Source organism: Sturnira hondurensis, unplaced genomic scaffold (genome assembly GCF_014824575.4).
Source record: "Sturnira hondurensis isolate 20B ecotype Veracruz unplaced genomic scaffold, ASM1482457v3 Scaffold0022988, whole genome shotgun sequence".
Taxonomy (NCBI): domain Eukaryota; kingdom Metazoa; phylum Chordata; class Mammalia; order Chiroptera; family Phyllostomidae; genus Sturnira; species Sturnira hondurensis.
The window spans coordinates 542,266-1,118,981 of record NW_028095619.1 but is presented as its reverse complement, the minus strand read 5'-3'; the positions used below and the strand labels follow the sequence as shown (position 1 = coordinate 1,118,981).

Genomic DNA, 576,716 nt, shown 5'->3' with positions numbered 1-576,716 from the left:
TTTAGAAAATAGTTTGATCTCAAAATTTTTCTTTTGTGTAACTGGTCTTGAGATCATTGCTGGACAAAAATCAATCTAAAATTCCTTCCTTGCCTTGAAGACTATTAGATATCCCTCAGAAGAGAAGTACCACTCTTATAGGCATTTTAACAAGAAAAAAAATGTCATTTATACAAAGCTATTGACATTTGTTTGTGAAAAAGAGCTTAAGTAAGCTCTTCTGCCAGTTTAAAGTCTTATCAACTGTGTAGTTGTGGGATTAGTATTCATCGGGGTATTCTTTTCAAAATACACCCATATATCTAGAATGAACATGTTGTAATTATACATTTAGATAATAGAAAATAAGATAATACCATGAATATGCTTTGAAAAGACACAATTAAGTTATGCAAACACTTCCTCTAGGCTTACAATCCCCAAAATATAATTCAGTGCATATATTTTCTTTGCTATTTTCCAAACCCATCTCACAAAATGCGTTATTGTACGGATTTGAATAATTAGGTCACTGGAAGCCCGAGGGGAGACTGAATATTAGAGACAAGTTTATGTAGTAGCGAAGATTGTCTTGTACTCTGGTACATTTAGAGATAAACAAAGCCCCTCATTTTTCTTTTAATTCAGTAAAACAGTTCAGCGGGTGTCACGTGACCACACTAAAGTGGATTCCAGCACTGCAAGTGCCCTTCCCTGGGGAGCCATCCATCAGATGCATTTTTTCCTGTTTCTTTCTGAGTTCTGTGATGTGAGCAAGGGAAATGCATTTGTAAACTCAAAAACATGAGATTGCAAAGAATATTGGCTCTGCACAAACGCATGTGAGGGAAACAAACACATTTCTTTTCTGCTATGCCTGGTCCTATCTGGTGGTCCTATCTGGTGGTCCTCAGGTGCCTGGTCTTATCTGAGGATTCCACTGACACTCCAGAGCTTTCCTGAAGTCTCCATGTTCTGGACTTTCCCCTACTTTCTCTTCTATATTTCATTATCTTAATTTTTTAAATTTATCTTTAGAGGAGAAGGGAAGGAGAGAGGGAGAGAAATATCTGTGTATGGTCGCCTCTCATGCGTCCCCTGCTGGGAACTGGCCTGCAACCCAGGCATGTGCCCTGACTGGGAATTGAACCACAATCCTCTGGTTCGCAGGCCTGTGCTCAACCCACTGAGCTACACCAGCCAGGCTATATTTCATTGTATTTTTTAAAAAGCTGCTTTCCCTATGGTGGAGTCTCTTACATTCTACTCTGTGACATTTCTCTGCTGAAGTGATGAGTAATTAGTGTATCAGGGTGTATTCAATAACAAGAAAATATAACCCAAATTACACAATAGGGTCACCAGCAGTCTCCCCCTCGCCAGAGTTTCAGTTCTCTCTTGTCTATATCATGTGTTGTATTGTCTCCAGTTAGCTAAGCTGGAAGTGTGGGTCCCACAGTGTCTTTCCCTGCATAGATCTGAGTAGCAAGGGTCACAACTCATTTTGGTGTTATATTTGAAAGGCAGCAATGTGATAGCAGCCAAATCACTTTTATACTTGGAAGATTGACACCCGCTGCCAGGTGGTGTTGGAAATAACATGCTGTCTCTTATCTGCTGAGTAACCATTTTGGCAAGGGCAGTGATGGGCCTTCACTGGTGTTTCCTCTTGCTGGACCCTCAAGATTCTCTCCAAGTTGGGCCAGACAAATGTTTAGCTCCTTCTGCATCACACCCACATCATCAAAACTGGAAGCAGTAAGAGACCAGCGTTGCTGGGTTCAAACAGCCCCTAACATTTATTTCTACTTTTGGTCCACAGAATTAATAGTTAAAAAATGCTACCACATTTTTGCTGCAATAATTGTGTTGTGCCTGCTTTGCCAATACTAAGTTTTCTTGCCTCGATGATGCTTGCTGTTTGGTAGATGGGTTGGCAGTACGAATCAAGTCTGTCCATGGATGTTTCGGACGGGACCAAGTGTCATGCAAAGGGTCAAACATACACAGAGGCATGTCTGTAGATATAAAATATATCTGTATAGTCAACACCGGCTGGTGGTTTACTTCCCCTGATCAAACCTTGAGAAATACAACAGCTTCCATCTTAAGATCATTCTGTTTACAAGTACAAGTGAAACAGTATATATTGAACAGGATTTCTTAAACTGCAAAATATGGGAGTCTAAGACAGTGATAAATATAAGAATGGAAAAAAGACACAATAAATCTGTACTTATTAGTACAAGAGCCTAAAAGATACTAAGCTGAACTGAAAATGTTTAAACCAAAACCAGTCCAAGGAATCAACGGTCAAAGAGCAGGCACAACAAAAGGCTCTTGCTCAGGTTTCTTGGGCTCAAGTTCCAGCTCCAGCCCTTACTTGCTGTTATCTTGGAAACAGTATTTAACCTCCAGCCTTAGTTATCTTATTTTTAACTTGGGGATGATAATAGAAGCTCTTTATTGGATTATTGCAAAGATTATATCAGATAATATGTACGGTACAGAATAAGCAGTCAATAAAAATGCTAGTTATAACAATAATAATGATGATGATGGTGGTGGTGCGGTGGCTGGTGTGGCTCAGTGGACTGAGTGGTGGCCTGAGAACCAAAAGGTTGCTGGTTCAATCCCCAGTCAGGGCACGTGCTGGGGTTTCAGGCCAGGTCCCCAGTAGGGGCCCAAGCAAGAGGCAACCACACATTGATGTTTCTCTCCCTCTTTCTCTCCCTCCCTTCCCTTCTCTAAAAGTAAATAATAAAATCTTTAAAACATAATTCTAATAATGGTAATAACCAAAATAACATTTATCCATTATTGTGTTAGCTTGAACAATCCCTAAGGAATAAGTGTGTGGGGAAGGGAGGCTTCCAGTATGATTAAAATTTACATTGAAAAAAGAAAACATATACTATGACTAAGACATGAGAATGTTAATGTAAATTAGTGTGTTTTAAAAAAATTCATTATTTTAGGCTAAATCAAATCTTATCTTCATCCTGAACAATGATGTGTTATAAATGATATATGCCTCAGAATATGGGCATAATTGGTTTGACATGCAATTCTTCTTTGGGGATCATTAAAAACAATTAATTGAATTCATTGTCATGTCCCCTTAAAAGTTTTATAGAAAACTTTATTGCCTGTGCTGGAGGAGCTTCTGAAAAGTTAGAAAGCATTGCAAGATAATTTAAAATTCCATAACAGCTGAAAAATAAAAATTGTGTATAATCTAGGACTTAAAATAAAGAGCTTATTGTGATGCTAAGTTGTTAGAGAAGGATAAGATGGAATTTCAGTGAATGTTAAAAGAGAGATTGAATATAATTAGGTTGATAGGTTAGATAAAAGAGTTTTGGAATTGGAAAATAAGCTTCAAATAACAGGTAAAGAAATTGTTTAATGTTGAACGCAGGGCAGATAAAGTTTCATTTTTATAACCCACATTTTCCTGGAGTATAAAGGATTTCAAACTTGATACTAGATTTTTGAATTTTATTGAAACAAGCAATAAACAATGTGAAACGCAGAAGGAGAGAGCAATAAACTTAATGCTAGTTAGCAGACTATGGCTCAAATCCAGGCTCTGGCATTTGCTACCAATAACACAAAGGCCAGTCAGTCAGCATTTCCAAGCCACAGTTTGCTGAACTGTGAAGAAAAGGGATAACAATAGCTTCTTTCCAAGGTACTGGGAAGATCTTATGAGCCAAAGTAAGTGAACAGCAAGCACCATAATTATGCCAACTTCAAAGTGAAATTAGTAGTCTACCTATTTCCCATTTTCTTGTCCAAATGGCACAAGCAAATTAACCCAAGATGTAATTCTAATCAATCAGAAGCACAAACACAAGGAAGGTACTTTATCCAAGTGGGAAACAAGTCAAAAGAACTTGAATGTTTGTAAACAGATGGGTTGGTGGCAAGCCTTTCTCCTGTACTTGCCCCAGTTGCCCTTGGGAGCAGTAGAAACTACTTGGCCTGGCTTAAGAACATGGAATGTTTTCATGAAGAATATTTTCAGTTGGACCTTAACACTTCAGAATGGCAACCTTGGTGTCCTTAGCACTAGGCTGCAACCAGTTGAGGAAAAATGAGAGTTGACAAAAAGAATATAGGACAAGCATGCTGGATGTCTATGAGATGGAAAAATACAGCTCTTTGTAGGCTGAGTCTTACTCTAGGAACTTGGAAGCTGACATCTTCTCTCTGAATTATAACAAGATGAAGAACTAGCTGGGACTCTTCCAAGCTCCTGAATGTGAGGGGCTATTCCATACATGCACTGACATTCTAGACAAGAAAACTGCCCTACTGTTGCTGTGCACCTTCACATAGAATGAGCTACTTTTCAGGGTTTATTTGCTGGATGCATTTGTTGGGTTTTAGGGAGAAGGTATTGGGTGGATTGTTTCTTCTTGTTGCTGAATTAGTTTTCCATGTCCCTTTTAATACCTTCTCAGAGCTATGCACTGTTTTTTTTTTTTTATTTAATTATTTTTCAAGTACAGTTTTCTGTCTATTACTCCCATCCCATCACACTCCCCATGCTCCCCCCTTCCACCCATTTCCACCCTTCTCAGTTGTTGTCCATGTACCCTTTATATTTGTTCCTCTAAATTCCTCCCCTATTTCCCCTGAAATTCCCTCCCCTCTCCCCTCTGGTCCCTGTACCCCTGTTCTCTATTTCAATGTTTTTGGTTTTATTTTGCTTGCTTGTTTGTTTTGTTGTTTAGTTTCCTGTTAAAGGTGAGATCATATGGTATTTGTCCTTCAGCACCTGTCTTATTTCACTCAGCAAAATGCTTTCCAGTTCCATCCATGCGGTTGCAAAATATAGGAGCTCCTTCTTCCTTTCTGCAGCATAGAATTCCATTGTGTATATGTGCCATAGTTTTTTGATCCATTCATTTACTGACGGACACCTAAGTTGCTTCCAACTCTTGGCTATTGTGAATTGTGCTGCTATGAACATTGGGGGGCATATGTTCTTTGGGATTGGTGTTTTAGGGTTCTTAGGATACAATCCTAGCAGTGGAATTACTGGGTCAAAAGGCAGGTCAAATTTTATTTTTCTGAGAAAATTCCATACTGTTTTCCGTAGTAGTTGCACCACTCTGCAATCCCACCAACAGTGGACTAGAGTACCCTTTTCCCCACACCCTCTCCAACATTTCTTGTTTATCGCTTTATTTATGATAGCCACTCTGACTGGTGTAAAGTGCTATCTCATTGTGCTTTTAATTTGCATCTCACTGATAGCTAGCGATATTGAGCATCTTTTCATGTGTCTCTGGATCCTCAGCATGTCCTCCTTGGAGAAGGATCTGTTCGAGTCCTTTCCCCATTTTTTAATTGGGTTAGTTGACTTCTTAGAGTGAAGTCGTGTGAGTTCTTTCTATAATTTGGAGATTAAAACTTTGTCTGAAGTATCATTGGCAAATATGTTTTCCCATACACTTGGTTGTCTTTTTATTTTAATGCTGTTTTCTTTAGCCGTGCAGAATCTTTTTATTTTGATGAGATCCCATCTGTTTATTCTTTCCTTTATGTCCCTTGCTCTAGGGGACGTATCAGTAAAAATATTGATGCGTGGAATATCTGAGATTTTCCTACCAATGTTATCCTCTAGGGCTTTAATGGTTTCATGACTTATATTTAAGTCTTTTATCCACCTTGAATTTATTTGGGTGTATGGTATAAGTTGGTGCTCAAGTTTCATTTTTTTTGCACATAGCTGTCCAGTTCTCCAAAAACCATTTGTTGAAGAGGCTATCTTTACTCCATTTTATGTTACTGCCCCCTTTGTAGAATATTAATTGACTGTAGAGAGTTAGGTTTATATCTGGGCTCTCTGTTCTGTTCCATTGATCTATGTGCCTGTTTTTATGCCAGTACCAGGCTGTTTTGATTACCTTGGCCTTGTAATACAGTTTGATATCAGGTATTGTGATCCCTCCTACTTTGTTCTTCTTTCTCAAAATTGTGGCTGCTATTTGGGGTCTTTTATGGTTCCATGTAAATTTTTGAAGTGTTTGTTCTATGTTTGTGAAATATGCCATTGGTATCTTAATGGGTATTGCATTGAATCTGTAAATTGATTTGGGTAGTATGGACATTTTGATGATGTTAATTCTTCCAATCATGAACACGGTATACGTCTCCATTTGTTTGTGTCTTCCTCGCTTTCTTTCTTCAGTGTTGTGTAGTTTTCTGCATACAGGTCTTTTATCTCCTTGGTTAGATTTATTCCCAGATATTTTATTTTTGTTTTTGCTATATCTAATGGGATTTTTCTTCATTTCTGCTTCTGCTAATTCATTGTTACTATAAAAAAATGCCTTTGATTTCTGGATATTGACTTTGTATCGCACCGTTTTGCCAAATCCATTTATTAGTTCCAGGAGTTTTTTGGTAGAAGCTATAGGATTTTCCATGTACACTAACATATCATCTACAAACAATGACAATTTTGTTTCCTCCTTTACAAATTGAATGCCTTTTATTTCCTTTCCTTGCCTGATCGCTGAGGCTAAAACTTCCAATACTATATTAAATAGAAGTCATAAAAGTGGACAACCTTGTCTTGTTCCTGATCTTAATGGAAAAGCTTTTAGTTTTTGCCCATTGACTATGATGTTGGCTGTAGGTCTTTCATATATGGCCTTTATTATATTGAGGAATGCTCCCTCCATTCCCACTTTGCTGAGAGTCTTTATCATAAATGGGTATTGTACCTTATCAAAAGCTTTTTTGGAGTCTATTGACATGATCATGTGGTTTTTGTCTTTGCTTTTGTTTATGGGATGTATTACATTTACTGATTTGTGGATATTGAACTATCCTTGCATCCTGGGATGAATCCCACTTGGTCATGTTGTATGATCTTTTTGATGTATTGTTGGATGCGATTTGCCAATATTTTATTGAGGATTTTAGCGTCTATGTTCATCAGTGATATTGGCCTGAAGTTTTCTTTCTTTGTTGTGTCTCTATCTGGCTTGGGAATTAGGATGATGCTGGCTTCATAAAAAGAGTTGGGGAGTTTTTCCTCCATTTGGATTTTTTGGAATAGTCTGTGAAGAATAGGGGTTAGCTCATCCTTAAATGCTTTGTAGAATTCTCCTGTGAAACCATCTGGTCCAGGGCTTTTGTGTGATGGGAATTTTTTGATTACTGCTTCAATTTCATCTTCTGTTATTGGTCTGTTCAGGCTGTCTACTTCTTCTTCATTGAGTTTTGGAAGATTATGTTTTTCTAGAAATTTGTCCATTTCACCTAGGTTTTCAAATTTCTTGGCATATAGTTCCTCATAGTAATTTCTTACAATCCTTTCTATTTCTGTGGTATCAGTTGTAATCTCTCCTCTTTCATTTCTGATTGTGTTTATTTGTGTCCTCTCTCTTCCTTTCTTAATGAGCCTACTTAAAGGCTCGTCTATTTTGTTTATCTTTTAAAAAAACCAACTCCTGGATTCATTGATGCTTAGAATTGTGCTTTTACTCTCTATGACATTTAATTCTGCTCTGATCTTGATTATTTCTTTCCTTCTACTTGCTCTGGGCTGTCTTTGTTGTTGTTCTTCCAGTTCTTACAAGTGTAGGGTTAGGTTGTTTGTTTGCAATTTTCTATGTTCTTTCAGTAAGCCTGTATTGCTATGAACTTCCCTCTTAGGACTGCCTTTGCTGTGTCCCATAAGTTTTGGGTTATTGTGAGTTCATTTTCATTTGTTTCCAGAAATTTTTTGATTTCTTCCCTAATTTCATTCTTTACCCATTCGTTGTTTAATAGCATACCATTCAGTCTCCATGATTTTGGATGTTTTCAGTTTTTTCCTTTGGGGTTGGTTTCTAATTTCAGTCCCTTGTGGTCAGAGAAAATGCTTGGTATGATTTCAATTTTCTTGAATTTGTTGAGGCTTGTTTTGTGTCCTATCATGTGATGTATCTTTGAAAATATTCCAAGTGCATTTGAAAAGAATGTGTATTTAGCTTCTTTAGGATGAAGTTCTCTATGTATGTCAGTTAAGTCCATTTCATCTAGGGTGTTGTTTAATTCCTCTATATCTTTGTTGATATTTTGTTTGGAAGTTCTGTCCATATTTGACAGTGGGGTGTTGAAATCCCCCACTATAATTTTGTTTTTGTCAATATCTTTCTTGAAGTCCTCTAAGATTTTTCTTATATATTTGGGTGCTCCTATGTTGGGTGCATATATATTTATGATGTTAATGTCTTCTTGGTGGATGCTTCCCTTGAGTATCATGAAGTGACCTTCTGGGTCTCTCCTTATGGCCCTTTTTTTGAAGTCTATTTTGTCTGATATTAGAATTGCTACCCTGGATTTTTTTTCTTGTCCATTTGCTTGGAAAATTTGTCTCCAGCATTTCACTTTTAGTCTGTGATGGTCTTTTGACCTGAGGTGGGTCTCCTGTAGGCAGCATATGTATGGGTCATGCTTTCTTATCCATTCAGCTATTCTGTCTTTTGATTGGAGCATTTAATCCATTTACGTTTAAGGTTATTATTGAAAGGTACTTATTCATTGCCATTTATGTACCTATGTTCCTCTCTGTCTCTCTCTTTTCCTTCCTTTCCTTAAAGCAGTCCTTTTAGTATTTCTTGTAGAGCTTGTTTGGTGGAGGCATATTCTTTTAGACTTCTATTGTCTTTGAAGCTCTTTATTTGGCCTTCTATCTTCATTGAGAGCCTTGCTGGGTAAACTAGCCTTGGTGGTAGGCCTCTGGTTCTCATTACTTGGGATGTTTCTTGCCATTCTCTTCTTGCTTGGAATGTTTCCATTTAGAAGTCAATAGCCAACCTCATTGGGGCTCCCTTGTATGTTAGTTCCTTTTTCTCTCTTGTTGCCTTTAATATTCTCTCTTTGTCTTGGAATTTTAGTATTTTAATGATGATGTGTCTTGAAGTGGGCCTCTTTGGGTTCCTTTTGAATGGGACTCTCTGATTCCTGGATTCATGTTACTTTTTCTCTCATCAAATTAGGAAAAAATTTCCATCATTACTCTTTCAAATAGGTTTTCTGTCCCTTGTTCCTCTTCTCTTTCTGGTGTTCCTATTATTCGGATATTATTACGTCTCATATTATCTTGTATTTCTCTTAATCCCTCTTCATTCCTTCTGAGCCTCTTTTCCTTTTCTTGCTCTTTGTGGGAGTTTCATTGTACTATGTCCTCCAACTTGCTGATCTAATCTTCTGCTTCATAGATCCTGCTTTTCATTCCTTCTAATGTGTTCTTCAGTTCAGAAATTGTGTTTTTCATTTCCTCTTGGCCTTTGCTGATAGTTTCTATTTCCTATTTCATGTTGATATAATTTGCAGAGAGTTCATTGTAGCTCCCCTCTAGTTTCTGGTAGCTCATTGTGATCTCTTTGAGTTTCCTGATAACCAGTGCTTTGAATTCAATATCTGATAGTTGTCTTGCCTCTATTTCATCTAATATTCTTTCTGAGACTTCCACCTTTTCTTTCATTTGGGCATTATTTCTTTGTCTTCCCATTGTTTATGAGACTCTTCTTGTTAGCCTCAGCTTCTTAAATTGATCTGTTGTGAGTCCCTGGGTTTATGGTGTGAACTTCTGTGTTAGAATACCTATGAAATTCAGTGTTGCACTCTCCTGCATGTATCTTGATGTTCTCTGCTTCCACCTACTCCTTTCTTTGTGTGTGTGTGATCAGCTGGAGGGGGAGGCAAAATGCTTTATGACAGCAGGAGTGTACTTTATGATATTTACAGTTACAGACGGTAGAGAAGAGATAGGAGATCTTTAGGCTCTATATAGTGTTAACCGTAATCTTCAACCCAACTTGTCACTTTTAAGAAAGGATGGACCAAAGATAAGTCTCTTGTTGGGGATGGAAGCCTTGTGAGTTGGATCTAGAAAGCAGTGAGTGTGTGGGTGGTCAGATTTTGAGGTAAGGTGAGGGTAAAGAATAGTAAATAGGTGTAGCATGTCTGCAATTAGAGTTAATCACTACAGTAATGGAATTCAGGAACCTGTCAAGTGGTCTAAGACCTGAGAGATGTGTTGTGAAGTATTTACAGTTCTATAGAAAGCAACAAACAAACAAAGATTAAAAAAAGGGGCAGGAGAAAGGATGAAAAATTGACAAGTTTGGGATGAAACAAAGAAGGACTAAAAGAGGAAAAAAAAAGGAGAAGAACAGAGTACTGAAAGATACAGCAACAATAAAGTAAAAAAATAAATATGATTACTGAAAAAAGTTTTAAAAAAAGTTAAACAAAAAAGAAAAACAAAAAACAAAATTCCTTCCTTGTTGGTTTCAAACTGTCCAATCCAGTTTTTCTGGTTTCAGCAGGACCCCTCTGTGGGCTGGGTTGTAGGCCCAGGCGAACTCCTGCGTGCCAGCCAGGCTACCAGACCGGGGTGCTGGCGCCCGCCCACCCGACAGGCTGCCAGGGTCCCACAGGATCTGGTACTGGTCCTTCCCAGTCCTGTGGCTGGGTGAGAAGCAAGTCAAGCTGCCTTCGAAAGAGAACACCTCAGTCCACTTTCCAATAAAAACTTCTCCAGAAAGCCTGCCTCTCAGCCCAGCCCAATCCCCAACCCCACCGGTTAGGACAATGCTCCTCTCAAATTTCCTGGGCTGCTGGCTGGTGGGCTGGCGACCACAGAGATCACAACTGAACATGGCCCCCTGTCCTTGCCACCCTCCCTGCAAACCTAGGCAGCCAGGTCTCTGCCATCCAGCCCTGCCTAAATGGGGAGGGATGGAGCCAGCTCTTTTCCAAGGACCCCGCAGCTGGCCCAACGCTCCACCGGGTGCGGGGCTCCCGATGGGTCCTCAGTAGCAGACGCCCTGGATTCTGGCCGCAGACAGAAGCCTCTGGGCCCTGACTGCTGCAGCAGTGGTGGCTCCAGGGCCATTATGTGCCAGCCTAGCAACCTCCATCCTTACTCACGTCCCTGAGATCCCACTGACCTGTAGCTGTCTGGTCCATCACTATCTCTGGTCTCCCATCTTCACAAATGCTGGGGAATTGTTGGTGGGGAATTAATTGTCCTGTTCCTCAGTAGATTTGCCAGGATTTTCTCCCAGGGGTACAAGAACTGGAGTCGCTCCATCCTACTCCGCCGCCATTTTCTTCCCTCTCCTGAGCTTTGCACTGTTTGATATCCAAATACATGGAGATTTCCCGATACCTTTTGGTTGTGCCTTAATTGAGATAGTTTCTATTGTCTCTTAGTCATGTTTCTTCTGTTACATATAGTCTGTTATTTTGTTCACCCAGTTATTCTTTCCAGTTAGAAAATAGTGAATATTTTAGTGAATATAGTGAATATTCACTCTAGTGAATATTCACTAAAGTGAATATAGTGAAAAATAGTGAATATTTTAGTGAATATAGTGAATATTCACTATAGTAAATATAGTGGAAAATAGTGAATATTTTAGCCCTAGAAGTTTTCTTTGGTATTGTTTACAGTTTTAATTTCTCTATTGACATTCCTTATTTGTACTCTTGTTATTTTTTAGTTTTTTTAACCATTAAACAAATTCATAATAGCTATTTTAAAGTATTCATCTGTTAATTCCACCATCTCTGTCATATCTGGATTGTTCTCCTTTGATTATTTATTTCTTGTTATAGGTCACATATTTTTTTCTGCCTGTTATCAAGTGCTTTTTTTTTCTGTATCTCAAACTTTACAGTCTGTTTCAAAGTTGAGCGCCTGGGCTTTGTTGTTGTCATTTCTTTTATTCAGTCACAGAATGATAGCTTTGTTTTGGCAGGAAGGTACGTTATGTGCAGATCACTGCTATTCTTTTGAGGCTTGTTTATAAAGCTCATTATGGTGAGTCTATGGTAGCCTTTGTTCTAGAACTAGATAAGTTCTATTCATAAACTGTGGCAGTTTGAGTTGTCTACTAAACTCCCAGGGTGTTAAAAAAGGTCCCTACATTCTTTTTAAAAATATATTCTATTGATTCACTTTAGACAGAGGCAAAGGGAGGCAGAAAGAGAGGAAAGAAACATTCATGGGTGGTTTCCTCTCACATGCTGCCTACTGGGGACCTGGCTCACAACTAGGGTACGTGCCCTTACTGGGAATGGAACCGGAGACCCTTTGGTTTGTAGGCTGGCACTCAATCCACTGAACCACACCAGCTGGGTCTTAATGGCAAACAACCACACATTCCCCAGTCCTCTGGAGGCGCTGATAATCACTCAGCTCCCTGGTAGTCTTCTTTTCTCAGGTAGTCACGCTTTCCTCAGTTGGTGTTGTTGCTCAACCTAGAGAACTCCTCTCTGTGTCCCTGCAAATGCACAACTTAAAACTGGGTAATAGTAAAAATAAACTAAGTGAATAAATAGGCGACAGCCTCAAGCGGTCACCTGTGCAGCGTTTTAGAACTCTTTCTGTACATCACTGTCCTGTATCTGATAACCTGTCCTGGAAAATCTAGTTAGTTGAGTAGCCTAAAGTTCCCATTTCTGTTTCCTTTTCTCTCTCCTTGTTTATAGGGAAAAGAATGTTTCAGAACTAGATACTCTGTCACAGCCAGAAATGGAAGTCTGAATCATTCTTCAAAATAAATGTTTTAACCTCAAGATTAACGTGGCCATTTAAGTCAGTGGGGAAAATATGGATCGTTGCAATAAATGACGTGCAAATGGGTTGTCTTGTGTGAAAAAAAGCTAAATCGTATCCCTGCCTCAAATCTTACACCAATATAAATTTCAAATGGATTAACATTGAAGTGTAAATTAACAAAATTTCAAAATTTGCAAAAATGGAAGGATTTAAAATGAACTCTATATATAGTTTGCAAATATTCAGTAGGTTGTGTTTTCATTTTTGAAAAGAAGCTTTTTAGTTTGAGGTAGTCCTACTTGTTTATTTTTACTTTTGTTGCATTCGCTTTTGGTGTTACACTCAAAAACCATTGCCAAGACTGACGTCGAGGCACTTTCCACCTGTTTTCTTCTATTAATTTTGTGGTTTCTTCTAAATTTGTGTTTTCTTCTATTAACCTTGTGGTTTTACATTCAAGTTGCTAATCCATTTTTGGATAATTTTTATGGATGGTGTAAGACATGGTCAGGTTCATGCTTTTTCTTTCAGTTGTCCAATTTTCCTAACACTATTGAAGCGACTGTTCTTTCCCCATGGCATGTTCTTGACCCATTTGCCATAGATTAATAAACCCATAATGGTGTGAGTTTATTTCTGGACTCTATTCTGTTCCATTGACCTATGTATCTGTTTTTTTGTGCCAATACCATACTGGTTTGATTACTGTAGCTTTGTAGTATAGTTTGAAATCAGGGAGTGTGATACCCCCCTCCAGCTTTGTTCTTCTTTCTGTTTTGGCTATTTGGGGATGTTTTGTGGTTCCATACAAATTTTAGGATTGCATAGCAGTCAAGACATTCTTGTTCATTTTTGCAGTGCCATAATAATCTAATATGTAGATAAATTAGTTCATCCAACCATACCTTAAAAGCAAACACTTAAGTTCTTTAGTTTTTTTTTTTTTTGCTATTAAAACTAGTGCTGTGATGACAGTCTTGGAACACATCACTTTGTTTCTGCCACATCTTTGGAATGCTGGCATTGAGATTGCTATGTCAAAAAATAAGTGCACAAGTAATTATCATAGATGGTGTATTGATAATAATACATAAAATTATGAAAAGAAGGCTAGTTGCTTTGAATAAATATAAATCAAAACAAAATGTTCCATGGAAAAAATGACTGCTAACAAAAAAGCAAAATGAAACTTCAGAAAAATATTTGAAATTCAAAGTATAGTGAACAGACCAATATCTGTTGTGTTTAAAAATCTGTGTATATAAATACAAAAATATAGTAGAAAAAGTAAGCCAAGTGAAATCGTCAAGATCTTAACTTTTTGTCTCTGATTCATTTTCTCAAGGTCCATCCGTGCTGTTGCAAAGGGGGGTATTCCACCTTTTCTGATGGCTCAGTAGTGCTCCACTGACAAACATTTCAGTTGTCTCCATGTCTTGGCCACCATGAATCATGCTGCAATGAACACATACTGCATAAATCTTTGTGACTGTTTTCAAGTTTCTCAGGTGGGTACCCAGAGATTGATGGGTCATTTGGTAACTTTATTCTTAATGTTTTGGGAAATCTCACAAAAAAGAGACATATTGTATGATTCCACTTTATATAAAGAACCAAGAAGAGTCAAATTCATAGACACGGAAAACAGAGTCATGGTTACCAGGGCCTGGGGAGAGAAGGAAATGGGGAGTTATGTTTTAATGTGTATGTTGTTTCAGTTTGGAAAGATCTCAAAGTGGACAGTGGCAAATCTTTCACAACAATGTGAATGTACTTAACACCGCTAAACCATCACACCTAAAATGGTAAAACCGTAAATTACATGTTATATATATTTTACCTAAAAGATTAGGAAACACTTGTTCTACCCTTGCTTCTGGAGCCAAAGAGATCACAGTCTTTTGAGTAAAATGGAAATACATGCCTCTATTATTTTCCCATGTATCCTTTTCATGGTATCTTCTTGACAAGAAATTGATACTCTTGTCAAGGGATTAAAACAGTATATATCAATTTGTTCATTTCCTAGCTTTTTTCTTATTTGCATATTTTGCCCCAAGGAGAAGTTTTATGATCAGCCTGTCATTCATTTACTATCAGGCTCACAGTTGGAAGGTGCTGCACAGATTTTCCATGGGAGATAGTCTTGCTTTGCATTATCTGCAGATGTTTCTCTGGGGAAATAGTACGGGACAAAAAACAAAATAAATTTTGGATTAACTAACCAAAAGTCCAGATGCCTTTACTGCATACAGACCTGGATGTATATGCTGATATATAATATATTAAAATAGTTCTTTCTGCAGTATATTGTACACTAATCAAAACAATGTAACATTAATTATTCAATATAGGACACATAATCTGACATATTGACACTACTTCATTAGTTACTTTAATCAGATATTGCATTTTAAGCTCTTACATCAAATAGTTCATTAATTAAGACAAGAAATGTTGCCAATTATGATAAGGCTGGGTCTAGAGAAAAGCAACTACTTGCACAGTTAAGTCGATACAGTCAGGCAGTCATCCCAAATGTGATTTGTGGTCCATGTTGATGGGATTAATCACTATAGCCAGTGTAACAAAGTCAACAACTCCTGCTCTGAGAGGAAAGGGCTTAATCTCCAGATGCCACCAAATGTCAATAAATCCACCTGAATCCAGCAGAGGAAAACAGAATGACAGAAGAGAATATATTACCAACCTGTTATATCATCCAGGCATTCAGAGAGGCTTTCAGGGCTGATCTAAGAGACTTTTTGAAGCACAAGATTCTGTCCTCTGATTTGTAACTATAAGCACATTCAGAGTGGTCACTAAGTTTCCCTATGGTCTTATATTTCATAAATTAAACTGTTTACTTACTCTTCCATTTAGCAACTATTAATAAATAAAGGATTTGATATGTGTGAATGTACAGCAGCACATTTTTAAGTTTTCAGTTCTTAGTGCTGCACATTCATAATTTCTTCTTGTGATTCCATAAATATGTATAATTCCACAGGGACTGAGCTTGCAGATAACGCTGGGCCCCATATATTCATAAACATAAGACATCACTTCTCCATTGAATATTCCAGTTGAGTTTTTATGAGCCACTGGTTACAAAGTACTTTGTGATTTATACTCCAAGATTTAAATTATCCTTCAAGTAATGGCATAAAAATGTTATTATATATGAATGTGTTACAGAACATTTTTCCTTGGTAAAGTATTTCCCCCAACGTGGTAGTTTTAAATTTTTTCAGAAAAATTCTCTGGGCTCCAATTTCATTCCTGGGATGAAAATTCTTATTTTTAGGAGAGAATCACTTTGTCGTGTCACAGTCTACTTTTTCTTAATACATATGAGTAAAAAATGTAAGTGCAGAGGTTATAAAATCTGTCCCATAGGCTGACCCTTGATCTCTTGGTTTCTTCTGTATTTTTTGAAATATTCTATGCCCATACAAACATATTAGTATATAGCCTTTTTTATTTCACACAGATTGCTGCATACTGTACCCATTATCCAACGTTATCCCACACCTGGTGTTTAAATTGAACGCGTGTATCTTGGAAGACCTTCCTTGTTAGTAAATGGTCTCCTTCATGCCTTTCAACAGCAAACCAGAGCCCTTCTGTATTTCCTTTGTTAGAAAGTGGATAAAGTAAGCTGTACAAAGTCTCAGGAAATAGAGTAATCACCTGGAGACTGGGCAGTTTTTCCCCATTCTGTTTTCAAAAAAAATTTTAAGTTTCTAGGAGACCATTCTGCATGGTGTGGGCCCAGCCCCAGTGGCAAACATTTACTGCAAAGTAAGATCCTAAAAACAGTGCTAAAGCTTCCAAGGACCAGTGTAACCTGTCCAACCACTTTTTCCTTTTCATTTGCTAATATCTATCTTCTGTGATGTAATTAGCAGTATTGGCTCCTTTGTTTTCTGTAAAAGGTAACCACCTAAAGGAAACTGTGCATAGTAAATGAGGGCCAACTTGTAATGTGCCCAGAAACCCAAAAAAGGCCAGTCAGGGCAAGAGCTGAGGCTTTTGCTCCCCTTGAGAGAAAAGCCATGCTGTCCCTTTTTCTCCACTGGACTCGGTAGTAGTCCGTGTGAATGTCTCATTTCATCCATAATGACACGGACACTGTGGGTAGGTGTCTGCATCATATTCATTTATCCATAATTTACTCAAAACATCCTGTACCCTTATCTGTCAATGGTGAGGTGACTTTGGTAGATCATATCAGACAAAGATATAAGGCACAAGATTGAGTGTGAAATCTTGCTTTCCCACCTATCCTACGTCCCTTACTCACTATGTGACTTTCTATGTAGTTATGGAAATGGGAAAGTGTCAGACACAATCCCTGTCTTCAAGGACCTCATATAAACTATTTAGAAAAAGATATACACTAAGTAATAGATAAAATATATTAAAGAGTGAAACAATAGAGGTGCTAGAAAGGATGATCGCTGAGTTTCTTTGTCCTCAGGAGGATAAATTTGGAGATAGCACCTGAAAGGCTTTCTTAGGCTCCGCTAAGGAAGAAATGCCAATCAGCCACAAAGTTAGGCAGTACAGAGCTTTATTGGAGTTTGTGCACCGGGGCAAGGTTCCCCAGCCCGCAGAGTGGGGCCGGGGAAGTCACACCCAAGCAGGGAATGTGGCAGGGTTTTAGTCTGGTTGGCTCTCTTCGTGGGAGCTGGGGATGGCTCCCCTTTGAACAAAGTGGCAATATATCATTGCTGGTTCTCCTCGAGCTCAGGTTGCTATGTGGATAAAGCCAGCCCTTTCGGCTCCCTGGTTTGACGTCAGCCGTCTTTTTCGGGTTGTAGTTCAGCCGCCATTTTGTCCTACCCTGCCCATCCTAACATTCTGACCTCTTTGATAGGATAAGGGGCACCTTGTTCGATCTGGCTACTTCCCACTGTCAGGGAGGCATGAAGGGGAGAGGCTGGAGGTTGGCTGTTTCTAGTTTGCCAGGGAGGGGTGAGTAGGTTTGGGTTTGAAGAAACATCTGGTTAAAAGTAACCTGGGAAGCTTCGCAAATTCTTTCCTGGAGGAATCTCAGGAAACAGGGACCAAACATTAATAGTATGCAGATTATTATGACTGGTCCTGATAGAGAAAAGCCCCTTTTCCGCTAGCCTAAGAACGCCCCGTAGGAGAGTCTAACTTTCACATTCCGCTTCTGTAACCTGCTTCTGCCGCACAGCCAATGAGAGGCATAGCACCTCAGATATCCCCAAATAAGGAAATAACCTAACTTCCGCATTCTGCTTCTGTAACCTGCTTCCGCTGTGTAGACAGGAAGGTCCTACAGGTTATAAAAACCCCAGGAGCCCTTTGTTCGGGGCTCAGAATTTGAAGATCACCCTCCTCTGGGCCAGTGCATGTAAATAAAGATCGTGCTCCTCAACCCTCGGTGTCTGGTCACTTCATTTTTCTGTAACAGTCCTAGGACTGGGGCCAACATGGTGAAGAGTAGGGAACGCCACCACGGGGTTATTGTTTCGAGAGTGGTGGGGTCTCAGCATAATTTCTCCCTGAGGTTTTGTAAGGTATTAACATTCTTTTCTATTATGCTGCTTTACCATTTATGGTAGAAGCAGCACTGTTCCTGCAGGAAGAGACATGTTCCCCCTTTTTCTGCTGTCAGTAGGTCTAGGGCTCTGTGGTTCTGGAGGGCAACCTGGGCTTCCGAGGTTATCTGTCTCTGCAAAGGTGCTAGAGAGGTGGCAGAGGCATCAAAGGCCTGCTCCAACTCAGCCCGTAACTAGCGAGTGGCTTGGAGACTGTGTGTTAGCCCAGCACTGCCTACCCCAGCTGCTGCCAGGGTTGTGGTGAAGGTTAGACCTACTAGTATGGCAGGAAGACGGCTTGTTTTCTTTATGCCTGGTTAGTTTGTCTCTGAGCTCTCCTTCTCCATAATGCATAAGCTGTGGGGTCAGCATGGTTGGGAAGCAGGGGCAAGGCTGAGGAGGAGTTAATGGTCCACAGCAGTGTTCCATTGCACCAGAAAAATGTACCTGGGGGGCTGGTGGTGGTTTCCGTTATGTGCATGGTCTGGTTGCATGAGGAAGCACCTGCACATGTTGGGAACAAGAAAAATAGTCTCAGCCCCAAGGAGCCTGTGTCCCTAGCAAACATCCTGTAAGTTGATTGCAATCTGTTTAGTTTCAAAATTTTCCTCTCAGTTGAGTTGAACCCCATCCTGTTCCTGCGCGCGGGCTCTGTAAGCCAATAGCTAACCGCCACATCTGCTTCTGTGTAACGCTTGCTTGCTTGCCTCTATATAAGGACTTAGCTGTAAGTGCTGGCTGCAACTCTCGTTTGCAGCCCTTGCGGGCACTGTGTCTCTGGACACTTTGAGAGTTCGCCCCTGCGCAGGTTAAACTTGGCCAATAAAGTAACATCTTTGGAACCCTGAAAGTCTCCGACATTTGTTCTTGCGGTTGGTCGATGCAACATAATTTACTTTGGGACTGTTCATTATGTTTTGAAAGAGAGGTACATCCTTTAGAAAAGAAGGTGTTGAGGAGTTCGTGACCTTGAGAGGAGTGGGTATGGGAACTGCCGCAATAGGGGAGTGGTCAAGAAAAGCACATAGGAAACAGTCGGTGACGTTTTCTATGTCAATGATATTGAAGAGTTTAATTCCTTGGCATATGAGGCTTAGCCAAGAGAAAAGGGCACTCTCCTGTTTTCCTTGTCTGATCAGTGTTTGCAAGGATTGTTCATGTGTTAATATGGTATTAGTCAACAGGGTTATATTCCATGGTCCTGGAACAAGAGTTCGGTATAGTTCAATGGAACTCTGGGGATGTGAATATGAGAGGCTTTGGTATAGTTTTCCCTTCACTCCCTGCTCCCATTTGGAGTCCCATGGGTCATAAGTGGTAAAGTGCCATGACTGGAGAGTATTCCATGTATGGTATCTGCAACAGTGGAAGGGGTAGCCTCCATATGTGTCTGGCCAGAGTTTACACTTACTTTTTGTCTGATCATAGAGGAAGTAGAGAGTGTGCCATCCTTACTGGGCAGTCCAGCCGTCTAGCCCTCTAAAGCTACTTTTGGGAGCAGAGAGACAGATGGATGTAGAGCAACTGGAGGGAGGGCAGTCCGCAGAAGAGACAGGGTGAAAAATTACCTGTCTGTCTTAGTCACATATTTCGCATATGAAGAACCTCCAAATGTACTTACTTTGTAGTTTAGGAGGGGTTTTTGACAGCGATGGGTAAGCAAGAAGGAGAAGGAGGATTTGTAGAGGTTTCATCAGGAGAACCTGGTGTTCGAGTAAAGCGGACTCGGGTATCCCCTATGGGCTGTGCTGACCACTTTCCTGAGGCAGGGGCTGGCTTAAGGTGGGAGAGGTGGACCCACACTGGCTGACCCACCAGTTTCACTGCTGTAGGGGTAGTTAGAATAACTGTATGAGGCCCCTTCCACTTGGGCTGGAGTGGTCCAGATTGGAGCTCCTTGAGTAATACCTGGTCTCCAGGCTATGGAGAGTAACTGGGCCTGTCTCCACAACCGCCCCCCACCCCCAGCACTGGAGGAAGAACTCTGTCAGTGTGTTCATGGAGAAGATGCTGGAGGAGAGAGAGATAGGGCAGATAGCAGGCCAGAGGGGGAATATATAGTGGCAGGTTATGGCTAATAAGGAAAGGGCAGCCATACAGTAGTTTGAAAGGGCTAAGCCCTGTTGGTTCCCATGGGGCTGCCCGTATTCGAGTGAGAGCCAGAGGGAGCAGAGAGGTCCAGGAATTGCTGGTTTCTATGGTAAGTTTGGTTAAGTGGGTTTTCAGGATACCATTAGCCAGTTCTACTTTACCGGAAGAATGCGAATGATAAGGAATATGCAGCTTCCAAGTGATGCCAAGGGAGGTGGAGACCTGTTGGACGATTTGGGAGATGAAGGCTGGGCCATTGTCCGACTGGATAGAGGAGGGCAGCCCAAATCGTGGGATGATGTGGTTGAGGAAGTCGGCTACTGTATCTGCTGTTTCTCTTGTCGTGGGATAGGCCTCAATCCAAACGGAAAACAAGTCGACAAAAGTTAAAAGGTACCAGAATTTCTTTTGGGGAGGCATGTGCATAAAGTTGACCTGCCAATCTTGTCCCAGGAGATGTCCACATAGTTGGTGGCCCAGGACCTGAGGCTTCATTCCTCCCTGGGCGGATGTCTTGGAGAAAATGGCACATTTAGAGTGGACTTTCTTGATGGCTTAGAAAAGAGTGGGATGAATAAACAAGGGGTCTAGAAACCTCATCAGAGCTTTTGGACCAGTGTGTAAAGATGGGTGAATTTCAGAGAGAAGTGCGGTGGCCTGTTCTTCAGGTAGGGCTATTTTTCCATTGAGAAAGACCCATCCCTCATTTCCTGGGTGCCCGCCCTGCCAGAGGAGGGTGGAGTACTGTCGGGGGGTATAGGCGGGGCGAATATCAGTGGTGAGAAAGAGGATGGGGTGTGGTGGGGCATGTGTGGTGAGTTCTTGAGCTGCAGCATCTGCCTGGGCATTGCCACAGGAAACGGGGTCCTGTGAGGCCTGGTGACCCTTACAGTGGACCACTGCTATGGCAGTGGGCAGGTGTGTGGCCTGGAGGAGTTTGGCAATGAGGGAAGCGTTAACAATATGCAAACCTTTAGTAGTGAGGAAGCCCCTTTCCTTCCACAAAGCCGAGTGCCTATGAAAAATCAGGAAAGCATATTTAGAGTCTGTGTAGATAGTAACCTTCTTACCCTGGGCCAGGGTAAGTGCCCGTGTAAGGACTATGAGTTTAGCCTTCTGAGAGGTGGTACCTTCAGGGAGCTTATTGGCTTCAAGGGTTTTAGTCAAAGTTACTACCACATAGGCCACTTGTCTTCGGCCATTAGCTCCGTGCACTGAACTTCCCATCTACACACAGTGAGATCTGCCTCAGGGAGAGGCTTGTCAGATATACAGTCTAGAGGCTGACCCAGGAAGTCTAGTACTTCTGGGCAAGAGTGGGCAGGCTCTATGTCTGTAGTGGGGGTGGGAAGGAGGGTAGCTGGGTTGAGGCGCTGTGAGAGCCGGAGAGACAGGGCCATCCCCTCGACGAACAGGAGGTGGAATTCCTGTAGAGGTGAAGGACTCAAAAGAGAGAGAGCTTGGTGGGATAGCATGTTCATAAGGCGATGAGAGGAAAATCCAGTAACAGGTTGGCATAGAGTGAGCTTGAAGGCTTCCTTCACGAGTTCTGCTGTGCTCCCTAACGCCCAGAGGCATGCATACCATCCACGTAGGGTAGGATCAAGCTGTTTTGATAAGTAGGCAACTGGGCGGTATGTTGGGCCTACAGGCTGAGCCAAGACTCCAACCGCAATTCACTGTCTCTCGTCTGTAAACAGATGGAAAGGACGGGAGGGATTGGGAAGACTCAAGGAGGGAGCCTGTAACAACGTGTCCCACAGGACAGTAAAGGCTTTTTGCACTAGCTTGGGCAATGTGAGGGGGCCATTAGGAGTGTCTTTGGCCGCTTCCTACAGTGGCTTAGTGAGTAGGAAAAAGTTTGGGGCCCCAATGTCTGAAAAATCCAACTAGCCCCCAGAAAGATAGAATTTGATCTCCTGTCATAGGTGGTTGGAGATTGTGGAGGAGTTGAGTTCGGTCCACTGTGAGACTACGTGAGGTAGGTGAAAGGGAGAGACCTAAGTAGGTGACTTGCCAGCTTGACAACTGAGCCTTGTCAGGAGAGACTCGATATCCTTTTGGACAAGGTTAAGGAGATCTGGTTAAGGAGATCTGCAGTATGTTGTGTGGAATCTTGTAAAGTGGGGCTGCAGAGAAGGAGGTCATTTACATATTGGAGGACTTTGCTGGAGCCTAGGTCACAGGAAGCTAAGTCCTGAGCTAAAGCCTGACCAAATAAATGGGGGCTATCTCTAAACCCTTGTGGCAAGACTGTCCACGTGAGCCTTTGTGACAGAGTAGTGTCAGGGTCTGTCCATGTGAAGGCAAAAAGAAACTGGGACCCTGGGTGTAGGGGGATAGTGAAGAAGGTGTCTTTGAGGTCTAGAACTGAGAAGTGGGTTGTATTAGAAGGAATGAGAGAGAGAACAGTATATGGGTTAGGGACTACCAGGTGGATAGGGATGACCGCTTTGTTGATGAGTCTAAGGTCCTGGACCAGGTGGTAGGCTCTGGACGGTTTTTTGACTAGGAGGATCGGAGTGTTGCAGGGAGAATTAACAGTGACAAGAAGTTTCTGGTCTAGGAGACTGGTGATGATAGGCTGTAATCCCTTTAAATTTGTGTGGGAAATAGGAAACTGGGGTTGAGATGGGAAAACTTCAGGCCGTTTCAGGCAGATGACGACCGGGGGGGGGGGGGTTGATGAGAAGCCATGGTTGGAATAGAAGTGTCCCATACTTGTGGGTTGACCAGGGAGGGGGAAATGGGCGAAGCTGGAGGAGGAGTTGGGTTTTCCAACAGCAGGAGGATAAGGGAGGAGGAAGGGGTTTTGCGCAATCTGAAGAGTGGGGCCTAATAATTGGAGAACATCCCGTTCTAGGAGCGGAATAGGGCAGGAGGGTATGACAAGGAATGAATGGGAAAAGGGAAAGCTGTCCAGACTGCAGCTAAGTAGGGGGGTTCACCACGGGCGATATGGGGTCCTGTCAACCCCCATGACTGAGATCTGGGAAGGAGTAAGAGGTCCTGAAAAAGATGGTAAAACAGAGTAGGTAGCCCCTGTGTCCACTAGGAAAGAGATGGACTTATCTGCTACCTGCAGCGTTACCCTGGGCTCAGCGAGGGTGATGGGGGTCTTCAAGTCCAGGCCGCTTCAGTCGCCTAGGAGTTCAAGAAGTTCCTGCATGGCCAGGGAAGAGTCTGCACCTTGATGGGCTGGTCCCCCACATGGAGGCACTGGGGATGAGCTTCTAAGGGGGCAGGCATCCCTCCAGTGGCCAAGCTGTCGGCAATCGGGGCAAGGCTTTGTTGTTGCCTGAGGCTGAGGACACTGGCAGGCCCAGTGCCCTTCTTTGCCACACTTGAAACAGGCCCCCTGTGGGGTGTTCTTTGGCCAAGACTTAGGCTTTGCCCCCATGCCGGTGTTTGCTGTCGGCTGCAGGGCCACTACCATGGCTTGGGTTTGCAGGGCTACCTTTTGCAGTAGGCGAGCCTGGCGGGCAGCCTCAGCCTCTGCTTCCCGGTTATTGAAAACCTCAAATGCCACATTTACCAGATCTCGGATGGGGGTTTGGGAGCCATCCTTGGCCTTTTTCAGTTTCCTTCTAATATCTGGGGCCAACTGGGAGATAAAGTGAGCAGCTAAGACAGTGGCCCCAGTGTTAGAAGCCCGGTAAAGATGGGTATGGAGCACCATTGCCTCGGTTAGTCTGTTGAGAAACAGCGCCGGATTTTCTCTGGGGCCTTGGGTGACCTCTCTGAGCTCATCATAATTGACTGCTTTCTGGGAAGATTGGTGCATACCTGCTATCAGGCACTCCACCATTTGGTCTTGGTGCCTCCGACCCGCCTGACCTACCTGGTAGCCCCAGCCTGGTACCGCCTCTGGCACAGCTTCAGCCCCTACTGGCATGAAGGGATTGGTGGCGTTGGTTTGTTCTGCATGAGCCCTAGCTGCAGTCAGGACGCAGTCACGGTCATCTGGGGTCATGGTGGATGTTAAAATGATGTGCAGGTCATGCCATGTGAGGTCATAAGCCTGGACTAGGTACTGGAATTCCCTGATAAAATTGGTAGAGTTAGTGGAGAACGAGCCTAGGCATTTTTCAATTGAAGAGAGATCGGTTAGTGAAAAAGCGACATGGACCCGAACGACACCCTTTGCTCCCACCACTTCCCGGAGGGGGCAAATGCAGGAGTCTAGGGGCTCTAGATTCAGGAAGGAGTGAGTATGTGAGCTGACAGGGGAAGAAAGGTCTTCAGAGGGAGGGGGAGAATCCGGTTGAGAGGGGAGGGCCAGGGCTGGAGTAGCCGTTGGCAGGAGCTCATAGGAGGGGGAGAAGGAGGGGAAGCAAGGTCTTCAGGAGAATCAGAAAAGGAGGAGGGAGGTTCTGGGGCAGTAGGCTTAGGAGGCTAGAGGGGTTCAGGGTTCCCTCAGGTGAGGAGAACTTGGGCTGTGGAGCATTGGGCACACAGATCTGGGAGGGAGTGCAAGGCCCGAAAGCCCTGAATGTAGGGGACCTCAGACCATTTGCCAGTCCATCTGCAATAATTATTTAGGTTAGTAAGGGTAATGAAATCGAAAGTGCCTTCAGGAAGCCGGGTTTCACGATTATCAAACTGATATAATGGCTAGGCTGTAGTGGATAAAAAAAAAAAATCAGCTGTTTTCGCTTGAGGCCAGGATCAATTGTTGGCAGATTTTTCCAGAGGCACCCTAGGGGTGACTTAGGGTCTGGTTTGGATTCCTGCCCCCCTCCATTCCTGGTCCCACAAGGAACAGCAGATGGGAATCAGTGTCCTTCAACCCAATCTGCTCATCCAGTCTGGTAAAAATGGGGGTCTGGGTCCAGGGACATCTCCTCTGGTGCCTAGAACCTCTCAGTGGTGGAGGGCAGTCCCTCCTTGGAGGGGTTACCCCAAAACATCGCTGCGGTTTTGGTTTGAGAGCAGTCTCTCCCAGCAGATGGGGGCCCAGAATTGGTGTTTGGGGACCAGAAATTTAAGTGCAGTGGCACTTACTCTGGTTCTTTGTCCTGACTTGTGGATGGCCGCAAGGCCTTCTCGGGAAATGGGGAGAGGAAAGGTCTTCAGCAGACAACGACTCCTCCCAGGTTTCGGCACCAAATGAAAGATTTTCTAGGCTCTGCCAAGGAAGAAATGCCAATCAGCCACAAAGTTAGGCAAAGTATAGAGCTTTATTGAGGTAGATGCACCCGGACAAGGTTCCCTGGTCCACAGAATGGGGTTGGGGAAGTCGCTGCGTGAATAGGGAAAACGACAGGGTTTTATTTTTATTGGCTCTTTATGGAAGCTGGCGATTGGTCCCCTCTGAACAAAGTGGCAATACATCATTGGTGGTTTTTTCCTCGGACTCAGGTTGCTACATAGATATCCATATCCGTTTTGGCAAAGCCCGTCGTTCGGCTCCCTGGTTTGACGTCAGCCATCTTTTTCGGGTGTAGTTCAGCCGCCATTTTGTCCTATCCCACCCATCCAGGGAGCCCTTACAATTGGAGAGATACTCAATTATTCACCATATTTCATATTATAATATTTGAGGAAATTTGCATTATTCAATGCAAAACTTTTCTCACATTTAAAAAATGTCCACTTTAAATTTTATTTGCAGCTAGACTATGTTTCCAAACTGTGACTCAGAAGCAGGTAGATTATTACCAAAATCTCTCTCTATTAACTGCTGCAATTTTCCCTCTTTCTAGCAGCAGTTAAGAGATCATTCGAAAGTCCATCTGGAAAATGTTTACAAATAATCTTTAATGTTATACAAATCACACCATCTTAAGCACAAATGTCATTATAATGAAAATCACTGAATAACAAAAATATTTAAACAGCCGTAGTAACAGAACATATGCATATTGGATTAAATAAAACATCTGCGATAGATTGATTCTAATGTAATTATCTATTTATATTCAACTATTAGTGATACTAGAAATTGCATTTTCAGCATGTAAGCTTTTTCTCAAAATGACAACCTCTTTCTCTCTTACAAATTATAGTTGTCTATGTGGTGAATGAAAAATTAACTTAAGGATGTGCAGATTTATATACTTTGTATAGTTATTTTGGGGGATTTGGGGTTAAAGAAAGTTTGAGTATTTTGTGATTGAGCTCTTTTGTTGAGATAACTGTAAGTTCCATGCAGCTGATACCTTGCGAAACTAGTTATCAACACATCAAACCCCATTGCCTTCCTGCCTCCCCACTGCTGTCCCTGATGCTGGGCAACCACTACTCTGTTCTGCATGGATATAATTTTGTCATTTCACAGAAGTCATACAAATGGGATCATATCGCACATGACCTCATGGGATTGGCTTTTTGTCACTGAAAATAATTCCCTTCAAGTTATCATGGTGGCAATACTTTGGTCCTTGCCGTTGCTGTTTGATCCCGTGTTACCAACCATTCACCCATTGAAATTCACCTGGTACTTGTATGCTTAGTGTTTTGCTTTTGCATTTTAAAGAGACTGCCATGCTCTTCATCAGCATGACCGCACCATATACACTTCTACTCAACTCGATAACCCGGAATAAATTCTATCTGGTCACTCTTTCCTTTCTTTCTTTTTTTGGTGCTATATTTGTTTGGTTTCGCCAATAAGATGATACATTATAAAGTGAATTGGGAACTATTTCCTTCTCCTCTTTTTCCAGAAGATAGTGTATGACTGGGGGTAAGTTTTTCTTTAAATGTTTGGTGGAATTACAGAGTGAAATCACCTGGATCTAGAGATTTCTTTTCAGGAAGCCTTTAGTTGGCAATTTAATGTTCTTAATGGTCAGAGGGCTATTTAGGTTATCAATTTCATCATAGTCAAAATTTGGAACTCAACATTCTTCACAGTAGTCTCATTATTTTTTAATGGCCACAGAATCTATACTGATCATCTATCTTTTTAATGGTGATTTAAATATTTTTATTTTATTTTATTTACTTATTTTTATAGAGGGGAAGAATGGGAGGAAGAGAGGGAGAAAAATGTCAATGTGAAAAACATCAATCAGTTGCCTCTTGCATGCTGCCAACTGGGGACCTGGCCCACAATCCAGGCATGTGCCCTGACTGGGAATCGAACCTACACCCCTTTGCTTTGCAGGCCAGTGCTCAATCCGCTAGCTACACCTGCCAGGGCTTTGTCTTCTCTTTTTATCTTTGTGGCTTTTGCTAGAAGCTTATTCAATTTAATGATTTTATTAAAGAACTAGCTTTTTGTATTATTTTTTTTATCTGTTGATTTTCTCCTTTCAGTTTAATTGATTTTTGCTTTTATATTTAATAGTTCCTTCCTTCTTCTAGCTTTGACTTTATTTTGCTCTTATTGTAGTTTCTTGATGTACTAACTTATGAGATAGTAATCTTCTTACCAAGGTTGTTGCTTTGAGACCTTTATTCTTTTCTAACTGAAAATACTTAGCATTATAAATTTTACTCATACCATTGACTTAACTGCATCCAACAAACATTGATTTGTTGTGCTTTTATTTTCATTACAGTTCAATGTATTTTTAAATTTCCTTTGAAATTTCCATTTTGACTCATGAATGATTTAAAAGTGTGTCCTACAATTTCAACATATCTAGAGATTTTGATGTTGCATGTTATTGATTTCTACTTTAATTCCACTGTAATCATACAACATACTATATAATCTCAATTATTTTTAAATTCATTGAGATTTGTTTTATGGTCAAGGACATGATCTTTCTTGGTGAATTTTCTATAAATTCCTGAAAAAAATGTCCATTTGCCTTATACTGTGTGTACTGTTTTCTACATGTCAATTATTAAATAGTATTTTTTGGTAAAGGATTTCTCAGAATCATTACTATGCTCATACATGTTGTTTATTTTTACACTGCCAAATTTTTATACTCACTAGACAATAATTATTTAATTTTCTCTTATGCAGCTATTTATTATTCATTTTACTTACCAAGTACATGTTTCTCTATAGCTAAAAAATTATTAAAAGTGAGCCTGCAAATAATTGTAACCTGAATAAAAATTACATAGTGAATATTTTTCAATTATTGTCCACTTTAAACTTTGACATATTTCATTAAAAGCTTGTTATCTTACCTTTGACATATTTCATTAAAAGCTTGTTATCTTACCTTTTTTACCCTATTATTTAAAAATATCATAGTGTCTCAGGGTCATAAATTTACACACCACAAATTTTCTACTGAAGCAGATAATTACCTTTGAGATAACAACATAACTATTAACTTTTATCTCCAAATACATACCTTCTTTTATATATATATATATTTAGAAAAAGTGTTCACTTTCATTTATTTATTTCATCTATTTTTATTGTATTTTTCCATTTCCATTTCATTACCATTTATGTTCCTTATATACCACTCTCCCCTCCCCCAGCAATTCCTACACCATTGTCCATGTCCATGAGTCCCTTTTCCTTTTTGCTCAACCCCTGCTCCTCTACCCTCCCCCCTTTATTTACTATTTTCTGCCAAAGGTAACTTTATTTCATTTCTCTCATTTATTCTAAACAAGGTGACTTGGTTGCTACCAAGCGTTTGGTAATAGCATTTTTTTAACTATTGTTTTTCCAGGTCCATCCAAGTTAAACTCTTCATAACCTTTAGAATGTGTTTTATCATTAAATATACACTCTACCCATCAATTTGGCTTTTATTTGTCACTGGCTTTTCTGCAGAAGAGATTTTCTATTGCCATGCAAAACACTCATGGTGGAAAGGGAAGTGCACTGGAGTAGGAGTGAGGAGACATGGGTTTAGATCCAGCATTTTCATCATTCTACCTGTGTGAGCTCAGCTTGGTCAGCTTCAGAAACTGAAGAAATTTAGGAAATTTTTCATCATCAAGCATCACAATGGTCAGAATTTTTATAAGTCAGATAGGTATGCATATACCTGGTTACTTCTTACTGAGAAGTGAGATTTTATATATATGTGTGTATGTGCACATCTATATGTATATGCATATGTTTGTATATGTATACATATTCAATAATTCTGGTACAGGTTCAATCATTTAATATTTAGGGAAATGTGGCTAATAAAACATAAAATAAATATTCCCACTTCCTGACCAATCTTCCTGATGTGGAGCTACTCCACTGTTCGCTACACACGCCCCTGCATCTGAACTTTGGAGAAAGTGGCCTCTTTGGTCTCTTCCTCTTTAGTCTTCTGCAAAGTCAGTGCCTGTTGATGCCAAACACCTATAACATTTTAAATCACCTTCTTAAAATCCACAATAGTGTTAATAAAATTAACCAATACCTCTGACTTTCACATAAATTCTAATTTTGCTGATAAAAAGCATAATGTGTTCTTTTTAATTTCACTAGTAGTGAAAGGTATAAAAGATTCTTCTTCACAATACATTCTTATACCTTAAGCAATTGTAACCCAAATACTACACTAAGGTTTTATCATCCAGTAACGCCTAATTACACTGAACAGAAATCCCTCTTTCTGTATTATGGAAGTCCTGAATCCCTCCAAGAGCTCTGTAAATACCTAGAGGATTGAAGCTCTCACACTTACCTTAACTCCAGGCTTCTACTTCTGCTGAAATACTTCAGTGTATACATTATCTCTTAAACTGCTACTCCTTCTTATTTTGCATCGACTTATATGGATAAAGAGAGTTTCTGCTGCTTTACATCCTTGCCAACAATTGTTATCTTCAGATATTTGGTATTTAAGTCATTTAATAGGTGTATAGTGGTATCTGTTTGATGTAATTTGAATTTCCTTAATGGAAAATGATGTTGAACATCTTTTTATGTGTTTATTCACCATCTGTATGTCTTCCTTTGTGAGCTGTTGATATATTTCCCCATTTCGAAAAAGGCTATTTGTTTTCTTATTGTTGAGTTTCAAGATTTCTTCATATATTTTGGATACAAGTCCTTTATTAGGCATGCAGTTTACAGATACACCCCGTGGCTTGCCTTTTCATTCTCTCAACAGTCTCTTTAAAAATGGAGCAGAAGTTTTCGATTTTAATAAAATTCAACTTGCAGATTTTTTCTTTTATGGATTATGCTTTTGGTGTATATAAACACTCATCACTAAACCTAAGATCATGCAGATTTTCTCTAATGCTTTCATCCAAAACTTTTACAACTTTTCATTTCATATTTACATCTATGCAAAGTGCATGAGGTAATGACTTTTCAACACTGCATAGAGCTTTTGCATTAAATAGCTAAGAAGACTTTGAGGGGGAGCATACTCAATGATAGTGTGATTGCATTGCAACAAAGTTAGAAATTTATCACAAAACCAAAATGGCCCCTCTTGTTGAAAATTGTGTAAACATGTATAAAGTGTTTTGAGTGAAGTAGGTAATATAACCAAAAACTTACCTGTTAAAAAAGATGATGCAAAAATACAATAAAGATTAAATTTAAAAAAATAAAACTTCACAGAAACAAAGACATCTGTGACTAATAAAATAAAAAGCATGATGATTATAGTATAAGGATTGAGCCTTGAAAAGGCCACAGAATATTTGACAGAAAAAATGGAGAATAGAGACTGGACAAATATTAAGTGCAAGGAAGTTAATGAGCTATATTAATGTTGTATTAAATTGAATTGAGACAGAATATTGTATTAGGAAAAATGATGAAAGGAAACATTCACCAGAGGGAGTTCAATTTTAATCTTATTTGCAGCTGATAAAAAATAGACTAAGAAATATATGAAGCAAACTACAATATTACAAAGAAAATTTGGCAAATCCACAAGTGTAAAGATTTTTAACATATTTTTTTCAGAAACTGATAAATCAGAGTGATGAAAAATCATATAAATTGAACAGATTTGCACACTGTGATCATACTTGATTTAATCCTTGAACCTACTCATGCCCATTCCATCACTGTAAAGGGCCTTTTAAAATAGTCATAGCTGCTCTTTACTCCTTGCCTTACTCTTCCCAAGGTGAGGTCAATGGACAGACATCTGATTATTGAATTGGAAGAAAGAACTGGATAAACATAGTCCAAATCTTCATCATATCTTCCTTTTGGGATCCAGCCTGCTCCCAGAGCACATACACTTTCTGCTCCTCTGCTCACTGAGTGCAATAGTAGGGTGCAAACTTCTGCTATTGCTTGGCACTCAATGGGCAAGTTTCATTTGGTGCAGGTTCAGCATCAGGAAGCTGACTTTGCCCCAGTTATTAGCTATATTCTCCATATCGTCTTCACTGATAACAAAAGTTACATTTATTCGCAACCCAATTTTCTCTTTGTCTTTTAAGAGAAGAATGACTGCTATGAATTGGACATTCCCAAGACCTCAATGACAATAATTGGAGACTACACAATATTTTCAAACAAGTATGAATTGCTAAGATAACTGACCTTGAACAAGGTCCCAAAGTCTAAAGTTGCTATTACTAAAACTTTATTTTCTAACTACAATGAAATTAACTTAGAAAACAATTACAAGATGATTTTAAAAATCCCTCTTATGCATCTGTAAGTAAGAAAACATTGATTTTGTGTATCTTACAGTCATTAAAGAAATCACAATATATGTTAGAAAAATATGTGGAAATAATGTCAAAAATATATCAGTGCTGGTGAAAGTCAGCTAATGGAGCACCTAGGAGGATTTATATAGGTTTATATTTTATATTGTCAAAAGGAAGACAATTTGACAATTAATGATTTAAATGCTCAACTCGACAAGTTAGAAATGAGACATTGAGTAAAGCTAAGGAAACTGGAAGAAAGAGAATAATACAAGAAAATCAATTAACAAAATAAATGAAGATATAATCGATTGAATTAAGAAATCTATGTGCTGGTGCATATATTTTTGCACCAGGGTTGCAAATGTCTATGTTTAAAACCAAATATTGTTTCCAGGGCAATAATTTAAGCTTAAATTTTGTATTATACATTATGAGGTGTCATTTAAAATGTCAGGTTTTTAGTTTCAAATCAAATCAGAATTAATAAACAGTCCAATCTTTAAATGCATGTCTTTAAATGTAAAAATGTTAATGTGCAATAGCAAACATTTCTGTCTTATGAAGCTTGCTGATATTTTACATTAGTGAAGATAGTTTCTGGCAGCTGACTAAAAAAAATCTTAGCCAGTTAGTGCATTTTTGTTAGGCTTTTTGTTCTCTTTCCCCCTGAAGTTGGAAATCATGAAAAGCCCTTTTAGATTGAGTTAATCACATTTCTGGGCAAATGGGATTTAAATCAATTAATTGTTCACATAAAGAGATTTGACTGTCTTTTTACTCTTAGAGTGTAAAGAGAATCACATTGATCTGCTCTCCTGTTGAAATAGTGTATGAAAACAGAACTCGTATTTACCAATTCTAGAATAGCCAGTAAAAATGAACAAAAAACATACATTAAGGCGAAAGTATGTAAATATGCAAAGTGTATTTGTGTGAAGTTGGGTTTTCCAACCTTGAAATGGGAGGTTGTTTTTTAAAACAGTGTCTTTAAGGTAATGAGGGAAACAGGATGTTTGAAATGAAATCTACCCTCCATTCCATCCCACTGCAGATGTGGAACATGGACATCAACTATGTGCTGATGGTGGGAGAGGTGTGCGCCTCCCCAGCTGGAGAAAGGCATTCCCAGGCCATCAACAGTCTTCACCTGGGGATGTTTGTGGTGCCACAGTCCTTAGGGGGAGTCTCAGTTGACAATTCTCAGAGTGCAGGACTCAATAAATAAGTTTGTAACATGAGAATCCCCTAAGTCTTTCACTTCACAACATTCAAGTTAAATTAACTCCATTTTCCCAATCTTTGGTAACTACTATGGGGTAATTCAGTCACTTTAAATTTCTTGAAAAAATACCTGTTCTCTTTCTATTAATATCTCCCAAAGAAATATGGAATGGAATAAACATACTGTTAGCTTAATACCCACTGAAAGACAGGGAAACCAAACTGGAAACAAAACAAAACACCTATGTATCAGACAGGGGTTTTTGTTTCTAAGTGACAGAAAACTGAGTTCGAAGTGACTTTAGAAAGTAAATGTTATGTTTGGGGTTCGGGATAGGGTACGCTGCACGGATGGCAGATCTTGGTCCCCCTCTTTGTCCTGTTGCCTGTGTGCCCCTTTCATTTTAACTGTGTGCATGCCAGACGCTCCCAGATCTGTCTGCCTTCTTATTCTCATCAAGGAGAGGAATACTTCTCCCCCAAAGAGTCAACAAAATGTCCTCCACGGCTGTGATTACTTTCTTGGTCATGTGCTCACACTGAACAACTAACATGAGCAAACAAATGACTTAGCATATATCAGTGTTCTTGCTAGGACTAGGTGTGGGGTTAATCCCACCTAAATCAAATAGCTGTGACAGAAAATGAAAACGGAAATATGGAATACAATGTTAAGGTGGTGACTAATCCACCTAATACACAGTGATGGTATTTGATACATACTAAGTGTTCAATATATATATTACTTTATTTACTTTCCCATACATATCTAATACATTCAATGCTGAGAAAAAATTAATCCTTTTAGAGGTTTTGATGCCAGAAAAAATGAACTTCAAATGGAATAAAATACTTCATCATTATGCAATGCTGCATAAAAGCAAGCTATTGGTTCAAATCCGTGACTTGATTTATAAATCTATCGTTCTTGTGTTCTGATGCTAATGTATTTCAAGTGTAAGAAAATAACTCAGAAGGCATGTGGGGAAAGGGCGGGTTGCATGGTATTTCCCAAATGGAATGTATTTTCAGTCTCTGCCATCCACCAGCAGGGAAAGTCTTTTTCTGAGTAGGAGTTTCAATTTCCTTTTCAATCTGTGCATTTAATCAGTACTTTCTATCCTTACTACATCAAATTGAAGCTTGACATGTACCAGTTCCTGTAGTACATTTTTTATAATATTATATAGTACTCAATAGAATCAAGTGAACTATCTGGTGCACCATACAAATGCCTGACAACACTGCTGTATGTGAGAGTGTTTATAATACCATGTTATTATTCAACAGCCATTTCCCTGGAGTTTCCTGCTGATTTACTCTGAAATCATTAAGGAGAGAGTAGTCATTAGTCAGATTGTACTTTTATTTTCTTGATATAATTGCTTAAATGTGTCACTTATGATTTGCTTAAGGGTAAAATCAAATGAAGTCATTTTTTCCACTTTTCCTGATGACCGAAGTCTCCTAACTCCAAGTCTATGCAAATGTAGTATTTATAACAAATTATTTTAGCCAAGAACCTCTAAAGAAGATGCAATGAATTTCAGCCTTAGGAATTTTGAGCTATTAGGAAGTCTGGCATAGCACTAATAAAATACAAACACATAGTCAAATCTTATTTCTGATGCCACTAAATGGGAACTTACAGCTTAACATAATAGGCAATTTAGCATATAAATGCATCCCATAAAAGCAAGATGTTGGCAGTTCGAAACAATAAATGTTAACCTTCGGGCAGGCTGTTACCGAGGTGTTAAAGGGCCCTGAAATTTTAATGAACTTGTTTATACTAAGAATTTCCTACACATAGTGTTTTCCTTGAATTTACCCACTTGTGTTCTTATGCCCAATACAGAGACATTAAAAAAGTTAGATCTAAAGTAACTGACTTTTTATTGGATTCTTCTGGCAAAAGTTTTAATTCAACCTTTCCCCTTAACTTTTATGTTTGCATCTGTCATCTATCTATTCTGATAATTTTCTAAGCACATTCTGGTGGCAGTCTGTTCCCCAGTACCAAACGGAGGAACGAAATGCCTTTCTGTACTTGGAGAGCCGTTTTCAGCGCATGTACCTGACAACATTGTTTTTAATAATCCAAATAATAGAAAGATGGCTTTATTTATTTCTCATCTTTCTAAGAAGATACAGATCATGGGCACATCTACCAAAATGACCTGATCCAGCTGCTCTGACCCTCAGGAGAGAGAAAGCTATCTTGGCAGTGGAATTCATTCAAAGGAGAACCCGGTTTAAAATAGACTAAATTAGGTCTCCAGACAACATTCTTGTATTTTGGTGGAAACTCTAGGAACTCCATTATTTCAAGCCCAAAATGTCCAGATTCTCTGCAGCCATTCCTTTTGTTGATCAACTATTTTTTGTCAAACTTGCCTTTCTGAGTCATCCCTATCCTGTTAGTTCTCTTTGTACTTATTAGTTGTGTGATTATGACTCCTCACTGTCTCTTCTGTATATTCAACACTGGTTTGTGACAACATGTTCTTTCATCCAACAAATATTTATTACATCCTTATTCTTACAGGTTGTGTGGATTAAATAAGTCAATGTAAACAGTATACTTGGTAAAGACAACCATATAAGCAGGGCATGTTATGCTAATAAAAATAAGTTATAATTCATCATATGGTAAATGTTTCCCCAAACTCCTAAAGTTAATATTATTATTTTATTTATTATATTGACATGATATCACTATATTAAATGTTATTATAATAATATGTTATATTATTGTTACAGAATGGACCCCCCTTCTCGAAGTCCCCCTGTACTAGGTTCGCCTTGCCTGCTACCAGCGAACTATTCCCTTCACCAGAGAATTATAGCTCTCTATGTCAGAGATTGGTGAAAAGGAAAGGAACTATTTATTCAAAAGTTATACAGACTTAGAGTAATGACTTAATGTCTTCATTAAAATCCCATAGTCTTTTAAAACACCCATAAACACACATAGTCCTGCTTTCCCTCCTTTTCCCAGTCCGGGGTACCATATCTCACAAATAGAAATAGAAGTCCGTGGCTCAGGTAGCCCTCCACCACCCCCACCCCAGTTCTTCCCAGTAATCTGTGCTCAGCTGGCAGGCCTCCAGCAGTTCTCGACACCATCAGCTATGTCACTGTCTCAATCTCCAGTTTTCAATCCAAACCATGTGGTACCTTCTCCTGGCCCATCTGAAAGAGTCCTTTCACCCCTTTTCTTCCTGCAATGTCTCTCCTGCTTCCTAAGCCATGTGGCAGAGGGAACCCCAAAGCCCTGTGGTTCTAACCTCACCAAAGCTACGTGGGTCTGACCCTCACGGGCTGCTGTGTCTGGGTTCAAATCCTGGTGCCAATCTTCCTCTGCAGCCCCATTTCTGACTCCTCCCACAATCTGCAATACCTGCCAGCACTCCTGTATCTTTCCAGCTTTTCTGGGCTGCCATAGTAAGTCCAGGCAGGCGTGGCCCCATGGCATGGAGCCAATCATCTCCAACCTCTTACATAGGTGCTGTAACCAGGGGGAGTTGCCTCCTGGTTCCATCCTGGATCCAAAGTCACTCCAATCCCCCTGGCTCAAAGCAAGGCCACAGCTATTTAACATATCTATGAAACCAGTCACAAGTTATAGATATGCTAAATGACCATTTCTTCGGTATGTGCAAAAGTGTTCATATGCAAAGTAACTCTCAATGGCCTCGCTCCATGTGTCCCATCCCCCAGTTCAGACCTGTGGCAGGGAGGAATCCTATATATTTTTAATATTTTCTGGTCACCCCAAATTCTGGACCCCCATCACAAATCCCTCTTTGGGGGGCCAGCTGTACCCTGTTACATTATCATTCTATATAATATATAATATTTATACTATACATAATAATCATCTCTTACACAGGTGAGTTAACCCAAAGGTGAACTTTTCCCCCAAACACTTGTTTGCTGAAGCTGAGTGTAACATTTATTATAATGAAGCATGCAGCTTTTAATAAGTAAAGTTTTTAGCTTCTTAACTAAAGATATAGATGCAAGTCTAAAGTTTAATTTCAAGTTTCCTAGCATAAAACTGAAATAATTGTTAGTGGTTGCAAATTCCTATCCATTTTTCTTTGAATTTCTCATTTCAAAGGATGATCTACAGAAAAAGTAGCTGGAAAGTATTATTACCCTACCAAACATTTTTGTTGTTTTTAGCCAATATTGATTTACTACTTGCTTTTCTACAGAAATTTCCAAGTAAGAAATTTAAAGCAATGCCTAAATGCAATAGAGGCTATGTAACCTTTCAAAATAAATTATCTCTTTTTGAAATTATTATCCTTAAATATACTATTGTTAACCTTTTCTTTTTGTATGTAGGGACATTAAAGCCTTGCATAGTATGTTTAATTTTTAAAAATACAAAATGCTTTATCACAAGATATTTGGATTAAGTTGTATATAATCATTTTAATTAAAGTATGCCTTGAAGATAAAGAAATATGAATGTCAAATATTTGCACACACAAAATTAAGAAACTTCAAGCTCTCTGAGGATTTCCACCTTTTTATTAAACTGTTCCATGCTAGATATGGGGACATACTCTGTGTTATCATTCTTGGATTTGTTATGCTCTACCAGCAAAAAAATTATGACTCACTTTTTTGTGACACTCAATTGTGGTAGTCTGGAATTGAACCTGCAATATCTCTACAATTATTACCAAAGTTTCCTGATCTTATTGTGCCTCCTCAAAAATCCATTGTTGCTGATTGGCTGCAAAATTTCAGCAATCTAAATTAAATACTGACAGAAGATTATTATTCAATTACAATTATTACAAAAATGGTATCAACAATTAGCTTTCAGCATCAAAAATGAAACATTTTCACAAAATATTCACAGTTTATTTGATTATATACAGCAAAACATTAATTATGTAGTACATGAGTTTGCAAACCTTGTCTGTGAAGCACCTGACATTTTAAACAGCAACTATTTTAGGCTTTGTAGACCACACAGTCTTGTTGGCAAACTATTACTAGCCTCTGACATTGTATGGGTTTGTTTCAACAAAACCTTATTTGTTGACACTGATATTTGAATTGTATATACTTTTATGTCATAGAATATATTATTCTGTAATTTCCAACTTCTGTTTTTCAACAGGATGTAATGAGTGACAGAAATCCTATTTCCATTTTATGGAAATTAATTTTCACTACAGCCAACAATTGAAATATTCTCCTCAAGAGATTTTTCAGAACCTGCCAACATACAGGGGAATTAAGTTATTCAAATACATTTTTTCTTATGAACTCTCATGAAATTGTTAAGTTATACAGCCAAGATATGAACAGTATAGAAGAACATAAATTTAAAGTTCAGATATCTCTACTGATAGGTCACTCAATTGAAAAAAGTGGGCTTTGAATGAACATATTTGCAGAAGAAAATCACAAATGTCAGAGCCATTATGCCACAGACTCATAAGGTTCTTTTACACTGTGTACTGATTATGAAGGACTGGCTTTGTTGCAGTATCTAACAATCTCCAAATCCCATTGGCTTAAAGCAACAAATTCATATTTTGCTCTTGCTGCAAGGCTGTTACTAGCTGGCAGGGATCTATGTTCCACTTTGTCTTTCCTCCAGGCCTCAGGATCAAAGAAAACCTCCCATTATGCCTGCCGCATGCTGGTCATGGAGATTATAGTAAAGAGAACATGGAAAAAAATCACATAATGCTTCTTGCAGTTTCTACTCAGAAAGGAAACAACACACCTCTTCCCATTTCATGGGTTAAATGAGTCCAGTCACCACATCCAACTTCCGGGGCATGGGAGAGTACAATCTCAGACAACTGGAATGAGTGAAGAAAATCTGAAATAAATGGTGAAGAACAAGAAGACTACTAGGTCACAAAGATTTAGCTCATATCCTTCCTTCACACAGAATAATGTCAAGGTGGCAACATGAACAATCTCACCTAGGGACTACATCAAGCTCCAAATCCAAGATCTCTGAGTTAAGCACTGTTAATCCCTGTATCAGGTCCAGATATGACTCTTCTTTATGTGAAAACACTGAAATATAAAGAAATTAAAAACATAAAGAAAAATATCTGCTTCCTATACATGCCCTAACACAATGGCCTTGAGGGACAAGATAGCAGCAATAAATGCCTGCATTTGGAAGGGGTGAGAATAGGAAACCTACCCAAGCCAGCTGTAGAAGTTTCCACCTAGAAATAAGATGCATCAACTTTGTTCATATTTCATTGGCCAAGTCAAGTCACATGACTATATAAACTTAAGGGATTTGGGAAATGCAATTCTAATGTGACCTTAAGAAAAAAAAAATCTGAAATAGTGTACAACAATAATGATTGCTGTAAAAAATAAGGATATTGGAAACCATAATATCAAAGTAGAAAAGGAAAGTCTGTGTTCTTCTATTTCCTGACTTACTCATCAGACATTGAGTACATCCAATCTTCTAATCAGACCACAAGGAGAAATGATGAGTTTATTTCACTGATAAGGCCAGTCACAGGCCAGTTTTGCACAGCATTTCCACATCTTACAATAGAAGATACAAAACACAAGGTGCTCTGGTCATTATAACAAAGAAAGCATCAATTCATATTTTATATTTAGCCAAACTTTATATTTTTCTCTTTTTGGTTTCATATATGTTGTTAATGATATTTGAAAGTTTTCAGAGTTTATGAAACATAACATTATGTACAAAGGTCACTTTAGATCCTTGTTATGGATCAAAGATATAAAATTTATATCCACTGTAAATAACTAAATAACTTACAAAACAGTATAATTTGTGCTAAAATAGATAAATTAGTTATGAATAAAATTAATTACTAGAAAAATGGATCACAATTTGAATCTGATATATTAGCTGTTGAATTAAATATATCACCTGTATCAGTCACATCATGAATTAAGTTATATCACCTGCTGATTTAGATGTTCTATTTGAATCTGATACATAACTTCCTGAATTCGAAAATTAGATTAGATACATAATCTAAATTATGAAGCAACCTACATGCCCATCGGTCAATGACTGGATCACAAAACTATGGTACATTTACACAATGGAATTCTATGCTGCAGAAAGGAAGAAAGAACTAGTACCCTTTGCAACATCATGGATGGAACTGGAAAGCATTATGCTGAGCGAAATAAGCTAGGCGGTGAAAGACAAATATCATATGATCTCACCATTAACAGGAATCTAAACAAACCAAACAAGCAAGCAAAATACGACCAATGACACTCAAATATGGAACAGGCTGACAGAGTCCAGAGGGGAGAGGGGAGAGAATCATAGGGGAAAAGGGAATGGACTCACATGAACAAGTATAAAAGACACACGGACAATAACTAAGGGTGGGGGGTGGAAAGGGGAGGGAGGCGGGGAGCATGGGGCAGGGGGCGGACAGGGTTGGGAATATAAGACAGAAACCTGTACTTGAACAAGAATTAAATAAAAATTATATTAAAAAATAAATAAAATAAATTATGATACATAATTAGCTGAATCTAATATGTAATACAGTAAATCAAAGTTGCCACCCAGTAATTCATGAGTATTGAAATGAATCTATTCTCAGGTTGCACGTATCTTTAGAGAACTAGTATGTGACCTGAATAGTTCCAATTTCAGATTTTACATGAGTAAAAACCCTAGACACTTTCATTTTATTTTATTAAAATTTTTAAATTTAATTATTGTTCAAGTACAGTTTTCTGTCTTATATTCCCAGCCCTGCCAGTGCTCCCCACCTCCCTCCCATTTCCACCCCCCACCTTATTTATTGTCCATGTGTCCTTTATTTTTGTTCCTGTGAATACTTCCCCTTTTCCCCTATGATTCTCCCCTCTCCCCTCTGGTCCCTGTCAGCCTGTTCCGTATTTCAGTGTCATTGGTTATATTTTGCTTGCTTGTTTGTTTTGTTGTTTAGCTTCCTGTTAAAGGTAAGATCATATGGTATTTCTCTTTCACCGCCTGGCTTATTTCACTCAGCATAATGCATTCCAGTTCCATCCATGCTCTTGCAAAGGGTAGGAGCTCCTTCTTCCTTTCTGCAGCATAGAATTCCATTGTGTAAATGTACCATAGTTTTTTGATTCACTCATTGACTGGTAAGCATCTAGGTTGCTTCCAAAAGTTGGCTATTGTAAATTGTGCTGCAATAAACATTGGAGTGCATAGGTTCTTTGGATTGATGTTTCAGGATTCTTAGGATATACTCCTCATAGTGGAATTGCTGGATCAAAAGGCCTGTTCATTTTTAGTTTTCTGAGAAAATTCCATACTGTTTTCCATAATGGTTGTACCAGTCTTCAATCCCACCAGCAGTGAACTAGGGTCCCCTCTTCCCCGCAACCTCTCTAATACTTGTTGTTTGTTGCTTTGTTTATGATGGCCATTCTGACTGGTGTAAAGTGGTATCTCATTGTGGTTGTAATTTGCATCTCACTGATAGCTAGCGATATTGAGCATCTTTTCATGTGTATCTGGATTCTCTGTATGTCCTCCTTGGAGAACTGTCTGTTCAAGTCCTTTGCTCATTTTTATTTGGGTTGCTTGTCTTAGACTGGAGTCATGTAAGTTCTTTGTATATTTTGGATATTAAACCTTTGTCTGAGGTATCTTTGGCAAATATGTTTTCCCAGTTGCTTCTCTTTTTTCTTAATACTGTTTTCCTTAGCCATGCAGAAGCTTTTAATTTTGATGAGATCCCATTTGTTTATTCTTTCCTTTATGTCCCTTGCTCTAGGGGACATATTGGTAAAAAACATTACTGTATGAAATATCTGAGATTTTCCTGCCAATGCTCTCCTCTAGGGCTTTAATGGTTTCATGGCTTATATTTAAGTCTTTTATCCACCGTGAATTTATTTTGGTGTATGGTGTATGTTGGTGCTCAAGTTTCATTTTTTTGCATGTAGCTGTCCAGTTCTCCCAACACCATTTGTTGAAGAGGCTATCTTTACCCCACTTTATGTTACTGCCCCCTTTGTGAAATATTAATTGACTGTAGAGAGTTGGGTTTATTTCTGGGCTCTCTGTTCTATTCCATTGGTCTATGTGCCTGTTTTTATGCCACTACCAGGCTGTTTTGATTACAGTGGCCTTGTAATACAGTTTGATATCAGGTATTGTGATCCCTCCTACTTTGTTCTTCTTTCTCAAAATTGCAGCTGCTATTCAGGGTCTTTTATGGTTCCATATAAATTTTTAAAGTATTTGAAATATGAAATATGCCATTGGTAATTCAATAGGTATTGCATTGAATCTGTAAATTGCTTTCGGTAGTATGGAAATTTTCATGGTGTTAATTCTTCCAATGCATGAACACGGTATATGTTTCATTTGCTTGTGTCTTCCTTGATTTCTTTTTCAGCGTTGCGTAGTTTTCTGCTTACAGGTCTTTTACCTCCTTGGTTAGGTTTATCCCTAGATTATGTATTTATTATTTATTTATTTATCTATCTATCTTTAGAGGGGAAGGGAAGGAGAGAAGGAGAAAAATATCAATGTATGGTTGCCTCTCATGAGTCCCCTGCTGGGAACTAGCCTCAAACCCAGGCATGTGCCCTGACTGGGAATCGAACCACTATTGTGTGGTTCGCAGGTCCGCACTCATTCCACTGAGCCATGCCAGCTAGGACCCAGATTATTCATTTTTGTTTTTGCTATATGGAATGGGATTTTCTTCATGATTTCTGCTTCTGCTGTTTCATTCTTGGTATACAAAAATGCCTTTGATTTCTGGATATTGACTTTGTAATGTGGTGTTCTGGCAAATTCATTTATTAGTTTGAGCAGTTTTTTTGGTAGAGGCTATAGGCTTTTCCATGTACACTATCATGTCATCTGCAAACAATGCCAGTTTTGTTTCCTCCTTTCCAATTTGGATGCCTTTTATTTCCTTTTCTTGTCTGATTGCTGTAACTAGAACTTCTAGTACTATACTGAATAGAAGTGGTGAAAGTGGACAACCTTGTCTTGTTCCTGATTTTAGTGGAACGGCTTTTAGATTTTGCCCATTGAGTATGATGTTGGCTGTAGGTCTTTCACATATGGCCTTTATTATATTGAGGAATGCTCCCTCTATTCCCACTTTGCTGAGTACCTTTATCATAAATGGGTGTTGTACCTTATCAAAAGCTTTTTCCATATCTATTGATATGATCATGTGGTTTTTGTGATTGCTTTTGTTTACGTGATGTATTACATTTACTGATTTGCGGATATTGAACCATCCTTTCATCCCCGGGATGAATCCCACTTGGTCGTGGTGTATGATCTTTTTGATGTATTGTTGGATGCGATTTGCCAATATTTTATTGATGATTTTAGGGTCTATGTTCATCAGTGATATTGGCCTGAAGTTTTCTTTCTTTGTTGTGTCTCTGTCTGGTTTTGAAATTAGGATGATGCTGGCTTTATAAAAAGAGTTGGGGAGGTTTTCCTCCATTTGGATTTTTTTGGAATAGTCTGTGAAGAATAGGGGTTAGCTCTTTCTTAAAAGCTTTGTAGAATTCTGCTGTGAAACCATCTGATCCAGGGCTTTTGTGTGATGGGAGTTTTTTGATTACTGCTTCAATTTCATCTGCTGTGATTGGCCTGTTTAGGTTTTCTGCTTCTTGTTCGTTGAGTTTTGGAAGATTATATTTTTCTAGAAATTTGTCCATTTCACCTAGGTTTTCAAATTTCTTGGCATACAGTTCTGCATAGTAATTTCTTAAAATCCCTTCTACTTCTGTGATATCAGTTGTAATCTCTCCTCTTTCATTTCTGATTCTGTTTGTTTGGGTCCTCACTCTTCTTTTCTTGATGAGGCTACTTAAAGGTTTGTCTATTTTGTTTATCTTTTCAAAAAGCCAACTCCTGGATTCATTGATGCTTAGAATTGTGCTTTTAGTCTCTATGTCATTTAATTCTGCTCTGATCTTGGTTATTTCATTCCTTCTACTTGTTCTGGGCTGTCTTTTTTGTTGTTCCTCAAGTTCTTGCAGGCGTTGGGTTACGTTGTTTGTTTGAAATGTTCCTATCTTCTTTAGGTAAGCCTGTATTGCTATGAACTTCCCTCTCAGGACTGCCTTTGCTGTATCGCATAAGTTTTGGGTTGTTGTGCGATCGTTTTCATTTGTTTGCAGAAACCTTTTGATTTCTTCTCTAATTTGAATCTTGACCCATTTGTTGTTCAATAGCATTCCATTCAGTCTCCATGATTTGGGGTGTTCTGGGCTTTTTCCTGTGGAGTTGGTTTCCAATTTCAGTCCCTTGTGGCCAGAGAAAATGCTTGGTATGATTTCTATTTTCCTGAATTTTTTGAGACTCATTTTGTGTCCTATCATGTGGTGTATCTTTGAAAATATTCCATGTGCATTTTAAATGAATGTGTATTTAGCTTCTTTGGGATGAAGAGCTCTATATATATCAGTCAAGTCCATTTCATCTAGGGCATCGTTTAATGCTGCAACATCTTTGTTGATATTTAGTTTGGAAGATCTGTCCACTTTAGACAGTGGGGTGTTAAAATCCCCTACTATAATTGTTTTGTTGTCAATATCTTTCTTGAGGTCCTCTAGGAATTTTTTTATTTATTTGAGGGCTCCTATGTTGGGTGCATATATATTTACAATGTTAATGTCTTCTTGGTGGATTCTTCCCTTGAGTATTATGAAGTGACCTTCTGGGTCTCTCTTTATGGCCCTTTTTTTGAAGTCTATTTTGCCCGATATAAGAATTGCTACCCCGGCTTTTTTTTTTTTTTTTTTTTTTTTTTGTCCATTTGCTTGGAACATTTGTTTCCATCCTTTCAATTTTAGTCTGTGATGGTCTTTTGACCTGAGGTGGGTCTCTTGTAGGCAGCATATGTGTGGGTCATGCTTTCTTATCCATTCAGCTATTCTATGGCTTTTAATTGGTGCATTTAATCCATTTACGTTTAACATTATTATTGAAAGGTACTTATTCATTGCCTTTTATGTACCTGTGTTCCTCTCTGTCTATCTCTTTTCCTTCCTTTCTTTAAAGCAGCCCTTTTAGTAATTCTTGTAGAGCTGGTTTGGTGGAGGGGTATTCTTTTAGACTTCTTTTGTCTTGGAAGCTCTTTATTTGGCCTTCTATCTTGATTGAGAGCCTTGCTGGGTAAAGTAGCCTTGGTGGTAGGCCTCTGTTTCTCATTACTTGGAATATTTCTTGCCATTCTCTTCTTGCTTGGAATGTTTCCATTTAGAAGTCAGTAGCCAACCTTATTGGGACCCCCTTGTATGTTACTTCCTTTTTCTCCCTCGCTGCCTTTAGGATTCTCTCTTTGTCTTGGAGTTTTGGCATTTTAATGATGATGTGTTTGCAGTAGGCCTCTTTGGGTCCCACCTGATTGGGACTCTCTGCGATTCCTGAAGTCGTGTGACTTTATCTCTCCTCAACTTAGGAAAATTTTCCGTTGTTACTCTTTCAAGTAGGTTTTCTATCCCTTGTTCTTCTTCTTCTCCTACTGGTATTCCTATTATTCAGATATTATTACATTTCATATTGTCTTGCATTTCTCTCAAACCCTCCTCATTCTTTCTGATTCTCTTTTCCATTACTTGGTCCATCTGGGAGATTCTTTCTACCCTGTCCTCTAGTTCGCTTATGCAGTCTTCTGCCTCATCGAATCTGCTTTTCATTAGTTCTACTGTGTTCTTCAGTTCAGAAATTGTATTCTTCATTTCCTCTTGGCCTTTACTGATGGTTTCTATTTCCCTTTTCATGTTGGTGTATTTTGCGGAGAGTTCATTGTAGCTCCCCTGTATTTTCTGGTAGCTCGTTGTAAGGTCTTTGAATTTCCTGATAACCAGTGCTTTGAATTCAGTATCTGATTGTTGACTTGCCTCTATTTCATCTAACATTCTTTCTGAGACTTCCTCCTTTTCTTTCATTTGGGTATTATTTCTTTGTCTTCCCATTGTTTGTGAGACTCTTCTTGTTTGCCACAGCTTTTTAAGTTGATCTGTTCTGACTCCCTGTGTTTATGGTGTGAAGTTCGGTGGTAGAATACTTGTGAAATTCAATGGTATAGTCTCCTGCAGGTATCTTGATGTTCTCCGCTTCCACCTACTCCTTTTTTTGTGCATGTGTGATCAGTTGGAGGGGGAGGCAAAATGTTTTGTGACAGCAGAAGAGTATTTCATGTTATTTACAGTCACAGACAGTAGAGGAGAAATAGAAACTCTTTAGGCTGTATATCGTGTTAAGGGTAATCTTCAACCCAACTTGCCACTTTTAAGAAAGGATGGACAAAAGATTAGTCTCTTTTTGGGACGGGGCAGTTTGTGTGTTGGATCTAGAAAGCAGTGAGGTTGCGGGTTGTCAGATTGAGGTAATTTGAGAGTAAAGAATAGTAACTAGGTATAGTGTGTGAGCAAATAGAGTTAATCACTACAGTAATAGAATGGAAGAACCTGTAATATGGTCTAAGATCTGAGAGATGTGTTTGTAAGTATTTAGTGTTGTATAGAACAGCTATTATGTAAAATAATATTAGAGCAACAATCACACGACAGACTCTATGTGATCTGTTCAAATGGGGGGTATTGAGCTCTGGGTAGTGTACCAAAGGAAAACAAGTGGTGTGAAGAATATAAAATTAGCAATGCACTGTGGAGAAAGGAACTGGGTAAACCTGTCAAATAATACAATATAACCAGCCAAGACTCAGTAACCTATACAGAAAGAGGAGGAATACAAAGATACTATTAAAATATAAAGGAAGTGAGAATAAAGAAAAAAATTATACAACTATGCAGCAACTTGAGGCTTCTCTGCTATAGCCAAGTGAAATTTGTCTCTCTGTCTCTATTGTTGAGATGCCCCCTCTTTGGGTCCCACTCTGGTCCTTTCGAAGTTCCCAGTTTGTGTCTCTTATGGGTAAAAGAAAACAAAGCAACAAACAAACAAACACAAAAAAAAGCAGGAGGAAGGAGGAATAAGTGATAAGTTTGGGAAGAAAGGAAGAAGGACTAAAACAGGGGAAAAAGGAGAGGAACAAAGTATTGAAAGATAAAGCAATAATAAAATTTAAAAAATATAAGATCACTTTTTAAAAGTTTATTTAAAAAACACAGAAAAAACAGACACACAAAAACCCACACCTTCCCTTGTTTGTTTCAAACTGTCCAAACCGATTTTTCTGGTTGTAGCAGGACCTCTCTGTGGGCTGGGGTGCAGGCATGCACAGGCACACATGGGTGCCAGCCAGGCTACCAGACTGGGGTGCGGGCGCCTGCACACCTGGCAGGCAGCCTGCATCCTGCGGGATCTGGCACGGTCCTTCCCAGTCCTGTGGCAGGACTCAAGTGCTTCCACCCCTCCTCTGGATGGCTGCCAGCCTGGGTGGGAAGCAAGGCAAACTGCTGGTGCAGTAGAACACCTCAGTTCACTTCCTAATAAAGACTTCTCCACAAAGCCTGCCTCTCAGCCCAGCCCAATCCCCAAAAGACCGGCAAAGACAGTGTCCTTCTCAAATCCCCTGGGCTGGCTGGCTGGTGGGGTGGTGACCACTTAGTCTGCAGTTGAACACGACCCTCGGCCGTTGTTGCCCTTTAAGTAAACTTAGGTAGACAGGTCTCACCTGGTATTGCCCAGCCTTCCTTAGATGGGGAGGGAGGGAGTCAGTTCTCTCCCATGGACCCTGTAGCAGGCCCAGGGCTCCCATGGAGTTTGTTGTAGACCCGCCGGGTGCCGGGCTCCCGAAGTGCCCTCTGTAGCAGGCACCCCTGGGGCTGGTCCCAGACTGAAGCCTCTGTAGCCCAGCTGCGTGGAGGTTGTTAGGCGCTGGCCAAGGACAGTGACCCCGCCGCTGCCATCACTTTTGTCTTTACTCATGTCACGGAGTTCCCACTGACCTGTGGCTGTCTGGTCCCTCTGTCACACTCTCTGGTCTCTTATTTTCATAAATGCTGGGGAAGTGTTGGTTGATTAAGCTGTTCGTCAGTAGACCCGCCAGAACTTTCTCTCAGGGGTACGGGAACTGGATTCATTCCCTCCTACTCCATTGCCATCTTGGAGCCAAAACCTCATTTAATTTGATGCTTTAAGACTTGGATCAATTTTTCTTACTTGGTGTTTCTAAGAACACCAGTTACTAAGAGAATGAGGAGGTATATCACTGCAATAATTACATAAATATACATTTTTCAGCTAGGGGCTCTAAACAAAGAATAGTTTTTGAGTTCTATTTACTGGGTGATACATTTAGTGATATATATATATATATATATATATATATATATATATATATATCCCATGCAAGGGCAGTAAATGAGTAGAAATTGTTAGTTACCTCTTTGCTTCATATAATTTATTTAAAGTAGTGATACTTTTGACAATCTGTAAAGATCTTCCAGGTATGTTAGTGACTGGTTTAGAACAGATTGAGTGAAAAAAGTTGGTATAATTTAATCAATATTTAAATATATACAGACCTCTGGAAAAAATGGAGGCATAGTTAGATACACTGTGCCTCCTCCCACAACCAAAAGAAGGACAACCACAAATTTTAAAACAAAAAACAACCAGAACTTCTAGAAAATCAAGTTGTATGGAAGTCTGACAACCAAGGAGTTAAAGAGGAAACATTCACCCAGACCAGTAAGAGGGGTGGAGATGACTCCCACTAGCCAGCAGCTGGTGGACAGTGTGGTCCCACATTCGCATATGTGGGTAAACTGGGAGCAACAACTGGGGAACGAGACAGACCACACAACCCAGGGTTCCAGTGTGGGGAGATAAAGCCTCAAAGCCTCTGACTGAAAAAATCTGTGGGGATTGTGGCAGCAGGGGAAACTCCCAGCCTCACTGGAGAGGAGTGGCTATTATCCTATTAGCTTTGGTCTGTTCTTTCATTTTGGCCATATTTGTGTTTGTTTTACTTGATAGTTTTCCATAATCCTTTAAGCTTTGTTTACTCTTCATTTTTTATAGGTCAGACTCAATACTTTCCAATGAACTCTCTTCGAGTGTGCTAATTTTTTCTTCTGCTTGCTAAAGTCTGCTGTTGAAGCCCACTAATGAAGTTTATAATTTACTTATTTTATCTTTCTTCTGTAGAATTTATATTTTGATCTTTTGAAGTTTTAGTTCATTTGATATTCTCTTTTTGTCTATATCTCATTTTTCTAATTTGCTTTAGTTTACTAGAGAGTTCTCCTTTACCTGTCTGAGTAGATTTACTTTTTTATTTTATTTTTTAAAAGATTTCTAAATTTATTTTTAGAGACAGGGGAAGGGAGGAAGAAAGAGAGGTAGAGAAATGTCACAGTGTGGTTTCTTGTGAATATTGCCTGTAAAATGAACAAATGTTTTAAAGTCATCTTTTCTAGGGGCTTCATTCCCATTTCTTTTCTGAAGTTTCTTTGTGAGAAAGAAAAATTTTCTTTTCAAGTGAGGCACAATAAATTGCCTTTCATTGTGATTGTGACCTTTTCTGTTTGAGGGTTTGCTTGGTTAGTTAAGCTTCTTAACTGGTTTCTAGAACTTTCTCAAGGCTACTTTGGCTCACATGTTGTTTACTGTGTAGGGTTTTCCATGGAGTTAGGAACATCTAGATCTTTTTCATACACAATCTTGTTCCTATCACTTGCTTGTATTGGTGTTATATTACTGAAAAAGTGGCATAAGAATTAAATTTTTCTTCTGTGCTTTTTCTATCACAGTTAAAAATTATGTCTCTAAAATTCATCAGTGTTAGTTGGAGTTGTATTTCATTAGTTGTCACTATTGAATCATACTCTATAAGGCATATATATATATATATATATATATATATATATATCCATTTATAGCATCACTAACATTGATGTCAGTATGTGTTTTTGCTATTTCAAACATTCCTGATATTCTACTCAATGTGTCTCAGTATAATTTTTTCATGGAAGTATCTGGGTCAAAAATAATGTCACTATTGAAGTTTAGGCATTAAAGACTGATTATTTTCCAAAGGAGCTTTGCTCACTTAAACTATTCCCAACAATGTAAGATATAACATTTTATGAATTTATTTAAGCTGTACTTTAAATGTTTTAATTCTTCACATTTATCACATCATTAGAGTTTGTTTAAAGTGCTATAATTCTCACTTAAAGAGGAGTTCTCTATTTTGGGAAATTCATAATACTATACTCTTCTAATGAGAAGGACCCTTACTCTTTAATCTAAAACAAAAGAAATATGCATCTCCTTTTGATCAAAGAGGCTTGCTAAAGCCATCTTGGCTGTAGGTCTTTGGATTTCATGACTTAGAATACTTCTTTCCAGCCCCTTCTTGCCTGTAAGGTCTTTTTTGAGAAATCCGCTGACAGTCTGATGGGAACTCCTTTGTAGGTGACTGTCCCCTTATCTCTTGCTGCTTCTAGGATTCTCTCCTTCATTTTCATCTTGGCTAATGTAAGTATGATGTGCCTTGGTGTGTTCCTTCTTGGGTCCAACTTCTTTGGGACTCTCTGAGCTTACTGGATTTCCTTGAAGTCTATTTCCTTTGCCAGACTGGGGAAGTTCTCCTTTATTATTTGTTCAAATATGTCTGCCACTCGTGGCTGTTTCTTTTCCCCTTCTGGTACCCCTATAATTTGGATGTTGGGATGTTTAAACTCACAGTTATTAACAACCACACCTAAAACAAAAGCAAACCAAGAGGACAGCTAGATCAGGAGTGGAACCATAGAAATGAAGAACACATGGAGGGTTAGCAACAGGGGAGTGGGAGGAGGAGAAGGTACAAAAAATAGCATAGACAGTAGGTAGAAAATAGATAGGGGGCAGGGCAAGAATAGTAGGGGAAATATAGAATCTAAAGAACTTGAAACCTCATAAACTAAGGGGGGGAAGGGGATGTGCTGGGTGGAGGGGAATGAAGGGGGGAATAGAACAACTGTAATGGTATAATCAATAAAATAAATAAATAAATAAAAATAAAAAAAGAGGATTATTAATCATGTAGCAAACTATCCAAGCTAATAACAACTTTCCTGCAGGCAAATAGAAAAGATGTGCTTTTACATCGAAATAATTAATGCAGAACCAACCTGAAGGAGGTCTAATAATAAGTTGCCTTATCCAAAAATTCATTTGATGTTCTAATGACACATCAATCAGTCTGAAGGAACTTTAACAGGGAAATAGACGAAAGATTCCTCATGATTGAAACGGAGCTCTAAGTCATGCTCTTACCTGCTTTTATTGTTGCTGATCAGGCTAGAAGATGAGACCCATGAACAGGCCAGTGAAGGAAAGTGTTAAAAATTTCAGTAGATCTGGAGGCATAGAATCATGGAACAGACTGACAGCTGCCAGAGCCAGGGGAGGGAGGACTGGTGGAAAGGGGAAGGGAGTAGTCAAAGAATATGTGTGAATGACCTATGGACATGGACAACAGGGTGAGGATGGACTGTGGGAACCGGGGTTGGGGGAGATGGATGGAGGAGGGCAAAAGGGGAAAAATTGGGGCATAAATAATAGCATAAAAATGAAATATTAAAAAAATTATGAATGAGTGCTTGATCTAGAATCTGAGGATACTGTCATCAACTTGACAAAGTAAGAAAAGAATTGTCCCCAACAGCTTATGGAGGTTTTCATGGATCATATCTTTGCTAATAATGTTTCATGTTAGCCAAATTATTGGGTATAAAATGGTACCTTTGTTTCATAGGTTATGAAATGACATCAAGAGTATCCCCTACTATCCAAAAGTTTCCATTACACTACTTCATTTTAAATACCTCCATTGACACCTGCTTTCATTAAATGAAAGCTATCTGAAGAGGATTTTTACTTTTACAAAGAAAGCCATTACTGTTGTGGGCATTTATTTCCACATACACTCCTTCTCCATGATGGGGTTTTCAGGTTTGATTCAAACCCCTAATCAAAAGGGAGATAGACTATCCTCAGTAGAATTGACTTAATTAGTTAAAAAGCCTTTAACAGTGGTTACAGTCTGCAAGTGCTTTCTCCTCCGTCTTGAATTCCTGTTCACTGGACTGTGTTCTTGCTCAGCCATTTCCCACAATTGCATGAGATTCCCTGTGTGTACATCATATCCTACAAGTTCTGCTTTTCTGGTTGCAACGTGACTGGTATAGAGTTCAGGCAGCAGTAGATAAATAACGAGGAATTTGGATTCGGCTGCACGGTGCTGCTGTTACAAGTCCCTAAACATGTGAGAACAGCTTACGTAGTTGAAGAGATTTTCAAACAGTGTTGAAGGCAGAGTATGATTCTTCTTGTTGCTTACAGGAAAATGTAAGAGAAAAGAGACTGATGGAAAACTCTTATATCAAATGGAAATGGCACTTGATGAGTTTGGAAATTTGTAACCTATAGAAATGGCAAAAGACACTACATTAATAGATTCACTGTTAGAAAACTGTGCTCCAAAGAAATGACTAAAGGTAATTCTTTCTGAGACTTCAGAAAGATCACACGTGAGAGTATCTAGTCACACAAAAAAGCCCTTTGAAGAGATCAAAAGTGCACGTGACACTTTGCAGGAAAGCAGAGGACCACTTGGAAGTTTAAGGGCGATGGTATTGTCTTTCATCCACAATCGCAGGAGCCAGAATTAGAGAAGAAATTATCTTAAAAGATTCATGGGTTTGTCTTTTGTCTAACAGAATAAATCCCTATGAAGCACATGGAATAATCACAAAGTTCCTGAGACATTTATTTTAGCAGAATCACTGCCAGCTTTGACTGAAAGAGATAAAATTGAACATAAAAATGTCTCTTAGAACCCCAAAATCCTGCTGGCAGGAAGTAGGCTGAGCTGCAAAGAGATGCTACTTTACATTTAAAATGAATGGTCAGAAGGTAGAATCAAAGTAAAACGTGAAAGGATTGTCTCTACTGTTTGCTTTTCATTGTAGTTACTGTATTTCTCAGGTCTGCTTGGTTCTTATATTTTCTAACTCTTTGTTGAAGATCTTCCTAATTCCCCCATTTCACTCTGAAGTTTGGTGACCCTTCGAATTCTTTATCAGGCAAGTGACTTGTTTGCATTTCTGAGGGATTTTTGGAGATTTTTCCTGTTTTTTTTTTTTTTAATTTGAGAGATCATCTTTCTTTCTTCCTTATTTTTTAAAAATTTCCTAATTGTTTATATGAATTAGAAAATATAGCTGTCTTTTTTTTTATCTTGGAAGAGCAGCATTACATAGAAGTGGGTTCTGTGTGGGCTGGTAGGATCCGAGCAGGTTTCTAGGGGGCTTGGTGCCCTGGCGTACTGAGCCTGGGCAGCCACATGGGAGGGAAGGTGTGTGCAGTGAGGCCCTTCTGACCATGCTTGCTCCATTTGCTTGGACTGAAATGGGCTCTGGTGATTTGTCTGAGCCACACGCCATGGGGATCTTGCAGGCAGGCCAGAGCTGCTGGGCAGAGCCTTGCTGTTCCTGTTTGATTTGTTTGTTTGGGGGCCAGAGGCTGCAGACAAGGTAGCTGTGAGCACATTGTAAAACTGCCCAAGAGAAGCAGCAAGCAGACAATGGTTCTTGATCTTGGCTGCTAGCCTTCTCTGCTTGGCCTCTTTCTCTACTTTGTCATTCATTCCCAGCTTGCTTGTCTCACAGTAGTAATTGCTACCAATACACATAGACATATTTTTAATTTTGGTTGTGGGAGGAAGTCCACCATCCTCCTGCCTCACCACCATTGGAACACTTTATGAGCTACATTGAGCCTTAGAAAATGAGCACACATCTAAGAGATGTTTAGATAATTGATGACAGGTGAAAAGAAGACTATGATCAAAATTACAGATATAAAAAGTTAACTATTGTCACAATAATGGTGTGTGACAAAGTACCTCAAAACTCAGTGGCCTGAAACAGAAAATGTTTCTTCTCAATGCATTTGGGGGTCAACTAGAAGTTGACCAGTAGGAAAAGCCAAATATCATGGGGATAATGGAAACATAACAGGAAAAGCCCACTTTTGCAAACACGTTCCAAGTGTCTCCTGAAGGGACATCTGCTTGTGTCCCATATTTGAACATCTCTTAGAGCAGAGCAGAAATAAGGACAAGGCCAAAGTCAACTCAATGAGCTGTGGGAAACTGAAAAATTACCTGTTAGAGATTATGTATTCAAGGTGGTGAAAAATAGAGCCGATTATTCAACCTACTACATGCAAGAATGCACAAAGCACTGGAGGGTCTGTGATTTTTCAAGCCACTTTGATGCAAAACATTCTTATAGCAAAGTAGTGGAAAACCATTTTGAATAATAAGTTGGGGCCACACAGTGTAAATCCATGGATGGCAGGCTAAGAAATTTGTGTCTTGTAAGTAATGGAGAACCAATAAAGATTAATGAGCATTGTAAGGGTTTTATGAAAGGAATATTTTATGAAGATTGCTCTGAAAGTGTTATACAGATGTGATTAGAGTATGTGTTTAAAAGATAACCTTTTCAAAATACATGAAGCAAAATATAATTAAAATAAAGGGAGAAATACACAGATCTATAATTACATTTGATGGTTTCCATGTTCCCTTCTGGGAACTGATACAAGTGGACAGAAAATTAAAGGGATATAAAACACTTCAACAATACTATCAACCATTTTGAACTAATATCCATTGATTGATAGATAACACATCCAGCAAAATAAAAAACACATTCTTTTAAGAGTATATGGAACAGACCGGGGAAGTTCTCCTTTATTATTTGTTCAAATAAGTTTTCCACTTGTGGCTGTTTCTTTTCCCCTTCTGGTACCCCTATGATTCGGATGTTGGAACATTTAAAGATGTCCTGGAGGTTCCTAAGCCTCTCCTCATTTTTTGAATTCTTGTTTCTTCATTCTTTTCTGTTTGATTGTTTCTTCCTTCCTTCTGGTCCACTCCATTGATTTGAGTTCCAGTTTTCTTTCCATCACTATTGGTTCCCTGTGCATTTTCCTTCATTTCAATTAGTTTAGCCTTCATATGTTCCTCTAATTTGTGACTATAATCAACCAGTTCTGTGAACATCCTGATCACCAGTATTTTGAACTGTGCATCTGAGAGGTTCGCTATTTCTTTTTCGCTTAGAGTTACTGGCTTCTCAGATAAGATCAAATTCAAGGAGTTCATCATCACCAAGCCCTTATTATATGAAATGTTAAAGGGACTTATCTAAGAAAAAGAAGATGAAAAATATGAACAGTGAAAGGACAGCAAACTCACAGTTATTAACAACCACACCTAAAACAAAAGCAAACCAAGAGGACAGCTAGATCAGGAGCGGAACCATAGAAATGAACACATGGAGGGTTAGCAACAGGGGAGTGGGAGGAGGAGAAGGGGGGAGAAGGTACAGAAAATAGCAGAGACAGTAGGTAGAAAATAGATAGTGGGAAGGCAAGAATAGTAGGGGAAATATAGAATCTAAAGAACTTGAGACATGTGGTCATAAACTAAAGGGGGGAATGGTGGGGGAGGGGGTGTGCAGAGTGGAGGGGAATGAAGGGGGGAATAGAACAACTGTAATGGTATAATCAATAAAATATATTTTTAAAAAGAGTATATGGAACATTCACTAAGGTAAACCATATAATTTTGTAATACAAGACACATTGTCCATAGGACAATGGCACCCCTTCAAAGGAGACATCTTGGGACTTCACACAGTTCTCCCATTGCCATCAGGAGCCCCATCATATTTTCCTGACTCTCATCAACTGCTTGACATCTCTTTGCTTTCAAAGGTGATTTTACTTTGGGGAAAAGCTAGAAGTAACAGGGTGCCAAATCTGGGCTGTAGGGGGGCTGAGTAACCTGGGTGAGTTGATGTTTCACCAAAAAACTCTGCACGAGACATGGTGCATGAGTGGACACGTTGTTGTGATGAAGGTGCCAATCACCAGTTGCCCATAACTGCGGCCTTCTGAATCATCTGAATAGTTTCCACAGAGGAATGTTCAAACTTAATGCAAAATTAGATGCAGATGTGTTGCTCTACCACTCAGTCATTTTGAATGCAACAGCCACACAGTACACATGCTCACTCAATGGCGTCTACCACCCACACTGACTAGTAGAGTGAAGTTGTCCTTGTTCATGCATGGGCATTCCAGTACTGTTTCCTCAGCTGCCAGGTTACATCAATGTGACACAAAGTATCCTCATTATACTAATAATGGCTGGACTTTCTCTGGACAGGCTTGGTATAATTACTGTAGTAGATTGTGAAGGCAGTTTGGTCTGCAATTATGACAGCTGTAAATCTATGGTTAGAAAACCAGTCCCATTAATGAAACTTTGTAGAGATCCTTCTGTTTAATACTAAACTGATTCTGAAATAAGAATGCTTGTTAACAATTTAGTGGCATTAGTAAGATAGGCACTCTGCATCTTTGTTCTATCTGAATGAAGAGGCACATGTGTTACCCTGATGTCTACTTTGTAAGTACAGAGAGAACATTATTTTGACAGAACTATACTTGTTAAGATTGTATGATTTCAACTGGCTATTTGCATGTTACAAAAGAAAAAAGATAAAGAAAAACAAATGAGACAGTTTAACTACTTGGTGCTTGCAGATTTTAAAAAAATGGATTATCAGGAGAAATTGTTAAAACCAGGGCTTTGAGTCCACTACGTGTTTCCGTTACCTGTGATATCATTGGAGCACCGTGAGTTATAACAGACATTGCTGTAAGTAATAAATAAATGAACCAATTTCTGTATTCCATCACTGTGAGAGAAAAACAGAAGAATCAGCTATTGTGAAACAGAAAGAAATGTGCTTGTCACCACTGTTTTGTAATGAATATTTCCCACCCAACAAAGAAGTAATGGTTCTAGGGAGCTAACAGTGGTTTCAAATGGGCAATATCCACCAAACTAATCATAAACCCTCAATGGTCAAAGTTTCAAGGGGTGGTTGGGTGTTAGGGACACATTGTTTCTCAAGACTTAATTCTGTTCTGTGGGTCTGAATTGCCACAGCAAGAAGAAATGAATATTCACATGTCTGAAATAAAGGAAGAATAGAAACATTATTAGTAAGAGTCTGGTACACCAAACTTCATCTACTGTTTAATGTGCTCTTGACAATATTATTAAGATACAAATATATTGATTTCCTACAAGTCTAAGGATATGGAGATCATCTCCAAATATTTTTCATATAAGAAAAGGAGTTCCCTATCTACAAAAGAATTTTTCTTGGTTTTAAAAATAATCTGCTCATTATCATTTGCATTTTATGAGCACTAGGCATACATAATTAGTAAGATAGGTATTCTGTATTCACGAAGCCCTTGACATCCCCTTGTATGTGAGGATAGCATTTATTCACACACATTGACAACCTACTACAGAGGTTATTTTAGATGAAATGAGATAAAACTTGAATTAATTGCTTTCATTTCTTTCACAAATTGCTGGAAAGTTTCAGGTTCATCTCACTGTTTACTGTTTTAATGCAGTGACAAGACAAATGGTAGGTTCCTGGTGAGAAATATGTAACCAGTGATAAACAGCCCCAAACTCAGTCAACCAAGTAATGCATCGCAGGTCCAACACTACACCCTGGACAGCACTGTACTCGTGGGTGACCCACCATGGGTCATAGTTGAAGCAGGGAATGCTGTTTTTTACTACTTGCTGACCTAGAAAGATGAAGGATTTGCACAGGTAGAGAAATGCACTTACATGGGTTGCACTTACACAGGTTGAAATGCAGTGCAATCCAGAAGGAATGCAATTAGCAACCCAGACTTCTCAGGAATACTAGCCAAACAATAAATCATACTGGGATTTCATTATAAATGAGAGTACATGCTCACAATACCTAAAGAGTAGGTCCTGTGGGCAGGAAAACTCCAAATTCAATGTCTATAAAATTGCACTTGATATTGGTTGAAAGGATGTGGAGAGGAGATTCTTCATTCTTGATTGAAGCTCATTCTATTTTCTCTCCATCTACTCAACTGGAGATGAATTAGTAGTGAATATAATAATATACTCCTGCTCCCACCCCACTCAACTAATACAGCTGCAAAAGCAGTGGGGAGGATATTACCTTCAGTGTTTAATTAAGCATTTAAGCAAATAGAGCTAAGTACTTGAATAAAAACTCTACAGATAGAGGTTGTGTATAGCTGTCCTCTTTCCAAGCAAAAACTGAGGGCATTTCGCTCAATATACAGGTGAACCATATATTTACAGGTGTGGGGTACACCACATTTCTGCCTATGGCCTATTTTGGCACAATCACCTTGTCAATCACTCATCATATTCACATGTTTTTAGAAGCCATACAATTGGCATTCTTTATCATCCCAAATCTATAGAATTTATGCATTTTTCCTCCAGGAAATTCCTAGAGCCATCTGCACGCCCCAGCTCAGAGAGTGTTTTAGAAAACAAATTAGAATTACAATCCTGTCCTGCTTGCCACTTTTTAAAACCTATACTTTGACACCTCACTAGTTTATGCAGGAAAAAAATAACCCCAAAGTTATCAATAACAAAATTAAACAAAGAACAGGAGAGAATTTGATATCTCTATTATATAGACAAGATACAGAGATTCTCAGAGTTTAATTTCTAGTGATGGGATATAAAGATAATCATTAATAGTGATTAACTGATAAGTTTTGCTAAAGTAAGAATTGTGCTTCAGTGTAGTAGATTCTCCCCAGAACTGAGCACGCAGCCTTGCACCAACTAGCTACTTGATACATACCCACTGAAAAAGACAAGATTTTTAAAGTTTTAGTTGATATTAATGTAGCTATTCACATAGTCAGAAATTTTACAATGCTGACAAGTAACTCAATAAACACCACATAAAAGCTCTGAAAGAAAAATTTAATGTATATACATCATTATATGTAAATATCTCAAAATCAATATAAAATAATCATCAAGATGAAAGATTCATGTTCCTCAGCACATGAGGCAGAACTTTGCCAATTAAATAAGATCCATGGAGTTATGTTGAATGTGTCATTTTGAAAATAAACATGCTTCAAACATTTAAAAAGAGGTCCCAAATCCAAGCAAAGGCGTACAGAGTTTTGAGTCATTAGCAAACACATACATTCTTTCCGTGAGATACAGAAGGTTTTATCTAGAATCACAGGGGTAAAGAATGCTTTGGCTGAAAAGCACAATGGGTCCCATTTACAATAATGAGCCGCTATTTGAAAATGTAAGTATGTCCTTATTATGTCTGAAGCCAAAGACAGACCTGGAGGCATTCTGGAACCTCATTTATCATACTCAGGACATAATTCTATTAATGAGTTTAAGCCCAAGCTTAAAGTATGTTTTAAGGATCATTTGGTTAAACAATTTCCTAAGGACAACGGATTAGAAAATGGAAAGTACAACGAAAAGTGACATTCAGTTAGCAACAGAGCCTGTCCACAGTGGATTTGGCAATAACTTTCCTGGTGGACATTTGTTTTGGGAGCATGGGCTGCTCAGCTATCTCCCCCCAAAATAGTCTTGCTTGGTTAGCACTGGATTTCAGCCTAAAAGAGGAGAAATGGCTACAGGTATCAGCTGGAAGAGTTGTTTTGTTCACTGTCTTTGGAATGTAGCATTTGGTTTATTTCAGCCTCTAACCCAAAAGGACTTCATGTCACAGGATACATGAGAAAACTTGGATCACTGCCTATAGGCCAGTAGTTGTGGCAGAAATCTAGAAGAATCTTAAGCAAGAATGAGCCAGATGTTGCTTTCACAAAGGCCATAATAAACCCATTTATATGAAAAACATAATTACGGTTCCAAAGATCAAATACTGATTATTTACTTCACAGATGTATTATGTATACAGCATGGAAGACACAGTTGAGTCTAATTACTAAAATCTCTCCCACTTCGCACATAGGGGAAGAAAATGTACACGTCTTTGGGAATTCTCTTGGCTACTAATGTTATTAATATGGGACAGGCTACTCAACAAATGACCATGAAGAAACTCTGCACCGGCAGGGAGCCAATGAATAGGGTGGTACTTCAATAGTGGGCAAGGTTGTGGGTTAGAAACAGCTGAAACATGGAGAAATTAGAGCTGTGCTACACTGTGGATAAAGGATTCCACCAATTTGGGCTTCTTCACTGTCACACAAGAGACATGAGGAGCAAACGTAATCACATTTTATGGTTCTTATATTTTAAAAGTATATTTTAAGTTTATGCTGTTACAGTTCTCCTATGTTTTCCCCCTTCGTCCCCCTCCACTCATCACTCCCCACTCCCTCAGGCAGTCTCCCCACCACAGCTCATGTCCGTGGGTCATGCATGTAAGTTCTTTGGCTGCCCCATTTCCTACACTGTATTTTACAGCCCCATGGCTGTTTTGTAACTACCTATTTGCACTTCTCAATCCCCTCACCTTCTTTACTCATCCCCCATACCCTCTTTCATCTGGCAACCATCAAAATGCCCTCTGTATCCACGATTCTATTTCTTGTGTGCATTTTTTGTTTATTTTCTTTTTCAAATTCAATTGCTGATAGATATGTATGTATTGCCATTTTATTGTCCATATTTTATCTTCTTGTTTTAACACTCCTAAGCACTTTCTCAGCATAATATTATTCATCAGTTTATCAAATGACTCCTGTGCCCCCCAAAAATAAATGTGAGAAAACCACCCACTCAAACACACACAATAGATAATGCACAGCTCTCAGAAGCAAAATAATTCTGAATAGAATAGCTGAAAGATTTGATGCAAAAAAGGTTACAAACCAGTATGATTCCAGTGATTGACATAGACTTGAATCAAGTGTAACTATTTTTTCATTCTTTTAGCACTCTATTAAAGAGAGACTCCCATTGATTAAGCTTGCCTTTTTGTAATCTTCCCCCAAGGATATGTTTATTGATTTCTAGACAGAGAGAAAGGTAGATTGTTGCCGCCTGTATGCACCCCAAGCAGGGATCGAACCTACTACTTTTTGGAAAGATGCTTTAACCAACTGACCCAGAATTACTGACTCACTAAGAACCAACTAAATAAATAGAGCCCGAAGAAGTGTCATCTCCAGCAAACATTTGATAAATGGCCTTTATATTGGCCTCCTACATGGACATGTGTTGCTGCAGACCTCACACAACTTCAGAGCCTGCGCAAACACACATTTTGAGAGGACTGATTTCTTATGGACCATATAGATGAGGTTTCTTACCATTTAAAACATCAATTCTCCTATTAATCCCAAATGTAATTTAATTGTTCCTGTAACTAATCATGAACCTCAAGTTAAAAAAATATCAAATGGATGTCAGTTTTCTTAAATGTGTTTCCAAATCACTAATGATAATGATAGTGGCAGAAACTGTTCAAATATGCAAATGTCTAACAGTGCTTTAAGCCTTATTGAGGTTTACATATTTACCATTGGCAAATATCAAACTATTACATATAGCTAGAGCAAGGGATATAAAGGAGAGAACCCAACAAATGGGATCTCATAAAAATAAAAACCTTCTGCAAGGCTAAAGAAAACAGTATTAAAATAAAAAGAGAACCAACTGTATGGGAAAGCATATTTGCTAATGATACTTCAGACAAGGGTTTAATCTCCAAAATATACAAAGAACTTACACGACTCCACTCTAAGAAGACATGCAACCCAATTAAAAAGTGGGCAAAGGACTTGAAGAGATACTTCTTCAAGGAGGACATACAGAGAATCCAGAGACACATGAAAAGATGCTCAATATCGCTTGCTATCAGAGAGATGCAAATTAAAACCACAATGAGATATCACTTTACACCAGTCAGAATGGCTATCATAAACAAAGCAACAAACAACAAGTGTTGGAGAGGTTGTGGAGAAAAGGGGACCCTAGTTCACTGCTGGTGGGATTGAAGACTGGTACAACCATTATGGAAAACAGATTGAGAGTGGGCCTGCAAACCAAAGGGTCACTGGTTCGATTCCCAGTCAGGGCACATGCCTGGGTTGTGGGCCAGGTCCCCAGTAGGGGGTGCGGGAGAGGCAACTACACATTGTTGCTTTTTTCTCTCTCTTTCTCCCTTCCCTTCTCTCTAAAAATAAATAAATAAAATATTTAAAAATATTATATATGTAAATGACTGGATCAAAAAACTATGGTACATTTACACAATGGAATTCTATGTTGCAGAAAGGAAGAAGGAGCTCCTACCCTTTGCAACATCATGGATGGAATGGGAAAGCATTATGCTGAGCGAAATAAGCCAGGCGGTGAAAGACAAATACCATATGATATCACCGTTAACAGGAATCTAAACAACAAAACAAACAAGCAAGCAAAATATGACCAAAGACACTGAAATACGGAACAGGCTGACAGGGACCAGAGGGGAGAGGGGAGAGAATCACAGGGGAAAAGGGGATGGACTCACATGAACAAGTATAAAGGACATATGGACAATAACTAAGGGTCGGGGGTGGAAAGGGGAGGGAGGCAGGGAGCATGGGGCAGGGGGCGGGCAGGGTTGGGAATATAAGACAGAAAGCTGTACTTGAACAAGAATTAAATAAAAAATTATATTAAAAATAATAAAGTTTCTGTTAAAAACTAAAAAAATATTATATATGTATGTATATGTAATATGGGAAAGTCAAAACTGAAATTCCTTTGGGGAAATTGTTTGTTATTCTCTTTCTGTATCAAGTAAAGATTATCTTACTTGCCATTGGTTTTCAGTTTAGTTAATTTGCTTTAAATACTACCCACTTCCTTTGACAGTAGAAAACACTAGGCAACTGAACTATGAAACATCCATAACATAACCAAAGCTTCAGTAGGAACTGGTTTTGAATGTTATTTTTCCTATTGCTTTTGTTTTTCCTTTTCGGGTAAGATAATGCAAGCAAGTTTTCTTCCTTGGCCATATTCTTTAGCTGTTGAGATATTGTGAGTATTGATTTTGATTCTCTGGTTTGCTTATTGCTTGGTATTTTATTGGAGTCTTTTAAAATGTGTTTCAGGACATGTTTAAGTTTATGGCACATCTAGTGTAATACGAAGTCTTAGGAAAAAATATAGCTCCTTCCAACTCAACTGTAACTGTACCTTTTGCACCTGCTTGGAGAGAAGTGGAAGGGATCTTTATTCAGCTCCAAGGAAGGGAGAGGGGCCTCAGAAGCACAGTTTCATCTATTTCAATAGTATTTATTTTAAATTGTCATAAAGGAGGAATGATTTCACACTGTCACTTTAAACCAGACACAGATGTTTCCAATTAAAGTGGTCCATTTATAGAAGCATGCAACCAAAGACACGTCTTAAATGGTAGGATGACAGACAGCCTACTTATCAATGAGCCTGCTTCACAAGCCCTAGGTGCTCTGCCATTATAAAAGACAAAGCCCTTTAAAATTTGTACACATCGTATTGTTTCTCAGAATGTGGGTTTCAAAACTGCTGGCAGTTAACATCACTCACTTCCACAAACGAAGCCTTGGTTGTGCAATAAGCCCTCTACATGTAATGTTTAAAAACATTAAAATGGCAAAAACCATGAAGTAGCACCATTACCAATGTAATAAAATTGTCCAGGGAGAAAGACTACATTCACACTTGTATTCATAGAGGAGGTCAGGGAACCTCCAACGCTCACAGTATTAATCAAACTAGCCCTGCCAGAAATTTCTGGAAGCAATAAGCCTGCTCTGAGCACTACATTTCATCTGTATGCCTATTATCTGAGAGGGTATAGAACATTCAGCCATCAAATGAAAACTTTGAATTGGTTAAATTTAAGGAAATGAGATACAGATCATTTAGTTATTTTTTTACTGAGGTGACATTAACAGAAAATAAAATTGACCATTTTAAAGTGAAAAATTTAGCATCATTTATTACATTTACAACCACCACCTCTATCTAATTGCAAACATTTACATCACCCTAGAATAAGATCCCATACATACTGAGCAATAATTTCTCATCCCCCATCTTCTAGTCCTGGGAAACTACCAACTTGCTCATTATTTCTATGGGTTAACATATTCTGGATACCTCATATAAGTGGAATTCTACAATATGTAACCTTTTGTGTGTGACTTATTTCACTTAGCATACATAGTTTTGAGACATGTATCAGTACTTCATGCCTTTATAAAGCTGAACATTTTGTGTTGTATGTATGTATCACAATAACATTTTGCATTTAGTGATTTACTTACATTTCAATTGGCTCACACTTTTGTCTATTGTGAATAATGATACAATACTATCATCACTTGTTACAGGTATTTTTTGAAACTTGTTTTTAATTCTTTTGAGTACACACCTAGGGGTAGAATTGCCAAGTTATATGGTAATTCTGTTTAATATTTTGAGAAACCTAACTTTAGATAGTTTCTGAACAATTTACATTGCGATCAGGAATGTATGAGGGTGGCAATTTCTCCACAGTATCGACAGCATTAGTTATTTTTGCATTTCAAAATTTGTAAAAGTCATCTTAATGGAAATGAAGTGGTATCTCATTGTGATTTTGATTTACATTTACCGCATGACTAATAATGTTGGGCATATTTTCATGTGCTTATCAGCCATTAGCATACCTTTAGAGAAATATTTATTCGAGCCCTTGGAATGGTTATCTTTGAGTGGTTTTATTTTTGTGTTGTTGAATTACAACAGTTTGAATTGTTTGACTCTTTTTGAGTTATGAGTTCTTCATATATTCCAGATACTAGATCATTACCACATACAGAGCTGGGCAAAAGTAAGTTCATAGCTGTTCATATGGAAAATAGTAGATAGTATTTTAAAATCTTCCTACCTACTTTATTAGCATTTAGTTGAAATGGTTTGCATTTTAATTTATAAGGACAGAAATGAAAGGCTAGAATCTTCCATTTTACAGGTGCTTTTTTAAAAAAAAGATTTTACTTATTTATTTTTAGAGAGGGGAAGGGAGGGAGAAAGAGAGGGAGAGAAACATCAATGTGTGGTTGCCTACAAATACCATGTGCCCCCTACTGGGGACCTGTCTCACAACCCAGGCGTGTGCCCTGACTGGGAATCAAACCTGTGGCTCTTTGGTTCACAGGCCAGTGCTCAATCCTCTGAGCCACACTAGCTGGGGCTACGGGTACTTCATTTTTAAGTCATGTCTGAATAAAGATGAGCAGAAAATGATCTAAGTATAGGTCATTCTACTCCACTGTTCTATTTCTATCTCATCATAAAAGAATGTCAGTAGATGAAATAAATTGCTATTTTAGTCACTTGAGTCTCACCTACCAGATTGATAAAATTAGTTTTTATTTTTAACCCATTGTTTAATGTCCTTATTTGGCACATCGAATGACTACCTAACCCAGAAATTCAAGTCCTGCAATTTCTACTTCCAAAATAAATCCCACACATCTATTTGTTTTACAGTGTCCAGGTTTTTCCCCCTAGAAATCTCATCACAATATTTATTTGTTTGTTTGTTTCTCCTCCATTAGATAGTGTATCCTACATTTATGGATCACCACTTCATAATTGGTACATAGCATATTAAAATATTGTTCCCTGTAAAAATAATTTCTATCTTGTTAATGAAATGGAAAGTGGCATCTTTACTTTATTTCTCTCCACTTAATTCATTACTTTCTTCCCTAAAGTCTATCCTTTCACTGGAATATTCAATGGTTTTAACTCAGATATTTCTCACCTCTCTGTCATACATAAGCTCAGGTTACCTGTAACAGAACAAAATTAAGAACTTACCTCCTAGCCCTGGCTGGCATAGCTTAGTGGATTGAGCACGGGCCTGTGAACCAAAGCATCGAAGTTCGATTCCCAGTCAGGGCACATGCCTGGGTTGCAGGCCAGTTTCCTGCAGGGGACACATGAGAGGCAACCATACATTGATGTTTTATCCCTCTCTCCTTCCCTTCCCCTCTAAAGATAAATAAATAAAATCTTTAAAAAAAGAACTTACCTCCTTCAGTCCTCAGTTTCTGCCATGACTGCTGCTCTCGGCTGGGCACCTGCTCGATTGCAGGCTGGGTCCCGAGCAAACTTCCATCCATGCAGACACTCCATCTTGTTCCCAGATGACCTAGAGGTCATATCACTGACGGATAATCCTCAGACTTATGAAGTGGCCTAAATTCACACTTAGTTAGTTCACTCAGTACAGCTGGGTCTTTGTGTTGGCCCATGTTTATTCATTCTCACAGATTTCTTTCCTGTCAAATTCTTATTCAGGTACTGCAGTATGTTTGTTCATTGACTGTTTTGACTTATTAGGATGCTCTCTTTGCTAGAACTGGGGACTTATCATTAGCCCAGTCTGAGGCCTAAGATGTGAAGATTCAGTTCTTCCTTTTCCACAGAAAAAAACGTTCTGTTTGAGTTCTTTTCTCAGAAGTGATTGTTTCAAAAATTGCTATTGAGACTTCAGTGGGTGGCACACCTTCACCACCAGCCCATTAATCCTGTTCTCATAAAGCAAGCCATAAAAATCTATCTCTGTTTTTTTATTTGCCCAAAGTTTTACAAAAGAGTATGTAGCCCTGGCTGGTGTGGCTCAGTGGATTGAGTGCCAGCCTGCAAACGGAAGGGTGGCCAGTTTGATTCCCAAGTCAGGGCATGTGCCTGGGTTGTGAGCCAAGTCCCCAGTAGGGGGCGCACAAGAGGCAACCACACAGAGATGTTTCCACACGGGGATGTTTATTCTCCCTCTTCCTCCCTCCCTTCCCCTCTATAAAAAATAACTTAATAGAATCTTTTAAAAGAGAACATTTAACAAAAATTTAAATACTATGCAATCATTCCCTCTATTTTGGCCACACCAATCTATTCTTTATTTCTTTGTATTATTATTCCTTCTTCAGCCTCTATAGCAAAATTATTCTCTAGAATGATCTCCAAATAATAAAACCAATTTCTTGCTTCGCACTAAATTGATTTCCCTGCAGTAGTTGATGAAACAAGCTGTTTTTATTGAAATGTTAAATTTCACTTGTGACCATTCAGTCCTGACCTTCCTTGAGCTGACCTTTTCAGCTGAGCTTTTTGTTGTTTTTCTTTCCTGCTCCTTAAATATAAAATGCTGCTGCCTTGTTTCATTTCAGTTTCTTTCTTAGAGGACTAATTTACCTTAATAACTCAATTATCACTTGTATGTCAATTTTACATACTTAGTTCAAACCCTTCTGGAATATTCTTTTCATCTTTTTGTTTGCTAGTCTATTTATATTTTGCTGTTCCATCAAGACTTCACTTTCAACATGTCAAAAATCTGAACCCATGATCTAATTCCCAAAACCTTATTTCTCCTAATGATTACTACTTTTTTTTCATATTTCAGTCTTGAAATATCAGAATTGTTTTTACATGTTTCTACACCTCTCTATATCCAACTACCCAGTAAATATTATCAGTTTTGTCTATTAGATTGTTTCTCATGTAAGAGTATATCTAGTATATATTCTAGAAACCTAGTTCAATCTTTCATAACACATGCATGAACAGTAAACAGACAAAGAAACAGAAGTGCACTCAGGGATACAGAGAGTAGACTGACAGCTGTCAGAGGGGAGGGAGTTGCAGGGGATGAAGAAAGTGAAGGGATTATACGACAAGAAAAAGTCACGGACACTGAAAATAGTGTGGTGGTTACCCGAGGAAATGGGGGATGGAGAGGTACAGGAAGGTAAAATGAGGGATAAATGGTGACGGAAAGAGACATGACTATGTGTGGTGAACACACAACACAATACACAGATGATGTATTCTAGCATTGTACACCTCAATCCTATGTTATGTAATTTATTATAATAAGGAAAAGAAGCTTATTATATAGTTCGGTGTCAAATAGTGACTATAACTTAGTATACTGCTCAAAGAATACCTGACACGGATTTACTATCTTACTAAAATAATATCTTTTTTAATAGAGAAAGGAATGCAGTTTTTAACACTCTATGACCCCTGAGAAAGTCTTTGCTGTTCTGAATTGCTGGTCTGCAGCTCTGCCATTCTTATTTGACATTCCGTCTGCAGAAAGTTGACATCTGTTTCCCTGTAAGCACAAAGAAAATGTATCATGTAAAAATGGCTCATATAAACCATGTGAAGCAGGGAATAAATTACCGCGGAGATTGGAAGCTGTAGTTGAAGCCGTGACATCTGTAGGAATATGTTATACCAAAACTAACTCTCTGATTTTGCGATTGAATTTTTTACTATTTTATTACTGTGATTCATTTTCAAAGTATTTCATATAAATTAACTTAAAACATGTTTGAGCAACTATTGCTGATGCTGACTAGGGAACTGCAAAGAACATCAGAATCATTCTAAATTTAAGTCATGAAAACATAGTTTTCATAGTAAAATGGGGCCTAGTTAAATAGAAATGAAATGTGTTGTGTAAAGAGTTAACCAGAATTATCCTTTGGTTTAGCCCATGTATCAACCATATACTTATCTGAATATTTTTATAAATATGTGTATATCTAAGTATTTATTAGAAGGTGTCAGTATGAAAACAGACTTTTTAAAAAAAATCTTTAGAGGGGAAGGGAAGGAGAGAGGGAGAGAAACATCACTGAATGGTTGCCTTTCATGTGTCCCCTGCTGGGAACTGGCCTGCAACCCAGGCATGTGCCCTGACTGGTAATTGAACCTTGATACTCTGGTTTGCAGGCGCGCACTCAATCCACTTAGCTACACCAGCCAGGGCTTGAATATTATTTATTAATATAATCAGATAATTATATTCAGATAATAAATTGTATTAATTCCATAAAGTCTTCAATAGAAAGCCACTGTGGGATTCACCAATGGCACCAAGAGTAAAAAATTTCAAATCCAGCTAACATAAGAAATAAAAATAATGACATATATAAGACAGAAAACTATACTTGAACAAGAATTGAATAAAAAACACAGAAAAAAAATAATTTTATAAAACTTAAGACAGACCAGCTGCATTCTCTTAAATATGTGTATGCATATTGTATACGGCATGTAGCACTGGAAAGTAAAACTGTTCACCAGAAGGTTCAGGATTAACCAACCATTGAATAGAATCTCAAGCTACATGTGACCATGATGTAGAGAGCATACCATGGAAATTGTAGACGTGAAGAGGAACAATGTATGCTTCACACAGGAGGGAATGAAGCAGATATTTGGTGGTGAGAAGACAGGAATCCTGCATGGACTTCTTCAGCACCTATATTTAATTTCTTTCTGTTTATGAAGCTGGTATAGAGAGATGGGATCAGAGCAGTGGGAGGGAGGAGGGAGAAGAGGAAGGAGGAAGTTGCCCCAGGTGTAAACACTCCAGGAGGGGTGGGCTGAGAAGCTGGATGTGTCCAGAGTGCATGGAGTTTTGGGCCAGAAGATTTATGATAAAAGAGGGCAGAGACTGGCTCTCAGACTGTCTTCCTCCAGGATGCCTGGTGATCCTGCTACAGCCGCCTGCATTCCCCAAAGCGCCGTGTGCTGGATGGGAGAAGGAACTCCAGGTGCAGCCTAGGGTCAGGCCAGCCTGGCAGAGGGTGGCAGGGTTGTTCTCTTTTGGGTGTTCTAGAGCGGACGGGCTCTGAGGCCTGCCCTTCTTCCCACATTCTGTAGCTTTTGTATCTTACCTTGTTGGAGTTTGTACACTGACCCTATAGAAAAAAGATAATTAAAAACTAACAGGGGGAATGATGGGGAACTCAGGAGTTAAAGGGGTTAGCCATTATTTCATCATGGCCCCAATGTGGCAATTATCCAAATATATATCAATAGTTATGTGCACAAATAATTTATGTTTTAATCACACATTGAAATGCTATCCAGAAATGACAATGAATGAACTGCAATCACATGCAACCTTTTAAATTCTTAAAATGGCAAATATTTATTTTTCTTTACTCATGTCACATGTCTCAATATATGCAGGTAAGTAAGGGCACTCTACTGCATCATAGTCCCACAGAGGCATCCCTCAGTGGTGGGTGGTGGGTAATTATCCCAGATCACTCAGTCCTTGGCAGGTATAATTGAGAGGTTTGTTCCTCACTGTGTCACTGTTTGTTTCTCACTTTCCCACTTCTCTGCGGCTCTTCAGCAAGATCACCTTCCCAATCAAGTGTTAGTACTCCTGTCATCAAGGCCTGATTCCATGGGAAACTAACTCAAAACAGAAAAAAAAAGTTTTTTGGAAAAAAAGTTACAAACAACACACCCTACAGGAAGACAAATTAGAAAGTCATGCTTCCCTCGAGTTTATGCAGCTGGGCGCCAGCTGCTAGGCTTAGTGAGCAGAGTAAAGGTCAGATTTCAGTCCCCTGCTTGCCTTTGTTTATCTTTCAGTAAAACCGCTCAATAATTTTTCTGTCAACAAGTTATGGAGAATTTCTCATGAAGCAATTAGATGTTTAAAAAGCTGTTAGATCTTCCCTGGCTGGGTTGCTGAGTTGGTTCAGCGTCATCCTGTAACTGAAGGGGTGCATGTTTTGCTGGCGGTCAGGGCACATCCCGCCTGGGTTGCGGATCGATCTGGGCGTGTGTGGGAGGCAACCGATCGATGCTTGTCTCTCTCCCTAAAAGCAGTGAAAAGATGTCCTTTGGTGAGGATAAAAACATATTACTCAATCAATCCATTAATAAATAAATGAAAGCTGTTGGATCCGTTGAATGGATGATACGGTCTAAGTGGCAAAGCTGCTCACCTCACAACTGAAATCTGCCTTTTGTTTTGGGGCTTCATTCAAAGAAGCCAGCTTTACCAGTCACTTGCCAAACTGGAAGAAGGAAACACAAGTGTACAATATATGTTGCTTACACAAAAAATCCAACAAAAACTGCATCTGTTTCTTAGTACAAGATGTGTAACACACAGAGACATGTCATCCATGAGGTTCGAGTTCACTGCTGTGAACCCTCGGGGTGGAATTGGGAAAGCTAAAGGAGAAACCTGTCCGACTCCGAGTTAGAAAACTGCGCCTTTCCCATACTCTTGTTTATTGAGAGATTTGGTTTTCACAATGCCTGGTAAAACGCACATGGAACCATTCAGGGCACCTGTACAGGCATTGTTCAGGCCAGAGTTGTTGTGCCCTAGTCTCCCACACCCATATTTGAAGTCCTCATACTCAGTACCTCAGAATGTGATTGTGTTTGAAAATAGGGTTGGTGTCTTTATAGGAAAAGTGTCACACACAGACGCATACCGAAGGAATGCCAGTGTAGGGATACAGGGAGAAGACAGCCATCCAGAAGCAAAGAGACACCTAACAAAGGACCAATCCTGCCAAAACTCTGACCTGGAACTCTGGTTAGAAAAGAAATTCATAGGTTTTAAGTTGCCTGGCCTGTAATACTGTGTTATGGCAGTCTTAGCAAACTAAAAGATTAAAAGATACGTACTTTTTTTCTGTTTGGGTGGTTTTTTTTTTTTTTTATTTTTTTTGGCACATAATGGCCCAGGCCCCTGTTTGTGTCCTGACCTGATTGCAAGCGGATTGCTTCAAGACTGGGATTCAGAATCTCAGAATCTCTGAATCTCCGAATCGCCAGGAGATTGATGTCGCCTCATCTCCTGGGGTCTGTGCCCAGAGGGCAGCCTTGCGGAGCACCCGACTGCGTCTGGCTGGAGAGCAGTTTTGGGCAATTTATTCTCTTCAGACTTTGTCGATTCCCCCAGAATGTCTTAGTAATCCAGTAATGACTGAAAAATCACCCAGGAACACCTCAATTCCCCCGTCACTGTTCAGATAAACCCTCTCATTTAAAGTCTTATTCTGCACGATTGGCAGTGAAGGACAAAAATGTGGAATGAATTTTGGGAAGCGGGAATCTCTTTCAATCTTATACTCAGGGTTTAGCCATTTCTTCTGATTGGGGTTGTGAATTGCCTTGTCATTGTGTTTCACTGTCTCTCCTCTTTTTAAAATGAGTATCTAAAAAACAATAAAACAACATAGTTTTTAAATGACACATGTGCAATAATGGCACCAAATCATAAGTGTGTGGGTTGATGAATTGCCTATTTGAATCAATACCCTTTGAATTGCTTCTAGTATCTAAGCCTTCTTTGTGTCCCATGTGTATTACTATTCACACCTTGCTTTAGAAATTCAAATCAATTAAATTATAAAGTATGCATTCACTTGTCACCTTTTTGGTACAACATTATATCTGTGAAATTCATCCATGCTGTTTCACATGAAAATATCTCCTGTTTTTAATTCTTCATAGTATTCCATTCTATAAATCTCCTGTAAAAAAACCTTACTCATAGCTCATTCCACTCTTCATGGCAATTAAGATCATGAGCAGCCATGCTATGGACATTTTTGCCTTTCCTTCTGGGGCATGCGTGAACTGTCTCCGCTGGTCATATAAAGACTATGAATATGTTAATAAAGACTGCAAATGTTCAGTCTTATTAGAGGTTCAGTAACAGTTTTACAGTGCATTTTTTTAACCAATGTGTATACCCTCTTCCCACAATAGTGAATCCTTTCCCATTTTCCTATAAACTTGTTATTTTTGAAGTTGGATTAAAAGAAATATGGATTAACAAGGGTTTGGTTAATTGGCAAGAAGTGAGGAAAGTTTAGCATTTGGATTCCCCTATTAACAAATAAATGGAACATCTGGCCCGGGAGTGTCAATAGTAAGAAAGTAGCAATCACTCAAAAAGGCAATCTTGTGTCTTGTTACAGCTATTTCATGACTTTGGACATTGCCTTTTTGTAACTTCAACTGACTGTGTGTCTATCTTTCCATGCCGATTATTAACAGGGATACTTTTATTTTGATTCCAAATTGGTTTAATACCATTTGTTGAAAGGAAATTTCTAGCCCCATTACTCTGATGGGTTAACTTTGAAGTAAATAAAATTAAGTGATTTACATATTTTGAACTACCTTTCCTCATAGAGATAAATTTCACTGGCTCGTGTTGTATGATCCTTCTAATGAGCTGTTGAAGTTGGTTTGCTAGCATGTTATTGAGAATTTTTTAAAAGATTTTATTTATTTATCTTTAGAGGAAAAGGGAAGGAGAGAGGGAGAGAAACATCTATGTATGGTTGCCTCTCTCCTGTGTCCCCTGCTGGGAACTGGCCTGCAACCCAGGCATGCGCCCTGACTGGAAATCGAACTGCAATCCTTTGGTTGGCAGGCCCACGCTCAATCCACTGAGCTATAGCAGCTGGGGCAGTTGTTCAGAAATTTTTGCATATATGTTCATCAGGGATATTGCTCTGTCATTTTATTTTATTGTAGTGTTTTTATCTGGCTTCCATATTGGGGTAATGTTAGCCTCATTAAATATATTCCTTGTTCTTCATTTATTTTAAGTGTTTGAGAAAGATTGTTGCTAATTCTTTACATGTTGGACTTTTTTTCCTTGGTAGGTTTTGATTCAATACTTTTGCTTGTTATTGCTCTGTTCAGATTTTCCATTTTCTCATTATTCAGTTTTCTAAATAGTATGATTCCAGAAATTTATTCATTTCTTCTAGGTTATCCAATCTGTTGGCTTTCTAATTTGTTACACTGGTCTAATAACCCTTAATATTTCTGTGTTAACGGTTCCATTCCTGATTTGTTTCATTTATTTGAGTCTTTTTCTTCTTCTCAGTGATTCTAGTTAAAGATTTGTCAATTTTGCTTCTCTTGCTAAACATCAATTCTTTTTTTTCAAATTCTTGTTCAAGTACAGCTTTCTGTCTTATATTCCCAGCCCTGCCTGGCTCCCGCCCTGTGCTCCCCACCTCCCTCCTATTTCCGCCCCCTACCCTTAGTTATTGTCCATGTGTCCTTTATACTTGTTCATGTGAGTCCATCACTTTTTCCCCTATGATTCTCTCCCCTCTCCCCTCTGGACCCTGTCAGCCTGTTCCGTATTTGAGTGTCATTGGTCATATTTTGCTTGCTTGCTTTGTTTTGTTGTTTAGATTCCTGTTAATGGTGAGATCATATGGTATTTGTCTTTCATCGCCTGGCTTATTTTGCTCAGCATAATGCTTTCCAGTTCCATCCATGATGTTGCAAAGGGTAGGAGTTCCTTCTTCCTTTCTGGAGCATAGAATTTCATTGTAAACATCAATTCTTATTGTCATTGATTTAGGTCAATTTTTTCTTATGTCCTATTTCATTTATTTCTTCTTTAATCATTATTTCCATTTTCTGTGGACTTGATTTGTTCCTTTCTTTTTGCTCCAGAAGGAATAAAGTTTGTTTTTTCAGATTTTTTGAAAGAGTTTATAATGATAAACTGTTCTGAATATTGCTTTTGCAGTATTCCATAAATTTTACAATGTTTGTTTTAGTTTTAATTTGACCCATGATATTTTCTGATGTCTCCTGAATTTCTTCTTTTACCCTTTGCTTTTATAGGACTTTGTTGCTTAATTTCCTCATAGATGTTAATTTTCCAGTTTTCCTTCTGTTATTGATTTCTGGTTTCATTTTGGTTTGGTCAGATAAGATACTTGGCATTCTTTTAGTATTAATATGGTTACATGACAAATTTTTTTTTGCTTTCTTCCTTCTTCTCTCCCTTATTACATAACTTGTTATGACACTGATTTTTTGATCATAATACTTTAGGATTTTAACTTTACATTATGTCATTTTTGTTATAGGAGAATAAGCATTACTCAAAATCTGTACCTCAGATTCTGTGATTGTATGCAGGATGGGTGTATTGTGACAGTTAACATTATGACCTTGTTACCATTTGGAAATTAGCTATGGTTTAGGCTGCAAGAGTGTCCAAACTTTTGGCATTTCTGGGCCACACTGGAAGAAGAAAAGTTATCTTGAGCACACATGAAATACACAAACACTAATAAAAACTGATGAGCAAAAAAAAAGATTGTAAGTAAATTTATAGTTTTGTGTTGGGCCGTATTCATAGCCATCCTGGGCTACATTCGAGCCATGAGTTGGACACCCTTGGTTTAAGGAGAGGCATGTGTGTCCCAACCTGACAAAGGGTGGACTTGTGATAATTAATTTGATCTTTGCCCAGATTAAACATTATTTCTGGATGTTTCTGTGCCAGTGTTTGCATAGGAGATTAGCATTGGAATTGATGGACGCACAAAGTAGAATGTCCTCCATAATGTGGGCGGGCATCATTCCATCCATTGAGGATATTAGTCCAAAATGTAGAGGAAGGAGAATTCCTTCCTTGTGCCCCTGGCCTGCCTGAGCTCAGACATTGGAATTCTTCTGCCCATGACCTGGGATGTATACCATACACTCCCCTGGATCTCAAGTCGTCATCTTGCAGACATCAGACTGTGGGACTCTCCAGCCTCCAAAATCTTTCCATAATCATTTCGGCCATATTCCTCATAACTGGAGAAAATTGTCTTCTTTTTTGAAGGGCTTACTTGATTGGATTGGGTTCATTTACATAATCACTGTATATTAGTATTAACGTCAACGGACTGTGATTACATCTGTAGGATCACTTCACAGCCATACCTAGATTAATATTTAAACGAATAACCAAGGCATGGGAATCTTGGGGCACAATCTCCATAACTGCAGTTGCAAGAGATTTCTGGATACCTAGTTTTCAGTTTTCCATTTACTATAGTATGAAAAACCCCAGTTGAAGGAACTTAGAATTATGTTATTTAAACACATCCAGCCCAGGATGCTGGGAATAAATAGGAAATAATTTTTAAAGTAGCGCATTTAGGAAATTGCAAGAAGTTTAGTCTGATTAAGGTGTAGGATAGGATATGACAAAGAAAGAGGCAAGAAATGAGCCTCTGTATGTCGGTTGGAGAAAATTATGAAAAGTTATGTGTGAATGTATAAGAATTTTGACTTCTTTCTGTAGGCAGTAAAATGTTGTATAAGATGGAGTTTAAAATAATAAATTTTAAATTGATATTGATTGGGTTGCATCCTGATTTCACACCTGACTAACTTTATTTTTGTATTTAAATAGTACTCCCCCCTTATTTTTATTGTGAACATTATTGCTTATGTTCCCACTTCCCCTCCCCATCCCCCTTCCATAAGCTCTGCCCCCACTTCCTTCCAGCCTAACTGAGGTTTATGAGTTGGTGAAACTTATAAGCAACCAGAAAACTTGAGTCAATTGAGTGACATAGAAATAAAAGAAACTTACTAATATATTTAGGGGTATTGGAATATGGTGAATTATGTAGAGCAAATATGGTTAATATCCAGGAAGAGAAAAAATGTACTGAATTAAAAGTCAATGCATAGAAGGAGGAGAAATAAACAGGCACACACACACACACACACACACACACATACACACAAACATCAAAACTTGCCTGTCGCGTCAATGGTAAAATCTACAAACAAATGGGACAGAGGTTCTTGGAACAGACTCAACTGTCCAGGATGTATTGTCGGAACTGTGTCACAGGTCCCGTCTCTGGGAAAGGGGGCTACTGTAAGGCTCCACCTCTAACATTGTCACAAGCTTTCCCACATTTCTCTTTATATTATGCCTATAACTTGAACTCTTTAGTGAGATTCTGCTTCATGCAACTAGAAAAGACATATAAAACAAGGAAGTTCGTACCTGTCTCTTTTATGATCCATTTATTAGTCTCTCTATTGCTGGGATTTTTAATATCTCCCAGTGTTGGATTTCTCTCCTGTATCTATAAGCATGGCTCAGGTTATAGATGTGTCTAGTTAGATCTGAATTATTTCCACTAATTTTTCTTATAAATTTACTTTGTGGGTCCACCCCACATTTCTTCCCACTCACTTTAACCTGTCAGCTAGATCCACTTACTTTTGTATATTCCTTTAGATTCTACTCACGACCTTCTAGTAGTTTTGCCTTTAAAATCGATTCTTCAGTAAATTCATCTACATCCATAGATTCAACTACCACTTCTATATAAATGACCCTTATATCCATATCTTCAGCCCTAATATCTCTCGAGAATGGGAGACCCACAAAGCTAACTGCTCTGCTGATATTTCCACCTCACTGACACCACAAATTTAACATTTTCAAAATTGGACTCCTCATTTTCTTGCTCAAAGCAATTTATTTTCTTGACATTTAATTTATTCCAACAGTCCTATTCAGGCTTGAAATCTCTATATCATTTTTGATTCCTCCCTCTCTCCTATTCCCTATGGCCAACCAGTTGCTGAATTATATTAATTTATTTTCTGTGGGATACATTTTATTCATTCTTTTCTCTCTGTTTCCTCAGTCTTGTGCTTTTATAAGGCCTATTTATCTGGTCTTCATCTCTTTAGCCTTGTCATGTCCAAATTACCCTACTGTTCTCTCAGACATTTTTTCTTTCAGTGCAGTTATATATATTTTATTTTCCTACTTAAAAAGTACCCATTGCTCCTCCCTACCTATCACATTAACTTCAGCCACGCAACTTTGCATTTCATCATTTGATTTGAAATTACCTTTCTCAGGCTTTTATTTGTCTAATCTGCCTGACCATGTACAGATCATCACTACACAGCCATTCTGGAATGCTTATTGACACATGCCATTGATTAATCCATGATTATCTTATGCCAGCATTCTGGAATGCCGTTCATAACCACCCTGAACTCCATATTTTAAAATTCTACAATTCTATCTTACCACCTCTGTAATGAAACCCATTTTGATTCCTGTAAGTAGATGTGATTCTTTTTTTAAAGATTTTACTTATTTTTAGAGAGAGGGGGAAGGGGAGAAGAGAGGGAGAGAAACATCCATGTGTGGTTGCCTCTTGAGTGTCCCCTACAGGGGACCTGGCCCACAATCCAGGCATGTGTCCTGACTGGGAATTGACTAGCAACACGACTGCTTATGCTCTGAAACAGTGTACTACCACGTTGTACTGTGCATGCTTGAGGGGGTTGCATCATCTTTTGGGTCCTTGCTGTACTGCACATATCCTCACATTCCCCATGCCAGCCAGAATGAGGAATACTTTAGATTGTTTTTTTAAAAAGATTTCATTTATTTATATTTAGAGGGAGGAGAAGGGAGAGAGAAAGAGAGGAAAAGAAACATTAATGCATGGTTTCCTCCCTCACGACCCCTACTGAGGACCTGGCCCACAACCCAGGCATGTACCCTGGCTGGGAATCGAACCAGTGACCCTTTGGTTCACAGGCCAGCACTCATTCCACTGAGCCATGCCAGCCAGGGTGGGTGTGGTTCTTTTTCATTTCCTACCTATTTTAATGCATTTGTCACATCCTAATTTTTTATGTTAGTTTTCACTTTTCCTTCCATCCCCATCTCTCAGCTCCACTCTCAACTTCAGCCAAGCTACTGTGTATGTACACAATTTAAGAGCATAAATGTTTGTTCTTATGTTTCTATTCCCTGAAGTGAGTAACAGATTGCTTATACACAGAAAGTACTCAGTGAAACCATTCCCTTGTATTAAAATGTCAAATAAGCTGGGATTCCTAATGTATGTGATAGAGGTAGAAATCATCTTTTAGTACACACGAAGGGAGAAGGAAGCCTTCTAGATACTTCAGTATGGCAAGCATGACAATAAATACAGTTACACCGTGGGCTGCCCACTAATACATTTCAGATGACACAAAACATGCGTCATACACCTTCACTGCACATAAGCGACTGGCTGTGAAATGATCAACAATCAGGAATCTAAAACAGCCTGGAGAGCCCCTGAGGACAGCAAACATCCTTATTTTCATCACCATTGTATCCTGTCATTCCACTCGAGCGTTTATTCAGAGACATGACAACTCACTTCACAGAAAGGCTCATACAGGAATGTCCATAGCAGCGTTACTTGTAAAAGCCAATGACTTTGGTCAACCTTAATGTCCTTTACCTCCTGAGTGGTTAAAAAACTGGTGTGTACACACAATGAAATACTACATCTGCAATTGAAATAAACTATTGATACATACAAATGCTACTCAGCAATTTACACAAATAAACATATTGATTCGAGTTAGTTGAATCTCCTTGGAGTCATGTGGAGTGAAAAAAATCAATCCCAAAATGTTACCTACCATTTGATTCTACTTATATGCAATTTGTGAAATGAATATTTTTAGAAATAGAGGAAAAGTGGAAATGTCCAGAGGTTCAGTACCAGAGACTGGTGCATTTACAGAAGTCTTTTGTTGATTGAACGTTCAGTATTTTGAGTATGGTGGTAGATTCACACATTTTCCTTTCTTCCTTTCCTTTCATCAAACTAAATACGAACATGTGCACACATACTCACAAATGAATACAAGTAAACCTGGTGAAATCTGAGTAAGATCAGTGGCAATATTCTCACTGTGCTATTGTTAGATACCTTTGCAAATGTTACTGCTGTGCAAACCAGGTCAAAGATAGTGTATTTCTGTAGTTATAACTGCATGTGGATCTGTAATTATCTCAATAAAATTACTTTTCTTCTTTGAGGAAAATAAATCTTAATTTCTCATTTTAGTGTTAACAGTGGAAGATAAAAAGGAAAGAATTATACAGAAGGAAAATAAACCACCTGGGGAAATACTGAACAATTTATTCTCTTTATTAGCATGCGCTCTTGCAACACAGTGCTGGATAAACAGTAGAAACGGGCCTGCGACCCCGTCCCTGTGAGAGAGTGACTCCTGGTGGTGTGGTTTGGAACTCTGAATGTGTTTTCCCTTAGAAACCTTGTTAAATGTGATAAAATGCTTTGTGCTACAGCATGTGTAGAATAATACCTCAGGGACCTTAGGAGGAAAATTAGATGTGCTACAGCACTGAAGTGCTGTAGATACTGTTTACCACATTAAATATTCCCCTGGGGGAAAATAATTAGTTTCCAAACAAATTACATACACATGGACTTTGCAACCATCTCATAAGTTTTAAGCTGTTGTTATATTTACAGTGCCTTTTAAAATATTTTATTGTAATGCAGATAAATTTTCCAGATCCAACTGTATATATACAGTTAAACTTCAACAATCATCAATACCACATTCATTATTCACATCATTAAGAAAAATTTTATCTATCTTTAAAACATGCACTCATTATTTTTATACATGTTTTGTAATTTTTAACTGATTTTATGTCCATACATCTCTATTCTGTATTTGTGCTCATTAATTGTGCTCTTTCTCTTTTTCTGATTTCTTTAAGACTTGAATGTCTGTGAATCAAGTGTGTAGACCTGGAAAGAGAAAGGGTTTCATAGAAAAGCTATTGAGGAGATGAATGTTCAGATAGTTAAATAATGAGAATTTTATGACAAAAATTTAATTTAGAGTTAAAATAAGGAGTATATTAAAATTATGCTGGAGGTACAGGCACCCAGTAAAACCATACCCACATCCCTAAGCCATGGAAACCATGACAGAAGTTCTGCCCTGGCTGGTGTAGCTGAGTGGATTGAGCGTCAGCCTGAGAACAAAGGTGTTGCTAGTTCGATTCCCAGTCTGGGCACATGCCTGGATTGCAGGCTAGGTCTCCAGTAGGAGCACGTGAGAGGGAGCCGTATATTGATGTTTCTCTCCCTCCCTTCCCTCTCACTCTATAAATAAATAAGATCTCTTTTTAAAAAATAAGAAGTGCTTATTCTTTTAAGTAACTAAGTTTGGGTAAAACCTCATATACAACAATAGATAACCAATATAACATGTCTTTAAAATTGAGAAGCACAATGACTTACACTTTTTTATCAACACAGACACACATACATGATAAAAACATGAGTAGGAACAATAATACCAAATTTTGGATAATGCTTACACTTTGGAACAGAAGAAGAGAAAATTGATTTGGATAAGGTCATGCAACAGTGAGGCAGAAGTCATTTTCAATTGTACCTCTAACATTTAATTACTTAAAAAGTATTTCAGAAGCAAATATATTAAATGTAATTGGTAGGTAATTGGGGTATCTATCGGCTTCCTATTTCCTGTATATTTTGGAAATACCTCATAAGTAAAAATAACTAATAATAATATAAAAGTTTTAGATATTTTATCCTTATAAAAACTTACACTGATCTATATTTTCTGCAACTTTCCTTCATATTGATGAATATAAACTGTCTTTTTTTTTAAAGATTTTTTTTATTTATCTTTAGAGAGGAAGTGAAGGAGAGAAGGAGAGAAGTATCAATGTATGGTTGCTTCTCGTGAGTCCACTGCTGGGAACTGGCCTGCAACCCAGGCATGTGCCCTGACTGGGAATTGAACCGTGATCATGTGGTTCGCAGGCCTGCCCTCAATCCATTGAGCTACACCAGCCAGGGCTAAACTGTCTTATAGTTGCAGAGTGGCCACTGATGTGTCAGTACCATAATTTAGACATTGACACTGATAAGCATTTTATTTGCTCCCAATATTTCATTAAAACATTGTCTCTAAATAGTATTCACATTTCTGCAAATGCTTGTTTGGAAAAATTTGGAGACATGGATTTTGTAATTTATGGTTTGTGCAATTTACATTTTAATTAATGTTTCTATTGGTCCTCTGAATATTCTCCACAAATTTACCATTGTAACAACATTATATGAATGTGTTTTCTGTAAGACTATAAATTTTTTATATATTAAATCATTGAAAATGTGATGAGAACATGTTTAAATTTGCATCTCTTTCATGAGCAAATTTGAATGATCTTTTTGTATTTTGTGAGCACTTTGCAGTTCTTTTGTTAATTCTTCTTGTGTACAGTTACTTTTATGAGGTTTTCATTTCTTTATTGATTTACACATTCTCATGCATTACAGATACTATTCTTTTCTCTGCCCCATATTTGTAACTGTGTTTCACAGTTCACTACTTGTTTCCTAGATTTGTTTGTAGTGTCTTTTGTCATGTAGACTTTTTTAATGCCTATTTTTTTACATTTTTAATCTTCAAATTATGCTTATATATATATTCTCTTATATTTTCCTTTAATACTTAAATTTTGTTATTCTTTTGGTTTACATTTAAGTCTTTCTACCATCTGGAATCTATTTCTGGAAATGGTGATGTGAGCTAAAGATCTAGCTGTATTCTTTTCCCAAATGGCTAATTATTCAAACACAACTCATTGAATAATTCATCCTTTCTTTTCAGTGACTTGAAACACTACCTTTTTTACTCAGATTTGAACTCTAACATGTATCAAGGCACTGCATAAATTATTGGACATATAGTAGGGGACAAGCTACATGTAGACATTTCTGAATAGTTTCCTAATCAATATTACATTAGTCAATATTATATTGGTTAATGTTTTTTTTATTTTTCTGTAAAGATTTTATTTATTTATTTTTTGAGAGAGGGGAAGAAGAAATAGAGGGACAGAAACATCGATTATTTATCTCTCTCATGTGACACGATGGGGAACCAAATCATTCCTAACTAGGAATCGAACCAGCAAACTTTCTTATTGCTAGACGATTCCAAATCCACTGAGCCACACCCGTCAGGGCAGTTAATGCTTTGTGTTATATTTTGGTACCTAGCAAAGAGCCTTGTACATCATAGAGACTCATATTATATCCAATAAACCAGAAACTTCTATTCATAATTTTTTCTAAATTTGTTATGTTTGATTATCAGTGTTACTCCAGACTGATAAATGAATTCAGGTGGTTTCCTTCTGTATCTGTGCTACACAATGGTTTAAATGACATGAATTATTTACTAATTGAAAGTTATTGTAGTCCATGTAATCTGGTCCCAGAATTTTAGTTTTGGGGGTAGATCTTTGACATTCTTTCAAATTTTGAGGGGCTTGAGCAGGATTTGAAATTAGCTCTACTCTAACTTTGTGGCCTTGGACAAGTATTTTCTAAGCCTTCTTTGTAAAATGTGGAGAATAAGAGTACCAAAGTCACTGGGTCCCTTTGGAGATTAAATAAGATACTGTATGAAAAACACTTGGCAAGTGTTTAGAAAACAGCAGTTTCATTTGTGACTTAGATATTTTAGATGATTGCTATTTGAAGTGTACCATAAACATTTGAAGACAATGCACATTTTGTGGTTAAAAAACACTAAATAGACAGACAGACAGACAAAGGTGTGGGTGGATGAATGGATGGCTGGATATAACCAGATGTGCATATCTAGTAACTATTCTGCAACTGAATGCATCTCTCTGTATAATTTTTGGCATAATTAAAAGATTCTAGAATGCTGAGTAATTATTCCTTGTATGTGGAAATGTGCACTTATTTTTTACTGTATTTAGAAATATATGCCCTAGAATTTTTTCAAAGCTTTTTCCTGTTTTCTCTGTGAAACATCTTGTTAGGTTGGTTTATTTGAACTGAATTGCAAAGTTGAATTCTCTCTTTTGAAATACTAATATATCAACATATCCGTAATTTAAATTCTATATTCTATTCCAGACCAATAAAGCCATAGACTGGGCTATAGAGCGTAGCACACTAAAACTTCCAGCAAAGGGCTTCAAATAGTTATGCTTCCTGCTTGCTGTTAGATGAGACTCACTCAGGAGATGGAAGGATTCTCACTCACTCCTGGTCTAAGTGAATCAACATTATTAGTGGGTGTGAGTTCCCTTCAAATATAAATCTATTTTTTCATATTCTTCCCTGAAACATATACTCACCTGACCAGAGCAGGCTTTAAGGGTATCCAGGTCACACAGACAGTGATGGGACTGCATGGGGATTTGTTGGAAGCCTGCAGGCTTTTCCAGAAAGGCAGATACATGGCTGTAGGTGGCTAACTAAGCAAGTAAGTGGACAATTATTTTGCCACAAGTGAGTGTATGTGAACATCGGATACTTGGGTGGGTTGCTACATGTGTGTCTTTTCCAGAAAGTGTAAAGGTTAGGAGGGGATAGCCTCCCTCTTGCTACATAGCTGGGAAGAAAGTTCCCCAGATTAGAGGCTTTTGAGAAATCTCATTACACAGCTTCTGCTGCTTTCTTGTTTAGAACACCTGCTAATAGAGCCTAAGAGATGGGACCCCTCTAAGATCTCCGATTGATTTCCTCATGTAATGAATCCGATTCAGTTCTAGGAACACAGGACGGTTCACAATGCAGATTCTGAAGCCTATAAAAAAGAAGGTAAGTGAATTAGGACCTTCTGCAACACAAAAGATTTGTCCATTGAGGTATTAACAACCTTGAACAAAGAACTGCACGTATTTTTAACAAACCCAGTTCAGATTCTTAGATGTGCCTTCCTTCTCATAGCAAATGATTTTGCTTTGCTCTTCCTGTTCAGAGAATACCTCAGGCATGGGGAACATTTTGTTCCTGATTTTACACGGAAAATAAAGACATCAGTGAGAAAAAAAAATATGTGTAGATAAACAGATAAACACACGCAGAGCTAACTCTGTAAGCTTTTGTGACCCAATAAATCAAAAGTAGATTAAAATGGTTCAAAACACACATTTGCTTAGTGTTTGCTATTGTCTACTCAACAGCCTTGAAACTGATGGGAGCAGCGGGTGAGGAATATTTGCTCAGCCCTTAGGCCACAGTGAGGAATCTGCGCAATAAACAAGCAAAAATCTGTGACCCTTGCTCCAGGGTCCTCCTGATTCCTTGTCTTTACCCTCTGCTTTAGGACAAATGATGCCCTTGAGAGATGGCATTGTAACTGCCTGAGATGACTTTATAGCAATAGCATGTAAACTCTTTCTAACCTGTCCAGTTCCTCAAGAGTTGGTCAAGCTTGAAAGAAGGGAATATCTATTTTCAAAGTTTGACTGTAAAAGAAATGACCTCCAATGAAACAATAATCTATGGACAGAATCTTAGGCTTGCCAAAACCAAATGTGCAGGAGGTAAGGGAGTTGCCATGTACTGGGTATGAAGTTTCACCGGCACAAGATGAATGAGTCTTAGTGATCTGCTGTAAGTCACAATGAATATAGTGAGCAATACTGCAATGCACACCTAAAATTATTAAATGTGTTTATCAAACAACAAAAAATAAAAATAAATCTCCAAAATTCTAAGTTCTACAAAAATTCATAAGGTCTTTCCCAGATGTATGAGAAGTATATGTTAGTGCAAGAATTTATTCTAGAATATAAGGATATAATAAATAAAGTTGTATGTTTTCATTCATGATTTTTGTGCTTCTTCAAATAAATTATCATTTGTTTCATATAATAGTTTGCATTTGTCAGTGAAAATGATTCAATATGTTTCCCTTAATTAATTTTGTTTTTCACATCTCTGGGAATGATGTAGTGTCTCCTTTTAGAGAAAAAAAGCAGGTATAATTGTGAGAGATTTGACTTTCTTAAATTCAAGTTGGTCTCCTGTAATGCATTCCATTGTGTGATGTGTTTGTATTACTCGGTGGGACCCAGGGCTCAGGACACCAGTGCCAAAGGTTGTATTCTGGCTACTGGTTTCATAGTAAACTATCTATTGTCTCAGATCCATGAGTTCCAGGAGGTCATATAATACTCTATGCTAGGCATCTACCACATTTTCTTTATATATTCATCCACTGGCAGACATTTAAATTATTTCCTTGTCTTGGCTATTGTAAATAAGGTGGCAATAAACATGTCACTACAGGTATCTCTTTGAGGTCTTGATTTTAATTATGTAGGATATAGGTCAAGTAGTAGTTATATATGGGTGAAGTAATTCTTTTTTCTGACTGATCAAGTCTGTTCTTCAAATGCTCTGGTGAAGTTTGAAGTTCAATTATTATGTTCTTCATTTCCAGAATTTCTGTTTGGTTCTCTTTCCATAGTTTCTTTTGGCTGATATTCTTGATGTATTGATGTATTGCTCTGTTGATTTTGTTTAGTTGTCTATCCATGTTTTCTTCTAACTCACTGAGCTTTTTGAAGATGATTACTTTGAATTATTTGTCAGATAATTTGTAGACCTGCATTTCTTAGGTTTAATTACTGCAGAGTTTCGTTGTTGTTGTTCCTTTGATGGTGTCATGTTTCCCTGATTCTCTGTGTCCCTTGGAGCTTTTCTTTGATGTTTGCACATTTGATGAAATAGCTGCTTCTTCTGACTCTGACATGGAAAGACCTTCAGCCAGCAGCCTGATTGGTTGAAGGTCATCCCCCTGCCCGCCCACCATAATGTCTCCATGTGGAGTGTGCTACCATGGAGGAGCGGCTGGCTCAGGTAACAAGAAATTGCTCTCCTTTCTCATTTCAACGTGCTTGCTCTTGGTTTTGTCACTCATCTGGAAAACTGCAACTTGTGTTGCAGCTAATGTGTTCCATGTATCAGTGTTAACTAAAGCTAATGTGTTCCATGTATCAGTGTTAACTTGATGTTTCTGTGGGAAAATGAGGGCTGGGACTTCCTATTTCCTAAAATGTTAAAATTGACACCCAAAGTTCAGAAAGAGGAACTGAAAACTCTTTAGAAGAGAACTACTTCTGTTTAGGTTGATGGTACTAGTTTTTTGGTGATAGCTTATTTGATTGAACTCAGGTTTGGCCATTATGTTGGTGGATGCTGAAATGCTAGAACTCAGAAAATTTCATTCTATGCTAGTTCTCTTTCTTTTGATCAGGAAAAAAGTATCTTGTATCTGGAAGATACACTTTTGGAGGTAACACTTTGTTTTTAGGAGAGAGAGAAAATGGAAAATTCACTCTTCAGAATTCCATTTAGTTCTTGTTTTCAGCTGAGCATTTCTCTCTAAAACTCTCTTCTGTAGTAGAAAAGGTGAAAAAAGGCACGTAGAAAGGGCACTTGTCAACTGGACAGAGAAATGGCAGGTTCTACTATCTACAGACATTCCAATACCTCCTTCAACTATAACAGTGAGCCTGCACACTCTGAGTTATTTTCTAAATTCGAATGGCATTGTAAAAATCTGTATTAGTTAACAGGATTGATTATGAAGGGAAATGTTATTTACCAATTTGGAAGAGAGAATGAAAAGAGAGATGGAGAAGTCTCACAGAAATAGAATTCTGGTCATGGAAAGGGTGGTGTAAACATGTCTTGCAAGGTACTGATAGTGTACCTTTTAAAAGATGGCAGAACCATTCTGGGGAAATGTAGACAAGTGAATTGTAGTAGTGCTAGCTGCCATTATTGGCTTGCAAGCACTATGATTTGCTCTCATCAAGCACAGCAACCCTCTAATTCTCACTCAAAAAGCTTTTAGTCTCAACGATACTTTTGTCTTCAGGATGCTGAGATTCAACTAATTTCGCCACTAAAATGCATTATGCAATTAACCAATAACAACACAAATTCCATTAAATACATTAGCACATCCATTCCATAGGCACAAAATCTGGGACAAAATCAAAGGTAGGCATTACAGAAGCAGGTTAACCTGTTTTCCTAGAGTGGTGATGATACAGACCTCACACTTAATCCTCAGGGTGACAGACTAAATTAAGTCATTGTTGTTTAATGCATAGCATTTTCAGAAGGCTACACATTAGTCATCTCTTTGGTAGTCATTGAAAACTTCCAAGAATTAATAAACATTACTTAATATAGAAAGCTCGCACATTATCATGGCAAGTTTGATTGAAGTTTGGCTTTGGAAGCAGACCCTTTGAGGTTCACCCTAGAGCAATAACCTTTTAACGTCAAAATAACTGACTTTCCAGTCTGCATTTGATGCAAATTTTCCAATTGACAAGGCCTTCTTTTCATTTTAATTCAGAAAGAATGCCCCGTTCAGTGTTTCATGTAAGAACCTGACTGGTACCGTGTGAAGTATAAGTTAATGTGAAGAGTGATCTCTTTTGTTACATTTTGAATAGAATATTCAAAATATTCAATTTGAGTACAATTTGTATAATTTTAGGTTCTTTGAATAATTCAGATGCATTCATTTGTTCTTGATTAGTGAATCAAGACCTGAGAAAGAATATATTTTATTTTATGACATGTGCATTAATAATTTATCACTTCACTAGCAAATGTCTCTTTCAGTGAGAAACATTCAGGGTAAGTAATCCTCAGAATCATAGATGTACTAATGCCAGAGCAATCCTGATGGACTTTATAAGTTTCTATTCTCACAAAGACAGCCATATAAAAATAACTTTTTTCCTATAAACTTGGAATACATTTTCTCCCTGGTATTATCTAGGTAATTTACTATCTGTGCAAAATGCCTTCTACATTATGGTTTGTTTTTATAGTACCGTCAGATACAACTCAATGTTGTGCCTTCTTAGTATTTTTAACATAGTTGTGCTTCTGTGACTGACCAGGCACATTCAGTTAAACCCGCCAGATCATTGCTCTTAGACTCCTTAACAAACAAGTAAGGGCATTCACAAGTAAGGGCAAATTATGTTAAAGTCCATCACTGAGACAGTCTCTGAACCAGTTATGTTTGCCGTAAACCTTTCTTAATGTGTTGGCAAATATTAGTCAAATGAAAGTTTTACTTTTGTTATAAGTGAGGATGTCTACTTTATGGCAAAATCTACCAAAAGAAATGCCAAGGTGAACAGTTGTGAGATGCAGTATAAAAAGGAAGAGGTATAATGTCTTCCTCCATGGGAACCTTCTGTACCTGGCCCATTACCCTTGCTCTGTGCATTTCCAGCTGCCTGGACCCTGCCCACAGTTGGAATGTTAATACTGCAGTCCAATAGCTATGGAAGCTTGGGTGGCGAAGGAGTGAGTAGAGTCTACACTAAGCTCCTCCCAGGGCCAATGTGGAATTAGAACTAAATTGTAGGGAAAGCATCCTGAATAAGCAACTGAACACTAACGGAGAGAAGCCTTATAATCACGGACAGACAGAAAACACTTCAGCACAATGTGACTGGCAGAGAGCATGGAGGAGACGCAAGAGGGCTGGTGGGGCTCTCACGATGACAGCCAACGTGCTGGAGAGATATTTCAGCTGCTGGGGGTTCTCAGGATGGTTCCCCCTGAGAAGTGTGGGGTCTAAACCCCAAGCGGAGCTCCATACCCTACAGCACCAGAGCCAGGAAGGAACCCAGAAAACATCCAATTGTGAAAAGCACCAGAGGTTCAGGCTGGACATAGAGAGAGCCGTTTAAAGGGCCAACATGTGAAATTTCATTTGCAGCCTCTTACCTTGGGCTCCAGCAAAGGAGAGTGGCAGAGGAAACTAGAGATGCTTGAGGGGACAGAAGCTTTGGGGAGGGAATGGAGAGAGCAGATGGGGGAGTCCCTAGTGCTAAGTCATCCCCGCCAAAGGCAGCGGCCTGCGGGGGAGCAGAGGCCACACCCACAGGAATTTCCCTGCTCCAGCCTGACTGATTACAAGTGATTGGTTTAACAGCTGATTAGTTTAACGACTAAGACAGAAAATATAAAGAAGTGGCCAAAAGGGGAAGACAAACAGACCCCAAGTGAAAGGGCAAGAGAATTTTCCAGAAGAACTGGATGAAATGGAGGCAGGTAATTTATCAGATAGACAATTTAGAGTAATGCTCATAAAGATGATAAACAGCATGAAAAAAGACATCAAAACCATAAAAAAAAGAAAGAGGTACAGAAAAACACCAAGCTCTTGTCAAAAAAAAATCTTGCGTTTAGTGAAACACTGGTCAACTTTCTTTGTATATATATGAGGGTAGGATCAAGTGAGTAAAAATCTATGACCATTTAACTAAAGCAAACAGGAAAGTGAATAGAGTGATAGACATTGATATTGCAGACTCTGAGATAGTGTTGCACCGTAACAATGATTATTTTACAACTACTGGAGACTCGTTTAGTGGTTTTGATGCTTTTAATATCTACAGGTCTGTCACCCCAAATTCTAACATTATACATCAGGGGTGTCAAACTCATTTTCACCAAGGGCCACATCAGCCTCATGGTTGCCTTCAAAGGGCTGAACGTAACTTTAGGACTGGATAAATGTAACTGCTCTTTAACACTTATGTGAGAGCTCCTCACTGCCGCTGGGTAGAAACAAGGTGCCAGGCCACATAAAACAAGGTGGAGGGCTGGGTTCGGCCCGTAGGCCTGTGGCCTTGTGTTTGCCACCTGTGCCCTATATGGCTTCTTGATTGAAACTGAACTAACACACGTTTGTCTTCTTGAGTTAATGCGGCTGTGGGATTCACGAGTCTCTGAAAAGGTTCTACCCATTCTTCAGGCAAGATACTGGAAATCATAGGTCTAGATAGCTTGATAGGCCCTCAGTGGAAAAGGAACAGAATATTTCAATACATGACAGCTTCTCCTAAAAATACATCAATCTGTGCCAAATATATAACAAATATATATATATAATATTTTTAGGAAGAAGCAATTCTATTAGGAAATTTTGGGGACCCCATGAAAGTCACCTAACCTGTCTGGGTCTCAAGTTCTTTTTAAAAAATTATTTTATTGTCGTTCAAGTACAGTCATCTGCATTTACCCCCGACCACTCCCCACCCCACCCCAGCCATCCCCATCTCCCTCCCTTCCTTCCATTCTCCCCTTGGTTTTGTCCATGTGTCCTTTACAGATGTTCCTAAAAAACCCCTCCCACCTTTCCCCCCATTATCCCCTCCCCGCCCCGCTCTGGTTACTGCCAGTTTGTTCTTAATTTTAATGTCTCTGGTTATATTTTGCTTGCTTGTTTTGTTGATAAAAATATTTTCTTCAAAAACGAATAATGGTAGTAAATGAAACAATTGATTTTTACACTAACATATTTTTATAATGAGAAGCTTCAAACCCATACAAAAAATAAACAGAATTTTATTATAAAACCCGATCGTGTTGTTACCAAATCTGTATGTTCTCCTTGCAGAAGTGTCTGTTCAGGCTCTTTGCCCATTTTTTAATTGAATTGTTTGTCTTTTTTGGAGTTAGTTTTGTTTGAAGCTATTTTTATTACACCATCAAAAACGTATTTTAAAAGTCAGTGTGCCTACTTCTGGCCATGAGATTAGCAAGTTCAATTACATTTTTAATCAAGCTAAATATTAAGTTACACATTTTTGTACTTACTGAAATATTAGAGATTTTTCAACATTCTTTCCAGTGTAGCACTTTTTCATATTCATCATATTCACCTTTGCAGGTTTTTAGCATTCTTGCCAAGGTTATTATGATAATGTCTACATGTAATGTGGTGATTTCTAATCTATGTATTCTTCACTGCAGTCTGAGTTTTTTTCATCTGTGGCTGGTGTCAGGTTGGGAAATAACACGAATTAACTCACCCATATATTATACTTCTAAAATGCCTTTTTTTGCCAAAGGTTAAATTTTTGCTTGATTTAAATTTTGTTTTCTTCTTTCTTCATCAGATAACCACTGGTAATAATGAGTAAATCAGTATTACAATAATAGAGGGGTAAAAAAATAAAGAATACATGAAATAACAGATTAGGTGCTCTATAAATCTTAATTAAACTCCAGGACTATTAAAATGCCAAATGCAACTGCGTATTAACATATAGTTTGAGAAGTTTCACTGCACTGGATTACCTTCATGAGTAAAAGTGAAGCTGTCAGTGGAGTGACTTTGTTCCACCGATATTATCAACATTCTCCAGAAACCTATTTATTCACTTGGATCCTAAAGGGTTGGATAGAGAAATCTTTTTTTAAACCAAATGATTTCATTTATATTTTATGGTTTTTCATTGTTGTTCAAGTACAGTTGTCTCCATTTTCCCCCCACCATTCCCCCCACCCCAGCCATCCCCACCTCCCACCCTTGATCCTCCCCCTCTTTGGCTTTGTGCACATGTCCTTTATACTTGTTCTCCCAAACCCTTCTTCCCTTTCCTCCATTGTCCTCCCTCCCCTCTGGTTACCGTCAGTTTGTTCTTAGTTTCATTGTCTCTGGTTCTATTTTGCTTGCTTGTTTGTTTTGTTGATTAGGTTCCTGTTAATGGTGGGATCATATGGTATTTGTCCCTCACCACCTGGATTATTTCACTTATCATAACGCTCTCCAGTTCCATCCATGCTGTCGCAAAGGATGGGGGCTCCTTCTTTCTTTCTGCTGTGTAGAATTCCATTGTGTAAATTGACCATAGTTTTTTGACCCACTCATTTACTGATGGGCACTTAGATTGCCTCCAGCACTTGGCTATTGTAAAATGGTGCTGCTATGAACATTGCGGTGCATAGGTTCATTTGAATTGGAATTTCGGGGCTTTTAGGATATAATACCAGCAGTGGAATTGCCAGGTCAGAAGGCAGTTCCATCTTTAGTTTTCTGAAGAAATTCCATACTGTTTTCCACAGTGGCTGCACCAGTCCGTAATCCCACCAGCAGTGCACTAGGGTTCTCCACATCCTCTGCAACACTCATTTGTTGCTTTGTTTATGATGCCCATTCTCACCAGTGTGAAGTGGTATCTTATTGTGGTTTTAATTGACATCTCTGTATAGAGAAATCTTTAGGTGACTTAAAAGTCAATAGCATTATTGTTTTATTTTTAAATTAAAAATTATTGTATTATTTTCCATATGAATGACTGTAAGCCTCCTTTTGTCCACCATATAAATATCTCCTAAGTTTGTCTTGAAAGATGCAAAAGAAATTTCCTAAAACACTACATTATTGTTCACCAAATTTAAAAAGTGGGAGCATTAGCTCATTCAAAGAATTATTGTGAAGGTCTTAACACTGTAAACAAAAAAGGAGCTCATGGATGTGTACCACCACCAAGGTGTATTTTACTCTATATGAGTTATTTTTAAAGATTTTATTTATTTATTTTTAGAGAGGGGAAGGCAAGGAGAGAGGGAAATATCAATGAGAGAGAGAGAAATGTCAATATGTGGTTGCCTCTTGAGTGTCCCCTACTGGGGACCTGGCCTGCAACCCAGGTATATGGCGTGACTGGGAATCAAACTGGTGACCCTTTGGCTTGCAACCCGTGCTCAATCCACTGAGCTACTCCAGCCAGGGCTACTCTACATGAACTTAAAAACCAATTTAAAATGCCTTTGAGTTTTGAATTAACATACAATACAAGTGCATCTTTATTTTTATAACTTTATTAATACCTTTATTAATGAATATAAGAAAACATGCAATACAGAACCTGAAATAGAACAATCCATACACATTTGTGTACAATCCATAGCATATCACGCTGTCCTGAGCCACACAATGTTGAACCGTCTCATTTCCGAAGCCTGGTTGGAGCTCCTTCAGGCTGCTGTTCATTTCAGATGCTGTATGATGTCACAGAGGAAGAATCTTCTCAAAATACAAACATTAATCTATATTTCATAAAATCCCAAGTAGTTTAAGGAGAGATAGCATAAATTTCACACATTTGATTTCTAAAAATATCACAATCACTAAACAATTGTCTTCACTTTGTTTCATTTGCGCACACACATTTTTGTGAGTAGCCTTCGGCTGCTGTCAACAAATCACAGTCACTGAAAGCACACGGGTTGGTAGTTTTGGGGTGTGACATGATGACATTATAAGGACTGCACAGTTTGTGATCATCTTTAGTCCACGTTTATCCATCTTCATGGCAATGTGTGACAAATATGAGTCTGGGAAGGCAGAGGCTCTTAACTGTCACCAATACACAATAGCACTCATCATTTGGTAGCCATGTTGTCTGACCAAATTTACATTACCAGATAGAAAAGGTTCAGTAGCTAAATTAGACCACACAAACTGTACTCTCTAAGTTTATCACATTTTTTGTATCATATGTAACTTTGTTTTTAATACACCCACACAGTATTAGCTTAAACTTGAAGATAAAATTCAAGAAAACAATGTGTATGCACATAGCACATAAGATACAAGGTGTTTCAATAGATACTTATAAATGTGATACAGAAACACTATAGCAAGTAAAGTCTTAATCACATGTAACTGAACATAGCCACAAAATTGAATAACCAGTCTCACTGAATATATTACCACACTTGTCTTTCAATTTGAAGTTCGAATTTTAAACTAAATCAAATCTTTCTTTTTTCCAAGGGTATTATTTTGCACTGATGGAAGAACAAGACTTTTTCTAGCTCTGCAACTAAAGACTTTGCTCACCCAAAGAGCTACCTGTGAACTGTCAACCTGTAACTCTGGCTACGCAGTCCAAGAATTTGCAGTGTAATGAGAAAGGTCTCATCAGATCTAACACCTCAGAAGTCACAGGTTGCCAAGGCCAGACCTCAAGGAAGCTTTGAAAGAGAATGCACAGGGGAGAATCACTTGACTCACACCCCTCGCCTCTTTGGCTAGTTCTAGCCTGCTTCCGTTCCAGGCAACTCTGGTACAGACCCCGAAGAGGGTGCCCAGTGTTTTAACATTCTGAACACAATGTAAGTCTGACCGTGCAGTAAAGAGTATTGGTTCATTCCTGTGTCTCTAGGAGAGGTCTCCAAACTTTACTAATTTCAGTCAGGAGCACTTAACAGTACACTTATAACTCAATAAAGCACACACAAAAGAATCTGAACTATCTAACTTTGGTTCCTATTCTGATTTTTATTAATGTAGTAACCAGTCATATTCCTAACATATTACTTAATGAATTTTTTCAGATTTTCCTTTTTGTCTCTTGCCTTATTTAATTGTGTGTGTGTAGATCCTAACTAAAATGTGCAGAGGAAAAATGTGAAAATAACTAAAATAGAAGTGAAAATTCTCACACATTATCTGTGCAAGTTTTCAGAGGAAAAAAAAACAGCTGACAGTCTACTGGAAGGGTTTCATTATCATCTCCAGGTTTAAAATCTTTAACAAACACAAAGCAGAAACAATATCAATAATACTAATTCAGTTGAAATTTCAGTAATTAAATTCTTGTGGTTAAAAGTTAAGAAGTCATTCTACACACTAAAGCAAATATCCTTCCCAACCGGAACAATATATTCTCAGTCGCTACGTAACCTGCTGGGCACAAGAAGAGAAGCTTTCTCAACATTCAGTGGAAATCTTCACCAATGAAATTGTACACTCACCACACTTTATAGTACAACATTTACACACAGTTTCATCATAAATTACAGATCTCCAAGTTACACGTCACAAAGTCTACATCTAATTTTAACTAACAAGAACTATTCACTCCCCCCACCCCCAATGAATAGATCAACTGTGTCTTGGTTTAGTGTAATACTGAAACAAGACATCGTCTGCGTTTTGCTGTGGAGAAAAATGAAGTTGGTGCTGTTTCCGTAAATTGGTGAAATGTGCACACATGTGCACCGCTGGTGAAACCGGCCAGCCAGAAGGACAACAAAGGAACTAAAGGACGACAGAAGGAAACTAGTGTTCCCTACAAATGGTACTGTATTCTTCACTTAGAACATGTTTCCTTTTCATATAGATTTGGTCATTGTTGTTTTTATTTATTGCATTCTTGGGGTATTTCTTATCTACCTCAAGAAGCTGTCATGAACCTTATCTCTCCCTCTGCATATCTCCTTAAAACCCTGTCCTGTAGATTTAGGATTGTATGTCTGGATTCTCATCTTGTTATTAGTGGTTTTCTTCAGGAAGTTGAGCTAGAATGAGAAAAATCCCTTAGTCATATAGGTTTGTTATGTGGTTTTATCTAGTTATATTAATTTGTGTATTCTTTTTACTGACCGTCTTTTGGTATCAGCCTTTTCAGATCTCACATCACCATTTAAAACTTCCTGCTATTCTTTAGGAAATAGCAGTTTCCGGTCATGGCTGTTAATGAATCATTCATCAAATGCGTTCACTTTTCTTGTGATTTCCAGGTTCTTATATACAAATTGCAGAAGATAAACATCTAATTAATCATGGAACATAGGCTTAAACTGCAGATACAACATAATTTCTGATGCACTTTACACTACATTACAAAAATAATTTTTCGTAGAAAGACACCCATTTGGGCGCATGTATTGCACTTCAACGTCTCGAACTCTACTAAAGAGTAGAGAATAGGTTAGACAGAAATCTGTACAGTGTATATATATTTGTTACTGAAAAGGTCTATACAAATTCTCTGCACAATATATTCTCCAAATAAAGGTAGAAAACATAAAAAAGACAGACAAAATATAAGTTATTTACACGTGGTACTGTGCATTTTCGTACAAACAGTAATAAGAAAAAAACTAGAGAGCAACAAGTATCAAACAAAAAGACATACAAAGATGCTGCCCTACATCTACCTTCTAATGTTATTTGAACAAAAGTTGAGATAAACTAAAGGTACTCTTGGAAAATCAGATATTTGCTAGTCCACTTGCTATGTACTACAAACATCAGAATGGAAACACAATCAGTAATATTGCACATGTTGTCAACAATAAATGAACAGTCACGGTGCATCAGAAACACTGTACACTCCATATCACTGTCTTACTCGGCAAGCCTTTCTGTACAAAGGGGGACGAGTGTTTCAATTTCTTTTTAAGTGCACATTCTGAAGTAAACAAATTGTGAATTTATTTTTGTGTTTTGACTAAGGGTGTCTAGCTCTAGAGTCTGTTCTGGTATCTGTTTCTATTTATATAACTATGTACAAAACTAACAATTTGGAATATTCATGGAAACTGGATTCGAAATCTTAACGATATAGGTCCTGTTGAGAACTGTGACTTTAGAAGGGGTGTTCCTTCACAGGAGCGTCATCATCCCGAGAGGCCCTGGCCTGTTGGCCTGCCATGAAGGTTTTCAAGGCAATGCCTTCTGCTGACTCATCAGAAGGATGAGCTGTTTCAGACACAGAGTGAGACTGAGCACTACTTGGCCCTCCCTGCTGCAAAGGCCACGTTGGCTGGGCAGGGCTGTGCTGGGGGGCGGCAGCCTGGCCCAGGGGAGGGCTGGCATAGAGAGCGGAGGTGGGCAGAGGTGGACTGAGCTGGGGAGCGAAGACCTGTGCCGGTGGTGGGCTGTGAGACAGGGTGATGAACTCGGCCACTGGAGGGCTGCGGAGGTGGCGGCGGCGAACAGAGGTCAGTGTCACCGGAGGGCTGTGGTGTGGAACAGAGGCTTGCGCGTGCAGGGGGCTGGCCCGGGTCAGGGCGGCCGGCATCCAGCAGGCGTCAGAGTGGCCCAGGATCAGGCACTCCTGTGTGCAGGTGTCCGAGACCTCTTCCAAGGTCGGCTGCACGGTTATCTCTGCGGCTGTGAGGGTGGGAGACAAAAGGTAAAATGTGAATTTCAAAGGCGTATTTTCCTAGCTACTTAAAACACGTCATTGCCACAGGGCAAATTAAAAATCTATATTCACCAATATTTCCACGATGGGTCCTTCATTTGTCAAAAAATAATTCCTTACAGAAAACACAAATAACCAGGAGTGGGTAGATGGAATCTCATTTTCATCATTATGATACTTTCATTTAGTCTCCCAAATGCACTTATTTTTAATTGTGTTTGTGACCATAAATGGAAACTATGCTAATTGATCTGTACATAAAAGCCCATTGATATATATCAGGAAGTAATAGGAAGTGAGGACAGAAGCAAAATGAATGGGAGAACCAGTCATTGAGACATATAATGAACTAAGCAATTATAACGAACCATTTGATTAAGAATCTAATTAATTAATCTGAGAATATATCTAACAATAAATTAAATTAATTTGAAAATATAGTTTATTGAACCCTAAAATGCCTTCTTATTTCAAGAATGAAGTATAGCTACAATTATCTCAAAGATAATTGATTTCTGTATTTCTCATTTTCTGAAATAATGACAAATCAGTTTAACGACACAATAAACTACAGACATAAAATGCTTTGTTAAACTATAACACTTTCTAAAGCTCCTTTATATGGTTTATGTAAAGTTTTCAAATGCTAATAGGTATGAAATATCAAGCAGATATTGTAATACTATACAAACACTAGTTAAGTAAAAACAGAGTACTTAGATCATGAAATGTAACTTTAGAACAAGAAATGTTATTAGCTATAATAAAGGATGTGGCATCATAATAAAAACATCAATTCTCTTAAAAGACAATACTACAAATTAAAACTCTATATTCATGATCCTATAAATCTCCAAAATGATATGCAGTATAAGTACTCATTATCTTATCACCCTTATGGCAAAAGTATAAGATGTATAAGACCTGACTCTCATTAATACCAAATATTTCTATTAAATAACCATTTACTGTGAGGTTAAAATTTTAAATATCCTACACTTCTATAGAAATGGGGAAGGTAGACCTTTACATATTGGGGGTGATATTGAATTATAAACTATGCGCACATAACTATATTTTAAAGGAAAATTTAATTTACTGGTAATCATAGAAGCAATTCATTGAGGAGCCTTAAATTTTGCAACAATAAATATAGTTACAATATTGAAACATTTGCCCATTTATGATAAGCAAATTTATATAGTCATTTTAACTGAAAGAAGATGATTTATTATATATTATTTTTATTCCTTAAATGTATTGGGGTGACATTAGTTAACAAGATCATATATGTTACAAGCATATATTTCTATGACACATGGTCTGTATGTTGCATTGTGCACCCATTACCCAAATCATCTTGTCATCGTACATTTGACCCCATACCCCTTACTGTACCCACCCCCTGCCCTCTTGGTCACCACCAAAGTGCTGTTCATTGATGCTTCTGAGGTTCACTTTTATGCCCCACATACAAGTAAAATCATATGGTTTTTATAATTTTGCTGATTTTTGGATTAAACTGGAAAATAGTTGACACATAACCTTTTCTTTTATTTTTTATTGAATGTACTGGGGTGACACTCCAAGTCAAGGGCAGGTAATGTTTCACATAAATTGTTTTCCAAAAGTGTGGTGGAGCAATGCAATATTATTGTTTAAATAATAATTTTATATAAAATATAGTTCATTCAAGACAGCTCTAGAGCTTCTCCCAGTGTCAATTCATCTTGACACTGACCTTCTGTTTTGTTGGCAGGTTGCTTTGCTGTTTGATACAGTCCTTTGAGGTCAAATTTGTAGAAGCCTCTCTAAGGCCCAGGTCCATAAGTTTACCACCTATGTGTTCTTTGATGTAATTTATTGTCTCAGGTGTTCTATTTACATCTTTGATCCATCTTGAGTTAATTTTTGTGTATAATGACAAACAGCAGTCGAGTTTGATAATAAATAACCAGAAGCTTATTGACATTAAAAGAAATTTTCTCCCCTTTAATAGGTATGGCTATAGTTCATAACATTTATGATAAAAAAGAAAACTATTCATGACATCATATATCCAGACTTACCAAAAGAAAATCTTTTCCTCAGTTTGGTGCACAGAATATTGTTCACAATATGTGTGTATATACAACTTATAAAAACTATAGCTTTTAATCGTGGTCATTTAGGACACCTTGGATGAAAATCCTAGTTTAATTTTAAAAAGTTTTATGATAAACTTCATCATTCCATATATAAATACATAAAAATTCACCAGCTATTAGTGAATCAATATTAAATAAATGCACAAAAACAGAAGTGTAATTAATGTTGTAACTGTTTGCATTTGACTGAGTGCTGTGAAAATACTTTTAAAAATATTTATTTATTTTTAGAAAGACAGGAAGAGAGGAAGAGAGGGAGAGAAACATCAATGTGAGAGAGATACACCGATAAGTTGCTCTCACATGCCCCCAACTGGTGACCTGGCCTGCAACCCGGGCTTATGCCCTGACTGGGAATCAAACTGGTGACTCTTTGCTTTGCAGCCCATGCTCAATCCACTGACCCATACCAGCCAGGGCCAAAAATATTCCTTTAAGAATAGTTTTGTTAGTGAATGGTAATATTTCCCTTAATATTATTGATATCATTTAATTAGCTTCACAAACTATTTCCCAAAGAGAGAGCATGAGACAAGCACAGATTAACTCAGTGCAAATTCCAAATAATGTGCACTATGAATCAGTGGAGTTAAAATTAATTACACTTAAAACAACATTCTCAGAGGGCTTCTGTACCTCACTAATAACATTTAACTATAAAGAAAGGAATTTTTTCTAGGGAAGTATGTTATCCTCTTGCAGCACCAATACCCTGCGAATATCAGGGTCTTTTATAGGGAAAACACAATGTAGTCATTTAGTTGATTATTTGATGCTGAAAAGGCAACTTGAACTAAAGGTAGGGTTCTAATGATGACCAAAACTCTGCCAATATGTATATCAATAAATGATACTGGAAAATACTATAAAAAGCAGATTAACAAAAATGCCTATTCACAAGGAACATATGAGGTCTGTCCAGAAAAAGTCCACCCACTGTTAATATAATGAGAACAGTTTGTGCGATCTGGCAGCCAAGGAGAGTGGACTGGATTGTGCATGTGTGAATAATGACGACCTCACTGTACTCAGTCAGTGAGGGTGGTAGATGCCATTGAGTGAGTGTGTGTACTGTGTGGTTGTCATATTCTAAATGACTGAGCAAGTAGAGCAACAAATCTGCATCAGATTCTGTGTGAAGCTTGAACATTCTTCTGTGGAAACTATTCGGATGATTCAGAAGGCTCTAGCTATGGGAAACTGGTGATTGGCAGATTCATCACAACAATGTGCCTGCTCATGTATCATGTCTTGTGCAGAGTTTTTTTTGTGAAACATCAAAACACTCAAGTGACTCAGTCCCCCTAACAGCCCAGATTTGGTGACTAGTGACTTCTGGCTTTTCCCAAAACTAAAATCCCCTTTGAAAGGGAAGAGATTTCGGACCATCAATGAGATTCAGGAAACTATGAAGGGGCAGCTGATGGTGGTTGGGAGAATTGTGTGAAGTCCCCATGTGCCTCCTTTGAAGGGGACTGAGGTGTCATAGTCCTATGTACAATGTTTCTTGTATCTTATATCTCCTTCAATAAATGTCTCTATTTTTCATGATACATGGCAGGGTACCTTTTGGACAGACTTTGTTTTGCAGAGAACACTGCCCTGATATCTCTCTTCAGAAATCACTTACTAAAGAACTGTTTCCATCTGCAGTATATTGAAACATACTTTTAGGACTGTGAAATGAAGATTACTGTTAGAGCGTAAATTATATGTTTTATCTCAGAGAGAATGTGTTCTTATGAGGTTAAACAGATTTATTTGGACAATTTTTTCCTTCATTCTAGATGCTTACTCTTACTTGGTCTTTAAATTGCTTTGGAGAACCATCTACTCACTCATATTTATTTAATTGGCTGATATATAATACATATTTCAGGAAACAGAGGTGCAAATCCCAGTGTCTCAAAATTCAGATGTCAAGTTCACACATGTGATTAAATGTGCTCTGGTGATGCTCCCACTCATTCCTTACCCTTTATCTGTGTGAGGACAAATGCATATTTTATAGACTAAAGGCTGAAGCAAGTGTTCATTATACAGAAATTGCCAGTCAGACTGTTACATTTAATGCATCTGTTAATCTCCAATAGCAAATTTCACATGATAGAGGTCTTCTACAGGTCATTTGATTTGTGTTCAAAGCTGAACTTTTGTGAAAAAGAATGAGACAGTGCTGTCAATTTGCTTTGATCTCTCTCTTGCTCTTTCACTAGCTTCGTAATTGCATTCCCTGAGGATTTTTTGATGTTGTACTTTAGGGGAATATAAGGTTGTAACTGCTACATTCATTTCAGCAAAACTGGTTACTGTCCCGAGTAAGCATTTCAGCAAAACTGGTTACTATCCCGAGTAAGTGATTATTTGGTCTTCCCATAGGTTGACAATTCAGACTTTGGTTTCATGTGGTCCAAATATAGAGTAAAAGGCATTTGAAACATTCAGTCTAGATTTAAAATTTTTATTTGACAGTTTTTTGTCACTTAAATTTCCACTAGTATTGTTGAAGATGCTCATTGCAAGTTGAGAGTTTCTATCTATGCATGTAAGTCAACTAACCAAACCATCCAAAGGATACATTATGAACAAGCATCACACTTGAGTGGTCTCATTTTCACCTGACATCTCTCTCACATCAGCTGTGACGAACTGAGTGAAGTCATTATCACTAAGATTATTATTCGGGACCTACAGAGGTAGGCAGACATCTTAAAATTGATAAGGTGGAAAGGCTTACTATGAAAACATTGTTAAGGTTGGCTACCTCATAGTGATAAATATAGATACACTGTATGTAAGTAAATTGTGTTTATTTTAGATCAGAACTCTAATCAACCCATATGTTCATAATCATACATTAGTTTCAATTATTAGACTCCCCAGGATTTTATTCCTATATATCCTAATATCTAAATTAGATAAATTAACTAGTTTGATGAAGAGCAGGTTTTAAATCGAACAAATTATTAACATTAACAGTCTAAGATAGAATAAAACAATGAAAGAAGCAAAATTCTCACACAGCAAAACAAATTGTCTATAATTAAAGATATTTTGGGGGGGTTGCTCTGTAGGTACTAACACATTTTGTTTTTTAATTTAATAATTTTCATTGTATTCTTTCCATTAGCATTTAGTCCCCTTGAACACCACCACCAGCAATCCCCACACTGTTGTCCATGTCCACAAGTTCTTTGTCCTTATTGCTCAGTTCCTCTACCCCCTCCTCCCTAGCTGTCATCTGCTCTCCATCCATGAGTCTGCCTCTATTGTGCTTGTTAGTTCAGTGTGTTCATTAGATTCTACAGAGGAGTGACATCATGTGTTACTTCTCTTTCTATATTTTTCCTATTTCAAAACATTACACATACATAAACACATAGTTTGTGATATCAAGAACCATCAAGTGATGAGAGGTAACTTACATTGGTGCTAGCATTTCTGATCAGTGAGCAGGTGTAGCACTCTCTACATTATCAGGCTATCGGGTCCTCAGAAGAATGATAGTGACAATCACCTTACACCGGTTCGATCAGCAGTATCCTCTAAGAAAAGTTACCCTTCCCCTCTTAGAACTAGTATTTCACGAAAATAGTAATTCAGGCCTGGAATTTACTAAAAGCCTCCAAATTACCTCAGCAACCAAAATTAATCCAATGGATACACTGGGAAATGAAGTTTGTTTCCTGTCTATCTGAAATACTTTGAAATAATTTGTCAATATGAACTGAGATGCTTTAATGAAATGAATCATGCTATCTTTTCTTCCAAAATTCTGTGACATGTTATTCTATATCATGACTGTCGAATATTTTTAAACACCCCAATCTATCCAAAGGTACGACAGAATGCACAGAAATGCCAAACTTTTAATGACTTTATCCTTTTTCATTTTATGGTGTCGTTTAAATAATACATGCATCCTTGATGAAGAGACAGTGACAATTTGGTGGAAAACATCATGCTGTTTATACTTGGCTTTTGAAATTGAAAAGAAAAATAATTTTTCCCCAGGGAACAGAATGGAATTTTGTTTTTATTACTCTTTGGAACTTTGGCTTATATTCTGAAGTTAGCCTCTACTGAAGTCCAAAGCAGAACAAGCCCATTGCCTTCGGTATGACTTTCACCTTTTCTTAGTTTAACAGAGAATTTATCAGACATACATCCTTTCGGGGGGATGAGAAAGTACCTTTTGGTCTATGGCCACAGACACTATGAGAAGCATAACAGAATCATTAGTGACCAGTAAATGTCCATCCATCCGATGACCTTGGCCTTCTATAAGAACTCATTTGGCAAAATACAGTTCAGTTTTAATTTATTCTCCTTTTTTTGAATAAATCTTACAAGAAACAGAAATTGTTCTTTCCATTTAAAAATTAATAATGCTACCATGATAAACTTCTCCTTTTATAAATTCTGCAAGTTTCTGGCAAGCATGTCAGGTTCTTCAAATAGAGAGTTGTTTCATGATCCTGAATCAATAATAAATACTGTCCAGTTTATTTATTAGCAAAGACTATTCCAGCACATATTAACACATGCTATTTCAAAAATTCATAGGTAACTATGAATAAAAAATCATTCATAATATTATAGTGATTGTTTGGGGAAAATATTTGTTTATAAATTTACTATCACTTACTTATTCAAGACCTTTACTTGGCAAAAGAAAAGGTTAATATTGATAAAGAGATATATGATCAGTTAATTGACATTTTAAATTATAATTTATATTTAAAAATATATACCACTGGAATGTGCCTTTCTGTATTATTGACTTTGACGTAAAGAAGAGCAAGTATGAGAAAAAAATATATTCAAAGTTCCTGCTGGGATCACCTCTACGTTTTTCTGGGCTAGTATTTGGAGATGTCAAATTTGGACATGTGAAGACATTTATCCCTAACTTAGACCAAATTGGTCCAAATGTGAGCAAAGTCATGAAAACTACCCCTAGTAGCAAGATTCTCCCTCCTGTTTCAGTGTTAATGAACTATTTTCCATAATTTAGGTGTGTAGCAATTAACCATTTGGGATTAAGTGTTACCTATAATTTCAATGCAACATTTAATAAATTCTGATTTACCTTAACCAAGCATTACATCTGTGAACGTTATTCAAAATACATTTAAATCAGTATTTTGAATTTTAACCAGGCAAATTCATATTCCTAGTATAACTATGTTGATGGCCTTTGAACAGGAGGAAAATGCTACTTTCCCTTTTTTTAGAAGTGGCAATTGGTGTTCCAGTGATATTAGGCGTATTGTGTATTCAATAGGCTGTCAAGCTTTGTAATGAGGAGGTATTAGAATGTTTGTACAGATGTAAGATGGACAAGAAGTGAATCAAATTTTGCCTAATAAGCCGTAACTTTCATGTTTGCACATTAATAATGTAGAGGACCAATCATATGTCGCTTACAAAATGACTGGAGAGAAAAAGGAAAAAGTGTGATTTTAAAAAATGTATTCGACCCAAACATCCACACGTAATCTGAGTGACAGCCAATTTAATGGTTCCATTTATTTCACAGGTAAATAAAGTCTGGGTTGCATGAACAAACTAAAAGATCGTGGGTGAGTTTGTGTGTGTTTGTAAAGATAGGGAGAGAAATAGATATAGAGAGATTTGCAGTGAGCTAGTGCGAGTCCTTGGCAAAGCTAATCTCAGTTAATATACTAAGTTTTAGGCTGTACTGATCTCTGTACAGGTATCAAGTAGGTCAGTGTAGTTATTGTGTTGTTTCAATCATCCTGATATAGTAACACTTTTATAATTAGGAAACAGTCTTCTTCATTTTTGGTAATACTATTTTATCTAGAAAACTGTCTTTCTAATATTGATATAGCCACTCTGGCCTCTATATTTACTGTTGATTGATACATCTTTTCCCATCCATTTGTAGGATGGATCTTCATATATTCAAGACTTCCAAAAGTTAGATCTTGCTTCCTGTCTTTACTTGGAGTGGTCACTCGTTAACATTTAATATGCCTCTTGATGTGATTTAATTTGGTTGCTCATTTTATTACTAATTTTTGGTTTGTCCTCTTTTTTACAACATTTGTTCCCCTTTTCTGCCTTTATTTGATTATTTAAACTTTTTAGATTTCTAGTTTATTTATTGTTCTTTTTCAGCTACATATTTGCACATTTTAGTGATTGCTCTAGAAATTAGAATATACTCGTATATTTTTAAGTTTTCACAGTCTACTTTAAAATTAATGTTATATTGTTGAAGAAAAAATTGTAACCCATTAAAATTGTCAGTAAAACTTTACCACCAAAAGGAAGAGAGATTGAGCTGAACTCTGAGTATAGTAAGTAAGTGGAAACTTACTGAGAAGAGAACAAGAGGAAGGGGGTCCTTCCTGAACTCAGTAAGATTCTTACTGAAGACTGCGGGCCAGGGTAAGCAAACACTGGGGGCATCAGATTCTCTCTAAACAGAATGAGCAGGATTCTTGCTGAACCTGAATTCGACAGGCAAGACACTGAAGCCAAGGATGAGGCCTAGTCCAAGCGGGAGTCTGTTGGGGCCACTGCATATAAAATGTGGTAATTTCTCCCATTTCTTCTGACATATTCTTTGGAAAATATAGCAAAATATAGGACATTAAGCAAGAATTTATAAGCTTTTTCACATAACAGGATATTTCAACTACCTACTTGGTCTTTCGTCTACATATTTCTCTGGAACAAACTTAAAGCGTATTATTGGGAAAGAAGAAAAGTATCTGATGGAAACTCTTCTGATAATGGGATTAAGAAAATTTCAAATATACTCTTTATGGTTTAAATAGAAGATTTGAAATGTCTTGTGGGCAGATTGAGCGGTGACTCACTAATAACAATGGTGACATTAAACCCTGTAGGCAAGGGACAGCATTTGAAGACCATGTTCAATATGATTAAACCTAACAGTATGGGGTTCCCATTAACTTTGGAATTTCATATAAAGTACAATTAATTGCTTAGTGTAACTATGCCTCATTCAATATTTGAAAATATTTATCTAAAAACTTCACAGTTGATTTGAAATCCAAATGTCTCAGGGCATCCTATACAACTCTAACCTTGTTCTTGGTATGGATGAATTCAATACATCCCTGAGCTTTCTGCAAGTGATAATTTACTTTCAAGCAGTCATGGACTTAAATGGTTATAGTCATACTTTCTTGTTTGGCCCTGCCTGTGATGAAGCCTTCACATTTGCAAAAAAGACCAATCTATTTTTGGCTTTTATCTCATAAAGTGCAGGGAGATTTTTCAGCTATGGTACAGTGAAAATGTGTTTTATACACAAGTGACTGTGTGTACGTATATTATTTATTTTTACCAAAGCTATTAAAAGTAAAATTGCATCTAAACAAGTCAATAAATATGAAGTATGTCTTTATCTTCTTATCATGCCTAAAGTATTTCAATTTCAACCCAAACCACATTTTCCCCAAGGTTTGCATTATATTTCAATTTCACAGAGCAATCATTATATAATTGAAGCATGCAGTTTTTAGAATTAGACACTTTCTGATACTGTGTGGTTTCATAAGTTGTAAAGTACAACTATTAAAACTATTTAAAATTTTTATTAAATAAACTTGATAGTCAATATATTATTATAGTATTCTTTTAGAAAATACACCTTATACCTTAATGATTACACATTTAAAATTTATTGTAGCTCTGTACTAATGCATGCTGTTTACTTAGGTAAAAACATATACTTTCAAAACTGAAATTGCTCTGATAATAGTATACCTGTAGGAGCAATACAATGCAGGCAGTTTTCAATAGTTGACTCCTGTGTTCATTCCCACCTAGTCTTGGCAGTTATTTCCAATATTGTAGAGGTAGTAGGATATGATTGAAATCTATTTTATGTCTTTTAACTGAGTAGATTTTGTATATCATATAATTTACAAATTTTATTATATTCCATTAGTCCTATTGAAGGAATATAAACAGAACTAATATGAAACATGTATATTAGGATTATAACATCAGCTCCTCACATTCACACTATTCCAAATAATGATGGAAAATATCATACATATATAAATTGCATACATGCAAAAATATGTACACAACTTATTTTCTATAGTTAATATCTGACTGTTGCATCATTTTAAATTTGATTTATGTGGTATCAAATATAATAATTACGTTCTTTCATCTAAAACCAAATAGTTTGTTTTTTATAGAAAACTTAAATTATCCTCATTTAAAAGAGAAAATGAACCCTGCAAAGTCCACTCCCCTGATGGCTCATAAGCTCTCGCCTTTTGAGATGCTCCATGCATTTGGCTCTTGTTTCTTTCCACCCTCAGTTGATAAATCCTTATATTGAAAATCCTCATCCTTTGCTACAGTGATCTTTTCACAGTGTGCTCCAAGGAGATGAAAACCCTAACAACATGGAGACTTTATTTACTGAAAAAGACACCTCTCAAAGGTTCCTTCTTGCCCCACTGGAATGGCCCTTGTGCTGCTGAACTCCAGGGAGTGGATGCTTGGGCAAACCCGGGGGAATGGCCCAGTCTGGCCCAACAACTGAGTCAGGTGGCTCCTGAAGGAGACAGTTTTCCCAAAGTGAGTGTAAGAGACATTTCTTCCCGTTGTTTCTTCCTTTCTCTTTCTTGGAAGGAATTGCCTTTTTCCACTGGGGAAACCTCTCCAATTGGCATCAAGAGCTCCATTTTGTCCACTGAAATCATGACCTGTTATGATTTCCTGACCTTCCGGTTGGAGCTTCTGGTTCAGAGCCATGGGATAGAGTAAGTCATTATGTCGTTTTTAATTTGGCTCTGTGTTCTTCTTACTGTTCAGCTCTGCACCTGTGGCTTTTCAAACCCGGACCCAGATGGTTCTGATCCGTATACTTTTCCCCCCACAGAGGACCTGACACCCAGAAAAGGTCCTTCCAGGCATGGAGTGACAAAGGGTAGATGCCAACATTTATGGCAGAGGGACCTTATGACAGGAAGTACTCTATGGTTGCAACCACCTTTCCCCTTAACTTTCTGTTTCTGTTATTTCCTCTTTTATTTGAGAAACTATTAAATCTTTTTCAAAACAACATGCTTTATCATCAGTAAAGTCAAAATGATTACACAGATAAGGGGAAGAGTTTGTAATTAGGAATTGTGTCCTGTGCTGTTATGCGTCCCTCATACCGCTTGGTATGAATCAAACTTAACAGAACTTGAACACCGTAGCTTTGAGACAACAAAAAGCAGTCATGGGCCAGCAGTTTTAGCTATGGTCTCATCCTACATATAAGCAACAAGTCAGCTAGCGTGGTGCATGACCTTTTCTGCCTTAGCATACATTCTTATATATGAAAGAACACGTTGGTGTATATAGTGCACAGAAGGCTTCTTTTTACAAAAATACCATTATAATGTAAGGTCATTCACATAGTTGTAAAACATGGAGTGTTTTAGTAGCTCTTCCCAACAGGGCTTCCTAGTTGAGCGTGCTCTTTGGAAAACAAAGTTTGGTCTATAGACCGTAATGAGAAAACCGATGTTAAACTTAGGGTTCTGCAGAAACAAGTACAACATTTCTCCTCTGAAATGGACTGTTTTCTTATATTTGTTTCATAAATATGTCCTTTTTGGCAGACAGAATACCTGCTCAACTTCTCGTATATAGTTGACATACAAAAGGCAACCAAGACCCTATGAGCCTGGGATTTAGTTTTACAAAACTTTTACATTAACTCTGCCATTAATTTGAAAAATGTAAGGCAATTTATGTTAAGTTCTGAAAATTTGCCAATAACATTCTTTATGATTTATACCACTCAATTAATCCATGTAAATTAAAACAAAGAAACCTTGTAAGAAGTGTTAAATATCTACTTGTTTATTATCTGTCCTCTGCTTTTATTTATTTTCTAATCTGCCTTCCCCATAAAATACCATTTATAGTTTATAGTTAATTCGATATAGCTCATTGCTTCCTTGAAGCTCATGTTAGCAGAATATATTAACCCAAAAAATCAGACTCAAAATGATAGATGTAAATTCTGAGAGCGAAGAAGTTATCATGGGTGAGACCGACCCACTAGGCTTTATGAGTTTTTGAAAATGAACGTGCTGGAGGACTCCATGGCTCTGGCCATTAGAAAACAAGGTGAAAGAAAGATGAAATAGGTGTATTTCCCAGTATTGAACTGAAGTGCATTTTGAAAATTCTCTCCTCTCCTCCTGCTACCACGAGGCTGCAATGATCAGTAAGGTCACTGAATTATTTTGCATACAGGGAAAAATTGTCATTTTTCACATGGCACTGCAAAGGGGTAACTTGAGTGACAGTTAATTTGCTTTTCAGAAATACTATTGATTCACAGGGGAATACAAGCTGTGAATCAATAGACTAACATAGTCAAGTGATTCTTCATAGATGATGCATTTTTCTCTCTTGATATGCTACCTATTATAGTATTTCATAATGCATGAATTAATATAGTTCCAAAATATGGCAATATTAACTATTAACCAAAATTTTCAACAAAGGTATATACATAAGAATGTACATGTACATTTCAATAGAGAAAATAGTTTATTGCATATGCTAAAATTTAAATTGCACCATTTAAAAACAAGACTATGTGAATTTACTAAATTATATAAATTATGAAATTGTGTAAATGTTAATTGCCTAAAAATAATCCAAATACAATGGTGGTCACACCATAGCACTGGCCCACTAAAAATAAAAATTCAAAGTTAATGACACTGGATGAGCTAACGGCGTAATGTAGGTTCGTGACCCCAATGTTTTCAAACCAAACCCAAAAAAGCCTATTCTGAAATTTTGAAAATCACCTCAACATTTTAACAGTAGTTATGCCTAATTTATTCTTATTTTGAATGTTTTGATGTTTTCTACTGTACATGTTTGTTTTTTATAAATTTATGAGCATGTATGATTGCAAGAATAAAATCACTATTAAGTATGCGTGTATTTTAAAAAATATTTTATGTTATTTAGAGAGAGGGGAAGGGAGTGAGAAAGAGAGGGAAAGAAACATTAATGTGTGGTTGCCTCTCATGCACCCCCGACTGGGGATGTGACCCACAGCCCAGGCATGTGCCCTGACTGGGAATCAAACCGGTGACCCTTTGGTTCACAGGCTGACATTCAATCCACTGAGCCACACCAGCCGGTGCTAAGTGTTGTGTGACATAATATTCAATATATAGTTTGACTTGGAAATCCACCTTCATCATGGCTAAGAAATATCCATGACGACTAATAGAATAGACCATAGATAACTTTCAAGAAAAAAAAACACATCAGCCCTGGCTGATCTTAATCTTCATTTAAATAGCATTATGTTTCTAAATCAGGAATATTGCCTTAAGCAACATTAAAAAATAAAACTGCTGTTACTTTGCCATGCACTGATTTCTCACCTTTTATGTCATTTTGTAAATGGTTTCTCAAGAACTCTTGACTGTTAGGAACTAATAGAGAAATCAACCATTAATTGTGAAAGTTCTTGCCAAATCACAGAAATAGTTAACACTCCCTAAAAAGGGCTTTTATGTAGAATTTCTGGTGGTAATAGTGCTTTCTAGTTGAACTACCTACCAGCAAGAGGTAGTTTTATTATTTTTTAAAATATCAGCCCTTTTTAAAAGAAAACGAAATCCAAGAAATCATGGAAAACTGAAGGTTTCATATTGTGAAAATGACTTTGCGTTTGAGTGATAAGCACCATTAGAAGGGTGACAGGGAGTCTCGCACGTATTTGCTTTATTACAAGATGTTCAGCGGAACTCTGATTGTGTCTGTTATTTTATTTCAACACAATGGAGGTTATAAATATTGTATCACAAAATGTCTAGTATTATTGATGTATAATTTCCATAGGATTATTTATTTTTGACAGACTTACTGAGTAGATAAAATAATTTGGAAATAAAAATATGAAGATCTAAATTAGATGAGATCATACATTACCAGTTAAGGTACATATTTGGGAACAATGATCCTAAGTTAACCAAAATACCTACCCAACTCATTCCTACACAAGAACTGCTTTGCACGACTGACAAAAGACTTACATTCTTAAAGGTATTTTACTGGCTGTGGGAATTAGTCTCAGAGGTTCATTCTTCCAAGCTATTATTCAGTCATTATAAAGCAGGTTGTTTTAAAGGGTCTGCTGTACTATTTCTCTGGTGAGTTTGCTCCACAACCTGTTTTATGCTAACATATCAACCTTTCCAGAAAAGTTTAATCTCTATGGATCTTACTGGTAATGATATTAAGGCAAGTGCCTCATATTTTCAGAAATGTAAAAAAAGAGAATATGCTGGCTTAGTAGTTTAAACAGAGGGTTTCAGAAGCCTCACCTATTTCCCTTCAATAAGAGCACTTAAGATTTTTTTCTTCAGATTATCTATTCACTATGGAATGAAGATTCTTGATATGTTGTTAATACCAACAAACCACACGCCTCCTAGTCTGTCTGCTGCACATGTTGGAACCATGGCAACTATTATAACATAAATATTTATCTTCACAAAATATCAGAGTCATATTAGGGTTATTCACTAAATATTTCAATGTTTGTAATAATTTTTGTATGTCTTAATATTTTTTCCTGACAGCACTTTGATTCTGCTATAAAGCTTAGTAAGTTAAAGAAAAACTTAAAGCATTTAAAGCATTTTTTAAAAATCTGTTCTGTACTCTTGACTAAAGACACAGAGTAGCAATTCATAAATTTCTCACATAGAAATAACAAGTGGTACTAGCTAAACTTTACTCTCGTAACTTTTTCCTTGCTAAGTACATTACTCCTCAACTTGTTCTGCTTTCGTTTTAATGTACTCTTAAAGCTTTCACTGCGTGGAAATGTGAACATTGTTTATGTGTTGCATTGCACTAGAACCTCATATGTATCTTTCCCGCTTTGTACTATCTCCTGATTTATTTTTCTCAATATGACTAAACACATCTTGTCTCTACTGTCTACTCTCATATGCTTAAGTGCAGTGAAGATTTACTTGATAATAACAATGCTATGGTATTTGTTAGTGTGTTGTATTTATTAAAGACATTTTGCTTTAAAAAAAGAAAGTTAAAGCTACTCCTTGCATTTGAATAATAGAGGTGTTAAGTCTAACTTCTTAAGGAGAATACAAGTGTCATTTAAATTTAATCATCTAAACTTAATCATCTCTGCCTGCAAAGACTTTCCTATTAAATGTCCTCCCTCCCCTTGGGAGAATCAGCACTATATTTATCAACTGCCAATCTTTCTGGACACCAGCTACGTAATGGAAAGTTGAGTTACAAAAGAAAAAGGCTAAAGGTTCTACCACAATGAAAATATATTACTACTGGTCTATCTTTCTTTTTGAAATTCCATACATTAGACTTTAGTTTCCCCTGTGCCCTGTCTCTGCATAATGCAGACCAACTGCACGTGTGTATTGATGCATTACTGCAGCGTGGCAGAAACTCTCCTTTATCCCTAGAATATCAATGAAAAATAGGTAGTATATTAGCCACATTAGTGAAATTAATGAACTCAAAGATCTTTTCATTTACAGTCCCTCTGGCACACTGTCAGGCCATGAACTTTTATGATTTTCTCTCTGAAAAAGATAATTGACTTTATCTCTGTGACAATGTAAGGCTCTCACTAAACTCAGAAAAGCTCAGGATGATTACATAAAATGGGTCAATTGTTTGATATTAAATATTTTTTCAAATCCAGTTTTTCAAGTATAACAAATACTGTCAAAATTAAATTTTGTAGTCAGAACATAAATATTTACCTTCTTCTTTAATACATTCATAAAAACCTTCCTATGTCAATTTTTCATAAAATGTGGGTGAGCAAATTTTCACAGTATGGTATATAATACGCTAATGGCAAATAAGATGGCTTAAGGAAATACTATGTAGGTACACATTTATGAATCAAGCAAATTCACTAGGGGTAAACACACAGAGTTCAGATTTGCAGAAAACAGCACATTTCTGTCAAAGACGTATTACAGGAAATTATATTCACTTCTGAGAGTATAAGTGGCATTCTTGTAAAAGAGGTAGCTTTGGAATTTTTTAATATTATCCATGGATGTCTTACCCACTGTTCTTGGGACACTGGAGAGAGACTTTTATTTACAGAGGTGGTTTTCATATAAGATGTTAGATTTAGGTCTCAATCCTTAAAATACAGTTCAAAGGAGTTGAACTAAGCAAGACTCTCTGCGTGTACACACACACTTTAAACTGGGGCTTTACTCCCACTAAATTGATATATATATATTCTTGGCTCAAGGAAACCTTCCCATTTGTAGTGTTTTTCTCACACGTGGGAGTGCTGCAGACGTGTTTCTCCCAACATATGAGAAACAGTTTTAGAAATAATGTATCAACTTGAGAATTTTTTTAAAAGCACATTCTACATCTGCATTTGCTACCAATATACCTTAGTTGCCATCCATGAAAGGATCATTTCAATTGTTTGATTTGAGATTCTGTAGACTCTGTCAGATGGCTCCATGACTAATACAATTGTTTCTATGGCAATCAGTTAAGAAAGACGGAAAAAAAAATAGCTCGCACTAAAAACAGTTGAATCAGATCCTCATCCCTGAAGTGATACCATATGCTATCTCTGGAATATTTGTGGCTGAGGCCTTTCTTGTATGCCTTTTTGAAGTTCTGCAATCTTAGTTTTTAAGCTCAAAGCCTTGTGAAGTATTACTGTGACTTCCGCACTCAGAGACCACAGGACTGCTCTTTAAAGGGCACATATGACAAAGTGCTAAGGACACACTGAACGTGCTGCTGGCATTGTTTGCAGCCATCTCTTGAATTTGGCTGCATAACAGCTATAGCTTGTATCTATAACCAGGGACTGGGTCCATATATTTGATAGTTGGTACAGTGCAATGTAGGGCCTGTTTCCGTAGAAGCAGATGCTCTGCTCCATCCTTCCCAAGAAGTTTTGCAAAATAGTCAATATTCAAATGATTTCTGTTAGAACATTTTCTACTTTCCCCACTATGCAACTTGAATTTTGGCTTCAAAAAATTCATGAAAAATATGAATCTTTAAAAAAATCATTGTTTTTTCCTCTTGGAAGACTAACTGCATTGAAAGTTAAGGCTCAAAGTTCTCTTTTCTTTCTTTTATTTCTTTTGTCAAGAAAAATATGATGTCACAATATTTCAAATGACATATTTTAATACTCTTAAGTCTATTACACATTTTATTTATAAAACTCCGTTTCACACACAAGAAGGCCAGTGCTCTGTAAAGAATGGACAAGTTTTATTTAAGGTAATTTACAACTATTATTTCTACCAAATCTAGTAAAGAAGTCAATGACAGACCCAATTATTGGTTTAATTTATATGAGTTACCAGTTTCCATTTTCCCTCACAAACACAATTGACCACAGAAGATGGTTTTATTTACTTTTACTTTTTCAAAACAGTCTCTTTATCAGTTAGTGCCATAGCACATAAGATTGCTGGGCCCCACTTGTATACCTTCAAGTTAGCTACTTCTCCTTCCTGTTCTTCAACCAATGAAAACCAGAGAATGGACAAGTGATTTGTTTTCAGCCATATACATCTAATTATTCATGATTTTATATTCACTTATATCCTGATGCGACTCTGGGCCAGAGCCGGAACTCAGTGACGCTCCTGCAGTCGCTCATTTTTATTACAGTAGAAGGTCAATAATGCAGTACCAAGATTCATGAACATGAATAAATAATAGAGAAATACAGATATGGAAAGCTGCAGGTATGATAATGGCCCTAAATAATGCTTTTGGAATCAGTGCACTGTGATTACATGTCTCTTACAGGCATCACAAGTGTGTTCCGCTGTTAAATCAATGTTGGTTTCCACTGTTCGAAACCCTGAGTAACGTATCTAGTGTGAATAACCCATCCAGGAATGAGCAATGGTATTTTGTTTGTTCTATCAATGCAGATTGCACACTAATCACTGCCTATTCTGTAAACATCAATTCAAGCGTTTTCTTCCAATTTCCTTTAAAAAAACCAGTCATCCTATAAACACGTAAGAAGGGCAGCCTTCCAACAATGAGAAACTTCATGCTTTAGGGAAAAGTGGTGCATTAACAGGTTTTACTCTTTAATCCAGCCACCAATGTAAACCTAATGCTGGGTTGGTGTTTTAAGGTAGATGGTTCTGATTATTTTATAATTCCATATTTCCCTCTATGGTCTGTCTCAAGCCTGTATTGGTCTTTTCACTGGCACTATAAGAAATGCTAGCACTTGAAAAGGCATCATTTTCTGAGTCTCAGCACTGACACTATTATTCTGTCACTGGAGTTCCATATAACTCTGTAGGCAGTGGCTTCAAGGGTAAAGACCACTGAACGTCCTTTCTTTGGCCCTGAAAACTTGTGTACATATTTGACACTTCTTTTCTCAGAGATTTTGACCTGATAATTCAGATCCTTAATAAAACATAGAAAGATACGTTTTTTCCAGGTCTCATACAAATGAGTTGAACAAGAGTTTTACTAAAGATTCTTGTCCTTGCCCTGGCTGATGTAGCTCAGTGGATTGAGCATGAGCCTGCGAACCACACGATCGCGGTTTGATTCTTAGTCAGGCCACATGCCTGGGTTGCAGGCCAGTTCCCAGCAGGGGACTCATGAGAAGCAACCATACATTGATGTTTCTCTCCTTCTCTCCTTCCCTTCCCCTCTAAAGATAAATAAATAAAATCTTTTTAAAAATTGTGCTTTGAAAAAAAAAAAGATTCTTGTCCCAGTCTGGGATTCACCAAGTATATACGCTTAGCACGTGTATGTGTAGGGGCGCAATTTATTGTCTTAAGAGAAAATTTCTCATGAATTTTTAGATGCACGATGTGATTTCTTGTTCTTAGAAAAAACAATCAGCAGATTGTAATGAACTGGACATCTTATTGTAAGTCCCACAACTACCACTCTATTCCTCTTTCATTAGTCTCTAGGGCTGAAAAAGCATTTATACATATTTCTCACCATCACCCACCACTCCTGCATAGTCACGCGGAGTGCTTGGTACTCATCTTTCTCACTAAAAGAATTATGTGTCAACCTGGCAGATCCTGGTCTGTTTCATTTACTCACGTATTCTTACATTTATTAATAATAAATCAATAACTGTTTTAAAATTTAGTCTTATTGTATTTTTCCCATTATCTTTTAGTCCCCTAATACCCCCTCCCCCAGAAATCCCCACACTGTTGTCCATGTCCATGAATCCTTTTTCCTTTTTGCTTGGTCCATTCATTGCATAACCTCCTCCCCACTATCTGTCATGTGATCTCCGTCTATGAGTCTGTCTCTGTTTTGCTTGTTCAGTGTATTCATTAGATTCCACGTATGAGTGAAATTGTATTGTACTTGTCTTTCCATGACTGGCTGCTTACACTAAGCATCATATCCTCTAGATCCATCATCCATGCTGTTGCCAAGGGGAGGAGATCCCTCTTTTATGGCTGTGTAGTATTCCATTGTGTAAATGTCCCACAACTTAGCAGTTGGTATGCATTCTGAGAAATGCATCATTAGATGGCCTCATCATTGTGTGAATGTCACAGAGCGCACTTACAGACACCGTGCCCACATGGTCTAGCCTCTCACTACAGGCTACACGCCTGTGCAACATGTCCCCATACAAAACCAAACCAAATTAAATCAAGCACAAGAAAAAACAAAGATGCAATCAAGAGATTCAGTAAACATAAGATATTCAAGCTTGCTGCCAGCCTAACATGCCATACTGTTTTATAGTGCGGTTTTCTTAACAGGTGGAAAGAATACACTATAACAATAAGAAGTATAGTATAGTGATTACATAAACCACTAACATAGTGGGTTATTGGTATCATCAAGTGCTTCTGACTGTACACAATAGTAGGCGCAGTAGCTTTGTTTACCAAAACAAAACATCACCAAAAATACATTATGGCTTTACAGTGGCCATGACATCACTGGGTGATCATTTCTTAGCTCTATTATGACTTTAAGGGACCTCCCTCACATATGCAGTCCATCACACACTGAAACATAGTTATGTGGTGCATTACTCTATGCTTCACATTACTCATTGTAAGGAAGGAATTCAGTTTTATATGTGAAGCATAACTCAGATATCTGGGTTAAACAATTTACTTGTGTTTTGAAAGAAGGAGTGAACGTCCTTCTACACAAATAGTCAATTATATTACATAAGTCCTCTTAGAAAAGATTCCAGAATAAAATTTTATATAATGATATATTTGAAAGGGTTTTCTCTTTAAGTTTAGGCTGATAGATGTCTTTAGGTAAATTAACATAATGGCCAATTTCCTAGCCTGTATTAGATAATACAAGCCAGTTTGTCAAAATGCCCAGCATTTTAAAACAGGTTATAAGCTTTCTAAAGATATGGGAATAACACCATGTATAATGAAAAAGGGAAAAAATGTGTCCAGTGATGGCAAATATGCTTTATGGGAAATTATACTCTTAAAATATAGAGGTATTTATTTCATTTTTATATATTACATTAATTTTTATAATATCTTCATTGTAAATATGAATATATTTACAATGAAGATATTATTGTGATGGAAGCATCACAAGCATTTCTAAGATTTATGACAAAATTAATTTAATCTTATCTAATCAGGCACTACATAAAATTCCTTTCCAAGCTTTATATATAGTGTCAAACACACTATATCAGATATTATACTGCTTGTTTAGTTAAATATATGAACACTTTAATCATAATGTTGTAAATACTTACAACTTATGAATGTCACATTAGCCACAACTGAAAACCAAAATGTGCAGTTTTTACTAATAGAATGAAGCACATTTGGTTTTACGTCAGATCCAGACACGCACAAGGATGTACTCTCACTCTGATTAAAATCGACTCAACTGAAAGTTTTACCAGATGACTTCAGGATTTTTCTATTAAAATATGTCTTTCTCTCTCTAAGTCCATACTATAAAAAGTATAATTTTCAGAAAATGCAGGGTTTTGTTTTAAAGTGTGATGATGTACTTTCATGAGATAAACAGAGAAAAGTAGACAAGTAGACTAAAACAATTACTATGTAAACATGCAGTGTGAAGTAGAGCAGAGCTCATACAAAACCAATGCATCTAAAGTCTTGGCTTCATGGAAGAAACGCAGATTTCAGCCCTGGCTGGTGTGGCTCAGTGGATTGAGGGCTGGCCAGTGAACCAAAAGGTCACTGTTTGGATTCCCAGTCAGGTCACATGCGTGGGTTGTGAGCCAGGTCCCCAGTAGGGGGCACGTGAGAGGCAACCACACACTGATGTTTCTCTCCCTCTCTTCCTCTCTGTCTAAAAATAAATAAATAAAATCTTAAAAAAATAAAAGAAACACAGATTACTTATTTTCCTCACTGGGCTCCCACTACAGTACTCCAGAAGCTGCTAATGATCATAGATGGACTACAGAGCAAAGGTTGCAGGTGGTACAAGGAGCCAGGAAGGATATAAACCTCTTGTGGTGAATAAACAATGATTTGAATTTCAAGGACAGGTACACTCTTCAAAGTTCAGATGCTGATCTACTGTGTCCTGACACCTGAGAAATATCTGGACCAGAACTCAAGGACTGAGATTTAAACTGTATTGTGATGAATTCCTAGGTCACTTTGTAGCAGTCGGGGCCTTATATTCTCATTTAAAAAATTAGAGCAAGGAATTTTGAAATGGCCTAATGAATGAATTCTATGCTCTACCTACAACTGCATTATTATTGTAATATTTTCCTTTTAAATGGTTATCAGTGAAAACAACAGACTGGCTTCAAGAAACGGATGGGTGTTTGTAAGGTAAGGTTGATACACAACATATTAACTTTTTAATAAGCAGGTGGGTATGTGATTGACCAAAACCTGGTAAGATAAAGACTCTACATTTAAAAAATCTTAGTTTTGGTAATTTTACACAAGTACCACTTTTGTGAATAACTTGAATTATTTTTATATTTTTCTTGACATCAGGCCTGTGTCTATAGAAGAAAAAACAGTCAGCTTCTTGTCAAGTTGAAAAGAAGACAATTCAGGGAAAAAAAAGTTTACAGTTACCAAAATGAATAAAAATTCAAATGTCAAAATGAATAAAAAGGATATTAATCATAACACCACATAAAAAGTAACTTTAAGTTCATTTTTGTAGGTTAAAGATATGTAATACTTTTGAAATATTCCATCCAGTTTCCATTTAAGGACTCTCTTCTGGCACTGTTTCTAATTAACTGAGGAAGAAAAAGCTTTACAAGGTCATTTCTCATTGTCAGATTTACTTTGGGGGGCAACTTGTGAATCAATTATCAAGAATCATGAAGTTCCTTGTAGCAGAAACACAAGGCCCTGGTCACGGACTATAATAGAAGATGCTATCTTAACTCTTGCTTGTAAGTTAACTGGTCAGCTACCTGTTGTATGGACAGAACAAGAATATCAGAAGTTAATTTTTTTAAATTTATGTATTTATTTATTTTTAGAGAGAGGGGAAGGGAGGGAAAAGAGAGAGAGAAACATTGATGCAAGAAATATTGATTGGTTGCCTCTCGCACGCCCCCTACTGGGGACCTGGCCCGAAACCCGGACATGTACCCTGACTGGGAATCGAACCAATGGCCTTTCAGTTGGCAGACCAGTGGTCAATCCACTGAGCTACACCAGCCTGGGCCGAAAGTTAAATTTAATCTATATTTACCTGTAGAGAATACAAGGCTCAATTGCCCCTGGAAACTACTGCTGTAAGGTGAAGCAAACAAAAATGTTTGGTAAGGGCACCAAAATAGGGATGAGGTGTTACAAATCAGACAATAGGCCAGATAAATCTTATTGCCTTAGTTTTACTACATAATGCATTCCCATTAGCTCCTTGTAAAAAATCAATAAGCAAAGAATTTAGATTTTGGATAAGAGATCCAGAGCAAAGGCTGGACATCAGATAGGTTTACATAGATGAGGTAGGTAACTCGTGTTAGCTGACTTATGGCTGATGTGTTTGCTTCATACTATTATAAACCCTGATTCACATCTGAAGGGCAACTTAAGGAAAAGAGCCCTTTCCCAAGGCTAAGTTGCTTAAAATCAGCAGGGGTAATGATAAAAACTGGGTACTGAGGTGTCAGGGTATGTAAAATGGAACTCTACATAATCCGTAATAAATAAAAATGGAATTTTGGTTCAAATTCATGGTTGTACTTGAAACCAAGTTCCAAAATTTATAAAACACCAAAGCATTGTTGTCTTCTTTGGTAACTGTTTACTCATACGCCTTCTATCTTTCCTTTTAAAGCATTCAGCATAATATCTGGGGTCACAGAAAAAGGATAAAGAAACAAGGGCCTAATTGATTGGAAAAAATGTTCAGAATCAGGAATGGATGTATGATGAATTGTGAGATCAAGGATATTTTTGAAAATAGAAACAAAAAGAGTGCAAGCGGTAGACTGAGGGTGTAGGACAAGTGCTGTGAGTGAGCAACACAACGGACTTTAGAATGATGTAAGCCAATTCAATGCCACAAAACCTTTCCCTGGAAGTCTCAGAGAGGTCAGTGTGCCTTCTAGTGCATACCCCTTCCTTTAGGGGAGCCACGGGCCCTGTGGGTGCACGGTGGCCACAGCAGAGATGCTGGAAATTGGGACAGACCCATGTCACTGTGTCCCCAGCTGCATGTTGGTGCTCACAGAATTAAGACTATGATAGCACTGGTTAATGTCAAATTTCAATCTTTTTTCTGAGATGTGAGAAATGTTCAGCATTAGTCTTACTATTTATAGAAAGAAAATGTAGCTCACAGCTCTCTAGCACATGATGAGGGAAAAATAATGAGGAGATGAGGAGATAAAACATTTGTGCACCAGTTTAATAATGCGAAATTTTAGCGATAGACTGACTACACTTCTGTGTATTTAGGAAGTAATTCCAAAGAGCCTGTGGGCAGAGTAGTAAGCAAAAGAGGTGACTTATCCAAACTAATAAATATCATCATTTTGGTCGAAAAGCAGTGCATCAATGACAAAAGTTAATATGACAGTGGATAGCAATGACAAAATGGATTGCCTGTCACTGTGATGTTACTCTAGGGGAAAAGACTTTAAATGAGACAACTTTTAAGGGATATGCATATTTATACGATGTCTGCATGAACTCAACGACGCTCAGACCAAATCATCTCCAAGCACATTTTATGGTTTTCTAAAACAGCCTGAGAAGTTTTGTTTTGCTACCTTCAGCAGTTTTGCCCCCAAACACGATGTTCAACTTAGTGATCATAAAAACAGTACAGAAAGCTTGGTCCATCAGGTCCTTTTCAATCTGCAGCAGATTTGTCAGTCTTACTTTCTGAATGGTCAACATCTTTAATGGCCGAAAACAATGTGTGCGTACACTTTATCCAGTGGGGTTACGTTCTGGGAGAAGCGTGTGTATTACAGTCAGACACACCTGAGCTTTCGTTCTGTTGGGCACATCATCATTTTGACACTTTTCTTAAGCTCCAGAATGAGTTTGTAATTCCTATCCCTTGTAAAGGACTGTTTACAAAATTAGAGATAATGTATGTAAATTGCTTAACACAGGACCTGCTAAATACATCAAAATAACACTTACTATAAATAAAATAAATGTTAATGTTGATCCCCTTTTATTTGTTGTCCCCACCCCAAGATATTTCTACTTGTCAGCAACTTCTCTGTACATTGAGTCATTTTTACAAATGATGTCTGATTATGCCCTTTCTTCTCTCACTCATATAATTGAAAGCCAATCAACCATTCCTTCCATTCTATCCCTAGGGCAAACAAATCACTTAATATTTTGCAGTATAATTCCTCAACTGTTATGGCAAATATTCAAATGTACAAAGATGTAGCTATTGATAGTTTTATTATCTCTGGCCACAAACCCTCAAAAGCTCCCAAAATCATGTAATAAAACAATTATTTCTTATTAACATGTACTTAATGGGAGCATATCAAGGCAAACAACAGGGTAAGAGGCATAAAGATCAAGTGCACTGGAGAACTGAAATACACTATTTGAATATACCATGAGTATTAAAAATGAACTAATGATAAAGGTATAATTTTATAACTCAGAGAAAGCCAAATACTATATGATTTTACTTCTATTTGGAATCCAAAGAACAAAACAAACAAACAAAAACAGAAACAGACTCACAGGCACAGAGGACAGACTGGTGGTGGCCAGAGGGGAGAGGTGGGGGCTGGATGAGAAGGGGGGGGGCTGAGCGCACAGACGGGCAGCTACAGAGCAGTCACGGGGTGGGAAGTGCCGCACAGGGAAGACAGTCAGGAACGTTGTGAGCACTGTGTAGGGGGCCGGGTGGGCCCTAGAAATATTGCGGGGGGTGGGGGGGCTTTGTAAAGTACGTGATTGTCTAACCACTAAGCTGTACACCTGAAACCAATATATAATAAACATAAATAAATAAAAATAAAACAGGTTACTCTAAAACAGCATATAATTTTGATTTATTTTCCTGTCAGAAGTAAAAAAACAAAGAACATGATATTATTATGGTATTTGTGCTTCATGATGCGAACAATAAATCGAACTAATTACAATTGATATGGTAATAAGCCTTTTAATATATGACTCTATAGTCATTAATGATATTTTTATCTCTAGCAAAGAAAGAGTGATAATTAATTAAGTTAAGCACTTTGTAAGACAGAAAATGGTAGTAGCTTAATCATAAAGTAAAATAAAGACAAAGGACATATTGCCTGTTACTAGGGGGAAAGAGGAAGTCAAACTTTTTCATGTTTTTATAGACATGATAAATCTGTTTGCTACTATAATATTAGGATAAATGCAGGCTTGTCTCAATTACGAATGAATCAACTCCCAGCCCCACAGCTCCCTAGTCATCTGAACTTGAGTGAGTCATCCAGCTTCCCCATACCTATTTCATCTGCCAATGCACTTGACATGCATTGTTGTATGTATTCTCCCATGAAATGAACTGCTTAACATTATCATCCTCATTTCAAAGATGAGGAAATAGGGTTCACAGTGTTTAAGAACTTGTTCAAGGTCACACAGTAAGCAGTAGCAGCAGGACTTGAAAGACATTTGTTTTCCCCTATCATGCCGAACACTTCCTACAAGATTTGTTCAGTATCTGGCAAAGCCCTCTTTTGCTACTGTGCTCACAGGTCTTTGACAGGCCATGTTAAGATATAAAGCTTCAGGGTCTGACTGTTCTAAGCTTGCTGAAATTCAGGAAATAGGTGTTAAACAAGCCATTCAAAAATACGCTTAGGCCGACTGGAGAATGGAAAATACCAGTTCCTTTTCATGAGCCTGAAGGGTATACTCTGTCGTTCTTCCAAGAAGAGAAGAAATGAGATCAGACCCAAGGGGATCTGATCCAGATCCCATTCCCCAGAAATTACTGGTCTGCAGCAACAGAATGTTGATAGAAAGCTCATTTAAAGTCCTGCCTTCGTTTCACTGGACTTACATGCAGCTGGCTGGGAGTTGCATGTATCAAATTGGAATTCCTTGTTGTTCTCGAATAAATCCATTTTGCACTGGATTTCCACAAATCCTAGTTGTCTTTGCACTTGGAAGCTCTCCACTCTCTATTTGGGATTCTTTCGGTCAAGCTCCCTGTTTGCCTGCGCGCTATCATTTGGGCTGCCCAGCCCCACTGGCTCCCTCTCCTTGGGAGCAGGATGTTCTAGAATGGTGCCACTCAGCTTCAATGTGACCCCTTGGAACTGGGTCGCTTCTCCAAACTTGACTGCTTCAGCCTTTGGCAGGACTCCTTTGCTATCAGGATATTTCTCCTAAATGTGCTGCTCCAGCCTTTAGTGCCCAGTGACATGGGCCAATTCATTTGATGTTTAAAACCCATAGGTTTTCCTCCTGCTCATTTCTAACTACATGGACTGATGTCACCAAAGGTAATTTAGAGTATCAATGGCCATTATAGAAAATGTTTGAACTCCCCAAACTTTATTTTCCTTTTCATGTTTTTCAATTATACTTTGCATTTGATATTATTTTGTATTAGTTTCAGGTGTACATGATAATGGTTAGACAATCAAAGACTTTACAAAGACTTCCCCTGATATTTCCAGTACCCACCTGGCCTTGTACATAGTCACTGCAATATTATTGACTATGTCCCCTGTGCTGGACTTGACATCCCTGGGACTATTCTGTAACTTCCAGTCTGTGCTCTCAGCCTTTCACCTGTCTCACTCAGCCCCCACCCCTCCCCTCTGGCCACCATCACTCTGTTCTCTGTGTCTATGAGCCAGTTTCTGAATGGAATGCCTACTTCGATTAGTATTTTGATGCTTCCAAATGTTACTAGGAATCCAAAAGTGCCTCTTTGAAGAAAAAAATTATCTGAGCTAAATATGCACTTACAGAAATAAAAATAGCTCCCAAAGCCTTGTGCTTTCCTCCCGTGAATTCTCTGTCTTCCTTACTTCTGTCTCCTCTGGGCTATCAGTACTTCTCCCTTTAAACATAAGTCCTCTGAGGACCCCAATAAACCAGAAGTCCCTAATTTCCCCCCAACTAAGAATGACTGATGAGTCATTGTTAAAGGGTCTCATAAAGCAACTGAGGGACCTTACACATTTGATAAGAAACTTAAGGTAGTTATCCAACTTCGTCGGCCAGGTTTTCTCTGACTTGCATATGTGTTTCGGTGAAGGCCAGGCTAAGCATTGAATGAAACTTGCCCAGTGGGAACACCCTGCAAGAACTTTAGAAAAAAACAAACCTTTAACTTTGTAAAGCAATGCTATTACTTTCCCTGGAGCAATTACAATAGCCTTTCCAAAGACAGCTGATTGGCAACTTCAGGCTAATTCAGAAAAGCCTGATAAAATGTTCATGATTAGTATAATTAATTGCAGACTGTTTTCAGAAAAAATGCTGACCTTCCTTCAGAGGCTGATTGTACTCAGGTAGACTCTAACTGTATATGCTTATTAACTGGCTGAACTGACATCTTCCTCTTTTGGTTCAATGAACCAGGATGGAATGGGAGACCATGGATGTCCACTGTAGGTTTAAATCTTTGGCAACACAGTTTATTCACAGCCTATATGAGTCAAGGGGAAGTCAGACTTCCAAAATTCCAAAAATTCTTCATGTTCAACTCTGCAAATGAACCCAACTCTGCAAAAACCCAAACCTGCTAACTTCTGCCGTTATTGCAAAGAGCCAACATATTGGATAAACGATTGTCACAAATTAAGCACTTGTGCAGCCTTCAACCTTCCAACAGGTGCTTTACCCAGCCCTCTCACTGGATCGGCTCAGAGATCCTCTCTCCACCTTCACGCCCAACTCTGTGGCTACAAGCAGTGCCTTCCTGGGAGCACCAAGCCAGCTCCAGCTGTGGATGGCTAGCGAACCTCAACTCTCTGTCACCAAACTGACCCCTTGTCTCTGACTGATATTGGTAGAAGCCACAGTGTACTTCCTATGTGCTGATAGTAGATCACAGCAGCTCACGATTTGGGCATGTAAGAAAAAAAAACAAATAAACATGTAGTTTCCTTACTGTCAGAGTACATAAAATTAAAAATGGCCCGTAAGTTAAGGAACCAGTGGGTGCTATACATTTTCCTGCTATGTGAGCTGATTTTAAGACCTGCAGGCAACTCTGCAAGGAGGTCCATCCTCAAAGAAACTAAAAGCACTCAAACCCTTGTCATGGTCCAAAGGGATATTTCCCCAGCTGATAACTTAGACATTTTAAATTGCCTAATGGACCGTTCAAGGCCCAGCAAATGGATTTCACACAGCGTCCCCCAGCTCATGGATATAAATATGATTCAGTCACGGTCTGTGTGTTTGTTCACTGAACTGAAGCTTTCCCTTTAGACAGGCCACTACATCTTGTGTAGTTAAAGTCCTTTGAGAAAAGTTTATCTGTGCCTGGGGGCCCCACTCAACGGATCCAGTGCCATTTGGCTAGTTTTATAAGAGACTTTTCCACTGTGCTTACAACTCTTCATCCTCGGGTTTAGTCAAACGCAAAAACAATGTTGTTAAGCATCAATTGGCCAAATCTGGAGAGACTTGCCAAGTGCCCTGGCCAAAAGCTCTACCTTTACCCTTTTGAAATCTCAGACCCACCTGCTTTGGGATGAGCATGAACTCTTGCCTCTTTCTACCCATAGTAGGTAGAGAGAGACACAAGTTGTGTAGAAGGTCTATAGTTGTGAGCATGAAAAACACAAAGTTGATTCTTATATCATTATTTATTCATTACTGTGGTATTTTCCATACAAACAACTGTAAACTTATTTTTGCCCACCCCCCTATTTCAACATTGTACAGGCCTAATTGCTTCTATTAAAAATAACCATGTCTTAGTAAGTGCACTCTTGGGAGCGGAAGACCGTACGTGCCACGTTTGGAACCTGGAGATTTGTCGATTGAACAGACCCCATCAGGTGCCCGTAACCAATACTTCTGCCACCAAACTCCTGGGAATCAACTCCTACATTCAGGAGACTCATCTAAAGAAAGCAGCAAACTCTTATGGAGCCTGCGCACCAGTGGTCCTGCTTCTGGGAATATATACGAAGGAATTTAAAACACTAATTCGAAAGAACATAAGCACCCCTATGTTCAATGCAGCGTTATTTACAATCGCCAAGATATGGAAGCAGTACAAGTGCCCATCAGTAGATGAGTGGATAGAACAGGTGTGGGACATTTACACAATGGAATACTACTCATCATCCATGGATGATGGATCTACAGGATATGATGCTTAGTGTAAGAAGCCAGTAAGAGAAAGACAAGTACGATACAATTTCACTCATATGTGAAAATCTAATGAACAAAATAAAAGAACTAACAAAACTGAAACACACTCATGAGTTGATGATATGCTGCACACCTGACACCAATAGAACATGATACTGAATATAAATTTAACAGAAATAAGTGCGCTGTCCTTATTGCAATCCTTTGTGTTCCCAGAGAAATCCGTTTGCTGGAGAACTATCTGCTTGGAGTTTTGTTTATGGTCCCACACAAAGTTTTATGTTTTACAGAGACATTACATAATGGCAGTTGTTACAAGCATATGTGATAATTTGGCTGCTGCTAAGGAACCTGTAATACTAATATTAACCTGACTCATACACATACTCAAACTCATACACATGCATACACACACACACACACACACACTTGAAATAAAAGCAGGGAGGTGAAAAGTTATGACATAAGATACAAATAGGAAGGGTTTGAATCGTTCAGATAATAGAACCAGTTCTCCAATTTGCCTTCAATAGGAAGCAGAGTGGGAAGCAGGCCAATTCATTTCCTACACAACCTGGACATACCGAAAGTGGGGGCTAAGGAGACAGAAACTGCAGTGCTGTGCATGGAAAAATATGTTCACAATAGAAAAAAGCATAATATCAGACAAGGACTGGAGGTGAATTCTCAGAACGGTTTATTTTAAGGGCCAATCAATCACATCCTAGCACACGCAGGAAGGAAAACATAAACCTGTGAGTTTTGCTGAGAAAGGTAGGAGAGTATCTCATTTCACATCTTCTTTTCCCTCTCATTATCTCCGTAATAAGAAACTTTTTACTCAATAAACATGAGGACATATAAAAGTTTTTAAAAATACACTGTAAATACATTGGACAGAGAAACACGGATAAAACTTTAAATCGTAAACTATTTGCAATAAACCTTTATAAACCATAGTTTAATTATATGATTTGGCAAAGTTTATGTCTCCTCAGGGCTTTTTTTTTAACCAGCCTTAGCACTGCATACTAAAAAATTGGAATCGTCAGACTATGTGAACTGGAAAGAATTTTTCAAAATATTTTCCTCCCTGAGAAGATAAATCTTATTCTCCTCCTCTTCCACTTCTTTTAACAACAAAAGCAACAACAACAAAAGCTCATAAGTCAAACTCTAATCAAGCCAAAAAATTCCAATTTTCTTTCTTCACCTCTCTAGGGGGTACCAGGACATTTCACAGAATCTTTTATTTTCAACTGTTTGATATCAAGAGTTTTGCTTAGTCCTGTTCCTTTTTCATTTAGAATCATCACCTTCCCTGCACTTCTTTTCTAAACTGCACACACTTTTTCAGCTTCCTGTGAGTGGAAATGTTTTCAGCTCAGCAATGATTAACAGTCTTCCATTCAGCAGGCAGAATGATGGTCACACAGCCAAAAAGATATTAATAAGTCACTCCTTTCACTGTGCCCCAAGGTTGATGAAATTCTCAAGACTCCCCTTGGCATAAGAGAAATTTATAGGGAATACAGGCTTATGAGTCTTTCCTCTATACTTAAACAAGATATGAGCTATCCGCATTTGCTGAATGACAAGCAAGAGAACCATTTTTTCTGCATTTGTCAGACAGATTTGCAAATGAAGGGGCTTTTCTAATAGGAAATATTAGAAATAGGACATATGCATTCAAGCTCTTGTTAGTAACCCTAAGTTCATTATATTTCCTTTGATCAAGGAATTATTGTCATACTGAAAAAATGTTTTAGTACACCTTTTAGTACAGTGCACAACTTCTTCAGATAAGGAGATCTCAATTAGACTACTGTTTCTTTAAATTCACATTAGCACATTTGAAAATTGAACAGTTGATTTATTAATTTAGAGTTATTGCTAAGATCTTCTTTACGAAACAGTAAGAAATGAGGATTAAACTAGTAGATAAACGGAAAATATGTTCATCACATATTTCCCTGAAAGACTTGCCTTGATGCCTAGATTTTTCATTCATTGATTAAATTGGTTTTATAACACCATTTGAAGATTCACTTTTTCATGAGATGAAACTATGTCTTTGGCAACAGATAAAATCAATTTTGAAGTACAAGGGTAATTTATAGGCGTTAGTTTTGTTTGTCACTTGAAACTGGTAACTAGATGTTCTTAAGTAAGCAGAAGTAAACTGATTTGACTGCAAAACATAATCTGATCTTATCAGATCAGCTTCTTTACTTGCCAAATACTGATTGGGATGTAAAATGCTGTGGCTGCTTTGCAAAACAGTTTAGTGAACTAGACTGACCAAAGAGTTACCACATCAGCCAGCAACTCCACGCTTAGGCATATACTCTGGGTAAATGAAAGCACGTATCCACATAGAAACTTGTCCAGGAATGTTTATAGCATAATAGCCAAAAAGTGGAACCAAATTGACCTAATGGTGGTATGTTCATAAAATTACACATTATTCATCCATAAAAAGAGTAGAATTATGATACATGCTGCAACGTAGATGAACCCAGGAAACATTCCACTAAGTGAAATAAGGATAAAAATATACTAAAAATAAGGCAATAGAGACAGGAGGTAGATTCGTGGTTGCCTGGAGTTTGGAGTGGATGCAAAGAATCTGTTTTGGGACAATGAATAAGTGACTCTTCAGAAGTGTTACCCCTCATTTCAAGCCTGGGTGTTCGTAGTCTTGAATGACTGATAGAATGATCATATATTACAAAGTTTATTCTAAAAAAACCTTAGGAAATGTCACATTATGTGGTGGCCAGATTGAGAATATTTTTATTCTTATGTAGTAAAAAATAGTAAGGATTTCCCCACTATGCTTTATTTTATTTATCAAATCCATAAACTTCATTTCTCCTTTTATTTCAAAAGTTTTATTTTTACCACCAATGTAACATGTAAAGGCTGCAAGTGTCTTTGTAGGAGACGCTTTTTTCCTTCCTCAGTAAAAACAGTAATTTGCTCTTGTTTTTTTTCCTTTTCTTCTTCTTTTTTTTTTTTAGAAAGAAGGGGCAAAACTTCAAGTTCATCAAGTTTTAATGCATTTGTGTACACATGTATAATAAAAAATGGATTCACTGTTGAGTATCCAACATTTGTATTTTAGTAGTAGTAATCAAGGGCATATACTACCTGCATATTTTATCACTATGAAAGAACTGATTTGTACTGAATAAATCTTCCTATCTCAATTAATTCTCAGAGGTGACATGTACTATGGAATTAATATACACCAGGCACATTTCTAAAATGTTATGTACATTATCTCTCATTTAATCCTCAGAGAATTCCCATGAGGGAGGTCCTAATATTATCTCTATTTGTCAGAGGAGAAAACGGGAACGAGAATTCTTGACCACTGCTCACTGTTACCTCCTAATTGGTATTAAATTTTCAAGCTCACATTTCAAAATAATTGAGAATATTTTGATGTAATAAATGTACTAAAAATCACTCTTCCTATTGTGCTTCCCACACCCACTGTGAGATGACAGCCCAGTTTTATGGCCCTTAGTTCCAGACTAACTATGGCCTTAATTACACATTTTTCTTTCTTTCGTGTATCATCCTTTAAACATTTCTCTAGCAATTTCATCCTAGTTAAATAATTTAATTCTCAGGAGAAGCTCATCTTGATTCCATATTTCAAAAACACAGTCTCCTCAAGACATTTTAGAGTTAGTTCTGTAAAAAATGTTTTAACGTAGGTAGAACATTCTGAAGAATTCAATATAATTCTGTCTAGCTCCCCAAAGTGTTCCCAGTATGGATACACTAGTACGATTTCTTGGAAATGTTGGAAATCATCCAAGGCTGTTGGACTTTCCAGTGATGTGTCTGCCTTTTCTTCATAAGAGAAAGCACCCCACCTCCCTCCCATTTCCGCCCCCCACATTGTCCATGTGTCCTTTATACTTATTCATGTGAGTCCATCCCCTTTTTGTGGGAATATAAGACAGAAAACTGTACTTGAACAAGAATTAAATTAAAAAAAGAGAAAGCGCTCATTTAATTCAATGAACCAGATAGAAAATATTATTTTGCCTTTCAAAGCAGAGGTAACTGGGCAGGTCTGTGCGTGAATGTATTGATGTCTCAGAAAAAGAGACTATTGTGTTAGCCTGTCCTTCACCTAGCAGGTGGTATGTGAGACCAAGTTCAAGGTGATGAGGTTTGGGAAGGTTCTGATATGTAACCCATTGCTTTGACACCACCAAGAAGTGAAGAACACAGTATGGAGCCTCAGGGTTTTTGTTTGCTGCCTTGAGTGATTTCTTAGAAAATGTAGGGAAATATTATCACAAGCAAGGTCCTTTCTTTGTTTTCCATCACTAAGATGTTTCAAGGCAAAAATGGAATCAAGTAAGACCAGGTTTGAGACTCATCGAGTTCATGTGGTTTCTCTGTGTGTCTTTGTGTGACTTAATAATGCCAAGAGCAACACTAACCACAACCACAACAGCTAGGGTAAATTTGCAAAACATGCTATTACAGGTCCTATACTTCCTGTTTGAACACAGATTATTTCATTAAGACTGATACAATTACATCCATTTAGAGTTGAAACAGATTAGGTTAACAAAAAATGAGCACAATATTAAAACCCGGACTCACTCTGCTCTTCTGCTTTCCACATTAACATTGCCTATTTGCACTTTTGCTACAAAAGATTGGGATTTTCAATTTGAAGAGTCTCTGTTGTCCCTTTTGACCTAAGTAACCCCTAGCAATATGTTCTAACAGCCATTTGTGTCTGGGATGAGCACGTGTACTTAGAATCCTAAAATCACACAGCTGCCACAGAAACACCCCTCAGACCAGCATCGCAGTGGCAATTTTCACATATATTTTTTCTCTCCAGAGGAACATACATTGGCCACAGGCAAAAACACAGCATTTGGTGAGAAAATAATGTCACCACAGCTCACCCTTTTACAGCTGGGGAAAGTGGCCTACAGCCACTGAGTGGGGTCTGAATATTCAGCAAGTTTAAAAGGTATTGCTAAATGTGCACTTCTTAGAGATAAACACTTCAGGTAATTGAAAGTCTCAGAATGGATTTCGATAGTTTAAGGATACCTTTCATGCACAGTAATTGAAAAGCAGAGTGAATCGGGTGTGTTTGTGGAACCTGTACTTAAAAATCAAGTAATGGTTTAGGATAATATGAGCTGAATTTCTTAACAGTGTTATAAACTGTACTAAGAGGAGAATTCCATTAAGAGAACAGGAATGTTCCAGAACAACCAAAAATACAGTTTGTTGACCAGGGAGGCATTGTTAGGGACACTTAGATTACCCAATACCTGAATCACTCTGGGGTAATAAATTAGTTTCAAAGTCTCCTCAGGACAAGTTAGTGCCTTGAAATTGGCAGTAACGCATTAAGTGCCCTCAGGCTACACGTTCAGGATGATTTGGACAAAAACCCTTCCCCTAAACTTAAACTGAAAGCTAATTAAAAAAAAAAAAAAGAACCCATAGACTGTATTTGCAACGTTGCTGCCTTTCTAATTTAATTCTTTTAACCTTGTCTGCCCAACTCAAGTGTTTATATTACTGCCGAGTCATTATTCAGGATTACAGGAAAATAGCCTTCGCAGGTGATTACTGAAGGGAGGAAATGAAGCTGAAATAAAATGGGGCAACTCTACAGACAACATGGTGTCTTATCAATTAAAAAGCTACAAATTGCACTTAGATCAAGAGTTTGGTTTGTTTATTTTCACTCAGCCTAAAGTACTATGCTGCCTGGTTATTTTCATGCAAGCAGGACAATGAAAATATTACAACTCAAACAATCTGAAAGGGAAACATTGTTAAATTATTAAATGTCCTTTCTTTTGAAGTCAGCTTCTGACTATACTCTCTGTTTTAGTGTGAATTTAGTGTGAGTCTCAAAATACAAAAGGGAGAGATGTTCAGGATGCAACAAGGACATGACTTAGTAAGAAAATTGACAGGTTCTCTGAAAGATCAATAATTACTTTTTTCCTACTATTGTTGCCATATGTTGCACAAAGGAGCTTTTATAAACTTGATCTTTGTCTAGCCAATTGTCTTTGTCTAGACAATTGTTTGTCTAAGTAAACAATTCTTAGGGGTGAGGATGGAAACTAACAGCTATTGTCGCCTTTTTTCGAAATGCAGATTCAAACAAGAACTGAGGCAACACTGGCTGCTATTAAGCAATAACTAGGAAGCTGTCATCGTTAAGTATGTAGACTTTTCTCAAATTAGAAGAAGTAGAGAATCCTAGGCACAAACCATTTTTCAGAATTAGAATGAGAATGTTTCTCAAGAAATGAAAAGTAAATATTTCTTGTCACTATTAATAGCATTTTCTTTTTATCTCATCTCTTTGCCCTTAAGAAATCAGAATACCTAGATTCCTGAGTTATAATTCATTTGAAGAAATTCTAGGTCTAGTGCCAGACTGACAAGCACGGCAGGACTTCCGTATAGACAAACCTGCTGTCTCCGTTCTCCCACCCAGCCAGGCCAATCATCGCAACTGGCAAATTTGTAGGAAATAAAGCTCCGACAATTCATTACACCCTCCTGCACCAGATGATGGTCCATGTGATGGTCTGTGACAGAGCAGCTTAACTTCAAGGGCTCTTGCCACTTTCTCTGACCATGGTGTTACTTTTGATAGGTGTTGTTTCCCTGGGAAATTGCTATGAAAGTGAATAAATATAGGTGGCTCTGCTGTATTTTCCACATATGGACATCAATTTTTATGTTGTAGCAGAGCAGCAACTCACATCTGACATGTATTTTTTCCTACATGATATGAATAAACAGGCACTCTTATCTGAGAACAAAACTCTTGACTTCTCAAGTATTGAGGCAGAAGCCAAAAGTTTTAAAAATGTAGGCTTTTGATCTTAGTATATCAAATAAGAAAATGAGCTGTTCTTCAGGCAATTTAAAAGTATGTTGTGTTTCAACATCCTTGCGCCCTGGCTGGTGTAGCTCAGTGGGTTGAGCGCGGGCCTGCGAACCACACGATCACAGTTCGATTCCCAGTCAGGGCACATGCCTGGGTTGCAGGCCAGTTCCCGGCCCCTGGCAGGGGACACACAAGAGGCAACCATACATTGATATTTCTCTCTCTCTCTCCTTCCCTTCCACTCTAAGACAAATAAATAAAATCTTTAAAAAATTAAAAAAAACATCCTTGTATATACAAAATTATTTTCGGGCACATATTAACATTAAAGATGAATTTCTGTCCCAAATGTTACTTTTAATTTTGCTATCATTATAGTTATTTTATTCTCATATTGATTTATTAGAATGGGATTGATGTCAGTCTTAGCTCTAATATTTGTAAAATAGTATATAGAATGTTATACACTGTGAAAGGGTAGATACATGTTGGAAGTTTGGTGGTTGAGTGTGAATATTCCTGTTTCTTCTGCAACGTTGGAGATTCTATTGGGTCAGAGCTGTTGTTTCAGGTAAACGTCAGTTTGCACATTATAGTTTATCTTTAGGTGCAAATCAAATCTTTAATTTTGTACTTAAACCTCGATGTACATAAGCCAAAGTTTGTGTTGGATATTTTGAGTTTAAGTGACTAAAATGTCTGTTTCTAAACTGATCTGGTCCATACACAGTTATGTTTGGTTTTGAAGCCCTGTTTGAGGTTCTGATTTGAGGCCAAGATTGAGCACTGCCCCAAAGATCCAAGAAGATCAAATGGTTTTCCAGTGGCAAACTTCTTGTCACAACAAAGTACAAAAATATTTTTATAAGAACAGAAAAATATTCAATACCCAATAAGGTAAAAGTTGCCACACCTGGTGTCCAACTGAAACATATCTGGCATAATAAAAAGCAGACAAGTAGGACTTAAAATGAGGAAAAGTGATATTTTGAAACTGACTCAGACTGGTTTAGGTATAAGCATTAGCGCACAATAAAATATAATAAAAGTCATTACTGTATTTTCATTGTTTAAAACTTAAGTTGAAACAAGGAGTATACTAAGAACTGAGATTGATCATTTAGAGATGAAAATTATAATACTTGTGATGAAACACATCCTAGATGGATTTAAATAAAGATTAGACACTGGAGAGGAAAGGATTAGTGAACAAGGCCAAGCAATAGAAACTCTCTACAGTGAAACACACCCCCACAAAATTAAAAATGAAACCAGAATGAGAGCTGTTCACTTTCCGGTCCAGCGTCTAAGGAGCTCAGAAGTTCCCACTCTGTTGTAACAACAAGTAAAAAGCAGAACAAACTGATAAACCAATTATTCTTAGGTCAAGAAAAATGAGGTCACAGGGCAAAGCAAAGCCCTTCAAACTGGAGAGAGCTGGCAAACACAGATTAACAATTTATAGAAGCAGAAGGAGGAAAGTGGTGAACTGCCGCAAGTGCAGTGCAAACAAGTGTAAGAATGCTCACTGGGGAGGGTCCCAGTGCTTTCTGAGTTCTCACCATGAAGACAGGCAGGGTGAGGGCAAAATGAACCATTTTGCAATATGCCAAAGCACTCTCTTCCATTTTAAACTACAGCCCCATTCAAGAGAAACTACTTAACCAGAGTCAAACCTGCTGAAATTTTTTTCAGAGACTGGCCCACATGAGGGGAGGGAAATAGCCAACTCCAGCCCACTTTGGCCATCTTGTCTAACAGGACAAGGGGGACGGGGGGAGGTGACAGTCCAGAGCCACAGGTTCACTAGAAGGCAGACACCTATTCAGAAGACTACAGAACTAGTAATCATCATTACTATAATTACTATTACAATGATGATTAATATCATAAGGACTCTGATGAAAGAAGTAGACAGCATGCAAAAGCAGATGGGCAATGGGCAATGTAAGCAAAGGGATGGAAAGAACTAAAAAGCAATGCTAGAGATCAAAAACACTGAAAAAGAAATGGTTCTGTGCTTTGGTTTTACGGACTTAACAAGAGGCTGGACACAGCTGAGGAAACACTCTGAGCTTATTTTCACCGCACTGATAGAGGAGAGAGTGCCCGTTCTCCTTGAGAGAGGAGGCGGAGAGAGCATTATAACAGGAATTGACTCTTCAGCTGTGGACTGCAAAGTGTTTTAAAGTGGACATTGCAGAAGAGTATATAAGCAAACATAGAAGCTGAGTGAATCGTCATGTGAACTTGAATTTATTTGGAATGTCTACAGCATTGAGATTGGTGGCAGATCGCAGAAGGCTTGTCAGGCTAAGCCATGCGCAGTGGTCGATAAAAAGAACGGCAACCAGGAAGAAGAGGTTGCGTCAATATAGATTTCATACAAAGATTAAAGGAACCTCACTATGAAGCCACAGTGTGATGAAATGAGGAAGGACTGAGACAGAGTATGAGAACTCAGAGATTAATTATCAACCCCTCTATTTAATAACTATGACCACAGGCAAGTCACTGAAAATCTTTGAATTGCACTTTACGCGTTAACAAGTGAAGCATGTGGATGCAACACCAATGCAAAGGTACTTTTGCATCCAGAGAGAAACATGAGAACCCAGAAAGTCAAATGATCATGTTCATTTTCACTGACAATTTATGTGAAACGTTCCCACGTTTGATGTGTTTACTGATATCTCCAGTGAGAGAACCAAGCTCCTGCCTTGGTTTAGCCTTGAATGTATTATGTAAATTCAGGGCTGTCAATGAGAAGGGATGCATCACAGTGCTTCTGGCCTACAATACCCACTGGAGAAAACAAAGCTGAATTAAACAAATCAAATGTCAGCCTCTCTCCAAAAAAGTGGAAGGTAAACTGTTTATACATATGGCATGACAGGCACATTAACATCTACTTCATTTTTCACAGGAGAAACTGACAGTGGCATCTAATGCCCCTAACAGGGGAGAGCTGGTCTGATCTGTGAATTTGCTTGACAGTTCATTGGCAGAGATGAAGGAAGTGCACTGCTCGGCAAGAGAAAGGCCAAGGAAACAAGACATCTCTTGAATCCCAGACAACATGAAGAGGGTTTAGAACAACTATATTTGCATGATTTTCAGGTTATTTTATAATAACAGCCTCTGAATGATTTATACTTCTTTTCTAATTCACGTAGAATACTTGGACTCTGATTTCTCTAAGGGAATTGTGAAATTGTACATGAGTTCAGGGTGTGCCTTCTTCAGCTCCCTTACAATAAATAGCCATGAATAAAGTAGCAAAATGGAGTTTTTTTCATATGGGTAAATCTTTCAGTTGTAAAGATGGATTTTGTGATGGAAGGAACATACATACTGGCTTCTACTGAGACTACCAATGTTGTCACTAATTGATGACCACTTTGATGTTCTTACTGAAATAGACTTACAGGCTGATTTAAAAAATAACATTTCAATCAAAAGTAAAATACATCACTGGACTATATTCTGACATGAGATCTGCATTTCTGATCTTTTAACATTATAATATGCACCCATATACCCACATCACTTATATATTTTATATAGATACTTTAGAAACATATGCTTGCCTCCAAAGAGTCTGATTTTTAATGAAGAAAACATTATAAATTATTAGCTTACATCAAGAGAAACCACAACCTACACAATATCAAATATTGGGCTCTCAAACGTGTTTTATAGAGGTGTTTTCAAATTCCAGAGCTTTTCCTTAGACCTAAGCTATCACATGGTAATGTGGTACATGAGTTCAGGAATGGGCCCTGAACTAGGAGGCATGGGTCTTCCTCTCATCTGATTTGGGAGCAGTTGAGCCACATGCAATCTGTAGGGTTTTTCTCAAAGTAAATGACAGGAAAAAAGCTAGGACTGCATGCAAATCTCTACGCCCCAACCCCGGGCACACTGAAGTTCCCAAACAGTGGAGGTAGTGAGTCAGCTTGCCATTCTGTTATTAGGGCTAACAGAAGAAATCCGCTTAAAATATGTCACCTGTTTTCAATGATCAAAACATATCTGTTCATTTACATCCACACCCTAGAAAGAATTGTAACCAAAGACAAAGCTTATACTTAATTGAAAACACTGATTGCTCATCCTGTTTGCTGTGAAACTGTTAGCTTGTATAGGAGAGAGCATGTATTTGCTTCCAAACACCAGAGTGAATCGAGTGTCGAAATCAAGTGAGCTGAAATTTTTTTGCAGGTGGACAGTCTTGCTCTCACTTTGTCAAAAATACAACATCCATGAGGTACAATAAGGCAAAGCACAACGAAACGAGGCAAAAAGTGAGGTAGACCTCATTCTAATTGACGAGGTTTAGCACACATGATCTAAAGAAACTACTTTTTGTCCCTTTTTATGGCACAGCGAGATCTAAAACACACTTTCCACTCAACTGCGTGCTTATTTGGAGATAATTTGCCACCTGATTTTCTAATGAGTGACACAGCAACAGTTTGGCTCAATGTTGCACAGAACAAAGCAGCTTTCTCCAAAGCAAATATATTTCACTCTGAAAACTGCAAGAGAGAGCAAAATAAAATGATTGTCTGAAGAAATGTGCTTTGCAAGTCATGGGAATGTTTTGTACCTAGCTATTGTGTAGTGAAGATAACATCACAATAAAGGTGGCTATGCTTGCAAAAGTGAATTCAAATGAGTTGAATTATAGCAATTTATTTATACAGACTAGCATTGTAAGAGTACTGTTTTCTAATATGACATAGGTTACCTTAAAGCTTAAGTGGCTTATTATTTCTATTGTAGAAATAGAAGTTGTTCTAATCCTTCAAGTGGTTCCCAGAGGCTCAGAACCAATTAGCAAAAAATTAACAAATACATGACATTTAAAAACAATAAGAAGCTAATTAATCACAGCTCACTTTAAGGTTTAGAAACAGCTACAGCCGAGAAGGTTTGAGGACAAAATCTCAACTTAAAAAGTGCATTACTTGCCACATGAATCAAGCTGTTAATAATTAGAGACATTGTGTTAAGCTGTCCAGACTGTAAAACAAAGTCCAGGAAATGCGGTACAAGGAGGATTGTGCGGCATTTTCTGCATTTAATTTTTCATTTATTTTACACAGGAAGAATCATGGAAGTTTTGAAGTGCAATGTATTATAGAACATACATTTTTTCCATCTGTATCCTCCTCTTTCCCTTTATAAACTGTTTTAATAAAATTTGAATTAGGATTGTGGAAATCAATTACATGGTGGGGGGGGGACTAAAAAATCCTGGAATTATCCTCTGGAGAGTGGGCCCCTTACTAGATGAGCCTGTCTGGAGGACAGGCTTCTCCCACTAGATGAGTGTTCTAGGAGCCGATCTGTATCAGTGCACCAGGTGGTGTTGTGAGAGGCTGTGTTCAGCTTCAGTGAATTTTTTTGAAGACTCTTCCAATGCAATTGCTCACTTCATGATGGGGGTTTTACAAGTGCACTAGCCCACACTGCACTGAGTGTTCAACAGTCTTTAACACAAAACAGTGTGACCCCTCCCTAATCACCTGTTCCCACCCCAAGAGACTTTTATTTTTGTTTCTGCAGATGAAAAAAGTCTTCAGAGGGAAATATTTTGCTAATGTGGAAGAGGCAAAATAAAAAATGGCAGAAGCACTAAAAGGCATCAAAATCGACAAGTTCAAAAAGTGTTATTAGCAGTGGAAAAAAGGTGTGGATAAGAGTACTGCATCAAATGGAGTGTACTTTGAAGGTGACAGAGTTCTAAACATGTAAGAATAAATACATTGTTTATCAGTAAATTCCATTTTGGGGGTCTCCCTCATATATGTCATATTTTCAAATAGATTTGAATAAGAAATACACTCACTCATACTGTACTCAATTCTCTTCCTCTCTGTGCCTTGTTTTTTCAGTTGACATTTTGTTGTTAATTACAGTTATTTAGTTGTCAAAACTCACAGCTTAGAATTCCCTATGACTCTGCATCAACAGTCACAGCTGTCATTAATTTTTTCTCTAGTTGTCACATCAGTAAATGCACTGAACATGGACTGGCTCAATGAAGACTGAACTCCTATCTCTCTGTGAATTGGGCTTCAGATTCATTATAAATATAGATCTACATTGTAGAAGTGCCTAACTTCATAATGAAAGATGATCATTAGGGAGATTAAATGGATGAAGATATAGATGGTTGAAAAATGTTTTTAAAAGTAAGAACAGAAGGGAGTTGGATAGAAAGAGTTCTGTTATTCTGTCCTCAGTTTAGCTATATCAATATCTGAAGACCAAAAAAAAAAAGGGGAGTGGAGATATGTATAGAAATCACCTAACAAAATTTCAGTCTGACCAAGAAGAAAATAAACACTGTGGGAGAAGGGACAAATGTATTCTGCAGTAAATAAACATGCAATCGTAAATATGTCTGGGTTTCGGGGCAGAGGTCTCTAAGAAGCCACTGTCTTCCCCAACCCTAACGGGTGGCCATATTGACAGCAGTGGCCATTTTGGCTCCGAGATGAAGCTGGTTGAGAAAAAGTGAGTGAGAAACCTCATTCACACTGACAATCCTAGTGAACTAATACCACCCTAACTATATCCATAGTAAATGATAATGTACTGTTATGCCAAAATGTACATTAATTCATCCCTGATGTTTATAGGTTAGAAATCTCACCCTGGCTGGTGTGGCTCTGTGGACTGAGTGCCGACCTGTGAACCACAGGGTCACTAGCTCGATTCCCAGTCAGGGCACATGCCTGGGTTGTGAGCCAGGTCCCCAGTAGGGAGTGCACGAGAGGCAACAGCACATCGGTGTTTTTCTCCCTCTCTTTCTCCCTCCCTTCCCTTCTCTCTGACAATAAATAAATGAAATATTAAACAAAAAAGATACCTGAGTCAAAGTGAAATAATCAGTTTGGATATAAAGCCACACTATAAGGATGGCAGATTTACAAATGCTCCCTGGTTGTGGATGTGTGTCCACATTCAGGATCTGGGCTCATCTAGACATTTGGAACAGACACAAATTGGCTTGAGTGTGTAATCATCACCACACAGCTGCAGGTGCCCCGTTCTGGAAAGTTGAGCAGGAATTAATTATCCACATCAGCAACTGAAAAGTTGCTCAGATCCCCCATGCCTGTTCTTTCTTCCCTCCTGTGCACATGATGATAAAATCAAGTGGAATCCATACATCACGGCTTCTGAACCACTGTTCTTCCTGCAGATCAGCATTTGTTCGGTCTATGCCTGCTCTGCAGCAGTAAGGACTTTGTTATATATAGCTTTACACTGACTAGGCTTTTTGGTGCATTACCTTGAAACTATTTTGAATATAAATTTTGAAACAGAAAAAAATAGCTCCTTCAAGCCTCCCTGAGCCTAGCAATTAAGATTTCTAGTAGTTAACTAGCTGGAAACTAGCAATTCAACCTTGTGCATAGTGCATGTGTATGGTGTGTCCCTGCACTCTATTGAAGGGAGAGACAAACGCTGGCTACCACTGACTAAAGACTTACTGAGCAAGTATTTCCTGCAAAGGTTCTGAGCACCATTCACTGTCCTAGGCACATGGGAAACACCAGTGAACAGACGTTACATCCTAACCAACTGACATTCAAGTGATTCTAGAAAGACATTCCTCTAACATTCAAGGCATTCCCTGAAACTCTCCCAGAACAGAGGCGCCCTGTCCCTGTTTACAAACTGCAGAGGCTCTGACTCCTCCAAACGCAGCTTCTGCTGCTAAGACCTTAACCAAGATGATGATGGTGTGATACAGTTCTAATAATACATTCACCAAGCTCACAGAAGGGTGAAGTGGCTTGTGCACATCGTTACTAAAGCTTCTGAGAGAAACAAGTTAGTTGAGGGACTCACGATGCATTTCCTGGGAATGGAAAACCCTTTATGTAAATGTATCTTCACTTCAGGTATTATATTGAAGGAATCTATTTTGAATCTAAATCTTTCCCAGAAGCTTCTTTTCTAGGATCTACCCCAATGCCTGACATGGCTGAGGACTCGGTGGACTGAACTGGTTTTTTTTAGATGAAACTCTTTTTTGACGATGAAGATTTAAATACCACTTGTCTATAGCAACTTCTCAAAAATCTCACCTTTTTATGCTCTTCTCTCTGTATAAAAACTTAGCATCATTAAGTACTAAGATACTCATATTTTATAACTGATTATCAGAAACCTGTATTACTATCTTGTGTTAGCCCAAATACAAGATGAAAAAGGCATGTGATTAGCTCTCTCAGTGGTGGGATGTGGTAGGTAATACAGGTTCTTTGTTATCACCACTGACAAAGAACTACCCAGCCCAATGCGTTGTTACCATCTCCAATGATGACATAAAAGGGATCATAGAAACTAAAATTCTAACATAGAATATGTTCAATATCTAGGTGATGATGGTAACTGAACAGTCCAGTGAACATACCGCAAACAAAGGGCAGGATATTGGGGGGTTAAGATACTGAAAATCAGAAGGAAGAAAAAATGCCTATAGTTTTTAAAAAAATACCAGAGACAATTACTGTCAACTTTGTGCTCCAATTTAACATCAAACTTGAGTTCTACCTTTTTAACATTTGAAGGTTTATTCATTGATAATGAACATTTTTATACTGCTAACTGTGAGCAGAAATGGGTAACAAAAGATCAAAGTGAATGACTAAGAAAAAATGGGGACCAAGTTGTTACATTTGAAAATAATAACGTAAGAAAAGTTGTCAAGCCACTTCTAGAGTACAGTGGCATAAAGAATATTGAACTCGACCTACCCTCATCACAGTTAATAGACTAGGCCAAGTGGCAAGTTGCATTTTTTAAGTTCAAGCTCCTTGACAGTGAGAAAACTATGTATTTGGCACTTTATCCACAATTGGTGGAGGTGTAAGGGTTCACGAGGTAATACTCCAATTTCATACCTCACATGTGATTGTATAAAAAATAGTAAGAAATCAGAAATGTTTGCTAAGTTTATTTGCCCATATCAATATATTTGCACAAGAAAAATAGTTTCCCAAGAGAAAATGAAGTTAGGGTGAAGAAAATAAATGAATTATGAGTATGATGTAATTGGGTTTGGAATACACTGGATAAAATCAGTATGTTTCCTTTTAAAAATAAATGAAATATAGCAGTATACAGATATGTGAATTAACTTGGAGTGAAAGTCACTTTACTTTTTAATAGCTTGGCATAATATGTTCATGATGTTCAACTCTTACAATTCTGTCTCTTTATATTGCAAGAAGCACCTAATAGATGTTGACTATGACATGACAGGTGCTCTGAAAATACCAGTTTTAACACAGTACTATCCCATATTTTCTGATAAAGAATAAAAGCTATTCAAGTTTCAAACTATGAGGATTAATAGGAGCTAAATGAAAGTGACATATGCCCTACTTATTGTTTAATGTATTTATATAGGATTATCTTCATGAAAGCCATTACAAGCAGAGGCATATATAAATAAAATTTCAATAAATTTATAGTACTTGCCATGTTACATATAATGCATTTTGTGTCATTTAATCATTGTATCTTGCCCACTTCCTCATCCAAATTAACAACAGTTAAAAGAAATAATTGAGGGGATACTCCTGTGGGTATTGGGAGGATCAATGTCACTGCAATCAATAATAACAACATTTAAAAGACCTCATTGTTTCTGTTGTTTAACTGGTGAATATACACAGTTGGCACTTGACCTCTAAACTGTGTTCTGCATTCTGACAATACCTCCCCTCTGCATGCTATCCAACCACGCTGTAATAAGCTCCTGACTCACTCTTCTCAGGGAGGAATCAGCTCCTCAGTGTTGTCCTTGCTAATTCAATAGGCCTGTCAGCCCTGCGGTTAAGGGAATAATAGGGCTTTTTACATATTTTCCTTTTTTGCTCTATTGACAGACAAAAATGAGTATTGAGAACTGCGAGACTTTCTTTACTCATAATAAATGTTTCTTTTCAGTTTAACAGAAATGATCATTTCACCAATCTTTTTATTATTATGCAAGTTTACATCTTAAGGGAATAAGATATCATCTGTTATTGCCAGGAATTAAAGCTTTATTGCTTATTAAAATTAATGAATTCACCCATGCTCTTCAGGCCTTAAAAATAGTTTCATATTTTATTACCTTTATAAATAAAACTTCTATTTAAATAGAATAATTGTGTCATCTTGTTCTAATATTAACCCTTTTTATTATTAAAGACAATCTTGATTGTCCATGTGCTTCTTATGATATGTACCAGAAGAGGAGCATTTTGGACATGGTGCAGACCTCCTGAACTTCTCCTATGTCAATGTTATTAATGACTAACTTCCAGAGGGTAAATGAAGTGCTATATATTTTATATATGTGCCCTGACTGGGCATCGAACCGGCAACACTTTGGTTTGCAGGCCAGTGCTCAATCAACTGAGCCACACCAGCCAGGGTATATATTCTTAATAATTTTAGGTATATGATCAATGAAAAAATGCTCCAAATATGATAGCATAAAATATTTCTGATTTTTGTTATTGTAATAATAACTCTAAAACTTTATTTTATCTAAATAACTCAGCACTAATTTTAAAAATGAATATCTATTAACCATTTCTGAGATAAAAATTTATATCAGCCTTTAATAAAAATTGAGTAGTTTTAATATGACCAAATGTAGTCATCCAAAATAAATCTTAAATTATATACCTATTGGTATTTGATATAACGTGTCTTCTTTATTTTATATACTTATATCTTTTAAAGCGCTAATTTATGAAAACTTATGGAATTTCTCTCATGTATATTATCTTTATATGTTTCAACACAACACATTCCAAATCTTGGTCTTCGTTAATCTTAGAAGTTCAGTTGTCAAAATTTAACTTTATTACCCATTGAGAGAAGAAAGGGTATGGAAATGGTAAACTAGTATTATAACTGCATTATTCTGACCTTGACCATGAAGGCTAACACAAAAGAAAAGCCAAATGAAACGGAAATCCATCACCTTAACTCCAATTATTGCCAGTCTGAAATACTAACTTGGTATGATGGAGCCGGAGCCTGTGCAGGGGTGTGCAGCCTTTTGGCATCTTTGGGCCTCACTGGAAGAAGAGTTATCTTGGGCTACACACTAAATACATTACGACACATCATCACAAAAAAGTCTGATAATATTTTAAGTAAATGTATGATTTTGTGTTGGACCAAATTCACAGCCATCCTGGGCTGCCATGTAGCCCACGGGCCGCGGGTTGGACACCCCTGCATGAATGAAGGTAAAGTTCTTCCATACAGGTTATCATTCAAGACACAGTATTTCTCACCTTAAGAAAAACTGACTATCAGTATTTGGGGCAGAGGAGAGGAACAAAGCAAAACAGATAGTAATAGGAAGATACCTTTTGGTAACTGGACACAGTGGAAATCGGTCTAACAGATGATCAACGCTTTGATATCAGTCATTTCTAATTCTTTTTGCTTTATTGGTGCTTGTGCCTTATGCATTACTTTTCACAAGTCATCCTTCAGATGACTCGATGGTCATCACCGATTGGCTCTGTGCTCAGAGGGGAATAGTTACTGCGTCTCTGTGGTTCATGATATCAAATAAAAAATAACCTCACATTGAAACACACACTTTGATTTCCAGCAACATGTCAAATGCAAAATATTGCTTGACTGTTTAAACAAAGTCAATTAGAAAGAAGGCATTTTCCATATGGAGTGGATTATGAATGAGTAACATCAAGGAAGCTCATTTTTCTGAGGATAGGGATTGAAATGCTAACTGTTTATATATACAGCACTGAGGATATAGCTACAAGGCATTTGAATTTCTGACTAATTACAAGTTTCCTATGGTTTATCATATCTATTGGCATTTTACAAGAATAACTGGAGCTAGACAATGTAATGTCGACCGAGTTCATGAAAATATCTAAACGTCAATTGCCTTGACAGATCTCATATATAAATGAAGCAATTTTTAAATGGATCATGACTTATATGGTGCTAAAACCGAAAAGAGACATAATTTAGATATGATCATCTACATAATCAGTAAACTTTTAAGAAGGGATATTTTCCAAATAAGCAAAGAGAAGCTATTACTTGTTCCACACATGTAGGCACTCTGTGTGAAACTCAGAGACTGTATAACTTGGAAAAAAATCAAATCAATGGCAATAAAGGGACGAAGAAAACACCATCTTCTTCTAAACACTAAATAAAATGAAGTGTATGAATTGGATATCTTTTAAAAGCTAAACACTATGTTTTTCCATCTAAGTCAAATTTCAAAATTAAAACAATAAGATTTTCAGGTGTATTTGTTAAAGTTCATGTTACTGAAGAAAAAGAGAATGAATAAAAATATGCATATAAATATGTATAGAATCATTCTGAAAACATGGAAGTAGGGTGCCTAAATACTTAGTTATAAACTCTTATGCAAAATATGCTGTTATAAATAAGATGTGAGTAGCATTTAATTTATAAACAATTCCAAAGCTTAGTCTAAATCATCTATATACAAGATTCTGCAGCAATCATGAATGCATTCATTTCTAAAACCATTAACTGCAAATTTTAATGTTAGGCATAACCTTTGCTAACAAAAAGAACTACAGCATTTTGTCATGTACAATGTGAACTCACATTTTTGACCCAAACTTTCAGAAAAAAACTTTTGTTTTCATTTTTTATTTATGTATATTTAGATACTTGTTTTTTGTATCATAAGGCATTTTAGCATTCAGGAGTTAGCATAATGTTACTTTTAAACATATTATGGTATAAAGAGTTTTATGTAACCAGTAATTACAAAACACAGGAACAGGTACAAGGTATTTCAGGTACTGCCTCTGTATAATGCAGACCCGCATTTTCCCTCAAATATTTGGGCAAAAGCGTGCATTATACACAGCAAAACATGGTACTTGTGTGTCTGAGGTTTCCAGCCATGTCTCTTCACACCTCCCTTCCCCTCAACCCCCCGACAGATTTCAATTATACAAAGTTCCTGGGAGACAATTGTTTCACATGCTCTCATTCAATGTCCAAAGAACTGTGGTGTTGCTTTCAGCACAGAACATTTTACAAACTGACGTGCACTTGTGATGTGGGTTCAGGTCAAGCAGAGTGATCTAACCCTAACCCTTGCAACACTGACTCAGAATATCCAAAGATGCTGGGCATATGGCTTTAAAGGAAACTGGAAAATAGAAACAGTAAAACTAATCCAGTCTGTTGTTTCTGAAGCTATAGACAATGGTAAAATGTTAGTGTTGAATGTCTGTATAACCTCACATATGTATAATCCTATTTATTCTAACACAGTCCTCCTGAGTGATATGACATGCAATGGAGAATTTCTTAATTTTAAAATGATTAAATGGAATGGGAAAGGGGTTTCTGCTCTAAGGTTGCTTAGGTTTAAACTGCCAGACGGCTTCTTAAACTCTGGAGGGACAAAGGGATTAAGTGACTTGTTCCAACAGCGAACAGCAAGTAGCATCACCGAGCAAACATCAAATAATCCCCACAAGTCAAACCCTGGTATTTTCCCTACTAGTCCATAGTTAACACAGTGAAAATTAATAGATAATGTTTTCAGTTCTCTTTTAAATGCTCTATATCTACTCCCTTACACTTTAAGAAAATATTACACTCATGTATTCAGAACATGGAATTATGCAAATCATCGAGCAGTGTACCTGACAGATCAGAGGTGTTAAAAACGTGCAGGTACTCTTAACACTAGGCAGGAAGTTGGAGTGTGTGACAGTTAAGAAGTGAAGGCCAGAGAAGAAGGAAATGAATGCAATTCCTGAATTTCAGGTTGGTTGGGTCTTGGAGTACATTCCATTTCTCTTAATGTCGCTACATCTCACTGGGATGTGTCCCCTCCTTCAGAACACACTACATGCAAAATTAACTCAAAGAACATTACAGGATTAAATGTAAGACTTAAACCTATGTATTTCTTGAGGGAAAACAGCAAATTATGACTTGGGTTTGGCAATGAGTTTTTAGATATGGCACCAAAAGTAGAAACAGCAACAAAATTGGAGTTTATGGAATTTTAAAACTTTGTTTAAAAACTGGCCATATTAAAAGAATTACAAACCCTATTAAAAGAATGAAAACCATAGGCATATAATAGTACAAAGTATCAGTGGAAGGAGACTGCATCCAGAATATACAGAAAACTCTTATAACTCAACAATGAAGGAGCAGATGACCCAATTAACAATGAGCAAAGGATTTGAGTAGACATGTATATAAATAAAATATACAAGTGGCCAATAAGTACATGAAATACGCTCAACATTATAAGTGACTAGGAAAATTCAAATCCGGACCATGAGCTATTCCTTCATACCTACTATGATGGCCGTAATAAAAAAAAACAGCAAGTAGCATCGCCAAGCAAACATCAAATACCAAAGAGAATTGAAAACATACGTCCACACAAAATTTATTATTCATTATGGCCAAAGAGTGGGGAAAAAACAAATATCCCTCAAATGTGACTGGCTGAGCACTCTGTGGTATATTGATATAATGGGACATCATTCATTACTAACACTTAGAATGGTCAAGATGATATATTTTACGTCATATGCCTTTTACCACAATTAAAACAATCTTACAGGAATGGCTGTAAGAATCTTACAAGCATGGCTGTAGTGAGCCTTGAATATATTATGCTAATTCAAAGAAGACAGTAATAGAAGATTCCAAACAAATCAGTGCATCTTATGACCTGGCAAATGAACAGGGATGGAGGTGGAGCTCCATCACAGGTAGGGTGATGACTGCACAGAGCTGACTAAACTCCACTGGACTGAACATTTTCAACGAGAAAACATTTTTTTTCAATGAGAAAATTTTACACTATGTAAATGATAGCCCAGAGAAGCTGCTAAAATTTATCTATCTGTCTGTCTTAGAGACATACTTCTGAAGAATGGATTAATGAAAGGGAAAAAGAGCAACTTTGCCAAACCTGCCAGAAACCACCTCGAGCAAGTGTTCAAAGATGTAATGTGACAAAAATGCATTTCACTGCTTTATTCTTCCCCAGAACCCGAACTGCCATCTCACCATCAGACAGACACCGGACTACCCCAAATGGGTGGTCTGGCTGGAAAAAACAGACCTGAACATCCTCAACTTTGTTCAGTTCATGAGAAACTGTCACAGATTAGAAACGTGACAACTAAATGCAATGTGCCACCTTGGATTAGATACAGGATAGAAGAACATTATTAGGAAAACTGGTTTAACTTGGGTAGTTCGATATCTGTGTAAAGGTAATGAATCGTTTAGCTGCCAAGAATGTCAAACAAGGCCTGTGCAAGGTAGTAACAAATCTCTCTGTCCCTGTAAAATTGTCGTAATTCATGTGACAGTGTTAACATAAATTAATCTTGTCATCTTGTTTTAAAGAACAGATTTTGGATTATCATAATATCAAAGCCTGCAAGAGCCAGAGAATTTAGTGTGAGTTTCGTTGTGTGTCACATGACCTCAGGGAATTTAATAAATACGCTAATTCTCACTGAAGGGTGAAGAAGAGACAATTAATTTACATGTTCCACATCTTTCCTTGACACACTTCATGCACTAAAAATTACCGAATGATAACAAAGGAAATGCTATGTCCAATGTTCAGTGTCAGAGTCTTCGTTGAGACACAATATAGCATCCCGTGGATGTTAAGATGCAAATGTTGCTGCCTGATCCTTCCAACGATATTTTTCTGTATAACTAACAATCAAATTGAGACTATAACTATACATGTAAAAGCCTGAACACAGAAAAACAGAATAATGGCAGAAAGGTCCAATAGTTTTAATTAAAAAAACACACATGGGTACGAGAGATACTATAACCGTAGATTTATATGCAGCTATGTCATAATTTCTATCAAGACTTTGCTGAGATTTTAAAATATGCAAAACTATGCAGATTTAACCCTGCTACCTGGTGTATCATCTTTACAGGTGGATACTTATTGAGTTAACAGAGAAGCTGGCTTTGGTTAGAGGCCAAACTCTATACTGTTAGGGGACTAGAGTGTTCAAAACATACTTAACAGTGGTAAGCTTCTTTGATAAACTCATTAAAAAGTATCTCTCCTAACTTTTACCTTAAGATATATATGTCTAAAAACACTGACAATCACAACAAAAGTACATATCCAGCTTTATTTTTAAAAAATTGACAGAAAAATATTTCATGGATTAATAAAACACAAGGCACCTCTTGATTTATATTTGGAATAAAACTACAATGAAATGAATGTTGTCTAAAGTTTAAGCAGGCATCCAGTAAAGTGGTATCCAGAAAAATAAGAGTAACAGAAAAATAATAACGTTATTTCTATATTAGCGTAATAGTGAACATCTACAATGTTCAAAGGTGGCGCTAGTTTCTTTGATGCCTTAATTCATTATGTCCTCACTGCATTATGTGAGGTGTTTGCCACTGGTATTTATATTTTAAAAATGCGGAAACGGACTTTAAGAGGCTAAATGAGTCTTTGTTAAGAAGAAAGATGAGTGTTTATCTGCAATTTGAAATGCAAAGACAAGGAGGGATTTTTACAGAAAGTCAGATTCTAAATTCTGTAATGAGTTGCTTAAAATTGATCAGGATTTCATATCCTAAAAGCTTGAAAGAACCTGGAATGTCAGAAATTACCCCAGTTTCCAAGATAGTTTTTGACTTTCTTGGATTTCACAGGTGAAAGTTATTAAAATCACTTCATTAAAAGCTTATTTAGACATCTTTAAAACATAGTCACAACATTAAAAGTTGGCTTTCAAAGAGTAAAGGGTAGTGTGGTAGGTAGAATAGTGGTAGATATTTTCATCCTAATCCTTTGGATGTTTAAGCATGTCACATGTAACATGTAACATGATGACAGGGGCATTGAATCGTGTTTGAGAGGGAAGGGCAGGACTGTGGGAGGCCCTTACACTCAAAATATATCAGGATTAAAGGACCATAAGGCTACGTCTACAAATACAGAACCAATTTGATCAAATATTGTTGAAGAAATAATGCAAGTACTTATTTAAAAATAACCCTTTGTTCTATAGTGCTCACTTCATCTCTTGCTGCTTTGAGATATGAACAATGAGCAATGTCTTATATCTGCATATTAAAAGTTGTTGATCACTGTCATCATAAAAATCAATATTTAAAACAGAGAAAATGATCACTTCATGCCACACATCCTGCCTTGTACAATCAACCTTTCTTTCAACAGCTATGTCTAGACTGATGACAAGAAAACCATTCTAGAATGGAAACGTTTTGTGAAACTAACCAGAAGTAACAGTTCTCAGCGCAGGATGAAAACTGATTTCAGTAATCGACTGTCGCTGCATAGCTCTGTGAGAACTGTTTGCCACTAATTAGACAGCTATTTGAGAGTAAATATTAAAACATTAAAACAAAACATATATCTGTGTCTGGTTAATATTTACTTACATTTTCTCCTAAATCATATGTCCCCAGGTTTATAGTCATATCTTTGGTCTTCTATAATTTCCTTGTATATGTATTTCTTCTTCCAAATATTTTGCCAACTTTCTCAGTATAATTTGTTTAATAATTTATACCATTAGCTCTTGTTTTAATTATTTTAAAATCATATATTAACTTCACGTATGTATTATGGTCAGCTTCAGCACCACTTTATTTCATCACATCGATCTACCGATTTGTTTTTATTTTTAAAGCTTTATATATTCCAACACTTGCTTCTCAGAATATTTCCTGTCTTTTCATTAGTTTTTAAAATATTCTTTAGATTTTAAATACAATAGAAAAGGCTTAAGAGGGTCTGAATAAATAAATATCTTTGAAAAATGTTTAACATGAGTTCCCTAAAATTTCCCATCTCTTCCCTCCTATCTTGCAGGATATTATTATATTTGGAGAGCAGCAACAACTTTTGACAGCAAAGAAAATACAACTTTTTAAATCCGGTGCAAATTCAAACTGTGTAAAACATCAATAGTTGCTTTTTTCAAGCTGCAAATCATGAAAATATACTTTCTAAATCTCACCTGGATTCTGAATAATAGCTAAATACTGTATTCCACATCCTTATCAATAAGCAATGATATAATTAGATTTGATTATAGCTTCAGTATAAACCATTTGTCAACTTATTTGAATGTTTTTCTTTTCAATGAGCATTGAATCTCATCACTTTGTAAGGTATTCTCTGTTTGGAGTTTGGTGCTATTTTGGACCGTTGATAAGTAATTATAAAGTGACTAAAATGTTTTACATTGTCTCTGACACACATCTGTTATAGAAATATTTTACATTTGTTTAAGATATTATAGGCTTTTATTTAATATTCTGAGAAATTCAGCTTCTGACATTCACAGTAACATTGAAAATTATATCACTAATCTTTTAAAATTGAACTACCACTTTTTGCATGAAAAAAGGATTTTCTGCAAGGTGGAAAAAATTTGGGAGGTGGAAACTTTGCATCCTGTGCCCCCAGTTTCAGCAGTGATGCGTCCTGACTTGTAAAACACTGTGCAGTACACTTTCTAAAATAACCCATGCCTCTGCAGCCTCCAGAGTAACTAGTGCCAATCAGTGCTCTCTACTAAGGGCTCCTCTTTAAACCTCCTGAAGACTTTCAAGGAGCAAACCTCAATGAATTGGTGTTCTTAAGAGACTCAAACAGATTAGACAAAGTCTGCAATTAGAAGTGTTGACTTTGATCTACACAATCCTCTGCTGCTTCACATTTGCCATATTTAATTGCCTGTGGCAGTAAAACTCAACCAGACTGTTTTTCCCAAATGTTTTTTTTTTCTTTGAATTTTGACCAGCCAGGGGGAAAATATTCTCAGATGAGCACGCACAAATTCAAGGGCTTCAAGGGCTTCAAGGGTTGTGGCTCATTTGTTTTTCTTCAAGGTCTAATATCAAACAAATGAGTGCCAACACCCCTTGTCTCTCTGTCAATTAATCCCCAGGCTCTGAGAAGCTGTAGTGAGGTTAGCTGAACTTGCTATGAAAAGAAATTTAAAATATTTCATCAATAATTTTATGTTGATGATATGGGGGAATGATGGTTCAATAAAATATATTACCAAATTTAATTTTCCATTTGTTTTGGCTTTTTCAAATGTATTCCCACTAGACAACTTAAAATTACATTTGTCTCTCATATTTTCATTTGACAGTGCAGATCAAAATGTAGGATAACCAATCACTTGAAATTGAAGACTCCTAGGCTACATTCTTAGATTCACATTTTACCTAAAAAGAAAATTGTATTTTCCACAATGTATTTTTGTGTGATTATAGAAAAATGCCCATTTATAAAGTATATTTCTAACAAAAATTTCTGCCTCATAATTAGCCCAAATTTTGATGTGGCACCTGCAAACCTAAGTAAAGAAGTATGATATTTTATCTTGTTCCATGTCAGTCAAGTAGAATCAATTTCACAACAGTTGAGAGAAAAGTGATGTGCATGATGAGGTCTCTCCAGAAAATTTCCAGCCTTTGTTAATATAAAGAGAACAGTTTGCATGACATGAATGTATCCTGGCAGCCAAGGAGAGTGGAGTGTAATGTGCATATGTGAAAAATGATGACTTCACTGTACTAGTCAGTAGGGGTGGTAGACACCGTTGAGTGAGCACATGTACTGTGTGGTCATCACATTCAAAATGATTGGTGATTGGCAGCTTCATCGTGATAACACACCTGCTCATGCATCACATCTTGTGCAGAGTGTTTTGGTGAAACATCAAATCCCCCAGGTGACTCAACCCCCCATAAAGCCCAGATTCGGCACCCTGCAACTTCTGGCTTTTGCAAAAACTAAAATCTTCTTTGAAAGGGAAGAGATTTCAAACTGTTGTTGAGAGTCAGGAAAATATGACAGGGCAGCTAATGGCGATTGGGAGAAATGTGTGAGGTCCCCAGGTGTTTCCTTTGAAGGGGACTGAGATATCACTGTCCTATGCACAATGTTTCTTGTACCTTCTTCAATAAAGGTCTCTATTTTTTAATATTACATGGCTGGATACTTTCTGGACAGACTTCATATTTTTTGTATGAACAGTGCCACAGAGGTGAATGGTAGGTAGAGTACTATCTACAGTAGAAATAGTGCAGCTTGCGCAGTGGGAGAGGAGGCTAGAAAAGTGGGTGCAGGTGACAAAGCAGTTTACTTCCTATACCGCTCAAACCTCAATGACATCAGAACACGCAGGAGGTGAAACTCTCACTGTTATACTAAAACGTGTTCCAAAAAAGGAAAGTACACTTGCAGGCGAATCAATGAAAATCATTAATTTACAAATGTTTATTAATAAATAGTGTCTTTAGGAGGAGGGACAAAAGAATTGCTCTGAATGAATCAATAAGCATATAGAATGTGGGGCAAAAGTCGGTCTACAGTTATGAGTATGCCAAAAACAGAGTTGATTCTTGTGTTTTTATTTATTCATTATTGTATCATTTTCCATATGAATAACTGTAAACCTACTTTTGCCCCACCCTGTATTGCAATTTCTTCCTTAGGGACAAGTAAAGTAGCCACAAAAGTATAGGCATTTTTCTTACTGCTAACAACTTGCATGCACATATGTCATTTACTATGAAAAAAAGAGGCTACTTTCTTGTATCGAAGAAATAACGTCATTCCTGGTTGTCAGTCACCCTTCAACAGAGAAGTTGCATGCATGAAATGATCCCTGTTTCGTAAATGTATGATTAGGGTCACATATTGTTTCTTGTCTTATGTTTAATAATATGCACTATGCCTGAGAAATTGTATAACGTGAGGTAAATACAAGTCTATTCAAGTGAGCTGCTAATGGAAAGTGGATATACAAAATACGGTATGAAAATTATCATTATATATAACCATAAAAGGCACTAGGATATTTCAGTGCAGCTTCAAGTCAAAGTCCAACTGAATATGAATATATTCATAAATACTATGAATATACTAAGTAAATTACAGCAAAATTTAAAGTGTGGTTTGAACTGCAATGATTATTACATGTTAGTGTGCCAATGAAGGTTGAAAAGCTAAGTAATATTAATGTCTTACATGGGTAAGATAACTGTCGGTGTGTGCCATGCATCTGTGCCTCTGTTTCTATTTTGTTTGTCAGTTTATTTTGTTCATTGGACCCCACATATGAGTGAGATCCTATGGTATTTGTCCCTCACCACCCAGCTTATCTCACTTTGCATAATGCTCTACAGGTCCATTCATGCTGTCACCAAGGGTGAGAGCACCTTTTTTTCTACAGTCAGGTACTATTCCATTGTGTAAATGGACCACAGTGGTTTTATGCTCTCATCACTACACCTGGGAATCATTATGATCAGCTATGATATTGTCACTGCAGATACGAACAAGTCCCCAGGGCCCAGAGATAGTTGCAGTTGCTGAGTATTATCTACCCGGTGGAGACAAAATGAGAAGCATGTGCAACACTCTCGCTTTCACCTGAATTCCCCACATCAATGTTAACTATGCAAGACTTTCAAATAAAATACGATGTTTAGCTTGGAATTCCATTACTTATGTGATAGTAAAAAAATTACAATGGGCATTACAGCACATTATATAAAATCTCTAGAAAGTGACTCCAACAGAATATAAAAGAGACCAAAGCAACGTTTTATGAACATTTAAAGTACCAAAAAATGATAAAGCATGCTGTGAGTTTTGATGGTATGTCAAAAATGATTAAAAGTGAGGTTCCGTACATACTAATTTAGATTTTTATGACTGATTTCAGGAAGATTTATTCTTTGAGTATTATTTCTACTTGGTCAAAGTATCAATGGATTACAAAACCATATTTCCAAATAAGTGTATGAAGTGAAACAAATCCTTTTAAAAAATAGCAATGGGACAATATGACAGATATGTAGTAGACAATAAAGAAACGGGTACGTATTGTCAGCGAGCGCAAATCTGCAAAATATCCTGCAGCATACACTTTAAAAACTGTATACATTTTAACTGATTGCTCAAACTTCACATTTAAAGAAATTTGTTTTCTATCAACCTTAACTTGTATATATTTACAGAGAATCTATACACTATCATTTAGCAAAGAAAATGCATATTATATGTACAAGTTCACAAAGAATGTAAACTTGAGTAACTTTGTTAGGCACCTACGCAACATGTGCTATTTACAGATCAAATGTCAATGAAAATATAAGGCACAATTATATTTTTAAAGCCTCCTCAGACAAAATGCTGAATATACCTATAATGTCAGAGGAAAAATGAATAATAATTTAAGTCTGTAGGTCCTTTAAAAGTAACCACTATGAATTAAAAACTGACTATAGAGTTCCAGTAATTCTGCTTTCTTGAGATTAACTACACATCGCTTGGAAAGGGTGTGTACTATCCAACCAACTGAAAAACTTTCCTACATATTAGTTCATTTTATACAACTACAAATGTGTTTCAAGCAAACAGTTGAAATTGCAAAGGCCAAAACTTCTGAAAACACACACAAATTAGTGATACACTTGAAAATGGTACATGCACCATGACACGTATGGTTTGTGGTGACTCTACTGTACCTTTCTTTAGTCCAGGAATGAAAGCTAAAAAAAAGAGTTTAACAAAGTTAAATATTATAAACATATTCTCCCAGTCTCAACACATTAATTCATGTAAACAAATGTAAATGATAATGTATTACAATATATTTTGAACTTCACTTTGCAAGAACTCAGATTTTCTAGCATCATTTTCTATGATAGCAAGTATAGTCTTCTGGTGAAATTTTAGTGTTTTTCTTGAAGAGGAAGTATGCTATAAGGGCAAACATGATTTTGACCTAACAGGTTTCTCTGCCTGAAAATCTGATGTGATAGTTGTGGGAAAAACCAGTAACCAGCAAAGAGTAGCATGAGGATGGCCCAGTGGAAGTGTTTTTACCTTGATGGAGACACGTTTTTTATAACCCAACTATTTTCACAACTAAAATATGTTTACATTATATGTTTACTAGAATGTCATTTTGTTTTCATAATTAGAATATGGGAGCTGGAGACTGTTGCCAATTTCCACATAAATAAATGTAGGCATTGCATTAAGTGACTTCCTTCCAGACACTGCAAGGTACTGCTTCACTGAGGACCAACAACAAAGTGTATTTTGAAACAAAATGATGACATGCTTATAAAAACTTGGATATGTGTTGATCTGGACAAAAGTCTCTCAAATTCATTCTCTCTAAAATTTAAGAGCAGCAATAAAAATGATTTCCTGATATATTTACTACTACACATGGAAAGATAAAAACTTTATCCATTCATTTACTGATGGGCACTTAGGTTGTTTCTGCTGAGTGAAATAAGCCAGGCGTTGAAGGACAAATACCATATGATCTCACCTTTAACAGGAAGCTAAACAACAAAATAAGCAAGCAAGCAAAATGTAACCAAAGACACTGAAATAGAGAACAGGGGTACAGCGACCAGAGGGGAGAGGGGAGGGAATTTCAGGGGAAATAGGGGAGGGATTTAGAGGAACATATATTAAGGATACATGGACAACAACTAAGAAGGGTGGAAATGGGAGGGGGGGAAATACGGGGGGGGATGGGATGTGAGTAATAGACAGAAAACTGTACTTGAAAAATAATTAAATAAATTTTAAAAAACTTTAAAGATAAGCATTTTGAACTTGTTTAAGAATCTTTTAAATACATTTAAAATACTATGAAATTAAAGACATATTAAATGCTCACAGGCAAGGAATAGGTTGGAGACAGAAATGTGAATGTCACAGTACTATTCCTCAAGATTAACAAGAGAAGAGTGCAAATATTTTAAGTGTCATTGACACAAACAGTACATTTCTTTTGCATCACAACATAACCAATATAATTTAATGGTAACACAAATGGAAGTATAAAAACAGCACTTTCACAAGATACTTTAGGTAAGATTGATCATCTGAATAAAATTCCATGACCTCCACCCCTCAAACCTGTGAGTGGATGCACACTGCAGGCAAAATATTTCAATTTAGTTTTGGAATAAATAACTAACTCTTGTAATATTTAAATGTACCATTTTTGAATACACTGCCTTCAATTTCAGTGCAGTTTACACCAGTGCAGTTATCAAATCCTTTTTCATTTGGTGACTAGAAAGGTCAGAGAAAATCACTGTGGTGGATTCCTAAGGTTGAGGAGGAACAAACAAAGAAGCAAAACAAATGACATGACAATAATGAAAATGAAAACAAACACATTTTAAAAACCTATCCCAGGAGACATTTAGCTCCCATGCTGAAAAATGAGAATTGGTTCAGAATCCACTGAAGTCAAATGTTGATTTTTTTTTTTAAATTCAGGACAATAAACAAACTCTGCATGAAAGTTTCAAGACTAAATCTGTGAAGCACAAATTTACCACATGAAACGTGGTCCAAAAAAGGGAGCATTTTTCTCTGCTCCAAAGTAACACAGAAATTAATAAATACATTCATTATAATTCTAAAACTTTTCTTCATAAAATAAGGTCTATCTCCAAATGTACTGAGATACATTATTTAAGTCCAAATGTATCCTTAAATTTCAAGCATCCACACTGTTCAGGATTTTTGCAAGATCAAAATAAGCACAGTTCTTGTCTTTACAGAAATAAAATGTATTAATTAATATAACCAAATGTTATGTTATAAATGATGGTGTATATTATCTATGTATAACTTAAAATGTCATTTTACTAATACACAGAATGAACATAACTAACAAGTTAAATACGTTGTCACTAAGAAAATTGTTTTCAGGTTATTGAGTTTTGTGAGATTAAATTTATTAATTAACAAATTAAAACACAATGAACAACTCAGATGTTACTTTTCCTTACACACTGCAGTAATAATATACAAATTTAAGTGTGCATAAGTGCTTACTTGTAAACATAATTGAGTTTCTTATAGCATTTTCTGAATTATAACCAAAACAAATATCTTAATTAGTAAATTAAAGTACTGGAATAATTGGATTAGAAAGTTTAAATTAAAAAAATTTATAATAAAAATGTAGCTCATAGTTAAGCCACATAAAATAGCTAAAATTTATCATGAGAATAATACCAAAGCATGTTGTATTATTTATACAAACATATTTTAATATTTCCTTCATAATCCTAGCACAAATATTTAAGAACCCAATGCACACTAGAGACATCTGCCTAAGTGTGAAAGGATTACTAATAAATAATGTTTGAAAGGCTTGATGGTCAGCAGAGGTTCACCCAAAATTGATACTGCTCGCATAGCATTCAAGGTTAATTTACCCTATAATTCCCATTTACTTCAATAAAGTAATAACAATTGAAGTTATTTTATCATGTATAACTTCAGAGTCACATAATAAAGCTATTTTCATAAAATGTTAAAAGGTCATAATTTTGGTGAGTAAATAAAATTTTAAATCACATTTTAATTCTCACTCAAAGATAGGATTTTATTGATCTTAGAGAGAAAAGAAGGAAGAGAGAAGGGGGGAGAGAGAAACATCAATGTGAGAGAGTAACATTGATTGGGTGCCTCCCCTGCGCACCCCAACCAGGGATTCAAATCATTTTTAGCGAAACTGTCAGGCATCTTTATCAGTAGAGTGAATTGAAGGATAATGTTTCATATAAGTACTAATTGAATAAATATGTGAACATTTATTCAATACATCACCTATGTCTCCTTAGCTTAGTACATGACAATACTCTGATACAGAGAAAACTCTGATTAATCGAGTTTCAATTCACCGAAAACTTGACACGTGTTCTAACTTCTCACAGGCGGACTTTTGAGAACAAGGTCCTCAATTATTTGTTTATGGCAGCCCCGCAGAATCAGTATAAAAAAACCACACAACAATATACTTGATGATTGTACCAAATTAATACGTCAAAATGTATTAATTTTGAATAATGCTAATTTGAATAATGCTAATTTTTCAAGCATTCTACAAGATGTGCCAAAAGATCCAATTCTTCTTGATGTGTAATTCAAATCACCCTAGTTCCACTTCTGTTGATTGTGAAAGTAGTAAGTTGTGGCATTATTGTACTTAATGTTAGATTGCACAGAGTCTGAACCACAGAAAAAGTGTGGCTCAGATCAAATTTTCTGTTCAAATTGTGTGAAAGGTGACAAATGCAACAGCATATAATTAACATTTTATTTACAGTGAAAGCAATGTTGCAAACATAAAGTAAATTTCTCATTTCTCTGGATCTCAAGTTTCTATAAAAGTTAATGTTTTGAAGCACTCAGTTCAAAATTGATGACAGCCGGTCATAGTGGCGGCTTTCTTACAGAGGCATCAAAAATGTTACGAATTAAAAGGGAATATTTTCATTACCTATGTAATTAGCCTTTTCTGCATCAATAGAATATTGGTTCACCAAACTCACGCCATATATGAAAGGGCTCCTTCTTCGGAGTTTGGCAAAGTACAATCAGTATTTCTGAAATATGCGTCTGAGCTATCCAAAATGCTTGAAACAATCGCAGCTCTCAAATATTTCACACTTTTTAATGTTCAATCTGTTTTTAATAAGAACACATTAAATTAAGATCATTTTTTAAAAAGGCTGGGTGGCGTCTCTGGTCTTTGGATCCACAGAGAAACTGATTTTTAAAGCCTGTTCTCTTGCCCATTAGTTTCAAAAGAAATGCCTGCAAGATACATAGTGTGTGGTCACTTTAAAGGTGTATATCCAAGTGTATAGGATTTCCGTTGTTCAATCTCTCCTGTATGAAATGTAATATGATTTTCTTTTAAGCATAGTATCCAATTATAAAAGCCTTGGCTGGCTTGTCAACAAATCTATGAGTTGTGTACATAGAAAAAATAACAGAGATAAACCTCAATTATATCTAGGGACAGGCACTATAACATAATAAAACATTCTTTCAAAAACAAGTCAGTTTTTTAAAAATTTATTTAATTATTTTTCAAGTACAGTTTTCTGTCTATTACTCCCATCCCATCCCATCCCCCCGTACTCCCCCCTCCCTCCCATTTCCACCCTTCTTAGTTGTTGTCCATGTATCCTTTATATTTGTTCCTCTAAATCCCTCCCCTATTTCCCCTGAAATTTCACAAGTCAGTTTTTATACTAAAAAATGTTTGAAGCCTTTCTCTTACATTTTCACCAGTGTGTTTTATCTATAACAAAGTAACTTAAAAATCTGCTTTAGTATAAAGAAAACAGTAATTAAAATGTGTTTATAGCATAAGTGGACATGATATCAGGAAATGCCCTTTAGTAAAGCACTTGAAGTTATTTTATTAGCAGAAATCCATTTTGTGACTTGCACAGAGAATGGAGTGGTTGTGCTTTTAGTGAAAATATTAAGCTCTACACACTGCTTAGAATATAGTTTGGAGACTAAGAGATTTAATAACAGTGAGGTTTTTATTTATGTTATATGCATGCCTATATTTATATTATAAACATATAGTATTCTCCTATATACAGCATATGTAATAGAAAAACGGAAAGGAAGTATATCATATGATTACCATGTGGAAAATATCTGCTTAAACTCTATTTTGGGCAGAGGCTGATACATATTTGTACATTAAAACATGATTTTAAAAAATCCATAATAAATATGAACTAATTTCAAAATTCTATCTTTCACTGTCATAAATATTGTATAGTTCACCAAAGCAATGTTCTATTAACTTTAAATTTCTCTACAAAATGGGGAAGATAGGGAACATTACTTATTGATGGTATTTTTTCTCCCAATGCATTAATTTAGAGAAGTGCATCTGGATGAACAACTTTTTTTTTAAATTTTATTTATTTATCTTTAGAAGGGAAGGAGAGAGGGAGAGAAACATCAATGTCTGGTTGCCTTTCCTGCATCCCCTGCTGGGAGTTGGCCTGCAGGGAACCAGCCTGCAACCCAGGCATGTGCCCTGACTGGGAATCAAACTGCGATCGTGTGGTTCGCAGGCCTGTGCTCAATCCACTGAGCTACACCAGCCAGGGCTGGATGAACAACTTTTAAAAATTCCAATAGATTGATGAATTTATGATGCACATCTTATTATTTACATATCATAGTACCATGGTGGTTTTTATTGTGGATTTGATTAGGACAGAGGATGACACATGCTTTAGCGTAAATTTTCATTTTTGGAACTAACTGCTGTCTTACTTTTTGTATTTTAATATATAGGCAAAGGAGTTGACCTTGAAACAATGGGCCATTAAAAGAAAATAGTCTCCCCCTGGCTGGTGTAGCTCAGTGGATTGAGAGCAGGCTAGGAACTAACGGATCGCGGTTCGATTCCCAGTCAGGGCACATGCCTGGGTTGCAGGCCAGATCCCCAGTAAGGGGCACGTGAGAGGCAACCGCACATTGATGTTTCTCTCCTTCTTTCTTCTTCCCTTCCCTTCTCTCTAAAAATAAATAAATAAAATATTTAAAAAAACAAAAAATGAAATGAAATAAAATAGTCTCAAGCTAATTTGTTTCTTCTTCTTCTTTTTTAAAACAATTTGGGGCATTACATTGAAGAAAATAGGAAAAGTAAATATATTGGAAGATCAATTTTCCATTAGGACAATCAAAAGAATGAATTAAAGTTCAAATCTATGTTTACCTGATATCAAAGGAAGTATGACATTTTTAGTTTTACCCTAAATTATTTTGAGATCTAGTGCTTCATACCAATATGCAGGCCAATATTGCTGATGAACATAGATGCTAAAATCCTCAATAAAATATTGGCAAATCACATCCAACAATACATCAAAAAGATCATACACCATGGTCAGGTGGGATTCATCCCAGGGATGCAAGAATGGTTCAATACTTGCAAATCAGTAGATGTAGTACATCATATAAACAAAAGCAAAGACAAAAATCACATGATCATATCAATAGGTGGGGGAAAAGCTTTTGATAAGGTACAATACCCATTTATGATAAAAACACTCAGCAAAGTGGGAATAGAGAAAGCATTCCTCAATATAATAAAGGCCATATATAAGAGACCTACAGCCAACATCATACTTAATGGGCAAAAACTAAAATCTTTTCTACTAAGATCAGGAACAAGACAAGGTTGTCCACTTTCACCACTTCTATTCAATATAGTAGTGGAAGTTTTAGCCACAGCGATCAGACAAGAAAAGGAAATAAAAGGTATCTAAATCAGAAAAGAGGAAAAAAACTGTCATTGTTTGCAGATGACATGATAGTGTACATGGAAAATCATATAGACTCTATCCCAAAACTGCTCAACCTAATAAATGAATTTGGCAAAACAGCAAGATACAAAGTCAATATCCAGAAATCAAAGGCATTTTTATATACCAACAATGAAACAGCAGAAGCAGAAATCAAGAAAAAATCCCATTCAGCATAGCAAAAACAAAAATAAAATACCTAGGAATAAACCTAACCAAGGAGGTAAAAGACCTGTATGCAGAAAACTACACAACACTGAAGAAAGAATCAAGGAAGACACAAACAAATGGAAACATATACTGTGTTCATGGATTGGAAGAATTAACATCATCAAAATGTCCATACTACTCAAAGCAATTTATAGATTCAATGCAATACCTATTAAAGTACCAATGGCATATTTCACAGACATAGAACAAACACTTCAAAAATTTATATGGAACCATAAATGACCCCGAATAGCAGCTGCAATGTTGAGAAAGAAGAACAAAGTAGGAGGGATCACAATACATGATATCAAACTGTATTACAAGGCCACGGTAATCAAAACAGCCTGGTACTGGCACAAAAACAGGCACATAGACCAATGGAATAGAACAGAGAGCCCAGAAATAAACCCAACTCTCTACAGTCAATTAATATTTGACAAAGTGGGCAGTAACATAAAATGGGGTAAAGATAGCCTCTTCAACAAATGATGTTGGTAGAACTGGACAGCTACATGCAAAAAAGTGAAACTTGAGCATCAACTTACACCATACACCAAAATAAATTCAAGGTGGATAAAAGACTTAAATATAAGCCATGACACCATTAAAGTCCTAGAGGAGAACATTGGCAGAAAAATATCAGATATTTCACGCAGCCCATTTTTACTGATATGTCCCCTAGAGCAAGGAATATAAAGGAAAGAATAAACAAATGGGATCTCATCAAAATTAAAAGCTTCTGTGCAGCTAAGGAAAACAGTATTCAGATAAAAAGGCAACCAACTGTATGAGAAAGCGTATTTGCCAATGATACTTCAGACAAAGGTTTAATCTCCAAACTTTACAAAGAACTCACACGACTTCACTCTAAGAAGACAAGTAACCCAATTAAAAAATGGGGAAAGGACTTGAACAGATGCTTCTACAGGGAGGACATACAGAGGATCCAGAGACACATGAAAAGATGCTCAATATTGCTAGCTATCAGTGAGATGCAAATTACAACCACAATGAGATACCACTTTACACCAGTCAGAATGGCCATCATAAACAAAGCAACAAACAACAAATGTTGGAGAGGTTGTGGAGAAAAGGGGACCCTAGTTCACTCTTGGTGGAATTGCAGACTGGTACAACCACTATGGAAAACAGTATGGAATTTTCTCAGAGAACTAAAATTGGACCTTCTTTTTGATCCAGCAATTCCACTGCTAGGATTATATCCTAAGAACCCTAAAACACTAATCCCAAAGAACCTATGCACCCCAATGTTCATAGCAGCACAATTCACAATAGCCAAGAGCTGGAAGCAACCTAAGTGCTCGTCAGTAAATGAATGGATCAAAAAACTATGGTACATATACACAATGGAATTTTATGCTGCAGAAAGAGAGAAGGGGCTCCTACCTTTTGCAACATCATGGATGGAACTGGAAAGCATTATGCTGAGTGAAATAAGCCAGGTATTGAAAGACAAATACCATATGATCTCACCTTTAACAGGGAGCTAAACAACAAAACAAACAAGCAAGAAAAATAAAAACAAAGACACTGAAATAGAGAACAGGGGGACAGTGACCAGAGGGGAGGGAATTTCAGGGGGAAAAGGGGAAGGATTTACAGGAACTAGTATAAAGGACACATGGACAACAACTAAGGGGGGTAGAAATGGGAAGGAGGTGGGGAGCACTGTCGGGGTGGGCTGAGATGGGAGTAAAAGAGAGAAAACTATATTTGAACAATAATTAAATAAAAAAACAAAAATAAAAAATAGTCTCAAGCTAATTTTTTTTCTTAACAATTTGGGACATTTCATTGAAGGAAACAGGAAAAGTAAATATATTGGAAGATCAATTTTTCCATTAGGACAATTAAAAGAATAATTAAAGTTCAAATCAATGTTTACCTGATATCAAAGGAGGTATGACATTTTTAGTTTTGTCCTAAATTATTTTGAAATCTAGTGCTTAATACCAATATCCATGTATAATTGATATTCATAGAATTATTTAATTTTATATTTCAAATATCATGGATAAACCCGCCTATACTTTAGGAATAAATAGGAAAAGTCACTTTCCACAGGGTGAAGTGTCTACTTCACGTGGGTATCAACTGTGGAGAACCAATCGTCTTAGATGATACATCAATAAATATTTTATGTCAGCCAAAACAAAGCATAAAAAAATGTCAGCCAGAAACAGGAAAAGAGAATGTAAAGTAGAAGCAAGCTATTTCAAACTGAATTAAATAAAAGTTTATGTGCACAGGAAGAGAAGTATAAAGGACTTATTTTATTGTTCTGACAGATTAACTGACTGCACAAGACATGTTAAAAGGATTTTTGAATAAACCAAATGCTATCTGCCTTAGAAATCAGCTGCATTTTATGATTAGAAACACAGATTCAAGATAATGGCTTTTTAGATGCTCAAAGTATAAATATTATATTTTGGTGTTTGTAAAAGGAGTGCATATCATTAAGAGATAAAATATTATTTCAGAACTACTTTTCACATTATAAGGAAGGAAATATAAATCTTTCATAGAGTATAGCTTTGATTCTGTATTCGCTTGAATTCATAAGTATTAATCTCATCCTTACTTAACTAAGTTTCTTCAAACATAAAAATATAATGTTTCTGCTTGCCAGGTTGGGGAATTGATACATGAATTAGGTAAAATATGCAGGTTAGCATTGCTAAGAATCTGATGGGAATTTAGCCTAAGAGAATCTAAACCATGACCAACCAAGACATTTATTAAAATAAAGATTATGTATTAAAAATAAAAGATATATTCATTCTATGTAGTTCTGTGATGCTCACTGTGGTCAGATGAACTATTACAACACGAAGACAAATCCAATGCTCTAGGCAGGTCTTGTGATCCCCTGATGCCAAAGTAGCAGTGTTTTCTGTTTTTTTTTTTTTTTAATTTTTAGAGAGGGGAAGGGAGGGAGAAAAAGGGAGAGAAACATCTGTGTGTGATTGCCTCTCATGCACCCACTACTGGGGACCTGGCCAGCAACCCAGGCATGTACCCTGATTGGGGATCAAACCAGCAACCCTTTGGTTAACAGGACAGTGCTCAGTCCACTGAGCCACACCAGCCAGGCCTGGTAGCATTTTTAAAATGTCTTAATTTGACAACTACGTAGAAAGATAACTGAGCTCACTTGGTATGTCATCTCCACTGACTCAATGTACTTTGCAAAGTCAGTACATGACTATTCTTCAAACAATCAAGACAACAGTTCACCTTCCTAGACTTTCATAAAGTAATGCTGACAAGGATCAAATTCAGAATTGTTACTCATGACTACGAAATTATATAATATATATAAACATCATAGTGATATATATTACTATATAAGTATATTACTACATCTTACTATATTACTATATAACTGAAGTTATGTGAGATGTGGGGGCACAGATGAAACATTTATCACAAAGCAAGAAAAGTAAGTCATTTCACTACTTTACATTGACTTTGCAGTCAAGGAAGTCACTTGGTCTACAGCACCAATGTATAATCCCCAATTAATATTTCATTCCACATAAGAAGTATCATTACTGGTCACATTTATAAGATAGATTTAGGAGAGGAACTTTTGTACCTCAAATACAATTACAAATATTGGCATAACCATAAATGTGCAGCATAATTATAATTCTATGTAGTCATATTCTAAGTATGTAAGGAAACTTAGAAAAGAAGGGCTGAAAAGAATAAAGACAAAAGTATAAAAGTAAAAGGAGGCATAATATGGTATTGTGTCATAACCTATTAAACATAACATTTTATATATGCAATTTGGTTTTGTCTTTAGATTCTCTATTTTGAACTATAGCACTAAAATCCTATCATGATGGATTCATCTTTGATCTTATAGGAAGTTTTTGTTGCAGACATAAGAGAACACAGAAAATGAGTCCTTAAACTTGCCCAAGCTACCAAAGCTATTACTATTTGGACACAGATTGTCTGCTTCTCATGCCTATATTCTGTCTTATGATAAGTATTTTGTTTTCATAAATGAGTCTATACATGAATCACCCTGCTCAGAAAGCATTCATTCTGGATGTAACTTATGCTTATTTACCTATCACACTGTCCATCTAATCTAGTTATCTATCCACAGCTACACACAAATGATATTAATATACAATAGAATTCACACATTCATATGAACTAAAATATCATTTCTAATAGTTCCTCAGTTTTTTAAAAGATTTTATTTATTTATATAGAGAGGGGAAGGGACAGAGAAAGAGGGAGAGAAACATCAATGTGTGGTTGCCTCTAGCACACCCCGCACTGGGGACCTGGCCCGCAACCCAGGCATGCGCCCTGACTGGGAGTTGAACAGGAAACCCTTTGCTTCACAGGCCTGCACTCAATCCAATGACGGGATCCAATGATCCCGGCTCGTGGGATCCACAGCATTGTAGCTGAGACAAGACAAATTCACAGGGACTACCGAGTCCTGTGGAGGAAAAGGGACAACATGGCTTCTCTCTCTAGGGGAGAAAAAGCCTCAGCCCTTGCCTTGACAAGCTTTTATCGCTTTCCTGGGGAAGGTCCTCATTTACTATGCACAGGTTTGCTTTAGGTGGTTACCTTTTACAGAAAACAAAGGAGAGGATGCCACTAATCACATCACGAAAGAAGGACACTTGCAAATGCAAAGGGAAAAGTGGTTGAATGGGTTATACTCTATACTTGGAAGGTTTAGCACAGAGTTTAGGAAGTTATTTTAAAGATATGCAGTAAATGTTTTCTGCCTCAGTTCAGGGTGAGGGAGTTTTAGCAAAAGCAAGACTATAGCAGCCTAGGTACAGTGCAGGCCTGATTCCCCACAGGAGAACGTCTCTGTGGGAGTGAGTCCTGTTCATCTCCTAGTGGGAGCTGGGCCCGCACCACACTGAATGGTCTCCTATAGAGCCACATCAGCCAGGGCTAAAATTATTTAGTGTAATAAAAATCTATGTAAACCAATGAAATAGGAATGCAAAAACAATTGCTTCAAAGAAGGTTACATTTTTGAAAAAGACTTGTTAAAAGCAGGTTGCACAAAAACTGGTCATATGACTATGTCTGAACAAGATGACTGCAAAAGGTTCAGGAAAAGCATTTTATGCTCAGAAAGCTTTTCAAGAATGTTTCAATATACACTGCAATATATGGGAAGCAAACAGGAAGTCACAGATAATGTATTAGGGCTGTGGTTTGTATAATAAAGGTGATGTATGATCCGTGGTCATATATCAAAAGAAAATGCAAAGGCCTTACATCAAGTAGTGGAAGATAAATGTACACCCATTTGTTTAAATTCTCTGTGGATCACACAGAGATAAATGCATATATTTAAGGTATATATGCATTTTTATACAATTTACTTTTTCATCTAATTTCTTCAATAAGCCATCTTACTACTGGCCCTTGCTGAATCTGTTGAATGGTTTCCTATAATAATTGAATGTAGTTATATTATTATAAATAAAAATCCTTCTAACCAAAGAGTTGTCAAACTTGTGAAAAAAATTTACCTCTAATTTCTAGTCTTTGTGTTTTAATTCTCAGTGTGTGAGCATACATATATTTCCATGTGAAGAAATTTTTCCCAGTGGTCTGGAATAAATGTAATTTAACAGACTTCATCATTGCCATTTCATGAGCATTATGATAAGTTATTATTTATTCAATGTGATGTGAAATAGTAATTTTTTAAATTACACAAGTATATATTTTCAAATAAAAATACTACAATACAGTTAAGTTCGTTATACATACTGTGTACCAATAACTTTTCTTTTTGCATGTGTCTTATCCCTTCAACAACTGTCTGTGGTAAATGTTATTTCATTCCTATTTAATAGATGAGAAACAAAGAGTGAGCCTCCATAATGTTCCCTGGTAGAACAGGCTCTTCTGTATGTTTCAAATACAATTTTGAGACTCTGGGTTTTAACCCATTGTGCTACTATTCCATTTGGGGTAACTTTGTACATGTCATCTATCTATTCCTCAACCCCAAATTACACATATACATAATGGAGTGTATAGTATCTTAAATATTCACTTTAGCATTAAAATATTTTCATATTCTCACAGGAAGGACAAATTTTGAATCAGCTGGTTTTCCAGAGCCTGAGGTTCTCCTTCTTGTGCTGCTCACAGGGTATGAAGTCAAAGGAGAAAAATCATTCAACTGAGTTGTTTATTAAAATTGGTGGTAAAGAAAATTGAAGCTATTATATTAGAAGTTAACTAGAAAGTGTCCTTTTTGAATATCTGCTTTGTCCCAATTCAGTTTATGTGACTAATGTTTATTCATATGAAACGTCTAAATACAATTCCTATGCTATTTACTAAGATTTTTCTCTAAAATGAAAATTCTATACCCTACTCATAGGTTAATTATTACAATACTTAACAATTATTAATTTGCCATCACAAATTACCTAAAAATAGGAAGCATGCCCACGCTGGTCTTTCTGTCCTCAACCCATTCAGTTAGTAGACGAACGTCAATCATTTACTTCTTCAGCTTTGCAAGCTGAAGCAAAGACTTGTGTTTCATTTGAAGACAGTTTGGAAAAGCCCTGTATGCTACATCACATTTAAGGCCTAGCTGAGGAATGTCAGAACCATCTGCAAATGAAAAGATTTTATGTGAGTCATTCTTGAAGGATTTGCGGATATGTTGCTATATATTTTTAAATGTAATGCTTTTGCCAGATAATGAACAATAAAATCCAGGCTATAAAAAGTTAGTGAAAATAAATTCCCTAAGCCAATACTTATATATACTTTTTTAAAAGTTTATTTTTCAAAATTCTCGCACTGGGAATGGTTAAATCCTGCATTCTACCCTCCTAGGCAACTTGTTTGGTCTATAGACCTATTCTCTTTGGTTCTCATGTAAAAAGAGAGGAGCAATTACATATGATAAATTTAAGGCAATTTTATATAATATTCTGAGTATATTTAATCTGGAAAAAGGCACATCATTTGCACACCACATATGAAAGAGGAAAGGCTGATGGTGACCTAAAGTCAAATACTAGGTGATATTTATGCAATACAGGATCTTCCTTCTGTGCTCTTTCTCTGGTTAATTCTGCTTTGTGCTCCCTTGAAGATGGCTTTCTGTTGTTAAGTAATTCTATGAAATTGAAAATCTCACGTGGCTTTGGTGAAATGTTCATCCATGACAATAAGATAACACGAGGTTAAACAAGAAACTTCGGTGAAGTTGAAAGCATTTGATAACATGATTTTTCCGTCAGGAAATAATAGTTCTAATCTGGTCTTTTACTTCATCATAAGAGTGACAATTTTCAGTTATTCGGGACAGTACTTCAAGTCTTACTTTCTTAATGCTCTTCAAATTGCCTTTAAATTATAGTTTATTGATTATGCTATCACAGTCATCCTGATTTCTCCTGCTCTGCTCCCCCACTCCCTCAGGCAATCCCCCACCGTTGTTCATGTCCCTGGCTCATGCATTTAAGTTCCTTGGCCGCCCCATTCCCTACACTATAGTTTACATCGCCATGGCTATTCTGTAACTACCTAGTTGCACTTCCCAATCCTCTCACCTCTTTACCCATTCCCCACATTCCCTGCCCATCTGGAAACCATCAAAAGCAGTTAGTTACCTACAGGGAAGCTCCCATCAGACTGCCAACTGATTTCTCAAAAGAGATCTTGCAGGCAAGAATGGGCTGGAAAGAAGTATTCCAAGTCATGAAAAGCAAGGATCTACATCCAAGATGGCTCTATCTAGCAAAGCTCATTTAGAATGGAAGGACAGCTAAAGTGCTTCCCAGATAAGGTCAAGTTAAAGGAGTTCATCATCACCAAGCCACTATTTTATATGAAATGCTAAAGGGACTTATCTAAGAAAAGGAAGATCAAAACTATGAATAATAAAATGGCAAAAAATACATATCTATCAACAATTGAATCTAAAAACAAAAACTAGGCAAACAAAGAGAGAAGATACAGAATCCTGGATACGTCTTACTTTTCACTGTATTCAAGCACTTTATCCTACTCTAAACTGTTCCTTAGAGCCAGCATCTTTAATTATAATTCAATTCAAAGTCCTTCTCTTTATTAGTGGAAATAAAAAGCACTTGATCTTCACATATTCTATAATTACATTGAAAATAGTTTGAGAATCACTTTTGAGTCTTTCTTTCTCCCAGTTCCTTTCAACTTTTCTCATGGGGTACTCAGCCTCTCGAAGGCTGGTCCCACTAACAGTCTCCCAGCAATAGAGGGAGGGTGTCAAAGCTTTTCTGTTTTATGTAGACTTATAACTTTCTTTTTTTCCTGTTTTCTATTAATTGCAATTGACTGATATACCACATATACCACAAATATCTATAATAAATGGCAAGATACATGGCAGACACTATTGTTAGCCTACTCAAAGAAACATTCTCATTTTTAAGTCAGAATTCTAGTCATGACCAGGATTTTACCTTCCTCCTGGTGGCCATGTACTTCCAGGAAGATGGGTCTCAGCCCCAGACTCAACCTCAAGAAGAGAATCATGATAGACAGGAGCCAACCATGGTGATCCGGACACTTTCCAGTGTCTGCTTTGGGCATTGTCGTGTGATGTCCTTTCAAGCAACAAGGCCAGAGGAAAAACCTGCTGAGTGCTTCTGGGAAAGGGTTTCTCATTAACAGAGATACACGGCATTGCCATCTCAATGTCTGGAATCATGGGTATTATTTGGCCACCACAAGTCAACAAAAGCAACATGCTGAGAGTGGCAGAGAAGAAATGGGGAAGGAGCGTAACAACCTATGCTGTTTGGGCCCCATCTCAACCCATGGCTCCCTGACAGCCCCAAGCATTGCCCTCTTGGTGGGATTGTGACTGCAAGTAGCTGGAATCCTCATATACCTACACTACCACCTGGGAGAAGAAAAAGTATATTGAGGTTTCTCTCTTTTTTAAAAAAAATGTATTTCATTGATTATACCATTACAGTTGTTCTATTCCCCCCCTTCATTCCCTCCACCCGCACACTCCCTCCCCCACCATTCTCCCCCTCTTAGTTTATAACCACGTGTCTCAAGTTCTTTAGATTCTGTATTTCCCCCACTATTCTCGCCCTCCCCCCTATCTATTTTCTACCTACCATCTATGCTATTTTCTGTGCCTTCTCCCCCCTTCTCCCCCTCCCACCCCCCTGTTTCTAACCCTCTATGTGTTCTTCATTTCTATGGTTCCACTCCTGATCTAGCTGTCCTCTTGGTTTGCTTTTGTTTTAGGTGTGGTTGTTAATAACTGTGAGTTTGCTGTCCTTTCACTGTTCATATTTTTATCTTCTTTTTCTTATATAAGTCCCTTTAACATTTCATAGAATCAGGGCTTGGTGAAGATGAACTCCTTGAACTTGACCTTATCTGAGAAGCACTTTATCTGTCCTTCCATTCTAAATGAAAGTTTTGCGGGATAAAGCAATCTTGGCTGTAGGTCTTTGGATTTCATGACTCGGAATACTTCTTTCCAGTCCCTTCTTGCCTGTAAGGTCTCTTTTGAGAAATCCGCTGACAGTCTGATGGGTACTCCTTTGTAGGTGACTGTCCCCTTATCCCTTGCTGCTTCTAGGATTCTCTCCTTCATTTTGATCTTGGCTAATGTAATTATGATGTGCCTTGGTGTGCTCCTTCTTGGGTCCAACTTCTTTGGGACTGTCTGAGCTTCCTGGATTTCCTGGAAGTGTATTTCCTTTGCCAGACTGGGGAAGTTCTCCTTTATTATTTGTTCAAATAAGTTTTCCACTCGTGGCTGTTCCTTCCCCCCTTCTGGTACCCTTATAATCCAGATGTTGGAACGTTTAAAGATTTCCTGGAGGTTCCTAAGCCTCTCCTCATTTTTTTGAATTCTCATTTCTTCATTCCTTTCTGGTTGGATGTTTTGTTCTTCCTTCTGGTCCATTCCATTGATTTGAGTCCCAGTTTCCTTTCCATCACTATTGGTTTCCTGTGCATCTCCCTTCATTTCAATTAGTTTAGCCTTCATATGTTCCTCTAATTTGTGACTATGTTCCTCTAATTTGTGACTATAATCTACCAGTTCTGTGAGCATCCTGATAAATAGTGTCTTGAATTGTGCTTCTGAGAGGCTGGCAATTTCTCGGTCGCTTAGAGTTATTGGCTCTGGGACTTTGAGTTCTTCTTGCACCATCTTTTGGGCTGTTCATGCCTGTTCCATAGCAGGATCAGAGCCCTAAAGTGTTCGCTAGAACAGGGCAACTAAGTCACTGGGTTGTGACCTTGTATGTGGGGGCGGGGTCAAAGAGGGACCATAGCTTCCTGTCTGCCACCTGCCGCCGCGGCACCGGCGCCCGCTGCCACCACCGTCACCAGGCCCACGCGTTTCGTTCCACTGCACGCGAGTGTGCCACCGCCGTCAGCCCTCCACCACTGGGTTCGCCCCCTGAGGCCTGTGTGGTCCGTCTCACTGTGCGCGAATGTGCGACCGCGGTTAATCTGCCCCACACCCCGACTGGTTCCAGGCTGCCTGCGCGCCTAGGTCGGGCTATCTGTCCTGCCTGACCCAGCTCCGCTGCTGGCTCCGCCTCTCTTACCGTCCCCGTTGAACGGTTCGTAGTTGTCGGACTTCCGTATAATTCCATTTTCTGGTCTTTGGGTGTGTCCTAGTTCTCCAAACCTTTGTTGTGTTCAAACTTGGTTGTGGGAGTAGGCACAGTGTTTCCACCTATGCCTCCATCTTGGCGGAAGTCAACTTTCTAACATGGTCCAGAGTTTATGGTCCCAGTTTGTTGCAAATGAACATTCAGGCATCACTCAATCTATGCTGTAATTTGGTGGTATTTAAGTCATTGTTCCTAAAAATTGTTAATTTTATCACATAATGAAATAGAAAATAGATTTAATACATATGACTGGTGGATCAAAAACTACATTAGTCACTGTCTCATGTTGTGCTGAAAATGCACATAAATGAAATTTTTCTCAATTACATCATAGTGAAGTTTTTCCAAATTGTCTGTACTTAAGGTCACTGTCAATAATAAACAATTTGAATAATATATTTAAGATCTGAATACTACACCTCTCATTTTCTCATCCTCTAAATAGGGGCTAATGAATTTACCAATAAAATGTGATTCTCTTAGGAATTATATTATTAAATTTATAATCTAACTTTATCAAGTGGCTTCCAAGCAATTCTTTAATTGATGTGCCTTGAAATTAAATTGAAGAATCATACCTGGTGTGAAGAAATGAAATCCATGCTGGCATTAATTTGTATTTTGTATCATTTTTTCAAGCAATTTGTGGTATTTAAATATATGATATCTCAATAATTGCAAGATATCATTGGAAGAATTATTTATGAAAAAAGTTAACATTTAGCATTCTTTAATGTTAAAATCAAGACTTGTACCTGTGATTTCAAATGGATGAACACTCCATAATAAAATAGAATAAAATTGAATAAAAACTAGCTATCACAGCATTGTTTAAAGATAAAACTTTAGATTCCATACTTAGATATTATATTCTAAAATGTACAATATTTTTGGATATTGTTTTTAAAGTCTTTAGTCTTCCAAAGTTTGTGAGTATTGTGTTCTATTTGAAATCATCCTGCTTCAAATGTGTTTGATGCATAAGTAGACGCAAAGAAAAAATGGGGTGGGGGAAGAGGGGAGAAGGAGACATGAAAGGAGCAAATGAAAAGGAGAGAGTGAGCTGAAATTCCAAAGTTGGCATTGTTCTACACAACTAAACCTGTACTATCAAGAAGTTCACAAAATGTCTGTTTAAAGTACTTCAAGGCATGATTATTTACATAGCATGTGTCTTTTTTTCCTTTTTTATTGTTGTTCAATTACAGTTGTCCCTATTTTCCCCCCACTACTCTTCTCTGCCCTACCCACCCCTCTCCTCCCACAATCCTCCCCTCCCCCTGCCATTGTCCTTGTCTGTGGGTCCTTTATACATGGTCCTTGATGACCCTTCCCTTTCTTTCCCCATTATCCCTTGCCTCCCTCCCCTCTGGTCACTGCCAGTCTGTTCTTTATTTCAATGTTTTTGGTCCTATTTTGTTTGCTTGTGTGTTTTATTGATTAGGTTCCACTCACAGGTGAGATAATATGGTATCTGTCTTTCACCACCTAGCTTACTTCACCAAGTAGCATGTGTCTTTAAACCTCTAAGAAAAATCTTTTATGCTTCTCAACTGGAATAATTTCAGTACAAAGTACAAGCTGATTTGATCAACGACCATTCAAAAAGCTGCATTTTTACTGTATTTATTTACTTTTTTGTTTGATTCTCATATGGAGAAAGACCCTGTGCCTCCAACTGCAGATTTAGGTCACATTTTGTGTCCTTTTACGCTCTACTATCTCATTTCCACATAATATGAATGATCAGAATCAAAGGTGATCACCAGGGCAATAAATGAGCTGAATGAATTTTATTACCGCAGCCCACCTGGTGTGATCACCTTTAGAGATGTGACCTGACAGACAATCCTCTTTCCTTCCTCATTTTTATGACAGCTCATAACCTCAGTTTAATTATGCAAATACCATTAATCCCTAATAGCACCTGAAAAGCCCACCTGAGGTCTGGATTATATATTTCTGCATTATCTGATATTCATTGAAGTTCCAGATTTCTCCTGTGCATTCTGTTATCATAAAAATAAAAAAATATGATAAAATGCTTCAAGGAGTGACTATTTAAACAATCCATGTTTCTCCCTGCACTGTGCTCATTTACATTCTCAGGCGCATCAGAACTACCTCCATGAATATTTGACGCCTAAGTCACTTTTTGAAATTAAATGCAACCAAACCATCAATGCCTTTAACTCAGAACTGCATTGGGTAAAAGTAACAGCCCTTAACTAGCTCTGTCATTACAATGCATGTCATAGATTTTATAAAGTATGTGCTTCCTCAATTTTTTGAGACAATGAACAGAACCTTTCCAGTGGCTGTTCGGCTGGTTTTGTCATTATGGTAGAACAATAAAAAGGACAATATGTAGATTATGTTGCTTGGCTGAAGATGAAGATGGGATATGTGCCCTCCAAATTTCCTTACAAGGCTAAATTTTTAAACACTCTAAAATATTGCATTTGCTTATGCATGTCTACTACCTATGAGCTTAGGTCTGAGCACACAGTCTGGTGCCACCCAGCTTTCTATTCAACCTTATTTGCAATTACTTAGCATCGGCCCTCTTAGTGCTTCCAGTACCCCTAAATCACATTTCCATCCAACTTGTTGTCCCTACCAGTAATGTGATTGCCTTTTTCACCTTCCAGTTCTTTCAAACTAACTCTAAGTTACCATTTTTTCTCTTACAGGAGTATCATATGTCCACAACTGTCATGTATATGAACCACCACCTAATAAACATGCAGCACCTGTTGCAGGGTGGCTGTCTCCATTTAATACTGTGGACCATTCCATGGCAGAACTCTCTCTAGCCTCTTTGAAATCCCGAGACAATAACAGCACAGGGACAGAGCACTTGATACAATGAACAAAGCCAGTGAAATTAATGAGCCGATGCTAAGCTTAAAGTGGGAAGGGAGGGCTAACACAGTAACCATATTCATATTTATACCTTTATTATTATGCCCTCTCTCCATATACATATTTATACTTATATATATATGTACTTATACGTATATAAGGTAATTTATTCTTTATTATCTGTATATGACTTCCCAAACTTAATTTTATCTTTCAAATATGTGGATTTTCTTAGCAATCCACTTAAGTTTAGACTACAAAATAGTACTAACACTTGGAGAGAAGGTATGGAATTTTCCTGAAATAATTATGTGATTATCTTTAACTAGAATTTTAATCACAATCTTTGTAACAGGATGCAGCCAAGAGGGGGGCCCCAAATAGGGATTTGGAATGGGGTCCAGAACTCAGGGTGTCCAGAAAATACTAGAAAAAATATATAGGATGTCCTCAACCACCCTCCCCTCCACAAGACTGAGCTGGGAAATGGGACACATGGAGCAGAGCCATTTAGAGTTGTTTTGTACAGCAATGGCTTTGCAGCTAACCTCTGGCATGGTCATTTAATAACATATCTATAACCTTTAACTGGTTGCATAGATATGTTAAAGAGCTGTGGCCATGCTTTGAGCCAGGGGGATGGGAGTGACTTCCACCCAAGATGTACCTGGAAGGCAGCTCCCCCTAGTTACAGTGTGGGATTATGGAGAAGATTGGCTCCATGTCACAGGGTCACACCTGCACAGACTCAGGATGGCAGCCCAGTAAAGCTGGAAAAATACAGGAGTGGTGGCAGGTGTAACTGATTGTGGGAGGAGTCAGAAATGGGGCTGCAGAGGAAGACTAGTGTGAGGTGATGCAATGGCAGGGCCACGTGGCTTTGGAGGAGGCTGGGACCATGGAATGAGCAGAGAGCAAGAATCACCATGTGGCTTTGGCAGAGGAGTGCTCCCTTTTGCCACATGGCTCAGGAAGAAGAGACTTTGCTGGGAAGAAGAGGGGTGAAAGGACTCTTGCTGGTGGGCCATGAAAAGGTGCCCTATGGCTTTGGATTAACTGGAGATCCTGGCAGCGACACAGCTGACGATGCCGGGAACCTGAACCATGGATTTCTGTTTTTCCTGAGATACGGTGCCCCAGATTAGGTCAGAGGGAGAAAGAAGGACTATGTGCATCTGTGGGTATCCTAAAGGACTTCTTTAATGTTTTGATGAAGATGTTAACCTGGCTGGTGTGGCTCAGTGGATTGAGTGCGGGCCTGTGAACCAAAGGATCGAGGTTCGATTCCCAGTTAGGGCACATGCCTGGGTTGCAGGCCAGTTCCAAGCAGGGGATGTACAAGAGGCAACCATACATTGATATTTCTCTCCCTCTCTCCTTCTCTCCCTCTCTAAAGATAAATAAATAAAATCTTTAAAAAAAGATGTTAAGTCACTACTCTAAGTCTGTATAGCTTTAAATAAACATTTCCTTTCCTTTTCACCAATCTCTGTCATTGAAAGACATCTTTCCTCTGGCAGCAGGCAAAGTTAACCTAGTAGGTGGGGGGGCGAACTCCGGAGGAGAAAAGGGGGGGTCCTTTTGGTAATAGTAGATTGTTCAGTGCCCCCCTTCCCAGTCTGTTTTGTAACATCTTGACTTAGTATTTTCCTAACCACCTGTGTTGATCTTAAGTCATAATATAATGCATACATACACCGCTGCATTTGTGTCTTTAGTTTTAAAAATGTGATGTTTGTATTTTAGGTTCCTTAGTGACTCATTAATAACAACACTAACATTTTTCAAAGCCCATCTTTGAAAATTCTCAATAAAAACTCCCATATTTTTAGCCTGTATTGTTTCGGCCACTCTGTTGCCTGGGCTTATTGATCACGAGGTCAAATGTTTACTTTTACTTATTTTGGCAGGGCAGGGCAGGCTGTGAGACCAACCTACATGGCAACATGCTAGCAACCCGAACAGATTGTTATTCCCGTCTCTTTGATGAGAAGATGTCAGGTAACGAGTTCAGACACACAGTAGTTGAGGATTAAAAAGAGAAGATATTTTAATAGGAGAAGATAAATTGTCAAGTCTCAGACATTTTAACTAGCTTAAATGCCTTTTAATATTTATGTTTATAAGTGGACAGTTGACTCTTCTATAAAACAGGAAGTTCCCATCGTTCATGTTTTCTTTTATTTTTTAAATATTTTCTTTATTTATTTTTAGAGAGAGGGGAAGGGAGAGAGAAAGAGAGGAAGAGAAACATCAGTGTGTGGTTGCCTTTCACACGCCCCTTACTGAGGCATGTGCCCTGACTGGGAATCGAACCAGCAACCCTTTGATTCATAGTCTGGCACTGAATCCGCAGAGCCACACCAGCCAGGGTTCATTGTTCAGGTTTTCCTTATTTAAAATACCTACATTAAACTTTGCTCATCAGTCTCTTTTATAAAACTCATAATTTATAAAACTCATAATCAGTAGTAATAAAAATGATAATATGTTGTCAATATACTCAGTAGTTATAGTTTTGGTAAAGAATTACAGTTTAACCTTGTGTGGCTGGCATATTTCTGAATAAATAAATACTCACCTCTCATTTTAACCAAAGGCCCACAAAAATTATGGTCATGTTCTGAAGAATTTCCTTAGTGACTATTATTCATGCAAATTCTAAAGGTATTTATTCATCTACTAGATATCAAATGCTGAACTAACAACCAAAGATAAAGGCAGAATTTGGGGCTTAACCTCTGCAATGGAATTTTCCAGATTTTCAAGAGGTGGTTTTGAGGTCATGTCACCTGCTTGGGAACAACAGTTTATAATGAAAAGCTACAGGGACAACGGGGTGGGGACTGTGGGTAGGAGGGGCATAAGGAGACTAAATGGTAATGAGAAAAATACAAAAAAGATTAAATCAAAAAATAAAATAAAATGAAAAGCAAAGCTGTATGTGTAAGTCTTAATGTATGAAATCTTTTGAACCAATCTAAATGGTACTTCTCTTGACTCTTACTAACATAAATATACATCTGGTTACAGGGAAAACTGGTCAGAAAAACTTGAAAGAATGGTGCCACATTATTTGTAATCAGCTACTGTTAATCAATCAAGAATCAATAATAAAAGTTGAAAAATTAAGAAAGATTTAAAAAAATGGAAACAACAATTTTGATATAAATATTCAATGGGATCATTAACTACATGAATGAATAGTCCAAGTCATTACTATTATTTGAAAGATGCTTTGATTCATAGTTGTTAGGTGGTACATTTTTGGGCCAGTAAGATGTTTAAAATCTATTTTCAAACAACTGTCTAATTTATATTAAAATTCTAATTAGTTACTAGGCTAGTGCAAATTTAATCAAAGAGTGAGAAGTAGTTAGTTCACAGTGTTTCTTTACAGGAAGTTTTTTAAAATTAAGGGTTTGAACCTTATCTAATTTTCAGGAGAGTAAAAGACAGATGGACTCGTAAACATGATCTAATTCATTTCTACAGAGGTGATACACAGCTTGCCGTGACTCTAGATGGTAAGTTGGTGACTGCAGAGAGTTCATTCTCACACCATTGGAAAGTAATGGGATGAAGATGGCTGAGTATTCAGGCACATCAGGCATGAGAGATAATATCGGTTTGAGGACAATGACCCCTCCCTATCCCTCACCCACCAAAATCTATACCTTTAGGTTTGGTGTGTTTATCAAGGCTTTGATTACTTATAACTACTTTAGAACATGAGTTCTCTTGTAAGTCTTAAACTCGAATAACATTCTGTTAAGTCCTAAATGTTTCCTCTGTGTCATAGTGCTAGTCAAAACCAAGATTACTTTGTAGAAAAAATCCTGCCCCTTTTTTAAAAGTACAATGATCTAAAAGTAAGAAATTTTTAATGGAAAGTGTCTGTATACAAATTTTATAAATACATTGTTTCTACCACACAAAACATCAACAAAACGTTTTCTTCACAAGTATGGAGACTTAAAACATGTTAAACCATGAGGACAATTGATTGTTTTCAGTTACATACTGAGAGAGAATGTTAAGAAGCCTGCACTTTTCAATTTATTTTCAAAAGAAAGTAGTATTATGTGATATAAGGTAAAATTGGCATTTTTTCACATGCTCATCTTTAAAAAAATGTCTCCTGCAGATAAATCTGTAGTTTTTAAACTCAGTAGATTGGAAGATTAAGTACAGTGGAATTCACTTTAGCTTTTAACTCTCAAGCATTAATTTCTTACCAGCAAAGAAATTTGAAGTCAAGACTTTGAGAATATAAAGATATATTATCTTAATGAGCACTATAAAACATATGCTGTCATGCATTGCAGATGGATGCAAACAGTTTGAAACCTGCCTTATTTTGTTTTCTGCACTATATATAGGTCTGCCTCTGAGCAATGAAGCACATTATGACGAATTACAATTACAAGACGTTGTATTTTCAGAATACTTCTAACAAATATTTTAAAGCAGTCTTCCACAACAGAAATAACACATTTTTTCCTCTTTGACTTTCAGATATATTTTCTGAGATATCATTAATGACACAGATTTAAGATTGATCCTGGTGGAAGTTTCTGGTTACTTCTAGAGAAGAAATGTTGAAAATTCAATGACACAGCCAAGAGACTTATAGCCACTGAGAAAATGACTTAGAAATTAAACTGATCTCTGAGCTTGCTCAGACATAATTAGTGCAAAAACATTAAAATTAGTATCACAAAAAAGTGAAATGAATAAGCTGTTCAAATCATAATTGTAGTCAAACAATTGGATAAGCATGAAATTGCTTGCCACGGGAAATTGCGCAGTATTAACTCTTAACTGTCATTTTTTACATTTCATATTTCTGTTCTGAATGTTACTTAACCTTATCTTCATCCTTGGATAAAAATAGACACAAAAGTTCCAAAATGAAATCAGAATAGAAATACTATGTATTTTAAGATGAACTGTGACAAGCCTTGGCTGGTGTAGCTCAGTGGATTGAACACGGGCCTGCGAACCACACGATTGTGGTTCCATTCCCAGTCAGGGTACATGCCTGGGTTGCAGGCCAGTTCCCAGCAGGGGACTCATGAGAGGCAACCATACATTGATATTTCTCTCCTTTCCTCCCCCTCTAAAGATAAATAAATAAAATACTTTAAAAAAGATGAACTGTGACAAAAATTGCACAAGAAAGGACCCAATTTGGCAGAACACCATTTAGAAGGTATTTTCACAATGGGCAAAATCCTAAGGATGCTCAGGATACAATAAACTCAAGTCTATTAATTTTAACCCTGGAAATACCAGGAAGTCATTGATAACTGTTCTCCTAAGACATTAAAGTGGAAGGTGAGTCTCCTGTTCTGGTAGGAAGCACGCTTTAGGGTTTTATACTGACAGCAGCTGCTACAATTGAAAGGGCTTCTCTCTTGTTTAAGAATGTACTGGAAGCTTTAAAACTTATTGTGGAGGAAGAAAAGTTATTTGTGACTTCTCCCCCTTCCTTCCACTTTAATAGCCCCGAGAGTGGGATGGTCTGTGGGCGAAGCCCCTTGGGGACTTCGGAGTACCTGGATGGTGTAGAGGTGGCACGTGTAACAGCCCATCAGTGATTGGGAGCTGAGGCCCATGCAGGCGGAATCAGTGAGTGCTCTTCCCCTCCAAGACATAGAACACTGTGAACAAGGGCTCGTGTATAAAAGCTTCTACAACTTGATCTGCCCTAACTTTTCATTAGCCACATGTGGATTATTTTTACATTTCACTCACTCCCTGCCATTGGCTTTCAGTGGTGTATTCGATCCCTAAAGGATGGGTCCAGCAGACCCTGTGAACAGGTAGTAAAGTGTTCTGGGACCTGGAGCACCAGACTGTGACCTGCACATCCTGTGCTCCCTGGGCAGGATGATTGCCTTTTTTTGTGCACCAATTGTTACTTCCGGGTCTGATTTTGCATCTCATCCCTCCAGGACTGTCTTTTCAGATACTGCTGGATTTCTTATTAGTCAAGGTCAGCTTTGTCATTAGCATTCTGAGTGATCTTGTCGTGAACAAATGCAGAAGGGAAATGACTGCTAGCTCAAGTCACTGACCAGTAACAAGAAAATTATTTATTTTCATTAGGAGTTAACATCTTTATTTCTATTGCAAAATGTAGGACTAAAATTCCCAGTATTGAGGCAATCTAGAATGTATTGTGTTGGCCATAAAGTTTGTGTGTTTTTTTTCTTAAAGTAAAAGACACATTTTTCATTTTTACCAATAACTTTGTTGATTGGGATGTTTTGAATATGTCAGCTATCTCCTGCATGGTAAAACATTCATTGTTCTCAATTAATGTCTCAATTTGATCGCTGTCAACTTCAACCAGTCTACCTGACTGTGGAGCATCATCCAGAGAGAAATCTCCAGCAAGAAACTTCACAAACACCTTTGACACGTTTGATCTGTCACAGCCCCTTCTCCATACACTGCACAAATCTTTTTCTTGTGTTTCAGTTGCATTTTTACCTTTCTTGAAATAACAAAGCATAATAGGCAGAAATGTGTGTCTATTTAATATTAAAATGGCTGCACAAAAATTCACTGATTTTGATCAGTTTTTAAATGCACACTTGATATGACAGCTGTCACAACCCAATCTACTGGAATCATTTCAAATGAAGTTAAAGACAACCAAACACTACCAGAGCCATTGTATGGAGTAAAACCAAATGAACTTTTTGGCCAACCCAATGTTTGGCTGGACATGGCCAGCATCTCATCCTGCATCTCATCTGGTGCGGGACACGTTCAGTTCTGTCCGGGCTCTGTGCACAGTTGTCCCCTCTGGCTGTGTTGGAAGCCAGACACTACGAGTGCATTTGCCCCGGAAGGCAGGGCAGAACCATAAACCCCCAGGTGCCTTGACAGTTGTGGCACAAGCCAGATGCACTTAGTTTATCTACATTAATTAGACCATCAAAGGATTAAAAGACTAAATTTTCAGATGGCACGACAGGATCACCACAATCACTGACACAAAATAAAGAAGTGCACAGTGAGGGCTGGCAATAGTAAAATAAAAGAAGAGGCATTATGACAAATAGAGATGAATGATGGCCATGGTGAGCTGGGTGTTCAACACCTGTGCTCTCTATGGGTGGGGAGGCTGCATCACAAAAGCACTTTTGTCTCCAATGTCAGAGACACAGAAGAACATAAACAGGGACAGCGGGAAAAGGGAGACCATGGCGACTGGTACATTTGCAGGCAGTGCTCCCACCTTCCTCTATTGTCTCCAGGCAGTACTGCTGGGAAGGGACCCTTCCCTGTGACCTTGATGGGCTGTGTGAGAGAATGACACAGAGCAGGGAGAATGGAAGGGGAAGCCTGGCAATGAGAGCAGTGATTCGCAGCCGAGTCCCTCAGCCAGCTACAGATGCAGGTGCGTGACTCAGTCCCAGCCACCTAGGGCCATCCTCCCCAAAGAGTGCTCACTGCCATTTCCTTTACAATGCACTCACATGTTCTGTGGGAACTTTATTACTACTCTGAGGGTAGCACCTGCAAGAGAGGTTCCTGTACAGTGTGTATCCCTATCTGTATATAATGGGGAACTACAACGGCAACAGTGAATGCTCATTGCATGTTCATAAGTAAAATTCTCCAGATGACTTAATATCAAATCTATTTCAATAGTACAGTTAACGGTCTAATAATAAGTTTCCTTTGGTCACAATTACTAAAAGAATTAGATTTCATAAGATAGAAGATGGACACTTGCCAAAAGTCTTCAAGCCAACTTAATATGACTGTAGATTACCTATCTTTTTATATCTCCATTTATTAATGATGTCACTAGTGGAATTTTCAGTAGACAAACTTCATAACAGTCCAATGGTCCTACTTATGGCTATTGTTTGAATCATTGACTATTAAAACATTCATTAGTTTTAAGACAGATGTTTTCCATTTCAAGTGTTGTTAATGATAATACCATTGATAATAATAAAATACCATTCAAAAGTATGTATACTGATTTTTATTTTTAATTTTAACTTAGACTATAAGATAAAATGCTATTTTTAAAGAGCATATTAAAGAGAAGCAATATCCTGTTTTCACAATTTCAACATATAAACCAATAATATTGATAATTTTATAAAATAGCATTATTTTATGCATCCATGTGCAAGCATTGAGATTGTTACATGTGACACTGTTAAAATCGAGCATTTATATTGTTCCTCTACACTTCCTTTTAGTATTTCCATGAAAGTACACTTTGACACAAATTTTTCCTCCTTGTGAAATATATATACATATATATTTTAAATATTATTACAAACTTCAAGAAATGGATCAAATACATTTCTTATGCTACTCTGTTTCTCTACAGGACAATAGTGTTTTGAAATGCTCCCAGCAATGCCTGAAGTTTAGAACTATTGAAATGTTCTAGCTTTATAAATATTATGTATGCTCTGTTTATTATGAGTAAAACATTGTACTCAATTCCATTATACTTTGAGGTTAATAGGTATCTATTGATTCTTCAACAGCTTACTCATACAAATACAAAACTAAATGCAACAGCTGAAAGAAGCAACATGTTTAAAACATCATAATCTTTTACCAAAACACAAACATACTAGATTTCTGTTCTGTGAAGAATTTCTGCTGACCTCACACAATTTCTCTGCTTCCCTTTTAGCAAACTCTTCAGAATAATTGTCTATACCAGATGTATCCAATTTCTCTCATTGTGTTTCAAATTCATGTGATCCAGACTGGATCCAGACTACTCTGAGAATTTAGGCTTCCTCTTGCATCATACTGCTGTTTCTCAGTCTACTATGCAATTGTTTCTCCCTTCCACTGTTTCTAAAGGTAGGGATGCTGTAGGAATCAGTCTTTAGATCATTTTGCTTCTATGTCTGTGCTCAGTCCCCCTGTAACTGCATCCATTTTCATGGCTTTCAAGTCCACCTAGACTCTGAATTTGAAGGCAAGACAATTTGCCAACAGCCAGCCTTGTACAGCTAAGGACCAGCTTACCGTCACAAAGCCAATGTGACTCCTGACATTTCTTTTAACCCCAAATGTGCTTCTTCATAATATTATCATTGTAATTTAAAAACCACAAACTCCTATCTTCTTAGTTAAATAATATTGGAATAACTCTTGATTCCTTTATTATTCTTTAATTGCATATCCAATATACCAAGAAATTCTGTTTGTTGGCTTTATGTTCAAATATACCCACAATCTGACAACTCTCCTCCACACAAGTTGCTACTATCAGGGAGTGGACCATAATAATTCACCTGTATTGATGTAAAGATGTCTTGATATTTTCAAAACAAAATTGAGATTAGAACAACTGTCTGCTAAAGAAACAAATGAAAAGTCAACATTTGGAGAATTTGAATAGAATCTAGGATCTATACTACATAACATTTGACATAAGAATGCTAAGGAAAATAGGACCAATTCTAGAGACTTGGGGGAAAAATGAACAGATTCCAATACTGAGAAGGGTCAGGCATTGAAATTGTTGGACAAAGATTTTAAAGTAGCCATTATAGCTACATAGATAAATGGAAAGACAGAATATCTATTTCTTTCATAGAAGTTGGAACTATTTTTAAAAAACATATCTGAATGGAAATTGTAGAATAAAAACTGCCACATCTAAAAGAAACAATTGAGGTGACCAATAACAAAATGAAGATTCTAGAAGAGTCAACGGACGTGAAGACAGATCAACTGAAATTATTATTTAAACAAAAAAAAAAAGGATTGAAAAAAGAGTGCCTCACAGAACAACGGGGCAATGTTAAAAGGTTTAAAATATATCAATGTATTGTTAGAGTGTCAGAAAAGAGGAAACCAAAACCATGTATTTGAAGAAATAAGGGCCCCAAACTGTTACATTTGATGAAAGACATAAAATTCTCGATTCAAGAAGAAAACAATGCTCAGCCAAAAGAAGGAAATAACAAAGAAAAGAACAGAAATCGAGAAAGTTGAAAACAGAAACAGCAAAAACCACTGAAATCAGAAGCTGCTTATTTCATAGAAAGAAACAACACACAGGATTTAGTACACACTACGTTTCTTGTACGTGGACAATTGCAGTTCAGTTCATCCTATTTTTGTGGAAGTGATGAAAATTGCTGTAATTATACAAGCCAAGTGATAAATGAGCCATGATCGTGGCCACCGTCTTTATCAGTTTATCACAACTGGATGATCTAATGCTGTGTGGCAGGTAATTAGAAACAAAATTTGGAAACTCCAGGATCTCATTCCCCGGTGTTTTTCAAATCTCTCAAAGCACTTTCAGGAGGTAAATGAGCATCGGTGGAGCATTTCCTCTATGGGGCTGGAGTCATCAGACGTATGATTTGAGACCCCTGAATATTTACATGGTGTTCAGGATTAATCTGCACTATCTATAAGTCTACATATATTCCAAAAATGATTTCACTTGTGGTCTTAGGTTTTTTAAATAATAAGACATCCTGAATATAATAATCACAAATGAATAATAGATATGTGGCTTTTGGAAACACCTGGCAAGCTTTTGTAAATAAATATGATTTGAGATTGAATAAAGAGACAACAGCTGTGAAAACCGTGATCACACTGGCTTTGGTGACTTCAATGGAGGCTCCAGTGACTACTGCCTGTCTGTAGACATACTGGGGTCTTCTCATAAACAGTCTCAAAAGTTAATGGGGGACAGACTAATATAGATATTTCATCAGAAGAAATTTTTAAAATTAAACTATAATTGTACTTCTTTTTCTCAGTATGTTTTGTTTGGTATTTTGTTTTTCTCACCATTGCATTAGATGTCTTTTCAATGTAAAATTTTCTCTAAAAACGGAATTTACTCTGGACATGTGTGGGGATACTCACAATTAATGAGTGTGAGGATGAATTATTAAATTCATCAGGCATTGTGGAAATTTGTATGTTTTTACTTACTAGACTCCAGCCGATTGCCCCAGGACCCTGTGTCCATGAAATGGCTTTTGTCTGTCAATGTTCCCCGTAGTAAACAAATTATTACATGAATTATGGCACTAAGTGAATGTAGGGAAATGACAGTGAGAAAGCAAGTGGAAAGCTTTCAACTTCTTGCTAAATAGATCATAAAATTTTGTCCTCTGGTGCCATTTTCTCACTATTCTAAATATGCTGCATGGGACTAAGAAACAGAATCAACATAGCTATCATTTCTGTTGAAGTCCCTTATGCAAATAGCCCAGGCAATGCCACAACATTCTGGGTGAGTAGACTGAATAATTTATGCAAAATCTCAGGGGGCAGAGATCTTGTGTTTTTCAAGATTGTAAATCCCTCTCTTCATTCCTTCAATTTTATTGGCATGATTATCTAGAGAATTCTTTGATTTTAGTGACTACTATAAAAATAGCAACATCATCATTATTTAACAAATTGGTACTAAATATCAGTGAAAGTAAACTTGAATGCAAGTTGGATGCCAGAAGAATTATTTCCTTTTCCCAATGACACAGTTATTGCTATATGTTCTGAAAGGGCAAGCAGAACAAATGATTCTATAGTGCCCAAAATGTGTACAAGTGCTTGGCAAAATCCCCAAAGTTACTTTGGTTCACTATTCCTTTCCTTGTAAATGGATAATTCTAGATTATCAAAGGATAATCCTAAACTTTGATATTTTTGTGTCTATAGGCAACAAAGCTTAACAGTAGCTACTTCACACACTTAAACTAGTCAAAACTACTAGTAATATCAAGGGTATTAAAACAGAAAAACAAGCACTTATTTTTCAGTCCCACCGTGAGACTTATTTTACAGTCCCAGAATGAATTATTCCATCTCAGACAGTGACTTATTTTTCAGACACATGTGACTTATTTTTTAGTCCCAGAGTGCAACACATAAGCCAATTCTGACACGCATACAGATTCCAACACACTTGCCTTTCTGATGCACATGTCAAATAGGACATGTGTTATCAGGAAAACACCATTTCTGACATGTAACCAAATCTGGCAACCTGGCACGTCATTCAACGCACATGTTAATCCTGTCGTGTGTCAACCCTGACATGCCCCCAACAGTGACATACCAATTCTGACACACATGCCAATTCTAACACATGCCATGTTTGGCACATGTGTTAGTTCTGTCAGGGAAACTTTATCCAAATAGGTCAAGGGCTTATAATATTAAAAATGGGTAAACTAACCACATCTTCTGCAGTAAACCAATCTGTCAGGATGGTTTATTCAGGACTTAGCTTTCTAGTATATCAAATAAGAGCAGATTTTTTGCATAACAGAGAAAAGAAACAGAAGACAAAAAGAAAGCAGAATTGTGTGACCATGGATATAAGCCAAAGTGATTTGGCAGTTGTTCAATACTAATTAAAGACATTAAGCAACCAGCTAACCCCCTGCAATACTGACAGCCTATGTTATAAGACTTTAGCACTGTATTAGACAAAAGTGTACATGAGAACAATTAGTAATACTTTGGAAATACCAATTTATATAAAATGCAACAACTAACATTTGTTCTTTAAAGTTCAACTAACCCTTTTGTTAAATTCTACTAGAATTTTGATTTACTATTAGCTTTATTTATAAATAAAGGTATTTATAAGTAAAACTACACCATCATTCAGAAAAGACTTCAGTAGCTAAAACAATGATCAGCCACCTACCCCTGTCATCGCTAAAATGAGTTTATATGAAATGGAGTAATTATCCAGTACACTCCACACAGCTTGGAATTTGTAAGCAATGAATAATATATAACTTTTATTCATTTAGGAAAATATTTAGTTACTAAAATAAATAAAAACATCTGATTTCAATGTTTTCCAAAAGAAATATGCACAACCCCCCACAGGAGTCAACTTGCTAACTCCTATTGTAAATAGGGGCCAGGTCTGCTTTTTAAACACACTGCCTCCCTTTTGTACTCTTTTTAATTATATGTACAGGACATTTGTACACTAAATATTCATAAGTTGACTTAACAAAACATATACACACACACCAGCATACTGGTGACTTTTAATTGCTTAGAAAACATTAGAAATATTTTAAACTCAAGTCACTTGGGGATCTTTGTTATGCATATATTCATCACAGCACAGTGAAAAATGAAACCAAAAACAGTGTTTACTTCCCTATAAACACACATTAAAGCAATTATTCCATTCACATAAAGTGAAAAAAACCTATTTATACTATGAGGTCTGTCCATAAAAAGTCTAGCCATTGTTAATATAATGAGAATGGTTCGCATGACACTGATGTACCCTGGCAGCCAAGGAGAGTGGACTGGAATGCGCATGTGTGAACAATGACAACTTCACTGTACTAGTCAGTGGGGGTGGTAGACGCCATTGAGTGAGCATGTGCACTGTGTGGCCATCATATTCAGAATGACTGAGGGAGTAGCACAATGAGTCCACATCAAATTTTGAGTTCAGTTTGAACATTCCTCTATGGAAACTATTTGGATGATTCAGAAGGCCGCAGCTATGGGCAACTGGTGATTGGCAGTTTCATCACAACAACACACTCACTCATGCATCATGTCTCATGCAGAGTGTTTTGGTGAATCATCAAATCATCCAAGGGACTCGGCCACCTACAGCCCAGATTTGGCGCCTTGTGACTTCTGGCTTTTCCCAAAACTAACATCACCTTTGAAAGAGAAGAGATTTCAGACCCTCTATGAGGTTCAGGAAAACACAGTGGGGCAGCTGATGGTGATGGGAGAAGGTGCCTCCTTTGAAGGGACTGAGGTGTCATTGTCCTATGTACAATGTTTCTTGTATATCTTTCTTATTATATGTTTGGATCCTTTCTGAACAGACTTTCACATTTTTTCTTCCTAATAATATAAAGCTTAGGAAATAAAATATCATTTTGTTTTGTCAGTTGTAGAATGTGAATGTTTTAAATGCAAATTTGGAATGTGCACCCTTTCAGCTATCAGTGAAACTATATATTCAGCATCAATTGTGTCCTAGAATTCACACTTGCATGATTGCTTTTCAATGAAGTATTTAAATCGGCCAGGCATACCTCTCATTGTAGTAACAAATATCAATTATTATTCTTAAAATTCCATATAATTCTGCTTTACATTCACTAAGACAGTTTCTACTGGAAATGTCTGCAAGTTGTCTACACTGTATGCCCTTGATTATTTTAATCCAAATGAATGCAGACTTTATTTTAGAATATTTTTAAAGTTGTCATTTCATACTCATGTAGTAGGAAAGGGCAACTGATACACTTTTAATTTCAGGAAGAGACTAGCAGTCACACTAACAAGTAGAAATTAAGTTCTGTGACTGACATGAAAGTACATTAATATTATGAAATAAAGGTCCATGCTGTCTAGAAATTATTAAAATGACAGACTAATGGGCAGCAGTGTGTCGGAGTGGAAAATGACCTGCGAATGGGTAGTCGTTACTGAGCTACAGAATCATTCCACTCAATACCATCTGCTTCCAAGAAAACACAAGAGCTATAAAGAAGTGTAGTGAAGTTTGAAGAGTACTATGTTTTATTCTAAAGCCCCATGCTTATGAAGAAAACCTTCTTTCCTCTACAATGTAGCATATTGATCAGAAGTGAGAATTGATACCAAACTAAATGACAACAAATTATACACTGTAGCCAATGATAAATGCTGAGATGATAATTGCCTTCTGGAAATCAATTTTTCAATTCAGAGGTCATTGGATTTGGCTGCCAATGAAAATGCCACTGTGATTTTCATGTCTTTTTTTTGGTTAAGAATTGTATTCTGGGACTCAAGATTTGTGGTGGTAACCAATGCGGCCATGTGGCTCCTGTTGATTAAGAGTCTTTAAAAAATTGTGACTTTTTAGAATTAAAAAAATGGTTCTCTGAAACAGTATGTGATGTCTCATCTCTATTTCTCCTTGCTCAAATCATAATCAATGTGTATGTGCAGATGTAGTATATATGTAAAGAAACACATTTGTGCCAGGTTTACCTGTTAACAGTTTAATAACTTTTAATTTTGATATATTTAAGATTTATCCCATAAGTTTCTTTTTGATAATAAAATGCTAGTGCCTTGAACACAGTAAGCATGTGATAAAACACACCAGTATCGTTATTTATTGGAGGTGGTAGCAGTATTTAAATACTTAGTTGGCCGCAGTTTTCAAAATTCCCACACTGATGGCAGAATGAAGAGAATATGAGTTGAAACAACTAAGTTCCCCAGGCCTTGTCAGATAAAGACTAACAAAAGAAACACCCTCCTTCCATAAATATGTGCATCAAGTAATAGTGTCTGATTCATCGAAAAGAGGTAGTGACAGAACTTTTTTTTAAGATTTTATTTATTTATCTTTAGAGGTAAAGGAAGGAGAGAGGGATAGAAATATCAATGTATGTTTGCCTCTTGTGAGCCCCCTCCTGGGAACTGTCATGTGCCCTGACTGGGAATCGAACCGCGATCGTCTGGTTCACAGGCCTGCGCTCAATCCACTGAGCTATGCTAGCCAGGGCATGACAGAACTTTTTGAGTCCATGAGAAAATGATAAATACATATAGACCCAAAGGTTGTCAACTTCCTCTTAATAAATTATTGGTTGTTTATGCTGTAGAAAATAATCAAAGACTATTAACTACAACCTCTGTAAATTTCTTTGTAAAACAATAATGAATTAACTTGAGGACTGAATCAGAGAATTAGGAGGTATTTTTAAGTGGTACGATTGGCTTTTCTTACTATATTTGGAAAAAACACCTTAACATCCAGTTTATTACCCATGAAGTATTTATGGACGGCAAGATATGCATATCAATCTGAGAAACGTTATTCAAAGATTCCATATTCAAAGGACTAAAGGACCCGTATTTTCTGGCTATCAACACTACCAAATACCACGTATTAATTTGATGTTTTTCTCCTAGGTGAAGAAAATTCTTCTTCCCACCAAACCAAGTAGATGAGGAAGACACATAATATACAACAAAATTAAATAAATTAAAAGTAAGGAAGAAAAAATAAAGGCACATTTAAGTTAACCTAAGAGTGATAGCAAAGGAACACTTTGTTTCTGTGCCTTAGAGATAACAACTCAAAGAAAGAAACACCAGTAATATCTTTTGCTTACCCTCATTTAATCTAATTATCCTCATCTAATCCAATCTGAATTTCCTGTTAACTCTCAGCTGTCCTGAGGAAAAACTGTAACCACATAATTCTGCCAATGTATGCAACGTGAAGAGAAATATATGTCTAATTTATTCATCCCTGACTTACTCAAACTTTCTCTGACCATAATCTCTTACAATATATTTGGATTTTAAAACTGTTCTGCCTCACATTTTTATTAGTTTCAAAAATCAGAGATACAAAACCACCAGAAATTAAAAACAAACAAACAAAAACGCTGACGTTATTTAACCTATAGCCTGTGACTTTATCCGCTTCCACAGCTAATAACAGAACCTAAGTGGGTTTTTCTGAATTAAGTCTTTTTCTTATTGACTTATACCACCTCAATTTATGTTGCTTTTTAGAACTTCTTTTGTACTTCTATGGCACCATTTTTCCCCTTAAATAGAAGATCTGTGACCTGTAATGTCCTCAAACACCACTGTCCTTTATAATTTTTGGCATTGATGATTCAAAATGTGACTGCTAAAACTTTAAGATTTCCTAGTATATTTTATAATAATGAATGTCACCCTTGGGCTTCTGGATATACAGGCAAAGAAGTCCTTTAAGGCAATTGAGCCAAAGTTCATGAAAATCACAAATTATATTTTCCTTTATGTTTTCAAGAAATCTACTATCTCTTTAAAACTATTTTCTCTTCACCCCCAGTCTTAGTCTCCCTTTCGTGATGTTAAAATCCTCTTACTTGGTATCGCAGGGGCAGCTCTTCCTGCAGGGCACTACCCAGGTATCAATTTCACCCTGAAAATATCATAAGAACGTATCTTTGGTTGCTGTGCAACTACTTCTCCACAGTGACTTGCCGTGGGGAAAGTCAGTCTCTATTCGGACTAGGATAGTGACTGCCTCTCTCTCTGGCTAAACACCTGGAAGGAGTTTTCTTCTAAAACAGGAAGAAAAGAGATCATCAGACTCGGTAATGCCTAAGTGTGATTTTTCTCCCTAAATTATGTTCCTTCCTACCACCTGCCCTGAAAACAATGATGGGGGAAACCCCTGACCTGCACAGCAACCGACGGTTCCTTTAAACATAATTGATATTTGAGGGAAGGAAGCCTTTATTCTCACATAGCTGCGCCCTTTGAAATTCCTCACAAAGTAATTTCGGTATTTACGACAGTCATATTTCTACTGTAAATTCTGCTATCAGTCCTATTTATAAATACAGCTTTATTTTTAAATGGTAATACTTCTGGGAAAAGATACATATTTCACAATTCAAAGCATAAATCTTAAATAAGCAATTTCCTCACATTGATTTTCAGTAAATACAAATGCGAAGAGTCCACTTACTGAAACAGAATCAGCATAGCAAAATGAGGGAGAGTAAAGCAGTTAACTAAGACTTACGGGCCAAATCTGCACTTGAGTTTGGCCATTGTTACTTTTCAACCCAATTATTAACAAAGCATGATTTGAATACAAGGCATCTCTTGCAATTTTATGGGCCACACAGTTCAAAAATTGGGATGAAAAAATCACTTCAGCCAAACAACCTTATCCTCATTATCATGTACTTGCCATATCTACACTAATAGACATAATTTGGAGAGTTTATTCACCAACATGGAATTTCTTTGTACACTACAATGTTTATAGCAACAAGAAAAACAGTGCTTTCTCTTCCATCTTGAAGCCGAAGTACTTAAGAGCGGGGGGAAATTTACATTCGATGTGGTGTGCAAACAGAATGTTAAAGCTTTACATTTAGAATGTTCTAGTTTAAATATTGTGTCGTATGCTTATGTCTATATGACAGAGTTGCTATTTAAGACTGTCCTCTGCTGAACTATGACAACATCCGGCATATTATTGCATGACAGATCATTTATGTTAATTACAAAACCCATTTGGTATTGTAAATAGCATCTCTCAAGTTGGTCTTGCATGATTAAAATCAGTATAGCCACAATCAGAGAAGCCATGCTAGCAAAATAAATTCTACCAAACTACTTTAAAACTCATTGCACATTAGCAAACAATGTCTTTTCCCCTAGATCTAAATGCCTATCAACAGGTGAAATCAATTATGGTCATTAATTCATTAAGATACTCTGCATACATTAAAATGATAACAAAGATAAATCATTTTTGACATAGAATGGTCTGCAAGATATTTTAAGTGAAAAAAACAAGACACGTGCACTAGTGTACACCATTTCTCATTTGTGTGGTAGTTAAAAATCATGTACACATATGCACATGTGCTGGTACTTAGAGGGGGGAGTAGCAGATGGGACAAAAACCTTTTACCAGTGAAGAGAGAGTCTGGGAGGAAGACAGGGGGTATTTACGGGTTCATATATATGTTCTTTATTTGTAATATAGCAGGTATTAATTATAGTTGGTACTGACATTATGGGTCATTATATTTTCTTCATTATTCTAATCCCCCCAATAATATTATTTGTAATAAAGAGTAATGGCACTAAAGACAAATGCAACTAAGTCTCTCTCTATAAGAAAGTAAAATAAGGCCCTGGGTAGTGTGGCTCAGTGGATTGAGTGCCAGCCTGTGAACTAAAGTGTTGCCAGTTCAATTCCCAGTCAGGGAACATGCCTGGGTTGTGGGCCGTGTGAGAGGCAACCACACATTGATCTCTCTCTCCTTCTGTTTCTCCCTCTCTAAAAATAAACAAAACATTTTTTAAAAGAAAGTAAAATAATCCGTTAACTCATTCATTTAGTTCAACAATTATCTTCTAAAAAAGAACCATGCTAGTAGCCTACTTGTTTGCTAGCATGGACTGGTCTGAGAATACAAAATGGACAATGAAGCTTCCTCTAACTGAGTGGGCTAAATCTATGGCCTTCTCTTGTGTGATATATGGTACTAAATGTTTTGCACTGCTTATGTGATTTGTTACTCAAAATAATACAATGAAATAGGCTTTATCATTATAGACCTTTTCTATAAAAGAGGAAGTTTGATGGACCATGAGTGTCCATGAAAGTCACAACCAAACACCATCCTATTAATCCACATCTTCATATTTCATAGGAAGTATTGAGGCTGGATTGTATGTAGTTAAGTCCACTCTCCAGGTCCTGCCCACCTCAGCCATTCACCAGATGGAGCAGAAAAATTTAGTGGTTAGTTTAAAAATACAACATATTTGCCTTTCTTCGACTGGCTTATTCACTTAGTGTTGTAATACCCTCTAGGTCTATCCATGATGTTGTGAAGGGTAAGATTTCCTTCTTTTTTATAGTCAAGTAGTATTCCATCGTGTAAATGTACTACACTTTTTAATCCACTCATCTACTGATGGGCTCTTAGGCTGTTTTCCAAATCTTGGCTATTTATTATAAATGAACATAGGGATGCATATATGCTTTCAAATTTCTACTACATGTGGAATCTAATGAACAAAACAAACAAATATAATAGCAACAGACTTACAGAGAACAGACTGACAACTGTCACAGGGAGGGGGATTGGAGAACTGGGGGAAAACGTGAAGGACTGAGAAGGACAGATGGGCAGTTACAGAGCAGTCATGGGGACGTAAACTCCAGCACAGGGAATACAGTCAGGAATGTCGCAATAATGACGGAGGGGGCCAGGTGGGGACCTGACACAGTGGGGGGACCACTTTGTGAAGTACAAGGACTGTCCGAACACCACGCTGCACACCTGAAACCAATACAAAATAATACTGACTGTCGACTGCAATTGAAATTTTTTAAAATTAATTTTAAAAGTCAATCTATGTGTCTAGTAACACAGAACGAGTACGGAGAATGAGTTGCAAAGCTTTGTCTGCAATAATGTGTCACCCAGTTGCAGCTCTACTATTTGTCTTATCCCTTTAAGATAAAAACATTTTCTTTACAAAAGAGTAAGTTTCCTATCCCTATACACACAACTTTAACATAACTAGCAAACGGTAGTTATGTGGATTAAAGCATGAAGGTACAGTGAGGTTGTCTTATACAGATTTTTGTTAACTAGTGAAGACAGTATATGTAATACAAATTTTCATTCTACATTTGTATGTGATCCAGCTAAATACTTCCCTGTGTCAGTAACTGGAACATAAATGAGGGTAGATTGAAAAGCCATTCATTTATTTTGGAAGACAGTGTAATATGTAAGTCTTTTTCAACCTGATTTTTTATCTTCTTTCAGAACTTTTCCTGGGAAGGTAGAAACATTGTTTCTTTAGCTATTTTTATTCAAGTATTAGTGAAAGTAGGTCAATTAGAAAATGTACACATATCAGACAGCATCTGCACATTTCCCCTTTTTTAAAGAAATAAGCCAGGCGGTGAAAGACAAATACCATATGATCTCACCTTTAATAGAAATTTAATCAAAACAAACAAGCAAGCAAAATGTAACCAAAGACACTGAAATAGAGAACAGGCTGACAGTGTCCAGAGGGGAGAGGGGAGGAAATTTCAGGGGGAAAGGGGAAGGGTTTACAGGAACAAGTATAAAGGACACATGGACAAAAACTAGGGGGGGTGGAAATGGGAGGGAGGTGGGGAGGGCTGGGTGGGTGGGCTGGGATGGGAGTAAAGGGCAGAAAACTGTACTTGAACAACAATTAAAATAAAAAATAAATAAATCCAATGGGTTTTAACCACTGTGCAAAAAAAAAAGATGTAGAAACTTCAGGGCAGGCCTCTTAGTTTATTTCTGCCAATGTCGACATCATGCGCAATTAATTTTGACCATCACCTTAAAGATAAGCTAGTGACTCAAATCAAATTAATTAGTCCTCTTTACCATTTTTGAAAATTATTGCGCAAACTGGGAAAATTAAATCCTACAAAGGAAGGTGAAACTGGGAGTCCCTTTGAATTTTGTGGTAATATTTTTAAGGCTGCCTGCAACCTTATTTCACTTGCCCTTGATAAGACGTGTTTGCAGGGCCCTCCAGCTTGTTAAATATTCAGCAGAAAGTTTATGGACTTTCCCATAACCTTGATTAAAAGCCTTTTGGGAAAGTAAATGCTGGAACAAGAACTGTATTTGAAAAGCAACTTGAGCGCTCCATGCTGATTTCTGATTCACTAATAGTACTTGTAATCAGCAGTCACAGGCGTAGGAAGGGACCGGAGGTGACATCCGGAAAGGGGACCTTGCTCTCGTCATGAGGTACTGTAGTAGCAGACTAAATGAAGTGTTTGTAACACAGCTTGATTTAACAACCAGAAGAGATTTATTTTTAAATTCATGAGAGGAATTCATGAAATGACTTAATAAATTTACATTCTACAAAATAAAAAGCAAGCACACATGCGAGACACATCCCTGTGTAAACAGACACTCAGGTACCTGAGTGTGTCAGATACACACAACTCATGATGTTTTAAACCAAAATAAATAGGATATTTGTAAAGTTTAAAGTTGAATTATCTAGGTAGACACTAATAAGCCACACTGATTTAAGTTCATTTTTATGAGGAAGCTTCATTATCTTAGGATAGATGGTAATCCTCTCCAAAATGTCTAATAAGTCATCTTTATCTTCAGTTGGATAAAAATGGACTTGTTGTACTTTATTAGTGACTTATGATTCATTATTTCTTCACTGTATAATTTTGTCCTGGAAGCTTTCCATTAGCAGTAACTCAAGAGGCATTGTAGTAAAATTCCCTGGATTTAAATACATTATTCACCTCTAATTACAATCTATGAAAATGTAGTGCATTTAGTTTTTAATCTGGTATCTTTTGAATGTTTTGTTTTGTTAGATGCATAAAATAAGTTCCTAAAATTATTGACCATCACCAAATTGCTGCCTTCAATGCTTGGATTGCAAAAGGTAATCTAGAAGCCCAGAAATAAACTTAGTTCTTGTATAACATTTAAAAATAGAAGTCAATACAATAGTTTGATCTTCCTAATGTACATGTAAAGTATAATTTTTTTCATTTATTTATAAATGAATAAATAAGCTTCCACTTGAAAATAAGCTTCCATTTGAAAATAAGCTTTCTAGCCAAGGAACTTATTTCTTACATTATTTATAAATGATCTTTGTCAGTTCAGGTGTTTAATGTAAAACCTGCTGCAATTTTGTTATTCAGTCATAAAATAAGCAGAAAAAGAGAAAATTTGCAGATAATGGGATTTACGGAATTATTTGTACTTTTGAAAGTCCTACAAAGTGCAATGTTTTGGAAGATCATGTGTTTTTCATGAATTTATCCAATTCTTCTAGACTGTCTAATTTGTTGGCATATAGTTGTTTGTAATATTTTCTTACAATCCTTTGTATTAAAGTAGTATCAGGCGAATCAAGAAAAATGAGCCCTGGCTGGGTGGGTCATTGGTTGGAGCATCGTCCCATACACCAAAAGGTTATGGGTTCAATCAAGGCACATACTTTGGTTGTGGGTTTGATTCCTGGTTGGGGTGTGCACGGGAGGCAACTGATCAATGTTTTTCTCTGTCTTTTTCTCTCCCTTCCTCTCTCTCTAAAATCAATAAATACAGGGTCTGGCACAAAGAATGCCCCTTTTTAATGACAAGATCTTTTATTATAAAATCATAAGCATATAATTCTGTATCATAACAATATCACACTCAAGCACACCACATGACATTTTAGGTGAAATGCTCAAATTAAAACTATAAATTATTATACTCATATGTTTACCCTACCAGCCACATGCAAGCAGTCCTTACTTCTGCCGGACCCTGTGTGTCCCAAAGTGAGGATTTTTAAAGATTCAGAAAATCCACCCTGACTGTTGTGGTTCAGTTGGTTGGGCATCCTCTCGCAAAACGAAAGATTGCTGGTTTCACTCCTGGTCAGGCCATGTGCCTGAGCTGTAAGCCAGGTCTCCAGTTGGCGGTATGTGAGAGGCAACCAATCAATTCTCATACATTGATGTTCCTTTCCCTCTCTTTCTCCCTTCCTCCCCCTCTCTCTAAAAATAAATAAATAACAGCTGCTGAAATAGCTCAGTTGGGAGAGCATTAGACTGAAGATCTAAAAACAAATAAATAAAATCTTTAAAAAATCAGAAATTTGAAATACAGATTATAATTAATGAAATCAAAGAAGTAATAAAAAAACTCCCAACAAACAGTCCTGGGCTGGATGACTTCACAGGGGAATTTTCCCAAATATTCAAAGTACAAACACCTGCCCTTCTCAAAGCTATCCCAAGAAACTCCAGAGGAGAGTAGACTCCCTAGCTCAGTATCCTCATTCCAAAACCAGATAAAGACACAACAAAGAAACGAATTATAGGCTACTGTCTCTGATGAACATAGATGCAAAAATTCTCAACAAAATATTATCAAACTGGATCCAGCAATACATTAAATAGATCATATACCATGATCAAGTGGGGTTTATTCTGAGGAGCAAGGTTGGTAAAATAACTACAAATCAATACATATGATTCACCACATAAACATAAAGAAGGATAAAAACCACATCATATCAATAGATGTAGAAAAAGCTCTTGACAAAATCCAGTGCCAGGTTATGATAAAAACTCTCAGAAAAGTGGGAATAGAGGGAATACACCTAAAAATAATAAAGTCTGTATATGACAAACCCATAGTCAACATCATACTCAATGGGCAAAAACTACAAGCACCCCCTTAAGATCAGGAACAAGACAAGGGTGTCTGCTTTCACCTCTCCTATTTGACATAGTATTGGGAGTGCTACCCACAGCAATCAGACAAGAAGAAATAAAAAACATCCAAATTGTAAAGAAGGAAGTAAAACTGTTATTATTTGCAGATGACATGATACTGTATAGAGAATCCTATAGATTCCACCAAAAAAATGACTAGAACTGATAAATGAATACAGTAAAGCAGCAGGATATAAAATTCATATTCAGATATCAGCTGCATTTGTATATTACAATAAAGAATTATTAGAAAGGGAAATCAAGAAAATAATCCCATTCAAAATTGCTTCAAAAAATAATAAAATACCTAGAAGTAAATTTAACCAAGGAGGTAAAAGACCTGTACTCAGAAACTTGTAAGATACTGAAAAAAGAAATTTAGGAATATACAAATAAGTGGGAGCATACAGTATGTTCATGGATAGAAAGACTTAACGTAAATAAAATTTCCATAAAGCATAATCAACATAATCTCATAACCCATCAACATAATCTCAGAGAAAAAAGTGACTTTGTTGTTTAATATTGAATTATCAGAAAATAATGACAGTCTAGCTATCATTCTATAGTGCAAATAAAAAAATTGAGGATGTATGAAACCAATTTTTTTTTCATGTTTGAAAAATCTGCGATCACATGATGGCCACCATCTTCCCCACGGAAAACCTCACAGTGCCTTGGGCTTTCAACATGGTGAACAGCCTCACTTAGAGGAAATTTCCAAGACCTTTAAACACATAAATTACAGATAATCCATTAAACTACGATGGGACTGCCCCTCTGTACGAGTGTTTGCATGCTGGGCATTATGGATACCAAACATTGTGTTTGAAAGTCTTTATTTATTTTTTTTCCGCTTTTTTAATTGTTGTTCAAGTATAGTTGTCTCCATTTCCCCCCACCATGCCCCCCTGCCACACCCACACCCACCTCCCACCTTCAATCCTACCCACCTTTGGCTTTGTTTGCCGGTCCTTTATACATACAAGTTCCTTGCTGATCCTTCCCCTTCTTTCTCCCGTTATACCCTCCCCCTCCCCATGGTCACTGTCAGTCTGTTCTTTATTTTCATGTTTCTGGTTGTATTTTGCACACTTGTTTGTTTTGTTGATGAGGTTCTACTTACAGGTGAGACCATACAGTAAGACTTCTCCAGCCAATTGTACATTCATGGCCTTTGAACAAGATATGTGTTCTTGGAGTACATGCTATATTTTTTACAAACTACATTGTAATGGATTTAGGATACATTAAAGTGGTTTGCCTTCAGGGACATATCATATATGTAATATAAGTCTTCAACATAGTATTTCTATATGCTCTTAGGCATTTTATGGATCTTTCCAGAAGTACCACAAAAGACACAACATTATTGAAAAAAATACATGTGTGTGTATTTGTGCTGTATAAATACAGCACCTAGTTGCTCCCAAAGAGAGACTATGTTTATTCTCCCTTCTCTAACCTGTTACCTTGTCTAACAAAAACATTCTTACCAGGCCTGTGCTAAGCACTGAATGAAGCAAGTCTTTTCATATTACATTAAAAAAAGAAAGAAATAATTAACTTTGTTTTTACCTGCATACACCCTCCTTTCCTATGACCAATGAAATCTAATGAAATAATCATCTCTATTCATCAACCCATAGGTGGCAGGTAAGGCATATCATTAATGTATAATAAGCATAAGCTCTCAGCCATTGACAGGGACAAAAATAGCATTTTTCCGTGGAGTTTCTTGCAACAAATCACGTTAAAATCTTTCAATAAATGCTTGGTCTCGTAGAATGCTACTACTGTACAGAGCATTAAAAATATATTTAATCATGCAACATCCTTGTGATGTAGTCCAGAAAAAATGGGGCTACCATGTCTACACAGTAGGAACATAATATCAGCCCTGGCTGGTGTGGCTCAGGGGGGTTGAGTGCCGGCCTGAGAACCAAAGGGTTGCCAGTTCAATTCCCAGCCAGGGCACGTGCCTGGGTTGTGGGCCAGGTCCCCAGTAGTAGGGGGAGTGACAGGCAACCACACATTGATGGTTCTCTCCTTCTCTTTCCCCCTCCCTTCTCCTCTCTCTAAAAGTAAATAAATAAAGCCTTTAAAAGGAGGACATAATATTAAAGATGGTTTTGGTCTTTGAAAATTGTGGGAAGTTATAAAATGGCAAGTACAGTAATCTTTTTATTACTTCTTGTTGAGAGTAAGTTAGTTTGGCTTACCTTCAGTACACCTTGTGTAGGGAAGGATACTTATTTGTATGTGCTTATGAAGTGTGAGGGTCAGCTTGATTTACAAATTAGCAACAATGTTCTCAATCTACCCCTTCTAACAAATCAGTCTACCCCCTTACAAAGAAAAGTATATTGTCTGCAAATTGAAACATGAACATTTTGCTTCTGACTCTATGATTATTGCTGCTGCTGCTGTTAATCTCTTAAATTATTCATGTCTGGGAAAAGTTCTGATGGTTAATTTGAGAATTCTAAAATAATTTGAAATAAAAAGTTAATTAATATACTGTAAACTGCCTGAGGTTTTAATTCAAATAAGCCACAATGTTGACTAGAAGTTGGCTGCCTTTAGTTCTTAGTGTAGAACAGGAAAAGCCATGTACATTAAGATGAAAATACATTTGTCTACAATTTCCCTAAGCATCTATATTCAGAAAGCAGCATGCATACTAAAAGTATAGACTTCCCTTCATTTTATATCTATTGGACTAGAGGCACAGAGCCTTCTAAAACGTATTGGGAGGGGGAGATTAAGGGAAAAGATTGCCCCAAAATGAATGATGATAATAAAACAAGATGGAAAAGCAAATAATCAGTCGATAATTCTTCACTTTTCGAACTAAACTAGGATATATTAGTAAGCAACGAGATAAAGAAAGAAATAAAACTCACACATAATCAGCAGTTATCCAATTAAAGTGTCTATCATAGAATACATCTACAATGAATTGCTAAGCAAATATGCTTTCTCAAAACTATTACGGCTTTTAACAACAGGACATTTCTTTTTATGACTCTATAGGCACACACAAAGGCAAAGTCTTCTGGATACATGTAAAAGTAGTAAAATAAAGCAGTGCAGCACCCCGCATACACTCAGAAACATCTGGATTGCATTTCTGCACCTCAGTGATATACTTACAATATAGCACAATGTCCTTTGAGGCTTTATCACACATCATATGAGTTGTTTTCGTGCCTGAATTCATTATGACCAGTAATTGCCCTGCTCCCCACCAGCCATCTCCATTTCATTCATCAGGGCTTTGCTATGCATGGTACATTCCCAGACAGGCAGCATTGGCCCTGCCTGGGCATTCGTTTTGTTTTTGTTTGTGTAGAGATTTTATGTCTTTATTTTTTACAGAGAGGGAAAGGGAGGGAGACAGATAGGGAGAGAAACATCCATGTGTGATTACCTCTCAGACGCCCCCTAATGGAGACCTGGTTCGCAACCCAGACATGTGCCCTGATTGGGAATCGAACCAGCGACTATTAGGCTTGCAGGATGATTCCCAGACAACCAAGCCACCAGTCACAGCCTGGGCACTTGTTAGAAACACAGAATCTCAGGTGCCTGAATTTGACTACTGAGTTCCTATTTTTTTTTAAACAAGATCTCCAGGTGATGTGTGTGCATGTGAAACTTAAAAAACTAATGTGTGAGAATATGCAGTATGTCAAGAAAAATAGTATAAAATGCTACAAGGATATGTGTATACTCAGATACATGTGCACACTCTTTTGGTACAACAGTGCTATGAGGCAGCTGTTATCACTGCCCTTTGAAGGGGAGAAGAACTGAGGCACAAGGAACTAAGTGTCTTTTCAAATGTCAGTACTCAGGGTCCAACAAGCCCGTCTGGCCCCCTTTCATCCGTGTCTTCATAACTAATTATTGAAGCAGACACGCTGCATCAGTGACTAGGCTCACTTCTGCAGATGTGAGAGTAAAAATGAAAATGGAAGAGGGCAAAATCTATCTGCACCTCCTACATCTGAATGCAGTTTTTAAAAATCTTAGCAGGGTTAAAATTCTTCAGTTTCAGAGAAAATATCAGAGAGTGTGAAAACAAAGAAAATCACCATGTTTTAAAAATCAAGGACTGTACTTAGCTTGAATCTGTTACAATATGTATGTATTTCATTTTGTAAAACTAGAACTGCTGAAAGAGCTCAGAAAACTCAGTTGAAAATATATGATTAATCTCACCCTACCCAGTGGTCATTACTGTCAGCCCCGAAAGCTGTCTGCTTTTATTCTACATTGTGTGATAATGTATACACAGTTTCACTTCAGACTAGTGGGTATTATGGGATCTTTCTAGAAGACAGTTTTTATTTTTTTATTTTTATTATTATTATTTTTCATTTAGTCACAGTTCATATCCTTTGAAACCCTGAGGGGATATTTCAAAGACTTACACGGGTATTGAACTGACTTCAGCCTGTTGAAGATACTTCCCCATGATATTTGGATTCCGGATACTTTAGAAGCTAAGCTTTTTTTGTAAAAAGGTAATGGCTAGTTCTTTCAGAGTAGAAGACTTAATAGTTCAATGCAACAGCACTTTTAATTGGAATTTCAATATTTATACTTCATTCTGGTTGAATCCTGAAAACTCCAATTTTCTACTTGACTAAAAAGAGGCATTTGTGTGATGTTTTTCAATATATCCTGTTCTCCTGGTCCAATTCAACTCAGAATCAACCCTGGGAGAGGGGATTAAACTTCAAAAATCTTTAATATTGCAAAAAAATATTGCAATAGTTCTAAAGTAGTAAAACTAGCTGTTATAGAAAGTTATCTATGGAAAAGAACAGACAGCTGAATAAAAAACATGATAACCCAACAACTGGCAAGGCCCTTGGTGCATTTGTGTTTCCAAAATATCTCGGACAAGTACTTGCAGCCTTGCAATGAGAGTCTGAATTAAGCAAAGTACCCTTGAATTCCTTGTTAATTTTTAATTTAGTCTCAAATAATGGCATGAATTTGCTACACTCTTGAAGAGGACTTCACATGTACAGGCCATGCCACTGTAAGACTGGCTCCTTTTTAACTCAAACCCAAGAAGTAGTTCTGCATTATGAGGATACACATTTTTCACATATTTATGCAGCTAAATAGAGCTCTCAGTGAGGGAAGAACTGTGTGGTTCATTACATACACAGATTGAAAGGAAACACGGTCTCATCTGAAGCCTAGAAAACCATACCAGGTGAAGGGATTAAGCAAAAAAAAAAAAAACCTAAAAGAAAACAAAAGGAAACTCACAGACACAGACAACAGTGTGGTGATGATGGGAGGGAAGCGGGGGCAGGCAGGAGAGGGGAAAGGGGGATCAGTAGTGAGGGAAGGAGACTGGACTTGGGGTGGTGAGCACACAATGCAATATACAAATGATGTGTTGTAGAATTGTACCCCTGAAACCTATGTAATTTTATTAACCACTGTCACCCCAATAAATTCAATTATAAATATATATATAAACACCCCCCCAAAACTATAGTATAGCTTTGCAACATATCACTGATCAACTGAAGAATAGGAGTAGAATATCCTAAAATTCAATTAAAAATCCTCATGTTTTACATCCTTAGACAACTTTTTTGCTGTAAAAAGAATGCTACCTTCAGTTGAAATCATTGTCAGTTAAAGACTATTAGAATGTTGACTCCAAACTACATGGTACAATATTAAGTTCACAGACTGGAGACTATCAAAATTACTTCCCTGTTAATTGTAACTTCATCATTCTGCTAAAAAACTGAAGTAGGGCAAACTGACAGGAATTTCAGAATGGAGAGTTGAGTTTTCAATTTTTTTAGCAGTTTAGAGGACAGATATAATTACATATTTGCTGTATTTCACTTTCTTTATATCCTTTTTCCATTCTTTTAAAAACATTCAGAGGAAATTTACCTTGCTTAATTTATTTTAATCCCAACTGCTTTGTAAGTAGCACACACAGTAATGAAATAAATAATCATTCTCTATGTTTATTTATTGGTTTACTCTTTATTTATAATCTACAAGATTAGCTTTGCTGACACAATGCTCATTAACTTGCCTTTACAACTATAGAAGATTCTAAATGAAAACTTTTTTTATTTTTAATACTGGACCTCATCACATACACAAAAAAATTTTATCAAAATGGATATATTAAAAAACATTCTCCATTTGTTCTATCTGTGAGTTTGTTTCTTTTGCTGGTGGTGGTGGTCATTTATTTTGGTTTTTAGATTCCACATATAAATGAAATAATTTAGTGGGTGATCACTCCTAACGTACATACATGTCTATCAGTAGTCCTGAAACTAACACAATACTGTTGGTCAGCTGTTACTGAAAGCTATGACTGATATACATTAACTCTTAGTTTAGAACATTCAGCTATTCCTTAAAAGGGGTGGATCTCAGTTTTGTCATTTGCATAATGAGGGAGTTAGACAAGGTGGCATTAAGGTCCCTTAGAGCTTTCAAAGCCAAGGACCATACAAGAGGCAATGCCCAAACATTTGTTTTTGTGTATTGTAACAGCTACAGAATTATGGCCCTAGAAGGGGCATTTGAGGTCGGCAGATGTCCCTCATTGTAGCTATGGTCCATGGTAAACAGATTTTATGAATAGAGGTTACATGATGATGTTTTATGATCAAATTATTACTTAACATCCAAAGTTTTTAAAGTATGATTTAAATATACCTAAAATTAATATTTAAAATCACCTGCTTTCTCATTTTTTAGAGCAATACAAATTATAGGAGAAAAAATTTATGAGGAATCAAACTTTTAAAGGCTAATTTCCTGTATACTATTTAGAAGAACTTTTTAATGTAATGTGCAATTTTTTTAATATAACTTTGAAAAGCTAAAGTGCCAGATGAAGATCATGCCCTTTATTTTAATTTTAGTGGAACTTAAGCAACAAATAGTAATACTACTGATTAAAATGGGGAAAGAATGAGTTCAGCAAACATTGTGACTTCTATTCCCTATTGGGTATGTTCACCATTCAGTAAAAACATAAATTAACATACTGCAGAAATCCTGGAAAGATTGCCTATGATAATTCATTTTTTAAAAAAAGATTTTATTTATTTATTAGGGAGGGGAAGGGAGGGAGAAAGAGAGGGAGACAAAGGTCAATGTCTAGTTGTCTCTCGAGTGCCCCCTACTGGGGACCTGGCCCACAACCCAGGCATGTGCCCTGACTGGGAATGGAACCAAGTGCCCTTTGGTCAGCAGGTACTCAACCACTGAGCCACACCAGCCAGGGTGGTTATTCATTTTTTAATGATTTCCCTGACACTCACTAGCTGTTGACTGTTCTGTTGGTGAAAACAATTATGAGACTTGCAAGTTACTGCACAATCTGAAAGAGCCACAGAGATAAAATATTTTGCTATATTGACCCTTATTTTTTTCTAAAAGAAAAAACTGGAGTGTGGTGAATGTTACTGAATATCCCGAGTCACCCAAACCTGCATCTTGCAAGAATGATCACATTACCTTTCAAAAAACTACGCAAAAGGACCAAAGGCACAGGCTTATCTTCCAGGCAAAGGCAAGTGAGGAGTGGGAGGAAGATAAAAGAAGCTGAAGAAAGACAGAAGGAGGTCATAAAAAACTGCCTCATGGCTCATAAATAATAGAAATAGAAATGTCAAATAAACTTTACTATATGGTGTAGGTAGCCTAATAAAAATGTAGAAGCAAAGGAAGGGTTCTAGGGAAGGGAAGGCCACCTATAATCCTTATCACTGAAGGTGGTGGTCACTCAGGGTACCTGGCATTCTAGAACTCATGGCACTGGCTTTAAGTTGCCAGCTGGGGCCACATTCCTGGTACTTGTCATTTTCAAACAGAAGAGATGAGATAAAAGACTGCTTTGCTTACAGTGGCCTGCTTTTGAGTGATAAAGCTCTATCTAATCCATATGAAATTTAAGATATAAAAGATACACTCAAGTTTCCAAATGTAGAGATATACTTTTCATTTTGATCAAGGACTTCGTGACTTTTAAAAATTATCTTTAGTATAAATCCTTCATTGCCTTCACACAGCCTAGAGACTGCAAATTAAAAGTCATTGTTTCAACTCGTCTGTGTTGTGATCGCATTTCCCATATATGAAAGTTGGATGTGATAGGATGGTAGAGTACGCTTTGTCTCGCCCATTTTCTTATTCTATTTTTTAAACTTTCACAGGCTTGAGTAGAGCAAAATTGACTCTGCAAAAACATGTCAGCTTAAGTGGTAAAATTAATATATATCACTGAGCATCTGCCACTAGATCACTGTTTAATTTACAAACTACTGTCAAGTGAGCCTTATTCTTTCCAAAGCAGTGGCCAACAGCTGACCTCTTAGGTGGAAATAGTCTTTACAATCTATCTATTTATACACATTTTTCTCTATATGACACACCAAGGACAAAAATGAGCTGGTAGTCACAGACAGTGCTGAATAACTTAGCATTCAAGATATGTGACTTTGGGTTTCCTAAGCTGATTCTAATTTCTCATTTAGTTATTTTACTCTCTCCACCTCCATGATTATTATGTTTTAAGAAACTGAATGACACTTTTGTTCATTTTTTTGAGGTGATTACTTTGCACATTGATCACAATCTACCTAAAAAGATATCTGAACAGTTTTATTTTATATCTGAACCTTTTGGAAAACTGACCCCTCCATGTTCTTAGTTATGAGGGCAGGAGTTTAATGATCCATTATTAGCTGATTCTTTTAAAGCTTCATAGTTTTGTCTCTCATTTTCCCAATTGTCTACATTCATAATTAGATATTTCACTAATGAAATGTTCAACTAATACTTACCCTAATATTATTTATGCCAACAGTTTCAGCAGATCACGGCAAAATTTGTCATTTCTCTGAGTAGTACTCTAGTCAAATTGGTCTTCCACTTTTTATAAAAGGTAATTGGATTACTGGTAAAGTATCAATCAAAGTGTGTTGCCAGGCAAAGATTAATTACTTCCTTTTTGTGAATTAATTAGTACAGAATTTGAGTGCTGAGCAAACCTGATCTAGTGAAAGCAAAATGAATGTCGAAGAAATGTTAACTTAAGATATAGCCTAGCAGAGAAATGTATCATTTTTAAATTAACGATCAAATACATTTCTTCTTATTTTATTTTTTAAAGATTTTTTTAAATTTATTTATCTTTAGAGGAGAAAGGGAAGGAGAGAGGGAGAGAAATATCAATGTATGGTTGCCTCTTGTGCATTCCCTGCTGGGAACTGGCCTAGCAACCCAGGCATGTGCCCTCACTGGGATTTGAACCACGACCTTTGGTTCGCAGGCCTGTCCTCAATGAATGCACTGAGCTACACCAGCCAGGGCATTTCTTTTTATTTTAAATGTAGAACTTCATTAGTCCTAACTACTGAGAACTCTATTTTTCTTTTGCATCACAGAAATCCGTAAAAGAAAAGCATTAACATTTTTTAAAAGTTGATGAAATTTTATCCATAAGTATTGCTACTTAAAGCTCAGATTTTAGACACCACACCAATGTAACAGATAGAGTGACTTCATGTGTGAAATGACCATATCTGGTGAAGGGTTTTAAAAGCTGCAGATGATGTACTCTGGCAGTCGAAGAAAATGAAAACACTGATTAAACTAGGTTCCCCCTTCAGTTATGAGGTTCTCTCTGCAAATGATTGATTTACATCTGGTGAACTGAAGGCCAACTTGAATCTCTTTACAAACATTCTGTTTCACTATTTCTCTTCCAAAGAAATGTGGATCATATTATCTATGATCATTCCAGTTGTGATATGCCAGTAGATTTTTAGAAATGTAGATGGTACCCTTTTCTCTCCAACTGACCCATAGTGACATAGTAACAATGCATTTTTCTAAGAGAAAACCTGTACGCATATGTCTGACTACATACATATCAACTGTCATAGGGTGCTGAGCTAGACATCCCCCCAAACCCCCACAGCTATCTCCTGGGGGCTGGGGGAGTGGAGCAGGGTCACTGAGAATTACTTTGTGCCTCTGAAGAATGTGGTCAGTGTCTCAGGGATGGTAAATGGCTGTGCCTGCTGGGAGCTAGGGAGGTGGGTGTGACTGTCACCCGTGATGCAGGACATGCTGTTGGAGGAGCTTGCTGTGCTTGCACCAGGGCAGGAAGGTGGTTGGCTCTAGTCACAGAGCCACACGTGCTGTGACTGACAGGGCAGCAGAGAAAGGCAGAAGAACCAGAGCGCTGATAGGTGTCACCCGCTGTGGGAGGAGTTGGAAATGGGGGTGTGGAGGGAGAGCCAGACCGGGATTTAAACCCAGGTGGGTGCAGGGCAGCCACTGGGCTTCTTGACCTATTGGGTGGCTGGGGTGGGAGAGGCCTCTGGACCATGTAGCAGCCATGCGGGGTCTTGGCCACATGGCGTGAAAGGGGGTAAAGGCCCCCCAGCAGCCCACCATGAGGACGCGGTTTTGGGTTAAGAGCAGGAGCCTGGCCAGCCCAGCACAGACAACTGGAAGGAGCCGAAATAGGGACAGGAATCTGCCCAGCTAAGCGACAGACTTCTGCTTCTTTTCCTGAGACATGGTACCCTGGCTGGCCTGATTTGGCAATCGGGGTGGGACGGTGTGTTGGTGGGTGTTTTTTGTTTGTAAAAGGAGTGAGATTTAATGACAGAATTCCACCATTGTTCTAAACCTGTCTAACTTTTGAATAAATAGTTCTTTTCCTTTTCATAATATGCTGGCAAGGGCTGTCACGGTTCTTATCCAAGCGGGCAAAAGGACCCAGAGCTTCTGTTACTGAACTGTTCAAAAATCTCTGAGGTTTAACAAGGGATAATATTTCCACATGTCTCAGAACTTAGCCTGAATTATTATATCAGAGCAATGTTTTACAAAAGAAAGTTGGAAAGTATTTTAACTCTTCGTGAATTTCATTTAACCTAAAGCTACTTGTAAACAAGTAGATCTGAATAGGAGCCACACGTAGTTTAGCATGAGCTTTCTCAAGAGGTTCACATGGCCCCCAAATACATCAATCAACACTGACTGTTCATATGTATAATTCCTCCCAGCCACACCTTCTTCTCTAGGAGAGCCTTTGATCCTTCACCACACAGACTTGACCTGTTAGAGCATCCACAGTAATCCAGCAGCAACCACTAATGCTGTTGATGGATTGGACTTTTGCCTGGTTGTTCTCAACAAAACAGTTAGCGGGGAAGAGCAGGGTCCATTGGAAATGGGACCTGTTATCTGATGGGGTTAAGGTGGGGCAGGGACTGTTCTCCCTAAAAGACAAAAACTCACAGAATGGCCTTAAGGGGCTCTCATAGCAAAGGCTAAATTGAGAAAACTGCAACTGTGAAATGAAAAAATTCAAAAAGCTTTGCAATGGAATGAGACGGGATGTTTTATTAAACTTGTCTTGTAAAAGAGAAATAATTGGATTGCATTTACTTGTTTCTTTATCTTAAAAATGAAAGTTAATATTCTTGGCAAAAGACTCAAAGAATGAATAGAATAATTTAATTTCTTCATCTAATCAGCAAAGTTTTATCAACCTGGGAACTACATGTTAAAGTAGTATTAATAAATCCTGGTGGTAAATTTTGGGCAAAATTTTATTCACAAAAGTTGTATATCTATCTATTTCTGTGAACTTACAAGGAACTTCCAGAACTATGTACTGTTTCGCGCAAGTCACCAGCAGAAAAGCAAGCAGTCTGAAGATGTAATGCATTTCAAAGTATGAAATGGGACCTGCATAAATTAATTCCTCTAACAGCTTAGACTCTTATTTGTGGCACTCTGGACCAACAGCGCAGTTTACTGGCATCTGCTCCATGTCCGAAATCCCAATACTACATACTATTCAGGAGGAGCTACAGCGTTTCTCTTTGAAGAATCAATGGCACCTTATCATCTGTATTAGCCTACAGAGATTAGTTTGCTATGGCAAATTTGGCATCAGCTGTTTTTCTGATCAAAACAAAACACACACGTACTATGTAAAAATCTTACTAGTGTGCCACTTAAGATAATACAACTTCTTTAAAGTGAAATATTGTGCTTTTTGCACTTGTAATAATAAGGGCCTTTATTGTCCAAAATGGGACAAAAATTCCATGTACAAATTCTTTGGAATGTGGGTTTGAGGGACGTTTCAGGTCCAGTGAGAGAATAGGTAGTCGATATTACCCATAGTAGAAATAGGCTTCAAACACTGGCCCGTTAATACATAGACACAAACGGACACTTATCTCTACCTTTAAACAGCAAGAAGCAAAAATATATTATTATTGCATGCAGCCACCCTAATTTTAAAGTAAAGCCTAGTTAATAAAAAGCTTTGTTAACTTGATTTTGCCATTGCTTCATGCTATAATTATGAATAAAATATTTAATGAGCAAAATAATAGTGTCAATCAGAACACAGGAGCGAGATGTTTAGCCCCTGGTAGGAACAAACTTCAAAAATACAGCTTGTAAGTATATTAGGTCATACATAGTTGCTAACACCTGCAACTCTTAACTGTAAATAAAATAAGATTCTGTAAATAACTCTTCATTTGAATATTATGAAAGCAGCTACTTATTATTATATATATTCTATCATACATAATTGGGGTCGATGAACTTGTATTGAATTTCAAATGTTTCATCATTTCTTTTTTTTTTTTAATTCTCTTTTTTTTTTAGATTTTATTTATTTATTTATTTATCTTTAGAGGGGAAGGAGACGGAGAGAAACATCAATGTATGGTTGCCTTTCGTGGGTCCCCTGCTGGGAGTTCACCTGCAGGGAACCGACCTGCAACCCAGGCATGTGCCCTGACTGGGAATCGAACCGCGATCCTCTGGTTCGCAGGCCTGTGCTCAATCCACTGAGCTACACCAGCCAGGGCTGTTTCATCATTTCTAACACAGCGATTCTGCCCCTTTTGCTATCAATGCTGGCCCATCTTAGTCTCATGTATTTTGAAAGTTTATTTCAGGGTTAGATTCACACTATGGATGTATGCTGAGTTTATTCTTTAATTGTTGCTCTGCAATTCTCTAACAAAAGAGCAACAATTCTCTCTATAGATATGGTGCTCATCTCCTCTCTGTACTATTATTTGTTATTGAGACATGCTTTATTTTTAATTGTATTTTATTGTTTATGCTATTACAGTTTTCCTCATTTTCCCCCCTTCGCCCCCTCTACCCAGCACCCCCTACTCCCTCAGGCAGTCCCCCCACCATGGCTCATATCCATGGGTCATGTGTGTAAGTTCTTTGGCCACCCCATTTCCTACACTATACCTTACAGCCCTGTGGCTGTTCTGCAACTACCTATTTGTATTGCTTAACCCCTGCACCTTTTCCACTCGCCCCTGTCTCTACATTATTGATATTATCTGTTAAGTGGTGATAGGGCTACAATTAACATAATAATTTATGGAGTAAATAAGAGCAAGGACACCTTGCTTAATGCATATGTGTTACTTATGACCATATTCTTATTAGAGATTGACTCTGAGTTTATTGTAATGGCAGATATAGCTACAGCTTCTTATGTCATCTTGTTCATAGTAAATGAAAGGTAAATTAGTATTGCACATTATAGAATTTCTCATCCACAGAACGAACGCTGATAAAAAATTCTAAGTATAAAAGTGTATATAGGGATAGCAGATCTTTAGGCCTTTCTGAATTTGGTGACTGAATTTTATCTCTAAAATGTTTATATTCAAACACCTTTAATATCCAATGTCTACTTTTACAGAGAGAAAAAGGTTGATATTATGCTCTCATTGGTTCTGTATGTTTAGTTTTAGATTACATGTTGATGTTCAACCCATTGACTTCCCTTATATTTTGGAGTTTCAAACATAGAGGCTAAAATCACAATGATGGGAAGCCATTTTGTTCTCAAAACTAGATGCAAAACTAATTTCAACTATGAAAGAGTACAGGGAATAAAGGGTAGGAAAAAATAGGACAACTGTAATAGCATAATCAATAAAATATATTTAAAAAATTTTTAAAGAATCTTCAGCTCTGTATAACCTTAGCAAATTTTATATTTCCTAAAACTAAAAGGAAGCGAGGATGTTCAGTCCATGTTCAAGATAATAAATTTGATGAATGCTCTACTTAGTATCAGCGTCATGACCTTTTTAAAAGAATTCAACATCTTTGAATTTTGTCAAATAAGGCCTTTTACACTGTCGGCCTGGAGACCAAATCTGACTATCTTTGTAAATGGTAACATGTCTTAAGATATGGGTTTTAAGTAAATTATTGAAAACCTTAGACCAACTCCGCAGCATAAGAGTCAGGATCTCTCATTTCCTTAAAAATAAATTTTCTATGGTTCTTCTCTATTAGAAGAAAAGTAAATCTGAAAAATAACTTCCCCAAATTATAAAAAGAATTTTCATGTTCACAAATGAATGAATAAAATAAAAAGGCTGGTAATGCACAAATAAATACATGTAGATACAGATAAAATTAGGAAGTCTTAGATATGCCTATCCAAAATGACTATATGAAATTTCATAATAAACGTTACACAATGTAGAAATGATCACACATTTCAAATATGGGAAACAGGTGCATAAGGGCCTTCCAGCTAATTTTGTGTGTTTATTTTTTAGAAGTGCATAACTCCTGTTAACGTCATTAAAAGGCCATTGTTACCAGGACTACAGCTGTGTGCCTTGCAAAGTTAAGTGCATTTACACTGCAGGACAAGACAGGTGTCACTTACTGCACTCAGGATCCGAGTTGCCATCGCCCTCAGTGCGGTTGGTAGGCGCAGTGCGGTAGAGGTCCTCCCCCCTCCGGTAGTGCAGGGGCAGGGCGTGTGCCCCGCCTGCAGCCTCCAGCTCTCCCAGGCCACCCTCACTGCCGCTCTCCTGAGAGCCTTCTGGCAGGTGAAACGTGACGCGCCTCTGGGACTGAAAGGAAGCCAGAAAATTACAGCGTTTCAGCTATGATCTGAATAATTGCTTAATTCAGCCAATTTTGAAAATACATTATTTCCACTACCTAGTGAAGTCACATCAACATTATCTTGATTTGGGAACAATTTCAGGCTTCTGGGAACCTGCGTCAGCTTATATTTTGAAACAAGGCACATCCAGGTGCAGAATAAAGTCGACTTCTAAGACATTAAGCACATCGGAAATTCTGATCATCATTTCCACATGGATTTATTGAGCTATTATTTGACAAGAATTCATGTTTCGGAATAATAAGTGTGAATACATATAACAAACTTTTATTGCTATATCTCTAAGATTTGGGTGGACTGAAAGAGTAAACAATAAGAAATTTATTCAATCATGCAGGCTTAGAAAATTTAAAGTACAAATCATCTATCTTTTCAAAGAATCTTATGGGCAGTATCTTGAATTGAAAGTTATTTAAATGGATTCTACCCTTTAAAAAATAAAAATAGTTACACAGCATAGATAGCAGTTGATGATCATTATAATAGCAAACTATACAACTCATCTTAAATGCTAATTGCAGCAGAATGTACAAAATATATACTTATGAAATAGAAAGATGAAACATTTCGTGTCCAAAACAAGAGGTTCAAGACATTCAGTAAGGAAGGGAACTTTACTCCATTTTGTTCGAAGCACTGCTGTGGGTACAAATACAGCCCCTCGAATGAAGCTCCCCAGGAGCTATCCACGGCCTTCTGTAGTCCTCCACCACACTAACCATGGGTAGGCGAAGTGTAACCAAACCTCTCGGCTTCTCCCTCACAACCTTGGAAAACTCTGGGGAAAGCAGCTAGATCTGTATGTGAACAACCCGTTCTGTACATTACAGTTTGAGTCCTATTTCATTCACATTGAGGCTATCCCACTGCAGTCACGTGTCATTGCGGAGCACTACCCTAATCCCTGACCTAAAAACGTAACGCACAACTGCTTTCGCTTTGATGTTCCAAAGATTAGAGGCAGTTTGCTATGCAACAACAGATCAATGAAAATACTCCACTCCTAGAATATGTGATACAAAATCTAGAAAAAGCATTTAAAAATGTCCAAAACACTATATTGTAGACGTTTATCTGTAAGTAACTATGGTATGCAACACAGATTAAAAATCACTGCATGTAAAATAATGTGGTTTATCATGAGACTAATTTATCATTGCTTGCATGAAAATCTATATCTGTTGAGAGATCCTTTCTGAAAGACACAAGCAATGTGTTTCAAGTACGTATGTATTAATAATGTGCCACACACATGTTAACATGGTATGCGTATTAAACATCTAGTGTGTTAATGTATTTTTGCCATATACATTGCTTACAGCATTAGACCTAGATAGAAGAGTATAAGAATAAGAAAACAACTGCTGCCGAGAAAATAAACTAATCTAGAATTAACAATGTGCTGCTGAAGCCTGACAGTACAAATTGCCAGTGAAGGGAAGGTGAAGTTGTGTTAAATGGTAAGGGAAATGAAGTTTTGATTTCACTTTCTTATCTATGCACAAAAGAACAAGGGAATTGAAGTGGAAAGGAAACATATATCCCACCCTAGGACATGTATACTAAGAAGGAAGTTCACTAAAAGCCATGCAAAGGCATGCCCCGGACTTCATCAAAAGGTAGCCTGGCCACACACTCATCCCCCCAGGTTGCAGGTAAATTTACCCACCTCATGGGTAAATAAGGGAGAATAAGAGGGTTTTGTAAGAACTCCCATGAGTGAGCAAAAGTGCGTTTGTCCCTTCCTAAAAGCAAATCAACACACTACCAGCACCAGAACCATGTTCCTGAAATGCAGTTCTCATGTTTGACATAATCACGCATACACTTTCGAGGTTTCAAAAGCAGTCATATTGATAAAGTCTTGTTCGTACTAGCTTCAACCAATATCAGAATGCCTCAAGTAGGCATCAAAGTACGTGGTTTGCACATTAATCTATCAATTTAAAATTGTATGAAATTCAATGACATTAGAGATTTGCTATTGTTCTCATTCACAATTTCAAAGTCTTACCTATTTCTATAATCCACAGAACATATTCAGTATCATTATTTAAAATACAGATATTCTATTTCTTTAATCAGTGAATTCAGAAGAGGCTCTATATTTGCACACCTGTGAATAACTAAGCGGTCCATGGAAGTATGAATCTATGAAAGACTTTCTTCAGTCAAATTATTAGAATTTCAGTTTTTAGGAATTGTTTTAAAAGGCTTCTGAAAAATTAACCTTGACTAAGAAAAGAACGGCTAACTATTTTTCCCATGGTTAACTCCAGTAATTCTCATGTAAGCTTGCATTTTGAAATTCGTTGACATTTCCAGATAGATGTGAATATAAAATAATTATATGAACTTAACAATTTATGAATCCTTTACAGTAAATTTCGGAAACCTGGTTTAACTCATTTGCCGTTTACTTGTTAATGGATAAATCCTCTCTCATGGTACCTTTCTGCTCAGATTAATCATATGAAGACATTCAAAATCCACAGGTATTTTTCTTCTCCAATGTATTTACAAATAGTAATAATTTCACGGAAATTATTCTTTAAGTCTCTCAAAGAGAGGGTTAAATGATTTCCTCAAAGAGAGGGATAACTCATTTCATTTTTTCAGGTGTTGAAGATGATTACCGAGCTGTCACGCTAATCACTGTGTCATAATGTGTCTCTCTGCAGCTCTCTGAGGAAGCTCAGGCATACAAATTAAACAATCTACTGCCTGTAATAGCGACTTTATGGGATGGAAATAAATCCTGGATCACTCATGAATAAATGTCTCGCTGAATGGCTAGCTATGTTTCTGCCAGTAGGAGAAACATTCACAAGGGGTCTCTCCCTTTAATCTGTATGCCTCATTTTTAGCTCCAATCAATAGAAATTCCAGAAAGTACGAATGCATAAAAATAATGCTGCTGTCACCTAGGTGGCTCATTTACGAGCAAACTATCAGAGTCGCCACATTCTTGCGTCCATTATACCTCAAGAAGGCATAATTCCATGTTAAACATCAGGTGAATGTCGTTGCATTTGCATAACACGATGCAAGTAGCACCTGAGAAAGGTTAGGCTGGCAGCTGAGAGGCTGTATGCTGACAGGCCAGACCCGGATGCTCATTACCGGTGCTTGAGTCTGTGTTCCAGGGGGCTCATTAGAATCACCTGTCCCCGGTTTCAAACCCATCCTCCAACCTTGCACTCCAACAGCATCAGTTCGAATACACCCTGACTCTGCCTAGCTGAAGACTCTGCCAACGCCCAGAACTCACATTAGAAACGGTAACCATAGGTCAGGTTATTACTTTTTAAGGATTACCATGTGAGTGCCGGGTTGTTTTTGAGTCATATAAAACATTCTTTATATCAAATTAGTAAACACATTTTAAGCTTCTGCATTCCCATATATTATAATAATTAACAACCCATTTTCCCCACGGGTACTATCTCATATTAAAATTATAATTATTCAATATATTATAAAGTAGAATGTGAAAAAATCTTAGAAACTCAATTTGAGATGTTCACAAGCATTTTATGGCTAGTGTATATATCTTGCACGTAGCTCCGGTGCGAAGTCTCCTGGATGATACATTATGTATTAGGTCTTTACTGTTTGACCCTATGATTGCTCAACTTCCTGCTTTTCCAATTCAAATCATCTTGCAAGATAGATCAGTTCTCCTAATTTTTTCACTATTTTATAAAATTCGAATGCTGTCATCTCTCATTTTCCCTTTTGCATTTGGCTCCTGAAGTTTTTACCTTTTAAGGCTTTTTAAAAATACCATAACATATTACTAGCATGTGCAGAAAGTTTTCCAATTACCCCAGAGTCAGATGCTTCCTTAGCTCTGACTATTTTACTCTTATATCTTTTGACACTTGGGAATATTGAAATTTATTTAATTTAATTAATTTTAAGCAAATGAGTCAGGGACATTTATTTGATAATAGAAGACTATGTAGCATTATATGAGGACATCTTTCCTGGGGTCGTGATTCATTTCAGATCAATCAAAATGGAAGTAATCTATTTGTAGACAAAGCTTCTTTGTAGAATGTTGTTGCTTATAAATTGTGAAATTGGCAACTGCCAGAGTTTTGTGAACTTTTAAATGAAATAGTTGTTACAATTTTTTTAGAAAGTAGAGTTGCATAACTAACAATTCAAATAGGATAAGCCCTAGCTGGTGTGGCTCAGTTGGTTGGAGCATTGTCCCATAACCAAAGGATCGCAGGTTCCATTCCCTGTCAGGGAACATGCCTAGGCTGTGAGTTTGGTCCCTGGTCTGGACGGGAGTTAACCAATTGATTCTTCTCTCTCATGGATGTTTCTTTCTCCCTTTCTTCCTCCCTTTCTTGCTCTCTAAGAGCAATGAAAACAATATGCTCTTGGGTGAGTATGAAAAGACGGGATAAAACTGGACATCAACATGCTTTAAAACTGCGTCCAAAAATGGCATTTAGTAATATTAAAACCAGATATTAAACTAAAGGCAGAGCATTGTAATGGTCTTAAAGATGAAACCCAAGTATCAATTTAAAGAAAGAAAGAGAAGAGATCTCTACATCGTTTTTGGTGCTAACCACATCTAGGCTTGGGGACTTACATTAAAATTTATGAATTCTCGTAGGGCCTTCATTATCCAGAAGCACATATGTGGCAGCCTTAAACTATTCAAACAGCAGTCAGACCAGCAAGTGAGGGAGAAATTCAAAGTAAGCAAATTGCTAAAATATTTACCACCAAAGTCATGCTCAGAGTCATATGTACCTTACTCTGCTTTGACAAATTCAGTTACCTATTTCTTCAGCTTAAAGTGTGTTAGAAGCATTGGCAGTTGCTAGAAATGGAAAAATTGACAGAAGGAGAAATTCCCACCAACTTTCCCTAGATCTGCCTTCTGTGCTGTGCAGAATAAGTGTGATTCTTCTGTATGACATGCCTTTCAGCATCTGAGGATGATGAAGCCTGATGTACTAATGGTCTGATTGCCATCTGACTTTGGCATGGTTTTCAGACCTTTCCCATCCTACCAACCCTTTTTTCCCTTTTGCCCATGTAATTTATTTATGTAATTAACAAAGTCAGATCTTCAGTATTTAATATTTTATTGCTGCTGATAATATGAGCCTGAGAGATGATGCATTTCTACAACACATATAATACAAAACTCATTTTTTATAACATTAGTCAGTAGTTAACATTTTCCAATTGTGAAATCATTTGAATAAGTTCTGTTTTGAATGGTGCTTTCTCTCAAATGTCACTTCTTTATATTTGCAAAATATTTTTTCATTGCTATAGATATGCAACATGTCTGTTTAATGGATGCATTTTAAACAAACCAAATGTCATTCAAGCAACAGATGGTTTCTGACTTCAATTACATAGGTTGGAATCATCACACAATGTACGGGGAAGGAGAGAAAGCTTGGCACTGTTATTAATTACACAAACATTGCAACCAAACACTCCCTTGTTTAATGTTAACAGAAATCACAACCAAAAATACATGAAGAGTATGGTGATTTCCAGAGGGAAAGGGGGTGGGGAAAACAAAGGGGGTGAAGGGTGTCACTTATATGGTGACAGAGGGAGGCTGGACTGTGGGTAGCAGGCATACAATGCAGTATACAGATCACCTATCACAGAAATATATCCCTGTAACATATATAATGATGTGTCACAGAAATGTACACCTGAAACCTGTATAATTTTTGCAACCAATGTTACCTCAATGAATTTAATGAAAAAAAAATAAAAGAAATACATAGAGCAATAAAATAGAAAAAAAGTACATGATGGTGATCAAATAACAGTTTAGAAATAATAATAACTAGAATATGTTCTTAATAAAATTGAAGAGTATGCATATCAATGGGCATGCTAGAAATTTCTTCAGTGTGTTGTACTGACTGTTAGGCCCTGTAACAATGGTCCGTGATGGAGGGTAGGGAACAGTAAAGTTGAGAGTGGAAGGGAAATGAATTGCAAACAATTTGTGTCTGTAGCGCTATTGCAACCTTTTATTGGGGAGCAAGAACTTAGAAGGGTAAAAGGAAACTTATTTTCCTCCGCACACTAGCATGAAGTTTCCACCATTTAAACTAGTGTTTCTCAGTACTTGCTCTAGAGCTGGTGGCAGCAGTGGTGGCTGTGACGGACACACTCAATAAGAATCCCAGGTGTCATGGCCTGGAATTCCGCATGTCTACCTGCACCCTGAGTAATTCTTATGTTTACTGAATTTCGAGTGCCACACATAGTTAGCACTTACTACTGATAAATCATTTAAAATTATAGCATTAATTGAACATTTATTTTTAGCTAATTCAATGAAAATAAGTGTGAAACTGCCTGGCACTTTGATGGAATTATAAAAAATTTTAAAGAATTACACCATAACTGAATATTCATTAAGTACATGGATAAAAATAATTATTGAATACTTAGAAGTCATCTCTATCTCATTAAGATGCATGATATAAATCCGAAAACCTAATATGGTCAATACAAGGTAGAATAATGAAATGTTCATGTAATTATATCTATTTCCCCTTATGTTCACAGCTGTGCTATCTCCAAAAACCACTTAGGAAACAGCCTAACTGCCCATCAGTAAACGAATGGATCAAAAAGCTGTGGTCCATTTACACAATGGAATACTATGCAGCAGAAAGAAAGAAGGAGCTCCTACCCTTTGCAACAGCATGGATGGAACTGGAGAGCATTATGCTAAGTGAGATAAGCCAAGTAATGCAAGAAATATATCATAGGACCTCACACATATGTGAGATCTAGTGCTGCAGTTTCATAATGTGGTGACGAGAACTGAAAACTACATATATTCCCAATGTGTCTTTGTTATATTGACAAGAAATGGAAAGCATGATAACAGTAATGCTCTATGCCATTTTAATAGTAATTTCTTGTATGGATTAATGGCATAAATATTACCTTAATACAGCTAATAGCATGTAAAATTTATTTCTTGTAAATAGATGCAAGTGGCAACTTCTTCCACAAAAGGGAAAAATCAAAATACAGTCTCATGATTTAAAATCTAAAGTAGAAAGAAATCTAAAGAGTCAAAACACATTATTATTCTTTGAAAATGAGAACACAGTAGATAAATCAAAGTTATATTAGTAATACCAGAAGGGTTAGATATTTATCACTGAAGTTATTTCCTAAAATAATATGCATGAACATGTGTAGTATTTATTGAGACTTAACAGTAAATTCACTTTTTTGTATGCATGCACTTAGTCATGCATCCTAAGAGAGCACCCATGTACAAATAAGGCAAATACTCTAAGCAGATTATACTAGACAAAAAGTTTATGTGTCTTATAAAGATATTCTAGGCTCTACTGCAACATAAGAGAAAGTAGTGAAAATCCATTATCTGAAAATTCTTTGATCAATACCATGTAAATATGCCTTCTTTAAAAAGATGACCATATTTTGATTTAAAACTGCCTTAAATACCCATAATATCCCTAGGCTATCAGAACTCCACAATCAAAAGTAAGAAATATTTTAGGTCCACATATTTTTTAAGATTATCAATTGTTAATAACCTTCATTATTAAGTAGTTATTCAATTTTATCTGAAATATACATGTTTTTAAATGTTTCTACAAATATGATGGTGTAATAAATTATGAGATGGCCATATAATCAACCTAATTCTCATTTCTTATTTAACCACAATACACCAGCTCAAAATAGTGTCATATGCTATTTTTAATAATACCATCTGGTTGTTCTGCATCCCACCCCTCTCTCAGTACCATATAATATTGCTGAAAATGGGAAATCAATCTGGTCTGAGAGAATTTTTAAAAATTCTGATGCCTAGAGAGAGGGAATAGGGACAATAATGAATTATGTACACAGAGAAATAGGAATGGGTTGAATGTGAAAATATGTACAGGAAATTTAAATATAAATTGAAGTTATTTTTCAACTATAATATAAATGAAATAGAACTCTCCTGAGACTCACTACATTTACAAGCCATTTCCTGGGACAACAGCCATAAGAAATAGGTCCTGGACTTCTTTTGTCAAATCACTTTCTGCACTTAAATGACAATGAAACTTCTGTCAAAGTTAACGATTATGGTAAGTTCATTCCAATATACCACTAATGGATGCATATATATGATAAATATATATAAAATAGAGCTGCAATAATTACAAGAAATGGTGAATTGGAAACATACTGGGAATTAAGTCTAAAGGCAAAACAATGTATTAAGAAATATTTATGTGAGTTTCAGGACCTAGGTTTTAAAATTGGAAGAATACCCATTTTTAATATTTATAAATAATGTTTTATCAATGTTTTACTTTAATTTATTTGAGTTCTACCATAAACAGTATCCCTTAATCAAGCAATGGGAAAGTAAATGATAATTCAAATGGAGAAAGGTTAACATCTTAACCACCTGGTACAGTGTTTTAAGGGGAAGTACGTGTTTCTATTTTATAAAACAATGGAGAGAATCCATTAGTTGGAGAAATTCATGACAAGAAGCTGCACAAGAAAAAAAAATCCAAATGAATTCAAAGGTGACAACAAAAGGAAGTCATTTAAGATTTGAGTTTTAAAAAATAACAGTAAATTAGAGTTATTTTGTTTCTGTTACGAGTATGAAGTAATTAAATCTAAGTCCTTTTCCTCACACCTTTAATTGGCTAGTAATAGCTACTAAACCAAGCAATATTTAATGTAGAAGGGGGGAGCTTATTGGAGAAATCACTCTTTGTATGTATTATAGTAGTTTATTTCATTATAAAACATATTTTTCAAAACAGTTTACACATGAGGGTTGGATTATTGTCCACTGTCAAGGAAATCAACAAGAATCGTTTTTTATAAAAAGTAGCAGAGTGCCTCTTGCAAGAATCTTTTCTTTTCTCCACGGTGTGTATCAGCATAGTTTTGCAACAGCTAAAAGGGACCCTGAAAAGGGATCCTGAGACTGATAGTCATAAATTCCTCATGGTCCTACATTAGTTCTGGCCAGAACTCATTGATTGCATATAAGCTTAAGAGAGAGGGATACAGTGAGTTACCACTTTCTAGAAGCCACACTGAATCAATGTGATTTGTCAATGAAACAGATATGTAATATCATTATGAAAATAAGTCAGATCTCATCAGTGTCCCCAAATATAATTATGATCACCACATACATAGAATCTTTATTTGCACCGTGACCCAAACCCAACTGACTGTTTCCTTTGTAGGATATATACACTCAAAGGTATCTACACGAGTCAACAAGAGAAGGGGAGGGATGGTCACCCTTAACATTTGATTTGTAATCCCCAAGGAGAGTATAACGCTAAGTGAAATAAGCCAGTCAGAGAAGGACAAGCACAATACAATTTCAGTCATATGTGGAATCTAATGAACAAACTGAACTAACAAGGAAAACAGAGACAGACTCATAGACGGAGAGCACATGACAGCTAGTGAGGGAGAAGTTAAGGGGGCGGAGGACCGAGCAAAAAGGAAAAAGGACTCGTGGACACGGAGGACAGGGTGGTGATTGCTGGGGGGGAGGGATATATAAAGGGACTAAATGGTAATAGAAACAATATGATCAAGATTAAATAAGTAAATAAATAAAGTAAAAAAAATAAATGAAACCACTCATTTAAAAAAAGCAAGAGATAAAATGAAAAGATGAAAAAATACTGTACAATTACTTCAAAAATAAGAAACAATAACAATCAATGTAGTTTTAAAATGAGATATGATTTTAAGTTTTCTAAAACTTAGACTTCAGAACTTTGTAATTCAAATTTGCATGGAATACTACCTCAGGAATGAGAAAATAAGAATATTAGCAATAAAACGTGGTTGGGAGATCTTTAAAGAATGCTTACACAAGAAGGTTTGTTCCCTCTTACAGACAATTCACTTAGAATGGCTATTAAGTGTGTGCTGGGTGCAAGGCACTGAGGAGCATGAAAAGACTTCTAAAGAAATTATTAATTTATTTTTAGAGTTGGGGGAAGAGAGGGAGAGAAACATCAATGTGTGGTTGCCTCTCACACATCCCTTACTGGGGACCTGGTCCACAACCCAGGCATGTGCCCTGACTGGAAATCAAACAGGTGACCCTTTGGTTTGTAGGCCAGGACTCAATCCACTGAGCCACACGAGCCAGGGCATGACTTTTTTTTTTAATGAAGCAGTATTGTGTTTTAACAAAAATTTATAAAATTAACAGGTGCTTTGCCCTGGCCGGTGTGACTCATTTGGTTGGGCGTCACACTACAAACCGAGAGGTGGCCAGTTGGATTCCCAGTCAGGGCACCTGCCTGGATTGTGGGTTCGGGCCCTGGTTGGGGAGTGTAAGAGAGATAGCTGATTGATGTTGGTCTCGCACATCGAAGTTTCTCTCCCCCTCTTTCTCCCTCCCCTCTCTAAAAAATAAAATAAACACATTTTAAAAACTTAACAGAAGCTTAAATGATTCTTTCTCTGAGAAAATATCTATGGTATTTTATTTATAATGGATAAATCTGTTCATGTGATGTTATGAGGTAACACGTTTGCTTGCCTGTTGCAGTAAGATCTAGCTACCATGCACATAGCTCAGAATGCAATGATGGAGTTTTCATATTCATGTACCCATTGGGTTATACATATTTTAGTTAATTTGCTGGCTATGTTTATCTTAAGTAGACAGAGCTAATCAATCCATTGTGTTGTGATGTGAATCAGATGTTGTCAGCTACAAACCCTGGTTTTTCATCTGCTCAATTTCACCACAGAGACATGGACTTTGCTTTAAACTGAGACTTAACTTCCAAAAGTTTGCCTTCATTTTACTGCGTGAGAACTTGACTACAACAACCCAAGCTGTTCATTGTGTATACGTACCAAGGGATACATTTCTCCTTAGTTATTGTGAGAAATCTATTTAGATGTTTTAAGCTAATGTGGTACCCTATAGACTTTTAATTACAATCTCTTCTCACAGTGCCTTTTCTTTCCTGCTGCTCAATATGTTTAAATAATGAGACACTGATTTTGACTTTATTAGTGGCGATTACAAATAATCAGTCCCTTCTGAACAACCCAAAAGGCGGAGGTGATTCACACATACAAAAAGTGTGCTGATCTTCCTTTGTTCCCAAACAAATCAAGTGGAGGTACAGGTTTTCTAACAAATGAGAGAAGATGAAAAATAGCCATGCCTGCCCCCAGCCTGGGGCACCAGCACCGAACAATGTATGACAATCAATTTCCAGGGAAAATGTTCGCTTTAGCTAGTGCTGTGAATGACAGCTTCTCACAGGAATCGTAGGATAAGTCTGAGGGACTGCAGGTCAAGGAGAACTGATGGGACCATCGATGTTCTTTCTTTATTAGGACTCACAGCCTGAAGTGTAAGCTTATATGATTAATAGCAGGTCCCTTAGGAGCAGAATCTACAATGAGTGGGTATAAGAACCTATGGATCTCAGATTCTCCCAAAGTAAGAGGAGCTCTTGGAGCTGGGGTAAAACTTTATTTTACTTCCCCAAGATCACATTTTCATGTCTATTTGCTAGCATAATAGAAGATTTTCTCAGGTCTGGGGACCCCAGATTGTGTCTTTGGTAACTTGAGAGCTAAGAGGAATACTGTTTCACTAAGTTCCAATCAAATATCCATGTTATCGCTATGGAGAGCCAAAGAAATATCCAAACAATCAAAATTTGGTATTAGAACAAAGTTCAGTGAAGCAAACAACCAGAAGTATTATCTTTTTTTTTTTTATTTTTCAGAAAAGCCTGAAATGTAAATCTGGAATCTCAAAGGATCTGGCATTGGCCAAAATGCTGATTCTACTCTTCCTATTACCTTTGTGTCTTTGGTAATATAAAATGTTATTTTCTTCTCACCATCTCATGTGTACCACTCAAAATTGGTTGGACATGTGAATAAATATGCACAGTAAGAGGTTCTAGAATCTTTACCACCTCAATTATCACTTCTAACCAATGATTCCCAAATATTAGCCTTCAGCCTAGTTGCCTGTCTCTTTTGATATTTAGACCTGTTTTGTTTTGCTAACCACATACTGAAGATTGCCAACTGACTGCTCACAGACATTTAAAAATCACCTGGCTGCTGTAGCTCAGTGGATTGAGCACGGGCCTGCGAACCACACGATTGCAGTTCGATTCCCAGTCAGGGCACATGCCTGGGTTGCAGGCCAGTTCCCTGCAGGTCAACTCCCAGCAGGGAACACACGAAAGGCAACCATACATTGATGTTTCTCTCCCTCTCTCCCCTCTAAAGATAAATAAACAAAATCTTTAAAAAATAAAAAAATAAATAAAAATAAAAATCAACATAAAAAAAAACAGAATCCATACAGCCCTTGCCTCAGACTCCTCTTCATACTTTCTGTTTTACTTCCCTTTGGTCCTTTGACTTTGGTGCTGTGACCAATTCTAGTCCATTCTGAACCCGCCCTACCCTCTTGGTAATCCACTCCCCCTCCCTGCACACCTCTTGCTTTATTCCTACAGTCACTGTCCATGATCAGAACTATTTGCAACCTAAAACAAACAAACAAACAAACAAACAAATAACATTCTTGGAAATTCCCTTTCAATAACTGCACTTCTCTTAAGTATTAAAAACAGGCAGAGCCCTGGCTGGTATAGCTCAGTGGATTGAGTGTGGGCCTGTGAACCAGAGGATCACGGTTCAATTCCCAGTCAGGGCACGTGCCTGGGTTGCAGGCTAGTTCCCAGTGGGGTACTCCCAAGAGGCAACCATACATTGATGTTTCTCTCCTTCTCTCCTTCCCTTCCCCTCTAAAGATAAATAAATAAAATATTTTGAAAAACGGGCAAAAACTGAACATCTATGAGACAAAATAAATGCAGATGAACAAATGAGATGAATACAGCTAACACAGGGTAATGGAAACACTAGGTTATTTTCTTTTCCAAATTGAGTAACTAAGTTCAAGAATTGCACTATCAATCATAAGAGTTAATGGCAAAGACAATATTAGGACATCAATATGTTTTTTTTTTGGGGGGGTGCCTTCCTGGTGTTCAACTTTGGTAGTCACATTCCACTGCATTTTTGGAATGAAGCAAATGAAACACCAGGGATTCTAATTAAAAAACTACATTTTCTGTTTTCAGGGAAATCTAACAAATGATACCTTCAGTGATGTGTTCAGCCAAAAATCTACGTATTCTGCACAGAGCATCAAAATGACTTTTTTAACCTCTGCTCCATGCTGAGTCACCAACATTGGCACTGGGTGACTGCCCCATGGGAAGCCACAGTCTATTCTGACCCCTGAATCACCCAGGGTCGAGGACTGCTGCACAAACCACATTCACTTGCAGTAGACAACTAGGGGAATGACATAACCCAAGACCCTACTCTACATATCACAGAAATTTTCTAGTAAGATTCTAGCACATATTCTTAACAGTCCAGACTACATTTGCTGTGTCAGGGTTGAAGGACACAAACATCATTACCTTGTTTATAACAGGCACCCCTTCCCATCAAACTTGTTTCTACTTTCACTTATGCTATTATATTCTTGCTGCCTTTATGTGTTTTCTGCACTGGAGGCAACTATATGGATTTTTAATTTTATTATTATAAGGTGATTCTATCCTAAATTATGTTCTAAGTACATGGAAAATATTTTGAAGAGTGAATCACTTAATAATTGTAAGCTTAGGCTAAATAGTTAACTTAATGGAATTTATATGACACATAGTCAGGTACATTAGAGTTATATTTGGTTTTTTTTTGCTTTAAATATTTCAGTATTAGGTAATTACATACCACATTTTTAGAGACATGGAACTTCTTAACGTTAATAGCTCCTTTTTATAAAGCAACATAAATTGGTTTCTTTGCTGGTGAAGGTCAGTCTGTGAATAAAATAAATGAATTCATAGTGCCTAAAAGAAGCTGAGAAAAATGTTACAGCTCTTGCTTTGGTCTCCAGATTGCCTTCTAGGGTGCCCTCTAGGGAGTACGAGCTGAAGCGCTTACCGGGAGCAGCAGCATCCCGGTGGTATAATCAAAAGAGACAACAGTAAACTCACAGTTATTAACAACCACAACTAAAACAAAAACAAACTAAGAGGACAGCTAGATCAGGAGTGGAGCCACAGAAGTGGAGAGCACATGGAGGGTTAGCAACAGGGGAGTGGGAGGAGGAGAGAGGGGGGAAAGGTACAGAGAATGAGTAGCATAGACAGTAGGTAGAAAATAGACAGGGGGAGGGCAAGAGTAGTGTGAGAAATGTAGAAGCTAAAGAACTTATGACACACAGACATGAATGAAAGGCGGGGAAGGTGGGTGGGAGGGGGTGTGTAGGGTGGAAGGGAATAAGGGGGGAAATGAGACAACTGTAATAGCATAATCAACAAAATGTATTAAAAAACATTTTTTTAAAGAGAAAACTGTGGAGCTTTCTGTGGACCAATCTCTGGGCCAGCTGAAGTAGGGAGACACAGAAGTAGCAACACAGGGGTGTCAAGGCAATATTTCCAGTGTTTTCTGAATTCACAGTAATAACACAGAGATTTGCGAGGCTGTACAGATCAGGTAATCTGATGGCAGCGATCAGTTGCGAATGTTCAAAAAACACGGCAATTTGAATCTATTTCACCACCTACCCCCATATCCTAGATAGGGAGACAGATTTAAAGCATGGAATATCTACATTAGGTCATAGGATATTCACAAAAAGTGCAAGATTTTCAGAAATTTACAATGATCATTTCAATTACAGCTGTTAAATGAGGAAAGCACTCACAAGGTCATGTTTTAATAAAACATAATGACAATAAAACTTGACAGTATATCTTATTTGTAGCCTTCAGATGCAGTAAAGAGGGTTTTTGTTTGTTTTATTTTTGCATTATTTTTAATAGAAGAGATTCTCCATCAACAACTCTTTCTTTTTCTGAAAAGTAATCAGCCTAGATTTCACCAGATGTCAAGGGAGATAAAGATTACAAAGGTAACAGTTCCTTTTCAAAAGTGAATTCAACAAAAAATTAGTAATTAATTAGAACTCTTATTACGGATGAGCATAAATGTGAGCTATTTCTTTCCATGCCTCTGCAACTGTTCCCACTGATGACCACTTTATCAAGGCTTTCAAAACTACCAAGCTGAATTCCTTTTATCCTCCATTACTAATTTTTTATAATTTTCCTTGGTGCCTTTATCATAAATTCAGCTAACTTCAAACACTTTGCTTTCTCTTTGACTATGTATGTCAACAGTGCCAGTCATATTAAGAATGCGGAACTCCTACACCAACCCTTTTTTTCTAGTAACACCGGCACCACATAGGTCATAATAGAGGGGGCATCACAGAGCAGAAAGCACCCCCCGATTGTGGGTGAGAGACCCTCATTTCAGTTCCAGCTCCAGTTCTCGAACATCACTTTTCTCATGTGTCAAACAAAAGGCTGGGGTCACTGCAGCATGTCACCACAGGAGAAGGTTAACTGTAGGCGCCAGCCCAATTACTTTAAGGTGTAAGGTCAATAGGTGGAGTATGGCAATAACACACTGCACCTTCACAATCAGGATATTTATTGTGTAAAGTAGAAAATCTGGAGGATAATGAAATTACTCTGTCCACTGTAGAACAATGGGAAATAACTCTCCCTAGCTGAAGTGCCGGCCAGGTAGTTGGACTGAGTTACTCCCTCCCATTTTCCCACTGTTTGAAAATAACAAAAGTTTCCATATAAATGCTCCATAGAAGCATCTAGGCCTGGGATTAAAGTCAACAGTTAATGTGTCAGTAAATTAGGGTGAATGAACGTCTCTATTCAGTCAGATCTGCCCAGGTGGAGGGGGAATCACAGCCGTAATGGGAGTGTATTGCTTGGTCACTGAGTGGTGAAATGTGAAGTAGTACATTTTAATACTACCAAATCAGTACTATAATATAAATAACATCAATAGCACTTAAGAAACCATGCATGGCATAGTTATAAATCTTAGAAAATGACTCAGTTTGAATTTTAAAGATAGTTAAAGAAATGGAGGAAAACTTACTATTAAGTGCACTTCACAGATTTACGTGATACAAAATACTTTTCATTGCAATCGAATACCATTCATTAGTTTCCATGAGGTTAAATGAGGCCACCTCGTATTTGAACCCAGTCTGAGTTGTTCTTTGGCAATTTGCTCCGAAGGGAAGCAAATTTGATATTATTTGTTTGTGAACCAACACAAAAAGAGCTTTGCAGGATGGAATTCAGTTGAAAGGCTGGTTGAAATGCAGAGAGTCCTATAAAAACAGAGGTGATTTTAGTTCTTGAAACACTATACCTGATTCGGGATTATTGTCTGTTACAGCTGAAGAACAATGGCCCCATGATCACACCAAGTAAACATTGGGCTGAACAGAGGTGACTGGGAAGTTCGAAATCAACTCACAAGTTCTTTCTCACCTTTGAATTGCAAAGTAGTCTATCCAGGCTTAAAAGCTGCCAGCAGTGAAATGGAAAACTTACAGAAACATGCCAATTTTTGTTGTATATCAGCATGCAAATATTTCATGACAAAAGAAGACAATAATGGATGATATGGGTGGAATAATATGTTTTGACATACAATAGCACAAAAATAAATGCGGCAGCAGAATACACCGTCACAGGTCTACAATTTGTACACATATGTATATGCTATTCTGCTTCATTTCTAATTGTTAGAAAAGTATAAAAGTATTCCTGTATAAATCTACAGGAATTTATGTACAGTCCAATTTTCTCTGAAGGAAAGGGATAGCAAATGTTTAGAGACATTAACTAAATCATTACATAAGCACAGAAATTATATACGTCAGGCAGGATCAGGCATGGTTTTAATTATTATGCCATTTACTTTGAGTCAATTGATAAATTGCTTTATGTAGCTAACTGAATCATTAACCAAAATCTATTAAAAATCATTCATATTTGGTTGACAAATGTTTATTCAACATTTACTGTGTGTTAAACTGTTTTATGCAGTGAAGATATGCCAGTTCAGAACAAAACAAAATAAAACAAAAATTTTTGATCTGGTGGAATTAACCATTCACTGCAGGGAGACATGTAATGAATATGGATGCAAATCTTTATCTCTAATCAGCATCAATGTAGATACAGACAAACAGTATAGATAGTGGCAAATGCTGTGGAAAATATAAAGCAGAGAATCATGTAAGGAATGTCAGGCAATGAAAATGTAAAATAAGGTCCAATTCACAAAGCTCTATGCAAAAAGTTACCATATTGAGATCCCATGAGCTGTACTATAATAGGGCACAGTCAAGAGGGGGGCCCAAGAAAAGGATTTGGGATGGGGTCCGGAGCTCAGGGTGTCCAGGAAATATTAAGATGTCCTCACCCCCACCCAGGTGTTAGTTGGGGGAAGGGACAAATGGAGCAGGGCCATTGAGAGCTATTTTGCATAGCAACAGTTTCAGCAGATAACCTCTGGAATGGTCATTTAACTGGTTTCATAGATATGTTAAATAGCTGTGGCCAGGTTTTGAGCCAGGGAGAAGGGAGTGGCTTCTACCCAGGATGTAACTGGGGGCTGGTCCCCTGAGTTCGCCTGCGTGAGAGCCTGGTCGATTGGCACCACACCATGGGGCCACACTTGCCCAGACTCACAATGACAGCCCAGTTAACTTGTAATAATATGGGAGTCCTGGCAGGTGTAACCAATTGTGGGAGGAGTCAGAAATGGGGCTGCAAAGGAGGACTGGCACGGGGATTTAAACCCAGACAAATCAGCCATTGGGGGAGAGACCCATGTGGCTTTGGCAGAGTGAGATTCCCCTCTTGCCCAGGTGAAAAGGAGAGTCATGTGGTTTTGGTGGAGTTAAGACACCCTCTTGCCCAGGTTAAAGAGTACCACTTGGCTTTGCCAGAATGGGGACCCCTGCAGCTAGGTGAAGAAGAAAGCCACATGCTTTTGGTCAGAGTGCAGACTCCTGCAGCTCTGGTAGGAGAGGCTCATGTGGCTTTTGGGTGCTCCCTTTGGCTGAGTGGCCTGGGAAGCAGGAGAGACTTTGCCTGGAACTTGGTACAAAGAACTCTTACCAGTGGAAGATGCCGCATGACTTTGGATTAAGTGGAGATCCTGCCTGGATGTCAACACAGCTGATGGTGCCAGTGGCCTGAAACACAGACGTGTGCTTCTTTTCCTGAGATATGGTACCCCGAATTAGGGCAGGGGAAGAAGGAAGAGCTGTGGGCGTTTGTAGTTATCCTAAAGTACTTTGATATTTTTATGGGGACATCAGGTCACTACTTTAAGTCTGTACAGCTTTAAATAAACCTTTCCTTTCCTTTTCACAAATCTCTGGCATTGAGAGATATCTTTCCAATTGGTGGCGGACAGACAAGCCCAGTAGGTATTAGTATATCATCCTTGGGAGGGGCCCCTGTTTTCTGTAACAGTTTCACATGAACTAATCCCCACATTCATATGTCAGATGCTTAGAGATCTTTTTAAAATAAACAGTTCATTTTAGGAGAGCAAATCTGCAGAAGAGTTTGATAACTGTTAAAATGCCAATGGCGCTCATCAGCACTGTCTTATGGTTCGTTTGTCCTTATCAAATTTGGTGATTTTGATTTCTCTGTGTTAAAACATTTCAGACACGACTAGTGGAGTCAAACAGACCAGAATGAGAATCTTACTTGTCCTAATTTCTAGCTTAGCAGAGTCCTTGGTTTGAAATAGTTAATATTTATTTGGGTATGTTAATTTCGTATTTCTTTGGTTTTGTGAACAAGCCAGGGGCTGAGTCACTGCTTCCTGGTAACCCACAGCTTCGCCACCAGAGGCTGGCAGACGTGAAAGGGCAACATGATGTCAGCAACCTCTTTGTTTGAGGAATCCACAGGAGAGTGGTATGCAAATAAACAGATAAGTGCCAGAGTTTGGTGGGGGAGAATGGAAACAATAAATTACGCTCATTAAAAGGCTCACAGCATTGAGGCGGAAATGAAGCTCCCACTGACGTCTGCCATTGTTCTCTCTTCAAATCTCACTGGCTCAGGTGTATAATCTCTCTCCCTGTGGCCATAATCTAAGATGTTTGTCTTCAAGGATGGTACTGAGCCTTAAGACCATGCCACTTGAAGGAAATAAGAAAAATGCAATCTTTGATTTATAGCCCAATTATAGATTCAAGTATTTCTGTGAAATGGGCAATGTCTGTACTAGGATACTGATAATCAGCATAAATGGTAAAGTTTTTTTCTTCTATGAGTACATGCAAAGGCAGATGAGAAAAGAGAAGGGTCTCTGAGGCCATAAAGGACACAGATTGGCCCCCAGCTGCAAGCACTGGGAAATACCTTCCACAGCTCTACTTTCAGATACATTTCTACCCAGAAGCTTCTCAGAGTTTAGACTATGATTCCAAGTGCCCTGTAGTTTTTTCAAACTATTCTTTGCCTTCTGATTGGCAGAACTTTGTTACATTGAAAGACTTTAAAAGCATCTTGAAGGAGGGGAATCATCTTTATTAAACATTAATATCATGTTTAACATCCCACATTTCATTAAGTGCAACTATGTGAATGCATAAGAATATCTAATTTTATATAATGTCTTCAATTACTTAATGGGATACTTGTATATGAATAAGTTGTTTATATGGTCATTGATTAAGTTTGACTTGAACACACACACACAAATATGCAAATGCTTAAAGTACCTATTTTATAAAGACAGGTAATTCAATATGTAATTAAGAATATGAAAGACAAATTTAGCATATCTAGAAATAAAAAGATTATTTCAGCAGAGAACACACATATATAAGATACTTCAAGTGAATAAGTTGAAAGCGACTCATTAAAATCTAGTTCTTCTTACTCCTAAGTAACATAAAATTAGAACAAAACCAATTAGAAAAAGATCGTATCTTAATGGCTCTACATAAACTATTTTGTAACAGAAAAATATATAACAGAAAAAAAGACTTTAAGGCTTGAATAGCTCTAGAAAGATGCATGTTAAAAACTATGACATAGCAATGAATTCAAGCATTATCCATTCACGTAATAACTAAATGTCTATGGCTACCACAATAAGAATGGACTAAGATAGGCATCTTAACTACAATGAAATATTATGTATCAAGTAAAGAGATCAAATATAATTTTTGAGTATATAATTGTTTTGTAAGAAGACACACAGCATGTATTGTTAACTGTTGATCGTAGTCTATTACATATGCCTATAATGTCACTTAAACATATCATTTTAGGTGTCACTTGTAAAGTTTTTAATACAAAGCCTTACTTCCTCAGAAGACAGTCAGATAAGACGATTGGATCTTAGATCTGTGCCAATTTCATTGATATTTATCAGAGGAGGAGGCTTGGAAAGTAGGAATAACATTGCACAGAGGAGCCATCTAGTACATGAGTGAATATTCTATAATTGCAGAGTTTAAAGGACTGCAAGTCTTGATGTGTGAAATGAGCTAAAGATGCTTTGCTCCAACAAATAACCCATGAATCCCCATCAGGGTCGTTCACTGCCAGGAAACACTCATCTCTGCTTTACAGGGAGATGTGACTGATAAGAATCCATGACCTTTCCTGATTCCTGTCTTTCTCGCACAACAAAAATGGTCTACTTCAAAACGTCATGGAAGATGTAAGAATGTAATCTTTGATCTGTCGTATGAGTTGACAGATTCATTGCTAATACAGCACCAGTAGTCTTTAGTATGTGCAAGAATCCCATTAATATCTATCACCTTGATGAAATAAAGAAGAGACCCAAAACTTGAAAGTGAGGAGGGGGCAGATGGCGACTGAGTGAAAGAAGGGGAAGGAATTAGACAAAGAACATACATGAAAGACCCATGGACCTGGACAACGGTGACTGATTATGGAAGTGAGGGGCAGGCTCAGTGGAAGGGGGTTGATGGGGAAAAAAGTGAGACAACTGTAATAGTGTAATCAATAAAATATTTGAAATATTAAAAAAGAAATACAAAACTACATTTTATTTTATTTTAAAGATTTTATTTATGTATTTTTAGAGAGAGGGTAAGGGAGGGAGAAAGAGAGAGAGAGAAACATCAATGTGTGGTTGCTTCTCACATACCCCAAACTGGGGACCTGGCCCACAACCCAGGTGAGTGCCCTGACTGGGAGTTGAATCGGCAACCCTTTGGTTTGCAGGCCTGCACTCAATCCACTGAGATACACCAGCCAGGGGTACATTTTATTTTAAAAATGAGGTTTTATTAATTTTCTTCTTAGATTACATATTTTAAGGTTTTGTTTGAAGTATTATTCATACATTAGAAGTGGCTCATTTTATCAGAAAAACTCAAAATACAGAGACTAACCCTTTGAGCCTATTTTAACATATGCTTGGGGTGACTAATTGGCTACCACTAGCACATCAACTTTGTTCACTTGTTTTGGAAAACAATAAATAAGTTTATCTTGGTGCATTGCAGCGCTAGTCCCCAGGACAGATTCTGATGGCAGAAATAACTTGTTCAATTTCTATATAATGTGAGAAAGAAGATAAATAACTATTCAGATAATGAGTTTGTTCTATAAAGCAGTTCTGTTTTCTTTGAGATTTCTTCTGAGATTACTCCAGTTCTTGAAACTAATGTAAATTAAACATTATAAATTAACAGCATTCTGGATTTAATTAAAAAAGAAGCAAAATAAATAAACAAAACACAAACAGACTCACAGGCACAGAGGACAGACTGATGGTGGCCAGAGGGGAGGGTGGGGCCTGGGTGAGAAGGGGAGGGGCTGAGTGCACAGATGGGCAGCTACAGAGCAGTCACGGGGTGGGAAGTGCCGTACAGGGAAGATGGTCACGAAACTTGTGAGAACTATGTAGGGGTCTGGGTGGGCACTGGAAATATCGGGGTGGGGAGCACTTTGTAAGTTATGTAAATGTTTAACCACCATGCTGTACACTTGAAACTAATACAAAAAGATGAATGTAAACTGTAATTGAAAAATAAAAACTTATTTTTAGAAGAAATACATTTTTTAATTCCAATGGAAAAATTTTCAAACATTGCCAGAAATCAGACATTGATACTTACAAATTCAATAAAAAATGAATTGATTAAAGGATTTGGAAATATTTTTCTTATATGTAAAATAAGATTTTTTAATATTTAATTTCAGAATCACGGTGTAATTAAGGTTTGTTTTCATAACTGTTTACTACTAAATCTTTCAAAAACCTCAGGATTCAGTCTGATTATGGACACTTTACTTTCAAATAATTTTATGTGACAAATTAACTTAATAAATTAAATTTTATTATACATATCTATTATAGAGTTTTAATATAATTTTATTATTACATTAGCATGCTCTTGACAAATTTCATTGGAAAATGGACCTTCCCTGCATATGAGAAATAATATAAGAATACATTAAAGTATTTTTCATATAATTGTCATTATTCAATATAATTGTGACACAGATGACAGTTCTCTTGTAACTGTCATATAATAACCACAAACGAACTCACTAAGATACTTTCTATAGTCATTCTGAGATCAGATATTAGCTGTTACGAATGTTCTAGAAACACACCTGTATACTTAGTATCACTCTGGATAAATACCTTCATACACCTTTATAACGTAATGGCCAGAAATGAATGATCTCATTGGAGCAATTTTATAGGCTCACCAGTAAAGTTCATTTAAAGAAACTTTCTGCCAAGGTTCCGTGTAGATGCTTTCTGTTATTCATTTTAAGTGTGATTTTTTCACAGTTTGCAAAACTCCAGAGTGTTGGCCTGCTCCGTTATTGATCCGGTGCTTGCAGATTAAATCACTTTTAAGATTTATCACTTCATTGCTTCCAGGGGAACAATGCATTGGCAAACATGCCTATGTATGCAAAGCCATTCCATAGGAAGACTTTTGGATTTTCTACAAATGCCTTGCTTTGCACTTACTTTCAGGAATTCAAAGCCTGGAACACATTACTTTGGGGTAATTGTGATTACAGATGCAAGTATGATTTAAACATAAGTTGCTGCTTACAAGCAAACCAAATAGAAAAGCAATCTCTACTGAGATTAGACCAGGAGTCTCATGCTGGATCAAGACTCACTAGAGGTCTAAATTTATGGGCATCAGTGCTCATCTGGAATTGAAAGTAGTTATTTTTATGTCTTGGGCTCAGAAAAATGATTTTATGTAGAATAAATGTGTTTACATGCAACCAGTGTTGGGGAAATAATTTATTGTCTTCAAACTAGGAAAAAGGAGAAGGTTTATTTTTGTTTAAAAGTGAATTTTGTTTTTTCCTCAGCTGAGGCTGAATGCCTCTAGCCACTAACCCTTCGAGAGGAGAGGGAGCAGAATGAAGAAAAACGGTATTTGCTGAGCTGGAAATGAAAACGTGGCCTTTACAATGGAAATGCAAACGCGGCCTTTACAATGCCGTTGAATCTCAAAAGTGCAAAGTTAAGATTTCAAGCCCAGTTTTTAACATTGATAATAATTTGCAGGTTGTTTACAAAGGTAAAAGACTGTATGTTTTTCTAACACTAAAGATGCTAATAAACATACCTTGCTTAATTGAAGTTTACTTTCTAGAAATATCAAATACAATTTAGAAATGTCACATGGACATCAAAAAAGTGAATGACACGGAAAGTATTTAAACCGTATTGAACAAATTGGCAAGAAATTCAACCTCTATTCAGAACATGGAACCTGCTTCTTTGCTCACCTTCCTTCAGGAACAGTGTCAAAGTGATTCCTCACTCACACGGCTGCGTGTGGCCTTCTAGATAGAAACTCCCTTCAACCGATTTTATGAATAGTGAAAAAGTATTTCCAAAGCAATCTTTAGAAATTGAATGCTTAAGAAAACATTCTGCAGTGCAAAATGCTTTCCCACACAGGTAGGAGTGATTTCATCAGCCCATAACTCATACACAGACAGGGCCAGCTGTATCCCATAAGCCACCGAAAAGGCAAGCACAAAAATCTTTTCATGCAAAATCTTAGGATTTAAATCTGTTGCAATTCAAATCCTGCAATTCAAGTGTGCACAAACCCATTTAATCTCCACAAAATGCTATTCATCAGGTACTGGTATCATCGTGGTCATTTTCCATGTATGGAATTCAATCACAGAACTTTTGAATAATTTAGGATTTCACAACTATTTCTTGGTGAAGCTGGGCATTAACTTTGAGCAGTTTCAAAAAGAGCAAGGGAACTAAAGTAGAGCATGGTGGATTCTTAAAGTTGTTTGTTGTCCACGTCTTAGTATGACCATCCCTGTAACTGTTTTAAAGATGTTTTTTGAACTGCTGTTTCACACATTTTTGTTTGGTTTCTTTTTTGTTTTAGGTTGAGGATAAACCTTCTTCCTGTTACTCAATTGTGGGTAGATGCAGAAGTTTCAAGTGATTTTATTACATGCTGTGTATTTAAATGTAATTAATACGTTAAGCATCTGGGTTTTTTAAAACAATTAAAAATGGAGCATTCTTAGTAAGACATTTCATGACCAAGAATCATCTGAGTTATATATAGGAAATTTTATATTTCTCAGAAAGGAATGTTTACCAGCCCAATGTTCTTTACAGGTTAATTATCAATAACTTAGTTGCTTAAAAGAGGATTTTCTATTGAAGAAGTTTCCTTGAAAGAGGATTAAAATGTATTTTGAATAGAAGTCTCACCATGTGCATACTACATGGGGAGTTTGAGATGTCTTAAATAATTAAATGTGTAAAAGGCCGCAATCAGAAGGTGCCAGTACCAAAATAAAGAAATCAATTACTTCTTTTCAGAAGAAAAATGACTAATATTCACAAAATAAATGTTATTTTATGAAGTAGCAAAGAGCACAAGGCACCCTTGCAGGTCACCTTTTGTGAATTCATTCTAATGGACCCATTTAAAACTTCCAAACACAGCTCCACATGCAGTCCCTCAGGCTGCCCAAGTACAGGTGACAAATGAGACATTTGGAGGACAACTGAGCACTGTAAAACTACTTAATGGATCGACATAAGGATATTTATTACAGTTGCTTTTGAAACAACTTAATTGAAACACTCAAAATGTTCAAAGGGCCTCCAAAGTTCATTGTTTGACTCTCTAATGTAACATTTTTGGGCCTTTGAATGATTATGATTATGGGCTGCAGGTATATAGATATGTGAGGAGACTGATGAGAGATTTCACGTATAAGTTTTCATAATTTTCCACTGAATTACATTTGTAAGTCATAAGATAAAGTTTTGGTATCTCAAATCATTTCCACAAGTTCTTCTTATATTCAGCAAGGAAAGTCTCACTTTTTAATATACTGATATAAAAATGATATCTCCATTAAACATGGAAATATAAATGAAAGTTTATGTGTTTGGAGGTAGCTTTCCTGGGGTGGCAAAATGGAAACAGAAAGTAAAAATTTCTTAAGTGCCTATGGGTTTATTTTTCATTATATAACAATTAATGTTTATCAGAAACAATTGAATATAACATGGTCTACAGTCAATATAATGAAGGCCACAAAATACCCCAACTGCTCCCCATGGAGAAGCCCGGAATCGTTACAAAGAATGGTCCTGTCAGCTTCTGGTTGCAGCCACAGGTCTGAATTCCTGACCCACAGATACTGTGAGATTTAAACACAAAATAGTGATAATCATTACTGGCGTTATTTAAAGCCACTTACTTTGGAAAAGATTTGTCACATAGAAATAGATAATCAGAATATGTATTCCTTGGATTTATTTTGAAACAGTGAAACGGACAGCATATGTTATTATCATCACTTATTAACACTGAGGCATTGGTCTGTCTGAGGAGAAATGGGGGCAGGTTAGTTTTTGAAAATCCTGGAGCAATAAATGAAACAAAGATGAGATGGGCGGCAGGGGTCCAACATGAGGGTGGGAGCATGATTAATGGAAGTACAGGAGGCAGCAATAACCTTTGCCTGCTGAGTTGCATAGTTATCACAGTATGGGTCCTGGTGTCCTGGTGGTGCTGAGTGTGACAGGGACCAGAGCTCCCTGGGGTGCAGGGGACAGGTTGGCCTTGATGCGATAACTATTTCACAGAGAGATTATCCTCATACCATTTTGATTGCCCTTAAAATCTATATAAATTTTACAATAAAACTAAGAGTGGTTGGTCATTATCCTATTTTTGTTCAGTGTTTATTTGTTTTAAGGTCAGAGAATGCATGGCGTGAAGCGGAGTGAGGATCATTACTTTCGAAACTCTTAACCCTAGGAGTGGATTGGTTGCTCGGTTTCTATCCTTCCCAGCTGGGTAGCCTTTTGTTTTAAAGAATTGCAGTACATTTATAATGGCTCTTAGGGTGACCGTGATAAATAATATTATTATGTACTACATCATTGCCTTTGCCACATTAGGAACTTAATTCAGCAATAAACTTTTATATAAACATTGCTCAGGATAGTCTGTCTTCCTCTTACCTGAATGCACTGGAAGCAAGTTGAAAATTGCCACTGAGTTATTTCAATAAAGCTCGAAAACTATAAATGAAGGTAAATTTATCTGATCTATGAAGTAAGATCGTTCACTCTATTGACACTGCAGAAAAGAAAGGCTAAGAAGATTTATAAATGTGGTCACACCAGCAACTTCATTACTGCGTGCCAGCAACAGGCTGTCAGGTAGCCAAGTTCATGCGCGGAAGGGTCAGGAGTGCTCATGTGTGACTGAGCAGGGCAGAGCTGGGCATCAGTGACTTTAGCATGGCTTGTCAAAACATTTAACTATACTAGAAATATCGCATTCCTACTCATCAAAAAAGTATACTAGGCTTTTTAAAAAAATGGCTCTACCTTTTATAAACCAGGGGATTCCCTTCCTGTTAGCTGGACCCTAAACCACCAGCTCGAAAGAGAAACACAATTACCATTCTCAAGATAATTTTAGTATAGAAATACAGACATAAAACATCTCTCTGGAATGTTGACTTAATTTTATCTTTAACATAATTTATCTTGCATTGGCCATAGATATGTTATTATAGCCTGGGAAAATTGGAAGAGATTATAAAATGATCTCATTTCATGTCTGTTACTGAAATGAACAGAAATCCATGTAATTATAAGAAGTAAATTAAACACTTTGAAAAGCGAGGTGTATCTGGTCAGATAAGCACAGAAGCCTCTCCTAGGAGAGTGAAGAGTTCAAGGGTGGGTCTGAAGGGAAGCTTCCCTACACATTGCGTGGTGGTCTTTAACAAGACCAGCAGTTAACCCACTTTCTGGTTGCCCACCGGAAAGAATAGAACAAGGAAAAAAATCACAGCCTGACAGCTTTTCTGATTAGTGTTTATCGTCTTTATTAGTGTTTCCTATACTTTAAATGGAAACTATATAAGAAGTACTTATTTCCCCTTTAAAAAAACAAAAGCTTTAATATTTTAGGTCACACAGCATAGTGATCACACTAAATAGAAAGAAATAGGCTTCCCCCCCCCCCGAACCTTTATGAACTGTTTGCTTATTACAATGCCCTTGCTTGTTAATTGCTTAGTTTCTTGCTTAAGCAAGCAAATAACCTAAAAAGTCTAGTGTCATTATTCAGCAACTAAATGAAGTGGCTGTAAATGTATCAATTTCAAGTTAATAGTCTTTCCCAGGGGTTCCAGTGAGAGGAAATGCAAGCTATTGGGTCTAAAGGACATAGCACCACTAAAAGAGAACAGAAAGGTCTGATAAAATAAACTAGTATTTATAAGCATGTTCTTCATCATTTAAGTGTTACTATAGCTCTTTGATTTCAAGCCATGTTTATAGCTGTGTCTCTTTTGCCCTTAAAATGACAATATTCCTCTTGCAATAGGTTTTATTAGTGCTGTTTAAAAGTATTGTTATTAATAGCATTGTGGTAGCAATTGAATTAGTATTGCTACGTGGGAAACAATGCTTGTAACCAATTGTCTTTGTTAATAAGTAGTTTTACACTGGCTGGTATAGCTCAGTGGATTGAGCAGGAGCCTGTGAACCAAACAACCACGGTTCGATTCCCAGTCAGGGCACATGCCTGGGTTGCAGGCCAGTTCCCAGTGGGGACACACAAGAGGCAACCATGCATTGATATTTCTCTTCCTCTCTCCTTCCCTTCCCCTCTAAAAATAAATGGATAAATTTTTTTTAAAAAAAAGTAATTTTAGAGCTATTTGTTTATATAATGTGTCATATGTGTTTGCATTAGGATGAGTAGAAACTTGCTTAAATTAAGATATAAAATGCTTATAAATCCTGAAATTATATTCAGGTCTCCATATGGATGTTTCCTCATCCATATTTGATTCAGCCACCTGTCCATTTGAAGAATATTGCACATAATTCTGACAAATGTTGCTAATAATTACTTCAAGTTAAATTAATTGTATTTAAGGCGATCCTGAATATTTAGTACTCTTTATTTATGTTAAGTACATATATTGAGAACATGTGGTTAGTGTGATAGATCATATTAATATAGCATATAACTGACTAAATTAGCTATCGGAATATCAGTAGAAAGCTATACAAAAATTATATGCCATCTGTAATATACTGTTAAAAATAACTATTAATTATAATTAATTAACAAAAATTAATTATAATTTAAAAGGTCAAATATCAATGGTGTTTATCTGTTTCTACTACAAAAGCTCAAAAATAGAAAATATATTGTATACTATGTGTGCAATCATGTAAAAGCTGCATGGGAATCTAGTCAAAACCTGGGACATTACAAAACATGATGCATGAGCAATGGGTATAACAAGATTTAAGTAAATCATTTCTTTCATACTATTATCTTTATATAGTGTTATAGTCACTATGTACAATGAATTGTTATGACTTGAAAACCCTACAATACCATTGACCTGGGTAATGTCATCTGTTCCAGTGATTGGATGAAATAAAATTCCAATGAATTAAAATCATCCAGATTGGAAAGGAAAACCCTGTCTATTTGCAGATAACATAAACTTGTACATAGAGAATCCTGAGCAATCTACTAAACAATAATTAGAACTAATAAAAAAGTTCAGCAAGCTTGCAGGATACAACATTAATACATAAAAATCAGTTGCATTCATCAATTAATTTATTTGTTCTTTTTAAGATTTTTTAAAATGATTTTATTTATTTATCTTTAGAGAGGGGACAAAGGAGGAAGAAAGAGAGGGAGAGAAACGTTGTGTGTTTGCCACTCACACGCTCTATTTTTGTTTGATTTTAGACAAATCTAAAAACACCATGTATTCAACTATTGGACTGATTATCACTTCTTATGTTCTCTGAATTCTATGAATCCTTGCAATCCAGTGTTTATTTTACCATTTCATCATGAGTGATATATTTTGCCTTTTATCTTTTGTAAACTTGAAGTTACTATTCATGCTTATTTTCTCTAGATTCTTGGTTTCAGCAAAAGTTTTCTTATTCATTCATGAAATAACATTCAACTATTTGTTCCAATTAGTTAACAAACACAATAGCTGACTTTCAGAGAATAGTTTAAAATAGCTGAATAACAAAGAGAAACTTCAGAATTTCTGTGGCTCCCTTAGCTTTTACAATGTGAGATGTTTCACTGTGCAAAACTCCAGATAATAATAGCATCCTGCTCACGTTCCTCTAGGGCCTGGAATCTACTAATTACAGTCTATGTTTATGCATCTCCGAGCAGTTCTCTGAGAGAAGGCCCTCATTTTACAAGGGAAGATAGTAAGGTATTGTTGCTGAAAACTATCATGTAGCAATTGTAGAACAAGAGTTTATGAAAATTTCTTTTTACAGTCATGATGAGTCCACTTGTTTTTCCTCAACACTACAGCTCTTAAAATGTAGGAAAAGGCCCTGGCTGGTGTAGCTCAGTGGATTGAGCATGGTCCTGTAAACCGCACGATCGTGGTTCGATTCCCAGTCAGGGCACATGCCTGGGTTGCAGGCTGGTTCCCAGCGGGGGACCCACGAGAGGCAACCATACATTGATACTTCTCTCCTTCTCTCCTTCCCTTCCCCTCTAAAAATAAATAAATAAAATCTTTGAAAAAATGTAGGAAAAGAATTGGAATATGAATTACTGTGGCGTGTTGGAATGTTTGCCTCTTACACGAGCATTTTGCCACAGCCAATGAACGAATATACTATTATAAGCTAATTTATATTTCATTGGAATTCCCTAATGTCTTTTTCTGTCCAAGGATCTCACCTAGGATTCCACATTGCATTTGCTCACCATGTATCCTACCAATAGGTGCCTACTGGCTGGGACAGTCTGCCTAATTTTCCCTGTTTTTGATGCCCTTGATAATTTTGAAGATTACTGGTCAGGTCTTTTGTAGAATGTTTTTCAATTTGGAAAAAAACCCAATGTTTTTATTTAAATTTTAAAAAATGTTTTATTTATTTACTTTTAGAGAGGAGAAGGGAGGGAGAAAGAGAGGGGAATATCTATGTGTGGTTGCCTCTAGCACAGCCCCTACTAGAGACCTGGCCCAGAATCCAGACATGCTCCCTGACTGGGAATCGAACCAGCGACCCTTTGCTTCACAGGCTGGCACTCAATACACTGAGCCACACCAGCCTAGGGCTTCAATGGTTTTAAATTCAGATTTTACAGTAGAAGACACAAACATATGTTTTTAGATAGCATAGTCTTTGACAATGTGTTTACACCCTAATTTGTAATTCAAAGTATACTAGATAAGTGACATAAATCTTCAACTTTCAATTATAAGCCTAGACATGTCAACATTAATTGATTAGATACCTTCTTTCTAAAGCAGATAAAAACCCGATACTCTCATATTTTGATTGTGTTTAATTTTCGTTAGGCTACCATACTAAGTGTTGTCTCATGTAAAGTTGCATTTACTTCCTCTTTTCTGCTTTTCATTTGTCCTCATTTCTTTTTATAATATGATTGGAAACATTATTTTTGCTTCTTGGTATCTTAACTAGAAAGACAAAGTCTGTCTGGGAAAAGTCCAGCTATTGTTAATATAACAAGAAGGCTTTGCACTACATCGATGTAACCTGGCAGCCAAGGAGAGTGGACTGGAATGCACATGTGTGAATAATGACTTTGCTGTACTAGTCAGTGGGGGCAGTAGACACCACTGAGTGAGCATGTGTACTGTGTGGCCATCAAATTCAAAATGTGTCAGGGCATACAGCAATGAATGTGTATCATATTTTGCATTAAGCTTGAACATTCCTCCATGGAAATTGTTCGGATGATTCAGAAGGCTGCACCTGTGGGCACCCGGCGATTGGCAGCTTTATCACTACAACGAGCCTCTCATGTGTTGCATCTCATGTAGAGTTTTTGGCAAAACATCCAATCACCTAGAGGACTCCACCCCCCTACAGCCCAGATTTGGTGCCCTGAGACTTCTGGCTTTTCCCAAAACTAAAATCATTTTTGAAAGCGAAGAGATTTTATACTGTCCATGAGATTCAGGAAAAGAGGATGGGGTAGCTGAAGGCGATTGGGAGAACTGTGTGAGGTCCCAGGGTGCCTCCTTTGAAGGGGACTGAGGTGTCATTGTCCTATGGACAGTGTTTCTTGTATATTTTTCTTTTTCTTTTTTTAAAGATTTTATTTATTTATCTTTAGAGGAGAAGGGAAGGAGAGAGGGAGAGAAAAATCTATGTATGCTTGCCTCTTGTGACTCCCCTGCTGTGAACTGGCCTGCAACCCAGGCATGTGCCCTGACTGGGATTCGAACCGTGATCATGTGGTTTGCAGGCCCGTGCTCAATCCACTGAGCTACACCAGCTAGGGCCTTAGTTTTCAATAAATGTTTATATTTTTTCCTATTACATAGCTGGGTACCTTCTGTACAGACTTGACATCATCAGAACTGCATAAGATAGTGTCAAATCCTGACTCAAATTCCCAGCTGCTCAGAATTTGTTTTTTGACATTTTAACAGAGATACATAAATCACAATGAAAATAAACTTAAAGCAGGCATTTGCTCCTCAAATAACTTCAAGTTATGCTGTTAATCGTAAAGGGTTCATCTCATGAGTTTGTAGTTTGTACACTGCATTTACCTCAGGGTTGGTGATTCAGGGTCATTCTCCTCAAAGAGGCAGTGATGACATCAGGGCAAAAGTGTGTGCAAGGTTCCAAGGTGCCTGCTTGACTTTCTTTCACTCAGGCATTCATTTATAAGATGCATATTTTCTGGCAAGTGGAACCAGGTAATTTATCAACTAATTGATGACATGGGACTCTACAGATCAAGACAGGTGACTTAACCTTGTATCTTGAGTACATAATAAGCATCACATAAGAACAGGACAACTAAAGGGCTTCAAATGTCTTAGAGCAAAATACATACCTACATACATATGCACATAAGATAAAATATTTCCCTTTACTATCACTAGAATATGAATGGAATCTTGCATTCAGAAAAGTGGTCAAATCCATTCTAATTCCAAAGTGAGTCATTAAATTTTATTCAATGTTGCCTTAAGTTTTACTTTTAGTCACATTAGAATATCTTACTTAAATGGAAAACTGTGTTGTACACCACTTACCACACACAATGTTTTAAAGCTTGCATCAGAAGTGACATTTTGGTGTCAGTGAGAAGTGGCTGTACTTCATTTTTCTCCTCACTTCATTTTTCCACAGTAGACTCTTACTTCGTGCAAGCTCATGGTCAATTACAGTGTTGGTCATTGTTAACCCACTCAAGAACATTGAGAAATCCGATAGTAGGTGTTTCCCAAAATTCATAGCATATAACATCTAATATAAATTTAAATCTTTCCTGTCAACTCAACTTTTTCTGGGCAAGTAGACATATAAACTTGTCCTTCCTTTAGATATGATAAGATGCAAGAAACCATACTATTCACAACCCCTTAAAGGAAAATTTTAATTCTCTGAGTGTCTACAGTTGTTTGGTTAACGGACACAGCAGAGGATTACAGCTGTAATTATAGTATTAGAAAGTTTAACCAATAGCAAATCATATTCCTCAATGTTTACCAAGCATGTGGCGTTTTCTGTCTTTCAAGGGAGAAGTTTAAAACTCTCTTTGCCCAGATGCACTGTCTTGGCAAAGGGCTCCTTGTTTTCCTGAATGGTTACATTATGATCTTCAGTTACTGGCTGCTATTGATTCCTGAAACAAATATGATTTGCTCTTGGTTTTGTCAGGCAGGCTCGCCCTTGTTAATTACTCTGAGTACAAATCACTTTGTATGTCATTAAGGTGAACAAATGGAAGGAATTAAATAATTCATGCCGGACTCTCGCTGCAGTTTTCCTTCCCCTACTTTTCAGTTCTATGAATACTAATAAAAATAAAGTGGTTTTCCTCTTTGTCTATGGTTCTCAATAGTGACTGCATCTGTGTGTGTTTGTACCAATTACATAGAAAGAGGTAGGAAACCACCACCTTCCTTGAAGTTTTTGACTTATTTTTTCCTTTTCAGATGGTTGTTGCTCCTGTAGGTGACATCTTAATTTTATTATCTAGAGATGTATTTATTTATTCTTATCATCCTCTGTGTGCCAAACTCTGGGTACTCTCCTAAATTTGTAAAGCTAAAATAGAATAAATAATAATGTGACCTAGCAGGCAGCACAGAGAAATGACTCCCATGAAAAGACTCCACACAAAGAAATAGAATGAGAATATTTAAAGGACTCCAGCAACATGCAAATCCATTAAGGATTTTCTATTTTATAAATTGTCCATTGTTTTCAGTAGACCTGTTACCTGTTTCCAAAGTGGAAAAGTTTTTTTTTTCTGCTGCAGAATATAAGTCTTCATTCATTGATCAAGCAAGATTAGCCATTTTATTAGTTCTAAAATGTAAATGTAAATGGCTGTGCATCTATAATGCACAAAGAAAAGATTAAACTGTATGTCTGATATATCTAATATAATTGACTCTATAGTCTTTGCAATCAAAGCTGATTTTCCAAATAGTCTCTAGGGTAGATAGTTAAAAATACATTCTTGCTTTTTTTGGCATTGAGGCTTTCTAAAATAATGAGAAATGCAAGACCTATATGATTGCTGTTTGTTTGTCAGGAGAAGCAATGTCTTCCTTCCCTCAGATGTACTTTTTATTGAACTTGCAGGTCAAAAAACTTGATTACATGAACTGATTAAAATGAACTTGATTGGTAGTTCTGAAAGAAATTAGCCTTAATACCCGTAATATAATCAACAATACACTGTAACACTTTCTTTCATGAATCTAAATCAGTAACTGCATTTTCTAATGAAGACACTGTCAAAGGTTGGTATTTTACACAAAATAGAAAAAACAGATTTAAATGATGATGTTGCAATCTGTCTAATAGTATATACAACACTATGCTTCATGACTCATCCACAATTTAAATATGTATCTGACAATCAGAAATACTCAAGAGGAAAAAGAACAGAACTTTCCAGAAGGTTATATCACATTTCACCTGAAAAGCTCAAAATATACAGTTTTATTTTCTGTTATTTGACACTTTTCTCCATAGAATAACATCATCTTCACATGTCTGAAGACTTAATGAACTACACACCAGCAGTGTTCACCACATCCCTGTAGCCACAGGTAAATGGGAAGGAGGAATAATGCCTTCAGACACTCACTTGCAGCCTGGCTCTGCTCTCCCTAAATCAGACAAAGCATATTTTCGGTCAGTTGCCAATCACTAATGGACATCTCAAAAGGATGAGATGACATCCTCCCTCTTTACTTCTCTGGTTTCCTCCTTCTCTTCAAACTTGTCATAACCCTTCAGTAATTTCCCTTAGAAAAATCAGCCTAAGAATTAAACAAGAAGTTGGAAGTTTCTCTACAACAGAAGTAATGACAGCCCGGTTGTTGTTACTCCCTTTGGAGTCCCACTGTTAGCCCAGATAGAGTCTATCTGTTTTACTTTATGGCTGTTATCAGGCAGCCTTAGGTCTTAGTTCTTTGAGTGGAATGAAAATAAAAATTCTCGCCAAAATTGCCAATAACAGCCCCCTGCATTCAATACTCAGGAATAGTTTCACACACAGAAGTCAGTGAATGCACAAATGATACGCTGGCGCAGTGCAAGGGGAAACCAGCTTGGTCAGTAACAGCCTCTATCTACACTTTCATACAATGGACAAGGCTAATTGGACAGAATCTCCGGAGATACAGAGCATATGAGCGAGATAAATGGAGGAGGTGGGATGGAATGAAAGACAAAGCTGGTGTCTTTCAAACTTTGTATCATCTTCCTGAGTGGAAAGCCATGGAGCTGCCAGTCAGTAGATTTTGGTTCTAGTCCTGTATCTGATCTGAACTGGTCATTACCTCCCCTTCCTAGGCCTTAGCTTCCTCATCAGGAAAATGATCACTAGGAGATCCTCTAGCTTTAAGCCTTAAAGAGACACCTCAAAAAAAAAAAAACATCTTTATCACACAGTTGCACTAAATCTGCTTCATGGGAGCTGACAATCCATAAAACATACAGCTTTGTCAGTTTATAATCTGCTTTTGTAACCACAGCTCTGCACCTTCTGATGTCCAACTCAGCTGGGAGCTGAGCCAGAGTGGATGGTCAGTAATTGACAATACGCTTTCTTTTCTGTTCTTGTCCTTATGTTTTGTATCTCCCTCCCTATAAAAAATCAAGGACACATGGACAATAACTAAGGGTGGAGGGCGGAAATGGGAGGGAGGTGGGGAGCATGGGGCGGGGGGTGGGCGGGTAGGGTTGGGAATATAAGACAGAAAGCTATACTTGAACAAGAATTAAATAAAAAAATTATTTAAAAAATCACTGATCTTTTTCCTACTGGATCTGGTAGATAGGAGAGAAGATGAGAAGGCAATAATTTTATAATGTGAATAATTGTTTTCTCCTATAGAAAACAAAAAGGGAGGTGGGGTGTGAAGGGAAGTGTGAGACTTCTGAAGGGAAGTGAAGGAAAGGAGAAGAGAATGAAGTATGGAAAGGACTGGATTCTTACTGGCCACTATCCCACAATTAAAACAAATAAACTCTCAAGTTCTTTCAGGGCAAGCAGCTCACTGCCTCTTACCCCATCTACAATCCAAATCCAAAAAGAGTAACCCTGCCAAACAAACTATTATTAACAGAGATTTGCAATAGGTGGGATTATAAGCAAGTAGCATTTACTATAAATGTCATTTAGAAGTGCTGGCAGGTGTCTCTTCCTTCTTGCAATTTCAACCTGAGGCCCAAGGAAGAGATTGCTTTTTACATAATGGAAAAAAATAATTTCTTCCAAAAAGTCTCTTCTTAAACCTATTATTTCTCTCTATCCAGTCAACAAACCTCACTGAATCTCAAAGGGACCTCCGAGTCACTACAAAAAGGCTTCAATGATATTTGTTGTGGTCTTTCTGTCAACTACTTTATATTGTATTACAATGACTTAAAAAAATGATCATCAGCCCTGGCTGGTGTGGCTCAGTAGATTGAGTCCGGGCTGTGAACCACAGGATCACCAGGTCAATACCCAGTCAGAGCACATGCCCGGGTTGTGGGCCAGGTCCCCAGTAAGGGGCACATGAGAGGCAACCACATATTGATGGTTCTCTCTCTCCTTCCCCTTCCCTTCCCCTTTCTCTAAAAATAAATAAATAAAATCTTTCAAAAACTGACGATGTATATCAGCTATTCATTTTAACCAAGTATAACTCCTTTCTCCCTCATTTTGATGTAAAAAAACAGCAACTTTTCTGCACAAAATCCTCACAGCCTAATGTCCAGAGTCAGTCTGAAAGAGCGGGGCAAAAAGCAGACAAGACTGCTGTCTCATTCAATAGGTGAGGAAGAGCTCTGTTGAACGCGTGACTTCAGATCCTCCTATTTTTCAAACTCTGTCCTATTCAGAGACATGAATGGGGCAGTGTAACTGCACTTTCAAAGAGTTGAATGTGGATGCAGAGAGGAGGCTGAATTCATCTCCATTCCACACTGCTTTTTACTTAAATGGCTAGTTTTTGTGATCTCAAAAAAGCACCGTTAATATTCTGAAAAGTCTCATATATACTATTTGAGCAATTTACATTTTCATAAAACCACACAATAGAATTTCACAATTGAAAAGTATCTGCAAAAGTCATGTTTCTGTCTATGAGGACCTTCTCCCTGTCTGTGTGCAGGTACATAAACACTATTTAATTCATTTGCAAAGGTGAAAAATACAAGTGAAGCACATAATTTCAGTGAGAGCTTAGGAAATTGGTTCAAAAGGAACAGATGCACAACAGAACTAAAAGCTAATTATCCTAAATATATTTTAAGCCACACAGACTAGATAGTTCATGTCCCTGGCTTAAGATCCCATAACCATTTTTATCCTATATTGGCCATGTTGGCTTTAAAAGGTTGGAATTGGGTTAGAGCAGATGTGTATTCTATATTACTGAGCCGTAAAAGTTACCAATGTGGTGTATCCATCTGTGAGTTCTCTCTATATGGTAGGAGGGCAAATTTGTGATTCCAACAAATTTTTTTTCTGAAACTGCTGTTAATTATTTAAAGCTACCAAACATGCACATAGGCCACAGGATATGTGTCTCTCTACTGTAAACACATACAGAGACTTATTTATTATCCCATAAGCAAAAATCTAAGGAAAGACAGTGCTATTGCCATCTAAATCATATAATTAATAAATAATATATTATGTACATTTTTCTCACTAATACACAAATGCAGCTGCTACCTAGTCACTTTGCCGACTGAAATGATGTGACTGAGAAAATGGGTTCGATGAGTTCAATCAGATTTATTTATTTTGAGAATATTTGCACACTTGGTTATGCCACTGGTTAGTGAATGTAACATATTAACGTTTTTCAGACAAACATGGTAACCCAGGGCAACAGTTGCCCAAACACTTGATTTTCCACTTTATCAAACTCAATTTCTCCACAAGTCAAACACTGATATGCTTTCTATAGAATCACTGCCAGTATCTTCATTATGACTTTACTTCATGGTTCCAAAATGATACAAAGTGTTGTTTAGAAAGTGAAATTTGAACTGAAGTTAAAGCATGTGTTTGTGGAGCCAGAAGTTAGAAATCAATGCTTGTTTTCCACTTATTTCATTGAATAGATTTGACAATGCATTTTAACCACTGAGTGAATTTGTTGAAGAGATTAATTCTAACCTCCAATTGTGGTGGAAAAAATAACTGTGGGTATGTCATAGGTATGCTAAAAACTAGCATATGTTGTATCTGAAAATTTCCAATATGTGTATGTGCAAATAGATGGTGATAAAGAAATAATTAACTCTCAATGATTTGACTCATTAATGATTTCATCAAAATATGAAGTAAATGGGAACACTCCCATTGATCATATTCCAATTATAAAAAAATAATAAAATAAAACTGCAGCTGGATTTAATGACAATTTTAAATGTCATCTGTCACTTCAAGTAATACTCATATAAATTGAGTGTTTCAGATTCCAATGAGTCAATTTCTTTAAAAACATGTTAAAGCAGAATGTGATCTAAGAAAGCTCAAATAAATGATAAACTCCCCTAGGACATCTTTATCAGGTGAGCTTGTATGTAGTTATATGACACCATTTATAAAAAGAATCATGATATTAATTAAAAGAAAAATAAAGGAAAAGTAACCCTGTGACTTCTGTCCCTGTAATTACTGAGTCTATACAGCATAAAGCATAGTTGTATTTTTTAGCTGAATCTAAATGTCTAACCTAGTCAGATACTTTTTGGTATTTATTTATATGTAAATATCCTCACCGCTATTTTTTCTTTTATTGTAACTCAATAGTACTAAGTGCTTAATTTACTAACATTTATTAAAATAACATTTATCTTTTTCATTTTAAGCATTTGTTCATAAGTAATTATTTATAATAATTGAAAGGTGAAGTAAGTTGGGCTGTAATTTAAATCATGAAAATACAGTTATTTGGCTTTACCATGTTTTTGGAGAACTAGCTAGCTATCAGTTTATCGAGTAGAGAGCAAGCACTCGATGAAAAACAAGAACATGTGGATGCGGGATAATTTACAGGAAGAGAGAGCAGAACATTGCTGGATCATTTGATGACATTGCAGGCACCTAGGACAGTGGGTCCTGAAATGGAGCTGTGTTGTGATTGGTTGAAAAGAAGCACACTTTTCATATTCTTTTCTTTATCAACAGTCAACTCTAATGCAAGCTACTAGTTTGGTATACCTGGTTTTAGCCATGTAAGTACAGTGCAATGCCTCCTGCTGTCACTACTACTAGTAACTGTAATGGTCAGCACTTCTCTATGCCAGGCACTGTTGAAATTAACTGTAGACACATAAACTTATTTAGCATATATTTATTTAATCCTCGCAACAACACAATGAAATATGATCATAATCTCCATCTTACTCCTTTGAAAAATAACTTGTTTGATTAGTTAAAATACTTTCATGTTTGTAAATGTGAGATCTGAGATTGTTTTAAGAAAACCCGTGTCTGTGGGTTACAACCCTATTCTTGCTATATTTTTCAGATTTTCAGTCAGCTACTTTGTTCTTTATAAACTGAACAAAATAGACAAAGACCCTTAGATACAGAGAACAGACAGCTGTCCAAGCTGAGGCGTTTGGGGGGCTGAAGGAAAAAGGTGAAGGGCTGAGAGTACAGACTGTCACTTACAGACCAGTCAGGGGACGTAAAATCTGGCAAAGGGAATATGGTCAGTAATGTCACAATAACTATGTAGGGGGCCAGGTGGGGACCTACAGAGTCGGGGGACCTCTCTGTAAAATACAAGGACTGTCTGATTGCCATGCTGCACACCTGAAACCAATATAGAATAATATTGACTATCAACTGTAATTGAAAAAAATTTAAAATCTTTCAAGAGCACTAAAAAGTAAACTAAATCTTTTGATAATCTCCAGAATCAGAAACTAGTAAGGTCATTTAGATTAGACGAACATACTTTTACCTAAGCATCTATTTGAAAGTACAGAGCCCATTCAATTTAGAATGAGATAAATGTCCTCTTAAAGAGTCTATCTGCGTTAGATACGTTTGTATTCCCTTTCATTACCTTTTTTTTTTACTTTTTGAATTGCATTTAAAGTACTAAAGAACAATGCCTAACATCTTACTCTATTTTTCAAAATGTCAAGTCGACATTGGGCTAACTTTCAATTATGGGCTAATTCTGAATCTCCTGCGAGTGTTGGAATATTGTGTGCACCTATGGTACGGAATTATTTTTAGGCTCATTAATGAAAGTAAAGCAAGCAAGCAAGAAAGAAAGAAAGAAAGAAAGAAAGAAAGAAAGAAAGAAAGAAAGAAAGAAAATGAAAGAAAGAAAGGAGGGAAGAAAGAGAAAACCAGTTACATATAAAAACCTTTTTTTCTAGTGGATATTCTACATATGTGAATAAAAAACAATTTGTCAATATATTTTCTTGTTTTCAAGTCTACTTCTCTAACAAAATAGTGAGTTAAAGCATAAAGAAACATTATTAATGCATAGATTGATGTACTATTTTCTTAAAATATGCCGCAGTCTGTCAGAAAATCCATATTCAATAATAGTATGGGATCCATACCATAGATTTTGCTAGCACATCATTGCATACTACTACTACTAATAATAATAATAACAACAACAACAAGAGCCCTAACCAGGTAGCTCAGTTGGTTAGAGCATCATCCCGATATGCCAAGGATACACATTTGATCCCTGGTCAGGGCACATACAAGAATAAACCAATGAATGCATCAAGAAGTGGAACAATGAACTGATGTTTCTCTTCCTCTCTCTTTCTCCCTCCCTCTGTGAAATCAATTAAAATTAATAAGAATCATAATAATATTCTGGTACTGGAGAGCTGTTATCTTTTATCACGGCACCATACAGCTGCCACTCGGTGGTGTGAAAGAGCAGAGGAAAGCACTCTCAGCTCAGTAGCTGCCCAAATTGTTTCCGGGCAGTTTGGCAAATCTCATCAAGTCCTTCAGATTGAATTTGAAATGTGCTCCCACATGTGAAAAGATAGTGCTTTGTGTACTAGACCCCATGGCTCCAGCTCGTTTTTACACACATTTCTGCAAAAAGCCATTAAGAGTAGACACCAGATTATCCCGCAAGTAAAATATATATACTGCATTGGAAAATATCCTGTTCAGACAAAAAATAAAGTATATTTTCCAGGTAGTTCAAATAGTCTTGTACACAGACAATTTTAGCTTCCTTAAAAGCTTCTGAAAAAAGCAGCTCTGTCTCTCAACATAGAAGAGGCTCAGAAATACACACTTTCTCCAATTCTCCTAAATTGTGGGCATTCATGGTGGATTAAAATATTGTCCACTGACATCTTTTATTCTGGGGAAATATAACAGAACCAATGTTATAGCAGGTATCAGCATACTAGTTTTTGGGGGGGCTAAATAACTGCTTCAAAAGCACATGGTAATTTACCATCTCTACTAGCTTGATCTAATCTTGGACACATTCTATTCCATACACATAGCCTTAAATTTTTTTGGTCTTTCTAAAAATGCAAGTCATAGGCACAACTTTAGACCTAGCAGCAGTAACTATGAGCCATTTTTCCCAAGTAGAGTAAAAGATAATATTTTATATTGTTCATTTAAGTTATATAAATCTGTTCATGTCAATAGTATTTGACTACACTGACTATTGATATAACTCTAAATAGAATTCACTTCTATTGTAATTTGAATTTTGGTTCACTTGGTTTATGATTGCTGAGGGAGTTTGAAAATTTGAGCCCACTGAAAGAAATGTGGGCAGTTTAGTCAAGTAATTTAAAAAGGTAACTTGTTAAAATGGTAAGTTTTAAATCAGTTGATGACTGATACTGATTTAATGTCAGTTGTAATACTCATCAAGATCAAAATCATCTGACATTTGTCTCTCCCCGACTTAATGTCACTTAGGATAACTGTCTAGGAAAAGAGACTAAAATATTAAGAAAATATGTTCCTTTATCCCAAATTCCACTTTACAGAAAAGGAAACACTGAACAAGCCCAAGAGTATACCTCAAATAAAATATGTTGTGCGCAGTTGTGGATGGGTGATACAAATGTGCTTAGAGACAGTTGGCACAGTACACCGTGACATAGCATTTTATGTGTCTGTATGTGCAAAACTGTTCAGCAGATCATGAAAAGTGCTAACATCTTGATATTAGAAAATGCTGTGATTTGTGGAACTTGAAATTATGGAGGAGAAAAAGAAGGCATTAGAAATCAAAACATAGTTGGAGAGATTATGGAGAAAAGGGAACCCTAGTGCACTGTTGGTGGGATTGCAGACTGGTGCAGCCACTGTGGAAAACAGTACGTAATTTCCTCAAAAAACTGAAAATGGAACTGCCTTTTGACCCGGTGATTCCACTTCTGGAATTATACCCAAAGAACCCTGAAACACCAATCCAAAAGAACCTATGCATCTCATTGTTTATAGCAGCACAATTTACAGTAGTCAAGTGCTAGAAGCAACCTAAGTGCCCATCAGTAAATGAATGGATCAAAATCGTGGTACATCAACACAGTGGAATACTATGCAGCAGAGAGAAAGAAGGAGCTCCTACCCTTCACGACAGCATGGATGAAACTGGAGAGCATTTAGGAGGTTAAAGACAAATACCATATGATCTTACCTATAAGTAGAACCTAATCAACAAAACAGACAAATGAGCAAAATAGAACCAGAGACACTGAAATGAAGAATAAGGTGACAGTAAACAGAGGGGAGGGGGGAGGATCATAACAGGGGAAAGAAGGAAAGAGGCATCAAGGAACAGGTATAAAGGACCCATGGACAAGGACAACGGAGGAGGGGAAGATTGAATGTGGGAGGGGAGGGTTGGGTAGGGTTGGGTAGGGCAGGGGAGAGTAATGGGGAGGGGGAATGGGGATAATTGTACTTGAACAACAATAAAAAATGTAAAAAAAAGGCATTTGGTGAACTTAGTTGAGACCATTTTTCAATGGTCAATGTCTAAATGGTATTCTAGATGTGAGAAAAGTTTAAAAGACTATTCTTGGGCACTCTCTCAGCATAGTTCTGACCTCCACTTGAAAACTTGTATGTAGGACATGAAAAAGAGGTCATGTTTGGAGAATCGCCCACATTAAATGTTCACTTACACATGGTTAGTGTCCCAGTGAGGTTGAATTTCTGCTGGTGTGCAGAAAATTAGTAATTTTTAAAATTAGTAATTTTTAAATCACTAATTAAAGCAGTGTGTATTCTCTGCTAGAAAAAGCGGTAAAAATGGAGAGTTGTAGCAACCCAATGCACACTGAATACAACTCTTAAAACATTTTGTGTGTCACATAAAGAGGTTTTATATATGAAATAGTTATGTGCTAGGTAGATAATGACATTTCTTTTAAAAGGTTTATAGCTAAGAAAGTTCAGTAACCTTCTATTACATTGCAAACAAGACATTGAGGATTTGTTCATATTTCAACAGATTACTCAGTAACAGTCACTTGAATAATGAATGCAGAGTAAAAGATCAAAGATTCACAGTTCACACTCTTTAGGGAACAGCAATATAATCTTGGCTTTTTGCACATTTTGTAAGTGGGTCACAGAGAACTCACACATACCGTCCGTCTACAGGGCTTTCTCTCTGGTGTGCTTGGCATTAGCTCGCTCCCCAGTTCCCACAGCTGCTGTCACGGCCACCTTCCACTCCCTGCTCATCCCTTTGAGCTCCATCCACTCACCTGGCTACCTCGCACTCTGATAATTTTCCTGAAAATCTTTCCGGTTTGGCAACGCTTTTATTTACCTAGTAGTACTACAATATAGCCACAGGCAGAATAAAAATGTTATTCAGCTATTATGTGTTTGTAGATTTCCAATGAGTATATTTAACTCATTTAACTATTACACCTTACATAGGGAGAGTGTCATGAAGCCACACTGTTTCAGTATTTCATTCAGTAACAACAAAATATGGAAAATGAGACATTCCATGGTTGTTGTTTGGGTCTGAAATCTAGTCTGCTAAACTCATCAGAGTCCTTTAAATATTTCTACATTGTAAGGTTGTGAAGACAATCTGAAGTTCATTAACTAGGAATTGAATAAACACCCTGAAGACACATGCTGCCTTTTTGGAAGGTTATAGATCACTCAGAGTCACATGTGCATGTTTTCAGTCTCAGCGGTAAGTACATTACTGGTCCTTCCTTGTCATTTCTTGTTGGTCCTGTATTGGCAGGTGAACTATCATATCTTGCCGTGTATAATGCGCACCCATGTTTTGGGCCCAAACTCTCAGGGAAAAAAATCTTTCATTTTAGTTTTTAATTCAGTTATTTATTTATTTACATTTAGAAACAAAATCGATTATCATATTCCAGGGTATTATTTTTCATATGGATATTTTTATAGCTTTCTAAAGTGATACTTTTAATGCATAAGAATAAGTCAAAGAATTAAAAATGTTTATATAGTTACAGAAGTAGTACTACCCATGTACAATGAGGATCCTTATTTTTCCCTTAAAATTTTGGGCAAAAAAGTCTACATTATGCATGGTGAATACTATATACTGACATCATAATGAAATTATGGCACTGTTTTAGTAAAATTCATGAAAAAGACCAACAAATACAACTCTGTTTTCAATGAAACTTTGGTTTTACTATAGAGGCATTTCCACAGAAATAAAATCAACTACATCTAAATTAAAACCAGTACAAATTGCATAAAGTACGTAGTTCTCAAGTGTGGCTATCTATTTGCAACATCTAGGAAGCTTAACAAAATCCCAAGGCCCGGCCGGACCCGAGAGACAGGATGCAAACTGGTCACTGCAAGTTTTCAGGGACCCCATTTGGGACTCGCATTGCAGGGAATCATGGGAATTGATGGATATTAGGCCAAGTGGGGAGCAACTGCACTAATGAGCATATGTTATCAACTTCCTTCCCAAAGCCCAACAAAAGCCAAAATCCTTGCCCATGAAGAACTTTTGTTTACTAAATTTGGCCTCAGTGGTTTCCGTGAGTTGTGAGTTTTTCCCCACGGCTGGTGGCTTCTTTGCTCAGTCTTTTAATGGGATTTCCTGTTTTGCCACAGCCACTGCAATTTTTATTTTATAGAGATGGTAGTTTATCATCAATAAAAATGATATATAGCTGGTTCGGGAGTTGCACGACAAACAATTCCCAGCAATCACCTTTATTACGGACTATGAAACATTTGCTTTAATGGGAGCGATTTACAGTGTTGCGTTCACCACGGCTCACTCTGGAAAAGGCTGAAGGGCCGGGCGTAAGATGTGCTCCTTTGCCCTTCTTGCTTCCGGGAAAATAAGGAGGGTAGTTGGTCCTGTTAGTACAGACATGCACTGTTTGAAGCCTTGTGCACTTCAAGGAGAAAGCCCGGCTTCTAAATCATTGTTTAAAGTGTATTTGGATAACAATAGCTCTCTTTCATAAATAATAAAACAAGCTGTTAAAGGGTATCTGAAAAATACTTCAGACCAAGAGGAGGCAAATATAATGGGACAGGGGATGGCATTTGAACAAAATAAAAATGCAATGGCTTATCTGACTGCTGTAAGATCTAAAAAAGGCCAAAACGTGGGGATGGTCCAAAGCACTGAAATAAACAACAAGCCATTATATTTTGAAGAAAGTTTAGATGTATTCAAGAATATTCTATAACAGGTTATTATGGCAAACTAAGCTAGTTATATGAGTTTGAATGTTTGGGTTGCATATCTGTTTCCCTTACTATCCAGTAAGGGTTTTTTCTTTAAAAAATATTTTTAACAATTAAAATAAATAAAATAAATTAAAAATATTTTAAAACATTTTATTTGTCTGTTTTTAGAGAGGGGGAAAGACAGGGAGAAAGAGAGGGAGAGAAACACCAAGGTGTGGTTGCCTCTCACACGCCCCCTACTGGGGACCTGGCCCACAACCCAGGCATGTGCCCTGACTGGGAATAGGACTGGGGACCTTTTAGTTCGTAGGCCAGTGTTCAATCTACTGAGCCACACCAGCCTGGGCTCCAGTAATTTTTAATTAGGCTTTAAGTGTCCTTTGAGTTGCTGGTTGGTGTTTAATGTCAAATAGTCCATCTCATTCGGTTAGACTTTTCTGTCACAAAACATAGAGTCCAGTAAACTAAAACTGTTCCACGTATGTTTGTTAAATAAATGATGGCACATTTTCATTAAATATTTACTAGGTTTCAAGTAGTATGTTAGGCATAGGCTAAAGGAACTTATAAGACATCTTAAATTATTAATTGTCTGTGTCTCAGGATTGGACTCCTACTTTCATGTCTCTTAATTCAAAGCATTAAAGTTAATCCCAGCAACTTCTTCTAAGCAATAAAGAAATAATTTGAGTAAATGAAGAAAACTAATTTCACAGTCATCCTCAAGAAATAAGGCAGAAGATTAGTAATAAATTTGTAATCCTCTGGAAAAATAATACCTGAGAATACATTTCCAGACATTTCCTTGTGATTTTTTGTGAGTCAAGTAGGATACTTGCCCATTGTAACAATGTAATGCATGATGAGAGGTGACATATGAGAAGTAAATGGTCACAAGATACAGACTTTCAAATCTCAATTTCTATTCATGAATGTCTCAAAATCTGACTGAACAACACTCACTAACTTTATTGGAGAAATACATGTTCAGAAGAAAACTTCTTAGCCTTCACTATAACTATGGCTTGGTAGGGAGGGATAACTCTAAGCCACTACTACTGAAGACTCTACTTATATTGCATTCTTATGTGCAGACATTTTTCATAGAAAACACAAAATATTTTATATTTCTTTTCTTTTCTTTATTTTTAATGAATGCAAATGGAAATTTAATTTGGAGAAATTTTCGAGATGAGAAAACAATAATGACATATCCATCTTTTATATAGTAATCACTGAATTTCATCTTACATAGTATTTATTTTTATTGTACTTCTCCAATTCCATTTATCCCCCACACCCTTATCCACTTCTGCTCACCCTGTCCATGAGTTCTTTCCCACTACTATCTTGCACTGTTATACATCATCCACTTCCATGGGTCCAATCTATTTATCCCTTTTCTCTATGCATTAATTAATGCTCGTTTTAGTCTCAAACTGTAAGGCTTAACATGCATAATTCAAGAGTTTTGAATGTTCAAAATACTCAATGAAAATCTTATGGATGTTACTACCATAAAGCTTACGAAATTATCAATATTAGAGTACTATGAAAACACAGAATCATTGCAAGAAAAACCATGTTATAACAATAACACATGTGACTGTGACTTGTACATTCAGGAGAGAGTGGAATATGCTCTGTCCTCTACTAGTGGCAAAAGAATAATAGACGATGGAGTAACTAAACTTTAGCTCAACCAAGAAGAGAAACATAAGTTGATTGGAATAAACATGGTTTGTTAATCTAGGAGTTCAAAAAAGAGAGGTAAGCAGATATCTGTATATCAAAAATATTGACAAACTTTATTAGAAAACATTATACAATAAATTATTTGGGGAAGTTTCTCCTGCTAGTTACTTTCACGAATAAAATGATAGGAATTGATAAGGTGAAAGCCAAATACCTCAAAGAAGGCATTTTCTACTTCAAAGGTATTCTTAATTTACCAGTGAGAACATCTATGTATATGATAATGTAAGTTTAGAATAAAAGTATAATTGTTCCCATTGTTTGGTTGACAAGGAAATAAATTCTAATCAGAGCTCCATAGATGTGAGGTATGGCTTTCAATGAATCAATTGCTGAGTTAGTCATAGGACCAAACAAAGGCTTCTAGATTATGTACTGACTCAGACGTCATTTCTTGCACAGAAGAAGCAGTGACTGTCAATAGCTGCGGGGAAAGAGTACATGTGCAAAAGGCTGAGCTTCTCTCTGCACCTAAAACTATTGTAAAGCAAAAGATCTGGGAGTAGTGTATGTAATACGCATATGAGTGCTACTCAAAAATATACCTTTTAAGTGCTTTCTTCTCTTGTGCTGGTTTGAATAAAATATATTTCAAAACCTTTTAAAATCTTGACTTATTTTACTCTAGATGTCACTGTCTCTTCTTTTCCAGACACTCGGAATAGGGCAAAGAGTGAAAATGAATATGTATGATTTTAGTACAGAACGTCTTCAACTGTGCGCCACACACAGAGTGAAACATGTTTCTCAGAGATAGATCAAGTGAAGTTTGATGCTCCAAGGTGAGGCAATGGTAGGGACGAGGGCTTGTAACATTTTCGTGGTAGGTTTAGAGCTTTTAGTGAGGGATGAGAAAAGGGATGCACTGTGGTCACGTACTCCAGTTTTTGCTTTTTTTGCATTAAGAGGAAAGAAAATAATGTTTTAAAAGAAGAGTCCAAATTAGAAAGTTCAGCCAAATAGGAGCTTACAGAGAAGAAAAATAATCAAAACATCATTTTTCAGAGGAAAATGTCTCAACATTGATTTTCCCAGAGTTCTTCTACATACACAAGAGACCAGTATGAGAACTTCCTGAATTAAGTCTAAGGCATAGTTCACCTTTTGTGACATGTATTTCTTCTTGTTTTACATTAATTCAGAGGATTCTGCAGAGAATTTGAAATCCCTGTATAATGAGCGTGTCCTATTATGTTATTACCATACTGTACACTTCAGTTAGGAAAATTAGAAATGAGCTTTATTTGGATTAAGTCAGTTCTCTTAAAGTCTTTTCAAATTTTGGAAATAAAAATAAAAGTAATTAAGTATTTATAAACAGTGAAGTATGATATTATGCAGAAGAAACACACATGCCATTAACATGACTTGTGATGCATGTATGAACAGGTCACTAGAAGAAATTTCCCAGAAAGACGGAGGCACAAGCAGTGGTTAGAACGTCAAATGTAACAGAAAGTTCTAGATGGACTAAGCAGAAAATCTTAGGCAAATGATAAAAGCATTCTATTTTTGTTGGCAGGTAAAGATAGTAGATTTTTAACAGGGAACGTGTAATGAGAAGACACAGTTAACAGGGGGAGGTGTCTCCTTCAATTTATTACCAAATTACAGCAATATCTAAAGAGCTTACTTAAGGGGGGTACTTTTCTATTTCATATTTATTTCCCTTGACAAATGCCATTTATATAGATTTTTAAATAAAAAGGAGTGGCAGGCAGAAAGAGACTCAAGAGCTAGATATCTAAATAATACGTAATCAATGAGGGACTAGAAAGGAAAAGAATTATGTTGTGCTTAGGACTTAAAGTAGTGTGTTGATAGTTCAGTGTTGTAAATTATGAAGGGAACTGGAAGGTGGTGGAAACGTTTCAGTACATCACTCTTAAGACTTGGGGTAGGAAGTTACTGAGAAGAGTAGACAAAGCCCTCTGAACAATTTCCAAAGCTTAATACTACCAATGTGCAGTAAGCTCAATCTTCAGTACAGTTTTGTGACAACAGTGCTCAGTGGACTGCGGAGAATGTGACTTGAGAATGCAAATGGCTCTATACACATAGTGAGAAGCCAAGGACGGCAGCCATGATGAGATGGGCAGACAAATGTAGCTGGGAGGGGATGCCATGAAGTGGGTATGATAGAGGGTGCAGCCGGGGGGTTGGGCAAAAAAGAATTTGGAATGGGGTCCAGAGCTCAGGGTGTCCAGGAAATATTAAGATGTCCTAACCCCGCCCCCAGAGGGAAGGGACAAGTGGAGCAGGGCCATTGAGAGCTGTTTTGGATAACAACAGTTTCACAGCTAACCTCTGGAATGGTCATTTAACATATCTATAACCTTTAACTGGTTTCATAGATATGTTAAATAGCTGTGGCTAAGCTCTTGGGGCAGGTCCCCCAAGTCCTGCGTGAGAGACGGAGGACAACCTTGGAGTTGATTGGCTCCACACCATGGGGCATACCTGCCCAGACTAATGATGGCAGCCCAGTAACCTTGTAATAATACAGAAATACTGGCAGGTGTGACTGATTGTGGGAGGAGTCGGAAATGGGGCTGCAGAGGAAGATGGGTGCGGGGATTTAAACCCAGATGTGACAGCCCTTAAGGAGAAAAAGCCATGCAGTTTTGGGGCAGAGTGAGGACCCTTTCTTGCCCAGGTGAAGAGAGAGCCACGCGGTTTCAATGGAGTTAAGATCCCCTCTTTCCCAGGTGAAAAGGGAAGACCACGCAGCTTTGCCATAATGGAAATCCCTGCGGCCAGGTGAAGAAGAAAGACACGCACTTTTGGTAGAGTGAGGACCCCTGAAGCTTTGGTAGAAGAGGCCCACGCAGCTTTGGGGCACTCCCTTTGGCTGAGTGGCCTGGAAAGCAGGAGAGACTTTGACTGGAACTTGGTACAAAGAATTCTTGCCAGTGGAAGGTGCCGCATGACTTTGGATTAATTGGAGATCCTGCCTGGACAGGTGACACAGCCCACAGTGCCAGCGACCTGAAAAATGGACATGTGCTCTTTTCGTGATTTACTGTACCCGGAGTTGGGGCAGTGAGAGAAGGGAGCGCTGTGTGTGTTTGTGTGTGTGTGTGTAGGTGTATACCCTTAAAGACTTTGCTATTTTAATGAAGGCATTAGGACTGAATAGCATTAAATAAATATTTCATTTCCTTTTCACAAATCTCTGGCATTGAGAGATGTCTTTCCAATTGGCGGCAGACAGAAGAGCCCAGTAGGTATTAGTATACCATCCTTGGGAGGGGCCCCTGTTGTTCTGTAGCAGTTTTTGGCATCCCTCAGTGGGCCAAGTATTGCCCCCCCTTGGACCTCTGTTCAGTAACAGGTATAGTGGCGAGGGACCAAGCAATTGGGGTAGGGCGAGTGAAGGGAAATCTGAGGTTTACCAGACGGGACAATACAAAGCAGATAATGAACTTATAATCATAAAAAGGGAGGATGATGTTTCAGACCATGTAACCACATGAAAGTAAGATCCATATTTTCACATTTGCACCTTCGAGGGCCACAGAATCAACAAAAACAGTACCCCAAACCAACAAAACCAAATCAACACAAACATGCTAGACAAAGCAGATGTTGACTGCTGGGGACGCCTACATTAGCAGGTGCAAGCAGAAGTCTTGAACAAGCATATTTAAGGAGAATCCAAAGAGGTGAAAGCAGAGTGTCCTTCAAGTTCTTTGCCACTGTTTGCCACATTTTTAGTCATTACCCATTGAGTGGAATAAAGAATCTATTCCAAGGCAAAATAAGAAGCTGTTATGACAGTATGCAAGATTTCACAATGTACCTGCAGTACCACATCCCTGGAAGAGCCTACTAGGGGACCTACGTGGGAAGAAGGTTAGTGTGCCCTTCCATCTTCAAACACCCTAGTCAGGCCTAGGAAGCCTTGGAGCGAATGATCACACAAAAGACAGGAAATGGCTTTTGTTTGTTTTGCTGCTGTGCTATGGCTCCTGTGACCCACTTGCCTAGCCTGAAAGAAGCCACTTCATAAATTCACCTCAGGCAAATATAAAGAAATAAGGAACACACTCCTTTGAGGATCTGTCCATTCAGTGTCTGCCATATTCATTTTAGCACTTTGGTGAACACACTCTTTACAAGATTGGCCATTTGTGCAAACTCTGCAGGCAATTTAGATGTAGGCTTAACTGAAGGCACAGCGATCTTGAAGGAACTGGTCTACACAGAAATTATCAGGTGACAGTTAACTGAAGGAACCAATTTTTGTTTGAATGAGAAGTGGTTTTTTACACGTTAACTAGGTTCAAACATTTGTACTTTTCTCTTTTAATTGTCTGTAAACATTGCTTACATGAATGTATTCAATCACAGGTGGCTGTGTGTTGACATGCCTACCCCCCATTATCTATTAGCTGACTAGTGAAAGAATGAATGAATTATGGAGTGCATTATTTGCTTTCATTCTACTTTTTGAATGCCACTAGCTTCTCTGAAATATAAAAAGTCTTATAGGAAGAAAGTAGAAAAAAAGTGTCTATCTCTATAAATTAAACTTCTGATTTGGAATATGGAAGTAGGTCCTTTGATGTTTTAGAATCTAAAAGAAACAAAGCATTCATTTACATACTTTATTCTTAGCTTAAGATAATATGTTGACCACTCCCCCCTTCTTTTTAACGAGTACAGAATCCTTACATTTTTTCACTTATTCTGAATTAAACTGAATATAAAAACCACATTTTGTAATATATATTAACAAAACCTAAATGGGTGAAGTTCTGGAGTTCAAGAGATTAATTCAACTTTTTATGGAAACATTTGCAATAAAACCAAAGTTAATGAACATTGTGACAGAATATATTTAAGGTTTATAGCTTCTTGAAACATGTACACAGAAGCAATGAACCAAAAGTAAAGGACATCAGAGGACATACGTGGTCTGCTATAACCATATTATATCAGCTTTGGTATGAATGTGTACAAACTACTGAAAACCGCTTTATGGTGTCTCTGTGGTATCATCATAGTTCACAGGAATACAAAATTTTAAAAGCCTTATTTGTTCATAGACATAACAATATATTCAATAGCGCTACTAAAATATAATAAAACTGTTATTTTTGGATGGATTTGTTTTGCAACTTCAAATTTTTCTCTTTACATTAAAAAAATTATTTAGCCCTGGCTGGTGTGGCTCAGATGATTGAGTACCAACCTATGAACCAAAGGGTTGCCCATTCAATTCCCAGTCAGGGCACATGTCTGGGTTGTGGGTCAGGTTCCCAGTAGGGGGCGCTCGAGAGGCAATCGCACACTGATATTTCTCTCTTTCCCTCTCTTCCCCTATTTGTAAAGATAAATAAACAAAATCTTTAAAAAAACTTACTGTACTTTTTCCAGACTATTTATCCCTCTTATACCCTCTTCCTTGGGTTCAAACCATGGTTCTTCTACCATTGACATGTTTTATGTTAAATTTCATGACCCAGGGGTTTTTGGAAGCGGAAAATGAGTTCACCCCAGAGTGCTGTATACACAGTTCTTATTTTTGAAACAAAGACATTTCCCTCTTTTTAGAATAACTATGCTAGATAAAGTTGCCAATATTTCTGTTCTCCCAAATTCAAACTTTTAAATAACTGAGCAACAGACCCATTTCTAAATTTGCCACAATGGTTGAGAATGTTATAACATCTACAATCTGGAGAACTTCTCTCTCTCTCTCTCACTTTACTTAGCTACCGACATTTCACTGCCCTTGCTTCCCTCTTTCCAACTGGAGAACTCGTCTGAGATCTTTTGCTTTCTGGGAGGAGCTGACTCTCAAAAAGTCATCACCGCCAGGCCACCATGATAACGTAGTTTGGACAGGCATTTGAAAACTCACAGAAATGTATATTAACTGAAAACTCTCTCGGTTTAATTTATCTCTCAAACATTAATGGAAATTCATTTTGACATCCTAGTCATGCTCCATTTTCAGGTAATTGTCACACTCGGTAAAGACATGCGGGACTAACAGATCACTCCTGTCCCAGCGCAAACACAGTTTTCACAAAATTTGAACCCTCAAACTAGAACAGGACAATTCATCTTGTTGTCATGTGACAATTCATCACATGTCAGCAGAAATACAGTTATGGTACATTTTGCTTTCTAATATGGACTGCATTGAAGACTCAATGCATTTGATTTGCAAAGTACTTTACATCAGAATCTTAAAGGAAATGCATTTCTTCCAACCCAAAAACATGCTGAGGAGAAACTAAGGCACACATTCCAGGAAAGAAATGTCAGCGAATAGCTGAAATTGCACAGTGAATAGTGTCCGTGCAATTTAACTAACAAGGTAATTAAATTTTACCAAAATGTGTGAGACTGTACATTTTTGACAGCAGAAAACCAAAGTTTTCTCAAAAGCCACACTGTTCACATACATGTAAGCAGAACTGAAAATCTGCACATGGAAAGATGAGATTCTAAAGGCCAGTTTCTCAGAGAACATCAATTTGCTGATGAAGCCTGTTCAGCTTAGTTACAGTATTTTCCCTGTGACCCTATTAGACATCATCATGGTACATAGTCACTAACTTTTGCTATCACCGCTGAATTGTGAATTGATACTGAAATGGTTTCTTTTATTGCTAAAATTTATCATAAAATAAGTGCATTACCAGAACATTCACAAAGTGATGCTGTCAGCAGTACGATAGTTTGGCACCGTGGGAACAGAAAGTGGCGGTGAAAAAGAAAATAAAGTAAGACTTGAAAATCACTTCCAGGACTGTGTCAGTGATACAAAATGTGGAGAGAGCTCAGCTTGCAGCATTTTTAAAAAGATTTTATTTATTTATCTTTAGAGGAGAAGGGAAAGAGAGAGGAAGATAAGTGTCATGTATGGTTGCCTCTTGTGGGTCCACTGCTAGGAACTTGCCTGCAACCCAGACATGTGCCCTGACTGGGAATCGAACCACGATCCTTTTGTTCTCAGGCCCATGCTCAACCCACTGAGCCACACCAGCCAGGACGGACATCTTGCAGCATTTCTGTTGCCACAGCATATGCTGACGAAACTTACTAATGAGTTTGAATACCATGTAGTAGCTACTATAGCCTCAGACATTTAAGAAAAAAATAGCACAACACATTTTGAAATTAATTCTCTTTGAAATTTACAATCTTACCTTTCCTGCCTTTTTCCCCTCGGATTTCTGCTGCTTTACGATAAAAGGGAGGCAGAGGAAGCAAAGGAAAACAAAACAGAAACATACATCAGCTCCAATTTGTTATTGCAAGTACATTTAAAACTGTTCTCACTGGCTGAATTCTTCAGCAGTTTCAGTCAAGGCATATAACAACATTGTAAATGTCATGCAGCAATATGAAGAGCCATATAAACAACTGACCACCAACAAAAGTGAAGTTTTATGCTTAGTCAACAGAGGCATTGGCCAAGAAAAGGCCTCCTTCCAGTGACACATTGTCTTATTACGTGACATATTTTCCATCCATTTGTAAATGAATGAATGGTCTTTTCTCTCCAGCATAACACATTTCTTAATAAAAAGTAGGCTGGCTGGAAAGTCAAAAATTAAGGACAAACAAAAAAATATCTACACCACATTGGGTGCTGTCTTTACATGTTCATTTTGATGGTACCTAGGAGCTATCATTCAGTTCTGCCTCTTTGGAGTCATCCTGGTAAAGTTAACTTGTTCATTGTCATTTACAAACATGTTTCCTCCCACTCAATGTCAGGAGACAGGTTAAGTTAATTTTCAAAATTTCAGAAACATCAAGGCCACTTGTGGTTAGATTCACACTCCTCTGTAGATGGTGGTAAAGGAGTGAAATGTCTACATTTCCAGCTAATGAGACTCTCAAGTCCTCTCTCCCCAAGTTTTATCCCAGCTCCTTGTCACCTCTACAGTTATGCAAAAGTTTCTTTGAGAGCATTTTGGGTACAAAGAATCTCAGGAAAGTAGGGTGGAGGTGGGGTTGATTTTGAATAGGGTAACTACAAAGAGAGATACAATTAATATAGTAAGAGGAGGGATGCTCTTGATTTTCTATCCTATAGATTTCCCCAGATCAAGAGGGTATATTTTCCCCGCCATTTTACTATAACTTGAGTTTCCAAAATTGACATTGAAGCAAATATCCAAACATGGGCAAAATTCTATTATCTCAGGAAATCAAACTGTGCTTGTTTCCCTTCCATTTTGGGTAACTGTTTTAGATTATGATGTTCACATTGTCCTTCTGTGATCAAATTCAGCCTTCACCAGCTCAGTGTTAAAATTCTATTTAGCTGCAACCTCTTTCAAGAAAGTGTCCTTGAATTTTAACATGTTTAAACAGTCGGTGTTTATATTTCTCTGCTGAATGATAATTCTTAAGTAACAGGTTTAAAATGTGACCTCTCCAACCAAAATAATCTCATGGATGAAATAAACAAAACAAAAAAAAACAACTATTTTTTCCATATCTGAGAATATAGTATTTAAAAAACACCATTCTTTACTTTAAAGAACCATAATGAATCTTTCTGTAAATTCAGCTCCTTAACAGTTAAGGAGTAGTCACTTTTATACAGTCCTAAAATTATTTCGGCCTTTTGAAGGCAATAGCGAGGCTGGTGTGGCCCCTGATGAAAATGAGTTTGACACTCCTGATTTACAGTATCAGAATAAGAGTCAGATGAAGGGGTGGGAAAGCAATGCTTTATTAGATACTCATTCTAGGATGGATCTAACAAAGCTAAATTGGAATGAAATATTCTTAAAATGAGGTAGAGGCAGGTTATTATGGGTGATTTCAGATTCTCAGGCTACCATCAGAAAGCCTATGACAACCTTCACAGGATCTTGGTGGCTTATTCAAAACCCTAAGCTTGCTTATACCACGACAGTAACAAAAGTAATGCGACAAACGCATCTGCTTGTGTGTCAGTTGAAATAATGTTTCGTTTTTAAGTGTGTTAATTTTGCGTAAGCACACCTTTGTTTGCTGCTAAAGACTGATGCAATTGTCTCCCATGTGACCGCAGATGACAGCTCACCGGAATGTGCCTGACTGAGAAGGGTGTGTGGCATCTATGAAAGCGTGTGGTGTCTATGAAAGCGTGTGGATGCTCGCAAAGTGAAGACCAAAGCAATAAAGTGGTTATGGGAATAGATATCAGAACTCATTTTTAAGGAGTACTTTTCTTTAGTAGGAGAAAAGTACTCCTTAAAAAGGCAACAGCTACCGGAGTGTTTAATTCTGTGAATACATGGTTCTTATCTTAAATCAAAGTATCATAAACCAAATATATGGTAAGAAATAACAAATAAAGAGTGAGCTGTGCACTTGCCTTTATATCAAACTCAAAGATCAACAAATAAATATTTTAAAGTAGTATTTACTGGCTCATAAGCATGGAGATCAAAAGAAAGTTAAATGTTGATATATAGTCTTCCTACATAAATTCTACTTTAGTATATAACTTTCTAATAGTGACTTGAAGCTAGGACATAGTTGTAATATCCTTTTAATTTATCACTAAGCTTTAGTTGTAATCTAATATTATCTAGCTTGTAACAGCTTGTTATTTTAATTATATGATACACATTATCACCTTTTACTTATTTCTTAGGTGGGAGGAATACTGTCTTCTGGGATTATCATATAGTTTTTCCAAGTTCCTAGTTGGTTACTGATAGATGTGTTCAATTTCAAACTCCTCTAGCAATACCATGCTGAACTTCCACTTTCAGTGCCTTTTTTGTGGCACCCTCAACTTCACTGCATGCCACCTAAGAAACCTGTAACTTAAAGCCCTTACTTTGTTCCTAGTTGAATTATTTGTTTCTAAGCTTCTGGGGTTTCCTTAAACCTGTCTTGATATTATCAACTCAAATGAAGTATGAGTTGATAATATGTGTAGTAGGCAGTATACTATCTTCCAAAATTGTGTGTCTGCCTGGAACTCAACATTTGATCTTATTTGGGAATAGGGCTATTCCATCTTATCTGGAAAACAGATGAATGAAGTCGTCCTGGATTTGGGACGATCCAGCGACTGGTGTCCTTCTATGAAAAGAACACATGGACACAGTAAGAAGGCCCTATGATGACAAGACAGACCCTGGAGTGCCGCAGCTGTACCTAAGAATGACAGGGATTGCCCCAGACCATCAGAAGCTGGAAGAGGCAAAGATTATGTGCTAGGGATCCCCTTCCACTTCAGGAAAAGAAGGGGCCAGGGTAGAAAATGCGTTCACTGTAAGGAAGCCTGGAACAGGGAGAAGATATCCAGTGTTGAAGATGCAGATACAAGTTCTAGTTCCCAGTCATTCATTTGTAGAAATCTACAACTGCAATTTTGACAACTGTAACATTTTAAGTATTATGATAAGCATGTGAATAAAATGCTATGGTGACAAGGAGGCAAAGAGTTGTATGACAATCAATCTGAACTTTTCAATCTGTAAAATGGAAAGAACAGTAACAATTCACGTGTCTTCTACCTCTAGATATTATTTTGAAGGTCAAAGAAAATTCTGTTTTTCCCACCCATCCCTTCTCCTCTCCCAATTACTTTTGACATCTACCATGTTAAGAGTCATATGAATCAGACAGTGTCTTATTTTTCAATATATTTTATCCTAATTAATCATTGAAATAGTTCATCATAGTTTACCCTATTTTTATATGTGTGGAAACTGAGGCATGGAGATTTATACTATTTGCCAAAATTTTATAGAGTGTAAATTAGGAAATAAATATTCTTTTCACTGGGGCGTGTTATAAATCTTAGATATAAATGCATGAAAAATAAATATTACCATGCTAGGAGTTAATGTCCTATGTACCCCAATATCTGGCAATATTTATTTAAATTGTTCGCTGTATAATGTTAGATAATGTATAATGTATGCTGTAGAATGTCATCTCCCAGGGAATCAGTTTTGTTCACTTAGTTATAGATTTAGCAGAGGCATAAAGCGAACTTAATTAAAGGCACAACTTAATATTTACCAGAGCTCAACCCCAGAATCTGCAATGCTGCCAGAATTCTGTAATTTGGAAATAAAAGCGCTCTTCCTGAGTGATCCATGAAGTCTTGAATTATCAAAAACTCACATTAAAACTGCATAAGACAGGGTCTGTGCTTTATTTAAAACGGCATTTCATTCCCTGGAGGCTCATCCGCCTCAGGCGTCTTCCCAGTATTTAGGTCTAAAGTATCTGAAATATTTTAGGCTTGCACCTTTTTCAGTGCTTTGTGAATCTATCATGTAGATTTTTATTTTTTTCCCCAATTTACCACACTGACATTGCTATTTTCAGCCTGCGATTCAACATAAAACAGCAGATAGTTCCATTTGTCTCTCCGGCTGAGTTTCTTCACAGCAGAGTTCTGCGCTCAGGACATTTTTATTTTTATGATTGGTTATTTATTGTGAGTAGTTTTAGAAGAATGAGAGAGTTGTCATTCTGTGAAGCTTTAACTGCATGATTTTATCCGTCAACAAATATTTATTGAATACCTACTATTTGATAGGCATAGTCCTTAGGATCAAGGACTCTAGAAGTGTACTGCCTGACTCAGAATTCAGCTCCTCCGTTTATTAACAGTGTGACTTTGGACAAGTTGCCTAACTAGTCTATTTGGTACTTGGCTCCATGTATCTGTAAAACGCTGCTGTTAAAAACAGCAGCTACATTAAAGGGTATACTCAGTCAATACAGTAAATCACTTACCACACTGTCATGTAGTATTCATTATTATCATCATTATTATTTTAATCATGTGTGGTCATTGAAACCTTCAGAACATGACTATAAATAAGGAAGGATTTTATAATCCACTGGCCAAGACAGCTACTAAAAAATACTTAGAGATGATCAATAACTTAATTGCTGGTATATAGGAAAGTGCCTTGGCCCTGGCTGGTGTGGCTCAGTGGACTGAATGCCAGTCTGGGAACCAAGGGGTCGCTAGTTCAATTCCCAGTCAGGGCACATGCCTGGGTTGAGGGTCAGGTGCCCAGTAGGGGGCGTGTGACAGGCAATCACACACTGATGTTTCTCTCTGTCTCTTTCTCACTCTCTTCCCCTCTCTCTAAACATAAATAAATAAAATCTTTGAAAAAAAAGTGCCTTGAATGGTAGTAAAAGACTGTGACACAGAAAACTTTTGCTTTGGGGTCCCTGAATGAATCGCTACCTCATGAAAATGAATTCTAAAAAACTGTGTAATACTAATGTAGTTTGCCCAAAGCCTATAAAATGAAGTCTTAGCTTTAAAAAAATCAAACATTCATGGTCCAATAGTGAAAAACCAAGTTTGGTAAGGGCTTTAAACATTTATAAATCTCCAAAGCCACATAATTTCATGTGTGGGGCTTACTGTTAAAGCCATAGAGAAACAGTGGTTTGTATCTTGGGCTCCTGGAATCAGCTTTATCACAGTCGGTGTTATTTGTGGCTCATTTTGAACTGATTACACATTGTCAGAAAGACACCTCGTCAGCACTGAGGTTGCAGTGATTAATGGAAAATTTGGGATAATGTCTTCAGATATATGCCTAAAGTCTCAACTCACCCATGGACCCACATTATTAAATGATTAAAGTAATTGTAACTTCCACCTTTTATTCACATTCATCATCTAGCTAGCATTAATTATGGTATGCATAGAACAGCAGCATGCTAAATATTTTATAACTACTACTGTATGGATAGATAACAAAACGTAAAAATGGGCTAAGGAAAGAATGTTTGAGACAGTAACCCAGACCAAAAGTAAATCATTTGCTGTAACAAAATTGGGCTTAATTTCAGATGAACGTCAAATTTACCCATGGGGCACCAAGACAGTTTTTGCTTCATCAAGCTTCCTAAAAGGGCACAAAGCCCATTTGTGTTGGATAATCTCTGAAAATTTCATTGTAATGGCATGGTGTTCCTAGGGAAGTCACCACTCAGAATTTGTGACCATCACATAGACATGTTGCCAAGTTAAAGGATCATTGTCCCTATACATAAGGGCATGGTTAAAATAAGCAGAATTTGAGGTAGCTACACTTCTTTAGAATGAGGAAATGTGTCCAAACAAGAGTCAAGTGAAGGGGAAAGCTGTGCTAAGTTGAAACTTTCAAGAAGAATTGATTGCAATTATATTCCAAGAGAAAGAGGGGGATGCTTTCCAATCCATTACCCCAATAGCAAGATGAGACAGAAAGAACACTACTGGCCAGTATGTCCCCTGAATGTAGAAGCAAACGAGCTTAACAAAATATAAGCAAAGCAAGTTCAGAAATGTAGGAAATTTATTTCCTTAAACTGGAGACATAGTTAAATGGAATAACATGGGAAGAACCATTGTACCTGACATTGAACCCCACCATATACTTGCAGTGATCAGGATGGTGAAATACTGACAAAGGAACAGAAATGGAGATCATTGGAACAGAAATAGACTCGTGGACTTTTTGACAAATGTTTCTACAGCGCCTGAACGTCTATAGCAAAATAATGACTGATTTAAACCTCACACTTCAACAAAACTTAATTCAAAAGAAATCGTGAACTTACCTGTATAACACACTTAGGAAATTTATAGAGAAAATATAAAAGAAAGTTTTAAGGATTCAAACAGAAGGCAAAGTGTTTTTATACTTAACACCAACAGAACAATCCCTGAAAGATACAACTGATTAGATTGCACAGGGAGTCTTAAAACCACAACAGTCCATGGGCGACACAAACCTTCAGACTACAGCAATTAGTCACTTGTTTTAAAAAAATGACAAGGGATGATGAAATAAGATCGAACCAGGAAACTGGAAAGATCTCATCATGGACATGCGCGCCGTAAGGAACAAGATTAGGTATACTGAGAAAAATGTGTGGTTTTTCATAAGTCACTGCACACCATTTCTTTGATGACGCATTCATTCTATTCAAATTTTATTTGTTTTGTTTAAGAGGAAATAATATGGTAGGTATCTACAAGTGTTTTTAGAGCCATACTCATTTCCGTTGGTCTTCAATAAGCATTAGTGACAACGGGTCTCCTTTATCACCTGCTGTGGGTGGCCCTACTTATAATAACTCAGTTCAAAATATGATGGAATTCATTTGGACCCTTATTCTCATTTATATTTCAATGTATACCATTAAAATCAGTACCACTTTATCATTGATATTTCAATATCAGCTCTTGCGTATCCTCACATGAATATATACTGAGCAACTTTCTTCTTAGGCATTAACAATACATACACAAATTGTCTTCTTACTCATAATTTCAAGATTTTTACTGAGGTAAACTGGAAGTGTCTGACATAGAAATGTTTTTAGCCTGGTTCTAGGCAAATGATAAACTTTAAGTGATTGAGAAATTTAACTGTTAAAAATAGTAATTCTGCAGCAACTTCAAAAATAAAACCGACCTATCATTCTATATTAGCAGACACATGTTTGACCACTATGCCTAAATTATGAGTAGGAAAATTAACCAAATGATTATTTAAAAGGTAAAAATATAATTTAGAATCTAAGCTTTAAAATGGAAAGGGTAGTGGGTGAATTTTATTGTCTCTCTAATTATATGTCCCTGAAATTGTAACAATGTTCACAGTTTATGATTATGTTATGCTGGTTGAATCTCCCAATCCATGTAGCCATTTCAAAGCACAGGCTTTCTTGAACTGGGGAGAGAAAAGAAGACCAGGCAGATGCAGAGGCCCACATGCAGGCTGTGAACTGCCCATGTTAAAGGTCACGTCAAGTACCAAGAAGTCATGAATGGGTTCCAGAGTTGTACCCAGCCAATGCCTGCAGGTGGACAGGAACAGGGGCCTCAATTCTACACCTGCAACCAAATAAACTCTGCACACTGCCAGTGTGTTCATAAGAGGACTTCAAGCCTCAGATGGGAAGTGCAGCCCTGAGTATGAGTTTCTACCTCCCAAGACTGTCAGATAAGAGTGTGTGTGTGTTTAAGCCACTGTAATGTGTTAGCTAGTAATAAAAAAGTAAGACATGGTCATACAAGTATTCACCATAACATTATTTCAACTTACTTGTATATTTGAATCTGCTTTTAATTAAATGGTGAGACAAGAGAAAGGCTGAAACAGTAAGTAACAAAGAAATGGCTCATTCATCTGCACAACAATAAGCTTTGGTCTCAGTGGAAAAATAAGGGATGCCACTAACCAACCTTAAGCATAATTCATCTGCGCATGTGCAGAAACGGGTAGTGGAGGACAATAAATAACTATAGGGTATGGTGCCTGATGGAGTAGAAAGAAAGTGCTCTCTGTTACATTACAACATTCAATCATACGGTTGGGTTAGTTAATGGATGAGCTAAAGGTTAGCATATTAATCTCCTCAGTTGTCTAGAAAGTATCCAGCCATGAGCTATGAAAAAAAGAGACATTTATTGAAGAAGACACAAGATACAAGAAACATTGTCTATAATACAAGGACGCCTCAGTCCCTTTCAAAGGAGGCACCATGGGACCTCACATAGTTCTACCAATTGCCATCAGCTGCCCTGTTGTATTTTTCTGAATCTCATCTATGGTCTGAAATCTCTTCCCTTTCAAAGGTGATTTTACTTTCGGGAAAAGCCAGGAGTCACAGGGCATGAAATCTGGGCTGTGGGGGGCTGAGTCACCTGAGGGATTTGATATTTCACCAAAAAACTCTGCAGGAGATGTGATGCATGAGCAGACACACATTGTGTGATGGAGCTGCCAATCACCAGTTGCCCCTAGCTGTGGCCTTCTGAATCATCCGAATAGTCCTGATTTGCTGTGGAAGTTGGTCAGGTCATTTAAGCCAGTGTTATCTGTATTTCTTAAGAAAACATCAGTATAATTTTGAAATGACAAGTTGTTTAGATGCAGAAACCAATAAAAATTGGTTCAAAGCCAGGGCAAAGCTGGATTCCTCTCCACATGATCCCACTACACAGGTTCCCACATTGATTCTTTAAAGAAATTGACCCTCAATCTTTCTCCCCCCTTTGTGGAAGACGCAATATAAAACATTATTGAATGGTAAGGGGTCGTTCTGCTGACTTAGTGAAAGCTCTAGGGTTGCAAAGCATTATAGCCAGTTTCTACCCCAGTGATATTCAATAACCCAGTCTAGCTGTAGGGAACTCTGACACAAGCTACCAAAGCAAAATCAGGGAGCCAAGGAAATCCAGAGAGCTCAGTAGTAATACTGTTACAATGAGTGTTTACAATGGGAGAAGCACGTGTTCTTTTTCTAGAGAAACACATGTTCTTTTGAAACCCGTCTTTTCTTTTTCATTAACATAAACTCTACAGCATTGAATAGACTGTTGCATAGTCCTTGCGCTATTATTAAACAAATTAGAAAAGACTCTGTGCGACTTGCTACTAAGTATAACAACAGGAGGAAGACATAAAGATTATGAATGAGGCAGTAGTTTATTACCATGGTATAATATTGCTAAATATAAGGAATCAATCCACAATATGAGTCCTTACCTAAGAGAGTACAGCTGAGGGAGGCTTGAGGAAATGTTAATGTGGGGTTTAGGGTACCAGGAATGAAAAGAAGCAACAGGTAGGAATAGGCAAGGAGTTGGGGTAGAGTCAGATTTTAGTACTGAACTATGTCTAGGGCATGCCTGAATGTCAGGATTTGTGAGCTTTCTCCTAGCTGTGATTCTCTGAATTACATTGTCAGCCTTGGATTTATGTCTATGGGGTCTGCAAATGCTTCTAAGTAATTCCACCAGAGAAAGGCAATCATATTAATGGGCACTAACCTTTAAAGAGCTGCCAGCAAGAAAGATATTGCATATTTTTAAAATTTCAGAATGAATATTTAAATATTTTATATACACAAGGCTTTGGGGGTAGCTATCAAAATTTGGGAGAGCACCGAATCAGCAAAATTGCTGAGTGCGCCATCTGGTGGTTCAAAGTGGTATGAGACAATATAGACTTCAATGGAGCATTATCAGTGAAACGTTCTTGTTTTGCAATCTCCCTTCACAGTTGTATGATTCTCATAGCATTTTTGTGTCTGTTTTCAGTGACCATTGTATCCTATTCTTTTTTAAAAGAAATGAACACAATGAGCACGGCTTTCATAATATCAACTGTGATACATCTGCCCTATGTCATTGTTCATGTTAAACTACAGAAACTTTGCAGCATTGACACTTGATTCATGCAACGATGATGCCTCAAGGTGTAGATCACGGTCAAGGATGGGTACCTCCCACATCTGTCTTGGCTCACAAACCTGCCACTGCATTTGGAGGTCCACGTGGACCTTTGCCTTCCTCATAGTTCCCCAAGTCTCCAAGTGCGGTGGCCTACCTGGAAAATTGCTCTACATAGTCACATTGGAATAAAGGGATGCATTTGAGAGACTGTCCATGATTCCACCATGACCCTTTGCACAATAATCCAGCATTATGGTTGGGGACCTCCCATGGTCACGTGGCATCCTTGGGAACAAGTATACCTTACTCACATATATCCATAAGAACTTAAAACTGGCACACACCTACTTTTCTTTTATCTCACGTACGTCAGCACACACCCAAGGATCTGTTTTGTACTCGGTACAAACCTGCTTCAACGTACGCATGATTAATGACTGAAGGGCACGTGCCTCATATTCAACTGTAGCACATTTGACTGCATTATGTCTCAGTAGTCAAAGGTCAAAGGCAAACATATTAAAGACCATGCAGGCCTGGAACAAATGACCTTCCTGGCATTGAAGGCATTGTACAATGGAATTTCCCCAGTTCGCCCATTTAGCCTCCCGCTGACAGTTTTATTGCTGTTATTATAATTGTTTGAAATTATAAAAAAGCAGGAGCAGAAATCTCCAGGATGCCCTTTTCTTCCTGATAATCTGGCATTTTTTTCACTGAGACCTTCAGCTATGAAATAGCAAATAGTACATACAAGTACTACAATATTTTTATGACCGAGGTTTTTCTCTCACTTGCTCACTTTTTAAGTTAGTAAACAATGAAAAAGAGCTTATTTTGATTCCTCTTCTAGTATTTCAAAATGGGCACATTTTGGAGAACATACTGAAGGAATAAAATGCTCCTCTCTACTAAGGCCAACTTAATGAAGAGATATACAGTCATCTATTTCTACTGTGGATAGATTGTCCATTGGAAGTGAAATGTTTATTGAAAACTGCCTAGCAACTCTGACCTCTGAATTCAAAGCTTGATAATCCGTTTAAGTAAGTTGTGGGACATCATGGAGGAACGGGACCTCCTTCCTATTGACATACAAGCTGGGCCCGGGCTACTCCCGCCTCCCCTGTCCTGGGAATATATGTTCTGCTTCCCTTCCTCATGCCAGCAGCTGCCCAGGGACACAGCCCTGATATAGTCATGTTACAGAACAGACACACTAGGGCCTGGACTCTGGAGAATGGTATACTAATACCGTTCAGACCACCTACTGGGCTCGATTGTCTGCTGCCAATTGGAAAGACATCTCTCAATGCCAGAGATTTGTGAAAAGGAAAGAAAATGTTTATTTAATGCTATACAGACTTAAAGTAGTGACCTAACATCTTCTTTAAAATATCAAAGTCCTTTAGGATGCCTACCTATGCAACACAGTGCTCCCTTCTCCCCCTGCCCTAATTCAAGGTACCATAACTCAAGAAAGGAGCGCACATCTATGTTTCTAGGCTGCTGGTATCATCATCTGTGTCACCATCCAGGCAAGATCTCTAATTAATCCAAAAGCGCGTGGCTCTCCTTCACATGGCTGCTGGGGTCCCCACTCTGGCTAAGCTTCGTGGTACTCCACCTAATGGCTGCTCTGTCTGTGTTTAAATCCCTGTGCCAATCTTCCTTTGTACCTCCATTTCTGACTCCTCCTACAATCACTTACACCTGCCAGCATTCCTGTATTATTCCAAGGTTACTGGGCTGCCATCGTGAGTCCGGGCAGGTGTGGCCCCATGTCCTGGAGCCAGTCTTCTCCAAGTTCCCACACAGGCGCTGTAACTCGGGGACCTTCCCCCAGTTACATCTTGGGAGGAAGTGACTTCATCCCCCTGGCTCCAAGCCTGGCCACAGCCATTTAACATACCCAAGTGACCCTCCAAAGGCTATAGATATGTTAAATGACCGTGCCATGGATTAGCTGCAGGGCTGTGGCTGTACAAAACAGCCCTGCATGTTCCTGCTTCGTGTGTCCCTTCCCCCAACTCACACCTGAGGGGGAAGGGGTGAGGACATCTTATATGTCCCTCCAATATTTCTTAGACACCTTGAGTTTTGGACCCCATTCCAAATCCCTTTTGGGGGCCCCGCTCTTGGCTGCACCCTGTATCAGTCATGTGTCGTTGAGGCCACCTGGCCAACGACTAGATGTGGCTGAGCCCCTATCTCAAAAAAGAGCTCATATTTCCTGCTTATGAACATTATTCTTCTAAAACAATTTCCTTAGACTTACAAATGAGCTGCAAATAGTTGTAGCCTGAATATCTTTCACAATATGAGCAAGATTTTTGCCATCCAAAAACAGGATATTAGTTTACTTTAAGATTATCCAAATTTATTGGCTTCATAGTAACTGAGGCCATGCTTTATGAAATAAATACCATTACTCACAATTGTCTTATAGTTTTTCATTTCAATTTATCCAAAATAAATATTAAAATCTTATTTTAGCCTTGACTGATGTGGCTCACAGGGTTTGGCGTCATCACATAAAACAAAAGGTTGCTGGTTCAATTCTCTGTCAGGGCATGTGCCTGGGTTGTGGGTTCAGTCCCCATTTGGGGCACATATGAGAAGCAACAATCGATGTCTCTCTCTCTCTTTCTGCCTCCTGTCTCCTCTCTAAAATAATCTTATTTGAAAAAATTTATTTTAGACTTGTCAATGGCCTGAATGGCTAATGACTTAATATAAAATACAGAAAGTTGTGACATAATTATACCCAGAATAAACTCACGCCCCCTGTGCCACTCCTCTGATATGAGCTAACAATTTATTTCAGGGGCTGTCATGAAAGTTCCCCTGCCTAGCCTGTTAATGCATTCTGACATTATTAACAGCTCCCGTACGGAATCACACAACTCTCTAGGCGTTAGCATTTATATTTCAGAATCACTTAGCAGGGAGGAAAACAAATGTCAACTCCTTGGGAATCATCTGAGAAGAAAAAGAGGAAACCTTGTCAAAACGTCAGGAGCCCCGATAGCCATTCCCACCCCCACAAATGCCATTTTGGTTTCCCCGGTGACAAGTTTTTGAACCCTGTTGACAATCCCTCCACTCTGTAACCCTATGGAATATTCTCCTTCTAGCTAAATATATTTTTCCTTCTGTATAAATCTTCATAGTCTCTGCAGGCCCAGCTCAAATCTCTTTGCTAAAAACACTTCACTGGGTACTATATAGCACACATCAGTCCCAGCAGTTTTTAACTTCTATACTACCTAAAGTCTGCAATGCGTAATTTAACACTCAAAGCAGACTGCAGATGTTTAGAATGTGACTCCTCTCCCCAGGCAAGCACAAGTCTGTTTGAAGAAAGATGGGCTCTTTAAATACCTGTATACCTCTCTGAGCCTCTACAATGCACATCGAAAAACTGATTGTTTGCTTTTGGTGAGATGTCTATAAGGATGGATAAGATCTCATAGTGAAAAACATATTCACTATTTCCCAGTGAAAAAGCAATAAGAAAAGGCCATTGCTAGTGCAAGCAGCTCTTTCTTAGATGTGGAAAAATAAAAAATTCAGGGATAATGACAGTGGCTGTTTTAGAGTGGTCACTACATCCCAGCACCTCCCCTTTTGTTGGCCGCCATCTTCAGTTGAATCCTCAGGCAGCGCTGTGCAAGGCGCAGGCTCACTATTACCATCTCCATTGTGCTGGTGAGAAAATTGAGATTTAAAGAGATTAACGATTTGGTCCACTGTTGTTGAGGGCAAGCAGAGTTCCTGCCACCTCACGAGATATTTTTGGGGAAATTGATTAATTTGAGATGCTTATGTTTAAGAAACAAAAGACTCAGAAAAAGTCTTTGAACCTGCTTTTATACCCCTAAAGGAATTCAGATAGAAAAACTTGCTTAAACTAAGGAAGCTATCACCTTAACATCATGATATGAGGGGTGTGGAAAAAAACAAAGACATTCTATTGCAGGAAACCTCACAGGATGATCACATATATGTTCTTTTTATTTTTTATTTTAGAGATTTTATTTATTTATTTTTAGAGAGAGGAGAAGGGAAGCAGAAAGAGAGGGTAACATCAATATGTAGTTACCTCTCATGCACCCCCTACTGGGGACCTGGCCCACAATCCTGGCATGTACCCTGACTGGGAATCGAACTGGCGACCCTTTGGTTCACAGGTCGGCACTCAGTCCACAGAGCCACACCAGCCAGGGCCTGACCATAGGTTCTTAACTGGGCACGCTGTGATGGGCAGTCACACCCGGGCATATGATTTTTAGTGAAAGGTTTGGAACCAGCCCTGTCTATTGTGCTTGTTCATGCAGGCTGACACACCTCTGAAACACTATAAGTCATGTCTCCCAAAAAGGCTGTGAACCCTCAGAAGAGAACATAATCCTGTAAGTATCCTGGAGTCCAATTGCCACCTTGCTTTCTCCAATCTTTCTTCATCTCAGATGCACAAAAGAAGCTGCAAAACTGTTATTCTCCAGAGCAGTTGAGATCTTGCTCCCCGAAATATTCTGTCAGTTTGCTTCAAATCAACTCATACGGTATCTCTGCTGGTTTGGATGTTTCTTGGGTGAACACAAGCAGGAATCTGGCAAAATCTGTCTGCTACAGTCCCATCGGTGTCCCATCATTCTGAGTGGCCTGGCAAGCACCGCTTGAGCACATTTTTTGCTCTTCCTTACCTACCTGTGACTGGCCTGCTTTCCCGTTGAAGCCGCAGTCCCCCTGTCCCCCCCTGCCTAGTGCAAACAGTTTGCCCCCCAGTTTGCCTCTTTGAATTATTATATGAGGCCGGCTGATTTTAAGAAACAACAGACCTGGGAAACCAGGTTTAGGTTACCCTTTGTAAATGATACTTGCATTTGTAAAGGGTGTTCTCCCTCCTTGTGTGAGGTCTGCCTCCATTCTGAATGGAGAAGGCTGGGGCTTAAGTCTGCATCGCAATCCCCCCCCCACCCCGTTCCTATCCCGGTCACCTCCCGTATCTGACTCCCCTCTCCAGGGCTTCTCAAGTCCTTAGCTGAGGCTGCTGTTTAAGATAAGGGCTCCCACCTTCTCAGCCAGTTAGTTACTCACTGTCCCAAGGTCACTCCCATGAATGCATGTAATTTGATTTTCCCAACTAATGTGTCATTTGATGATTAGTCTACCTAGAGCAATCTTGAAGGGTCTGGGAAAAACTTTTTCCCTCCCTGAGAGTTTATACATAATAAATTTGATTTTTTCCCTGTTAATCTGTCTCATGTAAGTTTGATTGTTAGACCTGCCAGAAGAACTAAGAAGAGAAGAAAAATTCCTGTTTTTCCTCCCCTCCTGTTTTTCCTGTTTAATTTACTAAACTAAACATTGTATAGTTTAGTAAATACTGAAGTGAGAGTCACACCTGTGTACAAAGTCTGTGTATTTTCTGTGTTTATGTTTCTCTGCCTCCCGGAAGTGAAACCAAATTCCCTGCAAAGGAAACAAATGCAGAAGTATTGCTCCCACATTTGAATGTAGATGAAGTCCTGTGTCCCCCTGCCCCAAAGGCAGTCTCAGAATTTGCCATTTCGGTGTGATTTCACCATTAGCTTCTCACTTTGAAATCTTTAAAAAGGAAGGCAGACAAACAGGGAAGTCCCTGCTGCTAGGTCCTTGTTTCATAATTAAAATAATCATCAGAGTTACTGGATCTGACGTTTAGTATGAACATATTAAGCAGACTGTATCAAGGCTACTGAAGCCCAATGGAAAAAGGGTTCTCAGATGTCTTAGGCATTGTTTAAGATGTCAAATGATGACACAGTAGTGCCAACTCCCAGCTGTCCCAAACCTGCTCTAAATATCAAAGGTTTGCATTCATGTAAGAATTCTTAGCTTCTGAGTCTCCTTCTATTATTTTAGAAGCTCTGTGCCTGTGGCAGTAAAAAACACATTTATTCTTTTTATTTGTTAAATAGCTTGATGCCAGTGAAAATCAAGGTAGGAGAGCTCCACAAAGAAAATGTATTATTAGTTCTTCCCATTGGAACAACATAAATTCCTCCTTCAGTTGCTACGTATCTTGTGGCCTGTCTCTCAAAACAAGAGTCCAACCTCGCAATTTCTAGATGAAGTGCTGACTACTTAAATTCTCTTTGCAGAAATTGAATTACAGTATAGTTATAGTACATTTCCCTAAATCTCAAAATATTTGCTTAACAAGTTTCTTTTATTCCTTCTAGGGCTTGATCCTATAGGAATTTAATAACATGTAAAAGAAAGTGGTCATATTAATGCTAACAGGGCACCAGATGTTACACATCCTTTTGTTCTACGAAAGAATTTAGAGCAAAGACTCACATACAAGTGAAAGTCTGTTTAGAAAGTCACTGAGGTAGAAGGAGTGAGTCATGGGAGCAGAAGGAGTAGAAGGAGTATAAGGAGGAAGGCCAGAGGAGCCCCTTGGAGCTTCGAGCGGAGAGAGAGGCCAAGAGAACATGGCTGGGAAAGGACGGGAAGGCATGGCAAGCTCCAGAGAAAGTGGGCCTTGCTGCTCTTCTGGGCCTGGGGCTCTGAGGCTTAGTGCTGAAGGGAGTGGCTGTGCAAGTCCTCCTGAGTCTGTTTTCTGGCCCCTTGCCCCTCCTTGAAGGGGGCCTGAAGTACAGGACTAGCGAAGTGCCAGGGGTGGGAAGGCTACCCTGGACCCAGGCACCTGTCTTAATCCTCCCTCATTCTCTCTCTGTCCAGGTTTTGAAGTACTCTCAAAGGAAATGTGAAGAGAACGTGGGAAACATCGTTAACGTATTTAAGGTCACTAGATCATTCCATGAATCAATATACATTTATGGTTTGAGTATTACAAGGTAACAGAAAACAATATATTATATTTTTATCACAAGTTTCAGTGTCCAACTAACTAGCAGATCCAGAAAATAAAACTCTAAAGCACTGTGTTTTGGCTGCAGGTCAGTAAGACTACTCTATCATACACACAGAACACCAAAAAAGTAATATAAATGAATCAATACTCCTTCAGTAGAGGGTGTAACATAGTTTTCCTGTCTCTTCTTAGTCCATTTCTATTTCATTTTATTATGGTATGATTTTCACTGTTTTACTGTAACTGCTTCTTTACATATTTACACATGTATTTTTCATTTTCTGATAGATCCATGTTTTTCATGTTCATTGTTAAGTGATATGTGTCAGGACGGGTGGGGTAGGACAAAATCGCAGATGAACTACACAACCCAGAAAAGATGGCTGACGTCAAACCAGGGAGCCGAAAGGGCGGGCTTTATCCGCATAGCAACCTGAGCCCGAGGAGAACCACCAATGCTGTACTGCTTCTTTGTTCAAAGGGGACCAATCCCCAGCTCCCACGAAGAGAGCCAACCAAACTAAAACCCCAACACATTCCCTGCTTGGGTGTGACTTCCCTGGCCCCACTCTGTGGGCCAGGGAACCTCTCCCCGGTGCGCAAACCCCAATAAAGCTCTGTACTGCCTAACTTTGTGGCTGATTGGCATTTCTTCCTTGGTGGAGCCTAAGAAAACCTTTCAATATGCTTGTTTCATTTTCTAAATTGTAATTGTTGGAAGAATTTTTCTATAGGATACTACTTTATCTTCACAGTATATACACTAAAGTATCTATAAAAATATAAAAACAAATGTGAAGCTCTCATGTCCAAATCATGAAAATCCCCCACCACACACTCACATGCACACACACACTATTTTCTCTCCCCAAGGAATGCAGAAACTCACAAATGCAACAATTTGAATTACAGATTGCATTTTTTAGAGCACCACAGTAATACTGTTTAAATTTAGGTGTTATTTCTTCTTAAAAATATGGTATACAACCTTTGGATTATGTTCAGGAGGATATAAAACACACTAAACAATCACTAGAGAATTTTATTTCAATGAACAAAAGACATAGGTTTGTGTGTTCAAAATTTAAAAAAACTAACATGTGCCAGGGAACTCAATAGCAGTAGGATCATCACACATAGCCCCTAGGAGCAGTGTCACGTTACCTTATTTGTGAACAAAAAACAAAAATGAGTGGATACAAATGACTGTGATTTACTGAAATTTGCATCAAGCTTATAGATCCTGACAAACTAAATGATGCCAGCCAAAAAAATCCAGAGAGGAGTTAAAACTAGCATATTTCACAGGATCAATGCAGGGATCAGGTGTTACATTTGGCCACGAAGTTAAAAACACAGATGGAAGCTGGGGAAAAGCCAAAGAGGAGAATTCAAATGCAGGGAAGTTGATATTATTTGTAGGTCAGTGTGTATGACAGAAAGCTGTAATATATACAGCCACTTGCAAACTTGCTGGTGTTCAGAATGTATACTTTTATTTCTTTATTTTTAATTATATTTTTAAGTATATGTTATTGATTATGCTACTACAGTTTTTCCCAATTTTTTTCTCCCCTTAATTCCCCTTCGCTCTATACCTCTCTCCCACCAGCATCCCTCCCCCCATTAGTTCATGTCCATGGGTCACATATATAAGTTCTTTGGCTTCTTCATTTCCTATACCATTCTTAACCTCCCCTTGTTTATTTTCTACCTACTATTTATGCTACTTATTCCCTGTACCTTTTCCCCCATTCTCTCCTTTCCCTGCTGATAACCCTCCATATGATCTCCATTTCTGCGATTCTGTTCCTGTTCTAGTTGTTTCCTTAGTTTTTGTTTTTTAGAATGTATACCTTTAATCAATTCATTATTAAAACTACATGTGCTTCTAAATTATATTCACCAATGTAGATTGCCTGGGTACATTTATTCACCTGCTTCAACAATTTCTTCAAAGGATTAAAATTTTTAAAAAGTCTACCTGTACCCTTGCCTGTTTTCGCCTCTTTATCACTAAAAGTTTGTATGTGTTTTTATGATGAAAGTTCAGAATCCAAATATTGGTAATGAAACATGGTGTGTGCATGTGTGTTTAATATTCCCAAAAGGCTATTCTGATTTTCTCCCTTGAATTTTGCATTCAAGTAACCATTTAGTATTTGCCAATCAGGAATGGCTTTTGAAAAAAAATCTTAGCATTGGCAACAGCATGGATGGACCTAGAGGGTATTATGCTAAGTGAAATAAACTAGTCAGAGAAAGACAAGTACCATGTGAATATGAGTTCCCTTATCTAAAGAACAATATAAATGAACAAACAAAACAGAAACAGACTCACAGGCACAGAGGACAGACTAATGGTGGCCAGAGGGGAGGGGTGGGGGCTGGGTGAGAAGGTGAGGGGCTGAAGCCACAGACAGGCAGTTACAGAGCAGTCATGGGGTGGGAAGTGCGGCACAGGGAAGACGGTCAGCAATATTGTGAGAACTATGTAGGGGGGCCGGGTGGGCACTGGAAATGTCGGGGTGGGGAGCACTTTGCAAAGTCTATGACTGTCTGATCACTGTGCTGCACACCTGAAACGAATACAGAATAATGTTGCATTTACAGTGTAACTAAAAAAATAATAAAAATTTAAGAAAGAATAGTTTTTGATCTTTACCCTGTTGCTCTCAAACTAGAAGTTCAGCAGGTAATCCAGTTCAATGCAAAATTGATCCAGTTTCATGTACATTTATTTTCCTGCTGATATTGCAATAGCTTTGTGAATGGGGAGGAAAATATTGCAGAAAGGAAGTATTACATAAAACAGGAGATGTGTTTTCTGATTCTGCCACTGAGCAGAGTGCAATGCTAAATGCTGAAAACTGTGCTGGAGAAGGACTTGCTTTTTTATTCTGAATGGGGCCACCTAGTAGGACAGGGTGAGTGTTGAAGGGGTTAAGGGGAACAGAATTGCAAAGTGTTGGTGGGGGCCATGGAACTGGTCCATTTACAATAAGCGAGTGAAGTCAACACCAGATCTTCCTAAAGCAAGCCATGTCCAACCCTCGGCCCATGGGCCGCATGCAGCCCAGGATGGCTATAAATATGGTCCAACAGAAAATTGTAAATTATGCATGGGCCTTATTTTGCTCATCAGTTCTCGTTAGTGTTTGTGTCTTTAATGTGTGGCCCAAGACAGCTCTTCTTCTTCCATTGTGGCCCAGAGACTCCAAAAGGTTGGACACCCGTGAACCCTTGACTTCTGAAAGTTTTCCAGGGCTCAAGATCTGCTTATGTCCTGGTCCTTTGGTTCTGCCTGTGAGGCTGGGAAATAGTAACTAGCACTGTGGAGTGAGGGAGCTGAATATGAAGCACTGTTTGTTTTTTAATTTGAACAAATGTGTTCTTGACCACAACCATTCTCATCTTTGAATTTCAGCTCCTGATTTCCACTCCCAGGAAAATGCAATCAGTTCTTTTGCATGATCAGAATGTGTTCCTTATTTATTTCTATCTTATTTTATACTGGGTGGTTGGACTTTTTCCTTATTAGACTGTGAACTGAGACAGGTAGTAAGTAGCAGAATTAGAAACCAGGGCCTGCACTGTTTTTCCCTTTTCTTTTTCATGGCTTTATTTCCAGTTATTTGCCTCAGGACTTAGCAGAAACTAAATAGTCAATAAATGTTTTTTTTTGAATTATTAAATTAAGTGACAATAAAGCAAGAAAGAAATAGTAGAAACAGCTTTCTCTGGAAAATATTAGGGCAAGCAGAAAGAGTGAGGCATATGGAACAAATAATTTATTTACCTTCATTTGGAGCAAATTGCATTTTGTACAGGTGTAAATTATGTTGCCTCAGAAGAGCTAACTGTCAAAGACCCTTTTATTAGAATATTAAAAGAAAAAATTTGCATTTTGTAGCACTCTGTTACAAACTAACAAAGGAGCTTTTAAAAGTTGTTATAATAGAAAAATATCAATGGAAGCTCCTCTGTTACATATTAGCAAGAATGCCAGACACCAAAGGTGACTGGGTGGATTATGCCCGATTGGTCGACACACAACCATTTTAGAGAGAGCAAAGGGAAATGATGCCTAAGAGGTATGTCCCATTATTAAATTGGCTTTTAAGAGGCCGCTGCAGCTGTTATATATTTAATTATTGTCTTGTAGGAGTGAATGTAAGAGATATCTTCAAAGATCAAAGAAGCCTGCATGTTTTTTTACTCCTTCTCCTATCAATATTCTCTATTGCCATCTCTTTAAACTATCAGGGAGACGAACATGGCATGCTGGTTAAGTGACTCCAGTGTTCCCTTCGACTGACAAAAAACCCACAGAAGCATTATTTCCTCAGAGAAGAGTGGGCGCTGATATGTGACTAAATATTCACCTTAACTGTCAACGTACCTTGATTAGATAATATTGATATTTTATAACATATAAAATCTGATAGTTTCTTGCATCAGGACACTCGATACATTACTTTTCCATTAGCATTTTTTTTCTGAACACAAAGGATATCTTATACAATGTTGTATATCCATTATATCTCGGTAAAGCTGAGAAGAAAGGAAAACAGCTGAAGAGGCCCTCACAGGTATCTCTTGTGATACACATGTATTAAACTAAGTCTATGCATAGGGAGCAGATTTCCGTGTTTGGTAAATACACGACCCATAAAGGCACCTCATTACCAGATACTTTAGAAATAACCCATCCCCCAGGTTCTTTTCTAGAGTATTTTAAGAGATCATTCGAGAGTATGGAGCAAAATAGTTAGAGCTGATTTTGAAAATGTAGCTTTAATTAGTATGTCAATTATTGGAGCCTCCCAACAGCAGAGTTCATCAGATCACATTTCAGATGTAGCCTCACGTACCAAGAGCCCTGACGGAGTTCTGAAGCAGAGCAGCAATGATGAACAGAAAGTAAAGCATCTGCGTGGCTTCCCCGGTATGTTGTTGTAATGGGCCCTAACATCTGACCCCACTGCCAAAAGGGGTCAGAGGTTAATGAGTCGGTTATTTTAGAGGGTAAGTGATCTTCCTGTTTAGAGATTTTGAAATATGAATGAAAATCTCTAAGAAATGACATGGGTGTAGAGACAGGGAGCTCAGTGTGAAGGAATAGAGAAAGGAAGGAAACGCCATTAAAAGACGAAACACTGATTTGTGGACTGAACTCCACAGGTGAAACACCACATATACATAATGAAGTATACATTAATATATAATATAATTAACATTTATTAAATATTTACTGTGTGCCAAACATTGTCCTCAGTACCCTGCAGGGGTGTCCATCCTTTTGGTGTCTCTGGGACACACATAAATGCATTTCGACACATAATCACATACACACACACACAAATCACATAAAGTTTTAAGTGAATTTACGATTTTGTGTTGGGCTGCATTCATAACCATCCTGGGCTGCATGTGACCCCTGGGCTGTAGGTTGGGTACCCCTGGGGATAGGGTATGTAGATCCATCCACATCAGTTCTCAATGAAAGAAGTATATGACAAATGATGAAAATGAAACTCAGAGCTATTAGTTTAGTGAACATTACACACGTATTTGAAATGTAAGCCCGCATGTGAGGAAATGCCGAGACACAAGCTCTATGGGCGGTTGGAGAATGGGGACAAAACGGGAAGTGGGGGGAACTGGGGGGTATGAAAGAGTAAGGAAATTAAACGAAGAACCACAAGTCTAGTTTGATTGGAACATATGTATGAAAGAAATATGAATATTAAAATGAAATATGAAATATGAATCAACTATCCAGAAAGAAAAGTTTAGAAAGATCCAAAGGAAAGTGTGGGCCATCACAGCTGGGTATGTAACTGCGCTTCCTTCAATAAGGAACGGCAGGTACCTGAAGAGTTTTAATGGTGGGACATCACCCACAATCAGCGTTGGGATGGAAAACATGAAAACTCTGCTAGCTGTCTGAGAACACTGAGCAATCTATCAGCCCATTCTCAGGGTAGAGAAGATGACATTTTAGTCCAATTTGTCCTAGGGTCCGCTAGTCCTGTGGCACTCTGTACATATGTACATGATACATTTCCCTATTTTCTCCTATTAATCTGTTTCTTGTCAACTTCATTATTACACCAACCAGAAGAGCTTAGAAGGGTACAATAAACATTATTTTTCCTCCCCTACCACAGACATACTTCTGTTGCCCTCCTGATTTTTATAGAACTCTAGGTAACAAAAACAGAGCTCTTGATTATAGAGAAGGGTAGAAAACTGGGAGGGATCTGGATGCTCTGCCAGGTGTGCTTGGAAAAACTATTGGGAGGAAAAATCAGCAGGCGAGGACTATCTACCGTGAGGTCAAAGAAAACAGAAAACAAATCAAAAAACAAAAATCTGTAAAGTCTCAGAGGCATTCAGCATGCTGAAGTGCTCTGCGCCATTTGGGTGCTAACCTTTAGAGCTATTGTCATCATTGCTTGTGACACAACATGTGTTTGAACCAGACCAGTCCTGGCATGGCAGATTCACTATTCAGATTCTTATCCGGCAAAATCGTGAGCTGAAATACTTCCACATCAGACTGAGAAGATCCCTGCTACTGTATACTTATTTTCATAAATATATTTAAGAACGCCAGATTGGGAAGGCCTACTCTAGCATGGGTCCATCTGATCTACACCGTATGCGAGAAGAAAGAAAAAGGAACTGCTTATGGCACATTTATGTGCTTGCTTCAGAATTTATTGTTAGTTTACATAGAAATTCTGTGACAATTATATAAATCTCCCCATGGTACAGATGTAGAAACAAATTCAAATAATTTATCACTGTCCCCAGGCACAGCAATTGGCTGGAGTCTTACTACAAAGAGACCCCATAATATGGCTGCTTGACCATGAGTATTCGACTTGGGGAAGTTAATACAAGTTCACTGGCTTCCCCTGGGGCACTCTGACTTGTCCTGCTGACAACTCTCCTGAGAGGTTCGTCCCTTCATCCTGACTGGTGTCCCCAGCTCTATCCCTACCTACTGCCGACATACATTCTTCTCACGTGGCCCACATTTAATACCCAGCATGCTCTATCTGTCAGTCCCCAGGATACACCAAGCAATGAGCTTTTAGCACTTTGATTTCAGTGTCATCAAAAGGGTGTTATCTGTGACTGCAAGCACATTCTGTTGGGTAAAAAGGAATGATTTTTGAGTATTTTCATCCTTCATGTCTTCCTTATATCTAGAAACCAAGAATTTATATTATTACATTCATTTCAATTATTATTGTTCCAAATGCTGTTTAAAATATATATTTTCTGCTTTAAAGTCTCTAATAAGCCCTGACCTGTGTGGCTCAGTGGGTTAGAGCATCATTCTGTAAATTTTTCCTTCCCAGTTGGGGCACATGCCTGGGCTGCGGGTTTGGTCCCCATCAGGGCGAGTATGGGAGGCAAACTGATGGATGTTTCTCTCTCACATCAATGTTTCTCTCCCCCTCTCTAAAAATAAATAAATAAAATCTTTAAAAAAACCACTAAAACCTATAATAAATAACCAGCATGTATTAACGTAACAATTAGGAAATTTCTCTCAAAATTGGCTGCTAATATTTTGTTGTTCAAGAGCTCTGGTCCCCATCTGCTATGCATGCTCATGGGCTTATTCCCGTGATCAGGGCAAAGGCAGGTCAGGCCTAGGGCACCCAGGCACCTTCACTGAACAGCTAGTCCTTATTGCGGGGACTAAAGCAATACTTTTTCTTTCATCTTCTAAATTATTCTAGCTAAGCTAATAGTCAAAGAAACAGAGGCAGATTAACTGGACAAAACATACAAAGTTCATTAAAGAAATAAGCAATTTACAGGGAGCTGAGGAAGGGCTGAATGGACTGGGGAACAAACCTGAATTTGTTTTCATACACTGGGGACAGTTGGTGAACTTTACAAATCACAACATTTACCTTTGGATCCTTCCACGAAAACTTAGGCATGTTATGTTCAACCTTAGCCTCAGTTTCCTCAACTTGAAAAAGGGGATATTAGTAACTATGCCTCAGCAATTCACTCTAAGGAATGAAGAAAACGAAATAAATTACTGTAGACAATTGAGCAGGATGCCTTTGGTAGACACTTAAAAATAAAATGTATGAATAATTAAAAGTAAAATACACATACTTCTAAAGGCCAAGAACAATGGCTAAATCTTAGGACTCCTGTCAGATAATAATGTGGAGTATTTTCCCTAGGTCTAAAAATGAAAACTTACACTTATATTATAATGTCACCCCGGGGCATGTTGGTTTTTTAAAATTAGGCTTCCTATTGTGTAAAGAGTTATATCTAACCTCAGCTTGCCATTTTAAGACCTTCCACAACATAACCCATGAAAATGAAAGTAACCCTCAAAAGTTCTCTCATTAAGGTCTGAAAAACTTCTGATCTCCCCAGTAACAGTTAGCTTACATTCCTATAGAACACACACAGAGAAATCCTAACAATACCCAAAACACTTCCTGAATTTCCAGTGGAAAGAAAGATAAGTGCTTTGGGCTTTCATGAAAACATGAATTATGAAGTGTATCAAAAATTTCAATAAGTGTATAATTTTAAAACATTATCAAAAGTATAATCTGATATAAAAATGAGGCTGACAATGAAAGGACGTTAACAGCTTGTTCCCCTGGCCAAATGTTGTGTGGTTTCATGGCCCCAGTGAATGTTTTTCAAGACAATTTTGTTGTTAAAGAAGAAACATAGCAAGCGGCCCACTGAGTATTAAACAAAATTCTGCCTATGTGTCATCTAACATGTGATGATTCAGTCAGGCACAGTCCAAGAAGGTATTGTAGTTCCCTTAAATTATCTATTGTTTGTTTGTTTGTTTGTTTGTTTTCTTGGCAAGAGAAGCAGAGACACTGGTATTGACCCTTAACTTAAGCATCCAAACTGTCTTTGGACTTAATTTTATTTAAAACTACTTCAGAGTGAAAAGCTCAAACTTGAATGACTTCCTCTGTCAGGAGTGTAGGTCATCCAGAAGACAAAAGAATTATAGGAGCTGATTTTACTTTATGCAAACTGATTAGCCAATCCCCTGCGGATGTCTGAACCTTGCTGTTGTCAAATATAAGATTAGGGCAGTGATACCTTCATCTAGCCAGTTTCCTGCTAACATATTAAATGAGTGATCCTATTAGCCACCATTCCAAGATTACAAGATAATTCTTTAAAACTGTGGGAATTCTTGAGTTCTATCCCTGGCAATTAGCCTTCCTCATCCAGCAGAAGTATTTCCATTAGGGATTAAAGACTTAGTATAGTGGATTTAATACTTCTGAAAAGTGCACTTTCTTCCTTGTTTTAATACCTCATCTTCTTTATGGCCTCCATATCTTATTGTTCTTTCATTTTGATATGAGCATCATAAAGGGGTCATCTTAATTTATCACATGCAAATATAGGTGAGTATGTAACTCACATATATTAAATTATTAACATAATTTTCTAGTTTACTGAAAAAATCCTTTAAAGATATTTCTTGTCCCAGGGACCACCTTGCATTTGTGCTGTTAATTCTTGGTGAGAAATTATCATAGTTTTTTGAAATATGCAATCCTTTTTTTAAAAAGAGGATTTTATTTATGTACTTCTAGAGAGGGAGAAAGAGAGGGAGAGGAACATCCATGTATGGTTGCCTCTCATAGGCCCCCCCCACTGGGGACCCAGCCTGCAACCCAGGCATGTTCCCTGACTGGGAATTGAACCACCGACCCTTTGGTTCGCAGGCTAGTGCTAAATCCACCGAGCTACCCCAGCCAGGGCTATCATACAGTTTTTAAGAAAAGGAGTTTTGAAGCTAGGCCCCAGGGATAACAATAGGTATAATAGTCATAGGTTTGTACTGAGAGTTAAATGAGTTAATATTTTAATTGTTTAGGAGAGTACCTGGTACATAGTAAATTTATGTTAGTTTTGTTAAATAAAATAAATTTCATTGCCATGCAGAACTTCCATTATCTTCTCAAAGTAAAAATGTGTTCTACTTTCCTTATTTTTCTCAGGTCTCTTTCACCGTGTTCACACTATTGTGTTTTCCTTCTGTGCCAGAAGTCACTTACATTCTTTGTGGATGTGAAGATTTGGGGAATTACTGATGAGCAATAGTTGTGTTCCCCACCCTCACACATTCTACAGCAGGTTCCTGATACTATTACACCAAGCTAGTTGTTTCTCAGTGAATATAAGGCGTCATTACAACATACCTGTACTTTGTGAAGTACAGTGGTAGTACAGTTAATGTCTATATTCATCACCAGAATGGCATCTCAGTAGAATATTTTTCACAAACAAAGCACTTGCTATTGAAAGTCATAGAAAACCCTGAAAAGATCCCAAACAATATGCTGCTTTTATTTTCTTCCAGTTTTTTGACTGAATAGTATTCACGCTTACACTTTCGATCTCACTGAGCATTGTAATTGCTCAGGAAGGTGGGGGAGAATTGGTTGTGCAAGGGAAAAGACTGAGTCACGATAAATTGATGCATCAGAAAAAAAGTAAAATTCCATGCCAACTGGCATATATAGAGCACATGTAGAGCTGGTGGGGAGGGAGCAGATCTTTGTCACCCCACAACATGCCCTTTTGAGATATTTATTATGTTGGGTTGGTTGTTTTTAAGAAACAATAGATTTAAGAAGAGCTTTTACCTCCCCCTCACCTACCTGATGGAACTCAGATAGAACCTGATGCAGGAAGGGAGCGGTCTCCTCTGTGTGACCGGAACTCAGTGTAAGGTCATCCTGGCAAGGATGTGTTTATGAAATGTTTGTTCCTTCTCACTTACCTTCCTTTTCAAGAGCAAAACACTACCCCACCCCCTCCTTAGGGACTGAGTCCATATTCTTCTGTGATCCCTGCATGTATGTACGTAATTAAGAATGGTGTTCCACTATTATCTGACTCATGTTAATTTGATTATTAGACAAGTCAGAAGAACTGAAATAGAAAAGAGGGGGAAATTGCCCCTCCATCACTGCTTGTGACTTCCACTGAAATCTAACATACATTATAGAACATGAATTGCAGTCTCAGGCTGTGAGGACAATCAAGATAATTAAAAGACTTCACTAATAAAAAAGAACCTCAAGCAAAATGTACCAACTCTGGAAGGATATTGTGTACTTAATAAGATTTTAAGTTCATAAACCAATAAAAGAATCAGTAATTGGCAAGAAATTAGTGCAGATAATTCCACTGTCCGCCATCTAGTAGAATGCAACCAGAAGTAACTGGCGAGGTAACAAATATTACTGATGGGGCACCTTCCTATTCACAGAGGAAATGCTGCTACATAGAAACGGTGCAAACAGTAAGTTTGTATGACTTTTAATTACCCCATTTATAACTCATCACATGCTGGTACTTCCAAGTTTTGGACTTTAAAAGTACAAACTTAAAAATTGTGTGCTTTCTCTCAAACCTGCAACAGCTTCTTGTCCCCTTGGCTTGAGGTGCAAGACTTGAAAGTCAATTTGGAATTTAGCAAAACTTCACTAATTCAGACTTGAAGAATTTAAAACTTGTAACAATTTGGAGAATTCCTAGGTTTCAATGTATCTTTTAAAAATTAATCAGTTCTTTCCACTGTGCATATATAAATTTTGTGACTATTCACTGAAAGTATAAATTAATATTTTTATATATTTATAAAAATGCTGTAGAACATTATCATTGCTGAACACGTGAGTTTTTTTAATTTCAGGAGTGCACATAAAATGATAAATAATAAAGAGATGTGATTTTCCTATCAGTCTATTTGGGTTGTTTTTCTAATACTGTAGATATGTATTTCTGTGTCTACAATTTCTGAAATTATACCCTTTGGGACAAATAAAAGACATCTGAAAATAATAGCGTAGCACAAAATTTATGGATCTTAATTAATACCCAAACACATTTAAGACCTTTGCTTTATCACAACATAACCTTACTCAGCCACAGAATAACAAATAGCATAAGAATGTTTAGACCTTGGTTTCCACATTCTATTTTTAAAGTTCGCTTAAGGCCTTTACTAAGAAAACAAATTTGATTGTATTTGTTAGTCACATTTTGAGCCATCCGGACTGAAATTAAGTAAGTGGATTCTGCAAAATACCTTATTTTAATTTCAAACTCGTTTTCCCCTGAATTGATTTGTTTTAATGAGACTTTAATAAAAGTCATCTAATTAGCATAAAACAAATTGCCTTATATTATGCTGTTAAAAAACAAAAATTAATGAAGTAAATGTGAAAATCTAATTGACTTTATTAAGGGATTCATGAATTGAGCAGCATCCCACGTACAAGTAGAAGGTGAAAGCCAGCGTCCTGAGTTAATGTATGGTTCTGATTTTTCAGGTCCTTCCCAGCATACCACAAATGTCTTCGCCCTTTTAGTTATTAATCGTTAAGCCGCGGAGGCAGCGAGAAACAAAGCAATGTCTTGACTAAGGGTCACACGGTTTACTGCCATGGTCTCCCTCTTCACCCATTGGCATGATCCACAACCCTAACCCCCTAACTCGTGATGAGTCACCGCTGGCTGTGCTCTATCGAACCCCTTGTCTGTCAACCATTCCGGAGTCTGGGCTTTAAAACGTCAGCTTCCCGCGAGGGGTGGTGCTGCGCTTTATGAAACAGCCAATGTCCCTCCAGTGCAGTGTGCATTGGGCAGTGTCTGGCTCTGCTAGATGATCCTTTCCATTGCTAACACAGGGCTCTCTAAGGGGTTCTACAAAATGGAAGGTTTTATAGGAAGAAGGGCAAAGCAAAGGCACTATTAATAACTGAAAAGAAAGAATTATTGTTGGTCATGGGCATTTTTATTTGGGGGAAGGGCCTTTCAGAAATGCAGATTGCCTCTTCTTCCTAAGGGGATGGAGATGGGCCAGGTGACTGGTTATTTTCCCAGTATCTGACAGGAAAGTTCCGGACTGGTTGATTAAGATGGGTCCTGGGAGTGGGTGAAACGGTCATTATTTTGGTGAGATATTAAACCTAGGTTTAGTGTCACGGGCTTTTCGAATGAGTGGCATCAATTTTAACAACACTAAAACTTAAGTGATACTGTAACACAGGAGTTCTCAACTTTTCTCAGTACACGATCTGGGAAGTAAACTTAAATATTAGTGGAATAGACCATCGTTTTGAGTATACTTTTTGAGGAATGCTTATACCTAACCAAACAAATAAACTAACTGCATTATTATCATCTAAGCACAGTAGGGAGAAATGAGCATGTACTGTCATATCTTTACTTTAGAGTCCAGCACAAGGAAATGAAACTTCCAACACCTAATGAAACTTCATGGAACATGCATTGCGAAACACAAGGTAAGAGTATTTCCTTTTCATTCATAAAAATCAATGAAAGGGGATAGAGAGGAAGCATCAAGCGTTTCCTTTCATACCTGTGGCTCAGGATGCACCAAGATCTCCACGGTGGTGGTGGTCTCTTTCATGGGGGTGCAGGCTCTGACAACGTCCTTCATTGGCTTTGGGAGGGATAAAAATACAAGTGTGTTTAAGTGGTTTGTTAAGAGTGGAAAACAGACTACATTGTGAACATGCATGAAATACAGTTTAATAACATACTGTCTGGATAAATCTCTTTTTCTAGACATCATACTTATTCAGAGTTTCCAACATGACAGACACAGCTCTAGGGGAATAAAAATGAAAAAGGGAATTCATTTTCTCAGTGAGTTTACATTCCAATGTTACATTTTAGAGTTCCATGAGACATAAGAATGGAATCGGAAAGGGCAATTTAAAATATTTACATGGCTGAAATGTAAGTTGGAGAAGTTTTCAATCCAATGCTTTTATAATTCAATTGCTTGAATAGCTTGTATTTGGGAATTCACCACTGTCTGAAATGAAAATCTACTTTAGATGACAAATTTGCTATAATGCAAAGATATTGAATAGATGTTATAAATGCCAATAAATTTATGAACTAATACACAGATCCAAACCCACCAGCCCAGAATAATTATCAACATCTTGAAAAGATTAAGTTTGTATCCATTTAACATTCCTCAGGACATAAAACTTGTTCTCTGCATTTAAAATATTGAGTGTATACTACACCATTTTCTACATATGTAATTTTCACATAAGGGATCCAGCATTTGGTAAATATTATCATTTGATCTATGAAAGGAAGATATTTTTCAAGGAAGCTTAAGTAAACCCAACTCTGTGTGATTGTTGGAAGTTGTCTTGCTATAATCAACACGGTTGAGTTGTGGGCACAGGGGCCATGTCTCTGAGGACATCATACTGTTCTATGCAAGGTTTTGAAGAGGACTCAAAGTCACCATGGCAAAATTTGTCGGTTTAATATAAAGGTTATTTGAAGCTGATTATTTTGAAGAAAAATCAGACAGAAAAAGCCATGAAACCTAGTAGAAGTTACCCTTTTGTAAGGCACATTTACATGTTTAAAAGAACGTTTCCTTTTGCAAGGGTGGTTAAATCTCTAGACACTATTACCAATCGGGAAGGCACCAGACTTAAATCTGTGTAACAACCATACCTCTGTTTAATGTGCTTTTCCATATAGCCTCCCATAACTGGGTGCCCCCACCTGCCAAGTCTTCTGTTTTTAGCTAGAAATGATATTTAAGATGTTGTAACAGGGTGCAAAATGAGGGGTCCCCAAAGTCCCAACAACCCATAGTTGGGAGATGGAGGAAAGAGATGATGCCATAACAAAAGACTTTGCATAACAAAAGACAACATAATGGCTGTGCTACTTCCCCAGGAAAAGGTGTACATAAGTTTCAGAATGTGTCCTGATATAGGTGACATAGCCAGGGGAGGCAGAGGCTCCTGCATCACTGAGTCACTCTTGCCCTGACTAAAGATGGCAGCCGTATGAAGTAAAGATGGGGGCAACTGGCAAAAGTAGCCCATTGGAGGAGGGATCAGATATGAGGACACGTAGGAAGTTCTGAGTCAGCATTTCAAATAAGGGTGGGCTGAAAGAGAAGGGGTATTTGGCCATGAGGTCTGCAGTGAGATAGGAGCCCTGTGGGCTGTAGCAGGAGGTGGCCATGAGGAGAGAGGAGGAAGAGGAGAAGGAAGCAGCTGTGAGCCAGGACAGATTCTGCCATGCTGCCTGTGTTGAGGGAGGAGCTACGTCCACCCCTCTCATTCAGACAGCTAATCATTTTTTCTGGGTTTTCTCATGAATATAGGAAGTATACTTGTTATCCAACTACTGTTTTTCTCCTTTTAATCTGTCTTTTAATACAGGGATCTCAGCCAAGAGACCTAGAAGATTAGAGGGAAAATTATCTTCATTCTCTAAAGCATCAAGTGCCATCACAATTTATTTTATTTATTTTTATTACTAGTGCATGCCCTTTATGTCAAATCAAGAAAAGAAGATTGGGAAAATCACATTTTTAAGTTCCACTTGAACAAAATTTATTTTTTTAATCAAATTAAATGTCAAGTTCTATTTATTATGCAATGACACTATCTGTGACAAAAGGAATACAATACACATTTATATCAACAGATGTAACACTCATCACAATATTCCTACTGACAAGAGAGCAACAGTCTGAAGAATTAGAAAATTAAAATGGAACACCTCATCACAGCAGAATTTCTTTACAAAGAAAAGAACAGAGAAGGGAAGAAAAGAAGGCTATTACCAAAGTAAGTCTCTGAAAGGCTCATTTGTTAGTTGTTCAAAGAAAACCACTTCCTGATGGTGAGTTAATTACATTATGTTTGCTTACAACAGTTGAAGAAAATGTGTCTAGCTCTGGCTGGTGTGGCCCACTTGGTTCAGCAGAAGGTCCCCTGTTTGATTCTCGCTCAGGGTACAGGCCTGGGCTGTGGGTTTGGTCCCAGACTGGGGCACCTGCAAAAGGCAACTAACTGGTGTTTCTCTCTCACAGCGGTCTTTCTCTCCCTCTCTTCCTCCCTCCCTTCCCCTCTCCATAAAATCAATAAGCATGTCTTCAGGGGAGGATAAAATAAAACAAATGTAAACCGTGTCTAGAGAAAATAAACTTAAGACTATTAGCCTTTCAGCAAGTACAGTTACTTAGAAGAAAGGCACATGATGTTGCGTGGTTTTTCTTGTCTTCTTCATGAATTAACAGATGTTACAATAACACTTAGTTGTTATTTACCTGAGGAAACAATCCCAAATTTGAAGTGACTAAAGAATTAGCCTGAATGAATAGAATACAAGAGAATGAGATAGGATAGAACAGAATAGGAAAGGAAAGGATAAGAAAGGATAGGATAGGATAGTCTGTGTGGAACAGAAAAAAGGAAGAATATTTTCAATTTTGATCTAAAGGCAACAAATATCCTGCAGCCTTGAGAGAAGCTTTTGTTCCCACTTAACTGCCTAGAAAAATTTAAATTAGGAGTTTTGTCCATAATAAGAGATTATCAGAGATAACCTTTTTGACCTCTCTTTATGGCAGGAAAAACTACCAATTCCTGACTCTCTTCCTAAGACTCTTTGGGCCCCTATCTCACCCCCAGCTCAGAACGCAACATGCACCTCATTTTCCCGTTCTGTCTCTGAACCTCACATGTGTGGGAATTGAATTTGGTTATTTTCTCTTGTTAATATGTCCCAGGTAGATTTAATTACTATACAAGCCAAAAGAACCTAGGAGGGTAGAGGAAAATTTCTTCCTTCTCCACAATATTCAAATGTGAGAAGTGTACTGAATTTGTTTTATACAAAAATAACAACTTAGAGATAAAATAATTCTCCCATCCCTGGCAAGTTTCTTCCCATTACTCCTCCCCCTTCACCAAACCCTACAGTTATAAGACCAATAGGTAGGAAACTGTCTAATAAAATAGCTCCAATCTACAGAACTGCTGAATATGAACTATCATGCAAGTGAGAGAAATGGCAATTCTAGAAAATATTACCACTCAAAACATTTATTAACTATTTTAAGAAAATCAAATGATTCATCAGTGATGCCTGAGAGATAAAATGCAGATTTGCATTTCTATTTCCTTACATGCACCATGTACTGAACCAAATTGCATTTTCCCTTTTAAGGAATCAGATGTCAAGCTGTTGAGAAAAAAGTAAAGTGCTTTATAATAATCACAGACTTTACAGATTTAAGCCTCATTTTAATCCAGTTCATATTAAGACAGTGCTCAAAACTGAGAGGTGAGGAGTGTCTAGCCATTGCTCTTAAATTGCTTCGAGCAGTGTCACTGGACACATACATATCAGATCTTCGTACTTTTCTTGATTCAGATATTATTAGTTCATAGTTCAGAAATTGAGAGGGAATTTGATGATGTTTAAAAACTTATTAAATCCTTTAAGCACTAACACATTGTTTTACCAGTGATGCCCTATTGGCCTAATGAAATAGACATATGTGAAAGAAAAGATATGCATCTGTATAATTTTATGTTTCAGGATACAGAAGTTTCATGCTTCGATAAAATTGTTTATAGTCTGCTTGAATGATTTTACTTTTGGATGGATATAGGAAGAGGCTGATTCATAAGGAGAATCAGTTCAGAGTAAATGCCCACAGACCTACTAAAATCTCCTCCATTTTTTCCTCTGAGGCAAGAAGAAAATTTTCAACTAGATTTCCATGCCCAGAAATGTGAATCATAGTTCAAAATATATACACTGATACTGGTATTGTGATAAATGGGAAAATCTTTTCAGCATCCTAAGGATTAAGTCTTTCAGGAAAAGAATAAGAAACTGTTACAGGTGACCTAAAAGAGTAAAATTCACTTCCCCAAAATATAACCTCCTTGCAAGAAAAGACTTAGGAAGCATCATAATTTGACTGTAACTTCTACATCCGGAAGGACCTTCTACCTGTTCTTCTGCAGAGTTTTCCTGAGTGTCACACAGAATCTGAGCCTTAGAATGTTAACTGCACTTTTTAACCGAATTCCAAAGCTACTGTGTGAGGTAACCCAGACTGATTCTGTGAGAGTTTTAAAGAGAAATGTGAAATGCATCCATTATTCTCCTACTTGGAAATTCAATTGTCACTCAAACCTCATGATAAGAAATCATAGTTAGAATAAGATCACAATACTTCTGACTATAGACATTATATTATTATTTCAAAATCTAGCAAAATGAGAATCCAGAGGAATTTTAATATATTCAGCTATTACATTTCTTTTTCGAACATAGCAGATTTTCCACTAGAAATGTTAGCACGCTTCCATATTCTTGGTAATTACTGTTTTTAGATTTTATTTATTCTTTAAATATTTTTATTGATAATGCTATTAGAGCTTTTCCAATCCCCCCCCCCTTGATCCCCCTTCCACCCTGCCTACCCAACCCTCCAGCATCCCCTGACTTGTCCAGGAGTTGTACATATAAGTTTGTTGAGTCTTCTGTTTTCTATACTATTTTTTATCTCTCCCCATCTATTTTATGCCTACTAACCATGCTTCTTCTTCCCTGTACCTTTTCCCCCTATTCCTCCCTTACCCATCCCTCCTGAAATCCTTCCATGGGATGTCCATTTCTCTGATTTTGTTCCTGTTCTGGCTGTTTGCTTAGTTTTTGTTTTTGTTTCTTTTAAGATCATTTGTTGATAGTTATGAGTTTGTGGTCATTTTATTCATATTTTTTATCTTTTTTTCTTAGATAAATCCCTTTAACATTTCATATAATACGGGCTTGGTGATGACGAACTCCTTTACCCTGAACTTATCTGGGAAGCATCTATCTGCCTTTCCATTCTAAATGATAGCTTTGCTGGATAGAGTCATCTTGGGTCTAGGTTCTTGCCTTTCATGACTTGAATACTTCTCTCCAGCTCTTTCTTGCCTGCAATGTTTCTTTCGAGAAATCAGCTGATAATCTTATGGGCACTCCTTTATAGTTAACTCTCTCCTTTCCTCTTGCTGCTTTTAAGATTCTCTTCTTCATTTTAATCTTGATATGACTAAAGATTAATCTTTAATCTTTAATCACATCAAGATTAATCTGCTTTAATCTTTAACGTCTTCTTCTTTAATTATGATGTGCCTTGGTGTGTTCCTCTTTGGGTCCAAATTCTTTGGGACTCTCTGGGCTTCCTGGATTTCCTAGAAGTCTATTTCCTTTGCCAGATTGGGGAAACTCTCCTTCATTATTTGTTCAAATAAGTTTTCATTTTCTGGCTGTTGCTCTTCTCCTTTTGACACCCATATAAGTCAGATATTGGAATGTTTCAGGTTGCCCTAGAATATCCTCAGCTTCTCTTCATTTTTTTGGATACTTGTTTCTTTGTTCTGATCCAGTTGGATGTTTATTTCTTCCTTTTGTTCTAAACTGTTACTTTGAATCCTGGTTTCCTTCCTGTCACTGTTGGTCCCCTGAATATTTTGCTTTATTTCATTTTGGGTATCCTTCATTTGTTTTTTCACTTTTTGACCAAACTCAATCAGTTCTGTGAGTATTTTGATTACCAGGGCTTTAAATTCTTCATTGGTTAGGTTGGCAATGCCCTCATCATTTAGTTTTAGGTTTTGCTATGTTCTTTCATTTGGGCCACATTTCTTTATTTTGGCACACCTGGTAAGGTGTAAGGGGCAGGGCCTTAGGTATTCACCAGGGCAGGGCAACCCTCTTTACTCTGCTGCCTGTGGGGGAGGGGCCAGAGGGGGAGCAATGTAGATCACCTGCTCGGCTGTAGCGCACTTTCCAAGGGATTCTTGAGTCAGGCTGGTAGTATCTTCCACTGTGGCAACCCCAGTCATAGCCCACAGTCAGCTCTGAGTCTCAGTTTTCCCCTTAAGTCAGTCCCTTCCACACAGCTGCACTGAGCTCAACAGTCAGCCTTGCCCCTCAGCTGCCTTGCTGCGATTTTTCAGAGTCACCTGCCCCACGGGGTTTGCCTTACTGGTCTGGTCGTTCTGGTTGATTTTTTCTTTAATTCCTTGGCTGTTGGAGTTCCATGTAGTTTGATTTTCTGGTTCTTCTGGTTGTTTACTGTTTTTAGATTCATTTTTATCCTTCTTGATATTGTGTAAGGAAGCCAAATGTTTCTACCTACACCTCCATCTTGGCCCTGTTTTTTAAAGATTTTATTTATTTATTTTTAGAGAGAGGATGGGAGGAAGAGAGGGAGAAAACCATCCTTGTGTGGTTGCCTCTTGCATGTCCCCTACTGGAGACCTGGCCCACAACCCAGGCATGTGTCCTGACTAGGAATTCAACCAGTGAGCCTTTGGTTCGCAGGCTGGCAAATCAATCCACTGTGCCACACCAGCCAGGGCCTTGGTTATTATTTTAGAAGATTACAAGTGAGTTTAACTCATAGATTACAGTTAGATTACTTTATTGCCATAGAGTTGACATATTGACAGGTTAGGGAAAAATCTTCTGAAACCAGCATATAAGACATTTTTTTGAGTGCCATGTAATAGCTACCATAGTAATATATACCTAAAGACATATCAGTATGTGAGTGACGTTTCTAGAGATTACATTTATAAAACTTTCCCCTTATTGTGATTTGTTTCCTTACAAAAAATCAAGATCCTTACTATAGAAATAATATCCATCAGAAAACTCTGACAAAGTTGACAAAATTTGAAGTGTAACCTGCAGCACAGTTTTGCCCATGATATATTTCATTGAAGGATTTCTGTTAAAAGCCTTGGCAAGATATCAATTTTTAATTTTTACAATAAATTACAGGGTACAATTTTCAATTGCAGTGAATATGTGCCAGAGGTTTTCTGAAACAGGACAAGCCCTCAGTTAATTTGTGCTTTCCCTAATGTTTCTGAGGCTCTTCCTGCCCTGGGCTCCCTTCTCACCATTAGCAAAGTCAGCGTTTGTGGGTGGGGGTGGGGGGATGTTTGAAAGAGATCGGAATCAACGCAAAAAAGGCAGGGTAGGTCCAATCTACATCTGGCTTTACATCTTTCACTAGTTTTATGGACTCTGTCAAGTTGAAGATGGCTCTTAGTTTCATCGTCTGTGAAATGTGTATAATAATATGAGCCTCTTAGGATCACTGTATTACGTTGAGTTACTATAGTAAAGCGTCTGGCAGTTAATAATTACATTCTTTACTTGAACTATTATAGATATGTCTTCCCCATTAATGTGAAGTTGAAGCAATCTAGAGCCATCTACAGCAGGGTTTCCCTTCTCTCTCTCCTCTTACCTCATCAACATTTGGAAACTAGAAATTTGAATTACTTACCAAAGGCTTTCGTATATCTCGATTTTTTCAAAACTGACCAGCTGCTACATATATAGCACAGTAATATGATAGTGCAGGGTTGAGGGGACCTGGGAAGTCAGGTGAGTTACTCTTTACTTTTTGGAATGATTACATACCCTCTAGTTGGAGAAAACTCTTTTAATTATAGAGAAGTTCATTTATAAAGATAAATAAAAAGAGACTTAAATCCTAATTGACTATTGAAAGATTTAAAATAAATTGACTAATTAACATGTGAAAGAATGCATTTAAATTTTCTTAAAAATCAATGAAAACATTTTTGGACGGAGCCAAGAATGGGGGCTGGACTGAATCAATTTGAACCTGGGGTTTGATATTTGATACTGAAACTTTATTAAGTATTTTTAAGATGTTCTGTTTGTTAAAGTACTGTATAGACAACATGCTTGAAGAAGTATGACAAATTTAAGGTTCTCTAGTTAGTTATACAAATAAAGTGTTCCTGTATAAGCAAACAAACTGAATTTATTGTTTTTTTTTTTCGATGAAGCCGTACCAGGAAATACACAATTTACTAATGTTTGCCCACAGGGTAATTGGCAGGCATGAGTGAGAAAGAGAATCAAACCTGTGTTTATCAGCATTCTGGTGCAGGCAGAACATTATGAATCTGGAAAATCTATGTCTCACAGTTAATCCTCTTTTTATTGTTTGTGTGGTTTTCTTTTTTGCTTTGTTTATTTTGCTTTGTCAAATGGGTGTCAAGACAAATGGAATTCTGAAAGCCAACCACAGAGGGAGAGTGGAGGATGCAATGGCACAGAAACAGTGTAATACCAGATTAATCAAAGTAAAACAAACAAGTGAGCAAAATAGAACCAGAGACACGGAAATAAAGAACAAATCAACAGTGACCAGAGGGGATGGGGGAGGAAGTAATGAGGGGAAATGGGGAAGGGTCGTCAAGGAACATGTATAAAGGACATATGGACAAAGACAAAGGCGGGTAGGTTTGAGTGTGGGAAGTGGGGGTAGGTGGGGTGGGAGGACATAGTGGGAGGGAAATGGAGACAACTGCACTTGAACAACAATTTAAAGACCATGTACTTATTCTAGAATAACTGCCATCAGGAAACCTAAGCTGGTGAGGTGCGCACATAGACAGCGCTGGGTTATTCCACAGGTTTGTCCAGGATCACATGTGTAGTCAGACCTCAGAGAAATGTGACAAAGAGGCAGGAGTGATTTGGGAGGAGTGCACTCATCTACCCATAAAGATTCTACAGATTCTGCCAAAAGCAAACAGCCATTTTGAAGTTGTCTTCAAGGGTAACAGATCAGCAGGTGGAAGAATCAACAAGCTTGGAGCACATTGTTGGATCTTTGAGCTTACTCATAAACAAGTCAAGTGTATACGTGCGTGTTGAAGGAAGGGGGGACTTTACAGAAGGGGACTGAATGAACACTTAGAAAGCTCAGAGGTTTAACACAACCTGACATGAGATTTGCCAGATGGTTTGGTACCGGATTGTAAAACTTGAAACTAATCTTCATTTAAGAGTTTTAATGGTGGTATCTTTCTTATAAAGCCTCTTGCTTTTCTGCTGGGGTGATTCTGCAAAATTATAGATCAGGCTTTAAAGAACAGCTTTTATGAACAGTCTCCTTAAATCTCAGCTAAACTGAGCAAGAAGATTACACGTTATTATGATGGAGCGCAGTAGGATTTTGCCCCAGCAAACACAATGATGTGAAGAAGGATAAAGCTATCACTCTGTGCAAGGAGGTCATCCATAGAAGAAAAGTGCTTTCCACACAGATTAAACGTTCATCTATCTCTATAAAGTGGCCTGTTCCAGAGCACTTGGAAGAGACTGTAGCTGTTACCCAAATTAGTGGAAAAAATAAAGCACTGAGTAAATTATATGTAGTCCTAGGTTATCAAATTTAATTGAAGGTATTTTCTCATTTCACATAATTTAAATGTACTTAATTTAAAAAATACAGATTTTTTTCTAACACATAAAAGGCCAAAAAAGGGATGGGCAACACTACAATTCCATACATATTTTCATGTTTCAATATTTCTACTGAAAGCCAATTAAGATGTTACCATAGGAGTGAACAGCAGATCACTTGAACTTTCCATATTGTAAATATCAAGTCTTATCGGAAAACATCACTAAAATACATTTCACAACTTAAAATACTAATTTAGTTTTGCATATTCATCAGATTATTTCCTGCTTTTACCTCTGTGAGAATGGCTAAAAATTATTCCTCAGACTAAACACAGATATTTTAAACAAATGGCTTACAAAGAATTTTTCAAGAACTAGGCTCAAATAAAGACACACACTACTATAAATTGTCTTTGGTCGTCATTATCAAAGTAATTATTATAAATGGTATTACTATGAATTATTAGGGATACACAATGTAAGTAACATATGGGCTAATTTCTGAAATGGTTTCTAATTCAGAGTTTTTTGGTCAAATCCCCCAGGTGACTCAGCCCCCCTATAGCCCAGATTTGGTGCCCTGTGACTTCTGGCTTTTCCCAAAACTAAAATCACCTTTGAAAGGGAAGAAATTCCAGACCATCCTTGAAATTCAGGACAATGTGATGGGGCAGCTGATGGTGATTGGGAGAACTCTGTGAGGTCTGCTACTTTGAAGGGGACTGTGGCATCACTGTCCTATGTACAATGTTTCTTGTATCTTCTTCAGTAAATGCCTATTTTTCACATTTATGTGGCTGGATGCCCTCTGGACAGATCTTGTACATGTATCAACCCAATACATTAACTTAGTATAAAAGTATTCTTTTATTTTTCTGTTCATTAATTTTCAGTCTCCCTCCACTAGAATTTTGATTCCATACCAACAAAGATTATATGTTTAATTTATATTGGTGTCATAACCAACTCCTAGTCTACAATGGGAGCTTAATGAATATGTGTTGAATTAAAAAAAGAGAAGAAAATGTTGATGAGACATAGAGGTTAGTAATATAATTGGAGCTGAAAATAAAGAAATGGAAGGCAAATTTGGAAAAGAGGGTCTGACTTATACGATGACTGAAAAGCTTTTATGTAAAAAATAAGAGAAGAAAAAAAGAAAAGTGTAGTCCTTTCATCCCCTGGAGTAGTGGCTTGTTAAAACTGAGCAGCTGAGCCCTGGCCGGTATATGGTGTAGCTCAGTGGATTGAGTGCGGACCTGTGAACCACACGATTGTGGTTCGATTCCCAGTCAGGGCACATGCCTGGGTTGCAGGCCAGTTCCCAGCAGGGGACTCACGAGAGGCAACCATACATTGATGTTTCTCTCCTTCTCTCCTTCCCTTCCCCTCTAAGGACAAATAAATAAAATCTTCAAAAAAAGTGAGCAGCTGATATTAAGGGATAAAAAGAAATAGGACCTTTTCCTTTAATTAACTGCAAAGCTACTATGTACCAGGTAGTATTGTAAGATGTGGGGTAAAAGAAAACAGCTGTCTGAGATTAGGTCATGTCTAGTATATATTTAATGTGTTCCCCATTTAATATCATTGTCTCAAAGATCTAGAGATAATTGAAAAACAGATTAGCCACACCCTCCCGTGTTCATGAAGATCTTCAGTATTTGTTAGACACAGGCAAACCACTGAGCATCAAGAATAAGAGATCAAAGTAAATGAGATAACTCCTTGATCTTGATCTTGAGATAACCCTTCACAGCCCTGTTTTGTCATCTTCCTGATCATGCCATTCACAGTATCTTGTCACAGCTTTTTTGACCTGTGCCACATTCAATACAGGAATTTCTACACCCTCCAATGGGTCAATGGTGAGTGTAACTCACCCCTGGAAGGAGGCCAGAGTTGTCTCAGATGTTTGGCCTCTTGGGCTTTTCTAGAGCTTTCTGTAATCAGGTCTCACATAAGTTTCACTCTCCCTAGGCAAGCTCACCTGAGTACTCACCTTTGGCTTTCCATTTTTACTGACTATAAAAATCAATACAGACCATTTTCATGTCTGTGATAACACAGGGAAGAACAAATACCCTTATGTGTATATTTTATGTGTATAAAATTTTAATTTTATTTTAAAATTCACTTGAACTTTCATGCCAGACTAGAAATAAACCAGAGTACTATGTAATAAAGACCTGGGGATGTTTTACATAAAATTTCCTTAAGTACCTGCATTTCCTTGTATGCCAAGGTAAAAACCAGAACCTGCAGACCAGCTTTCATAATATATACTTTTAAAAGTACAGGAAGATTTCTAAACAACGCGAAGCAATTTTACTCTTTTACTTCATGTTCTCATATTAAGATTCATACATTATCTTGGGGGTGATTTCATTATTTGCTTACAATTTGATGTGTTTCCTGTCTCCACTTTAAGTTCACTGTGTTAAAAATTCAACCCCATGTGGCAGGCAGAACAATGACCCTGCCAAATTCTCTGCATGCTAAGCTCTGAACTTGTGCATAAGTTAGTTCATTTGTACATGTGATTCCATTAAGCATTTTGAAATCATGATGTGATCCCGGCTTCTCCAGGTGCGGGCAGTGTGAGGCCCAGGGGAAAAGGGAGGACAGAGGAGGAGACCTCACACTGATGTGGGAAGGGGCCGCTGAATCTGGGCAGTGAAGCAGAAACCGCAAGAGACACAGAATTAGTTCATCCCCAAGAGCCTCTAGGAGGAACGCAGCCCTGACAACGCCTTGGCTCTAAACCTCAAAAGGACTCTTTTGGACTTTTGACTTTCAGAACAGGAAACTAATACATTTTTGCTGTGTTAAGCTCCTAGTTCTGAGGCATATATTACAATAGCAATAGGAAACTAGTACATCTAGTAAAAATTTAGTGAACCTAAAACCATGGCTATTCTGAAACATGTAAATAAATAAGTTAAACGCAAAATGTTGTAAATGGCAACCATAGCCTTGAAAATACTGGCTCGTGCTGGAGAAAGTTCAAAGGCTTTTGCATTATCTGCATCTCCACCAAAGCTCGAAATGTAAGTCTGATGAGAATAGATCAGTGATGAACTGCACAGGACACATAAGGAAATGATACTTCAGAGGAACACTTATTTAATAAGTATTTAATGAGCATCTATTGTGTGCACTGCTCCACATACCAGAGATACAGCTGTGAAATAAAACCGTAAGACTCTCCACCCTCATGGAGACTGTGTTCTATAGGAGGTGTGAAAGATCATAAACAAAAGAACGCACAGTCTATTACGTAGTGATCACTGCCGCCGGGGGACAGAATTCAACATAAACAAGCATAGAAATTCCCCGAGAGTGCGGTCTCTTTACAGAGTCATCACAGAAGGTGTAGTGGAGGATCTCACACTGAACAGTGGTCCAGAGGGTTAGAAAAGCCGGCTCCTTGGCAAACAGAACAGCAAGAACAAGATGCCTGACGCAGAACTGTGTTGGGTGTGTTGGGTGTGTAATGAACACTGGGGCACTGGACAGAAGCACACAAGATGGGAGAAGCAGCATAGGTCTATCAGATAATACAGCATCATTCATTCTGCGTAAGATGGTAAAAGCATGGGAAAATTTTGAACAGAGGAGTGTTGTGGTAAAAACATATCTCCTCTGTCAAATATGCATGGACCAAAAAGGTGTGGGTTTACTCAGTCTGGGTTCTGTATTCTGTTCCACTGACCTATTATGTGTGTTCTTATGCCAGTACCAGGTTGTTTGGCTTACAGTGGCTTGTCGTCCACAACCTTTACTCCTCATGATAGTGAATTTTGTGTGGTGAGTAGTAAGTGGTAAAATTTATCATTTAAGTAATTAGAGGGAAATTTTCAAACTTGAAAATATCTATGAATACAAAGGGATGTTCTCCCTCATCTGTGAAACATGAAAATGAAGCTTACTAAAGGTGAATTATTGATAACCTTTAGGGCTAGGGGTGTCCAATCTGTGGCCTGCAGGCTGCATGAGGCCCAGGATGGTTGTGACTGTGGCCCAACACAAAATTGTGAATTAACTTAAGACATGATGAGATGTTTTTGTGATGACGTACCTCAATATATCTAATGTGTGGCCCAAGACAACTCTTCTTCTTCCAGTGTGGCCCAGAGACCCAACAGTGTTGGACACCCCTGCTTTAGGATGTAGAAACCATGGAATTTAGGGCAAGTGAAAGCATGCACAAGTATCTGGTAAATGTTAAGCTAGGTAAACACTCACATTAGAAATCATGCATTTATATATATATATATATATATATATATATATATATATATGGCCCAAACTGCATGAATTCACCATAATACTTTTCAAAATGTTGAAGGTGTGAGAACATGCCATCACAGGGATATAAATGCCCAAAACATTCACTTTTTAAAATTCTTCTGATATGTCTGCAGCTAGATGCAATTTATAGTCATAGCATATCTGAAGCAGAAAAGGATAAACACTAATAAGAAACATAAGTCGAATGTCCTCAGTGATGTTGGCCTCACTGTGGGAGCCATAGTGGAAAAGGGGGGCTCAGGTTTTAGAGGGAGACTTTAAGCGCTGTCATTCAACCTGGAGTTCTGACCGTTCACAAAATAGATTTTGAATTATTTATCTAAGAGTATCTTTCATTTGGTACTTGTGAATTTTTATCTTGGAAATCATGGGAAAGTAAATCAAACTTAATTCCTTTCACAACCCATTTGTTTATCTTATTTATTATCATCTTTCTCGGAAACCATGGAGAGACATTACAGGAAACCCAAGCAGACCACGCGCAAGTGCTACGGAATGATGAACATCTTCTGAATTGTGTGTGTGTATATAACTATTCATAATTCAACATTCTTCAAGTCATTGTGATAACATGCAATCCTCACTCACCATCTAAAGCATGTGCAAAAAATTGGTTCTACTAACTCATCCTAGGTTTTGTTTGAATGTTGCGGTGAAATTCAGGAATTCAGCTCGCTCAATGCCTGTTAGTTCATGTATCTTCCTGTAGGTTAAACACATCAAAATCTGTTTCTAAAATTTGTATGCACAAGCCCTGAAGGATAAAAATGTATTTGGCTAAATAACAACAAACTTGAAAATGTCTCCACAATTCAACTGACTTGTAAGTTTTACTGCCTATTAGGAAATGGGCCGATGCCAGGGAGAGAGGGATGCACCACTGAGCATACAGCACCTCAATTCTGGACACTAGCCCCCCAAAACCTTTGTAATAAACTCAGAATATGCAAGCCTCTATTTGCTGAATTTTTAACTCCTGCTCTCTAATATCTAGGCGAATTGCTTATAGAGAAACTTCTCCAAAGAGATGTAAGCACAGGGCACTGTGCCCCAAATACAATTTGCTCTGAGCATTACTGACTTGTGGTTTACAGGTTAAAAGAGCCACCCACCAGTTACAGGCAGGGTGTTGCAGTATCTCCCTGTACATAAGTTTCCTTCTCTTCTATGCATAAGTAGTAGAAGACTTGAATTACAGAACTGCCTGTGGTTTTATGAACACGGATATAAAGGTTAACTTTCAAAATTGATAAATGTTCTGCCTGTTGAACCTGGATCTCATTCTTGAAACAATATCCCCTGCTATACAGTAACACTGAATGAATGTTGGCATTGGCAGGTGTTGTAGGAATTGAAGAAAGTTCAACATGGAAGATTAAGGCGGCTTTACTTTTTAAGCAACTCAGCACATTGCCTGAAAATATCTACAAGCCAGTGATTTGACTAATCCATTAAATTCCTGTGGCATTTCCAGTTAGGAGTTTAAAACTTGAGTGAAATCCATTACAATGAATAATAGGAATCAAGTCAAACATATCTCCAAATCTACTCACTTTTGTCCACACACAATCTGAGAAATGAGTTCCTGGGTTTGAAATGGGAGCCCCTCCCGTGTGCTTTGCTTCACCGTGGTACGCTCGGTACAGTGGGAAAGAGTCAAGACTGTTTACAGACTTCTGGGTTTAGTTTTGCCACTAACTTCTGTGGTTTTAAGAGTCATTTTAGACTATTAAGTGGAAAACTGCTTTTACTCTTTTACTAAAAGAGGAAACCAATCTGAATAATTGGCCTTCAGGAAATTTTAGACTGGAAAATTCTTATTTGCAGGATTTTAGGCGATCACAGAGGTGTGTGGACACCGTGCGTACAGAGGAATATTTTATGTGTGTACAATATCTTCTTCAGTTAGTAGTAATTTAATGTGTTATTCATACTGGTTTCAAAAAGTTAGAAATTTTGAACTAAAGATCCTAACATTTGAATCTTATATTCCCAAAAGGGCAATTTAATTATTCATCCAAAATTATGCCTTATAGTTCATGCTTTCTTGCAAAATCAGACTTTTCTCCCCTCCATATACCGACCTTTATGGGAAGCTGCAGATGTGCAATATCCTCTTTTGTACGCCCTGAATGATTAAATGACATTTTAAAAATTTGTATATTTTAGATGCCTTTATGCTGGAACTAAGATTCTTAGGACTGTTCTGCTGTGGAACATAAACTGCCAGGAAACAATCATTTTTTATTGCTAATATACAAGAAGCTAGGAAGTTACAGTATTGGATACTCCATAGAACAAAAATGGTAAAGAGTCTAGATCTTATCACCAAGTAGTAACATTTATTGTTAAGGACTTAACTAACTGTATCCAAGAGGTGTCAGAAATATATGGAAAAGATAAAAGGCATTCGCACTTCTACATTTCATCACGTATTTGTGGGATGTGTCAAAAACTGCCATTCTTAGACAATTAGATGTTCTTTCTTTTAAAATCAAGCACTCTTTTGGTTTTAGCACACAATCATCTGAAATCTACATTTCCAACAAAGACTGAGCCTTTCATCCAGTGATTGGTTCTCTCCATTTACTGATTCTCACACGTGTGTGCCTTTGATGCTTGTGACGTCCTGAAAATTGAACCCGTGGTCTATCAGCGCTCAGGCGCTCCCTGTTTTTCCAGAACGACCATCATTAGCTTGATTACATTCTCCTGCCAGCCAACTACTAACATTTTCCCTTCTGCTCTTTTATCCCTCTTTGCCTAATTAGAGCAGGGTTTTATGAGTTGATTATCTTCTGCATTATTCTTTTTTACTATTCTTGTCTGTCCTGTCTTTTAAGAATCCTTTTTGACACTAAAATCAAAGTAACTTCTCCTTTGTTCTGATTTCCTTCCAAGATCATATTTGTTTGTTCAAAGAATAAGTAAGAATAGAGATTACTCCAAAGATAAATGACACCATGGGCATTGCAGGACAGGGAGGAACAGAAACCCTCACACATCCCTGCTGGGAATGTAAGATGGCACAGCAACTTTGGAAAATAGTTTTGTCCAAATGGTGAAGCACAGAGTTATCATGTCACCAATTCCACTTCTGGAGAACTGAAAATATAGCCCATTCAAAACCCTGAACACAAATGTTCACAGAGCATTATCCCTAAGAGTCCTAAAGCAGAAATAGTGAAAATGGCCATCAATTGATAAATGGATAAAGATGTGGTATATCCATACAGTGGGGTGTTCTTCAGCCACAGAACGAATGAAGCACTGGATAAACACAGAAATGTGGGTGAACCTTGAAAACATCTCTAGACACAGAAAGTGCATTGATGGTTGCAGGTATATAAGGGTTTAGGGGAAATGATTGCTAATTGGTACTGGGTTGCTCTTTGGCATGAAAAAATGTTCTAAAATTGAGAGTAATGGTGGTTGGGAATATATTACAACATTGAACTGTATGCTCCGCCTGTGTGAATTTTACAGTATGGATTTTGTGTCTCAATAAAGCTGTTGTTCATAGCAGCACAATTAACAATAGCCAAGAGTTGGAAGCAGCCTAAGTGCTCATCAGTCAATGAGTGGGTCAAAAAACTATGGTACATATGCACAATGGAATTCTATGCAGCAGAAAGAAGGAGCCCCTACCCTTTGCAACAGCATGGATGGAACTGGAAAGCATTATGCTGAGTGAAATAAGCCAGGAGGTGAAAGACAAATACCATATGATCTCACCTATAAGTGAAACCTAGTCAACAAAACAAACAAGCAAGCAAAATATAACCAAAGACACTGAAATAGAGAACAGGCAGAGAGTGACCAGAGGAGAGAGGGGAGGAAATTTCAGGGGGCAAAGGGGAAGGATTTACAGGAACTAGTATAAGGAACACGTGGACAAAAACTAAGGGGGTGGGAACAAGAGGGAGGTGGGGAGCACTGGGGGGTGGGCTAGGATGAGAATAAAAGACAGAAAACTGTACTTGAACAACAATTAAATTTAAAAAGTAAAAAATAAAGCTGTTATAAAGAAACACAGGTTTTTAAAAAAAATTTAAGTGGCTTTTATTTTATTTTTTAAATATTTTATTTATTTATCTTTAGAGGGGAAGGGAAGGAGAGAGGGAGAGAAATATCAATGTATGGTTGCCTCTCATGCTTCCACTGCTGGGAACTAGAACCGGGAACTGGCCTGCAACCCAGGTATGTGCCCTGACTGGGAATTGAACTGAGATCGTGTGGTTTGCAGGCCCGCGCGCAATCCACTGAGCTACACCAGCCAGGGCCTAAAAATTTTTATTTATCATCTAATTCAATGACCACTTTTATGAACTCCTATGTTTGGGTTCTCAACCTTGAGTGCACATTAGAATCACAGAGAAAAGGTTTTAGTCATAGGTGGAATCTAATGAACAAACTTAACTGACAAGAAAAACAGACAGACTCATAGTTGGAGAGCAGATGACAGCTAGGTGGGGTGAGGGGACAGAGGGATTGAGAAAAAAAGGAGAAAGGACTCATGAACACGGACAACACTGTGGGGATTGCTGGGGGCAAGGCTGTAAGGGGGCTAAATGGCAATGGGAAATATAGCAGAGATTAAATTTTAAAAAGATAAGTAAAAATTCCAAAACCCAGTCTGCCACACTAAGTCTATTCAACCTCGTGGGGGTAGCACCAAGGTAGCAGTATTTTTAAAGCTTTTGGGAAAAAAAAAAACGCTTTTGTTTTTTGTGCAAGAAGGACACTGCACTCTACTGGGCACTAAGCTGATTAGTGACTCTTAAATCTCAGACTAACACCTAAACTTGATATTAGAAGTGAGAATTTGTATGAAAGGGAGTTTTTTAACCACAGAAATTAAATTAACCCCCAAATAATTAAACGTTAAAGTGAAATGTTAGAAGAAGAATGTAGTTTTCATGTTTATACCTACTGCTGCATTCTTAAATTCCCTGTTACACTGTTTCCTGTATGTTTACAAATTTTCATTTCCCCACACCTGGAATGAGGCTTCAGAACTGATTCTATTACTGTGTTTCTATCCATCTGCTGTGAGCAGGATTGTGGATGGAAATGTTCAGGAAAATAAGGACCTTGCAAAATTCACACTATGCTCCACTCTTATTTTGTTGTTTGATCGCACTACGGAAAAGTACAGAAAAATTTGTAGCCATTTTCTAGGGTTTGGCCTTTCTTTTCATCCTAAGGCAACATAAGAAATTAATAGTTGTAGAGACATACAATCTGGAATATAACATTTTATTTTGACTTTATTCTTCCAAGAACCACACAGTTCTCCAAAATTAACTATCATTACATATTTGCCTATAAAATAAACCATTACAAAAAGTTACTGAAACAAATTATTATATTTCTATTTTCAATTGAAACATGAATAAATATTTCCTTTAATGACAGGAAATGTATTTTCTGATCCGCACTGAAACTGCTCATTGTCGATTTCCAAAGTCCTTCAGACAAGGTTCCCTATTAGCAATATTACTTGCATTTTGATAGTTTTTAGATAAGATGTTCAATACATACTTTAAGAATTAATACAGCACTTTATGTTGAGTGAGGAAAAGGAAACAAGAATTAGCTGGTGAGACTACAGAATACAATTGCAGGTCGCATGTTTCAGCAGAGAGAAACGCAGGTGCAGGGTTAAGTGACAGGAAAGTAATCATTTTAATGTTCCCAATAAGGAGAATTGCCAAGGTGATAATGAACAGGATCATCGATTTCCTGTTGTCATTCACCTAACAAGTTGCTTCTTTTGTCACATGAATTTCTGCTAAGAGCAATGTTTCAGGAAATTCTATTTGGGCCAAGAAGTTGTGATATTTAAAAACTTCTGCTTAGATGATTTATTTTGATGTAGAGGATTAATTAGTAGAGAGATGATGACAGGACTGTGAAGTCTGTGGAAAACCCACCTTTAAAATAAAGGGTTTATAATATTAGAAACCATTTTCTGATACTCAAAGGCATAGTCACACTTGTTTCTACTCAAAAAGAACATCAGAACTAACATCAAAGTATAAGCAGAATATCATTTTATAAGAATAAGATCGATACACCCCTGGAGCATTATCCCATAAACTGCAAGTTTGTGGGTTTGAACCCTAGTCAGGGCATGTGACCCCGAGGCAGGTGCAGGTCCCCGATTGGGGGGTGTATGAGAGGCAACCGATCAATCTTTCTCTCTCACATCTATTTTTCTCTCCCTTGCTCCCTCTCTCTCTAATATCAATACGCATGTTCTCAGGTGAGGAGTAAGAAAAATAAAAGAATTACAGTAATGAACCAAAGTAAAGTGTGTGTGTTTTCTGAACAAAGTCACATAAGTACTAATATATACCACTGATACCTTTTTCTTTTCAAGTATTAAAATACAATTCAATATTGTATGATGAAGCAAGCAATATAGTGTTTAGCTTAAGAACTTTAATGGAAGAAATAGATGGTGTGCAAACAAGTAATTGGAAAGTCTATATTTAAATATTACTATCACTGTGTATTATGTTTAGCTATACATTATTTAGAAAAGATTTTCATAGAATTAGACAAGGGAAGTAATTGATAGAATTCACAAATTCTTTCAATACACTAACTGAAAGAATAAGGTAAATGCCTTTCTGCCAGTGTTTAGCATTAAGTTTCTTTGTAATGCAAATTATATACTTTTGTTAGTTTCCCCTTTTTGTCCAAATTCCCCTTGCAAATCTTGTGCATCTAGCAATTGTCACACAATCCATTCAGGAATTTCATGAAAATGTATTTTCTGCTATGGCAGATGCATTTATAACAGGAAGTGCTAGAAATGCAAAAGTGCAAACATTGCTTTTTCATTAGCTGGAAAGCCATCCTTAAGCATTTAAATATAACACAGACGCATTACCACAGCAATTACAGTGCACATAGCTATTCAAATCTGAACAAGGACCAGTTCTAAATTGCTTTGAAATCAATAACATATAGCACTGGTCATAATTACAGAACATCAGAAGCGATGTAGGGCTGTATATAATTATGGTACATCCACAGTGCTTAACAACAAAGCCGATAGCCTCTCGAACTGACTGTCTTTCACTAGTGTTTAATTCTGTTTAAGTGGGGCATTATATATGTAATAGAGCAAGCAAACACCACAGATTTTTATCCTGACAAATGCCCTGCACAGAGATCAAAACACCACAGCGAGAGTGCTTTACAATAGAAATAGACATGAAGGAGTTTGAGGGGATCGCCGCTTATCAGAAGTGCTTTAAAATACAAAGATTTTACATTGAGTCTGCAATAAGGCTCTCTTTCTGTTCATATATATCAGGAACTCATCATTATACTGATTTATGATATTTTTCGATTATCACTCTGTTTTTATCAAGTCAATGACTCTTAATCCTAACCCACTACCGTGAGGGTAATTTATCTTACATCCTACTGTGAACAGAGCTCTTACCTCAAAGTTAGAAAGAATGCTACTCTTTAATGTACATCAAGAATTCTTTGTGGTAAAATGTGGTAGTATTCGTTTTAAGCAGTTGTCTGTGGTTTACATCTTCCACTTCCTTTTTATTTATGTTCACACTTCCCGCCCAAGCTTGCACTCAAGAACATTCATAAATATGTCATTTGTTCCTGGCATATCTCAGACCACTTCTAAGGAAACAATAAACAGCAAAATATAATTACTTAAAATTAGTAAGACAAATGAGAAAACGTAGTTATCTTAGAGCTTAACTAACATCAAGTTTTTAGATGATGGTGCCTTCTTCCCTAACCAATTTTCCGCTTTGTCCTCTTTATAAGAACTACATTGTACTTTCCGACATTCTGACTCAGTAATAAAGGCCTTCTGTTTAGTAAGGTAGTAATGAACCAAATCAAACAACAACAATTTAAAAAAACCCAGAACTCAGGTTCTTTATTAGTGCATCTCAGTAACCAGAATGTAGAACCACAGACTGGTACTTCTAACTTTCAGTAAGATGGAAATACCATTACTAATGGAGATACCATTGCAAGACTTCAAAACTAGATAATTACTGTTTAAAAATTTCCCCATAAAACTGCGGAGTTAAAGTTGGAAAACACTGTTTATTACTAGTCATTTGTGGTTTTTCTTTGGGTCCAGACAATTCATTCATATTTAGAAAGTAGTCTTAATATTTTAAAATGATAAATGACTAAAGCTTTGATTACTCTGACATACAGTGTTAACACCAGTCTCCTAAATGGCCATCTTTTTGCCCCTGACATTGAAATCTTCACCAAATCCCTTTGTATTTGCTTTAAGTTATTCCTATTTATACTGTAGCACAGACATTTTTACTTTGTATTTTTCTCAGCACCAAAATCCTTTCTAAGGAGTTTCATAATGTCAAAATATACCAACTGTTACCCAATAAACTATGCAGACTTTAAAAGTTGATAATGTAATGAGTTCAGTCCCCGCAAACCAAAAATCCATACACGTGATGCCTGTGCACTGTGAGGGCTGTTTCTCCATTTAACACCTGTTGAGGGTTTTGCAGTGGTTCATGTGAGCTAGCAGCCAGCAGGCTCACCCTCTTACATGCGCATCTGCAAACCCAGAAGGCTCAGAGCTTCTACCTACCAACTGATCCCATAGGAAGTGTTTCCAAACTTCATGCATGCATCGTTACATCATGTATTCTAGTATATCATTCAATTCGATCCCCTCTAAAGCTTCTGTACTTTTAAATATTTATGTTAGAAGAGCAAAACTGTGGTTACTAGCATGTTAACTTTATCGAGACTCCAACATCTTTAAGATATTAAGTTCTTTTTGTAATGTGCACTTGCTTTCGCCCTCAAAATCTCAGACACTCAGTGCAGAACAACACAAATAGAGCAAGTGTAGCATACTCAATGTAAACACATGTACTCCAGAGAACAGACTCCTCTGCATTGATATCGGAAACTCCAAGTCCTGGTTATGGGGATAAATAAGGTGCACAAACAGGGCCCATTACCTATGAAATACATTTTCTATGAAGCACAGCTATGATAGGATTTAAAAAGTGTAGACTTAAAAGACATCAATAAAGTAGCTTTCAACACATGAATCATTCTTTTCCATGTTAAAAAGAACAAGAGTTATTCTTGATATTATCCAAGAGAATATTTATATTCTAAAAATGGCCATAAGAAAACAAGATTGGCATGATGAAAATACAAACCTAGTAAGAGTAAAATATGTATAAATTCTAATTCAGCTTATGAATAGATGCTGATAATATCACTAGCAAAAAAGTGAATATTTGAGTCTATTAATAATTATTTACTCCTTTTTAATAGAAATACCATTTTAACTGAAATAAGCATATTGCCACAAACTACTTTATTTTAAATATGACCTTTATGTGCTTTAAAATAGTTTTATTACAGGGACTGGCCATACATTGTAACAACATGTTTTACACTCTGTCATTTTTGTTTGGTTGCTATACCAATAGTTCTCACTTTTACCTTTAAATGACTCTACATCTTCCACTTCTGCTCTCACTTAGTAATTAGTGGCAAATGATATTAATCCTTAGTAGGGAAAAATGTAGAATATTTGTAAGTTTCAGACTGTGCATTTAAACCAGTATCTACCACGGTCCGCAGAGAATAGAAGACAAACCGTTTTGTATGTCAGGAGAGGGAACATAGGCCCTTTATCTCAATAATAGAAAACTGTTTCAGCTCAGGTCCCATGTGAGAAAGGCACCCAAAGCTAAGGGGCATTGGGTGGATGAACCCTGATGAATTCTAGGTTTGGAAAATGAGTTCTACTCGTCTTCTAAATAATTAGATCTATGAATTGGTATAGATCATAGCTCATTTATTTGATTTTGTAATCCAGAGACAGAGTTTTGGAAGTGGTAATGCATTAGCAAAATAAAGCCTCGCACTCACTTAACTTAAAGTATATTCAAATGTCACGTATGGAATAATTTTAAACCCAAGTAATCAATATGAAAATTAGCTGTTTAGATTCAAGATTGAACAATTTGAAAAAGATAAATTGACTTTCTTAGGTTCATGTTACTGAAAGTTTCTTACCTAAGAGACTTTTTGGGATAAACATTTGGTTCTGTCAATAATCACTGCCAGAATCCCAAGCTGCCAGCTGCTACCTGCGCTAATGTGCAAAGCGCAAAAACCTGATATGCAAACTTGTCCCACAAGCCTTCACTTCATTAGAAGTTATGTGATCGTAGAAAAGTCCCTGTGTTTTCCCATTTACACTAGCACTGTCTAGTAGAAATATAATGTAAATCTCAAATATAAGCCCTACATGTCATTTGATATTTTCTAATAGCCACATCACTAAAGTAAAAAAGTCGAAATTAATTTTAATAATATATATTCTGCCAATATATACAAATTAATCTTTCAACATGTAATTAATATGAAAATTATTAAAGATACTTTACATTTGTTATACTAAATCTTTACTATCCCATGTGTATTTTATACTCGTAGACATTTCAATTCAGACTATCATAATTGCAACAATTTCAAATGCTCAATAGCCACATGGATGGCTATTCAAAGGTTTTCAGAATTCTTCCTGTCCTAAAGCCCCTGAAATATAATGGTGCACTTACTATGTACAAGTCCTAATTTTAGGTGCTACAAGAAAAACACATAGAGAGCCTACGATTTAATATGTAGGTGTTCAGCACATTAATCGGTGATTTATTGATGGAAGAAGTTAAAAAACTGCAATCAAGTTCTTTACTGGCCATTAGAAAGACCTGAGAACATTTTCCCAATCGATTAAAGAAAAATAGGATTTCTAAGTCCCTCCCTTTCTCCTCCCTGGCCATCCAGCTGCAGGTGACTCTGCTTTGGGGGCCCAGGCCCCAGACCACCAAGGGCAAAGACTTCCTGTCAAATCCACGGTAGAGTAAAATATGAAGACAAGGTCCCTGAGAAGAAAATTTGAAAAATTCCCCCCCAAATATGAAGGCATAATATAGTCACTTAGAAAAATGTTGCAATTACAGATTTTCAGCAAATTAAAGTATTAAATTTGTCACATTACTTTCCTATTTCAAAAGATAAATAATCACATTTGATCTATAGTACAATGTTCTCATTCTCAGTTTTGTTTCTGCTAATAATTTAAAAAACTAATCATTTCCATTTTTTCTTCTCAAAATAAAATAATATCAATAATAATAAAGCTTCTAATGATAGCTATACATTTCCCATTTAAGAGGAATCAAAATGTACCCCCATGTCATATACTGTTACATCTATTCCCAACATTCTGAGTATGTATTACAAATGTTATATTTTTACCTCCAAATAATGCTCATGTCCAATTCCATGCAACATTTATAGGTACAGAAATAGGTTTTTTTAGTTTTAAGAGCGTGCTTAGGCTGAACTATTGCCAGGGGATTTCTGCAATGTACAAATGCCCATGGATATCCTGTCAACCCCAAAATGCTTAATGTTGTTTTGTAGAAAAAAGAAACCTGCACTTTGAAAAAATAAAGACGTCAATTAGTGGAAAAAGACATTATTCTGTATTGTTCCTCCCTGGGAGACATTTTGACTTGTAGCTATAGCATATAAGAATGAGGGCAGTTCACTGCCTCTCATCTACAAAAATCAAGCAGTAGAGTTTTCCCATTTAATAGACTCCCAGGGTGAAAGGAAAGATTGTTGTACCCGACCAGAATGTCTTCAGGGATTCTCAGTTGTCAAAATTAAATTTCAAAACAATAGTTTGGTTTTGGTCAGGCAGAAAAGAGGAGTATACTAAAACACCCTGTACATGTGGTGTTCATGAAAAACATTACTCATGGCTGTTGTATAGAATGTATCTTAGGTCTCATGATTTTGATGATGGGAAAATATTCAGGGGTTGTCTGTAATGTGCAAAGCAATAACGACACCAAAGGCAACTCAACGATTCTGGTTCTGCATTGGCCAAATGGATACACTATACATTTATATACAACAAAAGCTTTGAAACAGCTTAACATTTTTTATTTGAAAAATACTTTTTAAGCATGTGGAACTGAACCACCTTTCAAGAGATTATAAAACTTGTAGGGGAAAAATTATTAAGTCATCATAAAGTGTACTCAGGCCCTGGCTGGTGTAGCTCAGTGGATTGAGCTCGGGCCTGCGAACCACAGTATCGCGGTTCCATTCCCAGTCAGGGCACATGCCTGGGTTGCAGGCCAGTTCCCAGCAGGGGACTCACGAGAGGCAACCATACATTGACATTTCCCTCCTTCTTTCTCCTTCCCTTCCCCTCTAAAGATAAATAAATAAAATCTTTAAAAATATTTTTTAAAAAGTGTACTCAAAGTCCAAAGGGGTGAGGAAATTCTGGAAAAATAATTAATTTATAATAATTAAATTAATTCAATTAATTTTTGTCTTAATTTTAATACAAAATTAAATCTGCCTTTCAAGTGCCTGTTTGCCAAGGGAATGAATGAATGTCTATAGTAATAGTCTATGTGAATATGTCCAGTCCATTTGTGTATTTATTTACAAACTGTGAGTACCTGCCTTGATCACTGAGGGGCACTGATGGGTTTAGAAAAGAAGTTTCAGACTGCCTCCTCTCATTAAATGTATATATATTTTTAAAAATCTAGCCACAATCATATCTTTTTAAAATAAAATAACTTATGTATTTTATACATACACAGTTTATAAAGCAAAGACATCTTATTTGATACAACAGCCTTTGGTAATATTTTCCTGTCAGATGATATCCATGAAACTGAAGTTCTGGTCTATAGTTTCCTTCTCACCATAAAAAGGAAGATAAATAATAAAAAAGAAAACAAATAACAGCTGTAGATATTTGGGTTGATAAATATTCATCAAATGACTACAGCAACATTTCCCCAGAAGTTCCAATTCTTTTTAATGTGTTCGAAGGCTTTCCTCACATTGTTCTGATTCCCTTTGTTTATATTTAATGAATATAAAATTGGAGGCATTGTATATGCATTTGAGTTAAAAACAAGCAGCTATTTACTCTGTACAATCATCTCGCTGTTGATAGGTTATATTCTCTTGAAAACCAGCCTTGTTGCCCAAACTGACTCTATGGTGATTATGCAATGGTTTTAATAGATAAAGAAATTGAAGTAGATGGATCAATAGTGCTTAGCAAAGCAAATGCTGGGTAAAATGGCAGCACTGGGTAGATTGGCCGTCCCCCAGGATGTTCATATAGATCCACATCACCATGCCATTTAGGTTTTGTGTGACATCTGTCCAGAAGGTACCCAGCCATGTACTATGAAAAGTAGAGACATCTATTGAAGAAGATACAACATACAAGAAACATTGTAAATAGGACAAGGGCACCTCAGTCCCCTTCAAAGTGGGCACCTTGGGACATCACACAGTTCTCCCATCGCCATCAGCTGCTCCTTCTTTGTATTTTCCTGAATCTCATCAATGGTCTGAAATCTCTTCCCTTTCAAAGGTGATTTCAGTTTTGGGAAAAGTCAGAAGTCACAGGGCACCAAATCTGGGCTGTAGCGGGGCTGAGTCACTTGGGTGACTTAATGTTTTGCCAAAAAAACTCTGCACGAGACATGTTATGTGAGCAGATGCATTATCATGATAAAGCTGCCCATCACCAGTTGCCCATAGCTGTAGTCTCCTAGATTATCCAAATAGTTTCCACAAAGAAATGTTCAAACTAAACGTAAAAACTGATGCAGATTCCTTTTCTTTATGTAACTCAATAGACACTTCTCCAAAGACGACATACCAATGGCCAATAGATATAGGAAAAAATGTTTAATGTCACTAATCATCAGAGAAATGCAAATTTAAACCACAATGGGATAGCATCTCACACCTGTCAGAATGGCCACCATCAATAAATAAACAAACAACAAGTGCTGTCGAGATTGTGGAGAAAAGGGAACCCTAGTGCACTACTTCTGGGAATGCAGACTGGGGCAGCCACTGTGGAAAGCACTATGGAGATACTTCAAAAAATTCATCATGGAAAAACTGCTTTATGATCCAGCAATTCCACTTCTGGGAATATATCTAAAGACACTCAAAACACCAATCAGAAACAATACAAGCAACCTTATGTTCATATCAGTATTATTTACAATCACCAACATTTGCATACAGCCAAAGTGTCCGTCAGTAGATAAGTACATAAACAACTATGGGTCATTTATACAAAGGAATACTACTCAGTTGTCAAAAAGAAGAAAATCTTACCCTTTGTGACAGTATATGGATGGATCCAGAGAGCATTCTGCTAAGTGGAACAAGCCAGTTGGAGAAAGACAAATACCGTGTGATCTTACTCATATGTGGATTCTAATGAACAACTGAACTAACAAACAAAACAGAGACAGACTTGTAGATAGAGAGCACTTCTGGTGGGGGCAGGGAGGTGGTTAGTGGGTAGCAAGATCCAGCAGAAAAAGAAAAAGAGCTAAAAAGGAATAAAAGAAGAACGTGGTCCTGTGAAAGCCCAGTAGTAATGACAGTGCGACAGGAGTACAGTTATTTGTGCAAAACTTCCAAATAACCAAGAAAGAGTAGCAGCCAAGAATAAGTAAATGTTTAATGGTATTTTAAAGCACCACATATTTATTTATATACAGCAGTTTAATAGAGCAACATCGATTCTTGAAATGAGTTTTGTAAACGAGCTCTTCTATCCGTTTTTTCTTTTCTTTCCTTCCCTTTTGTTTGATTAATTAAATGTACTTGAGCATTTTGATTTATTCTATGTGACTATCCATGACTGACTCAAGTAGCCACACTTTTTGTGGATTTCAGGGTCCTGGACTGTAAAAAGCAGAACACTGAAATAGGGCGTCTTCCAAACAATACAGAATTTAAACTGGGAAAGGAAAAAGTCCATCTTGGACGTACTATAGCGTCACTTTTTAATATTGAAGCACTTGTCTTTGTCCTGCTTAAGTTAAAATGTGATAATGTCTTAACAGTTTCTCTTGTTTTCTTTTATCGCTTGTAACAAATGAAGTCATTCATCATGTTCCACTTCATACTTGCTGATCCAGCAACCAGTCAAGCTTACTAATTTGCAATGCTAACGTTTTGGTAAATGGCATGAACAATGAAAAATGGGGTATAGGATGTAAAAATTTATGTAACTCTCAATGTTACCGATTACCAATAAAATCTTGCATGCCATTCATGTCAAATTTCTACTTAATTCATCTCTGTGAGAAGAATGTTAAGAAAAATGGAGTAAGTTAAATCAACTCATTATAGTGTCCTATTCTGCACCTGTTCCTATTTTAACTAATAAGAACTATAAGAATTCTAGAGAGTGGCATCACATACATACACAAACAAAACAGGATGATGATATCCAAATTCCCAGGGGAAAATAATGACAGAATAATAATGAATAAAGATGTATATTGCCTAGATAGTCCATCTCTATGGCTTTATTTATGCAGTTGGCAACATTTTCTCCGTAACTATAAATGCAAATGATGTATTTATTGACATATTTTCACATCATGTAAATCTCAGGAACCTCTCAGACTGAAAGCTAAGGGAAGAAATGAATCACAAGCTCCAAGACTCCACAGCACAGAGCTGATTGTTTTTTATAAGCCTTGTTCATATGGGGGGTTGAGGGGAGTACAAATTCATAGGAAACATAATTCGGAAAACTACAGGTTTTTTTTTATTTCTCAAGATTTTTTATTTCCATGAGTTGCTATTTTTCTATCCTCACCTGAGAATATGTTTTTTATTGATTTGAGGGAGACAGAGAGGGAGAGATGTGAGAGAGAAATATCAGTTGCCTCATACACACTCCCGAACCGCAGATTGAACCCATAATCTAGGTATGTGACCTGACTGGGAATCAAACCCGCAACATTTTGTTGTATGAGATGACAGTCCAATTAACTATTAACTATTCAGCCAGGGAATAAGTTGTTGTTTTTAACAAAAGAAAGAAGTATAAAATGACCTTTATTTAAGGATTAGCAAAAAGTGATCTAAAGCACGTCATAATATTCTACATATTGTTTTACTTCATTTACTGATATTGAGTAAATACAGAGGCTTACAAAAATATACTTGTCTTAGTTTGTCCCTCCTAATAGAATCTACAGCTAGTGAAGTGTCTTACAGATAACTTCACTTAAAAGTAACTATATTCTAACTACATAATAAGCATAGTTTAAAAGTGTCAAAAGAAAACATTTGGCCCTGGCTGGTGTGGCTCAGTGGATTGAGTGTCAGCCTGCAAACCAAGGGGTTGCTGGTTTCATTTCCAGTCAGGGCACATGCCTGGGTTGCAGGCCAGGTCCCCAGTAGGGGTGCTCAAGAGGCAACCACACACTGATGTTTCTTTCCTTCTCTTTCTCCCTCCTTTCCCTTCTCTAAGAAACAAATAAACAAATAATCTCTAAGTTTTTTTAAAAAAGAAAAGGTTTGTGTTTGAACAGAGATTAAATTAAAAATCTGCCTAAATACTGAACCCAAAATTAATGATAAAAATTATTTAGCAACAATAATTGAACTGATATATGCATGTATATTATAAGTGTATACATGCATATATATACATGTGCATGCATACACATGTATATCATTTTCCATATGCACACATATATATTTATACTTTGCATTTCAAAATTTTATTTTTGAAGATATATTTAGAGATCTTGAAAATAATGTTTTTACATCTGTACAAATTTATTTATTTCTGTATTAATTTATCTACTTTTAGAGAGAAGGGGAGGGAGAAAAACATCAATTTTTGAAAGAAACATTGATCTGCTGCCTCTCACATGTGCCCCAACAAGGGACCTGGCCCACAACCCAGGCATGGGCCCTGACTCGGAATCGACCTGAGAACCTTTCGCTTTGCAGGGATGCTCAACCAACAGAGCCACACCAGTCAGGGCAGTAGTTTAAAATTGTTCTGCTTTTAATATGTATTAATCCTGACTACTACTTCCTCCCATATTTTATTTCTGAGGTCAAAGAAAACATGAATGAGGTAGAAGGGCATGAACAATAGGTCATTTTAATCCTTCTCTAAAAGTGATTCTATGAATGGAGCATGTTCAAACCAATGTAAATAACCAGAATAATGTAGATATATTGTCCCCTGTTTATTGATACATCATAGACACTATAATAGCATTTTAATAATAAAGTTAGATATCACATTTCCTGCTGATCATAGCACACAAACAGTAGGTTTTATAGGCATATAATTATTAACTATGAAGAAATCATCAATAAGTTTTGAAATGGCTTTCATCGCCAACAATGCACAGATTCACCATCTTTCTGATACAGGTTCCTCATTCTTATTTCATGAATAAATACAGCCTTTATTTTAGTAAGGTACTCGTGCGTGCAGCTACTGTTATTCTGAATAAAAGTTCTTTTTAAGTCAAATTGACCTTGTTTTCAAAAAATACCAAATATTATCTGTAGATAATTTAATGTCACATATTTTTTAAAGGGAAAAGAAACTGAGATAAATTTTCATCAAAAATCACAATGTTTATTTGCTATTTCTAAATTACCAATGAAAGAGGAGACATGAAAATAATCTGTGTGTCAATTCGCTTTCAAGGTCATACACATAACACTGACAATATGAACATTTAGTGAAATGATTTGCATCCAGATTGAACCATTTTCCTCCGTGCAAACAAATGCCAAAGAAGCTCAGGAAGGTTGTTGGTGAAGAAAGTACTGATATTAAACATTACCCTAACATTTCATTTTGCACAGTTCCCTAAATGTGTTAGAACATTGGAATCTCAGCACAATTATTTTTGTATGTGAATGCTGTTCAATACATTATGCATGATTATACAAACTAATTAGATAAATTAATAGTAAGCTAAATATTTGGTTCTGAGTATAATACCACAAATGACTGCCCATTATATATTATTGTATTGAGTGTCCCTTTAATTTCAGGGTTCTGATACACTGTACACATTTTTAGGCCGAGACTCACATAAGAACTAACAATTACAATGTAATTTGACACCCTGGGCTATTTCAATATGTAGAGAGTATATTATAAACCACATTTGATACTATTTTTCCAATGCACATATTAAAGAATGTTTCTCCCCAAGAGCCCGTGCTGCAGCAGTTTATGGAAATGAAAAGAGATTCTGATGCATCAAAGTAATACTGAGGCCATGCCGTTTTCATTGCTTGATGTGCCACTAAAAAGCCATCACAAAGCATTATGCTAAGGCAAAGAAGCCAGAAACACAGCCACATATTGCATGATTTCATTTTTACAAAATATTCAGAATAGGTTACTCCATAGAAACAGACCGCAGATGAGTAGTGGCCGGCAGCTGGGTGGGGGAGGGACGGGGTAAAGCGCGCATTAGAAAATAATTTATTGTGATGATGGCCGCACAACTTTGTGAATATAATAAAAACACATTGAATTGTCCATTGTACACTACATGGGTAAAGTATATGGGTTTCCCATCTCACTCAGATTACAAATGGAAGTCTTCAGAATGGCCTGTGAGGCTCATACCAGGGGTGGGTTGGTGCACAGTATCTGCAGAGGGATATTTGCAGATATTTCAAGCTTTGCTGGGTGGTAAAGCTCATGGACTGACTCCTCAATGCTGCCCTTAGTGAAATTTGAATTCTGCAAGCTCCTTTTATGTGTGAAGTAATATATTACTCTTGGGATTGGTTTTCTAACCATTCAAAAATGTTAGCCAAAAATGTTAACCATCCATAAACAGGCACTGTCGAGAGACCTGAGATGTATATCTGGTGTCTTTGCAGTTTTGTCGCTTCTGCATGCAAACTGCTTTCCCCAGATTACATGGTTTACTCCCTCACCTGTTTCAAGTCTTTCCTCAGACATCACCTATACTATCCGTGACAAGATGTTTGACTTAGCTTTGCTAATGAATTGTGCATAAGAGCTAATGTGAGACTAATTAGCATTCCCATGTCTTAATTTCAAAATATAAGAAGATTTTTTGCCATGTACTTGTAATTTGTAAATGAAAACCAATTATCAACTAAATAATTACAAGTGAGCAACCTATCACCCACTCCCAAATATTTTTGTTTAGAGCTAATGACATTTTTTGCATGCCACATTCACATGACAATATGTGTGTTCACCTCGATTATTTATTTTTCATGACCAAAAATAGGCAACCCAGATTTTCTTCAGCAAGATTATAATTTTCCTTCTAATAAATGAACTCAAAAGGACTATTCTCCAATTGACTTAATGTATTCCACTACACACACACACACACAAAATCATAATCACAAACGTAATGCCTGAGCTTTGGGGTAAGTACAATTTGTTTTTGTTTTCTTAGATTTTACTTCTATATTTTTTGAGAGAGGGGAAAGGAAGGAGAAAGAAAAGGCAACATTGATCAGCAACCTCTTGCACGCTTCCAACTGGGGACACAGCCCACAGCATAGACTGGGAATCCAATGAGAACTTTTCCGTTTGTGAGACGATGCCCAACTGATCCACACCAGTCAGGGCAGTATAATTTTTAAATTTAATCTTTATTGTATGTTTTCCATGGTCATTTAGTCACCTTCTGCTCCCCCCAGCAATCCCCACACTGTTCTCCATGTCTCTGAGTCCTTTTTCCTTTTTGCTCAATCCCTCCACTCCTTGTCTCTTCCCCACTAGCTGTCATCTGTTCTCCATCTATGAGTCTGTTGCCATTTTCCTTGTTAGTTCAGCTTGTTCATATTGCTTTTTATAAGTGTACTAGTCTCTCCAAGAAACATGATTAATTTCCCTGAGCAGTGTTCAAAATAATATTGATATTGAAATGTAAACATTCCTCTTGCAGCCACTTGAGGGACATATTTGATCACTCTTATTGGAAACAGAAAGCATAATATTAATGAAATGTAGTGCCTTCCTTGAAAAAAATAACAAAATATGTATGCCTTTCACACAGGACTTCTTACTGGACAAATTCACCATGGCCCAAATGGAAAAGCAAACTGCTATTACACTTCAACAAATTATTCATTCTTAGGTAGAATATTCATTGACTGCAAATAATGTGCTTAATTAAGCTATCATGGAAACAAATTGGATTTGATAAAACAAACAAAAATGAATGATGCTAACTATAGGATCCCTTTAGTTAAGCTACATTATAGACAGAGATTCAAGATGGTAAATTCTGGACTCAGAGCGGACCAGTGACAAATTCACCTTATAAAATACTTTAAATATGCTGCCGTTTACACGCATGGTAAACTGGGGAGGCCCAATCCAAGAGGGTGCCATCTTTTAATAAAATGCAAACGCTCTCAGGGGCATTACTTTTATTTTCAAATATTTATCATTTTGTAATATACAGGATCACCTCTTCCTCTGAGAAAACATTTTGTTCCCTTTGTGTGGCGTGGTTTCTACAAACCACTTGCACCATCATTCAGTCCAAAGGTTTGTGGTTTCTTATAAAATTGCATTTATCCCCTGGCTGGTATAGCTCAGTGGATTGAGCGTGGGCCTGCAAACCAGACAATTGCAGTTCGATTCCCAGTCAGGACATAGTCCTGGGTTGCAGGCCAGTTCCCAGCAGGGGACACATGAGAGGCAACCATACATTGATATTTCTCTCCCTCTTCCCTTCCTTTCCCCTCTAAAAGATAAATAAAATAAAATAAAATCTTAAAAAAATAAAATAAAATTGCATTTATCAAAACCAATAGCAAAATATTTCATAGCTCCCTTTAATATGCAATATCTGTGAAAAGTTTCCAAAGATGTTTTTTAAAGTACCTGAATTTTATTAAGACTAATGTGAACAAAACTTCAGAACTTGATCTGAGCAAAATATAAATAATCTTTCACAATTTGTAAGAGTGTTAGACCTAGTCAGCATAATGGCATTGGCCAACTTTGTAAGCTAGTTATCATGAGTTTTAAAGTAAGAAATCTAGCTGGGTGAAAAAAGGTGAAGGGATTAGACAAACAAACAAACAAACCCCTCAGACACAGACTACAGTGTGGTGGTTGTCAGAGGGAAAGAGGGGGTGGGGGAGGTAGGAGAGGGTAGAGCAGGGTAAGTTGTGATGGAAGGAGACTTGACTTGGGGTGGTGAACGCGCAATATACAGAGGATGTATTATAGAATTGTATACTTGAAACATACATAATTTTATGAGCCAATGCCACCTCAATAAATTCAATGAAAAATAATAAAGTAAAATAATCTGCCCTGGCTGGTGTAGCTCAGTGCATTGAACTTGGGCCTGTGAACCAAAGGATCGAGGTTAGATTCCCAGTCAGGGCACATGCCTGGGTTGCAGGTCAGGTCCCCAGTAGGGGGCGTGTGAGAAGCAACCACACATTGATGTTTCTCTCTCTTTCTCCTTCCCTTCCCTTCTAAAGATAAATAATAATAAAATAAATCTTTAAAAAATCTATTTGATGTGATTATATTCTCTTTATACATAAATCAATGTATAATGTCATTAATCAAATAATTATTTTACACAAAGTTAAAACGAGGCAAAAAAATCTTCCTTTAAAAAAAAAAACCCTGGAAACCAAAGTCACGGTCACCGAATTCCTGTTGTTTTACTTCTAAAATTGCACTTACTTAAAGATATTTTACATGTGAAGAAGTGGCAGATTTTCAAATTATAATTGAAAATGACAAATTATTCCTAATCCAAAAGAGGTTTGTTTCCTTTTAATTCTTTAGGTTACACCAAACTGTGAATGAAGGTGGACGTTAAACAAACAAGAATTATTACATGTCACAGCAGGTTATTTCTCACCAGACTCAGAAGGAAGTTTATAACTCTTCCTGTGTCTCATGTAAGTCCTTCTTAACATTTATTTTTCCTGTCTCTTGATTTAACATTTGAATCCATAAAAAATTTAGCCTGACCTTAGGACTTTGAGACTAAAATGAGCACTGCACATATTTTTAAATTCAATAAATATTAATCAGAATTTAACATAATATAAAACTACTCATTATTTATTTATTTTTTATTTCTCTAGAGAGAGGGGAAGGGAGGGAAAAAGAGGAGAGAAACATCAATGTGACAGAGAAACACTGATCAGTTGCCTCTCACATGTCCTCAACTGGGGACCCAGATCTTAACCCAGGCGTGTGCCCTGACCAGGAATTGAACCCGCAACCATTTGGTTCGCAGGCCAGTACTCAATCCCCTGAGCCACACCATGAGCCACACCAGGGCAAAACTATTAATTTTTTAAATGACATGATATAAGACATTAGAAAATCATCTTGTTCAGATAGTGATTCAGTAAGATCCATTCAAATGTATATTGTGATTTAGGTTTGTATCATCTTCAACATTATAAAAGCATCCTATTAAATGGTAGTGTAGTGTGCATCCACAACTAAAATCTTTCCAGGGAGTTCAGAAAAGTTTAGGAAACATTGTCTGTGTCATTTGAGATCAAGGTTAAGACCATCCACACCCTTGTAGTCCTAGGCCTTATATACAGATGTAAAAGTTGGACAGGGAGGGAGACTGACTGGGAAAAAATGATGCACTTGAAGTATGGTGTTGGGGGAGAGCTGTGTGGATCCTATTAAAAAAAGGATCCTATAAAGAAGATAAAAAAAGGATCCTTTAAAGAAGATAAAAAGAGGATCCTATACTGGCTGGTGTGGTTCAATGGATTGGGTGTCGGCCTGAGAACCAAAGGGTCACCGGTTCAGTTCCCAGTCAGGGTACATGCCTGGGTTGCAGGCCAGGACCCCACTTGGGAGTGTGTGAGAGGCAACCACACATTGATGTTTCTCTCCCTCTCTTTCTTCCTCCTTTCCCCTCTCTCTTAAAATAAATCAATAAAATCTTAAAAAATATATCTAAACAAATAAACAAAAAGAGGGTCTTAGAGCAAATTAAGCTTGAAACATCACACTGAAACTGCCCTGCTTGAAACATCACACTGAAACTGCCCTACTTCCAGCCCGTCATGAGAAGGTAGGGTTCTTTGAACAAGATAATAATGCTGGGAACAGAGAAGTCAGCAGGAAAAGAGGAGGACCAACTACGAGATGGACAAACTCCGTAAAAGGAGCCATTGTTATGCATCTATAGGAGATGAGTGGCACATTCTGGACATCACTCATTCACTGGGTCACCAGGAGTCAGAGCCGATCTAATGGCACACGACACACCAGATCCCCACTTGTTGCTGAGTCTAATCCGCTCCTGATGTCGTTCTTAAATTACTCATTTAAACCTGCCCTTATTCCACCGAGCATTTAAGCATAATGCTTCAATTCTCAAGATAAATTTACAACATAAGCATAACCAAATATGGTCAAGGTAATCAAGCTAATTCCAGAACCGAGGGCCTAAAACAAAGGAATCCAGCAACAGGGAGATTAGGTAACTGACTAAGCATCAACTTCTATATTAATAGAATGAGAACACTAATAAATTACATGAGATGTTTTAAATGCTTATTAAACTGAGTAACTGTCCATTTTAATGATAAATATGCTTAGAAGCTTGACAATAAATACGTTGGATAAAACTTACAGGTTTCCTAAAAGTAGTATTGATAATTATAATTAGGCTTCTATGGCACATTTTATACCTTGTGAAAATTTTCATTCATTACATGGATTCAGTTTTCAAACAATTATGACCATTTCTGTATCAGATACCCCCATTAAGAATGGTTAAAATGAAAACAGAAAGGCATTGTGAATTCATATTTAATAAAAGTCTTCCTACTCAACAGCAAAATTCAGCTTCCCTTGTTTGAAATAGTGAATTATTAGCAGTGAAAATTTAAAAATATACATATTGCAAATAAAACCAAAAAAGCCATATTCCTCCTAAAGCATCAGTTTAAAGGTGTCAGTTTTTAAATTACATTTTCCCACACTTTAAATTTTTTGCCCCTTAAAACTGTACCTACTATACAGACACACATATTTTCATATGTAAGATTAATATGTAATTTTTACATATCTTCATATGTAAAAATTCTATTTCAAATTAAAAGAGGTACTATTTATCTTTTCCATGTTTAATGACAAATCTACGATTATCAAAATATATGTAATAAAACATAATTTTAAAAACAGCATAAAATGCAGATATGCTTAGAAAACCACTATTTCTCCATTGTTTAGGTATGAGGTGGACTTACATTTTTGAAGACTTTATTGAGGTATGATTGATATATATACTATTCCTCTTTAATTATTAAAATTAGTTTGGTGCCTTCTTGAAGTAATTCAAAAAGGTCACATTATAATCAAGGTTACTTTAAGAACCTGAGCAGACACCCTATAAATTAGCTCAGTGTAACACCCTCTGTTTGGCACAGCAGAAGGGCAGCGCAAATACACAGGAAGCAGTTAGATACACCTGTTTAGAGATGAAATGGTCGTCAGCACATTGATGGCATTTAACTTCTTAGAAATAATACCACCAAGAGACACATCATAGGAGGGAAGGAGACGGTCATAAGTCCACGACTGGGAGCTGAGGGACTGGAGCAGTTGCAAGTTGCGCAGACGCTGTGACAATAATACATTTATGGCTCCTGCCCACAAAGCGTTTGCAGTCTCATTCATGAATGAATTTGTTATTTGGATTATAACAAAGTGAGTGGCAGCAGCTGTGTTGGTGAAGGGGCGAATGTGGGGAAAATGAAAGGAGAATACTTAGTAGAGAAAGTTTATTTGACATTGAAGAAAATGTTACGCAGGTCAACATGTAGAGGAGAGGATTTCAGATGAGAGTAAATTTTGTTCACGTTGCAGGAAGCACAGGTTGCCAAACTGGTTAGCGCATAGGCTGAATGAAGGGCGATACTTTGAGATTATAATTTTCTTAAATGTAAACATTAAGGACTCAAGAGTATTGCTTGGCCTTCATTCTCCCTATACCACCATTTTAGATGACTTTCGTCGATTCCTCTTATTTCTTTTCTTTACAGACATTTCTAGCCAGGTTCACAAATACAATAGACACTTTAAGTACAGAGGAAATAAAGATGATAATGAAACAGAGACTCCTTATGAAGCCATTTTTTAAATTAAACAAAAATTATTTGATAACTACAGCTGCCATTCACTATTGTTCTGTATTATTAGGTGTACAGCACAATCATGTGCACAGCGTTTCAACAATCATGTACGTTGACACTAGTTACAAGCAAAGAAACATCAACCAGTTCACAGTTAGATAATTTCAAAAACCTCAGAAATGGTCCTGTTATGTTCATCTCAGGCATAGCAACAATATGGTTAAAATTCTAATTGAATATGGCTTTTCTTTCCTTTTCCCCCATTGCCATTTAACCCCCGTATAAAACTCCTCCTTCCCCCAGCACTCCCCATGCTGTTGTTTGTGAGTCCTTTTTCCTTTTTGCTCAGTCTAACCCTCCTCTAACCCTGTCCCCTTTCCTGCCATCCTATAGTTTTTCAAGAGGTGACTGCTTCTTTTAAAAAATTGTTTCTTACAGGTGGGAGAGGTGGCAGATTGTAAAGGAATATGCTACTGCATTTGCCCTTAGTCATGTATTTATTTTATTTAAAAAATTTTTCAAACACACAGCTGTTTTAATATTTTATTTATTTTTAGAGAGAGGGGGAGGGAAGGAGAAAGAGAGAGAGAGAAACATCAATGTATGGTTGCCTCTCACATGGCCCCCATTGGGGGCCTGCTCCAAAAGCCAGGTATGTGCCCTGACTGGGAATCAAACCAGCGACCCTCTGATTCACAGTCCAAGCTCAAATCATTGAGCCACACCAGACAGGACTGCCCTTAGCTGTTTAAAATCATAAGCATTTGGGTACAAAGTAAATTGAGAAAAAACATTATTATTTCCTCCTAATCATATAACCCCCACCCAAAAGATAATGCTCACTTTTATTTAATTTCTAAGCATTTAAAGACAATAATAAGAATTTAAACCCTCCTAAGAATGGAACAAACTTAATGGCACCCTTCTTTGTATACAGGGATTTTGTCCTTCCTCTTGCATTATCCTGGACATGAGAGAAGCATCCTGGAACAGATTACACCAGATTAGGAAAAATGTGCAGATCAAAATGTGCATTCCTAGTGCAGGCAACCTAATGACTCGACAGAGTATAATGTAAGTTACATAATGAAGGGTCAGGATTAATTTTCATTGTCTGAAAATAAATGTCATGTGATTAAAATTTAAGAATATATAACTCATAAAAGGTAATTAGCATAAAAATCATGGGTGAGCTTCATTACTGCCCAATGCCACATGCTAGTACTATCAAAACAATGAAGTATGGTCAGGAAATTTAAGAACTGACTAGGACAAAAATCCACAACTGTGTACTATGCCTCTAAAAACTTTCTAAAACATAGATACAACACGGTTAAAGGGGCCCTATTGTGCGTGCCACAGATAACCCTAGCTGTTAACTTTGTTCTGCTAAAACATTTGTGCCCCAAAAGACAAACTAATGCTGGGATAAACTGCATTTTCAGTTATCATAGTCATGTCACTGGTTGAAAGACATGCCATTCTCTGCAACAAGTTTGCAACTACATTCCTTCCTTCATTCCCTGTGTCACTGTGATGTCGCTGACAAAATATATGGTTTAAGATCCCAAAATGTAAACTGTGAATTTGGGAATTAGATTCTAACATTACTCCATCTAATTGAAATTCTACTTATTCTTAATCTCCAATTTAACTGTGACTTGTTTCTTTTATCCAAAAATCTTAGAAAACTTAGAAGATGTTGCCATCCTCAAAGTCATTATCTTTACTTCGCAGTGTATATGTGTGTGGCATAGTGATCACTTTGTGTTATTTGAAAACTGTCCCTTCCTGTCCCTTCTCATTTATATTTTGAAGCCGTTACAGTATATCACATTCATGCCCATGATGATCAAGAACCCAAAGCCATTCCTTCTCTCAAAAAGCACAAGATGGCCAAAATATTGTGTAAAAGCCTCTAGTTAGATTTTGCAAAAACGAAATGTTCTCTATCACAGATAGATAAAGAAAGATACAAAATATACAGATTATGTATAAATATATTTTAGGTATTAGACATGCATTTAAGAACACACATGATTCACCAAGAGATGCACCAGCTGTTCAACCTGGTTTATACGCATATATTCTGTAAAGGCGTTTATTTGGGAATTATAGAAATAATGAAATAATGGAAATAATAATGGAAAATAATGAGCTCTGCCTAATGAGCTAACTTTGTTTAATGAAGTTATTGCATTGCTTTGGGCCTTCCACAATTCCACCTCCATTTTTATAATTGCTCATCTATTCTGATAAAGGAATTTTGGTTAATGCAGAATACCCGCGTCCAGTTCTGTACTGCAGGAAGTTATGCCATATAGGTGCTTCGCTGTGGGCAAGTTCTGGTTCTATCATATCACTTCAATTTCATAGGTAATTTATCAGGTTTTCTCACTATTGCATTACAACCAAACCAGAAATATTCAAGCCTAGTTTGTGTCAAAAAAAGCAATAATTTTTTAAATGTGACAAATTTGAAAGAAAGTGCTGTGGAACTCTAAGTTTTAAAGATATATGTTTCATTCATAATCTAGTACACGTGGAGGAGGGTTCAGAGAGTGGGTGGATCAAGCCAGACTTGTTAAAAATGGAGGAGATGTAGACACTTGTTGGTTTCCGATCTTAAAATACTTAAAAATTCTTAGAAAAGACTGAAGAAACATGTACATCCCACTCTATTCCCTTCTTGTTGGCTTGAAGTTTTTATGTCAAGGAGACCTCATGCTGCTGGTAAAGTAGCAAACCATTATTTTAATTCCAGCACTTAGAGTCTTGTTTAGTTACACTTTAGGTGCATTTTTCTCTCTGACATCTTGGTTTGCCCCTTTGAAATGAAGGATTTTTATGAAACATTAGGATAACGCTTGTTCTTATGGCAGGAAAACCAAAACTGCATTGTTTCTGAAGGGCATATGGCCTCATAAAACTGTTGGTGGTAGATCTGAGTTGTAGGTTGCATATCTACAGCAAAAGATACAGCTCAAGGATGGCTCAAGATACAAGGTACTCGCCAAGTACCTGCATATAAATAGGTCATTTGTGGCTGTTAAGAGACTACTGTTTTAAAACAGCGGTATGCATGACCGTAAATCCACTTGACATTTATATGGCCCAGCTCTAATCTCCATGTTCCCTGCCTGTGGAACAGCAAGAGCCATAAATGTTATTACACATTGCTCATTAATATGCAAAGGTGAACCTGTATACCCCGTGCATGTTGCCTCAGTTTGTTAATGAGCATTTCATGGACCGAGTAACAGCTGAAGTGCATTTTGATGGAGACATTGAGTTGTTTCTCCGGGCTTTCTGCTTGTTCTCACTTTGATGTATACATTGAAAGGACCTGGGGGTCACCAGAGATGTGGAATCTTTCCTGTGAAATTGAATAAAGTGCACTCCTGAGGCTTTTGTTTCTTCCTCAGTTCACTGCATGGGAGAATTTCTACTGCCACAGATATCAATCTCTGGAGTTAAAATTACTTTTATTTTCCTTATTTTTAAAAAAAGTTAGTCATCTTTCCCATGCGTTACACGAAGAAGATATTAGCATACACAGATCCTTTCGTATTTGTTCTTCTGGAGAATATTTCAGTAAATATGATAACTACTTTTGGAGGATTTTCCCTACACTGTGTAAGTCTGAAGATATAAAAGGATCAAACTAGAGGAACCACCTAAGTTATCCAAAAGTTCCAAACCATCATTCTACACAGAAGTGACAATTTTAGGTGCATGTTCGGGAAGAGACTGTTTGAAAGCCACACAGCTAATTCCTACTCAGGATTCCCAACAAGATTCAGTATGGGATTGTAGGCACTCTACAACACTGCCCCTGTAAAATGGATATTGTGAATATAAAATAGATTCGTTGAGAGAAGAAAACAGGCAGAATAATTTTCTAAGAAGTTACTTTTCCTGTAGCTTTCTACATCTGACTGTAACTGCATCAGTGCTAATGTATTGATATTCCATTATTAAAACTGGAACAGGTTAATCAGATTCTTCAAAAAGATGATAGAAAAGGATATTTTTGACTCTCTTCAGTTCAATAATTTAATCTAGATATGATTATGTGTCAATTTTAAAATTAAAAACTTTTAAAATTCAGTAACATGTTATAAGCTATAAGAACAGAATACTTTCAAAATGATATATGAATCCAACATCTATATCATATGTAATGGGTTTCCAGTTTTAGGAAAAGTCTCAAAAACTATTAAAAATATATTTCAGGTATACCATCATAATTTATTAGAAGGTAATGTTTTGAAGGACTAATCAAAACACACATCAACAATTCATACAAAGTATACTGCTGTAGGGAAATGAACTTTTAATTTTAAATTATAGGCAACTATCACTCAGAGAAACTCTGAATCTGAGACTAAAGGATAAGTATATAGACACCCAGAGGTACATGATCGTGATTTGGCTCAACGCATACTTTTTTTATTTTCTCAGTGCTTGAAACTTGAAGAACTTTGTTGTAGACTGCTCTGCCTGGTTCTAGGAATTGTATCTCGACCCCTTGTGGCTAAGGGAAAGGGACGACCCGAGCCAAAGGAGACAAAGCTTGTCTCTGGTAGCAAATGCTGCCTCAGTTTCCTCTCTCTGCCCCCAAAGCTTGGTCAGAAGTCAATGATGGGTAAGACCCCTCACAGCGGGGGGCAACCTAAGCCAGACTTGATCAGTTGGGAGGCCATCATGGAAGGACTTGGCGGAGAAGGGGGGCTGTGACAGGGAGCAATAGACTCTCACTCCCCAGCTCTGAGATAGCCCGAGTCCCCATGTTCTCTGGGAGAAGTGCTTCCTGGCTCTAATCCCCTTAAGCCTGAATACCTGTTGAGGAAAGATGCAGCTCCTTGCCCTGCTAGAGTGTGTCCTGGGGAAAAATCTAGCATCACAAAGACTTCCTGATAAACCTGTGAAATCTGCTCTGCTAAGAGTGCATTCATTTATATGTTAAGGGTTCGAGCATGAAACCCTAAAACTCTGTTCCTGACAGACTCTGACTCATACTAAGCCCTCAGATTTCTTTGAAATGTTATCTACTGTTTGATCCTTGCTGCCCTGTATTCCTGTGTATTACAACCCAATAAAAGGCCCTGGAGGAGGGGGCTCAAGGCCTTTTTTCCTTGGAGAAACTGGTCGCTGCTGGCTTTTTTTCCCCTGAGAAACTGGCCATTTCTCACGGCCTTTTCCTCTGGGAAAATGGTCACTTCTCCTCTCTAAGCAGATCACATCATGTCTCAGTCATTCAGTCACAGTCATATCTCAGTCATATCTCAGTCACATGGGGGGACTTGCAAGGAAAGTTGCCCCCACAGAACTTTATTACTTTTGCAAAACCTGTGACCCATGAATAATTTACTTATTTTTCCTTCATTTCAACACACATTAACCATCAAAAAAGGAAATTTTAATCTAGTCTACATTGCTAACTATAATAAAAAGTTGTGATAAGAATGAGTGACTAATGGCACAATGAATACAGAGGTAGCTTCCGGTTGCTATGATTTGAGAGGGCTTCGGGCGAGAAGTTTAACTTCAATCAAACGTTGAAAGGACAGATGACATTTTGATAGACGTTCAGAAGAGCAGTAAATGAGAGCTTCCAAATTGGAGCTTACAACTCTACACAAAGGCAGAGAGAGCAAGAAAAGCACAAGGTATGTTTAGATAATGTCTGGGAAATAAGCGAGGCAAAGTGCTTAGAGGAGAGAGCAACCAAAGATAAAATGAGGCTGAACAACTTTGATCTGTGTTATTTCAGCAGCTGATTTTCAAAAATTTGAAAAGCATAAACTTTGCAAAAGATCTCCCCACCTTTTGATAGAAACTTAACAGAATCAAAGACACAAAACAGATAAAAGTGCAGCCAGTGTGGCTGACATTGGAGCAGGACCCACGGACCTTCTGGAAACATGTGAGAAGTAAAAAGAGTTTTAAAATGTCTGTGTAAGCTTAGTGCTGTTATAGGTTCTTTATTTAAAATTTTTTAGTAGGTTTTATGTTTTTAGAGCAGTTTTAAAATCACAGCAAAATTGAAAAAAATGCCATTTAATTTTTCTGTGTTGTTTTTCTGGTTTTCTTTGATTCTTTCAACATATACACAGTGGAGAAAAATGAGTAAGAAGTGTGTCATATAAAATAATTTATCCCTGAATTTAACTACTTGCACCAAAAATGCAAAATATAAATAACTGTCTTCTTTAAAGTTAAGTAATTTATACTCAAACAACTTAATTCCTCCAGAAATGTCCAAATGATCAACTTAAACTATTATCATTAGAACTCAGATGTCTTAATTGAAAAAGAAAGTAAGAAAGAAAGCTAAACAAATTAATAGCAAAGATTTACTAAGTTATTATTAGAAATTTAACAATAGTGAAATAATCCCTGAATGATCATGGTAGAATTAATGAAGGAGAGAGGTAAATATTTTTTAAAAATATAAGTGAACAACACGATGATATAAAACATTGTAATAAATCCCCTTAGCTAAAAAATGAACATGGTTAATCAGATTATCCATACAAATAATGGTAACTAGCAATTATACGCTCAGAATAATTAATATCTTAATTATCTGCATTTGACATTGGGAGAAAAACACGAAGTACCAAACATTTCTTAAACTGTTTGAAAATAATGTATTTGAACATTTTAAAACATATAACACTATCATAAATATACTATTTCCTATTGCCCTCTCACACTACCCTCAGATACTACCCATTTGTGTGGTCGATTCCAATCCAACTAGCCCACCATGGCATCTGTCCATATTTATCCTGGACAAAACTGGTTGATGTGGCTCAGTGTATTGAGCATTGGCTTGTGAACTGAAAGGTTGCCAGTTTGATCCCCAGTCAGGGCACATGCCTGGGTTGCAGGCCAGGTCCCCAGTAGGGGGCGTGCCAGAGGCGACCACACATGGACGTTTCTCTCCCTCTCTCCCTCCTTTCCCCTCTCTCTAAAAATAAAATAAATAAAATCTAAAAAAAAAAAAAACAACTTTACAAATGACACACCTCTCACCTGTCATGATCAGGTGCAGTTTTCAGGTTGTCCCCGGCTGCTGGGGAGAGCAGGAGAGATATTGCTTGTATCTTTGTTTTGCATTCCTCACAGTGAACGGCTGGCTGAGTAACCACCGGTGTCATTTAGAGAATTAGCATTTACAGTGGGGACTGCAAGACGGAGGGAGGTTAGCTGCAACCTGTCATTCAGCGTGTGATTTGGGAAAAGTAGTTCAGGGTTCAGTGTCCCCTCTTGTCCAATGAGGGCACTGGACTACACAGTCTAGGGCTCTTTCAACCTAGTATGACTATGCGTAAGGAACACATATCTGATGCTTGTTTTATTCTTTTTCCTTTGAATTTCCATCCTCACATGCTCCCTTAAGTTGAAAAAATATATATGAAATATTAATTATAACCCGAGGAAGTTTAATTTCATCAAGTATTACATTTTTCTTTGAGTAGATAGGGCACTGTTTGAACAGAGTTTCTAATGCAGGGGCAACTACATTTTCATAAGAAAAAATAATTTGTTATCCATAGTTAGAAGCAGTCAGGGAAGCTATGAAATCTCCAACTTGATGAATTCTTTTATCATTGTTACTCCGACTATGCAGACATTCCGAGCAGTCTTGGGAAGAGACATGGTAACTTTCAAAGAAGCTGAAGCAAGGAGAGATTCTTTTCTAAAAAAATTGTCTAAAGCAATTCAAATCCAGTTCACAAAATTTAAGGGAAAATATAGAGCTTACTTTCACAGCCTCCCGACCTACAGAGAGAGTGTTAGTAATAAAATATCACCAGTGCAGGTTGAATTAAATCACACGCATAACCATCCTTCTTTTGCCAAGAAGACCAAGGATGAAAGCGCTTTCTCCAGGTGAAACTATTTGCTGTTTGTGGAGCTACCCACGTCCCTGAATACCCCAGAGACTGATTAGATTGATTGATTAACAAGCCTTAGAAAAGATTATGTGGGTACCCTGGTCCCATTAGAAAACCGAGCAGATTCTGACAGCGATATTTAGTGTATACTGATATTCTCACTGTGGATTCTTCATCTAGGATTTCATTCTTCTTTTTCTTTAAATGATCCCAAGATTTTAAAATTCTAGCTGATATACTTAAGCTACTACTACTACTACTACTACTACTACACACACACATACACACACACACAGACAAAACGTCCATTTTCAGTAAACTGGAATTTCTAACTGGTTTTGCCCACAACCTTTCAAATGTAAACTTAACATTAAAACCTTTTAAACATATGACTGAGGGAAAGTTTTTATGATACTGAAGTATGGAAGGTAAAACTCAATGCTGCACAAAACTAACCTCAGGCTGACAGTATTTTGTATTTTTTGAAGTGTCTGCTAAATATTTCAGTTCTCTTCATAATATTCAAAATCAGTACATTTTGATTTAAAGTACAGTGTCTTCTCAAGGCACTGAGACTTAGAAATACCAAATTCCCTTTGTTTGTTTATAGTTTTAAAATTAAATTTATTGGGATGACATTGGTTAATAAGATTATATGCTTTCAAGCATACATCTCTATGACACATGATCAGTATAGAAATACTGCAGAGTATGTGCACCACCCACACTCTGCACTCATGATCATGTATTTGACCCCTGTGAGTTTTTGACTTTATTGTTTGTTCACTTGTTGCTTTTAGTTTTAGATCCCACATATCAGCAAAATCATATAGTTTTTAACTTGTTTTCAGACATATTTCACTCAGAACTATATTCTCAAAGTCTATTCACATAAAAAATGGCAGTACTTTATCTTTTTTGTGGCTGAGTAGTATTCCATTGTATGTTGAGCACAAAAAGCCACATGCAAAAGAATGAAACTAGACTACTGTTTGCCTGAGATACAAAAATTGACTCAAAATGTATTGAATACATAAATATGAGATCTGAAATATGAAATTACATAGAAGGAAATACTTGTGGACCTGGATCTTATGTAAGATTTTATCAACTGAACCCCAAAGGAAAGGGAAGTATAGACAAACATAAATGAAGGGACTGTATTGAACTAAGAAGCTTTTGCACAGCAAAACAAACCACCACCAAGAGAGAAAGGCAAGCAACTGAATGGGAGAAGTATCTGCAAATGTCAGCTCTGACAAGGGGCTCATAACCAAAACACGGGGCAGGTGAAAGTGGGTTATGTTATTTGCATGGTAAAAGACATGCAGATTATGATTATGAAAATAGCTTTATTAGGCCTGTATTGCTTACCCACAACTATAAACCTACTTTTGCCCACCCCTGTTTATAGAGAACTCATACAACTCAACACTAAAAAAATGCTGAATGGACACCTCTCCCAGGCAGACACAAAAATGGAATAAATATAACAGGACTTGTGCAATGGTCACAAGAGGAAAGCTAAAAGTACTTCAGGACACAAACATAAAGTGGAACAAAGGAAAACTGATGTAAACTTGGATAGGAAGGCTCAACGTCAAACATGGTGAATGGTTTTGTCGACTATCAAAACTAGTACAAATTTCTGAACAACTTTTTTCAATCCTCACCTGAGGACAGTTTTTCATTGCTTTTTAGAGAGAGAGGAAGGGAGAGAGAGAAACCATGATGAGACAGAGCGAAGTGCAGATTGGCTGCTTCCCGTGCGCACCTGGACTGGGGATCCCACGTGCCTGGAGGGGATCAAACCAAAGATGCAGGCATGTGCCTGCACCGGGAACCGAACCTGCAACCTTTTGACTGTGGACACTGCTCCAACCAACTGAGCCACACTGGCCAGGGCTGGACAATAAACAGATTTTCACTGAGTTGACCACAGGATACAGACACACAGCAACGGACTAAGTGCTTGAGTTTCCAGTGGCTCTGTCTGGTGCTCTCAAGGTGCTAACAGTGTAAATTAACTTAAAACTCTCATTGCCTGCCTTCTATGGGCCCAAACTGTATCTTTTTCTTTCTCTCCAGTTATTCTAGGCTGAAGATGTAATGATTTGTGAGTCACAGAATAAAGAATTTCTTACCAACCACAGTTTCACTGAGGTTAAGGTTACTCGATTTGAGCAAATTTTATTCCAAAGATTAAAATGATTAATGTAGCTTAGCATATGACCTGCAATTGAAGACACCTGGCTCACAGCTTGCTATAAGTTTGATACATGAGGTTCTTCGGCATTTACTGCCATGAAGCTTCAAAGGAGCATACTGAAGACACAGCAATAAAATGTTGGCAATAATTTCTCTCTCACAGTTTCTGCCAAGCTGGAAAGAAATGTCATTTATATTTCTTAATTGGATTCATTTCCAAACAAACACAGACTTTCAGTAAAAGTTTCTAAACAGCTGTACACATGGAATTAATAACAACATAAAGCACTTATTGAGCCAAGTTGTGAATGAACAATTCTAACAGAGAAATGACAAAGGAAGCCAAGACTGAAACACAAAAATGATTAAGGTGGAAGAGTTTTTAGAAATGTTTCTATAAAGTAGGTATGAATGAAAAGGTAGAAATTTGCTTGATGCGGCCAATATGGATCCATAGTTATTCGCAATTATTAAATGAAAGAGGCCATTTGGACCTTGGACATTCAGCCAGATCCATGGATTTCTGGCGATCTGAAGAACATTCCATTGTGCCTTCACTTTAAGCACAAATGAGATTCTAGCTAGTGGACCAAGGGAAGAAAGATGAGCCAATTCAAACATGATGTTTCAGTTTAGCCTTTCAGTTTCGATGGCTGACTATACTGTTCTTTGAGAACAAGTTTGTATTATTTAATGAGACCAATGTGAAATGCATTTGTATGGTATCTCCATCATTTGTCTTCTTAGTTCTCTGTCCTTAGAAATACATTTAAATCATTGAATCCAAATCCACCTAAATCTGTTCCTGCACACAAGTTGTGATCATATTACCTCATGCATAAAATGTAGTTTTTCCTACTTTTGAAAGTGTGGGTCAGAAAATGCTGGTGTAAGAGGGGAAAAAAAGTAAATCCTTAGGGTTCATGAGACATTATCTGCTACATAATTTTTTATCTTAAACATCTGTGATGTAGGGTTGATTGAATTGAATATGTACAACATATATTACATATAACTACATGAAATTCCATATGAGTAAATACAAACATAATAATATATATGGAGAAGTGTGTATTCATATATATAATGAGAGAGCATATGCATAAAATAAGGATTCAAGTGCTGAAATTGTGTAGTTCTACTTAACTCATTTTTAAAAATCATAATCTGGAGGTTTGTATATTAACTGAGTTTCAGTTCTGCTAAATAATGAATTTTTCACGTGAATCTGCACTGTCATTAGAGTCAGAAAGACTTAGAGAGGAAGCAAAAGGGGAAAAACACACTGTTGGAGACCTTCCCTGAGGGTTTTCAAACTTTGCTTTCTGATCTGAGAGGAGAAAAGTTTTAATGTCATGAGACATTAGAAAAATTTTACACCTTGTTATTCATTAAGGTGTTATCACATCTCTGTCTCATGGTGATTGACATGTGACTGGCAGATCTATGAAGTTCACTTTTCACGGACCCGGGAAGTCTTCATGAGGACACGGCCTACTGTCCTCAAAAATACTCTTGGCACAAACTCCTCTACACGCTGAATTCCTCGGGGCTGGCAGGGCCAGAAACTGGCAGATAGCCTAGCAATAGGGATGATGGAACAGTTGGTATAAAATAGGGAAGCAAAAGTGATATATTTCCATACCCTGTGCTTTTGTAGATTTCTTTAGGAAGAAAAAAAGTGGGCTATTACTCCAATATAGCTAGATCTCTTCAAAGTTAGATATAACCAATTAATTCTGAATAACATATGCATATCAAAGGGCATCAAAGGATTTTTTAACATGAGATGATGGTTCAAAATTAAAGTTTGATTTCAAATGTCTAATAGAAATAGATTCTATATTCTGCTGATTCAACTTATCTCTACTCATTTTATGTATATATATCAAATATGTTTGAAAGGCAACATTTGATAAAGTGTTCTTGTACATTTTTTTCAGTTATTAGAGCCAATGTGTATGGAATGTTAACCAACTATGCTGAGTACTTTTGAATAGCAAAATGTCAATAAATAGACAAAATAAAACTTTATGAATAAACAAACTCATACATAATTTACATTTAACCAAAACACATAGATTTAGGACAAAAAATGAAGTCACAAGGTTTTGTAAATGTGTATTATATTATTTACACCAAGTAATAACCTAACTAAATGAAGAATGTGGACATTTCTAACATACTGACCAGAATGACTTTCTAATTTTATGAAGGTTTTATGTCTTGCATATCATTATATGTATAGGTCTGCCCTGCAAATGCCGATACCCTGGCAAAAATGCAGTGGATTTTCTAAGACTACTGTCCATCACCCAGCACAGTGTTGGAGAGTGTCCAGCACAAAGGTTGAGTTCACACGGATGAGTCGCCACAAGGCACACTGACTGGGTGTGGTCCTGCTCACACTGACATAGGAAGAATTTTTTCTAGAATTCAAACTGTGTGTAAAATTGTAGCATCATTCATAATGATTTCCTCTTGCTTAAATGGCTACTTGGTTTAAAACACGCACTTTATGCTGAGTCAGAAAAGCAGTGGAATTATATGTATTCATCAAAGAACTTCCTCAAATAAATGCTTCTTCTCATTCTTCAACCTGTAAACATGGGACACTTTCCCTCTTGCCACAAAATAGCCACATTTCTCCCCATCCATGGACATCACTGACTTCCCCATCTGCACTCCTCAGAGAATGGCTCATCGCTCCAGTGCATTACCTTGAGTGCTGACATATTGGGCAATTATAACCCTGTCAACCTACCTCGATTTGAGAATAATTTTGCCTGGAGATGAAAAATACAAAGATAGGCATATGTGACAACAGACAAGACAGAAAGTCTGAGAACAGATCTATACTGGCAGCCTCATCAGGGAGTTTCAATGGAAATGCAAACAGTTGTGAGGAGGTACTTCACGGCCTCTTTGCAATCAGTGAGGCTGGATTCCTCAGTCTGCAGTCTACTAAATTGACTTCCTGTTGTAACAAACAGCAATGCCTGTGCCACTTGACAGACTGGAGAAAAGAAAGAAAAAGCAAGGACCTCACTGAAGCATTACTACTTATGTTAATATGAGAGCAACTCAATTTATTCAAGTGCTGATCAATGCTAACAATCAGAGAGCTTCATGAATTATGTATTTGAACAGAAGCCGGAGCTTTTTAGTGGAATGTCACAAGGTTAACCAACTGGTAGACATGGGTTCCCTTGGGCACAATTTCAGCTGCTTCAGTCGATGGAAGAACAATAGCAAAATAAGGCTTTGTTTGAAATACATAATAAACTGCTCTCATAAACCTCAGCCTTCAAAAATCATTATACATGAGACTTGGATACTGCAGACAATTACCGGACCTCCGTTTGTCTGGCAACATCATCTCTTGTTGTTTTGTCTATGTCTTCACCATGTCTCAGGAATTACGTCTCACCACCAATCGCCCTGTTCCTACAAATGCATTAGCAATCACAACAACATGTGATGTATCTCCTATTTCGGGGTCCTGCTGTCTGTCTCCATTTCTCAGTAATACTTACTCTTGAAAGATTGAAGGCCTAGCTTTTATTTTCCTATGTCTGTTTCATATATGCAACTATTTCCACAATGTTTATTTTTACTAATGTTCATATCAGTGGCCCTGTACCATACCATTTTAAAATCTAGGACAATCGCCTTTGAAGCTAACATTGGAATAGTGGTATCAATGCTGGTATTTTTCTAGGGGTTCCCTATACTGATGACAAGGGCAGAAACTTAGCTCACTGACTCAAAGACTTCTGGGAACCCATTTTGGCAAGGAGTTCTTACATAGCCCTTGCTAGAGAAAATATTGCCATTTTTCAGAACTCATTGAAAAATTGCATTATTGTTAGCTTATCTTGCTCTCAATAAAATGACAGCAATGTATTTAAGCCATATCTAAAAATCTGTGATTCTCTGTATAGCTCTCTAAACATCTGCCATCAGCAAAGCGTGCAACCCTAACTCCTATGCACAGGGTCCACTCTTTCAAACCGTGGTTCAAAATAGAGACTGCAAAAGAAAACAGATGAAGTAGCTATGTGACTTCCCCAACATGATAATGGAGATGCTGATCTTGAAGAAAAAACAGAAGCAAATTGCAGAAGACTTACTGCAATAACATAACAGTGCTGAATCAGGCTATTAATCGCAAAGTACCTGCTGCCACATATTCATGCTACCTCTTATCCTAAACAAGCAAGAAAAGGCTTTACTGAAACTTACTAAGGTAGGGATGGCCTCGTTATCCCAAAGGAATACAGAATGTGGACTTTCATTTTATGTTTGATAAAGTGAAATTAAAGAGACCATTGAACATTACAAATTAAAATGACACCAATACCATCTAATTGTACATGACCGTGTAATGCTAAAATAATTTCACATCTACTGAGATTAGTCTGTTCACAAATCAAATTAATAAATAGTATTTAAATTGTTAATTATTTAGGTAGGTTACCTGTTTTCCAGTTGAATGAATGCATACCGTAATTCTCTCTGTACTACATGTTAGTTCTATGTTAGGTGTGTAGTTATATCACTGATTATAATTGCTTTGCAAAATGTTTTATAATCAAGGTATAAAATTGGAAGACCAATGTGTTTATGTTTCTTAAGAGCATTACTTATGACATATCTGCAAATATATGCCAAAGAACAAGAAATTGCCTTCAGATGCTTCCTCAGCCCGAGGGTTATTTTCTTCTGCACTCTTTTTCCCTCGAGTAAAACAGTTTGTGTTAGGTTTTGCTTCTTTTTGTTGAGGTAATTTCTTTCCTTCTGGGATGTGAGGTTAAGAATGTGAAAACACTATTAGTGTGAGGAGGCGAATGTATGGATGCTTTGCCTTTAGTATGTTGCCTTGAACACTACAAGGGTCCCCAACTTTGATGGCATGCCAAGCAATCAATATTGCTAAAAGGATAGAGGGAAAAAAACCCTAATTCTCACAGAACTGTGGGAATAAAATAATGAAAAAAGTTATCAGAGGATTTTCCATCCAATTCCAAGAAAAAAACATACTTTACGCCGGGGAAATCTTGTCCGTGACTGTCTCTCCACTTTGACATTCTGATCTGAATCTATACATTTCCCACATGGCTGTTGGCTCTCAATTACTCATTAGCTAATAAAGCAAAAGTGTCTTTGAGCTTTAGAGCATAATTTCGGGGAAGTGTAATAAGCAAAGGTAATTTCTCTCCTTATAGAACATTTCCTACTTACTTAAAATGAGAATTGTCAGAAAATTCAGGACTAACTAAATGAGCAGACGTGCAAACAAGCTCCCAAATCATTAGGGATCAAAGTCTTGGGAAAAAAAAAGAACTCCTTAAAAGAGGTATATCTAATACTTAGTCTAAAACAGTGACATAATTGTGACGATGGCTTTTTAAATTAACCAAAATGAGAATAAGCTGCTATAACTATGATGGCAATTGAAAACAATGGTCAAGAGAGAAAAATGTATTGCTCAGAATGATATAGCCCAATGGTTATATAACCACTCGCATTTATTAAATCCACTTAGTCTGTTATTTTAAATGTAGTTTTTATAGTCACATATATTTCCTTATTTTATTCCCTTGACTATAGCTGGAATAATTTCAAATTTCAAAGGAATGAGGTGGAGCTAGAAACCTCACACTGTAAATTATTGGAGCTTTAAGAGAACCCCAGCAATCCAGACTTTATGCAGCTAACTCACTTATTAAGCCAGTAGGAAATATTTAAAGTAATTAAAATCTGCATTTTAAAAAAACTCTCATTAATCATCCGGCGTAATTATTTGTATTGCAAGTGCATACGAGTTGGGAAAAACAACAATGCACATGCTATGGATTCCAACATTAAATGATAAAGATGGCATTCATGTGCAAATTTGTCTGTTGTGCATATACTTAATATATTAAAACAAAGAAATATGTGTGGATGTTTTCCTCATAATTCAGAAAATCTAAAACAATGTTTGTAGAGTGCAGAAAATTATAAAACATAAGGGCATATGATGAGTATGTCCTGTATTGCCAGAACAGGCACATAATCTTTATAAAAGATATCTGTTCTCCATTTAGCCTTGCTTGCTTATATAACCTGTGTTGTATAGGTTATATTGTATTTTGGGGTTTAGATAGCTCTTTATCATCAATAGAGAAACTTTTCATAAGTATTGTTTTCAATTGGACAGTTAGTGCTATTTCTGGGACCTATAGAATATTCCTCTTTCAAAGATATTGTGAAGAGAGCTGGAGTTCCTAATGAACTTTTAATTTTCTGGATTCTTCAAACATGAAGTATCGTTTGGCCTGGAGAGGCGTAATTATAGTGGACAACACCTTCCCAGTCAAAAAACACAGTTAACATAGTCTGGATCGTGCTGTGACTTTGCCGCACCTTCTTCAATCGTGGAGAATGAGGCAAGTTCCACTGGGATGACGGGACCTTCGTTTCTGGTCATGACCTTCTGGTTCATTGTCAGCAGTTTGAATCAAGTCATGAGCAACTGCACCACGATGTTCCTTCTGCACTGGTAGCAGAAGTGCCACACTTTTATTTGTGCTGCACTGATCGCATTGTCCTCGAAAGCCTTCTGAATCATCCAAATAGTTTCCACAGAGGAATGTTCAAGCTTCATGAAAAATTTAATGCAGATTTGTTGCTCTACTCACTCAGTCATTTTGAATGTGATGGCCACACAGTGCACATGCTCACTCCATGGCGTCTACCACCCCCACTGACTAGTACAGCGAAGTCCTCACTGTTCACGCCTGCGCATTCCACACTCCTTGGCTGCCAGGTTACATCCATGTTGCACAAACCATTCTTGGTATCATATACTTAACCCAATCTATCTAAAATACTCTGATTGGAACATGTAATCAATGTAAAAATGTTCAATGACATTTTAGATTCTTTTATTCATACTCATTGATCCAAATATGGTATATATTTTACTCATAGCACATTGCAATTCAGACTAGCTGTATTTCGAGTACTAGCTATAGGCCTGGTGACCCTCTGCAATGAATGCTATTTTATTTTTAATGGGTTTAAGTGAATTAAGCCTGTGAAGTTTCAGCTCTGTGATATTTTTGTTTTTGTTTTTCTTTTTCTTGCCTAGGTGCAATCTGAAAGAAAAACTGTTCCGACCATAACTTAACATTCCTCCTCTAGTTTTCACAGTCTTAGTATGGCAGATGGCAGGATTTCTTTGGACTATCTTTTTCTTTGGATTCTACAATGTGAGGAGGGGGTTGTAAAAGATTTCACATAAGTAATGGCAGAAATCCAGGGTAAAAAAAAAAAACACAGGCAGCTATGGCATGTGGCTGGCTATTTTTCTTTTTCTTTTGTAACCAAGTTAAGAGGGGCCTTTGAGCGAATGAATCTACCACAAGAGGAATGAGATTTGGGGATGGGGGAGTTTCATATCGAGTTTGCATTACCCAGTAAAAGGTTCATTTTAACTCCAAACAACTAGAGTTACATGTAACAATAGTTCTCCTATATCAATACAGCAACTTAGGCCAAATGAACAACAGACTCAGATGGCCTTAAAGAAAGTGGGGCAAAATCTTTTATAATCAGACAATGACTTCAAGAAATTATCGACCAACATGCCATTGTGTAATACTACACTTTTAAAAGTCCTCCTCAGTGCGGAAGTGGTCCAACCAAATGCCTACAGTCCTCTTGAGGAGAAATTACTGCATACTAGCTACACCCCCCCCCAGAGTTTTCTTATTACTATCATCAAATCTCTTTTAATTTTCACATGTAAATGAATTATTTAAATCAAAATCTTTGATCTCTTGTTCATATTAGACTATTTCAATGAAGCGAGATAGTTGAGAAGTTTATTCAGTCACAATAGAGTGAACTCTTCCAAATTCTCCCCCCCCAAAACAGACTATTTTAATTCAAAAATAGTAACAATAGCCCTGGCTTGTGTGGCTCAGTGGATTGAGTGCTGGCCTGAGAATCGAAAGGTCACCAGTTTGATTCCCAGTCAGGATACACGCTTAGGTTGCAGGCCAGGTCCCTAATAGGAGGCATGTGAGAGGCAACTACACCTTGATGTTTCTCTTCTCTTTCCCCCTCCCTTCCCCTCTCTAAAAATGAATAAAGTATTTTTTTAAAATTGTAACTACAAAAATGTCGTCTACAAGATGCCTTTTGTAAGGTAGAGGTTATCACATTTTCAGATTTTGAAATTATTCATCAAGTACAAGAAGATTTAGTTTGGGGTTGAAAAGGAAGCTTTATGAGTTAAAAGGAATAGGAGTATACTGTTTAACACAACCCAAAATAGTGGTAAGGCAAGCTTTTATGAGTAAAAGTGTTGTGTAAGGGAATTGTGTACTTGAAATGTGTACATTTCCCAGTCTGTAGTTTACATGACCCTGTACGCAAAAATTCTTCCCATATTTAAAATAGACCAAGTGCTATGTGGATTTTTCTGAAGTCTAAAACAACATAGAGGAAGTGCTAGACTCATTTTAAAACCAAAGATTCCTTGAAGCTGCAATTTCCTAAGTTTGCTTTGATTTATTTCTCTGGTTTATCCTGTACTGGTATGAAATGGGCACAATGACGGCTGGAAGAGAGTTCTCTTAGCCAATATATCTAAGATACCATGATGGTAAGGTTTTCATGAGATGTGCTGCTAGCACTGAGCACAGTGTAAACATAAATTACATGCAGTAAGCTAAAGAATTGCATGCTTTACAGAAAGCCCCAGTACTTCTTGCCCGTTCCGACACAGTTATATCCAACCACGTATTTCCTAGACAAATTTATTATCTCTGACAAGATACCATCTTCTAATACGACAGCATTACAGTGTTAACTGTGATCATTCTCAATGGTAATGCCATTACTAGCGACCTGTCATGTAAGCACGGCTGTGTTCTGGATGTACCTTCAATCTGTATTCCTATAAAATTGCTCAGTAATAAGTGCGTTATCATGTAACTTAGCATTTCAAGACAATGTTTTGAATAACTAATGATGTGTATTATTTTCCTTCATTTCTTCTTGCAAGTATTAGTTGACAATCCCTACTGACATTAAATATCTGAGAAAAGTATATTTTTCTAACACAGAAGAAACAGATGTGGTTATTTTGCTTTTCGAATATAGCCAAATGTATTGAATCGTTTTCTTGAAAATATGTAATACCTCCATATTAGCCAATGCCATATCAAAGGACCTTAGAATTTTAGAGCCCCAAAATACACTGGATAAATATCTAATCAACCACCTAGCTCTAAAGATGAAGAAATGAGGTTAGGAGAATTGAGAAGTCCATTTTCCTCAGTCACACTAGTTCGAAGCTGTGGCAACAGCTTGTGTCCTGACACTAAAATGAAGACACAGTACTGGTTGTTTATTCTGAAATTGGAAAATCTTGATGGTTCGTGTCAATTACCTCATTTAAACATAGTACTTGCATTTGTTTAATTTTAGTAGTAATTATACCGGGACAACTTAAAACAACCAAGTATCGGGATTTTTTTTCTCAAAGGGCTTCCCTATTGCATGAAAATACATACAGAAAATTGACAACAAATTTCTTTTTTTTTCATTTACATAGAACACTGGTGTTCCCCAAGATTTAGGCAAATTCTAATATTTAATATACTTGATTCCTAAGTGCATTGAATGCCAGCCTGCGAACCAAAGGGTTGCCGGTTGGAAGTTGGATTCCCAGTCAGGGCACATCTGGGTCACAGGCCAGTTCCCCAGTGTGGGGCACTTGAGAGGCAACCACATATTGTTTTTTCTCTCCCTCTCTTTCTCCCTCCCATCCCTTCTGCCTAAAACTAAAATAAATAAAATCTTTAAATATATATATATATATATATATATATATATATATATACACACACACACTTTATTCCTTTATTTTGGATGAGCTCTAATTCATCACATATCAAGCTTTATGTATTCAGTCATGCATTTCAAATCCCATGGAATCTTCTTTAAATCTTGCAATAATTGTTTTACTAAAATTTGCATACCTGTGAAGTTAATACTCAGTTTGTTTAACATAAGTGAAGCAAAAGTTGGAAAGCCAAGCTATTTTTCTTCTAGTTATTTTCAACCTGAGGTTAATACTATGGGCCATCACCTGTTAATTAATGTCTCTGCAATTATTGAGAAGCTTAATGAAATTCTGTACACTGTTGTAAGGCATTTCATATGTAATCTTCAATAACAATTCAAATTTGTGTAGGTTCTCAGTCATGTACTAGCTTTCATACGCAGTGAAATTACCCCAATTCAAGCTGCCTGCCCACTTGCTGGAAGTAATTTAAATGTAAGTAATCACCAATTGACATTTCTTTACTTCTTAAAAAAGCAATATTCCTTAGCACGCACAACATCTGTTTAACATTAAAGGAGTAGTTAACGTAACGTAACTATCCTATCATATCCTCTTGTGACAACAAGAGCAAAGTCTATCACACCATAAACTTCATTTCCACAACAAATTATTGTAGATGTTAATGTGTGCTTCAGCAATTTACATGCTTATGTCCAAGAAACATGGAAGCCTTCTACAGATTGCTAGTTTAATCTGCTGGAAAAACAATAATTTCTGAAATGTTAGGTATCTATATAGGCAAAGATATGCGTCATAGAAAGGGACATAGTATGACCTGTGGGTGAATGAATTCTACCTTAAGTATTGGAAACATACCCAGCCTTACTTTGTCTTTGAAAGGCTCAGGCTAGTTTCCTGCTTACCAGCCTGCCCATGGCCCACACAAGCCAGTTTCCGACACGCTGGACTGCCCATGACTCAGCTGTCTGGACTCACTTGGTAGCCTGTGGCTTCATGGAAACTCTCTCCCACCACGCACAACAAACATCTGGCACCAGACACAATGGCCAGTGGGCAGGCTGACCAACAGCCTGGCTCTTTCCCTAACCCAGGGTCCCAGCTCACGTCCTGGAACCATGAGGCACCCGCCCTGAAGAGCAAGAGACTGACTCCTGCCCTATCCCCCCATAATCCCCAGGCCTTTTGTTTTAAAAACCCCTTTCCTGCCTTGCTCTGGGGCTGCAGTCTGTCCTGACTCAGCCCTCCTGCAAGCGCAGCTTCACATCCAGGCACTTGGATCGGATCATCTGGCTCCTCCCACCTCTCTCTTGCACATTTCTAACAGTTTTCATCGTGCAAACTCCTCAAGAGTGTGTGCTGCGTGGTGTCAGACAGGCCTGGGTCTCAGTTTTGGCCTCATCACACGGTCGATCCGCGAGCATGGGAAGACTGTTCTACCATCCCAAGTTTCTCCATCAAGGAAACATGGATAACGAGTGCCTACCCCAGAGCACTGTTGCAGGGAGAAAATGGAATACAGGAGGCAAGGTATTCAGCCTGTGAGATATTTTTATTTTCTCTAATCAAGCCATTTCTCATAGTATTCATAAGTCAACTTTACATTGTATCATTATTTGAACCACTGTGGCAAATTAAGTAGACACACAATTCTCCGTGTGCGTGTGTTAGTAGTTCAGTGAAAGCCGTATCTGATTATGCTATTCTCTAATTTCCAGAGCCTTACATATTAGCACTTAATTATATATTACATCATACTAATGATGATGTGTCTGTGTGTTTTATCTTCTCAATTAGACTGTAAGTTATTAGTAAAATTATAATGAGTCATAGATCTGTCTTACAGCTCACAATGATTAGCCACATAGTAAGTGCTTAATAGATCAACATCAGATGAATTATGTATTTGGTACCAGTTTTCTTATCTCTCTTGCCCTATTCATATGTCACTGTCACATGCATCCCTCACAACAGAAAATGTTTGTGGAGAGGAAAACACGCACAGGTGTACATTGGACACAGGTGTTTCACTCTGCTGGGTTTGGGTTTGTTTTTGTTTTTTTGATAATGCATTCAAGCACAGGTACACTTAGGTTTTCTGGGCCTTGAAAATTATATGAGGCACTCGCTAGTATGTTAGAATTGTCATTTTAATAATATCACTTTTGCAACTTCACAACAACACGTGATCCATGTGATATGCTGATAGGAAACCTGTCCCCTCTGGGACTTGAGAAACAAGCGGTACTTTATTGGGATTAAGGGGAATCACCTTATGTGTCCCAGAGTTGCTCCTGGTAAAGTTCCCAACCTGTGCTGTGATTTCCAGCCTCTTCTGCCCCACGATGGCTGGCCTATGGGAGGGGAATTTTTTTCAGCTTATAGGTTCTTCTTATTTGTCTTTTTAAAAAAGTCTACAAGTGTTGATTTTGGCAGTAACGGGTAAGTTTCAGTGAGTAAAGCCTATTCACAAATACAGTATCTGCACTCAAGGAAGATCAACCAAGTACTGTTCTAGGTTCTGGAAAGAGATACCGATCCACCTTCGTCTTTTACCACAGGGTGTAAGCCATGCAACCAAAGAACAGTTAGATATCTATAGACAGACAGATGGGTTGGGAGACAGATGACAGATATTCATGGCAGTTCTATACAGACACATGGGATGTGTATGTGTGTGTGCAGATGTGTCTGCAAGTTCATAAAAGAGCTCCAGTCAGACCAATCTCCAGAAATATAGACATGCAGGAATATACTGAATTCCCATACCAGGGAAACAGCTGTGTCAGCTCATTTTCTGTGACCTTGAAAAATTTCATTTTCTCTTGCTATTCCTGGCAAGTAGGCTTAGGGGGAAAATGACTAAGGCTTAATACAACTCTGAAGAATTGGCACAGTCAGCCACTCATCTGAGCAACAGTTTTAATGAAAAGCACTGCACCTTGGGAGAGTGGGACAACGCTACAAACACTGTGTCACTCTCCCTGTTTGTAACTGCCTCACTCTGCCCAAAACCCTAAGAATCACACTCATCAGCACCCTTAAAACAACTCGAAACTGGTACCCACTGCAAATATTACGAGCAGGTCTCAGGAAAATTTATCTGAATCAAAATATTCGTAAACACGTATCTAATGATGAATTTCAAAAAGTAGAGCAAAGGGTGCCTAAAATGACTATATTACCAGTACAAGTAAAAATGAAGAGGAAAAATGAAGGATTTAAGTTTTCTGTGCTATTGAGATTTAATGACACTTGATACAATATCTTATAAATATTTTGCAGTGTGAACATATCTTTGCAATGCTTAAACTGGAATATTGTAAGGATTCCAAATCTTCCAGCACTTCATTTTAAAAGAAAAAAACAACCCTCAACTTCCATTTTCAAAAAATAAGGAGACAGATTTATTTGTAACAGATTATAATTATTGCAAAAGCTAAAATAAAGGTGGACCTTCGCTGGATATATGTTTCTACTCAAGCGTTGCATGAGAATATTAATTTTTTAAGTGTGCAGGAAAGAGCCGAAATAGTTTTAATAATCTCTAGTGTCCACAGGGAAAAACTTCTCTACTTTGTTTCCAGGAAAAAAGCAAGATTTATAAGGCACTTATTTTCCCTACTGAGGCACTCAAAGTATGACAGATTAAATAGGATCATAAATAAAAATTTAACCTTTTTATTATAATAATAAAATTTTTTGAAAATATTCAATTAAGTTTTGGGAGGTCCAAAGTTCTAACAAAAATAAAGATACTCCTGAATTTGCCAAAGTGATAGTACTTATCTTGAGCCTGTAGTTTAAATTCCCCCACTTCCCAAGCACAAAAAAATGCCTCTATATGTTTCTTACTTTTTAGGAGTTAATATTCTAGATAATAAACTGGGATTTAGGAGATGCTTGTTTTTACTTGATGTTATTTTTTCTGCCCTCCTTCACCCCCTCCTCTCTTTCTTCTCTCTCTCTCTCTCTCTCTGTTTTTGAAACATTGACTATAATCAGTCAACAAGCATAAGGATTCCTATAAATAATGAAATATCTTCCTTCAAACATTTTTAAAATGACATTCTTGGTATTATATAGTTCTATATTAGAGAAAAAAGAAGGAAATAAATACATTTCATGAGGTCAACTACCCCGATTTTATAGTTAAGGAAATTAAAGACTTTGAAGTGGAAACAGTTAAAACATCCCATAGTAATGCAAAAAGAGTATTAAAGCTAGAATGAATATTTCCTTGTTTTTGTTCACGTGTTCCTTCAGTTTCATTCTGCTGACTTCTATTCATGCAATGTGCGTGCACTATGGTCCAAAACCTGCAGGTGTAAGGTATGGGTTTCCCACAATGTTTACTATGATGGTAGAGCTGGCTCACTTCTTGGTTTTCAAAGGTTCACAATTATGTCTTAAAATGACAGTCACTGTCATTTAATTTCAGGCACGTGAAAAAGCTGCTGATGAATTAAGAGATGTATTAACTTACCAAAGAAAGTTGCCTGCTAGAGTCATTTCTCTGGCCGTAGTACTAGCCATATGTAACTAGCCACATGTGTCAGAAAAAGACTCTTGTCATGACGCTTAACATCAATAAGTACACGAGAGCACTTAGTGGCTGTGGAGATTCCTGGAAAGCTGCCTGAGATACTATATATATCAACCGTATGAGGACTGCTATTCCCTTGCACCTAGCGGAAGGCTCTGCCCATTTTGTGTTGAAGAAGATGCTGAGCCTATGCCATTGAGCCTATGCCATTGAATGCCAGTGTTTCAGAACCCAGAAGGATTTTATAAAAGTACTTCTAATATTTCAACTAAAAGAGTTATTTCTTCCCATAAGTCCATTGTTCCCCAGTGATTTTTCAGGACATTTTTCAGTTCTAATACCTAGATCTAACTTGGTATGTAGGAGAAAGAATTTTGTGTATTTTTAGTGCCAGAAAATAAAACCAAGGATCTAGAAATTTTGAGCCAGCCCAGCTGGGCAGATGTCAACTTTATTGTATTTATGTATTTAGCTCAGAATATTGTGTTCACTGGCAGGCAAGAAAGAATCCAAATGCCGATAAAAATAAATGACTCAAATTGAGTTTTACTGAAATAATGTAATTTGAAAATTTTACATATTTGACGAGGGAACCCTCAGTCCCACAAAGGCGATAGGGCTTCAGTGCTTTTCCCATTTGTTGTCATTCTGCTTTGATGGCACCGATTCTTTTCCGACTCTTTTAATGTGTCTGTTCCACATCACGGGCCTCCAAGTCCGATCTCAGTAAGACCCAACAGAGGAACCACTTAATTGATTGCAGACCTTACTGGAAACAGTCCTGAACAAACGAGAGCTGAGCCCTCTGCTTCCCTTTCTGGGTGATAAACATCAGCTTCTCACTACATTGCACCACGAATGATTTCGAAGTTTGGCTCATCTTCATTTGACCATGAAAATTATGAACAATTGCTGTGGTCTCTCGTTGGTTTTGTCTCAGAGACAGGAAAACTGTTAGAAAAGGAATTCAAGTAAAATGATGCATGACCTTTTTAGAGCCCATAAACCTGCTGTTGTTGGAACGATGTTTGGGCTATAGGCTAACAAATTTCCTTACACAGAATTCCTCTCTCTACATCTCTCAACAGCGAGTCTGTCTAATGTCTTCTGTGCTCATTCACATAAATAGTTGCAGGCACAAGAATGGTGGCAGCCTGTCTTCCAATGGAATTAAGTTCACTGGAGTCTTCTACCTCCCTCATTTGCATAATAAAGAATGGCAGACCAACTGGGAGTCATTCACACCTTCCCACAGCCTCTGATTCTGAGTCTATTACTCACTGGCTTTGAACACTAATGCCTGACCCAGGGGCATCAGTCAGAGTACGACCTGGAGTGGGTGTATGTGAAGCATGGATATATTTTTACTAAATGCACACCTTGGAAAAATGGATCATTCTGAATCCCCATGTAGCCATTTATTAAACGAAAGAGTGACCGTTACTCACATTGAGTTTTTGTGATGTTTAAATCAGAGGAAAACAGAATTGAAAGTTGAAGTCCAAGAAAACTAAAATACCCTTGAAATGGTCAGGTTTGCTCTGAGAATTAATAAAACTGTTAAAGTAGTATTTAGTCACAGTCACTTTCTTAAAGTGTCTCCTGTTGCTTTGTTTGACAAAGTTAATTTACACTGAGGCACTGATATGCCAACAAGGTGATTGTGATTTGTTTACTGGATAGGAATCCCTTCCAAGGTGTTTGCTCAGGAGAGGCAAACCCTAAATCAGTGCTTCCCGGAGCCGAGTCCAAGATGCAGCCATTGTGAAAAGTGTATATTTGGTGAGTACGTCCTCCCAATCAGTAGGCTGGCTTTTCGTTTTGTGCATGGTTTCCTTTGCTGGGCACAAACTTTTTAGTTTGATGTAGTCCTATGTATTTATAATTGATTTTGTGTCCCTTGCCTGAGGAGATAGATCAGAAAAAAATATTGCTATGAGAAATGTTTGGCATTTTCCTGACTATGTTTTCTTCTAAGATTTTTTGGCTTCAAGTCTTATATTTAAATATGTAATCCATTTTGAGTTTATTCTTGTGTATGGTTTCAGAAGGTGGTCTAGTTTCATTTTTGGCATATGTATGTCTAATTTTTCCAACACCATTTATCAAAGGGATTATCTTTACCCCATTGTATGTTCTTGACTCCTCTGTCAAATATTAATTTACCATAATGCCGCAGGCTTATTTCTAGGCTCTCCGTTCTGTTCCTTTGATCTATAAGTCTGTTTTTATGCCAGTACCATGCTGTTTTGATTGCTATAGGCTTGTAGTATAGTTTGATATCAGGTAATGTGATTCCTTTAACTTTGTTCTTCTTTCTCAAGCTGCTGTGGCTATGTGGTGTCCTTTTTGGTTCCATATAACTTTTTGAAATATTTGTTCTAGTTCTGTGAAATATGTCATTGGAATCTTGATAGGAATTATGTTGAATCTATAGATTGCTTTGGGTAGTAAGAACATTTTAATGAAGTGAATTTGTTCTATCCATGAACACGGTATGCACTTCCACTTATTTGTATCTTCTTGAATTTCTCTCTTCGGGGCCTTATAAGCATTGTCCCATACATGTTTACAACCTGCTTTTGCCCCACATGGATGGGTTTACATTTCATTCACCTGCTACCATTAGAAAGTGGGTACAGCCTCCCAGTACTCTAGTCTCCAAATGCTTTTCTATACAAACCAACCATTCCACCTCTTAAAGAACATCTTAAAAAAATGTCTCATCATTAATGACCAAAATATCTGGCTGTGGAGCCTGGCACCAGTATTTTCTGAGAGCTACCCTTGTGGTTGGAGTGTGCAATGAAGACTGAGAATGGTAAAAGTTCCTCAATAAGTTGCAATTAAGAACTAAAAGCTACTTGCTCTAGGAAGGCAGACCTTAGTTGGGTTGGTTGAGTAATTGCCTTTTTACTTAAAATAATAATGTGCTTCTCCGTGCAGAAGATGATTTACGTGCTGCATAATATTTTAACTTTAACGATTGCCAATGCATTCCAATACTTTCATTAAATATACGAAAAAGTGCTTTTGAAGAGAGACTGTCTTTATAAGGACAGATATACATAGAATATCCATGATCAGTCATCTTTAATGCATTTACTGAAAGCAAAATAGAATTCATTCCCCAGACCTCAAGAATGTCTAAGGTATAGTCTTTCTTCTGCAGGTCAAACTTCATTCTTTTGAGAAATTTCATATTCAGTCCTTCTCTCCAACATCTTCCATTACAACAGCATCTGCTTTTAATAATAGCTGTGCTTATGTAAAAGTTGAAATTAATGTGCGGTACAGTTTTTGATATTTCATAATATATCGATATTTTTCTTTGAATATATAATATACTCATAATTTTTCAATTTTGGGACTTAGGTATAACAGACATAGGAGCTACAAAATAACTTTTACATTTTGCACCTGGAAGTGCTACTGAGCCATTCACAGTAGATGGCACCGAAGGGTAGCTACGTTTGGCAGTTTGGATGAATTTGTACCTGACATGAAATTCTCAGTCTTTGTAATGAAAGAGTGGTACTCCAATTCCACCCACTAATAAAAAATGAAATTTAAAATGTCCAACATCTTCAGCTATAGGATTTTCCATTATTACTAAACCTCAAGAGCAATTTCCCTTTATAAACATTACTGCAGAGTTCCATTTAGGACTAACAAGTTACTTAGTATCATGCACTCACAAATCTATAATTACTGTATGATTTCATTTATCTGAAATCCTAGCATAGACAAAAGTAACCTGCAGTGCCAAAAAGCAGGATCCGCAGTTGCCTAGGACAGGGTAAAGGAAGAGTGACTAAGAGGCCTGAGGAAAACTATTTGATGTGATGGAAAATATTCTATAAGTTGATTGTGAGATGTTTATACAAATGTGGACATCTGTCAGAACACATTGAATTCTACATAAAAACTGGTATATTATGATATGCAGATTACATTTAAATAAAGTTAGATTTTAAAAAAGGACACAAAAATAGAGTGTATGGTAATGGGCCCTTGAAAAGGTTTATAACTTTTAAATGACCATAAAATGATATGGGCAGTTGAAACTTACAGAAACTATAGTACTCCATATACAATTCCTTTTCTCTTATGACATGTAGCATAAAATAAAGCCATGATTTCTAATTAAATCATTTTTCATCTTTTTTAAATTGAGAGTTAATTAGGGTATGGATGAAACTGTCTCAAATGCCAAGTAATGAGCTAATCCACGTTTTTCTAGTCAAACTTGTTCTCAGTGAGGTAATTTTAGTGCTTGCCACAATCTGCGCATAGGAGTATAACAGAAAAGCCTAGTTGGATCAAGGAAAATTCCTGGATACTCAGTTGGTTGTATGTATTCCATTGCATATGCAAGCGGAGCAGATGCATCTCACTGCAGCTAGATTCTACATAATAATGCCTTTCAAATGATGAGTAAATCGACCTTGTGTATCTGTAAAATAGGTGAGCAGAGTGTTAAATAGTAGCTCTCCCTAGGCTTGGAGAGTTATAAAATTATCAAGTGGAAGAGGTCTAAATTATAGGATTATAATTCTATGATCAAAAGTTTAGTTTTCTTCCCCATCACAGAAATCAATATGCTATGCATTCTTCCATGCAGATATGATACAAATATATACCAAAATGTGAAATTTACATATTTTATATATTGAAAATAGACAAGAAATCGACATAGAACACTTTATTGCTGGAATTTCTATGGTTTCGAAGTAATTTGATTTCACTAATGAGCTTTTATATCTACACACATATTATAAAGATACATAGGCCTAAAATCACTCTACTTTTATAATTATTCCTTACCCTAATTTTCAATTAGGTGAAAATGAGATTCTGAATACTCAGAAGCAATGTGGTGTTCTAAAAATATCACTGGACTTACAGTAGCATGCTAGAAACATAAAATGCCTTCTTAAAGTGTGGTTTTCTCATTTCTAAATGGAGATTGATAATCTCTGTGTTAGCTAATTCACAAGGGGGTTGAAGATCAAACGATCTAATGTTTGGTGATGTTCTGTCTAAACATGAAGTCGTATCATTACTATCCTTAAGTTTTCTGCCATACACTGTTTATTGCCAAGAAGTATACATTAGATTTCTATTGTAAATACATAGCAGAAATTAATAAACAAAAACCTCATGTAAAGTACAGTCAGAAGGCTAGAAAACTCTCATACATGTCACTCAATGCACACTCCTGACCCAAACAGAAAAAAATGTACCAGTAGTGGCAACCGGAAGTGATGCTACATTACTATGGCTGCAGGAGGAAGCAACAATGCCTCATGTACAGTAACATCTCAGCCAATGGGAGACCTCTGGAACTCAGCTAATGAGAAGTCATCACACTTGCAACATTCTGGTTCCTCCAATGGGCTCTCTGTATATGATGCTCCTTCCAAGTCCACAAAGGAGGCTTTCCTGTCCTTTGTTTCTCTGCACTTGCATTTGGTTTGCCAATAGACCTCATGTCCCTAATTCAGTTGTTTGTTATTCCTTAACGGACCCACCTTTTCTGTTGTTTATGGTAAACAATATTATTTGGAACTTCATCTTCGTCGTTTTTGTTTTAAGTATAAAACTAACACACTCATTTCATATAGCCAAATGTTTACAGACACACGGAATCAGCATTTTAATAGCTTTTAATAGCTCTAGCACAGCACCGTATTTCAAGCTTCAATTTTGCTTGGATCCAAAACCTACTTCAACCCTTGGGATTAATTTTTAGAAACATTCATGGGCATCTATTTCATCTGCACTGCCAAGACCTTGCCAGTGTTAACGACAAAGCAAATAATTCAGATGACAAGAATATATACACCTTGAACTGTGATATAAAATTTAGCCCTGGCTGGTGTAGCTCAGTGGATTGAGCGCATGCCTGCGAACAAAATGGTTGTCAGTTTGATTCCTAGTCAGGGCACATGCCTGGGTTGCGTGCCAGGTCCCCAGTGCGGGGCATGGGAGAGGCAACCACACATTGATGTTTCTCTCTCTCTTTCTCCCTTCCTTCCCTTTTCTCTAAAAATAAAGAAATAAAATCTTTTAAAAAATTCAATTATCTACCATCATTCCTGGATATTATACATCATCGGAACAATGCAGCATTAAAATAAAGATTAATATTTTCTATGCTGTGCTTTTTTATGCAACCTGAATTGTGGTCATATTTCATTAGCATAACACACATGTATTAGTATACTTGAATTGTGAAATACAATACCAATATCATTGACTAAGCATGAATACATATCTTTATCCAGAATGAAGTATAAGGTCACAAAAGTACTATAACAATATAAATGCATATGAAAGCAAAAATACATTCTGTTCTCCCTCTAAACATAAAAATACCAAATACTTTTCCATGCATGAAAACTATTCAATTCCTCTGTACATGTTATTTTCTTACAGGCAAAAATCAAAGAACTTCAAGCAGTTTAATTTTTCAAATACGAATAAAAATTCAAAAAATTTGATCTAAATTCATCAATATAAATTTGAAACATTTGCTAACACAGTTTTTGTGTTAAGTTCAAAGCACAAGTGTTGGAAGTATATTCAGCAGAAATAACATCACGATGTTTGTGAACATTTCGAATAACCCAACAGAAGGTTCACAGTCTCTCCCACCCCAGTATTCTCTTACAGGCAGCTTTCCACATTGTCTGGTTTGGTTTCAGTATTGATTTTCTGTTTAAAAATAAATCCTAAATTGGGCGTTAATGGATGGTTCTGAACTCAGTCTTTTTATAACTGCAACACAGGCATGTCCTGCTGTGTGTCAACATGCCAAGTGGCAGTAACAAATCAAAGCGGTGCCAAGGAGCCTAGTGCACATTTACCAGGACATCTCATTGCAGCGCTTCCCTGTAGGACCATTTGCTGTTCACAGCCACTTTCCTCTAGGAAAAGGTAAAATGACGATTACTTGCAAAAGTCCACTTAACATTTTGTGGAACAGGAAGTTCAAGTCTTCTGGGATACCGGGTAAGTGCTCTTTATAACCACCCAATGGATATTTTATATTCATTGAAAGGCAAACTCCATTTCTCTGAAGTATACTTTGTACACTTTGATAATTTCTCTTTAGCAACTGGTTTCCTTTAAAAGACTTGGTGTTATTCTGAGTTTCAGAGGCTAAGTCAAAAAACACACTGAAGAAGAACAATGACAACATTAAACCTGGACGGATGCAGACATTTATACTGATGAAGTTGGAATGATGAAGTAAAAGTCCTTATATGAAATATCTCATTGGATTGGAAATTTTCAGAACACTTAGTTGAGGTTGGCACTATTACCCCCACTCTCTAATTGAGGAAATGAAAGCTCTGAAATACAGTGGAACCTCATTTCTCGAACTTAATTTGTTCTACAAGACTGTTTGAGAAGTGATTTGTTCAAAACCAAATATCCTTTGTTGTCTGAGACACGCGTGACTGAGACACAGGTGTCAGCACGAGAGGGCCCATCAAGGAAAGAATCGAGACTGAAGTTCTGTTAGACAATGGAGATATTTTGTTCCACGAACAACTTGGTCGAGAACTGAACTGTTCGAGAACCAAGGCATAGAACTGATGCTCGATCGTCACAAGAACCTGGGGCCATGCTCTTTTGAAGCAATAATTCCTTTAACATTAAAGGGTTAACAACAGTTTTTAATTATCTATTTTTCAGTAGTGAATAGGAGCAATAACTATCATCAACCAACATTGAGGATATAGATAAGGGAGACAGATTAGGACAGAGAGGTATATTCTAATCTGATCAAGGAAAGGGGGAGAAAATCTTACTGATTGAGTTTGGAATTTAATGGGCATTAAAGGTTTTAAACTGTATTCTATATTATTTATCTGGTTGTAGATCCTTCCATGCAACCATTTATCCCTCCCTTCATCCATCAGTTAACCTGTGCTGTGGTGTGTTCAGTATTCTACTGAATTGCGGAAGTGGTGAAAAAGGGGCGGGACTAAGGGGTTCAAATTCCCAGTTACAGAAACAGTCACTGGGATGGAGCACAGCCCACGGAGTACATTCAGTACTATTGTAGTGACACTAAATGTATGTTGTCAGATGGGTGATAGACTTGTCAGAGATATGTAAATGTCCAATCATTATATTGTGTACCTGAAACTAATATAACTATGTCAACTGCAATTGAAAAAATTGTTTAAAATTCTAAAAAGCTTTGTGGAATGCTAATTTTCATCTATAGGAATTTGTAATAAATTCTTGAACATATGTTGTACAAAAAAAAGAATATTAAGGGTCACAGGTTCGATTCCCAGTAAGGGTACATGCCTGGGTTGCGTGCAGGCCAGGTCCCAATGGGGGCCACATGAGAGGCAACCACACATTGATGTTTTCCTGTCTTTCTTTCTCTCTCCCTTCCCCTGTCTAAAATTAAATAAATAAAATATTTTTTTAAAAAGAATATTATCTAACAGGGTAGATACAAACAAACAAAATGGGATACCAGGTTATAGCATTCCTTCAACAAATAGTTCTCTCACTGAAACCATGTGAACCAGCAGACCTGGTTTAACAGTGTCACAGTTTCTAACATGTAAAGGAGTATTTACTTTCATTCAAAATATTTTTATTTGCTTAGTATAACTGGAAGGCACTCTCCTAGGTACTGGGAACATAAATATACATATCAAAGTTTGCTGTGTTTAATGTGCATTTTTCTGCCCAACCTTTTAAAATACTTTATTTATTCATTTTCACAGAGAGGGGAAGGAAAGGCGAGAGGGAGAGAAGCATCCATGTGTGGTTGCATCTCACGTGCCCCCTATTGGGGACCTGGCCCACAGCCCAGGCATGTGCCCTGACTGGGAATTGAACCAGCAACCCTTTGGTTTGCAGACAGTGCTCAATCCACTGAGCCACACCAGGAAGGGCATTGCCCAAATCTTTGAGGGGAAAAAATAAAGGTGTACATTATATGGGTATAATGTTTACATACTATGAATATAATAATGGGCATAATAATCTTCTGTATAATGCACACAGAAATATGGGTGCACATTATACATGGGGAAATATGGTATGTTATAAAATTCACACTTTAGAAGTTTACAATCTCCTTTCCAGGTACTTGGGGTAACTGCTCTTTATGGTAATTCTGTTATTTTAACTCCACTTAAAAAGATCATTAAACTGAAGCACAGAACGATTACTTGACTTGTCCCAAGTCACAAAGCTACAAAGCATCAAGGAGCAAGAAGTCCAACCCATACAGACTAGCTCTGGAGTTCATACTCTTAAAAAATGTGCTGTACTTATAAGATTTTTTAGAGTAAGTACTAAATAAATGAGCCAAGTATAAGAACATAGATACAGAGAACATTTTGATGGTTGGCAGATAGGAGGGAGGTGTGGGAGAATGGGTACAAAGGGTGAAGGGATTAAGAAGTACAAATTGATTGTAACAGAACAGTCATGGGGATGTAAAGTACAGCATAGAGAATATAGTCAACATTCTAATAACTATGTATGGTGACAGATGGGTACAAGATTTATCTGGATGATCACTTAGTATGTAATATAATGTCTAATCACTGGGGTATACACCTGAAACTAATATAATATTTTGTTAACTGTAATTGCAAAATTGTAAAAATTAATAAAGTCAACTGATTAATTTTTTAAAAAAGAACATAATTCTAGTTGACTATGAGTATTGTGCTGGGAAAACATTCTACTTTCTACATATTTATGTCATTAGAGTGATAATATGCAAAAAACAAAACAATTTATGTCAATATCTTGCATGCAATATATTTTTGAAGTCTGATTCTGGCTTTCCTAAGAAGTAAAGGTAATTTTATTTCTTATAGCTATAACAAAGTGTTATGTGCAACTCAAACATACAAAGTGAATCAAAGCACATTTGGTGACCTGGCCTTCAGCACGAGACCTGCAGCTCGAGACCTACCTTGGCCACTGAGCAGCTGTGAGGGAAGGTATACCACCTCTCTAGTTTCACACCAAATCTTTTTAATTTGGAAATTAAATGCCACCAACAATGATTGGTAAGAGGATAAACTTAACATGATGAATAAAGTGTTCTTCAATTGTTATAAAATTATTCATTCTATGTAGTAAAATATGGAAAATAATACAGTAGCTAATAATGGGAAGAAACAATCACTTCAATAAATACAAAATATTGATATATTTATTTTTAATAAAAATGTATACTTTTCTACAAATCTTGTTTTTTTTCTATCCATGAGTGCCATTTCAGAACCTCAAAGGGCCCATTCAATATTACCATGATAGAAATTCATATGCTGTGAATAGCCTTTCATCTCAGAGAAGATCTTTTCAAATGACATTCAATGTGAAATTATAATGGCCAATGCCATAAAATGAATACATTTCCCAATAGATATTTGACACATAGCACTTTTAACTAAAAAGGTGCTATTTTTAACTGAAAAATTCAGGCCCTTTGCCACATTGAGCTTCTTCAGGTACATGACTGCAGAATGAAGGTGTATTCTTTGGTAATGAATTATCTGGTTTGTGAATGTAAAGTACCTGAATTTAATTATTCAAAGTTGATTGCTTGTTTCAGATTTTTATCCTATAAAATCTGGGCCCTGCATTCTTAAAGTTTTAAAGAGTAAGTATTTGACAGAAAGGACCCTTTCAACCTGGCCAAAGTGAGAAAATAGCTGTTGGGGAAGAGAGGAAAAAAATTATTTTCTTGAAAATAAAAGTTTCATGCCACTTCACAACCAATACTTATTTGTATATTGAAATTTGAAATGATGTACTCTTCGATGGTCATGTGACTCCTCCAAACCTCAGTAAATCAAACTATCACTCATTTCTTCTGAACCATGGAAATCCTGCATTGGAAGACATTTGCTTAATTTCACTTCTATTTCTAAATAGAGAACAATGTACATCTGCGATTGACATGAATGACATTACTTTAGCCTGACCTGAAAAAGGTAGTCAGCAAATATTCTTGCGGCTCTAATACATCTGAATGCATCTCACACTTAAGCTTCATCCATAAAAGGAGTATGTAGCCTCAAGTGGCTCCTGTGAATATAGCTACTTTGATTGTGACAATTCACTGAGCTGGATAATGCTTGCTTTTTTCAGGGCTGTTAAAACCTTTCCTAGCTACTTGGAAATACATTGTGTGAATGTCCTAAATTAGACTTCCAAAAATCTGTCTGTCTTCTTCTTACCACAATGGACTTCAAATTTCTGTCTGAACATTGAGGAGAGAGGGAGAAACTATTTACTCTGACAAAGAAACCACCACCACCAAAAAGAAAATGCGGGTCACCCTTCTATCCATTCACTGGAAGTTGAAGCCATAAATACATCGTATTTAGGTTACGCTATGCAACATATCAGCTTTTAATGTTCAGCACAATAACATTTTATCCCAAACCAAGTGAAAATGTAGCTTAGCAAAGAATAAAAGTGGAGGTACATAAAGAAAAGCATCATCTGAAAGACACTGAGGATCAAAAAGAGCTGGAGACTGGATGAACCCAGAGCCCCAGAGGCAGCCCCGTCCACGTGGACAGAACAAGAGAATGGCCAGGCTGGGCCCCAGCCTTTCCAGGTTACACACCTGAACTTGAACAGAGACCCGGAATCTTTTCATTTCAAGGAATATCAGAAACCATGAGAAAACTGAAACACAAAGAAAATTATTTCCAAATATAAATTGTACTGCATAGTTATTTCTATAATTGCTTTTGTATATTTTCTATAGCCTTATAATCATATCATAATAAAGGGTATATTATACAAAGGAGATGATGTTTTAAATAACCATCAAAATATAAGATATCATTATGGATATATGTTAAATGCACCCTAAAGAGAAAATAAATCATTGTTCTCTCCCTTTTTTTCTGCCTTGGATTTTATTGATCGTATCTATCCATGTGCATGGATAGATGAATGCTTATGGTTTCTCTTTTGTTATCATTTTGATTTATTTCATTTTGTGAATTCAGTAGGTAAGTTTCAAATGTGAGAGTAATACCACTTAATCCCATGGGAAAGTATGATGGAGGCAACTATACTGGAGAGGAATGTGGAATTAAGATTTATTTGAAGAAAGCTTTTTTTGTATTTCTAATACTAATGGATGTTTTGCTAAAAATTACCGTAAAACATATCTTCTATAAATGTGCTGATATTTAAAGTAAAGTAGTTTATTAAAATATTTGCCCTGTCTTTCTAACAAGGCTCTGATCACATCCACACAGAATGTGTGGAGCAAAAATAAAAAAGAATCTACTACAATACTAGTAAGGAGATAAAACAAACAAACAGGATAGTACCTTTGGTTAACATTTTCTAAGGAACTGAAGGTGTTTCTCGAAGTTTCAATTTCTCAAGGGGTTGAATTCTTTAGAAGGTGAAACCCTATATTTCTATGTTTGGCATCACTATTTTCTCTGTGATCAATTCAAAAGTTGTAATGACAATGAAGCCTACACACCAAAAAATCACCAGTGGAAACTAGCACAGCATCCATTCAGGGATATAGAGGTAAAAATGGAACCGCTGGTTCTCAGAAGGGGTGGGGGGGAACCAAATCTCATTGTCGCTGACATGGGCAGTGCGAAATCACACTGCTGCCCAAAACTTCCTGAAGTTCAGCTATGGCTGTCCACCCCCCAGGGAAAGATGTCTGCAGAGCTCCTGAACCTGACATCCATGAGACGAAGTTCACATTCCAAACATTCCTCCAAGAACCCTATTTCATAGATTCAACCAAAACAAATACTGAACCATTCAGTGTGTCTCAGAGCATAAGAAATTTCCCGTTTGCGCCAATAATAGTCCCGTTATTACACCCTTAAACATCCTTTGCTTGATGACTCGTATGTGTAAACTTGATCTTTCAACAATATGCTCAAGTGCCACTTGCACCAAGAATCCTTCCCTTGCCTGAATAGCTCTCCTCTCTCCTTCATCTGATCTCCATTGCTTTGGCTCTCTCTCTCCTTTCTTCGATCAATCAGCCTATGCCTCGAATTATAATTATCTGTATTTCCTATATTCCTTCATTTGACTATGTGCTTCCTAAGGCAAGGCACCAGCTGTAATTTATCCTTGTATTTCCTGGAGTGATATTGTGCATTCACTGCAGTAAGTATCTGTGCCTAATTCATTCATTAGAGCACAAAAATGTAGAAAAGTCAATTTTGTCATTTCAGAAAAAGCATGATTGGTTTGATCAAAATGTAATTTAAAACTTATCTTTCTTGGTAATTTGCACATAGCATTCTCCCTAGAAATCCCATCTATAATTCAGTGATAAAATGATGGGCAGCCAAAACCCAAGAACACATGATTGTATAGGGGTGGTTACATATCACGCAAACTATTTGATGCAAAGAAAAGATACCCCCAATAACATTTTCCTACTTAATCCTGTAACTTTTAGTTCATTGTACTTACATTAATCAGAAAACATACCTCCTAACTAAGTCAAAGACATTTCTCTTAACAATGAGAATCCAGCAGTTTGGTATTGACCATAGATTGCTAAGGAACACACCTAAAGTTTAAGATTTGAAACCTCAGCCCTGGCTGGTGTGGCTCTCTTGGTTGGGCACACACCTAGGTTGGGCGTACAATTCCCAGTCAGGGCACATGCCTGGGTTGCGGGCTTGGTGCAGTGTGGGCCCTGAGAGACTGATTGATATTCCTCTCCCTTTTTCTCCCTCTGTTCCCTTCTTTCTGAAATCAATGGGCATGTCCTCCGGTGAGGATTAAAAAAAATGAAATCTTAGAGTAGTTGCAAATATGACTGTTAGTAGGTAGATAACCGACATGCATAGAACAACAAATACAACAAAAACACTGTATAATCTAAACGTGTAAGGTGGGTAAAAGACACATTCAGATGCTTAAATTTTATGTCTTTAAAACTGCTATATATTTATCCTTTAAAAGTCTACACTTACTTACCAATAGAGACATGGCAAAGTTCTGCCTCTCTTACCTATATCATTAGTCATGTATTAAGAAACCCAGGATTCTTTTTGTAAGCTTTTTGTTAATATATATGTCCATGGAATATGCAGATATATGATCTCATTACTTATCTGGAAAGGGAAGTGTCAGTAAGATTATAAACTATTTAAAATAAAATTCCTTTCCAGAAAACAAGTGAAAATGAAAACAAATGATCTGATCAACAACAAATATATTCATCTCAATTCAGCCTTCAGCTCCTGTTAGTGAAAACTTTCACAGAAAGTTTCATAGCGAAAACACAGTCATCAGAATTGCTGTTATAATTCTACAGAGATTTTGCTAATTCTTTTCAAGTCTATTTCATTAGTTGAAAAAAAATAAATATTTTAAAAAGCCAAATCCTGATTTAATAAGTGGGGGATTTGAATAAGTTACACCCTTCCCATATTCAATGAACTTTAAATGAATTTCTCTACAATCCATTGCCAGGCAAGGAGATGTTATCCTTAGGAATTTCAGCAACATACTTATACTACATTAACAAGTTGAACAAATAGTTTACTGAGTATTTCAGGCCTGCAAGACTTTAAATAAATGGAATTTTTCTCATTAACGTTATCAATCATTTATAAATGCAAGATTATACCTAATACTTTGATGCTCTTTTAAACCTCAATAAGTTTATGCCTATGATTGTATGTTTGTCAATGAAGCTGAAACCATTTAAAGACAAATTAAAATTTTATATTAGGATTTGTATATGATTGAACTTTTGTGGGGATTATACATCATGTTGACTGAGAAATTGACAACTCGCTATTCCTGTGAAGTTTTATTTGACACAGGGAACATCTGCTTATAAATTATAGCAGCTGAGGGATTATCTTTCTGTGAATGTTAATTTCCTTTTCTACCTCCAGGTTTCAGATTCATCACTATGGACCAGTGGCTCATGAAAGCTTGCAAGGGAAAGGTCATTTCATATGCTGATGAAGGACTCCAAGAATATTGGTATAACCATTTGGTAAAATGTTCATTCCTGAACACAAGCTTTGAAATATTTTGGAAATCATGGGCCTTATGGAATAACAACCCTGACAATCTGCTGGAGATTTTTGAGGCCCATGGCTGTACCTAGATTCAATGATTGGCAACACAGTCCTGATTACTAAAATTTGTTGTTGTCCTTCTTTTGGTTGTGCAAGGAGGCAAAGAGTATCTACCTACACCTCCATCTTGGCCGGAAGTCTTGACTTTTCAGGCATTTTCTTAAATGACCAACAAAGCGAGCAGTAACTACTAAACCATTGAAACTACTGAAGCATAATTTTTCCTTAAGGGTAAAATTCTGACATTAAAAGAAAAGGAAATGTTTCCATCATTCAAAAAATGCATTAGACTTTGCTAAAATCTTCACCCCACTAGAAAACATTGTGGAACTATAAAACATCTTATTTACTACTTAGAAATACTAAGTGGTCAAAATGTATTTGCTGTACCTCTTTTTGTCTTGATGACGTGATTTTTTAAATATCAATCATGACCTCAGTATAAAATGGACAAACAAATCAGGCTGGATTCCTTTTTAAGTAATAGGTGATAAAATACAGCTTTACTATGCAAAATTGTGATGAATTAAATGTTCATTTAGGAACATTTTTGAAAATCCAGTTTTCTCTTGATTTTCAGAAACACTCAGTGATACCTAATGGCAGTAGCAGTTTTGAAATGAACTCCTTTGTCCCTATTTCTTGGCATAGAGGATTCCCAAAATAGTGCAGACTAAGGTAAGTCTAAAGAGTACCTCACCTAAAATCATATTGTATTGTCAACCTTAAGCAGAGTTCAGTTGTCAAACTCATTTTCACGGGGGGCCAAATCAGCCTCACAGTTGCCTTCCAAGGGCCGAATGTAATGTTAGGACTGTATAAATATAATTACTCCTTAACAGTTAAGTGAGAGTTCAGTGCTGCCACTGGGTAGAAAGAAGGTGCTGGGCCGGATAAAACAAGGTGGAGAACTGAGGGCCTTGTGTTTGCCACCAGTGACCCAAAGGAAGCAGATGTGGGAATCTTTCAAATGGGAAGGGTTCGAACAAACCACAGCCAGAGAATGTGAATGATGTTGGTTTTCTCACATCCATTACAAACAGCTGGTGTCTTCCAGTTTCTGACACTGTCCCATATAGACTTGAACTACACGGAAGGACAAATTCCAGCCTCCCTCACTTGACTACCTGAAGTGGAGATGATTAGTGATGATTAGAACTGAGGGCCTTGTGTTTGCCACCAGTGACCCAAAGGAAGCAGATGTGGGAATCTTTCAAATGGGAAGGGTTCGAACAAACCACAGCCAGAGAATGTGAATGATGTTGGTTTTCTCACATCCATTACAAACAGCTGATGTCTTCCAGTTTCTGACACTGTCCCATTTAGACTTGAACTACACGGAAGGACAAATTCCAGCCTCCCTCACTTGACTACCTGAAGTGGAGATGATTAGTGATTTTTGAAGTGAGATGAAAAGGCCTCAAAAGGCAATGGGGGAGATTTCAGTGTATAATACAACACTGATTACATTCATTTAATTACCTGCGTGAGGGGTGAGAAAAGGCACACTGGGCTTTGAATATAATCCTTAAGCACTCTGTAATCAGTAAACTTGCACCTAAGGAGCAGAGTCGCTGAAGTCTCCCTCAATCAGCAGTTGTCCATACCCTGTCCTGCAGCAGATGTGCATTTTACCAATAAACTCAGCCAGATTCCCTTGATGAGTACGCTACTCCTGGGGAGTGTAATAAGCATTTCTGGAAGCTACATTAACTCTTTCAAGCACTGAAGCAGTAATTTTCAATTGTACCCTCTGGCCCAGCAAAAAGACAAGGAAATGTCAAAACCAACAGTGTGTGTAGGTGGCTCATGATGGCTCATTGAGTCTGCATTGCAACCTGGCCTAATTTGTACTTTAAGCACAAAAGCTTAGAAGGAGATCAAAGCCAGCTTGTTGCTGGTGCTGCACTGCTGGCCTCAGCCTCCTCGGTGCCAGTGTTTACACCTGTTGAGTCCTAGGGCAACCGTTCAGAGGACAGCAAAGTAGAAAGTAATTCATGAATATTTGAACTTCCCAGGGTTGTGAAAAAGAAATGTGAGTCCTCTCCAGTTCTGTCCATTTGGTTGGAGAAAGACACGTAGCCTTCCAATCTCACTTATATGTGGAATCTAATGATCTCGACAGATGAACTTATAAAAGAGACACAGACTCTTAGGCACAGAGATCAAGCTGACGGTTGTGTAGCAGGGGGCATTAGGGGGCTGGGTGAGAAGGGTGACGGGATTAAGTGAGCAAAGAAAACCTCACACAGACCGAGACAGCAGTATGATGATCACCAGAGGCAAAGGGGGGTGGGGAGGATGAAGAGGGTAAAGGGGGGACTTGGGGTGGAGGACACTTAATACAATGTACAGGTGATGTATTATATCCCTGAGACCTATATAATTTTATTAACCAATGCCAATAAATCTTTAAAAAACAAACACAATAATTCAGAGAGAAAAGAGGTCAGTTTGAGGAAAGTGTACAAGGAGGCTAAATGAAGTAGAAGTGAGTCACATCGGTAACCCGAGGTAAGATCTTACTGGGAAGATGTTCTTGTAAGGACCTTGGGTTTACTCCTCAATGAGAAGTGGAGCTGTTAGAGATTAAACAGAGGAGTATGCTGGCTTCCTTTTTCACAGTCTCTTTGAGGCTGCTATGTTGAGAACAGAGTGTGGGAAAGCCAGGAGATAATTATAGATATTATTGAAAGAATTCAGGTGAGAGATAATGATGGTGGCTTGGACTAGTGTAGAAATCATGAAGGGGGTGAGAAATGGTTTTTAAACAAACTCTAGGTCTGACCTAAAGTCATAAGTGAGGACTGCGCTTTTCGCTGCCACGAGCATACAGAATACGAAGGAGCTCATGGAACCCACGCGCAGGCTTGAAGAAGTTGCAGCCAATTTTCAGACTTCCTCCCCATGTGATTTTCAAATAAAGTTTACCATTTACTTTTGTTTCTCTTAATTAGTTAATAAGCTTTTGATGGCACTGACTGTGCGGGGAGCATCAGACTAAACACTGAGCAAATTAAATAATAATATTCAGAAAACTCTTCACTAAGACTAGCAAAGGAAGCCTAGTTTCTGGGAAAGCTGCTAGAAGGACAATTAAGGTATTTAATGAAAAGGAGACAGGACTCATCTCTGACAAATAACAGGAGAGAATAAAGGGAAGTGATAAAAACCTTATACTTTTAGCAAGAAATATTAAATATTAAATATGCATGATTGGATGGTAAGAAAATTATATATTAAGGTAGATTTCCTTGCAATTTAATGATATTGAATCGGTCACATTTGCATTGATAACTATAAATTAGATCTGATATCCTGGCCAAAACATTGAATGTTAAGTCAGTTCTCTTTGCAATGTCATAGTTTGGTTTACATAAGTGATTTTCAGATACTTAACTACAGTTTTGCAGCTAAATTACAGGATTGTATGGATTTTATAATGCCTCTTTCATGCATGGAATAACCACTAAGCATAATTGATAAATCTAATAACCATGGATGAATGAAGAAAGGAGTGATGTGGTATCACTCTCATGCTTCTCCTGCTTTACCATACACAAGATCTAATAGAGCTAATTTATGGCCAGCATTTCTGTCTTTCTCGGCCATAATACACACAGTCCCTAGGGCTATTTAACTTGTTCTGCATATTTCCTATTCTTCAACTAAGAAGCAATCAGTGGAAATTGCTTTGGCCCCTTCTGCTCTATATATTATTTGGCTTCTGTACAGCCAAAGGATGGAAATGTTGCTACTATGAGGGCCTTTCAGATACCAGTTACAAGATTTCTTGTACACATCAGCAAGCCACTTGGCGACTGTATTCTAATGAAATAAGAAAGTGAAATTTTATCAGCTCATACTAATAATTACCATGTTGCTATGGCAATGACACTATCATTAAGACACATGCATGCATACATGTAATATGTATATATAAGCACACACTTATGTGTATAATATGTGTATTCACACAGGCACACACATGTGGTCTGTTTATATATATATAATGTAGATAGACATGCAGACTGATTTTAGCACAAGAAAGAAATTAAGGGCCTATCACTCAATGAAAGGTTACACAGAGTCGCAAAATGGCAATTTATGACCTTGGTAGTTGTGAAGAATAAATACTCATTCACAGTCATGTTGCGCTGTAATCAAGGGCAAAGGCTGATCAAACAGGCTAAATTCACAGTGCAACCCTGTGCCCACTCTCCAGGTAACGCCCAACTCACACTGAATCCGAAACAACTTCTGCCCTTCCATGCACGTGAAGAAGCAAGGAGGCAAGAGGCTAGACTCGCCACCTGTCTTGTCTTCTCCAATCCCTGCTTTACCCTCAGTCATGTTGAATGTAAGGGTCACAGGACTTAGAAAGACGTGCTAACAGGAGTTTAAAGCCTGAAATTGGACAACCAGTCTTCCTTCGAGTCCCAAGGAAAACCTATGAAGATATCATTTTCCTTCATTTAAATGACCTGGTAAATGCACATAATTTTTATCTCAAGATTGGATAATGAACCCAGGGAAATGCAAGTCCTCTGCTAGACTCACATTTTTTTGCCCTAAGTTATCCTGTTAATTTATGGCAAAAGTCAGCAATATTTTTTTCCTGTAAAGGGTAGCTGGTAAACATTTTGGGGTTGTGCACCATAAGGTCTCTCCTGCAACTCCTCTGCTCTCCCCACTGACAATGTGGACATAAATGTGGTTCCAACACAACTTTCCTTATTGACACTGGAATTTGAATTCCATATAATTCTCACACATAATGCAACACTATTTTGTTTTGGCTTTTCCCCCACCTCTAAAAAATGTAAAAACCATCCGTAGCTGACAGGCGGGCTGGATGTGGCTCCGGAGTCCCAGAGCAGAGACCCCAGGGTGGAGACCCCCAGGCGCCCTGCAACCAGAAGACAGGTAATGAGGTTTTTCTTTTCATTTCCAACTGAGCAATTAGATACTATGTAAAACATGGGTGCACGTTAATTGAAGTGCTTTTCAACAAACATATCAAAATATGTCAAATGCCCATAAGTGATTTCAGGGAAGGGCTTTATAAAGTAGTGCTTATGCTAATTTAACTACCTAACACTGATCGCACCTAGTTCGGCTCAAACGCTACGATAAATTTATAATCTCAAGAAGATCACACTTGACAAATTTGTTTTAAAGCCTTCACTGCAATTATTTTAAAGCATTTGATACAAATTCAGGTTTCTATATTTTATCTTCCAGTGAAAAACAACCGCTTAGAGAAGCCAATTACAAGGGGAATACAGTTCCAAAGCGGTGCAGATGTGCAGGAACTTCCCTTTGCCCACGTAAGGAAGTGGCATATATTTCCAGCTGGAATTTCTGTAGTAAGAGGTCTTCTAGGGTGAAAGCAGCTGCCATTTTACTGTCTCCCAAAGACAAGCCACTCAGCAGCCCATCAAAACATGCCTACATAAAGCAAAAATAACACATGGTCTTTATGAACACACAGCTGTTCAACGACTTTGCCACCACTTCATTATTTTCATATAAAGCAAAGATCAAGTTGCATCTGAAGTCTTTAGAGTAAAAAGGATATATGACAGATTTCCCTATTAGGTTGTTGTTATGGTGGCCACATAACATATGTTGATTCCATTTTCTAGAGCTCTCCCCAAACAAACAAGAATTGTCTCTTAGATACTAGAAAATTCGCTCAGGTGACATGAGAATGCACCTGGATTACTGTGTGCAAAAAACATTGGAACTTGAGTAGACCTAGATTCTAGGGCTGGCTCTGCCAACAAGAACCTGGCCTCTACGTAGGTCACTGGAGTTCTCCGGGTTTCAGTGGCTCCATCCCCAAGACTGGAGTTTCTACCACCTGGCTGTGAGAGTCCCTGCTACTGCTAGTTCTGCACATTACCTGGCATTGATCTTCCTGTTTCACCAGTAATGTTTTCCTAGGCATACCTAACACCTATATCTTTCTATCTGCTATAGAAATAGTTAACTGCAGTATTAATACTATTATAGTTATGGAAATGAGGCATTATACCACCTAAATTTTTTCCTAGAAAATATTTTATGGTGTGTAGAGTTTATTTTAAAAAATAAAAAAATTTAAAATCTTCTATATTTTAAGAAGGATTTTAAGATCCTTTTAGGTCTTAAACTTCCTTCTCTACATGTTATTGTGTACTTCATATATTAGATTCATCTCTTAAATAGGGAAGTTGGTCAAGCAATTTAGAGGCCATTTATTTTCAGAAATATTTTCCTTCTTCAGGCTGAAACACATTTCCTATTAAATTACTTAAGTGATAACCTCGCAACCAGGGCTCTGGATAAAAATAAGTACTGCCTATATACATATGATTTGTAGAGTTATTTTATCAACTATTTTGAAAACATAAAAATAAGCTGTTCAGAACACATGAAAAACTCTGTAGATTATGAATTACTGAGACAATGAAAGAATTCTCTGGGAGGGTATCTATGTATCCATCACCAATGGATTTCAACTGTCATTGTGGGGAAGATGTCATGTCAGTGGCTGTCTCGTCCATCAGCCCAGGACCACCAGGAAGAGAAATAGGATTATGACAGATTGTGACAAATCTCTGTAACTTGGTTTTAATGTTCAAAATATAAAAGTAATTTGTAACCTATATGCTTTCTAGGAAATTGATTAATTTGCAAGAGTATTCTTTTTTCTGCAGTTCCTTATAAATATGTTTATTTTGATGATATAAAACTTTATTTTTCATCACTTTAAAAATGTTACAATCACAGCATTCTTTTGTGAAAAATTACAAGATATTAGTGTATTTAAAATACCAAAATACTTAGGAATTTCTTGTAATTGCTTCAGAATTTTTATTTTATTTTAGATATATCATAAAGGATCAAAAATTTCTAATACTGTTGTACCATAATCCCATCACAAAATGTCACTTAATCCATTTGAAATACATAATGAAGAAAAACAATTGTCTATTTAATACTATTAAATACTATTAAAATTCTTATAAAATTATAATTTTTGAAATGAGTTTTCCAGAAGAATATATCATATTTTTGTGACAAAAATAAATTATTTTAATGAAGAATTTAACCTAAAATATACAACAAATTACATGCCAAATATAATCATCTAACTTTTGTGAAAAGCTTTGAGTTCATTTTTCATGACTAAAGAAAACTGCTTTAGAACTATTGGTATGAAGATAGAAGCTAAACACATAGGACATATTGAGAAAAATCAGTGAATATTAAAACTTGCCATATTTTTCATACCTCAGTATGTCATATAGAAGAAGCCACAGACTTTTATTTCAAAAATTCCTTAATAATTTTCTTATTCTGTGTCATTTTGTTGCTGATTAGAGTATTTAAACTTTAGGATACAGTGCCTTGTTAAAAAATTAAAGTTCAAAGGCATAAAATTATGCTCTTAATACTTTTAGGACTGAACCACAAAATACCATGCATACCTTCTGCAAATAAAAACTGTATTTTAGTATTTCCCTCTTCTTGCCTGGAAGCTAGGAGAACAGAACTAGAAGATCTCTTTTGAAGAAAAATCCTACCATAACCATGTCCAATCTTAATAATGGAATACACTTAAGAGTTTTAAAATATAGTTACCAAAAAGGAATGCATAGACAATTTACTTGTTATCCATAAAGCACAGTTATATTTACTGTATTCACATTTGGCTCAATTCATTTGTGCAAACTAATTATCTGTGGGACTAAACTGCTTGCTTGGTTTTGGGTTTGTCTGCTATATTACATATAGTTGTATTTACTGTACTCACATTTCTGTGTTACCTAAAGAGAAAAAAATTGATGTGGATTTATTTCTAAGTGTACATTACTTTTGGTCAGTACAACAGTGACACTCATGTAATGTCTACTTAGTCCACTAAAGAATAAAATAAGGAACATTAACGTATTATTTAGGAAATAGGATTGTTTAAATATAATTTTAAATATAATTGAAACGGAATATATAAAATGCCATTTTTATTGCATACAATAATACCTCAGCTAATTAAACGCCCCCTTTTAAAAAGATTTTATTTATTTTTAGACAGAGGGGAAGGAAGAGAGGGAAACATCCATGTGTGGTTGCCTCTCACACGCCCCCTACTGGGGACCTGGCCCACAACCCAGGCATGTTCCCTGACTGGGAATCGAATCGGCGACCCTTTGGTTTGCAGGCCGACACCTAATCCACTGAACCACACCAGCCAGGGATGAAACCCCTTTTGACCCACAGATCTGTAAAATGCCAGTGACCAGATTAAGTTCTCGTTAACTGAGGTATGCACATGAATTAAGGAGGGGAACTTCAGAGCAGCCTATGTGTGATCTAACACTGGTCATGAATAATCATTACTCTTATCCTGGGAGGGTAGAATATGCTTGCCTGCCAATTGTCTCATGCTGTTAAACTGTATATAAATAGAGAACTATTTCTTCAGTCGTTAGCCTAAGAGGAGTTCACTAGTGAAGAGAACCAGAGCCAATGTTAGATTCTTGGTTTTGTGATTTAGATTTCTGTTTTAATGGTGTTTCTTTAATTCTGCTCTGGGAGGAATAAGTAAATAAGCAATAAAAGAGAAAGCTATATCTTTATTTGAATCAACATTTTTGAATCAACAGCACAGTGAAATCACCTCCCAATGTCTTTGTCTTTAAGCAGAACCACTAGAAGTTTGAAGCTGTCATTTTTGAATGAAGCTCTATTCTCTCTTTTGTTCTAAACCATATGAATTTTAGAGAAAATATTTTAATTGTCTTCTAAGTTTATGCTTTTATGTAAAAATTTTAGTAACAATTTGAAATATTTTTATGTGGCCTCTTCCCAAGCATATTGCTTTGATCGACGCTTCATGAGGACCATAGCCATCTCCCAAAAGCACAAGACGATGAAGACACAAGCAAATACCCACACGAAACAGTGTTTGTGCGCTTGGTCCAAATATTCTGTTCTGGGCATCTCCCACCTTAAAAAATTACACTGCGTGAAATGATGGAAACCATTAAATGAAAAACTCATTAACAAAAACCGCAGTCACCACATGACAGTTAACTGAAATGTGGCTGTGTAATTCGTTTACAGAAACACTCATTAATCAGGCAACAGACTTACTGATTCCCTATTAAATGCTTAATACTGTATTAGGTGTGCTGGTGATACAGAAAATCAAATCACATGAATCCTGTCCCTTGAAGAGCTTATAATCTGCTTGGAGAGACAACTACATAAAAGGACAATAGACATAAATATATAATTATGTGCACACATAGAAAATATTATGATGTATAAATTCATACCATAAAGAGATGATTACTCTGCATGGGCTAAAATTAGTTAAGATAGAGTAGAATTTCATGAGACTTTTTAAATATTAACTATGGCAACCTTAGCAAGACAGAAACAATAATAGATGCGACAGAAAATAATTACAAAATCATTAGAACCACATATTATTAATTAATTGAAAAAAGACTGAAATGTAACTCAGTGACATCCAATTCATTCCTCTATGGATTTGACTGCACTTAATCTTTTATACAAATAGAATCATACAGAACATGGGCTCTCGTGACTGGCTTATTTCAACTGGCATCATGTTATCCAAGTGCACACATACTGCAGTATGTATGGGTACTTCATTTCTTCTTTATGGCTGAATAGTATTCCCCTGCATACATAAATACTATGTTGCAATCTTCCAGTCAGTCAACAGGCCTATAGATTAATGTATGTACTGGTTGTTGTGATAAACATACAATAATCAGGCACACACAAACATTTTGTTGTTTCTGCTTAGATCAACTATTAGCCTTTAGTTTAGGTACTTTTGATAAAGTGGTAATGGGGAAAACCAGTTCTTTCATGTGAACTATTCTGGTATATAAGTTTTTAAATGGACAGCAGTGAAGCATATTAATGCAGTGTTTCTCGTCGCCATCTAAGAATGCTAAAGTCACACAAGTGGACAAGACCCTAGCTTCCACATCAAGATAGACATAAGGTATAAACACATATCACACAGTCTTTCGTGCAAAAGATTTCTCTTGCACATCCCCCCCCCCGTAGACATTTCTTTAACTTTACAGCATTTTAAAAATTGATAAGTTTATAATTTTACTTTACCACATATAAACTTACAATATATTCTTAGGCTTTCAAAAAGGTTTAGTTTGTGTTTTTTCTTCATTTAATAAGGGTTAATATGTTTAGTGCAAGTCTCTAGTAATAAAAGAATAAATTTATACTTGTATCTTAAATCAAAAATCCTGCCCTGGCTTGTGTGGGTCAGTGGATTAAGTGCCAGCCTGTGAACTCAAGGGTTGCTGGTTGGATTCCCAGTCAGGGCACATGCCTGGGTTGGGGGCCAGGTCCCCAGTAGGGGCCATGTGAGAGGCAACCACACATGGATGTTTCTCTCCCTCTTCCCTCTTTCCTTCCCCGCTCTCTAAAAATAAATAAATAAATTTTACAAAATCCTCAATAAGGAAAATATAAGGCAGTTATGCACATAGAATATTATATTCATCTTCTGCCAGTAGGTTCACTCATAAAAAGAAACAAAACTGGACAATAATTAGCAAAATATGGTAAAGCATCAATTTACACTGAATAAGCACAGCAAGAGAAAATTTTACTCTTGAAATGAATAATAAATATAAGTGCAAACAAAGTCAGTCTAATGACCAGAAAGTAGCATTACCCCCACGCCCAAACAGGCCCACTGTTTTCTATTGCCCTGAAAGCAGCCTTATTAAGCACTGTTGCCAGTCTAGCTGCAGATTTTCAGGTCCTGGGGAAAATTCATTTTCTAATTTCATCAGCTCTACATTTATCACTGAGTTTTAGCAGAATTCATAGCATAAAGTTTTTAAAATATGCATACTATTCAATTAACCTGAAGCTTCCTATCTGTAGAAGGATAATTCAAAACAGTGGTAGTCATAGCAACTTTTCTCCAATCTTGGAAATAAATCACAGGCCTTATAGGTGAGGAAGAAGTATAAAAGATACACTGTTCCAATTTCTGTTTGAGTGCTAAAAGCACTAGGTAATATATGTTCAAAATGACTTTTCATATAATACAAACTAGTCTACTGTTCAACACGTCATGCTGTAAAACTAATTAACGAGAACACAGGTTTGGCAAACTTGTTAATCTGAAAAGACTCTAAACTTAAACAAATTTCACCTTGGTGTACTCAGTATGTTCATTTCTGCAAACAGATCTAAGCTCATTTTCAAAATGTTTAGTTATTCCTGAAAATGAACATTGCTACAACTTTTACAAAGCCAATTCCACACCCTGATTGAATGATTTTTATTGCTTCTTGGTAACAAAGGCTCTACCACCATTATTTATTTACCTTCGCATATCCCAAAGCCAAGCCCAACACCTAGCATATGATAAGTGTTTATTAAATGGTTAATATATGCACAGATTAATTAAAGAATTACACAGATTAGGGTACCCAAGCTCTATCACAAACTAAATCTTTATTTACACCAGAGGAGAAGCAATCTCTATGAGGTGAAAAGCACAGATTTAATGTCTACCAGACCTAAGTCCTTGGACTGTGTTGCTGAAATCACTTGGCTTCAGTTATCTCATTTAATAATAATTATAATAATAGTACTACTACTAGTACTTGACCCACAGGGTTACAAGGTTAGCCCCCTCAAAAAGTGAGTCAGTGCAAGATGCCACAATTTGTGATGGGAGGGATTATGTGCACCCTATGCTCATTAAAACATTATTTATAACCATTAATATATGGAAGCAGCCCAAGTGCCCATCAGCAGATGAGTGGATAAACAACCGTGGACATTTACACCGCGAAGTACTACATAGCCGTAAAAAAAAGAAGAAAACATGTGGAATCTAAGGAACAAACTGAATTAGCAAGTGAAACAGATCTGCAAGTGATAGCTATTTGGGTGGGGGAGGTTAGGGGTGGAGGGACCACAGACAAGGACAATAGTGTGGGGAATGCTCAGGGGGAGGGGGTATAAAGGGGCTAAATGGCAATGGAAAGTGAAAAAAAACTACTACCTAGTTTTCACCTTCAGTATTTGTTCTGTCAAGGACTCTAACCATCCTATTAAAACCAGGCTTTGAGAAACAATCATCATTTCTTACTGTCAATCCTGACTAATCCATCAAGTTTACCTGCTCTTCTACTCATTCTTGGATATGTTGCTGAATATTGCGATTAAAATGAAAATCTACTCCAAATGTTAACTACTTCTTTTAATTTTGTGCTGTTTTAATGCTTCATTCTACTCCTTCAAACAAGAACATATCAATGTTTCTGTAACCCAAGATGTTCACAAATTAAATTTACTAAAGAAACCCTCTTCTACCTTCAGTAGTAATCCCCTACCTTAAAGTGGTTTGAAAGACAATGGTGGCAAATGACTGCATTTGAAAAGGAAATTAGTGAAAAAGAAAGTTACAGTGACCATTTTACTACAATGCTACCTAAGTCTATAGTAATCTTCATTACTACAGAACTCTATAGATATGAGTTCTCTGATATTTGACAAAAAATGCTAGAAAGTACATGGAAGCTCTGTATCATATGAATTCCTGCAAAAATGACAACAGAGCTGTAAAGATGAAATGCATATCATTTTTAAATTTAGAGTTGTAATAAGTACCTTCTATTTTGCAGATCAAAAGGAAATGCAGAACCTCCAAATAGTTCATTGAATTGAACAATCTAATCTAATCTAATTTAATCTAATCTCTGATCATTTACACATATAATCAGCTTCACACTTTTTGTTGCTTGAGAATTATTGATTTACCCTATTAAAACAAGTATGGTCCAGGTGATAAAATTATAATTATTTCAGATATTGTGATGACTGTGTGGAAAATGATAAGCATAATTAAGGTATGGTTATTTGTATTAGAGAAAGAGGAGTAAATGATCTGCACAGTTTTAGAGAAAAGAGAGATTCAGAAAGAATCTGAATTCAGACTTGCCCTGCCCCCAGCTACCAAATAAAGGGAAAACACACTAATGTTACATGTCTCTCTTACATTTGGTGTAAGATATATTCACTAACCATTTTTAAGTAGCCAGATTTGAATGACTATAGAATGAGAGGAAGAGAAAATACAGGAATTGAAGAGGAATGGAAAGAAGAATATGAAAAAAAAGGCAAGAAGAGGAAAAATGGGAGAGAAAAGGAAGGATACAGAGGAAAGGAGAAAAGGTTGACCATCTAATCTTTGGAACTGTAAAATAATTTGTTTGATTTTAATCCACTAAACCTGTGGTATATTTGTTACAGCAACGAAAGAAAACTTGCTGCCAATGGACATTAACATAGAATCAACGACATACACAGAAAAATGTGTTGTAAAATGATCAATTTGTACATAATTTAACATCAAATTAGCACATTTATTGATTCAATTCATTTAATTTACATGAACTTTGCTTCCATAAGGTCATTTGAATTCTTAGATTTTTGTTTCTGGTGGGCACAGTTTCATATGATACGCAGGGAGAAACTGGCAGTGAGGCTGCCCACATTTTTAGATGAGTTGGTCTTCTTCTCCCTTGTCTCCTGCCATAAAACGGACTCTCAAAAAAAGACTGAGGTTAACTGTGCTGAAATAAGCTTGTTTAAGCTAATCATGGAAATAAATAGATTCCCAAGGAATGGAGCCAGATAAGAAACCGGGAGAAGAGGCATCTCAGCTGCTGTCCTCACTGTGGTGGGGCAGATCCCTGTGGGAGACTGAGAAACATCTGCGCTTCATGAAAGCATTTCATGAAAGAATTATGCGTCTCCACCAGACATTTCAAGTTCCTAAAAAAGATGCATTTAAAAAAGATGGTTTTCCATACTAGCATTTAACTTAACATTTAGCTTATTTTTACTCTGAATTAATTGAAATCTTCCTATAAAATATATTTCAAGTGAGACGTGGTGTTTTTCTAGTTTTAACTGGTCGGTAACTATGCGACTTAGAACACAGAAAGAAGACAACAGGAATGTATTGAAAAGTTAAGTCTAGATGGAAAGAAAACAAACAAAAATCAAAGAGAAGTTCTCAAGTGTCTTTTGGAATATGGTGATACTCTTTGAAGAAAGCAAACACTACAAGGGAAAAACAGATTTTGCATATCTTTTCTCTACCTACCACACATTCAACTTCTCAGTTTGTGAACCAAGTAACCCTCCGTTTCTGTTCATACGGATGTATAAATAATATGAAAAGTTTCGCTACACAACTCTTATGATCATAGGATAAAATATAACATCCCTTTAAATGTAATACAAGAAAATGAAAGCAATTCTCAGGGAAGAGCATAGGAGGTGGAACGACGCCTGGGCTGCGCTGGTGATGACATTGGGAGAGGAGAGATGGGTCTTCAAACCCAGATGGGCTTGTGAGGCAATTACAGGAAGTGGGCACCCAGTTTAGGTTCACGCGAAGGGGGACTTGTAAATGAGGTCCCTGAATAAAGGCAAGACCTTTCAATAACTACACCTAAATTGCATTGTTTATAAAATTACCAACCAGAGCAGTGAGATTCCAAGAATCTGTGTTTATCTTAGTCTGGCTTCTGGGCAGGGTAAAAAACTTCATAAGCGCAGACCTGTCTTTTAACAGGCCATGGTCTAAATGTAGACTATTCATAGGGATATGCAAAGTAAGATGCTCAAGTACACAGCAGGTTTTGTGGGAGTAGTAAAACACACACAAATAAACAAAAACCTTGTCTAGAAAGATGCACATTCAGTTCAGGTGGAATAGGGGTCCTACAAATAAGTCATCTGTGAAGGTTACCTCCAAGTTCAAAATTGACTATAGAAAAAAGTCAGCAGACATACAAATTTTTCTATATGTTATGTGATTACACCCAGGAACTTCTGAGAATCCTTACATAGATGAAAAGAAGTGTCTTTATATCAGTGAAAGAACTAATAACAAAATAAGTTTTAAAACATAAGCAAATAAATGCCACATATACATTAAAAATTAAACTAGTTACAATGAACAAATATGTAGCTATTGAAATTAGAAGCCAGCAGACTATTTATTCTAAAAGTGAAAAAATCTCTAGAGTGATATTACTTTAATGAGTAAAAACTATTAAAATATTTTAATTAGGTGATATAGTAAAAATTAGGGCAGACATGCCACATGGACTTCACCTTATTTTAGATTTAAAAATAATACTATAACAGTCCTGAGGTTAAAAAACATCACTGATGTAAGGAGTCTAGAGAGATATTTGTGGTTCAAGGAAAAAGACCAATTGCCACACTATACAGTCATAACCTGGGATGATTTTCAATATTCAGACCAAATTAAGAACTTCAAATGTAACTTCAAATGTTAACAGACCAATAAGAACACAGTGTACATATTAATATGATACATTTTCTATTCAGTACGTTATGAACAATTTTTATGATCATTTTTGTCTACAGTTGACAACATGTATCTTCCACATGCATGTATAGTTTTCATTTTATTAAATTGGCTTTGTCAGCAGTATAAATGGTTAAGTGGTAGGTCAAGAAATAGAACCTATAACTTTGGATGTAAATATTTTCTAATTAATTCATGATTTTATGCAGTCCACAGAGGACTTGTCAATTAGCCACTCGTGCAAATTTTCATTGGATCCTGTGGCATTGTAGACTTCCAGGCCACTAAAGACACTGCAACTATAAATATTCATTGGACATTTGATTTGTACGAGTACAAGTCAGGTGTCGGTCGGCTTTAACAATATTAGCTGGGAGAGTGATCAGTTTGACTGAACTCAGTTCTTCTGCATTTTTCCTTATTTAGTTCCTCAGTCAGAGAATGAATGCGGGTGGAGGTATAACAATACAAATCAATTTGTCAGTTTACTACCAAGCATTTGCTAATTGTATGATTTTCACTACACCATAAGCTTCTTGAAACTTGAGTACACAGTGTAAGCCAATGTACCCTGAGAGTAGCACAGAATTTAAAAAACAACAGGCATTCAATGGTACTTATTGAAGTAATAAAATAACAAATTTCAACTCTTTTCCTGATTGCCTTTTTAATATAAAGTAACAATAAATTGTATCATTTTTACACATATCCCTCACCAAGGCAATATAAAATATTCTGTAAAATCCCTAAATTCCTAGGTTTTTTAAGTTGTCACTTGTTAAAATCACTTTACTAAGCTATCAGCAGGGGCAGGGGGAGTGGAAGGAGAGAGAGAAACCTTGGATACTGCTGAGAGAACATCAAAATGCAGTGCGATTGGTCAAGGAAACATTCCAATTGGTCCAACATTCCTACTCTGGGTCAGCTGGAGACTTTGCTCTGAGTCACGCTTCACTGGTGAAGGCTGCCTTGGAGAGCAATTCATAGAGAACCAGTGGCCTAACCCAGAATCCCAGAACTTGTTTAAATGATAAACACTGTTGGCTGAGGTCAGAGCTGTCAGCTTTGGAAATGTTAGCATTTTGACTCCACTTCTCACTTTCATTCAATTCAGTTTGGTCCTAAACTTAGTGGGGGGGGGGGGGAAGTACGGCTGTTAAGTTGCCTTAATATTCTTACGCAATGCAAATGATGACATATTAATGGAAACCTTCGAAAACTAACAGTGCCAGATTCTCATGCCAGAGTTCAGCGACGAGCAGGTTCGCTGTTGGGGAATGTGTCACTCTCACTTCTCACTCTCCAGAATAAACCTACTGATTTTTACTATGGTTATCGATTCACAGCTGCTGTCCTGTTCACGCATGCACTAGGACACTAACTTCCAACTAAATGTTATCTGAATCTTGTTAAAATATTTTCACAATAATGGATTCGCACATGCAGAAAATTCAGTATCTTTGAGTGAAATTGTAAACTGAGTAAACCGCCCTTAGCGGGAGTCTGATTTTGTATAATGAATGCAGACATGAAACACTAAATTACACATACAGTGAGCTTCAAATCATCTGAGATATCTCCAGAGCTACACAATGCCCTAAGCCATTGGAAGAAATTCTAGAAATGGAGAAAAATGATGTCAGCTGCTGTCACCAATGCAGGAGCCAAACCAGACTGCAATGCCTACACATAGTCCATCGCAGAGCCCCCCGCCCTGCCTTTATCACCGTCCCCCAAATCAGAGGCTATGGGTGTAAGATGAAGAAGCACAGTGTCATGTGGTGGCTGGAGTGGCAGAAGAGATTAAGGACCAGGCAGACAAGCAGTGGGACAGCAGTGGCCTCCAGAATATGAGTAGGTATAAAGAGGGAGAGCACTACTTTGTGATAGAGAAAGATCCCTTGTGTACCTGGTATGTACCAGATACTGCTGGGTACAGCAAGGTTAGTTAGACCCTAACCTTGATTATAAGAGAGTCCCCTGTACAGCAAGCAAAGCAGGCAAACGTTAAATCTCATCGTCGGAGGCGTCCCGGGACAGCTAGGTGCAGAGTGTGATTGCTAGCCTGGAAGAAGAATGGACTGCCAGGGAGACTCAGGGTAATGCTTCACGAGGGGACTGTCACATGACTGAGGGTTAGTGAAAGAATAGGAATTTTCCTGTTGGAGAAGGAAGGCGAAGAGCGTACAGGCAGAGAAAAGCCGAGGTAGAAGAAAGCACACAAAGAGATGCTTGGGCAAAAGGGACGAGGGTCAGCGTGCTCTGCTGGAGCTCTCGGCGCAGGTTGTGGAGGCAGGAGGTTAAGGAAAAGGAGAAGTGGGTGGGGGGACAGGGGGGTAAATGGTAATGGGAAAAAATAGAAGAGAAACAATCTAAAAAAAGTTAATTGGACCAGTTAATGAAACTTTTCAGCTGCCATGTTAAAGACTATGAATCTTATTTTGCAATCGACGGGGTGGGGGTGGGGGGTCAACAGGGTTTATACACACACACACACACACACACACATATTTGGGGAAAGAGTGCAGGGTAATTTAGTAGGGAGGGCTGCAAGGATAAAGGGGGACATACCAATTTGGGGACTGGGTTACAATAGCCTAGACAAGGATTACAAACCCAATTGCTTTCAAAAGCCCAGAAAATCATGTAAATGTGAAGCTGTCCTCCTACTCTACCTGTACCCTGGCATTAACTTCAAGAAAAACAGAAAAATAAAGTACCCTGGCCAAGCATCACTTAGAATAGAATTTGGTTTAGGGGTGCCGCTTCTGAAAATCATATGCAGGGGAAAGGATGATCACAATTTGAATTACAGAATGGAGAATCAGAAATGAGAAGATGAAATCCCAGATCTGTCTGAGTGGTGAATAAAAGTGTTCCAGTGATTCCTGAACCACTAGGCTAACAGAATACAAACCAAAGATGCCATATGTACTCCCTGATCCCATCTAGGAACCAGTAAGAAGACAGTAAGAGAGAAAACTCTGCCCCTTATGCACTGCCAATGAAAAAAATAATTATGCATTGATACTGGGATCAGTCACTGCCATTAAAAAAACATATTGATATTATAGTTTGGTCCTAACAATACAGAGAATGCCTATCCTTTATTTTTTATATTACCTCTTTTTGTAAGGTGGGCAGTGGCTACTGTAAGCACCTGGGCAAAAACCAAAACAAACAACAAAAACAAATTATATTTTGCCCTGACCAGTGTGGATCAGTTGGTTGGACCTCATTCCAGAAAGAGAAAAGTCACCAGTTCAATTCCTAGTCAGGGCACTTGCCTGGGTTGCAGGTTTGGTCTCAGTCACAGGGTACACAAGAGGCACTCAATCAATGTATCTCTCGCACATCGATGTCCTTCTCCCTCCCTTCCCCTCTCTCTAAGAATAAAAAAATAAAATCTTTAAAAAAGTACGTGTTGTAGTATTGACAGAGGCTGAAAGGACTATGTAATTAACAGTGATTTTTCTACTGCAATTCAGCTATCACTTTATATACTGAATCTTTTTGCTCCTGCAATCTATACCGAAGCAGATATATTTAGACATATTAGGTACAACCATGGCATGGCAAGACTGCAGACAGGGAGTCTACTTGGACTTGGAGGGAGGGAAACATAAATGAGAAAGTATGCAGAATGGGTTCTAATAGTTGAATAATTTCTCGACAAAAAAGAAATACTAATGGATAATAAGAATAATGGGCTGTATACAGGCAGTTTTATCTCAAAACAAAAGTGGATCTTTACAATAATTTTCCCTACTTAGCCTAACCAAACGATAAATGATTACTGAGGAAATATGGTTCAATATACCTTAACATCTACTGTATGTGAGAAGAAAAGTGTCATATGCAATCCTGGTTTCAGAAATGATGGTGATATACATGCATCACATGCATCAACATAGCATGTCTCATGTGTGCCAGGTGACTAATGAATGAGTTAATTGAACAAGTGGTTCGATAACATAATAGAAAGAATGGCAAACCTCATGCCAAAAGACCAATCTTTTGGTATGACCTTAAGCAAGACACTTAACCTCTGCATTCAGATTCCTCCTTTGTGAAGAGGGACGGAGGAAGAAGGAACTGCAAGCCCTCCTAACAAGAGTTCTATTGTTCGATGCCCTTGCTATAAGAGAAAAGGTCTTGAGGAAGAAAATAAACTTGGATGAAAACTTCAATGATCTCAAGCTGGATATCAAGGACACACATGTGAATAGAAATAACTGTGCCTTCACAAATATATTTAATAATTTTCTCTGCGTGAAAGCAAAGACACACTTAATATCAGGGATGTCTGACCAGCGGCCTGCATGGCCCAGGATGGCTGTGAATGGGGTCCAACACAAAACCGTGAATTTAGTTAAAATGTTATGAATTTTTTTTTGTTTTCATTAGCGTTTGTGTATTTAATGTGTAGCCCAAGACAACTCTTCTTCTTCCAGTGTGGCCCAGAGACACCAAAACATTGGACACCCCTGACCTATGGTATTATCATCTTTACATGAAATTGCTATAACCTAGATGATATAAACTTGACAATATTAAAAAGTCATAGATGTATGAAGATTCCCAAATAAAAGAAAATAAGAGATACAGAGTTGATGATCAATAAGAGAATACATATTTCCAAAGCTTTCATATTCAATTTTTTATTTCCAAATACTGCTTGGCCATACGGAACTTTGGCCATAAGATGGTGAGCCCTGAGAGATGACTTTCTGATGCTAATAGTCTCAGTGTTTCTTTTTTTCCACTTGGGTACTCCCATTGTTTCTCACAAGTCAGTACACCATCTTATCAGTGGGGAATTTCTTCATCATATGTGGTGCTATCAGCAGCATTTCACTGAGGGGTCACTCCCTGCTCTCTGATGGGTTTATTCCATGGCTCCCGGGACAGTGCATCTTTAGGTTTTCCTGTGACCTTTGGAACTGCTTCTCAGTCTCCTCGAATAGCACCTCCTCTTTGCTCAGACTCCAAAAGTCGGAGCTCTGTTCCCTTTTGTGTCTACATGCACATTCTTTTGGTGGTACCTAGTCTCACATCTTTCAGTAACAACAATGAGTTGCCAAATGCCAAATGTCTATTTCCAGCCCAGACCTCTCTCCCAAACTCCCGGTCCCTCCCTCTATCTAAGTTCCTGCTTCACATGTCACATAAGTGTCTTAGTGACATCTCGAACTTCAGTTGTTTCCACCTGACTTCTTTAAAAAATGTGCCTCACTTCCCCTCTTTTCCAGTTGCAGTTAATAGTGAGTATTATTTCACTTAGTGAAGCCAAAAATCTTGATAGCATCTTGACATCTTTATTTTTCTCAACCTTGTATCTTATTGTATCAGGGCATCATCTTAGCTTTACTTTCAAATAAATATAGAACCTGACCACTTTTTGCCACTATTGACTCGCTTGGGGATCGCTGCAATAGGTCTCTACTTGCCCCATCAGCCCTTCACTGCATTCTCAACACAATAGTCAGAGTGAGCCTTTGAAAATCAAGGTAAGATTGCTTCTCTCCACGACTCCCTGTTTTACTCTGAGTCAAGCCATTGTCCTCAGAGTGGCTTCTTCCAAGGCCCTTAGATATTCCTTGAAAAGGCCCCTCACCACATTCAGTGCTTGCTGAAATATCAGCTTTTCAGTGAGTCACGCCCTGACCCTCTGTGGAGCTGCTACACATACCTCTATTTAGTCCTCATGCAGCCAGGGGAGAACCGTGTATGGGTTCTGTTTTCCAATGGCAAGTCTAAAGTCATGTGATTTGTAAGTAACATAGCCAACCTTTGTGGTCATTGTCACTTACCACAAAATCTATGGTGGTACAACAGAACTTGGGTGTTGTACTTGCTTCAAGAAAGTAATATGTAAATATCATAATAACCATGACAAGGTCAAGTCTCACTGGGTGTGAGGCTGATGTACAATCAGTTAAGCATCATCCATTTACATTTTCACAATTTTTAAAGATGTGCCCATTATTATTAAAAAATCTATTTTTATATTTATAGGTCTTCTCCCACTATAAAATACAGAATAAAAGACTAATAAAAATGGGTAATCCCTAATACAGAAGCTCCACAAAATACATGTTACTTTTGTTTTTAAAGTATAGCTTACTAGTAGATAACAGTTTGTCTATGGCTTATATACTATATAGGAAAAAAGTATATATATATATATATATATATATATATATATATATATATATATACTTACATATAAAAGTACATAGAAGTATACTTATATATAAAGTATATAAAAGTATATATACATATACTTTATGTATAAGCATATACACACACAGACAAAACAGTAAACAAAGTTTTCTTCAGTTTCATTTAAACTATCAACTTGAAACTATGCTTCAAGTTGAACAGATTAGCTACCCGAAGAAATATGAGGGGTTTGTAGGACAGCCTTTGTTCACTGTCAGAATTCTGCCAGCGAGTTTTTAGATCAGGAAAAAAAACTAAACATCACTTAAGAGGCCAATGCATTAAGTCTACAAGACAAATTGTTCGCTGAAGGTGAGGTAATCATTTTGAAGAAGAAACATTTGTATTATCATTAGAGGTAAAGCCTTCCTGATCGAAAGGCTGCTTCTGTCAGAAATCCAGCCACCTCTTCTTCAGGGGACAATTTGTCTTCCAGAAGTTGTCTTGCTTCATTGTTGGTGCAGCTGAAACACACTGAGTAGCATATTCACCCAGACAGAAACGTTCACAAAGGCTCCATGGCAGTGGGGAAACAGAGTTCTTTCCTATCTCGCTAAAACACTGAATAAGCCTAATTGAATTGTTTTGTTTTATCAAAGTATGCAAAGCTGATCAGTTCCCTTTCTTTCGTATTAATGGTAACCTCAGGCTCTCACAAGTGAATTGGCTGCTCCCTTTGAAGCAAAAGATCAAGAAAAATTCCCCAAGTGCAAAGTCAAAAAGAAAAGAAAGCTTTCTTTGCTTACTTAAACTGCATATCTTGTTTTACTGTTGCTTTCATGTTGTCTTAGATAATGAAAGTGAGTACAGAACAGGCCATCCATATTTTTTTTTTCCTAAGGAAACAAATTTCTGAAGATCTCAATGGTTTTCTATTTAAATCATGAGAATAGCGAGTAGTAGCATTTTCATGACACTAGAGTTTTCAATACATGACTCCTCCGCCTGCATTTGGATTTAACAATCTATCCCACTGTTGAAAGCAACTGCTAGCCACTGGGACCCTCTGGGGTCAAACACTGTTAGGCACAGCTACCTTCTCGTATCTTTGTTCGCAGTGTTTGGATGCAGGATCCTAGTCACGGGAAATCAAGACAATCGCGTGGGATCGCACAGGGGATAGGAGAGAGGAGGAGGATTCATACCCTCCTAAGTTTATGCTCCATCTAAAAGATATGGTCCAAGAGACTCCAAGTTCGGCACATTTGCCCATTTAGTTTCTCTCTGATCTGGAGGTAATTGATTTCGCATCCAGTTCTATGGCACTTGATGCCTTTCAAAAGCAGAATAATCGGGACTGTCTTTATTGAGTGCCTTCTAGGTGCTGCACTATGAACTTTGCCCTATTGCTAATTTTCACTGAAACGTAAGACCCACTTTGTGGACAAGCACAGTGAGCTCCAGTGAAACAAGTGGTCACAGGTCACAGAACAAGACCTGGCTGAAGCGGGATCCTAGGCCAGGCCAGTGTCTTTCTGTCAAATGAAATGTTCGTCTGCCTGGAGGCTGAGTGAAATCAAAGCAATTTGTCTTCAATTTTCAAAAGCCCTGCTATGTTTTTTTTTTTTCAGTCCTCATGCAAGGACATGATTATTGATTTTAGAAGGAGAGAGAGGGAGAAACATCCACATGAGAGAGAGAGACATTGATCAATTGCCTCCCACACACACCCAGATCCAAAAATAAACCCTAAACCAAGGGATGTGCCCTGACGAGGAATCAAACCCACAACCTTTATGTGTACAGGATGACACTCCAACCAGCTGAGCCACCCAGCCAGGCCCATCTTGGTGTTTTACAATGATCACGACTACTTTATATCTAAGAAGACATTATTTCCTAAGACAAGCACATAAAATGAGCAAAGTCTTGTTTGGGCACTACTTTTATAGTGCAGACCGGTACAGGAAAAGCTGCTTTGACATGTGGGTATATTGGAAATGGTGCCCTTGGGCTTGTAAAGTATTCTTCCCTGCAGCCAACAAAATGCAAATATAATTAAGCTACACTTTGTGAGGTGACCACTTTTTAACCAATGTTTTTTTACTAACTCCATATCTTTGAGTAACAATAGGAAAGCTGGTATTGCACTGTGTAGTGTTTTCATTAAAGAAGTGTCACTGAACGCTAAAATCTGCATCTGTTAGAACCTACAATCATTATGTGAAATGTAAGGGAGCAGGAAGGGAAAATACAGAGTTTTTCTGTTTGTATTTCAATTGGATTGTGAAAGTTCACTGCTGAAACTTAAGATTTCATATTACCTAATGAATGTAAAAATTTCAGGTATGCCTTTTTTTAGTTCTAAGCTACAGTGAATTTCACCAACAGTTTAATTATAAAAGTTTAATAATTTCCTGTTACACATATATGCTTTATACCACAGAACTAGGTCATCCATTTTTAGATACATAACAATATGATGTAGCAAATTACAATGTTTTATTGTACTATTTCAAAGTGGCATGATGAACCAGATCCCTACAAATTGATACTTTCTTCTGGAGTTGAAAATAACACTTCTTAACACACACACACACACACACACACTTTTCGGGTTAATGGGGGCATTTGATAATGACATACAATGGTAAATGTTTAAGCATCCCTGAAATGTATTACATTAAAGTCCTATTAACCTCGGAAAAAAATTAGCTAAGACTACAAAAGAGGAAAATTACAAAAGAAGTTAAACCTTATTTATTTTCCTGTCATTTTTTCTGTCAAAAGAGCCTTGCTTGTGACTCAGTTGCTGTCACAATAATAATAAAATAATAAAAATAATAGATGTGGTTGTATTTACTGTACCCTATACCATGCACTATGTACAAATCTAAGTATTTCTACTGTTACTTTATGTTTATAATGCAGATAGATTGAATATACTTAGCTGTGTAAGCCTATTGGAAAAGTATTAACACAGCACAAGAATGTGAAGAAAATGAACTCCCCATCTGAAGTGTACTCTCTAGAAATCACCACTGTCAACAATTTTTTTCTTTTACCAGATTTTTTAAAATAAATGCTCAACTTTTCAATTAGAATGAAGAGTAAATTGTTAAAACTAGTGCATGTTAAAAGGCTTGCTTTTTCCTCTGTGTTTCTGTGTTTCCCACTCATACCACCTGTTCGCACCCTGGGAACTAGCACAGACAGGTACCTGAGAATGGAATAGACAGTAAGGAAACTAATAACATCTAACATCTCTCCCTCACATTTAATTTCCCTTCACCCAACAAACTGCCAAAAGCAATAGGGAAAGAGTAGGATAAAATCTTCAGGTGAGAAACACATCTTCTCTCCACTCAAGGAACTGATATTCTGAATAACTCAATTTAGCTCTAAAAGCATCTCATATTCATGCATTTGACTCACAGAATGCAGCCTCTTCAAACACAGAACCCAAAGCCCCATGCAATACACTTCCCTTCTCTTACAAGTCAATGCGTTCAACTTCTGCAAGTGTACTAACAGTTACTTAAAGAACTTTCTAAAGTGAACCAGGCTTTTTTTTTAAGAGGTTGATATAAGATAACGAAGTCAGATTCCATGAACTATGGAACTGACTTTCTGTTCCCTGTCAGTCTCTTTACCATTCAGTCCATTGCTTACAGAACTATAAATGAAGTTGAACTCACGAGTTTGTCTCAAGCAGGCATTTAGAGCTGCCAAAATCTGATTTAGAATCGCACATTGGATAGCCAAGGCCCTACATGCCATTTTGGCCATGGATGCAGTGGAAAAGCAAAATGTCAAAAAGTGAGTTTGCAAAGGTCCATCGGCTTTGACAAGTTAGGAGGACAGATCGGGGTTTTGTGAATGAACTCCATTTCTACTCTCCTGTGTCCTCAAATGCAACTTTCTCTTCCAAATAGATAAACATTGAGAACAATCTTTCTATCCAGTTTAATTTTAACTATCATTACAGATTTTCCTTCATGCTCACTCTCCTTTTATTTTAGCTTTCACTCTCAGAACTAATTAAACAGAAGATGGTCATAGCTCTATATTCTTGTTCATTCCCCCATTTGCAGTAACTTCAAGTTGATCTTCCATTTTTCAAAAGACCTAACTGCATTCTCAAATGCTGAACTAAAAGTGAGTAAACCATCTCCCCTTTCATGCATCTTTGAAACTTTAGGACTTTTTTAAACCCAGTATTTGTTTCCGTTATGTAAACACAACTGGAAGACAGACAGAAACTGTCATTAAAGATGTTAGCTGTGAGTTGGTGCCTTTTAAACTAAAAGTAAGAAGTTTCCTTCAGTTCTGCCCTTATCTATTTCTCTTGTTTTTAAGAGCTGCCTAAAATTGCTGATGACCCTAAGGGTAGGTATTCTGGAAATTTTGCTAAAAGAAGAATTGCCACAAAGCCTATTGTCCTATGGAGAGGAGTGGCAGAAAAGGTTGTTGGGGTGCTTAGGGGTGCCTGGTGTCCTTGACACCCAGCCTTGGTGACTAACAGTGTTTGCAAGAAGCATGGAAGGACAAAGAGTACAAGTTATAAGCCCTTTACTGCTACAACTTCCAAAGCACTGGCAATTCACTTCGCAGAATGACACTTGAGTAACCCTCTATGATTCCAATTTGGGTTCCCCAAACGTGTGCCTCTTTGTAGCGATGATAATGCAAGTAATTTCTAGCTAGAATATAAATGTTTACATGTTAACCCCATTACTTTATGAATCACAGGGTAGCACAGACAGGCTCCTCTCTGCAGAGAACGAGGTCCGCATGAATCGGTTACTATGATGAGAACGGCTGTCCTGCTGATTTGAATCGTTTCCAATTGTATTTTCACACCACGCGTTCCAGAGCAAACACCACTTGTAGTTGTGACCACTTTGAAATGGCTATCACCTTAGTGGCGGACATACACTCTCATTTAACACAATGCCTGGAGAGTCAAGGAAAAAAGCCATGGGTGGCTAGCTATCGTTTCTACCCGAAAATTGAAGATCCATGATTTATTGACACTTAGGCTATAGGAGGGGATTATTTGTAAGCTACAAGGATGACTGGGTCTACTTTTGAAAAAATAATAAGTTTGCTCACAGCAATTTGATCTTCCCTCTCTGTGGCCCCTTTAACATACAATATTCCACTTTTCAACTTGTGAAAACCAATTCTGAAGTTTAAAAGCGAACTTTAGTCTGAGTAAAATGGATTGTAGTCCAGGTACGAGTACAGAAGGAGCAAGTAGACAATAATCACATGGAGCTTATGCACTAATGTAAAATATTTTAGTTCATGGATGTGTATTTGAACAGATTTTAGGTTTTATAATCTATGAAAGGTTGACATGGATTTGGGTCATGACACACACTCTGTGAGAAACTCACATACTAGCAGACATTGCCCTATCACACAATTCCATCTGAGGTGTCATGTACAACTGTCTACATGTGCCAGGAACTTGCTTATGCGACACGGTGACAAACTCGGGAGGCTCATGTGTTCTGCTCACCAATCATCCCACCGCCCACCACCCCCTACAACACAGCATGGAATCAGTCTTCAACAAAGCTGTTTCCCCACTGTTTGGCTTGCTGATTTTATCACGTCTATTTTTCATTAGCGTTTCTTTAAAAAAAGAGGTTATGTTGGTTCAACCGTCCCTGGATGGAAAAATTAATCTTCCATTTAAAAGTAATTTTATTCTAATAACAATGAAAAGCTCGTAGTGCACATACAGTACTGGAACAGTAACTAGTGACCGATTCTCACACATCAACCCACTGGAAATTATCAGATTCGCTAACTGGGGTGCATTTGAAAATCACTCTGTGTGACCCCGTGTAAGAGACAAGAATTACTAACACAAAGGCCCACCTTGTGGTCCTCTTGAGACAAACCTTTATATGCATTTCCTTCTCCCTAAGATTGCTTTTCTTTTAAACTTCTACCTGCCAAATTATATTTCAACCTCTAACAAAATCATCTTGTACATCTTTACCTGCAAAATTATATCAGTCTCTGGTTGCAAAAATTATTGGTCGCATGTAAAATAACCACATCCTAGAATGTAGGAGTTCATATATCAATATCACTACAACTACAAAGTGTACAGAAAAATAATGGAACTTTCTGTAGAGGATATTTATGCAAGCCTCATCACTCGAGTGCACCTCTGCTCCCAAAGTGTGACTACAGAGAAATGGGAGACTTCGCTCATCCTATTCTTAGATTGCCTCTTACCTGCTGTTTATTGTGTCTCATTTACATCGAGTTCACAGAGGTGAAGTTGAAATATCTATTTCGAGTACTCAAGTAGCAAGATTTTTTCCACTGCTCTATTCCTCCCACACACAGTCACACCCTAGTTTGTAAGCATACAGAAAATTTACAGGGTCAAGTTTCCTGCCTTGTAGTGTGAGTGAGAGGTCTTCCTGGAGAACTCTTTAATAATACATTTTAAAAGATTTTATTTATTTGTTATTACAGAGAAGGGAAGGGAGGGAGAGAAAAATCGGTTGATTGCCTGTCAAACACTCCCTGACTGGGGACTGAACTCGCAACCCAGGTGTGTGCCCTGATGGGATGTCTAACCAACTGAGCCACACTGGTCAGGGCTGGTGATACAGTTTCTATGGAAATTACACCCCCTGGTTCGCCACTCTGAAATCAGTTTTTTAACTTACAGAGATCTGGGATTTCACAGTTAAATTACACTCCTTCCACCCCAATAACCAAAACACCAATTCAGGTGGAAAACATACCCATTAATTAAAATGAAGATTCTACTGAGATCCATCGACATGGATCCTAACTTGACCCATTTTCTTAAATAGCAACAAGTACACCTTATCAGGCACTCCCTATACATATGGAAGGAATGTAAATAGGCAGGTGGGTACATGCAAAAGAAGAGAAGAGTGCTAATTGGTCAGGGAGAGACAGAGGGTAAGAGAATGAAAATCAGAAATAAGGGTATGCAAATTACTGCTATATTTGCAAAATGCACATTGGTTCAACCTGGGCTTTTCCTAAAGACAAAAAACGACAAGCCTTTCCTAATGGAATATTTTAAATATTGAAAAATAGAACAAGGAAACAGTTTTGAATCCAAATCCAAACTTCACGCATCGAGCACAGGTGACAGTGACACCGCTCCCTTATTATTTGTATAGGAATTCACAAACCTGCAGTCAGATATAGTGCGGTTTTTCCTTAACCTGGGTGGGAATTCCTTAACCTTCACACAGTTTTCAACTCAAAACAATGTATTGGGAACAAGATCAAGTTAATGAGGAAGTTTCTTCAGCATCAATACCTTCATTGTATAGTATTTAGAGTCTAAATTATAATATCCCCAATAATAGGATTGTAAAAAAGCAAAGTATAATATCTAGTTGAAACAAAATAATGCAGATGTGCATTTCCAAAGTGCTCATTACATCCTAGGCCAGCACCATATTTTGCCATGTATAGGCACATTTTATTGCCCAGAGTTTTAAGGGGAAAATAGGGATGTGCATCGTACATGGGCAGTACTAAGATGTGGGTGTGCATTATGCACAGTAATTTAATCTACTTGTGCCTTCATTTATGTTCAATGTGGGTAATAATAGTAATAGTCACCATAAACCCCCCCAAACACCCCTAATGAAATAAGGGATGTTTACTAAATAAAATAGCTAAATACTAAATAAAATAGCTCAGGGTATTTAATTTCAACACAGAAATGATAGCGTGTGTATGTCATCTTCCTCATCTATTATATTTGCTGTGTGCTCCATTTAAAAACTTGTTAGATAACAAGTTAGATAACTCATGTTATCTAACTCACGTTAGATAACTCACTGATATGCCAATCCGAAATCTGATGCCACATAGGGGTGGCAGAGAAAATCCAAGGTGCAGTTGGAAAGATGCAGCAGTTTTGAAATCGTTAAAGATTCGATTTCACCCTAACTGCCTAACCTGAGAAGACAAATTTTAGTTTTTGTGAAAGGGTACCATAATTATTTATACGTAAGAAAAGTGTAAATTTGCCATTATTTGGAACTTATTCATCATCTACTGTTGTAATCAAGCTGAGTTTTCTGAATATCAGAAAGGGCATTTTATTGCCCTTAAAAATATCAGAGATCTATTATAAGGTCTTCTGATTTAAAAACATGTTTAAAATAATGAAGTTAATTACATTCTTTCAAGGTTAACACAAGGACATTGGTGTGTTTAGTTCTCCATGAGTAACAACACTGCTATTTTTTATTCTAAATTGAAGAGGCCTTGGGACAGTAGGGATTTCATTTAGTAAATTTTACTGTAATTGTAAAGGTCAGCATTGTTTATATTTCCTTCTCACCGCCATAAAATCTTAACCTTTCAGTTTTGTCTGCTAGCAAGTGATAGCAAAATGAATTGACATGGAACTCTAATATTGTCACCATATTTACTTGAATATTTTAGGGATGGAATTTGAAGACTTATCACTGAAAGATAAGAGAAATAAAATTGTCACCGCATATAGATTTTTTCATTTTATTACCTGAATAGTGTTTTTCCTTAATCTAAACTTCTAGAGATGGATTTTTAAAGGAACATTGTATTTGTAAAAATCTTACTGTTTTCTATTATATATAAAAACAGTGAAATCATTCTGACAATTTGAAAGATATACATAAGTTCTGTGAAGACTTAGCAAAAATAAGTGAGACAGCTGTAATTGTAAGCAGTTAGTACAAGGCCTTTCAGAAGACAGGGATTTTACAAATGATCTTACAGTAGAAGGTTTACCCTGATCATTGATGTGATCATACTTCGTGGATTCATATATTTGATTTTCATTTTGAAAACTATTCATTTTCATAGTATTAAGCACCTTGTAAAAAATCTACAAAAGTTATGTTCTCTAGAGTAATGGTAACATTATATTAAATAATAAATACCCCAATTCCATATTACATGGACTCATTAAATGCATTAAGTCCATTTCAAAGGTGAAGCCGTACTTAATTCTTTGTCTATTACTGAAGGATTTTGAGGGATGAACTAAAACAAACTATTTCAAGTTGCATCCTGTAACAATATTTCCCTTCCAACCTATTTTCCACAGATACAGGTAGTGTGTAAATATCTAAGAAAAATGAGGAAATATCAAAGATTATTTGATGTTACATAATACATTACATGATCCATCTTAAAATTACTTCCTTCATATATTTTATTCCTTAATATTTAAAGATGATTTATGTATAGATTTTCTGTGAATATCCCTATTGTCTAAAGTTAAAGACAAGTACTCAGTAAAATTGGACAGTATTGCACATTCTCTCGATTAGAATTTCAAACTAAAGTGTGCTTGTGAGTACATTCCATCAATTAAATTCAGTCACTCCTCCTCATTTCACACATTAGTATCAGTTTCCTTTTTTGTGTGTCTCCCCTGGAGTGATTGAGAAGGTTCTAATTGGGCGTTAAAAGCGCAAAGCTCCTGCAGGTCTGTTCCCAAGCCCTGAACCAGAACAGCAGCAACACAGCCACCAGAAATATCCAGAAAGAGACACTGGGACCACACAGTTCTAACGGGAGAAAAGCAGCTAAACAAGCAAAGGTGAAGTCACAGATATTTCTCACAACTATGTCAAATACTTTAGTGGTTGTATCAAAAAATGGAAATGAGCCTTAGCCTTGTTGTGGTGGTTTACAGTATAAAAGAAAAGTGAATTATCAGGGTTAGCACAATTCAAGTGTTCTCTTAAATATGTCAGGTTCCATTTTGTTATGAAATGTCAGCTCTCAAGTACTGACAGATTAAATGTCACTATTAGCTTCCTAATACAATCATTGCAAAAATACATTTAAGCGAATATTAATTATGCATTAAATATAATTTAACCAACAAAGGTACAAGTGTAAACATCTATTTACATAGTCTTAAATCTTGCGAAAAATTCCAACAAGAAAGCCATAATACAGAAAAACACAATGAAAGCATCTAAGTTGTCTTTTTCTTCCTATTTTTTCTAAGTTGTTGTCTAATTTAAATATGATTTAAGAGTGAGGTTTTAATGAGATTAATTCAGTTCACTAACTTTTTAATTATTTCTAACACCCTCATTGAGGTCTAATTGTCCTATAACAAATTGCACATATTTTAAGTGCACAACTTGATATGATTTGAAATACATATACAGCTGTGACACGAAAAACACGGTTAGAGCAATGAATGTGTACTCATCGCCCCAAACAGCACCCCTAATGGAGTATTCACAGTCTCCACTTATTAGGTAGCCACTGCTTTCTGTGTTTTGGCACTAGAAGGTTAGTTGCATTTCTTATCATTTTATGTAAGTGGGGCGAACTGCATGTACTCTTTTTTAACCTAGATTCTTTCACTCAGCATAACTGAAATTCATCCAATATATACATTTTTGTCATTAATTCACTCTTTTTTATTGCCAAGTAGCATTCTATTATATGGATATACCAATGTGCTCATCTATTCACTTGTTGATGGGTATTTGACTTGCTTACCATGTTGGAGTACAATTCTCCCATGAGCATCCCTGTACAACTCCCCACACAGAGATAAGCTTTCATTTATTTGGGGTGAATACTCACTAATGGCTAGCTCACATGGCAGGTGTAAAGCTACCATTTTAAGAAACCTCCAAACTTTTTACCAAAGTGGTTGTACCATTTGGTTGTACATTTCAACTGGCAGTGTTCCAGTTCCTTCCCACCCTTTCCAACCCTTTGGCTAACCATTGGTCAGGATGGTCAGTTTTTTAAAAAACTCAGCCATTCTAATTGGTAGGCGAGTACACTGCTATTGGACTTAGCATTTCTCTAAACAGTAAGGGTACCAAGCATCTCGTCGCGTGCTCCTTTGTCCTCCGCATCTTTGGTGAACCTCTGTTCAGGTACTGTGCCCATTTTCGAGTTGGGTTGATGCCATTCTTATTTTTGAGTTTTCGGTGTTCTTTTGTAAATATGAATCTATGTCCTCGATCAATGGCTCGTATTTTCTTTCTCTTAAAACCTACCCTTTAAAGAGATTTTTAATTTTATTGAAATTTAGGTGATGAATGTGATCTTTTACAGATAGACATGCTATAAATATTTTATAACACTGCCTAATTGTCAGGCACAGTGGTTTCTAGTGCTTGACTTAATGGACGTCATCTTAAGAAAAAAGGTACTCTTATAGCTCTCAGTTTATACCAGGAGGGGTGAGCTCGCATGTCCCAAAAAGAGGTCCTTACACAGATAAATGGACCCATCGAGTTGTTTACTGCTTTGGAACATACACAGCTTTTACAAAGCACGTGCCACCTGCGGTCATGGAGGCCCACCCCCTCTCCTTGCAGCGATCCACCCTCTAGCTGTCACCCAAGACTCTGCTTGTGTCCATAAGTTCCCTTAATAAACTCTTTCTTCAGTCTTGGAATTCTGAGCCTCTTTCTTTGTTCTCTTGGCCCATCCTCCTTTCCATGAAAAATTCTCCCAACATTAGGGCAAGGTCACAAATATTTTCTCATATTTCCACCTCACCTGACCACATCCCCAGAATCCTTAGAGTATTAGGATTAGTTAATTTATATACTCTTAGAGTATTGAGTTAATTTTTGTAGATGGAACAAATTATGAATCAATATTCATTTTTTTTTCGTGCCTTGATACCTAATTTTGAGCACAATTTAATGAAAATACTATCTTCTTTGAATGGCCTTGGTCTGCCTAAGGATTTATCAATTTCAATTTTATTCATTTGTTTTAATTGATTTTCACTGTTTTGTATTCTGTTTTCAATTTCATTGATTTTGGCTTTGATATTTATTATGTCTTTATCCATCTTTATTATTTCTTTTTTGTGATTACTTTGAGTTTAATTTGTCCTTTTTTTAGTTTCTTAAAGTGGCAGCTGAGGTCACTGACTTTATACCTTGCTTCTTTTCTAATAAATGTCTATAAATGTTCTAACTCCCGATTTAGTAGCAACCCACAAATTTTTTAAAATCATGTTTTCATTTTTATTCAGTTCAAAACATTTTCTTCTTGGAGTCATCATTTCTTTAGAGCTGTGTTATTAATTTTTCATTTATCTGGGTGTTTTTGTAGATATTGTACCCTGATTGATGTATAATTTAATTCCACTGTGGTCACAGACCCCACTTCATATGACTAGAATTTTTTTACATTTATAGTCCAGCCCTGGTCGGTGTGGCTCAGTTGATTGGAGTCTCATCCCATACTTGAGAGCAAAGCAAAGAATTTCATGTATTAGGTAAGAATTTTTAAAATATCACTATGCTTTTGAAAATATAACAGCACAGTATTTGGAATATATTATTATTACAAAGGAAAAATAACCATGCTTATCATGAATCATGTATACTGAATTATAAACATACTAAAATGCTCATTTTATTGTTTTTCTTCTTATTGTATATATGTGGACAGTTGAATGAAAAAGTCAGTGAGTTTAATTAAACTCATCTGTATATAGTCTTCAAAAGACATGCATATTAGTTTATAATTATATAATCAGCTATGCAGCATTTGAATTTAAAGTTTTAAAAGCTATTGTAGTTAAACAAAAGTGGTTCTTTTGCCAGTTGTGACCTTGAAGTAAACTAGTAAATTATTATCTAAATAATTACAATGACATATTTAAGCTGATTGAAATAATAGCTAAATCTAACAAAATAAGAAGGTAGTAAGCATTCTCATTGTATTTTAAAAAGATAAAATATTAAGACCATACAGTTATGAATTTTAAAATTATATATTAGTCTAAAAATCTAACTTAAACTTTCTTTTATGTAGTTCTGAAGCTCTGGACAAGACCATTCTGCCTACTTTAGAATGAGAGAGACCCTTAGAATGCATCCTGTAACCAATGCCCATACATCCCACCACAGTCTGAAAAAATATTCTAGCCAACAGTGGAGCACTATGCCAAGAAGTTTCAATTTTAGTAAAGAATAAATGGCGATCTATAAGTTCCAGTGAGGGGAAAAAAACTGTATTCTCGAAAAGAGCAGGTTATCTTTTTAACAAGTTTAGGCAGCTGGCAGACACTTGAATTTTGGGTACCATTCTGACCAAACCCGAAAGAACAATATTTTGCCCTGCAGCTGGTGATGGGCAATTAAGAGAGGAAACAGAAAATAGGAAAAAAAAAAAGAAGCTCATTTAAAAGGGAATAAAGATTTGAATAGCTAGAGGTGAACTATTTCCCTATCTTTTAAGAAAAGAATGATGTCTCTGGGTATGTGAGATGTTAGTTCTAACATCCTAATTAACAGACCATGAGTATTTTGGGGGGATGGAGACATATCTTTAACAGGTTTGCTACCTCCCTTTCTCTAAAACACACTTTACAAAACAGCGATGAGGAACGTTTTTATCACATTTTTGTGTGATTTTTGTATATAGTTCACATGCTATGGTTGCTATTTCTCACTGGAAACTTTTTGAAGGGCAGAATTTAACACTGATTTCAAGCAAAAAGAGATTTGCTTATGTGTGTCTCACACCTACAATATTCACTTATTCACACTAACTATCCCATTCAGCAATTCTTATTCATTGACAAATTGAGAAATAATTGCTTACTACCTAAGCAGTTCATAAATATGCATTTATTTTGTCAATGAATGAAGAAACTAGAGTATATTTTAATTAAAAATGCATCTAAATGCATCTAAAGGTTACTAGCTCACATTAATGTTGTCTTTCCTATATAAGCTAGATTCTTTTTTGTCCTTTAGAAAACTTGCTTTCTAACACATCAAGTGTGGAAATATCTTCAAATATTTGCATAGCGAACCCTGCTAAATTGTGTTTGAAGTTTGAAATAATGTATGGTAGGTATCTGAATTGCCTATATTGTAATAAAAATCCACTAACATGAAGTAATACTGTGCATAAAAACATTTATGCACAGTAAATGTTTTTACTCTCACATTTTACTAAGGGGAGTTCACTATTTCTTTAAGAAAACCTGGTCAATGAGTACCCCATTCTTTCTTCCATAGTTAAGAGTAGCTGATGGCAAGATAATTTTTTTCTGATTGTGCCTGAACTTTCTGAATACATCTTGATCTATCAATTACTTTTTGTTTCTTTTTTTAAAATATATTTTATTGGTTATACCATTACAGTTGTTCTATTCCCCCCCTTCATTCCCCTCCACCCGCATACTCCCTTTCCCACCATTCCCCCCCCTTTAGTTTACAACCATGTGTCTCAAGTTGTTTAGATTCTGTATTTCCCCCACTATTCTTGCCCTCCCCCCTATCTATTTTCTACCTACTGTCTATGCCATTTTCTATACTTTCTCCCCTGTTCTCCTCCTCCCACTCCCCTGTTGCTAACCCTCCATGTGTTCTTCATTTCTATGGTTCCACTCCTGATCTAGCTTTCCTCTTAGTTTGCTTTTGTTTTAGGTGTGGTTGTTAATAACTATGAGTTTGCTGTCCTTTCACTGTTCATATTTTTCATCTTTTTTTTCTTATATAAGTCCCTTTAGCATTTCATATAATAAGGGTTTGGTGATGATGCACTCCTTGAACTTGACCTTATCTGAGAAGCACTTTATCTGTCCTTCCATTCTAAGTGAAAGTTTTGCTGGGTAGAGCAATATTGAATGTAGGTCTTTGGATTTCATGACTTGGAATACTTCTTTCCAGCCCCTTCTTGCCTGTAAGGTCTCTTTTGAGAAATCCACTGACAGTCTGATGGGTACTCCTTTGTAGGTGACTGTCCCCTGATCTCTTGCTGCTTCTAGGATTATCTCCTTCATTTTAATCTTGGCTAATGTAATGATGATGTGCCTTGGTGTGTTCCTTCTTGGGTCCAACTTCTTTGGCACTCTCTGAGCTTCCTGGATTTCCTAGAAGTCTATTTCCTTTGCCAGACTGGGGAAGTTCTCCTTTATTATTTGTTCAAATAAGTTTTCCACTCGTGGCTGTTTCTTTCCCCCTTCTGGTACTCCTATAATCTGGATGTTGGAACGTTTAAAGATGTCCTGGAGGTTCCTAAGCCTCTCCTCATTTTTTTGAATTCTCATTTCTTCATTCCTTTCTGGTTGGACGTTTTGTTCTTCCTTCTGATCCATTCCATTGATCTGAGTCCCAGTTTCCTTTCCATCACTGTTGGTTTCCTGGACATCTCCCTTCATTTCAATTAGTTTAGCCTTCATATGTTCCTCTAATTTGTGACTATAATCAACCAGTTCTGTTAGCATCCTGGTAAACAGTGTTTTGAATTGTGCTTCTGAGAGGCTGGCAATCTCTCGGTCGCTTAGAGTTATTGGCTCTGGGACTTTGAGTTCTTCTTGCGCCATCTTTTGGGCTGTTCGTGCCTGTTACGTATCAGGATCGGAGCCTTAGGTGTTCACCAGAGCAGGGCAACTCAGTCTCTGGGTTGTGATGCTGTATGTGGGAGCGGGGTCGACAAGGAGCAATGGCGTCCCGTCTGCCGCCTCCCACCGCGGCCCCCACAGGTGCCGCAGCTGCCACCGTGGCACTGGGGCCCACACATTTCATCCCACTGCATGTGAGTGTGCCACCGCCATCAGCCCTCGCTCCCTGGGGCCTGCACGGTCCATCTCACTGTGCGTGAATGTGCAACCGCGGTCAGTTTGCCCCAAACCCTGACTGGGTCCAGGCCACTTGTGCGCCTAGGTCGGGGGATCTGTCCTGCCCGACCCTGCTCCGCTGCTGGTTCCGTCACTCTTACCATCCCGGTTGAATGGTTAGTTGTTGTTGGACTTCCATATAATTCAATTTTCTGTTTGTTGGCTGTGTCTTTGTTCTCCAAACCTTAGTTGTATTCAAACTTGGTTGTGGGAGAAGGCACAGTGTTTCCACCTATGCCTCCATCTTGGCGGAAGTCCCCACTTTTTGTTTCTTTTAAAAAAGATTTTATTTACTCTTAGAGAGAGGGGGAGGGAGGGAGAAGGAGATGGAGAGAAACACCAGTGTGTGGTTGCCTCACATGTCCGCACCCAGGCATGTCCTTGACTGGGAATTGAACCAGCGACCTTTCAGTTTGTTGGAGGATGCCCAACACACTGAGCCACACCAATCAGGGCACTTTTGTCTTTCAATTGGTGCTTAAGAATTAGCAACTGCTTTTCAAGATATGGATCCAATTTTTCCAGTTAGAGGGGATTTTCAAATAGTTTAATCAAGGCCTCAGCTAATTATACTATAATAATCTTATATTCAAATCAAGGACATTTAGGAAGTCAAGAAGTGAAATAACGTTTTCCCTCATAAAACTTTTCATGATATCTGCAGAAAATGCATCATTTCAATATTTGGTCATTTAAAAAAAGAGTTTCCAGTCAAAGGTTAACCATGGGTGTGTAAATCCAGAAGCTCTACACTCTTGTTTGAAATGCTACTTGTAATTAAAAGTTATTTATTTGATCTACAATGACTGTAAGATGTTAATAAACATTTTTTTACATTATCTAACAATGGGCCTGTTTCAGTCTTGTCCCAATGGACCGTCATTTTGGAATTCTCTCTTCTTCTGTGTCTATCAACATGTTTTTAAAAGACTTTATTTATTTATTTTTAGAGAGGGAAAAGGAGGGAGAAGAGAGGGAGAGAAACATCACTGTGTGGTTGCCTCTCACATACTGGGGACCTGGCCTGCAACTCAGGTATGTGCTCTGACTGGGAATCGAACCAGCCATCCCTTGGTTCGCAGGCCAGCACTCAATCCACTGAGCTACACCAGCCAGGGCTATTCTTTGCTCTTTTATATTGCAGTGCTGGGAATCTCACTACCTCATTAGCCAGCTCATTCCATCATATTAGAAAATTCTGCCTTTTAATGAAATAGAATCTGTCTATGTAAACTCCTCTTATAAGTTAGTACTAATTGCTCCTAGTTCATTAGCAGATTGTTTCAACAGAATGAATTCTGCCTCTTATAATTTTTTTCTGGCACCTTGACATGTACAGTTTTACTGCATCTTATTATATAAAAGTTAATTGGAAGCAGCTGAAAAAAATTTCAAAAACGTTTTGTTTCAGGCCATTTTATGTTGACAGTTAATTCAAGATTAACTTCAGTCACACACCCTCTCACTCATAATTTTGTGGGAGAAAATCCAAAAATGTTACCTATAATGAACCCCAAAGGCTAAACCCATCTAAGCTTCTTTTCCTCAACACCGTTTCCAAATATTCCTTCTAGGATTATTTGGGCTTGTCAATGTTGTAGATTAGAGATAGAAGTCTATTTTAGATTAACCATAGAAGTAAACACATGAAAATTCTCCATATACATGAACAGAGAGAAAGAGAGAGAGAAGTCAGAGAGAGAGAGAGAGAGAGAGATTTATATATCTTCGAATCCTGGATTTCATGTCTGTACACCATCATCACAATGAAATTCACACTACAATGACCATCTGTGGGAAGATACTACTAGGCCACCTTCAAAGCTACACACCATGCCTTCTGGTGCTAGCACCCAGGGCCAAATGAGGTCATCTAAAACCTTCACCCAAGTCAAGATACGCAGTTGTCATTATATTGCAAATGTCACGCACAACTAATCCCCAGTGGGCTGGAGCTCACAGCGGGAACATCAGTTCTGGAGCATCTAGTAGGTAAGAGTTACCCACTTTTCACGAGTTGGGCCTCAAAATTTCCTCTTCTTTAGATGAAGGAACCAAAAGTGTCTTTTGGAAGGGGATTATTATTTTATTTTGCCCTTACTCTTTCCCTCCTGCATTGTCTAGTTTGTTATTTTACAAAATTATATGAGTGTGAATGTCCCCCCAGTGCATTAGGGGCAATTATTTTCCTTTATTAATTTACTACTACTATCAGATATGCCTCTGAATTTGGTGTTTTTTACTTTTAAAATAGATTTTTACTTTTCTATACCAACTATTCTCTATCTCTTTCATCCATTAAGCATCCTGTATTTCAGAACTAGCTGTAAACACTTGGGATCTAACAGCTTTAAGAGTGTTTTGGCTTGAAAAACATCTCTGATTTGGGCCTATTTTGTATTATTGTCTAATTCCTGGAATTATTCTGAGATCACGTATATGTATTAATATGTTGTTACTCAATTTTCCTACTTTCTTTTGGATTTCAACTTGCTTTCTGTCATTTCTAACATCCTCTTTTTAAATAAATCACTCTACTGTTCTCCAGGGACAGTTTGTGAGCTTGTCATAACCACCAACTTGTCATGAATTGACATAAGAGTGACAGCAGTAAATAGTACTAAAACTAATCTTTGTTTTTCTGGGAATCAGACTCTCTGGAGTTGACTAAATCTTTACCAACTATCTTTCCACAGACACTCTTGGAATCTGTTTGAATAACTGAAGTCATTAAACATGATAATTCTTATTTGAATTCTTTTTTACTTTCTGTACTATGAACTTATATCCATTAATTTTCCCAGATGTCTATTTTTAATAGAAAGTCTGAATCTATTATAAGTGTATTGGTAGAAACGCTCTCTGCTTTGCTGTCCAATCTGACCATGGTTATCAATAAAGACGGTTAAAACTGGATTTTTCCAGCCAGACTGCCTGGGCTGAAATCTTAACTGCACCACTTTGTAGGAAATTTATTAGTGTCTCTGGCTTTAGTTTCCTTATGTAGAAAACAGGGTAAAAAAAAAGAATGTATTTCATAGGGCTCTTGCGTTATAGATGTTCAAGAACTTAGATTAGTACCTGCAAAGTAGCAAGAATTCAATAAACCTCAGCGATCCTCTTTTTAGAACATCTATGTACTTGGCCATGAGATGGACAATAAATGTAATATGTTAGCTCTAATGGAACATAAACTGAATAATTCACACTAACCATCAAAATGATTGAAATGAATATATGGAATAAATGCATAAGTGGTCATTTTACTTTTCAAAAAAAAGTAGCTAAATAGAATTGATTTTGTCAGAATTCGAATTTATTACTTCATTTTACAATTCAAATTTACTTACTAAACTGTATAGAAACTAGACTTTTTATTACTATCTATCCTAGGCACCATTTCATTGGATTCAGTTAATATTTTTAAAGGTGTAATTCATTAAAATATTTTATATGTCTTAAGTCATCAACATATGGGGGATTACCTAAACAAAAGTCGCTTATATTTATATCTATATTATATCTAAATATTTTATGTATTTGCTTCTGCTTAATTTTTTGGTATGTGTATGCAAATTATTTGTCTCCTTAATTTATACATGACATTCAATTCATTCTATGGTAGCTCAAAACAGTGAATTCAATAAGTTGAAATATGCTGTTTAATGTCAACTTGAAGGATATTCTATCACATCACAGTATTTAAAAAGAAATCATTTTCCGAGCATATATCAATCAGCATCAGCTCTCGCCCATGACATTTATGTCCTCAGCTAGGCTATACCATCCATTCATTTCCCACTATGAAGATGTTGGTTCACATACCAAACCACTAATTGTTCAAGTGCAATTTGAGGATGTCTGAAAGTGTACCATCTGGGCAAACTCCCATTAAACCTAAAGTTCACTAAACGTAATAAATTCTGCATTCCCTTCCTCTTGGAGTTATGATTTCCATTCTGTTTAGGTTCCAAATGTGTTTCTTGATTTGCAGTGATTACTTGTCTATTTCATTATGTCTGATAAGGGCTATTGTGGCCCTTTGAGTATCATCTCTATTCAGAGCGACCACTCCTTATACATGAGTATATACATATGAATGGATGATGCTCCTCAGCGCGACATAAGACTATATTTTTACTATGGGTGCCTGGGATGAATACACACCACAAGAGCCAAGTTAGACTGGGCCGTTCATTTGTCAAAGCCCTGAGATAACTAGTTCAGTCTTTTTTATGTGCACAGTGAGGGAAGTCAAAGACCCTCTTCCAACCTGCTGTCCGCAGTGAGTCCAGATAAGGAGAATCACTGAAATGAGCTGGAAGCACATGTTTCTCTCAACTTTCTAAATTTCCAGGGAAAAGTTGGTGCGGGAAAATATATGTACTTTATCTGCACATGTATTTGGACTGTTAATTAGACAAGTCTCGTTTTAATGCTGAACAGTTTATGGATGTCAAACTCATGTTGCATGAGCTTAGACAAATCATTTTACTTCTCTGGCTTCCTGAGATTCCTCCCTAATAAAGTGAAGGAATTGGATGAAAAAAAAAGACCTTACATGAGTATAACATCTATACTATTTACATTGTTTATAACTTTAGTCACATAGTAATACTACAGTTATAGTTGGTGAGAGAAACCATGAAGAAGAAAGTAAGCTCAATTCAAGGACATGTTTCTACACACATGTATTTTTTCTCATCACTCTATGTTCACACAAAAAGGTAAATAATAGATGCAGCATAAAATGTCTCAATTGGCCCTGGCTGGTGTGGCTCAGTGGGCTGAGCACCGGCCTGTGAACCAAAGGGTTGCTGGTTCAATTCCCAGTCAGGGCACATGCCTGAGTTATGGGCCATGTCCCCAGTAAGGAGCACGTGAGAGGCAACCACACACTGATGTTTCCCTCTCTTTCTCCTTCCCTTCCCCTCTCTCTAAAAATAAATAAATAACATCTTTAAAAAATAAAATGTTTCAATTGTCAAGAAGGAATTGCAAAGCAAGTAACCACAACAGCAACGATAAAAATCAAAACCCTTCATTTTTTTTGTAGAGTGTCAGATTTCTCTGCCTTTATTATTACTCCTAGTAACTAGGTAGGCGATTTGGGATCAATTTTCATATTTACTTTCCTTTCCCATTGAAAGAACTACAGTGACTGATCAAAATTTGTCTTAAAACTTCATTGCTTTTTGTTTTCCATTGTTTATTGAATGCCAAATACACATTTGAATGAGTTAGGGTAGAAGGGACTTACTGAAGCCTTGGAGAAAAAGTCCCTTGTTTACCCACCACTGCACAGAACAGCTATAAATGGGCCTGGCACTCACACAGGACAAGAGGGCTAATCCACATTATCCCTGAGCTGCAGTTACTTCAAATGCTCTGCTAATCGTTCTGTGCTCCAACATGCTCTGGAGGAAAATCTATGGTCCCACAAAGTCAAAGAGGAGTCCTACTAATGAAAGGAAAGTGAGGGAATCAAATGTGTTTTTGTCGATGTAAGCCCCTGAAGCTAGACTCTGGAAGGTGATGAACATGGATTATTCAGTAGAAAAGCTTTTAATTAGTGTTACTTTGCACTTACTCCCGTAAAGGGCAAAAATAATCAAAACAGACCATTGGGCTTGTTGAATGTATAACTCAGCAAGTTTCCAACATGCTGAGTTCCCACTATTATCTACTTAAAAAGTATCTGGAAGGTAAAGGAAGACAAATTATAAGGAGTGACTAATGAAGTTCTTTCAGAGAAAACATACTTTGTTCCTGTTCTTTTAATACTTTTAATAATAAGCTATTTTTATCATACCCAAGCTTCATTTTTTTTCTTTTTAATGCTTATTTTTTTCCTCTGTCTAATTGGCTTCTCACTTTCCTCAGTCCCTCATTCTTTAAGTCCAGGGTGTGGAGTGTAAAGTGCATTGAAAACAACAATTTCCAAAAGCTTTTGTGAGGACATAATGACAGGAATCAAATACACATATTCAGCCTCTGCCTCATTATTGATTTCTAACCAGCCCAATGTGTTAATATAGTTGCTTAAAAGGATGATAGTGTACAAATTGTGCACTTGAATATTATGGATTCAAACACTGTCTCTAAGAAAGATCATCCTCTTTGGGGACTTCAGATTTCATTTGAAGCGACACTGGGTCAGGGCGACCATCAGCTGAGACAGGCAGCTGGCAGAGCTGGGCTCACTGTGAGCATCTCATTATTCATATATGAGAGCAGCACCTCTGACCCGAGTAGCTTTCACGTGCACCTGAGTAGTATCAGACGACAGCTCCCTACCGAATTGAAAAGTCATCTCTTCCTTTGTGTTCCCTATTTTTATGTCTCTCATTTTTGCAGGCTCCCTGAAGGCCACGCCCCTCTCGTCGGGGATTTGATATTCATGCTGTCCCTGGGGTAAGTCCTACTGGGACGTGCACGTCTCTTAAGTGCCTGCTATCTGGAATTCTATTCTTCCAATTACAATTCTTTTCAATATTTGAGAAGAGAGAAGTGCATGTACTTCTGGTGCTTTTCTTTCAAAAGAAAGTCTCATATGTGACTAAAAATCGTGTTCATTTGCCGTGAGGTTTAATAAGGCAAAAATTCACAGAAGGACATGGAGACCTTTCCTTGATTAAAAGTGGAAACTCCACCATTAGTACAAAATGTGAAAGAAAAATGCAGTAAATATCCCCAGAGTGATATTCCCCAAACACAGTGGAGACCCAGGAGAATGCGTCTTTCTCACCTACACTGCGACGTGCACCAAGCTCACAATGATTTCAAATCGTTATTTGATTTCTTCCGCCGGTTATGCTCGAATGCCTAGGTGCCAAGAAAACTTACATTCTTCTTAGAATATTAGCATATATGCTATGTGTTGGAAAACTTAGGCTTAAAAATAAGCATTCTAAATGGGTTTTACATAAAAAAATATGGTGCTTGCTGCTTCTGCTATCATCCAGTAAATGCAAAACAATACAGTGAGAAGTTCAGGCAAATACTAAGCAACACATTTCGTCCGAAGAAAGGAAACTCAGTCTAGAAGATTGAAAGACTTAACAAAATCTGCAATGCTAGTAGTAGCACAGTCGGAACGGAACTCTATATTAATAGGCACTAAATTCAATGCCCTGTTTTGTATATAACCCTCCAGCTCAACAGCAAGTATGACTCATACACAGAGATTTTAAGCAATAGTAATCATCAGGAACAATAATAACTATGATACTTCCCATAAGCCATTTCACACATGCTTGCACAACTATCAAACCTCAGATGGACAACTGCCCAGTAACTTCTTTAGGAAGGACAAAAAGCTAAATCTATAACTTCTGTAAGATATTGCTCTGGTACATAATTTTAATTGTCTCTAGAAGAATACACTCCACAGACTGCATCTGTTACAGTATGGTTCTATGCCACAGAATGTGCTCCTGAGAAACAAGTTGCAGATTTCAGCTGACAGCCAGATCACAAAAGACCCTAAGTGCCACATAAGGAAGTGTGGATCCTCTTCATTAGTGATAAGTTTGGAGTAGAGGTGACATGGTCACAACATGACTATGGGAGGGTGACTCACATGCAACTGATCACACAGGCCCAGAGGGGTCCATCCTGTGGCCCATGGGCCGCATGCGGCTCAGGATGGCTATGTATGAGGCTCAACACAAAAGCATAAACTAACTTAAAACATGATGAGATGGGGAGAGCGAGGGAAGATGGCGGCGGAGTAGGACAAAGGATTTCACTTCTCTCCACGCACCGGCGGAGAAGGACCTGGCTGATCTACGGAAGAGCACAGCAGATGCCAAACTGGGACCCAGCATATAAGAAGGCAGGACTCCAGAGAGTGTAGCGGACACTGAATGACCAGAGGTTGAGGAAAGGAGACGACCATAGATCAACAAGGTACGAGGGAGCAGCACAGAGGCGGTGGCAGGCCCCCCTGCCAGGCCAAGTCAGGGCCCGGCCGGGCCGCCCAGGTCTCTGAGAGCCTAGGGTGGGCAACACCATCTCTGGGAGAGAACTGGTCACCGGCACCACCCCCGTCTGGCAGGGCGCAGATTGGAAAACACCATAAGAGATCAGTCTGCCAGTAATGGCAGAGAGAGGAGTGAGCATTCGGAAGCAAACCAGAAAGCTCCGATAACCGGTGGAGTCAGGTTGCTGGCTTGAGAGAACTGAGAGTTGCCAGAGCACTCCCTGCTTCGAGGGGCCCATAGAAAGAAACAAATGAAAGAAAAGGAGGACGTCTCAGAAAGAATGTTAGATGAAATAGAGGCAAGCCAACTATCAGATATTGAATTCAAAGCACTGGTTATCAGGAAATTCAAAGAGCTTACAACGAGCTACCAGAAACTACAGGGGAGCTATAATGAACTCTCCGCAAACTATACCAGCATGAAAAAGGAAATAGAAACCATCAGCAAAGGCCAAGAGGAAATGAAAAATACAAGTTCTGAACTGAAGAACACAGTAGAAGGTATGAAGAGTAGGATTGATGAGGCGGAGGACCGCATAAGCGAGCTCGAAGACAGGGTGGAGAGAATCTCCCAGACGGACGAGGTAACGGAAAAGAGAATCAGAAAAAGTGAGGAGAGTCTAAGAGAAATGCAAAACAATATGAAACGTGATAATATCCGAATAATAGGAATACCAGAAGGGGAAGAAGAAGGCCAAGGGATAGAAAACCTACTTGAAAGAGTAATAATGGAAAATTTTCCTAAGATGAGGGGAGAGAAAGTCACACGAATCCAGGAATCCCAGAGAGTCCCAGGCAGGTGGGACCCAAAGAGGCCTACAGCAAGACACATCATCATTAAAATGGCAAAACTCCAGGACAAAGAGAGAATCCTAAAGGCAGCAAGGGAGAAAAAGGAAGTAACATACAAGGGGGTCCCAATAAGGTTGGCTAATGACTTCTCAACGGAAACATTCCAAGCAAGAAAAGAATGGCAGGAAATATTCCAAGTAATGAGAAACAGAGGCCTACAACCGAGACTGCTTTATCCAGCAAGGCTCTCAATCAAGATAGAAGGCCAAATAAAGAGCTTCCAAGACAAAAGAAGTCTAAAAGAATACGCCTCCACAAAACCTGCTCTACAAGAATTACTAAAAGGGCTGCTTTAAGGAAAGGAAGGAAAAGAGAGAGACAGAGAGGAACACAGGTACATAAATGGCAATGAATAAGTACCTTTCGATAATAACTTTAAACGTAAATGGATTAAATGCACCAATTAAGAGACATAGAATAGCTGAATGGATAAGAAAGCATGACCCACACATATGCTGCCTACAAGAGACTCACCTGAGGACAAAAGACCACCACAGACTGAAAGTGAAAGGATGGAAACAAATTTTCCAAGCAAATGGACATGAAAAAAAAGCCGGGGTAGCAATCCTCATATCAGACAAAATAGACTTCAAAAAAAAGGCTATAAAGAGAGACCCAGAAGGTCACTTCATAATACTCAAGGGAAGAATCCACCAAGAAGACATTAACATCATAAATATATATGCACCCAACACAGGAGCACCCAAATATATAAAGAAAATCCTAGAGGACCTCAAGAAAGATATTGACAGCAACACAATTATAGTAGGGGATTTTAACACCCCACTGTCAAAAATGGACAGATCTTCCAAACAAAATATCAACAAAGATATAGCAGCATTAAACGACACTCTAGAAGAAATGGACCTAATTGATATATATAGAGCCATCCATCCCAAAGAAACTAAATACACTTTCTTTTCAAACGCACATGGAACATTTTCAAAGATAGATCACATGATAGGACACAAAACCAGTCTCAACAACTTCAGGAAAATAGAAATCATACCAAGCATCTTCTCTGATCACAAGGGACTGAAATTGGAAACCAACCCCACAGGAAAAAACCCAAAACACCCAAAATCATGGAGACTGAATGGTAGGCTATTGAACAATGAATGGGTCAAGATTGAAATTAGGGAGGAAATCAAAAAACTCCTTGAAACAAATGAAAATGAACTCACCACAACCCAAAATTTATGGGACACAGTGAAGGCAGTCCTGAGAGGGAAGTTCATAGCGATACAGGCTCACCTAAAGAGGATAGAAACATTTCAAACAAACAACCTAACCCAACGCCTGCAAGAACTCGAGGAACAACAACAAAGACAGCCCAGAGCAAGTAGAAGGAAGGAAATAACCAAGATCAAAGCAGAATTAAATGACATAGAGACTAAAAGCACAATTCTAAAGATCAATGAATCCAGGAGTTGGTTTTTTGAAAAGATAAACAAAATAGACAAACCTTTAAGTAGGCTCATTAAGAAAAGAAGAGAGAGGACACAAATAAACACAATCAGAAATGAAAGAGGAGAGATTACAACTGATACCACAGAAATAGAAAGGATTGTAAGAAATTACTATGCGGAACTGTATGCCAAGAAATTTGAAAACCTGGGTGAAATGGACAAATTTCTAGAAAAATATAATCTTCCAAAACTCAATGAAAAAGAAGCAGAAAACCTGAACAGGCCAATAACAGCAAATGAAATTGAAGAAGTAATCAAAAAACTCCCATCACACAAAAGCCCTGGGCCAGATGGTTTCACAGGAGAATTCTACAAAGCTTTTAAGGAAGAGCTAACCCCTATTCTTCACAGACTATTCCAAAAAATCCAAAAGGAGGGAAAACTCCCCAACTCTTTCTATGAAGCCAGCATCACCCTAATCCCAAAGCCAGATAGAGACACAACAAAGAAAGAAAATTACAGACCAATATCACTGATGAACATAGATGCTAAAATCCTCAACAAAATATTGGCAAATCGCATCCAACAATATATCAAAAAGATCATACACCACGACCAAGTGGGATTCATCCCGGGGATGCAAGGATGGTTCAATATACGCAAATCAATAAATGTAATACACGAAATAAACAAAAGCAAAGACAAAAACCACATGGTCATATCAATAGATGCGGAAAAAGCTTTTGATAAGGTACAACACCCATTTATGATAAAGGTACTCAGCAAGGTGGGAATAGAGGGAACATTCCTCAATATAATAAAGGCCATATATGAAAGACCTACAGCCAACATCATACTCAATGGGCAAAAACTAAAAGCTTTTCCACTAAGATCAGGTACAAGACAAGGTTGCCCACTTTCACCACTTCTATTCAATATAGTATTAGAAGTTCTAGCTGCAGCGATCAGACAAGAAAAGGAAATAAAAGGCATCCAAATCGGAAAGGAGGAAACAAAACTGGCATTGTTTGCAGATGACATGATAGTGTACATGGAAAACCCTATAGCCTCTACCAAAAAACTGCTGGAACTAATAAATGAATTTGGCATAACAGCGGGATACAAGGTTAATATCCAGAAATCAAAGGCATTTTTGTATACCAACAATGAAGCAGCAGAAGCAGAAATCAGGAAAAAAATCCCATTCGATATAGCAAAAAGAAAAATAAAATATCTGGGAATAAACCTAACCAAGGAGGTAAAAGACCTGTATGCAGAAAACTACACAACACTGAAGAAAGAAATCAAGGAAGACACAAATAAATGGAAACATATACCGTGTTCATGGATTGGAAGAATTAACATCATCAAAATGTCCATACTACCCAAAGCAATTTACAGATTCAATGCAATACCTATTAAAGTACCAATGGCGTATTTCACAGACATAGAACAAACACTTCAAAAATTTATATGGAACCAGAAAAGACCCCGAATAGCTGCTGCAATTTTGAGAAAGAAGAACAAAGTAGGAGGGATCACAATACCTGATATCAAACTGTATTACAAGGCCACTGTAATCAAAACAGCCTGGTACTGGCACAAAAACAGGCACATAGACCAATGGAATAGAACAGAGAGCCCAGAAATAAACCCAAATCTCTACAGTCAATTAATATTCGACAAAGGGGGCAATAACATAAAATGGAGTAAAGACAGCCTTTTCAACAAATGGTGTTGGGAGAACTGGACAGCTACATGCAAAAAAATGAAACTTGAGCACCAACTTACACCATACACCAAAATAAATTCAAGGTGGATAAAAGACTTAAATATAAGCCGTGAAACCATTAAAGCCCTAGAGGAGAGCATTGGCAAGAAAATCTCAGATATTCCACGCAGCAATATTTTTACTGACACGTCCCCTAGAGCAAGGGATATAAAGGAAAGAATAAACAAATGGGATCTCATCAAAATTAAAAGCTTCTGCAAGGCTAAGGAAAACAGTATCTAGATACAAAGAGAAGCAACTGTATGGGAAAACATATTTGCCAATGATACCTCAGATAAGGGTTTAATCTCCAAAATATACAAAGAACTCACTCGACTCCACTCAAAGAAGACAAGCAACCTGATCAAAAAATGGGCAGAGGACTTGAACAGACATTTCTCCAAGGAGGACATACAGAGGATCCAGAGACACATGAAAAGATGCTCGATATCACTAGCTATCAGAGAGATGCAAATCAAAACCACAATGAGATACCACTTAACACCAGTCAGATTGGCTATCATAAACAAAGTAACAAACAACAAGTGCTGGAGAGGTTGTGGGGAAAAGGGGACCCTAGTTCACTGTTGGTGGGATTGCAGACTGGTACAACCGCTACCGAAAAATGTACGGAATTTTCTAAGAAAACTAAAAATGAAAGTGCCTTTTGATTCAGCAATTCCACTCTTAGGAGTATATCCTAAGAACCCTGAAACACCAATCCAAAAGAACCTATGCACCCCGATGTTCATAGCAGCACAATTCATGATAGCCAAGAGTTGGAAGCAACCTAGATGCCCATAGGTAAATGATTGGATCAAAAAACTATGGTACATTTACACAATGGAATTCTATGCTGCAGAAAGGAAGAAGGAACTACTACCCTTTGCAACATCATGGATGGAAGTGGAAAGCATTATGCTGAACGAAATAAGCCAGGCGGTGAAAGACAAATATCATATGATCTCACCGTTAACAGGAATCTAAACAAACAAAACAAGCAAGCAAAATACGACCAATGACACTCAAATATGGAACAGGCTGACAGGGTCCAGAGGGGAGAGGGGAGATAATCAAAGGGTAAAAGGGAATGGACTCATATGAACAAGTATAAAGAACACATGGACAATAACTAAGGGTGGGGGGTGGAAAGAGGAGGGAGGTGGGGAGCATGGGGCAGGCGGCGGGCAGGGTTGGGAATATAAGACAGGAACCTGTACTTGAACAAGAATTAAATAAAAATTATATTAAAAAAAAACATGATGAGATGTTTTTGTGATGACACGGCACAATGCATTTAATGTGTGCCCAAGAAAGCTCTTCTCCCAGTGTGGCGTGGAGACGCTACAAGGTTGGACACCCATAGGTTATCTCATTTAATCCTTACAGCAATTGTATGTGTTTGATATTACTTTTTGCCATTTTTATGGACGAAGATCCCAAGGCCCAGAAACATTCAGAAGTGTTATGCAAGACCCCAGAGCTAAAGTTGGAACCCCCACAACCTGAGACAGCAGGGGAGGCATGAAGTATTAACAATGAATTTGTCATCAAGACGCCCTCATTTTCAGTATCTTGTGAGGGAAGAAACCCAATTGCAGAGCAGTTTAAAGGCTTGTTTAATTACATACTTTATGTGGAGCTCCAGTTTCCAAGTGCTTTTTGAACAATCATTTCAAGTACTAAAAAAGCCATTCTTTCCATTTTGCACATGAAAAAATGGAGTCTCACAGAGCATGAAGTGACCCAATGTGAAACTTGATTGATTAGACAGGCACAGGTCCCATTTTGTTAGTTTCAATTTCCCCCAATTTTAATACTGCTCACCATCACTTCATAACACTGTTATTGTAAAGTGATCATTAGTAAATAGGTCATGTGTGTTGACACAAAAGGCAGTAGGTTAAAACTCATCACCTGATTCTTCTAAAATCATTCTCATGTTCTGAGAGTGATTTGAAAACTTCACTTCATGTGATGTTTTGACTCTAAGTCAACCTTGCTGATTGTTTTTGCAACTGGTAGAACCAGACTTTGATTTCTACTGGCTGTATTTAAAAGGGGCTCAAAGTTAAAGTTACCACGCTGAGCCCAACTCAATACCTCCATTCAGGCTCCTAGAGCAGGTCCAAAGGTGAGCCTACTTTGTGGATTAGCTTTAATAAAACAGTTGATAAAAACAGGGTTGCCTGGATCCTTGATCTGAAATACCTTTGGTGGGGGAAAGAGCATTTAAGATGTTTAAATAGAACTTGGGCAAATTTTGGAAGCTCTGTGAGATCCCCCTTTTTTAAAAAATGTACACAATGTGTATGATAGCAATAATACCTAACTCATTGTATTATTTAAAAAATGAGGTGAGTTTGCCAATGTAGAGCAGGACATACATTTATTTGGCGTACACTGTGCCAGTTGCTGTGCTATGAACATTTTTATACGTTATCTCAGGGAATCCCCAGTCCTGTTAATGGACATGTTGATGGGGCTGAAAGAATGAAGATCCTGATGCTCCAATAGGTTAAAAACCACAGCGGTGATAGAAGTCTAATGCTCAACTACATCCCCCTATGTCTTGCCTTCCAGGGTGCCTAGCACTGTAATTGGTACCTGGCCAGTGCTTTCAAACTTTTCCTTCAACTCTCCTTCCCTTCCTTTTGCCATCCATATTTTCAGGACTAATGAGTTAATGCAGCTTCCTAAATAAGGGCTGAACCTTTTCCATCTGGAACCAAATGCATGGGATAATATTGGACACTGTTAAACTCTGTCAATATTTGGCCACTTTAGAGAAATGTAACATTTTTGTATAGTAATGTATGCACCTTTATATTTATACATTTCTAGTATACTTTTTACCAAAGAAGGGAGTTATTTACATCATAATATCTGATAACAAAGGTAACCAGGGTTAATAAACTTATAAATACAACTTGAGTTTCTTAGTCAACCCATTCATTTCCTAAAGAGTTCCCTCTATGCAAACATGCAGGTATGTGGACATTTTGCTTATCATAGAGTCTTACTGATATTTATAATAATACTGTTTCTTAGTGAAGGTAGTGAAGTAAAAGAGGTTTAAACCCTTTTTTAAAAAAAGACTGTTTAGGACTTCTGGCCAAGATGGACGTATAGGTGGAAACACTGTGCTTCCTTGCACACCCAAATTTAAAGACAACAAAGATTTTAGTAACAAAAGCACAACCAAAACAGAAAATTGAACTGTACGAAAGTCTGAGAACAATGAACCATTCATCCAGACTGGTAAGAGGGGCGGAGCCAGCGGCTGGTGGAGTGGGGTTGTGCCCTGGCACGCAGGGGGCTGTTGGCAGATCCCAGGCGTGGGGTTGCAACGAGCAGAACCAGTGAGGGCATAAGGCAGCTGGCTGACCATGGTCACACTTTCCCATACAGATAAACCAGAAGGAGCGAGCAATGAGATGGACCATGCAGGCCCCAACTACAGGAAGCAACAGAGGGGACCGCCATTGCCTGTCTTTGACCCCGCCCCCACATATAGTGTCACAACCCAGCGACTGAGTTACCCTACCCTGGTGAACACCTAGGGATCCGCCCCTCATACATAACAGGTGCAAACAAACCAAAATATTATGGCTCAAGAAGAACTCAAAGCCCCAGAGCCAATAACTCTAAGCGACCAAGAAATAGCCAACCTATCAGATGCACAGTTCAAAATACTGGTGATCAGGATGCTCACAGAACTGGTTGATTTTAGTCACAAATTAGAGGAAGAACTGAAGGCTAAACTAATTGCAATGAAGGGAAATGCACAGGAAACCAATAGTGATGGAAAGGAAACTGGGACTCAAATCAAGGGAGTGGACCAGAAGAAAGAAAAAATGACTAAATAGAAAAGAATGAAGAAACAAGAATTCAAAAAAAAATGAGGAAAGGCTTAGGAACCTTCAGGACATCTTGAAACGTTTCAACATCCGAATTATAGGGGTACCAGAAGGGGAAGAGGAAGAGCCACAAGTGGAAAACGTACTTGAACAAATAATAAAGGAGAACTTCCCCAATCTGGCAAAGGTAATAGACTTCCAGGAAGTCCAGGAAGTTGAGAGAGTCCCAAAGAAGTTGGACCCAAGAAGGAACACACCAAGGCACATCATCATTACATTAGCCAAGATGAAAATGAAGGAGAGAATTCTAGAAGCAGCAAGAGATAAGGGGACAGTCACCTACAAAGGAGTTCCCATCAGACTGTCAGCGGATTTCTCAAAAGAGACCTTACAGGCAAGAAGGGGCTGGAAAGAAGTATTCCAAGTCATGAAATCCAAAGACCTACATTCAAGATTGCTCTACCCATCAAAGCTTTCATTTACAATGGGAGGGCAGATAAAGTGCTTCTCAGATAAGATCAAGTTCAAGGAGTTCATCATCACCAAGCCCTTATTCTATGAAATGTTAAAGGGACTTATCTAGGAAAAAGAAGATCAACAATATGAACAGTGAAAGGACAGCAAACTCATAGTTATTAACAACCACACCTAAAACAAAAGCAAACTAAGAGGACAGCTAGATCAGGAGCAGAACCATAGAAATAGAGATCACATGGAGGGTTAGCAACAGGGGAGTGGGAGGAGGAGAAGAGGGGAGACGGTACAGAGAATGAGTAGCATAGACAGTAGGTAGAACGTAGGCAGGGAGGAGGGCAAGAATAGTATGGGAAATATAGAATCTAAAGAACTTGTGACACGTGGACATGAACAAAATGGGGCAAATGGAGAGGTGTGCAGAGTGGAGGGGAATGAAGGAGGGGGAAGAGACAGCTGTAATGGCATAGTCAATAAAAATATTTTTTAAAAAAGACTGTTTAGCAAAGATGTAAAAGAGAAACCAAAACAAACCCCCAATCTCCAAGGATGTTACTTATACTTTTTCTCTCATAATTAGGACAAAGGAAAACGAGCTAATTTAAGAACTATGTGGCTTATTTTTATCTCATCTATTTCTAGGATGCAGGTGGTATATTTGCTTTCATTCCATGTGCCAAGAAGTACAATCCTAAAAGATATGCACATCCCTAACACACACACAGCATTCAGTAAGGCTGTGGGTTCTAAATTTTGGACATGTGGTTGATAATTTGGACATTGTCTGTATTTGCTATACCATGGTTCTCTCCATCTGTTCTGTTTGCACAAAATCCATAACTTTGAAAAAATAAAATGGTTTATAAAATTTAGCATTGCCTCATCATCTCAGTACTTACGTGAAAGGATTTATGTATATACAAGCACATTTTAACCTGAGTGATACATATTTGTTTGTTATAATTCACTATGGAAATTGTTCCTGTTATGAAGACCACAGCATGTTTTTCTTCTCACATTTTTTCTTTAAAGAAATCTCACCCTGACATGCTTCTTTTCTTAAATGCCTGTGAAAAGTATATGGACTATATTATGATCAACAAATGGATTGTTTTTCTTTTGATGCCTTTTATTTCAAGTGCAACTCATGGACAGGAAATGCAACAAGAATCAAAATATCTAAGGTAATGTTTAAAAATCTTTCTGGAATGAAGTAAGAAAAATGGAGTAGTGTCCATTTCCTGGAAATAGTTTCCAGAAATTAACGTATAAAAGGTTATATGACCTAGTCATTTAGTTGTTGAGTATAAATTCCAAGAAACTAGTACTTATGAGGTAAAATATAAGCGAAATTCACACACCCTTAATTATGATAAAAAAGAGGTTTTTGTATATTCTTATTCTGATATGGTCTTATTTTTCCTTTTAATATTTTTGAAACCTGGTATATTCAGGGAACTTCTGCACTGGAGAAAATGAAGCATTTTTGAAAAGATTTTGTGAAACCTTTCAGTTAAACCCCTCAGACAACAAGCAGGGGAGAACCTCATTTTCAGACTCGCTCCCCACCAACCACCCCCCCCTCAGTATAATCACAGTTCCCAGCCACACTGCTTTGCTCCTGAGAGAAGTTTGAGAAATACTTATCTCGTTTGAACTTATGGTGAATTCATCATCTAGCATGCTCTGTGAAATACAGTGGTTAATAAATGATAGCATATTGCCAATATTCAAATACTCTGAGTACAATAAAATACACAAAACTAAAACTTAATTGGAGTTACTTCTATCTACTACATTGCTTTGGATTAATTGGAAAAGACCAGTTAACACAATACAAATAATGAGTTATACCTTGAAACTGTAGGATGTTAATGGGGTAGAAAATTATTTTAGGCTTCTTTATGATGTTAATGAATTTGGTAGTCCCTGCTGACAAAAAGCACTTCAAAAACTGCCAGAGGATGTGTTATTGAAATGTGGAAACACTTTATTAATAGATATTCACTTAGTATATATTACACACACTTTGTACACTGAAATTACATAAAATATAATCAGTTTTAGTATCTACATGCATTCTGGTTGCAATATGGTCTATAGTATTAATTCTAATTTATTTACACACAACTTGGTTATTCTTTTTAAAAATCATAGCTACAAATAACAAAGCGAAAGCAAAAATTTAAAAGTGACCGTTGTGAATGACTTTGTATTATAAATTTCATATTTCTAATGTTACACAGCTTTTCTTCAATTGTTCTTAGTATTAGAGTATTATTTAAAAGCAGATTCATTGCAAGTAGTATTATTTAAAATTTTCTCAACCAAGTATTAAGATAAAAGGGATGAAAATGACTTTTTTAAAAAAGATTTTATTTATTTATCTTAGAGGGGAAGGGAAGGAGAGAGAGAGTGAGAGAAACATCAATGTATGGTTGCCTCTCATGCGTCCCCTGCAGGGAACCAGGAACTGGCTTGCAACCCAGGCATGTGCCCTGACTGGGAATCGAACCGCGATCGTGTGGTTCGCAGGCCCGTGCTCAACCCACTGAGCTACACCAGCCAGGGCTTGAAGCTGACTTTTAACTACACTTCAAAGAGAGTAACAATTTAATAATAAATAAAATAATTAAATAATCAAATTATAATTATAATATTTATTAATTAAATAATTGATAAATATAAGGCTGAAGGACAAGAGAGGAAAGTGCAAATATTTCTAGAGTATCTATTAAAATAGTTCATTTTCACTATTAAGCCAATTTGACTCTCTGAAACCTGATAAAATATGATGTTTTCCACTTGATAAAAATGTTTGACACCTAAATGAATAGTACTTGTGTATTTTGGATAATTAAATAAAATTAATTACTTAAAAGTGTCAGTTAAAGTGACTTTTTCAATGTTTTATTTTATTTTGAAAAATAATTTATTTATTTATTATTAGAGAGATGGGAAGGGAAGGAAAAAGAGTGGGAGAGAAACAGTGTGGTTGCCTCTCATGTGGCCCCTACTGGGGACCTGCCCCACAACCCAGGCATGTACCCTGACTGGGAATCAAACCGGTGACCCTTTGCTTCACAAGCCCATGCTCAATCCACTGAGCTACACCAGTCAGGGCCAATTAAAGTGATTTTAAATGAGAACATCTAGAATATGAAACAGGTAAGAGTTGGTTACAAGAATCCTCTGATGTAATGAAAAAACTTGACTGTCTGTTTTAAGGGAAGATTTGACAGAAATTTAGATGGCATTTTTTTTTAACGAAAAAAATTTTTTTCATCAACACTTGCTATTTTCACTGAGAGGTTTGGTCAGTTTCGCTATCAGCTAATGAAACTATACTATTTCATGAATTTGTTCAATCATAAAGCCATAAAAATAAACATTATGCATAATAAGTTGATTATCACTATGTAAAATGTTTTGCATGTATAATTTATCATATATAAAGAACAAAATATATCTGTAATTTTAAAGTGCACCATTTCCAAAGGTTACAGGCCCTTTAACTGGAAATATGAAGTAACTTATAAAGAAAAATTTACTGATATTACTTGAAATAAAATCAAATAATTTAAAAATTCTTCATCTAAAATCTTTAATTTCCTAAATTTTCTGCAACAACTGTGTATTGCACATGCAATAAAAATAAAAGCCTATGACTAATCTAGAATGTAAAAAGTCTACTTTGCTCTCTAGATACTACATAAAACCACCGATAAACACCCATAGTGCATGACAAACAAAATGCAAAATAGATCTTTTTAAAAATAGTAATTACACACAACAATACAACTTTATAGTACCACAGCACCTTTGAATATGCTAGAAACCTACATTTAAATATTTAAAATAGAAAATACTAAGGGAAGAGAGCTGAGACAGTAGTGGCAGGGAACCCGGTGCTGAGTCATCCCCCAAACAGCAGCCGCCATCATTGCTCAGGCAGACCACACCACTGTGAGTAGCAGCAGCCTGAGGGGAAACAACAGCCGGACCCCAGGAGGAATTCTTCCCCGACCTATGGGGCTTAAGCCTGACTGCTGAGTGCAGTGACTAGATTAACAACAGAAGGAGAAAACCATAGAGAGCAGATCTCTGGAAGTCTCAGAGCAGGCTGCTTAAGGTCAGATTAGGTCGACATTTGACACCACTAGAGGCAGATCCAGAAAGAAAAAACAGAGGTAAATACTAGAGGCTACCACGACAAAACCCACTGTGGTCTTCTCCATGATTAGTGATATTTTCTTTCCTGTATAACTTGTTAACATTCATTTCTTATCCAGCAAGTTTCTGCATGTTAAGTCACTAGAAGTTATACTATAGTTTATTTCTCTCCTTTCCTATATAGTCTTAATCTCTTTCCATCCTTATTAATACTGGTTCATTTGCTGTTGATACTGAGATTGCAGGGGAGAGAAACTTTTGTGGATGTGGGTTTGTTTCCTGGGCTTTGTGATTTTGTTCTGGTGGCACCTAAACAACAGCACATAAGACATGGTGGGTGGAGTGACCAGCTGGAGGGAAGGACCCACCGAAGAATGAATCAACAACAATCAAAACACAAAGACACTCAGAGAGCAAACGTAAATGGCATCACAAGAGCAACAAGTTCAGGAGATCAAAGAGACTGCACCACTGAAGCTCACAGATCTCCTACCATAGAAGTTCATACCATAAACTCAGGGAATCAAAACAGATCAATTTAAGAAGCAGAGGCTAACTAGAAGAGTCTCACAAACAATGGGAAGACAAAGAAACAAACCCCAAAAGAAAGGAAAGGAAGAATCCTCAGAAACAACGTTAAATGAAATAGAGGCAAGTCAACTATCAGATATTGAGATCCAAGCAATGGTTATAAGGAAGCTCAACGAGATCTCAGAGAATTACCAGAAACTACAGGGAAATTATGACAGCTCACTCCAAAGTCTATCAACATGAAAAAGAATTAGAAACTGTAAAGAAGATCCAAGAGGAAATGAAGAATACAGTTTCTGAACTGAAGAACACAGTAGGAGGAATCAAAAGCTGGCTAGATGAAGCATAGAATCAAATCAGTGAGCTGGAGAACAAAGTAGAAACGACCTCCAAAAAACAGCAAGAAAAAAGATTGAAAACGAATGAATAGTGGTTAAGGGAAATGCAGTAAAACATGAGGTGTAATAACATCTGTATAATAAGGATATCAGAAGGAGAAAAAGAAGAGCAAGGGATAGAAAACCTATTTAAAAAAGTAATGATGGACAACTTCTCTAATTTGATGAGAAAAAAAAGTCACATGAATGAAGTAAGCACTGAGAGTCCCAATCAAGAGGAACCCAAAGAGCCCCACTTCAAGACACGTCATAATTAAAATGGCAAAATTCCAAGACAAAGAGAGAATCTTGAGGGCAGCAAGGAAAAAATAAGAAGGAACATACAAGGGAGCCCCAATAAGGCTAGCAGCTGACTTCTCAATGGAAATGCTCCAAGCCAGAAGGGAATGGAAAGGAATATTCTAAGTAATGACAACCAAAGGCCTATAACCAAGACCACTCTAGTCAGCAAGGCTCTAAATTAAAATGGAAGGTCAAATAATGAGTTTCCCAGACAAAAGAAGCCTCAAAGAATACACCTTCTACAAACCAGCTCTGCAAGAGATGCTAAAGGGTATATTTTAAGAAATGAAAGAAACAGAGTGGGAGAGAGAGGAATGTAGGTATGAAGGCAGTAAAATGGCAAATAATAAGTACCTATCAGTGATAACCTTAAACATAAATGAATTAAATGCTCCAATAAAAAGACATAGAGTAACTGAATGGATAAAACATGGCCCACACATATGCTGCCTACAAGAGACCCACCTCAGAACAAAAGACCTACACAGACTGAAAGGGAAGGGTTGGAAAAAGTATTCCAAACAAATGGACAGGAAAAAAAGGCGGGGTAGTAATACTCATATCAAATAAAATAGACTTCAAAACAAGGACCATATAGAGAGACTCAGAGGTCACTTCATAATACTCAAGGGAAGAATCCATCAAGAAGACATAAACATTATAAACATATATGCACACAACATAGGAGCACCTAAATATATAAGGAAAATCTTGGAGGACTTAAAGAGATATTGACAGCAACACAATTATAGTAGGGGACTTTAACACCCCACTGTCAAAAATGGATAGATCTTCCAAACAAAATATCAACAAGGATATTTCAGCATTGAACAATGTCCTAGATCAAATGGCTTAACTGATATATATATATAAACATTCCACCCAAAGAAGGGAAATACATATTCTTTTCAAATGCACATGGAACATTTTCAAATATAGACCATACAATAGGACACAAAACAAGTCTCAACAAATTCAAAAAAATTGAAATCATACCAAACATTTTCTCCAACCACAAGGGACAGAAACTAGAAACAAACTTCAAGGAAAATATTCAAAACCCTCAAATTCATGGAGATTGAACAGCATGCTATCAAATGATGAAGGGTTAAGAATGAGATCAAGGAAGAAATCAGAAAGTTCCTGGAAACTAATGAAAATGAACGCATGACAACCCAAAACTTATGGGACACAGCGAAGGCAGTCCTCAGAGGGAAGTTCATAGCAATACAGGCCTACCTAAAAAACATAGAAACATTTCAAACAAACAGATAACCATAGGCCTACAAGAACTCGAGGAACAACAACAAAGACAGCCTAGAGCAAGTAGAAATAAAGAAAGAACCAAGATCAGAGCAGAGTTAAATGACATAGAGACTAAAAGCACAATTCTAAGGATCAAGAAATCCAAGAACTGGTTCTTTGAAAAGACAAACAAAATCAATGAGCCTTTAAGCAGGCTCATCAAGAAAAAAAGAGAGAAAACCCAAGTAAATACAATCAGAAATGAAAGAAGAGATTACAACTGATACCATAGAAATAGAAGGGATTGTAAGAAATTACTATGAAGAAATATATGCCAAGAAATTTGAAAATCTAGATGAAATGGACAAATTTCTAGAAAAATATAGTCTTCCAAAACTCAATGAAGAAGAAGTAGAAAGCCTGAACAGACCACTAACAGCAGATGAAATTGAAGCAGTAATTAAAAAACTCCAAGCACAAAAAAGCCCTGGACCTGATGGTTTCGCAGCAGAACTTTACAAAACATTTAAGGAAGAGCTAACTCCTATCCTATCCTTTACAGATTCTTCCAAGAAATCCAATAAGATGGAAGACTCTCAAACTCTTATTATGAGGCTAGCATCATCCTAATCCCCAAACCAGATAAAGATACAACAAAGAAAGAAAACTACAGGCCAATATCTCAGATGAACATAGACACTAAAATCTTCAACAAAATTTTGGCAAATCATATTCAGCAATACATTAAAGAGATCATGCACCATGACCAAGTGGGATTCATTCCAGGGATGGCACAGTATTTGCAAATCAATACATGTAATATATCACATAAACAAAAGGAAAGACAAAAATCAGGTGATCATATCAATAGATGTGGATAAAGCATTTGATAAGGTACAGCACCCATTCATGATAAAAACACTCAGCAAAGTGGGAATAGAGAGAGCATTCCTCAACACAATAAAGGCCATATCTCAGAAACAAACCTACATGCAGCATATGCTCATTGGGGAATACTAAAAGCTTTCCTACTAAGATTTGGAACAAGACAAGGATGTCCAATTTCACCACTTCTATTCAACATAGTATTGGAAGTCCTAGCTGCAGCGATCAAACAAGAAAAAGAAATAAAAGGCATTCAAATTGGAAAAGAGGAATCAAAACTGTCATTGTTTGTAGATGGCATGATAATGTATGTAGAAAATCCTATAGACTCCACAAAATCACTACTTGACCTAGTAAGTGAATTTGGCAAAACAGCAGGATACAAAGTCAATGTTCAGTAATCAAAGGCATTTTTTATACCAACAATAAAATATCAGAAAGAGAAATCAGGAAAAAATCTCATTTGATATAACAACAAGGAAAATAAAATACCTAGGAATAAACCTAATCAAGGAGATACCTGTACTCAGAAAACTACACAGCACTGAAGAAAGAAATTAAGGAAGACACAAATAAATGGAAACGTATACCATGTTCATGGATTGGAAGAATTAACATCATCAAGAAGTCCATACTACCCAAAGCAATTTATAGATTCAATGCAATCCCTATTAAAGTAACAATTAACTATTTCACAAATATAGAACAAACACTTCAAAAAATTATATGGAACCATAAATGACCCCAAATGCCCTCAGCAATTTTGAGAAAGAAGAGCAAAGTAGGAGGGATCACAATACCTGATATCAAACTGTATTTCAAGGCCTCTGTAATCAAAACATGCTGGTACTGGCATAAGAACAGACACATGGACCAATGGAAGAGAATAGAGAGCCCAGAAATAAACCCAAGTCTCTATGGTCAATTAGTATTTGACAAAGGGGGCAGCAACAAAAAATGGAGCAAAGATAGCCTCTTGAAAAAATGGTGTTGGGAGAGGTGGACAGCTACATGCAAAAAAATTGAAACTCGAGCATCAACTTACATCATATACAAAAATAAATTCAAGGTGGATAAAAGATTTAAATATTAATCTTGACACCATTAAAGTCCTAGAGGAGGACATAGGCAAGAAAATCTCAGATATTCCATGCAGCAGTATTTTCACTAATATGTCCCCTAGAGCAAGGGACATAAAGAAAAGAATAAACAAATGGGACCTCATAAAAATAAAAAACTTCTGCACAGCTAAAGAAAACAGCATTGAAATGAAAAGAGAACCAATTGTATGGGAAAAGATATTGTCCCATGATACCTCGGACAAGCATTTGATCTCCAAAATATATAAGAACTCACATGACTCAACACTGGGAAAACAAACAATCCAATAAAAAATGGGCAAAGGACCTGAACAGACACTTCTTTAAGGGAGATATACAGAGGGCCCAGAGACATATGAAAAGATGCTCTTAGAGCATCTAAGAGAGATGCAAATTAAAACCATAATGAGATACCACTTCAGATGGGTCAGAATGACCATCATAAACAAATCAACAAATAGGAAGTGCTGGCAAGGATGTGAAGAAAGGGAACCCTAGTGCACTGTTGGTGGGAATGCAGACTGGTGAAGCCAGTCATGAAAAACATTATGGAATTTTCTCAGAAAACTAAAATGCCTTTTAAATTTAAATGCCTTTTGACCCAGCAATTCAACTGCTGAGATTATATCCTAAGAGCCCTGAAACACCCATCCAAAAGAACCTATGCACCCCAATGTTCATAGCAGCACAATTTACAATAGCCAAGAGCTGGAAGCAACCTAAGTACCCATCAGTAAATTAGTAGATAAAAAAACTATGGTACATTTACACAATGGAATAGTACACAGCAGAAAGAAAGAAGGAGCTCTTATCCTTTGTGACAGAATGGATGGAACTGGAGAGCATTACGTGAAGTGAAATAAGACAGGCCGTGAAAGACAAATACCACATGATATCACCTGATCAACAAAACCAACAAGCAAGCAAAACATAACCAGAGACATTGAAATCAAGTATAAACTGATAGTAACCAGAAGGGAGGTGGGAAGGGATAAAGAGGGAATGGTTTTGAGGAACAACTATAAAGAACACATGGACAAAACCAAAGGAGGGTGGGATCAAGGGGTGGGAGGTGGGAATGGCTAGGATTGGGGAGTGGTGGAGAAGAAATGGGACAATTTCACTTGAACAAAAATTAAAAATGTTAAAAAGAAGAAATGCCATAAAAAACAAAAAATGCCAATTATTAGAGTATCAAAAATAGTTAAATATTTGGAATAAGTGTTAGTTAAGTGAAATTCATAAATGGATAGACTGTTATCCAGCATTTAAAATTGTAAGTGCACTATAACTAAAATTTTTACAATACAATTTTAAACAAAACTGTGCACAGTGAAAAATTTATGTTTTTTCTGATTAAAAGTTCTCAACTGATGTTTTCAAAAATAAAAAGCAATGTTGGGGGGAAAATATGGTGAAAATTGAACACGTCATTTTTCTTCAATAAAATACAATTTACATGTAATTTAAAGCATTTATCCCTCTGCGTAGGAAATGATTTAATTGACATATGGTAAAAAAATAGTTAATTTTAAGGGGCAAATTACTCAAAGCAATGAAATATTTTGAGTAATTTAATGCCAAAGAAATTAAATAGCTCTATGTAGATACATTTCTAGTACCTTATATTTTTCTACATAGTTTCAAAATTGATAAAATGTTTAAAAATGTAGTATCTAAACTCTTCTTTCTATTGTTACATGACTGGAGTTATGTTTCATTACACAAGAAATATCAGTACTTTTTTTTTCAAAATACACTGGAGTATAAAGAACTTTATGTTCCCTCATGACAGATAAACTTAAAAAAAATTTCCAGTGTTTATAGAAAAAGAAAACATGATTAGAAAACTGATTTTTAATGATTAAAGGGTGGATCATGATTATAATCTGCATTAAAAACCCAGTAGATTATATATAATCATCTAACTTTTAAGCACAGTGATGGGTAATCATAATTTTCTCAGCAATACTATATTAATAAATATTTCAAAAAATTAACTGTAGTGGTTTTGTTTGTTGTTGTCACTGTTGTTTATTTTTGTCCTAAGGAAATCTCTGTTCTGGCCTCTCAGAAGATAACTTGAATAGTTCAACTTCACTTCAAAACTCCCTGAGACAATGCTTAAACTCTTCAGCAATGAGACAGGACATGTAATTTCATGTTCCATGATTGATGCATTAACTGCCAGTTTGCACACCACCCAACACAGCAATACATCACATCACAGCTGTGGACATTCAGAGGAAGCCAAGGGAGCAAAAGCATGATAAAACTCGTTACACTGCACTGTTTCTTCCCCAAATTGTAAAATTTTGATTGCTGAATTACAGCTATTGTAAGGGTAAGGTTCAATGGGGCATCATCTTAAAGGTGGTTTTTATTTTGCTGACCTTTCTGATTGAGGATCCAAATGACAAAATTAATTATCTTAACCAAATTTTGACATTGAAAATCATTGGAAGTTTTTGGAAGGGGAATGGAATTCTGTTGTTCCCAGGAGTTCCCAGGAACTCCCTACAGATTTTAATAGCTGATGTCCTGGAATCAGTCTAGGACAAGGGAAATAACATGTTACCAAGATCACTTGCTTGGTAAACACAGATTCGCAAAATCCAACTCTCTGGATGAACAGTAGTGGACACTAATTATCTTCCAAGCTAACTCAGCCTCTCGTTACAATCTGAAACCCGCAAGTAATACCCACAGGCAGGGTTACATCCACGAATTGTTCCATAGCTGCCCAAACCATCCACCATTCTTTTTTACCACATTTCTGAATCTGCAAGACTACTCTGACTTCAACCACAGACATTTGTTAGTATTCTTTTTTTTCTTTTTTTTTGAAATGAAGTCCCTCAAGTACATGTCTAAGATAGTGACTGGTATGGTACATAGAAGGCCTTCAAAAATTATACTTTCATTTTTATTTACTTGTATTTTACAAGAGTATAGTATTCATAGTATTTTAATGGGGAGCTCTGCAGTAAGCAAGATTTGGTCTGGGAAGCGTACCTCTTTTATAAAATAATTATCAAAACTGATTCTAAGAATCATACCAACTAGCCCTGGCTGGTGTGGCTCAGTGAATTGACTGCTGGCCTGAGAACCAAAGGGTCACTGGTTCAATTCCCAGTCAAGGCACTTCCCTGGGTTGCAGAGAGGTCTCCAGTAGGGGGTGTGTGAGAGGCAATCACACATGGATATTTCTCTCCCTCTCTTTCTCCCTCCCTTCCCCTCTTTCTAACAGTAAAATAAATAAATAGATAAATAAATAAATAATAAATAAATAAGTAAGTAAGTAAAATGCATAAATTAAAAAAAAGACTCATACCAAACAAAAGGTATCTGCTTACTCTGAAGCTTGCTAGTTGAAGGCAAACTGTAGAATCATCTTTAAATTTCATGTTTCTCATTTCCACTGCATGACAGATAAAGGGCCTTCTGGAATACTTCTAAACATTTGTACCAAAGGGGAGCATCATATTCTCCAGGTATAAATGGTTTTATGCAATAGAGGCATTTCTATTTCATAAATGTTCCACATTTTCTCTGAATACCAGTGTCATAAAAATTACAGAAAATATTTGATTTCCTTTTTAAAACATGACATTTCTGACAAATCCCCTTATATCTTAAAGACTAATACAACCCATTCATTTCTTCAATTTCACCTTCATGTAAGTCCTGAACTAAATGTAAATATAATCTTAAATGGTGTTTTTGAAAAGGCATTTTTTACTTAGTTTAAACTCAACTGCTAACAGTAATATTTTATTCCACTGTCAAAATGTCCTTAAGGAACAATGAATTTTTATTTTATTGGCTGACATTTTCTCCTGTTTTGTACGATGTTTCTTTAAAAAGAAGATACCTACTGTATTTGAATTTTTAAACACACTAGTTCTTTTTCAGTGCTCACTTATCTTGTGAGCATTCTGTAACATCAGTGAATATAAGAAGCCTCTTCCAGCATTAATGACAAATTAAAGACTATATTGATAAGATAAAGAACTTTTTAAATGTAGCACCAAATATAAGGTATCATATTATTTTTAGTATCATATTAATCTGCCTAAGTTCTCCAATTCATGTGCAGAAAATAGTCATTAAAGTGAAACAACTTTGAACCAAAGACATAAAAATATAAAATTTACCTATAGTCTTAAGACGTGAAAAATAGAATAAGTCATCTGAGAACTCACTGATTCTAAGATAGCCCTTTTAGCGAATAAAAACTTAATAATAAAAAATACATTCTCATTAACATTTACTTTACATATTTGCCTATCTCATGAAGTTATCTGTCCTGCGTTTAGGAAAAGATCTCTTAGCTCAATGAAATAAAATGTCATTGTAGACAAAGTTATTAATTTTATTGCCTTTCTAAACATTACAGCATACCAAAAATAAAAATAAAAAGAGGATATCTGGAGCCTTGGCTGGTGTAGCTCAGTGGATTGAACAATGGCCTGAGAACCGAAGGATCACTGGTTCGATTCCTAGTCAGGGCACGTGCCTGGGTTACAGGCCAGGTCCCCAGTAGGGGGCGCTCGAGACAACCACACATTGATGTTTCTCTCCCTCTCGTTCTCTCTCCCTTGCCCTCTCTACATATAAATAAATAAAATCTTTAAAATAACTTTGAAAATAAATTTGAAAAATTTAAAAAGGATATTTGGGAAAGACTTCATTTTTTTCATTTTTCCATACCTTGCATACTGCGTATACTCAAGTAAAATTAATAATGTACCTCATAGAATGTTTCCATGCCTCCCAGAACAAGTGAAACCACAATCTACTCTTTTAATATATCTCAAGAGCCAATCTATGAAAAATGGTGACATGCAAATATAATTCACAAACATCCCCTTTTGTATCCATTTTTAAGTGAGTCATGCATTTAGTCAGGGGGAAAGTGCTATTAGGGTACAGAACACATATAAAGTGTTATTCATAGAGGATATTTTCCTGTCAAGAAATGTCCAGTCAACAGAATGACAGCAACAAAAATCAGACAATAGGAGCGCTGTTTTGAGAGGTTAAATATGAATGGAAACACACCCTGAGGAGATGTCAGGTATGTCTTGTATTTGTCACCCACTGAACATCCATCCCAGTAGGAAAATCAGCAGGAAAATGTGGCGCTCTACATTTCTACAGAAACTCTTCAAAGAGACTAAGGGCTCTATTTCATCATCTTTAACAGTGAAACTATGGACCTAGAGTTACAGACAAGCAGCCACATCGTAATCAGTATCTTACCTTCACTGTGTGCCTAACACATGTCTGTGAGGAAAACAAGTAGATATATTCCATCCCTTGCCTTTATTAAGGAAATAACTGCATTTAAATCATTTAATGCACTTACGAATTTCTAGACTTATTTTATTCATTTCTCTTGTCCCTGGGATACATATAAAGAATACCATATAAACTCTTCTCATACATTTATTTTGGACTCTCAATTATTTTACACAGATTTCTTGGGTGTCCTTTTGCCCCTATTTTCCCTGAGGCCCATTAGAGAAAGCAAGTATATTTCATTTTCCACAAGTCATTACATGTCAAGAATGTATCCTGGAGGCTTCTCAACATTTTTCCTAAATATGCAAATACTTAACTGAATATCTAAAATAGAGATTTTAAATGTATTTCCTTCTCTGGCTTGAAGATGCCAGGGAGCAGGGAGACTTCATTTTTCCAATCCCGTTGTTGTTACACTGTGTGAATGTACCAGACTAAGGGTGAGTACCTAATCTGAAAATGATATGCCGCATGCATTGTGTGGGCCTGGATATTTCCAGTGTATTCTATAGCACGATATGTCATGCCGCCATCTTCAGAGAATCTTGGCTCCATTATAATCATCATTCTGACTAAATTTTCCTACACTCAAGTTATTTGTTCTCATAATCTCCCCAACTTACAATGAATCACTCACTGTATCTATTCAGATACTTCTGCAAGTCTGATCATTTGACCCCTTCTTGAGCTAATAGATTGTATGAGGTTCTACTTTCACTTCAAATAATGTAAAGAAATAAAGCTTCACCCTGGCTGGTGTGGCTCAGTGGACCGAGTGAGGGTCTGCGAACCAAAGGGTTGCCAGTTCAAGTCTCAGTGAGGGTACGTGCTTGGGTTGCGAGCCAGGTCCCCAGTAGGGGGCATTCTAGAGGCAAACACCCATTGATGGGTGTTTCTCTCCCTCTCTTTCTCCTTCCCTTCCCCTTCTCTGAAAATAAATAACTAAATAAATAAATTTAAAAAAAGAAAAGAAATAAAGTTGAGAAGCCCAGTTAGAAACCGGGAATACTTACTGGTCTGGCATGCGCAGACACGACGTCCTTGAAGGTCCTCAGCGGAAAGCTGCACTCGGACACGCTGTAGGGGTCAGAGCTGCTGGAGGAGCACTTGGAGGTGGAATCGTAAGCCACGAAGGTGTTGTCAAGAGGCAGCTCCTGGATGAAGTGGTGCTTGGAGCTCAGGGGCGTTTCTGGCTGGATCTGGAAGGCCGGCTGCGGTGAGGTGGATTTGTAATGCCGGCCTAGGTCAGGGCTGTCGGGCTTAAATGTAGTGGGCACGGTACTCCAGTCGTACTTGCGCATGGTTTCCTCTTCCAGCTCAGTGGGAAGGCCTAGGGTGGTGCTGTGTCCATTGTCATCAGCATCATCTGACTTACTTTCCTCAATGTTGACAAAGTGAAGCAGCAAGTTCTTAGGGGGATGCTGCTGCTGCTTCTTCTTCTGCGTCTTCTTCTTCATCATTATCATCTGCCTATTTTCTGGGTTTGGCGTAACCCATTCAGAACTCTGCTTGTTTTTCTGAGTAGCCTTGAGGTGTGCTGGCTGGTAGCATCGCACTATGACAATGATTATGATAATGAGGACGACGGCTGTGCTGGCAACCGCAGTGGCGATCACAATCTTGAGATAGTCATCATATGGGGAGGAGGCATCGGCTATCTCAATATTGGGGATTATTGGTGTTTCAGCCTTCTTGCGTACCAGTTCGTCAATCAGTGTGGCATTGGTCACTGACTCATTCACAAACAGATTGACCATGACAACGTTGGAGAGAGCATCAGGTTGCCCTAAGTCATTCACTTTGACTACCAGTCTGTGTAAACCACGGTCTGTGCGCACAAATTTGTTCTTCATCATGATGTCACCAGTCGTTTCGTTAATTAAGAACAGGCCTCTTGTGTTTCCTTCAATGATGGTGTAAAGAAGCTGCGCGTTAACGCCCGTGTCATTGTCAACAGCACGGACCGTGAAGACCACTGTGCCTGGATCCGTGGATGGTAAGACCAGCTGAAAGGAGTAGTTGGAAGAAGGGGCCACAAACACTGGTACATTGTCATTGACATCGACCACATTTATGGTCACTTTGGCAGTTGCAGACTGTGGTGCCCTGCCGCCATCCTGAGCCTTTACATAGAAAGTATAAGATTCTTGTTTTTCTCTATCAAAGGGAACATTTGGTCGAATGACACCGGTGTGTGGGTCAATGGTGAACTCGTCATTCACGCCTACAATGGACAGAGTGACCACAGAATTTTCACCATCATCGAGATCAGATACATTGATTAGTCCAACTGTGCCATGTCTAGAAAGGTTTTCTGGGACATAGAAATTGTACTCATCGTGAGAGAAAACTGGCATGTTGTCATTTTGATCGAGAACTCTCACTATTACTGTGGCATTGGTTATTAAGGGTGGAATCCCGTTATCTTTTGCCAGAACCGTGAGGTAGTATTTTTCCTGCTTTTCTCTATCCAGTTTCGTCACTGCGGTCAGCATGCCCGTACGATAGTCCAGGTCGAATTCAGGTGGAGCATCAGCGCCTAGCACGTAACTGATTTCACCATTACGCCCGGTGTCTGCATCTGTCGCAGTTACTTTTGTCACCTGGGAGCCAGGAGAGTTATTCTCGGGAATGGAAGTAGTTATGACACGCTCGGTAAACACTGGAGCATTGTCATTTTCGTCTTTGACTTTGATAAGAAGCATGGATGACTGATTCAGAGGAGGTTGGCCGGCATCTGTGGCCATTAGTTTAATGGCGTACTCTTTTGTGGACTCAAAATCAAGAAATCCATTTGTCTCCAGGAGGAACTGGTTAGTGAATACTGGCCGTAATCGGAAAGGGAGATTCTGATCCATGTAGCATATCACTCTGCCATTATTGCCAGCATCCTTATCTGCCACAGTTATGAGAGCAATTTTGGTGTAGACTGGAGCGTTCTCCGAAAGAACCACGGTGCCATTGACCGGGTTGATGATATATCGTATATCGATCGACGGGGCATTGTCGTTGACATCTATCACATTGACTCGCACCAGTGCTTTTGCGGGCGACAACCCACCATCATCTGCCCAAACCAGTAACTTGTGGTTTGGTGACTCCTCCCTATCCAGTGGCTGTTTGATTGTGATAAGTCCAGTCTTGCTGTTGAGGTCAAACAGCCTCCTGGTCTGACTGGGAAGGAGGTTGCTGAAATGGAAGTGAATTATAGCATTTTCCCCGACGTCAGCATCTGTGGCATGGAGCTGCACCACTGAAGTACCCACGGGAGCATTTTCTGGTACACTGACTTCAATCTCATCCTGTGTGAACACTGGATGGTTATCATTTACATCAAGAATTTTAACTTGCAAAATGGCGGTACTGGATCTTTGAGGAATGCCACCATCTTCGACTTTCAGTTTCATTATATACACATCCTTCTCTTCCCTATCTAACTCCTTTAGAACAACCAGTTGTGGAACCTTCTGTCCATCGGGTGCTACGCCGACACCGAGTCCAAAAGCACTCCGACCCTGGAAAATACAGCATGGAATACTGAAGTTACATTACTATGTAATGAGACCAGTTTTCAATTTCTCTAATCCACACGAAAGAGGATTAGCTCAGAAAGAGAGGTCAGAAGACTTCACTTCTAAGTCCCATCTCTGCACATATGCGATATCATGACCACAAGCAAGTTGTTTCATATCTCTAGGCATTGCTAAATCTAAGATTTTTGCTAGAAAATGTTCTGAGAGCTTTTCAGGTTGTAAGATTTTATGATAATGAATGTGAGTCACTTATGTAAACTATTAAAGATTTCAAAAGGAAGTTTGTAGACAGGAAGAATAGGGGAAACTAGGAGAAAGGCTGTCAGGGAACATGTATAAAGGACACATGGACAAAGCCAAAGGGGGTGGGATTGAAGGTGGAAAGGAGGAGTGAGGCAGGGGGTATGGTGAGGGTAAAATTGAGACAACGGTACTTGAACAACAATAAATTTTTTTAAAAATGTCAATAAGTTTCACATGGTGCACAAAGTTATAAGGGAATTAACCATGGTTACTTTCACATGAATTAAATATTTTACTATAGATTTCAGTTGCACAGGATGCCTTTCACCCCCCAAAGTAACACTCAGGTGTAAAATATTGGTCCAAGATAGTAGTACATATATTGCATCTAATCAATATAATAAAATCTAATAAAACTTTTGCCAAAGTGAGAAAACAAAACTCTAATAAGACTATAACCTTGTGTAAAATACACAGAATTTCCTCTTTTTTTTTCTATAAGAACAGTTGTGTAAAATGAAATTTTCTGAAAGATTAAACATGTCATTTCAGTTTTTTTAAATGAGTAAGCAGAATGGATTGAAGCCACATGCCAAAATGTCCACAATACCTATGTGCTGTAATGACGGGAATCTCTACAGAACTGTCTCTGGTAGTTGAACCATCCAAGAAGGTTCAATCATTATAAAATCGTAAAACACTTCAGCACGGACTCTCTTAAGTGCTACCGCTCATCAGTACACAGAGGGTCTCATATTCTTCACGAGCCTTTTAAATAGTCAAATACCTTAATGTTGAGAATGTCCAATCTGTCAAAGTAAAATAAAAAATTTAAAAAGTGCCCTCTCTGAACTGCAGTAAGATAAGGCATGTGCAGATAAACAATGATCTCACTAGCTGACTAAAGTGAGGTCATATGAAATAACCTGTGTGTATTTGTTATTTTGTTTTTATCTTACACAGCTAAAATGAACATCTTTTAATATTTAATTTCCATAAGCCAATAAAAACTGTCTTTCTTTGACTAAAGTATATGGAAATGTGTGCTATGTCATATCTACTGACAAGTGTGAAAATTAGCAAACTGCAACCTATCCTTCAGCTGTGTAGTTTTAAAGAATTTTGTAACAAATATATTAAATATAAAGATAGTATTTACTATTATAATTTGACATAAATAAATTTGTGATTAACGATAATGTTACTCTTATAATGATATTTCAAAATGCTTTTAGAAAGATATAAATCTAGAATGTCTCATTTATGGGTACAAAAAATAGTTGATAAATTACACTTAAGAAAAATCCAGATTCCTTCTTGGCATGCCAATATTGAGTGGCTAATGGTCACAGCATATTTCTAGGCACTGGGGTATGGTGCGGTACAGACACATGTTAGTGATGGGATGGAAATGAAATCCCAGCTAAGATGAGAGGAAATCAATACCAATCTAAGTAGTTAATGATGACATTGATATTAACACATTTATAGTAAGAGAATAATTATATTTTTAATAAGAGCTATAAAGGGAGATTATGAAGTATTTTCAGAGCTTACATAAGGGGAAACTAGCATATATAATATAGTATAAAGACAATAAGAAAATTCTGTTAAGTTCCGGACTTTTAAACCCAGTTGTGTAAATTATGACTATACCACATGCTGTTTTATGTTTTAGTTTTATGTACTTATGTTTGTGTGTTTTGTGTTGGTATATTTAGATTTCAGTCTTGTTTTTAATTTTTATTTATTCTACCACAGTTGTCTGAATTTTTTCATCTTGAACATTTGCCTGAATTTTGAATTTGCCTTTAGTTTCCCCAGCAAATGAAGGCAAGTTTATGTCAGTTGAAAAATCCAAGAACAGCATATTTACTGCCTTTTAATTATTTTCTGTGAAATGGCAGTAATGTTAAAAAATAGATTTTTTTTTACATTTTCATGGTGGTATTAAGATATACTAGTCAGCCCTGGCTGGTGTAGCTCAGTGGATTAAGCACGGGCCTGTGAAGCAAAGGGTTGCTGGTTCGATTCCCCGTCAGGGCACATGCCTGGGTTGCGGGCCAGGTCCCCAGTAGGGGACAACCACACATTGATGTGGCGACCACAAATTGATGTTTCTCTCCCACTCTTTCTCCTTCCCTTCCCCTCTCTCTAAAAATAAATTAAAAAATATTTTTTTAAAAAAGATATACTAGTCAGATCATGGATAACGTGCCTGTAGCTCTTGTGTTTTCTATGAGTCCTCTGTGCAATGCAATAGCAATTAGCTACAAGTATTTAAATTTAAATTTTAACTGACTAAAATTAGCTAAAATCTAAAAACACTTCCTGGGTCTCACTAGCCACATTTAAATTTCTCGCAGCTACATGTTGGTACTGGCTCCATGATTACACAATGCTCTACCAAACCGTATTTTTCTAAGATGTCATATTCTTGTTTAACAAAAAGCTAAGTTTATCATTTGCCGTGGTCACAACCTCCCCATGCCAATAGGCCTCTGGCTAAGGCTCTTGCCATCTCTCTCCAGAAGAGAAGAGGAAATACAAGAGGCGCCCAGTGCAGAGCCCCAGGTCCTGCTTCCCTCAGGACAAATCCCCAGGATGCTCTAAAACCCTCACCATCTGTGGCCCTGTGTGATGGACAGTTGTGTGTCTTCTATCAGTCCACAGGAGGGCCCACAAGGCCGACAGAAGGGTACTCCTTCACAAGCAATGGGTGGGGAAACAACCACCCCAATAAACACATTTTCAACTGAATAAACAATTCTGTTCAGTCAGGTGATTGCTGGTTGACATACTGAAAAATTCACATTGTCCAACAAATTTGTGGAGGAGTTGCCCACATGTAAGAGAGAAATGATTTTCTATAAAGTTTCCTTAGATATCGAACTTTGATGCCAAAGTGTAGTTAGTGGCCACAGGAGCTGACTACCTTTATTATTGAATGAGTAGTCCGTGGCAATTAGCCCATCTGACACTCATGCCCACACATGCAATAAAACAAACTGAAGCCCTTTTCCATAGCTTACACCATGACGTGAGGACACAGGGGAAGCTGGAAAGGGGAAATTAAGGTGTACTGACGTATCTCCTTAATTCATCACCTTGCTCACTTAGCATAGACATGTCCTAGGTACTGCTCATTGACTGGCAGTACCCTCAATTCCAAACCAACTTAACATGACTGCCCCTTGTTTAGAAAGACAAGCTCGACCTAAGGAAATCATCAGATAGCTCTCCAGCACAGTTATCCCCTGGTGAGAGGCCTGGGCATCACTCCTGTGTGTGTGCAACTTGGTAAATTAATTCGTGAAGCCTTCATACACTAATGCATGGGAACTACACTGTAACACACCATCAAGCTTTGTTCACATTTATAGTCTCTACATATACAGCAAATGCATTCAAAGAGCATTTCTTAGATGAAAAGTGTAGGAATTAAAAAGGATAGTTCCTATTCCAAAACACAAAAGGAGAAAGGGTTTTAATTCTCAGTCTGTGTAGGAATAGAAACATGCTGCAATTGTTGACTTTCATGTTTTGTTTTATCTTTTATTGTTTTATCCTTACCTAAGACATCTTAAAAGACATTGCTGTTAAGTACACAAAATTGCCAATTGTTCAGATTAACAGAAATTTATGCACTTTTTAATAACCTCATGTAATGCAAAGGGCTTAATTTCATTGACAAATTATATTTCTTCCACACTTCTGAAATAAGCTTTGAGTTTGCAAACCCAGGACAAAAATTGCTGAAATAAGCAAGACGTTAAGCTCATCTGAGTCTTTAATTTTGGGGGGTAGTGATTTCTAAAACCAAAGAGAAAGTTGCTGTTGTATATGAATAAAACATATGCATGGCCAAATTAAAAGCGGTATCTTTGCTTATTGTTCTGGGAAAGAATGAACCGACCCATCGTGCCACACTGTAGTATTGTTGACATGTGCATGTGCAAGGCATCAGTTTGTTGCTTACTGGAAGGTAATAAATAACAGAGCCATAAATCTGGTACCAATGCCCAGAAAATGCATAGAGTGCCAGGAAGGACTAAAAATAGTTCCAAAGAGATTGGATTTTAAAACTGATGAAATAAAAGCTGTTTCTTCTGTAGAAGGAGGAAAAGACAAAAAAATGATTTCTGAGCTTTACCACTGCCAGATTGATCAAGAACCACCCTGATTTCTTTTTAATTTTGTTCTTACCATTACTGATACATTTTTGGGGCCGGAGAAATGCAGGAGCATAGTTTCAAGTGGATAAGACCCAGAGATATGAGTTAGAAAATGGTAAGAAAAAGAATTTAGCCCTGACTGCTGTGGCTCAGTGGACTGAGTGCCTGCCTGGGAACCAAAGGGTTGTTTGTTCGATTCCCAGTTAGGGCACATGCCTGGGTTGTGGGCCAGGTCCCTGGTAGGGGCTTGTGAGAGACAATAAATTACTTTCATTCCATTAAAAAGTTCTTTTGCTGGAGAAAATAGCCACTGTTTCTTAAATATTCAATATCGTGGTATCATTTAGATTCTATAAACTATTTCTAAAACATTTATTTCAGCATTCATTTGTAACATTGTCAAAGCAGATACCACAAAAAATGACCTGAGTTGTCAGTCACATATTTGACAATAACCTTGAAGTTACTAAGTCTCTCCTTAATTTGAAATTATACAAGGTAAAGAAGAGTCATGTGTCTGTAAGACACTAACTTTTTTGAAACAAATGAACTTACATTTAAATATTGATATAAGTGATGTGAATTTTGGCAGAGCCATGCACAGGGTTTAAGATATCACATGTTGTTTATTTTATGTATTATGATTTAGCACGGCGTATTTAGTAGAAGGGTGATATTTGTGTCACAGAGTCTTTCTTCTTTTATTAGCATGGATCCCCAGAAAAACAATTTTTAATTGTTCCTTTTCCTCTATTTTATCAGACTGTAACACTAGAATAGTTTGTTTTTCCTCTTGGACAAGAGAGTAGGCAATCAAGAAGTTTCTTCAAAATGCTAACAGTTTTTGACTAAATTCTGTCTTCAAGTATAGTCCTGACTTACTTCAGGATTTTTTGGATGCTATATGATAAACACTATCTATTACATTTTTATCATATAAAGTAGAGCAAAAATGAAAAATTATGGAATTATCTCAATAGATGCAGAAAAAGCATTTGACAAAAGCCAACACTCATTTTTGATTAAGAGAAAACCTCTCAACAAATTGGGCATAGAAGGACCTTACTTCTAGTTGATAAAGGCTGTATATGACAAGCCCACAACTAACACCATACTCAATGGTGCAAAGCTGGAAGCTTTTCATCTCAGATCAGAAATAAGGCAAGATTGTCCCATTTCACCATCTTTCACCACTATTATTCAACATAATTAGTACTGGAAGTCCTAGCCACAGCAATCAGACAAGAAAAAAAAGGGGAAAGAAGTAAATAGCATCCAAATAGGAAAGATACTATTAAAACTGTCACTATTTTCAGATGACATAATGCTATATACAGAAAACCCTAAACAATACACCAAAAGTTAACAGAATAAAAAACTCCATAAAGTAACAGGACACAAACTAAATATAAAATGAACAATAAGATGGGCAAATGAAGCAAACAACCCCATTCATAATTACATTTGAAAGAATAAAATAACTATGAATAAATTTAACCAAGAAAGTAAAAATATTTACTCTGAAAACTATAAGACATTGAAGAAAGAAATTGAAGAAGACATAAATAAATGGAAGGGTATACCATGCTCATGGATAGAAAGGATTAATATTGTTTAAATGATCATAAACCAATTTAAAGATTCAAAGCAATTTCTACCAAATGTTACTTCTCTCAGAACTAGAACAAATAATCCTAATATTTATATGGAATGACAAAAGACCCCAACTAGCCAAAGCAATTTTGAAAAAAAACAAAGGAGGAGGTATCAAGCTCCCTGACTGGAAAGTATACTACAAGGTTGTAGTAATCCAAACAGTATGGTACTGGCACAAAACAGACACATAGATCAATAGACTAGAGAGCCCAGAAGTGAACACTCACTTAATATGGTCAACTAATCTATGACAAAAGAAGTAAAAATATACACTGGAATAATGGCAGTGCCTTCAACAAGTGGTGTTAGGAAAACTGGACTAATCCATGCCCCCTCCAAAAAATGAAAGAAAAAAAGAAAGAAAGAAAGAAAGAAAGAAAGAAAGAAAGAAAGAAAGAAAGAAAGAAAAGAAACTGGACCACTCTCTTATACCATGCACAAAAATAAACTGAGGATGGGTTGAAAACTTAAACATAAAGCCTGAAAACCATAGAACTCCTAGAAGAAAACATGTAAGTATATTATCTTTCATCAGTCTGAGTAATATCTTTAGAAAACACCCTCTCAAGCAAGAGAAAGAAAAACAACAACAAACAAATAGGACTAACACATCAGACTAAAAAGCTTCTGCACACGAAAGGAAATCTTCACAAACAAAGGCAACCTATCTATATGGCCTTCTTGATGGCCATGAGTCCTGGGCATTATTTTGTGCCCTCACTCTGGGGGAATAATGAAAGCACTTGGTTGCATTATTTGGAATGAGTGCTCAGATTGAAATGTCTTAAAAGTGTTAACTTAACCTCATAATGTTATAAATTGGAACAAAAAAGATTCAATTGATAATATCAGAGTGGTTATATCCATGAGAACAGATGGATATTAAGACAAATCCATACACTAGGTTTTTATTTTTTCAGTGTATGCTTCACTTCATTTTGCAAGTCAGGTTTTTAAATTCAGAAAAAAAGGAAAAATCTTAAACAAAGACTGAGTATGCAATATATAAATTAAACAAGACTAATTTGATTAATTCTAACTTCCTAAGAGTAAACCATTCATTTTTACTATGTATAATAATTTGGCATTCTCTTCATCACTGTTCCATCTGCTGCTTGCTTGCTCTCTTCTCTCTCTCTCTGTGCATTTTCTAAGACTTGCAAAGACTAAGTTTGCTTTATAATATAGACATACTATTTAATACTAGACAAATGTTTAAATTACAAATTGGACTTGATCCCAGAGATTTTAATGTTTTCTACTCTAACTGAAAATATTTTCATTTGAGGACTACATTTTCAAGCATGTACTTTTCATCACTAACGGTTTTTAATGGAAAAGACATGCACAACAAATGAAATGCCACTCCTAACAGATGAGCTGGATTCCTAAGAAAACAAGAATACAGTACATTGTAGTTGAGGGGTGAGAGGGTGGTGAAAACAATGATATGATACTTCAGGAATCAATTTCCTCATAGTGACCCTAAGTATATGCTTTTCCCTATACCTATCTGTTCTGACAAAGTTTAATTTATAAATTAAACATGGTAAGAGATTAACCACAAGCACTGTGATATTGCCATAGTTCAGTCAGATAACCAAAGTGGGTATCAAGCTTGAACAGACCGGACAAAGGGATAATTCATGTCATGCTACTCAGAATGGTGTGCAATTTAAAACTTAGGAATTGTTTATTTCTAGAATCTCTCATGTAATATTTATGGGCTGAAGTTGATCACGGGTAAGTGAAATCACAGAAAGTGAAACTGCAGGTGCGAGGAGGGGCTAGTGTGCTTAAGTTCTCAACCAATGTCATTGGCTTTCAATTTATATTTATTTATCAAAGGCTGTTGAAAACCAGGGAATTAAATGAATATTTTAGTTTGTAACTAAATATAATTATAATTTCCAGCTTTTTGATAGCTATATGGATTCTTATTCATCTATATAATCAGTGACTTAAATAAAATAGTATGTTCAACTAAAATTAATCTATAAATTCTACACTTAATTTATTTATAATCCATTAATTTTTTTCATTGTATATAACCCTGGATTGTTTGGAGCATCACTCTTTCTGTTAACCATTTAGTTAATTATAATTTTACTACTAAAAGCAAAGTTTTCCTTGTCCTTGGCCAAGCTATTTTTAATGGATGCTTCTCAATAAACTCTTGTCCTCAAAGGATAGTTCGGTTTCCTCATAAACCAGGAAAATATATCACAAACGGAAATATATCACGAACCAAGAAAACATCATGAATGGTTTGTCCTACAAAATCTCCTACTTAAGAACTTACATTGAAAATCTACTAAATTTAGAACGATTAAAAGTTTAAATTTTTATGGCTTATCTATCTACAGAGCCCACTACAAAAAAGACAGTAATAATTCACATACAAGAGATAGGGAGATAGAAAAAGATTTCAGCTTGAAAAAGAAGAGAGGAAACTGTATTTTAAACAAATGGCATGTGAATGAGATATAAATAAAGCAATCCCAGATGGTAGAAGTTGTATATGAGAAAGTATTCACATTAGCGGTATCTCAGTCATATGCAGGGCCAGGAGGAGGCAAAGACAAATGAAGAGGAAGAGACCTTTGATCCAAGACATAGCTAAAGGAAGCAAATGGAAGTTTGTTTGCTTTTAAATTGAACTTGGTCCAAAATGAATGTGAAGCCAGTGACATTGATTGAGAAAGTGTATAATGCTGTCAGATTTTTCTCTGTATACACATGTAAAATATGTGTGAAAAGGGGGTCAGGTTGTAAAATAAGCTATTAAAAGGGTACACAGCTTAATTTTAGAGAAATTGGGGAGCACTATAATTAATCTTAAACTATAAAGCTGGATTAGTAAATATTGTTTATAGAATACTTTTGTATGAGGCACTTGGGAAATTGCTTTTTTTTCTTATTTTATTGTCTTATATCTCTACTGGCAGAAAAGAATACTTTTGATTTTGTCCATTATACTGCAGAAGAATTGGAAGCATAGATAGCAAGTTTGAAATTAAGATATCACTACCTCTAGTGCGGGAATTACCACTTTTGTCAAAAGGTTTTAGTTCTGGTCTCCAAACAGTTTTGCAGATAAATCTTGGCAAAAGAGTATTAATGGCATAATTGCAGACCTAGCAAAAACTATATATAAGTTAATAAAAAATTAATGAAGTTGCTTGATAAAAACCTATGAAAGTAGATTTGGAAATTTTAATTCTTCTGAAAAAAAGGTACCAAAAACTCCCCACGTTTTTAATGGCAGAATGACCAATGCAAGAGAAATTTAAACAATAAATGTTTTCCGCCTTCCTATCATTAGTGTAAAAAATATGCTCTCTATAATGACTGTTATTAAGCTCCTTGGAGACAGTAACTATTTTTCAAATATATTTTCATCCCTCAAGACTTTGTATATTGGGCACTCATTAAGTATATGTTTAATTTAGATGACTAATTAGACTAACGCATTAGTAATTAGTTATTATTATAACTAAGACAATATTTAGTAAAACAGTTTTCCATTCTTTAGAATTTTACTTTATTCTATTGGAGAAGCTTAAAATAGTGAATGTGTATATTCAAAATAGGCTAGAGGGTGAGAATAAAATTTCTGCTTAAATCAGATCCCAAGGACAAATGTAATTTAGTTAACATAATCCAAAGCTTCATTTTATAATATTCAACTTCTAAAACTCCTTGTTGTTTACCAAGACATGTAAAATTCCTTTTTCAAAATGTCTTCTATTTGTACTTCTTACTATATAGCTTTATACTACTTTTCTTTGTTTACCTGCAAGTACAGAGGCATCCATATGTAGCAATTAAAATATAATACCATCAAACATTCTTTCAGTGTATCAAAAAAGAGCAAATGAAAAACATATGGATGGTTGTGGTGTTATTGTTTTAGTTTCTAAAAAGCACCTGATACTCTATTTTGATGCACTGAGCTTTCTAGTAATGAATATTTAACATTTTATGGGGAAAAACACATTATCATATTTTTGTAGGATGAGACTCATGGTGATGTAATAATTTCTGCAAACAAAAAAAACAATGCATAAAGAACATTTCAGAAATAGAAAAAATTATCTTTGTTTTATAATTAAATTCAACTTAATATTCTCCTTTATCTGGTAACCTCTGCCTACATTCGGAAGCTGAAATTTAATTTGTGGTCACAGCAATTTATTTGATCTACTATGCTATTATAATATTTAAGTATTTGCAGTTTTTAATTTATTTAGGAACAAGGCTGTAAACTGATAAATGCAACAGGAGAATATACTTTCTTTAGTATTTGATTTTGAACTGAAAACTTCTTTTCATGGGCATTTCATGTTTTTTACCAAATAATTTCTTCAAAAATGATCCAAATTCACATAAAAGTGTAAAGCATATAGCTTCATGAATTATTTCATAGATCAATGAAAACAAAATGAGAAAGTTTTCCCCAAAATGACCTTATTGGTTTTATCATCACTTCTGAACAAGAAGTTTTCATGTCTGATAGAAACCATTCCCAATCCACCAGTTTGGTTTTGGTCCTAGATCAATGAAATATCATGCTTTAGTTCATTAACAGGGCGCCGCCATAGTCAATATAAAGTGGTGTAGACACAAAGAATAATCTACATCAAGTAAACTACCCACACTGGAACATGTATTATCTGAGATTATTTGCAGCAATCAGAATTATGGAAGCCAAGTAGATTTGTATAACGAATCCTCACATTTTCATTAAAGAGAGCTATATCCAATCATTTTGTCCTGCATAAATATGCAATTTCTATGGGTTTTAAGTCATAGCATTTGGCAGGCACAAAATTAAGCTCCATATTGGCTTTTACTTGGACACAGTGAGCAATGAAACAACAGGTAAGTCTGTACCTAATAATAAATGACATAAAATTTAGTAGCATTTCTTAGGTAGTCAGTATTACCAGGTCCAAAGGCAGGATGTGAGTAAATGAATCAGCCTTGGAATCACATTGTATAAATTCTGAAATGGAGCTATCTAAAATGTACTACGTATATGTATCCCATGTGGGACTATTAATAATATTTAATGAAAAGCATTAGTGGACTAGGAATATTAACCAGGACTTTGATAATAGCTATGAAGCCAAAAGTTACTTAATATTATTACTGTCACACTCTAATTTTAGTAAGACTTGACAGCACCAATTTGTGAAGAGAATGACCTTTACATTGTCATCTCCCCTCCCTGTGACTTGGGATGCACTTGAATAGTAATCCCCAGCTTCCAGGGCCCTAACGATCATTAGCATTTGATCACTGTATCTTTTGCTACTTAGCACACAGAAATGTGGAAATCAGAATGTCATAGAATTCAGAGAAATAATAAGGAAATCACTATATTTAATCTCTTGTGAGCCTCTAAGCGCCAGGCAACTATGAAACACAATGTGCGTTACAGAAGGATCTGCCTGCAGGCAGTTCATGAGTCTTTACTCAGCAAAGAAACATTAACTCCTTCAGAATGATAAAGTATCTTTGTCCTTTTTCTCTACAATATATTATTCAATGCCTCATTCTTGGCAATTTCATTCAACATTAACAAATCTAATGGTAGATGATAGTTTCAGAATTTGGATTTTCTCCTCCAAGCTTTCAAAACAAACGAACTATGACCTTATTTCATAAGTCCAAACTCTTGATCAACAAAGAAGATATTTTCTTCTCACTTCATTTTAAAAATAAAGACTGAATGTATGTTCTTTTTAATTTAAAAAAAAAGAAAGAAACAAAGGCCCCAAACCTTGATCCTGTGAAAAGACTCTACCCAAGATGCACTGTTTGTCTGAGGTCGATGGAAATAATGAGGCTGCTTTATGAGATGGGCAAAAATGAGGGATGACTTTGAATGAAATCTCCAATCTGAGAAACACTCGATCTCCACGCTGTCTGCATAAACTGTCAGCCTTTGCAGCGGCGTCATGTCTGCCACAGGGGAACTGATCAACATCCTGTCACTGAACTTGTATAGAAATAATGCCGATGATATATATGAAGGAAGATGAAAAGCTGAAGCAGAAAATGAAGACATATGTGACAAACTAATTTCCCCTGAGTTCCAACCGTGGGAAGAAGTTGGTCCTTGTGGTTTCTATCTATATCCTGAGTTCCAGGTGCTTGAGTTATATTTTTATTTGTGAAACTAATGGCTTCCCTAACTACAGATGAAATACAAAAAAAGCTTTATAAATAACAGGCTAAAAAAACAATAAAGTGACAGACAGTTAAAGAGATATTGTAATTCCCTACTCCTGGCTGATAGCTCTGTCAAATATTGCCATATATGATAAATGATAATTATATACATATAGTAACTCTATGTATAATGTTCATTATATGTCACATATAATATATAAAATATCTTTTAAATATATTATTTAATAACACTTATTAAAATGATATATTTGTAATATATAATATTGTATATGTATACACACATATATATACAGACATATATGAGTATATATATGTAAATATGTAAAGTTATACATTTTTAGCAAACACACTCTAAATTAATGGGAGTTATATCAGAATATCATGGAGAATTCTCATTTATAGTATTACTTACTTAAAACATAGGAAACACATTAGATTTGACTTCTGGTTATTTTTTAAGTGACAACCAACATCAAGAAATTTTATAGACGAGCCCTGGCTGGTGTAGCTCAGTGGACTGAGCATGGGCCTGTGAACCAAAGAGTCACTGTTTCGATTTCCAGTCAGGGAACATGCCTGGGTTGCAGGCCAGATCCCTAGTAGGGGACACATGACAGGCAACCACACATTGATGTTTCTCTCCCACTCTTTCTCCTTCTCTTTCCCTCTCTCTAAAAATAAATAAAAAAATATTTTTAAAAATTATATTTAAAAAAAATAAATGTTATAGACGAGCCCTGGATGGTATAGCTCAGTGGTAAGCATGGGCCGTGAACCAAAGCGTTGCCAGTTCGATTCCCAGTCAGGGCACGTGCCTGGGTTGCTGGACAGATCCCCAGTGGGGAGAGTGTGAGCGGCAACCGCACATTGATGTCTCTCTCCTCTTTCTCCCTCCCTTCCCTTTTCTCTAAAGATAGATAAATAAAATGAAAAAACAGAAAACTTTAAAACAAAGATTTTAAAGATGAATCATTTTTTCTTAGAGAGTAACCTCATCTCTTAAAAAGTTGAAAATTAAGCTTTTTAGTTTGATACAATACCTTTCATTCATTTTTGCTTTTCTTTCCCTTGTCTTTGGGGCTAAGTTCATAAAATGTTCTCTATGACCAAGGTCCAAGTTTATGTTCTCTTCTATGTAATTTATTGTTATAGGTCTTCGATTTAGGTCTTTGATTTATTTTGAATTAATGTTTGTACATGGGGGCAACCCGTAATCTACAATAGTTTCATTCTTTTGCATGTGGCTTTCCAATTTCCCCAGCACCATTGATTCAAGAGGCTGTCTTTTCTCCAAAAGAAAAGATTGTGTGTTTATGGCTCCTTTGTCAACAATGATTTTCCCATTCACATGTGGTTTTCTATTTGGGCTCTCAATCCCCTTCCGCTGGTCTGTCTGTTTTTCTGCCATACGGTTTTGATTACCATAGGTCTATGGTGTAATTTGAAGTCAGATAGTACGATACCTCTGGCTTTGCTCCTTTTTTTCTGAGGATTGTTTTGTCTACTTGGGGTCTTTTGTGTTTCCATACAAATCTGGTGAGTTTTTGTTCTATTTCATTAAAAAAGGACATTGGAGGGAAAATTGAGACAACTGTAATTAACAATAAAAACGTAAAAGAAAAATAAGTAAAAATAAATTACATTGGAATTTTGATGAGGATTGCATTAAATCTGCATATTACTTTGGGTAACATGGCCATTTTAACAATGTCGATTCTTCCAATGCAAGAGTACAGAATATCTTTCCATTTCATTGTCTTTTTCAATTTTTTAAAGTAATGGTTTGTAATTTTTGGTATATAGGTCCTTCACATCCTTTGCTAAGTTTATTCCAAGGTATTTTATTCTTTTTGTTGCAAATAAAAAAGTAACTGTTTTTCTGAAGTTTCATTGTTAGTATATAGGAAAGCAGTGGATTTTTGCACAATGATTTGGTATCCTGAAACTGTACTGTATTCGTTTATTGTTTCTAATAGTGATGTGGTGGGGTTCTCAGGGTTTTCTACATACAGAATCATGTCATCTGCAAAAAGTGACACTTTTAATTCTTCCTTCCCAATTTGGATGCCTTTTATTTCTTACTCTTGTCTGACTTGTGACTAGGACTTCCAGTATCATGTTGAATGAGTGGTGGCAGTGGACATCCTTGTCTTCTTTCTGAATTTACAGGAAAAGCTTTCAGTTTTTCACTACTAAGTATGATATTGGCTGAGGGTTTGTCATCTATAGCCTTTATTATTTTGAGGTACTTTCATTCTATAACCATTTTATAGAGGGTTTTAATGATAAATAGATGTTACATAATTATGTTATCAAATGTTTTTTCTGTATCTGTTGATAGGATCACATGATTTTTATCATGTCGTGTTAATGTGCTATACTGGGTTGGCCAAAAGGTTCATTTGTTTTTCCCATATGATGGCTCTAATAGTGCTTAGTGGTCTGTAACTTCACTTGAAACAATTTTGTTAGATTGTATTGTGACAGCTGCTGTATCATCACGCATTAAAAGAAACTTATCAAAATTGGTGATTTTTTTGTGTAGCCACTTTTAAATATTGAAGTTGGAAGAAAATATGCAACATTTTCAGCCTATTATGCTTTATCATGTGAAGAAAGGTAAAAACACAACTGAAACACAAAAATGATTTGTGCAGTGTATGGACAAGGTGGTCAAAAGTGGACTACTGTCAAAAGTGTTTGTGAAGATTCATGCTGGAGATGAATCCACCTCTCACTGGACAATGGATGTTCCATGATCAGGTAGAACAGACGCAGTTGATAGCAACCAAATTGAGACATTCGTTGAGAAGAATAGTTATACCAAGTGGGAAATAGCCAACATACTCACAATATCCCAATTAATAGTTATAATGTGTCTTTTAATTTAAGGAAAAAACTAAACCGACTTTTTAGTCAACCCAATACAATGTGCCTTGGAGAAGGCCTCTTTTGATTGAGGTAACAAGGTGTTTTGTTTCATACTTTGATGCGAGGATGTAGCTCTTTTCACAGGTTGGGGAAGTTATAATGAACCATGTGTGTGAATAGACTCTCCATTTCCTTCTCCTTCCCTTCTTCTCATTGTTCTCAAATTGCTCTTCCTGATGGAGGCAGATTTTTCTTGCAGAGCTCCTTCATTTGTTATGCCCAAGTCTCTCTCTTCTTCCCTCTGCATCATTTCTAGATCACTATATTTGGTATCACTAATTCTTTCCTCCATCTGGTCCACTCTATTTCCTATGCTTGCTAGTTCACTGTTTTTGTTTTGTTTTGTTTTTGAGTTCTTCATCTTGAGAATTTCTTATTTTTTTTTCAGTTGGAATCTCTTTGATAAAGTACTCATTTTGTTTGTTGATTTGTTTTCTGAGCTCAGTAAGTTTCCTATCTGTATTTATATATATCTTATTGAGTTTTTTCAGAACTGCAAACAGGAATTCTCTGTCACTTATGTTACACATTTCCATGTCTTTAAGTTTGTTGTCTGGTGATTTTCTTTCATTTTCTTTCTGAGCTATCTTGCTACCTTGGTTATTCCTAGTATTTGGTGGATTCCTTCTCTGCCTAGGCATCTATGTATGAGTGGCCCTTTTTGAGCAGATGACTAGGAAGAGGTCTTTCTGTTATTTTCCAGTAAGTGATACTGAATCACAAGTATTTTACAGCACTGCCGATAGTGTAGCCATGATGTGTGGGGTAGCACGGGCTGTGGGGCTGGGGAACCAGGCAGCCTTCTGAGTAACTTTGTCCTCCTGGTAACGGTGACCTCAGACCTCTGCAGCATCCCCTCCGTGCCTCAATCTGGGACCAGTAAGCACCCTCTGTTCATGGGAAAAAGTGATTCTGTAGTACCAGTCCTTGGGTTTACAGATACTGTAATGTGTTCCACAAACTGAAACCAAGGGTGAACAGAGGTGAGCTCTGGGAGGCCACAAGGTGGCCAGGCTCTGTTGCTTTGTCTTCCTGTCCAGAATGCCACCCGCCAGACAATTGTATTCACACCCTGTGCTGTATCCTTTCTGGGCTCGGCCACAGCTCCTCCTGCCCAGTCCTGCAGGAATGCCTGCCCAATCTCTTTGCTCCTCCTGGTTGCGGGGAGGGCCAGGCGCAACCTGATTCTTCCCCTTTGCTGGCTGAAATCCACCGTGAGATTCTGGCTGCAGGGTTGTGTCTGTGGCTCATTTCAGCTTTTCTTCCCTCTTGCTTGCCCCATCCGGGCCTAGTTGCCCACCTTTACATGTTTTAATGCACAGATCTCTCAGGTGTGTTTGTGTATTGAGCAGGGAATCCGTCACTGAGTTATAGCTGTTCCAATTGTTGAAACTTCAAGGGGAGAAACCCAGGGGATCCTTCATTCCACCATTCCTCTACCGCTCGCTTTATGTTTGGTTATTGTATATAATCTCTTTATAAAATTTATAAGACTTAGAAGATAGCAGGACCTCTTCGTGTATAAATTGACCTCTTTTTAGCTAGAGATTTTCTATATATCTCCCCCTTTTCTCCCTTTGTTGTCAGAACTTTTCATACAAATGTCATACTTCTCTAGTTAGGATAAAGTATGATTTTGCTAGTCTCATCTATTCAACAAAAACAGAACAAATTAGCATTAACTAAGTTTTTATGTTACTCTGCAGGACAGAGGGTCTTTTAAAATTACTCTGGTCGGCCTACTTTTTTTCAAATTGTAACAGTAGATTTTATGGATGAATCAAAACATGTTGCTTTTTGGTAAATCACCTCTCTATCACCCTAGCATGCATACTACTTTCACAACAGGGGCCTTTTGTAAGTCAAAGTTCTTTCCAGTAATATCACCCATGCCACAGCCCTCTGCATGCCCAGGGCTATACGCTTTGTATTCCATGCTTGTTATTTTTAACAAGTAGGCAGAACCGAATTTGTACACAGTGTCCTACAAATGCCCCAGTACTTTAGATGCATCGCATAGTTTGCTTTTGGTTCATCATATGTTCTAAAGCAGAGTGAAGGTTTAGAGCATGTCTGTTCTAAAAACTACTAGGAAACCTGTCTTTTTGTCATTTCCTGGCAATCTCTCAAAGGAACTCAAACAAAAACATATTGTGACAAAGTTAAAAGAATGCTAGTAGGTTTATTTGTTTCATTTGAAGTTAGTAAGCAGCTTCCAAGACAAATAAAAAAAAAATTGGGAAGTTCATAAGCTGCCTAGAGGAAGATATCCCAAAAATTATTTGACTAAAACACTGCCTTTCAAAACAATACCTGTTTCAGGATGGCTGGTTACAGAGATCCTATTTCTAATATCTGATTTTTATTTGGTAAAAGTCTTTGATTTTTACCTGTTAATTTTTACTTTTCAATTCAAGTGTTTTTCTTTAGGCTGTGGTAACCAATGTGGTTGCTACCACCACACGTGATTAAAATTAAGACTAAATACAATTTAAAATTCACTTCCATGGTATAAAAATGGAGTCACTGCAGAAAGTTCTGTTAGAGGGATCATGAGGGAGAGAAGGGGAAGGGTCCAGTCAAGGAACATGTAATAAAGGACACGTGGACAATGGGGGTGGGGACTTACTGTGGATATGGGGGTGGGCAGGGGAGATCAGCAAGGGAGAGACTGGGACAACTATAATTAAACATCAATAAAAAATAAAAATTAGAAAAAAGATAGCATACACTAAGCCTCACATTTTAATAAGGAGCCCAATGTTTTAAAACATCCCCCCAAATGTAGGTCTATGCACTGTGTAGTTATTGCTTACTCTTTCCGATTCAGTCTCTGTGAGAGGTCTGTCTGCTCACATGATGATAGAAGAAACTAAAGGGCACAAAGGTTAAACAGGAGGGGCACCTCTCATTTTGCTAAACAGAAAATTGTGATCAGTATCTGGATGCGTCCTACATATTGGATCCATTTCATGGGATAAAGAGGTATCACTTCATGGGCTTTACTTAAAACCGTTCATTTATAAATAACCTACCACTTCTTTTTCTGGTTTTACTTCTTATACTTGGACACAAGTCTACATTTCAATCCAATTCACTCAAGAGATCTGTAGCTTTCAATTCCTAAAAGTATTTATAAACAAATATTTCTTCACAACAAGTTCGTATTAGCTGAGCAGGTTTCCCTTATTTTATGCCCCCTCCACAAAGCCAAAACCTTTAGGTAGTATCTTATCTATGTGTTCTTTGAATATATTTAACACTGATTGCATGTTAATTGTAATCTGTTAATGAATTGTCAGAAAATATTTATAAAACTTTGAAAATCCCTTGATCATATCTATATTAAATCTACACATTTATCCTTTTATACATTTTGCAGTATCATTCATATGCATTGTACGCTTTTACATAGCCAAATCTGAGTTTTCTATTCTATGTACCTTATGGGTAATTAAATTATTTCAAAGACTATCAAATACTCCATTGAATTTTTCCTCTGTCTTCTGCATTCCAAGAGCCAACTAAAGGCAATATAGGTTCTTCACATCAATTTGAGCTTTTTCACTAAATGCCTTGGCTACCTTATACAGAAATCTATGCTCTGTATTTTCAAAGAATTGGAACAAAATGAAAATATTTAACATTAACAACACATTGGCTGAAATGTACTCTCATTTTGATGACTTGAAATGCTGAAATCTCTTGAGTTGAAAATCATTATGAAAAATATTTATCATTATTGTCTATGTACATGTAAAAATGCTAGTAATGGAAATTTTGTAGTCACTGCTCTCAGAAATGTATCTGGCATATTTTCAATAGGCAAGATAGAGTTTTGTGTCTAAAGTAATCACAGGGAAACACTGATAGGTTTTCGTATTCATTATTGTTTACATTTACTTGTTTAGGTCAAGTTTGTGACAGTCTCTTCCAGACAGGTTAAAAGTAAGATCCTGGATCGGTTACTGATTTGTCAGTAGCAGAGCCGAACAGATTGTCTGACCGCTGTAGGGGACCATTGGAAACACAAAACAGTACGTGATAATGAATATACAGAAAATTAAGATCCAGATTAATAAACCCCAGGCAACTGCATACATTCTATTGATAAAATTTCTGCACTTCTACTTTGCTTAAAGTTTGAAAAATTGAAGTGATGACCCACTCAAAATTTTAAGTACACTAAGACCCTCATTTGTCTTTAAACACAAAATGAGCTATATATAGGGAAGGGTTTTTAAAACGCACCGCAAATAAAGAGTAGTTTTGGACTCCATTTATTCCTATGTCAGCATCGGAGGCCGCCGGGACAGAATAGCGAGAACCTATAATCGAGTTCTCTGGAACTGTTACGTTGATGATCGTCGTTGGGAATGACGGTGCATTGTCATTTATATCTTCTATCACAAAACGTATCTTAAATAGTTTAAATATTTCATCCGGCAAAACGGCCACCTCCACTTCGTAAAAGCAATCAGCGTTATTCACAATCTCAGGGCATAATTCCTCCCGATCAATGTTGACGTTAGTGGTAAAGATGTCTCCAGTATCCTCTTGGATTCGGACCAGCGGTGGTTCCCCAAGCTTGTACACAAGCTTGAAGTTCAAGGGAATCTTTAAGGACACGTTTAGCATTAGCGTCAGGTTGAGGTCTCTCATGAGGTTGCCTATCAGGATATTGTCTGGAAGTTCTTCCTGAATGTAATACTGTTTCATCTGGGCACCAGACTGGAATGTGATGCATATCAGGAGGGCCGCAAATGTATACGTCTGTGACAGGAAGCTCCAATTAGAGTGAACAGCAGCAGTGCTCGTGGTCCTCTCCGTAAGGAACTGACAGAAAGAGAAGTGAGGAAGAGGAAGAGGAAATTAGTAAAGCCCACAATTAAATGTCTGTTAATAATTAAAATCGTTAAACAAAAATATTAGCACAATCAACACTGAAACTGACAGGTTTGTTTTGAATCCAAATATTATCATATGGAAGGTAAACAAAACAAGAACTTATGTGTTCACCATCGATAAAATGTATGAAAATAATGCTGTAATATATCAGTATTGTTAAAGGTAATAAAAACAATTAAAGTATTTAATTCAATGGTTAAGGAAAAGTAAGGGGATATATTACCAATCACAAAAATAAAGTCATTACTTTCTTATGCTATGGACTTCAAATGCAATTTTTCATTTATAATGAAGGTTTTATACAATGTTGGGGGTGTTCTGTTCCGGGCTTCAAAATGTAAAATAGATGTAAATAAAAGAACACAAAGACATGGGACATATGAGGGACTTGTAGATTACAGAAAAGTTCTTTAGCAGAAAACGGTGGTTGATATGACAAGTACCTGAACATAGGAAGAATTATCATGTGAAAAGGGTATTAACTAGCCCAGGCTGGTGTGGCTCAGTGGATTGAGCGCGGACCTGTGAACCACACGATGGCGGTTTGATTCCCAGTCAGGGCGCATGCCTGGGTTGCAGGCCAGTTCCCAGCAGGGGACTCATGAGAGGCAACCATACATTGATATTTCTCTCCTTCTCTCCTTCCCTTCCTCTCTAAAGATAAATCAATAAAATATTTTTTTAAAAAGGGTATTAACTAGATTTTCTTTGAATGAAAGGAAAAGAATAACAATGAATTACAGGGAGCCAACTTTCAAATCAACACAAACAAATGCCTGCTAAAACATTTTGGAATGTTTAACTGCACAGATTTATGATATAGCCGATGACATCCAAACACTCAGTGGGAGCATGGCACCAAATGTTTGGAAGACCTCAGCTCTTAGCATTTCTGTTTATACATGGGAGAAAGTATCCCATGTGCAATGGGTTTTCATATGTACACAATGAAGTAAAAATTACCCTGCTTGACTACAGTTTAAAATTAGAAAGGCATTTGAAGACACTTCACTCACTTAAAACAGAGAGTCAAAAAACAATCTCCCTAGCTGTTTTATTCCCTCTTGCTTATTTTTTAAAGTCACTAATAACTGCTAAATTATTTCTGTTCTCTGTTCTGCTGACAAAATTCAGTAAGAAATATTGATTGTTTGAAATCTGTTTTTTTATTTTCCTTTATTAATTATCAATTCTTATTCTCAACTAGATGTTTTTGATATAGCCTCAATTTTGTATATTAAGTAACCTTTAGAGCTAGTATCATGAAGCATTTAATGTGCTTCTAGATATTATTCATAAACACAACCAAATTTGTGCCACACTGCACTAAATTCTATCAGATGTTACTTTTTATAATTATATGATAGATTAGTGCAGCTTTCAATGTGTTCAGAAGTTTTGAAAGAGCAGCTAAGGAAGTTCTCAATATTTATTTGTAATCAGTAACATTCACAAAATTTTGCTAATGGTTCTAAAAACAGGAATCATGAAATACTATGTCTTGCTATAGATGTTATGTTCCAATTATGTCATACCACTGTATTACCCAAAATAATTTTCTGGCTGTGTAACTATATTATCAGCATTAAAAATATATATGTAGCCCTGAGTGGTGTGGCTCAGTGGATTCAGTGGTGGACTGCAAACCAGAGGGTCACCGGTTCAATTCTCACTCAGGGCACATGCCTGGGTTGCAGGCCAGGTCCCCAGTAGGGAGTGTGTAAGAGGCAACCACACATGGATGTTTCTCTCCCTCTCTATCTCTCTCCCTTCCTGTCTAGAACTAAATAAATATTTTTTAAAATATGCATATAGATAGGTCAGAAAATGTAAAAGTGGAGAAAAAGAAACCTTCCTATTTGCAATCAGTAATACAACAACTAAGATGGTTTAGGTTATGAGGGGAAACAAATGAAATTGAAACACATGACTTTTTACTTATCACTGAATTATGGGCTAAACCACTTTCTTGTGTTGAGTGATCAATGGCATTTATAAAATGTTTCAAGTACAATAGTAAGTAGTGCTAATGCTGAAGGCATTTTCTCTCTTAGTAAACAACACAAAAAGACTACTGCCTGTGATATTTTTAGCATCCTTTGCTCAATGATGAGCACCAGGATTACTTAATATAGAAACCTGAAGATGCAGTCACTAGTGAATTATTGGCCTTATACTCTTTTATGAATGTAAGAATAAAATGTCCCATTTATACTTACTAGGAGTTAAGATTCATACATACACATGTGGACTGCACACTGTGAATCTAGGACATCTGAAAAAACTGAGAGTCTATGAGTGTGAATTTATAAATACCATGCGAACATAAGCAAAATTCAAATGAGGACACTGACAATTGGAATTAAAACTGCCACTATATACTTATATACTTACCCTTAGGTATTACACATTATTACAACTGGCAGAAGAGTACTATGGCGCATTTTTTAAAACACTGCATGCACATTGCAATGTCTCGACACGAGAGGAAGAGTGAAGACAGTGGCCTAATTGCCAGCAGTCCTCATCTCCCTGCTCATTCTGAATCTGTTTCATTCTAACCTTCAGTAATGTCATCACATGAAACATTTTCACGGTGTTATCATTGCCAATTTGTTTGGAGGTTTTAAAAACCAAGACAAATGGAAAACGACCAGACACCACCATTTCTACAACTGAAGTGGATACATATATTGCAAACCCAGAAGCGACAGTGTTGTCACTTATCCAACAAATATTTACTGCAGCAATTTTCATATGCCAGGCACTGCTCTAGGCACTAGACAGTAAACCAGGGAACAAAACAGACAAACAGTGCCTGTCCTCACAGAAGTCAGTTAATATAAACACTCCAAACCGTCTTGTCTTTGGTAAAGATATATAAATACACCAAAATAAAACAAGTTCAACTCGGCCTGTTGGTCTCCATTACTGGATTCCAACCCTTGCATTTGCCAATTGAAAATGTATTGTTATCTTTAAAATGAAAATGGTTTTTCCCTCAAGATGCTGAGTTTAAGCCTTTGAATGACCAATATAGAAATTTAGCTACTAAATAGGACTATAAAGGGTCACTGTTTAGTTTTATAAAAGCATGATAAATTTACCTCTGATATTCAGGGAAAATAATCCCTGAACATTTTCTCTCTCTCATGAACAAATGACAACCTTACTTTTTTTTACACCTTCCCTCCACATCCCACTCCTGAGGTAGCCTCGGGTTAGTTTGTAAATTGATAGGGAAATGCAAGTGGTGTTTTTTACAGTCAATGTCACTGGTTGGGTAGGTGACACTCACCCTCAGAGGATAATTATGATGATAATTATAAAAACAGAAGTAAAAGAACTTTGAAATTGTAAGACATGAAAAGCAAAAGTGCAGGTTCATTTTATAGGCTTTGAAAACTTTAGTTCTAAAAAGGTAACTAGGTAGGGGAATAAAGTCTCTACTATGCAATTCTAGAAAATTCAGACAACAAAAGTGATATGGAAATGGTTTGTCAGAAGAATTCCAACGCATAATTTCCCTGACATACTTGTCACATTTTCCTTCATTAGAGTATTGTTTTCAATTTGTGATATGCTCACGCCACAAATTTAGGTGGTACATGACAAAATCTCTGTTGGCTCCCATCGTGCTAATTCTATCTCTTTAAATGAAAAATGTACCATTAAACCACTACAAGAGAGTCACTTCTTTGTTCAAAGCTGCTTTCACAGGCCAGGAGAATGGGCAGGTAGTTCTTAGGTTGACAGGAAGGGCTGTAGCACTGAAAGAAAAGTAACCACTCTGGAGGAAAACAAAGTGGAGGGACTGACACCTTCAATGCTTTCCCAGGGACTGAACATTATTGCTTCAGGCCTGTTGCCATCCTGTCTGACTGCACTACACACTCTTACCGTTGAAATGTCAAAATGAGAGATTTAATAAGGTACTTTGATTCCATAAAACTGGTATTTTTATTGAATTCAATTCCACAATGGACACATGGATTGCATTTTATTTTGTGTGGGTCTAATTTATTTTTTATGGGCCTAATTTTTCACCTTTGGATCTAACTTCCCCAAGAAGTAGACTCCATCAGTGTTGCCTCCTACTCTAAAATGTTTATATTTTGATTTGAAACACTAGCAAGATAGTTTGTAATATGGTTTAAAGGTTATTTAAGCAAGAATCACATTCTACATTGCAAAATGCTCATCCATCATTATATATTTTTATCATGTTGGGGTGAATTTAATGTTGATTATTTCAATATCTATTAATTATTCTAATAAATTTGGTTTTTAAATATCATATTATCATAATGAATAAACCCTAGATTCACAAAAGGTAAAAGAATAATTTCCATTTTATGTAGCATTTTAATTGCTGTAAGTGATTTTAATCAGTCATTTCATTTAAACTGCATAACAACTACCATATTGTGCCATGTATAATGTGTGCCCATGTTTTTGGCCCAAGTTTTCAGGAAAAAATCTTTTAAATATTTAATTCAATTGCTTATTTATTTATATTTAGAAACAGAACCAATTATCATATACCAAGGTATCATTTTGCATAGATATTGAAATTACTTGGTAGATTTACACTTTTAACACATAAGCATAAATAATTTAAAAACGTTCATATAGATGCAGAATTAGTACTACCCATGTATAATGCACATCTTTATTTTTCCCATAAAAATTTCAGCAAAAATGTGCACATTATACAAGGCAAAATATGTGTGCTACATATGAGTATCTCTGAGCAATTATACTACATTTTTATATTAAATAGGCATTAATTTCATACCCTATAAATCCTCCAGATGATGTTTTCAGAAAGTGAACAAATGGTGTGAATTTGTGACTTCACTGGGAATTTGTTAAATAACTTATTTTCATTCTGAGAAATATAAGGATAATTTATTATTTTTATTCTTGTTTTCATGAGTTAATCAACATTGAAAATAGGTGATGACCGAGTATAATTTTCACTTTTGTCAGCTGCTAATTTATCAAAATCATGATGGAATAAGCAAATAAAATATTTATGTTATGGTGGTTGGAAACAAATCATATTGATTGACTGTTGGGAACTATCCTGCCTGGTTTCAGGAGCTGTAACCCCACTGACAGGCAAAAAGGCCCCATGTCTAGGGGACCTTGGGACCATAAGCCACCAAGGAGACAAAGCTTATCCTCCTGGCAGGGGTGCCACCTCTGCCTCCTTTACTTCATTTCAGGTTGGCCCCTGCGGGATGGCTGGATAGTCAATGAAGGGTAAGACTCCTTAAGGGAGGAACAACTTAAAACAGACACAGTCACAAAGGGTCGCTCAGGGAAGGACTTAGGGGAAGGAAAAGGGGTAATGGAACTTCACCCCTCGGCTCTGTCATAGCCCGAGTCCTCATTCTATTTGTAAAAAGTCTTCTAATCTCTTGGCTGCTTGCATCCCCCACCTGACTCAGCCTGTTACAATGTTGGAGGTAGGTACAGCCCTGTGCTGGAATGGGTGGTTCCCTGGGGGAGATCAGGCATGAGAAAGAATGCATAAAATCCTGTAAAACATGCTTTGCTAATACCCTCAATTTAAATATTAAGGGTTTAAGCATGAAATCAGTTTGCTTCCCCAGGTTTTATAGCCCTTTGACGTTGCTCTATCTATCTGACCCTGCCTCAGAATAAGCCCTTATAGTTCTTTGAATGTTATCTATTGTTTGGTCATCATTGCCTGACAATGATTGATGAGCTTTATGTATATGCCCTGCATTCCTATGCAAATTAAACCCAATATAAGCCCATTGATAATGAGGCTTGAGGCCCATCTCCTCTGAGAGATCGGTCACTTTTCCTCCCCAAGCAGATCACGTCTTGGTAGACTTATCCTCATCCATAGGGGCCTGGGGAAGCTCTGCAGGATGGAGACCCCCCCCACAACTGACTGTATGAAGACTGAATTGAGGTAAGATATTAGTTATTGGAAAAGAAATAGTATCTACCAACTTAGAGTTCCAAGGGACAGGTGATTTTCACCCTTCATAACATGGCTTTGGGGTGATGGAAACCCACAATCAGTAGCTACACATCATAGATGACTAAGCAAAAATGATGTAGCAAGTTTTTAAAAGCCAATTTGCTACTTGGTTTATCAACTGCTTACTAACAGGTGCTTCAGACAAAAGATTCATCAGAAAATCACTCCTTTGAATTCTTATTCTTTTACACATATTTTAATATTATTCCTGTGATTTTCACTTTGTGTCACTTCAAAAACAAACTGGATGGCAAATTAAAAATGACTCCAGTGAATGTATGGATAGAAAAACATCTGATCCATAAATGAGACGTATGCAAGCCACCTTTTGATAAATTTAATTTAGGATAGAAACATAATTATGCAAAATTCTGGCTTTAAAAATTGAATTAGCACTCATAGCGAAATACCACTCCTCATCTGTTCTTAATCTGTACAATAAATTCATCTGCTGAGTTCAGCTCTCAAGGAGTTGCATCTATAGCAGATGCAATTCAAATGTATTTACAAACAGGTCATACAAAGACAAACGATGCATCTTGTATTTGTACTATTTTTACTTTCTAGTTCTTCTAAGTTAATACATAAAAAATATTTTGTGGATTGAGCAATATCCCTCAAACCTGTGAGTTATTTCAACTTTGTCCTAAATCAGTTTAATTCTGATCAGTTCATTCTAATTAACACTAAGCGTTCAAACTGCAATTTGGGCATTCAGAAACACCTTGCTGCATTGGAGAAATCCTCAATGGAGAGAACTTCTGTTGGGTACTGTTTCAACATTACTGGTACATTTAGTGTACAACATGAACAGCAAAAAAGATTTTTAAGTGTAAAAACCTATATAATACCTGAAGATTTACCTCTTTAAAAGTTAAGTGTAAACTTCATCTTCCATAAAATGTTTTAAATTAAAATAATAGTACAGATCTATACTATTTTATCTTGTAGTTCTCTATTCTGAATGTAAACTAATTATTTCAAATATTTACCGAAAGTTTGCATGGATACTGTGCCAAATACATAGTAAGTGTTTAAGAAATGTTTATTAGATCTTTGGGTTTATAATTATTTTGTTTCCAATTCCTTTTTTGAAGATCACAGTAATACAAGAGCCAGCAGAGACTCCAACAATCAACAGATGCATTATAGAACATAATAATAATAATATAATAATAGAGGTTATAATAATAACCTTTTTCTTATGAGTCGACTTTAAGCACAGTCTCCTCTTGTAGGTACTTTCATTACAAATTACAATTTTTCAAACTAAAACTTCAGTCATCTTTCAATTAATTCTAACTTTGTATCTTTTCAAAATGTACAGATTCCTCTTACTTGAAATTATTTTTATTTTTATCCTTTCAAAAGTTTAGAACTTGATAACATTTTCAAGAAGAATATATTCAAAGAACCTTTATCTGTAGAAATTAGGACTACTTTTGAAATGCTTAAATTGACCAATTTATCCCTCTGACTAAATAGAAAACATTGACTCACTGGATGATTTTAATTAACCTTTGAATTTTTTTAAAAACAAGTATACATTAGGGAGAGTGGGGAGTTAGTTTAGTTGGTTGAGACCAACACATCTCACAAAACCAAGCGATTTTTTAAATATAATTTCCAACTAATATGTGTCATCATGATTTTGCATTGAAAATGATAAAAATTCCACTTTTCTAACGTTGATCACTTTAAGGAAAAAAAAGACAATTAAAACCATTATTGCTGACAATGACAACATTTCACCTACAAATATTTCCTCTCATTCAGCTGCTAATTTTCAAGAGGAACTCTTAAAGTGAGTCATAAGCATGGCTCATCCATCGCTTTTTTATCAGGAGAAATGGTTTGTGGAAACGCTTTTTAAAAAGATATTATTTATTTTTACACAGAAGGGAAGGGAGGGAGAAAGATAGACAATAAAACATCAAAGTGTGGTTGCCTCAACCACGCCCCCTACTGGAGACCTGGCCCACAACCCATGTGCCCTGACTGGGAATCAAACTGGGGACCCTTTGATTTGCAGGCCACTGCTCAATCCACTGAGCCACACCAGCTAGGGCTGGAAATGCTTTTTTAAAAAACAAGATATTCCAAAATATATTATTTATCCAACCATTATTTTTTTTCAGTTTTAATGGAATATATCTATTCTTTCTGATTTAAAAAAATAAACATTTTGTGAAACATTGTATGCAACCAAACCAAACAAATGAAAACAAACAAAAAAAACTGAAATGTATTACCTATTAAAATCTATAGAATTTCAACAATGAAGCCTAGCATCTGAAGTCCTTCATCGCTTGCACTCAACATATGTCTTTCCCATTAAATTATCACCCATGACCTCCCTTCCTCAGCCAGGCCATTCCTATCCTCTGTGTATCCAAGGTCATCATCTACTTCTGGGCATTTCACTGCTAGGTTCTTCAAAAAAAACTCTCACAGGTTAACATCTGAGGGAGAATATCTACATAAGCATAAGAATAAGGGTGAATCTAAGTGCTTAAGGGGCTTGTAGTAAAAATATGGTAACTATGAAGAAGGCAGCCAGCACAGTTTGGGAGGAATGTTTTTTTAAACTTGGGATTTTACCCCCTTTACTCTTTACTACCCCTGCCCCCTTCCCAGTGGTAACTGCTGAACTGCTGTACAATTGTCTGTGTCTATTAGTTTTTCTTGTTGGTTCATTTGTTGCATTCAGTTTCATATCCCACATATGAGTGAAGTAATATAGTTCTTGACGTTTGTGTCTCACTTATTTCACTTAGGATGATATTCTTAGGATCTATCGATGTTGTCACAAATGTCAGTATTTCATCCTTTTTATGGCTGAGTAGTGTTCCATTATGTATAGGGACCACATCTTCTTTAGCTCATCATTTACTCAAGGACATTTTGTTGAAAGCAAGCTTGGTACAAACAACAGGACATTAAAGTGTTGAAGGTCAATAAAAAGAAGATTAAACCAACAGGTCAATGATTAAACTACAAACTGTCTTCTTCACAGTAGTTTGTGAACTCAAGCTGTTTGTAAATGAGGAGCAGAGGATATGAAAGTGGCTGGAAAAAACTTAAAAGAATATGGGTAAGAGACAAAATAAAATGGGACCACATCAAACAAAAAATGTTGTTACGCAGCAAAGGAAATCATCAACAAATGGAAAAGACAACCCACTGAATGGGTTGAACATATTCACACCAATGATACATCTGATAAGGGAAAATATCCAAAACTTATAAGTAACTCAGAAATGAACACTAAAATAACCAAATACCCCAAACAATACAATTAAAAAATGAGGGGCTAAATAGACACTTCTGAAAAGGACATACAGATGGCCAATAGACATGAAAAGATGCCCAAGTCACTAAGCATCAGAGAAATGCAAATTAAAAACACAATGAGATACCATCTCACACCTGTTAGAATGGCCATCAACAAATCAACAAACAACAAGTGCTGGGGAGGTTGTGGAGAAAAGGGAACCCTCGTGGACTTTTAGTGGGAATGCAGACTGGTGTAGCCACTGTGGAAAACAGCATGGAATTTCCTCAGAAAACCAGAGATGGAACTGCCTTTTGACCCAAGGATCCTACTTCAGAACATATAGGCAAAGGGAAAAAAAACACTTATTCTAAAGAATACATGTGCCCCTATGTTCATTGCAGTGTATTTACAGTAGCCAAGATCTGGAAGCAGTGCAAGTTCCTACCTATAGACGAGTGGATATAAAAGTAGTGGTACACACACAATGGAATACTATGTGGCCATAAAAAAGAACACAATGTTACTCCTCGCAACAGCATAGGACTTAGTACCGAGGACTATCAAGAGAGGATTTGAGTGCTTGTAGAGAATGCTCAGAAAACACAAAGTAGTAACGGTGATGGTCGAAGGGAATGATTGAAATAATGACCCAGAAAGTACAAGGAGGGATCAGAAGCCCATAGTAACGAAGAAGCCCCTTGAGCTAAAGTTGACCATGTGGAGGGGATGGCAGAAGAAAGTGAAGTGGAGGAAGACACAAACTTCCAATCATAAAATAAGTAAGGCACAGGGACATAGTGTACAACAGGGGGAATATGGTCAGTAATATCATAGTAACTTGCACGCTGAGAGATGGTTACTAGACTTACTGTAGTTATCATGATATAATATATATAAATGTTGAATCACTACATTGGACACCTGAAATTAATACTTTATCTTATGCCAATTATACTTTAATTTTTTAAAAAAAGAAGATTGTTTGAATCTTTTCTTCCCTAAGTAAACACTGAAGTGCCTGAGAAATTTTTAAGGTATTTCTTTTTTTAGCAATGCCACATGGAAGAGGAAAACTGAAAATGAGAATTTGTGATAAAGAACTTAAATGTATTATTTTAAAATATACAATATATTGCTTTAGTATATCACAAATACCCTGACAAGCTAAAAGAGTGCATTGGAGGGCATGTTTATCAATAAAAGCTTGTTTCATTAAATAGAATCTTAAACAACTTTTATTCATTTAATTGGAGATACAGGAAGTACTACTAGCTTATTTAATCAAATCATCATCTCACTGTTTCAAGAAATTCCATATATTTACTCATTAGAACAACCTATTGTTTGATAGTTTGGTATACGTAGCAAGCATTGGAAATGCAAAAGTTAAATTAAAAAACAACAACAACCTCTCTCTCTACTCAGGGTATTTGTTCATAAAATAGGTACTTATATAATTTATAAGTACATGACTAAATAACTAACCTAATTATCTTCAAGGCCTGCAGGGTTGCATTTTTTCTCATAATTGATTGTGTAGAAATTGACAATACATGGATGACATATTTGGCCCCCCAAACTGGTAGAAACACTTAGTTTATAATCTGTGGGATTTTTGTTGCTGTTTTCTCTCTCCCCCCATATAATGCCAATCAGTATATTGAAATGCAGCCTTGCCTTTCTTCATTTATTCTCCCTGGTAACATTTGAAGTTTAACACAATCATTTCAGAAAAGGAACATTTCAAACACTCAAAATGGTAATTTTGGTAAGCTTTGTACTCCTGAAAATAACCAGAAGAGGTGTAATTGAGGTGGTATTTAACTTATATGAAACTCACCTTGAAATATCTGAATAAAAACCCACTCTTGTGCTAATACATCTCTACAACTCTTTTTCTTAACTCTTAGTAAGGAGGAAAGCAGAGAAGGGAAAAAAAAGATCTTTGCCTCCAGTACAATGTGATCAGTCGCAACTTAAGTAAAATAGATGTGCTGGAAGAAGAGGGCTTCAGTGACCCAATGCTACCATAGCTGTGAGTTTTCACAGCAGGACCTTGCTTTGGTCTCTGGGATGTGAGGATTCTGATTCACTATGGGTAAAGTGATGTTAGTGGCACATCATTTGTGACTCTGAAATGTAGACGAAGTCTCTGTGACCCTTCTTTGTCCCCTGGGGGAAGGTGAAATAAAAATGTCACATATGCTAATAGGGCTTTCTTCCTTGGACTGTTGTAACAGCCAATCTATAAAGCCTATACACACAGAATATGGGACCTGCAGTACAGTTATGAAAACAGTAGAATGGATCGATTCAAGGCTCGCTCTATTTATCTATCTATCTGAGTAGAGCCCCACTGCTTAGTAGTATTTACTGGCTGAAGCTGAGGAAAATGGTCCTTGATCAGCAATCATATACTAAGAATTCATAATTACCTACATTATCAATATGAATTAATATCAATATTCTTCATTTATAGAACTGACCGTAACTATAATGCCTCTGCTACCAATTCACACTGAGAGGGGAATTTCTAATTCTGTGAGGAAGACAGCAAAACGTCGCTCACCCAAGGTGTGAGATGTGACCTGTGGAGCACTTCACGCTAACAGGAGACTTTTTCCTGGGGTAGGTCAAACACTTTTGAATTCAATTTCACAAGTCCAAATTCAGCAAGTCAGTAACAATGACAGAGGTCCGTCATTGTGTGAAAGGATCCTCCAATTCGCTGTAATCGCTACAAGCTGAGAGAAAGTTAATGGTTTTTTGGCACAGTTTTAGATTTTGGGAAAAGGGAAGCAAGGGATATAAAGTTCATGTTTTCAGTATGACTTGACAGACCTCTCTTGGCTTAAAAAACAAGTACACCTACTATTGGAGATAGGTTCTGTTGGAAAGGTACTTCAAGGCTTTAGAATAAAAGAAGCTTTTAACATCTTGAGACACCAGCTTATATTACTGCATTCTTAATTCTAATGAAGTCATATGAGCTAAATTATTTGATGCACTTTTATGTGGAAAATATGTGAAGTTTCCCTTAATCCTTATACAGAATCCTTATTAGGCAGTGACATATAACGTTAAGATAAATCACAACATTTTTGTGTCCTAAGAAACTGCCTCAAATTCTTCAGCTACTATTCCATTTTGTATTCATCTAAAAGCAAAGATCAAAACATTTAGGGGAAGTAAATATCCTTCTAATGTGATGCAGGTAGGCAATATAATGTTCTAATATAGAACCTTAATGATGGGTATAATGATGCTCAGATCCACCACATGTTTCTTTTGAATATAAAAGTTTAATAAAAAATAACATTGATCCACAGAGATCCTTGTTATTTTCGTTTGCCTCTTTGAATTAATGCTCATTATTTTGAGCGGAGAATAAATCGGATTCCTTTGCAAATAAAGGAAAATTACAGATTTTCATAGTTTGAATAAATATGATTTTAAATACAGAATTGAGTATAATATAAATACCTAGTTTGAATGCATAGTGTCACCATGATGAACTACCTGCCAAGTGTTGAGTGTAGTGACCATAACTGCAATGTGCACTACTGCAAATCCCAAAGTTATGCGAATTTTCAGGTGTAGGAAAAAGCAGAGACTTCAGTAATATTATGGGATGTTGGAAAGGTTAATACATTCATTACTTTCTTCTGTTTGGCCAACGTATTTTCACTAGTTCAGATCATGTCATTCCATGAATTTTGTCCATGAGACTCTAAGAACTTACTAAAGAATATTTTAAATAAAACAAATGATGTCTCTTTAAAAGAAGTATCATTCATCAGTAATTCTAGGGGTAAGAAAAAGTAATTTTAATAGTTTTAAAATTCAGACTGAGTCAATCATTTTCCCTGGTTGGTTCACACTTATGAATTAATTTCTGAAGTCCAGCGGCTTCTGCCTTAGCTACTGATTCCCTGTTCACCTTTATAACAATAAATGCTCCAGAGCCCTGGCTGGTGTAGCTGAGTGGACTGAACTTGGGCTGCAAACCAAAGGGTCGCAGGGTCAATTCCCAGTCAGAGCACATGCCTGGATTGTGGGCCAGGACCCCAGTAGGGGGCATGCGAGAAACAACCACACATTGACATTTCTCTTCCTCTCTTTCTCCCTCCTTTCCCCTCTCTCTAAAAATAAATAAAATATATTTTTAATAGCCTTCAGAAATGTTTCTGTTAAAAGTTCAAGTCTTTGGCCCTGGCTGGTATAGCTCAGTGGATTGAGCATGGGCCTGCAAACCACAGGATCGCGGTTCGATTCCCAGTCAGGGCACATGCCTGGGTTGCAGGCCAATTCCCAGCAGGAGACTCATGAGAGGCAACCATACGTTGAAATTTCTCTCCTTCTCTCCTTCCCTTCCCTTCTAAAGATAAATAAATAAAATCTTTAAAAATTTTTTTTAGAAGTTCAACTATTTGAACTGTGTTTTTAATAGTGGAAAACCTTCATCTCGATTCAGATTTGTCCGAAGCTTGGAATACAGTGTTTCCTCTGTGCTCTGCTGCACATGTACATGAATTGTTTGTTGTTGTGCTTTCCTCGCACTCAATGAATGTGTTTAAGTACCAAATGCCTATTACCCTTCAGCCAGTTTAAACCTAAACCGAAACTCAACCGTAACTTGCTTATGCAAATTAATTCACACGGGGAAATTTGGTTCTTCAGGGAGATTAAAATTCCCACCACTTTATTTGTTAGGTGAACAGTAATAAGAAAAGAAGTTCCCACAGCTCGGACAACTGAGCTGTACACTCCTTGTCACTTATCTTGAGAAGTTTCTTTTGCCGTTTCAGATTTCTGTGGGCTACGATGTTTTAAACAGGTATACTGTAGAGATTATGACAAATCTCCTTTTAAAGAATTTAAGATATCTAAAAGAATTGTCACAACCATGAAAGGTGAGAAACATCAAAAGTCTGTTCTCTCCTTTTAAAACAAAACGACTCTTTCCAGGGGAAACCAAACCCTTTAAGTGGCTGTGCTGTAGCGAATACACCGTTCCCTCACTTTCATTCTCATTCTTCTGGCAAGTTTCCTGGCACTTTATTTTTCTGAAGTAGAAGTATAGACTGAGTTATTTAGATAGTAAGACTCATGTCAAAGTTCTTGGATTATTTGGGTGCTAGATTTGATCAGATATTGGCTGTTTTAGGTTGGGCTGTCATTTCCAAAGAGTTATGTTTACAGCAATAAAATGATTAATACTGAAAAAAGACCAGGCCCTGACTAGGTAGCTCAGTTGGTTAGAGCATTGTCCCAATACGCCAAGGTTTCGGGTTTGATTCCCGGTCAGGGAATGTACAAGAAGCAACCAATGAATGCATTAAAAAGTGAAACAACAGATCCGTATCTATCTCTGTCCTCTAGCCCAATTCCTCTCTTTCTCTCAAAAAAAATAAATCAATAAAAATTTTTTAAAAGGACATGTTCACATAAAAATAAAACTAGCAGTTAATCTGCTCTGGGTGGTGTGGGTCAGTGGATTGAGTGCTGGCCTGTGAACCAAAGGGTTGTCCATTCAATTCCCAGTCGGGGCACATGCCTGGGTTGTTGGCCAGATCCCCAGTAGGGGGTGCACGAGAGGCAACCACACATGGAGATTTCTCTCCCACTCTTTCTCCTTCCCTTCCCTGGTGTTTAAAAATAAATAAATACAGTCTTGAAAAAACTCCTAGCAGTTAATGTGAAAAAAAAGTCAGTTATAATAACTGATTCAGTGAGGTGTGATACTATACAGATGGGGATTGTAAATAAATTCAAGTCTCTCCCTTTCTGGTTGAAGAGAATGTTAGTGATTAAGATGTGGGACATTTTATCCTTCTATTATTTATCCCAGGGTTAGGTATCCCAGAATATCAATATTCTGAACAGAAACTGGAAACGAAAGCCATTATTTTAACTTGGGATTCTCCAAGCAAATCCATTAAAAATCAAAATTGCTACAAGCTCAGTTACTTAAAGCATCATTCAGGTACACCAAGGTTGCAGATTCGATCCCTGATCAAAATCAAAAACCTGTCAAATTTGTATACAAATGAAATGAAAATGTAACAGTTTTTGATGAGATAATAAGCCATCTATAAGTCTCGCTTACTTATACTGTCCGTATAATCTATAACAAAAATGCAATTGTCAAAGGAGAAAGCTTAAGTTTTAAATTAGACCTGTAAACTGTATGTGCCCACATTTCCCAGGCTGTCACTGAATTGTTAATGACAGTGATTTTATAGAGTGAATGTTTCTCCTACCATTAAGATGTCCAGAAAAAAAAAACCTTCATAGTTAGTTTATGGGCCCTAATATAGTTAATAAAGCTAAGCCATAGATACCGAATATTTGTCCAAATAAAAATAAAATATCTATGTGCCTAGTCATTATTAATATAAATTATATTTCAAAGATGTAGACAGAAATAAACTTCTATTTATCACTGTGATGAAACATCAGGACTATAAATTTTTAAAAATCTGAATATGGAGAGTATCAGAATACCTCCTACCTCGGAGGGGCACATGTGTAAAGATAACTAAAGAACAAAGAAGGCTTTGGATTCATTTACACCAACTAAAAGTAACATATATATATATATATGTGTTACTTTTAACATATAAAAGTAACACACATATATATGTGTGTGTGTGTGTGTGTACTGATTATCAAGTGTGCAAAAAGTAATCATCATGGGTAATGGTTCTTTTGTATTTTAACCATCGCCTTCAGTTAAATAATTGACTCTGGATTTTTCATTTACTGTGAACGTGTTAAGTTTTGAGAATCAGCTTATCAAGTAGCCTTTTCTAGAAGAACTAAGAAAAGGTTATTAGCAATTTGTTACCTTTTGGTCTTTTTACTGGTTGTGACTTTACCTGTTTGGCTTCGGTATCTTCTGAAAGGAGAAGGTTCTTCTGGGCTTACTTTTTTTACCACAGAATTTACCATTTCAAAATTTATCTGCATAGTAGTTTCAAAATAGCCATGCCATTAAAAAATCTATACCCAGACATTTTCTCAGGAAAGGAAATTAAGTTAAAGACATTCAAATTATTTCTTAAAAGAATTTCATAATTTAAGCTATGTGGAAGAAATATACGGCTGTGGTGGAAACAGAAAGGAAAAATGTAGACAAATAACCATGGCAAAGGCTGTCTGTTCATAATGAAAACTGTTCAGGTGATGAAATAAAAGAGACAACCTTACTTATGTAGAATAAATTTTCATTCAAACAAATCCAGCCAGAGCAAAACACAACTGAGGTTGCTGGCTTTCAGATGCTTTCCTTGCAAACTTGTTAATTTATATTTTGAAGAACAGCATGACCTTTGATGGTGTTGCAACTCCATTTCATTAATCTATTAAAAGTCCAATGTGTTAGACATTTTTAGCAGGAGAGAAAACACCTTTAAAATAAACAGGGAAATATTTTTCTGTAAACAAAAAAGCATGTTTCAACAAACTGGATAATTCATAGTGTTTATGGAACATTAAAACTTTACATTCCTATATTTTTGGGTCCTAAGTAACAGAGACAATGCAATTAAAATAGAGATGACTATAACACTGTTTTACTATTTCTTCAAATCAAAATTCTTGGATTTGAGACAAATCTATGTTGCAAGACAGCAGAGTCTTATAGAGAAATTTCAGTGAAGTTTAAATTGAAGCATACAAATCATACATAGAAGATGTATCTAACATTTAAGATGATAAAATTTTTAAATATGTAATAATGACTATAAAATTTAGTTTTTATTCACAAAACTTTGTTAATGAGTGAGTCTTTGATTTGTTCAAAAGGAGTCATCACTTCTGCTACTTAATATGCTTTTGTTTGGTACACGAGGTCTGCCTAGAAAAAGTCCACCACTGTTAATATAATGAGAATGGTTTGTGCAACATCGATGTAACTGGCAGGCAAGGAGAGTGGACTGGAATGCGCATGGGTGAACAATGATGACTTCACTGAACTAGTCAGTGCAGGTGGTAGATGCCTTTGAGTGAGCATGCGTACTGTGTGGCCATCACATTCAAAATGACTGAGTGGTAGGGCAACACATCTGCATCTAATTTTGCATTAAGCTTGAACATTCCTCAAGAGAAACTATTCAAATGATTCAGAAGGCTGCAGCTATGGGCAACTGGTGATGGGCAGCTTCATTGACAATGTACCTGCTCATGCATCACGTCTCATGTAGAGTTTTTGGGCAAAACATCCAATCACCCAGGTGACTTAGCCCCTACAGCCCATATTTGGTGCCCTGCGACTTCTGGCTTTTCCCAAAACTAAAATCATCTTTGAAAGGGAACAGATTTCAGACTGGCAATGAGATTTGGGAAACTACGACAGGGCAACTGATGGTGATGTGTAAGGTCCCCAAGTACCTACTTTGAAGGGGACTGAAGTATCATTGTCCTACATATGTTTCTTGTATGTTCTTCAATAAACATCTCTATTTTTCATATTACATGGCTGGATACTTTCTGGCCAGACCACATACACAACACTAACCAAATCTATAACCTACATTAATCATAGCACTTTGGAACATTTCACGCTATATGACCATCATGCATCTAATTCTGTCGTATTGTCATGGGCCCTTTTACTATGGTAGAAGTGTGACAATGTGACATAATCAAATGCACAATGACAAGAGAGACTTAAACTCTATTCCAGACTGTCACTAACTAGCTCTTGTGACCTTGGGCAGGCCACTTCAACAATATTTTTGTTTTTATTAAGCTACTTCAGAAAAAGTGCATGTTGTACAGAAAGCCAAAATTTTCGCTGTGATGGAAAAATATAGTGAGTAAACTAGAGATCCAAGTACTACCTAAGGTCTACAAACATGCATCTCATTGAAATATCTTCACTCTATTTGGAGACAATAATCACGAGAACAAAGGAATATATTAACAGCATACAAATTAAGTATTTTCATCAAAACATCACGACCCATGAGTTACCTCAGCACAGTGCTAATTCAGTCAAATCTTCCTATCTTATCACAATTTGCAGTTTTTCTGCAGAGAAATGTTAACCCAAACCTAGATTCCATATCTAAGAAACAAGTCTGTTCTTTTTCTCCCTTTATTAAAAATCATTTGGGATGCGTTATCTGCAACCACTGCACCCATCTATGTAGCAAAGAGCAAAGGTGTCCCATGGAAGTGCCTTGATGACATAAGGAAGGACATTTAGTTAATTCTGGACTGGCTTGATTCTTCATTTGGAATAAACAATGAAAAAAGATGAAGGGGATTAAAAATAACTGCCCTGCCTAACTCACAGAGTTGACTGGAGTGTTAGTTGATTCTATGTTAAGTCTTTTGTGAAACACAAATTCACACATTTGCAAATGACTATCAAGTTTGTGTAGAAACACTGCAATTTTAAGGAAACATCACAAAGCAGGACAGTGTTTGCCTTTTGTACTAAGCAGCCCTTCGGCAGAGTATGTGTCATCATTTATATTTTTAAGTCTACTAATTTTCTCATGAGATTCATTAAAGAAACTAAACAGGGCCTGCTGCTCTGACAACAGAAGATATTTTTGTAATACCTTCTAATAATCTGGTTCTTCCAAGGGAGAAGAAAGTGTGATCCCCCAGTGGGTGAAACTAGTCGGCCCACGTGATTAACTACTATTACAAAAGTCCATCTGTCAAAATGCTCGATGCTTAAATGCAATTTGAATGAAACAAGACGACCGTTTCATTGGTTAGGGACCGCAAGTGGGGCCAGCTGGGGCCAAAGCCATACACACCTTCCTTTCTTACTTACCATTCTATACTTAAGTGAAACCATAGCCATAAAAAAGTTTACTTTCTTCTTCCAAATACTGTCCTTCCAGACCCATCCTCTCAAATATTGCTTTTTGTGTTCACAGAGAAAGAAAACTTGTAGAAACTTGGCTCTGGTTTCTGAGCCTACTTAAATTAGAACCAAATACTCATTTGGTATTTGAGTATTTGGTTCTAACCCCCCCCCTTAAAAAGGCTCATTGATTTATCCATTTGAGTGCTCCTCTCTTTTTCAACTTAATGACATTCTTATATTTTAGCCCACTATGCTATTGTGTCATTGCATATTTGTGTTATAAAGTATGTTAAATGGCCAGGGAGCGATATTATCTTAATTGAGTGCTCACTCAATTCAGTGAGTGCTCACTGAATTGGAATAAACAATGAAAAAAGATGAAGGGGGTTAAAATTAAGATTCCATGAGTGCTCACCAAAATGTTCTACTACAAATTCAAAACTCTTAAAAGATTACATATAGTAAAATACATTGTTAGATTTTTCCTTAATAATATTTGGAACTAAAAGTTTAGTGCCCACATTGGTGGATGGAATGAATATTTTGGGGGATCCTAAGAGAAAGGATGTAGTGCTGCCTGAGACGTAGTAGGTATAATATCTTAACAGAGAAAAAACTTGTCCCTCTTGCCTGTTGTCACTGTTGTTAGATTCAGAGGAAATAAAATCTCTAACACCCTAAAATGCTGTGAAAACAGATAAAATCTTAGTGCAATCATTCATACAGTTAAAACCTGGTAGAAGTGCCTTTTGTAGTTACTGCAAGGTTCTATTTAAGGTAATTTCGTTCGATTTGCTCACGATAAATTTTTGCTTTAAAGTTTTTGTTTTCAGAAACGCAGCTGTTTCTTGGGTGACTAAGGTGCTATCATTAGTATACGGCATAAGGGAGATACAAAGTGTAATAACGTTTTCTAAGGAAATAGTAAACATTCTGTGCTCCCAGTGTCTTCCTGTTCTTTAAATGATGATGGCTCCTTCAGCTGTCCAGTGCTATAATCTATACTTGGGATTCTAATATTTTCTCCTAGTGAATAAAATCAACTGTTCCTTATTAATGCTATTACTGAGTTTCTCATCCAATTGCATTATTATTATTAGCAATGACAAGTACTTCAAAACATAATTAATGTACATTACATGCAATTATTTACTGGTTAATTGTTCTCACCTTTCGTTGTCATGTCCTTAAAATCTTTACTAAAATTATATGACTTATGATTGAAATTTTGCTGACTTAAACAATATTTTGTTCTATTTAATAGTCCCAGTATTAACAAAGCTCATTCTATTAAGATATATTTATATTGCCTCTAAAACAGGAAAAAGCAGGAGTGATTTAAAGTTATGTAGTTGAATTAGATTGACAGTTTTACTAATATTTCTAATATTTGTTAGATTAGTCCAAGAAATTATATTTTTCTTTCAGTTGCCATCATCCTGAAATAGCCTGATTTTTCACATTGTATTCAATTTTGTATCATTTATGAGTTCTAATGCCATTGTAAATGAACTCAATTTTTTTCCTGATTCTGTCTTAAGGCATGAGTGGTATATTTTCATCAGACTGATATTTCTACTTTCTATAGAGTTTCCATCTTTAGTCTTTGAATATAAAATCTGAAGAGGACTGTTATTTTTCACATTTCTTTTTTTGTACACTTTGGAATTTCCCCCTCCAAAACAGAGATATATGATATTTTGGCCGCTACACATACCTCTTCAGGCACATTAAATAATGTTAAGACTAATGAAATCCAAGGCAATTTTGGCAGACAACCAAGTTCATTTAGCACTTACAAAGAACATTTTAATCCAATTGACCCTTTTGTTTCCTGGGATCCTCAAGTTGCCACCAAACAAGCTCTGCTGTTGTCATTAAGGCATAAGAGCTCCGAACAGTCTAGCATAGTTTCACTTGGCAGGCATTGGCTTGTGAATTCACAGCGAAGACGTGAATCCCAGCCTCAAAGTGACCACGTTTTCAGTTATCGCTCTAACCTTGCCCGAACCACACTGTGCCTGGGAACACACACAGTTTAAACATTGAAACTTGACTGATGTCCACAGCTGCTATCAAAGTTGTAAATAAATGGAGCAAATCTACAATACCCTCCCCCAAGGCTCTTTTATTGGTGGTGGTGGTGGTGGTGCTTCCCTGAAAAATGTCAGAGTAAATAAATAAAAACAATGGATTCAAAAAAGGTCAATAAAATGGAGCTGGCCATTTTATTCTGAAATCTGAATGATTAATGGATATTGTTGTTTTCAGTAATTTACAAGCTATTATTTTCGAGGTCTACAGTAGCACGTAATTATTTTTGGCTCTATTTGGAAAATATTTGTAAAATGTTGGTGAGCTATTGATACTCCATGGCCATTTGTTTTCTTTTGGAAGTAGTACAATTATATGTATACAATGCTGGCAGAACAGAGTTGACTATGTAATGAATAAGCAACTTATTTTTTATTCTGAACTACAGTTTTTCAATGAGCTAGCTATACCAAAGATTAAAACCAATAGTAATATCCACAGGCAATAATTGTAATTCATTGTAATTTTTAAAAATTTCACCCTTTGCAAAATAGCTACATCTAATTCTTTTTCTTTACTCTGTTACCTTTTCGCTTATTTCACATTTTCCAAGCTTGTTTACCAGACTCAGAAATGACCCTTTCTGTTCAGTGTGGTTTGAGAGGCTGAATTTCAGATCCTAAATTCTGAATTGGAATCTACATTTTAACAAGATTTACAGATGGTTCGTATGCACATTAAAGTCTGAGATCCGCAGGGATACATTATAACTTCCTGGAAACTGAATCTTAAACTAACAAGTCATCAGAAGTGAGGGTGATTGATTAGAAATTTTATTTCTTCCTAACATGCTTTTACTGCTATGGCTATTTTTGTAAGCAATGGCCTTATATTCCCATATTTGTTTACTCTTGTCTGCAATTATGAGTCATCCATTCAGGATCCATACGCTATTCAAAGGATTCAAACTCCTTCAAATAATCTTGCTTTGATCACATTGTAAAATAACTAGCTTTATCTCCTGGGTATTAAAACTGAGTTCGTGGGCAAGAAGATAATGCAGCAAACAGATGAAAGTTTAAGAAATGAATTTTAAATCTATCCCCAAATATATTATTAAGCCTTCAGGAAAATATAAACTTCAGGCTTTAGTTTAATATGCATTTGTAAAACATAAAAGCATCCTTTGAGAAATGTGTATGTCTTGCCATCATAAGGAAATGGGCTTTTGAAGTCATTTTTTAAATTATATTTTATTGATTATGGTATTACAGTTATCCTAATTTTCCCCTTTAACCCCCCTTCTACTCAGCACCCCCCACTCCCTCAGGTCAAGTAGTTTTTAAATACTTTAAGTATTTATATAATTTAATGCTTTGGTATTTTGATTTATTCTTCATGTCAATACTCCCTTGCAGCAGCTATTATAACATAATATGCCCAATATGGTGGTTTTTAATAATCTAAATCCAAAACAAGGTGTGGAAAACGTAGTATTTTCTCCATCTGAGCCACACTGGGAAATCGTCCAGGTTAATAATGCAAAGAAAAAAATAAGCGTTGAGACCTGGACCCTACTCAGTGTAGTGTAAGAGACCAGCTGGTATAATATTTGTTGAATTTAATTTAATGTGACTATATATTATTTATTTGGTTGTTGTGGCCACTCCTTATTTTTGACCGATCAGAATGTAAGCTTCTCAAAGCAAGTAGTCCCTAAAATTTGTCTATGGGCCGCCCTTCACGACCCTCCACATCTCAAGCATTGCAATGGTGGACAAGCAACAGGTTTTCCATTAGCAAGGGGTAATGGATTGATGTGGTAAAACTGGTAACACCTGCAGAGCCATGGGAAAGGGGGAAATGCTCTCTCTCAGTCTACTATTGTTTATAAAACCCTGCATGAATTTTTTTTTTCATTTGAAAGCTCCTTGATATAATTTACAACATCATCATTTTACTTTTGGGAAAACTGTACTCCAGGAAAATGAAGTTATTTGCTCAAGATCACCCTCTAGACGCTAATAAAATATAAATCATAAAATAGCGTTTATACAATTTAAATAAACCTTCCGCTCTCACTTCCCATGTGAAAAGCTACTGGATAAAGAAGTTTATAAACCTAGCTACAACAAACAATGATTTGCATGTTTGGAACTTCCTGTCATTTTGCTTGATATGATACTTGCCTATGCAATGGATTCCCAAAAACAAATTGCTTCAAAGATGGCATGTCAAATACCATATGTATGATGTCACTTATATGTGGAATGTAATGAGCAAACTGAACAAATGATGAAAACGGGGACAGACTTATAGATGGAGAGCAGGATAAAAGGTGGGGGGTTAGGTGTGGAGGATCGAGCAAAAAGGAGTAAGGGCTCCTGGACACGGACAACAGTGTGGGGATTGCTGGGTGGATGGGGATATAAGGAGGCTAAATGGCAATGGGGAAAATATAAAGATTAAACCAAAAAGATGGCATGCCAGAAGAAAATCTATTTTAAAATCATTGGCAAATATACTTTAAAATAAATCATATATGAAAATATAGATGCCGTAAAAGAAAATGAATTAGGCTCTAACACTAAATATTTGCCACATGAAGTAAACTTAAACTTTATGGAATGTCACAGTGATGGGTCATAATTTGAATTCTTCTTCATAAATAAAATAGAGGAAGTATATGAGCGTCTATGATTGTGTACTGTCAATATGACTGTGAAATGTCAATAGTCCTGCTATTTCATTGGGTAACTTGTACAGGGTTAGTACAAAAAGACTAAACAGGAATATGACACAAGTCGCCAGTTCATTGATAAACTTAAGTATACTTGAATACACTCATCTTTCAGATTCTTATTGTTTAATCCAGGAAGCATCTCTGTTTTTTCTTGTTTTTCAGGGGGTGTTACACTCTGATGCTTGAGAATAAATGTTCACAGAAATGAGAGCGAGGCAAGGCAGAGTGCTGAGAGGCAGAATGTGTGGAGACTGGAAACCAACAACCCACTTACCAAGTGAAAAGCCAAGATGTTTCCTGCCTGACCTTCTGTTTCTCCCAACAGACATGACCATGATTTTTTCTACTCAAAGTCTTTTATGAGACTAAAATAATATATTACTTGTAAAATTATAAGACATAGGACACTATACAAATGAAAGACATTAAAGAGAACAAATTCATACAAGTATGGCTGAAAACCATTTTTTTGTTTTTATTTCATATGACAGCAAGTGGATTGTAAAAGTATCACAAGTCTCGATGGGCATTCTTGTCACTTAAAGATTTAAATGTGAAATGAGTTTCCATACAGTTTCATTAAAATTCATCAATAAATTAGCTCCATTATTGTCATCCTAAAATATATTTCACACTAATCAAATACTTGCGTTGAGGAGAGAAAAATCCTCTCCCAGGATTCATTCTTTTTTTTTCTCTTCTCTGTTTCCTCAAATCTTTACCATCATAAAGTGATTAGGTCGGGGAATAAAAACACTATTTCAGACCTGGTCTGTAATGACTAATATAGCCATTGTCACTCTTGGTTTCATACTTTATTACAATGATTTGATGTCTAATGTGTTTAGGACAATTAAAAGGGTGGCTTACGTCCTTGACCAGTGGAGGACTTTTGGGAAGTAATAGCAGCATTTAAGATTTCTGCTAAGCCAGTCTTCTGATTGGAACACGGTCATTGAAAAAGGCTGTTCATATTTTCATGGTCTGATAACGAGAATGCAGTCTTTCACAGGTGTAACCAAATCTCAAAAGATATTTTAACCCCCAAAGACCTTTCTGCATGTGACAAAAGTGTGCTTTACACTCCATGGCGCATAGGACGTGAGTGTTGAGGGATCATGGCATATTGGTCATTTGATTATTTTTCTCCTAGGAAAAGGTGAGCACATTTTAGGGATAGCGCCTTCCGAGTAAACTTCTACTGGAAAGTAACACCATTTCAAACAGGACTGGATTAATTTAAACACCTCAAGCCAGTCTGAAATATCAAGGCATCTTACCTAGTTTTCTTCATTCTGGACAATGAATGGTTAATAAAGTCTTCAGACAATAGAACTCTGCTCAGAGAATAACACGCAATTTTATAATGTTATAATATAAAGTCAACCTAAGTAAATGTACTTACATATTTTATTTTTCCCAAAGGTAAAATGTACACTTGGCATTGATAAAAGAACGAACGTACTGCCTATTTTTATGGCACATTCTTTCTTCCCTGTCCTGTTCCCAGGGGTACTCAGCCAACTCCACTACATGTGGATACAGGGACAATCTGAGAACTGCCCCTTCTCCACACCTCAAAATACAACTTTCTAAGAATGTTAAAACAAAAATGAGGGTCCCCTTGCCTCTGAACATGGACATAGTTACTGTGTACGTCAGTGCGAACCTTCTTTGACCAGGCCTTAAAATCCTGTGTGTGGAAGGGATTTGTACATTATACAAATATTTCAATGTCAGCCATTATGACTGTCCCACAAAGCAAAAAGCAGAGAGGAATAAAAATAAGAAACTTCTACTGAAAACATAAAGGGAACAACCCCTGGGACGGGGACACACCAGAAAGAATGGGCTATGCAGAGCGATGGTCTCGGGAGTGTGTGGTGAGAAATTCGGAAAAGGTGGGACTCCAACTTTTAAACCCTTAGTTGTATCTGAAGAAAAGCAGACATTTGCAGGCACCATAAAAAGTCTAACAAACCTGAGGAATTCCACTATAAATCTTGTTTGAAATAAAACAGCAAAAGGCACACACAGACAGCAAGAAATCTTGTGAGGAACATTTGACAAATTTGTGAGTTTGATGTCAAGGGTCATTGGTCCCTTTTTCTCCCCCTTCTCTTTTAAAGCTTCTTTGAGGTCACGGAAGAGAAGGAAGGTCCAAGATGAAGGATGAAATGGAGTAGAAATGAGTGGAGAAATGACCTAGGTAGGTAAAGCAGGGAAGAAGCAGGAAGACAGATTGACAAGAAGGGGGAAAACAATACAGATACAGGTATTTTTGCCAGAGGTTAGGGGGGAGGAAAAGGCCAAGGTTAAGGGCCCCTGACTGCTGGTGGAGAGAGCAGAAGTGGGCAAGTGTGGGAGAGATGGCAGGAATCAGGGAGATGTGTGGGAAATGGGGTGTGCCGGAGTTAAGTGTACTTCCAAGCAGCTGAAGGTGTTTATTCTGACTGCCGAATACTAGGAATTCCGAAGGCTCCTGGGGAAGGGGCAGTGAATAGTATCAAGTTATCAGTGACTTGCTGATTACAGCTAAAGAGAAACAACAATAAATGTTCTTTCTATTGTGTGTCATCAACTGCCCAATTTTCTCACCCCCTTTCATTGTTTCTAACACCCCTGCTTTAAAAATCTTCAAAGGTAGCTTTTGTCTACCAAATAAACACATACCTCTAAACTCCAAAGTGGGATATCAGACCCCAAGATCTGCCCTTACTTAGTTGTGTCAGACTTTGCCAGCTCCACTCCCTGGGTAGCCACTTCCCAGGGATGTCTATTTGTCAAAGCCACAGACACACCCCTTCTTTAGGAATCTCATCTCAGCCTCTTAGCACAAATTAATCCATTTCTCCAATATGCTCAATTAGCACCTTTATCACATTGTATCATAAATTTGTGAGTCTCCTGGCTCACAGGAAGCTCAAACCACCTTTTCACGTTGTCTTTTGTATTTCTGACACAGTAGGTAATTAGTTAATGTTCATAGATTCTTTGGTGAATCAGTAAATGGATGACACCTTGATACCATATGTGAAGAAACATTTTTGGTGAACATGATGTTTCAAAATTTCAGCCCCTGAATTTCAGAAAACCCTGGCAGCCATTAAAGCCACAGTATTTCATCAATGTAGCTTAAAGCCAGTACTTTATATAAAGTCTCTTAGTGGGTGTGCCTCTCCTCCCTTCCCAAACAACTTCATAAATCCTGGCTAAAGTCCATTGTGGACTGCTTGCATAGAGGAGAATTTTCTGTCTTTACAAAATCCATTACCAGATTTCTTCCTATCACCAGCAGTCTGTAACCAATCAGGAATTTCTATTTTCATACAAACAGAAAAGTTTTTCCTGTCGAGAGAAGAATTAATGTGAAACCTGCAATCCCTTCTGCCTCGGCTCCCAAACCAAAACCCACCATTACACTTGGTGGCGGGGGGTGGGGTAGGGGGGGGGTTCATCCAAATCTCATTCGGGTGGTTAAAATTTTCAACACTTAGCAAAGGACTGCAATCCAGAAAATGAGTGCTTCTGCTAGATCTAAATGTCCTTCTCATCCCTGTATTTCAAAGGCACAGCTAGTTTAAGTTTTAAGGTGTGTGTGTGTGTGTGTATGAATGAAACTTTCCATTAAAGAGAAAAGAAAACCTTAGATTTACAAATTAGAAGAATACTTTGCTCCTGTGCCATTTTCCCCAAACCTCCCAGCTGCCTGCAAATCAAAATACAACAGGAAAGCAGTTCATAGCGATGTCCTCTGAATGGTATTTCCTTGGGAAGGTCAGTCAGACCCAAGGCCAAGCTGCCTGCAGGCGTCCTGCCCCAGTCCCCTCCCCCTCTTGCCCCGATCACGGTTCTCCAACTGCGCCTGGTAGTCCTTCTCCCAAGGCTTAAAAAAAATTTGTCCGTAATCAGGACAACAAATTAGCTTCCAATTCGGGAAAGCGGAAGTCATTCCTTGAAACAGAAAGAGCAAACTTGGAAGGGAAACCGCAGTGGGTTTCCCATTTGTGCATCTTGTCTATTTGTTGCAAGTGACTTACAATAGTAAGTCACTACTATTGTATTGTCCTTACAATACAGAGATCGGTGGCGTCTCCCCCCGCGGCAGCGGCTCCTACAATCTTTGTGTCCCAATTTGCAGTCCCTTTTTTCAGTTAAGGGAACTCCCCACGCCGCGCCATTGCTTTCGGCTGCCCCCATCCCCCACCGCACCATTTCTATGGGAAGACGACCCTCTTTGGCTTCTAGGGATCTTTGTTGCTGGCTGAGGCAGCCTCGGGGTTTGGAAAACGCGGGTCTCCACATCCCCCTTCCTTATCAGCAGGGCAGGAGAGAAAAGAGCGGAAATTTAATATTGCAACTATTATTTCATCGGACGAACTTGCCCTCTAAAATGCCGCTGAACAAGTCAATTCACAAGGTGCAAGACAAAAAGGAAAGGACGGGGGCAGGGCAAAGGAGGAAAACGGCTTGGGAAGCCCCGAAACCTGCGTCTGATCCCAGGGTTCGACACCGGCCACTGCGCGGCCCGGCCCGCCGTGGCCTCAACGGCCTCGCGCGCGCCTCCCGGGAACCGCGGAGCGAGGAAGGCGGGGCCCCGGGTACTAGCGCGGGAAGGTGGCCGAAAGGCAGCCACAGCGGCTGCGCGGAGGGAGCGCGCTGGGGAGGGCTGCCCGGGCTCCCGGCCGGGGCGAGCAACCGACCACCGTCCTGGCCGTCGAGCCTGGCAGGGACTGACATCATCGCCAGAAGGAGGGGGGCTGCTGGTGCAAAGGCGACGGGAGAATGCGGTTCTCGGGCCTCTGGCAGAGGGGTTCTCTCGCCCCTGGGCCAGCGCACCGCAGTGGCGGCCGGACTCAGACCGCGTAAACTGTGCAGGGCAGATCTTAATTCAGCAAGAGGAAGAAAGGTATCTTTACATCTCAGCACGTCCATCTCGGTTCCTTCTTCAACACCTCCCGCGCTTCCTCCGAGGAACCAGACAAAGACAAGAAAGGGGAACGTGTGTACGAATACCATCACTTCGACTTGCTTTCAAATCCGCCCCCTACCCCGCAACACACAAACCAAAGGACAGTCCCGAGGCTGATATTCCAGCTGTAATTGTGCGAGTTTATTTTAAACAAGACTGAGAGTGGAATTCCATTTACTCTGTACCGAGTTCATAAGGTTCCCGCAAGTACCTTTTTCAGTCCCACGTGCTTTAACCTTTTATGGGAGGGGCTGCGTCGCTTCACTCGTAAAACGGCGCTACCTTCTCCCGCGTCGTGCTGTGTTTTGAATTGTTCTGTGCACGCTCCGCAGGTTGTTTCCTTGCTGCAGTGCTACCACCTTGCTAGCCGATCTTGAACACCGTCACCCCCTCCCCATATTTCCTGCCTCTTTCCCTGCCTATCTCGATTTTAAAGACTTTGTTGTCCACACTTTTCCTCGTACAGAAACAGGTCCTATGTTAGGTTTAAATCCCATCTTTGGACGTTTCTACATAAGTACTTGCTATGGTTTTGTTCTTTGTGTTGAATTTTCTGTATTCTTTTGTCCTAGCCCCTTTTCCGTCCATCCTCGCTTTGTGGGTGTGTGCCGCAGTGGCGCAACTTTTGATTCCCAGCCCTGCAACCAGCCTGTTAACAGAAAGGCACCCGGCCCGGAAATGCGAGGGTCCGCGCACAGACGCGCACTCACACGCACTCCATACACACACATCCAGGCGCCCCGCACCCCAAACCGCAAAGGCAGCCAAAGCAGCGAAGCGCGAGATTATTTATATTGGAAGCCAAGGGGCCGGTTTCAGCTGGGCTCTAAAATTCTTTCCTGGGGGGAAGAAAGGAAGTGGTTCCCACTCTCGGAAAGGCGCAGACTTGCAAGCCTGGTCTCCAAACGTGCTCTTCTAAAGTCTCCAAGGGACCAATGCGCAGCTACGCGCTGTTAAAAAGTCACCTTTTCTGAGGACGCTCTTACACAGGGCCGTTTTCTTCGCGGAAAGAGGCCGTTTTATGGCCACGCGCTTAAAGAAATAATTCCTTTGTGGCTGGATGAATTTTTTTTTATTCTATACTGGTAAACGCCATTCACTCATGGGATAAAGTGCTAAGGGATGAAAAGCCATGTCTTCAGAGACAGAGGAACCCTGTTATGTTCCCCTACGCTCTTAGAAAGTAATTTTTTCCTTTTTGTCAATAAGAAAATGATGCCGTTTTTGGTTTTTCTCCGCTACGCGATGGTAAGGATTTTTTTTTTAAATCAGCATAATTTTACACACCTACCATATCTCCACCTACATCCAGCAGGTGCTGGCTGAGCGCAGCCCGGTAAGTAGGGCGGGAAGGAAGGGCGGGGAAGCGAGCGCCAGACGGAATGGCCCCGGGAACCGTGCGCGCTTCTTGTCGCGCTGCGCTGTGCGTCTCTCTCCGCAAAGGGTCGGGTCCCCAAGGGTTGGAGTCAGCCTGGCAAAGATCCAGACCCGAAATCCCCAGAGATAAGAGCACAGCGGGGCCCCAGCCGAGCGAGATCCGAGGTGGGCGCTGCGCTCCAGGCATTGCCCCTCAGCTCGGACCTCTCCGCGAAGGTAAACCCAGAGGGATCTTTTCTCAGTACCAGCGCCAATCGTAAGAGTTTTTCTCAGCCTCGCTGAAGCTAGCTGTATTTGTTTAAGTGAAGGGCCTTTCTGCACCGCAATGTCGGGGAAATTCATGCGCGGACACTTTTCTGATAGAAGTGAGAGTTTTGGCAAAGTAACCAAGCCAAGCCCAGTGGTGATAGTGCTAAAAAGATATTCTATATGCGCTCATCTCCGAGGTTTGCTCTATCTCTTACCTCCAGGAGAGGGTAGGGGGAAGGGAGGACAGCAGAAGCGTCTTTAAAACCACTTTGGTCACAGTCAAGCCCCCAGGAGCAGGCAGCAGGAAGTCGGGGAGCACTAAGTGCGGGACTTACACGTCACATGCTGCACTGTGCTCTGGCACCCGACCGGATACTTACCCGGTGATTGTAGCCTGTATAAGTAGAGTGAAGTGGAGCGAGGGAGAAAAAGGCAAAAGAATTCAACACCCGACGGAGACTGCGATTACTGTAGCGGGTTCTACCGCTACAGCTCGCAGTGCTCGGAGCAGCCGCTGTTTTGGAGGTTGCCTCGGGGGTTGCTCCGGCCGCTGGGGTGACCTGGGCTGCCAGTGCCGCTGCGGTCGCCGCGGGGGTCGCGACTGTCCCCTCCACTCTTTTCAGCTTGCTTTCTGCTTTTCCGCGCGGGCTGCTGTGTGCAGCTCAGACTTACAGGGGATCAGGTTCTCAGACGCTCATACTAACGCTCCGGCCGCTAGGTGCAGCTCAGACTTACAGGGGCTCAGGCTCACAGAAGCTCAGACTATAGCTCCTCCCGCTCTGACAGAGCTCTGCACCGAGCCTGGGCCGAGCCAGCCCTTTTCGTGGCGAGTGGGAGGGACTAGATGGAGGGGGAGAAGGGGGAAGGAAGGGGGGTGAGCGAGTGGAGCTCGGGGCGCACTAGAGAGAAGTGAACCAGTGCCTGGGCTGCCTGCTGCGAGGGGATGGCGCATCACCAACTGCTGGGTACCCCCTTGTGGCCCCCCAACTCCCTGCACCCTACATCTCCTGCCGCTCTTGGGGGTGGCCCTTCCCGGCTGGAGGGGAGAGGAGGAGAAGGGCGGGGGAAGAGATGGAGGTTAGCTTTGGAAGTTACTGTTCGCTGCCCGAGAAGGCGGCAGAATCCGTGCTGGCTGCACACTCGTGTTTGGGACCCGCTACTGGGGAAAAACGCATGGCTTTCAGGATGTCCGCTTTGCAGAGCAAAAGCGAGGGCATGCATTGCTCCACTCAGGGCAACGCTAGCTGCTCTCTTAGGCTTCCCCTGAAGAAGTTTAACTCATTCACGTTATGTTACCGAAGTTTTATTTTTCTTATGATGTGTGCTTCTCTCGTGATCCCGCTGGCCGCCCTGACTCCAGCTAGAGAACGAGCATCGAACAGCTCCATTTTCTCATACAAAGGATACTTAAGGCAGTCTAGTGCAACCAGGGGCCAAAGCCCGGCCAAGCCGCAGTTGGAGCAGAGAGACTGTGTGATACCACACTGAACTGTGAGCCAGGGCTGGTACCTCGTTTGCCTTTCACGTTGATCGTCTGGGGACGGCGGGGACATTAATAAGGGGGAAGATCTAGCATTTGGCTACAAGAGAGAGCAACTATCCAGTAAGCGTTTAGGAGGTCGATGGCTTCAGACTGCTTTAGCGGGGTCCAGTCGCTTCGCTACCGGGGGGCATCAGGCAGCTTCGTGGGCGTGGACAGCGCGTTTCCGAGGTAGGAAAGGATGCAAGAGAGGGAGGAAACCAGCCCGGAGCCGCAAGGCTGGTTGGTGCCCGCCAGAGCACTCCAGCTGCCTAGTCGGAGACCGCTGGCCGGGCGGGCTCAGGGAGGCAGAGCGGGGAAAGGTCTCAAAAAGCCACTAAAGCGACCAGGAGCAATGTGGCTGGTTTATGTACGGCTTGGATGGGTCGCAGAAGTAAGAGTAATTCCCCTGCCCCTGTCACGGGGTTAAAAGCGAAAACCACAAGTAAAACCTCCCACTTGATCCACTCTGATTCTTGCTCCAAGGTGCAAATCCTTAAATTTACCCAGAGGCCAGAGAATGAACCAGGTGCAGGACTTTACGGGGAAAATACATTTCCGGTGCTTAACCAAAAGAAAAAACAAACTTTCTAAGGCTTGCTTTCTTTTCCGAAGGAGACTCTCTTTCCTAAAATAAAAAAGGGGGAAAGTAGATCATGTTTTTTGGGTGCCAAGAGCACAGTATTCATTTTTATTTTTCTCTGCTGAATGGAAGGTGGGCTATATCTACATAGGGATAAAACACCAAAAAGGGAAATTTTTGCCAATTATCACGAGTTAATTTTCTTTAATAGAATCTTCATGGGAAGTTTTAAGAAAATTATTATTGAAGGGCAAATCTTTATGACTTCTTTTTTTCCAGTATGTTCTTCCCCACCTTAATGACTACCATCTTTTCAATTCGTCATATTTTTAAAGTTTGCGATCGGTTCAAATAAATCCTCACATCGCGTTTTCCCCTATTTTCCATTTTTTCTTTTTTTTTTCACACCTAAAGCCGAGGCTGAGAGCAACAGCGACATTAACACTGCAGTTCAGTGCGGTCTGCATGAAAGGGGGGGCACAAGGAAGTGTGGACTAGTGCGCTTGCCTCATCCTGTATCCACCTCCTGCGTTGTCCTCTTCTTAAGAATGGAAATGTCTTGGAGAATGAAATCCGAGACAGTTAATTTATTACAACTCTGACTCTTGGGTTTTGCTGGAGGAGAGTGTCAGGAACTCAAAGAAAATTAAAAAAAAAACCAAACCACTGATTGATCCAGGATGGTGTGGGGAAGCCATGCTATGCACATGCTCCCAGAGCACCAATAATCATGGAAATCATCCACATCAGACACCAATTAATTGATTTCTTAAGAAGTCCAGCGAAACCCAAGGCAGAGGGAGAGAACTGTTCAGTGGCTGTTATGAAGTAGTTAAAGTTATTATCACAATGGACTCAGGTTAGTATCATTATCCACTTTTTTCAGTTCCCAAAATGGAAGCTCCTACAGGACAGGTGCTTTACAGAGCACTCTGGAGAGGATCAGGCTCTGGAATTCTACTCAGAGTGTGTAACTTCTAATTCAGCTACATGGCTGCTTTATAGTCAGTCCAGACCCTTCTATAATATATGGCACAACATTTTCTTTTAAGTGTATGCAGCCCAATACAAAATGATCTCTGCACAAGAGAGATATTACTTACAGACCAAGGAGACCACCAGGTGAACTAAGTCACCCAGAAAATTGCCCAAGAAATTCAGTTTGCCGATAAGACTGACAGAAATCCACATCTGAAAGTAATGAAAAAATGTTTTCCCCTTTTCTCCTTCCCTGTGTTCTGTCTGATGGTGGCACCAATGAGCAATGGAATAACCAAAAGCAAACACCTGTACATGTTCCAAATCTAAGCGGACCGAGAAATCTACTTCGCTTACTTAGAGAAGGATTTCTTGATTCAATGCTTTTTACACATCATCTCCATTATATACATTGTCCTGTTAATCCTCACAATCATCCTGTCCGATAAATGTTATTAGCTTCACAAAATGCTTTTAACATGAGTAAATACAGATTCACAGTTCACCAACACTGGACACTCTGTAAAAAGTCCAAGGCCGCATGGCTGGAAAGCGTAGAGGTTGGAAATGTGAGCCTGTGTCAACTCCAGTGGACTTGAGGACCCCAAGATCCTCAGCGCGTGGTCCTCGGCTTCTGAGGCAACACATTGTCAGAATTCGCAGTACATCAGATATTTTATCATTAACAAAAGCCCTCAAAAGTGAAAAAGGAACTGTAGGAATTTATTTTTTGGAGGCGCTGCCATGAAGGAACTGTGATATTTATTGCATTCTGTTCGGTCGGTATTCCAATTTCAAAGTCGAGCCAAGATTCAACTGTCTATCCTATAAACATGGAAATGTGTCTCATCTCTGTGAGTAAAATTACCAAACCATTATCTAATGATGGAACGGATCAGATGGGAGATTTAATTTAAAATTCTTTGAGTAAAGATGTTTCTTGGGCTAGTAAGACTTGATTAAAACTGAGAAATAATGTGTTTACCTGAAGACATGGACACTTATTAAAAGAAAACGTAGGTGCACATGGGTGGCTCCCATCCAGGTACATTTTCACCTCACTGGCAAAACCACCCTTCATAAGAGAATAATGAAGCTGATCAAATGTGGGATTCAATTACCCTCACGTTGAAATACTCCTCATTGTGACTTGCCTGTGTCTACCTTCTCTGTGGAGTGAGAATGAGTACTTCTGGCCATGTGATAGTTACTTTGCTTCAGATTGCTTTTCTTTGTGTTTTCCACAGTAACTCACTGTACATTGCATATAAAGGTTACAATTGATAAATCATCATTGTTATTGAGAAAGAAATAGGTGGGTGTGTGGGCATGAAACCATAGGGCATGAAACCGTAAGACTGCAGAGATTTCATTCTCTGTTTTTTTTTCCTATTTCATGTGAACCATCAGTAACAATTGCAAGTAATAGGAGGCAGTGATGCACAGGGGTTCAGAAAAGGGCTCTGGTTTTAGACCAGGTTTGGAGCTGTAGTTCTGGCATTTCCAGCTTTGTGCCCATGGGCAAATTAGTCTGCAGATCAGATAGTCGCTAGGAACATGGGCTACTGAGCACTTGAACTGTGGCTGACCCGAACTAAGGTGTGCTGTGAGTGTGAAATGCATACCTTAGTTTACAGAAGTGTGTAAAATATATTGTTAATGTGTTTTTTTAAATTGCATGATGAAATGATAATGTTTTGACTAAACATCATTAAAAAGGACTTTCCCTATTTATTTTACATTTTCCCAATGTGGCTGTTACAAAGCTTAAAACGATATATGCAGCTTGAATCATAATTATTTTTTGCACAAAACTATCTTACAGAGTTTCCGGTGCTTCATCTAAAACTGGTGATAATGACCTTATTCACCTCCAATTATTGTAGTGATATGTAATTAAGATAATGTATCTAAATGTTTATTGCAGTGCCTGACATCCAGGAAAAAGTTGTTTACTCTCCAAGAGTTAGGAAATAAAGATGTTAAGTACAATTTAAAACAAAATAACTTCAACCCTAATGGGTAAGGGACTACTTAAACAGAAAGCTTCAGTCTCAAGTGAAATCAACAACAAATATACAGATGTGGCTGTAGGAGGAGGAACATTCTTGTAACATACAACAGTGATGTGTATACCAGTGCTTTGAAGAGTTAAAAGTGCTTTCTTAGTTCCAAGCATTTTTAACTATCACAATTTGTACATAACCTTTTACATTTCATTGGTAGATGTTTCTCATGTTGAGGCGTCAAAGTTACAAATGAAAATAAGGCTGCAAGTGGTGTCTAGTACACAGAGGACAAGTGAGTTTCTGAAGAAGTTAAAGATACAGGAAAGGGAGAAAGGCTGGTCGTTCCAGAGCTTTATGTATTGAGTAGTTTCATAGCAAAAACACTGTACGCTGCTGATGAGAAAGTGCAAAATTCAACTGACGACACTAGAGGGCGGTATTAGTGAGAACTTAGAAGGATGAATGAAGTCCTCTATAACCCCTCTGGGCACCACCACTATAGATTATGAGAATTTGAAAAGGGCATACCTCCAAAATGCAACTAACACTTCTTCATTCCCTCTAGGATGTGGCTCAAAAGGACTTCTTTGTTTTTTAAGTCTTGGCATTGACCTTACATTGCCAAAATGCTCAAATATTAGAAGTTTGCTATAGTGCTTGTGCAAATAATAAAAAAAAAAGTTTGAAATGGTTTCCTGCTCTGAGAAACACTTTATCAAAACCCAAGGAGTTCAAGAGGAGACATACAAACACCCAAGAAAGGGCTTTGAAGAAGAGAACTCAACAGGAATTTGTGACCAATCCAACAACCTCTGCCATGAAGTAGGGCTGTGGCAATTCTTTGGTAATCAGGCCACATAAGGTCTTCTCTCTCTCTCTCTCTCTCTTTCTCTATCACTTTCTATCTCTCTCTAGGTTTGAACTGTTCATTTGTGCAGTGGTCAGAAAGTGCAACTGAACTTCTCATGTAGGAGTCTGGAAGTTGAGCCTTGTGTGGTGAACTTTGCCAAATCCCTGAGCTCTGATTAATGCAGTTAAATAAGTAAAGGTATGTTCTGTACTTTCCTGTTCCTACTGGTGAGTAGTTACAAATTGTACCCAGCGAGGCTTTTCATCTGTGTGTTATTTGGCCTTAGTGTAGAAGGATTGGAATGCTGTTAACAGTCTCTAGACTTCTTGTTCCTCAGGACAAGCTTTAGCTTGAGGTCTGCAGATGTTGCCTGGTGAGGTGAAAGATTCAAGGAGAGTTTGCTGCTGAGGGAAACAATTCTTCTTGTTTTTTTTTCGTAAAAGGATTAGAATGCTGTTAACAGTGTCTAGACTTCTTGTTCCTCAGGACAAGCTTTAGCTTGAGGTCTCCAGATGTTGCCTGGTGAGGTGAAAGATTCAAAGAGATTTTGCTGCTGAGAGAAACAGAATTCTTCTTTCTGGTTTTTTTTTTTTTCATTGAGACAGCTGTTTTTCCATCCTCCCATAACTTCTATGTGGTCATCTCTTCAGCTATGGCTCTTTGGGAAATGTGCACACATAGGAAGCACAGTCACCTGTTGTTTACAAAGGAATAAATTGGCTTTGATAAACACGTACACTTGAAAAGAACCCATGGTAATCCTGCACCACTCTGAGCCTTTTTACTTTTTATTTTTATTATAAGATGTGACTTTGAGCTAAGTAGGTTTAACTTTTGTATGCTTCGTGAAATCACAAAATTTTCTGATTTATGATAACAAATATGCTGTGTATTTTGTTGAAACATGTGAGAGAACAGTGTTAGTTTTCTGTAAGTGGCTGCGCTGTGGTTTCATCAACATAGTGTTCAATACATAACATCCTGCATATCCCTCCTTTCCAATGGCTAGGCTATTATCAAGCTAATAAAGCTAGGTTTCTATTTTTGTTAACACCGAATAGTTTTTATTTCAGTGTTATTTTTTATCTTTAGAGGGGAAGGGAAGGAGAGAAATATCAATGTATGGTTGCCTCTCCTGGGTCCCCTGCTGGGAACTGGCCTGCAACCCAGGCATGTGCCCTGACTGGGAATCGAAGCATAATCCTTTGGTTTGAAGACCTGTGCTCAATCCACTGAGCTACGCCAGCCAGGACTGATTGTTATTGAAACCAAGCTGAGTGTCAGTTTCTGTGTGTATCTCTGGTTTTATTCTGATGATTAGTGACACTGAGCATCGTTTCACATGTCTCTGGGCCCTCTGTATGTCTTCTTTGGAGAAGTCTCTGTTCAGGTCCTTTGCCCTTCCATAATTGCTTTAAAAAGAATAAAATTCCTAGCAATAAATTTAACCAAGGATGTCAGAGACCTGTACTTGGAAAATTATAAGACATTATAGAAAGAAACTGAAGAAGATACAAATAAGTAGAAGTATATGTCGTGTTCACAGATAGGTAGAATTAACATTAAAATGCCCATACTACCCAAAGCAACCTATAGACTCAATGTACTTCTTATCAAGATTCCAATGATGGATTTCACAGAACTAGAACAAATAGTCCAAAAATTGATATGGAACCACAAAAGACCCCAAATAGCAACAGCGATCTTGAGAGAGTACAAATTTTGTGAAATTGTGCTACCTGCTAGCAAAGTATACTACAAGGCCATCAAAGTGAAAACAGCCTGGTACTGGCATAAAAACAGTGTAGATCAATGGAACAGAATAGAGAGCCTAGAAATACCCCCCCCATCTTTATAGTCAATTAATATTCAAGAGAGAAGGGAAAAACATACAGTGGGCTAAAGGCAGTCTTCAATAAATGGTGAGGGAAAAATTGGAGAGATACGTGCAGAAAAATTAAACTTGACCACCTTCTTATGCCAGACACAAGAATGAATTCAAAATGGATTAAAGACATAAATGTTAGACCCAAACCACAAAAATCCTAAAAGAAAACATAGGCAGTAAAATCTAGGACACTGCTTGTAGCAGTAATTTCTTCTGATGTATCTCCTTAGGCAAGGGAAATAAAATTTAAAAAATAAACAAATGGGAGTTCATCAAACTGAAAAATTTTTCACACAGCAAAGGAAACCATCAACAAAGTGAAAAGATGACCCACTAAATGAAGGAACATATTCACGAGTACATCTGATAAGCAGTCAATATATAAAGAACTTACCAATTCAACACCAACAACAAAAAAGAAATGATGTTTCACTCAAAGATGTTTGTAATTCCTGAACAGTGCAAGTGAATTAATTGCTATCCACAGTTCTCTAAAAAACAACCACTGGGATGTAACAATGTTAGAAAAATTACAAATAAAGTATCAGAAAATGTACATTAATTTTGTCAGAAACTTGTTAAATGACAGAGGTTTCCAAAAGTTGTATGAATTATTAAAATTGCCCCCTCTTTACAAAGATCACTTGAAGTAGAGAATATGAATGGATTTTTGAAAATGAGATAATGTTTTAGAATCGCACTGACAAGATAAGATGTGTGTTAACTTTGAAGCGTTTATCAATTAGTGATACTGACAAGGAAATGTACAGGGTCTGACAGAAGTGAGGCCTGCTTGAGAGTGGTTGGTAGAGTAATAATAGGGTCTAATAATTTATAGTTTTAATTTGAACATTTCAGCCAAAATGTCATGTGGTGTGCTTGTTATGTTACAGAATGACATGCTTATGATTTTGTAATAAAATATTGTCATTAAAAAGGGGCATTATTTGTGCCAGAACCTGTATATCTTTAAAGTTATTTAAGGCTCTTAAGAATTATATACTTATACTTCCCTGGCTGATGTAGTTCAGTGGACTGAATGCTGGCCTGTGAACCAAAGGGTCTCCAGTTTGATTCCCAGTCAGGGCACATGCCTCAGTTGCAGGCCAGGTCCCCAGTGGGGGCACAAAAGAGGCAACCACACATTGATATTTCCCTCCCTCTCTTTCTCCTTCCCTTCCCCTCTCTAAAAATAAATAAATAAAATCTTTTAAAAATTTAAAGAGAAGAATGAAATACTTATACTGAAAGTATTAAACTGCATTTGTCAGCTCTTGTTATAAACTAACATTTCATGGAGAATTAAACAGTATAGTTTATACTAAATTAACTTATTTTTATCTCTGTATCATTGTAGTCTCTTCAAACTCTTTCTAACAATGCATAAAAATAATCTAAATAAAAAGTTTCTCTGAAAGATATGCCTGCTTCTTATACTTTACAGAACAATTATGGAGTGAAATGCAGTCTAATGGCAAAACTGTCAGATAAACAATATCTTCATTGTTACATTTGCTCTACCAAGAAGCCGTAAATTATTGTTCAATAAACAAAATTAACTTGGCTTACAGTTCTATTCAAATAATAATGAATGAAAGGAAATTCAGAAACTAGAAGGTAGTCTTTGTCTCCAAGGCCTATGTGAGAACTAGGAACCTAGTTTGGATCTCGAGAAGGAGGAGGGAATTTGCCCTTTAATTAAAGGGCAACACTCATGCAATATGCACAGTGAGGAGCTCTGTATACTAGGACTGGCCCTTATCTGAGAAATCGTAGAATGTGTTCAAGTTTTGGACTTCGGGTCATAAGTCGTTTTTCTTCTCAGATAATCATTTGTCATGTTTAAAGGATATATGAATTTCCTTAGAAATCAAATGAAATGGGATTTTGTATTGAACATAAAATAGAAACCTATCAAATCAATCTTTCTTTCAAGTTCTACGATGACAGTCCTCTTGGATTAGATTTGTTCCACTTTGAACCACTAAGTATATTATATTTCACACAAAAGGAGCATTAGTCAGACTTTAAAACTTTTCTTCAGACCAGTTGTCATTTTGGTTATTTTTAAATGATGGGATATAAAGCAGTACAATGATTTTATTGACTCCAATTAAAATTTTGTGCTATTATTTACAATATGCTCAAAGAAGAAGAAAGAAACCATAATTGACACACTAACTGAAGTGAATGGGATTGTTTAATGAAAATATAAGAGAAACTAGAGTATATTTAATAAAAATATAGACTACATTTTTGCAGACAAAAATAGCCCTTGAGTCTCTTAATTGTTTTTGCTTGTTATAATACTGCAGTTAGTATTTTTAATTAAATGAAATATTGGTACTTATAAAAGAAAACACAACCTGAAATTTATTAGTTTACATGGAACACTTATTTATTTGTTAAGTTTTCAATTACAGTTTACATTTATCTTTTTGTATTAGTTTCAAGTGTACAGCATGGTGATTAAACATTTACATAACTTACAAAGTGCTCCCCACCCCGATATTTCCAGTGCCCACCCAGACCCCTACATAGTTCTCACAACATTGCTGACCTTCTTCCCTGTACCGCACTTCCCACCCCGTGACTGCTCTGTAGGTGCCCGTCTGTGCGCTCAGCTCCTCCCCTTCTCACCCAGTCCTCACCCCTCCCCTCTGGCCACCACCAGTCTGTCCTCTGTGCCTGTGAGTCCGTTTCTGTTTTGTTGGAATGTGACCGAATCTTGAATTTTCTCCCGTGAGAAACTTCCTTTAAGTAAATGTGTTCTTACAGGTATGGCCTAAGATCTATTAGTTAATGATGAACAAGTGTTATGTCTACATATGCATATGATCCTGCCTGCTCTTTTCCTTTTTTCTTTTTTTAAATAGCAATGGTAAGGTTTCCTGTAGGGTAAAAAATAGACATTTCTTGGAGGGTTAGTTAATGGCAAAGGGCCTTGTGTGGGTGGAAATAATTTTTTTTTCTATACAAAATTAACTGGCCTATATGTGACTCAGTTCCATGGCCTTGGACTCATTAGCACAATCCTCTACTAATTAAACTAATGAATCTCAAAATAATGACAAATCCTAAGTTTGAAAGAATAAGGTTCTTCCTTAACTTGTTAAAACGGATGCAGGCTATTAAGCCAGGATGCCAAAAATGTACTAACACTTCTGAAATCATAGTGACAGTGGGGAGAAAGAATTGCCTTTCGCTCTTTTCTGGTACTTGTTTATACACTCACAGAATGCCGTAAATTAGCATGCAGTCATGTACTGGTCATGTGCTGATCATACTAAAAAATGTAAACGATGATGGGGGAACTCAAAAAATAAAGAAGATAGAGATCAGAAATTCTGGCTATGCAGGTTCAGCAAAAATAGATACCAAAGAAATCTAAGTTTTCTATTCTGAAATATTTAGTCATGCACCACTAAATCTAGTCATGGGGGATCATAAATTCTAAATGGAGCAGTTAGTTTGGGTCATTGGCCGTTTGGGTTGTTCTAACACTCAGTGCAAGAGGACTGAAGCAGATCCACGAGTTTGCTTATTAGGATTACTATATTAGTAATTAATAAGGAATTATTCAGACAATGCTATGACTCTTGACAAAGCCTTATTATGTAAGTGATATGTTTAGTTAGCATGGTGTTTAATAAAGCATGTTCTTGGATTTGTAATTAATATTAACTTTAAAGTCTATAAGACGTATTGAAGCAAAGAAATAGGGTCAACATTTTCTAACCCAGTATTCCCCAACATTCATTGCCTATGGGGGTCTGTTTTTTTCTTTCTTTTTATCAATGACATCTATTATTATCCAGTTGAACTGACTTTGAGAAACAGTGACTTATAAGGTGCTTATATTCCTACTGAAAAAAGAGATAAAGGGACTTGGAGGCTAAAGAAATATTACAAGAGAGAAGCTGAGGCCCAGTCATGTGTAGAATTACTTGTTTCTCCAAAATTTACACTTTTATATTTTCATGATAAAATTGTAGGATATTTAAAATCATGAAAGTCTAATCAATGGGTTTAAATAGAAGTTCTCTAAATTCTAGCCCTTTGTATTACAGTATCTTTACTATATAGCAAAACATTCTTGAGAAGCATATCAGTGTCTTTTTTTGCTAAATTTGCCAAATTACATTCTGCCTAAGTAAAAACCCTCTTATAGCATCTATTACATGATAGTTTTCTTTTACTTCCTCCATCGAACATCTATGTTGTGTTGTCTTATGTTAATTTTGTCCCTAAGTAACACCCCTGTGATGAATGATACATTACTTTGAAAAGTGACTTCAGATGAGAGCCACCATATACCGGTAACTGAGAGTCATTTTACTTTATGAAAATTCCTTGTTAATTTCCCTTTGCCTTTATGTCATTAAGACACTAACTTTTGTTTTTCATGGAAAAGAACTTGGAAGTATTCCAATGTATGTAATTCACCAGATCAATTCGATCTCTCACCAACCAATTTCACCTTACAGGTCATTGGCATGTTAGCCGGTTATGATATAACACCAGTTACAACACCAAACCACATGTGTAAATCCCAGTTTTTTTGATTAGGCTTAAAATTGTTCAGCATAGGAAATATTTAAAGTAAAACATTTATGTTTAGTATTTTTATGAAACTATCCACAGGAAATCATATACTTTATAGATCAATGACATTTTTCATTCTGTTTGCCAAAGTTGTTTTTGAAAACTACTGAAGGAATTTATAGTATTAACTTTGTAATTTCTATTTGTGTTCTTGCTTTTCTAAAATTAACCTGACTCAGATATACATATAGGTCTTCAAATAGTTTTAAAATTATGTTTCTAATTCTATAGCAGAATAATCCTTCAGCTGTAAATGGCTTCTCCCATGGTACACTCTATAAAAAGTGTAAGACAAATGCAGGTCTTTTTTCTGTGGAATTCTGAATTAATTAAGTATATGTATGGGGTGCTTATTAATTATGTACCTCTTTACCTCACTTATAACTAATTTTATACCCTATTTATTTTTATGTTTTCTCTTTATTTCAATCATTGACACTAATACAGATGCCCCCATTTTCCACCCCTTTGTCCGCCTCCACCCAGCCCCCGCCTCCCCTTCCCTCTGGCCCTCACCGCACTGCCGTCTCTGCCTGTGGATCATGCATGTGTGTTCTCTGGTGGATCCCTGCAACCTTTCAGCCAGTCCCTCCCCTCCCCTCTGACAACTGTCAGTCTCTTCCATGTGCCCATGCCTCTGTTTCTATGTTGTTCCTCGGTTTATTTTGTTCACTAAATTCTATATATAAGTGAGTCATATGGGATTTGTCTTTCTCTGATTGGCTTATTTCACTTAGCATAATGCTCTCCAGGTCCATCCATGCGGTCACAAAAGGTAACATTTCCTTTTTTCTTTCTGCTCCATTGTGTAAATTTACAGTGTAAATGAGATTTTGTCTTAGTTTCTCTTTCTGAGAGTTCATTGTATAGAAGTGCCACAGATTTCTGAATGTCAATTTTGCATCCTGTTACTTTGCTGAATTCATTTATTAGCTCTAGTAGCTTTTTGGTGTAGTCTTTAGAGTTTTCTATGTAGAATATTATGTCATCTTCGAATAATGAGTTTTATTTTCTCCTTTCCAATTTGGATGTTTCTTATTTCTTCTTTTTGTCTGATTGCTGTGGCCAGGACTCTCAGTACCATGTTGAATAAAAGAGGTGAAAATGGACACCCTTATCTTGTTCTTCATCTTGAGTAAAATCTTTTAATTTTTGCCCATTGAGTATGATGTTGGTGTATGTTTGTCATATGTGGCCTTATTATGTTGAGGTATGTTTCCTCTTTTTCAACTTTGCTGAGAGCTTTTAACATAAATGGTGCTATATTTTGTCCAATGCCTTTTCTGCTTCTATTGATATGATCATGTAGTTTTTCTCCTTCATTTTGTTTATGTGGTGTATTACCTTTATTGATTTGTGATCATTGGAATAACCTTGCATCCCTGGAATAAATCCCACTTGATCGTGGTGTATGATCTTTTTGATATACTGCTGTATTCAGTTTTCTAATATTTTGTTGAGGATTTTAGCATCAATATTCATTAGAAATATTGGCCAATATTTTGTTTCATCACAGGGTCTTTATCTCATTTTGGAATTAGGATACATTTGGCCTTGGAACATGAGCTTGGGAGTTTTTCTCCTCTTGAATTTTTTGGAATAGTTTGAGGAGAGGTGTTAGTTCTTCTTGGAAAATTCACCTGCAAAGCCATCCAGTCCAGGGCATTTATTTATTGGGAGTTTTTTTTAGTACTGCTTCCATTTCACTGGTTGTAATCTGTTCAGATTCTCTGATTCTTCTGGATTCAGTTTTGGAAGACTGTATGTTTACAGGAGTTTTTTCTATTTCTTCCAGATTGTCCAATTTATAGGCATAGATTAAAAACAAGCATTCTGGAACTCTGGCAAGACTGTGCATTTTCACTAGTTAGCATATATTTACAGATTAAGATGCAATGTAGTTTGTTAGGAAACATGGTGCCCTGATTCCAGGATGTGTGGATTTGAAATCAGCTCCACTTGGAACTAGAAGTTCTTTTCATTAAGCCTGAGTCTCAGTGTCTTCAACAGTAAACTGGATTTTTGTTTTTAAGATCTAAGTGAGTTCTTAAACTATACTGACAGCATCGTGGAGTTCTTTTAAAAATATTTTTATGCTCACCCAAGAACATTTTTCTTCATTACTTTTAGAGAGAGGGGAAGAGAGAGGGGAAGAGAGAGAAAGAGGAGGAGGAGAGAAAGAGAAAAAGGAGGGAGAGAGAAATGCTGATGTAAGAGAGATGGATAGTAATAGTAAATAATTATAATCTTGATTGACATAAAGGGAGAGACTGACACTAATACAGTCATAGGGACTTTAACACCTCACTGATATCAATGGATACATCATCCTGATAGAAGATCAAGAAGCAGACGGTGGCCTTAAATAATACACTAGATCAGATCAATTTAATCACTATCTCCAGAGTGTTTCACCCCAAAGCAGCAGATTACACAATCTTTTCATTTTTTATAGTATTTTTAAAATCTTTTTAAAATATTTTATTTATTTATCTTTAGAGGGGAAGGGAAGGAGAGAGGAAGGAAACATCAATGTATGGTTGCTTCTCGTGCATCCCCTGCAGGGAACTGGCTCCTGCCGGAAACTGGCCTGCAACCCAAGCATGTACCCTGACTGGGAATCGAACCGCGATCGTCTGGTTCGCAGGCCTGCACTCAATCCACTGAGCTATACCAGCCAGGGCAGATTACACAATTTTTTCAAGTGCACATGGAATGTTTTCTAGCATAGACCACAAGTTGGGATAGAAAACAGGTCTCAATAAATTTAAGACCAAAACTGTATCAAGTCAACCACTTTCTCTGACCCTAATGTATGAAACTAGAAATCAATCACACACATACACACACAAACCTGAAAATACACAGAGAGATGATGGCTAAATAACATGTCACTGAACATTCAATGGGTTAATAATGAGATCAAGAAAGACCTACTGCCAGATCCCTCTCTATAGCTTTATGCCTAGTTCTTCAGAAAAACAGAGGGAAGTCTTAGGGGTGCACAGTCTTATGCTTTCCTTTTTGACTTTTATTCCAGGTACCTTTGTTCTCAGGGACAATCGTGGCAATTTCCCCCACAACTGCTGACCTGAAAATATCAAAGGTAGAAGACTGTTTGTTCTCAGGCTTGTTTTCCTTTCTAACTTCATTTCCTTTTTCACCTCTAATGTCTTCCAGAGAACATCATTAAGAGGGACTTTGTGGGAAACCTGTTAATGAGGCTCCTTCTTCCATAAACAGAGGTTTAGGTAAGACTTTTAATTGTGAATGTCATTAAATACTTCCTAGAAGTAGCATCCTGTTTATCAGAAAGAGGTGACCAGAGGGAGTAAGGCTTGATACTTAACTTTGAAAACTAAAAAATGAAGCCCTGTAACTAAAGAACCCCTCTGAAATAGGGAGGAAAAACTCTTGTGACTCATCACACAGAGGCTTCTAAAACATAAATAAAAAGAACGGCTGAGAGGACATTGCTGACATATTTTCAATTACAGTAAAAATGCAATTTTGTCACTTTACTGTAGATTTCATATCTATAAAATAACATACTTTGTATTTTCATCTCTTTTTGGTGCATTCATATGCCTGGCTTTCCAGTTTTCCCAAAGTGACACAGTATTTCAGTTCTGTTCACTGGAATGTTCGCTAGAGGTTCTAGTTAACTCTGTGCATCATTTTGGATGCAAAAACAAACATCAGACCAAAGCAAATAAAGTGTAGTGTTACAATGGAATCTTATGAGCAGAATTTCTCTCTTTATTTACTGTACTTTATTATATTTATATTTTGTCAGATTTAGACATTTCAGATTTCCTCAGGAAAGGTCACTCTATATGAACTCCTGAAATATGAACTCCTGTGATTAAAAACTTATGAACAGTTTGTTTATTGTTTTAGAGTGAAGTAAAGCACAGGTCTTGCAGTAGCTCGCTGACTTTTATAAATTCAAATAACTTAAAGAAAAAGATAACTTTTCACCAAAGGCTATAATCTCTAATGAAACAGATGAAAATTAAAGCATGATATGCTATTACTAGCTGAAGATAATTTTTAAAAGATTTTATTTATTTATCTTTAGAGGGGAAGAGAAGGAGAGAGGGAGAGAAATATCAATGTGTGGTTGCCTCTCATGCATCCCCTGCTGGGACCTGGCCTACAAGCCAGGCATGTGCCCTGACTGGCAATCAAACTGCAATCCTTTGGTTCACAGGCCCGCGCTCAATCCACCGAGCCACACCAGCCAGGGCTTAATTTTTTTTTTTTTTTTTTTTTTAGTTAACAAAGTGTTACTCTGGCAAAATCATCAGTAGTCACTGTACCTAAATTATAATGCATCCTAAACTCTGGGTGACAATACAGAACGGATGGAGTCAGGTTTAAAAGAACAGCTGCACTCACTTGGGAATGTGAAGTGCTTGCTTGGAAACTTTTGCCATTCACAAATTCCTGTTTAAACATCATTCCTTATTCCTGGGATTCAGTTACTCGCTTGTTCAGTGAATCAGTGTTATTTATGTACTTTTCATTTCATTTGAACTACGGATTAGAAATGGAAAATGCAACAACCTTTAAGGGCTTTGTAAAGAAATTAAAAATGGAAAATGTGATATTTAAGGGTTCTCTAAAGAAATGTGATTTTGGTTTATGTTTGGTTTGCCATGTAAATATTGGCTATTAATGTGGCATGGTGAGGAAAATGGGCACATTTGTCTTCTGAACAGAAAATGAAAAACTCTGAAGTCTTATTCTGTCGTGTTTATAGGTAAACCACTGTGGGGCGGTCACTACAGTTAAAATCATCAACTGCTTTTAAACAAATTATTTGATTTTCCAACAAAACTGTACACGCTTGAATTCACCAAAAATCTACGTATAATCACTTTTTCCAAGATCTTGAAAATTTTGTAGCTTTTTTGGCTAAACCCTCCATTTTATTTGGCTTATGCTTCCTATTTCTTCTTTCTAAAAATACCCTTCAGTTACAAGTAAGTTAAAATACCAAAGCAGTGATTTGTTATTATTTTTTAAAACTGAAATGCTGATCCAGAAAAGGTCAAATAGTGAACAAGAACCAGTGTACATTGCATAGGTGCTGCATTTCCTTTCTTTGGTATCATTTACAAAAGAAGCTAATGTATTAATGAACAAAGATGCTATAATCATTTCCATCAAATGCATCATGAAATTTGGGCTAAAGAGAATTTGTAACAATTTGTGTTACAAAGGTGTCAGAGAATTATTCTTAAGAGTAGAGCTGACAGGATTTTTAGGATGAGTGTTTACTTTGTATGGATTTTTGTATGACAGTGTCAACCCCAGAGATAGGCAAATAACCCTATGAACGGATAGAGAATAAAATGGGAAAATCCTAAAGCAGGCAAAGGGCTGGGAAGTCCAACAGCTAATATGGAAAGCAGTCATGGGCTATTAGGGAGTGCAACTTTCTGAGGGAGACAATCAGCAGGAGTAACCTAGGTACTTGTCCTTGAATTAACTGCAGTACTCAAGACAAAATATAGAACCATTTGACAAAGTTACGTTAAAAGAACCTTGATTTTCAATATAAAACACAAAGTCACTTATCAAGGTATCAAGTCAGCATTGTATCCTTCCTAGCTAAAGATGAGATAGCTTTAGTAACTAGGGCACAAGTAAGCCATCTGGGGCTAATGGGTTGAGGTGAGGGTTTCTCAATCTTGGCACTGTTGGCATTTTTTACTGGATCTTTCTTTGTTGTTGGGGGACGGCCTGGGCAGAGTAGGGTAGTTAGCAGTGTCCCTGACCTGTACTCCACTTCACACCTTCACACTACCCTCCTTTCTAGTTGTGACAACCAAAAATACCCCGATAGTTTAAAATGGCCCCTCAGGGGCAAAGTTGCCCTGGTTGAGAATCACTTGTGTGGAATACAGAAAGGGCTTGGTCTAACTGTGTCACGGAAGAGTTTACAGTGGGGAGTAAGAGGCAGGTGGGTAAAAAAAATAAAAGACAGTGGACTGAATATAGACTTTAAAATGGCCTAGTATCTGCTCTTGAATGGATATTAACACACGTTACTGACTGCAGTGATTAATTATATCTTAGCTAAGATACTATTCTTTACAGTATCAAGGGTAAAAATACAGTTGCCCATTACAACTATTTGGGATGGTAAATCAGCTTTAGTCTGTAAACATACAAATGATAATATAAAATGAAGTAAGCCAATTATTGTGCATGATATAAGGTGAGTTATGATACCAGAAAAGTTTATAATACTTTATAATTGTCCACAAGAATCTTATACATTTATAGGAACAATTAAAATGTGATTTGATAAATTTTAAATACTAAGATGAGATTTATAAGGTAAAACTGATTTGATGACAAGATGAATGGCAGTACAAATGATAAATTCAGAGGGGTTATGACTGTAAAGGGCAGAGGGCAGATTTTGGAGGGTTTTGGAGCCAGATGGCAGAAATTTATTGAAGAATACTGAGTGTAAAAATGATTTTATGAGACCACTCTTCAGGAAATGAGTTTTATCATGATTTTTTTCCTTTTATTTTTGAAGGATTTAATTTATTTATTTATTCATTTCTAGAGAGAGGGGAAGGCAGGGAGAAAAACATCGATGTGTGAGAGAAACATTGATCAATGCCTCTTGCACACACCCCAACTGGGAACCGGTCCCACAACCACACATGTGCCTTGACCAGAAATCGAGCTTGCAGTCTTTGGCTTTGAGGGACAATACCAATGAGACACACTGGTCAGGGCAAGAGTTTTCCTGACTTTCTTAACAATGAAATTCCTCCAATCGGGCACTGCTACTTTTAGAGTTTTGCTGCCATTGCACGTCTCTGTCAGTCTGAGTTCATCAGGAGGTGGGCATCCAGGCCATCCAGGCTGCTGCGGCAGCCGCTCGCCATTCACCCCTGGGAGGTGCTGGCCACTGTGCAGTACCAACCTGCATGGTGTACCCAGGGCCTGCTGTAAACAAGGTTAACGGTCTTCAATTCACTGACTGCCAGCTTCTAACCTCCCACTTCATTCTTGATGAATATAGAATAGACTAGGTGTCAAAATGGTCCCACAGCATTGACTTAAATATCCTAGGTTTCCTCTTTTTTTAAAATTTTATTTTTTAATTTTAATTCTTGTTCAAGTACAGTTTTCTGTCTTATATGATTTCTATAATGAATTAGGAGTAGGGTGGTAGAGAGTACTGAAAGAAACTCTTGTTAGTGGGCTCCTGCACTGTAATCCAGTAGTGGAAAGAAAAGACTCTCAGCGAGGTAACTGAGTGCATCATAACGGGGCAACTGGTGAAAGAGACAACCAGGAAGAAGTGACAGGCCTCGGGTCAGGGAGCACACAGGGATGTTGACTAAGACTTTTAATTCAGAAGGCTACTTACTGACAATGCTGTCAATGCAATGGAAAGTCGGAGATAGAGAGCCGGATTGCTGGGAGAAGCTAGCATCAGTATTCAATCAGTTGACTATGAGAGAAGGCAGCATGTTTGATGGGATTGTGTTCAATACAAAGTTGTATGATAGTGTGGAGACTGGAGTAATCTTCACAAGAGCTGGAGATGTAGATTTGGCAATCGTTCCTACTCTTTCTATGGGCCAAGCACTGTTTGAAGTGGTTTATATGTATGAGCTAATTTAATGGTGTGAGAATTGACTGGGAGTTGGGGGTGGGATAGGCAGAGGAAGGCAAAGGGGGAAACATTGGGACAACTATAAGAGAACAGCAGCAAAAAAATCAAAAAAGGTCAAATGGCTAAAATAAAGATATAAACAAGAAGAAAAGCTTTTACTTACCCTGTATGATGATACAAACATCATTGTCTTTATTTTGCATATCAGGAAACTGAGGCACGGAAATGTAAGGTTATTTGTTCAAGGTCATATTGCAAGATGAGATTGGGAGGGGAACATGGAAAGATGAGAAGCCGAAGAATTGCCTATGACCCCTGCAAATTCGTTTGTTGAAATTCTTCCCCCCTAGGGCGATGGTATAAAGAGGTGGCACCACTGTGCGGGCATTAGGTCCTGAGGGCAAGGCCCGCATGAACGGGATGAATGCCCTTGTGAGAGACATCCCTTGCCTCTTCTACCATCTCTGAACCAGGAAGTAGGCCCTCCCGAGACAATCTCAGTGCCTTGATCTTGGACTTCCAGACACCTGAACTAGGAGAAATAAACTTCTGTTGTTTAGAAGCCCCCCAGTTAATGTTACTTTTGCTGTATTAGCCTGCACTGATGAAGATGTGTATTTACACAAATTTAGGAGTTGATGGAAGAAGGGGCACCTGAAGAGGAGTTCATAAAGAGCTGGTCCCAAACGGTTGCAGATACTAAGATAGTGTAGCATCACATTTAAGCTGAGAGGATGTCAAGAAAGAGTTGAAAGGTAATGAAAAATGCCTTAGTAAGACCAAGAAAGAGTTTTTAAAAACCTGGTAGAGCCCTGGTCTGGCAGCCCAGCTGGCTAGAGCGCCTAGAGTTGCCATCGGATACTCTCTCAGGGCACATGCAGGAAGCGATCAATGAAGGCATACATAAGGGGAACTGCAAGTTGTTCTCTTTCCCTCTCTCCCTCCTTCCCTCCCCACCTACCTTCCTCTAAAATCAATGAAAAACAACCTGTTAGATAACACAAGGTGGTCAACTATAAATATTTTCTCTAGTTTGAACTTTGCTCCTTTAGAATGGTCAACTATGTAGCTTTAATTAGTGAGATGTTAGTAGTAATTGCAATAACTCAATAGTAATGATTAATGTAGTCATTCTACTTAAAATAAACTTTTCCATCCTCACCCAAGGACCTTTGTAAAAAAACGTTTTAGTCATTTTATTATATATTACTGTTTGTAAGGACTGCATAGAAAACTGTAGAGAAAGTTAGATATAGATACAAATATAAATTAAAGTCCAAATTTCTCAGCCTCTATATCAAAATGTTGATATTATTTCGAATAGCACAAAAGGGAAGAAAAGAAAGACAGGGTTGGGACAGGATATTTTTAAATGCACAAATAATAGAGCATTTTAAGATGTCAAATTCATCCTCTTTTCAAGGGATTAATAATGACACTTGCATTTGCCTAGCAACTGTTTTTCTTTGGAGCCTTTCACCCGAGTCACAGAAAATTAGCGAAACAGCGACCCCCAGGTGTTTGTGTCACAGTGACCCGCATTTGCAGTGTATGACGTGCACCCACAGTTTGAGCCAAAACTGTCAGAAAAAAAAATCTTTTGTTTTCATTTTCTAATTCCATTATTCATTTATTTATATTTAGATACTTGTTTTTTGTATGATAAAGGATTTTCAACATTTATTTCTGAACATATTATGGTACAACAAGTTTTATGTAACAAATAATTGCAAAACACAAGAATGGATACAAGGTATTTAAGGTTCTACCCATGCATAATGTGTATCGTTATTTTTCCCTCAAAAATTCAGACAACAAAGTGCCCATTATACACAAGAAAAAAGTAAGTAGCTACATTACAAACTGAAGGCATTATTTACATGTAGGTGAAATGGATTCTTTGTTTTGACTGAATAAATAGAGTGTCCAGCAGATATAATGCCTTTTTATTACATGAAAATCTTCCATCACAAAATCATAAGCATGTAATTCTGTAATATAACAATATCACATTCAAGCACACCATAGGACATTTTAGGTGAAGTGTTCAAATTGCTATCCATCTTGTGCGAGACATTCTCATACGCTACCAACCACACTCAATGGAGTCACTTCTGCCAGATCCTGTATATACTGCACTTGTTTATCTCTAGCTTTAGAATAGATGAGTAAATAGAAGCAGCTAGAAATGGCTTCTTGGGTATGACTGGAAATAAGGGCTTCTGGCTTTTCGCCACAGGTTTGCCACCAGAACATAGGTGTCGAGAAAACCCCAATAAATCAAAGCCCAAATGGGAAAGGAGAAGACTCACATCAACAGTGTGGTCACTGGACACACAGATTCTAGCAAGTCCACCACTCCTGGCCATCTGATCCACAAATGTGGTGGGCTCGACAAAAGAACCATTGAAGGATTTGAGGAGGCGGCTGCCGAGATGGGGAAGCGTCCCTTCAAGTATGCCCGGGTCTTGGATAAACTGAAAGCTGAATGCAAATGTGGTATTACCACTGATACCTCCCTGGGGAAACTCAAAACCAGGGACCATCATGGATGCCCCAGGACACAGGGAATTTATCAAGAACATGATTACAGGCACAAATCAGGCTGCCTGTGCTGTCCTGATTGTTGCCACTGGTGTTGGTGAGTTTGAAGTGGGCATTTCCAAGAATGGGCAGGCCTGTGAGCATGCCCTCCTGGCTTACACACTGGGTGTGAAACTGCTGACTGTTGGTGTTAACGAAATGGATTCCACTGAGCTGCCCTATAGCCAGAAGAGATAGGCAGAAATTGTTAAAGAAGTCAGCACTTACATTAAGAAAACTGGCTACAACCCTCACACAGTAGCATTTGTGCCAATGTCTGCTTGGAATGGTGACAACAATCTGGAGCCAAATGCCAACATGCCTTGGTTCAAGGGGTGGAAAATCACCTGTAAAGATGACAGTGCCAGTGGAACCACGCTGCTTGAAGCTCTGGATTGCATCCTACCACCAGCTCCTCCAACTGACAAGCCCCTGCATCTGCCTCTCTAGGATGTCTACAAAATTGGTGGCATTGGTACTGTCCTTGGGGCTGAGTGGAGACTGGTGTTCTAAAACCTGGCATGGTGCTCACCTTTGCCGCAGTCAGTGTTACAACTGAAGTCAAGTCTGTCAAAATGCTTCAAGTCTGTGAAGCTTTGAGTGAAACTTCCTGGGACAATGTGGGCTTCAATGTCAAGAACATGTCTGTCAAAAATGTTCATTGTGACAGCGTGGCTGGTGACAGCAAAAATGACTCACCAATGGAAGCAGCTGGCTTCACAGCTCGGGTGATTGTCCTCAACCATCCAGGCCAGATCAGATATGCACCTGTTCTGCATTGTTACACAGCTCGTATTGCATGCAGATTTGCTGAGCTGAAGAAGATTGATCATCACTATGGGGAAAAGCTGGAAGATGGCCCAAAGTTTGTGAAACCTGGTGATGCCTCCATCATTGATATGGTTCCTGGTGAGCCCATGTGTGTTGAGAGCTTCTCTGACTATCCTCCTCTGGGCCTCTTTGCTGTTCGTGACATGAGACAGACAGTTGCTGTTGATGTCATTGGAGCAGTGGACAAGAAGGCAGCTGGAGCTGGCAAAGTCACCAAGTCTGCCTAGAAAGCTCAGAAGGCTAGATGAATATTATCCCCAACACCTGCCACCCCAGTCTTACTGAGTGGTGGGAGAACGGTCTCAGAACTCTTTGCCTCAATTGGCCACTTAAGTTTAATAGTAAAGGACTGGCTACTGATTATAATGCATCGTAAAACCTTCAGAAGGAAAGGAGAATGTTTTGTGGACCATTTGTTTTTGTGTGTGTGTGTGTGGCAGTTTTTAAGTTATTAGTTTTTAAAAATCAGTACTTTTTAATGGAAAGAACTTGACCAAAATCTGTCACAGAATTTCGAGACCCATTAAAACAAAGTTTAATAAGAAAAAAAAAGGAAGAAGGGCTTCTGGAATTTATTGTGGATTAAGCTAGAATCTTCCAATGCTGAAAATTTTCCTTGACAATTTTCCAGATTTCACTAAAGTAGTAACTCACTAGCTTGAATGCAAAAGGTCTGAAGGAATAGTGCAGCGTTCAAAGACACTGAAATTTGTTTTAAGAAATTGTTTACTTACTGTGAAAGAGGGAAGTATGTCTGAATGAGTGTTCCAAACAGGAAGGAAGGAAGGAGAAAGGAAGGAAGGGAGGAAGGGAGGGAGGGAAGGGAAGGAAAAGGAAGGAAATAAACACCTTTCCTGGCCTGTTTCTTTAAGACTACTTCCACTGGGTAATATGGCAAGTCATTCACAATATCCTGGAGAAGTATTTGTAAGTATTTCTCACACTTTCATGTGCATACAAATCCTCTGGGTGGGGAGAGAAACGTAGAATAAAATGATTTTTGAATAAAACAGGTTACCCAGATTCTTCACAGTGAATTCACAAGTCTATGTTCTATTATAACACTTTTATTCAAATCTTGCTGCAGACAGGTCAAACCAAGAATGGATTTGTTTTCAACATCCACTATTGTGAATTTTGTATGTAACTGCCCCTACTCACTGATACTAACAGGAAATTGATTGTACACACTTGGTGTACACTAATTTTTTAAAAATGAAAGCCTTTTACTGGTCAGTTCTAATTTGCCATTTTGTATAGGTGTGAGCTGTGTGATTTAGTAAACAAATGCCTTTCTCAATCACTGTAGCTTAAGTGTCATAAACACATTGGTAAGGGAAGGTTCTGGCTACATTTTCTTCCCATTCTCTAGAGCTGACCTCTGCGTGGCTGTGGATCATGAAAGGTATACTCTGTATGGCAGATTTTCAGAATACCTTTATAATTCCTATAATTCATAAATCACTCTGTTATCTCCCCAAAAAGCAAAGTTTAATTTTGTTTTGGAGCATGTTTAATCATTTATCATTTGTTCTTCAAATATATGTGGCAGTTATAACTGTGTAGTAAATAGTGCTTGTAGCTTTAAAAAAACACATGCCTTCTAGGACATTCAGTCTTAAAAAATAATTCTGAGGGCGGGACAGAAAGACAGAAAGAGCAAGAGCAATGGGAGAAAGGGAGATAGAATGACATATATTTGGGTACCTAGTGACAGTAAAGAATTAAAGAAATTCCTTATTTTACATAGTTTTATTTTTCCTGTAATCATCTTTCCCTTAATGGTTGGGGCAAGAAGGAATCATTAAAGAAAGGTAGGAGTAGGACAGGGAGGAAGAATGAAGGCCCAAGTGGACATTGTGAGTTGGGCCCAGTTCGTGTGGATCCTTGTTCTGTGCTTCTCCCCTTGATGACAGGAAACAGATTTCAGGAAATAAATCTCTTTCCTTCTGTTAGCTGGCTTACTCACTGTTAAAATTCTGTATTGTGTTAGTATGTATTACATCTGCATTCTTATATCACAAAGTCTGCATTCCCTGACAGCACCCACTTTTTCCAGTGATTTTCTAGTTATTGTTGATCTTGTTCATGGGTGTCCTCCCCGACTGCGCTGGCTAACCTGACTGGACTGGGTTAGACCACATTCACGGGAACATCTGCAGAAGTCAGTGGGAGATCTTTAAGGCCCCATTTCCATTCCAGAAGGGTAAGATTCCATCTAGTATTGTCTGTTTTTTTTTTAAATTTGAATTTATGTTCCTTCATCAAGAACAGTCTGGAGGCCACTTAATACATTGGTATTTTTTTTCTGTGAATGCCTTTTCTTAACTGCTCAGATTGTGGAGCATAAAAACAGTGTAACAAAGCAATTACAGTAGTACCTTGCTATTCTTTGGCTTCAGAATTCACCGAACCCAGTACTCGTCACATTTTGACAACAAAAAAAAGTTTCGGCACTTGACACTTGCTCAGGACTCATCACACTTGCTGGACTTGTATGAGTCACATCACTGCCCTGCAAGAGAAAATTTATCATTGTTTGGTACTCATCGATTTCAGCACTCCTCACAAGTTCCAGGTTGAATTAACGAGTACCGAGGTACCAGTGTATATGAATTAAAAGATTTTTCAGAATGTATTTTTGGAACTGCTTATGACTCTTAACCCAGGGTTAAGAAACTTTTTGACCCTATGACTTTTCACTAAGAAGATGAGAGATGTTGTATATTACAGGGAAATACTCTAAGTCACTGTTAAAGATAAAGCATGTAACTGTGATATCTTTCTTAGTTTCATATTTTACCAGAGTAATATTTTAGTGCACTCAGTTTAGTCTTGCTAGAGCTAAAAATAAATGCTTAGTAAATGTGATGCTTCCTGAGTGCATTCATTAAAACATTATTTCCCTGTGAGAAGCTCTAAAACCAGAATCTTCAGTCCCTTTGTTTTTTCCTATTGTCTCCTCCACTCAGGAGGTTGAGGTAAGCTGTTCTTTACTTGTTTAGTAATTTGCAGAAATGTTACATTTACTGCTATTCTACACAATGCTTGGAGAGGAAAGAAAACTCTCCAGGCTGACTTCTGCACCCGAAGTCTGTGGAAACAGCTTTATGAGTCTTAGCTCATAGCCCATATTGAAGCCTGTGCTGGACACCAGCAGCCAGTGCGCATCCCCATCACCTGCACCAGCACATTTTTGTACCTGAACTGTGTAGTGTACATGTCATTACTCATGGCAGTTGAATGGCAGTATTATCAACTTCTGAAAATCTCCTCTTAACAACTGCAGTCTATTATCCAATTAGCACTGCTTCGTAGTGAACAGTCTTCAAAGACTCTGCCTACATGATGATCATTTTGTACTCATGCATGACATCATATCAATATTTTTGAAGGGATTTCTATGATATGCTATGATGTTTAGAAACAGGTGTCTCCTCATTACTCAAATCTGAGTAATAAGCTAAGTCTAATGCTCATGTGCTAATCTTGCATGTCTAGCCAACAACGGAAAAAGCCACCAGTTCTTAATTTCATCCAGCTGGCTGGAAAAGTATGAAATAATCATGCTGCATTTTGTGACTGGTTCGTGGCTTCACAGAATCATGTGCCTAGAACTATCAAGCACTCACATGTCGTACCCTGGTACAACATGCTGATTTCACAGATGCAAAAACTGAGTCCCGGATAATGACATCGCCTCATGAGTGCCACAGCAACAATGAAAACCATGCTTTTGACTCTTATCCAGAACCTTTCAACACGAAGCTAAGCAGCTGCCATCACATCTTGCAGAGCTATACCTGGTCAGTGTGCAGGGTGCACCTGTAATATAAAAACTCATTGAACACTCGTTCTGCTGGTTAAAGGCTTGCTGTAGTGGTTGTTACCTTACATCCTGTGGGGGCTGAAATTGGGCACAGTTGTAAACATCATCAGATTTATAATGTAAAGTAAAACTGGAAGGTGATTTTGCTAATGGTATTATTTCCAATTATTGGGCCTCAGAGCAAAAAGAGATCACCTTACTGTGTGAGCACTTTGAATACAATGGCTTCACAAATGTGAGTTCATAGCACTGCCTTTTATTAGTTAAACAATAAATAGTTCCCTGGGATAAAACCATCTTCTCCTTTCATGGCCTCACCCAGATCTTCACAATGAAGGCGCTACTAGTGCTAGCTATGCCAATGGGAGTCAGTGCTTGGATGACTGTTTTGAGATCATATGAATCAGTATGTGTTTACGAGTTACAACAGTGTCAATTGTGGTCAGCTCTATGCCAGTGTCAGCTAATAACGGTTTTCAAGTGATGCCTGAGAACTTGGATGCTATGGTGAGATTACACAGATGTAGATTCTGGTTCTACCATTTACTTCCTGTGTTTCTTAGCCCTCAACTATTCTCTGAGTCTCAGTTTTGTGACATAAAATGGGAACATCAATGGCACATACCAGACTTATTGGAAGGATATGAGTTCATATACATAAAGATGTTACCATTAGTTTATGCTTAGTTTTTTTTTACATTATTAACATGCTAATATATCCCTTCACCCTAAAACATCATTTGGACTCCTAGGAGGTTCTGTGTATGATGAGGATACTGTGGGAAGCAGGCAAGTACATGGGTGTTGTATGGAGTCACTAATGATGCGCTGTGGGGAATGCAGTACATTTAGGAAGCACACTGAGAAGTGACCTGCCCTTTGTGTGTGTGTGGCATGGGGGAAGGGTTCACACACATAGAGGGTGAGAGACCATGGCTGAGAGAAGACTTTGGGAATGAAATTTCATTTAGGCTGAAAAAGAAAATATGAACAGGAGTTAGGGTGGACTGAGAGAGATGGAAGGAAGGGAAAATTCACGAGGGAGTAAGCAGAATCTAGAGAAAACAGTAAAATACAAAGGGCTGGGAAAAAGTTGAGAATGGCTGGGGCACAAAATAAGGTGGAAATTGAAGGTGAATGACGAGAGTTCACCTAGGGAAAGAGAATGAACTTAGGAAAGGCTGCAGATGGGGAAGCCACTTTGAATACCATTGCAGCCATGAAGGTGGGAAATGGGAAGAAGAAATAACACTGAACAGAAACACATTTCAAACATAATTAAGAGAATGAATCAAAGTAGATAATAAAATGGATATGAAGGTTTTCCAACTTTGGAAAGTTGATAACTGATTACGATCCATGTGACAAAAGAGAACATGATCTGCAGAAATGGGCATTGTTATTTTAGGTTTACCCACCCATATCTAAGTGGAGGTGTGAGTGGTTCTGGAGTCAAGAGAGATTAGGGCTGGAGATTTGGGAGTCATGGCAAATAACGTCATGGAGACAATGAGGTGAGCCAGAGAGTGTGAAAACCTGCAAGGGAAAAGAGTTCTTAACCTTGTTTATGCCATAAAGCACTGCTTCAGCAGCCTGGTGAAGCTTCAGGCCCCCTTTTCAGAATTATGCTTTCTAATTATATACCTATGTGTGTATGTGAGTATATGTGATATACTTACATATATATACACATTAGAAGACATAATTACACATATTTAGTATATATAATGTAATTTTGTAGACAATACTAAAATTACAGAAAACAATTATATGGAAACAAAGTCATGAAAATATTGAAAACTATTCTTATAAAAAACTGGTGCTTTTTAAATTACCACATTAAACAATAAGATATATTAGATGTAATAACCACTTTGATTTTAAAGAAAAGATACTAAGTGACATTTTGCAATATATTTCATAACTCTAATGGGATATGAAATTATGTGATTTCTGTTGATGTTAATGTTACAGGTCTGGTTCCAGGGGGTTCTGGGCCACACTTGAAGAAGAAGAGCTGTCTTAGGCCCCACAGTAAATACACTATAACACATCATCACAAAACAAATCTTATCATGTTCTAAGAAAATGTACGATTTCATGTTGGGCCACCTTCACAGCCACCCCGGGCTGCATGCGGCCTGTGGGCTGTAGGTTAGACCTGTCCGGTTATACTGTTTTGAAGTTTTGAAGCTTAATACTTTCCTTTAAACTCTATAAGGCGAATGAAAACAAAGATGTCACTCTCCCCCAGTAAATCCCAGCCCCTGAATACTGTCCTCGAGCTCCTGGGGGTCTGTGCAGTACACAGTGAGAGGAGGCCCCACAAAAGCAGGGGGAGGAGTCAGTCACCAGAATGCAATGTAGTCATAGAAAGCAAGAAAGAGGGTCTTTCCAGAAAAGGCAGGGACTGCCAGTGTTGAATGTGACAGAGAGGTCAGGTGAGCTGAGGACCAGGAAGTATTCTCAGCTGTAACAGGAAGGGGGTCTGTGTTAGAGGGTTAGTGTTTCGGGGATGGGGGAAAGCACGCTGTCCGGGTAGCGGTGGCGGTGAGTGACACTGGTGGGTGAGGAAATGCAGATGGCAAACGAAAACTGCTGCGAAGGTGCTGCTATAAAGTATAGTATTTAGATGGAAACATGGGCTTGGAAGTTTATTTGTGTTTTTTTTTTTTAATTTTAAATGGGAGACAGTTAATCATACATAAATGCTTCGAGAAAAGTTTCTGTACTGTTAATTTATCCATACACCAAACAATTTTGATCTCACTCTTACTACTGTCACCATTATTGTCATCTTTATCATGATTGTTTTTAGGGAACAAAGAGGGACCATTCATTTGGAAAGTGCACACCATGCTAGTTCACACTTTATTTCCTCACACACGTGCTTTCCTTCCTTTTCCTCCCTCTCTGAGCTTTTTGTTCTGTATTGATTTCATTGCTCATTATTCCATCTGATTCCCTCGACTGTCCTCATTTACCCTTAAATCCTTTTGGAAGGACATGGGCCATCATATTTGTCTCTCTTCATGTTCTCCATTTCATAATATTTTCACACAGATGCTAATAGGATCCATATCTTTACTCTGAGGCAGTCATGTCAGAATGATTGGCGCTATTTTTACATGAGAGAACTGGGGCTTAGAAAAGCAAAAGAAGCAGAACTAGGCTTTGAACCAGATTCATTGTTCTTTCTGTCACAGCAAACTTACTGCTTTAGCCCTGTGTTCTCGCAGCTTTTGTGGGCACATAAATCATCAGGGGACTTTATTACAATACAGATTATGATTCAGTCCATCTAAGATGGGACCTGAGATTCTTCATTTCTATTAACTTCCCAGGTGATACCGATGCCTGTGGAACAGCAAGAAGGCTTCAGATGATAGATTTTTATTAGAGAATAGAAACCAAAACTAAAAAATTATAACTATAGCCTGAAACTTTATATGTTTGGTCCATGGCCATGTGGTTGTGAAGCCAAAGAAAATGACAGATACCTGGATGTCAAAGATCCAAGTATTTATAAATGTTCCTAATTTTCCCTTGTATTTTTCAAGTATTTGTGAATGATACTAATTTGTGAATTAAATTATGCCTCCAAATTTAATTCATATAAAGCCCCATAAAAATGAATGTATTATGTGTTTATATAGAGTATATTATTCATGTGCAGAACTCCAATTATACAATTGGAGGAGGATCTGGCACAATTAATGCCCCCTTTAATTACAAAATCATAAGCATATCATTATTTAACACAAGAATATCACACTTGAGCACACCATATAACATTTTAAGTGAAATGTTCATGTCAAAACTATACATTATTACACCCATATGACTACCCTACCGACGACCACTTACAATCAAGCAGGCCTCACTTCTGCCGGACCCTGCATGTATGTACTAAGAATAAAAACAGATGGGGCATTGCAACTGTCACAGAACAAATCAGTGGTACTGTATTTTTTTTAACTTGGAAACTGAGCCTTCAGCTCATTTTCCATTCATGAAGCATTGTGTTAGTATTGCATTAGTCTAGGTATTGTTTTAATACGGCCTGGAGCAGTAAGGTATATGCTTGTATGCATGTTTCTTTCCACTCACTGCACCGGAGAAAACCTGAGGAGGCATTTTCTCCTACATAACACTTAACAAGCAAGTTTCCGGTCAATTTAGAATACATTTTATTCAGATAATTAGGATTTCAAATGAAGAAGATTACCAAATAGCATTAGGATGGCAGCCACAGAGCGACAACTATCTTCTTGTTGTTCTGCATTCTATTCTGCATTCACCTGCTCTTGAGATTCCTCCCACCCCATCCCTCTGTGTTTTTATCTCTTTTTTTCTCTCTCCCCCTCTGTCACATCAGGATGGTAGAAGTTAGTTAAACCAGTGAATCAGTTTTTCCTCTCACGAAGAGTGTAATGCTGCGGAATCAAGAAAAGGATAAAAAGTAAACAGCCCTGTCTTTGTTCTCACTTGTGATTTCCATTATTAATGCATAATACTTGCATCATAATACATATTAATGGTTCTTGAGCAACTATAATGCATTTACCTGAGAAACGATGGGTTATATCTCTGAGGGAAGGTATATTATATTACTCAGAGGGAAAGGGTGTATTCTTCTTCAACTCCCTGTCACTAGGGAGATAGCAGTTTTAAAATTCTTGTAAGCTTAAAAGTTACTTGGGTGTCAGTGCATACATTATATATTTAATCTGATATTTTCATCACCACTCTCAATTTTAAAGTTGAGGGCAAATACTTATATAGTGAGGTGTTTTATATGTCGGTATTTACTACCGGTGCAGTGGCATGAACAAAATATATAGAAAGGTCAAGGTAAAAAAAAAAACACCTCTGCATATTCCATATATTCTACAGTGAAGAGGGAACTGTCTTTCTTGTATTTTAGAATTTGTAATAAAAAAATTCAGTCTCCTGAACTAATTTGTTTCTACCTAACTGCTGCTTTGTTCACTTACCCCAGACTGTTTTGAAAGACAGAAAAGAAGATTCCTTACTGTTCTTGATATAGATTTGTCTTCTCTCCTGAACAGATCTCAGTAAGATGGGAAGTGGAGATAGGCTTTGAAAATGTCCCAGATTCAAACATGAATAGTAGGATCCACCTGGCAGGAGGAAAAAAGATAATGATTCTGAAATGGATGATACTGCACCAACTCTGATATGTTGATGCTTATTTTTTTATAAATATACATGATTTAGAGTACAGTTTTAACAATTCCTCATATTATTCTTTTAAAATGCACATGTTTGTAAATTATTCATTTTGCTTCTATTCTTAGATTCTCATGCATCACATTTCTATCACTGATAAACTTTGTATAATATTTTAATACATAACTATTTGACAAAGTCAACTTATTATAGGAATGGAAGATTTTAAAAAGGGTGACTTTTCTGTGAGCATGGAGCAAAATTCAATATCTTCCTGTTATGAGATTCAAATAGTACTCAAAATTGTGCATGCACGGGATAGAATAATGAGATTATTTTGATCTTAGTTAATTAGGCAGTAGAGATGACGGAGATTAATTCTGATCTGTGCCACTTGCTTCCTTTGTGACTATGGCCACACATTTCCTGTATTCTTTTTATAGTTGGGGTAATAATAAGCCTAATCTTTCTCAAAAGGATTTGATATAAAAGCATAAGCTGCTTCCTCCTGTTAACACTCACTAAATCTTCCTACCGGGCATCAAATCTGCACCGAAACAAAGCGGAGGTGCCTTCCAATCTTGGGTACATCAGTTCAAGGCTCCTATCGACCATGAAAGATTTATCTTCAATAAAAGAAACACACACTGATAGAAAAGGAGGAAAGCCAAGTCAGGTAAGATAAAGATGAAGGGATTATTAAGGGAAAATGGTTCTAAGGGAACCAGAAAAGACGATTAGACCGTACAGCTTGAGAACCGAGAACAGTGCCTTATTTAACTTTACGTTCACAAGGTGTAGCAAAGTGCCTGGCATGTAGTAGTATTTTAATACATCTTTGTTACACTGAATTGAGGGCGAAATCCAGCTTGTGGAATTGGTTGGAGAGGTCTTTTGCTTTGAGGGAAATGTTTCAAGAGGCCATTTTGGCACAGTGTATGTTAGCCGTTGCACTTGGAAATAAAGTCTTTTTGTATAATGAGGCAATATGTTACTAAGTTTGTCTAATGCAATTTCCTTTATTGCATACATGGCACTGATTGCTGTAAATTACCTTATCCTTTGATTAGTAATTGAACAAACTGTATTAGTCTATCAGCTGTAAATATATGGCAATGGGTAGGTATTTACTGGAATGTTCAAAGTCAGTACTATTTTTGAAATTGTCAGAAGTTTGAAACCCTTATGGTTAACATGTGATTTTGAGTTCTGACATCACTCTACAAATTCCAGCCCCCAACCACAAGTAAAGTGTAGTTGGCTGAAAAGGACAGAATCACCTTTATGATAGAAGACATACGAGTTAGGGTGTCATTCCAGTCACACTCTCCTTGTGAAGAAAAAGGATTTTTTGAAAATGTTAATCGGGATCCATTATCAAGTTTTCCTGCAATTTCCTGTATTAGTTAGGAAATGCCGGATTATGCTGCATTTATTACTGCAATATGATCTATGCTACCATAAACTTGATTCTTTCCTCAGACCTACTCTGTGAGGCCCGGATTGTGTTGCTTCATGAAGGACTCTTTCTAGACTGTTAACTTCCTGCACCCTGTAACAACAGCAGAAGGAAAGTATGCCGAGACAACCTAATGTGGCAAATCCTAGAAAAAGACTCTACTTCCTTGTCCATTCTTGATACTATACCCATCAAGACTTGATGTGGTCATGTGCTCTATCTTGGGGTGCTTGATGTGTAGATTTGCTGTATTTTTGTGCATGTTATTCTTGTTTCAACAACTCCAAATACCAAACTCATCTCAAAACACTTCCATCAAGCTATCATTATATGTTTCTTTGCAGATGAAATCTTATGTTTACTATTGTAGTTATTCATGTGTTCATTTCACCTGTTTTAGAATTAGTGCCATAGCTTTATTAGCATTCAAAGAAACAATTTTGTTTGATGCACAATGCTTGTATCAGGCATGCTTCTTTCACGGTCACTGTTGTAATGGGAAATATATAGGACGAGACAGCATGATGATGTTGCAGGGGCTCTGCTCTACCAACCACTGCATCTCAGCTCTGAAGGAACGCATGAGTGGTCACTGTGTAAATCAAAGTTCCCAGGGACTTTGAGGACCACTAATGCAGTCCACAACTTTGTGTAACAATCAGTCATTTCAAAATCTTTTTGAGGCCCATTCCATTGTTTCACTGTGTTAATCTTTTTTTTTTTTTGGTAAATATTTTATTTATTTATTTTGAGAGAGGCAAAGGGAGGGAGAAAGAGAGGGAAACATCCATGTTGTGGTTGCCTCTCATGCGCCCCCTACATGTGACCTGGCCCACATCCCAGGCATGTGCCCTGACTGGGAATCGAATGGGTGGGTGACCCTTTGGTTCACAGGCCGACGCTCAATCCACCAAGTCACACCAACCGGGGCTCACTGTGTTAATCTTCATGGCAGTGATCTGCCTGATGCAAAATATAGTGAAATTATTATTTTTATCTTACTTTTTATCACATTAAAGCCAGAGTACTTATAAATTGAGAATTCTGCCCTTTTATTAGGCCGTCCAGTAGAGAAAGATCATCCCTCCATTTTTATATGGAGAATTAGTACAGACACAACCACTTAAAAGTAATGCAAACTCTTCTTGTCATCTATATTGCTGATTCAATCATTATACATATAGTCACACTGGTTAGAGACACTACCTTTCACTACAGAAAGTTTTTATTTTAATGTGAGACTATTTGACCAATCAGATGCTAATAATATAATAGTTAAATTCAAGTAACTTTCAGATGCTCACAAAGATGTTTAAAAGTTTAAATCTTTTCCTAAAGGAAAAAAGTTAACACAACCATAGAGAATAAGAATAAAGTAACTGACTTACAATGAGTAATCACTAGTTTGTAAGCTTTGTAGGAAATGTTATCAGTAACAGTCACCTTTATTCTGCATCCCCTTCATGAAAGTATGTGGATGCATTTGCACAGCCACCAGAAGTTCTGCGGGTGTTGTGACTGCACGAAGTGGGTTTTGTAAGTCCCATCCATCTCAGTTTGGGACTGTGTCCAGGGCAGCCGTGACACGATTTGTTTTTGGTAGCGAAAATTAGAGGATGGTGACACAGGATGTATTTTCTCAGTTAAATTCACTTTTGAGCCCTGGCTGGTGTAGCTCAGTGGATTGAGCACGGGCCTGTGAACCAGAGGATCATGGTTCGATTCCCAGTCAGGGCACATGCCTGGGTTGCAGGCCAGTTCCCAGCAGGGGACACACCAGAGGCAACCATACATTGATATTCTCTCCCTCTCTCCTTCCCTTCTCCTCTAAAGATAAATAAATAAAATATTTTTTTTAAAAATTCACTTTTGATTGTGCACAAAGGCTTACAATTAAACCCATGGGCTATGCTTAAATATCACATTCCATCTGTCACTGTTTTCCTCTCTCTCTCTCTGGTTGCTTTTTGGTATAGAGAATGCAGAATGCTCTAAAGTAAGGAACAGTTAACACCACTGCATTGGGGAGAATTCTTGTAACCTGCATGTCTGTATGCCAGATATACTGCCACTGTACATTATAAACTCTTCCCAGAGATTTATTCTGCTTTTGATTTTTCAGGATTCTGTGGCCAAGTCAAAGGGAGGGATATCAGAAAGGGCTTGCACATGATTCATTGTACAACACAGTCCTGGAGCACTAAACTAGATAGCAGCATTAGGAAAGCTGCCCCAATGTTATGAGACGGACATAAAATAAGAGGTGAACAAGCTTTGGAGCTCTCAATGGGCCCTTGATCAGTGACTGTTTTCATCCTGAAGCAGAGAGATCTCACTCCTCCAGCGCTGGTGTGCTCAGTGTTTTCCTACACTGCACAATAAAAGGCATTTTATGTCTGAAATATTAGAGCCTCGGGGAGAAATTCTTTGTAAGGCACTTCAATTTTAAAAGAAGGTTTGAGAAAATAGTGTACATGGAGATGTGTTTATTTCCAGTTCTTGGTTTAGAGGGTAATTCAGTTCTTATTACAAGTCACCAATTAGTCAGGGTTTTAGATGGAAAATGCTCTCAAAAATCACATCAATATTTGGATACTTAATAGATCTTGTAGAAATATTCATTTAACATCTAATATAAAAGCACTGCAGCTCTTCTCTTTGGATACCCATCGTATAGTAAATCCAACTGCTGCAGAAAAACAAAGGTTTGGGCACAGGAGGTAAGAATTCTGAGCCTTACTTGTGAAACGGGAATGATGATGATTTTGTTATCACAGGTTTGTGAATTGTGAGGTGCTCTGCAGGGATTAATCCTAATCCCAGTGCCATGTGCAATGTGCATTATTAGTGTTTACAAACTGTAGTTTACTGCATTATTTACTGCAGGGATGCAGAAGGCTACCTTATCTTTTCACCAGTTGTCTCGCTTTCCTGGCAAAGCCATCTGATGACTGAGAGAGGAAAAGGGGAATGGACTGCAGCAGTTCCAGACATTGCAGGGGGATTGTCTCAAGCTATGAACAAGCAAAAGAGCACTGGAAAACTTTAACTTAATATATCTTTCAAGTATATAACAGTATCATCATTAACCACAATTTAGACTTACCTGTTGAATGATTTGAGTGAATAAAAGATAAAATAGTTTTTATTCCTAAAGCATATCTGTATTTCAACATTTGGATTGCTGCTTTATAATTTTTACAGTTTCTGGTTTTTTTACCTGAGTAGTGCTATTCTGAACTCAGTTATTGCCTGGTAGAAGCTAGTTATTCTAATAATGTGTGTGTGTGTGTGTGTGTGTATCATGAGGCACCAACACTTTGTGACATGTACTCAAATATCTGGACATGTACTGGAAAATATACATGATTTTAAACTATTTGTACACTTGAAAAATTGTTTTTGTCCAATGGACATTTCAGTTGCTTTTCCACTTCTTTTACCCTAAATAATTTAATTCTCATTATGACTTGACCAGAATTAGAGCATCTGAAATGTGCTAACCGACCTTATGACTATCAATCAAGTAGTAAAACATACATATATTGAATACAGAAGTAAATGTTTTTCTGTGATTAAAAAAGAAATGAGTGAAATTATTTTCTTCACTTGGGATGAAAGACTGGATACTGTAGCAGTGATGTCCAACCCTGTGGTGTCTCTGGGCCACACTGGGTGAAGAAGAGTTGTCTTGGACCACACAGTAAATACAGTGCAACACGTCATCACAAAAATGCCTCATCATGTTTTAATCAAATTTACAATTTGCTGTTGGGCTGCATTCACAGCCACCCTGGGCCGCAGGTCGGACACCCCTGCTGTATATATATAGTCTTTGTTTCAACACTGGTTGAAGCTGTCATGTTCCTTTCACAAAGACTGATTCCCTCCTCCATGGAGGAGATGTCACAGATGAGGGCTGTGGTCACAAGGACCATGCAGTATGCTTTGCTTTTCCTTCCTGCCTGGGGCATCTGGGCTCTTCACTGGGGGAAGCGGAGGGAGGAGGTACTTTCGTGGTACCTTGCACATTGCAAAGTTTCTATGTGTTTGTTGAACAAAAGAAAAATATGTGCAGATTCCTCTAAGAAATGCCTTACATCATAACACAGACATTCATGGTAATTAATGAATTTCATGGAGACAGAAACACAAGGTTACACATACAATCCTGTTTCCTCTTTTCCCGAATTATGTTACTGGCGATTAGTAGCCAATCCCCAATGTAGACTGGGGGAGTGACAGGTCTGCAGTAAGTTGTGCAGCAGACTGATATGTAAATAGAGGAGGTAATTTGAGCACTTTATTTCTGTGTGCAAAGCCCTGTGTTGGGAGCCGTGTAAAAGCTGTGCGAGACCTGGAAATGCAGAAAAACCAAACTGAAAAACAGCTAACTGACAAGTCAGGCCTGGATTTGTCAGCTCTACCGGAGTACAAACAAAAACTATATTGTGTCTAAGACCTTTGAAACAATTGGATTCTATTATTGTTATCTCACTGACCCTTGTCTGTGTATTTATTTTTAATGTGAAATACAGATAATAACTTTATATACTGTTACTGAAGTTGGGTCTTAGAAAGGCTTTTAAAATATATTATATGTGCCCTGACTGGTGTGGCTCAGTGGATTGAACATGGGCTTGTGAACTAAAGGGTTGCGGTTCAATTCCCAGTCAGAGCACTTGCCTGGGTTGTGGACCAGGTCCCAGCAGGGGACGCAAAAAGGCAACTATACACTGATATTTCTCTCCCTCTCTCCTTCCCTTCCCCTCTGAAGATAAATAAATAAACTCTTAAATATATATATACATATATATATATATATATACATATATATATATATTATTTGCTTCAAAACATGGTATCTTTTATTATATATTGTGTTGACCACAACAAAGAGGAGGCTCATATTAGCTTTCACTAATGATATAGTGGATTTCTATTTTTCTCATCTGCAAGGTGCAAACCAACTGCCTGATGCTCACTACATGGTTGGTGTTGTCCTCCTTATTATCAGTATCTGTTTCAAAAGCCAAAAAACACATTTTTATCCTATTTACTCTTGGTGTTTTCTGAAGTTTGATTTTATGTAGAAAAAAACTAGCACCCTCTAAATCGCCCTTCTTTTAACCTTTTCCCTTTCTGTTTCTAGTTCTTCAGTAGCAGTCATCAAATTTAGGGCGGTTCAGATGCAGCCAAACCCTCATGCATAGCCTAGGGCTGCTGCAGTAAGTACAGCTTTGTCAATGTGGTTCCCTTTGGTTTCATTATTTTCTAGAGTAATTTCCAGTCCACAATGACGTACCTCTTGCTCTTAGCTCTTAAGTGACAGTATATGTAAAATAGCTTTTGATTTTTTAAAGATAATCTGTTATTGTTTTCAAAAGTGAATTCCCTCACATTTACTTATCTTTCGAATTCTTTCATGCTTATCTGATGCTTTTCTGTCCACCCAAAAAGCCATGTTATAACTTGTCATGGTGCGACGTATTCATACCTACGGGCGTATTTTTCCTTGTTCCATTTGACTCTGCACCATTTAAGTTATCTGAGAGTGAGGGAACAAAACACACAGGCTTCCTGAAGATGTGTCTTAAAGTGACTTAAGGCAGGAGTATCTGTCACTTTGAAGGGGGCTGTAACTCAGACCCCGTCACCCACTCTGGCACACTAAACATGGCTGTGTCCCAGCCTTCTGTACGGTGCATGTGTTAAAGCAGTGTTTAGAAAGCTTTAGGTCCTAATGGCTTTCCTGGGTTCGGGGGAACCTTACTAATTATCGAAGTCTTAGGTCAAATTTTATTTTCTCCTGGAGCGCCAGGCAATTAGACTTTGACTTTGTGTCTTTTTTTTTTTCGCTCCTTGCCCACACTTGACCTGTAGCATCAGATTCAAGTGCTTGTCTTTACAGTAGTTAACATAATGCTTAGAACCCAAATGCGTGATACATATGTGTGAACAAATTCTTCTAAAATGAGTTTGCCAAATGCTGAGGGGAAAGGTTTTGTCTCGACCTAGATTAGCCTAGCTGGGAATAGGTAATAAGATGTGTGTGTTAAGAATGGCAGGATCTGCCCTGGCTGGTGTAGCTCAATGGATTGAGCATGCGCCCGTGAACCAAAGGATCACGGTTCAATTCCCAGTCAGGGCACATGCCTGGGTTGCAGACCAGTTCCCAGCAGGGGACACACCAGAGGCAACCATACATTGATATTTCTCTCTCTCCTCCCCTTCCCCTCTAAAGATAAATAAATAAAATCTTAAAAAGAATGGCAGGATCCAATATGAACTAGTAAGTAGTATTGATATGGAGACCATATAGAAACATAGAAACAAAACATTGAGAACCCCCAAAAGTGATAAAATTTAAAGCTGCAATATTGTGTTTGGTAAATATCCATTGAGATTTATTTATTTCATGAAGGAGCTATGTTTTCAGTTCATCAAGCATAACAAAGTATTAAAATTTTCAGTGCAAATGTTAAAGAAAATAAAAAGTTATAATATTGCCCAAAAATATATTCCTGTCACTCAGAAATTCATTTCTGTTTATTTGCCCATTGTGGCAGGTTAGACAGAGTTGTTTTTTTTTTATTGTTAGCAGTTTTTCAGAAGAACAGAGGAGTTTCAGTGGGTTAATACCCTTGTGAGTGACAAGTGCCTATGACTTCATTACTGTTTTGTTTATACAGCAGGCTTTTTCTTTGACATTTCTATTCAATTCTTATGCATTTTATTTTATTAAAAATAAAGTAATTGTAACTTTTTCCCATTTGGGGAATATGTTAAGAATTGCTGTTAAGAGGTAGAATGTTATAGTAATACTAATAATAAACTGGTGTGGACACAAATAGATGAGATTTTGACTGTGACTTATGCAAATAAAGAAAACCACTCCCAGGATTGTAAGTAGGAAATACTGTGGAATGACTATCATCGGTTTTAATATTTCTGGGAAAATGCCCATTCCTGGTCCGGAATTTCTCATGTATGTTTTGAGGATGGTGATTATGCTGCTCTGCACTGTTCTCATCTTAATGGAATTTCTGGTTCCACAGCCTTCTCCAAACAAGTTTCAGTCACTAGTGACGTTTTGTCAAAATGAACATGTGGAAAGCAGTGTCTAATTAGTGGAGCGCATGTGCTTCCCCCAGCTGCCCTTTCAGAACCTTGTTTTTTCATGCTTGTAGCACGTCTACCTCTTCACATTTTACTCTCTCATGATTGGGACCATATGGCCCATCAGTATGAGTGAATGATGTGCAAACCACGGATGGGCTCCTTAGTTTTTTATTACCTCTCTTGCACACACTGCCTGTATTCTTGACATGCTCCTTTACTGTTCATCCTTATTGTAATTTGGTGCAAGCATTTTAACTTTTACTAGTTGCAGTGTCTTGGCAGGTACAGTGAGAGTAGTAACAGTTTTTCTTAGGTTCTAGTGAGATTATATCTGTTACAGTTCAATGAGCAGCCAGAGGGGAAATAAAGGCAGGGCCCTCACGAGTGCAGTCTAACAGGAACTTAATCCAGGAGGCTAAGGGCAAAGGCTCACACATTGACACAGCAGTCCAGAGCCTGCTCCAATAAGGTTGCCAGGTGTCACGAACAGCACAAGTAAACTGTGATAGTGCAGGAAGGGGGTAGCTCTTGAAAGTCTGTGTATATCATCTCCATAGCTGGGAAAGGACACCCTGAGACGGTGTGTTCACACCAAGACCTGGAAGGGAGATGGGAGGGGACCACAGCACCCAGAGAAAAAGCTCATGAAACAGCTCTGGGTAACTGCCTGCCTGCTCATGTATGCAAGATGAACAAATGGAGCCTGGAGCAAGATAAAGACCTGGGCTAACAGACCCCCACCCATACCTGTGTTTGGGTCATCACGTCTCCCCTGAAAAGCTGTCACCACCTTTATCTGCCAATCACTATGTAACTCCCTCACCTCTACCCTGCCCACTAGATCTGTTCTCAGAACAAAGGACTTGCTCTCGGCTTCTTCTGGTGGCCTGGTGGCTCTCTGACCACCCCTTTCAGCCACCCGGCTTCTAGCCAGCTGACCACCCAGCCTCTGGCCACCCCACTTTTTCCACCCCTGATCTAGCCACCCTTCCTTTGCTCTCCTACTAGAACCCAGCATTAATACACTTCACTTGCACCCTAGGAAGCTCGCTGGCCTATAACTGTTTACTGTGTTGGTGAGAACAACTGGGTTTCTGGCTGTTTCTCCAGTAACATTTGTATGAGATGCTCAGAAAACTGTAGAGCATCATTTGGAGTAAACATGTTAATAACATGAATTTTCACTAATGCCCCTGTGAAGGTAACTGAATTTTATTTTTGTGGAAGACTCCAGGACTACCCTCTAGTATATCCGATTCTTCTTCCTTTTAAGGTAAAATGGAAGACTGGACTTCTGTTCCAGGCAGAACTCTTAACATCTTTAGTGTTCTCCTTCATAATTCTGCACAAAAGCTAAAGGAAATGACAACCGTCCAAATAGTGGAGACTGTCAAACTGTCACTGACTGAGGACCTGTGCAGGAGACCAGCCCTCCTCAATGGTAGGGAGGGAAAACACTACTACTGTTTTTAAGGCAGCTTGTTTTGGCCATTTGGGGGTCCCTGTGATTTCATGTGAAACTTAAGATGGATTTTTATATACCGGTAAAAAATGTCACTTGGATTTTAATGGGGATTGCATTAAATCTATACAACATATTGGGCAGTATTGACATGGCTATCCAATCTATAAAGATGGGATTTTTTCCCATTATCTTGTGTCCACTTTAATTTTTTCAAGCATCTATTGTAGTTTCTGTTTCACCCCCTTAGCTAAGTTCGCTCTTAAGTATTTTCTAAAAATGTTTATTTTTGTTTATTGTTAGAGAGGGGGGAAAGGAAGGAGAAAGAGAAGGAGAGAGACATGGATGTGGGAGAGAAATATCCATCAGTTGCCTCTCACATGCTCCCAACTGGGGGGTCAAACCCACAACCCAGGCATGTGCTATGACTGGGAATGGAACCAGTGATCCCTCACTTTGTGGGAACAACTGAGCCAGGCCAGTTAGCACTTAAGTATTTTATTTTTTGATGCAACTGTAAATAAACGGATTTTTTTACTTTTTTTTTTTAGATCAGACATTATTAATGCAAAGAAACACAACTTATGTTTTGTGTGTTGATTTTGCACCTTGCAAGGGACAAATTTGTATATTAGTTTTAAAAATAGGTGGTGTGTGATCTTTAGTGTGGCCTGCAAACAAGATTATCTTACTTCTTCCTTTACAACTTGAATGTCTTTTACAATTTTCTTTTTTTAAATCATTTTTTTATTTAATTCTTGTTCAAGTACAGCTTTCTGTCTTATATTCCCAACCCTGCCCGCCCCCCGACCCATGCTCCCTGCCTCCCTCCCATTTCCACCCCCCACCCTTAGTTATTGTCCATGTGTCCTTTATACTTGTTCATGTGAGTCCATCCCCTTTCCCCCTATGATTCTCTCCCCTCTCCCCTCTGGACCCTGTCAGCCTGTTCCGTAATTGAGTGTCATTGGTCATATTTTGCTTGCTTGTTTGTTTTGTTTAGATTCTTCTTAACAGTGATATCATATGGTATTTGTCTTTCACTGCCTGGCTTATTTCGCTCAGCATAATGCTTTCCAGTTCCATCCATGATGTTGCAAAGGGTAGTAGTTCCTTCTTCTTTCTGCAGCATAGAATTCCATTGTGTAAATGTACCATAGTTTTTTGATCCAGTCATTGACTGATGGGCATCTAGGTTGCTTCCAACTCTTGGCTATCGTGAATTGTTCTGCTATGAACATCGGGGTGCATAGGTTCTTTTGGATTGGTGTTTCAGGGTTCTTAGGATATACTCCTAACAGTGGAATTGCTGGGTCAAAAGGCATGTTCATTTTTAGTTTTCTTAGAAAATTCCATACTCTTTTCCATAGTGGTTGTACCAGTCTGCAATCCCACCAACAGTGAACTAGGGTCCCCTTTTCCCCACAACCTCTCCAGCACTTGTTTGTTTCTTTGTTTATGATAGCCATTCTGACTGGTGTAAAGTGGTATCTCATTGTGGTTTTAATTTGCATCTCTCTGTTAGCTAGGGGTATCGAGCATCTTTTCATGTGTCTCTGTATCCTCTGTATGTCCTCCTTGGAGAAATGTCTGTTCAAGTCCTCTGCTGATTTTTTAATCGGGTTGCTTGTCTTCTTTGAGTGGAGTCGAGTGAGTTCTTTGCATATTTTGGAGATTAAACCTTTGTCTGAGGTATCATTGGCAAAGACCTAACTTTTGGTTTATAGATTTTTATGTATTGTTTTATAATCTCTATTTTATTTATCTTTTCTCTAATGTGTACTCTTTTCTTCCTTCTTGTAGTTTGGGTAGAGTTTGTTTTTTAAAATCTTTTTCCTTAAGCTATAAACTTAGCCTGTTGATTTCTGATCTCCCCTACTTTTAAATGTAAGCATTTGCAACTACAATTCCCCTCGTAGCACTGCTTTTACTATATTTCATAAATTCTGTTCTGTAGTTTTGTGTTCATTTTACTCAAGTTGTTTTCTAATTTCCCTTGTGGTTTCTAGCCATGCCTTTGTCAGAGTTGGGGAATCTCGGGTCATTATTTTTTTCAGATATTCTCTCCACCACTCAGTCTCCATAGCCTCTCATAAAACATTTATTTGTGTACCAAGTGGGATCCCATAACTCCCTTAGGCTCTGCTGACTTGCCTTTCTTTTTTCCTTACTGCTATTCAGAGTAAAATTTCAAATGTCTTATATTCAATTTTCCTGATTATTTTTTTTACCTGCTCAAGTCTGTTGTTGAACCCTTCTAGTGAAGTTTTCATTTCTTTTTCTTTAGAATTGGTTTGGTTCTCTTTTTAAAAAAATAATTTCTATCTCTCTGTTGAGATCTCATTTTATTCATCTACTGTTTTCCTTATTCCTTTCAGTTCATTTCCATGGTTTTCTTTAGGTCTCTGAGAATATTCAAAACAGTTGTTTTAAGGTATCTGTGTAATAATTCTGATGTTTGTATTGCTTCAAAGATGACTTCTGCTATTTTATTTTTTTCTTTTGAAGGGTCATGTCTTCCTGTTTCATTTTATGGCATATTTGTTGTTGCTGTTTTACATGGCTTTTGGAAAAATAAAAAAAAACAGCCATCTCTCCCCATTTTTGCACACAGCTTCTGTGCTGGGGAGGCCCTTCACTACCTAGTGGGACCTTGGCTACAAACCTTGGTATTATCTTTTTGATCTTGCTTCTTGTTTGGGTTGGTGTGTAGCTTTTTAGTTTCCCATGATTACACAGATCTTGGAAATGTCAAAATTTCCCAGAGTTTCACCCTAGATTCTCCTTGTGCTCTTTGATAACCTGTTGTACTCCTCCTATAACAGGTTATAGGCGTCTGCAGGTCTGTAGTTCCTCCACTGTTTTCTGATGCTTCCAAGCCTGAAGTCTCAGTTATGCTCCTTTGCACTTGAGCTCTGGGCTGGGCGGAAGAAAGAGTGTGCCTCATATGGCTCCCAGACAGGCTGGGGCATGGCAAATTGGGTCTGATCTACTCCTGCAGCAAGTTGAGAACTCAGCTGGAGCCTTTGACACAAGAAGATTGCATCAGGGAGGGAAGGGGATGGAGTGAGAGAAACAAAAGTGCCCTAAAACTTCCTGTGGCTCGGACTGTTGCTTTTCTTGATTGGGCATCCGCTTGGTTGCTGAAGAAGGTCATTTCCCAGAGCTTCTACAAGATTATTTTTGGCAGGCTCTTTTTTTTTTTTGCTGTATTTGTTATGTGTATATGGGGGAATGAGGGCTTGAAGCTTCAGTCTACCTTTTTGCTAGAGTATTTTTATTGTGTATTTGAAAAATCTTAATTCTGCCATCTATGTATTTACTATCTCTTAATGCTTTGGCATTTGTAAATTGTGTTATTTTATATTAAGCAAGATAGGACTAAGTGCAAAAGTCTTTTTGAAAGATACCTGTAACTCTCCAATTTTATCATTGATCCACACTGTTAAGATAAGGCAGCCACTGAGCTGATACCCCCAACCCTGGCATCTAGGTCACATAGTTTTACTTGTGTTATTATGTGCTTAAGTGAAGACAATAATATCTTGGGAACTGGTCTGATCTACCAATCTTGTAACTCACTTATATAAAGAAACTTTAGCTTGTTTTCCTCACTCTCAGAACCAATTCTGGGCTCCTGGTGGTCATTAATGTCTTTGACACATTTTCTTAAACTATGATTTTATTAATTTAAATTTTATTTTTGAATTACAGTTTATATTCAATATTATTCAGTGGTAGTTTTAGGTGTCCAGCACACTGGTTAGAAAATAATAAAATTTGCAAAGTGTTTCCCCTGGTGTTTCTATTAATTACCTGGCACCATACAGAGTTACTACAATATTATTGACCATATTCCCTGTGCTGGACTTGACATCCCCATGACTGCTCTGTAACTGCCCGTCTGTGCTCTCAGCCCCTCCCCTGTGCCAACTATCAGTCTGTTCTCTGTATCTAAGAGTTTGTCTCTATTTTGTTTGTCAGTTTATTTTGTTCACTAGACTCTACATATGAGTGCGATCATATGGTACTTGTCTCCCTCTGCCTGGCTTATTTCAGTTAGCATAATGCTCTTCAGGTCCATCCATGCAAAGGGTAGGAGCGCCTCCTTTTTTACAGCTGACCAGCATCTCATTGTGTAAATGGACCACAGCTTTTGTACCCACTCATCTATTGACAGGTACTTGGGCTGTGAATAGCCAAAGCTGCAATGAACATAGGGTGAATGTGTCCTTTTGAATTTGTGTTTTGCATTTAAGGTATATACCCAGAAGCAGAATAGCTGGGTCATAAAGAAGTTCCTTTGCTTAAGGTCTTTTGAGGTATCTCCATACTGCCTTCCACAGTGGCTGCATCAGTCTGCAGTCCCACTAACAGTGCACGAAGGTCCCCCTTTCTCCGCAGCCTTGCCATCACTTGTTGTTTGTTGATTTATTGATGATAGTCATTCTGACTGGTGTGAGGTGACATTGTGTTCTATTTTTAGTTTATTTTTAAAATCACATATTGTAAATATAGGCAACTGCTGACAAAATGGATTTCTGCCAGTTTGGTTAGATTACCTGACTTTTGCAATTTTAAGATGTGAGTGTCTTTTGCTTATTTATAAAAATAGAGAATGTACTTAATTTTAAGCATACTGACAAAATTACTAATGTACTTAGTGTTGTACTGGTACAGATATTTGAATAAACTAATGGAACTCATTAGCCAAGAGATTCTTTGTGATTAAAGGTCTGCATCAGGTATTCCAGAGCGTAATAAGGAAAATCTATGGGAATAATTGAGTATGAGGCCTTCAAGAGTTACTTCCAGGAAGAGGAAGTGCAGATAGGTGGTTGCTACTTCCTTGCTAGGGAATGAATGACAGTGGGAGAAATACTGTAAATAAGGGGTGTCAAACTCATTTTCACCAGGGGGCCACATCAGCCTCATGGTTGCCTTCAAAGGGCTGAAATAATTTTAGGACTGTATAAATGTAACTGCTCCTTAAAGGTTAAGGAGCTGAATTTACATTCAGTCTAATTACATTAAGAAAAACAAAATCTGAGAACATTTAACATGGAAATCAGAAACTTATAGAATCATTAATTGAATTAAAACCTTTTCACAACATTTGAGACAACCAGAATTTGGATGCATTGTGATTAGGAAAGGCAAGAGATTACATGAAGAAGAAGAACAGAATTTTATTATGCCCAGTAAACGCTACAAAAAGAACACACAGAACAGTTTAAGTAAACATTTGAACTGTTATACAGATGTTAGGTCTAAAACATATTTTTAAGGAAAATAGCAAAACTATGGATATATGATAGTTTAAATAAAAGCCACCAGACTTTGATATTAGGCCTGGGTATCATTTATTAGCTTTCAGAATCTAGGGTAAGGATCCTCAGTTTTCTCGTACATCTAAGACATTCTCTGAGAGAGAGTACTTGATTGGACAGAACACCACTGTGACCCCGTTTGCACATTCATTTGCTCTTGTTTTATAGAACTTCCCTTCTTGTAAGACACTTTTTTCCTTGGCTTAATTTTACAGATCTTTATGATATATTGTTTACACCATTGGAAACTATACAAAAGTCCAAGTTTGAGCCCTGGCTGGTGTGGCTCAGTGGACTGAGAATTTGTGACCTCTTCTGGTGTGTCTAGTCAGAAAAAACTGTATGCTTTTAAAGCACTCGTGTGATTCTGCCCTGACTGCTGTGGCTCAGTTGGTAGAGTGTTGTTCTGCAAAGCTGAAGGTCGCCAATTTGATTCCTGGTCAGGGCATGTGCTGGGGTTGCAGGTTTGGTCCCTGGTCGGGGCATGTACAGGAGACAACTGATCAATGTTTCTCTCACACATGGATGTTTCTCTCCCTCTTTCTCCCCTCCTCTCTCTCTAAACATAAATAAATGAATCTTTAAGCAAAGTAAAGCACTCATCTTGATAACCTTCCTATTTTAAAGTGAACTGTGCCGTATAATGGAATGGGAGTAAACGTCATTACTTTTACAGTGTAAGCCTTTGAGCAGTATGCACATGGCAGGGGGCAGGTGGCCGCAGAACTTACTTTGGCTGTCAAATCTGTATTATGTGCTGATGTCCAGGATGCAGTGAATGCTTTTGTGTGATGGGAGATCTGAGTAGGGATATGGAACAGATTCAGTAGCTTCTGAGGAACTGCATACTTTTTATTGAAATTGGGGTATTTGGGGGAGTGAAGGGCCTGAAGAAGTGTCATAATTCCTAGCAGACCCAGCAACATATTTCAGATTTCCCAAACAGTGGGCATTTTTTCCACGCAGTACGCATTATGCCAATAAACTTAGTACTTCTTGCATTGTTCTAATCTGTAGAGTGAAGATGTTAATGCAAATCACTTCACAGGATTTTTGTAAGGATTAAATGAGTTAATACAAGAAAAGCACTTAGTAGAGTCCTTGCCACATAAAAGGAGCTTAATTAATGTTTTCTTGTATAATCAGTATTATTAACTCAACATGAACTTCTGTTCTAATATTTATCTGATCACTTGTGACTAAAGGAATCCCCAAATTGTCACAGATTTGGGGATTCCTCAGGCACAGAGCACACTCCTCTTCACACCCTTCTTTTACCCTGTTTGGACTTGGATTAGATCTAATACTAAAACAATTGTTCGCTCTCCTTAATCTATTGCATTTTGGCTGACCCTGCCTGGGGGAAAAATGAACAATTAGTGTCTTTTAAAACAGTGTCAGTTTATAAATTATTTGCGTGTGTTATTGGAAGTAAATTAGCATTGAGACATGGGGCTTTTGTATTTCTGCCAACATTGAAATCTGCTTCTGATTTCTTGACATAAATAGCTTCAAATGACTTGAGTGAGGTATAAACTGCATTGTTTCCTTTAATTTAAAAGCCTTTCTAGTTAAAAAAGTAATATTTATGCTATTGGTTATTTTCAGAAAATGAGGCAAATTTTAAGATTAGCTAGACATACAAGTTTAGAGAATGATTATTCTGATTAGTGGTTTACCTGGATCTATTAAGTCATTCTTTCAGCTATGCTTCGATTATAATTATTTTAAAAATACCCACAGTGATTTCTATAGATATTGACTGTGAACATTGAAGAAAATATTTCAGCTATTAAATTTCCCCCAAAATGCTGTTTTTACTTAGGTAATCTAGTTTTTAAGAAAATACAGGAATGAAGAGATTGCCAGCTGGAACCCTGGCCCACAATTTTAAGATTTTAGAAAGCATATTTTAATATACATTTATTGAAGTCACTTTGGGCACAGCACGTCTTTATGCTTCACCTGCTCATCCAACTGCTCTGCCATGAGAAAGCCGTGTTTTTCCTCATGTGAGAAAGAGGAGTGATGATCCCAGTGTCACAGTTTTGTTGTGAGGATTAAATGAATTAGTGCCCGTGAAATGCTTAAAACATGCCTGGCATAGATGAAATGCTCTGTGAGCATGATCTATTATTACTACTGTTTGATTTTAGAAAATGATCACATTTGTCTTTTTAAAGAGCTCTCTGACTCTGTACATTATGTGTGTGCACATGTGCCAGTAGTATCAGTGATTATTTCAAGATGTCAGTTTTGGCATTGCAGCTTGTTTTTGAAAGGCTAGTTAAAACAAAAATGAAACAAAATTTTCCATGTTGAAGACTGAATTCCATTTCTCAGGTACTTCAGAAAACAAAATAATTGCATTTCTTAATTATTGCATTTCTTACAGCAATTAGTTAAAAAAATTAGTAAGTCACTAAATACTGTGACATCTTCTGATACCAAGAATTATTCAGATAATTGCATTTGTGTCTGTATAGAGAGATGACTGAATCAATGGGCCATACAGTGCAGCAGCAAGACCGCCTGAGGACAGGGGTCAAAATATTCCTGTACACTGTCCGTGATCTTCATCCTAGGCATGTCAGTTCCCCTTGACTCTGTGAATATCTCTGCTCATTCCCGTCTCTGTACTTTGCTCATGTTATTATCCCTATCTCTAATAACTCTCTTTCTAACCCTGATTTTTTATGCATGCCTTCCATTGTAAGTTATACATTTTGCAAGGAGCCTTCCCTATTTCAATCTTTAAATATCTATTGTTCGATGAAGTATTGATATTACTTTTGGTTTGCAACACAGAGTTCAGCATACATTTTTATATTACAATATTTTTCTTATTATATTATAGCTATATTGTAAACTGCTTGGAGATAAGTTTGAATATTTGTATTCTTGGTGTCTGTCACAGATCTAAAAATGAAGTAGCAAATAAACAGTTATTGATATTTCCTAAGTGAAATATTGCAATCTATATAATCCACGATGAGTCCTGCTTACTGATTTTTAATTTAGATTTTTGAGGTTTTGTTCTGTTGAACATGAAAATCTGTTGCAGATTTTGTATTAGATTTCAAAATGGAAAGAATAAGAACACACAGAATCAATCCTAACATATCTTGTGAGTTAGTGGGGAAGAGACATCACGGTCTCGTGAAACTAGACCTATGAAGCCCTCATTGTCCACGGACTTCACATGGGGTTAAAAAATGATTTATTTGGAGATCAGGATGAGAGCACTGAGAGAATACTGCCTGAGATGTTAGAGGAGGAGGTATTTAAAAATGAGACAGTGGCCAGGGGGTTCCGGTCTACAATGAGGTGAAGTGAAACAAGAAATGAAAACGAAATTGTTCACTCCACGTAATGATTAGGCTACTACTGATGATCTTAGAGCAGTTTAATTGGAAGAGCGAGAAATAAACACAACTGCAGTGATCTGAGAAATAAATGTTAAGTGGGGAAATTTTTCTTATTGAGAGAAGGGGAGACATTAACCCACAGCAGCATATGGTTTGCGGTGCAGTATGTGCACTAAAAAGTAACCTCGGTTTTTCATTCACTTCTGCAAAAAACATCCTGGAAGCACAGCAAAGTGCAATATAACATCTTTCAGCAAGAGAAGGAGAACAAAGATTGAATTCAATATGGCATAAAAACAGCAGAAACAAACCAAAAAACATGGTGTTTTAAAACGGCTCATAGACTTCTTTCAGGGAAATTATTAGGAATATAGCAGATAGAACCTCCTGTAGTGACTATGTCTGAGACTGCAAATGTGAATCTATAGCAAATACTAGTCAAACTGATCTGCAACAATGGAGAAAGCTAAAGAACATACGAGAGCCCAGACTTACTCAGCTGGCTGTGCATTGTCCCACAAAAGGAAAAGGTCGCAGGTTCGATTGTCAGGGAACACGCATGGGTTGTGAGTCAGTCCCCAGCAGGGGATGTGTGGGAGGCAACTGATTGGTGTTTCTCTTCCTCACTATCTCCCTCCCTTGCCCTTGCTCTAAAAATATATACATAAAATCTTTAAAAAACTAAAGAACAGAGGAGAAAAGCCAGGTTCTGTGCTCTGGCTTCAGGTCTACCTTCTGCCCAAGCACTCAGGGAATATTAGAAGTGAGCGAGAACACTGCCTTTTGCCTCTGCTGCTTCTCTGTTTCCTCACTGGTATAGTGTGGGGGACATAACTGTTTCTTCATTACATAAAACAGTTTTTAACATCTTATGGATTATACAATTATAGGTCTCCCAATTTTCCACTTTTGCTCTCCTCTACCTAGCACCTCCATTCCCTCCTGCATTCCCCTCCTTAGTTCATGTCCATGGGTCATGCATATAAGGTCTTTGGCTTCTCCATTTCCTATTCTGTTCTTTACATCCCCCTGTCTATTTTGTACCTACCATTTTGTACTTCTAATTCCCTTACATTTATTACTCTGATGTCTGATACTGAGTAAAAATTTCATCAATGTTAGTCATCATCATTATGTGAAAAAAATCTCAAATCTCATATGCTTGCAATGTATCACATTTTATAGTTGTGTAAAATGCTAATTTACATTATTCAGTTTTGAATTAATAGCTTTGGTGACTTGAGTGTTTTGCTATGTCTTCTTATCTTTAATTTCAAGTATCAAAGTAGTCACTATGGAACAAATCCAGAAACATGCTGGACTTCTCCCTCTTCATTTTGATGCTAGTATTGTGTTTATTTTTCATTCATATAGAACAGGGCATTTCTCTCTCTCTGTTGGCCAAGTTTTCTTAAGGTACTAATTGAGTTCAGGTTTCAAGCACTGAACTTGGGAGGTAGTGGGATCTGGTGGTTGGTCATCAAAATATAAAGCACATCCAGAAATTGAGGTATTGCTGTATTTCTTATGCTGTATGTCTCCTGTGTAACTGGGTGTGAGGGACATTATTTTGTGTGCCGACTGGAAACCATTAAATGGCTAGTCAGTGTTTACATTAAGCACTATTACCATCATCACCATTATCGGCAGTTTTGAAGCATGCTGATTATTGCTACTGAGGTTTCATTTTTCCCACATCAGAGATCCAATAGTAAAAAACACATTAAGATAGATATCTGTGCTTGTGTATCAGTTTCTTATTGCTACTGTAACCAATTACCACAAACTTGCTTGTTTCAATACCACCAATTCATTATTTTAGAATTTGAGAGATAAGTCTGATAGCACTTTCACTAGGGTGAACAGACAGACTCCTTCTGAAGGCTCTAAGGGAAAATCTATTTTCTTGCCTTTTGCAGCATCTAGAGGCCACCCCCATTTCTCAGTACGTGTTCCCATACCGTTCCCATCTCTGCTGGCAGAACAGCATCTGTGTATCTCTGACCCTCCCACTTACTCAAGGACCCATGTGGTTTACACTGGACCCACTCAGGCTGATAACCGAGGATAATGTCCTCACCTCGTGACCACATACATCTACAGTGTCCTCTTTGCCATGCAAGGGAACATGTTCATAGGCTCCAAGGTTAGGATGCAGTGTGTTTGGGTGGCCATTATTCTGTCGACCTCAGGTTGTCTATTTTTCAGGGGATTAACACTTTAATGGTTCAATATCTAAATATCCTCTACTTAACTATTTGTATTTTGAAAAAGGTGCAAGGTGATTTTTTTTTTGGTCACCAGTTATAAGTGATAGGAAATGTATTTTAAGACTCAGATGCTTTACAATTTCTGTTGATTTTGACAATTGTTAAGCTACTTAAAAATGAAGCATTGTTCCATAATTTACTGCTGTTCATCTGTACACTAGATACAGAAAAATATTTTTAATATTTGTTAATTAACATTCAGCCCTTTGTTGCCATAGAAATTTTTAAGTAATTCATTGCATCAGTCTTATTCAAGGTGTATTTCATGTGTTTAGGTTTCTGTTTTATTCAGTTACTAGCTCAGTAGACGTAAATAATTTTAACTCAGCATAGTGAAAAGAAAAAGTGTGGAAGTATTCCTCTCTGGTTCAAGAGGATGAGAGTCTTATTTTTCTCTTTCCTTTAAATGGCTAAAACTGGCTTTTTTGTGTGGTGGTTGTTGTCTATCAGCTTTGAAGGTCACAGCTGAGGCCAGACCTAAGCCTCTTGGATAATGTTTACAGTGTTCTCAAATGACTTAAAAATGGACTAAATTGTTTTGAGTCGACAGTAGTAAAGGTCAGAGAGAATAGCAGCTTAGTCATTTTGTCTAGTTTCTAAGTGCACATAGCAAACTATGCCATAAAGTGCAATGAGGAACTTTTCACTTGAAAAGAAACTGATGGCATAAGAATTAGAATGTTGTCTTGTGTGTTTAAGTGGCCAGACAGGCATTTTGAAATAAGGGTTATTATGCAGGTTCAGATGACTCACTCCTACATTTTTACATTTTCACTCTTAGCTACTTTAGAGGACATTATTCACATGAAAAACATTTTAATTTATCCTCTTTGCAAGTTGTTGGGGAGAAGAAAAGAGAAAATACTCGTGATTCCTACTTGCCTTAATGGTTGTCATATATATGATTTGGAAAACCTATACAGTCTGCTTTAGAATCTTATTCTCCTTCTCAGGAGAGACACAAAATAAGTAAATGAATAAACCGTTGCCCGTTGTGCCATCAGTAGCAAATAAAATGTCAGTTCAGAAATACCTCACAGATTCTCGTCTGCTGCATCTGCAGAATCTACGAAAACAGGATTTTTAGTAGACTTGTAACTTGTTCGTTAGAACACTGCTTATTCAGGCTGCCAGCAGTGACACAAATTTTGAAGTAAAGCTCAAGCCAGTGATTGGTTAGAGCTGAAATATGCAAGTGAGAAGCCATTATGACCACAGCTCGGAATATTTTAATGTTTCTGTTTTTGAGGATGGGCAAAAGACCCTTATTTTCTTTTTGTAATATATCTGATTGTGATATAAGATGAGTGTTTTAGAAAACTAACAGGAATGGGGTAAGTTATTGCATTAACTCCCTGTGTGATTTACTGGGTCCCTTCTTCTAAGACCAGCACAGTGGGGCTTGCCTTTAAGACATATTGATGTGATGTCCACGTAAACAGACATGCAGATTATAGCACCTTACCATACATAAAGCACGTACTCTTGGAAAAAACTGTATTGTTTCCCTGAGTAAATATCCCAGCTTGGGATGCCCTTTGCCTGAAATTTTATGTCTCCCAAATTATGGCTGTGTTTTGGTTCAATCCCACCTTTCCATCAAGCTTTTCAATTTCGCTAGTGCAATCCAAGCCCATCTTAACAAATTACAAAATTGCAGAACTACTGGAAGCACCACCTGTACCCCTTGTACACAAGATATTTCCTTGCCCCCCACATGGCAACTCCTATGATGAACTGTATTTTGTTTCACTAAGCGATTTTTATATTTTATTCCATATGTATGTATCATTACATGATTCTGTAATCATTTTCCAGACCTTTTATGGAAAAAAATCAGCATTCAGCAAATCTGGAGGACTTAATACAACCAACACTTGCATACACACAGCCTACAGTCTACTCTTGACATTTTGTACACTTGCTGTATCATGCATCTGTCCATTTTTGTATCCTTTCAGTATGCTGTGAAACTACGTAAAGCTTTCCTGTGTGTTTCCTTCAGAAAGCAGATCCCCACCTTGCTCCTTATGCTGTATTATTGATCACTCTTTTTACTTAATCTTATTTTATGTTATTACACACCAGCTGGGTTCAAGAACGAGGTGATTGGCTTAAACATACATAAAAGATAAAATAAGATCCCAAAACTAAAAGGGGCAGAACATCTGGACAAAAAGGAAGTAAGCGCTCTGGGAGACAGTACAAAGAGCTCAGTCTTAGGCTGCCTTCCCACAGCCATGGGGCTGAGACTTCCCTGGTTACCAAAGCAGTGCATGCTTGTTGGAGTTACCTTTACCTTTCCTATAACTTGTACCAAATCACCCACTTACATCCTTCATTGGTACCAGTCCTTCAAATAAAGTAATTTGGTAAGCCCCCCCGCCAAAAAAGCTGCACTAAACAAAATTGGTGCTACTGAGGCCTGTACTCTTGCTAGGAGGGGCTCTCAATTTGACTTTCAGTTTGTATCAGCCAGAGAAAGAAACATAATTAGTTGCAAGGCACATTTGTTCATTTATTTAAGATGTACTCATTGAGCTCTATTAAGATGCTCCCTTAAAAGTCTCAGTCTACGTAAAAATAAAAGCGAGGTAAGTGCTCAAGAGAAGCATAACTCTCCCCGGGACTGAGGCTGGCATGAAATTTCCTCCACAGGCTGCTGTAAAGCGAGTACTGTGTAATGTAGTGAGCATCAGGCTCAACAATGTTTTTACCGTCAATAGAATGATGTGTTTCGGGGGTGGTTTTTACAATGTCCTTCACTGCAGCTTGATTACCTAATGTCACAGAGCGGTCTGGGAAGGCAGTTATTTGAGAACTCAAAATGACTGCTCCCATCACAGACCTCTCCAGTTGCCTGGATTCCTCTAGGGAGAGACGTGAAAGTATAGTCCTTTCTGGTGTCACATGACTTATTGTTCTCTAAGAGTCACCGTGTTCTTCACAATTACACAGTAAGAATCAAATAGGTGTGCAGGCGCAACATAGAAACACTTTGTCAGTGACACATTTAAAAAAAAAACAAGTGATAGGAACCTAATAAAAATACAGTACCACTGTTGAACAGTGAAAATATAAAATACACAAATATTACAATAAATATGCCACTTTACCTTGAAATAGATCTGAAGTTTGCTTCTGGGATCAGGTTTCAAGAGAGTTATAGCTTGTGAGTTATCATGAGTTTGGGTGGAGGAATTCCCTGAAATCAGATAGAAAATTGTAGCATCCAATATGAATGGTATGGCTCACTTTCCTGCCTTTGACACTATTGTTGAATGTCACAGTTAAGAATCTTTCCCAGCCCTGTATTCTGTCCATGTTGCTCTGCATTGCACTTGCTCTCCTATAGATGAGAAATACTTGGAGAAGCTCCTTTGCTTTTTGGCAATGTATAATTTATCAAATAAAATGAACAGCATCATCAGCAAAAGGCAAATGAAAAGCTGAGTGACTGATTTGAACATTAGGCTCAAAATATTCTCTTTCTTGTCATTTCCAGCAGACAACATGAAACTTAAACTTGAGAAGTTTCTGTTTAGCAGATAATTTGAAATAAGTCAGCTACCCTTAAGGTGTGGGATTGTATGTAACTTCCAGTTCTATATAGTGGGAAAGCACCATAATGTGTGAGAAAACACAATTTTAAACAATTAACAGTATAAAGACAATGGTTTCATTAAAAATGAAAAGGACAGTATGCCATCTGAAATGCTAACTGATAATGCTGACTTTTATCAAAGCAGTTTGTGATATCATAAATTAGACTATAGGGCACTGTTCTCCACAAATTTTTAATTGGAGAGGTATCTTTTTGAAATGCTTCAAAGTGCTGATGCACAGAGGGTTACACGTGTGAAATATGAATTCTAAAGGTCCGTGGGAGATAACAAATTACTTAAACTTAGAATCTTCCATTCTCCTTTATGATAGGAAATAGAAACATATTTGTTGTTTTTATTTTCAAAGAAAGAACAATTAGAACTTAGAGAAATACTATTTTAGGTTGAATACTTCCTCGAGTAGGAACCGTGTTAAAGGGAATAATAGTTAAACAATGTAATTAAAGCAAGAGCGTTTTCTCTTGCAGGTCTGTAGGGTCATAAGACAGTATTCTAATATGTTCAGTTATATATTTTAATATATGTGAATGAGATATTTATGTAGTGAATTTCCAAAGAGTAAATACCTACAGCAACAAAACCAATACCCGGGAACGCAATTAACAGGAAATGTGACACAAGGAAAGCTTTACAAAGGAGCATAAAAATGGATGAGAAGATTTAGCCTCCCTCTATGTAAGGGAGAAATGTAAGTTCAGACACCCTGAGGAACTGGCCTGAGGTTCAGAAGCCATGCCACCAGAAAGCAAGGCCAAAATTGAAACACAGTCTCTCAAAGTGTTCAATTCATGACATCATATAGAACCAAACTTGTAAGAAGTGAAACATAATGTGGTTTAGAATAAAGATGACTTTGAACACTTAAATTCAACATGGGAAGCTGGTGTGTGTGCGTGTGCCATGTGGGAGAATCATCAGCTCAAGTCAGGGTCTCCGGAGGGTCTCCTTCGTCAACTCATTGTCACATTGATGACCCACTGCACTCCATCTACACTGTGTAACAATTGGTAGCATCGCTACTGTCAGTGAAATAGTCCTGATTTTATAAAGGTTCAAGCAGTGTTCTGGCTGGATCCCAGGACTCCAGTGCCCTTTCCCTGATGGATCTCAAAACAATGATCACATCTTGAGGTCCCTTACTGTTTATTGTGGGGTTTTTTTGCCCTTGTTTCTGGTATTTCTGATGTTTATCATACAGTTTCAGTGCTCAATAAAAGTTGTGGCTTGCCACATCTTAAACATCATTCTCCTTGGGTGTTCTTGAACTTAAGGAATAACCTTGTCTTAGTCCACATGCTTATTTAGCTCACTCTCTTCACACTGTATCTGGGATGACCTCGCCTCCTTTCAGTGCATTTGGATACTCTGGCCCTAGGGACCAGGGTCATTGATGCCTGGTGTTATCGATGCATTTCATGCTTCTGAGGTGGGACAAGCTGGAGAGTTTTGATTTTACTAAATTAATCCTGCCGTTGAATATAGCTCCCCTCTCACCAGATGTGGAGGCTGAATTTAAATATAAGTGAACATCTTCATGTCTCCCTTTCTTCTGCAAATTTTTAATTGGGCCCATTTTCCCACTTCTCTTACATCAATGGGATATTAGGGTTGTATGCAGTTTTTTATGAAGTATAATTGACATATATCACTGTATTATTTTCAGGTATAAAACAGAATGACTGAACTTATGTATACCTTGAGAAATGCTCACAATAAATCTACTTATGCTATTCCCATACAAAGTTACATGTTTTTTCTCATGGTGAGAACTGATAAGATGTACTTTCTTAGCAACTTTCAAACTTGCAATATAATATTACTGACTATAGTACACTACATCCCCATGTCTCACTGATTTTTCTAGCTGCAAGTTTGTACCTCTTGATCCCTTTCACCTATCCCTGAAATCCCTCCCCTCTAGTGGCCAGTACTCTATTCTCTTTATGAGATTGGTATGGTTGTATTTTGGTTCTTTGTCTTATGTTTTAGATTCCACATGCGAGTGAAATCATGTAGTGTTTGTCTTTCTCTGTATGATTTATTTCATTCAGCAAATACCCTCCAGGTCCATCCGTACTGTCCCAAATGGCAGGGTTCCATACTCTTTATGGCTGTGCAGTGTTCCACTGTGTGTGTGTATGACATCTCCTCTTTATTCATTCACCTATCAATACACTTAAGATTGCTTTCAAATCTTGTGAATACCACTGCAGTGAACATACAGGTGCATATATCTTTTTAAAAATGTTCTCATTTTCTTTGCATAAATATTCAGAATTTCTGGATCACACAGTAGTACTATTTTAAAATTTTTGAGTGACTGCCATACTATTTTTCAGAGTGGTGACTCAAATCTGCGTTCCCACCCATAGTGCATGATGGTTGTTTTTCTCCACGTCTGTCCTCGTTGCCACTTGTTTCTTGGCTTTTTGCTAATAGCCATTCTGACTGGTGTGAGGTGGTACCTCACCGTGGTTTTGATTTACATCTCTCTGATGGCCAGTGAAGTTGTACATCTCTTTCACAGGTAAATATATGTAACAGCTTTAGGAAGAAATATTTGTGCCATCCCTCTTTTCTTTCTGACTGAAGCTACCTTTTTACCCTCCTACCTGAAACCAACATGATGCATATTATTAAGCATATGATTTGCATTTTCCATTGTAGAACTGGAAAGTTTTCAAAGGGAAAGATAAGCTCATAAACAAAAGTATATCTGAAACCCAGAATATAAATAGCATTTCAATGCTCTTTGTACAATATTACAGGAAGCTAAATGGCAAAGTAGAGAAGCTCTTCCTTTCCTGTCATATAATCCAGCCCCATGAATATGCTCTCTTATAAGTTAGATAATTGAGGATTATTCATATTTGAAATGGAACTTCCAGGAAAGTGTGGGGGTGGGTAGACAGCATGGGGGATGTCTTTAAAAATCCTAGAAGCACATGAGATATGATACAGACCAGGAACTTTGGTTCTTACAACTTCCAGTATGGAATTTATGTGAAATATTTATTTAGCATTGTATAATCAAATGAAGGACAGGTAAGTACAGTACTGTAAATAATTAATTTACAATTTATTTGAACAAAAAGGTACACTGTAATCACTAGGTTGCTATACAATGCCTTAGTGTTCAATGAGAAGTATCACTATAAACATGTAAAATGTCAGTGTGATTTTTTAAACAAATCGTTTATCATCACTTGGATTTGTGATTGAATTTATTGAGGTGAGATTGGTTAATAAAATTATATGCATTTCAGATGTATCCTTCTATAATACATTATATGTATAGTATACTGTGTGTTTATTACCCCAAGTCAAGTCTCCTTCCATCACTTTTTATCCCCCTCAAAAGGAACTTATGAAACTCAACACCAAAAACATAAAAAACAACCCTATTAGGAAATGCACAACAGACCTGAATAGACACTTCTCCAAAGAGGACATACAGAGGGCCCAGAGATATATGAAAAGATGCTCAGCATCACTAGCCATCAGAGAGATGCAAATTAAAACCACAATGAGATATCACCTGACACCAGTCAGAATGGCCATCATAATCAAATCAACAAACAAAAAGTGCTGGAGAGCATGTGGAGAAAAAGGAACCCTAGTGCACTGTTGGTGGGAATGCAGACTGGGGCAGCCACTGTAGAAAATAGTATGGAATTTCCTCAGAAAACTAAAAATGGAACTGCCCTTTGACCCGGCAATTTCACTGCTGGGATTATGCCCGAAGGATTTTGAAACATGAACTTAAAGGAACCTATGTACCCCAATGTTCCTGGTAGTGTTATTTACAATAGCCAAGTGCAGGAAACAGCCTAAGTGCCAATCAGTCAATGAGTGGATAAAAAAATGGTGGTCCATTTATACAATGGAATACTATACAGCAGAGAGAAAGAAGGAGCTCCTACCCTTCCTGACAGCATGGATGGAACTGGAGAGCATTATGCTAAGTGAAATTAGCCATGCGGCGAGGGACAAATACCATATAATCTCACCTGTAAGTGGAACCTAATCAACAGAACAAACAAGCAAGAAAAATAGAAGCAGAGACAGTGCAATAAAGAACAATCTGACACTAATCAGAGGGGAGCAGAGAGGGGAACAGTAGGGAAATAAGGGGATGGGACTAGACAAAGAACATGTATGAATGACCCATGGATATGGGCAGCAAGCAGTGTGGGGTTGACTGTGGGGGGTGGGCTGAACAGAGGAGGGAAAATGGGGACAACTATAATAAAATAACACTAAAAATAATATATGCCCCTTATGTACATTGCAGTGTTATTAAGCCAAGATTTGGAAGCGCCTAAGTGCCTGAGTGGACATAAAAACCATGGGACATTTATAACGTGGAATACTACTTGGCCATAAAAAGGACGGGACTCATCCTTTGCAACAGCGTGGATGAACCTTGAGAACATTATGCTAAATTAAATAAGCCAATCAGAGAAAGACAAGTACCACATGATATCACTCGTACGTGGAACCTAGTGAACAAAGTAGAAATAGACTCATAGATACATAGAATAGGCTGACAGCTGTCAGAAGGGACTGGAGTCAGGGCAGGTAGAAGAGCATCACCTGAATTTTTACATGAAAGCCAGCTAAGCCACGCTTGAAAACTGCCCCACCCTATATCAGTCACATATGCTAAAAAAAGACTGCCAAGTGATTGTGAGGGAAGAGGGAATATCATCTGTATAATGTGAAAGCATAGATTTAAACTGCTATTAAAAGAATAAATGACCTAATTTGGGTTAAAATGCTTTCCATGATAAAACTTTATTATACACACATCATTAAAACATGCCCCATTTTCCACAAGCAGCTAGCACTCTTGCTGATAAATGAAATCACACTTGCTCCATATTCCACAGGCTACAAGAAGTCTGCACCTAGGATTGCTTGACAAAAAATAACAAGGAAATTTTTTTAAAATTTCAAGTACAAGCCACCTTTTCAGTTCATCATTCCTTAGGTTTAGTTATGGGCATTAATTGATTGGCCAGTAGTATGTGTAATAGCAATGTGCAATAAAATGTGAAAAACCTTAATTCTCAAATGATAAAATTACCTTTGTACTATAATCTCTAGTTTATACTGCACGGGTCTTTTCTGGGCTTCTAAATCAGAAGGTAAACATCTCACGTTGCTCCTCTACTGTGCAGGTTATCCTGGGCGCATTTTGATAGAGACAGTCTGTAGTCACAGTACCTGGGCCAGAGCAATCGCAGGAAAGAGATTTTGAGAAAAGCGTAAATGATTATACTGTAAATACATATTTGCATATGCTCTGCCCCAGAAGGATGAATAATTATTCCTTTATTTATTCAACAGCCATTTGTTGATGTATACCGGAATCCAAACTACAGACACTGAAGGAGCGCACTATCTGGTTGAGGAATAGCATGGAACACAAGTAACCTACACATAATATATAAGTGCAATTATTGAGATATATATTTAGGGTTAGCAGTGCCATAAGAGAAGGACTTGGAAATTCTACTTGTTTGTGTTGGAGGAATTTTTATAGTGTGGGAACCATTTGATTTGTGTCTTGAAGGAGAGTAATACAGTCATACACTATTTATATGGATGTTACAATAAATTTATCATTTCCAAGTTCAGATGGATATGCAGTTCTTTCCAGCAGTTCTTAGTCATCAGATAGATAAGACCTCACATTCTTACACACCGCTCCTCATTGTCTATTCCAGACATGTTTTTTCCTCTCAAATCTAAAATTCTACCTTCTCTTTCAGTCACAGCAGAAGACAGCCCCTCACTGCACTGAGGAAATTGAGGGCATGAGGCAAGAATTCCTACAACCTGTTCCTTCCTTCTTACTGTGGCTCTTCATATTCATGTGTTTTTCTTTCTCACCTTATCATTCAAATGGAAGAGGATTGCTCTCCTGCACATGGCTACTATCTCCCATCTGCTCCTTGTGTTTCTCTAAGGGAACTGTTTATTAGATACCCTTCTCTGTCAACAACAGAAATCTCTGTAGTCATCAAATTGTTTTCTTTGGAGTTAAGGGTCATTGCAAGAGCAGTCCACCTTGACTGCCTCTGCTGCCCACTGGGCCCAACACCCAGCCATCTGGATTCCCAACAGATGCTCCCATTCTTTCCACACATCTTAGATTTGCCAATAGGCTTTCCTGCTCTTCCTTTGTGTCTCTTTGATGTGTGAGGCTGTCCAACAACCATGCCCTTTCCAGGACTGTCTTTGCTCAGCCATGATATGCTTTCCTCCTGGCTTTCTGCTGTCCTTGTGGATATACTGTGGATATACTCTCCTCTCAGATTTTTTTTTTGCCAGGACACCCTTGAAATATTGACCAAGTTGAGTGACCCATCCTCTCCTGTTCCTTCGACTCCACCAGATTTCCCTGCATAACTGCAGACACTCACATTTTTACACTTTTATGCCTATAACTCCAAAGTTTCTACCTGTAGTCCTGAATTCACTACAGAATTCCAAAGCGTATAAACTCAATTTTGGACTGCACACCTTTCTTGGCACCTCAAAAAACAAATTCCTTCTTCCATTTTTTTCTGCATCCCATCTTTCCTCTCTCCGCAACCACTGTTTGGTGTCTACTAAAGTTTAGGCTTAAAGAAAAAAAACCTTCATGGAGTTCTTATTACATGCATACATGCTCCAAAAGTCATACATTTTGGAAAACAGCATATGAATACAGGAAATAAAAGTGACCTCTTGTGAGAACATTCTAGAACATGCTTGCATTGTTCTGATAATTATAATTTGGGGATGAATGACACCCCAATATATAACTAGACCTAACAGCCTTCAAAGTATCCTAGTTTAATAAAGTCTTTAAGTGGCAACATATTGGGTAAACCCATGTTCCTTTTGAGAGCTATCAAAAAAACACCTTGGAATTATAGAGGCCATTTATAACATTTCATTTGTGATAATGTGAGAGCAAGTTATAGCTTATGTTTAAACTAGATTAGTGGGAATACTACTGATTTTTGTAAGCTAAGAAGTGAGAATAATTGATAATTACAAGCATACCTCAGAGAAACTGCAGGTTCAGTTTTAGACCACTGTAGTAAAGCCATACCTGTATTAAGCTGTGATAGCCCAGTGCATATAAAAGCTATGTTAACACTGTACTATAGCATATTTATTGTGTGAAATAGCATCACATCTAAAGTAACAATGTGCATATCTTAATTTAAAAATACTCCATTGCTAGTAAATGCTAACCATTGTCTCTGTCTTCAGCAAGTCATAATATATTCACTGGTAGGTGTCACAACTTTGACTTGTAAGAAACAGAGTATCTGTGAAGTATTTTCTCAAAGCAAAGGAACTGAGTTGAGAGTATTACCATTTTTAGCCAAATGCATCTTTTCCTTAGGTCAAAACTGAAATAAAAGTGGAATTTATACTTTAGAAGAGCATTATCTTCATAATTGAATTGTGAGCATCTGATAAAGTGAGTACAAAGAGTTTAACTTTGTATGTTCTGATGTCATTTTCTAAAACCGTTCCCATTTAATTCATACTTCTTATACATACAGTGTGTTTCCTCAGGTGCCATATAATCAGCATAAAATTTGGGGGAATAAAAGGCATAAAGTGGGGAATTTAATATAAATTATTAAACATAACATACCTGGCTTACTCAGTTCATTTTAGTCTATTTACACTTAATTTTCTCACAAAATGTTCAAATTACCTATTTATTTGGGTTTCCAATTTAGAAAAGGCAGGGAATACAAAATAATTATCTGATCAAAGGATCCCAATTCCTATGTACAAATGGAAACAAAACATTAGGTATAAAATACAGATAACCAATATATATATGGAAAGATGCTTAACATAACTAATCAGGAATATGCTAATTAAAACCACAGTGAGATATCACCTCATACCTGTCCGAATGGCTGTGGTCAATAAATCCACAAAAAAGTGTTGGTGAGGATGTAAAGATTCAGTTTTGGTAGGCTTGTACATTGATAAAGCCATTATAGAAAACAGTATGGAGATTCCTCAAAGAATTAAAAACAGAACTGTTATATGACTCAGAAATTCTCCTTCTGGATATTTATCCAAAGAAATTCAAAACACTAATTCAGAAAGACATATGCAGCCCTGTGTTCACTGAAGCGTTATTTACAATAGCCAAGATATGGAAAGAAGCTAAGGGTCCCTTGAGAGATAGAGAAGGTGTGGTACATGCATATGTACAATGGAGTATTACTCAGCCATAAGAAAGAATGAAATCTTGCCATTTGATGAACATAGATGAACCTAGGAGGTATTGTGCTGAGTGAAACAGGGATGAACCTAGGAGGTATTGTGCTGAGTGAAACAGGACAGACACACAAAGACAAATACCATCTGATTTTAACTTATAATTCAGGGGTGTCAAACTCATTTTCACCGGGGGCCACATCAGCCTCCCAGTTGCTTTCAAAGAGCCAAATGTAACTTTACAACTGTAAATGTAACTACTCCTTAACTGTTAAGCGAGATCTCAGCACTGCCACGGGGTAGAAAAAGTGCCAGGCTGGATAAAACAAGGTGGAGGGCTGGGTTCATCCCACGGGCCTTGTGTTTGCCACCTGTGCCTTATATGTAGAATCTAAAAAACAAACAAAACTGAGACAAACTCATTGATACAGAGAAAAATTTGTTGGTTGCAGACAGCAAGGGGGTTGAGGAGATGAGTGAGAAAGGAGAAGGGATCAAGATGTATAAGCTTCCAGGGATGGAGGCAGTCAGGGGTGTGGAGTGTCGCACAAGTGGCTAGGACAACTCTGTATGGTGTCGAGTAGGCACAAGATTTACAGGGTGATCACTTCCTAAGCTGCTAAATGTCTACTCACTGGGTTGTACACCTGAAACTAATACAATACTGTACATCGACTGTAACTGAAAATAAAACTACATAAAAATATAAGGTATTAAATGGACTCGGCAACACCTTCAGTATCAGAAATCAACAGTGTACTCATTTTCACATGAGCTATAGCCATTAACAGTGTCCATTGTCTACAAATTTCACCAACTAGCACATTTTAAGTTCTCTCTCAAAATACCAACCCCGCCTTTTTTAACTTCCATCTGGTGAATCTTTAAGACATAAGCAAACGTTTTAGTATATATATATGCCGGCATCCACTGCTTTTAGTTTATTTTTCCAAATATTACTTCTTTCTTGATTTTTTTAAATTTACATTATTATCTAGCAGTTACTGGGTAACTAACTACTACAAGTGTTGTTTCATGGGAGGTGCAGAACTGAACTAGTCACGGTATGTAAACATAAATGTATTACAGTCCAGTGGAGGAAAGAGATCAATAAAACATTTTTAAAAGAGTAAAAGAAGATAGTGAATATTCTCAGGGGAGATATATATATATTTCACTATAGTGAAATCAGGAGAAGTTTCATTTAATGACTAGTAGAAGGATTTTGGAGGGGGAGGCGGTATTTCTTCTTTTTTCTCCATTGGAGGATTTCAGCTAGACACTGACATTTTCAGGTGGACATTGTGTGTAGACTGTTCTGGTGGGACAAATGAAGACTGGACTGAAATCATGCAAAACCATCTAGAAAAAGAATATGAGGGTCTTACCTAAGGTGGGCACTATAAGGAAGAGATTCCTCAAATAATGGGAGGTGTGTCAACTCAGCTGGATATGTGGAGGTTAAGGTAATGGATTTTGAAATGATTCTCAAATTTTTGATCTGATACAAAGGGAACATTAATCAGAACATGAGAGACAAGAAAACATAGATCTACAGAAGTATTTTGTTCTGATGAAATGAATTTCGGGCATTTGAACCTTGAGAAGCCTGTGGAACAGCCAAGTGAAAATGTCCAATTGAAGTTGGTTTTATTAATCTTAATCTCAGGAGCAAGATGTGGGAGAGGGACAATTAAGATTTTGAGCTGTTAGTGTGTTGATGGTAATTGAAGCACTAACAATGAATAAATTTATCCAGGGAAATGGCATTGAGTGAGAAAAAGATTGAAAATAAACCCCTAAAGAACACTTGCATTATATGGGAAAAAAATGGCAAGAGGTCCAGGACAAAAGCCACTCCCCAAATGGTAGAGTAGAAGAAAAGAACCAGGGGATTCTGTTTTTAAGGAAGCCTAGCAACATAAGATAAAAAAGAGTAGTCAGTTGTATCAAATACCATAGAAAAATATTTTGCCTAAGACCACTCCCCAGCAGGAGTTAAAAAGAAATAATTGCAGTTATTTCCTTCCCACTCAGCTCAGCTATCAAAAAGTGGCATTTGAATATAATATGTAATTCTTGTCTTTTCTCATTCTTAGAAACTTGTAATTGAGAGAGAGTACTCAAAAAGAAAGTGAGCGGGTTGGCGTACATCGATGGTTTGTGTGGGATGAAGGAGCAATAATGCACTAGTCATCCTTGACCAAATCTTCATGGGTTGTGCAGTTACATTTTGATAAGTAATTCACCACCAAGAGCTTCTAGACTTGACAATGAATATCATGCAGGCCTCATCCTGAAGGAACTTGCAGCTTAACAAAGAAAAACTAAGATATGTTTTTAAGTCTGCTACAACAAAATTAGAGATATTAGAAGTATCACTTGCTTTGAAAATTTACTTTCGTTCTCTAGTTCTGCCTGACTTGAGTGTTTAGATTATAACATTTTCATTTTGTTTGAAGTGTTAAAAATTCCAAAAAACACAAAGCATATCATGTCCCTGAGTATTTAAATAGCTTTCGATAGTTGCATTATGCATATTAATTTGTTCATGGGTCAACATGGGTTTCCTAATCTGTTATCCAGTGTAAACACTTCAAAATAGTATGTATATATGTGTAGACAGCAAATAGCTCACCATGAGTTTCTTCCGACTAAAAAAGGAGAGAGGAAAATAATTATTGCAAACTTAATCATCATGTTGCTCTATACATGCACTCTGCCCTCCAATTACAGCTTACTGCACGAAAACTTTTGATAATGGCAGAAAATATACACTGCACTTTTAAGCAACAAGGGTAAAACAGACAATGCATTATACTGGTATATAAGCCAACAAAATAATATCATTAGCTTACATCGAGAGAGTAAAAATAATAGCAATTTTGAAACTGAAATGTTTTGAGACATATGATCTTGGTGGTGTTTAGACTGGCAAAGTAATGTGTCTGGCAGGCTAATCACTCAGCCCCACCACTTCTCAATCAGCTGGAAATGAAAAATACTCTTCAAACTATAATTTTCTCATTATTGTTCTCACTTCAAGAGTCCCAATGTTTCTCTATCTTGGGAGCCATAAAGTGAAAGATGATGAAAATCAACTTCATGTACTGGAGAATATAGACTATGGCAGCAATTTTCAACCCTTTTCATCTCATGGCACATGCAAACAGGTTTAATTGTGTATTTATTGGTACGATATTGAGGGAAGGAAGGAAGGATAAGAGGGAGTAGGGGGGAGGAAAATGCCAGAACAGAACTTGTTCAGTTGCAGTAGAACTGAGCTCCTGAAGTAAGGGGGGGGGAGGGTTCTACTTCTTTATCTCAAATTATAATGACCAAACATGAATTGAAGTGCTTTACTAAAGAGTAGTGGAAGTCAGAAAAACTTCATGTTCCCTCTTTTGATGAGGCTGATCCTTTCTCCTGAGAGAACTATTTATCCTGGGGACAAAATCAGGACAATAGTTTTCTTGTTCCATTTAATGAAAACACCGTAAACACACAGAGGAGAATTCATTCATCCCCAAATGCTCAGCAGCACCCCTTACTATTTGGGGATTAGCTGGTCACTCCCCCAACAATCAAAATTCAGATGAAGATTGGACTTTTTGTTTTAATACTTCTTAATGTTGTTCGAGCACCTGTAGGCTTAAAAGTTGTAATTCAAGTTCCACTTTGGCACTACTGAATTGTTTTCGTTGTTTCTCTCCCAATTGAAATTATGAATCCTATTTTAAGAATCATTGAAACTTGTTGAGTTTACGTGTTATTTTCAATGTGCATGAAAACAGTTTATCTGCATCATAACCCCTGTGTTTCCTTTTAAAAGCACAGCAAAGCATTCACTGGATGTAGAGGTGAGGGTGGAGAGGTGATGATGAGGAGGAATAGGGATTCACAGTGAGTGACTGATTGCCTTTCAGATTGCAGAGATCTTAAGTCAGAGGTGCCAAGATGCACAGCTCACTTTACCAAGCCTTCCCTTCATATGGTCTGTTCTCCTTGAGATGTAATTCAACACAGAGATGGTTACAAATTGCGGGGAAGCACAGGCTCCCTCAGCAAAACCAAACGATATTGACTAAGTGTTGTGTCACTGGAAGCAGACATTCAGGCTCCCTGATGTTTTAATTTTTGATTTAATATTTTGATAATGTAAACAGTTGTATCTCTGTGTCTCAGACAGGAAAGAAAAGATGATAAGCTAAACCATTAGGGGGTTTGAATCTACTTACCAGTGTCTTTTTATACTTTGTCTATTTTTAATGTCCCAAATCCATAGGCCTCTCAGGATAATAAAATACATGTGATTGGGTTATTATCTGTCAAAGATAAAATACAGTGACTCATCCAAAATTAAGTCAAAGAGAATTGTAAAGTCTAAAACGATATCACTTTCCCCACATTCTCATAATCAAGCTCTCATTTACCTTGGGTATATAAATATGCAGTTTGATGCTCTATCTTTTCCTGTTTCTCTCACTGTGATCAATGTCATTAGCATTTATTTGGGTCATACATTGAAACAAATAGAAAGATATTTTTTATTATGAAAGCATCCAGTTGAATATATAAAAGTCAAACTTACTGAAAGGTTTCCAATTGTTTCATTTCCCCAATCAAAGCAAAGGCACAACCCCTCCACCCCTTTATCAGCTTAGGAAGTTTTGTTTTGTCTGTTTCCATTTAAACCACATGAGTTTAAAACTCAGAATCATAGGTTATAAAATTTTATGTTTTACTGTTTTTCTTTCAACTGTATTAAGGGCTTTTTTAATAGTACCTTTTTTCAGGATTAGTCGATCGCTCTATTAGTTACAGACTCAGAACTAGAAATAGTGAGAAAGACAGAAGCGAGAAAAGAGAAATTACCACATACAGAAAAAGTAAAACATAAAGTTTGTCATCACTGTTTTTCTGCCTACCGCATGATGATGATGTGCATACAATGACTAGCAACCTTTCTTTATTTAGTGCCTATTATGTGTCACGAACAGTCCACTCAGTATCCATTATAGATAAGTGTTTTTTTTATTTTACCTACAGATGAAGGATGTAGGCAATTGGATCCCAGGTATCTCATATAGTAACTGGCTACTATTAAACCCAATCCAGTTAGACATCTGGGCCCGCTCTCACTGTTTTTGCCCTGTACTGGCCACCCAAGGTATGGCACACTCTTCACATGATGGTGAAGTTCAACTTCTTCCTTCCAGACAAATCAGATACATCTGTGCCCTCTAGCAAAATATTATGCTTTATCAATTTACTGACATGGCCACATGAAACTATATTTTTATACCCCATGGAAACAATTCAAGGGATGGCCTAATTCTCTAAGCACAGAATGGTTTTTTACATGGATTTTTTTTTACCACCACAACAGATAATATATATTCATTTATACTAGAGTGTTAAGGACTAATAAGAGTTGTGTACATGTGACTGTGTGTGTATGTTATAGAAGAAACTTTGTGCCACTCAGGGTTCGATGACAAGGAAGGACATGTAATCCATGTAGCACAAACTAGCAATCTCTTGCAACAGCGGTACAGAGAAGCATCAGCACGTAACTCACTAAGAGGGCATGTGATTTTTATCTACCTTTATTGTGGATTTTGATAACTCTCTCTATGAGCAAGTTTTACTTTAGTAAATAACTCTTCACTAACTGTTAGTGACTTTTGAATAGCTAAAGTCCCAGGATGCCTAGACATCTGTCATGAAACACTTAGGTACATGTTGATTGGTCCTGCAAATAGTGAAGAACTAGAAGGCAGAATTGCCTAGAAACCTAGCTAACTTCTTGTAGTGCACTTTGATGCCAGGATTTCATAAGTCTACGGTAATGGTGATGAGGATGATTTATATTCTTTACAGCTCCCAAAACCCAACATTCTGAAATTTCCCAGATGATGGAATTTAAACTTTGATTACATTGAGAGTTGAAAAATAGTGGCTAGAGAGCATACAGCATAGTTCAAGAAAGAATAAATCACAAGTGAAAGTTTATCGTCTTCTTCAAAAGAGGGCCTACAGTTATGATTATGTTCTGGTCCCATGAGTATACGTAGTGCCAAGTCTTTATATTCCTGATGTTTGCTTAGAGTGAAATGTGAAGATTACTGAAGAAAAAGTATAGGGTCAGAAACAATTCAATTATTTTGGCTATACCTTTGGCATTGAACTAAAACAAGGAAAATAAACAATGTGGACTATGAGGTAGGCAATTAATGATATAAGAAAGAATATAGGGAATGACTCAATTTAGTAATATTTACCATCAAGTCTTGGTCTTGGATTGGCAAAATTTATCCAAACAAGTAAGGGAAAGTTAATTTAGCAAACATGCAAGTGATTACTATGAGCCAGTTTGGGTACAAAGAGGATGCAAATATAAATTCGAGATGATCTTTACCTTTGAGGAGATGAGAATACAGCCAGAATGATAATTTGCAAAAAAAATCTCATTTTTCACAGATCTTAGTGAATATTATAACCATATTATTTCAGTGTACACCATGGGGGTAATCTTGAGAGACACAGTGAAACAGATGATAGCAGGAAAAATTCAATACTCCTTTCTTTAAGGCCCAGATAACAAACATATCTCGTCTGATTCAGAGTTTTATGTTTGTTAAAAAATACATATATCATTTAATTTAACTCCCAAATTTTATAGTGCCTAACTAATAAGTCCTGTGATAATCTGTGATTATTTACATCAGTATGACTGAAATATTCTACGATATTCTCAAGACCCATCCACGTTGTCACCAAAGGTAGTATTTCATCCTTTCTTATGGCTGAGTAGTGTTCCACTCTACATATGCATGTACCACAGCATCTTTATTAAATTATTTATGGAAGGACACAGAAAAAACCGAAGTTCTACGTCATAAAAAAATCCTACTATCCTTTACCCACTTTGAAGTGCATTTCTGGCTATTTAAAGGCCTCAGAACAGGGGTGTCAAACTCATTTTCACGGGGGGCCACATCAACCTTGGTTGCTTTCAAAGGGCTGAATGTAATGTTAGGACTATATAAAAGTAACTACTCTTTAACACTTAAGCAAGAGCTTGGCACTGCCACTGGGTAGAAACCAGGTGCCGGGCCGGATAAAACAAGGTGGAGGGCCGGGTTCAGCCCATGGGCACCACCTATGACCTGCAATTTTTGACCCCAGAAAATTTCATTGTCTGAAATGAAAATTTCATTGTCTTCTCTGCCAGTTCCTTAGTCTTGAATTATCCCTACTATGCACCTGTCTGAATGCTCCCAGAGCACAGAATGTTACTAAGTAAAGAGTAATGTAATGGAGCTAAAAGAATCTTTGTTGCCAGGGACTTGAATAGGCTTTACAGGTTATATTCTAAATTTACTCCCCTTTTCTGAGACCCTGAAATTTTCCCTCTACACTTGGCAGATATTATGTGATAGGTGAAATGAAGATCAAGGACATCTGGCTTGTTCCTGATCATCTTTATTGTCATCATCTTTGTGGGGTTTTTTTCATATTTAGATTTTTTAAATTTAATTCTTGCTCAAGTACAGTTTTCTGTCTTGTATTCCCTGCTCTGCCCCCCTGCCCAGTGCTCCCCACCTCCCTCCCATTTCTCACCCCCACCTTAGTTATTGTCCATGTGTCCTTTATACTTGTTCATGTGAGTCCTTCCCCTTTTCCCCTGTGATTCTCTCCCCTCTCCCCTCTGGACCCTGTCGTGTGTTTTTATCACACCCTTTCTTCCTGATTTAAGGGAACTAGCATACATCTTATTTCCAAAGTTCATATCTCATTCGTTTATGATGCTATTTCCCTATTACTTCCTTCAAATTGTTGTTAACAAAATTCTTTCTTTATGCTTTTCTACATGCATATGTTTCTTCATCTCAAAAAACATTTTATGAGCAAACAGAATTAAAGAGAGATAGAGTAAAAACCTAGTTTTGCTGCATATTAGCCATTACTTCTCCCTAAGTATCATTACCGTTTTTGAAAGTAATAGAAATATTATCTCATATAATGGAGACAATTAAAACACTGAAGTGTGTAAAGTACTAATCACAGTGTCTAGGGCATTGTTACGTTCCAATAAGTTGTATGTATATTAATATTTTTATCATAATCACCATAGCCTCTATAAGCCACTACATTCTTTTCTTACTTTATTTGGCTTCTTAGTTGCTGTATCTCCTATATTCCCCCAAATGTGGACATTAGCCTTAAATTCAGTACCCAAGTTTTCTATATTTCTCCTTTAATACTTTCTTCCACTGTCTTGGATGATTACATATTGCTCCAAGTTTTATCTTCCCTGTGGCCTCTTTTGTGAGTACCGATTACCAAGTCCTTGCTAGTACCTTCTTTATGAAGTATCTTACTGCACATAACTGGTGCTAGTTCCACTTTTGACATTCCAAATCATTCTGTGGGGCTCCTCACAGTCTTCCCCGCCACAAATCTTTCACTTGTAACAATCTGTACTGTATATTGCTTGGATCGTGGCTCTCATCTGCTCAAAAAACTGCAACATCTCCTTCTGTAAGATAAATGTACTGCTTGGCTGACATTTAGAGATCTCCAAAATTTATTCCTCTCTTCCTTTTCAGCCTTTTCCTTACAAATTTGATACCTGAGACTGCCACTCGAATTAAACCAGATTACTACTCACTGTCCCTTGAATATACCTAGTGCTTTGAAGTGCCAGTGTTCTCCGTCCATCACCTTGAAGTCCCCTCCTCCCTTTTTGTATTAAACTTTACAGAGCCTTCAAGGCCCCACTCACCACCTCAGTGAAGTCTGCCCTTGGTACTTCTTCCCCTTGTGTTCTCCATCACACCTGAACCTCAGCTGCACTTAGTGTGTGTTCATGCCTTTGCACTTGCAGCTAATTTGTGTACATTTATTAAGTGAATATCTGCGGAATGATTATTATATGAAAGACTCTGTACTAGACCCTGGGAAAAAATACTTTCAGTTCTTCAAGGATTTTCATGCAGCACCTTCAATAAATTTCACATTCAGTGCTGGGCAGGCTTGTATCTAATCTTAGCTGGTCCATGGCAGAAACACTGTTGACGTTGGTGGATATGATAACAAGGGTACAGTGGCATTCTAGGCCATTCCAGTGGGCTGTTTCCCCGAAACCAGTTATTGGTGAGCCAGCAGCAGAAGTCTGCTTCCTACAACCACAGGCATGTGACATAAAAATAAGACATTGCTGTGGGCCTACTGATCTTCCTGGAAAATGCATAGAAATAGAGTATGGATGGGTTCTCTTTGTCAGGTCTCAGCTCCACGTATTCATGTTAGCCAGTCCAGGAAAATAGAAAAGTCCACTGAATGTGATTATGAATGCATGAAAAAAATTAAGAAAATAAGAAAAATTTTAATATAAATGTGCAGCATAGGCTAATTCCACACATAAGCAAAGGACACATTTTATATTGATACCTGAGGAGTTGGGAACTCCTAGTATGAGTGTCTTTCCTACTTCCTATTGGACTGTACCTACAGCTGTCTCCATTGTTGTTCCCATTTCAATGTCAGTCTATTGGACTCTTGAATACGCTGCATAATGGCAACAGCTGGATAACTGCTGGACTGTTGTGCTTAATTATAGGAGCAGATGGCTGTGCCATGACAATTAGTCTTGAAATGCGCAACATGCTGAGGATATGAATTTTATCCTACTTATGGTCATAGTTTTAAACTTAAGATTCATAAGGAGCACTGCATAGCAATAAATAAGTATTAAGGCGAAGCAACCATTTTAGCTATTGTTAAATCACTTTTCAAAAACTCCTGATAATGAAATCAACTCTTTAAATCCTGCCCTAGTTAGTAACACCATTATTATTAGGATAGTTCTAGAGGAGTTCCGGCCAAGATGGAGGCATAGGTAGGGAAACTTGGCTTCCTTGCACAATACCAAGGATAACAACCAATCTAAAAACAGTAAACAACCAGAAGTGCCAGAAAATCAAACTGCATGGAACTCTGACAACCAAGGAGTTAAAGAAACATTCGCCCAGGCAGTTAGGAGGCACAGACATGGGCGACAGGGAGCTGAGCAGAGAAGATGCACA

At 37.4% G+C, this 576,716-nt stretch overlaps 1 protein-coding gene and 1 pseudogene across 1 annotated transcript; one reads left to right on the top strand and one right to left on the bottom strand.

Moving 5' to 3' along the window:
* Nucleotides 1–93,491: 93,491 nt before the first annotated feature.
* On the bottom strand, nucleotides 93,492–502,430 carry PCDH11X (protocadherin 11 X-linked). Its single transcript, XM_037037357.1, has 7 exons — nucleotides 502,309–502,430; nucleotides 501,594–501,864; nucleotides 470,051–470,635; nucleotides 448,074–450,575; nucleotides 300,779–300,862; nucleotides 215,512–215,701; nucleotides 93,492–96,896 (listed from the first exon to the last, which is right to left on the bottom strand). Exons 1-7 carry the CDS (start codon nucleotides 502,428–502,430, stop codon nucleotides 96,370–96,372), a joined length of 4,281 nt encoding a protein of 1,426 aa, XP_036893252.1. The 3' UTR covers nucleotides 93,492–96,369.
* A 21,122-nt stretch (nucleotides 502,431–523,552) lies between these two features.
* Nucleotides 523,553–525,251, top strand: LOC118980698 (elongation factor 1-alpha 1-like; annotated as a pseudogene).
* The last annotated feature ends 51,465 nt before the right edge of the window (nucleotides 525,252–576,716 follow it).

What these genes read in the sequence shown, in the direction of transcription:
- PCDH11X (XM_037037357.1), bottom strand. Translation starts at nt 502,430, where the DNA reads ATGCCCTCGCTTTTGCTCTGCAAAGCGGACATCCTGAAAGCCATGCGT. An exon ending in AAAACTACTCTTTATTTGCG is followed by an intron (nt 450,576 to 470,050) that starts GTGCGTTTTAAA and finishes TGTATTTTCCAG; the next exon opens with GGTCGGAGTGCTTTTGGACT. An exon ending in TGGTGCATCCTGAGCCACAG is followed by an intron (nt 215,702 to 300,778) that starts GTATGAAAGGAA and finishes GCTTCCTTTCAG; the next exon opens with TCCCAGAGGCGCGTCACGTT.